At 39.7% G+C, this 491,120-nt stretch overlaps 25 protein-coding genes, 1 long non-coding RNA gene and 2 pseudogenes across 60 annotated transcripts in view; 15 read left to right on the top strand and 13 right to left on the bottom strand.

Annotated features, from left to right (window-relative positions):
- Positions 1-3,895: 3,895 nt before the first annotated feature.
- Positions 3,896-18,797, bottom strand: tesk2 (testis associated actin remodelling kinase 2; the record flags this gene model as incomplete). Of its 2 annotated transcripts, none has more annotated exon segments than XM_034207716.1 (4): positions 3,896-4,017; positions 12,943-13,062; positions 14,870-15,288; positions 18,383-18,797. In XM_034207716.1, coding segments are annotated over 3 exon segments (371 nt in total), but the record flags the coding sequence as incomplete, so codon positions are not given.
- Positions 18,798-21,079: 2,282 nt separating this feature from the next.
- LOC117540882 (zinc finger protein 705F) lies at positions 21,080-24,810 on the top strand. Its single transcript, XM_034207818.1, has 2 exons — positions 21,080-21,549; positions 23,462-24,810. The coding sequence occupies exons 1-2, from the start codon at positions 21,252-21,254 to the stop codon at positions 24,349-24,351; spliced, it is 1,188 nt and encodes a 395-aa protein (XP_034063709.1). The 5' UTR covers positions 21,080-21,251; the 3' UTR covers positions 24,352-24,810.
- Positions 24,811-24,969: 159 nt separating this feature from the next.
- On the bottom strand, positions 24,970-48,119 carry nectin4b (nectin cell adhesion molecule 4b). 3 transcript variants are annotated; one of them, XM_034207815.1, is made up of 11 exons: positions 47,654-48,119; positions 42,022-42,222; positions 39,784-39,951; positions 35,064-35,342; positions 31,811-31,928; positions 29,859-30,010; positions 29,075-29,237; positions 28,862-28,937; positions 28,320-28,379; positions 27,290-27,487; positions 24,970-26,698 (listed from the first exon to the last, which is right to left on the bottom strand). In XM_034207815.1, exons 1-11 carry the CDS (start codon positions 47,703-47,705, stop codon positions 26,411-26,413), a joined length of 1,755 nt encoding a protein of 584 aa, XP_034063706.1. In that variant the 5' UTR covers positions 47,706-48,119; the 3' UTR covers positions 24,970-26,410. The 3 variants fall into 3 exon arrangements, with proteins under 3 accessions (XP_034063706.1, XP_034063708.1, XP_034063707.1); XM_034207817.1 differs by having other exon boundaries at positions 24,970-26,662; XM_034207816.1 differs by having other exon boundaries at positions 27,290-27,481.
- Positions 48,120-50,701: 2,582 nt separating this feature from the next.
- On the bottom strand, positions 50,702-54,046 carry fcer1gl (Fc receptor, IgE, high affinity I, gamma polypeptide like). The gene is made up of 5 exons (XM_034207735.1): positions 54,028-54,046; positions 53,584-53,675; positions 52,911-52,934; positions 52,495-52,527; positions 50,702-52,264 (listed from the first exon to the last, which is right to left on the bottom strand). The coding sequence occupies exons 1-5, from the start codon at positions 54,044-54,046 to the stop codon at positions 52,199-52,201; spliced, it is 234 nt and encodes a 77-aa protein (XP_034063626.1). The 3' UTR covers positions 50,702-52,198.
- A 518-nt stretch (positions 54,047-54,564) lies between these two features.
- On the bottom strand, positions 54,565-80,329 carry LOC117540862 (vang-like protein 2). 3 transcript variants are annotated; one of them, XM_034207765.1, is made up of 8 exons: positions 80,213-80,329; positions 63,525-63,895; positions 62,729-62,852; positions 61,152-61,759; positions 60,098-60,231; positions 59,267-59,402; positions 58,645-58,888; positions 54,565-57,290 (listed from the first exon to the last, which is right to left on the bottom strand). In XM_034207765.1, exons 2-8 carry the CDS (start codon positions 63,593-63,595, stop codon positions 57,030-57,032), a joined length of 1,578 nt encoding a protein of 525 aa, XP_034063656.1. In that variant the 5' UTR covers positions 63,596-63,895; positions 80,213-80,329; the 3' UTR covers positions 54,565-57,029. The 3 variants fall into 3 exon arrangements, with proteins under 3 accessions (XP_034063656.1, XP_034063657.1, XP_034063658.1); XM_034207766.1 differs by lacking the exon at positions 80,213-80,329 and adding an exon at positions 79,634-79,944; XM_034207767.1 differs by lacking the exon at positions 80,213-80,329 and adding an exon at positions 79,686-79,944.
- A 3,712-nt stretch (positions 80,330-84,041) lies between these two features.
- Positions 84,042-105,516, bottom strand: ncstn (nicastrin). Of its 2 annotated transcripts, XM_034207819.1 has the most exons (17): positions 105,232-105,516; positions 101,950-102,051; positions 101,370-101,493; positions 98,808-98,929; positions 98,032-98,177; positions 94,764-94,908; positions 94,018-94,130; positions 93,174-93,326; positions 92,960-93,064; positions 91,796-91,873; positions 89,473-89,642; positions 89,275-89,377; positions 88,583-88,681; positions 87,472-87,559; positions 87,161-87,324; positions 86,192-86,404; positions 84,042-85,216 (listed from the first exon to the last, which is right to left on the bottom strand). In XM_034207819.1, exons 1-17 carry the CDS (start codon positions 105,287-105,289, stop codon positions 85,094-85,096), a joined length of 2,106 nt encoding a protein of 701 aa, XP_034063710.1. In that variant the 5' UTR covers positions 105,290-105,516; the 3' UTR covers positions 84,042-85,093. The 2 variants fall into 2 exon arrangements, with proteins under 2 accessions (XP_034063710.1, XP_034063712.1); XM_034207821.1 differs by lacking the exons at positions 101,370-101,493; positions 105,232-105,516 and having other exon boundaries at positions 101,950-102,031.
- A 173-nt stretch (positions 105,517-105,689) lies between these two features.
- Positions 105,690-122,402, bottom strand: copa (COPI coat complex subunit alpha). The gene is made up of 30 exons (XM_034207805.1): positions 122,165-122,402; positions 121,651-121,764; positions 121,490-121,563; positions 121,076-121,156; positions 120,882-120,958; positions 120,646-120,755; positions 118,942-119,051; positions 117,815-117,914; positions 117,161-117,379; positions 116,558-116,708; positions 116,375-116,441; positions 115,999-116,074; positions 115,734-115,816; positions 115,379-115,604; positions 114,802-114,940; positions 113,663-113,825; positions 113,281-113,427; positions 112,483-112,672; positions 112,294-112,389; positions 111,493-111,581; positions 111,225-111,348; positions 110,238-110,327; positions 110,038-110,138; positions 109,631-109,774; positions 109,354-109,494; positions 108,787-108,969; positions 108,513-108,623; positions 107,860-108,021; positions 107,546-107,740; positions 105,690-106,064 (listed from the first exon to the last, which is right to left on the bottom strand). The coding sequence occupies exons 1-30, from the start codon at positions 122,202-122,204 to the stop codon at positions 106,005-106,007; spliced, it is 3,663 nt and encodes a 1,220-aa protein (XP_034063696.1). The 5' UTR covers positions 122,205-122,402; the 3' UTR covers positions 105,690-106,004.
- A 614-nt stretch (positions 122,403-123,016) lies between these two features.
- Positions 123,017-129,021, bottom strand: pex19 (peroxisomal biogenesis factor 19). The gene is made up of 8 exons (XM_034207696.1): positions 128,868-129,021; positions 127,709-127,806; positions 126,049-126,211; positions 125,873-125,958; positions 125,617-125,790; positions 125,363-125,533; positions 125,128-125,172; positions 123,017-124,541 (listed from the first exon to the last, which is right to left on the bottom strand). Exons 1-8 carry the CDS (start codon positions 129,016-129,018, stop codon positions 124,455-124,457), a joined length of 975 nt encoding a protein of 324 aa, XP_034063587.1. The 5' UTR covers positions 129,019-129,021; the 3' UTR covers positions 123,017-124,454.
- Positions 129,022-131,696: 2,675 nt separating this feature from the next.
- si:dkeyp-66d1.7 (myeloid-associated differentiation marker homolog) lies at positions 131,697-141,082 on the top strand. 2 transcript variants are annotated; one of them, XM_034207823.1, is made up of 2 exons: positions 131,697-131,818; positions 138,690-141,082. In XM_034207823.1, exon 2 carries the CDS (start codon positions 138,795-138,797, stop codon positions 139,674-139,676), a length of 882 nt encoding a protein of 293 aa, XP_034063714.1. In that variant the 5' UTR covers positions 131,697-131,818; positions 138,690-138,794; the 3' UTR covers positions 139,677-141,082. The 2 variants fall into 2 exon arrangements, with proteins under 2 accessions (XP_034063714.1, XP_034063715.1); XM_034207824.1 differs by lacking the exon at positions 131,697-131,818 and adding an exon at positions 134,756-134,814.
- A 5,488-nt stretch (positions 141,083-146,570) lies between these two features.
- Positions 146,571-168,321, bottom strand: nfatc4 (nuclear factor of activated T cells 4). Of its 2 annotated transcripts, XM_034207704.1 has the most exons (14): positions 168,270-168,321; positions 166,677-167,257; positions 161,241-161,386; positions 159,973-160,488; positions 159,331-159,506; positions 158,352-158,514; positions 156,829-156,929; positions 155,083-155,184; positions 153,936-154,120; positions 152,288-152,428; positions 151,568-151,623; positions 151,274-151,400; positions 148,859-149,545; positions 146,571-146,839 (listed from the first exon to the last, which is right to left on the bottom strand). In XM_034207704.1, exons 2-14 carry the CDS (start codon positions 166,852-166,854, stop codon positions 146,766-146,768), a joined length of 2,652 nt encoding a protein of 883 aa, XP_034063595.1. In that variant the 5' UTR covers positions 166,855-167,257; positions 168,270-168,321; the 3' UTR covers positions 146,571-146,765. The 2 variants fall into 2 exon arrangements, with proteins under 2 accessions (XP_034063595.1, XP_034063596.1); XM_034207705.1 differs by lacking the exon at positions 168,270-168,321 and having other exon boundaries at positions 161,241-161,380; positions 166,677-167,328.
- An 11,796-nt stretch (positions 168,322-180,117) lies between these two features.
- ltb4r2b (leukotriene B4 receptor 2b) lies at positions 180,118-187,311 on the top strand. 2 transcript variants are annotated; one of them, XR_004568227.1, is made up of 6 exons: positions 180,118-180,491; positions 183,113-183,716; positions 185,079-185,279; positions 185,355-185,398; positions 185,897-186,050; positions 186,523-186,613. XR_004568227.1 is itself a non-coding variant. In XM_034207806.1 (5 exons), the coding sequence occupies exons 2-5, from the start codon at positions 183,132-183,134 to the stop codon at positions 186,773-186,775; spliced, it is 1,083 nt and encodes a 360-aa protein (XP_034063697.1). In that variant the 5' UTR covers positions 180,128-180,491; positions 183,113-183,131; the 3' UTR covers positions 186,776-187,311. The 2 variants fall into 2 exon arrangements, 1 of the variants encoding a protein (XP_034063697.1); XM_034207806.1 differs by lacking the exon at positions 185,897-186,050 and having other exon boundaries at positions 180,128-180,491; positions 186,523-187,311.
- A 259-nt stretch (positions 187,312-187,570) lies between these two features.
- On the bottom strand, positions 187,571-189,340 carry LOC117540837. The gene is made up of 3 exons (XR_004568219.1): positions 189,244-189,340; positions 188,308-188,342; positions 187,571-187,864 (listed from the first exon to the last, which is right to left on the bottom strand). It is a non-coding gene; the product is annotated as an uncharacterized LOC117540837 (long non-coding RNA).
- Positions 189,341-189,859: 519 nt separating this feature from the next.
- Positions 189,860-193,686, top strand: sdr39u1 (short chain dehydrogenase/reductase family 39U, member 1). 2 transcript variants are annotated; one of them, XM_034207851.1, is made up of 6 exons: positions 189,860-190,015; positions 190,817-190,923; positions 191,149-191,231; positions 191,694-191,815; positions 191,910-192,062; positions 192,799-193,686. In XM_034207851.1, exons 1-6 carry the CDS (start codon positions 190,000-190,002, stop codon positions 193,224-193,226), a joined length of 909 nt encoding a protein of 302 aa, XP_034063742.1. In that variant the 5' UTR covers positions 189,860-189,999; the 3' UTR covers positions 193,227-193,686. The 2 variants fall into 2 exon arrangements, with proteins under 2 accessions (XP_034063742.1, XP_034063743.1); XM_034207852.1 differs by having other exon boundaries at positions 189,966-190,015; positions 190,817-190,943.
- On the bottom strand, positions 193,662-203,922 carry mettl17 (methyltransferase like 17). Of its 2 annotated transcripts, none has more exons than XM_034207849.1 (14): positions 203,749-203,922; positions 202,605-202,746; positions 201,091-201,240; positions 200,927-201,014; positions 199,999-200,080; positions 199,752-199,825; positions 197,890-197,984; positions 197,003-197,073; positions 196,521-196,628; positions 196,268-196,336; positions 196,089-196,139; positions 195,909-196,001; positions 195,134-195,330; positions 193,662-193,959 (listed from the first exon to the last, which is right to left on the bottom strand). In XM_034207849.1, the coding sequence occupies exons 1-14, from the start codon at positions 203,815-203,817 to the stop codon at positions 193,863-193,865; spliced, it is 1,386 nt and encodes a 461-aa protein (XP_034063740.1). In that variant the 5' UTR covers positions 203,818-203,922; the 3' UTR covers positions 193,662-193,862. The 2 variants fall into 2 exon arrangements, with proteins under 2 accessions (XP_034063740.1, XP_034063741.1); XM_034207850.1 differs by having other exon boundaries at positions 200,927-201,008.
- A 723-nt stretch (positions 203,923-204,645) lies between these two features.
- parp2 (poly (ADP-ribose) polymerase 2) lies at positions 204,646-225,803 on the top strand. Of its 2 annotated transcripts, none has more exons than XM_034207737.1 (17): positions 204,646-204,828; positions 206,140-206,349; positions 206,733-206,891; positions 207,770-207,840; positions 208,199-208,249; positions 208,500-208,596; positions 208,724-208,799; positions 208,881-208,983; positions 209,059-209,212; positions 215,266-215,404; positions 215,922-215,985; positions 216,960-217,094; positions 219,116-219,243; positions 220,789-220,888; positions 221,149-221,247; positions 222,784-222,908; positions 224,586-225,803. In XM_034207737.1, the coding sequence occupies exons 1-17, from the start codon at positions 204,753-204,755 to the stop codon at positions 224,743-224,745; spliced, it is 1,947 nt and encodes a 648-aa protein (XP_034063628.1). In that variant the 5' UTR covers positions 204,646-204,752; the 3' UTR covers positions 224,746-225,803. The 2 variants fall into 2 exon arrangements, with proteins under 2 accessions (XP_034063628.1, XP_034063629.1); XM_034207738.1 differs by having other exon boundaries at positions 204,714-204,911.
- LOC117540855 (protein lifeguard 1-like) lies at positions 224,995-245,025 on the bottom strand. Of its 3 annotated transcripts, none has more exons than XM_034207741.1 (6): positions 244,879-245,025; positions 234,368-234,632; positions 231,329-231,529; positions 227,159-227,287; positions 226,507-226,650; positions 224,995-225,986 (listed from the first exon to the last, which is right to left on the bottom strand). In XM_034207741.1, exons 2-6 carry the CDS (start codon positions 234,629-234,631, stop codon positions 225,852-225,854), a joined length of 873 nt encoding a protein of 290 aa, XP_034063632.1. In that variant the 5' UTR covers position 234,632; positions 244,879-245,025; the 3' UTR covers positions 224,995-225,851. The 3 variants fall into 3 exon arrangements, with proteins under 3 accessions (XP_034063632.1, XP_034063631.1, XP_034063630.1); XM_034207740.1 differs by having other exon boundaries at positions 244,896-245,015; XM_034207739.1 differs by lacking the exon at positions 244,879-245,025 and adding an exon at positions 236,022-236,164.
- LOC117540853 (DNA excision repair protein ERCC-6-like) lies at positions 231,291-244,218 on the top strand. Its single transcript, XM_034207736.1, is given in 4 exon segments — positions 231,291-231,470; positions 239,394-239,438; positions 240,473-241,062; positions 241,065-244,218. Coding segments are annotated over 3 exon segments (3,300 nt in total). The 5' UTR covers positions 231,291-231,470; positions 239,394-239,403; the 3' UTR covers positions 243,740-244,218.
- A 1,271-nt stretch (positions 245,026-246,296) lies between the features above and the next one.
- Positions 246,297-252,888, bottom strand: LOC117540851 (annotated as a pseudogene).
- A 3,309-nt stretch (positions 252,889-256,197) lies between these two features.
- zgc:66427 (uncharacterized protein LOC406256 homolog) lies at positions 256,198-267,590 on the bottom strand. The gene is made up of 5 exons (XM_034207720.1): positions 266,779-267,590; positions 264,165-264,260; positions 263,969-264,074; positions 256,532-256,632; positions 256,198-256,217 (listed from the first exon to the last, which is right to left on the bottom strand). The coding sequence occupies exons 1-4, from the start codon at positions 267,299-267,301 to the stop codon at positions 256,575-256,577; spliced, it is 783 nt and encodes a 260-aa protein (XP_034063611.1). The 5' UTR covers positions 267,302-267,590; the 3' UTR covers positions 256,198-256,217; positions 256,532-256,574.
- Positions 267,591-268,217: 627 nt separating this feature from the next.
- tep1 (telomerase-associated protein 1) lies at positions 268,218-309,240 on the top strand. Of its 3 annotated transcripts, XM_034207719.1 has the most exons (56): positions 268,218-268,373; positions 268,924-269,402; positions 269,550-269,741; positions 269,863-270,012; positions 271,120-271,284; positions 271,371-271,508; positions 271,975-272,046; positions 272,906-273,030; positions 273,304-273,461; positions 273,919-274,028; positions 274,203-274,281; positions 274,471-274,657; positions 275,110-275,413; positions 277,525-277,677; positions 277,866-277,937; positions 278,245-278,366; positions 278,562-278,627; positions 279,180-279,323; positions 280,501-280,792; positions 281,779-281,900; positions 282,355-282,468; positions 282,664-282,781; positions 282,933-283,121; positions 283,883-284,070; positions 284,165-284,306; positions 285,668-285,847; positions 285,939-286,031; positions 287,411-287,546; positions 287,644-287,803; positions 288,221-288,354; positions 289,236-289,324; positions 289,624-289,738; positions 290,309-290,335; positions 290,928-291,138; positions 291,661-291,781; positions 292,248-292,372; positions 293,108-293,207; positions 293,670-293,825; positions 294,231-294,443; positions 295,343-295,399; positions 295,543-295,678; positions 297,117-297,365; positions 297,825-297,979; positions 298,464-298,571; positions 298,934-299,038; positions 299,158-299,287; positions 299,983-300,068; positions 300,313-300,439; positions 302,649-302,779; positions 302,875-302,996; positions 303,544-303,687; positions 304,022-304,121; positions 306,752-306,863; positions 307,006-307,088; positions 308,026-308,130; positions 308,696-309,240. In XM_034207719.1, exons 2-56 carry the CDS (start codon positions 268,926-268,928, stop codon positions 308,813-308,815), a joined length of 7,809 nt encoding a protein of 2,602 aa, XP_034063610.1. In that variant the 5' UTR covers positions 268,218-268,373; positions 268,924-268,925; the 3' UTR covers positions 308,816-309,240. The 3 variants fall into 3 exon arrangements, 1 of the variants encoding a protein (XP_034063610.1); XR_004568220.1 differs by lacking the exons at positions 268,218-268,373; positions 308,026-308,130; positions 308,696-309,240 and adding an exon at positions 304,530-304,659 and having other exon boundaries at positions 268,926-269,402; positions 307,006-307,089; XR_004568221.1 differs by lacking the exons at positions 268,218-268,373; positions 304,022-304,121; positions 306,752-306,863; ... (1 more) ...; positions 308,026-308,130; positions 308,696-309,240 and having other exon boundaries at positions 268,926-269,402; positions 300,209-300,439; positions 303,544-303,580.
- A 1,249-nt stretch (positions 309,241-310,489) lies between these two features.
- LOC117540858 (nuclear pore complex protein DDB_G0274915-like) lies at positions 310,490-338,035 on the top strand. 11 transcript variants are annotated; one of them, XM_034207746.1, is made up of 41 exons: positions 310,490-310,760; positions 310,903-310,953; positions 314,705-314,776; positions 314,954-315,019; positions 315,140-315,208; positions 315,534-315,605; positions 315,709-315,780; positions 315,893-315,955; positions 316,504-316,560; positions 316,674-316,736; positions 317,276-317,341; positions 317,433-317,501; positions 317,589-317,660; positions 318,140-318,208; positions 318,312-318,383; positions 318,469-318,537; positions 318,689-318,760; positions 318,842-318,910; positions 318,993-319,064; positions 319,176-319,226; positions 319,316-319,375; positions 319,553-319,618; positions 319,970-320,044; positions 320,212-320,259; positions 321,809-321,877; positions 321,995-322,048; positions 322,163-322,234; positions 323,404-323,448; positions 323,998-324,057; positions 324,346-324,423; positions 324,505-324,552; positions 326,837-326,884; positions 327,425-327,496; positions 329,236-329,292; positions 330,578-330,667; positions 331,630-331,680; positions 332,886-332,936; positions 333,610-333,681; positions 333,770-333,809; positions 334,899-334,950; positions 335,427-338,035. In XM_034207746.1, the coding sequence occupies exons 1-41, from the start codon at positions 310,758-310,760 to the stop codon at positions 336,376-336,378; spliced, it is 3,429 nt and encodes a 1,142-aa protein (XP_034063637.1). In that variant the 5' UTR covers positions 310,490-310,757; the 3' UTR covers positions 336,379-338,035. The 11 variants fall into 11 exon arrangements, with proteins under 11 accessions (XP_034063637.1, XP_034063641.1, XP_034063640.1 ...); XM_034207745.1 differs by having other exon boundaries at positions 310,491-310,760; positions 319,164-319,226; XM_034207750.1 differs by lacking the exon at positions 319,970-320,044 and having other exon boundaries at positions 319,164-319,226.
- A 9,901-nt stretch (positions 338,036-347,936) lies between these two features.
- LOC117540850 lies at positions 347,937-373,097 on the top strand. Its single transcript, XM_034207734.1, has 39 exons — positions 347,937-347,952; positions 348,046-348,096; positions 349,107-349,175; positions 349,288-349,353; positions 349,982-350,038; positions 350,152-350,214; positions 350,315-350,386; positions 351,336-351,395; positions 352,106-352,162; positions 352,556-352,733; positions 359,772-359,840; positions 359,993-360,046; positions 360,128-360,199; positions 360,630-360,689; positions 360,786-360,860; positions 360,945-361,010; positions 361,092-361,160; positions 361,287-361,346; positions 361,511-361,585; positions 361,668-361,733; positions 361,822-361,890; positions 361,978-362,049; positions 362,152-362,217; positions 362,498-362,569; positions 364,210-364,275; positions 364,545-364,613; positions 364,706-364,771; positions 364,865-364,936; positions 365,402-365,464; positions 365,750-365,812; positions 365,905-365,964; positions 366,105-366,179; positions 366,415-366,471; positions 367,244-367,306; positions 367,438-367,512; positions 367,740-367,779; positions 367,990-368,041; positions 370,373-370,787; positions 371,574-373,097. Exons 6-39 carry the CDS (start codon positions 350,168-350,170, stop codon positions 373,095-373,097), a joined length of 4,119 nt encoding a protein of 1,372 aa, XP_034063625.1. The 5' UTR covers positions 347,937-347,952; positions 348,046-348,096; positions 349,107-349,175; positions 349,288-349,353; positions 349,982-350,038; positions 350,152-350,167.
- A 6,269-nt stretch (positions 373,098-379,366) lies between these two features.
- Positions 379,367-399,438, top strand: LOC117540832 (putative ferric-chelate reductase 1). Its single transcript, XM_034207702.1, has 8 exons — positions 379,367-379,443; positions 392,786-392,886; positions 393,541-393,641; positions 395,173-395,379; positions 396,845-396,955; positions 397,437-397,578; positions 397,854-398,000; positions 398,821-399,438. The coding sequence occupies exons 3-8, from the start codon at positions 393,543-393,545 to the stop codon at positions 398,871-398,873; spliced, it is 759 nt and encodes a 252-aa protein (XP_034063593.1). The 5' UTR covers positions 379,367-379,443; positions 392,786-392,886; positions 393,541-393,542; the 3' UTR covers positions 398,874-399,438.
- An 18,897-nt stretch (positions 399,439-418,335) lies between these two features.
- LOC117540890 (putative ferric-chelate reductase 1) lies at positions 418,336-433,765 on the top strand. 2 transcript variants are annotated; one of them, XM_034207834.1, is made up of 7 exons: positions 418,336-418,500; positions 419,548-419,648; positions 423,204-423,410; positions 425,190-425,300; positions 425,772-425,913; positions 426,187-426,450; positions 427,310-428,108. In XM_034207834.1, the coding sequence occupies exons 2-7, from the start codon at positions 419,550-419,552 to the stop codon at positions 427,360-427,362; spliced, it is 876 nt and encodes a 291-aa protein (XP_034063725.1). In that variant the 5' UTR covers positions 418,336-418,500; positions 419,548-419,549; the 3' UTR covers positions 427,363-428,108. The 2 variants fall into 2 exon arrangements, with proteins under 2 accessions (XP_034063725.1, XP_034063726.1); XM_034207835.1 differs by lacking the exons at positions 418,336-418,500; positions 419,548-419,648 and adding an exon at positions 421,584-421,634 and having other exon boundaries at positions 427,310-433,765.
- Positions 433,766-434,720: 955 nt separating this feature from the next.
- LOC117540889 (heterogeneous nuclear ribonucleoprotein C) lies at positions 434,721-443,902 on the top strand. Of its 3 annotated transcripts, none has more exons than XM_034207833.1 (9): positions 434,721-434,855; positions 436,456-436,546; positions 437,853-438,118; positions 439,390-439,423; positions 439,631-439,681; positions 441,489-441,658; positions 442,416-442,529; positions 442,661-442,815; positions 443,344-443,902. In XM_034207833.1, exons 2-9 carry the CDS (start codon positions 436,542-436,544, stop codon positions 443,440-443,442), a joined length of 894 nt encoding a protein of 297 aa, XP_034063724.1. In that variant the 5' UTR covers positions 434,721-434,855; positions 436,456-436,541; the 3' UTR covers positions 443,443-443,902. The 3 variants fall into 3 exon arrangements, with proteins under 3 accessions (XP_034063724.1, XP_034063722.1, XP_034063723.1); XM_034207831.1 differs by having other exon boundaries at positions 442,416-442,547; XM_034207832.1 differs by having other exon boundaries at positions 434,754-434,849; positions 442,416-442,547.
- A 1,915-nt stretch (positions 443,903-445,817) lies between these two features.
- Positions 445,818-487,774, top strand: LOC117540896 (zinc finger protein GLIS1). 5 transcript variants are annotated; one of them, XM_034207845.1, is made up of 9 exons: positions 445,818-445,900; positions 462,241-463,350; positions 468,264-468,425; positions 473,429-473,542; positions 477,592-477,700; positions 479,214-479,361; positions 484,909-485,042; positions 485,446-485,544; positions 486,557-487,774. In XM_034207845.1, the coding sequence occupies exons 2-9, from the start codon at positions 462,481-462,483 to the stop codon at positions 486,676-486,678; spliced, it is 1,758 nt and encodes a 585-aa protein (XP_034063736.1). In that variant the 5' UTR covers positions 445,818-445,900; positions 462,241-462,480; the 3' UTR covers positions 486,679-487,774. The 5 variants fall into 5 exon arrangements, with proteins under 5 accessions (XP_034063736.1, XP_034063733.1, XP_034063734.1 ...); XM_034207842.1 differs by having other exon boundaries at positions 462,236-463,350; XM_034207843.1 differs by lacking the exon at positions 445,818-445,900 and adding an exon at positions 450,674-451,077.
- Positions 471,856-472,165, top strand: LOC117540830 (annotated as a pseudogene).
- A 2,214-nt stretch (positions 487,775-489,988) lies between the features above and the next one.
- The window catches only part of si:ch211-106k21.5 (leucine-rich repeat-containing protein 38), a 7,731-nt gene continuing 6,599 nt past the window's right edge, over positions 489,989-491,120 (top strand). For both annotated transcript variants that reach the window (XM_034207839.1, XM_034207840.1), the window contains exon 1: positions 489,989-490,194. The gene's annotated coding sequence lies outside the window, so the exon portion shown is untranslated. The remainder of the gene's footprint in view (positions 490,195-491,120) is intronic.

Below are 491,120 nucleotides of genomic sequence, written 5' to 3'. Positions count from 1 at the left end.
ATAACATATACAACCTTTTAGTTTCGCTATAGTATTTCATTTGTACATTTGGTTTTAATCTTTTTATCCTACTTAGATGTTCATATTGCTCTTATATCTGCAACCTATTTGACAAAATGATCCGTCTTACACTTGTATGTTAAGTAGAGCTTGAGAGTTAAGATGTGCATTGCCAAAACTACGCTCTAGCTATTGTGCAAATGAAAAAAAACGTCTTTAATTCTTTGAGCTTAGTTCAAGCACTTACACGTCCAAAGGGTTATATAGAGTATAATAATGTTGAAACATCAAAACAAAAAACGTGCTTGACCTTCTCTGTGTGAGTAAACAGGGAAAGCAGGAGAATAGCTAACAAACGATTAAGATTCCTGCAGCAAGACCAGACAAGTGCTAAGTGTCTGTTAGCAGGAGTATAATAACAGCTCAGTTACTTCACCTGCATTCCTTCCATTCTGCCTCTACCTGGCCTATCAATGTCGACAATAAAAAACAAGCAGGAGCTTTGACTTGCCTTAGCTTCATAAATGCATTTCCTGTTAACTAATTACATTTTTAAAGGTCGGACAATATCCAGAATAGACCATGAACAGCCTCGGCCCAAACAAAACAAAGTGTGCAGAGCAACGTATAAACCAACTTTGTTCAAGAGCGGCGTTAAGGGCCTCGTAATTCTGAAGGTCAACTTTGTGGGTCCTTGTTGGGTTTGAGCTAACAATGAGCCCCTCAGTGTCTGCTTGTTAACGAACACACACACAATCCTCTGGGTTGAACAAAGATGGCATTGTGAAAGATGCTGCGTGTGTGTAATGCACGAGTACACACACACATTTTGATGCATGTATGTGCATGTTCGTAAACACACACTCTCCCACCCTGGAGCGCATGGCTGAATGTGAACTTGACAGAAAAAACAACAACACTCTTCGGAGGATCGTTTGTGTTCTCATTTCTATACCGTTTTATTTAGTGCAGGCTTTTCCTTATCCTGTCATAAAACTCAAGGTATGTTTGTTACCTTTAAATACAGAGGCTGTGTAAAGGGCTTTGACGTAACGAGGGAGTGCTTCAGAGCAGCGTTTAAGAACAACCTTCTGGATCCGCACCAGTCTGGTTTCAAGGCAGGTCACACCACAGAAACTGCCCTCCTTGCCGTCACTGAGGAACTGCACACTGCTAAAGCAGCATCCCTCTCCTCTGTCATCATCCTTTGGACCTGTCTGCTGCATTCGACACGGTGAATCATCAGATCCTCCTTCGCACTCTCCAAGAACTTGGAGTTTCAGGCTCAGCACTTTCCCTCCTCACCTCATACCGCAAAGACCGCACCTACAGGGTAACTTGGAGAGGGTCCGAGTCCGACCCTTGTCAATTAACTACAGGGGTCCCTCAGGGCTCTGTTCTTGGTCCCCTCCTCTTCTCCTTGTACACAAACTCGCTCGGATCAGTCATTAGCCCGCATGGTTTTTTCATACCACTGCTACGCTGACGACACCCAATTAATTCTGTCCCTTTCCCGTCAGAGACCCAGGTCGTCGCACGCATCTCTGCTTTGTCTAGCTGACATCTCTCAGTGGATGTCCTGCTCATCACCTCAAGCTCAACAAGACTGAACTGCTTTTCCTTCCGGGAAAAGATTGTCCCACTCTTGACCTGACAATCAACATTGGCACCTCAGTTGTTTCCCCGACTCAGACTGCAAGGAATCTGGGTGTGATCCTAGATAACAAACTGTCCTTCCTGCAAAACATCGCTGCTACAACCCGCTGCTGCAGATACACGCTTTACAACCATCAGGAGGATACGTCCCCAGCTGACACAGAAAGCGACGCAGGTTCTGGTCCAGGCTCTCGTCATCTCACGCCTAGACTACTGCAACTCCCTCCTGGCTGGTCTACCTGCATGTGCCATCCGACCTCTGCAGCTCATCCAGAATGCAGCGGCTCGTCTGGTCTTCACACCTTCCTAAATGTTCCCACACCACTCCGCTCCTCCGCTCCCTTCACTGGCTTCCGGTAACTGCTAGAGTCCCCTTCAAGACACTGGTACTTGCTTACCATGCTGCGAATGGATCTGGCCCTTCGTACATCCAGGACATGGTTAAACCGTACACCCCAGCACGTGCGCTTCGCTCTGCATCAACCAAACGGCTCGCTGCCCCCGCACTGCGAGGGGGACCCAAGTTCCCATCAGCAAAAACACTTGGGTTTGCTGTCCTGGCTCCAGGATGGTTGAATGAGCTCCCCATTGACATCAGGACAGCAGAAAGCTTACACACCTTCCGGCGCAGACTGAAAACTCATCTCTTTCGACTCCACTTCGAGCAATAGAACTATTAACAAAGCTATATACTAATAACGGCTGGCTTACCTAAAGCCAGTTGAGTAGCACTTGAATGTTTTTGCTCTATGAAACCTGATGTACTTTATGATTCTGTTTTCTTCAAGTTTGTATTTTGTTGGTCGAACGCACTTATTGTAAGTCGCTTTGGATAAAAGCATCAGCTAAATGCAATGTAATGTAATGTAAAACAAATAAAAATGAAAATACATTCAAATACAATCATTTATAAAAAGGCCATAAAATAAAAGTGGTGCTTTTAAGGTTATTAGAAGGTTGTGTGCAGCATCAAAGCTAAAAGCAGCTTCACTGGGTTTGGTTCTGCTTGATCAAACTACGAGCTGAGTGCTTCCTAAAGAGACCTTCTGAGTTTATATTTATTAAAAGTACCAGAATATGTTTTGGTACAAGGCTCTTAACTGATTAAACTATTCTATGAACTTGAAAAACAGGCATATAGCTTCAGTTAAAAGCAATAACATAACAGCCAAACAATTACACAAAGAACAATTTTGTCCCCTGTTGTGAATGATATGTTTGCCTTATGCAATAAACACTGTTTCTCACTGCATTTAAAGCTCAGTTTCAGTATCTTAATTACCTAACAAGTTGTGTTCGCAATAAATCCACAATGTTGCCAACTTCCACCTAAATGTCATCATATTTTGACTGCCTGTGCTTTTGGTATTGAGGTTTAAAAGCTCATCCAAATATCAGTTAAATGATGCAGCGCCTCCTAAAATCGTTGCTGTTGAGGGCTCCGTCTTAAGTCAGACATTTACGAAGGGAGACAAAACAGACACAAAAAAGTGTCACTTCAGCACCACAGAGCCGGGAGTAAGGGGCTTACAATGAATCGTGCTTTTGACCAATGATTGACTGCAAATCTCTAAAATATGAACCTGATTGTTCATAGCCTTGAAAGGGTCCTCGTCACTCTTTGCCTTCAGGCAGCTGCCTGCCAGCAGCTCTAACAGGAGCTGGCAGCTTAAACCTCATTGTTAATAGGCTGAGGGTTTGACACAGTTTCAACCCCAAAGGAAACAGGTCACAACCACAGACTCAGCGAGTGAGAGAGGCAGGCTTTAATATAATACACATTTAATAACTGAAAGTGTCAGGTGTTATAGGATATATGACTAATATGACATGTCGGGAACAAACTCTTAATTTACTATGAGTAGTCATTGAGTGGCCTAAACTCTAAAGCCTTAAATAAGCCTGTTGTGAATTTATCAAAACAGTCTTTACAAAATATTATTGAAAACTTCTGGTAAATTGAAAACAGGCGATTAGGACCACGTGCAAAGACAGTTACTGCCAATAACCAGTTTCTCACACGAGGGCCAATCGTGTAGCTGAGGTAGTGATGCAATAATCAAGTAGAACAAAAGGAATAACATCAGTTATTTTGTTTTATAAGATATATTTAAAAGGTCCCAGATGAGTTTTGGTGGTTCTTTACTGTAGAATGATGTTGAAATTAACATTGTATATTTTCTGAATCAATTTGATTTTGTTCTGTAAACCCCTTTGATAAAGTACACGTGTTACCCACCTGAGTATGTTGGGATGGCAGAGCCGGTTCATGAGTTGGACTTCTCTCAACATGTTGGCTCTGTTGCTGCTGATTTTGTTCATCTTCATGGCCATAACCTGGTCTGTGGCTCGATGGCGAACCTGCGAAACAGTCACGTCATTTTAACATGTTGCGGATACAGTCGACTAAAGAAAGGCTAAATCCTTATAACTAATTAACTGTATTATGGTGGCTGCAAGTAAACACATTTAACTTGGGTCAATATGAAAAGTGCTTGAACAAGTTCTGTAATGGAAACTAGTAAATAATAATATGAATAATATGGCTCATGCAGCAAGAAACAGAGGAAGTAGAAAAGGAAGGCAGCTAATAAAAGAGAAGTGAAATGAGGTCATTGACCAGACAGAATAGACGTGTCGATCCGGAGCTGAACAATCAATCTTTATTATGGTGCATTGGGATTTCAGTTTCCACCCAGTCGTTACGTGGTGGTATAACCATGGATGCATGTATCCATGGTTGGCTGGAGTTATCCCAGCATGCTTTGTGTGGGAGGCACAAATACTGTAGACAGGTCACGACATGAACACTGAAGCTCTTCCTGCTGATGTTTAAAACAGCTCACATGTGGCTACAACAAGAGAAGCGAGGCGGTTCTGTTTCTCAACTGTTTGCAGGGTCATAATATTGCTCAATTACTGTATAATGGAGATTACAAAATATTACGAATAAGCCAAATCATAGACGTAAACATTGACTGATTAGAGTTGAAGGTGGGGTAGGTAAGTTTGAGAAACCGGCTCGAGATACACTTTTTGTTATATTCCATGGAATGCTCTTAACATACCGATAGCAATGAATATCTGAAAAAAAAATCAATTAAAAAAGTCATCTCTGGAAGCCGTAGCGCTGTAAAAAGCACGACCAATCATTTTAGCCGGCCCGGCTAAAGTAACTGCATGGCCTACCTGCCTGTCAGCCTTCCATCTGGGCACAAACTTATCTCGTGCCCTCATTGGTCATGTGCGCGTTCGTGTGTTGGAGGAGGGGCTCTGTAAGGAAGTCTGAAGGAAGTGGCAGATTTTTTTCCGGTTGTGTATTTTCAAATTCTAGCGCACTCGAGCTGGTTTCTCCAAAATTACCTACCCCACCTTTAATGTCACGTGGAGTGTCGTATCGTGAAGTGGTGGTATGGCAAAACTAAACTCCTAACATGCTTTTTATATCCATTTTGACTGATAGAAAAAGCTGCGTAATGTTTTAAAAAGTTACATTACATTTAAAGATTCAATTGAAGTATTTACTCATAAACAATACGTTCCCAAATTAACTGCAATTCATTTAATAAAGCCTTTGTAAAAGCCCTTAACAGAGTTCTTCTCTCTAATGCAGCATATAAAGAGTTGACTACATGTTGGTTGTAAATACAGAAATGGTGTTTGCCTCTTCACCTCACAGTCTCAGTGACCTGAGGCCTTCCCACCGCAGCTCTTAGCGACTGCGTGACTCGTCAAATACCAAGAATGTGGGTTTCTTCTTGATACATTGATATGCATGCAAATAGGATACATCAACCAGCAAACCACGGAAGGCAGCACGTGAGAAGACGGAGCAAACACTTGCTCGCTCACTTCCTGACAGCAGACGCAGACCGTGATGCAGCTTCAACGCAGCCGTGTGAGAAGGCTAAAGTGATCCCACTGTGCCTTCAGCAACAAAGAGCATATTCAAACGTTATCAGAAGTTCACGAGATCTTTCGGAAGCATCATACCGTACATGCGTGATGCAAAACAGAGCATGAAGGCTATATCTATCTCGCACTTTGAACATTAACACCTTGTTTTCTTTGAACCTCACCAGACATGATGTAAATAATGAAAGGGGACCGTGCTGCTAATGTGGCCTTGTGACGCAGTATGTGTTGTTGTGGAAAATAGAAATAATAACATATGATTAGATTAATGATGTATCGCTTAACAATAAGTGGTGTTACATAATTTGGATACCCCTTATTTTCCTAAGGTAAACAGCTCTCTCAGAAGACAACAGTGCAGGCTAAAGAAAGCCTGAAAACCATTTTGGAAATGTTCAGATCCTTCACTTTCTTAAAAGAACTAATACCATACTGTAAAAATACAAGTTAACATGTTATTATAGATTAAAAGGCTGGTGACCTTAATTAAATAGTTTCATCAGCACGGTGTACTCAAAATGTCAAAAAGTATAATTAAGAGTTACCTGTCAGTGTTTTACGATTATACATGATGTGTTTGGGTTTACTGCTGCATTATTGTGCATGTTGCATTTAACCCCTGTGGTTATTAAGGCTATGCTAATTTAAAATGTTACACTTTCAGGGTATATGCAGGAATCCCGAAGTCACATGTAATACCTTTTAAGACCCTTTCCATACATTTTAAGACCTCATCGCCACTTGGAGTTTTAACCGGTTACCTTGGCGACACACTTTACCTCACATTGACTATATACAGTATTGATTGTCCTTCCTCCTTATCTTCCAACCATTTGGACGCAGACTTGCATTTCCCCAAAACGATGTTGTTTAACAACCGGCGTAAACGGACCTTCGCGCTATCAAGCAGTGAGCGCGCGATGTCCTGTTCAGATGACGTCAAATCCAACGGGATGCCATCAATAAACTACACAGAATCACACTACACACCTACGCAATGATCACATTCAGGCAGACTGTAGAACACAACCTCTTTGGACCATTTATATACTTATTGAAAACAAGCTACAAAATGTAATACCTTGGAAAATGCAGTTTAATACTTTTTAATAGCCTTCATTTTCGCTAAATTGATTGATCAACTTTTAATACTTTTTAAGACCCCGCGGACCCCCTGACTTTAGTTTATCAGGTATTTTACTTAAAATCGCCGCATTTGGAGATACAGGTGGCAGGAAGGGTTTGACTTATTGTAATATGAAAAGTAACAAGTCACTAAAGCCATCAGATTAATGTACTGGAGTAAAAAGTGTGTTATTTCCCTCTGAAGTGTAGTGGAGTAAAGTTGTATGTAATGGAAATAATGTATTAATGGACGAGTATTCCAAGTAGTTCCTGCACGAATATACTTTGTTGAGTTCCACTGAAGGCTGTGAGTCATTTTCAGTGCAACAGTGGGCAGCTTTACATCATCTTCTAACAATGGCTCTCTTCCATCATCAGAGCCACAGTACACTGAGTACGGCACAATGGACGGGCCGTATCACTTTCAGCAGGAAGGGGACGGGAGAAGGTCAACGAGGGTTATATATGAGGCGTTAACAGTGACAGGTAATGGGCAAAACTGTTGCTATACAGCAATATCAGTATTTGGAGAGCTTTCTGAGGTTGAAAGGTTAGCGAATTGTAAATATTAAAATCATTTTAATTCAGATTAAGGCTGATATCAGATTTTCTTATTACATGATTATCACAGCAAAATAAATTCCCCATAGCAATGTTATGGCGATATATCTTTGTAAAACGAAAAAAAGATTAAAAAATACCAAAATAAATATCAATATTAAATAGAAAAATCATTAAAACATCTTAGATTAGGGCTGTTATGATATCAGATGTTCTTATTACATGATTATAATATCAAAATAAATTCCCCAGAGCAATGTTATGGCGAAATATATTTGTAAAACCTAAAAAATATGTAAATACAAAAATAAAATAATAATAATAATGTCAGATTCATCTTAAACTTTGTCCCTTTTTTGGCACAATTATTACACTGAAAATTAAAATACAGGTTTAAGGATGTAGAGCAATGACAAATAGTGAGATTAAAAGGGCGCTGGATTATTTTCCCTATACATCTGTATTATTAACATGAGCTCAACAGTTCATTTTTCACAGTTTCTGTCAATACCTCTAAATCCCTATTTCAGATTTGAAGAGTTCTTCTGTGTTTCTTCTCTCTCAGTGTTTCTGTCTCGTATACAGACACAGACATCACTCTGTTCAAGTTCAAAGGAAGGGGCTGGCTATAGGAGCTGACAGTCTCCACCACAGGACAGCCGAAACAACAGATGGCCACTCCTCTGAAGGCCTCCTCCCCCACATCCGTCTATCCTCCTCCGACCCCCCATTCCTCACTCCTCACATCCCCCCCATCTGCATGTAGTCCTGATCCCCCTCTTTCCCCTCCACCCTGCGGCCTCCAACAATCCCTCGTTCTTAATCCTCATCTCCCCCAGTAGTAAACCCCAAATTCGTCTTTTTACCTCATTGACCTCTGCCTTCTTGCACCCTCACTTCTTTAAGTAAGGTACGTTTATTTATACAGCACATTTTCAGACACAGAGGCAATTCAAAGTGCTTTACATCATCATTAACACTTAATAAGAAGATACAAGAAAGGAACACAATAAATAAACATAATGGAATAACATTAAACATCTCCTCTTTACCAAACTGCTCATTTCTGGAAAATATGTCTTTGTCTTCCAAACCCTTTCTCCCTTTTCTCCTCCTCCCCTGAACCCAAGCTCTAGAAAACCTCTTAATGGCGCATTTCCACTGCAGGGCCTCGCACAGCATAGCACGGTATGGTTAGGCCTTGGTAGGCCAGGCTCACCTTAAGCTGCGTTTCCATTACAGTTTAGGAACTAGGGCAGTAACTATAGTAACGCAGTGTAGGCTGAGCCGTGACGTCATCTTCAATGAGAACCACAAAACCAACATCAGCCATTAGCTGTTAGCACTCAGAGCTCACAGCTCTTCATATTTGTTCAGAAACTAGACAAAAGTGAAACAAGTACAAACCACAGACTGCCTGTGTCATGGCGAATACAGTCGCTGCTTTATTTATGTCTGTATAGGCCGTTGTTGTGAGTGTGGACGGTCGGAGCATATATAACGTTAGCTTAGCCAAGCTCCATTTAGAAAACACACATTTTAAAAGGGTTTTTCGCCTGCCGTCTGTCTGCAGACTTGTCAAAGCATTAATTCATGGTTTTTACTAACCGGTATCAGTACGTTGTTACTTCAGTATCATTATGAAACTTGTATTACAATTAAATCACGGAAACATATGTTCATTTTGTTGTAGTTGACAGCGATTCTCTCACTAGTTTAGCATACCCGGTTGTTGGCCCGGAAAGAACCTCGACTTTGGAGAGACAGAAAACTGAAAAAGTACCCGCTAGCCGGAACTACGCCTAGTGGAAACGCAACCAAAAACGGCACACTTAAACCGCGCTGTAGTGGAAATGCGCCATAAATCAATCTTCTCCAGAACTTTATTCCAAAATACTAATCCCTATTTGTTATCCTTTTCATCAGGCGTACCACCACATCTCCTCAACATCAGAAGCTTTTCCCGCTCCGATTCCTCCTCCTCTTACCCTCAACCTCTGTCACCATTAATTTCACCACCTTTTTGTTCCCGTCTCCGTCTGTCATCCTCCTTGACTTTAAGCTTTTCCTCATTCTGCTCCATTTCCTCTTCTCTCTCTGTTTACCTATGCATTCCTCTCTCTCTCGCAGAATAAAAAAGGTATTAACAGATATTTCCATAACCCAACTACAGGCAGAGGTTATTATTACAAACGGCACACGGGAAGCACGGACCACAAAAGCTTGATTATGTGTGTTGGAAATGTAAACCTTTCTCCAAACATTTACAAGAGCCTCATTTGGATTAGCTGGTCAAAATATGGACTTAAATGGTCCATCCTAGATGTAGATAAGGTGGAGACGAGCTGCTTCTATTACAGAGTTTTCACACCGATCTGAATCAAATCAACTCAAAACTATCCGCTGCAGTCATTATCCAAATATAATATATACTAGAATTTCTTAAATGATAAAGCTACATGGCGCTTATAGTTTAAAACACGCCTAGCCATATGCTAGACAATTTATAACAACAACTTTACTCTCCTTGTAAAAACGGTTGTAATGTTTTTCTACAGTTTAATAACGTGTCTTGAATAGTTTGTGACCGACAGTGTTTATAATGGCATAGAGTCATGGTTTAGTCTCACAGTGTTGTTGTTTTTGTAATAACATCTATGGAGAAGTCAGTTTTTATCTGATATGGCAGAAAGTTCTGCACAGTATTTCGACAGCTTCTCTTCACCTGAGCACAAACAAAATACTACATTTGTTTTTATAACAGCAGCAAAAACGGTTTAATCTAAAATGGCCATACTTGTTTTACTCACTGATACATGCGGTAAATGCGTCATTAAACAAAGACTACAATATCAATGTTGTGCGAAAACACTTATGTGCAATATGTACCTAGAGGATTGTTATTACTAGCTGCATTCTTAGTTAGACAATTTAATGATTGTGCTGTTATGTCACTCACTTGCAGTAATGTACGTTCTGATAAGCTCCAGTGTTTACATCCTGTTGCCTCCTAGAGCACAATAGCTTTAAATAAACAGTTATTTTGAATATGTTTTATAAAATCTTTAGAAGACACCCCGTTTTTCTTAAATACAGATCTTTCAGATTAGCCTGGGCAATCCCAACAGCTGTCAGAAACAATCATTATCATCCATCAGCCCAACCCTTAGATGTAGCGTAAGAGAGGAACACAATGGATTCTCAATGTCAAAGAACTTCTCCATACATTAAACATTCACGGTAACAGTAGAAGGCTTATTATTCTGCGCTCAGACCATAGAACAATTCCAGTACACAAAGAGTGACAGGAAACATAGAAACCGTTGTTGATTAAACTGCAATTTGATATAAAAAAAGTAATATGAAGTGAGACTGAGCCTGGCTTAATGTCGTCCATCTAGGCCATTATTTCAATTAATCTGATTATTTCCCTTCGTATATAGAGGAGCCGCAACCCTTCCCCCATACTTGTGAAGTTTATTCTGTGCGTTAAACCTTTACATAACACAGGGTCAGTCTTGCATAGTGGTGCGCGTCCAGAAGTCACAACAAACCAACTTAAAATCAGAGCCTATCAGTCCATCAACGCCATTATGGATTCGTTGAGCTATTTCCTAGATGAGTGGTCTTTTCACACATACACTAAACCAGGGGTGCCCAACCAGTCGATCGCGGGGAGATTCCCAATCGATCGCGAGATGTGTCTAAAAATAGAACAACAATATTCTGTTTTATCGTTAATGTCCTATAACATAATCTTCCCGTGCCAGAATAATGCACTTGAACGCACCAAAGCTTTGTGATTGGCCGGTGTGACCCCATGTGTGGGGGCGTGGCTGGTGGGCAGTGGGCATTATTTCGCTGACTTTGTGTCAAAACTAAAAGGAGTGACAGTCCGCACACACACAAGACCGTAATTATGGCAGAAGCAAGAAAGCCCAAAATATATAATTTTCACTCCGAGTGGGAGGATGATTATTTTTGTATCTATTCCAATTCAAAGTCCATCTGTCTCATCTGCAATGCGAGCGTGGCTTTATCGAAGAAGGGTAATTTAGGAGCGACATTTCAAAACAGTGCACAAACGCTACGAGACGGAATTCCCTCCTAATTCTGCCCTACGCTCCCAAAAGGGGAGGGGCCTGAAAGGACAGCTAAATGCACAGCAGTCCATTTTCACCAGGCCCAACAACAAGAGCAAGGCTGCTACCATAGCACCTTATCGTGTCAGTCACGTTCTTGCCAAACACATGAAGTCTTTCAAAGACAGCGAAGTTGTGAAAGAAGCATTCCTGGAGGCTGCCGACGCGCTTTTTGGGGACAGTAAAAATAACAGTAGCATTTCAACAGGTTTTTGATATAATAAAAACTCAAGTTGGATACCGTTATTAATCAGCTGTACGTTTTAGTTTGTTTGAACTTAGTCATTATAATTATTGTACACAATGGTATAAGAATGCAAACTTAAATTGATTATAGTCTATTATCAATTCAGGTTAAGAAACTAGTGTTGCTTGCATCCTATTTTAAAGGCATTTCCTTTTATACTCTACTAAAATTCAACAAAAAAAGGGTTTGATTCTATTAATTGTGTCTTTTTTATTGCACGTTGGCAGCAGATTCCTGTGTAGCTTCAGATCTGAGTTTATTAGTAAGCCTCATTTATACTTTTGTAGCAACACTATTTTTATATAATGGCAAAGAAAGGGTTCAGAGTCTTTTCTTTTTTTCCTGTGTCATATGTGGCAGCACTGTTCAATGTTTCTTGAATACATTACCCACTGTAGTGACCTGTGAATAAACTCCAACTCTGTATCAACAACACTGTTGTGTAACTTCAGTTAGATACTTGTATGTGTGTAGACTAGAAAGAGGTAAGATAAAGGATCTGTATTAATCGTACAAAGGTCAGTTTTATACAAGTAGAAGTGTGTATCTGGTAGTAGGCTGTCAGTAATGGCTACGCCTCTCTATTTGGACTGGTAGATCTCTGCAGACTGGCAACTTTAAAAGTAGCTCTCGGTTCAAAAAAGGTTGGGCACCCCTGCACTAAACTAAAGTCATAGTGCTCTTGTTAAAAAGACTAAATAAGGGAAATAAAATGTATCTGCTGATTCTTGTTCGAAGAGGGGCTTCACCTTACCTAACCAACCAGACTAATAACACCAAACATGCATGTGTGACTTCCTCCATGCCTGGAGGGAGAAGACAACAGGGTTAACAACTCCATGTGCAAGTGATGTCTTTGAAGTGATCGCAGTCTAACTTGACCTAAAAATGTCCAGAAAAAACTGGTGAGTGAAGACCAAGATAGCCCAGAAACAATCAGCCGTTGACCCGCCAAGCATATCAACTTGACACGGTCAAATGAAATGGAAAAATGACTTTAGTAGTAGTTCAAACCAATAGAAATTCTTCCTGTGGAGGAACATGCACAACAAGTTCCCCTTTTTATTTCTATGACTATTAATCTTGACCATTGCATAAAAGGCACATGGCTTTTGTCACGTAGCAGGGGAAAAACCAAATCGATCATGAGGTCAAATGTCTGTCTAGTCTATTATAAAACACCATGGATGGAAAGTGACGCATGAATAAAAACAATGGATCTAAAACGAAGGGATAGAAAAAGGTCAGAAAGTCAAGGACAGCCTGGAAAGAAAAGATAGTGTGATCTCCACCCACTTTGAAGACATCAGAGAAGAATCCAGAGCCGATCCACTCACAGGTGAAGTCATCAAGGCGTGTGAGACAGGAGAAGGCACTGATGAGGGCTCTGTAGGACGAGGGCCACACCCGGCCCACCTGAAGAACACAGGAACAGACTCGTTTCAACACGTTAACATCGTATCTCAAGGAAACCGCACAAACCTTGTGGAAAAAAAACATGGACTACTTATACTAAAACATTCAATGGTTTTATTCAAGGTCATTTGCACAATGGCTTCAGCGTTGGCAATGAAAATGTTTCCAGGATCCAACATTGCAACACATAGTACACTTAAAGGGGCCCTATCATGCTCATTTTCAGGAGGATATTTGTATTGGGACATGTCTCCATGCTTTAATGTTCAAAAAGCTGCTGCAGCACCTCTTTTCACCCTCTGTCTGAAACCAGAGCCCAGTCTGCTCCGATTGGTTAGCTGGCCGGCTTTGCTGTGATTGGTCAACAGCTTAGAGATGTCCAGCCCCTTAGCCTATCACGTACAATGTGTTGGAGCCATAGACTGTATATATAAAGTTGGAGCGCTAGCCAATAGAAGTGTGAGTGTTACTTAGTACAGGGACGGGAAAACTCAAATAAGCATAATAGGTCCCTTAAAGACATAAAAAGAAAAGGACATGAAATAGTGATAAACTGAATATTTGAGCTTCAATCAACAGTGCTCTTTGTTGCTCAACTACGAAACCATGTGTACAAAATAGCTTGGGAAACATTGAAAAATGTGTGAAATGTTTTTGGTCATATCGCATTATATTTATCTCATGAGCACACATTGTTCCATTGATGGAACGTTGTTTAATAGTGATAGACAAACAACAACAATCTTTATCAGAACGTTTGGCAACAACAATATTAATCCTCAAACCTCTCATAATGTATGACTGACTTTCCCTCCTGACTGTGGACAACAACCGACTCGGACCAACTTGGCTTTGGACCAAATGCATCAACACTTCATTTAATTTCAAACCTTTATTTATACAGATAAATCCCATTGAGATCATTGATCTCTTTTTCAAGGGAGACCTGCTCAAGTAGTTCCACATGAAACAACACTTACGTATCGTCCACACGGTAGTGTGCGTTGAAGCTTGCCGGTCACACAAGCACGCGGTTTGATTGGCTAGCGCTTGTGATTTGATTGGCTGACGCTTCCGTCGAAGCTTGAAAAGTTGAACTTTTCTCAACTTTAGAAGCGAGCAATGGAGGCAAAGCGACGGAACCACAATGCGGTTCGGCAAAGCCTGACGTCACCCCATTCAAAGTGAATGCCGTGTGGACGGGCCGTAACGGGCCCAGAGACATGATTGTTTTGATTGTGTCAGAGCTCTACATTGTTTTGTTTCTTTATCCAGAGCTTTCAGGAAAGTGGAAATTACATCATTAATTATTTAAAGACTTTTTGAACCTTCAATATGTCTGCACAGGAGCCCTGTATACTGTTACAGTATGTAAGCTCTGCACTAGGGCTAGAATATATATATGTAGATATTATATTGACATTGTGATATGAGACTACATTTCGTCTTACAATTTTAATACCGTAATATTGCCAAGTGTCTTTCCCTTGTTTTAAAGGCTGCGTTACAGTAAAGTGGTGTTTTTACTGAACTTACCGGACTGTTCAGGTTGTTAATATTTATTTTTTTACTATTTTAGCAATAATTAACACATAATGATGGCTATTTATCGAAAATGTAATTGTGTTAATATTTTGTAGAAAGCACCATTTGTCCGCACAACAATATTGACGCAATATATCGACATCAGGGTATTTGATCCGAAATATTGTGATATTGGATCTTCTCCATATCGCCGAGCCTCGCTCTGCACCTGTGAAATGTATCTACATGTTAATATAAATATGAAGAATAAACAGCGACTGACCTGTGGAGGCGGGCCCATCTCAAAGCCCATCTCAAAGCCCCCTACGCCTCCGACACCATCTCTGTCCTCGTCGATGCGTTCGGGTCGCGTCGGGATCCCAGCGATGGAATTGCGTTTATTCCGGTCCATGGTGTAAAAGATGATGCGGGTAATATGGGGTTTTTTCTGTGATGTACCCACATGACATGAGGACAGGATTGTTTGAGTGGCGCAGGGACTTTACTACGTTTGTTTCCTGGGAGAAAATGTGTCACGCACGTAGACTTCAGTTGAAACTGGTGTGTTTAGGGAGCGCCTGGTGACACAGTGGCTGGATCCAAGATGTCTCCTACTTGTTCCTCGCTGCTTGTAACTGGGGAGTCCACCAGGAGGAGAGGGTTTTCACATGTTTGAAAGATGTATAGAAAACCCTTGGATACCTAAAGAAATAAAAACAATAATTAATAATCCTAAATGATAATTAGCAGCTGCAGACTGGCCTAGGATGGAGGAGACAAGCCACTATTGCTCAACAGGCCCAAATGTAATGGCTTGTAATAGGGGCCGATTGTCCAATTATGGGAGATTAGCCAAGGAATAGCTCAGGTCCCGGACCTTTCTGCCATCCAAAACAAAATCAGCAGGGTACAAAGGGTAACAGGAAAGGAGGTCCATGACTAAAGGGCTTTACCCTCAAACAATGCGGCATTCATATCTAACTTTATTCCAGGGAAAGATCTATTTGGTTGATAAGACACGTTGAGTCACGTCGTGAATATATTTTCTACAATGGAAGAAAAGTTGAGTAAAACTCGACTTTGGTGAGTTTGGAGTTGTAAACAAAACTCCAGCTTAATCAGAGAAGCAAACTCCAAACAGCCCCTCTAATGGATAAGCAGACTAATAGGTCAATAATAATAAATGGGTGTCAGCTTTCTTCAGAACTTCAGTTGTGTTTAAGAAAGCTGTCGTAGAGTTACACTTGTGTCAAAATGTAACTTTAACTGCTTTTGAATAATGGAAGTCAAACAATGACTAACTTTTCCTTTGATGTTGAACTATCCCCTAGTACTAGTGCCTCGCAGTGAGCAAATGTGCATCATAAAACAGTCATGGTCAATTCACACTATTGGTTTTCAATACTACAAAGCCTGCCATCCCGCACCCTGAGATGGATGTACTTACATGCAACACAATGCTGTTCTATGACGGAGGTTATCAGAAATGTTAAGTGTACAAAAGACAACTATTGTAGTAAACATTTCCCAGCAAATGGGGAGTAGTTGCAGCCAAATGAAAGGAAATGCACTGAAGCGGCCTATAATAAACTAACGCAGAAACACAACAGTGAATCCTAGGCCAAGGAGAGGTCTCATGAGATCAGATACTAAAAACAGCTTTGATATGAGACAGCCGGATTCTGCTGTGTTAGCATTACATCACAGACACTAGAGTAGAGAGTAGATCTACTGGACGACTCCTGACATCATTCTCTGTCCCAGCAACATCCTTAAAAGGCTTTTCATCCTCCACTATCCTTGTTCTCTGCAATAACACTTCATTTTCTTCCTTGTTGAAGTGGTACGACAGAAATAAAAAGCACCAGCGCCAATAAAAATGCAAGCCACAAGTACCAGGGCCGAGGCTTTGCTTTTTCATTTCGGCAGCTTTCCCATCCAGACCCACAGCGGGATCAGAGACACACTGTAGCTCTCTCGTTGTATCTCAGACCAGAATAGGTCAGCAAGGAAAGATAGAAAATCCCCTTGGTTCAAAACAGCCAGCAGAGAAGAGCTTCTGTACCCACACACCCACATCAGTGGTCAGGCGATTCCAGCTAACACAACCTTCCTACGCTTACTAGAATTTCAGTGATGCAAATGACGCAAACAAATAAGAACGCACAATTCTGTGTTACTCTACAAGTCACAGCGGGTGGGCTGGAATCATCCCTCATTCAGGACGATGTTTCCAGCCTAAACTGACAACCAAAACATTTCTTTACACCCACTTCTGCAGTAAACACACACATCAGCCGGTAAACAAACATCCCAAACTACAGGGAAGACGAGCTAAGACACAACATAGTTTACAAATAGAAATAGGATCATATCACACCTGTGCTGTTGAGCAATATGAGCTAAATGAGTTATGCTGAGGAATATCATGGTGATGCTAAAAAAGGCAGAATAGGCAAGCCACCAGTGTACATAACTATATTTGTTTCTAAACCAAACCCTGTTGCCTACATATCCAAAAGACATGCATTTAAGACACCACAGCAAAGGCCCTCTTCATGGAAAAGGGTGGAATCTTTAAAGCCGGTCTATAAAATGTGGCTTGTTGCTACTCCAAAACAGATGGGACATCTCCGAAGCCGCCTCAGGCCATATGTTTTAACAGTAGTGCTGGGGACTGAACACTATCCAGCTGCGTCCCGCTGGATTACAGACTAATAGAAACCGTCAGCGATAAATCTAAAAGTTAAGTGATGTTATAATGATAGGGTGCAGCCAGGGTTGGAGTGTCTACACGGGCGTGTGTGAGGGACAGTTACTTGTTATAGAGAAATACTGTGTACGTGCATCACGAATGAAGATGAAACAAATCACACTCATTTAAACGTGAGAATATCTACTTATCCTTTCAGGGGTCTATTAATAAAATAATCTTTGTTTTAGTCATCTGCTGACCTTTTCTCATGTGAGTGGAATAGTTGAGGGACCTACATTCACTAAAAGAGCAATTATACCAAGTATTTGAGCAAGGTCACATTCAACAAAAGTGCATAGAAGCCTCTTATCTGACCACAATCTATTGTGTTGAATTGCAAAGATATGTGAGCTGCTGCATACCGGTCATTCCTCAAGGGTTTAAAGTAATGAACAAGTCCATGGGGCAGAGAAAAAACCTGCTCGTTATCTGGATACCAGAGACAGTTAATGAGTTAATGCTCGGACAGCTCGGTAAGTCGTATTAACCCATTCCTGACCTGAAACTGACTATTCTGGTTTGTGGGGTGGCACAAATCGTAATAATGTTTAAGATTGGTCAAACATTTTCGTTGAGTTATCCTAATATTTTGACTAAATGTCATTATATTTTAGTAGAAGTCTATAGCATTAAATGGCTGTTTCTTAAAAACGACAAGTAGAAAAATCAATGATTTGTCATCTATGTGCCTGATAACAGGTTGAATACCAAAGACATGCACACATAGGTCTACGCAGTGCAACAAATACTTCATACGCAGGATTTTTAAATAAAGTTTTTTTTCAAGAATCCCGATGTATACTATTGCTAAAAATGAGATTATACATGTGATCTAAAATGTCACGGTTCTTCTGTTAGATGCTTGCCCGAAGTGTGTGCAACCAGTTTTTGCTTGAATAGCATTTTTAATACAGGACTTTCACGAGTATTCCTACGGTATTTCTACTTTTACTACTTACTTACTTTGGTACTTCTTCCACCTCTGTGTAAACAAACCAAAGCAGTCAGTATCATCGTTGTAAAAATGTAAAACGGACTTACCTGTTATCAAGTCATGGAGATGTTTGCATGAATAACTCAAGCGGGGTCCCCACATGCCATTCCCAACTTTACAGCACTTGTCAAAACAACGAGCACGACCCCCTGAAGCTGGAAACGCAGCTGCTCAGAAACTAGCAAGGAATGCTAGTTTGTCAACAAAACTCGAGCTAAGCGAAAAGCTAACAAACATTAGCCTGAGAACCACCAACAAACACCAAACAGGAAGTTTTTCGTCGCTAACCGTTTAAAAGTCAAGATGTCCTTAGGGTTAATGCTAAAGGCGAACTCGAAGACTGCTCCTGTCGTCCTTGTTTCCACAAAAGAGCAAAGTACGATGTTTGTTGTACCGCCCGGGATAATATTTCAGGCGATTGTTGCTGTTTGACAGCTCCGTCGTCTCTTCGCTCTCACCCGAGTAAACTCCCACTGGCCCCGCCCACGTTTGATTGGCAGGTGGATTAACCAATCAATGGCCAGGCGTGTTAAACCCCTTTAACGATTAATAATAATAATGATGATAATTCATTATAATATTAATTACAACAACAACAACAATAATAATAAAATGATAATAATAATGATGATTATGATAATAATAATAATAATAATAATAATAATATACCTGAAGTATTTAAAAATATAAATAACATTTGATAAATAATAGGAGGTTTTTCTAAGTTTACTTAAAAAGAAGATTCAAAGGAAAGAATTATCAACAACATTTTTGTTTTTACAATTTGCACATTTCAGTTGTCCATCACTTCTATTACATGCTGTTAACAGTGCTTTAAAATGGTAAAAAAATAAAAAAATAGGCATGTACATAACATGAATTTGACTTTTGACTTGAATTTTGTAAATGTTGTCACTAAAAAGTACCTTTTGACCCATGACTTTAGCTTAAACCACTTCAAACACTTGGTGCAAACATTTTCTGGCAAAGTTAGTTTGAGCTCCCGAATGCAACCTCATTGGCTACTGCTTTTGTTAGTTTCCATCTTCATTGTGTCTCACCAAAGGTCTTTGATCGGCAACAAATTGGAGAACTTAAAGGGAAATGTTTTTATTTTTATTGTAAGGATTATGTTAACAGATGGCCACTGGTTGAATGTGTTGCACAGTTTGAGACTGACCGAAATACAATAAAGTATCTGGGTTTTTTATTGGCCAATAAATACATTAATGGCATGAGAATTGACCAATGCTTTAATAGTGTGTTTCTTTTTGAGAGAAGGTGACTTGACCTCAGCTGTTGTGTTCTCATGGAAATAGAGCCTCATCTAGTGGACAAAATTAGGAAGCACGGCTGCACATATCTAACTCAAACTACAGCAAGCTGGTCCCACAAACAGTGTTTTGCCACAAGCTTAATTAATTTGTTCTCCCCTACATACATACATACATACATACATACATACATACATACATACATACATACATACATACATACATACATACATACAGACATACATACATACATACATACATACATACATACATACATACATACATACATACATACATACATACATACATACATACATACATACATACATACATACATACATACACAACAACATTATAGGTTGTTATAAAGCTATTTACTGTTGTACTGAGCAGTGGCTCAGACAGTAGGGGCTTGGACGTGAGCCGTAGGGTCGCCGGTTCAAGTCCCTGACCAGACCTTAATATGGAGTGTGGACTGCTACTTGGAGAAGTCCCAGTTCACCTCCTGCCCTGCCGTGGTGCCCTTGAGCAAGGCACCGGACATCCCTCTTCCCCCCCACTCCCATTGCTCCCCGGGCGCTGTACAATAGCTGGCGCTGCCCACTGCTCCGAGTACTAGACTCCTGGTACTGGGATGGGTTAAATGCAGAGGCCAGATGTCATGTGTGTGCTGTGTGCTCTGCATGTGTGACCATTAAAGAGGGTTTCATCCCTCCCAATTATATTATATATTATGGATGCCCATTTCCTCTAAATAGTGGAAAACATAAAACTTTAAATATTTTGACTTAGTATCTCCTTTGTTTAATTTAGTATCTAATTACTTCTGACTTAGTATGTTAAGATTTTTACTTAAGAGCCATTCACCATGATATGACATAGTTTCTCAATATTTTGACATAGGCCTTTCACATTATTTTAAACAATGGATCTTTTGGATTTAATGTTTTTGACATAACATCTTTAACATTAAAGTTTGTTGTGAACCGTTTATTTGTTGTGTAAAGGAAGTGCATTTACTCAAGCATTAAGATAATAGAAAGGTTGTACTTGTTGTGAGTATGTTCACATTATGCTATACTTAATACTTTTACTCCACTACATTTTGTTGGCAAATGTTGTATTTTTTTACTCCACTGAATTTATTTTATAGATTTATTTACTTGCAACATTGCAGATAATTAATACAAAATATAAATCAATGTATACATTATTATATATTATTATATGTTAAGCTACCCAATGGTATAAATTAATTCAAACAAACCGCACATTTACCAAGTGCAACATTAAAGTGATGAACACGCTCATACATCGATAACTATAATACAATTATAACAAATATATTGTACATAAATGTTGCTTAAATGGGTCTATTCTGCAAAACGAGTGCGGAGGAGCCTGAATGTGCGGTTTGTTTTTAGCGTTCGATTTCCTGCTGAGGCCTTTTTGTCCCTCCGCCCACGCCGTAGATCCTCAATCACATGACCAGTTTCCATTTCCTATTACTATTGTATCACACTTCCATGTTTTTCGTCTCAAACATCAACCGTTATGTAAACCACAGACGTTGTCACTGTCGTGTGATTTGTCGCACATATAAAGTTAGTGAACACGTCCCGTCACCGCAGAGGGAAACAACATGGCGACCAACTGTGTGGTTTTCCAGAGCAAGTTAACCTCCATCATGGAGATCTTCGCTAAAGCTGCTGTGGTGGAGATCAGTAAACTGTGGGAGGACGGGTTCAACCTCGTTCAGGTGGAGCTGCGCCGCAGAGAGAGCGAGATTGAAGCCCTGAACAGAAAGCTGCTTTTGATGGAAAAAGAGCGCTGTCACACTACAAGTATGTCTTCTTCATCATCATCTTCCTCATCATCTTCCTCATCATCTTCCTCCAAAAGAGAGCAACAGAACGTGCTGCTGCCGCCCAACGGTGATGGTAAGGATGACGATCAGAGGTGGACAAAGTAATCAGATCTTGTACAAAAGTAAAAGTATTAGAGAGTAGGAATACTCTGTTACAAGTAAAAGTCCTGCAGTCAAAATGTAACTACAGTGGGTGAATATAGTTGTAAAAGAGGAGAAGAACCTTTTCCAATCAAGTGACTCAGAATCCATCACAAGCAGAATACTTTATTTATCTCAGGGGAGAATTAGGTTTTGTGCACCATTTTTAGAAAATGAATACATATTTCTATACACATCAGAAGTTAATTTAAAAATGTGCAACAGGGACATGGGGTCTGTGCAGTGGTGGGAGAAGTACTCCGATTCTTCACTGAATCATTTTCATTTAATTAAAAGTCCTGCTTTCAAAATATTAAGTAAAATTACAAAAGTATCAACATATACTTAAAGTACCAAAAGTAAAAGTAGTCATTGTGCAGATTCAGAATAATATATATATATATTCTCAAAGCTGGTAAAGGTGCAGCTAGTTTGAATGACTTTGTATACTGCAGGGTAGTTTGTGAATTTACTCCAGGTGGAACTAAAGTCTGATTCAACACTTGATTATATTTCACATCATTCATCCAGATCTGTAAAGTAACTGAAGGTATTAAATAAATGTAGTGGAGAAAAAGTACACCATTTACCTCTGACTTGTAGTAGAAGTACAACATTGAAATACTAAGTTAAGTCCCTCAGAATTGTACTCGAGTAAATCTACTTAGTTACTTTACACCACTGCTAATGATAAATAATGTACTGGAGTAAAAGTAGAAATACCAGAGTGTAGGAATACTCTGGTACAAATAAAAGTCCTGCATTCAAAATGTAACAAGTGCAAACGTGTTTTCACATGAAACAATATACATGAGGTGTACAACTTAACAGATATATTCTAGAGTTGAAACAAAACGTCATTGTGTCCATCATCAAACGTTATTTATCAGGCAAAAATGTCAAACATTGAGGTCTTGGTGATTTCTCATGGATTTTCTGTGATATTATGAAACCGTACCGAGACTACCCGTGTTACACTTTTACAACTGTTTATAGTTACAGTGCTACCACTATGTGTAGTACATGTTTACTGTGCAGGGTTCTTACGGTCATTGAAAACCTGGAAAAGTCATGGAAATTCAAAATGCTAATTCCAGGCCCTGGAAAAGTTATGGACAACAATATTTTTCCCAAAGTTTTGGAAAAGTCATGGAAATGTAACAAAATTTGCATCAAATATAATTTATATTTGATCTAATCGCGGAAATAGTAATAATATAATGATAATAAATACTGTATCTTATAGTAATGAAACGTAGAATGGCATTTAACTGACGAGGTGTTTTGCTGGTGAGAGATTTGAGTTGCTTTATTAGCGTGTAGAAGCTATAAGCCTATTTGATTTGTTTCAGATAGGCACAACATGTTTCAGATGCAGACCTTATTTTCCTGTTCCATGTTAAAATAAACCATTTTCAGTGGCACCGCTGAGAAAGAGTAATTTTTTTGTTCATGGAAAATTAGGTAAAGGTCATGGAAAAGTCATGGAAAATCATTGGTGAAAAAGTGTATGAACCCTGACTGTGTTCGTTATGTCTCAGCCACAGACACCACAAGTCTGGCAGAAACACCTGTTGGCCCTTTTGTACCTAAACTGGTTGATCTGAAAGCTTTGAAACCTCACTTGAAATGTAAATAGTTTCACCTTTGTTAAAGCACATATTACCAGAATCACCCTAATTTAACAACTCACTTGTGTACCAGTCTTTGTAAACTAACTACAGTTGATTTGACCAAAATTGGCACATCTGTCACATAGAAAAAAATATCTTTACAACAATATTTTGCAATGGAGCTGTCTGATTAAATGCCTGTTATAAAATGCACCTGCTTTGTCATTTCAGGGCCGATTATAGATTCAGTGCAGACATTGTGTTCCGATCAGAGCGTCAGAGAGAAGGCGGACACTTCAGCGAATCACCAAACGTCACCATCACAGACAGAAGAGATACAATGTGAGCAGCTCAAGTTGGACCTCTATTTGAGTGACGATGATGACGATGAAGACCTAATAGTGAAGCTTGAGGACGAGGACGACGTTCAGATCGTGGAGCAGACTGTGGAAACGGATCACAGCGTTAACGATGGTCACCTTGAGCTGGAGGTGGACCTCCAACCTGTCGAGGCGATGGAGGAACAAGAGAGCCAGCAGTGGTCGTCTGTTTCCGTGGGAGACAGCGACACTGTGGACGACTCGGACTGCTTCTTTGAGCCGAAGCAGCTGGCACAACATCTGGACTCAGAAATCCTGCTCATTCACAACGCTTTGGACATTTTTGAAAGTTCCTCCGAGGCAGCGTACTCGGACAGGTTTATGAGGGATGATGGACAAGGTGCATCGAGTAAATCAACTATGACTTTAAGCCAGGCTCAGCCAAGTCAAACTACAGAAGCGATACACCCAGAGAGAGGAGTGTCCATCAGGTTCTACCCAGATAAACAATCTCCAACTAAAGACTTTTCAGCTTTTAACCCGGACAGCCGATTCTTTCTTTTTAACGACCCCGAGTTGCATAAAACCATAGCGAGTGGCTGCATTAATGAGAAGTGGTACATCTGCCCGTTCTGCGGTAAAAGCTTCGATCGCGTCAGCCACCTGGAGATTCATCAGAGGATTCACACGGGAGAGAAGCCGTACACATGCGAGATGTGTGGAAGGTGCTTCTCTCAGAGGAGCAACCTGCGCACTCACCAGCGGACTCACAGAGAGGCTCTTTCCCAAAACGCAGTTTGAAGATTGTTGTGAGAAAATATGTGTGTCGAGATGAACTAACCAATTCCCTTTTTATAATACTAAAGAGTAATGTAGCCGACTGATTTTACTGTGCATTTGTTCTTTATGTTAAAATATATTTGAACTTTGACATAGGTTGGAGTGTAAAGACTCATTGTTGGACTTGTGTACTGTTCGTTAACCCAGCCGTTAAGAGATTCATCAAGGAAAACCATGTGGGGCATCCCGCACCTCTCCAAGATGGTAAACCTTGCAAATCTACACATGAGCATTATTTCAGTTATCAGAAATAATGAGGATGTAAACCTGTAAACCAGGAAATCTAATATAAGTTTAAAAAATGTTGCGATCTATGATCCCTCTATCTTCATGTTGAGGTAACACAAAGTAAATTGTTTGAAGTTTTAAAAAGAACAACGACTCATACGCTGTACTTTTACAAATAAACCTTTTAACATTTATGTCTCCTTTTCAATTTCATAGAAAAACACTGAGTAAATAAACAAAATGTACATTTCGACACAACCGGGACGCTGATACAGATCTTTGCTCTGCTGGTCTGGATACCAGTTAGCTGCTTGTATCCATAAAGTAACCGTCTCTGTTCAGGTCTGCACCCTTCTTGACATTCTTGTTGAACTTTAATGACTTACATTTATACAGTATCTCGTTATAGCTCTTCCTTATTTACATACACAAATTCACACACCTCAGCTGCTGCATCCAGGCTGAAAATACCAAAGCTTTGAGGACAGTTGACTCTTGACATGACCAGGCATTAGAGCTCAGAAACGGTGTCCCTGTCTTTATGTTCCTCCCTGAAGGATTGTAAACTAGGCACCTTGTGTTGGCAGTCAGGATAAATTGGGACTCTCCCTTTAGTGGATTTACATATGTACAAGTCACCAGAGCAGAGGTTGGGTGATTTCGGCCCCCTGCAGTTAAAACAGTAAACATTCTTGTAACAGGAACCGTCTTCCTTACACGTTCAAGGAGATTGACATGCTATTGTGGTTAACAAAGCCAAATTAATTAGGATAGAAACATTTCTGAATATTGGGCACCCTGGTGGTCATCCATAACATCTCTAGTTCTTGTCTGGTAAGGAACCGTACCCTTATTTCCTATGATCTCTCCACTGTCTAATAAAGCCATCAAATGCCCCCAAATATTGTTTATTTAAAGGTCCCCTATTATACTGTTTTTCATCAATATATTACAGGTCTCAGATATATACAGAACATGTCTCTGAAGTTTTCTCCAAACAGATCATTGCAGCATTACCCATAATCCCCTCTGTTTCCAACACTTCAGATGAAAATAAGGAGCCGCTCCCCACGCCCCTCTGAGAGAGATTTGGTTACAAAGAACACAATGGTGCTCTAGGAGGAGATTCAGGTGATAAGGGGGTGGGGGGTTACCTTGGTTACTGATTGGCTAATGGTTACTCAAGCCAAAACATCGTTATGACATCATAGAGTGGCCAAAATCTGATCAGCTCATTTTCAGACAGGTTTCTATAGAAATGGATCAGGACAAAAAGAGAGAATCTTTTTTCCTGAAACTTTCAGAGTCTCTTTACACAGAGGGGACACATGTTGATGTAGAAGAGACATGAAGAAGTGGATTTTGCATAATAGGTGACCTTTAAGCGCTCAAATTGGACGACCCATCGCCGGCTGGTTGGGATAAATAACTCTGGCTAAAACTTCCTGATCAGAGATTTCCCAGATCAGTTTGATTCCCAGCTGGCCAACAGTTTGCTGCATATCATTCCCCTTCTCTTTTCCCCCCCCCCAGTCGTTTTCACTACCAAAGAAAAAGGTATAAAATGCCCCCCCCCCCTCCCCCCAAAAAAAAGTCCCAATTAATGTCATGAGGATAAAGGATAAACAACTTACAAGCCAGAGGCAAAATATTCAAGTTTGGATCTATCCTGGGGGAAATGACCCCCTGCAGTCAATGTATACAAAACAAACATCCCGTTTGAACAAGAAAAAGGTCCTTTTAGATGCCGGAATGCCGGCTCCTTTCATGTTCTGTGTTTAGATGATCTGTGCTAGATGATCTGTCCTCGGGGGTGCAGCAGGATGGCGTTGGAGTGCGGCTTCGGCCTGAGGATCCCGTTGCTGTAGTAGAAGTGGTTGTTGAGGGCCTCTGAGATGTGGAAGGAGCTGCTGCCCACCTCCTCCTCGTGCCCCTCCACCACCGGGGGAGGTGGCCAGTCCTCTCCCACCCCCTGTGGAGAGTCTCCCTCTCTGGGGGGGGCCGGGTCCGGCTGTGTGGGCCCATCGCCTTCGTCCTGCTGGGCCTTCAGGGGAACCAGGGAAGAGGGCAGACCTGAGTCCTGGTTTAGACAGCATAAAAACACATTACTGTTTCTCTGATGATAAAAGGTCTGGGTGTAAATACAATTTACGCCTATGCCTTTTCATAAATTAAAATGGTACAAGATCCAAAAGCCCTTAGTTAAATGTAACTGACAATATACAATGACCTGAAAACACTGGGGGTGAATTGTATTCAGATACTTAACTTAAAAAACCACAAACACACAAAGAAAAAACCGCATGAAACCCTTACTGTGTTCAAGGTAGCAATAAAGACTAAATACGGTTATGATGCATTCACTGGAATCAGTCCAAACGTTTAGACCACATGTATACTTTACTACGAGTACATTTGATCCTATTTGTACATAAATCAAAGAAAGGGTGATGATTTGAAAACAGACGTAGCTAACCAGACAGAACTTGTACTAAAAAAAATCCCAGCTGCTGAATATGGAGTTTGTCTGCAATGCGTCATCTCCTGTTTCTATGAATATGTCTGACAGTGACGATGCCAATTTGCCAGTAAGTAAAACACGATACTGTATGACACATCAGCAGCGAAACTGGCTGCTTCGTGGAGTAACCCCTCAGGTGCTGACACATACCAGCGACATGTTGCTGCTCTTCAGGTACGACTCCACCCTCCTCCTGCGTTCCTCCTTCTCCTCCAGCTCTGCTCCTCTCAGGCTCTCCCTGCCGTTTTGCCAGACAACGGGACGTCCCAGTTCGTCCACCTCCACCACCCCCGAGGGCCCCCACTTCCCCCCCAGAGTGGACTGGCTGCCTCGGTAGATGGGCTGTTCCTAAGAGGGAGCGGACCCAAACAGTCACAACACTGAGAACAGCTGTTTGAACCTCAACCTGAACTTTTGAAAGAACACACATAACATGCATCTGTTTGCAACTCATATCAATATTCCAATTATCATAGACTATTCTGCACAGTTTCTATTATATTCTGTTTCTATTATATTCTATTTTATTGTATTTACTTGTACTATCTGTTTTATTGTGTTGCACTGTTTTTCATTGTCATAACTACACTAGCTATGCACACATGACAATAAAAGCCTTGAAACTTTGACTCATCGCCAATTGAGCAACTGTAAATATGTATCATTGGTTGCTTTTTAAATTAATAATTTCAATTAAAAAAAAACGAAAGCAAGCGAAACCACATTTCTGGTACAAATGTGACAGTTTTCATTCAAAATGTGGAAAATCGATCCTCAAGACCAGATGTTTCTTACTTTCGCAGTGAAAAACGCTTTAAAGAAAATGCTGTCTTTGAATGGGACGTGATGTTGCCATTGAATCCAGAATACTGAATGAAGAATATTGAGTAACAGGACTTCTGGTAAATCAGTATGGACAGTATGTTTGACAGCAGATGGATAATCTTTCATTTATGCAAAGTTAGGCAAGAACAGTATGTTGTTTGGATCAAATCAAAATGAATAGCTGGATGGTCAGGGTTTCCGGCAAATGATTGCTTGCTCTTCCAGATTGGAGCAATTTGAGGAGAGGTCCGCCTTCAACAGTGTTTTCAATAGGTAAGAGGGAGGCCTTTTGCAAGATGGGGTGTAATGTCATGAAATGTTCAGAGACTACTAAATGTCATAGAGTTGGACTCACCAGAGAGATTTCGCTGTTTTTCATTCGGCTGTCTACTCTGAGCAGGCCGTAATCTTCAGACTGGGGAAAAAAGAGAGTTAATCAAAGTTAGTGATAAATAAAATCCACACAGAACGAGATATTAATAATGCACGTCTATGAACACTGTGTGTGTGTGTGTGTGTGTGTGTGTGTGTGGTGTGTGTGGTGTGTGTGTGTGTGTGTGTGTGGCCTAGCATTACTATACTTGTGGGGACCTAAATCTGTTTACACAGTCACGTGTGGGGACTGGCCTCCCTTATGGGGACAAATTGGAGGTCCCCATAAGGGGAATCATTAATTTTAGGGTGAAGACTTGGTTAGGTTTAGGGTTAGGGTTAGGGTTAGGCATGTGTTGGTTATGGTTAAGGTTAGGATAAGTCGCCAGGAAATGCATGTAAGTCAATGTAATGTCCCCTGAAGTGATGTATACATGGTATGTGTGTGTGTGTGTGTGTGTGTGTGTGTGTGTGTGTGTGTGTGTGTGTGTGTGTGTGTGTGTGTGTGTGTGTGTGTGTGTGTACCTGCACTCTGGGGTCTGTGCTGACTGAGTTGAGTCTCCTAAAGGAGGCTTGTCTGGAGAAGCTTTGAATTTCCTCCCTGGGGGAAAAAAGACAGTGAATTTGATCTTTGAACATCAGTTTCCCCACAACAACATTCACGGCACATCTGTCGTAGGAAATAAATACAAGTATATTTCAGTTCCTGGAAAAAACATAGTTGGTGAGTCGGCTTACGTTTTCTCGCTGAGCTCCATCTCGAGCTTCTTGTTTTTGTGTCGATGGTAGCGGTTGACCAGCAGGACGACCAGGACCAGCGCCACGACCAACGCCCCGGCCGACGCACCGATGATGATCAGAAGCAGGTTTTCGACGGGGGTCTCACCCTGACGTCTGGTCTCTGAAAGAAGGATGAGGACAGGAAGACATGAGGACATTTTCTTACATAAAACACAGCAACAAAAACTAAAGTGCTGTCGTGTTATACAGAATCTTTGATCCTGATTGATCTGTTCATGCCTTCTATCCACCACTAGAGGGCAGCAATTGTGCATAATTACTACAAATCCAAAGGAGAACCTTCTTTGTATATTTTGTTTTACTTTTGCCATCTGATATGACAACGACTTTCACAGTTTACATTATGTGAAGTTATGTTATCTTCTGTTATCTACCTTAACTATCTTATAGTTAAATATTCTTTTTTTAAATGCCCTTAAAAGATATGCAACATAAAAATCTTAACATTTGATTGTGAATTGTATTCAAACACCTTATTGTGTATTTGGAAGAATAAAATGTGTCTGGAAGAAGGGATGTTATCGAAGCAAAATAGCCCAAACTCCCAAAACTGAAAAAGTGCCTCTAGTGTCTTATCTTAAAACTAAACTGTACTTATAGATCCATGTATTGGTCCTCTCATGTCCCTATTCTACAATACCAGCAAAGCATACAGTAGCCGGTGAGTTTCCCTTTAAAACCTTTGTAGTTTTAACTAGTAGCAAAGCTGAAGTGCACTTACCTGTGACTGTTACTGTGAACTCTGCTGCTCCTGCTCCCACCTCGTTCCTGACCACACACTCGTATACCCCGCTGTCATTCATGCGCAGGGCCCGCCCAAAAACTAGTTTTTCTCCAACCATGGACACCCAATCCGGCAAAGCCCCTCCTTTCCTGTGAATAATCAGAGCAAAATGTCACGATTACTTGGCAATGATGATGCACATGACATGGACTCATCAATCAAAAACATAGAGAAACCTGTGACTCAATGACCGAAACAAAAGCTGTGCAATCTTGCATTCCAATTTAAAATATTTGTGTTGAGAAGAACACACACATATCTATGAAAGAGGATTAGGGCCATAAGAGAAAAAATGTGTGGGATGTGACAAGAAGAGTGGCCCTCGTCCTCTTCCGTAGAAACCAAAACAGCAGCATTATGTGTGCAAAAAACTGGCATGCATGACGGAAGTGTTTCTGCAGAAATAAATGCTACACAGGATCAGGTTCACCAAATAGTGTAACCACCAATTCACCTGCAGCTGAACCAAAACCGGCTGGGCTTACCAACTGGCGCCCATTGATGTGAATACACCCAATAAATACTAGGTTTGAGGGATTTAAGCAGGTCCGGCAAGCCCCTCTGAAGACATCACAGGCCACATAAAGGAGAGCCAGTTTCTGATCAGGTCCACTGAGGGGGTCATGTTGCATCGGTTTCACCGTGCCGCAGCAGCACCCCCCCCCCCCAAACTGGAGCCAGCTCAGATTTCTTTTCTCAAAACCCCACCTAGCTTCTCTAACCAGCGCTTTGTAAAACAGGTGGAGATTGCATCCGACACAGAGGAGATGGTGGAAAATGATACAGATAAAGTGAGAAATCCACTTTTAGCAGCCAAAAATATTCTTATCTGTTTTGTGCTGCCTCACAATCTTTGTAAGGGAGTTATCAAAGCATCAAACAGTGAGATGCCGGTTGGTGTTTTATGTTACATGTATGCAGAGCAAGGCTATCACTTCCCCCTTGTTTCCAGTCTTCATGCTAAGCTAAGATAAATATATACAAGTTAAAAGCTTCATATTTACTGTAGAGACACAAGAGTCGGACTGCTCTTCCTATCTGAAGCTCCAAAATAAAGTTAACAAGTACATTCCCCAATATATCGACGTATTACGAGTTGAAAACTAACGTCTCTGGAGTTAAACACAGAATGGTTCGTACTGATGATCGCGCCAATGGGTCTGCGAGGTTGAAAAGCTTTAATCCAGAATAATCTTAATATTTCAAGATTGCTTCATGGCTGAAATATTTCTCACTCAGCACACACAACATTTGATCATTGTGTATTCAGTCGGAGCTGTAATGGCTGGTACAGTGTCTCTAATTTAAGTACAGACCCTGTGTTTTACCAGGCATTAAAGTGATATTTAAAGCATGGCACTATGATTAAGTGCTTAGCATTAGTCTCCTGCTCTTCCTTGTGTCGCGCTCTTCCCTCCCTCGTGTGAAAATATCTCCCTGGCTCTTTTTCTGACTTCAAATTGCGCAACACGACACCGCTGCTTTTATTCTGAGATGAATTGAGGCAGGATAGAAAGGCGCCCTCCTTCAGATTGAAGCACACTTCATTGTTGTTAAAGGGGGTTGTAGACCGTGTGTATGTGTGTTAGCAGTGGCTTATATATGCTTGGAGACACATTCCAGTGCCATGTAAAGAGCAGTTTAGCAGCATCGCTGATAGCATCGCAGGGGGGTGAATTAACATGTAATTGGCAGACAGCCTTATGTGTTTGTGTGTGTTTTTGTTTGTGCATTTGTGTGTGTGTGTGTGTGTGTGTGTGTGTGTGTGTGTGTGTGTGTGTGTGTGTGTGTGTGTGTGTGTGTGTGTGTGTGTGTGTGTGTGTGTGTGTGTGTGTGTGTGTTGTGTGTGTGTGTGTGTACGTTTTCAGCAGACATGTAGATGACAGTACCTCGTCCAGGTGATGTTCTGAGGCTTGGGGTATCCTCCGCCGCTGCAGATCATCTCAGCGTTCTCCATACCCACATACCAGTCCTCTGTAGTGGAGGAGATGATGGCATCTGGGGGGTCTGATAAAGAAACACAGACATGATAGCATAAGCATGCAGTTACACAACATGTGTACACACTTGCTGCATGGTAGAGCAAAGAGGAACTTGTATCAGGTCATTTAACGGGGCCCTATTCTGCTTATTTTCAGGTCCATATGTAGTGTCTCCACTGGGACATGTCTCCATGCTTTAATGTTATGTGTCTCTGTCTGAAACCAGAGCCCAGTCTGCTCTGATTGGTTAGCTGGCCGGCTCTGTTGTGATTGGTCAACCGTTTAGAGATGTCCCACCCCTTAGCCTATCACAGGCTACGTATTGGAGCGCTAGCCAATAGAAGCGCACATTTGATGTAGTGATGTCACTATGTTACGTAAAGTCAGACAATTGATGTGCACACAAACCAAAAAAAAAATCAAAAAAGCAAAATAGGGAAGAAAGTTTTCAATCTATAAAACCCACTCAAATGTTTATCTTTATTTATCCAAAGATCAAGTTGCCTCAGATTTAAAGCTGTTATTTCAGCATTACTTCATGTCCTCATGCTAACGACGTTTGCAGAAGTGGGACAAAGTCAATGTTTTGCAAGTCTCAAAAAAGTCCCACGGCTTGGAATTAATTCTAGAGTTGAGTTAAATTTGTGTTTAGAGTCGTTATGCATCACATTTCTAACAGTTTGAACAGTACAAGAATGTGTGTTCTTAAAGTATGTCCTTTCAGTGACAATTTAATTTCTGAGGTAAATGTTTAGCATTTTTCTGACGACCTTAGAGTCTTTACGTGTAGATGTGACAATCTTAGGTATTATGGGATGTCTGTCTGCTTGTTTGCATGTCCAGACGGATCTTTTCCTCATGCTCAGGCAATGTGATTAGCTGTCAGATGTATTCAAATAATGTACTTCCATTGTTAGGAAAAAAAAAAAAATTGGAATTAAGTCATTCCGAGACAAAAATGTGATGTCAAAGTGGAGTCAGTTGGATAAAAGACAAGTTGCAAGTCTGATTGCAAAGTCAGATTTCTGTCGAGTCAAGTCTAAAGTCATCAGATACATGACTCCACTCTTCTGTACACCATTGAGCTGGACAAAGAGCGATTGTGCCCTGAAGGAACCAAAGTTGTAGTGCTTCTCTCCGACTGCACTGACAGTAATCGTGGAGGACGAAGCATTACTCCCAGCAACCTGCCAATATTGTCTCACGTTTAGTCTCCAGCCAACTATTTATTTTCTCCACAGAAAGGATAAGCTATACAAATATCTCTGGCGGGGAAACTAAAGGGACAAATGTCATTGGTCAAACTAGCCATTAGCAGGGGGAGCTAAAATAATTGGCTGATAGCCCAGCAGAGAAGGTTGAGCTAAGTCCTGAATTCATACTATATACTTATTTAGAGCAGATTCACACCATGCAGTGTTCCCAATTGAGACGTTAGGAATACCCAAACAGTGCAGAGATGTGCTCCATTTTCCAAAATGTCATGTAGAAAAGAAGTGAAGCTGCATCTGCAAAAAGTTAGATAAAGTGTGGTGGTTGGAAAAAACGACACCGGAAAAAAATGATATTTAAATATTTGGAAAACTTCTTGAAAAAGGTAAACCATGAGGATTTCTTAGTTTGTAGTGTGGATTTAGAGCAGAGCCATGCTGACTTAGTCATTAGAAAGTCTCCTAGTTGTCTATTCAAGTTCAAACAAGATCGAGGTTGGCTCATCTTGGAAATCCTCCAAACTACTAACCTTATTAAGTCATGACGAACAACATCACCGTCTTTTTTCTTCTTCTGTTAGACTGTAATAGAAACTCCACACTGCAGACATGTTGACATGTTATTGCAGGTAAAGCACAGCTGGAGCTGAAAATAAGGAATGAATAACTGCTGCATTTCATCGAAGTGTTCCCACGGCTCTGCTGTGATTTTCTTATGGACACACCTTCATTTAATAATAGTTTTATCGGATTGATTGATCCTTTAGCCAAGAAGGATATGTCTACCTCCAGGGAGAACTGGTCAAGTGGGCGGCTTTCACATCAAATACTTCAAGATGTTGAAACACATTGAATACATAAAAGCAAATAGTAAAAGAGGTGAGAGGGACATATTGACCGGAGAACACATTCAATCCTAGTCAACAAAATGATCTTATTAGTTATTAGTTACACTTGTTGTTACACAGAGTTTATTTCCTTAGAAGAGTCCAAAGCAAAGCCCATGCTATGACCTACCCCATGCTATGACCTACCACAGAAATCTTCTGCACATTTGGACTATTTACAGAGCTTTCACTGAACTTTAGATCAAATTCAGTTTACTCAGGTCATGATGTGATGAACGCTTGTTCTTTTTGACTGTGCTGTTTTGTTCCAGGAAATAAAGGAGCTTGTCACGGCTGCAGCAAGAATCTAAACAAACTGTGGTTGGTGGCGAGAAAGCTCACATTCTCTTTTGTCACATTGTTGTGATTTTAATCCATCCGTGGTTGTACAGCATTTTTTAAGTATATTCATTTTCTGCATACCAACTTCAGAACAGTACACTATGACATGATTACAACACATACAGAAGATAAAGTGTCTTTTGTTCCTTCCACTGATGTTAAACTCCACCAGTAAGACTATTTCTGCACTAAGAGAAGCTCTACCTTGATGATAGTGTAAAGTTAAAACTCTCGTAATGCTTAATTGTTCAGAATCAGAACGCTTTATTTTTCCCAGGAGGAAAATGGGTTTTGTTTGAGGGTTGCATCATTTTAGAAAAACATAAATAAATCAAATCAACTCTCCACATCTTTCAAACCACTTCAGGGTCCATCTGATCAAAGTGTATTGAATTGTTCTGACCTGCATCTTAAAAACACACACACACGACCCCCCCCCCTCCTTTTCTGTTTTATTATTATTATTTGTATGTATTTATCTTTTCACATGTCTATTTTATTATTATGTATTCTTTTAATGATCTCGTTTTTTTCTTCTTATTTTGGCTAAGTAGATACAGCTAAGTGAAAATGGAAAAACTGTTGACCAAAATGTGAACATGTATGTATAATGAAACTGAATCTGAAATAAAAACTAAGTAAAACACACATATATATATACTGAAAACCAGATAGTCTATCCATGGGTTTAAAACACTGATCCCTCCCAGCAGTACTCACACTGCACCACCAGGCGGTTGGAGATGCGGCGCGGCTGCTCCAGGCCGGGGTGCCACACCAGGCAGTCCAGCTTCTTCCCCGTCATGCTGCGCAGCGGGTGCAGGGAGTAGTAGCTGGACACGGACCCGCCCTCCTGGGTCCGGTTCAGGGACTGTCCCGGCAGCTCGGTGTCCCAGGTGAGATGGGGGGACGGGCGGCCCACCGCTCGACAGGAGGCGGCCACACGGTAAGACTGACCCTCCACCAGGATCACCGGGTCCAGAGAGGAGATGGGTAGAACTGAGAGGAGAGGAGGAGGAACATGGTCAGAAGAGGAATCAAATCCTCAAAATCCACCCGTGCTGCTCCCTGTAGGCTACATTTAAATGAATATGTATTTAACCTTGTCCCATATCTGTATGTATCAGAATCGGAATCAGAATACCTTTATTAGTCCCACGGAGGGGACATTTACATTGTTACAGCAGAAAAGAGCTAAAGACAGCTTAAAGGTGGCGGGGTAGGTAATTTTGGAGAAACCAGCTCGAGTGCGCTAGAATTTGAAAGTACACAACCGGAACAAATCTGCCTCTTCCTTCAGACTTCCTTACTCTGTATGTAAAAAAACACCTGTATGTAAATTGTAAATAAGCCATCTGTATGTCAAATATGTCTTAAATGATATGATGAATTAGAAATGGGGGACCCTGATGTAAACAAGACGAAAGTCTTTCTCTGGTCTGCATCTCCTTAACAATTGTATGTTTTGAGCTGTACTGTAGGCTACTGTACCCAATATACAAGCTGTTAATACACTTTTCAATCAATCAATCAAAACAGAGCCCCTCCTCCAACACACCACGAACGCGCACATGACCAATGAGGGCACGAGATAAGTTTGTGCACAGATGGAAGGCTGACAGGCAGGTAGGCCATCCAGTTATTTTAGCCCGGCCGGCTCAGATGATTGGTCGTGCTTTTTACAGCGCCACGGCTTCCACATTTATTGTCAAATCATTTAATATATTCATTGCTATCGGGATGTTAAGAGCATTCCATGGAATATAACAAAAAGTATTTCTGAAATAAATTACATACCCCACCTTTAATGTAAAAGTATTAAAGATAAAAACAATTCTAATAATAAAAAAAGTTACACAATTTACAAAATACACACCCTGTAACAGTTCTGAGGATTTAGCAGCCAGGTATATATTGCACAGTTATTAACAGTTATTATATATATATATATATTGAACAGGGTCACTAAAGAGGAAAGAAAGACTCCAAATCCAGACGCAGTGCTTCATGCAAATGTATATATATATATATATATATTTAACCTTGTCCCATATCTGTATGTACATTCACCCATGGCCAATCAGATATTAACTCATGTCATTTTTGTTATTTCTATTCATACTGTTGCTACTAGTTTATTTTTTATTATTTTACTTATTATCCCAGTGTATATTGTCATGTATCTGTGTTTCTGTCTTATTCTGTTGCTGCTATAACACCTGAAGTTCCCTACGGGGATCCATAAAGCTCCATCTTATCTGATTTGAAATGTGTTTTTCTTATTCTTACTTCACTTGGATGTTTAACATTCTCTGAGAGGATTAGTGTTTGAGGTTTGAGTTAGCTGCTTTCGGCATTTGAAGATGGAAGATTGTGTGATTGACAATGATGAGCTGATCTCACAGCGTATTGTAAATGGCTACTGCCTGAGATCTAAAGCTGTGGTTGTATTACATGTGCCAACTGCTAGGACTGTATTAGGAAATACAGCTTTTAGATGCGCAGCACCGCTAGCATGGAACAGTCTACAAAAGGAATGGAAGCTAAGCAGTTTGATTCCATTTCATGTTTTTAAAGCTAGGATAGATGCTATACAATCAGAAAATATTGGTGTCTGTAAATGCTACTAGTATACAAACTGTAGTATCATATAATGTCCTTTGTTTTCTGTCATGTTTGTATTCATGTTTGGAACTAATTAAAGCAGGTCACCATTGTAAAAGAGGTCTATGATCTGGGTTTTATCTGTATAAATAAAGGTTTTGAATTGAATTGAATTGAATTGAGCTTAACCACTTCTGTGATCCACATTGCTTACAATTACTGCATTAAGATTGAATCAATACTTCCTAAATCCTGCTCATAGTTTATCTGTCTTTACCTAAAATTACCTACAGTGACAGTAATTGGCTTCCTTAAATCTAGGACGTCACTAGATATTTGTGTAGTGATCGTCTTTGTACGTCAGAGACAAGTTTGAGGCTCATTAAGGTCTTGTTGCTGACAGATTCAGATAAGAATAGTGTTGTAAAAAAAAGACATAATTCATCCTGGAACATAATAGAGAAAAATAAGCACAACTTGGAGTTAACTGAAGAACCAACCACGTGAGGTACTGTCACGTATGAACATCATTCATTCAGAAAGTCTCCACTACAAGTCTATCATTGTTGTGCAAGAAGAAGTATTTTTAAAAACATGTGGGAAAAGGCTTCACATAAATACATTTCTGTTTGGTTACTCTCGGTCACCAACTGGTTAAACGCGATTGTGGTTCACGCCCCGGTCATGACAGCCTTTGCTGTAGTAAACACCTGGGAAGACTTTCCATTGGTGCTCGGATTATTAACGTAGAAGTCAAAACACGTAGAGCATTAGCAGAAATATCCATTAGGGATTATCAGACAAAGAAAAGGTCTCCACCCTAATAGACTCTAACCTTATAAACAGAAACTACAGGGAACATGACATCACAAACACGCCGTCATCCGTGTTTGATTGACAGATAATATGTGGGAAGAGATTACCTGCAGGGATATATCCTGCACAGAAAAACGAAATGACGAAACTACTTAATCTTTTAATAAGAGATAATTCATGGCTAAATACAACCAGCTAAATATACACAAATCCCATTGAAAACAATTCACTGAATAAAAGAGAATGTAATCCAGATGTATTTACAAATGAAATCAAAGCAGAGCATCTATATGTAGCTTATGGGTTCATGTGTGTGTGTGTGTGTGTGTGTGTGTGTGTGTGTGTGTGTGTGTGTGTGTGTGTGTGTGTGTGTGTGTGTGTGTGTGTGTGTGTGTGTGTGTGTGTGTGTGTGTGTGTGTGTGTGTGTGTGTGTGTGTGTGTGTTGCGGTAGTTTTGTCTGATCTTTGGCGTGTCAGGACAAGTTTACGACGGAGCTGTCACCGTTGATGGCGGAGCAACATGAGAAAAATAATTGAAGGAACAGAGAGCAGCGCTGCAGGTTTTACTTGAAGGAGTGAAGCAGCATTTCCCACACTCTATTATGTCTCCACTGAAATCCTTATGCAAGGCAATTGTCTCAGTAAGTGGAAGAAGGAGGAGATCCAAAATGAAAGACATCAATCAGACAATGACAGCACTGCAGAAATAGAAAATGTCTAGATATTTAATACGTGAACATTTCGTTTTTTTGTGAGTTCAAAAGTTTGCAGAACTCGATATTTCTTTCATATGAAAGACTTGTTTTGAGACTTTGAATGTGTTAAAGACCAGATTTTTTTTATACTATTAGTTTAGTAATTAACCTTTTTATGTTTCAGAGTTAGTTAAAGGTGGGGTAGGTAAGTTTGAGAAACCGGCTCGAGATACACTTTTTGTTATATTCCATGGAATGCTCTTAACATCCCGATAGCAATGAATATCTGAAGTGCTTTGACAAAAAATACATTAAAAAATGTCATCTGTGGAAGCCGTAGTGCTGTAAAAAGCACGACCAATCATCTGAGCCGGCCCGGCTAACTGGATGGCCTACCTGCCTGTCAGCCTTCCATCTGGGCACAAACTTATCTCGTGCCCTCATTGGTCATGTGCGCGTTCGTGTGTGTTGGAGGAGGGGCTCTGTAAGGAAGTGGCAGATTTTTTCCGGTAGTGTATTTTCAAATTCTAGCTCACTCGAGCTGGTTTCTCCAAAATTACCTACCCCACCTTTAAGTGATGGAAACTGCTATGATATTAAGAGTGAAGGCCAACTCTTACAAGTGCTTGATGGAGATTAACGGATGTCTTGTCTGTTCCATATTTTTTATGTATGTTAGTACTTTAATTTGATATTGTCGTTGCTTTTTCCATACTGTTGTCTCTCCGGTTAATAGGACAACCTGTTGTGTTTCTTTACACACATCTAAAGGAGTCTGAGGAAAGCAGGTGTAAAGCCCTGTGTGGTTTTGGGCTATAAAATGTACTAGTCTCAACTTGGAAACTTAACACAAAGTCAAACCCTGTGGTTCGAAACTGTTTCTCTTTTATTGTAAAACACCCTTCACATCTTGCTTGGGGCTTATGAATACATGAATATCATCCATTATTAAGACAAGCAGCACTGAGTATACTCTACCAATACATGGTGCACTTTGTGTCTCTCACTTGGCATTACTGTTCCTTGGTATTAAAAAAAAACCACATTCACTTTTTTTGCTTTTCACACGCTAAAGATTTAGATAAGTTGTCAGTGTTTTTGGCCACGTTGGCAAACGTGCTTAATTTCCCCAGGTTGGATTTCCCTTCTGTCAACATGGTTATGGTTTAAACATCATTACAGCAGCTCTGACAGGATTAGAAATGTGTGGGAGAAGAGAGGAAAGGAAGAGAGGAGAGAGGATAGAGAGAGAGAGAGAGAGAGAGAGAGAGAGAGAGAGAGAGAGAGAGAGAGAGAGAGAGAGAGAGAGAGAGAGATGACTCTTACTCCAGACGGTGAGGGTGATGTGCCTCTCAAAGTTTCCGTTGGGGAAGGTGGAGATGTGGCAGGTGTAGCTGCCCTTGTCCGACTCCTCCGTGTTCGGGATGAGAAGAGCCGAGTTCACCGTGGGACTCCCGCTCTCGAACCTCACCCGGCCGGAGTAACGCCCAAACTCTGATGTACCACATGAAAAGAGTTCAGATAAAGCAAAGGAACATGACAGTCATTCTTTAAACAAAGCTCAAACAGACTTTTTTTTTATAGATAGATAGATAGATAGATAGATAGATAGATAGATAGATAGATAGATAGATAGATAGATAGATAGATAGATAGATAGATAGATAGATAGATAGATAGATAGATAGATAGATAGATAGATAGATAGATAGATACATGTGGAAGATACACATTTCCCAAATAATAATAATAATAATAATAATAATAATATGGAAACAAAACATTCATAGGCAAAATAAACCAGTATTTTTTAAATGACCCCAAAACCCTCACTTAAAAACAAATAGTCCTATAATTGTGTACATAACCATTTCACCAGGAGACTATGCTCCAATTCAAACACTGAGTAAGTGCATTGAACAAATCAATGACTGGATGTGTCAGAACTTTCTCCAATTAAACATATAACGTATAACATATAACGTATAAAAGTTAGCGCTGAGCTTCAGTCTGCAATGTTCAAAACAACAGATAAAGCCAGAAATCTAGGTGTAGTCATGGACTCTGACCTGAGTTTCAACAGTCACATTAAAACAGTTACTAAATCAGCCTACTATCACCTAAAGAATATATCTAGGATTAAAAGACTAATGTCACAGCAGGATTTGGAAAATCTTGTCCATGCTTTTATCTTCAGTAGACTCGACTACTGTAATGGTGACTTCACAGGTCTCACTAAATATATTAGAAAGCTGCAGCTGATTCAGAACGCCGCTGCTCGAGTCCTCACTAACACTAAGAAAGTGGATCACATCACTCCAGTTCTGAAGTCTTTACACTGGCTTCCTGTGTGTCAAAGAATAGATTTCAAAATACTGCTGCTGGTTTATAAAGCTTTGAATGGTTTAGGCCAAAAATACATTTCTGATCTTCTGCTAAATTATGAACCATCCAGATCTCTCAGGTCTTCAGGGACTGGTCAGCTTTCTGTCCCCAGAGTCAGAACTAAACATGGTAAAGCAGCGTTCAGTTATTATGCTCCAAATATCTGGAACAAACTCCCAGAAACCTGCAGGTCCGCTGCAACTCTGACTACTTTTAAATCCAGGCTGAAGACTTTTCTTTTTGTCGCTGCTTTTAATTGAACTATTCATATTTCGGGACCCCCTTGAAAACGAGATGGTGCATCTCAAGGGGTTTATCCCAATAAATAAAATGTCTATATATATATCTCTTAAACTACACTGTAACTTTTTATTCATGTACTTTTTATTCATGTATTTTTCTTTTAATGTTTCTTTTATTATCTTTTCTTTTTAATGACTGTTTTTAAATGCCTTTGTCTGAATGTCTTTCATTTGTGTAAAGCACCTTGAATTGCCTTGTGTTGAAAGGTGCTATATAAATAAACTTGCCTGCCTTGCCTAGTATAATAATAATAATACATGTATATATATAGCACTTCAAGCAGTCTCATGGTATGCTCTCATTTCCAATCAGTGTTATACAGGTGTGCTGTATTTGTAAAATCATTCAAAGAGCCATGATTAATTAGGACAGACAGTTGAACTTAATTGTTATGAACTGGAATGAAATGTGGTTTTGACGGTTATCATTTATAATTGATTTCATGCCAAGCTCAGCCTCCTGAACACAGCGCCTGTCAACATCAATCATACTACTCAAATGAGACACCTGAAACGCGTCAATGTAACATAATAACATCACTATGTAACACTCGCGCTGCTATTGGCTAGTCCTCCATCACATTGTACGTGATAGGCTAAGGGGCGGGACATCTCTAAGCGGTTGAACAATCTCTAGTGACTGATCTATATTAGAAATTGGACAGTATGGGTAATCTTTATTGTATCTTCAAGAACCAAGGTTTGGAATTTGAGTTAATGTATGTTCTATATGGGATGCAAATGGAAATGATTGAAAAAATTAGCACAAATCTGGCATAATTCCTCTCTTCTCTTTTCTGAGATTAATGTATTTGTATGCAGGTTCCTTGTTGAAATAAATACATAATAATCAGTACATTTATTCGCTGCATCTCACCTGTGTGTCCGTCCACAAAGTGAGCAGTGATGATCTGATCCTTGCTGCCGTCTGGGAGGTCCTTGTACCATGTGACCTGCACCACCTTCTGCCCTCCCTCCACCTGGTAGTGGCAGGGCAGTCTGGTCTCACTCTCTGCAAAGGAGCGCAGCGAGGTTTCGGGCTGAGGGGGCTCCACGAAGTCTCCCTGCACACAGATCACTGAGGAGAGGGAGAGAGAGAGGATTTTATCATATTGAGATTGTAATAGGAACATGGAGAGTGCCAGGAAGGTCTTAAAGGTCACCTATTATGCAAAATCCACTTTTTCATATCTTCTACATCAACATGTGTCCCCTCTGTGTAAACATTCTCACTTTTTGTCCTCATACATTTATATGAAAACCTGTCTGAAAATGAGCTGATCAGATTTTGGCCACTTTATGATGTCATAACGATTTGTTGGCTTGTGTAACCATTAGCCAATCACCAACCAAGGTAACCCCCCCCCCCCCACCTGAATCTCCTCCTAGAGCACCATTGTGTTCTTTTTAACCAAATCTCTCTCAGAGGGGCGTGGGGAGGGGCTCCTTACTTTCATCTAAATTATCAGACAGAGAATCAGCACTTTGGAAACAGGGCTGAAACAGAGGGGATTATGGGATCCTGCAATGATCTGTTTGGTGTTTGGAGCCAAACACTTCAGAGACATGTTTTGTATATATCTGAGACCTATAATATATTGATGAAAAACAGTATACTAGGGGACCTTTAATGTGTCATAATGAGAAGATATGGAGCTGGGGAACATAGGACCCTGGGAATGTAGACTCACTTCCTGTACAACATTGATTGGAGCAAAACACTAGCACTAGCATATATCGTGTTTAAAACAACCATATTAGCATGACAACGTTTAGGGGTAAAACAATGAATGCTAACATTTGCTAATTGGCACTAAGCGCAAAGTCCTGATTAAGCTGCACAAAATGTCATGTTCATTTATTCAATTGTCGTCCTGATTTCACTACATGCCAAAAATGTCAATATCCGTTTGAGGACATTGAATATCTTTTTTCAAGGGGTTTCTCTCCAAAAGTTGTGAAGATAACTCAGTCACCATATTGGTGATTCTAATGCTCCCAAACATTTTCTTGTTAAATATATTTGGGTTTATTTTGTAAGTCAGATAAAACAAGCAATTTGACGGCATTCCCGTAGGCTCTGGGAGCTTGTGAAGAACATTTCCCAACGCTTTCTGAAACTTCATAGACTATAAATGATTCATTGATAATGCTATATTTAAAAATAATTGCTAGTTGAAGCTCTAATGTATTTCCACCTTAAGCAAGCACGATGTAGTTTCCTTCTAGACAACAATGCCACATGTGTACATCTTAAAACAACTAGACGTATTCATTTCCTATACAAAGCCCCTGACATTTTCCCATAATGCATTGGGCTGGAGTTGAAGTTGACCCCAGACAGGTTTGCATGTAGACAGGTAAACACATTCACACCTTATGGACGTCACCAGTTCACCCAATCTGCTCGTCTGATGGCACGCAGACAAAGAGCAACAAACTCCACAAAGAAGGTGGAGGATGAGTTTCCAGTTGTGAGGCGACGGAGCAAACAACAGGAACAATAGTGCTTTTATGAGTCTTTAAAAATAGAAATGTCGCTCTGTTTGTGAACAGACTCTCAAAAAACAATTATGTTACATGATGATTTAGTTGCTATTTTTCCACACTGACTGATTTTTTACTTAAAAATTCCTTGATATTGAATTATTTTGTCGTAATCTATGTTTTTTTATTTTCAAGATTATGATATTTTTTTTAGAATTAGATTTTGTCTGACTGGATCAGCATCCTCTTGATTAAAAACAATGTTCATCGATTGCCCTTCTAATATATTATAAGATATAAAATGTTCTATTTTAATGTGTATTCCATTGATCTTGACATTACATTACGATGTTTGCCTTATATTATTAATGGTTCTGTTTTTAATTACACTTTTATGTGGTTATTTCCCCAAGTATTGGATTCCTTTTTGATAGGTTGTTGCCGTGTGTGGCTTGAGTATAAGTAGTACAAGTAATTACAACATATATTTAGTACAAGTAAGTCAGGGTTCATACACTTTTTCACCAATGACTTCTCCATGACCTTTACCTAATTTTCCATGACCAAAACAATGACTCTTTCTCAGCGGTGCCACTGAAAATGGTTTATTTTAACATGGAACAGGAAAATAAGGTCTGCATCTGAAACATGTTGTGCCTATCTGAAACTAATCAAATAGGCTTACTAGCTCCTACACGCTAAAGCAACTCAAATCTCTCACCAGCAAAATACCTCGTCAGTTAAATGCCATTTTACGTTTCATTACTATACGACACAGTATTTATTATCATTATAGTATTACTATTTTGGCGATTAGATAAAATATAAATTATATTTAATGCAACTTTGGTTACATTTCCATGACTTTTCCAAAACTTTGGGAAAAATATAGTTTTCCAAAACTTTTCCAGAGCCTGGAATTAGCATTTTGAATTTCCATGACTTTTCCAGGTTTTTAATGACCGTAAGAACCCTGGTAAGTACAAAGACGTTGTTTAATAATGTGAATTTCATCCCAAAAATGTCCATGACACAAACGCTGTAACATAAATAAACAGTGTGCAAGAATTCGACTTATTATTTAGCATGAACAGGTGCAATGTTTTAAATGTTACTAGAGTTTTTGCATGAAAATCTACATTTTCTAAAGAAATTGGCAACGAGTATTCAATATTAACCGGACAAAGTGAGAGTTTTTAGAAGCTACAGCACTTCAGTGACTTTGTAGTCTCCTATCAGTGAGGCTATCAAAGCTGTCATCGGTGGGTGCGATTAATGACTTAGACTTTTATCACTAAAAGTCTAAGCGTGGGAGTGACACACAATCCAGAGTGAGCAGGGTGTGAGAGAGCCATGCTTCTACAACTCTAACAGGGAAACCCAAACATTTGCCCTTTGATTTCTCGGGGGAAACACTGCTTTCTGTGGTTACTCATTCATGAGCTCGAGTAATGATTACAATACAGTCGATATGGGACACGAACTCCCACAGATAAAATCCCACACAGTCGAGAACACCAACTGAGCGGTGGGTTTAAATTAGGACAACAAAGGACTACAGTGTGGGTGACCTAATTAGGGAGAGAAGGAGAGGAGAGTTGTAAAAGAGGAAGAGGAGAAGAACACTTTCCCATCAATAAAGGAGAAGAAAGAGAATCAGTATCCTTCACAAGAAGAATACACTATTTATCCTGGGCAGATATTAGGTTTCGTGCACCATTTTTAGAAAAACAACATATATTGCAACGGGGACATGGCGTCTTATCAGTGGTGGAAGAAGCACTTGTTTATTTAAGTAAAAAAAAGGAAAAGTAATGCATTCAGAATCTTCCTTACGTAAAATTGCAAAAATTATTGGGATCAAAATATACGTAAAGTGCCAAAAGTGAACGTTTTTGTAATGGCGCATTTCAGAATCATATACTGTATTATTATATTATTTATATATTGAGTTGTGAAGTTACTATGATTATTTATGTATTTTTATCACAGCTGGTAAATGAGGAGCTCATTTGAATAACGTTATACTGTTGCTGGGTATCTTAACCTATACATATATGTCATTGTTTATTTAATAATTGATTCCATTTTTGTATAAGCTAATAATCTAAATCTAAGTAACAAGTAACTAAGCGCTGTCAAGTAACGTAGTGGAGTAAAAGGTACAATATTGGCTTCTAAAATGTAATGTAGTAGAAGTAACTCTAAGTACAGTACTTGAGTAAAAGTACTTATTTCATCAACCACTGTGTCTTAGACAGTAAGATTGAAACTAAAAGGAGGCAAAGAGAAATTAAGACAGAGGTGAGAGTCAACAGCGATACAAAACAAAGTAAAATAAAGAGTTAAACACACACTGCACACACACACACACACACACACACTGCGCACACACACACTTTAGACAAACACTTCAGTCACAAGGCTGCTCTACAGGCTTTTCCTGTTCACTCTGCATCGCAGTAACTTTATCACACATGTTCTTGCAGAATTAAAGAAAAACAACGGTGTCAAATGTGCTTTAAAGCAGCAGGACAGCAGGGTTTAATCTCCACTGAAGAACGCAACGAAAAGCATCCGTGCATCAACAGTGATGAAGAGGAGGACGCAGGTTGGGCAATCAGTTTCATGTTTGAACTAAAAGTAAGAATGTGACGGAGCCACATTCTGTCATGCTGCCTCTTCCTCCACACCTGCAGGGACAAAAACATACAGGGACAAAAAAGAAGGTGGACATCCTGACATTACACCCATGAGCTATTGTTGAACACTTAGTTTAAAGAAAACGGGTGTTGATCTGCGGCTATGATGAGGTTCTGTGAAGACTGTCCACTGGCTGAAGGGATCAGCTGCCATTTAGCCACAGGAGCAATGGACAATACGTTCAGATTCAGAGGTTCCTAGGCTTTATTTTCATAAGCACGATAGATAAGGATTCGTTTTTTGGCAATAATTATATTAAGTGCGTCTGTCAATGCAACCATTAAGACATAAAGCAATACAAATGGGGCAAAAAGAAACAGAACCAGAAGAAGAATGATCCAAGCTTTTTGGATTGTGTTGGTGTTAGGGCTGAGTTTAGGCCAGTTGTTCCACACCAAACGGGGGAAAACATTAAAAACTTTCTGCACAGGAGTTAATATATGTCTTTGAAACAAGAAAACCCTTCCCCAAACCGTTGCACTAGGTTGTAAGCACACTACTGCCTAACACATATCATTACATGCTGTAGAATTGAGATTGACCTCCACTGGAACTACGTGGTCTAGACATGGTTATCATTTTGGCATTAAAAGACATCCTTAAAATCAATTTGATTAAGATTGAATTCTAGATTAGATTAGAAGAAAATGCATTGTGTCACAAAGATTAGAGATGTCCGAAAAGGCGTTTTGTGTCTTTAGAGACAACTATATTCAGTGTATAATATAAGCAAACAGATTTAGACAGTATGCGCAGACGTACTTATCAAAACATGTTATAATAAAAGGTTTGTTATGGATCTTTATGGGCCTACATTTCTGTATGGTGAAAGAAAAGAAAATATAGATATATATATATATATATATATAGATAGACACGTATAGATGTTTACTTTAAAGTAACTACATTTTACTGGCTCACTCAAGGTGTTTGTAGGAAGTAGAATGATGTTATTATAGCACACAAAATATATTATAAAAGTAACCATTAGGCACCATATGATTATTTTATCTTGTCATTCCTTCCCTTTCTTCTTATAGGAGACAGTATAGGAATATTATATGAACTGGAAAATACAATAAGGTTACTGTAAAGACTATATTTAGTTACAGGCATATTGCAACTGAATTTCAGGAATATTAAAGTCACTTTCTGTAACAGAGCAAGAAACTAAAACATGTATTCTTGACAATATGCACAGAAAAGTAATTTCTGGACCACATAAGCTTTAAAAACATCAACGACAGCAGGAGTCCCGAAATGACAGGGGGTTACATAAAACTGTGATATTGTCATGTGAATTGTAACGTAAAACTCACCAGAGAGTAACAGCAGCGCCAGGTACTTTAACCTTTGCCCGGTCAGACCCATCTCTGATCCAAAAATAAAAGCTCAGATTCCTTTCTCGGCTGTAAAACTGTTATAGAGACTTCATGATGATTTCTGCTTTAAATTCAGACGGGAAGCGTCAGTGATCGCAGCACCTTAAAGTCCTCAGCAGGTGTTTCCTCTTCAAATCACACACATGATGCTTGTAAATAAAAATCCAACACTTGTCCACTGGTGTAGTAATATGGATTAAGTGCAACTCGTAAAGTGCATTCACTTAATTACAAAGTATTCTGCCCAGAGGAACAACTCGGCAGATAAATAACAAAATTGTAAGCAGATAAACGGAGAAACTTCTAATTACATGTAAGCTAATACAGAAAGAAAAATAAGTCTATGAGTCTATTGACCCAACAGAGAGCTCTTCGTTTGTCACGCACACGCAGAAGCCCCTTCAACAGGTTTGAGCCTCTACCTGTCTGTGCCGACTCCGCCCACTTTTTTGATGTAGACGCGCCCACTTAATGCTGCGTTCATGTAAGATTGAGAAAGTTGGATTTGTCATTAATTGACATCCTGTTACCTGTTAATAAGTCACCTTTCAATATTTCTACAAAATGTAGTGGACACTATGTGCTTTCTTTGATACATCAAACTTCAGGCCTCAGCAGAATGGTTGTTTAGTTTAGGGTTAAAAGCCAGTGATTAATAGTAGGTTTTTATGACTTGCAGTTTGTTATGCATTGACCTCTTATAGTGCTTGAACATGACACACATCTACAATTCCCAGCCATATTATTAATATTATGGTTTGTTTTATATTTAATTGTGTAGTTATGAAGCTTTCATAAACCCATGCTTCCTGTAAATATCATAATAACAACATAAGAGCACAGAAATCCCTCAAAAGACTTCAGTACACATTTTTCAAAACGCGGAGTCTTCTATTATCTACTCCACAGCATTTTTATTGTCCTGTACTTTTAGCTATAATTCATTATTATTATTATTATTTGTTTCCCTATACTGTTAGCTTTTTTGTTAGCAAGCATCGTTATACATCTCAACACCTCTGTTAATGAGGATGAATCCTAATGGTCTTCTAAGGTTACATGAGCAAACACATACTACAGTATTTAAAGTTTAGAAATATAGACATTGATATTGTTTATTAAATGGTTAAATAAATAACACATCCAGAAAATGATGCGTGATAACACAAGTCTCATTTGTAGAAACTTTAATATCCCAGGAAAACTTGAATGCAGCATTATTTTGTGTGAAATTCCAAATGATCCAGTTTTTCCAAAACAACCTGACTAATCTGTGAGTGACGGGAAGATGATCCTCTCGTTTCAGATGACTTGAACTAATGATAACCTGCAGCTACAATGACAGAAAGCTTAATTCATACTGATGTAAACTACAGATACATGGTAAATGGTAATTGGACTGCATTTATTAGGCACTTTATCCAGTCTAAATTACTCTATTAAGTGCTATACAAGTCAACATTCACCCATTCATACAGAAGCAGGGGCTGCCGTAATGTGACCATGCTCAACAAAGCTCACGTTTACACATCCTTGCAAGGGATTGAGTATCTTGCCAAAGGATACATCGACAGGTGTATCAAACCCACAACCTTCCGATTGAAAGCAGTGGCGTTTTCTCCTGGAGGCCAAGGGAAGCCAGGCTTCCCCTGTTTTTTCGGATTGTAGTTATCATTTTAATAAATAAATAAAAAAACTTCGTCTAGTTTCGGAAATTCTTTGTTTTGTGTTGCTGCCGGCCCGTCTCTCCCCTTTGGTCTCTCCCCCATTCTCATTGAGTATTTTACAAAGAGTGAAACAGCGCCCCTCTAGATGTTATGGTGAAACAGTAGATTGCACTCTCTGCTGCGAGAGGAGGCCAGCCGAAATTGGCTTCCCTTCGTGAAAAAAAATGGAGGGATTGACCAATCAGACAAGGCTCACGTGATGCCCCTGCCAGTCTGTGATTAGTCAGGGCCATGCCAAGGGAAGCCAGAGGCGGCTGGCTTCCCTTGCCTCACAATCCAATCAAATCGCATCAATTTAGTGTTGCAGTGACGCGTCGTAAAACCCGGAAGTAAGCTGCGCTCGGTTTCCCTCAGGTTTCCCTCGACAAAAAAGCAATGGGATTTCTCCATAGGATTTTGAAAAATAGCTCGAAATAAGGTCAGTGGAAAACGAACCTGTTTGATAAATGTACGTTTTGTTCAGCCGGATAATATCCACATGTCTACCCTACTTTTATAATTTTCGAATCATAAATCTAATCGATAGAAGATAGATAGCGTCACTGCACCACTCTCACCGCCGTTAGAAAGTAGCAAGCAACTGAAGCAAGTGCAATTATGGAGGGTGGAGATTTGGAGTATTTAATCAAACATAATTGTACTAAACTTCCGCTACAGCAGCAACTAAAAATCTGATGACAGGCCAATGCCCAAACTGGAGCTGTGTACAGCGAGGAACAAAGGAGCGAATCGGACGTAAAACGTTAAAGGTCTCCTGATTTAGTTTGTGAATGAATGCTTATTAGAGTTTGGGCTGGAGAGTGCGTGCGGACCTGTCGGTTAGATAACAGGCGTGTGTAAGTCCTGCATCTGATACAAATGTGTGTAAAATGATACCGGGTGCTGTAATCACTGATCTGGTTACGTTATGATATTGACCACCACACCCCCGACCCAAAAGAAAGGACGTATTATTGGCTTCCCCTAATTTTTTTCCCACGCCACGCTACTGATTGAAAGACACCTCACAGCCACAGAAGTTCATTTCATCACATACTCTGCCCCCAAAAAACAATATGTATATCATGTTGAAGTGTCATCCACTTACTCATCCTTATTCATCATCAGTCTAATATTCAAAAAGGATAATGCATTGAATTCTGAAAAGTATAAATCTGATTGAACAGCAGCAGTAAAAACGCAGACACACACACACACACACACACACACACACACACACACACACACACACACACACACACACACACACACACACAGAGAAGGCATAAAGGGTCATTTATTGTGTTGTTACAGAAAGAAAACACTTGTCTCATTGCAACATGTTTACTTGGAATCAACAAAAGTGAGATTAGCCAATTAAACATGATTTTATAGGCTAATTTCACCATCATTGAAATGCAGCTGTGACCCCAGCTCTGGGTGTATTTTGTTTCACACGTTCAGTGTGTTATGTTGTTGTGAAGAGCCTGAGGGAAAACAGTGCTCACAGCCGCAGAGCGAACTGTCATCAATCTGTTTTCAAAACCTTTCCAGTTTTGTTGTAAATACGTGGGAGAATGTCACTCAGGCACATGGATACAGGCTTTCAGTGAACGTGTGTGATGGCCATCTTCTGTTGTACATTTTAAGAAATGTAAATGTTAGACTTACTTTCTGGATTCTCCGGTAATTGTGGTTCATTTCTAGATTATGTTCAAAAAGTTGATCTTGTTTTTGTTCAAAAATGTTTATTAACTTAAAAGTACATCATAAATGGCGATACTGTATGTAATTATGGTCATGCCAATAAAGCTATTTGAATTGAATTGAAGATTAAACTAATTTTAAGTGTTTTTAATTTCACCCAAATCTAGTTGATTTGACAAGGATTTGCAAAACTGACATGTAAGGATACAGTGTTATTGTTTTTGAGTATAGACATAAAGCGGATCACATGAATCTATTACATAAGACAAAACATTTTGAGATTTGTTTGTATTTAAAAGTCAGAAGACAAAATTGGAATTGAAATTAAAACTTGTTAAAACATGAAAGTTGTGTTTCAAATACGGGGATTTGATTAAAAGCTTCAAAAACGCATGCAAAGTTAAATCAGATAAATGAAATGAATGAGTATTTTTCCAAGTCCAAGTTAAATCCTATTAAACCAATTCATGATTTGGACTTTCTAGCTTATTATTAGAGTTAAGTCGATTAATCAATTAGATGATTGATAGAAAATGTAACAAAAAAAACAAGCACCTTCATAGTTTTAAGAATCTGCTGGTTTTACACATCGTATATCTGAATATCCTTTGGACCTTTGGACTGTTGTTCAGACAAAGACAGACATTTGAAATCTTCACTTTGGGCTTTTTAGAAATATGAATTTGATAAACCAAAGACAAATGTTCCACTGAGAATCTAATCTAACATGTATCACAGAATAATAAACAGATTATGTGTTAATGATTGCGTTATAGAACAAGTTTCACTCCTTTTTCTGAGTTAAAATACGTTGTGGGTTTTACAAGTTCTCCGTCATTCCTTGAAAAAAAGGGAAGATGATTAGAAATAACCTTAACTTCTGTTTTCTGAGTAACTCGGGTGACACAGCTGTGAAACGCAGTGAAAACACATAAAGCCTTTATTAGTGCATTGTTAAATTAAGTTAGTTTTACCATTACACACAGGCGCAGCTTGGAAATAAGAGTAGTATTTTTTACAAAAAGAAAAGGCAGGAGAATATACAGTTTAAAGCTTCAAGAGAGTCCCGTCAGACCATCGGCTTCTTATCCATTCTGATGGTCTCGTAGGTGTCGGTGCTCTGAGAGGTCAAACCCTGCAGGACACACACGGAAATAGTTAAAAGGTACCTTGTGTTATAAGTAACATGTCTACAAAACAAGGATGTGAGCATTTCCTGCACAAAGTGAGATTGTTCTTTTCTGACAGCAAGGTATGGTGAATAAAAATAGGTTTTCTTTACCATGCACTTGTGCCTTAAGCGTTCACGTTTCCATCATGTGCAGTTTTTAATGTCTTTTTAAGCATTAGAATTAGAGGTCTCACCTCATAAATGCCTCCCTCCACGGGCTTCTTCTTCTGTGGGATGAAAACAGTTCAAAGGAGTTATCAAATGTGCTTCAGCGACACTCGTTTCTTAATGAACACATACATACTCCTTTTAGACATGTTGGGGAATATTGCTTAATGATTTTAAGCCTCGAGGGTCAAGATCTTCATGTGTTTTTGCATGCCAATTAACAGGAAGTAGGATGTGACACATGTGTTTTTGTGCGAAGAAACGCTGCTGGGAACTGTGAGTGTGTATAAATCATGTAGGTTGGTGGTCAGCTCGAGCTAACAGGAAATGGTAGTCTAATGTTCGCTTTAAAGCAGAACTTCAGCTTTTGAGGGTTGAATACCAAGGCATTTAAAAAACAAACGTTTTGTTTAGTTCAAAATAAAAAATATACAACACTTACCGCAGGGGGATCAGCAGGAGTCCACTGTGAAAAAGTACATCAGAAAACACAGGATTTAGTGATTCATATAATAGTTTAAAACTCTTTAGACTCTGTGTTTGAGATTTAATTCATGAAAGTGATTTGAGTGAGTTATGTAAAAGCTGATAGAGATATTTTATAGAGATACAAAATGAGATCAAATAAATACAATGAAGGTAACAAAAATAATACATACTAATTAATAATAATAGTAAATAGTAATTTATTTTAAATAGGGCTTTTGAGGTTATTAAAATTCACTTTAAAAACACAATTTCACACAACAAATATGCAATGAAGTAGATCAAATACATACAAACGTATAAAACAGAGAGCATAATGAACCGGCGGTGTAATTACGGAAGTTAGTTTCATTAAAGACAGAATCATCGATACCTTTATAAGTTTGTAGACCATTTTCATGACTTTTTCTACGATCAAAACTCTTAAAATATTGTTAATAATCGTACTTTTTATAAGAGTTCAGGAGAACGTCTAGACAAAAATAAGGAACATACAGCACTTTCATCATGCTGGTGTGTGTGTGTGTGTGTGTGTGTGTGTGTGTGTGTGTGTGTGTGTGTGTGTGTGTGTGTGTGTGTGTGTGTGTGTGTGTGTGTGTGTGTGTGTGTGTTGTTCCTGTTTGTCTTACCCTCATTCTGCAGTACAGGACGGTGAGGATGATGCCATAAAGGATGAGAATCCCGTCCAGAATGTAACACACGTTCATGTCTCCGAGAGCCACTGCACAGAAAACACACCGTCTACATCAAACACAATCATCTCCTCCATCATGCTGTGTCATAAACTCACTGTTTAACTAAGACGTTTTAAAGCTAACGGTATATTTAAAATCTCTCCATGGTGTTTACTCATCCTCACAAGTCCAGGTAGGGTTGATCAACAAAGAGACAGCGATGGATAGCACTTACGGTTTCAGATAAAAAGAGAGATCTGTTTTCTTGTTTTCTTGTCGGCTGTCAGTGAGATCTCTTCACAAACTTGTCTGAAGTGAGCTCTGTGAGCAGCAGCCAGCAGGAAGTCCGGGGATAGCTGTCCGTTTTTTCTTTTTAAAGCTGTGAAACCACACGCCTACCACACTGCAATCCTCTCATCACGAAGTTCCTCTAAAACTCCTGTGAACACGCTGCTTATATCTACAGTTTAATATGGCTCAATGCAGTAACATAGTGCTTTCAATACGATCAGAGAATAGATATAAGATTAAAAGATATGAGACACATTCGAACAGATGCAACTGGTTGCATCTGTTCGAATGTGTCTCATATCTTTTAATCTTATATCTATTCTCTGTGAAGTATTCTATTCTAAGTGAAGGTCATTTAGTTGCAAGATGGCCGTGCCTATGTTGGCTTAGTGGAGTTAGTAGCTGTCTTTTATTGGTGTTTTATCGTATGGTTTATCCTATGTATTACCTGCTGTTGTTTTATGCCTTTCATTCTACATTTTATAGTTGTACTGTGAATTGTGTACTGTACTGTAAAGCACTTTGTACATCCGTGTTGAGAAGGGTGCTATATAAATAAAGTTTGACTTACTTAAATCTTCTATAAAGTATTTTGTAAAAGAGAACTTCTCTAACCTCCTACGCTTCAAAATAAGTGACAAGACATAAGGAATAAAATGGTTTAATAGTGGAAAAAGGCCTATGACACTATACAAGCTACAGTTACCAAAAGAGAAAGAAAATACAAGACAAAATCTACAAAATTTGTACAAGCCACTTGTTTTTCAAAAGTAAAAACATCGGGGAAATTGCATCGTCATAACTTAGGCACCATCAAAATGATAGAAAAGTATTACAAAAAAGTATTGGGAGCCTGAAACAACTCAAGCATGCAGGGTTGTTTTATAGAATGTGATCACTCGGGTGAAATGTCAGCGGTGTGTTTGCTGTTAGGAATTTAAAGGGCTTTTTAAACCACATTTCTCTTGAAAACAAACCGTCGGTCATGTTTTGTCTCAACAAACTTTAGGTAGGTGCCACGGATCGCCCCACGTCTCAGCATCAGGAGTGTTTTGGTGTTACAGAGTGTTTTAGGTCCTAGAGGAGGAAGAGTAAGGCCGTGGGATGCAGCTGTGTGTGTGTGTGTGTGTGTGTGTGTGTGTGTGTGTGTGTGTGTGTGTGTGTGTGTGTGTGTGTGTGTGTGTGTGCAGGGGCACCGCCAGGGATTTTGGGCCCTATGAAAAAATATCATAATTGGTTACTTAACATTTTTTTCTTAATGTTCTAAAATTGTTTGGGCCCCTGTCAGTCACGGGCCCTTAGAATCGTCCTAACTTTTCACCCCCGTACAGCGCCCCTGTGTGTGTGTGTGTGTGTGTGTGTGTGTGTGTGTGTGTGTGTGTGTGTGTGTGTGTGTGTGTGTGTGAGCAGAGGAGCTGCACAGAAGAGTTACAATCACACGTCTGATTTGGGATTTTTGTGAAAATGCATGATAAAAAAAACAGCTGAGGAAGCAGCTGAGTTGAACTACAGCTGTGTGCTCAAGAATGAGTTCACACGTGTGGATTGTGACAAAGACTGGAATAAACCTAGACCTCATTTAAACCTGTTGACACGTCACCTGAATCTGCAGAAAGACAGACTCACAAGCCTTTGCATTTACGTATACTTATCATTAGTTTTAGCTCTCGTCGTCTCAATGTTGCGTTGTGATTGGATATAAATATTTAATTGGACAGGCAGAGCTCAGGGACTTATGACAAACATTGTGTTTTCGAAAGTCAAAAGGATAAATGAGTTTTGAAAGCTTTTAAAAACTGCTCATGACTTAAAGACGGCGGCCAGATGTATTTGATCAAGTCACAATCTTTAGAGAAACCCTTCTATTAAATAGACTCAATGTTTTCTGTTATGATTTGGTTTTCTGGTGACTTTCCAAATGTCTCTGACAAGCTGTTCAGTTTCTAAGTCTTTCAGCAGGTTTACTGAAAAACTTAAGGCCCCATTTTTATGAAACGTGTTGGAAAGGTCAATCATGGGCCTAGGAAGAACACGGTAAAGTTTAGATTGGATCTGAATTACTTGGCTAGTAAATGACTCCTCTGAGAAAATGTTATCTGTTCACGACAACCATACAAAGTCAGTCACGGACATGGGCACTGAAAGTTAACATACAATTCCTTATGCTGTAAATACGCATGAGGACATGTTAGTCAGCGACTTGAAATAGTACCTGGGAAATGCTTAATTTTCTCCTTATTTAGTCATGCTTGTTCCCTGTTCTTTAAGGCAAGGAATTAGCCTTTTATGTTGAAGTATAGGGTTTTTAAAATGAGGAACTTGTTACTTCCAGACAGGGTAGGAAAGACTGAAAGTGTTGAAACACACTCTTGGTTTTCTGGTCTTTTTGACATTAAGGAAAACTCTGAATAACACCAGGTTTTAATATCCTCACGAAGATATACATACAAAGACTGCTTGTTAATAACAGGCGTGAATGGGGTCTTGGTTTAGTCTTCTGTGTAAAAGGGAAGTTGGATTGCCAGTGTAGTGTTTTAAAGAGAACCTGCATATTAAGACAGTCATGTAAATACAGTTTGGAGTAGCTGAGGAATGTACTTCCATTTTTCACATAAAAAAGAAGACATGTTGGCCTTCAGGCCGCGGAAAAGCCACGTGTTAATTCAAAGCACATAATGCTACATTCTGTGAGTAAAGAAAAAAGAAGTCACACCCTTTAATATAAAAACTGTCCTTGTATTCTTGAAACAATACATGGAGAGGGAACCAGAAGGCAGAGGTACACCAGCATTCAGAGCGCTCTGTTTTTGAGAAAGAGGAAGTGACAAATGTGATGTAATCCCCCTCGTCTGGTGTTGAGTCAGCACAGTGAAGTCGTAGTCCAGTGGTTACAGCAACAGCAGAAGCCAAGAGAGGAGAAAAACCCCCTGTATACAAAAAGTCTCTTACAGAAGGCATTCGTTTTATTCCAGGTTTGAACAATCATTGAGCAGTTTCATATCGGGAGGAGTGGTTCACTCTCTCCTTCAAGGGTTTCTGTGTCACAGACAGGAAGTGATTGGATGTGAGTGGACCCCATGTCCCGTCCCGTGGGAAAAAATAAGCATCCATCACACCGAGGTTTCCGACTGAAGCCTCATCACGAACTTGTGGCTCTTCGGGTCGATGAATTCCTCCCCGAGCCGCAGGAAGGGGAGCGGCATCACCGTGACAACCAGGGAGAAGTCGAGGCGCCGCAGGGAGAAGATGAGACCCTGCCGAAGGGCCGAGGTCACCGGCTCCTCGCTCACCAGGGTCCACTGGCGCCCCCTGCCGTTCTGCTGCTGGTACTGCACCGTGGGGCCGGGGCTCAGGTACCGCTCCAGGAAGGCCTGGAGTAAAAAGGGAGGAAGAGGGGGTGTAAATATCATGGAAACAAGGGAGATAGTGTTTTAATGGGAAATATATTAAGTTAAGTAACTTATAGTAATGATTGTCAAATATTTCCTGGATCCTCTATTATATATTTTGTATTTAACACATTCATTTTTCACATTAACATGTGGTAATTCAGATTGTCTATGTTGTAATTGTATAAGGTTTGTTGATCTGTATAAACTGTAAAGCCCCCTGAGATAAATTGTGTCATATATAAATATGGAACTAAAACATAAAATAAGATAGGAAAAATATTTATATACATTAATTTAAAAAATACCGAAATAATATTGCCTGGATAATAAAAAAAAGGACCTAAATTCATTTAAGTAAATAAATACTGGACTAAAGGAGACAGCTTACCAAAATATGTAGAAATATTCGTAAAACATGTTATAGATTTTTTCAATAATTTAACTGGGATAGTTGTTTTAAACCCTTTTAACACTAGAACCGCCAACGGGTCAATTGTACCCGCAGCTGTTTTTTGATTGTATGTCATTTCTTTCAATGAAATATTCAAGTCAGTATGAAGTCAGATTGAAAAATCGCCCAACATTTTTTAATTGATCCTACAGCGGGTAATATTTACCTCATAGAAAATGCAGCGTAAACATGACGTGTTTCTATAGTAACGCCTTTTTTCTAGTGCGGTTCCTTATAGATAGAGAGATATAGTTAGAGAGAGAGAGAGAGATATATATAGTTAGAGAGAGAGAGAGAGAGAGAGAGATATAGTTAGAGAGAGAGAGAGAGATAGAGAGAGAGAGAGAGAGAGAGAGAGAGAGAGAGAGAGATAGTTAGAGAGAGAGAGAGAGAGAGAGAGAGAGAGAGAGAGAGAGAGAGAGAGAGAGAGAGAGATTTGTACCTAAACAAAACACAAGTCTAACACCAAGCGTTTAAATCAGCACTGGTAGCGATATTCTATACTTCATGCTATCTGCACAAACTATATCATATGAAAAGCTGAGAGTCCACAGATAAGTTTCATCCCTGTGCGATCAAAACTCACTGTTCTGTTTGATAGATACAAGAACATTGTACCTTGAAAATCAATAGCGGGTAAATTTGACCCGTTGGCGGTTTTGGGTATACAGCGACCTCTGGCGGTTCTAGTGTTAATAAAGTTTCTGTTGTCCAAAAAACTGAATTTATAATACTCCCAATTACAGATGTTGAATCAGAAGGAATATCACAATAAGACTTAAACCTGGAATTTATCTGTATCACAAAACATGTGAAACTGCAGAATGTTAATGTTAGAGGAGGTAAGTTGAGTTTTTTCCACCACAGTGAGCCGGTGTGTACCTTGGGCGTCATGTTGTGTGTGATGCAGAACTGCAGGTGTGTGAGGATGCTCTCCATGCTGTGGAAGGCCTGCTGCCTCGTGGTCCTCAGGTACTTCTGCATCGCCCGGGCCATCGGGGCGAAGATGGCCTGCGCCGCCTCCCGAGGGTCCATCACCTCTCGGGGGTGTTTGGGGGACGAGGCCACTTCGTCTTCATGGAGACGCTTGATGTGTGTGAAGGCCTCTTCCACCGCCACCACCAACCTAGAGGGTGGAGAAAGGGGCACAAATATGAACTCTTTAAAGTTCCCCTATTATACTGTTTTTACTGGGTTACCTTGGTTACTGATTGGCTAATGGTTACACAAGCCAACAAATCGTTATGACATCATAAAGTGGCCAAAATCTGATCAGCTCATTTTCAGACAGGTTTTTATAGAAATGGATGAGGACAAAAAGAGAGAGAATCTTTCTTCCTGAAACTTTCAGAGTCTCTTTCCACAGAGGGGACACGTGTTGATGTATAAAAGGATTGGATTTTGAATAATAGGTGACCTTTAAAGGCATCTCTTTCTTCGTTCTATTTGATTCTCTACTCTCAGACCACAGCAGTTATTTGTGAATGAGGAGTATTTCTCTCACCTGGCCTTGCGTTTGCGAACCCTGCGGTCCATCTCGGCCTCCTCGTAGTAGAACTCGTTGTGGGAGTTGTCTCTCCTCCGGGCAGCGGCTGCTATCATGGCCCGGGACTGACCTGAAGAGTTATTGGTGGAGCTTTCTGCAAGACAACACATGAGAGGGGGGTTAGATGAATGCATCTCAGGTATTTAGCTGGAGTGCAAATGGAGAAAACAAAGTCAGGTACAAGAAAATAGTTACACAATTACCTTTAGCTGCTTTTAGGTTTAACCTCAGTATATTTCATTTAAGTGTCATCTGCTTCAACTCAAGTACTGCACTACAGTAAACTTTTGAAGTACTTTTTGATATTTTCTACTTCTACATCCCTATATCTCGAATGGAAGTGCTGTACTTTTACCTTAGTACTTTTTGATTTATATATTATATTTGATTTATTTGTAGATGAAGTTATCAAAAAGCTATAATGAGTATATGAAATACAATCAATTGTTTTACAGTAAAATAAACCACCCAACCGTAAAAACAAATAAAATACAAATGAGCTTGATTCCAGGAAGCTCCCATATAAAAAATGCATGATACATGTGACTGCATCAATAATAACATTATAATATAATATTATAATGATGTAGCAACCAAGAGCCCATTTGGATGAATCGTGATGACTTTTATACTCTAAGGATATTATCAAAGCTTATACTTTCAGTGGTTTTTATTGTTGTCCAAATACTTCTTCCTTATCATGCTGCTAACTAACGGATGACAATGACATGGCGTCTAAAGTCAGAGTTGTGTATGAGTAAACAGAGTCAGAGGAGAGGCTGTATTTACCGTCCAGAGAGTAAACCTTGAAGCCGGTCATCTTCTTGGACAGGATGGATCTGGGCAGGTTGAGCAGCGCGGGGTTAAAGACGGAGAAGTCGCTGTAATAACGGTCCAACACCCAGACTGCAGCCCGCTGGATACTTAACACATAAAACACACACACGTCAAACGTCAGTGTCAAAGTCAGTACGGGATATTAACTGGACACATACTAAACAAGCCAAAAGCACAACACTTTTCAAATTAGGTTTTTTTTCTAAGCAGAGATCCAATGTAGCTCCAGCAGCTAATTTAAGCTATTTGCACAAAGAGGCCATAAGGTGTGCTGTAGGTGAATACTGAAAAAAGCTAATAAGTAGACCTCAGAGCAGAACATATTGTGTTACACACGAATGCCTCCTGTCAAAAACAAAAACTCATGGCATAACAATTTGAAAGATTCTGTAATGAAATGAAGAAGTGTAAACTCAAGAGCTGTAACCAACATGAGGCTATTTTGAATTCAAATTCTAAGGTTTTATTGTCATATGCACAAAAGCTACAGTGTAGAAATGGCAATGCAAATCTTATGACCCGAGCTCCTCCAACATGCATAATAGAATAAGAAAATAAAAATACAAAATAGCGCAAGAAGTCTATAATAGACTATGATATAACAGAATGTAAAATAAAATATTGTACAGTGAGATGAAATTAAATGTTTGTAGATAATTATGCATTATTGGTAGTCAGTGGTTACATGTTTGGTTCTGTCTAAGCTACTATTTCACCTATGCACCTTATATATATATATATCAATATTTAAATTACTTGTATATAGACTATTCTGCAGTATTTCTATTATACTCTATTTAATTTACTTGCACTATTTTATCTGTTTTATTGTGTTGCCCTGTTGGAAGAGCCTGTGACCTGAGATTGTCATTGATACGTCTACACTGTAGCTAGCTATGTACACATGACAATACAAGCCTTGAATCTTTTCATTCTCATCTTTGTTGATAAACAAAAGGTTTACCAACTCTTGCAGACATTATGATAACTTAATTGTCTCACAGACCTGAGGTGTCCCACGTTGTAGAACTTGCTCGCTCCATCAGTACTTCGCACCACTTTGAGGCAGAAGGCGGGCTGCAGGTGTCGGACCTCCAGCAGCACCAGAGCCAGGTACTGAATGAAGAGCAGAGCGTCCACCAGCGAGGCAGCGTACTCCACGATCCCCCGGTAGTCCCTCTCCCTCGGCTCCAGCACCCGCACGCCGTAGAACAACCAATAGGACGCCACGAACAGGAACACCAGCACCATGAGCAGGCAGCGGAAGACGAAGAAGCGCGGGAGCGTGGCGCGAGGCGGGCGGAGGAACAGCGCCCAGGAGGAGATGAGCAGCACCAGCAGCTTGAAGGCCAGGGAGACGTAGAGGCCCTCGCAGGGCGTCCCGCAGGGCTCCAGGGCCTCGCGCCACAACACCTGCGGCAGGATGAGGAAGGCGAGTGGGGTGAGGAGCGCGAAGAAGCTCAGGACGCCCCCCAGAACCGGGCCCACGAAGCGCTTACACTCCAGCGGGGTCGACTCCTCCAGATCTTTGGTGATGCGCGTCAGGTCCTCGTTGGAGATGCTGTGCTCCGAGGTGCCCGTGACGACCGTGGTGGTCTCGCCCCAGTTATCGTCCTGTCAGACACAGAGAAAGATGTCAAAATACAAGGTTTATCCATCTAAGGTTTTTATCATTTTTGTCATTGCCCAACTTCTTTGTTTGTTTTTCACACCATGTAAAGCGGCCTTGGGTCCCTTGAAAGGACATAATAAATGTAATCTATTATTATTATTATTATTAATAGAAGAGAGTTTTCTGTTGCTCTCCCTGAAGTTTCTTCCATTTGTTCCCTTGTTGATTTTTTTTTTAGCGCTGTGAGGGTTTAAGAAGAGGGTATGCTTCACATTCTGTAAAACCCCAAATGTGAAATGTGTTATATTATGCAATTAAAATGACTTTTAATTGATTAAAATGGCAAATGTTTCTCTATAAAACCTGACAAATCCCTTCAAATACTATATGAAGAAAACACAGCTCATCTGAGCTTTTCTGCTGTTTTTTTAACAAAATATGATTAGTCTTTTTGACCAGATAATAGAAATTAAAAAAACGATTTGTTTAAGTAATTAATCAAACATTTAATGAGAATCGATTCACATAACGGTAGACACCAAATATCCTTATATGATAGGTGTTTTTAGGAAACAAGGAAAACAAAAGCAGATATAAAAGCTTCATTTAGGACATTTTAATCCTTATTTTTTTTAAATAAAACAAGGGAAAATATAAGACAAGTACCTAAACTGTCATAAATCCTAAAAAATGATTTAAATAAAAAGTGTATGTAGTCTTTTAAGGACCATCCCTTGAGCCAGGGAGCTTAAATACAAATACCTCTTTACTATTTACCTCACTTCATATAGAAACAAACAAACATCCCCAGTCCCTTTAATGAACACGTGCTTTTTTAACTTAACATAATACGTCTTGAATATGTTAAGATTAACACCAGACAACACCTGCTCTTCCCTTAATGACTGACAAAGACAGGCAAGGATTAAGGGTTGCTATCAAATGGATAATCATGTTTAAAAGTGACTGACCCTCTCATCTCCGCGGGTGGATTCTGCGTCCAGCAGCGGCTCTCCAGGAGTCTGGATGGTGACCGACTTGTCTCCACGACTGCTGCCGTCTCGACTCTTTGAGCGGTGACGATCCCTCCGATCCCTGGAGGACAAACACACAACACTCAGTTACTCAAGGCTTACTGCTTTCTCTTTGATGTTCCATGTCCACATCCAGCACAAGGCTCGAAGTTGTATTTCTTACGATTCCCAAAAGTAATTGGGTCCTATTCCTTAAAATTGTAGCCGGATTTTTGTTTCAGATTATACATTTTCCAATGAGTTAAGAAAAACAGCCTTCTTTCTGTTTTGAGGCATTTTTTAACATTCCCAATATATTTTTAAGTTGTTGATTTCGCTTAAGAAATAGCTGAAATATCGCAAACTATGAACTAACCCCCTTAACCTTAACAAGGTTTATCTGAAAAGATAAAAAATTACATAATAAGACAAAAGATTTGTTGAAGTGCTCCAATAAAAAAAATATTCATAAAATAATAGGTTAAAAAAAGATTATAGTTTCATAACGGCTTCAGAAAGTTGTATTATTTGTGGCTTCAGGATGTTATGGTGCTCCCCTGGATGTTTACTTTACTATCCCAACACTTGGAACACTTGAAGCCTATGCACACTGAAACCCTTGCAAATGTTATATATTAAAGTCCCCTAAATGGCAGCAAACTACTCAAGAACTTAAAGTGGCTGTTAATAAAAAAACAAGGAGAGAAAGATGTCGTGATGTCGTGACTCTCCTGTGTGACCTGTGTTAACCCACCTGTGCTTGCGGGAGGTCCTGGAGTGCGAGGACTTGTACGAGTATCCCGAGTACTGCGACTCGTTGTCCATGTCTCTGGTCGGCGCTGAGCAGACTTTGCGAGCCCCGACTCCTCCTCCTCCTCCTCCCCCCGGGACGCGGTACTCTCCGACTCCTCCCAGCTGGGCCTTACGCTCAGAGATGGACTTGGTGGAGAGAGCCAAGGGAAGCTTGAGCAGGTCAACCTTACTCCTGAGGGAATCTATCTTGGAGGTCGACAAGGGGGGAGCAGGAGAAGGGAGGCGGGGCGGAGGGGGAGGCTAGAAAGAGGAGAGGGGGAGAGTGGACGGTGGGCGGGAGAGACGCTGCAGGAGAGCTGAGGTGGATGGGACCTGAAAGAGACAGGGAAAGAAAATGGGATGGTTAAACCTTAATCTCAGGTCTTCTAGGGTTAGGGTTTGGACTGGTCTGCTTTCTGTCCTATACCGGATCTCCTCTCTGGTAAACAAAAACACCCTGAAAACTCTGGCAGGAGCACTCATTCAAGGGTACTATGACTATGCTTGCACGTCATGGTACCATAGCACCTCCAAGGCGCTCAAAATAAAACTTCAAACATCGCAAAATAAACTGGTCAGACTACTGCTTGACCTTTCATCTAGAACCCACCTCACCTCTGCCCACTTTGACAACCTAGGATGGCTTAGAGTAGACGACAGAGTACAGCTACTTGCAATGGGCCTGGTCTACAAGATCCACTACACCTCTATGGTACCCATGTACATGTCAAAATTCTTCCCAAAGGTCAAGGAATACCATGATCATAACACCAGAGGGAGCTCCACAAATCATGTGAAACCCAGAGTTGGCACAAAAAAGGGGGAATACACGTTTCGCAATTATGCCACATCAAGGTGGAACGCTCTTTCCACAACTGTAAAGAAAAGTAAAACTATACTTACCTTCAAAACCTCTCTTAAAGAGCACCTTCGGGGGAGAGCATTGCAAAACTGGCCCCGGTAATGGTACAAATCTCAACCTGTCGTTCAATGGACAGCTTCCCCCCCCCCCCCCCCATCTATGTACTCGCATTTTAGACTCTGTTACTAACTGTATATCTGTAGACTTGGTATGTCTTAAATGTCCGGTTAGGATGTATTAGAAAGAAATCTAAAATGAAAATTGTAAATAAGCAATCTGTATGTAAAAAACCACCTGTATGTAAATTGTAAATAAGCCATCTGTATGTCAAATATGTCTTGTATGTCTTAAATGACATGATGAATTGGAAATGGGGGACCCTGATGTAAACAAGACGAAAGTCTTTCTCTGGTCTGCATCCCCTTAACAATTGTATGTTTTGAGCTGTACTGTACTGTACCCAATATACAAGCTGTTAATACACTTTTCAATCAATCAATCAATCAAGAGTCAGAACTAAACATGGCGAAGCAGCGTTCAGTTATTATGCTCCAAATATCTGGAACTACCAGAAACATGCAGGTAAGGTACGTTTATTTATATAGCACATTTTCAGACGCAGGGGCAAGTGCTTACATCATAATTAACACTTAAAGGTGGGGTAGGTAATTTTGGAGAAACCAGCTCGAGTGCGCTAGAATTTGAAAGTACACAACCGGAACAAATCTGCCTCTTCCTTCAGACTTCCTTACAGAGCCCCTCCTCCAACACACACGAACACACACATGACCAATGAGGGCACGAGATAAGTTTGTGCACAGATGGAAGGCTGACAGGCAGGTAGGCCATCCAGTTACTTTAGCCGGGCCGGCTCAGATGATTGGTCGAGCTTTTTACAGCGCCACGGCTTCCACTGATGACGTTTTTTTATGTATTTATTGCATAGACGATTTCGGGATGTTTAGAGCATTCCATGGAATATAACAAACAGTGTTTCTGAAGTGAATTACATACCCCACCTTTAACACTAAGACAACAGAAAGGAACACAATAAATAAACATCATGGAATTACAGATTCATAAATAACATGCATAAAAGAGATACAGAATAGTTTAAAAACGACATTGTAAATACGGTAGGTGCTAAAACAAGTTAAAAGGCTTCTGGGTAAGCAGCTGTAAAAAGTCGTGTTTTTAACCTCGACTTAAAAGAACTCAGCGTTGGTGAACTCGTTAAGTTACTAAGGTCCGCTGCAACTACTTATAAATCCAGGCTGAAGACTTTTCTTTTTGCCGCTACTTTTAAATGTAACTATTCATATCTTACACTGTAACTTTTATTCATGTTTATTTTATTATCTTTGCTTTTTAATGAAATGCCATTTTCTTAATGTCTTTCATTTTTGTAAAGTACTTTGAACTGCCTTGTGTTGAAAGGTGCTATATAAATTAACTTGCCTTGCCTTGCATAATATCTTTATATATTATACTTTTTCAGACTGCATCTTCAATACAGTTCATTTTCTTCATAAACAGGTAAAAACACAATCATTGGATATATTGGAGATATGTGAAACACCCCGATAAGCTATCCGAAGCTTGAGAATATAGACCCAGACACTAAACAGAGAGTATTAGGCAAGGCAAGGCAAGTTTATTTATATAGCACTTTTCAACACAAGGCCATTCAAAGTACTTTACAAAAATGAAAGACATTAAGAAAATGACATCTAAAATCAGTCATTAAAAAGAAAAGCTAATAAAATAAACATTAAAAGAAAAAATACATGGATAAAAGTTACAGTGCAGTTTAAGATATGAATAGTTCAATTAAAAGCAGTGACAAAACACAATATATATATATTAGTAACATGTCTAGAGTTTGAGAGAGTTCATGTGTTATGCAGGCTCATTTATGAAATAGAATAATAATAAACGGCTCTTTCACACACAGCTGCTCTGGATTATAAACGGACTCATCTTGAATGGATCTGAACACACTCCACGGACATCAATTGTACATTTTACACAAAGCAGGGTTAACTTTTCCAAGGCCTTCTCGACTAACTTCCCGCTTTGTTTTCCAAGAGTTATCACAGCAGAGCATAGACGGATACGCTTTAAACTCCCGTGGGACTTTGTAATGCTTTACCAGCTTGGTGTAATCAACAAGATAAACATCGTTGGGGAACGCTGCTTTTATATCTGGCATTCGAACAGCACAGTTAAAAATAAGTTGTATAATTAGTGTAATGGTTTGAAAATTAGAGACTTTTAAGATGTTTTTTAAGAACTGGTTTAAAGGACCGATCGAGGCAGGGAGAAAGAAAAGGCATGCTAGTGAACTCTGTTTGATTTGAAATACTTGAAAGGAAATGCGTTCAACTTCAACATTTGGAAAGTAAATCTGAATGTAAACATACATGTTGATAATCTACAAGAAGACTCTTCAGGGCATCTTTAAGTGACTGATTTATGTTTAACCAAGTTTTAAACACAGTTTAAAGAGAAAAACTATCATTAGTTTGACAATAGACTGGGCTGATGCCTGCCTTTTACTAGATATCTTCCAGTCATGTCATCCACCATTGATCTGATGGACGTTATTTAAAGGTCACATATCATGCTATTTTCAGGGAATAGCATAGGTTTCAGATATATAAAAATATATAAAAAACATGTCTATGAAGTGTTTTGCTCAAAATACCCGTGACGGAGGTAACTTCGTCACTGTTGACTGACGGCTTCGGGCCTTGTAATATTGCACATGTGGTTTAGTTTGAAAGTGTCCCCCCTCCCGTTTTGTCTGTGGCTGGTGATTGTGGTCACCTGGTGCCCTGTGTTGTCTCCTCCCCCACCTGTGTCTGATTGGCCTGATTAGTGTGTGTGTATTTAGGCTCTGTTTTCCCTGTCAGTGGATAGGTGTGTGGGAGATCCTTGTTGCTGGTGACTGTCTTCACATGAGACAGTAAGATTGAGGCTGTGTCATGTACCACAAGGAGTAATACATGCTCACACCGGGTTATATTTGAACCCTCTGCCTCTGCCTCCTTGCTTGGTCGGTCAGTCTCACAATACCAAACAGATCACCCATTCTAGCCATGCCTCATATCCCTCTATTTCACTTCCTGTTTCAAAAGTGCTGATCTCATGCGGGAGATTCTACCGGCAGATTCTGCGCTGATGAAACACCATATCATGGATTATCAAGGATTATTTATTAAACAGTTTGGAGCTCAAAGGCTTTCTCTCTTGCCGGTTATACCACAAGGTGAGTTCCTTTTTATTTCCTGCTTCTTCACACACATGCTCTCCAGTACAGGTTAGCTCTGAGTGTTAGCGATGCTAATGTAAACACCGACCATATTACGTCCAAAACAGTCGGGCATTGCTGATTGCTGATAGGGCCGTGGGTCCACATTTCCGATATTACGTCATATCATACCGTTTTTAGAGATTTGGGCAGGGAGGAAAAGAGAGAGGGTTTTATTTTCTGACGCTGCGTGAGTTCCCTGACGCACCGGCGACACATTTATGTATGAAAGACATCAAAAAGTGCATTTTGCATGGTGGGTCCCATTTAACACTTTAAATCTTGATTTGATTGTTTTATTTAAAATCTTAAATGTATGCCCCATGTTTCCAAACGCAGCTAAATTGTCTAGGCTCCAAACTGTGAAGGAATCACCTCAGTACAGGTATGAAAATGGTCCAACTTAGGAAATCTACAAAGGAAAAAGTCCCTAAAAGATTATCAGGATAAGTGCCAGGTTTCAGGAGGGCATGTCAGTCAAACATGCATATCATTTAGCTTAAAGTGGGGTCAAATGAACCTTAAACTCAAGAGACCAGGTATGTGTTTGATGGGTTAACAACTACGCCTCTCACCCTGGCACACGGTGCAGGAATCACATAAACATGAGGAAGTTCAGGTATGAAAATTGCCCAATTTAGAAAAATGGCGTAGAAAAAAATTCCCACAAAGATGATCAGGATAAGTGTCAGGTTTCAGAAGGGTGTGTCAGTCAAACATGCATATCATTGAGCTTCAAGTGAGGTAGAATTACCCTTAAAAATCAGTCCAGGTATGTGGTTGTTGGCTCAACAATCACACCTGTCACTCTGGTACAGAGTAAAAACATAAATCAGTATACAGTGAGTGTCATCTCTGGTTTAAAGAGGCCATATTAACCTTTTTGGGGTTGGTTAAAAAGGTTGTTGTGCATGTAAATTATTTTAAAAGGCTAAAACCCCCAACTCTCCTCCAGAGGGAGTTCCCAACAAAATAAAACTGAGAAGAATTGACAAAAATATGAGGAAGTTCAGGTATGAAAATTGTCCAATTTAGAAAAATGGTTTAGGAAAATAATCCCTCAAAGATTATCAGGATAAGTGTCAAAGTGAGGTAGAATGACCCTTAAAATACAGAGTCCAAGCATGTGGTTGATGGCTCAACGACCACACCTCTCACCCTGTACAGAGAGTAAAAACATAAAGAGGCCACAGTGCTTTTTGGGGTTGGATATATAGGTTTTTGTGCATGTAAATGGTCTTTAATAGGCTAAAATCCCACAGTTCCCTCCAGAAGGAGTTCCCAACAAAAAAAAACTGAGAGGAATTAACATGAGGAAGTTCAGGTATGAAAATTGTCCAATTTAGAAAAATAATCCCTCAAAGATTATGAGGATTAGTGTCAAATTTCAGGAGGGCGTGTCAGTGAAACATGCATATCATTTAGCTTAAAGTGAGGTAAAATTACCCTTAAAATCCAGAGTCCAAGCATGTGGTTGATGGCTTAACAATTATACCTCTCACCCTGGTACAGAGAGTAAAAACGTAAATCAGTAATGAGTGTCATCTCTGCTTTAAAGAGGCCATATGTTTGCCTTATTTGGGGTTGGTTATATAGGTTTTTGTTTGCTAAAATCCCAAAGCTCCGAACTGTGAGGAATTCAAAAAAATATGAGGAAGTTCAGGTATGAAAATTGTCCAATTTAGAAAAATGGCTTCAGGTTTCAGGAGGGCGTGTCAGTCAAACATTCATATCATTTAGGATTCAAATGACCCTTAAAAACCACGAGTCCAGGTATGTCATTGATGTCTCAACAAACCTCTCGTCCCACGCCTTCCACAAATTAACCCCAGCTTTAGTTGACTCCTGATATCACTCAGGCTTCCGGGTCCGAGGTTAATCATCACACTGTATCTCCTCTCCTCGAGAAGTGAGCTTTAGCCACAGTTAGCTCGGACACAATGGCGGCCATATTGGATTACTGTGTTTTCACATAACTTGTTTGGCCTCTCTCTCCCTCTCGACCGTCTCACATTCCCTCCCTCACTGCCCCCGTCCCCTGGGAAACGGGGGGCCTCTCCGCTGCCATGGCAATGAAAGAGGGTGTTCAGCTGGAGGGGGATTGGAGGTTGACAGTTGCCGTGGAAACCTGACCTTACGCCGCCCTCTGCCACTCTGTCCTCCACGCTGCCGAAAAATCGCCCAAATAAAAAGGTGTTGGCATGACGGATGTTAGACTGTCATATGCTGGTTAGTTGATAAAGGCCGCGGGGCGTTCGCTGACTGTGGGAAAATAGAGAGGGACGTCACTGTCTCACAGGGTCCTGACTTAACTTAATGTGGTTTTTATGGTCCATCAACGCCATTGTGTTTAAAATCCACTTCCCTTCAAGCCAAATACTGTGCGACTGGGGATCTGTCTGTGGGATTTTGGTGAGTTCATCCTGCTCAGGCCCCTTATTTAGAAAAATAATCTTATATTTTGTTTTAGTACGAATACAAATCTATATGCCCACCGGTGGTAGACCCCTGTTGGACGTAGTGATGGGCAATATATCAATAATATATAATTATCCTGATATAAGACCACATATAGATTTTGTAATATATCGTTATATCATAATTTCAAGAATGACATTTTCTTAATTTATCCCACAGCAGGGAAATGTACAGCGTTAAAACAGCAAAGGCACAGTTAGGGTTGGGAACCGAAACTCGGTTCCAGATGAGAACCGATAAGAAAATGCCGGGTACCGGGTACCCATACAAAATACACAATTTCGGTTCTGCTTAACGGTTCCTAAACGCGGTAGACCCTGTATTCCAGCGGGTCCGTCTGCACCGCGGTGCTGCGGTGACCCGGTGGAATACAGGGCGGACCTGGAGAATCACAGAACGGCCGGTCGTCAGCGGGCCGTTGACGGCCGGCTCGGTACGCTGACGGCCGGCACCGCCCTTCATTTTTTTTAAACGGCATCATATCAATTGCGCTGACAGGCGACAGAGGTCCACAGTTGCCCCGCAGCGATGCTCCCCCGCCCTCCCGTAGACATTTCACGAGCTCAGTCACTTCATAACACCAAAGATAGGTCGCGGTAAACACTCTGAAGTGAGGCTCCACTACACTGAAAAAGAAAAGGCAAAGTGTAATGCCTGTTAACAGCTTGCCACAGGCATAGCTCAGTTAAAATAAAGCACAGCTATTGTGCAATACATTTGTATTGCATGTATATTTTTTAGTAACAATTTCAGTTAAAGCTTTTAAGAATAAATATATTTTTGTTATCTAAACGTTTGACCTCTTTATTTTACAATTTTGGAATCGAAACGGGGAATCGATAAGAACCGGAATCGATAAGCAGAATCGGAATCGAAAAATTTCAAACGATACCCATCCCTAGGCACAGTGCAGTTAAAAGGCACAAAATAAAGGAGCATACTAACATATTTAATACGATAGCAAGCGCATGTTAAGAATATGAAAAGTACACATCCATGCTAAGAAATAAGTAGCAGTTACAATATTGATATCTAGCGATTTGGAAAAAAATGTTGTGGTATTTGATAAACTTCAAGGCGTCCAGCACCAATTGGGCTCAGTCTATAACTAAAGGTGGCGATAACAGGAGAAGTCATTCAAATCAAACAGATTTAATCACATCATGAATGAAGGCATTACTGATGTTGGACTGTCATATGCTGCTTAATTGATCAAAGGCATGGGGTGTTCGCTGGCTGTGGGAAATAGAGGGATGTTTTTCTGCCATCACTCTTGTATCAACTTGTTTGTGTTCAAAGTCCACTTCCCTTCACTTTAAATAAGGTACAACGAGTGAGATATCAGTGAGTTTGTTCTCCTCATACTCCGTTTTTATTTAAATTATCTTTCATTCAGACTTTGTCTTAGAAGGAATAGATGAATTAAAACCTGCTAGAGATGCAAAATATCAATTTCAATATTGTGATATGAGACTAGATATAATGCAAGTCTTGTCTTGTTCTGGTTTCAAAGGCTGCCTTGCAGAAAAGGGAAGTCATTTTGTTTGTAAGTAATCACAATACTGAGGATTATGTAACTGTTGAAATTGAAGAGGGACTTTTGCTGCCATGAGTCTCACAGGGTTGTGATTTCACTTAATGTGGTTTTCTGCTCCATCAACGCCATTGTGTTCAAAATCCACTTCCCTTTAAGCCAAATTGTGTAAAACAACAAATCTGTCTGTGGGATTTCTCAGCTTGTCCTCATAAAAGTGTCTTTTCTTTCTTTCTTTACAATCTTTCATTCATATTTTGTCTAAGTAGGAAGCACCCGTCATCCAGTGCCAATAAACCCACTAAGTCTTACCAGACTGGAGAAGACTTTGGATCCCTGCAGCCATGAGAAAAAACCTCAACATGCCTTTTCCAAGAACCACAAAACTCAAATGAGTAGCAGCATCATGGTAAGCTTTTATCTTAGTAATGGCAAATCTTATATACAGTCGCGCTGTGCTTTTATGAGACGTAAAGTGCAGCAAACTGCTTCAGGCTGAACACATGATGTATCTCTGCAACAGGGAGGAATCTGCCTTCTGAATGTCACGCACAGTTGTACAGTTGCGTGACATTACACAGAAAAAAGCACTCTAAAGAACGCCGAGAGCCAAGATCTGTGCTGCAGATTCACATGAAGAAGCAGATTTAAGTGGAGAAAAGTAGACAATATTGCAGAGGGAGATTACGAGCAGATTCCCAGACAATGAAACCACATATCTTTAGACCAAATCCAAACAGTGTTTTTATGTAATGGCTGTGGACGTTTAGCTGGAACTCGCTCTCCCAGACGGAGAAACGCTGGCCTAAATAACAATCTGAATTCATCACTTGCACCCAATGTTTACCCCACCACCTTGTACAAATAACAATTAAGCAATTACAGTAACACTGTCCATATGTCAAAGGAACAACACTGCAAGGTGAGTCATTCAAACCCGGATCACAGCAGCTGATTATAAGTGATGACGTTCTTAATTTTGTTTACATGTCAGACTTTCCTGAATCCTCTGTGCCAATATGTTGGAAGTTTCACAGACACACACGTCACCATCTATTTCATTTGGTATCACAAACATAGACAAAGCCATCCAGAGCCTGTATGTATCCAGAAGGCCTTAGAGAGCATGTTGGGCACACCAAATATTGATTGCCGAACTAAAAAGGAAGCGTCTTCAAATCAAAAGTGTTTCTTCATTTATGTTGTGATATCTGTTGTGTAACAAGTTTACATTTTGCTCTGTGTGTGGAGGTTTTAAGAGTATCAGCAATTTAAATGGATTATCCTCTGGAGGGCGTGAAGAACCTTCTAGGGAAATGTGTTCATAACATTTTCTATAAGCAACTGGAACATTTTGAAAAACGCTGGATCAAAAAAGTATACGTCAAGAGGGCCACCAAACCCAAAAAGATGAATCCTCCACGAGCGATAAATACAGTCAATTTCAGGCTCATTTTGCAACAAAAAAATGTATACAGAAGGATGGTCAATAAGGTCAAGGAAGATGTTTGCCTTGATGGTAAAGTGAGATGAAAGGTCAGGGGGTCACCAAAAATAGAGTAATCCTCAGAGGAACAAATGCAGTGTCCATGTTGCCAGTCTTTGTCAAAGTATCTTGCTCTGCGATCCGTCTCATGAAGCAGAATTACTAAATTGTAAAAATCAAAATACATATTTGGTAGCTTATCGTGAAAATAATGGTACATGATCGCACCGGTAATAATCACCCTGACATAAATCAATATTTTTTACTAGTGTCGGGCGGCTGTGGCTCAGTGGGTAGAGTGCTGGACTTCGAATCAGGGGGTAGCAAGTTCGAGTCCCACTGCAGTCAGCATGTCGTTGTGTCCCTGGGCAAGACACCTCACCCAAATTGCTCCTGTGGGGATTGTCCACAGGACTGAATAAAGTAAGTCGATAAAAACGTCTAACAAATGACATCTAATGTAATGTCTACATGCTGTGAAGAAACCTGGGAGTGATCGTACCTTGCTTAATACAAGTATATGCCGAGTAATTCATTATATTTCAGCTGAGCATATAGTCAATAAAGCTGTATGACTTGTTGACTGATGATGAGGCAAATATTTAGTCCAAAGACACTTTACTTGCTGCACTGTATTCAGGACATTTAAGTGGTCAATACATCTGGATCTCTTCAGGTTTAAAGACAGATGTCTCTCTCTGCATGACTGCTACATTTCTGTGTAAAAAATAGGCTTAGCAAAAAGGCTCCTTCGTTAGGAGGACTGAGATCAGATTTCAGCGCTGACCCTTCTGCTGTCATCATGACGTCACAGCACCTTCGCCTAACCTGCCACATAACGAGACACATATGGTATGAAAAGCATGAGAAGTGGTGGTTAGGGTGGCCTTTTTGAGTGGAGCCTACATAAAACCACGAGTCTTTCAAAAGAGACAAAAGCTTGAAAAAAGACGGGTTTGTAACTCTAGCCTCTCACCAGCTAAAAGAGCAGGATGAAATATGACCTGAAATCTATTTTACAAACTGTCACACTTACTTTTCTTTGTACATCAGTTAATGATAGGAATTAATTATAAGTCTATGATATATTTCAGTCCTTAATCTGGGCTTTCAGACTGTGGTGTATGCTGCCTTGTTACTAACAAGATAAATCATTAGTTGTTTTTGTGATGAAACCATTTTTTCCTTATTTAAACATGAAGATCTGTTTATTAATCATGTTAGTACTATAACATGTACATAGTGGATTTATTCAGTAACTCTGCAGGAGTTTTGTGAAGTCGGAGAAAACAAAACACTTTATGGACACACATTTCTAACAAAAATAGTTTGTTACAAATTGGAGGCCTGGCGTTTTAAAGACAGAGGTGTTTCCAGGAAGGGAGGTTCCTCATGGAAGATGCTATGGGAAATGTATGATCCAGTGTTTTTGGAGCTTGAGTCCTCTACATCCATCCCTGTAAGTCTTAAAATAAATATTATCACTGGACAAGTTTTTTTTTTTAAGGGGTAGTTTAATGCATGTATTCCTCCTGTCGCCATGTTTCTACAGTAACTATGTTGCTGGAACTAGCAGTAGATTAGCTTAGCTTAGCATAAAGCCTGGACACAAGGGGAAACCACTGTTTAAAAATAGCTAAATCCATCTATTAGCACCTGTAAAGCTACAATTCTTATTCGACAAAAAATATGTTGTTTCATCTGTATTCTTTCACACACACATACGGGTATTGGGCCGAGCGCGACACCGTACTTCCGGTCTGCGCCGTTTTACGCGAGGTGCAAGCAGCCGTACACCGTCTAGGTGTTGCTAAGCTTCCTGTACTGAATATCATAGTCTATTGCCTTAATCAATATCTAGTCAACTCTAAAATACCACATATATGCAATGGCATGATAATATTATTGTGACAAGTGGGGTATTCACCTGGTGTTTCCAGAAATTAGACGTAGATGCAGCCAAAATCGCCGAAGGCCACTGTCGTTTTTCCATATATCTGCAGGCAGTCTGTAACAACCCACACAGCTCTAGTTTACGCTGGTAACGACCTAAAGCACACCCCTCAAGTCCAGAGATGTAATCCGAAGACATGCAGTGATTTCTTCGGTCGTTAATTCAGAAAAAAAACCTACTGCGCTCTGCCTGGCTACGTTAGCTAGCTGTTTATATTAGCACCTCCAGGATATTAGCACCTCCAGGAAAATGGCACATTTATATATATTTATATGGCGCGTGTTGCATTGTGGGTAGCTCGTGACGTCACTGTGTGAAAGAATAATAGCTGGAGCTAAAGCTTCAATTTGCTGCTTTAAATGGAGATAGTAGAAACAGTCCAGCACATTACCACACATTAAACAGCTACATGTTTGATATAGCTCAAACTATTGTGATATAACATGTACATTAGTGAGTTGTTAAGGTGCTGCTGATATGATGTTGTTACCTTCCGAAAGATAGCCGCTTCCATCTGTTTCCAGTCTTTATGCTAAGCTAACTGGCTGTAGCTTCATATTTATCGATACTGAGTGTCTAATTCTAGCAATGTAATACATTTAGCCAGCCCTGTAGCCTAACATGTCATTTACATGATAAAACATAACCACTGAATGCCTTTAGCTTGTATATTATGGCACTTTCGTCAGTAGTATCCGAAACACTGACACTTGAGCTGCGCTAGGGTAATCTACTCTTCAACGACTTCAACTTGAACTGCAGTTTGAGACGAGCCTGTCTCTCTGACAGACTGTTAGTGAGAATATGATGGAGCACTTGATCTTCAGGGGTGTGGTCCAGTGTTTGGGTGGATAAGGTTTCCTATTCATCCCAGTGTCCTATGTCCTACTTAATGAGCTTCCCCGGAACTCTTCTAATCCACTGAAGTCAGCTGCATTAACGTTAAATAAACAAGCAACAGACTTTTCTGAGAAAACATAACCTGACATTGTTAATAATTAGCTAGGTCCTTTTTTACCGATATTGCCTCTGCTCCTGGAAAGCCATTGTTAAACAAACAGCAGTGTCCTTCTTTAGGTTATTTCAGGGTTTCTTTTGACACACAACTCATTCATTTCTCACAACCCTGCCTCAAAGTCTGATTTCTAAAAAAAGAAAACGACCCTTGTTCACTCTGGGCTTGTTTAAGAGGTGCCAACAACAGGCGGTTCAGTAATCTGTGTAGGTGTGTGGTCTGAGGTTAAACAGAAATGATGCTGGGCTTCATGCCTACATGTGCCAAGGTTAGATATTTCTCTTTGCTCGGGCCAAAGGGATTATAAAGCCATTTAATATCCACCGTTAACTGATAGCTGTTTCCTGTGAGCCCACTACTTTTCTTCTAGGAAAGACGGTAGACAGTCTTTGCATGAGGTTGTGAGTCCAGTCTAAGACATGTTTTACTAGCCACCCATCAAAACTCTGTGAAAAGTATTCTAGGGAAAAAATCATGTAAAAAGGTAATCATCTTTTCAATCATATCTCTTTGATATTAGTTATTTTATTTCACCTTTTGTTTAAAAAACGTCCAATTTAATCTAAAGAATAGAAGCTAACGCACGTAGCCTGTTTATAAATGGAGAATGAGAACTTTTTCCTTACATCTTATTACTTTATCCAGAATATTTAGTCTATTTTATTCAAACAACGTTATTTGTCTGCTTTTACTGCATTTTTTAAAAAACGAGACATTAAGTGAAGGTTGTTTTGGTGCCTGTACAAAAACTTGCACAGACACCAGTATTAAAATATGTCAAAAAAGACCTTGTCCTTATATCTTTTGCATTTAAAATGAATATTCACAAATATAAAAGCTATATCTAACTTTTTTCCGATAAAGATGTGGCTCCTGTGCATTATGTATATCCCCTTAGTGTTTTAGTCAAACATTTTATATATAAACTTGCCTTGCAAAGGTGAACATTTTGATTTAAATGTGCAGTCATTAAGTCCATGCTCCCATATAAATTCCTCAAACCCACTTATAAAAAGCTACGAAAATTACCCAGGAATGTAGCTGCTAATGTGAAGGTAGCGTCAAACATTTAAAAACGAGCAGATGTAGGATTTTTTACAGCCTCTCTTTTCCCAAAGGCAAAAAGAAATCAAGCTGTCATCGAACATTTGGAGCTGCTGGAACAGAGACAGCAGCTGTCAGGGCGGAGCAGCAATCTGGGCCTTCGTCTGCGAACTGACCGGCTCCATTCAACGGCCATTTGAGGCCTGATGTGCCAACTGTGAAAATAAGCGTGCACACACACCCAGGGACGCGCAGGGGAAGAGGCTCATCACTGTACCACACACACACACACACACACACACACACACACCACACACACACACACACACACACACACACACACACACACACACACACACACACACACACACACACACAGGGCTGACCACCACCCACTGCTGCCTGCAACAACGTCAGTAAAACCATGAAAAAAAACAAGACAACTGCTACTGTCAGCCTCGAGCACACATGGCCAGCAAACCGGAACAGGTGTGTGTGTGTGTGTAGATCTATCCAGATATGGTTAGATCAACAGGCCTGTCCTCTGCTCTGCGCTGTGATTCAAAGAGACCCCTCCACACGATCTGTCTTCATATCCAAACAAAGTATTGAGTAGACAGGAAGTGGCTGAATGAGCGCAGATCAGATGGATGTGGTTCAGATACGGGACTCCGCTCCATTAGCCTGTGTGGGGCCACATATATTTCCTCATAAATCCAGTTAGACAAACATGTTTAAGGGTCAGATTAACCAAAACCATAAACAACATTACCCCCATAACCATGTCGTTTCAGTTGTATCTCCTCTGGGTTTGAGATATCTACAGCGGCGGCTGAGGGAAATCTAATTTGCTGTTCTTAAAGTATTTTAAAATGACATTTGAAAACCTCAACAACATGCCTTTCAAATGAGCAACAATGCACACTAAAGGACCTATAGATGTAACAGACAACAGATTTAATAGGGACTGCCTTCTAAAGCTGCAAGTCATAAGTAATAAATTGTTTCATCGTCAAAGTCATTTTTTATGCAAACAGTGCAATTGTTTTCGGCGTCCTCATTATGAAGATTTCCAGCTTTTCTCCATATATTATCATATTCAACTGGACATCTTTGGGTTTGGGACTGGACATTCGCCTTGGACATATTATCTGACATTTTATAGACCAATTGGTGAATCAACTCATCAAGAAAATAATAAGCAGAATATTTGATAACCAACATAATCATTAGTTGCAGCCCTACTGTGTTCCAGCCATTGAAAACAACCCACAAACTGTCACGTGATTACATTTGATAATTGATTTCCATATGTGTTAGTTTCTAGATTCTCGGGATGATTTGGTTTTCTCATATCTGTGTAAATTGAGTAAACATGACATTGGACGATTTCCCCTCCAGCGTTTAGACGTTTACTCGTTTAACAATGTAATACAACAAGATGTGATTACAGATGACAAGAATGCCTTATTTCTCCCTGAAGAGAAAATTCATTTCACAGCTTTAAATATTATATTCTGCTCCTAAATCAGACATTGAGTAACAGCTGTCATATTCATAATATTGGTTGTTTTCAGGATTTTATCTCAATTTCTTGTCAATAAACTCAAGTAAACCAATGGTTCTGTAATACAGCAACAAATAGTCTTTCAATTGATGATAATTGCCAACATATTTTCACAATCATTAGATTGTTTAGGATATTTAAGTTAAAATGTCATACATAGACTTTATCCAGCTTCATGAATGTGAGGATTTTAATTGGAAGTCACCTTCTACTCTGTAAGGAGTCACTAGTTTTGACTTAATGATAAAACAGAAAATAAAAAAGGTGGGTCATGACCTACTGGACCATATTAAGATATGTATTACCTCACCATGTTTAGTGATACGTCTACATGTGTGTCAACAGAATCTCTATACTGAACTAGCTTTACTGACTGTACTGTGATATGACTGTAAAATCCCTGTTACAGTATATTTACAGTGACCATGCAATACTTCATTTATGTCCTGCTTTATCACGTATTCCATCTGTCAGCGCTGTATACCATACGTTAGTGCTTTGTATCACTGATCAATTATAAAAGTAGTCTATTCCTCGCCCATTACGCTCATGTTTACCACAAAATAAAGCACTTACAAAGCCAGCATGTACATGAAGCCCCCACCACAGCTGGGTAAATCAGGGCCTGTTGCTACAGCAGAAACATGACTCTGTTTCACTTTGAATTCCAACATTTGATCGGCGCAAAAACGCATTAAGCCATTTGGACACTTCTTAGCTTCCCACCGGTGGATGTGGTAACACGGATCAAGAGGCAATTTGAGGCAAGCGGCATCAATAATTCAACAACACTCCACATGCACAAAAGGCTGACTTACTGTGAGGAACCAGCAGCATTTAGGGCGAATATAAAAGAGTTATGCGACCTACAAAATGAAAAGGGAGGGTGCTGTAGTACAGGCAGGACAATGGGAGACTCCCAGGCCCCACCGGTGGCGTCCTGATGCCAAATGATCCAGAAATGCTCCTTTTCTTCCGCCTTTGCGTCTCCAAACGGGACGCCCTCACAGTAAATGAATGAAGCACTCAGAAATTCAAAATCCCTCGGCCTACAGTAATCAAACTGGACGCGATTATCCCCCCCATGCTCATCCCCTCTCCGTGAACCCTTTCTATCCTCTGGTCATAAACATTACCCCCTTCCTCCCACGTTTGAAATCGCCCCTCAGAGCTACGTGGCCTCGGTGAGAACAACAATAGGGACGCCGAGGGTCCTTAACTTCCCTGTGGTTATAAAAAAAAAAAGGCGACCATCGCGTCCTGTCGACTATTGTTTGGGGAAACCGGAGATCTCCGAGCCCTGCCCTCCGCCAGCGTAAAAGCAGCGCACATGCACCCGTACTCCAACAACCAAGCAGCATTTTAAAAGACATTTTCAACAAATAAATACGACTTACTTAGTGTAGATTGTCCATTCAGGTATTTTCTCACTTTCCACTTTCTTTCCACTCAGCCGTAGCACCGTGCGCCCCGCCTCCGCTCACTTTGGCCCCTCCTCTGCCCCCGGGGGACAGGGCCTGTGAGACGGTGTGTTCACTAAACACTAATAATCTGTGTGTGTGTGTGTGTGTGTGTGTGTGTGTGTGTGTGTGTGTGTGTGTGTGTGTGTGTGTGTGTGTGTGTGTGTGTGTGTGTGTGTGTGTGTGTGTGTGTGTCCACTAAGTGAGCAGTGGTCAGTATTATGTCACAAAAATAAGTGGCCCATTAAAAAGAGCAACATGTAATGGAGCTGCTGATGGGAAGATCCTACCAGAACAACAATCAACATCATCATTACAAAGCTGTTAAAAAACACTATTGGTCCAGATGCATTCAAACGCTATTACATACAGGAAAATATGATGTAAAAAAAGTAGTCCTTTAACATGTTAAACTCATATGGGTAAATTAAGAGCATGGTTAATCATGTTGTGCCCTCACTTATTAAAGACACTATTAAAGACACAGTTATTTTGAATAACTCCCATTTCTTTGATATTTGATTGTTCTCAATGAGTCAATGGTCAAATTAATAAAACCTGATTATTTATTTGTAGAATCACGCTGTTTCTCGCTGTAAGAACAAACCAAAGAAACCAACACATACAAACCTCTTTAAAAACCCTTAAAGATAACAAATAAATAAAGAAGAAATTAATGGTAATAAATGTGTTTTTAGCTTAAAATCTACGGGTTCAGGACCCCTCCAACTGACCGGTCACAGTATGATAAACGGGATAAAAAAACCTACTGCAGTTCTTCTAAACAAATGATATGTTTTTCAGAATTGTTTTCAATCTGTGAACTTTCGTAAAATACTGGATTTATTTGTTGTAAGCCTCAGGGTAGTAAATGTATCTGAGCCTGCTTACAGCTCATTGACTCCATGTTCAAGGGGTCAAAAGGTCAAAAGGCTGAAAACCAGTGGTGTCGTGTATCCAAAGAGACAATTAGGCTTTCTCCGTGTGGTTCAGGTGAAGTGACCTCAACATATGGACTGCGGCTGTAAAAAAAACACATCCCAATACTTCGTCTTCAGCGTACCAATTATATTTCCTGCTGACACATTTTTGGCAAACAAAAAGTGAAGCAAGGAAGAAATAATGATTGAGATGTGATTTGTGATAAAGGGTGTGTGTATAGTTTAGATTCTAAACTATACACACACCACGACCCAACATTTTGAAGCACTCAAATCTATTCAACAAAAAACGTGCTGTAATATATACGCTTTTCAGCATACAATATTAATAGAAGTGAAGTACAGTGCATATATCCCTTATATCCCTTCACAGAACTAAAGTATGCTTTTAAAAAAGGTTTAATGAGAATCAAAGCTGAACTAGCCTATAAAAAGGCACGCATGCTGAAAACCGAACCCCAGCAGGCGGGTCTTGGGGGATTCTGCCCCAGGAGATTTTTAGAAATACTAACATAAACTACGCATTCTGGTACAAGAAAATAAATAAATCTATTACTACCCGACATGTTAATAATATTTTATTTTTCACTTTGTTCTGACATCTTGCTGCGAGAAGAGTAACTTACTTTAAATTGTGGGTAAGGGTAGATAGCTCCCATTGTTCTGTGACCTGTCAGTCATCAGACCGGGGGTCATATTTCATTATGTGTTCATTTCTATCTGAAGTTGTACCCATGGATGTATAAAGAAGAGTTCTACCGCAGAGTTATTCTCTGTGGGGACTTCCGGCAACAATCTTGATTCTGATTGGCCAGAAGACTCGAAAAAACATCAGCAAAGATATTTTATTGAGAAGATGATCACTACGTGACAGAAGTTTTCAAAACCGTTTATGGTCTCCGGTACTTCCAGTCCAACGCCGACTGCATGCACAGCGTTAGAAAATCGGGCCTTCAAAATAAAAGTTTGACTTTTTCAAATGTTTCCCCCCTTCACTCACACATCTGCGACCCACTCCAAACGGGTCCGCGACCCACCAGTTGAGAACCACTGGTTTAGATGATGTTATTCCAAAAGTAGGATATCACTCTTGAAATGCTTTGATAAAGGCTCGTTTGTTTAAATCAGGGGTGGGGAACCTTTTTCCTCTCAAGGGCCATTTCAATGTTTTCAACATCCTCCGAGGGCCGTACAAATGATTGACCTCTGCTTAAAAATACTAAAATCACAGCCCACTCATTTCACCTTTCTTTCATGCTGTGCAAAGAAAAAGCAACCTCTTAATCCAGATATTTTGCCATGACTCACGCATGCATGCACGTGCAGAGTTGTGGCATGACTACCCAAACAGAAAGATATGGACACAAGATGTGTGCAAATGTATTTAGACTCCTATCCATGTGAACATGATTTAAGTGGGGGGGACCTAACCTCCTCTAGGGGGGTCCGGGGGCATGCTCCCCCGGGAAGATTTGTTTTTTTTTAAATGTTGAAGTTAAAAGCATCAATCTGGTGCACTTTGAGAGCAACATTAGGAGCTCTATGGATACATCTCTCAACACCCATATGAAACAGAACTGTAAGCAGATTTTATTTTTCTTTATGGATATTTTACAAATCACTCCCCTTTCAAACTGTATTCTTGTTTATTAATAACAACTTTTTTTTACAGTCATATAGTATTTTATACCTGTTTACTTTATTCTCTTATTTTTTTATAACTATAGGCCTAATGATCATATAAAGATGTGCCTTTACCTCACTGGTTGTAGAAAAAGCTTCTTATATTCGTTAGCATAGCTAGCTAACTAGATGCTAATAACAACAAAGTTATTGACTGTATGATCAGTATGACAGATCGCCACTGGGTTTACAACTAAAACACAGCCACGCAAAAACTGCAGCATGGCTCCTTATGGGTACTGCCATTTTTGCAAGTGCCGGAGCGGAGCGGCGTTCTGGTGCTCCCCATCAGACGAGACATATACCACGTGATGACACGTTAGGCTTGTGTTGTGTTCAAGGACCCTGACCTTGGCCAGGAAAAACAGGCACTCACTTGTTTAATTATTTTGCCGTCTAGATTTCTTTAATTTTTTTCTTTTTTGCGTGTTTATAAATTACCTCGAGGGCCACACCAAATGGTCTCGCGGGCCGTATACGGCCCGGGCGCCGGAGGTTCCCCACCCCTGGTTTAAATGTTTACATAAAATGGTAAACGGAGGAACCAATATTTGGCTGATTATATTTCATGAGACTTTTGGGTGCAACGCTTCCAGTCAATGGTTGACAATAACTTATTTACTAAAGTACTTTATTATTTGAATTTTTAAGGTACTTTGCTTGAGTATTTCCATTTCCTGCTACTTAAAATATTAGGTCATTCGGACTAATAATACAGTCTAAAATCAACAAATTATTAATCTAATATTATTATTAAAGGTTACTTTTTGGACCTGATATTGAAATTAAGAAGCTATCTGGGAATATATAGTACAAAACAGAAAAAGCTCCTACTTTACTAACCCTGAAGTATATAATATAATATAGTATGATATGTTGTGTATTGATGTGCAGAATAAGCGGTTTTACTTTTTGTAATTTAAGTATATTTTAATGCTAATACTTATGTACTTGTACTTAACTTTTTATGCAAGGATTTCACTTGTAGCATTTTGACAGTGATGTTACTTTTCTTTTACCATAGTTAAAGATCTAATTTCATTGTCCACCTCAAACTCCAGCGTTATTCATAACAGGAAGCTCTTCAGGCCGAAACATCAGTCACATTTCAGCAGTTTGTTGGCAATTAAAGGAAAGAAAAAAATGGAAAAAAAAGCAATGTTTATTTCTTCATCAAGGCATCACAATTGGTCGTTGATTCCAGCCGTTACATTACAACAACATTAATTAAAACCCTTCTGCGTGTTGACACTTTTCTTTACAAAGTCATCATTAAAAGAAACCTTGTTAAAAAGGTTCAAAGCAAAAGGAGTGCACAACCAGAGCACCAGCGCATTTGACGTGTCGAAACACAAGATTCTCTGACTGGATTTGACGTTTTAATCGATATAAAGTAAAGTGTGTCTGCCATGCCGTGCTCAGGGGGAATTCTTCTTCTCCACACAAATATCACAATATGTGAAATTGCAGTGGGTCTACCACTACATACATGTGTAGTATTTATATGTGTACTGGGACTCCGCAAATATAAATATTTAGGATTGTTGTCCAAGAACCTAAAACTTATCAAAAACGCCACCACACATTTCCAGAATTAGCAAAAAAACTTAAATTTAACTACTTGTTCACTGACTCAAAAAAGTGGTTTCTTCTTATTAGAACTGATTGATAAGTTAACTATAATGACAGAGAAGACAGCTACAGTATTGCACATACCATCGCAATCCTCATTCAAAGTTCAGACACACACACACGCACTGATAATCATCCCCTACACACTCACACACTCGGTCACATTTACATATTCACAATCAGACACATATGTTCAAAGTAATGCTCAATGTTTAGTGCCTATCCCAGGACAGAGTAAACATTCTTTGACAATAAAAAGAGAAAACAAAAACCTTTAAAACAAAAGAAATATAAACATCTTGTCCACTGACAGGGCCTGTTTGACCCTGATGAGTCCAGGCCGGTCCAGTCTTCATGTCCCGCCTCACCTGAGTGAGTCCTTAAACATGGAGTAGTCGGAAGAAGAAAAAAGAAGAAAAACCTCTGTTCCGGGTCTAACCTGTCCGTGTACCTACTTGTGACGTGTTTTAAAGAAAAGACCGTGTTCATGTCAGGGTGGGGCAGAAGTAGTACTTGTAGAAATAGTAGTAGTAGTATTAGAAGTAGTAGTGGTCAGTCTGGATCAGTAGGTGGCGTTGGCGGGTTCCCGTCCCGAGCTGAAAAGGATGTCGGCCTTCGAGCTCATGATGTACGTCAGCAGGAGGGAGGCGATCAGCACGCCGACGCCCACACCCAGCGTCATCATCTGGGGAGGACAACAGACAGATGGCATCATTACAGAACACTCGCTGCTATAAAACATGTGCAATATTATTATTAATAATATGCAATTACGTATCTGCCACTACGTTTTTTTGCACTACTGAATACTGTTAGTATTTGCATTAATTATGTGACCGTCTATGTTTCCTGTAGATATTTAACTGCTGTGTTGATTGTATTATATTTTTGTAACTGGCACAACAATTTCCTTCGGGATAAATAAAGTCTTATCTTATTTTAGCTTTTACACGGAAGAGTTAAAAATCCAATAACAGAGTAAAAGCTGGATTCCCCCTTTGGGATGAACAGAAGGCCATCTTCCTCTTAAAGAGATCTGCATGTTACTGTTGTTTTCCTAACGTACACATAGCAGACACAAAGCCACATTGAAATGGCTTGTAGTTGTGTTTATTTGATCCATTTGATGAATTAAAGTCAAATATTTACACCCATTTTAGCTACATGTTGGTCTCCACTGACACTGAAAACTATGTTCACCAGCTAGTCACTAACTAGTCTGCTGCTGAACAACAAAAAGTCTTCACACTAAACAGGCCTTCATCAATCATTGAATGCAACCAAGTAATATCCTGTGTGTAAGCTGCGTTTATAATGGTATTGCTTTTCAATGTTGTAACTACTTCTACATGTTCCCTGTTACGGTCCTTTTGTAGTACTGTCTTAAACCTTTCCTTAGAATATTTTATGAATAATAATAATAATAATTCCTTACATTTAATATAGCGCTTTTCCAGATGCTCAAAGCGCTTTACAAATACACATTACACACATATCATACATGTAACGGCCATGTACTGAATGTGTCCTTGGGTGCTTTGAAAGGCGCCTCTCAATAGAATGAATGATTGCTTTTCTGTTATGTCCACTACCGTCTTCTAAGAAAGCACAACGTGCGCCAGCATCACTTGGTGTGTTAAATCTGAGGAAGGACGTTTACCTCCAGGTCGGGACTCGCCACCAGGAAAATGCGTCCTTTGATGACCTTCCAGCGGGACTCTGTCCACGTGGAGTAATCTTTGGAGGTGTACTCCTTCAGGTCGAAGGCCGGGGACAGAGCTTTGGAGAGACGCACGGTGGAGCGAACGCAGAACCCCTGCCTCTCAGTGCTGTTAGGGGGCGCTGCGCCCTGGACCCACGTGTAGGAATACATCTGAGGAAGAGAGGGGGAATACACAGGTTATTACTTCTTATTTGTACATATATCAAAAGGCGTGCAGAGTTACAGTTCCAATAGATAACTTTCTTCTACAATTGAGGGAGAAGGGGAATAAATGTTGTCCAAATGTCGCTTTATTTTATATTTGCATAGTATATTTGTATTTCAATGTAAAGTCTAGGTTATACATGTTGGTTTTACATTGTCCTGTGTATATGTAGGGCTGTCAATGCACATTCTTCTACTACTACTACTACTACTACTACTACTACTACTACCACTACTACTACTACTACTACTACTACTACTACTACTACTACTACCACTACTACTACTACCACTACTACTACTACCACTACTACTACCACTACCACTACTACTACTACTACCACTACTACTACTACTACTACCACTACTACTACTACTACTACCACTACTACTACTACTACTACTACATATTAATTGAATATTTTTGGATTTGAGACTGTTGTTCAACAAAACAATTTAGCAAACTTGTGAAAGACATTTTAAACTATTTTCTAATAAAAATGTGTTTAATACAATTATTGTTAGTTCCCGCCTTAATTCATTTTCCCTGTCTTTTCTTTTTATTTATTTTCTTCAAGCTTGCCGGTTAAAAAAGGGATGAATTTACAGATCTTTGAGATGCATTCTTGACCTTTTTGCTATAATAGATGAAATGACCAAACAAATGTAAATGGTTAAGAGTAAGAGCTGTATGGGTCTTACATGTTTGCTCTCCTCGTCCTTCTCGTCCTCTCTCTGGTTCTTGCAGTTCCCCTGTGAGATGTTGAACTGGCTGCCCGTCATGTTGGCCAGCAGATACTGAACCAGGAGGGTCGGCTCGCTGGACTGCTGCGCCACGCCCACGTAGAAGTTTGTGGGTCTGTCCGCTGATACACAGGAAATACATTTAGTTAATCTTCCAAATAAAGCATAGTTACACAAGTTATGATTAACAGCGTACACAAAGATATTCCTCCCACTTTTGTAGGAGCGTTATAACATTTCTTTAAAAAGGAATATCTTGTTTTTTGTACCCAGGTGGCTCATGAGGTCGGAGGGGACTAGTTGCTGGAACCAGGTGTTATTTGTTCTAACAAGGAAACCGTACAGCATCCGGGTCACCTGACGGAGAGAAAACAGATATCAGTCTCCGCTGCTAAATATAGATATGGACCAATAAGAATGAGCCAACAAGAAAGACCACAGAAAAACTATTACATGTGTTTTAAATCATTGATAATACAAATGGTCAAACTGCACATTTCAAGTGACTGAACGAGACAGAATACTGCAATTGAGTAACGCAACGTGTAAAAGGAAGAAAACAAAAATAATTTAACAATTTTAAAAAGGAACATCTGGCAGGATGAGGGTTAAACAGTAAAAACGAGGTGTTTTCTAGAACAATATCATTGCAAAACCTTTGATACTGTAAACACTTTACCATCCGATATTCTACAAGTCAATATGAAACAAACATCCTCTAGAAATCTGCAGCTTATGATAAAAACACTACATGTAAGCACTATTAGACTTTGACTTTAGAACACAACACAGCTTGAGAAAGGCTGCAGCGTGGAGAAAGGACAGATAAATAGATGATTAAAGACAGGGTTCATACACTTTTTCACCAATGATTTTCAATGACTTTTCCATGACTTCATGACCGTTACCTAATTTTCCATGACCAAATAAATTACTCTTTCTCAGCGGTGCCACTGAGAATGGTTTATTTTAACATGGAACAGGAAAATAAGGTCTGCATCTGAAACATGTCGTGCCTATCTAAAACAAATCAAATAGGCTTACTAGCTCCTACACGCTAAAGCAACTCAAATCTCTCACCAGCAAAACACCTCGTCAGTTAAATGCCATTTTACGTTTCATTACTATACAGTATTTATTATCATTATAGTATTACTATTTCGGCGATTAGATCAAATATAAATTACATTTGATGCAACTTTAGTTACATTTCCATGACTTTTCCAAAACTTTGGGAAAAATATTGTTTTCCAAAACTTTTCCAGGGCCTGGAATTAGCATTTTGAATTTCCATGACTTTTCCAGGTTTTCAATGACCGTAAGAACCCTGGTAAGATATGATTGCTGGACGAGGGATGTATTTCCTGAAGTAAATCTTACTATCTCAGGGTCAGCGTTAATGTTTCTCAGCTGGGCTTCAGCTCCTCCAGCCTGAATGTACAGAGCCCGAGCAACCAGCGTGGCCACCTCCGTCAGAGCCTGAAACACAAACATTATTATTATTATTAGTTCCTCCCAACATGTGAGAACATTTCCAGCAGTAACTTTAATAGCAGCGTTGTGAGGACACGCTCCGACACGTCAGGAAACAATGAGAAAGGGTGATTGATGAGGACACAGAAAATGTGAAAGGTACATATATGTGACGGTTTGGCAAATCTTAAGAAACCACCAGACCTGTGGTATTTATTTGGCGAGTTGTGTACTTATATGACAAATGTTGATAAAATAAAGTCAACATAAAGATATCTTTCATTTTCAATGAAGGCAATGCTCTGTTTCATTTATTTGCATGTAATGGCAAATATTTCCCAGGCACACGAGTCATTGTCGTGGTTTTCTGTCCAGTATTAAGCCACATTTTACCATACAATTTCCGATGTCGCTCTTTTTAAACAGTATATATTTAAATGGATAATCATTTCTGTCTTTGGACGTCTGTAAAGAAAACTTTGATTCATGTCTCTACTTTAAATGAAATCTAAACAGTGCAACAGACGATGAGGACTGGCTTCGTAAAGCTAATGTAAGAGCACGTAAACATGATGAATATTGGTGATAACTAGATATACCTTAGCGGCCTCGGTGACAAACTCCAGCTGCTCCTCTTGCGTCAGGTTTGCTGGGTACGACATGTTCAGGTGGTCTGCGGTATCGTACATGCTCTCGTAGAACCTGCACACAGAACAGGAAAATGAATAAACACGTGCCAATTCCTTGAGGGGAGACAGATCCCATTAAAAAGGTAATTGCGTGTAATGATGAATAACCTGTTGGTGAAGGAAGACTCGTGATCCTCGAGAACGAGCCCAGGGATTGGTCGAGCTCGCAGGAAACGCTGGAAGGACGAGGGCGGGAGCGGCTGAGAGACGTTCGGCTCGTCCACGGAGACGCTTAGATTGACGGCAGCAGAACGCAGGTTGGTGATGAGCTTCTTCACCTGGAACACAACACAGTGTCACACACACAACACAATGTTACACAACACAACACAGTGTTACACAACACAACACAATGTCTCACACACAACACAATGTTACACAACACAACACAATGTTACACACACAATACAATGTCTCACACACAACACAGTGTCACACACACAATACAATGTCTCACACACAACACAATGTCTCACACACAACACAATGTTACACAACACAACACAATGTCTCACACACAACACAATGTCTCACACACAACACAATGTTACACAACACAGTGTCACACACACAACACAATGTCTCACACACAACACAATGTCTCACACACAACACAATGTCTCACACACAACACAATGTCTCACACACAACACAATGTCTCACACACAACACAATGTCTCATACACAACACAATGTCTCACACACAACACAGTGTCACACACACAACACAATGTCACACACACAATACAATGTTACACAACACAATGTCTCACACACAATACAATGTTACACAACACAATGTCACACACACAACACAATGTCTCACACACAACACAATGTTACACAACACAATGTCTCACACACAACACAATGTTACACAACACAATGTCACACAACACAATGTCTCACACACAACACAATGTTACACAACACAGTGTCTCACACACAACACAATGTTACACAACACAGTGTCACACACACAACACAATGTCACACACACAACACAATGTTACACAACACAATGTCTCACACACAACACAATGTTACACAACACAGTGTCACACACACAACACAATGTCTCACACACAACACAATGTTACACAACACAATGTCTCACACACAACACAATGTTACACAACACAATGTCTCACACACAACACAATGTTACACAACACAGTGTCTCACACACAACACAATGTTACACAACACAGTGTCACACACACAACACAATGTCACACACACAACACAATGTTACACAACACAGTGTCACACACACAACACAATGTCTCACACACAACACAATGTCACACAACACAATGTCTCACACACAACACAATGTTACACAACACAGTGTCTCACACACAACACAATGTTACACAACACAGTGTCACACACACAACACAATGTCTCACACACAACACAATGTTACACAACACAATGTCACACACACAACACAATGTCACACACACAACACAATGTCTCACACACAACACAATGTTACACAACACAATGTCTCACACACAACACAATGTTACACAACACAATGTCTCACACACAACACAATGTTACACAACACAATGTCTCACACACAACACAATGTTACACAACACAACACAATGTTACACAATGTCTCACACACAACACAATGTTACACAACACAGTGTCTCACACACAACACAATGTCTCACACACAATACAATGTCACACAATGTCTCACACACAACACAATGTTACACAACACAATGTTACACAACGTCTCACACACACAACACAATGTCTCACACACACACACCATGTATACATCACTTCAGGGGACATTACATTGACTTACATGCATTTCCTGGAGACTTATCCTAACCATAACCATAACCAACACACGCCTAACCCTAACCCTTATCCTAACCTTAACCAACACACGCCTAACCCTAACCCTAACCAACACATGCCTAACCCTAACCCTTACCCTTACCAAGTCTTCACCCTAAAAGTAATGATTCCCCTCAAGGGGACCTCCAATGTGTCCCCATAAGGGAGGCGAGTCCCCACACGTGACTGTGTAAACAGATTTAGGTCCCCACAAGTATAGTAATCACACACACACACACACACGAGTAATTACATCTGTTGTGCTTTTTTAGTTTGTTCTTCAAGTCGGCTCTTAAGCGGTCATCTACTGTTTGAATTCGAGCAGGTTTTAAAATGTATTAACTTAGACATCTTAGAACTCGGCCCCTGAGACCCAGACTAACCCTTTTCATTACCATAGTATTTTTATAGCAATATTGCTTAAGAAAAGCCTCCACTTAATGGTACATTACTTCCTGTTTTAGTGTTCATATTTGTCCAAGACGATGTATGTTCATAAGATCATTTCATATTTGTATTTCATCATAATTCTTATTTCAACGATCCGCTCTTAAAGCAGACTAACCTGGTCATTGACGCTGTCGTTCTTCCGAGACACAGGATCCGAGTGGAGCCACAGCTTGGAGTCAGCGCGAAGTCCCACCTGTGGAGAATCAATATATGAATAAACTACACACATGTCAACATGAACATAACAAACATATGATGAGATTAAAGTCATATAAAAAAGATTGGTTTGTAAATATCAAGTCAAGAAACGGGTATAATGTACAGCTAACAATGTTTTGGCATCTATATTTTTGACGTAACTTTCACAAATTGTTGGCCCCAATATACAGATTATTTTAATTGAGTAATACTACAATTATGCAATATATTTAGTTAATTATGTTTCCATAAGTCTTGTTTTTAAAGGGATCCATTTGATCCTTGAAACTGTTTAAAGTAGGGTTGGATATTAGGCCTTTACACTTCAAGTATCAAAAACTATCAAGTAGTGATAGTTTGCTGGTTAGGTTTTTTGCATTTTATGAAATGTTAAGTTACAGGCTATAAATAACAGAATGAGATATAGTTCAAACTGACTCTTGGGGGGGGGGGGGGGGTCGCTCGTGAACGGTCAACGGGGGGGGGTCGGGGTGAGGCGGGGGGTGAAGAGCTCGACGCTCGTGAACTGTCAACAGAAGGGCGGGGGGAGCCTCGCTGTGGACCTCTTTCACCTCGTCAGCGCTACTTACATGATGTGGTTTAAAATCATTTAAATAATTGGTTTGAACGGCATAATAATAATTCTGTGATTCTCCAGGACACACAGACGGCCAGTCCGCCCCTGTGTAGCATATTATTTTCGATGAGAGATGAGCAGATCGCCACTGGGCTTTCAACTAAACTGCGGCATGTGTACAGCTTCTTATGGGTACTGCAATGTGTGAAGTGCGGGCGCGCTCCGGCAGCACTTCACCCCTGATCGCTTCACCACGGAGGAAAGCAGCAGCAAGTCGCCTGGAGTTAAAGAGAACGGGGCTGCGTTGCGTGCATGGCTTCCTTCTGCAGGTAACGGGAGACGCGCTCTGGCGGCGGTCTCGTTCAGGACCCGAAAAAATGTATTTAAATATTTTGCACACTTATTCCTAGTGTGCTATTGGTTACGTTGCCGCGTGCCACTATTGGGTTGCCGACCTCTGGTATACAGTAAATACAAAGTAACTGAAGGTCTATAAACACACACCTGTCCAATCTCCAGTACTGAGTGAACATTGTCTAGGTCCACGGCAAACTGCTTGTTCTCCATATCATAAACCATCCTGGAGCTGCCAATGTAGTCGAACGTTTCCTGCAGTCAAAACAATCAGACAAAGTGTTCAAAAGACATTTAACAGGATTGGGACTCGGACATTAAGCACAATGGCGATTTTGGCTGTTGTGGTGTGGAAATGACTGACCCCTTGGAAGAAGGTGTAGAAGATGGTGCGGCTGGGCGGGGCTTCCTGAATGACGGTTTTTAGAGCAGAAGCGGCCGCCAGCAGACTGATGAACCCGGAGACTCCACTCTCTGCACCCGGAGCTACGTCGAAGAAAAAAGAGCGGCTGTCCAACTGCAGAGAAGACGAGAGAGAAGTTTCATCAAGAAGACATTGTGACAAGGTAAGAAGTCCCACATTTAATTACAGCATATATCAAAATGTGAAATACAGCCTGTGTTGTGTTTTTGTTTACCTACATTATAAACTTCTGTTGAAGGAGATATGTGTAGAGTAGGGCTGCAACTATGATTTCTTATACATTGTATTTAGATTTGTTTTCTTTGTAAAGCATGTTTGAGCACTTGTAAAAGCCCTTGATAAATAAAATGCATTATTATTTGAATATTATCTGCTTCTTATTTTCATCATTTAGTTGATATATAAATATATATATATAAAGTCATTTCCTGCCTGGTTTACTTTAACCAGCAGTCTTAACACTAACTACCTCAATGATTTTGCTTAAAAATAGGCTCCTCGGCTGCCTTATCTCACTTTTATTTTTGCGTTTTGTTCTCATACCTCTTGTTCTCTAAAAATAATATTTACACAAGAAGCAACACACAGGAAGTCTGTTGTTCAGACTGTAACTGTATCATTACGTCCATCATGTTAGCTTGGACTTTCGAGTGAGATCACTACAGATATTGGCTGAAGAAATGTAAAAGGTGTTTATGACCTCACATGTTAATAACTACCACATGTTCTGTAGTGAGATATCTAAAAAAGGACCTGAACTCAGAACCATTTCCCTGTAACTCACCCTGGCTGCTGCTACGACCACGCTCTCCCCGGTCTTGTGGCCCTTGGCTGTCGTGTTGAGAGGTTTGGTGGAGGCCCAAACATTATAATCACCCAAAGGATCACAAATCATCTCTAAAGGGAGACAAGGGACAAGAAACAACAGGGACTTTGAGTTATTCTAAAAACAGAATCATTTTAGTGTAATTAAAAAGATTTCTCTCTAAAGTTGTGTGGGCTTTAAAAAATGCCCTGTGACAATAATTATGTCAACGACTTATTTTATGAATTGGACATTAACTCGATAATGTTTACGTTTTAAACCAATCGTATGATATATGAACATGACCTCGATCAGTGTTACCCTATTGTATGATACAGCATTTTGTGTTGACTTAGATATAGCAGAATATACATCAGGGTTTCCCTACAATTATAAAACTTGGAAATTATGCAAACTAAGCCATTTTATTGTTAATAGCAACCTTTTTATTTATTGTTGTGGTTGTCTGTTTTTTTTATATATACTTTATTTATTTAGGATATTTAATTTACATTATTTTCACATTCCAATGTCGGAATATACTTAAACATTACAAGGTGCATTGCTCTTTAAGAAACGGTGAACCATTATCATATAACCATTATATCAGTGGCCTAAAATGGTCTTAAAACAACAACTATTTCTGGGTCAAACTGCCATCCTACAAAAGCCGTTATCGTGACAGGATTACGTGTTGTGTATATTCCTCCATGTTGTGTAAATACCTGGGCTGAGGCTTAAGTTGAGGTCGTTCCTCCTCATGCAGGTGGCCGTGTCGGTGACGGCGGACATGTGAGAGTAGAGCTGCATGGCACACAGCGGGTACTGAGGAACGCTGCCATTCACACCGCGGTTATGATCCATGTAACACTGCGAGAGGAGAACATAATATGAAACCTCTTGTGTGTGTGTGTGTGTGTGTGTGTGTGTGTGTGTGTGTGTGTGTGTGTGTGTGTGTGTGTGTGTGTGTGTGTGTGTGTGTGTGTGTGTGTGTGTGTGTGTGTGTGTGTGTGTGTGTTTTTGTACAGAAGCCACAGGGACATTATTGTATTTAAGACGATCTCAAATACTTTTCAGTCCTTAAAACAAGTTGCAACATATGCCGTTGGGTCTGGAGCTGTTGCTAAGGGGCACAGTGGCAGGTCTGGGCCTAATTACACTTTAACTATCATGATAGGGATTACATTTTCATCACAGGATCAAATCTCAAACTGTCTGTTCAAGTACAAAGCCAAAGTCATTGAAGGGGGCCTATTATGCTTATCTTCAGGTTCATATTTAGTGTCTCTACTGTGACATCTCTCCATGCTTTAATGTTCAAAAAGCTCTGTATTTTTCTCATACTGCCTGAGCTGCAGCACCTCTTTTCACCCTGTGTCTGAAACCAGAGCCCAGTCTGCTCTGATTGGTCAACCGCTTAGAGATGTCCCGCCCCTTACTCTATCACGTACAATATTTTGGAGCGCTAGCCAATAGAAGCCCGGGATTTTAGCCTTTGCAGACAATTTAAATGCAAAAAAACCTATAGAACACACAACAGGAAATGGAAAATCCCCATATAAGAGCCACTTTAAAGAGTTTCAGAAAAAAAACAGCCCTTCAAAGAAAAATATTAAAGGGGACCTACCATGCAAAATGCACTTTTTGATGTCTTTTATACATAAATATGTGTCCCCGGTGTTTCAGGGAACTCACGCGGCGTCAGAAAATAAAACCCTCTCTCTTTTCCTCCGTACCCAAATCTCTAAAAACGGGGCTACAACGGAGCTGATCCAGATTTGCGTCCGATATGACGTAATATCGGAAATGTAGGCTGGCTTTACACCCACGGGCCAATCAGCAACGTTGCTATCAGAAACAATGCCCGACTGCTTTGGACGTAATATGGTCGGTGCATGTTTACATTAGCATCGCTAACACTCAGAGCTAACCTGTACTGGAGAGCATGGCCCTTTCTCATTTCTCTAACTCCCCTCCTTGACTCCTATCCTCGAGACTTGGAGCCGCCCACAGGAGATGCGAGCGGGGGAGCCGAGGAGAGAGGAGGGGAACCGAGGAGAGAGGAGGGGAAGCAGCAGGCGGTTAGAGAAATGAGAACTCCTCTCCTCTGAGCGGTCATTTTAAAGGGACGTCCATTAATGATGACAGGAGGCACAGCAGCCCTCTGTCTGATGGACAGATGTGTTCATGACGACTTGTATATTTACTTTGATTCATTCACAGTGCGGTATAATGAGACAATAACAGGCTACAGATGCGGACACACACACACATATATATATATATATATATATAAATGTCAGAATCAAACAGATCACTCTCATAATAACGTAACACAATCAGAGACTGGATATATCCCCCCCTCTCTCCGGTCGCTACAATGAGGGAAATAAATTACGGGCCAAAAGTTGTATTTACAAGTATTAAAAGTAAGCAGAGGACACCAAACCAACTGAGACCCGTCTGTCCGCTGCATCTACGCACACGCGCACAACACACACACACACACACACACACACACACACACACCACACACACACACACACACACACACACACACACACACACACACACACACACACACACACACACACACACACACACACACACACACACACACACACACACACACACAACACACACACACACACACACACACACACACACACAGCTCCTAAAGCATATAATCAGGCTAAAGCCGTTGTGTATTTTATTATGTGAAGCACTAAATGGTCTTAGAAAAATATGGACTCTTTGTTTGTAGTTATCTACTAAACTAAAGCAAATAAAGAGAGTAGGCCTGTCATACTGAGTGATATATATTTTACACACTGCTCTGCTTTCTGCACGGACCTTACAGCTGTTCTCTCTGGAAACATCGCGTCGCGATGAGAGCAGTTCATAAAATAATATCCAGGGGATGCATGCAGAGCTGTCATTGGCTGAGATAAGTCCGGCCGTGCGTCACGACTCTTTGAAACATCTCTGTTCCCGGAAATGCATCCGCGGAGGAGCCATGGAGGACCGTGGAGGACCCATCAGAGCCTCCTTGACCCTCGATCCTCGAGGTGCATTTAGAGAAATGAGATGTCCTTCAACATGGCGCGCTGAAATTCATTTCCGGGTCACTAACGGAGGACCGAGGAGTCGAGGAGGGGGAATTGATGAAATGAGAAAGGGCCCATGTGTGTGAAGAAGCAGGAAGTAAAAAGGAACTCACCTTGTGGTATAACCGGCAAGAGAGAAAGCCTTTGAGCTCCAGACTGTTTCAGAAATATTCCTTGATAATCCATGATATGGCGTTTCATCACGGCAGTATTTAGTTTAGACCGTAGCTGCCGGGTCCCGCATGAGCTCAGACCCCTCCTTTTTTTAATAATTCTTTTTTTTTAAAGCTTCATACCCAAAATCAGCACTTTTGAAACAGGAAGTGAAATAGAGGATATGAGGCATGGCTAGAATGAGTGATCTGTTTGGTATTTTGAGCAAAACACTTCATAGACATGCCATATATATATCTGAGACCTATGCTATTGCCTACAAATAGCACGATAGGTGACCTTTAAGTTTTAAAAGTCAAGATTTAATCTGAAGTGCGCCTTTATCTGTGAGCTGAAACTGAAATCTGAGATAATAACTCAGCAGCTCAGCACTGCATCAGAAGCAGATATTCCATATGTAATATGATCCGTCTGCTTATGTCACATAGAACATTGAAAACAGCGGGTAGGGTTTGTGGGTTCTGATCAATCTCAGCATAATGTGCCACGACATGTTGGAGTTAGAAATAAATGATCCTTACTTCTGCTGAAACAGCTTTATCAGCACCTTATCTAAACCACTAAGGGTACAAGTTCAGGTCAGCTATTTATTTTAGTGTTCGGAAAACATTTCTGGGAAGACAGCCATTTTGTGACAGTAATGACAACAACAAAGAGCAAAGTAGTAATATCAGATGGGATTAACAAAGAAAAATGATTCATGTCATTTTACCTGCCGAATGACCCGAGTGTCATTGTCGTCTTTCATGGAGAAGATGGGGAAATCGAACTCCTCATAGGACAAGCCGTTTCCAAAAGGGTTCCACACGGTGACGTTACAATGAGCCAAGGATGGATCGTAGGTCTCTGAATACACACCTGGGGGAAATACAAGTGTGTACTGTATGAGCAGACTTTTATAAATGAATTAAAGCTAAAACTAGTATCAGTTTGTAGCTGAATCATTTCTACAAGCGAGCTTCATGTGAAAAGGTAAAGGCAGCAGAAGATCATGGGTATTGTAGTTTTTACGCCATTTCTGCCAATTTGACTGAAACGTTAAAAAGTTAAAATTGATGGCCATTTGATCTAAACCTATTGCATTTTTTATTTAACCATTAATAGAAGATAATTAATAGATTAAAAGAAACATCGAGAACTATCCACTCTTCTGACTTCACACTTGCTTTTAAAAATATATATCTTTATGACTGTGGCCTTTTGCCTTATGTGTGTTGTCAGATATCATTTTCCATTTAAGACAGTAACTCTGCTTACATGCAGACTTAACTGTATGGTATTTGTCTCACAGAACATACAAATTATAGAGGAATGATAAATTAATTCAGTGCTTTAAGGTCACACATTTCTATAGTGACATCACCATGTGGCAGAAAGCGTTCACAGAACATAGAAACTGAACTACAGCATGTCATCTTGAGCCTTGGGAAGATCATAAAACTACAATTCATTTGTGGAACAAGTCTGAGCAGGTGAACCCTCCCTCACCTGTGTTCTCGTTGGGACAGGAGGTGTGTGGGGAGAAGCCCTCCAGCGGGTTTGTGTTCGGCATAATAACAGCGACGCCTGCCACCCTGCCGGAGCCGTTCTTCAGCTTCATCATGATGGATCTGACGGCAGACAGACGGCACGGTGTAAACGATACGGGTACAAACACAGGTCAGACATGTGTTTTTCTTCCTCAGGGTTTAACAGGTGGAGGTTACTCAATCACCTGTACTGTATATCTGTTTGACAGCGTGTTACCTATTGAGTTTTACTAACTGACATGTCATGAAGTAATTACATCTTCTTCAGCTGCTACTCTAACTTCAGAAATGTGTATGATTTACTGAACTACTTATTTTCACTATTATTTAACCCACTAATTTCTCAAATTGCGTTTAACGGTAGCTACAGGTGTAGTTTGCAGTACTTTAGGGGATGCTTTAGTGTTTTTTGGTGTTGTTTAAAAATACGAGTTATGCATAGTTTCTATATAGTTACACTTTGATCAAACACATTATATTCAATGTGCCGATTTCTCCATGCCATCTTTCACTTCAGTAAACTGTCAACTTTCACAAAAAACACAATCACGTTTGTTCAGTTTGACCATGGCGCCTGTTTCAATGTTGAATGAGACACAAATCAGAAAAAGATGATGAGTAGAATCCATACATACACCAAAAAAGAAGCGAAAAAAGTCCCATATTTCTCACTAAAAAAGTGCAACTTATTAAAAACATAAGAAGCATTTACAGTTGAAAGAAACTACAATGCCTTCTTAGTGTTATTGCATGATGATACATTAGTTTGCCGTGAATTTAGTGATGGGTTATAAACATTTGAAGTGAAGTGTTCTTCAGAGACAAGGTTGTTGTTCAGAGAATCAGATTCTGAAGGCTCAGGTAGACCCTCCAGAAAAACGCGATTCTGCGATCGCAGAATTTACCGCATAATCAGCAAAATGGGTTTTTAAAAGGGCGCATATTTATCAAAAGGCCGCATAATCCCCGCGTTTTCCACACGAAGTTGAGGGGAAAAAAAGTTGTGTGTGATGCTGATGACGCGACGCCATCAGTTCGCATCACAGAAGGTAAACAACACCGTAGAGTGAACGTGTGGAGCTCACACGAGAGAGAAAACACATCTCATTTACCGACGAACATTTCTGCTAAAGACCGGGCAAAGCAGTTCCCCGATGTCTTGCACGAAAGTGGGGGGAAACTATTCTGCACCCCGTGAAACTGTGTGTTGGAGCATAAGAGAACATCGACGGTGACGACCCACTTTGATTCATTCAAACATTCGAAAAAGCTTTCTGCTGCTGCGGACAAGAAAGCCAAACAACTCACGTTCACCGAGGCATCAACCTCCAAAACCCTTTCGAGGGCAACAAGAAACGAGGTGAGAAGCCTACAAGATTGAAGCTGGTCAGATAACGAACAAGTAAATGAGAACAGAATGAGGCGGAGAAGTGTGTGTGTGTGTGTGTGTGTGTGTGTGTGTTAGTCTTGTCACGATACCAAGTCAAGAATTGCGATTATTTTTCGATACTTTTCTTAAAAAAAGGGAAACAGTCTTAAATGTAATTATTGTGCTTTATTTCACACCAGAACCAGAACCATAACACACACTTTTAAACAATGAGAACAATAAATAAAATAAATGACTAGAATTTGTATTAAATACAATTAAGACTCATCTATAAACAACTTTTTTGTTTTTCGCTTCTGGCGTCTTTTTTGTCTGCACTCCCACGTGCAGCCATGCTTCTCGCTTTCTCACATGCTCTGGCAGCTAGCGCGTGCACGAGAGAGGGGAGGCACTTGAGCGTGCTTCAGAGGGGAGGGACTTAGAGCGTGCTTCAGAGGGGAGGGACTTAGAGCGTGCTTCAGAGGGGAGGGACTTAGAGCGTGCTTCAGAGGGGAGGGACTTAGAGCGTGCTTCAGAGGGGAGGGACTTAGAGCGTGCTTGAGAGGGGAGGGACTGCAGGCACGGCTGCAGAGCAGGGAGAGTGGAAGCAGAGCGCTGAACACACACGGCTCTTATTAAAACAGCGCTTTCTCACCGGAGTACTTTCCCCCGTCATTCTTAAAGTACCGATACTAATGAAACGGAGGAATCGTAACGTTTTTAACGGCAGGGTATCGCGGTACCTTTCAAGTATCGGTACACCGTGCAACACTAGTGTGTGTGTGTGTGTGTGAGAGAGAGAGTGTGATTAAAATAGCCCAATTGCTTTTACAATAAATGAACATTGAATGTGTTTAATTGAATAGTAAAGGGGTTTAACGTTAGTGGCGGGTTGTGTGTGAGAGAGAATAAATAAGACAGCCCAATATTTATTTTTTCCGCATATTTCGCAACTTCCTGCAATATCACCGCATAACATCACATAAACCCCCGCATGTTTGATCGCATAATCAAGGATTTTTGCCCGCGTTTTTCTGGAGGGTCTAAACAGTACTGCACACGTGGTTTCTGACAATGCCAGAATGCAGATGTAAACTGGCCCTTACTAAGTAACTCCTGCTTCCTCTGCAGGGTGAGGCGTGTTTACTGTACCTGGTAAAGAGTGCGGACTCCAGGATGACCAGATAAGGAGGATTGGCCCCAGTCCCCAGAACCCAGTCAACGTTCTCCTCTGACTCGAGCACATGAAGGACGCCCACGTTACCTGACAGCGAGGCTGAAAAGCGAAAACAGGAAACTCAAAATCTGCATCTGTGATAAGAGATCGATGCGGCCTCTTCTCAACTACAGGAAATGCTTTCTAGGGTGAATCTGTTTGAATACAGCAAAGAGAAAATTGCTACTGCGGGGGCTTTTTGTGGTATACAAAAGGTACACTATATCTTACAGCTTCTTATTATCAGAAAGTGTCTTGCAACTTGTCTGCTCTAATCTTCTTTCTCAGTTAATGTCTGTCTCTCAAAGTCACAACATTGACTTGTTTCAAGATCTAAACTGCCTGGAGTTTGAAAAGATGTGTGGTGAGCATTTGACTACAACATGTTCAGAGACCACAACCCATTTGCGAAGTGTTAACAGTAACAAGGATAGGTTGCTGTCATGAATGTCGTTGATGTTTGCTGTATTAACATCACAAGTACTTTGGAACACTTTTATCTTTTGCTTTACTCACACTGGCATCCTATTTGATGTGTTGCATTGAGAAGTCGCACACAGGGAACAGTGTAATTGAGATGCACATAAATCTTCTTTTCCACTGAATTACAGCCGACACCTGCAAGAGAAAGAAAGCATTTAACAACCGCACAAAGAAGCAATATAACATGAGGGCACAGGATGTTACCAAGACTGCACAATAAAGAAAGAAAACTGAATTTCTGTCAAAGATAAATGGGTTTCAACAAGTGTTCAGAGAACTTAAAACTAAAGTCACATCTTTAACCAGCAAAATACACTGAACACAAATATAAACGCAACACTTTTGTTTTTGCTCCCATTCTTCATGAGATGAACTCAAAGATCTAAAACATTTTCTATAAACACAAAATAACCATTTCTCTCAAATATTGTTCACAAATCTGAAACAATCTGTGATAGTGAGCACTTCTCCTTTGCCGAGATAATCCATCCCACCTCACAGGTGTGGCATATCAAGATGCTGATTAGACAGCATGATTATTGCACAGGTGTGCCTTAGGCTGGCCACAATAAAAGGCCACTCTGAAACGTGCAGTTTTGCTTTATTGGGGGGGTCTGGGGGGGTCCGAAAACCAGTCAGTATCTGGTGTGACCGCCATTTCCCTCACGCAGTGCAACACATCTCCTTCGCATAGAGTTGATCAGGTTGTTGATTGTGGCCTGTGGAATGTTGGTCCACTCCTCTTCAATGGCTGTGCCAAGTTGCTGGATATTGGCAGGAACTGGAACACGCTGTCGTATACGCCGATCCAGAGCATCCCAAACATGCTCAATGGGTGACATGTCCGGTGAGTATGCTGGCCATGCAAGAACTGGGATGTTTTCAGCCTCCAGGAATTGTGTACAGATCCTTGCAACATGGGGCCGTGCATTATCATGCTGCAACATGAGGTGATGGTCGTGGATGAATGGCACAACAATGGGCCTCAGGATCTCATCACGGTATCTCTGTGCATTCACAATGCCATCAATAAAATGCACCTGTGTTCGTCGTTCATAACATACGCCTGCCCATACCATACGCCTGCCCATACCATAACCCCACCACCACCATGGGCCACTCGATTCACAACATTGACATCAGAAAACCGCTCACCCACACGACGCCACACACGCTGTCTGCCATCTGCCCTGAACAGTGAAAACCGGGATTCATCCGTGAAGAGAACACCTCTCCAACGTGCCAGACGCCATCGAATGTGAGCATTTGCCCACTCAAGTCGGTTACGACGACGAACCGGAGTCAGGTCGAGACCCCGATGAGGACGACGAGCATGCAGATGAGCTTCCCTGAGACGGTTTCTGACAGCAGAAATTCTTTGGTTATGCAAACCGATTGTTGCAGCAGTTGTCCGAGTGGCTGGTCTCAGATGATCTTGGAGGTGAACATGCTGGATGTGGAGGTCCTGGGCTGGTGTGGTTACACGTGGTCTGCGGTTGGGAGGCCGGTTGGATGTACTGCCAAATTCTCTGAAACGCCTTTGGAGACGGCTTATGGTAGAGAAATGAACATTCAATTCACGGGCAACAGCTCTGGTGGACATTCCTGCTGTCAGCATGCCAATTGCACGCTCCCTCAACACTTGCGACATCTGTGGCATTGTGCTGTGTGATAAAACTGAACATTTCAGAGTGGCCTTTTATTGTGGCCAGCCTAAGGCACACCTGTGCAATAATCATGATGTCTAATCAGCATCTTGATATGCCACACCTGTGAGGTGGGATGGATTATCTCGGCAAAGGAGAAGTGCTCACTATCACAGACTTTTTCAGATTTGTGAACAATATTTGAGAGAAATGGTTATTTTGTGTTTATAGAAAATGTTTTAGATCTTTGAGTTCATCTCATGAAGAATGGGAGCAAAAACAAAAGTGTTGCATTTATATTTTTGTTCAGTGTAACATTTGTATTAAGACTCTTTTTAATTAGGACAAATATTCTTACTATAAAAACTTAAGTTCAGAGGTGGAAGAAGTACCCAGATCTTGTACTTATGTAAGAGTAGAAGTACCAGAGTGAATGAATACTCTGTTAGAAGTTAAAGTCCTGCATTCAAAATGTTACTCAAGTAAAAGTACAAACGTATTAGCATCAAAATATACTTTAAGTACCAAAAGTGAAAGTACTAATTGTGCAGATTGGCCCATTTCAGAAAAATATATGATATGTTTGGATTATAATTATTGATCATTAAAGAGTTATCAAAGCATAAAGGTGCAGCTAGTTTTAATGACTTTGTATACTGCAGGGTAGCTTGTGAATTTTACTCCAGATGTAACTAAAGTCTTATTTATATATTGACATCATTAAAATAATGGACTAAAAGTACACAATTTGCCTCTGAATTGAAGGGAAGTAGAAGTACAAAGTAGCAAGACATTTAAACACTCAAGTATTGTACTTGAGTAAATGTACTTAGTTACTTCCCATCCCACCCCTGGTGCTATGTTTGAGGATCAACTGAATGCCGAATTAACGAGAGAACCCTTAACATCTAGGAAATATCTTCCTTTGAGAGACAGCTGGTTTCTTTGTTTCCAGACAACTAAATCATATTAAAACAATGCTATTTGGTATGTAATTTGGCCTGACTGTTGCAGCATTAATCCCTCTAGGCGGCCGGTGGATCACGAGCAGTCACGCTGATGCTTGGTCACGAGGGCTGGCCCAATATGAGGGAAAAGTCGCGAAAAAACATTTAATAATAACAGTCCTGTAGTTATTTCTAGTTAGTTGTTCCAAAGTGTAGAACAAAGCGGTATAAAAACAGCTTTATTCCAGCAGCCATGGCACAAATGAACAAGTTGTAGCTGTTTAACAGTCACACATGGAAACAATGCCTATTTATGTATTAACTTTCTGGATTGTTTGTCCAAGTGGTTTTTAAATGTTTCTAGGTGTGACGGAGTAGGTTTTTTTATTTGTCTGTTGTCTGTGTGGTTTGAGTGTGTCATAATGGATCCCTTGTCTTTTTTATCTGCAAAGCTATCTACGGGTACAGAGTAATAAGCTGCACCTGATTTAAGAGCTTCCAGATAATTTACATAACCCAATATTTGCTCCAACGTCAAACCTCATTGTAAAACTTAACATTAACATCCGGCAATGGAGATTTAAACCAAACAGCTTCTGCTAACGGTGGTTAGCTTAGCATCCGGCTACACAAAGAAGTACAGGAAGCTAACTGACACAGAAACACACACTACTAAAGTAAATACTTAGGCACAGATCATTTCAGTCAGAATAAAAACTTACCGATGAAAAACCAAGAAACTAGCAAATTAACTATCCATTTGTTCGAGAGCAAATCCATCTTCCTGGTTTAAAAAAGCAGAAACAACAGTGGGTGTTGACGTGAAAGACGTCCGGGTTCAATTGTTTTTTAGTTCCGCTCCCTTGAAAGGAGACGGACTCATTCAAAATGGCAGCTTTAAAATATCTGCAACGAAATAGTATTTTAAAATATATATTTATAAAACATTTTAGCGTGAGGTAAAACAGACATATACGTAATATATTAACGTATCTCTTTCTTACTCTGCTACCTACCATATAGCCAACTGAGGAGAGTCAACGCCTTTCACTTCCCTTATGACTCAGCCCTGTGGTGCACTTTGGATATTATTCCCCTCTATATACACACACAATAAAACTAGCATCCTTTTATTGAAAGGTGTGCTTACAAACCAAATAAAACGCAGCACACAAATACATTTCCTTTTGTAGACATTTTTATTTAGTTTTCCCCCCTAGATACACGGAGCAGTGCTCTTAGAATTATTCTATATCACATAGCAGTCAGAAAAGAGACAACAGCTCTAATGAAGCCACAACACAGAATTGCTTACAACAAGCTTTTAGCAAGATAGATGATGCAGGGAATAAGATAGTTAAAAGCATTTAAGAGGTTCAACATCACTGTGCGCAAACATTTATATCTCTGCTTTAATATTTCTTGTCAATGTATTATTTAAGTAAGTGTGGATGCGTTCATCTTTTTATTTTCCTCGTCTGGTCTTCATCTCCTCTCAACGAAACTGAAGAGGACTCACACGCAGACCGATCACATCCTTACCGATCTCAGTCACCTAGAAAAATAAGGTGAAATAAAAAAGGTAAAAGGTAAGTACTTTATAAGATAACATGCTAATGTTTGTCTTTTTCTAGTGAAAGAGGAGACACATATCTAGACAATCACACAGAAAGACTCAATAATCTTTCTGATGAATCAACATCTGGAGTATTTTATTGTATTTCAGGCTGTGATTTTGTAATTTCCCCCCTAATTTTCTTTGTTATTGAGTTCACTTACTCCCATATGGATACAAATAGTCCTAGTAATTGAACAAAATTCATTTTATGACCAGGAGATAAAACAAGATTTATAAATGTGTATAATGATGTTGTTCACAAATATGTCTTCCTCCTCCAAACATAGCACCAAACTTGAATAAATGCCAACATTAAGTTAATTAAATCTGTAGAAATGGCCTTGAAATTGTATATTTGTCACTACAATTGGAACTATTTTCCCTCCATACTATTGTAACTGATAGTCTTAAACGTTTGTTTTCATAAAAGGAGTCATATAAATGTAATCTTTTATTTCAAAGGTCCCCTATTATACTGTTTTTCATCAATATATTACAGGTCTCAGATATATACAAAACATGTCTCTGAAGTGTTTGGCTCCAAACACCAAACAGATCATTGCAGCATTACCCATAATCCCCTCTGTTTCAGCCCTGTTTCAAAAGTGCTGATTCTCTGGGTGTTTCTCAATCGCGAGTACGCTTGCTTGGTAGCACATGTCTTCCGAGTCACTTCCTTCAGAAGCTCGGCAAGAATCCTTCCTGGCATTCGGAAAACGAAGAGTGGAACAGGCTAGCAAGTGTGCAGGTGTGCGTCATATCATACGAGAGGCCCCGCCTTACATTTTCCGCCACAGATTTGGGGAAATTGGTCCGTGCGCAAAGCATTGTGGGGATTTTAAGACCGCGGAGTCTACACATGTGCAGCCTCGAAATGTCTCCAAACGAAGTACGCCGGCCTCGGTAGAATTCCAAGTACGCTGGAGATTGGAACAGTACTTCGGCGGCACTCGATGACGTAGTATGCTTGAAATAGTGGCTCTGGAGCAGCTTTACTCGCGATTGAGAAACACCCTCTGTCTGTTACTTTAGATGAAAATAAGGAGCCCCTCCCCACGCCCCTCTGCGAGAGATTTGGTTACAACGAACACAATGGTGCTCTAGGAGGAGATTCAGGTGATAAGGTGGGGGGGGTTACCTTGGTTGCTGATTGGCTAATGGTTACACAAGCCAAAAAATCGTTATGACATCATAAAGTGTTCAAAATCTGATCAGCTCATTTTCAGACAGGTTTTTATAGAAATGGATCAAAAAGAGAGAGAATCTTTGTTCCTGAAACTTTCAGAGTCTCTTTCCACAGAGGGGACACATGTTGATGTAGAAGAGACGTGGAGAAGAGGATTTTGCACAATAGGTGACCTGTAAGAGCTTTTCAGGATGACTGGAGTTGTACATTGCTGTCTCGAGTCTTGACCTACCTGAGTGACCCTGCAGATCTGGCCTTTGTACGGGGGGCAGTAGCAGGCTCCAGACAGAGGGCACTTCTCAACAGGACGTCCACGGTACAGCGGGACGAACGACGCAGCGCACAGGTCGAATGGATTGTGGGGGTCGTAGTTCAACTGGTGCGCATCTGTGAGGGTCTTCTCACAGGCTGCCAAAATCTTGCGGGTCTGAATGGTGGGAAGAGATGAGAAAAAAAAGTATATTACTGTCCAATTAAAGACTGTAAACTTGATAGCTAATGTTAATTACAATCCCATTAATTGATAGTGTCTGTCTAACAACCAACCTGCTGTGCAACATCTGGCTTCGGCCCCAGCTCGAGCAGGCGTCGAGCGAAGCTGGCAGCCGTCTTGAAGTTACGCAGCTTGAAGAAGAGATTCAGAGCTGTGCGCAACACCAGCACCATGTGCACTGGCTGGAGATTACAGTGGGTGAAATAAGCAGCCATCTGTAGGGAAAACACACACAAACAAACATTAGAAAATTAGACTAAGGAATGACATAAGTATAAAGAAAGATCCATTTGTGGACACATTTTGGCAATCTACAACTACTGTTTTGACACTCAATCAAGGTGACTTCAGATTTAGATCAATTTGTAATATAACATGTGGAAAAAAGTAAGGGACTAGATATGAGAACATCACAAAGTGTAAGTTAATCACAATAGAATAACATGTACACATAATTAAACACATTTGATACAGAATAAACAATGAAGTCAAAATAATGAAAACAGTCAATCCACTTTAAAATTAAATTGAATATAAAAGGTTTAATAGGGCAACCGAGTAGCTAAGAGACCTGTTGATCCAGCTGCGTGTTATATAGATTGAGGACTTGACGAATAAAAGAGTACTGTATCAACTTGTTTTGGTCTAATTTTGTAGATGTCCTGTAAAAAAAGTCCTGTTTTTTTCTAAGGACGCGGATATTTACCTCACACAGCCTCTTCTGCTGATCCAAGGTGTCTTTGGGCAACTTCTTCCTCTCGGTCTCCATGGTCAGACCCACGATGTACTCTCTGCAGATTGTGATCAGTTGCTGAGCCTGAAACACACACAGATACCAATCACACAGGTGACCTTTACACATTTTAAAACAGTCAAATTTCAAGATATCTTTAAATATAGCAGCAGCCCCACGTAGGTTTGCTTAACGCATTGAAATGATTCATGCTGCATTTGGAGGTTCAAGTTGGTTTGGTTCTCACCTCTGCGATCTCCTGCTTGTTATCAACCACCAGCAGAGGAACGGACAGCAGGATGGCTCTGAAGCGCTCCACAGCCTCCTCAAAGCGCCCCGAGGTGGTCAGCTGGTAGCACTGCTGCAGGCGGGCGATGAGGTCGGAGAGGCGCAGGCCCACAGCAGGGAGGCCTTGCTTTGCCCCACAGTCCTAAAGTAAAAGAACATTACAATATTTGTACATTTGCAAGATTACATTCTGTAAATAAAATGGGTTTCAAAACAGGAAAGCCGTTTTATTTTATTATTTGCATTTATCTTTTCATATGTCTATTTTATTATTATTTATCTCTTTTTGTACTTTTTTCTTTTCTTATGTTGGCTATGTAGATACAGCCAAATGAAAATGGAAAACCTGTTGACCAAAATGTGAACATGTATGTATAATGAAAGTGAATCTGAAACAAAAACCAAGTTTAAAAAAACAGGAAAGCAGGAAGGGATTTATTCAAAGACTTTACTATTCATTTAAATTAATCCCCATGACTGACAGGGAATATACTGAGACTGAGTAAGGGGTGACTGTCAGCTTTACCTTCCAGTTCCTCTGGGGGTTTCCACGCAGGCAGGGCAGTGAAGGCAGCCCCAGGTGACAGGTGCGGCCTCGGGACAGCGTCTGCATGAACAGCGGCTTGTAGGCCTCGAAGCTCACAACTCCTACCTGGTCGTGGAGCAACTGTGGCACGAAAGGAGAACAATTAATGCGTTAATTAGCTGTATTACAATTGATGCTTTGCCCAAGTCAATACGTTGTTAATTTAAAAAAGCAAATAAAAGAACTATTGGAAATAAATGGGACATTTTATACATACTCTCATAGCAGTTTCGAACGAGCCGGCCAAGATGTGGTCCACTGGCAGCTGGGAGTTGTTGCACCAGATCTGTGTGGGACTCATGCCCTTGGTCGGTGGGACGAAGAATCCGTCTTCTGCTCCTCCACCTGCAGCCGGCAGGTCCTGATGGCACGGGGACAGACATTGTGATGAGAGATGTAACATCATTAAAGTGTAGGAGAGCGCAAAGATTAACGAGTCAGTGCAACATTTAGCTTCAGCGGTGCAAAGATTTGGAAAATGAGAGGCCTGTTGCTTAGTAAAAGATAATGCTGGCAGTATATTGGGTTTTATCTTCAAAGAACTTATGTTGATTCTATAAACACTGTTTTAGTGCCTGGTGTTAACCATGATTTATTGATGGTGGGATTTGCAGCGGCTCTCACCAGCTCTGGAGGAAGGTCCAGGTCTTCCTCCACCTCCCAGCCTCCTCCCTCCTCTTTCACGCCTTCCTCTCCTAAGCCATCCTGGGCATCCATGAAGCCATCTGAGAGACAGAGAAAGGTAGGGAAAGATAAATATGAGTTTATACTGAATAATTCAGAAATTATGATGTGACATTTTTTTAATTCACACTGAAATGTACCTTCATCCAGCTGAAGCTCAGCATCGTCTCCCCAGCCTTCGCCCCCGGGGGCCTCCATGTCCGCATCAGCCGCCATCTGACCTGCCTTCCCTACAACAGAAAATAAATGTGTTCAAACTCTGGCAATTTATACGAGGGACTATTTTTGTTATGACCTAAAACACTTCTCATAGAGAGGCGAAGTCCCTCCCTTTCCGGTGACCTCCATCGGACCTTATTTCGGGAAAAGTATGTATTGAAGTCAAAGGAGAGAGAAAACGTATCTTTCGATCCCGTTTGAATTGTGCCATGAATTACACATATGATGTTTGTCAATCTTAAAAAATAATTTCCATGTCAAAAAAGTCAGTTTGTCGTAAAACGTTTGAAATATAAGACTATGAAAAATACGCAACTAGAAAGACTACAAATCCCAGAGTCCCGGTCCCTCTTGCTGGCTCTTACGGAACCGACTAACTCCCCTTGTGTGTATGTACAGTTCTCAACATGCCCAGACTTGTAGTGATTTTCACCTCTTTTAATACTTTCCGCCTCATTCTGACAGAAAGAAGTGAAATGTTCCAAAGTGACGGCCGTCTTGGTGTGTGGTGCGAGACGGGAGTTGTAGTTCATTGAGCGGTCATTTCTCTCTACATTGACTTCAATGCATAATTTTTCCGAAATAAGGTCCCATGGAGCTCCCCCGGAAAGGGAGGGACTTCGCCTCTCTATTGGCACATTCTGGATACATGTTTACAGTATTTTCTAATATAATGTGCAATATTACCTTTAAATACTTGTTCATTGCCAATACTACTTTCAATATCATAGCAACATACATTTTGTGTTTCATTTGACTCAAAACTTTAAAATACTGTTGTACTTTTAGGCACTGGTGTTAGTATTATTTATTACTCTAATGTTGTTTATTCTTATGCAAAAACTTCAGGATTAATAAAGTTATCTAATATGATATATTATGCGCTTGTGTCCAGACATACGACTCACCCTTAGCTGCAATGGCTCCCTCAAAGAAGCCCTTAGAAACAGTGAGCAGAGGCCAGTTGGTGTCCAGAGGGTTGATGGGTGGAGACGGCTGCAGCAGCTGAGCATTAGGATCAACCTCTGGCACCTGCAAGACACAATATTCACCATTGTTTAATCAAAATGATGTTTGAATGTAGTGACACACTGAGGAAGAATGCTCCTGTTTCAGACAGTTATGGTTGCACGTGTTTGTGTGTATGAAGGCACAGAGAATGTTTCATCAACACACCGTCTCCTTTTCTGGGTCAAAGGACTCCTTCAGCGCCTCCGCCTCTTCATCCAGGCCGTGAGTGGCAGCGGTCAGGTAAGCCAGAGACTCTGGAAACACAAACAGATACATGTTGGCTTCTTGTCCCATTGTTACCATTTAAACAGAAACCCTATTTCAGCAGGCCCATTCATAATATGGAGGAAATTAAGTAGGTAGGTGTTTGATATAGCAACAAAGAAGTTGCATAGCACCACAACCTACATGCTAAACTATAAAGGTAGGGCTGGGTGATTTGTCTAAAACCATTGAATTGGTTTATACAATATTGTAGAGTTGACTGTTGGAGCTTTCACAAAACATCAACAAAATGAGATTGTTGACAAATAATCATCAGTGGTTTAAATATGATGACTAAATGGGTAAATATAATAGTACAAAAACAGCATTGATAGTTGGGGAAATGCGATGACTTAAGGCGAGACACTACGAGAGAATAGGGTAATTGTTTTCACTTAAAGATACCAGCTAGAAATGTATCCAGTTAATTACTGTTATGGAATCAAAATAGCACAACATCTCTAAATTGACCAGTGCGTGAAAAACGATGTTTCTGTCTGCCGTGTCTCGCCTTAATTGTAAAGGAGCCTTAAAAATATCACTACTTATGCCACGAAATGATCGCCCAGCAATACAATGAGGTGGAGAACATCAAGGTTTGTGCATGCAGGTAATAGTTTCGTTAATCATTATAAAACCGTTGAGATTGCAAAACAGAGATAAAAGGAGTGAATATGCGATAAAGGGAACACTTGAACTCACTCTGTCCACAGTTCTTCAGGATGCGGACCCTCTCACTCACATCACCCAGGTAGAGCGCCGCCTGGTAGTGACCGCTCATGTCCTTCCTGATCTCAGCTACAAACAAGAGATTGTTGGATATTAATTAATTGACTTCAAGACACACAAACTCCCAATGAAAATCCACACATCTCGTGCTCCGCCTCTCACCGATCTTCATCATCTTGCGCAGCTTGGCCAGGTTTCCGGTGATGAGATAGAGGAAGGTGAGCTTGTCGAAGTTCTTGGTCCTCTGGTAGCACATCTCCACGACCTGGTGGTGACCCTGCAGCAGCGCCGCTTCCCCCAGACGCTCCCAGCAGCTGCGCTCATCCAGGACCTTCGCTGCCTCCAGAGCCACCTGCGAGCATGGAGGAACAGAAATGTCTTAAGAAAGTGTAATTGATCACCCGATAGCTCAACTTTAAAAACGCATGGATGGATATTACAATGGACATTTACAAAATGGAGAGGATAACATCATCTGTCGATCACAAACTGGAACTATTTGTGTCACGATGGAGAAAGTGGACTGATTTCGTAAAACCTCATAGGCCAGATTTTATTTTTTACAAACGTATGATTTTACTGTGAAGTCATGATCGCGCCCTAATGTTCGTACTTTATTTTGTTTTTATCTTTGTGTAAAAAAAGCCATTTGGGACAGACAAACTTAAGATGTACAATTACTATGTCTTGAAAAAACACTGTAATTGTTTGCTGCCAAATGTCAATAAAAGATATATTAGAAAGAAGTGTAATTGGACCATGGTGTCGTGCAAAACTGAAACAAAAGCAGGAGGAGAATCAAAACTAGAGCTTAAATTGTTGTAGAGCCAATGTTCCCTTATTAGAGAATAGCAGCATCTTACACATGAATTTATGTCAATGTCCATAAAAGAACAGAAATGTTGGAAAAATAGTGAACGTCATATATTAGAAACAGTGTCCTTATATACAGTTCCTCACCTCGATGTTTCCACACTCCAGAGCCAGGCTGAAGCGCGTCTTCTCATCTTTGACAAAGTGCAGCGCCACCTCAGGGTAGCCCTTCTTCTGCAGGTAGGCGATGATGGACTGACCCACCAGCTTGGCGTTACGCACCATGTGGAGCACCTGGAGGGACGACGACAAGAAGATGTCAAAGAAAGCACTCGGGATTATTAAAATCCACAGTACAATGTTTAAGAGGTCAACATTGTTTAGAAAACTGAGATCAGAGATGAAAAACTGTTACCATACGAAGCCTTACATGTTAATTCATCTATATAGCACATTTAAAAACAACCTCAGTGGTCCAAAGTGCTGTACGGGGAAACGTGCTCATTGACTTATTTCACTACAGACCCACCTCATCATATTTGCGGTTGACCAAGGCCAGTTTGAAGCGGTACTCTGTGGGGTCGATGGTAAGGACGCGCGGCCTGCACTCCCTGTCCAGGCAGTAAACACTGTTTCCTCTCACACGGGTCACATAGATGGGCAGATCCAGGGTCCGGATGATGCCATGATCACTACGGGGGAACACAATGACCGTAACATGTCAGAAAATACCCCATCACCAGTGCATGTGTGCTTTAAACTGTAAAATGGTTAAGGTTAGCAGGAATCTCATCTCACAGAAAACCTGTTTCCATATATAATCATATATTAAGTGAAAAATATATTGTTGTTTAAAGTTCTGGAACATACCTTCCTAAGAATACACATTGCATTATATGTGTGTGATTTAACCTATTGCTAACAGATTCAGTGATTCTGATCCCAGCGTGGGCGTCTTGCCGTCATTTGACGCCCTGAATTCGAGCCGAGGGCGTCCAAAAAAATAAATATTTCAAGAGAAGATCGAGTTTTTATCGCTTGAAATGACGAAAAGGAAAAAGGACAAAGACATCCCTCTGTTGGAGGGGCGAAGGAGTCTAGTGGGCTTCTTGTGTAAAAGAAGCCCACTGCCCAAGTGTACTGCCGGCGAGCCTTGACGGGGGTGCTAGTGGAGAATGCGTGAACTGCGAGCGCCGGAGTCTCGCAGCGGCGAAACTGAGGCTCCGTGGTAAACTGTGGTAAACTGAAGAGCCGTTTAGGAGCCGAAAGAGTCTTCTTAGTGAGCCGAGCCAAATGATCCGGCTCAATAAAAAGATCCGGAATTCCCATCACTAATACGTAAAGAGATAGTATCTATAAGGGACGGCTCAATTCAAAATTCAAGTCACGTGACACGACGTGATGTCACACACACCCCCCCCCCCCCCTCTCGGGGTGGACGCCCTCTCAGCCCTGGTCTGGCGGAAGCACTGCTTTGCACTATAAAGAACACTTTCCTTAATTTCAATACTGCGATGCAATCTCAGTCAGTGCGTTCCACATATCTAAATCTTCTGATAAAAGTTAAACTCACAGGTTGAGCGAAAGCTGATCTGCCCGAAGCACAGTGAGTCAACTCATTTGTTAAAACGAACAATGCTTTCGTTTATTTTTTCAAGCAGCACATACCCAGAGGTGAGTGCGTATTTGATGTGGTTGGAGGTGGTGTAGATGAAGACTCCGCTCTCGTCCCAGGCTCCACTCTTCACTCGGATGTTCTCGTGAATGTTGCACAGACTCTCCAGCTTACGGTTGCAGATCATGATGGCTGAGGGGGGGGGGGGGGGGGGGGAAGAGAGCGAGAAAGATTTAGACTGATTTTGGTTTTTAAGAATCACCAGAACAGTTGTTAGGTTTACATGTTAGTGTTTGAAAAGACAGTGTTCCCGTCAAATTGAAGAAGCTGTACCAAAGAATTTGATAAAGTACTTGACGGTGCTTTGACCAACTCTAAACAGCAACACAGAATCCTCTCCTTTGGGTTAATTACTTACCACAATGTGAAGCAGAGACATTCAGTTTGCTGTTGAGTGGTCAAGTGGAAATCAAATGAGTGGCTGTGTCTCACTGATAACGTCCATACAGGGCTCATGTCTCAGTGATTTAGAGTCTGAGCACAGGCAGCACGAACAACTTTAGAGAACATAACAAGGTATTTTGTGATAGGTTTCCGTGTATGTACGACGTGCAGATCTTATCTACCCACCGTGTTTAGCCAGCAGAGCCACGTGGCTGGTGTCAGCGCTCCACACCACGTACTTGACCTTGGCGATCTTAACGGTGGCCAGAGAGCGTTTCTGCTGCACGTCGAACAGCGTGACGCCGTCGGCATCGCGCAGCAGCAGAGAGCCGGTGCCGGCGTAGAAGATCTCCTCGCAGCTCGGCACCTGAACTTTCTTTACGATCTCATTCTTCAGGTTCTTGATCAGCAGCTGGGAAGGAGAAGGTAATGTTATTAGAAGAGCTGATTTCACTACAGTTGTTACCGTGAACTCCTTAGGTGTTCAACATGAAATTATTTCTAAAGAAGTCCTACTTTACAGTTTTGCAAATGGACTTACCGAGTGCATACGGTCCAGGACGGCAAATCTGTTCCTGGCCACCCAGACTGCAGTCAGACCAGAGGACCTCTTCCCCTCCGGTGCTGAGAAGAAGACGCATTCTGTGTTACTTTTCTCACTTTGTATTTAAACGCCTTACAGAGAGGGAAATCCAAGATGATAAAGCAAGGAAGACATGACATTTAACTATACATAAACACTCTAAGAAGTTACAAGAAGAACGTCTGCTTATTCACAGTTTAACTTTAGCGAGTCGTTTCCTTACCATCGGGGTTCTGAGAGTCGCTCTCTTTGGGAATGGAGTAGAGGTCGTAGGTGCTGTTCTCCAGGTTGGTCGCCCTCTGCAGGAGGAAAAGAGAATTACATCATATACATGGAGCATTACATCACAAATATGGAAAACTAGAAAAGGGCAATAAGCAGAGAGCAGATCTCTGCCAGGTGTCTCCCCTCACTAACAAGAAAGAGTTGAATCTCACTGAATTGACGATAGGGCAGCGAAGATAATAACAAGGGAATTTATTCATCTCAAAACTTATGTGGATCATAACATATCAGGTATAGAATTCATCTGCAGATACTTTAGTTGGAAATGTGTTTTGCTCCTGAAGCAGTGGTCATTTTGATAGTGAGATACTTACAGTGCAGAGCAGGACAGCGTTCTCAGCGGGGTTGTAGGACATGCTGAACACCGGGAACTTAGAGCCACTAGGATTAAACAAAACACAGCATGTTACACTCACCGGCATCAAAGTACGTCACAAAAGCCTGAAATGAGTTGGCATGAGGTTGAGGTGGATGCTGAAGCACTACAGATGGCATACCTGCGGAGCTGCATGACAGCAGTGTCCTTGCTGCTGTTGAAGTCCAGCTGGCGGAGGAAGCGGTCCTTCACGTAGTACAGCATGTTGCCGTGCACAGCGTACGCCGGACGCTCGCGCTCCAGCTTGAACACGATCATACCGCTGTCATGACCTGAAGGGCACAAAGACAGTGTTTTAGAGAAATATAAACATAAATGAACACTTAATGTTTAAGTGAAGTCCCTGTGCTGCAGAGATCTTACAATGGGCACCTTTTCACTTTTACAATTATTTGTATTCTATTTTAATTGATAGGATATTGAATTTTAACTTGTGTTTATGTATATTTATTTTATATTTTCCTTGCCCATTCCTACTTTAACTTCTTAAGTTTATATACATCTTTTTTTATTTACTTTTCATTTAATTTCATCCTAAAATAAAGCAACTGTCACGAAAATCAGCTGTGAATGTCATCTTCACTCTCGTGGCATAGAGTATTTGGAGGGGATGAACCCTTTACCGTCAGCCATTTAAAACCCAAACCATAAGCTTCATATTTCACACCAGTAACTCAGACTCTTAGTTGGATGTGTACGGATGCTGAGCGTTGTCTCCACCCACCAGCAGCGAACAGGTTGAGGTTGGGGTGAGCCCCCAGCACCCAGAAGCGGTCGTGGTCCCGACGGAAGGTCTGCACCCCGGTCCTCTTGGACATGTCCCACACCCGGATGCTCTTGTCCTCGGAGTTGGACAGGATGAGCTCCTGGCGCGGGTGGAAGACGGCGCAGGACACGTTGTTGTAGTGACCGCGGCACGTATCCAGCTCCCAGGCCTTGGATTCTGATGGTGGCAGAAACAAGAGAAAAGATTTGTAAACACTGGGTTTGAATGTAAATGATCGCCACAGAACAAAGACTTATTAAACAAAAATATAAGACTACACTGAGGAGGCTAATTAATGTTCTCCTGTGGGTATGACATGTCTAATATGTGTGATATGTAATTATAAAGTGTTTTGAGTGCCTTGAAAAGCGCTCTAAATAAAAATGTAATGAATTATTATTAAGTAATGCAAAAACAAAAAGTTGAAAGGTATGGTGCAAGTACACTGGGTTAAAGGGTAACATTCATGGCCCCAACTAATAACAGGCTCTTGCTTTTATGCTTTAATTTGAGTGATAAGACATAAGATTGAATAAATCAAATCAGTTATAGCGTACACTGACTGGGCAGCAGGTTGTTGATGAATGTTTAAGAGACGTCTGAGACTCCTACCATTCATCCTCCAGATCTTGACCTGCCTGTCGTCAGCTCCAGACACGATGAGGGGCATGGTGGGGTGGAAGGCAGCCCAGTTGACCCCACGGTCGTGACCCTGGAAGCAGATACCCAACGTCAAGACACACAACACCAAACAGCTGAGACTCAACACTAACACACCAACTGCCCTCTCTGAAATAAATCTGTCAATTACATCAACAACAAATACATATTCAGGGGATATGTGTCTCTATAATTAATGCAAATAGGTTTATCTTTATTGAAAGACATAGAAAGTGTTCGTTTGAGAATCAGAAAATGATTTTGGACCTTTTTAGTTTCACCACACCTTCACTTCATCTCTAACCAAGATGAGTGTGAGACTGTTCCTGTCCCAACTTTCCTTTCCTTTCGGTGGACTTAACAACACTGTTATTCATGTTAAGACCCAACACAGGGGATGTTTTTTTATTTCCAAAGGCTGGACAGACCTCACTAATAACGCAGGACTCCAAACTTGTTTTTATAGCACTGCCAACATTTGCTACATTAAGACGAAATCAACTTAATCTCTTGGTATTTTCCATGAGAAGGACTTGAAGTTTAAAGTCAGTGATGATTTGTCTCTACAACGCTAAGCTTGTTTCTCTTTGGCTTTACAGTGGGCAAGAAACATTTAAAGTGATGTGTACTGTAACCTAGCTCAATTAATCGTATTTTAATCGCAATTACGATTTTGGCTTGCAACGATTATGAAAACAACGTAATCGAAATAAAACGATAATCTTTTTTTAAATTATTATTATATATCTTTTTTTTTTGGTTTTTCAGTTGAATTCTACTTAAAGTTCAGGGTAATCAACTGTTAAAAACATACTGTTCACATTTCTTTTCTCCAATAAATGGATGTTTTCAAAGTCAATGAATAATCACATTTAATAATCGCAATTACAATTATTGACCCAAATAATCGAGATTATGATTTTTGCCATAATCGAGCAGCCCTAGTCCAACCTACCATCACTTTACAGGTGTAACTGGAGTATCTATGTATTACTGTAGATTTAGGCAAAAGAGCACGGGCACAAAGAGGCGTAAATAAAATAAGGTCACGGTTTGATTCACTAACACAACAGACTCACCTCTAGAACATGCTTGACAACAGCATCCGAGGCACCGAACAAGTCGACACCAGAGATGCCGCGCACGTCCGTCTCCACAGCGCCGGGAGACAGGTTCTTCTTCCTCAGACCTGGAACCAACAATCAGGGCATCGCGTGCAAGGAAGGAGCCATATTCATGTTACACAAGGCACAACCACAATACAGGGGGAGGAAGAAAAACATGAAAAACAAGGAACAGCTGGTTAACATTGTGAAATATAAAAGCAACATCATATGAGAGGAGAAGGAATTCTTAAGGGGGAGATCTGATGGACTACTGGACACACACACAGGGTGGAAACACGTCAAACACAAACTCTGCTCCCTCACTACCCGCCAACTTGAGTCTGGAAACAATCATGGCTGTAAGAGTACAGCTGATTGGGTTAGTGAATCACAGGAGACAAATCACACCCAGGATTTGATTGGATAGCAGAGAAAGATACTTTCCAGACTCAAATGAGATCAGGAGTAAAATGATTGAGAAAGCACAGGATGCATTCATGATTCCTGCCCATTAACACAAATGTGGTGAACAGGTAGCTCAACAGCACTAAGAGACGGCAATAGGAACCACAGGTGTGGATGTTTCCAGGGGGAGCATGGGATAAGGTGGACACAGGGAGTGTGTGGCTGATGAGGGTGGGATGGGGGGGCTTGGCGTTGTAAGGACGTACTCTGATGGGGCGTCGGACGTCAGGAATATGAGGATTCATTCTGAGAGGCTCATGCGTGTTTCTGCACAGACGCTTAGGTCACATGCAGCGTAGAATCGGACACGTCATTAATGGGTTAGAAAGGTGGTAACAATGTGGCGACTTCTTCTGCAAGAAATATTAACATTATTGTATATTTACAGTTATATTTTAAGATGTAGAGCCGGCCGTGCAAATGTCAAGCCAGGAAGAGTAAAAAAATATTTCGAAATAAGTACTGGGTGAGTTTTGGTTTAAAAAAAAAAAAAAGAGTCTTTTCAAACCAGTTCGTTGGTTTTTGATGCATTTTATACCAATGCAAAAAAGGTCTAACAGTATGGGAAGAGGCATTAACTTCCTACACTGGAAGTATGGGTGCAAAGTGAGTCTTTTGTGTTTAATGGATGCCGTGCATTCGGGTCAAGCGTGACATGTCTGCATTATGGTTCAACAAGGTATGATGTTAAAAGCCGTGTGTATAAATACAATCATGCTCTATGCTAGTAATGTGAAAGCACGTAAATCCCCAGGACAGAAGACAGATCGACATGTTATGCATCGTCACATGTAAGAAAGTGATAGTAGATGCAAGTGAATTAATGGTTTGGTTAGAGAGGAGACAAGAAACATGGAGCAAGAGATACCATCAACAAAACACAGATTCAAAGAGCATGCAGAGACACAGAAACACCTCCCACTTGTACTTAAACCTCTCTGATTCAGAACACATTTATACAGTGCAGTATTTTGTTAGAAAATACCATACTTAAATATGTTGACTATCGACTATTTCCCTTTGTGTCGTTCCCAAAAGGAGGTGTTTCTGCAGACAGCCCAGAGAGATGTGTCCTACAATAAGGAGAGGAAGAATGTAGGAATTTGATTGATCCGGTTCCTGCTTCTTCCTCGTCCTTTATACCACTCTGCCCTCCCACCCCTTCCTCCACCCAGCCCGCTGTCCTCTGGCCAGCCGTCCCCGGGCCCTCACCGGAAATATCCCACACTCGCACGGTCTGATCCAGACTGGCAGACACCACCAGGTCCTCAGAGGGGTGGAACTGGGCGCACATCACATAGTGGTTATGGCCGGTCAGCACACTGTGGATGAGGAGAAAGAGGAATGTAGATATAAAAACATATAAAAACGAAGGTCTTCTTAAAATGTTCAGGGCAACAATCGTGATAATATTCATTTGTTCCCATAAAAGAGAGAATGAGTCTTACCAGACGCAGGTCCTGGACTGCCAGTTCCAGATGCGAATGGTCTGGTCGTCTGAGGCGCTCAGAATCCAGGGGTAGTCCTACAGAAAGGGAAATGGTTGAATTAATTAATACATTTCAGATCGACATGTTTTTGCATGGATGACGATTACAAAAAGTAGGAAGAAGATGTTTTTTAAAGTGGCAAAACAACTCACATGGTGGAAGAAAGTGGTTCTGATGTAGTCCAGGTGCCCAAGGAGAGTGAAGAGGCAGCGTCTCAGCTTGTAGTTCCACACCTGGTTGAAAATATCAATATTTACCCACTATATACATGTATAACTACTAATGCAACCTAATATCTATATGGAATAATACTACACTTCATTTGTTAATTGACCCATATGGACAAAGTCTCGTTCAACGGCAACACTGCCAGTGGACTTGAACAACGGACGTTTTGTTGTCGTTTTATGTTGCTTTCTTCCCGTGTATTTATTGTTTCCTTTATGTTGTGTGCTATATGTTTGTTAGATATTATTTTTATGAAATATGTGTATTTGATCTGCTAACTTGTCCATTTCATGAAATATATTTGTGACAACAGTCCAGTGTAGTTAAGGCAGTCTCACCTTAATTTTGTAGTCATCTCCTCCAGACACAAACAGAGGCTGCTGTTTGTGGAAGTCAATTCCTCTGACGGGGCCTGTGGGAAGAGAAGTATCCATTACATCATGTAACAATCTATATTAGCATAACCCTGGATCATCAGCTAGAGCTCTGGCTTCCTTACCATCATGCTCGTCAAACTTGTCAATCAGTGTGCACATCCGATAATCCCACAGCTGGATGACTCCGTTGTGCAAACTTGCAAGAACCCATGGCCTCTTAGGATGGAAACTCAGGCCTGAATTATAAAAACAGCTGATCAACTATCTCATAAAGGCAGGTGAAATCAGACATATACACCTAAAGCAGTGACAGGTCGGCTTATAACTGTTTAATGACAGTAATTAAGCTGTATCAAGTGGTCAAGTTGAGCTAAATACTGTAACTGAGTTAAAGTTAGTTGTCGTTACTGTAGTACTACAAAGCTAAAGAGCGTACAGTTAAGTGTCCGTTCAACAACAATCAAATTGAGCACATTGCGTGACATGATTGCTTTAGTTTGGATTTTGTAACATATAAATATACTCAAACGAGCATTGAATTAATTCACAGGCGTTACTTTAACATAATAAACAAGTGAGCCGGATAACGTCAATTGCTAACGTTAGCTTCTAAGCTAACAGATGGAAAACTCTTACCTTTGACACGGGCCGACTTCGTCTCGAATTTGGTTAACATCTCGACCTGATGTTAATACAAGTCTCAGTGTTAATGATATCGTTTAATATAACTCCACACGAATGATTAAAACAAGTGAATTAATCCAACAGACAGGTGAACTCAGGCGGTCAGATCGCCTTCGCCCCTTTAGCCGATTCTCCTTCTTCCTGACACGTAGCCCGTTTTGTCTTCCGGTAACGTGAACAATAAAGTTTTGCAGGGAGACTTTGACGCAGAAAGCTCCACGGCGGCGGAAGGTAGAAATACAACACGTAGAACTGAGCTGACAGGAGAACACATGGGAGTTCTAGTGACTTTATTATGGTATCTAATCTAGAAAAGTGTATTTCTACAGTCTGGTTAGACTTTAGACCGGTGTCTTTGAGGGAACTGTACACATAAGACTGTGAAGGATTAAAGCTGCTATTTAAATAAATAAATATCTAAAGGCCTCCATTTTCAAAAACATGTGCAAGTAATTAGAACATAAACAAATATTGATAGTAAATATAGAAAATATATATGTTTTTAATTTGACAAATAACCTGTTTGTAATATTCATTCATTTTCACAAATTATGAATTTACAATTTATTTTCTGTTTACAATTATTTCAGTTCTTATTTGTATTAAAGGTGTTCTAAGTGCAGTATTTACATACTCTACTTAGTAAAGAGTACCACCATGCATACATCACTACTTTTATAAACTGATCATAGCTTTGTATGCAAAATTGATCATATTTAATAAATACATAAAGTACCATTACATGGAAATAATCAAATGGAAGAATTTATAAATTGCAATGATAATCCACAACAACAACAAATATTGCATGATACCATTATTTTATTTCATATATGTACAAAACAAAACAAAATAGCATCAAATAACAGGATGCATTTTTTAACGGTGCTCTCGGCGTGTTTGCATCGGCCCTGAGAGTTAAATAGATTGCACCCCCCAGTATGGACGTCCACAGAAGCCTCCCCGCCGCTCTGACGTATTTCAGATCTCTTTTCAGTGCATGGCTGACTGCATCCTTTCACAGCACCCCTTTATTATACAGGTGTTGATGAGCTGATGGTCGTGTGATTTCTAGATGTCTCTCTGTGGTCACAGCGGTACATTCAGTCCACTGGCAACAGAAGCTGGTGAGAAGAACCTGCGAGGGTAAACAAACCCACCAAGCACAGCCGACTTGATGTTTCACCCACAGTGCATTTGAATGAATTACAGCCATGTTTGTATCCTTGCGTCACATCATTTAACGCTAAGCACTCTGCCTGTCTCCTTTTCCGGAAAGAACATGATGCACTTTTACCGGAAGGTGCCGGATAAGTGTACGCGTTCAGGTGGTAAACACTCCAAATACCCCTCAATGTTGTATCTTTCCTAGCAGGGATCCCATACTAGAGAATCACTCTGCAAGTTATAAACACCGGGAATCACAGAAACTCTACACTATAACGATCACTGTAATCACAGCAAAAGGCATACAGGAGTCATCATCTCATCACTTCAAATACATTACTGGGAATGGGGGTTAAAACTCTTGGGGAATGTCTCTCGTTAAATGTAGCTGGCTGAATTACAGTAAGCGCTTTATTCCTCCTTAATCTTTTAATTTTTTTAATAATTAACAAATGTACACTCCTTTTTTCACAATGTCCTTACATGTTAATAAGTATTTATCTGGTTAGTCACATCCTCCACAGCCTGCACAGGATCAGAGGTGTGTGTTTAATGAAGTGGTAGTTGGTGTAAACATTGGGTGATATTGCAAAAATTCCCATCATTTTAAAACTATTACGTGATGGGGTGAATGAGAAACTTAAAACAATAATTTAAAGTAATTTTGCAAAAGGCACCATTTTTACCTGTTAAGTGTTTTGATAGATCTGACCGTGACGATAGACAGTATTGTAAAAACTGCATGAAGAACGGCAGTGCTATTTTCTTTTGAAAGGAATGCTGTTAAAACCGTTAATGAAATGCGGCAACCGCTGACAAACTGATGTTAAAATGTTCCGAGTTGTGCGTTCAGTGGTTTAAGACAGAAGAGTGTGTGTGGTTCCTGTTGGTTTTGGTGCCTCTTCCTGTTGTTGTTTCTGCATTCATACACTTTCTGTTTCAGAGGGAACCGTTTGACAGTCGGGTCACACTCCTGCCTGACCGCTGCTTCACACTCCTTCGATCCCGGCCTGTCGCTGACGCACAGAGTGACTCTCTGGTTTAAGTCCTTCAGGTAGACGGCAGCTCCACCCGATCACATGATGGAGCACTGCTCTGCCGCCCCGGCTCCTGAGACTCCTGGGAGATTGAGGGACTCCATGTCAAAGTTAAAGCCTGGAGGCTAAAGGAGAAAAGAAAAAGGACTATCAAGAAACGATTCAGATTTAAGTAGTGGTAGCTATTCCTGTAATATCTAATCTATTGCAATTTGGGATATTTATGCGAGTTTTGCACCAGTATAATTATGTACCTTTGCTTGTAGAGTATTTAAATGGTTTGGTTAGTTTATAATAGAAATTCTGAAAGTGAAGTAAAAAATAGACCCAGTGCGATTTATGTGGAGTGAGCACGGCACCAGACTTCGTTGAAAAGATAGCCTTTTCTTGCTACATTGCTTGACCGTACCGTGATAGATCAAATGTATTCTGATTGGAAGTATAGCTCATGTGGATTTGGAAACTGCCTGGTAAACATTTGGAAAAGTAACAGATAAAGAAGAAACTTGAAAAAAAACGTTATTTGTTAGATTTGAGATTGGGATTTGGTGTGATTTAATTGTATGTCTTTTAACTCTTCAACGTTCACATGTGAATAACATTTGTTGTATTATGTTGTATTTTGTACATTTTATATTATTAACTAAGGTCATAGACATATACAGAAAACATTTTTCATTGTTGATAGTCTCAAAGCAGTGGAAAACTTACCGCATCACCTGCCAGCTCTTTGGGTGGTTGGCCCAGGTCTTGCAGCTGAAGGTAAAAGTGTTCAATTCTGTGATGAGTTTCGTTACGAACAAACCAACTTCCATTGACATTAAAGTAAACAAGAGAACAGTTTGTAAGCTATGCAGACTGGCAATTGAATGGCAAGTAACATGATTATCTTTAATGTATAGTATCTTATTCACCACTGCCTCAGTCAAAAGCAGTGTGTGTGTACCTTTTGCATGAGGTCCATGATGCCCTCAAACGTGCCGTCTTTATCTGCTGCCCCACTTTCCTCCTTCTCAAACTGATTACAGATCTCTCCCATGATTTTGGCCTGCTGCTCATAGCGCTGGTAGTCCTCCTGGCTGAGGCTTGGCTTGTTGGCCTCCAACCATTCTGGGTACTGTGAGGGGGAGAGGCATTTATCAGTGATGCTTGGTAGAGGAACAACAGACGATAGTGGATGCTCGGGAAACAGATGCACACCTTAGCAGTGATCTCTTTGAGAGACGGATAAAGCACTTCCTTAGAGAGCAGATTCTGCATGATGGTCTGCATGATGGGTAGGATGTTCCCGTCGTCACCGCCTCCTTCTCCACCCTCCTCCAATCCCAGGCCTTCAAGAGCCTTAACAAGGTCGTCTCCTGCTAGTCCGGATGTCTGTAAACAACACAGATAGTTGGGGAGCTCCTCTATGTCTGAATCACTCTAAATAACATTCCATAGATCCTGACTCACTCACCTGCAGGTTGTCCGCATTTTTGGCCAGGCCACGAAGGGTATCTTTAAGACAGGAAGTGAATTCTTGTTGGGAGGCGGTGTCAGTGCCTATCCAGAGAACACACATTTAGGGTACAGAAACAGAACCGTAAGCAGAGGAACATGTCAAAACTACACATGACCCACTGTAGAGCTTACCAACTTTGCCAGCTGCTTCTGACAGTTTATTGAAGTGCTGCAGTAACTCTGGCTCCTCACTGGCCAGCTCGGTCATGGCCTTCTCCCACTCCTCCTTTGCTTGGGAAGCCATGTCTCCCTCAAAGAGAGTCTCGAAGAGTTTGCAGTCTTCAAGCATGGGGGGCTGCACAGATGAAAAGAAAACATGTAAACGTATAGACACCTCAGGAAACACTGCGGGTGCTCACACCCACCTTTTGAAAAGAAAAGAATAATACTTTCTGTGCTCAATAACCTATTTGCCATCACACTCAACTCGATAATGGATCGACTGCAGGCCCGCCCCTTCCTACACGCAGATCACGCAGACTGCGTGGGGCCTCACCTCGCGGAGGGGGCCTCACCTCGCGGAGGGGGCCTCACCTCGCGGAGGGGGCCTCACCTCGCGGAGGGGGCCTCACCTCGCGGAGGGGGCCTCACCTCGCGGAGGGGGCCTCACCTCGCGGAGGGGGCCTCAGCTCTCGGAGGGGGCCTCAGCTCTCGGAGGGGGCCTCACCTCGCGGAGGGGGCCTCACCTCGCGGAGGGGGCCTCACCTCGCGGAGGGGGCCTCAGCTCTCGGAGGGGGCCTCAGCTCTCGGAGGGGGCCTCACCTCGCGGAGGGGGCCTCACTTCGCGGAGGGGGCCTCAGCTCGCGGAGGGGGCCTCACCTCGCGGAGGGGGCCTCACCTCGCGGAGGGGGCCTCACCTCGCGGAGGGGGCCTCAGCTCGCGGAGGGGGCCTCAGCTCGCGGAGGGGGCCTCACCTCGCGGAGGGGGCCTCAGCTCGCGGAGGGGGCCTCACCTCGCGGAGGGGGCCTCACCTCGCGGAGGGGGCCTCAGCTCGCGGAGGGGGCCTCACCTCGCGGAGGGGGCCTCAGCTCGCGGAGGGGGCCTCAGCTCGCGGAGGGGGCCTCAGCTCGCGGAGGGGGCCTCATTTTGGGAAGGGAGACTCAACCGAAGCGCAAATGTGGTGCACTTTTATGCCCTTATGCGGCGCAATTACTGTAAGCGCGCCACAGTTTTGCCGCTGCGAGGCTCCGGCGTGTCTTTCTTTAATGGACAATTGATATAAGTTGTTGATTTTGTTCCCTTGACACAGTTGCAACCTTTTTTGCATCTAAAAAGTCCTTCTTAGTAAGCAGTGAACTTTTCTGGGGGGGTTAACTTTGTAAACTTGTCCGGTTACACAACAAACAACCAGCTGATTGACTGTGGCAGCAGCAAAAGTAAATGAGTTACAAAACTAAGACAACAAGGGATCAGGAAACTGCCAAACGAAGAAGGACTAACAACAAACAGACAAACACTTCAGTTGGAGACAGCGGCTTCGGTTTTAAGAAAAAGTAAGTAGTTAGACTTGTTTATTATTAATGCCTTTCTTTTAAAACCTACAAAAAAAGGGACATCCAAATAACCATATGTTTCCCTTTACAGTTTTTAACAGGTAAACAAGGGAAATAAAGCTTTTGCTGCTCCTTTGAATGCTAGCTTCTCAAATTCCTTCCTGCATAATGCATACACACTTGATTGACAAGCAGCAGCCAGATGAGAAGAACAATCCAGTTAGGAGAGAAAATACAGTTAGAAGAACAGTTGTAGCTTTGATTGTCTGCATTATACAGGCATCACATAGCAAACAGACCTTCTCTGGACCGCTGGCTGAGGAGGACGCAGCAGCAGCAGCATCAGGTTCAGGGGCTGCTGGAGGGACTGCTGTCTTGTCAAAGTCATCCAAAGCACCTGAAAGAAAGGGATAACATTATAACCATGTCAATGGGCTTTTAAGGAGTCATTTTACAACACAAATGTATTCATTTAGCCATTATTTCTCTATTAGTTTAAGCCCAAGCAGCAGAAGAGGGACAACGTGTATATAAAATGTCTCCAAACAACTTGTGTAGAAAACTAGAAACCACTTTGTGTGCCCTATCTTCATATCTTGTATTTCTACTCTGGTAATGCGGTGTGTTTTGTGTAATGTGTCTTATTTGAAGCAATCAATTACATATTTTAAATGGTCTTATATTTGTAATTGTATGAATATAGATGAAACTAAATCTATGGGCTGATTCATTTCTAATGACATTTGAGCTTTTCGTGAAGCAAATATAATGACATGGTCATTTTAAAGGCTTGTTGATCCTTTTTGGTATAAATGCTTTGGTTCAGCACCACAATGGTCTATTAAATAAAGATAATTCAATCAACATCAGTAGGGTTTATTGCAGGACTATTGCATTACTTTCAGTGGACTTGCAATTGGAAGTTTGTCAAATACAGATATAAAAACCTGTTTACAGTCAGTAGACACCATGATCTGAGCCCAACTGGGATTCAACACATGTACACAAAGGCGAGTAAAGACAAACAAAATGCTATAACTATCAGTTCAGCCGCCATTTTTAGATAATCAGGAGGATTTTAATATGTCTAACAGCAACTGTGGATTAAGTAAAAAACATTCAAGGGCAAAGATAGTGTGTGGGAACCGCTCTGTGGATCTGGGTGACAGCTAGCTAAGAAAGCTAACAGTGTGCCATATCACACAAACACATGCAATAGAAACAAATGCTTTATTTATTTATCACATGAAATCAGAGGCTGGGCAGCGACAACTTTAAAATAATGTTATTTTGTCGATATGTGGCACCCAGACGAGACATGGGAGGTCCCAGAGCGCATAAACTAACCCCTCTGACACCGGGGAGAGAGCCAAATCACAGCCGATTATTAGGACCCAAAACCCGGTGCTCCTGAGAGTAAAGACACGGTCGCGGTGCAGACTTAATGTCAACACTTACTGTCCAATAATTCGTCCAATTCTGCATCGTGTCCAGTGGACTGCTCTCCTGTTCCTGACGCCATGATGTTACCCTTTCCTACAAACACCCACCGGGCTCTGGAAACTGACGTTTCTGTCGTGACGTCTATGGTCGTGACTAAACGTCGCATACACGATTACGTCATCACGTCATCAGGGCTGGATTTGAAATCTGGCGTAATCTGGTGGCAATAAAGCCACAATAATAATAATAATACAAAATATAAAATAAAAATATGAATACAAAAACAAATATGAATAATAATTCAATTAATAATAACAATCATCATTATAAAATAATCAGAATAATACCATTTATATAACTTTTCGTAACAAATAACTAGGTGTTTTGCATGAAAATATATTGACAATCATTATAAATACAAAAAAACAAAATAAGTTAAACATGCTTTTACCAACATTTTCAATGTGCCACTTCATTTATTTATATAGCAGCTGTGCTTTATGTGATAGAGAAAAAGACAACTGAAACAAACAACAAAACTGTACAAATGTTAAAATATCTTTAAATAAACAGTAATATAATTAATAAAATAATACTACTATGTAAAAACCGATGTTTAAAGATGAAAACTTAAGAAAATGACATATGAGAGCATGACTTCCACTGACTTCCACCGTTTCCTGTCTTTCTGAGAGTTTTTTTTAACAGGGGCAGGAAACGCATCAATTTACAGTAAATAAAAAACGGTTGTCATGGGTAGCAACTGCTGTAGCTAAGCAACGCAAACAAATAATCCCAGAATGCGATGATTCAGATTACAGCATCGACAAATATTTAGTATTATCTGGACCGTGTGGTTAGTAACGCTGATTAAACCATCTTAAAATAAACCTGACGTGATGTTCATGAGTAATTCCTGTAAGGGGGGTTTTCACAACTAATCACCACTTTCTGTTACATCATACTGTAGCTGATTTAATCCCAAACAACTAAAACTGCTATGAGACCACTTGAGGTTCTTTATAAACAAGCCTTAAAAGTTATGGATAGAAAGTAATTAAAACACCATCATCCAACATTAATTACACTGTAATCTGAGTTTTTTTATTTGAACTGTATTGTCATGCTATATCTTAGATATTTTTTATTTAAGTGTATTTGAAGTGTACTAAGTAGCTATTGTGTTCGTAAAGCCTTACATATAAATATATAAGGTGGCAGACATAATTTAATGAATTTTAACTGAACAATAACTGAATGAGTTTGTTTCACTCTTAGACCAGCAGGGGCACCACAGCTATGAAGACTGCTGCAATAAGTACATTAATTAACTGTCTCATTGATGAATTAATATGATAATATTAACAATCATATTATTCTTATCAGCTGTCAATCACTGTTATGATTCACATATTCATTTATTATTGAATAAACTATATTTTTTGGAGGAGTTAATGATGAATGTTCCTCAATGTATTTATGTTATGTTTTGTGAGCTGAGCTGTGTGATTTTATATGTTATGTATCGCTCTGTACAGCACTTTGGTCTGGAGGTTTTAAAGTGCTATATAAATAAAGTTGGATTGGATTGGAAGATGCTTGCTCTCCCTCCTTCAAATTTGAAGTAATTATAGGCTACTATCATATATCAAAATTCAAAAGATTCAAAGGAACAGTTCAGCGCCCCACGACTTTACTGCAAACAGTTACAACCTTGACTTTACATCAGAAAGAACAAACATTAAAGAAGTGACTAACTGCATCAGTTAGGGTTAAAAAACGTGTATTCAGCTAAAACATAAACATCGCTGCAGTTATTATCCAGTGGAAAGTCCTTACCTACTGGCCTAATTAAATCAAAGTGGTTACTTTGATTTAACTGGGCAGTGTAGTTTTACACACCGTCTTATTTTACTTTCTCAGGACTTAAAACTGTTTTTTGGGGGCAGACCCCCTCAAAGAAAAAAATATATACACACATACAAGGTCATCATCTTAACAGTTTGTTATGCTCATCTGTAAGCAGAGCATCAAGTTGGCATGCCTATAACAGGCTGAATGCGGCGATTACCATTTTGTTCAGCAAAACGCCTCACAAACTGATTAGATCCAAAGCTTTAGTGCGACTCTTCTCTGTCATTGTAGACTGCAAATACCTCATTCCTTCCGTCTACTTGTGTCCGAATCCGAATGCTTCTCGTTTTGCGCCGTTCAAATGAAATCGCCGCCAATCATATTTCCACGCTCGCGCCGTGGCCGGGAGAGGGGTTACAAGGCTATCTTGTGCTGCATTCACTTGCACTCGGACATTAGAAATGTTCTCTCATAAATGTCCGATGAGCCACAACTTTTCTTTCAAAACAAAGCGTGGGAGTTGATTCTAAACTGTTGAGTAAAACGTTTTACACGAACTATGGAGAAATGTCACCAACATTTAAAACAATATTATTAATAAATCAATTGCCTACATTTAGGGTGGCAACTAGTGGCAAGGCAGCTGCCACCCCGTGCCACCCCGTAGAACCGCCACTGCATGTAATTAAACAAATCAATAAAGTTAACCTTTACTTTCAATGACAGGGGTCAACATTGAGAATATTTACTGGTTAAAAACACCCTCTTCTTACAACCAAAAGTGATTTGTTTAATGAATAAAACATGAATTTAACTTTGGATGTGTTGCTTTTTACGATGCTGCCAGCCTCTGAAAAGTCAACTAGTGTAATTGTATAGGAGGTTAAACTTCTGCTGCACTGCATTGGGTGTGTTGAACAGCCAGTGATGAAGAGGACGAGGAGGAGGAAGAGTTCAGACAGATGTGAATAACGGTGCAGACATGTGATGCCTAATTTGGTTTTGTGGGCGGGCCGCTGCAGCTCAGAGTGCTGCTCAACACTGAGGAGTCTCACTCTGCCTCTCTCTGCTCTGGATGTGAAGGAGACCATACGCAGCACACTATCTGAAAGGTAACCAACTCTCAAATCAAACTTTTATTATAACTCCTAGAACTTAATGTGGTGATTTGTGCAGCAAGAAAATGTGTTTATATGAGGCTGATACTGAGAGCATGTGCAGGAAAATACTTCAGCTGCTACTTGTTGCATCTTGCTTACCTGCAATGGGAAAAATCTGATACAATCTAGGGTGTGTATATTTACATGCATGTTTTTCACAGTGATATAAGAACAACCTTTTATTTCTTGTTATTGAATTATTTTTTTGAAATGTGCCTCACTACTATAGGTCTACTCATGTTGTGCCGAGAGACAAAGAAATAATGTTTTCGAAAATGTTCCAAAAAGTATTTTCAGCACTTTCCTGAAGATAAAAATCGAATTGATCAACATGTATTTCTGTGTTTATTGTAAGTTTGTATTACTGTGTTTAATGTAGTGCGGTATGTGTGTGTGTGTGTGTGTGTGTGTGTGTGTGTGTGTGTGTGTGTGTGTGTGTGTGTGTGTGTGTGTGTGTGTGTGTGTGTGTGTGTGTGTGTGTGTGTGTGTGTGTGTGTGTGTGTGTGTGTGTGGTGAGAGACTTATAGACTTTTGGCAAAGAATACACTTTTTTTTTTATTGTTCCAAAAAGTATTTTCAGCCCAGTTTCCTGAAGATAAGATTCAAATTTCTCCACACACTGTGTTTACTACTTTACTACTTGAGTGCAGCGTGTGGTGTGTGTGTGTGTGTGTGACTGTGTGTGTGTGTGTGACTGTGTGTGTGTGTGTGTGTGTGTGTGTGTGTGTGTGTGTGTGTGTGTGTGTGTGTGTGTGTGTGTGTGTGTGTGTGTGTGTGTGTGTGTGTGTGTGTGTGGTGGTGGGAGAAGGGTGCGGCAGGAGGCACACCCACCTTCACCGTCGATGAATGAACCTCTGGAGGCGCCAAAAACACAGCTATCACACTCACTTTTACTCTTTCTCTGTCTGAATTGTATTGAAGACGCTGATTTAGATTCTCACCAATAACTTACGTGTTATTCTTCATTTCAATGCAGAACTTTATCCAAGTTTTTATTTTTCGTTGAATAGGTTGGTTGGTCAAATAGAAGGTGGTGACCTTAAATAATCAGTGTGTGGTTAGAGAGATTAAGTATCTTTTTAAGCTTTGTCTTGTGATTCTTTCATCTCATCTGAAGGGAAATCTGGGGGAAAAGCTCAATACTTTGGTTATTTTTAGTTTAAGAAAGGTCAAATGTAAAGGTATATTTGGGAAGAACCTCTCGAAAACACACAACAGACACTAATACGAATCTATTACACACACAATGGCGTAGTTTGCTAACAGAACTAATCTTGTGCTTCGATCCTCGGGTCTCCTGTAAGTGGATTACGGGGGAAATGAAGTTAGTGATGTTGTGTCATGACAACCAAACAAGCTGCGCACATGACCTCACTACCCGAGAAAAGCTTGTTTCCTGAACATCTACCTTTGTGTGTGTGTGTGTGTGTGTGTGTGTGTGTGTGTGTGTGTGTGTGTGTGTGTGTGTGTGTGTGTGTGTGTATGTGAGTGTGTGTATGTGTGAGTGTGTGTATGTGAGTGTGTGTATGTGTGTGCGTGAGTGTGTGTGTGTATGTGTGTGTGTGTGTGTGTGCATGTGTGTGTATGTGTCCCTCCCCTGCTGTCAGTTTGAAAAGTGACTGTGCAGAGGAGCCTGATGCTCTCACATCCTGTTTGCTGTCCTGATGTGTGAGCCTATTTGCAGCCCCTCCTCCACTTTGAGAAGTGCTTGTGGGATGCTGTCGTGTTTTCCATGCTGTGCCACAAAAATACATTTTTCGACACTATGCTTTTGTATCTTTTCTCTCTTTTTTTGTTTGCCATTTTCCTCCCTTATTTCTTTCCTAACTTGATTCCATGAGCAGCAATGGCGGCAGGATTGATTTTTCCATTACGACCCCTCAGCATACGTTTATTTTGAGTGGTTTACATGAAGCGTAATTTGTACCCTGACTTTAAAGCTGGAGTGGGAGTATTGAGCTGGGAGAGAGGGAGAGGACAACTGATGGAAAAGAGAGGGAGTAGCCGCTCAAATGAGACTATGAGGAGGGAAGGGAAAGAGAGGGAAGGAAAGAAAGAACTTGGCAAATGCGACAAAGTTAGCCGTTGTTCAACAGCAGCCAGACTGCAGCACATCTGGAAAGCATCAGTAAGTTGGAAAACAAGAATAAAGGGAGGAGGGGAAGAAGTAGTGAAAGAGAGGGGCCGGGTGGTGACTCACTTTCCTGCTATTCCACTCCATCACTGTGTTTGAACTGTGTGTCCTTCTGTGGCCTGAGACACAGGGCTTCCCCCGTGTTTCTCCCTCTTTTTACTCCCCTCCTTCCCCTCCCTCTTGGCTCCAAGTGAGTCATCCTGCAGGAGTTTCAGGGGTCTCTTTTTCCATTTCTTACACTTTCTGTTCTAGCCTTTCTATTCATACCTCACCACCAGTTCAGGTTTTTGCCTCCCCAGCCTCGACCATTTTATAGCTGTCTAATGGGACTAATGTAAACAGGCCCTTTCCCCGTGTTTATAACCATCTCTCTGTGTAAACTGGGAACAGGGAATGCAGCACTCGAGGAGCCAAGTGGGTGATGGGTGTTGGGAGAGATGGGAGGAAAGACAGTCAATGGAGGAGGGTTTCTGCACGGGGAAAATGTCCATCTTCTCTCTTTTTGTGTGTGGAAATAGTGTTTTTCTGAAAGCCTCAAAAGCTTGCCTTAAGACTTTCTGTGAAGCAAGTAGAAAAAAAACTTTTACTAGTATTGAGTTCATCCTGAAATATAAAGAAAAGCAAAACATGTTAAGCAACAATCAAGCTTTAGATCGGGTAGTGACTGTCCTCGCTCCTCGGTCCTCCGGCAGAAATAAGAGCCATGGGACGGTACTCAAGATGGCGCAGGCAAATCAACTTCCGGTGAGACCGAGGAGCGAGGAAATTAAAATAGTCGACCTGAGAAGCAGCCAGTGACAAACAGTGACAACAGGTACAACGAGCGGATACAGATTTGCTGCCGATATGACGTACTTTCGGATGGTGGACCCACAGAGAGTTGCTATCAGAAACAATGCCTGATGTGTTTTGGACGTCTTTGTTTACATTAGCAAGCCTCGCTAACACTCAGAGCTAACCTGTCCTAGAGAGCACATGTGTTTAAAAAGCAGGAAATAAAAAAAGGAACTCACCTTGTGGTAAACCCGCAAGAGAAAAAGCATTTGAGCTCCATACTGTTTCAGAAAAACAGGATGGCGTTTTATCACAGCAGAATTTAACTTTATCTCCGGTAGAATTCGCATTAGGCATTAGCTCCGCCTCCTCTTTTTTTCCCGTTTCTCTAACAGGTCTGAAACAGAGGGGTTTGAGGGATGTCTAAAATCTATGTCTAAAATGCATGATCTGTTTGTATTTTGAGCAAAACACATCATAGACATGTTTTAATATATTTTTACATATCTGAGACCCATAATATATGCCTTAATAGCATGATCGGTGCACTTTAACTCATTTAAGACATGCTCGTTGGTTAAAAATAATTCAGGAAGTGTAATAAATCACTAACTAAAGAAGAACTTGACAAGACAGTTGAAGGAAGGAAGGAAGGAAGGAACTTACTGTAAAGAAAAAACTCTATTAGTTACAGTTAGCGGTGAAGTATTGAGATATCTTTAAGCCCCTGAAAACATGGTGTCTTTATCTCATTGAAACTAAAAATGTTGAAATAAAACTTTACAAATGAGCTACGCCCACTTCAAATAGTGCAGAAAAACAGCCAAAAGTCTTTGGAAATAACTAAAAATGTTTCAGGTTTAGCAGAATTTGTTTAATTTCCTTTAAAACCCATGCAGGCTCTCGTATAGGGATATCTTTCCAAGGCTTTAAAAATGTAGAACATGTATTTAAATAAAAAACAGAATTAAAGGTTTAGGAATGAAAATCTGAGGTCCCAGTCTCATCCAACAATGCAACAATAACATACATAAAACATAAAACAATAACAATTAGAGTCAAAATATAAAGGGAAATAGTATGGTGCAAGACAAGGTTGACGAATGTGCAAGTACATGCAGAAATAACTCAATTATATTGATGTAAATTAGAATAAGATCAACTAAATAGTCAAATGAAATACTGCACAGTGGAATAAAATACTGCATATTGAAACAATTGATAAATACATTTGTGAGCTGTAAAAATATGCTTTAAGCCTTATTTTAACACCCCAGCTGCACCAGATTGTAAGCCTTGTTAGGATTTTCAGATGTGTGTGCAGAGTAGATCCTGGGAGTGGAATAAGTGATGAGGGCCATGTTTAGAGCTCGATGACAGACTCACACTGCGGGGTCGGTGAAGGCTGCAACGCCACGCCCGTCAGAGGACATGAGCATGGAGGAATGTCCGAGAGAGAAACAGTGTGCACTCAGCGCAGGAATGCTGTGAGAAAGCAGTCTGATAGGAGGCAGAAAGCACCACAGAAGAAGAGAGGGAGTGTTCAGCAGATGGTAAATACGACTGTGACAACAGTGCAGTCATTATCTGTGGCTTTAAATTGCGTTTTCATGCTTTCACTTGTTGTTTTAACCATTCATGAAAATACAATAACAGCACTGTGTGTTGTAGAAAAAATGACCGTCATGTGGTTGTATGTATCTAGAGATCTGCAAAACAGACTTTCGTGGTCTCTGGTTAAAGGTGGGGTAGGTCATTCTGGAGAAACCAGCTCGAGTGCGCTAGAATTTGAAAATACACAGCCGGAACAAATCTGCCACTTCCTTACAGAGCCCCTCCTCCAACACACACGAACGCGCACATGACCAATGAGGGCACGAGATAAGTTTGTGCACAGATGGAAGGCTGACAGGCAGGTAGGCCATCCAGTTATTTTAGCCGGGCCGGCTCAGATGATTGGTCGTGCTTTTTACAGTACTACGGCTTCCAGAGATGACGTTTGTTATGGATTTTTTGTCAAAGCACAATATATTCATTGCTTTCGGGATGTTAAGAGCATTCCATGGAATATAACAAAAAGTGTATCTCGAGCCGGTTTCTCAAACTTACCTACCCCACCTTTAATGTTTAAATATGGTAATTGTTAGTGAATTGTATTGTGATCTGCATATGTGCGTGTTTAATATTAACATCCCTTTGTTTTGACTTTCTGGTATTGTATTACTATTTCAGCACCTTGAGACTCTGAGATAGGACATATTATGCTAATTTTCAAGTTCATATTTGTATTTTGTGCCTCTTCTGTTACTTTAATGTTCAAAACGGGCTCTTTTTTCACCCACGTCTGAAACATAGACTGTATATATAAATGGACGTAGTGTCCGTGACGTCACCCATAGAATTCTGCAGAGTTGCCGTGAAGCCCTTAGTAGGCGGAGTCGGCCACTAACGGCTCGACTGTGACGTCAGAGTCTAATCCCGCCTGCTCCAAATAAGGGCAAAGAGGCGGAGCCGAGGCGGGACCTGCTGCCTCCGAACTGGAAGTAAACAGAGCTAGCTCAGGCTAAGAAGCTAAGCTAACATGAAATGCATGCATACCAAGTTACTGCTAACAGTGTAGTTCCCCTATATAAACGTTACATTCATAATCAAATGAGACAATCTGCAAGAGAATTAGCTATATTTTGTGATTCTTAATGCTTGTCATTCACACGTTGAGAAAAGACGGACTCCACTGCCCGGACCTAACGGAGCCGCAGTGGGCTAGCTCCGGGACGCCGGCTGGAGCTAGCCCCCTGCGGCTCCGTTAGCTCCGGCGGCCACCACTGGGATAATTGGGTCCCCTATTAACATTTGCTCCCGTTTAGCATTATGGGCGTCATAGCCATAGACTATAAAAGTCTTACCCAAGGCTGAATCATAAACTAAAATGTATATGTATGCATAAAGGGTTACGTCCTTAGCTGGCTAATAAGTAACAAGCTAAGCTACCAAGCACACAAACACCTGCGAACGGGGTTAACATGTATAATATTATAATTTTAGACTTCTTGGAAGTTCTGTTAGTACATTCAAGCGCACAGCACGACATTTTAATTGTCTGGTATTTGTAACAATATTCCCTAAAAGGCACAATCACCACGAACACGGCTAAAGCTAAAGGGTCAAGTACAGTACTAACGTTGTAGCCTCTATGGTTGTAGCCTAGCAGAGTGGACAAGTTGCTGTTAGCTGACAGTGAGGCATGTACGTGTCCATCAAAGTGACCACGCCCTAATTTATGCAAACACTTTAAGACCTAATATAAATAAAAGGGTCGTGTTAGAAAACAATCCACTCACAGATTCATAATCATGAAGGTGGAATCTAACTATATCGATAATAATATTTATTGCATCCATGGGTAGAAACATGTTTTTTTCTGCTGTAAAGTTGGGCATTTTAACATGGGGGTCTATGGAAATTGCTCCTTTCTGCAGCCAGTCCCTAGCGGCCCATGTATGAACTGCAGTGTGTGGCACTTCCGTATTGGCGTCCCGGCTGTTCCCCAGAGTTTGCGGCTTGGTCTGAAACCAGAGCTCAGTCTGCTCTGATTGGTTAGCTGGCCAGCTCTGTTGGGATTGGTCAACCGCCAAAAGATGTCCCGCCCCTTATCCTATCACGTACAATATGTTGGAGCGCTGGCCAATAGAAGCGCAAGTGTTACATAATGATGTCACTATGTTATGGAAGTACACATAGGAATCCAATGGAGGCGTTTCAGGCAGTGTGTGGGAGAGAAACTCCTTTTGGGATTTTAGCCTTTGCAACCCATTTACATGCACTACCCAAACATGATAAAAGGGGACTTAAAATGTAATGGCAACTCTAAAGTCTTGCTTACTAATTATTTTTCAATTTCTTTTCGTCTTACAGTTTCTCTGCCTTCTCTGGGTGGCTGAAATCCGAGGAAGTGATTCCCTATAGGACGAGACTCCTCTCTCAGGAACAATTTCATCTTCTCGCATCACCTACCACATCATGGCTGTAGTTCTCCACTCCAGCCCCATCTTTTGGACACGGCTGGCCGCCGTGATCTTTTCCTGCGTGGCCTTCTCTGTGGCCGTGCATGGCGGCCAGCTCTCCCACGGTACCGGGGACTGGTGCATCTTCTGCTGGGCCTTCGGTTTCGCCGGGTCCCTCCTCGTCATCCTGGTGGAGCTCTTCGGCCTGCAGACCAGAGCCCCTGTGTCCTGGAAGAACTTCCCCATCACCTTCGCCTGCTACGCCGCCCTGTTCTGCCTGTCCGCCTCCATCCTCTTCCCTCTCTATTATCTCAAGGGCTCCGTTGGCCAAAGCCAAACCCGCGACTACCGCATCGTGTCGACCGTCTTCTCCTGCCTGGCCACCATCGCCTACATCAGCGAGGTGAGCATGAGCAAGGCGCGTCCGGGAGAAGTTGCCGGCTACATGGCGACCGCTCCAGGCCTCCTGAAAGTCTGCGAGACCTTTGTGGCCTGCATCATCTTCGTCTTCGTCAGCGACCCCGTGACTTACGACCGTCACGACGCACTCAAGTACTGCATGTCGGTCTACTGCATCTGCTTCATCCTGTCGGCGATCATCATCCTGCTCTGCATAGGCGAGTGCACCGGCTGCCTTCCCTTCCCCTTCGCACGCTTCCTGTCCTCCTACGCCCTGCTGGCTGTGGTCCTCTATCTGTCGGCGACTATCATCTGGCCCATCTTCAACTTCGACCCCAAGAATGGAGGGACGAAAAATAGGCCCAGCAACTGCAGCAACGCGCAGGGTTTGTGTGTGTGGGATAAGAACATGGCCGTGTCTGTGCTCACGGCGGTCAACTTCGTCCTTTACCTGGTCGACCTGATCTACTCTTCCCGCCTGGTGTTTGTGAATGCTTGAAGGGAAGTGAAAGGGTTTTAAGCTGGCAGTATGCACCAAATAAAATTGAATATGGCAGGTTTTCAAAGGCCAAATGTCAAATACAGTGCTGCAAGCATGTGCAAGTGTAATCACTGCAACTCTGATCTGTTTGTATAATGGCATCCGATTCTCACACTAGATGCAGAAGAGTGTAGAGTTATACCATAACTGGTGTAGTTTTTTACAGAATTGCAGTCTGGTTTGACATTATTTGGTGATGGAATTTAAAATAAAAGGATTTTATTTCACTATATTTCTGGAGAAGTTGAAGTTGCCCAAAGCACCTGTGTAATGTTAGACCCAGGATGTAGAGATAATGTGAAAGTGACATTTATTTTTTAGAGATATCAAAAATATACCTAGGCAATCAAACCAGATCTTGTGTTATTTTTACCAAGACTTTGCCTGTGCAAACCTGCCACATTTAATTTTGAGTGAAGTATACTGCTTAGGACCATAGAGAGAAAGAGAAAAGAGGAATTCAATGGCTATGTTTACAAATACAACAATATTCCCTTATCATAACATACCAAGGCTTTCTGTTCATAAATGTCAAACCTTGCTTGACTCTCTTTTTTGAGAGACCTGAATGTAATTGCATTTGAATTGCAAGTAATTGCCCAATACAGTATTTCATGTGGATGTTCTGGAGTAAGCTATAAAAATGATCTCACAGACAAGAATGTTAAAAATAATACATGCTACTGTAACGGCCAAATACTGTGCATGTAAACATAGTCTGTGATGACAAATGAATAAATACCAAAGAAATTGGCGGCTTATTATTGTGTTTTTGTTAGATTTCTTTGCATGATGTATACAGTAAGTTGGTGCTCTGCCTAAGCTTGTAATCAATTTGATCAAAAGTTACTACCAATCTTTATTGAAAGCCATACAATTTAAAATCCAAGACTTTAAAGAAAGTTTCATTTCTGTTTTTCAATTGGTGTTGTTTTCCAAAAAGGAGGAAGACCAGCTGATCAGATTGTATAGTTCTTGTAATTTTTACACCAATTCTGTCTCGGTGTATCTGCAGGCTACAATCAATGGTTCGAATATATGTGGAAAGAAAACATGGAAGACGTGGTGTTTAAAGTAATTAAAGTATGTTTTTTTAATGCCTTTTAAACGTCTGTTGGATCAAAAATATCTACTCATCTATAAACACCCAACTCATGTATGTCAATTGGGTCTATTGGTTTTGTACTGCTGTAATAAATACTCAGAGAAAGTTACTAAAATGGATGCTTCTCTCTCTCTAGAAGTGGTTAGTGTTATATTCGTAGCTTTTTTATATTCCACTGTTCGTGTTTCAATTGTGCATACCACATCAGTGTTGTAGGAGAACATCATCTATTGTTTCAATAAACCACATGTTAAACAGATGAAAGTGTGGTTTGTGTTTTTGCCGAACATGTTATAAAGTTGTGTGATTGACCTACAATTTGGTGCGAATATTCACAGTGCTCGGAGGATTAACCCCATTGTTGTTGGCAACCCCTTGCTTGTGATTAGTAAGCACCACAGGCAGGTCAATTATTTCATATTTTCAGTGAAATACCTCAGCATTTACTTGGGAATTGGCCGCAAATGTTGTCAAACAACGTTTCCGAATGTTGTTTTAGTTCCACTAAACTTTAGGTTCTCTGCATTGCTCTCAATGGCCAAAAATGACAAAGATGCACAAAGAACGGTAAGAACAGACAGAACTCACAAGTGATATACATGAATTAACTTTGGTTGTTTGAACTGAAAGTAAACAGAGTATAAATCAGCATCTGCTCAATGCACACTATTTATATGTCCCTGTTTACTTTATCTCTCACCACACTCTTTCCTCACCTCCTCCCTTCGCTGCCAGATGCCCTCCCGCTCTCTGCAGACCCCAGAGCTGCCTTCAGGGGCCGTAATGTGTCTCCGGCACCAGAGACTGTGAGGAGGATTGAGTAATGGGCGGAGTCAGCGCTGGGCGGAGTGAAACCACAGTACACACATTCAAGTTGTCCATAAATCTATGGCCTGGAGAAGAGACAGCAACAACGCCCAGCTCTGACACAATAACATAACATGGAGTTTCTTTTGTTCAAGGAATGGTTGTATCCTCTGCCATAGAAACATGGATACTGTAATGTATCTTTTTGTTTCACCATATACTATAGCCTACTATATATATGTTGGATATTTTAAATAGTCTTTGTGGTTTCTTTTTTTACATTCTGGGTTACGGATCATATAGCATATCAGGACTGGCATCGAAAAAACATTTTAAATAACACTATCTGTATCTTATTGTGAGTATAAACATTATTCCAATGCTGCTGAAGTGGAAATGTTATTGCCACAAGACTACCAGGTTATCTCTTGACTGTCCGAGGGAACAATGTTGTTTCTATATAATAACGGCAAGAGTCTGCTTCCGTCTGTTTTACACCATCTCCCAGTAAGCTTTGCTTCTGTTGTGTACAGCGAGAAGTCGTGTGATGCGAGGCCTTCCTAATCTCTTTAGATGACTAAATGAATTCTTGGCCTTCCCACTTTGACCCAGAGAAAGAACAAAGAGCATAATTCATCAGCAGGCAGATCACGCAGACTGTCCCCCCCCCCGGGTCAACGCTCGCGACACAGAGGGCCTCATCATATAGTTAGCCAGGGGCGGCCCTGTTCATCAGCAATAGCTTGATACAGTTTCCAAATGAGAGAGGCCATAGAAAGAAACACAGCATCTTCTTTCCATTCCTAAAGCGGATGTGTCGCTATCAACATATCTGAGACTCAAGTGTGTAACAACAAGCACACTTGAATAGCAACAAAGTGTTAAGCTAAAAACATACATTAAAATAGACACACAGATGTGGAAAGGCCCGCCATTCCTCCAGTACCGAGGTTTATGTATATTCCCACATATCTTTCCAAGCCAAGAGTCTCAATCGCAAACAGATGTGCGTCACAGTAACAAGAGAAGTGACTTTGTGGGATTGGCTCTTTTATTTCAACACATTTTTATCCTCTGACCTGCTTTGACTCTTTCCTGTGTTGTAAGTGTTACTAATCTCCTGTTATCCACGGGGTTGAAAGGGGAACTTTACCCATTTTGCTCATAAAGTTCAGTTAATTCGTCATGGGGAGCACTACTCTGTTTCTATGAATCAATAACAAGTGGTTTTGATGTGGAGCAGCAAAGAGGAAGTCACTGCAGTGTCCAGCATATGATGCTTCCTTAAAGGAATTTTTGTTTTATTGTGCGGTTTCATTACAGAATTAACAAATTCAATGTTAAATTGTGAGCTTTTAGAGGTGCTGATAGGGGTGGAATATGATACCTGTGGGCAGTCAGGCTATTTTCCTGTTTCCAGTCTTTATGTTATGCTAAGCTAAATAGCTACTAACCATTAGGTGATATTCTTATGTAACTATATTTACCAAAATGTCAAACTATTCTTCCAAATCTGTTTCCTTTGCGTCAACACTTTTAAAATCCTCTCTATTACCCACATTCAAGATTTTAGTTTACAGTTTTCAATGCTAAATTACCAGTAGCTAATTTGCATATCTTAGCATGCTAACACACTAAAGCTAAGCAAACATGAAAAACATAATACCTGCTGTGTTATATACATTTTTATTTGTAACGTATTACATGCAAAATTATATTGTATATATTTAAGTTTATTTTAGAACATGTGTTGCCTGCTGTGGTTTGCTGAAATTGTTTTTTTATGTGTGTTAAATCACACTGTACCATTGATATCACTGCCACTCTGCCAGTGTTAAAAAAGATAAAAAATGATTAGCTTTATTAGCATTAGCATGACTTGGTATCTTAGTGTTAGAATCAGAGAGTTTACCAGTAGATCAGCGTAAGAAGTATAACACTATAGTTTGTATTATGGTAAACCATCTTTACATTAGTGTATAAAGCAGACAGCTGCAGCTCTGTAAGATTCCCACATTCCTCAGTGATCCTATAGTTAGGGATCCTATAGTTAGCTCGTCTTTTGGGACTGTAGCTTTTCAGCGACGGAGGCCAGGTTTAGATTATAATGGACCATTACGTTTTCCCATGGGCTCGCTCTTTATAGTCTTACACAGGCATTCCCATTGGTGCTCCATTTGGCTGCTGTTTTATGAACCCGTATGTGTGGTGTCAGTCAGGCACTCAGAGAACTGTGAGATAATTTAGATTATACCTCCCCCTGGTGACACTCTGAGGGACTTTGTTGTGCATAGTAGAGTCAGTAATGTGGTGGGGTAGGTAATTTTGGAGAAACCAGTTTGAGTGCGCTCGAATTTGAAAATACACAGCCGGAAAAAATCTGCCACTTCCTTACAGAGCCCCTCCTCCAACACACACGAACGCGCACATGACCAATGAGGGCACGAGGCACGTTTGTTCACAGATGGAAGGCTGACAGGCAGGTAGGCCATGCAGTTATTTAAAAAAAAAGTATTAAAATGATTGGTCGTGCTTTTTACAGTAGGCTACTACGGCTTCCACAGATGACATTTTTTTTATTGATTTTTTTGTCAAAGCACTTCATTCATTGCTATCGGGATGTTAAGAGCATTCCATGGAATATAACAAAAAGTGTATCTCGAGCCAGTTTCTCAAACTTACCTACCCCACCTTTAAATCAAGGTTTTTAGAAATATTTTTGATGGAAGATTTTCTGGTGTAGGACTGTACAAAATACAAAATAATATTCAACCTGAAAAATGATTTAAAATACTTATTTTTATTTTGAATACATCATTGTATTTTTCAAGGATAAAAATTTCAACTTTCAAATAAATTGTATTTTTTTGAATGATCAAAACTTATGACCCTGAAATAGCTCCATAGGACTACTGCTAAATGACTCACTGGAATACATACAAAAAACATTCCACTGGGTCAATGAGCAACTTGAAGTCAGGTTGACCTTACTTAGTTTAGTTAGTTAGTTTTGTATCATAAAGATAAAGCAACACTTTCTCAGAATAAAGCGAAACTATGAGTTTAAAAGAAAACATTTCAAAAATAAAACTATAAGTTGCAAACAAATCATTTGTGTAATCATGTAATCCTTTTTTTGTTTGCAGTTCTTGTTTCTTCTTTCTCAATGATCAGACTTTTGCTCTCGCTGCAGCTTTCTCTTTTGCGCTCCCTCATTTTTTGTTTGAGATTCTGACACAAACCTCCCAGGTGGGCGGGACTTTCAGGGGTGCGTCCCCATTGGCTACTCAGTTTTTGAGTGACAGCCCAGTTCTCCAGCGATTGTACAGTGCAGGCAGCTGCGGTGCGGTAGCTGAGCGTGGATAGAACACCCCCAGAAGAACCAGCATTTCAATTATTATAATACAAGTGAAAATATATGTAAGTATTGATCATTTGTGTTGTTTGTGCTGTACTATATGGTCTGTTTCTTTATTGTGTTAAGTGAGAAGTAAAGAAAAGCTGTGTTATGAAAGTTAGCTTTTGCTAACTTTAGATCCATAACAATGCAAGCTACACTGAACAAAAATATAAATGCAACACTTTTGTTTTTGCTCCCATTTTTCATGAGATGAACTCAAAGATCTAAAACATTTTCTATATACACAAAATAACCATTTCTCTCAAATATTGTTCACAAATCTGAAAGAATCTGTGATAGTGAGCACTTCCCCTTTGCCGAGATAATCCATCCCACCTCACAGGTGTGGCATATCAAGATGCTGATTTTCCCAATAAAGCAAAAGTGCACGTTTCAGAGTGGCCTTTTATTGTGGCCAGCCTAAGGCACACCTGTGCAATAATCATGCTGTCTAATCAGCATCTTGATATGCTTGATGTGAACGAGCATTTTGGTTAAAGTTTCATAGCATGCGCTATGAGTGCACATACGGGTACTTCTCAGGCATGCCGGGTAATCTGTGACGTTTCACCATACGTTTCACTCTTTCAGAAGTTGGGCCATTTTATCATCATGCGCTAATGAGCAACTCTCATAGGAATGAACGAGGCCCCGCCTCCCACGCTGTATAGGTCGGCGTCTGGGTCCGGACCGCGGTCCGCCTGTTGCTGACCCCTGCTTTAGACCTATAAAACTCACGAAAACAGATAATGCTACTTTAGCGTCCTTTTGTCATGTAGGCCTAGATGTATTTTATTGCCTTTGCTGTTTGGCAATAATGAAATACGATGAGCCCATGCACTTTATAGCCACACTGCTCTTAGTGTAGAAAGTACACATAGAAGGAAATAAGAGTTTTCAAGGTGAATAAATGAAATCTCAGTTGTTGTTTAAGGAGTGTTAATGCAGTCACCCCAGGTGGCACTGTTCCTCAAGACACATCTGCTCTACTTGCAGAGGATCTAACAAACTATTTCTCATGCAAACCTTTCAAACAGTTGAAACAGACCCAGCCTGGTCACATCATCCTTTTTCAGGTCAAACTAACACACTTTTCAGCAGCTCATCGTCTACTCAGATAGCAGATGGTTTGTCAGTAAATTATATGAGTCATTTTCTCTTGCTATCAAATTATTTCATTTAGCTAATACTCCTTAATCTGGCAATACTGGAAACAAAATCTGAAAAATAATTGCTGCTATTTGGCAACACAGGATCCTGGCACCATTAGGAAAATGTGTTCCTACTGATGGATGGATTACGTTTCTGCTGGTGCAATTTTATATATTTTTTTATATTTTATAATTGCATCTCTTAAAAAATATGAAAGATATCATATTACCAATACGGCATCTTGAAGCAATAAGACCAATCATCTTAAACCAATCAGATTTCCATAAAGTCTAAGCCTTTTTCCATAAACCTGTTCTAGATTCTGCTTTTTTGAGAGTTAATTTTTTTTGCAATAAAAACACAGGACACACACAAAACTCAAGCACGTTCTTGTATAATTTATATTGAAAACATGTTAAAAACAATAGTTTCCCTTTATAAAACCACATAAAAACAGTTACCTGTGGTCATAATTACAACAGTGTCCTGGTAATAAAATCCCCCTGCCAATATCATCTTAATACCAAGTGCATAATGGATTTAAAATCACGCTGGATATCAAACGGGATGATGAGCTCTGTGTTCAGTTTGGCTGGTTGTCCATCTGTGAGCCTGAAGACTGGTAAGACTGGATGTCCTCCCCGATGAACTCTGACACTGCGGAGGGAGAACAGAAACATTACAATCCTTTTCATCTAGTTTTGAGCTTTTGCATTGCTAGAATCTAAAGTAATCTACCTGTATTAGCCTGTAAATAATTGTACACTTATGTATTTTAAAAGCAGCAGGAATTTCAGGATCTAAATAATGTGTCTCCTACAACACAAATCTTTGGCTATGACATATTTTTCAGTATCTCAATAGTGCAGATATATAAGGAAAAAGTCGGGTCATTTATTACTCAAGCTTTTTCCCTCTTTGTGGATGAAATAAATTGCTTTTTTTGGTTGTCTGATATTACAGTATTTCATCACTGGCCAGTTCAAAATGCTAGTCCAAACTGAATTAAATGTCATTAGGTGTGAATTTGATTACGATATATCAGCCTGTACGTTGCCTTGCATTGGAAGTAATGTTGTTTTTGGGATACTTAGCAAAATAATCCAAATGTTCCTTAATAGGCCCCTTGTCATGTCTGCCGATATCTGGTTTTCTTATGTCTGTTTGTTTTTATCTGTGTCTATGTTGTTGTCAGTGATGTATTGTCTTAACTTTTTTAAATGCCTCTGTGATGTGCTGCAACCCATTTTCCCCTTGGGGACTAATAAACGAATACTACTAATATTATGTAGACCTACCGCTCAAAACATATCTTGGTTATCTAACAACACATTTAAGGAATTCTTGTTTCAATAGATGTGTTTCATGTATGTAATTACTTCATTTCTTTCACATGTTAAATCCCTATTATCTGTATTATCTGTGCAGAGAATTCACCATCATTTTTATTTGCAGTTAACATTTCTCCTGATTCAAATGCAATAATGTTTTATTCATGATTTTTCTTGTGTAACACTTATAGACCAGGCTACAACTGCATTTCATTGCACAATGACAGTGTATTATGAATGCCTCAAGTAGAGTACCTCAACAATGCACTTGGTTACATTCCTTGTCTAGATCCAACACAATTATCCTGCCTCTCTTCCATATTTACTTAAGGTGACAAATAACAATTTATCATCTTTATTTGTCCTGTACACGTCTGTAATGTAGCAACTTCCGGACAAGAACCACCAGACTCAGGGACAGTTTCAGCCCACAGGCCATAAGACTGTTAAACACCTGAACTTTTGAAAGAACATCCATAACATTCATCTGTTTGCAACTTACATATATCAATATTCCAATTACTTGTATATAGACTATTCTGCACTATTTCTATTATATTCTATTTTATTTTATTTACTTGCACTATTATCTGTTTTATTGTGTTGCACTGTTGGAGGAGCCTGTGACCTAAGATTTTCATTGTCATAACCAGAAGTGGGAAGTATTGGAGTACAAATACTTCGTTACTGTTCTTAAGTACATGTTTCTGGTATCAGTACTTTACTCCACTACTTATTTTTCGGACGACTTTTTACTTTTACTTCTTACATTTCTAACACAAATACCTGTACTTTCTACTTCTCTCATTTTCCAAACAGCTGGTTCCTTTAGTCTGAATGTGTGTTTGGTGGCGTGATCATTATTCTTTAGAGTCATTGCGTGCCTATTGATTTGAACACGATCCGTGTATCCATCATTTCCTGGTCTTCTCTAAAGAAGAGGGACCAATGGAAACGTTGTCATGTTGCCGTTGTTCAGCATGGAAACATTCATTAGCTAACAATGACATTATTGTTCTATTAATATAAAGGGAGGTCAGGTACTCTTTAAAGCAGCTGCTAGTTATGGGTACTTTTTACTGAAGTACATTTCAAAGCCCATATTTCTTTACTTTTACTCGAGTAAAAAAGTTTAGTCAGTACTTCTACTTTCACCAGAGTATTTTTAAACACGAGTATCTGTACTTCTACTTGAGTAAAGGATGTGTGTACTTTTACCATCTCTGGCCATATCTACACTGTAGCTATATACAAATGACAATAAAAACCTTGAATCTTGAATATGGAAATACAATCAGAATTGTACACACATGCACTCACATAGCGACAAATAGGCTCAACTCACCTTCTTCAAAAGTGATGTGGTGCATAGAAGAGCTGGTAAACTCCAGAGGGCAGTCCTGGATCTTGGTGTCCCTCTCTCCCCCGTGCCCCATCCCCAGCACCCTCCCCTGGGGGTCCCAGCCCTCGTAGTGGGAGTAGGGTGCCGGGCACATGTCCTGATACAGGCTGGGGTGTGAGGGGGGTGAGGGACACACCTCCTGAGGGTACGCAGAGTACTGTGGGTACGGGGAGGTGGGGATGGGAGGCAGAGGGGAGGTGGAGATGGGACTCCCGGCAGGAAACGGGCTGAGAGAGGAGGAGTGGGAGGGAGAAGGTGAAGATGAGAGGTAGGGTGAGTCCAGCCAGGGGGAAGGGGAGGGGGATGGAGGCTGTGGGCCGCGGGGGTATAAGGGGGGAAGGAGCTCGGTGAAACCCAGCTCCAGGTTCTCGAAGCTGGGCTGCCGCTCGCTCAGCGCCACCCGCGATTCCTCCACGGAGTCGGGTTTGGAGCAGTACTCCTCGTGGTAGCTCATGGCGGGGCAGGGGGGGGAGTAGGTGGAGGGGTAAGGAGGCAGGTGGAGGAAGCCCAAGCCTCGATCATCCTCCATGGGGTCGCCTCGCATGTGGAAGTCCATCCTGGGCTGCACCCCCACGTCCAGAGGCAGCACGGAGGGCCGGGACAGCAGGGGGTCGTCCTCTTTGAACAACACTGTGAGGAGGAACAGTTTGAGTTATGTGTGGATATTTTATTATCTTTTTATAAATAGTTTGCAATATGTTCTATCAAGGAAGACTAAGAAAGTTGCATAATATATATTTATTTTTTTCAGGTTTTGTTTTGTTTGTTGCAGTGCCACATTCCTTTTTCAATTTCCTTTATTGTTTTCTATATTTATATATAACCAGATAATTGAACCAAACCCGAAAGTTGAAGAAATCGGATCCCTAGACTTGACATTTTTTCACCTCTATCCCAGTTACAATTATTAGAGTTAATCATGTAGTACAAAATATGACTTATATATTATAACAGTTTGAATAATATGAGGATATTTTATTATCTTTTTATATATACTTTTAAATATGTTCTATCAAGTAAGACTAAGATAGCTTCATAGTATTTATATCTTGTATTTCTTTCAGGAGTTTAATTTTGTTTATTTCCCTCAGAAAGATAAAAGCAGTGCCACATTCCTTTTTATTTAATTTAATAGTTTTTTATATTTATTTGTTATTTTATACTAATGTAAATGTTTGATGAATCTTTGGTAATTAAAGTATTTAATATAATTGAAAATGTTAACAAAAGACCAGATTACTGAAACAAAAAATCTGAACCCTAGACTTTCAAAAACAATTTCAACCTCTATCACAGTTACAATTATTGGGGAAGTTAACTTTTGTATTGCATGTTACAAAACGTTACGTATATATTTATCAAAACAGTTAGTAGTCCGTAGTGATGTAGAAGTTGAGTAAAATCATGCACAAAGTGTATAACTTTCTTTTCTTGCAGCTAGCACAATGTTTGTACTAAAATATTCCATAATGTATATATGTTTTTAAATTAATATCAGGAATACCATAAGAGCATTTCCAAGTACAAACACACCATGTATACATCACTTCAGGGGACATTACATTGACTTACATGCATTTCCTGGAGACTTATCCTAACCTTAACCATAACCAACACATGCCTAACCCTAATCCTAAACCTAACCAAGCCTTCACCCTAAAATTAATGATTCCCCTTATGGGGACCTCCAATTTGTCCCCATAAGGGAGGCGAGTCTCTACACGTGACTGTGTAAACAGATTTAGGTCCCCACAAGTATAGTAATCACACACACACACACACACACACACACACACACACACACACACACACACACACACACACACACACACACACACACACACACACACACACACACACACACACACCACACACACACACACACACACACACACACACACACACCACTTCATGGGACATTACATTGACTTACATGCATTTCCTGGTGACTTATCCTAACCTTAACCATAACCAACACATGTCTAACCCTAATCCTAAACCTAACCAAGTCTTCACCCTAAAATTAATGATTCCCCTAAACCCTAGGTCCCCACAAGTATAGTAATGCTAGGCCACACACACACACACACACACACACACACACACACACACACACACACACACACACACACACACACACACACACACACACACACACACACACACACACACACACACACACACACACACACACACACACACACACACACACACACACACACACACACCACACCCACACACACACACACACACACCACACACACACACACACACACACACACACACACACACACACACACACACACACACACACACACACACACACAGAACAAGCCCTAGCAGAGTTTGGACACTCACCGGGGATATATTTGAAGCAGTGTGTGCTGCTCCTCTTCCTCTTCCCGTTGGACACGTAAAGACTGACGGACACAGGAAGACCGACGGACATGTCGCTGTAGGCCGGGACCCTCACACACATCAAACACTTCGACAAAGAGGTGTAGACACAGAATATTACTGAGAAACTAGACCCTTTAGTTGTATCTGCTGAATTAAATTACAACTTGATAAAGCATTTCTGTAGTTGCAGAGATTTTGCACAAACAGTACGTTTTTGTTGGACATTCTTAGGACTGATATTACTGAAATTACCTCATTGCTGTTGTCACGATCCACATGAGCCTCCTCCTCCCACTGTAGTTTACCATCTAACAAAACATAAGGTAACATTAAGCGTAACCTAGATACAAAACACACACACACCCATAATAAGCTTAATAAATATAGTTCAGTCAGGTAATGCCTAACATTAAAGCTTTTGTTAAACCAATTGGTTATGCTCGTAAATCTGTCTCCTCTGATTTCTTTGGGAAGAGTTCCTGGAAGGTAGGCATCTGGTTTTTAAAGGAGCCGCTTGTTTTCTACCATAAAGATAGAATGTAAAAGGGAAACTGAATTATCCCTCAAACATAAAAAAGTGTGTGAACCCTTCTTCTCCTCCTGTCCATGCACTCTTAAAACTGTAATTGTATATAGAAACTACTTAATCTAAAATCGTTCTTTTGTGTTTTCAACATCCTGAAAACCGTCTTACTGGCCCTCTAAAACAGTTTAATCTAGTTTTAAAACACATTTTGAGCAGTTTCTTTATCAAATCGCTAACAACTCGCGCATTTGCAGGTAAGAACTGATATCCTGTTCTTGTGCAGACTGACTCTGCTGCACATCTGTACAATATCTAAATGATCGACTGCTGTTAAAAAGCCTTACTGAAAAGCAGACTTAGATTTTCACTGTTGGTCAGGAACTCATAAAGATATTTTATACAAAAGACCAGAGAGACACCATTAAAAAGGATTAATTCTCCTTTACCTGTCCCTCTCTCCATGAAAAGCACTCTGGAGATGGGCAGGAAGTTGGACCCACTCAGCAGGAGCTCCTCTCCCCCCTCCACGCAGCAGGAGGTCAGGCTGATGGACTCGATGACGGGAAGCTCCTGAGCCGAGCGCTGGGCTGAGACAGGGACAGTAAGCACATTAAACCAATGAATGTGCTCCGAACTAAAGTTATATGTCTACTCTATATGCTATTTTTAGTTTATGTCTTTTACTGGTAACTGTATTCTGTGTGATATCAATTTTCTGTGAAATGTCTATGTGAAGCACTTTGGACTGCACTTGTTGTATGAAAGGTGCTATACAAATAAAGATTATTATTATATTAAAGTGGCAATGCATGTTGCAAACAAATCTTACACATAGAGGCTTTAACCACATGTTTTAGTATTGAGACTGCGCGATATACTGGTACATTATGATGACAGTGATATTAAAAACTGAATATTGATTTCATGATCATTCTCTCACCTCCTCCTCCTTATACTTTGAATGTAATTCGTAAGCCAAAAAAGAGACAAAACACACAACAAATACGTTAAAGAACAATTTCCCTGACAGCCTTTCTTCTTCCACATTTTCGTTTGACCATGATAATTGTGTATTGAAAATCTGATATTGTCGACTTCTTCATAAGTATGTATGTAAAGATGTTTTCGCTCTGCATCGGCCATCAGCTCAATAGAGTGGCGAAGTCACGCCCATCTACTTCCGGTCCATGGGACCTTATTTCTGAAAAAGTATGTATTGAAGTCAATGGAGAGAGAAAACGTATCTTTCGATCCCGTTTGAATTGAGCCATGAATTACACATATGATGTTTGTCAATCTAAAAGATCATTTCCATGTCAAAAAAGTCACAGTTTGTCGTAAAACTGTTGAAATATAAGACTATGAAAAATACGCAACTAGAAAGACTACACATCCCAGAGTTGCGTAAGTGATGTCATTAACGTTACTTCACATTACACTCGTGTTACTCACCGAAACTTTGTAAAGCCGGTCCCGCATGCTGGCTCTTACGGAACCGACTAACTCCCCTTGTGTGTATGTACAGCTCTCAACGTGCCCAGACTTGTAGTGATTTTCACCTCTTTTAATACTTTTCACTTCATTCTGAAAGAAAGAGGTGAAATGTGCCAACGTGACGGCCGTCTTGGTGACGTATGCAAGACCAGAGTTGTAGTTCATTGAGCGGTTCACACGAAAAATGTGTCACTTCACAGTTTTACGACAATCATATGTGTAATTCGTTGCACAATTCAAACGGGATCAAAAGATAATCTTTCTCTCTCCATTGACTTCAATACATGATTTTTCCGAAATAAGGTCCCATGGAGGTCCACCGGAAGGGGAGGGACTTCGCCACTCTATACTCCTTCACTGCAAATGGGACCCAGGTATTGAACGAGAAAAAGTAAAGACCGAAAGTATACATATCCTTCGTCGCACACTAAACACCCACCCAAATTAATTAATAAATAAACAGTTAGTTTACTTACAGGATTCCTGCTAGTCCTGAATGTATATCCTCATGGTTTATTGCACTCACTGTAAGTCTCTTTGGATAAAAGTGTAATGTAATTTACCCTCTTTGCAGTTTAGGGCATCTGACCAGATACTCACAGCATTCGATGGCGAGGGAGGCCACCTGCAGAGCCAGGACTCGGCCGGGCTGAGCTACAGGAGTCAGAGGGAGGTGAACCCGAAACACCATCCGGACTCGAGTGTTCTTCCTCCCAACGTCCGTTTCTCCTTTCCTCAGCTCGATGTCCGAGTTCCTCAGCTTCAGAATCCCAGCACAGTCGATGCTAGGACACACAGATTGGTAGTTTTCTATATCAGTCCAGTAAAAGGAATCTGAATGACAAGAGTGTTTCATAGTGTTGAAGTCAAGAACACCTTAACCAAGACCAAGACAAGACCAAGACTTTAAGAGGTCAAGACCAAGACCTTTAAAAAGTGGTTTTGAGACAAAGACTGATCTTGAGTACAACACTACTGATTCGTATACATAGGCTTGAAACTGGATTACAAAGCGAAAAAAGGAACAAACAATAATGTGTCCAAGATCAAGACAAGACCAAGACTTTAAGACAGGGGTGTCCAAACTACAGCCCGTGGCCAAATGCGGCCCGCGGCCCATTTTGAAACGGCCCTCAGCTAATTCCAAAAGTCTAATGAAATATGGCCCACAAATGAAACTTGTGCTTCTAATATATTGTACTTCTTAAATATATATGTACAAATATATTACACAGTATTGATGTGTTAAAAGGCCCACTTAAATAAATAAATTCAGTCAATTAAAGTTGGAAACATTTTCAAACAAATGTTAGTTGATACAAAAAAAAGCCGAAATAACTTAATTACATAAGAAGCTTGAAATCTATATTTGCTCTTTTTATAAGCAATCTGAAGCTTCTCTTTTAAGGAAGGAGCTGCTTACAGAATAAAGCAAACCCTCTGTGTAAAGCATGTTCAAGTATCAAGCATAATTTACCTACATTTGATTGATTTAGCTAAATTATAACTTAACTTATGAGGCAATAAACCTCACCCCTAGTGAGTGGCACGGCCCTTTGTATATTTTTCTGTATGTGGCCCTCAGTGAAAAAAGTGTGGACCCCCCTGCTTTACGAAGTCCAGACCAAGGCCTTTAAAAAGCGGTCTTGAGACAAAGACTGGTCTCAAGTGCTACAACACTACTGATTCGTCAACATAGGCTTGAAACTGGATTACAAAGCCAAAAAAAAGGCTATTTTCCACTCACAGTGCAGTCATGTTGTTCTCCGGGTTTAGGGGGATGTCCAAGATTTTGGTCCCCGTCTGAACGCTCTCATGACTGGCCGTACCCACCATCTTCCCTGTCACCCTGAGAGGGAGGAAACACAGATCTATCAGCCAAATGTTACAGTTTATTTGCCCACTCCTGTGATAGACTCGTGCTCTGCCCAAGCTGGAACAAAATAATGGCGATTATCTTAAGAAAGACAATCTATTAAATCGTAGGGATGTAACGATATATCGAATATCGCGATAAATAAATGTCTCAATATCGCCGTGAGACTGACAAAATATACCGCGATTTTCTTTTATATATAATTATTATTATTTATTTTTTTTAAACCTTTATTCAACCAGATGGTCCCATTGAGATCATCAATCTCTTTTTCAAGGGATACCTGTCCAACATGGCAGCAAGTAGGTTACAACATGAACATAAAACAACAGATAACACAAAAGGACATCGTATGTACAGGGCTACATGTACACACCTAGAGACATTGACAAGTACCAACAGTATATTTATATCTCGCCCTGTCAATAAGCCTCACCTTCTTGGCAAAACTGTATTGTTTTTGAAGTGGTGGAGAGACAATGCACAGTTTGACCCACTGCTGTTACCCATGGCCAAAGCATATCTCTGTCCCAGCAACATCAGTACCAAGCAAGAGAGTTTTCTCCACAGCAGGGGATTTTGTAAACGCCCAAACATCCCAGCTTCTACCTGGAAATGTGGACATGCTCATATTCCTAAAAGATAACCTTGCTGACGCTGAGTGAGTGAGTTAGAGTTGAGTTACTAGAACTAAAGTGAAACTTGATTTATTCTATTGCAGGGTCTGATTATTATATTGTTGACACTTTAAAATACTACTATCCTACTAAAATGCTGTACAAATCAGATGTACTATTTAATAAAGAAAAAAAATTCAAGTAAAAAAATTACAAAAAAAATTCACATTTGTTTTCTTTATTTTTCAATATCGCGATAAATATCGTACCGTGGACTTTTTATCGCGATATTATCGTACCGTGAGTTTTTGGTATCGTTACATCCCTAATTAATCGTGTATGTTATTATTCATTAAATGTTCTGGTTACAGTAAAAACAATTCTTTAATGTCTTCTTAGATGTTCTGTATTTTTTTTTAATAGCTTTTATTTTAGACTTTTGGTCAGACAAAACTTCAATAATAAAGGGAATTTCTCTCAATTTCTTCTCACATATTCAATCACACATTAAAGATTAAAATAGTTGTATATTCTACAAAAATATCTTAGCTTGAATTAAACCAGATGCATTAGTGAAATCAGTTAAATCTACTTAAGTGAATGTAAATTAGGTTGAGGTTATGTGGCATGGGCTACATCCATTTGGCTACAAACAAGCGGCTTTATATTGTGAAACATGTGCTTTCTGTGATTACAAATTCATGAAAAGAACAAACAACACTGTGGTTTTCAAAAATGTCAGCATAAACTTGGACAAACAATAGCTTCATGGTTCTTTTATATATTCCACATCCTCTATATTAAGCTGAAGCTGGTTTAATTGAGAACAACTGCTGCAAGATATGTCCTGGACCAACACTGGAAGCAGCTGGTGGTAAATTACGCAACGGTTAAAGCCACAGTGGTCAGATGACGAGTGTACGGTCTGTCGTGTCCCCTGAATATCCATGTATAAAAGATTAATGTGTGGTAAGTCATGAAATAAGATAGAGTTCAGTACCTGTGTATTTGATAGAAAGGATGTGGCCTGATCGATCGGTCGTCAGCTGTTCCAACGAAGACCTGAAGGGAGAGCGGCTTCCTCTCAGCGTATCCACACAGCTGTGGGAGACATGGGGAGGAGATCACACTGAGAGGAGGCCCACATGTGTCTTATCAAAACACAACATTCAAACTAAATTACTCTACTTTAATTTGACATAAAACAGTATAATTCTAAAAGCAACTGGATTATAAAGACACAAGTCTGTGCAACATTTATGAGCAGTATGTTAATTGGGAAGTAATACTGTCACATATTCCCGCAGCTGCCTGAAGGCCCTGACACACCAAGCAGATTTGGCAGTCGGTTCATTTAATTTAATTTAATTTAACCGACTGCCGAATGCATTTAATGTTTTTGGGATGGCTGGATACAAGCGGCCGAGATGGGTTTTCTCCGCAGGGTGGCTGGCGTCTCCCTTAGGGATAAGGTGAGAAGTTCAGTCATCCAGGAGGGACTCGGAGTTTAACTGCTCCTCCTTCGCGTCGAAAGGAGCCAGTTGAGGTTCGGGCACCTGGTTAGGATGCCACCTGGGCGCCTCCCTAGGGAGGTGTTCCAGGCACGTCCAGTTGGGAAGAGACCAAGGGGTAGACCTAGGACCAGGTGGAGGGATTATATCTCTTCGCTGGCCTGGGAGCGCCTTGGGATCCCCCAGTCAGAGCTGGTTGATGTGGCCAGGGAAAGGAACGTTTGGGGCTCTCTGCTGGAACTGCTACCCCCGCGACCCGACCACGGATAAGCGGGAGAAGATGGATGGATGGGATGGCTGCCATTTCGACTTGGAATCGGCACAGCAATATAAATCACTTTGAATGACTAAGAGTGCAAGAGAAACGGTTGTGAGAAAAACCAACAAAATACTAAAGAGGGCACACTTGTAGTGTCTTTTCATTGACTTCTTCATCTCTTCTTATCATTCTCAGCCATTTGGAACAAAGCTCAGTGGTGAGAGAGATTTGTGTAGAAATTGTCAGCAAATCCTGCTTTTTTTCAAAGTTCGTATCATCAACGGCTTGTATTTGTACAGTTGTACGTTTCCGGGTTTCCCTTTTTGAGTGAGGAATACAGACTACAGCTGCCTGCTGTTTCGGAGTCATTTCCTAGATGAAAGTTGGTGGTTTGCTGAAGTGTATGCGGTGAATTCAATTGCAACTTTTTGGCCAAGAATCAATCAACGAGGCAGCACAAAGATATTGAAGTGACTGTTATTTTATATTGATTGTTGTGTTTTTTATCTTAATGTGTGCATATGTATAAATGTGTCTGTTGATTGTGTATATTTAGGATATACATATTTTTATACATATTTTTATTTTTGTATTCGGGATTGTGGGAAACGGTATTTTGATCTTTCTGACTGTACACACAAACTGAAAGATTGACAATAAAGCTGACTTTGACAACATTCGGCTCCGTCACCACTTGTTGTTTTCTGTTTATTTGGTGTGTCAGAGCCTTAAATCTGCAGGTTTGGGTTTCACCTTGACGACAGGATGTCCTGATGGCGTTGCCTTCACGGCTCCTCGGCTCCCCTCCGTCTCATAGTGCGCTCTGTGGTGAGGGCGCGGCTGCACCTCGATCCGCAGCTCGTACTGGTCGAACTGGGACGGCAGCGGCCAGTCCAGTGGCGGCAAGGCGTTAGTCCTACACATGGTTTAAAAAAGTCAAATATTAGACAGTTTTAAAGGAAGCAGAGAACATTTAAAACGACACTTAAATGACAGTAAATAACTATTTTGAAAACCAAATGAATTATTTCAATTTGAAAACATCACAAACTGACTTGTAGTCAGTGGAAATTAGAAGTGTACATGTTAATTAATACTGTCTTATTTCTTCCTTGAATAAAATAACAAGTAGACTCATGAAATACTCTTATTTTATTGCAAGAACAAGTACATGGTGCAAGAATATTGTTTTATTGAAAGCACAGTACTTATTTTCGCCAAACTTTGACTTATGCAGTACAGATTTGCATGTCAAAGTTCACTAAGCACATGCAAGCACAACATCACTTGAGTTCCAATAAAATAATTATTTTGGGCGTAGCATTTATCGTTAAGATGCTAGTGTGAAAAAGCTCTTGGTTTCATGCCAGCTGCTTTTTTTTAGGAGGGAATTACCATTTGAACTGAACTGTTACAGGATGTGTATTTTGTAAATTGTGTAACTTTTTAATTTTTTTTATATGTTGTAACTTTTTTGTTACTTCAATACTTTTTTATGCATGCTTCTACGTAACATTAAGCTGTCTTTGGCTCTTTTTCTGCTGTAACAATATACATTTCCCCTCAGTGGGACTAATAAAGGTATTCTGATCCGATTCTGATTTGGAAATTCACTATGTATAATTCCTTTTTAAACACACAATTGTGTTGACAATTTAACACATCAATATTAAGCTTCAAACTGTAATTTTTGATGCATATGATCATATAAATAAGTGGTGTGTATCCTTGCCTGAACAGAGGGCTTTGGGCGCTGGCTCGGGTCCGGCCCCAGGCGAGAGCGGGGGGCACCGGGAGGTAGTCCATGCCCAGAGGGGGGGGCGCTCTCCTGGCCTGCTGGCTGTCTGGCAGCGGGCAGGGGGAGCTGAGGCCTGGAGCCGGCTCCGGATCCAACTCCCTGGGAGACAACTGGAGAACAGAAGCACTGTTAGAGCCAGTTTGTTGGTTTTGTGTAAAAGGTCACACCTAGTGGTGACCTCTGTAGTAAATGGACGAGAAACGACTGCGATTCCCACAATGCCCAGCCTTAAAGAAAGCAAGACAAAACACAGGTCTCAACCTTTAATATTTAAGTAATTACAAGTATGGTTCACCTCCCTGGGAGACAACTGGAAAACAAAAGTATTGTTAGTTAAAAGGTCACAGCTAGTGGCGACCTCTGTAGTCAATGGACAATATAAGACGGCAATTCCCACAATGCCCAGCTTAAAGCAGTCACAGAAATGGGAAAACTGTTTTTTTAAGTGGCTTATAGAGACTAAGGGAACTAAGCCACGACAAGTATGGTTCACCACTTTAGTGTGATGCACATTTTTGAAGACTTCAATATTCGAATCATCTCTCGTACACCATGGAAACATGCTAACGTCTTCACCTGCTCCAACGACGTCTTCCTGGTTTTCTGTGGGATGCTGCGCTCGCAGCTGTTGGGTGGAGCTTGAGACTGAGGTGTGGAGTCCCCTCCTTCAAGGTTGCACCCCTGAAGTTCCTCTGAGTAGCTGCCCCTCCGTGAAGTACATGGAGAGACCAGGGGGGAGTTTCTTCGCTTTTTACCCCCCGGAGAGGTAGGCCTGGAGGACGGCGAAAGCCCGAAATTGTTTGTGGCCTCGGTCAGCTCCTCCTCCTCCACCAGCAGGGAGTCGCAACTGGAGGCGGGGCTTAGCCAGCCTCGGGACGAGGGGCTGGAGCCCGGGCTGGGGCTGAGGGAGCCGGGGCAGCGGTCTCTGTAGGTGAAGGGGTCCAGCAGGGGGAGGTAGAGGCGCTCTCTGTCCCACCCCCCACCACCTCCACCTGTGTCCCAGTAACTGGAGATTGAGGGTGCGAGGTCGTCTTCAGGGGATATGGTGGTTATCTGGATGCTGGGACACTCCACCACGCGAGACTCTGAAACCTGGAGGGCGGAGGAGAGAGAGCGTGAGATATCTTTAATTGTTTCTGAGTTAATAGACAGCAAATGGTCAAACTCTCCAAATGTTGGTATTTGCTGCTACTCTCCGGTTTTTGTTTTATTGGAAATCAAAAAACGTTTTAGATTTGGGACAGTTGCTCAGACGAAAAAAAGCAATGTGAAGATATGACCTTGGCATCCGGGATACTGTGATGGACACCTTTCACCATATCTAACATATGCAATTAAAAAGTATTAAATATGAATTGATTTAAATGTAATTAGTGTCATACAAATTTGTAGTGGTCTAAACAAAAAGTTCAAGTCATTAGTTTGACTACATCCAAGGCATACATTTATACAGTATCTCTCAGAACATTCTTCATTTAATTTGTAATGTCTTTACAAAAGCATTGTTTTTAGCACCTGAATGGTTAATATACTTAATCTTTCAGGTTTATGGGATGAATATTACGTCACATATTGAAACTGTGATAAAATGCTTCAAAACTTTCAGTGTTTGAAAACTCATGAAAGATCTACAAAATGTATATTTCCAACATATTTGCGCCAGTTATGAATGAACAAAATGTACAAGGTTTCAAACTTTGTGCTGCTTTTGTGAAAAATTAACGTTTTAACATTTGTTATACTTTATTCTTTAGCTCAGAACAACATGTAAGAATTAAAAACGTCTCAGTCTGTAAACACCCTTTGGTTTTTAGAAAAAGCAGGACTTGTAAAGACTGTCTCACCTGCACAGAGCGCGCCGGCAGGCTCTCATAGGTCCCGCTGAACTCTCTGCTCTGGGCCCTGCGTGGAGGCGGGGAATGCATCCCAGCCCGCTGATTGGCCGAGGACGGCGGGCTGGGGATGCTGATCGAATGGTGGTTATCTGTAACTGATAGAAAGAATAATCAGGCTTAATGTGTGGAAACATGACAAGCACTGGCACCAAAAGATGACTTAGTCACAAGGTAAGAATGCAGATTGTAAACACTCACCCTGTGACCTTTAATGTATAATCTATAATGTATCAACACTTTACACAGAAGTTGGTCTAACTTGCTAAAAAATGCAGATTATGAAATTCTTCGAATGAGGAGTCTGCAGTGAGTCAATTTGACTTAATATGCACTTTCACTTCCACATGGCATCAATTTATCCTCTGGCTGCTTTCTCGTAAACGTGATTTATTTTTATATCATATGTTGTGGGGTTTTGAGGGTCATGTGAACTCCCATTAATCATTTTTCACAAACCGCAAAATGACAGTTAGCCCTAAAAGCGTGCTGTTCTCCTACATCTGGAACAGAAGAGACTCATTAGATGTCAATCAAAAATACTGTAAACACTATTTGTGCTACAGATCCATTTTTTATCATCAACGTGCCTTCATCATTGATTACACATCAACTTTCTTGATTAACTGATCTGTAATTGAAGCCATATGGAAAATGCATGCAACTCAAACGTGTCTTTATTTATTCAAGCCAATATCATTCAAACAAGTGCAGCATTTGTTTTCACTTTATGATAGAGGAGTAGGTTTTTTCACTTTCTTGATAAGCGCTAGAAGATGAGATTGATACCACTCTTATATCTATGTTCAATATGAAGCTAGCACAAAGACTGTTAGCGTAGCTTAGCATAAAGACTGGAAACAGATGGAAACAGCTAACCTTGCTCTGTGGAAATGTGAAAAGAAACGGCCCCAGTAAAGCTCACTTTTAAAACATTATATTTGTACTTACATCGCACAGTCAAAATGGTACATTATGGTATTTGGTTAAGTGTCAAACTAGGTGTTTTCCTGTAGTCTTCAAGCTAAGCTTCGCTAGCTGTCTGCCTGCTGGTGATAGCTTCACATTAAGTCATAATGGGAGTGTATCAATCTTAGGCTTCTTGTGTACGACCAGGTGAAGCTGCCATAGTTTGGCAATAATGTGGCAAGGCAGCACAGAATGGTTGATTGAATAGAAGTGACAATTTACTGTATATCGGAATATTATAAACATAGGAATAACAGAAAATGCATGTTATATTCCACAATCTCACAGTCAGACACGAAGAATTTACTCAACAGCTTCATAAATTCTACTTTGAGTGTGAAGAATATTTAAATACATGCTTTCCATGTATTATAATCTCAAATAGTGTAAAAGGGTAAAGAGGAAATTGTAACCAACATTTTTACTGCTAACAACAAACTTAACTCTGATGCTAATCTTGAAAGGCACGAAGATGATTTTTCTCCATTTCCTTTTTTCAAATGTCTGCAGTGCTTCTCAAAGTGTGGTCCCCGGACCACTGGTGGTCCGTGAGCGCACCCTAGTGGTCCGTGAGTATATTGGTAACATTTCTTATTTGAAATAAATAAATACATTTAAGTTTTCCGCACTCTCGTGGGAATATCTCCGCAAAGGAGCGAGGTTAAGTTTCACTTTCGATTGCATGATATAGCCCAGCGCAACACCTTCATCAAACATTTTTCCACTTGTTTGTACCATTTTCAGGCGATTTGTAATCTGTTCTAGAAAAACGATGTGTTTTTTTATATTTGTGGAGTTAGGTGGTCCGCGAGTGTTTTTTTTATTGGTTAAGTGGTCCTTGGTATGAAAAAGTTTGAGAAACACTGGTCTAGAGGAACAGAATGTTTTGCACTCTTTGCCAAAAAATCCCCCAAATGAGGACACAACCCCTGAAGACCACGGCCCTCGCCACAGCCGTTCCCCGGCACGGTGCGGTGGCTCTGCATGGAGCCAAACAGAAGTTACTGGGTAATGAGCGAGGCTCCAACCGATCATCGGGCCTTACAGGCATGTTTTGGGCAACGCAGACACACAACAGCAACTGCCAACTGAATTAAGACTGAAAAATCTCTTCAAATGTTTCCTGGCAACAGAAATATTTCCAAGCGGTTAAAGCTGCAGTGCTGAGGCAACCTCTCCTTTCACATGAAACAATGATTTATATGTTTGTGCGCAAACCAGCAGAGAAGTTTATGAGCCACGAAAATGTATCTAACACTTTTTAAACACAATAAACTTTTATCTCAATTTGAACTGTAATATTTTATTGTGTGTGTCCTGAGTTGAACCCCTCACAAAATGTGATTAGGAACCACACAAAGGATGATTGGCTGGATAGCAAAGGAGAAACTAATACTATACATGTTTGCTGCATTGAACACGAATGTTTACTTTATTTTCTCAAACTGTTCCAGATGTTGCTTTTGTCGGGTAGAAAAACGATAATTTTTGCCTCCTCAGGGCTCTTTTAACTATTTAGAAAACAATAATTTATTTGTATTTAGACCTACATTTAGAAGAGTTTATTACTACCAAGATGAACTTGATGTACTTGAACACAGTGATGCCCTGGAATCAGTACAAAGAAGAGGTGCAAGATTCATTTTTGGAGATTATGAATGGGACAGCAGTGTCACAGAAATGCTCAAGCGGTTGAACTGGGTGGAATTAAGTGAAAGGCGGCGATTGGCTCGTTTGGCTCTCTTCTTCAAGATTGTCCATAACATCTCAGCCATTGATGCATCAATGTACCTAGAGCTAGAGCCAGTTAGAAGAAGTGCAACCCGCAAAGCCAACTCTTTGAACTTCGAGCGAATTTTCGCAACTAGTGACACTCTTAAATACTCCTTCTTTCCGAGAACAATCAGAGAGTGGAACTTACTACCAGAAGAAGCTGTCATCGCAGAAACCGTGGAGTGCTTCCGGCAAATGTTAAGAGACATTTAGCGGGGATCATCCATCCCCCACTGAGCGTGATACCTCTGGGTTCTGCTCAGTATTAATCCAGATCCAGAACACAACTTGGGAGTACTTTGTTGTCGCTTTTTTGGGGGAAGCCTCCTCTTAGTTCTATCATGTTTAAAATAAAGCTATACTTCGTACCTTTCATAAGGAGTTATTCTTCCCTAACAGAGGGACCAGGGGCTGGGCAATAAAAAAATGTTTATTGGGCGGCTGCGGCTGAGGAGGTAAAATGGTTCTCCATTAATCGGAGAGTTGGTGATTCGATCCAACATTTCCATGGGCAAGATGCTGAACCCTACATTTCAGGATTATTAGGATATTCCACTATATTATCGCACATTGCATATTTTCATCATATATATTTGTATATCCTAGTCAATATGCCCAACAACGGGTCATAAAAGTAATCAGAAGGTCCAGATATGAGCAGGGTCGAAAAACTTTCTGCTAAAAAACTGTTAATTTAGACTTTTCTACTCTTACTGTGAATCACTGGATCATTTTAGACAGTCCTCATTAAGTGGACCTGACATGTGCTACATTAGATACAGATTTGTTTTAATCATAGTGGTTATGACATGTTGTGATTACATTTACCTAAATCCAGACACTGACCATTAACAACTGAGTGTTTACCTCCATAATAATAGTTTAATGTCACCTTTATAAAAAGTTGTTCATATAAAATTAAGTTCTATCCAGATATACATAATATACATTTGGGCTAAATTTGATATCTGTGGACAGTGTACCAAACAAATACCTGTGCTTTGATTTGAAGTATCAGAAGAAAAAAAAAGGGGGATCAGCAAAGCCGTAACCTTGACTTCTATAGAAATACATCTTAAAGACTTCTCTCTATTTTTATTTATTTTTGTGAATGACTAAATACAGATGCTTCATCATAGTCATACAATTCAGTGTTTCTGCTTTACATGTACCTAACGAAGTCACTTTGCATTACCGACTTTTAGCTCCATAACAAACTTCAGACCTATTTTATCTCTTATAAAAGTTTGGATTTAAAGTGACAGAAAAAGGCTTTAAGCTCTCCCTAATAGGGTTTGGTTAAACTTCTCACAACTGATAGACAATTGAAACAGCGACCAGGCGTGGTAAATTGTTTTAAGAGGTCAAAGGTTAAAACCGTTGTCTTCCACATGTTGGATAAAAAGATATGGAGAGTTTTAAACATGAATGTGAAGGCACAAAAAGCCAGAAGAGCGATTCCGTGCTGCTCTGATAAATTAAAATCAAGAGTGGAGAATTTTTCTCATGTTTGTCCTGTAGTTCACTTTCATGCCTTGGGTGTGGTAATACAACTGTATGCCAGTGTGGGTGGGAAAAAAATGAGAGAGTGGATGTGAGGATACGAGGTGTGTGTGTGTGTGTGTGTGTGTGTGTGTGTGTGTGTGTGTGTGTGTGTGTGTGTGTGTGTGTGTGTGTGTGTGTGTGTGTGTGTGTGTGGTGAAAAATGGGGGAGATGGAGGTTGAGTGAGGGAGGGAGGTGTATATGTGCTGCCTGTTCAGTACACAGAGGTTGAGGTTCCTTCCCAGATGGCAGCTGTTAACTCTCCTCACACGCACAGCCGATTAGAAACACATTGAGTCTGGGGCTGCACGCACACATGCACAAACACACACATGCACACAGACAGGAATACAATCAGATATACACACACACACACACAACACACAAAAACAAACACACAATAACAATATACTCAGGGTCACATGCTTACAGATAGAGGCACGCATACAACACACACATACGGAATTCACATAAGCACATGTAGAAGAAGGCGCACACACATCATACAGCAAGCAAGACACACACACACATACAAACAAACACACACACACCCTTGCACACTCACACAAGCAAAAACATAGAAGAAGGCCTTCTTTACAACACATGCGGCCATACATGCAGCCACACATGCACGCTGACAAACATACAGACACACACACACACACACTGGCACACAGCACACACACATGAGCAAAAACATATAGAAGGCCTTCGTTACAACACATGCAACATGCAGACACACACATGATGACACAAACACACACACAGCAACACATTGAGACAATAACACACAGACAACAAACATACACACACACATAATCACTTCACATAGGCACAGACATAAAGATAAAGGCCCTTACTTACAGCACATGCAACACACACATAAACACAAACACACACACAACAAAAACACACACATAATCAATTCACATAAGCACAAACATATAGAAGAAGGCCCTCATTTCCTCCCAGTCACACACGCACACGCACACGCACACACACACACACAGTTCCCATGCATTATAAGCCACACTGTCAGACTTCCTCTATTTACTCTGTCTCTTCACTTAAACACATGTAATCTTCCAATAAATGGAACTCACCCAGACTGCTGCTGCTGGAGGGCTCCAGGTGCAGCAGGGCGCACTCTGCACTCTCCTCCCCGGGAACAGAGCTCTCCGGCTCGGCTGTGAGAACCGGTGATGGCCCCTGGTCCTCCTCAAACACCAACTTAAACTCGAACTCACCCTCTTCCCAGCCGGAGCCCGGCGCGGCCCCCATCGGACCGGATACAGATCGAGTGATACGACCTTATCTCCCTGCGTCGGTACAGCGACTTTTACGCATAGACTGAATAGCTTTTACGTCGTTGATGCGCCAAACAAAAAACGTTTCCGGAGATATTCCCAAAAAATGTCTTTCTCCTATGTTCGTATCATTGTGCAAGTTGTCTATCCATCCTCCTGGAAGGTTTTGGTGTAACTTCAGCAACTTTTCCAAGTCTTTTCCACACGATGATGACTGCCTCTTTCTCGCGTATTTGCAACTTTTTCAACTTGGATGCCTTGCGGTCCAAATCAAATCTTTGCTCTGGATATTTCACAATCTTTTCCGAATCACATCCCCAAGTTACAGCCGGTTCTTTCATTCTAGCTCCATCGCAATCCCCGTGTAGCTTCTTCTTCTTCAAGACAGAGAGAGAGAGGGGAGGAAAAAAGTTTATAAAATATTTTTGTCGTCCTTTACCCTTAATTGCCTTTGGGTGGGTTTCCCAGCTCCAGTTGGTCCGTTACTCATTCCCCATAGGACCTCCTGCCTGTCAGTCAAGTATCCCCCTGCCCAACCTCCTGCCTCCCGCTTCTCCCCCCTCCTCACTCACTGTGGAGGTTTATCTTTTTCTCAAACTCACATCACATTAACTAAACCAGTGGTGCAATGTAACTAAGTACATTTACTCAAGTGCTGTCCTTAAGTTAACAATTGAGGTACTTGTACTTCACTGGAGTATTTTTATTTTATGCTACTTTATACTTTTACTCCACTACATTTTGTGAGGAAATGTAGTACTTTTTACTGCACACATTTTATTTCACATACTGTATATATTTATATAATTGCTATTTAATATGCAGATTTAGGTTTGTATAAATCAACAATACATTATCATATATTTGTATACATTAAACTACCTAGTTGTAGATGAAGTAATTCAAATAAACAACCTCTTACAGTGCAACATTAAAGTGATGAACACATTAATGCACCAATGATTTTAATACAGTATTTTAAAATATGTATAAAATAGGCCATTCTGTTTAACGAGTACTTTTACCTTTGGTACTTAAAGTATTTTTTAAGCCGATTATTTTGTACTTTTACTTCAGTAAGATTTGTGCAGGACTTTTACTTGTAACTGAGTATTTTTTACACTGTAGTATTGCTACTTTTACTTTAGTAAATCATTTCAGTACTTCTTCCACCTCTGAACTCAACACGCCAAGACACATTTTTAAAACCCTAATAATGGCTTGTCTTTATCTTAGTTTGCATCATCCACACACCTCTTCCCTGCTGTTTTCCCACTATCATGCTCAGTATAAACCTCTCTTCTACACATTTAAGCCTAAAACACTTTGATTATTATTCTGGTCATGAGCAGGAGTCATGGCAAGCAGCTCACTGTCTTTAAAACCTACCATTGTGTGCCGGCTGCATGGCCACCAGCGCTGTGATGTTAACTGTCAGTAGTGAACATAAGAGGGCCTATTTCCTGTGGCGATGAACACGACAGCCCCCCCCCCCCCCTTTCCCTTGCTGTCACTCTTCCCTCTCCTCCCCCTTCTTTCCTCTTCTTCTTTCTTTTTTTTTACCCCACTTCTCCTTGTCCCTCCTTCTCTTGAGTCTCCCCTCCTCCCCTTCCTCTCTACCAAAGATCTGTTTCTCATTATCCTCTGTAGTCTGCTCTCTGTCTGAGTCAGGAGACGACGAACTTAAATAAACACACTCTCTCTCTGGCTCTCTCCAGCTCCTTATTCCTCCCTCCTCTTCCTCCCCCTCCTCCTCTCTGTCCTCCTTTCCTTGTCCTCCTCTGATTCTCACAATCATTATGTTATACTTGCATGTGGCTAGGGGCTTGCTTCACTCTCCCTGTCATCCTCTTGGGGTTGTGTGGGCAGGCCTTGGATCTCAAGATGTTGCTGTCTGGTAAGAGAGGAAAGGGAAAAAGTGCCACCAGCAGGGCCAAAGGCAGAATCGGATGTACCCACACTCCCACCAAATCCCGTTAGGGTTAGGGGTTAAATCCGATGCAATTTAGTTAATACTGTAGACAGAGGATTAGGATTATTGGGTCAAGTATGTTGCCCGATGACACTATGACATGTCAATTGATAGGGATTTAAAGGTGGGGTAGGTAATTTTGGAGAACCCAGCTCGAGTGCGCTACAATTTGAAAATACACAACCGGGAAAAATCTGCCTCTTCCTCACAGAGCCCCTCCTTCAACACACACGAACGCGCACATGACCAATGAGGGCACGAGATAAGTTTGTGCACAGATGGGAGGCTGACAGGCAGGCAGGCCATCCAGTTATCTGCCGCGGGCCGGCTCAAATGATAGGTCGTACTTTTTACAGTAGCCTACTGCGGCTTCCACAGATGACATTTTTTAATGGATTTTTTGTCAAAGCATTTAATATATTCATTGCTATCGGGATGTTAAGAGCATTCCATGGAATATAACAAAACGTGTATCTCGAGCATAGACTGTATATATAAATGGACGTAGGGTCCGTGACGTCACCCATATGATTCTGCAGAGTTGCCGTGAAGCCCTTAGTAGGCGGAGTCGGCCACTAACGGCTCGACAGTGACATCAGAGTTCAACTCCAGCCTGCTTCAAATAAGGGCAAAGAGGCGGAGCCGAGACCTCCTGCCACCGAGCTGGAAGTTCCAGAGCTAGCTGAAGCTACCAAGCTAAGCTAACATGCTCCCCATCTGCACGCGGCCGTCGCATTTTACGTTTCTAAGTTAAGCGGACATGAAACTATTCAGCAAAACTATAAATAATAATCTAAGTTATTGAGTTTTTAGCATAATACTTCAGAATCTTAAAATCCCTTAACGTTTGTATGCAATTGTGCTAAATTCAACACTGGAATCAAGCAAATATGAATATGTTTGCATGACATTAGTTATTTATATTTTGATATCACTTAACTATACGTTTAATACATTTAAGTCAAGCTAAGGTACATGTGATGGTAGCTAATTAGTGCTCTTACCTGTGAGGCCTCCTCCAAACAGCATAATAACCAGACTGTATCATTAAAACTAAGTACCAGTTATAGATCCTTGACTTTAGACAAACAATTCAAAAGATAACATTTATTTAAAGACCAATCTTTATTTGAATGTGCCTCTTAACCTGAGATATTAGTTATACAGTAATAGTATTGACAATTTAAAAAACTGAGCAACTCAACAGTCAACTTTATGTTTCTTATTGTCTAAAGCATTTATTATTTTCATTTTCCCCCTCTCATATTCAGTGTGGACGGATTGAGACAGCATGGTGTCCAGAGAGCTGCAGAGACTTCAGGGAGAAACCTCCGTGTGATGGACGTCCAGTGTGATGGACGTCCTGTCTGTTGGTGTGGAGAGGACTGAGGGTCTTCCCTCTGCGAGGAGGACTGAGGGTCTTTCCTCTGCGAGGAGGACCAGGCCTGATGGAGGAGCCCATGATGGGCAAAGCTGATACCAACTGCACAGGCCTAGTCTGTCACTTTATTTGACTAAATGTGTTTACTTATACATTTAATAGGTTTACACCTTCTGTCCATATGTGCTTTTTATTTAAAACATTTGATTAACTTTTGGTTCACATTTCAATAAATTGTATTTGTACTCCTTGTGTCCATTATTCTTACTGAAAATGTTAGATTACACATTCACATCTGACTGAAGATTGGCCCCATTTATTTGTGACTTTGCAAACTCTGCGGTACAAGGCACAAGTGATGTGAAGCTCATAAAGTGAGGCAAATAGAAATAATCAGCGGATGGAGTGTAGATATGGAAATAGCTGCATTTGATCAGCTGACTGTTTTTACAATAAAAGTAGTTTCTTAGTGAATGTCCTGTACTGGTCTTAAAATCTCATAACATCAGCTTTTAATGTTCCTCTTGGATGTTCTTCTTGACCCTCAGAGAAGGAGAAAATGTCATGTCTTTCAGGCATGTCCTTTCCTAACAAAAATGACAGGAAACATAAAACATATTATTGCAGAACAAGTGTGTTATTTATGAAAGCAGTGTGCTTGTGTGTTTAGGGGCTGGAGATATAATTATTTTGTAATTGTAATGTTTTTTTTTGTATTTTAACAGTGAGCTACAAAGACAATCAGATTATGAATGAACAGTATGAAGTTCATCAACATTGAAATATATGTTATTATCAAAATAATATTTAACTGTTATCAAAACGTAGTGCAGCTGTAGAAGCTTGCTCTGTTGTCTCACTGAAAGAATAACTTTTACCACGTTTTTTACAGACAATATTGAGAGATAAATAGTAGCAGTTCTCACTATGTGTTAAATATCTTTGCCTTCAATACATTAAATTAGAAAGCTGACAGTCATATTGCTAAATATCTAAATGTAACTTTTTGCATGGAAAAAACCCTCAACTTAACTGATGTGTAGGTGATCTAGTATTTAGTATTGTTTAATGGAATGTATATCAGTGTATTCAAGTCAATACTTCATTCATTTAAACCAATATCTTTCTTGATTATTTGTACAGTATGAAAAAAGAGTCTTTGTACCTGAGCTGAAGTTCACTGCTGTGAGGAGTCCAGTTCTGTCTCTCACTCTCTGGTCCAGCCTGTCTGCATCACCTGGACAACTTAAACACACAGATATATATAAATATATATATATATATATATATGTAAAGTACCATGTGTACAAACAATATAACTGATTCTCTTCTGTTGAACATGTTGGATTGTGTATTGTCCGAGTCAGGGTCCTTTTTATTTTACTGTAACTTTGGAAATTGTGTTACCAATGCTTACTGTTTATTTGATACCCATTTGGTAATGCAATTAATAAAAACAACAAGGTTTGGGTTCGTTCTTCAGATGACTGTGACGTTAACGTGTAAGCTCGATAATGAACTCCAGCTCAACCAACCATATTGTAATATCTAAGTAATCATCTTGAAATATGACATTAATAATTGTAATATACACACATCTTATTGTGAGGTTGATTTAAAATACACTACTTCGACATTAGCTTGTCTACATACTTGAGCATAGCCAATTTCAATTAACCTTAGATGCATACAGTTCCTACCTAATAAAATATCTCTAAGTTACAAGGATGACCTTATTTTATCAACCTCAAACAGAAGCCGTTTGTTCAACAGTATTATCCCACTTAACGCTTAACACTTGTCTATTTCATTTTAACCTTTATATATACAGTCTATGATTTTAACTCGGAGGCTACGATTAGCATCGTTAGCACCGATGTAGCTACCACTAGCCACTAACTAACCCAAGCCTTACCATTCATTACGTAGCTGATTAAAATCATTAACACGTAAATAAAGCACTCAAATTTCACTTACCGCATTCATGCACCGTCTGTTTTAATCGCAGAGCGAGTCACAATAGTCCGATATATAAGCATGAAGAACAAACAACCACGGCCGGCTACAAGTTGTGTTCCCTGGATGAGCTGAGCAGGCAGAGTCCCTGTAGCTTCACGGAGCAGCTAGCAGAGAGACAAGAAGCTAACAGTGGCAGGCACTTCACAGAGCCGTCACTCAATGTGACCACGCCCTAATTTATGCACAAACTTTAAGACCTAATATAAATAAAAGGGTCGCGTTAGAAAACAATTCACTCACAGATCCATAATCATGAAGGTGGAATCTAACTATATCGCTAATAAAATGTATGGAGCCAGGGGTAGAAACATGTTTTTTTCTGCTGTAAAATTGGGCATTTTAACATGGGGGTCTATGGAAATTGCTCCTTTCTGCAGCCATCGCCTATCGGCCAATATATGAACTGCAGTGTGTGGCACTTCCGTATTGGCTTCCCGGCTCTACCCCACAGTTTGCCGCTTGATCTCGAGCCGGTTTCTCAAATGTACCCCACCTTTAACTTCTAATACTCCTATTATCTTCCCCAGGAGCCTCAGAACAGCCGCTCATCGGACACTATGACAACATATAGAAACACATTCTCTCAACATCCGTGGTAAAAATGAATCCAAAGAGAGTTCATTTAGTTGTTTGTCTCTCCTGTTTGTTTGGGGCCCCATGGTGGCTATTAGTAAGGTTGCTACTTGTTATAGTGCCAGTCTAGACTATCTCACAGCCTGCAACGGAAGTATATCCCCATGTATGCTTTGTTAGCTAATTGCATGGTTTTCCTTATGCCTCGTCTTGATTTGACTCACTTTAAGCACCAGGTTCTTTACATTATCTTGTTTAGTAACCTCTTAGTGCAAGAAGGGTTCTCGACTAATCATCATAGCGATGCGTTCTAACCGGTCCTAACCCAGCGCATCAGCTGCATGGCTCGCAGGGAACGAAAAGTACACAGTATTATCAGGGTATTATCCAGAACTTTTGCACCATACCATGCAGCAGCAATGCAGCATTAGACTTCAGACCAAAAACAAAATGATGAAATACAATCCAGAAAGTAGGACAGTACATGATTACTTTTAATTAACTTTGTAATACTTTTACATTTGTATTGTTTAAATGTTATCTTTGATATTGCTTTACTTCCACTGAAAAGGTCATGTTGTCAGTATGGTATGATTGTCATTTCTGTTTTCTTTGCAGGAAAACAAAGGTCCATATTTTCTGGAAAGTTTGACGAACGGTTTTGCAGGGCAGAGTAAGAACAATAACATTTAGAAGTGGATCCAAATCACAGGGCGGATACACGCATTGCTTTTCACTTTTAGAAACAAATGTAGCAGAGGTCTGTACGGAAGAGGATTAGGGCCACATAAAACATTTTTTTGTGAGGATTTGAAAAAAAATATAATTTTTTTTGTTCTGAGAAAAAAGTCAGAATTCTGAGATTAAAGTCAGAATTCTGAGATTAAAGTCAGAATTCTGAGATTAAAGTCAGAATTCTGAGATTAAAGTCAGAATTCTGACTTTTCTCAGAACAAAAAAAAAAAATGTTTTTTCAAATCCTCACAAAAAAAATGTGTATGTGGCCCTAATCCTCTTCCGTAGGTCTGCCCTCTCTGAAGGTTGTAATGGTGTTATTGCAAATTAGCCTTTTAGCACAGCCTCAGGGGTCTATGTTTCCGTGTATGAAAATACGAGTGACTCAATCTTTGAATCTTGACACTATAACACATTGGGAAAGTTATAGCAACAATAATTTCTCCATCTTAATCATCGCAAAGTAAACAGAACGGCAGCTTTCATATTTCATAAGTCATTTCCCAGTCATTTGTGCTTGGTTGGGTGACCCGGGATTACATCGCTTTGTGTTGTGGCTAAAGTTGAGCCAGGTTCAACGTATTGGGGTTATTTTCCCGCTGGAGGGAAGCTGCTGGTTTCCTAACTTTACTGTTAAACAGATCCTCAGTTGAGTCTAAGAAGGCACACGTCATTGTTTTGGAAAGGCTGGTGTTGACAGATTCTTAACTCTAGTTTTTAAACCTTTTTTTTGTGAACAATGTTTTTTAGTGTGGATGGAAGGCGAAAATGGGGACATGCATTGACCGCGATAGACTAAGGGGCGGGACATCTCTCAGGGGTTGTCCAATCATAACAGAGCTGGTCAGCTAACCAATCAGAGCAGACTCGGCTCTGATTTTAGACAGAGGAGGAAAAGAGGTGCCACAAAACACAGATGTGAAAATTAAAATGAGTATTATAGGGCCCCTTTAATTCTCAACTAACTATAAAAATAGGTTTCACATCTGGAGCAACAGAACTTTGCCAAAATGGTAAAAGCAACAGTTTTAGTTTAATGAGATTTTAAGACCAAATGAACACTGTGGTAACTCGTTAATAAAGTAAATTACATGCAGGTACTTTATGAATGCAGACATTCATTTGTGCAGACACAAAGCCTCTCTAGAAATGGAAAGTTTTTGGAGGGTTGTGAAACTGTAAAGCTGAATGGCTAATAAATTGTTTAAAGGAGAGCAGCAATGAGATGGATGAGTGCAACACAGAGGAGGAACTGCTGAGTGTCAAGTTTATGGGAGGGAAAGAGAAAAGGGAAGGAGTGGTTTCTGGTGGTGTGTTGCCATCAGGCGGAGAACGGCAGAACAGTTTTACAGAAACCTTAAAGTAAAACCGTGAGCTCGGAATCCACACCCTGAGGACACAAATTATTGTTATCAAAGCAAAGTGTTGCAACCCGGGCGCTGACACACTTATGGTTTGAGCAAGAGAGAGACATGATTTATCGAATCTGTAGCTTTTACTAGAGAACACTTTGTGCTTTTAAAAACAAGTAAAATATATTCCGACAGCCTAAAACAGGACGCGTTTACTCCACTTTCGTGTTACCCACAATTAGAAACCCATATTATGTCACTGTACATAGTAATGTAACTTATGGCATTGTTTGCTAAAGAAAAAACAAGTCATTAGATGAATATGTAAATTGTTACTTTTTAGATGTATCCATATCTATTTAAGCTTGGCCAAAATAATGAATTTGAGTAGATGATGGTTAAACAATAGAACGCCTAGATTTTACACATATATTTTCATGACACATTTGTCAAAAAAAAGGTTGTTAATTAATCAATATTATAGGAGACAGGGTTTTTCAACATCTACTGTTACACATCAACCAACACGAGATTACTTTTACAACTTTATTTCATTGGCTCTGTTCCCATCTTTTGATTATATCTTGGTGTACATTTCACCAGTATTTACAAATGAAAGACAATAATGTGCTTATAAGAATAAAGGTAAGTTTCATGGTTAAATGATAGTCTTTACAAAGAACTTCTTATCAGAGTAATCAAACAAAATCTTATATATTCTATATAACCATAAAGACAAATGGGTGACAGCTGTCATAAAAGTGTTTTTTGATAAAAGGCTATGACTTCACCTGATTTGGTTGGATCTCTCCTGCAAAAGTCATAGGGTCATGATATCAAGTTTGTATGGTTCTGTATACTCTATAAGTATAGTTATAAACTGACTAGGTTGGACTATCACATTCTGTCACGGTGTGTGAAGCAGGTAGGACCCAAATGCAGAATAAAGTGACAATTCCTTTATTTCAAGGCTTGGTGATAACAACGACAACACAGACCACTCACCGACGACCTAGTCATGACAAAAGACGACCCGACAAAGACAGACAGAAAAACCAGAACTTAAATACACACAAGACTAATCACAGAAACAAGACACAGGTGAGGAGGGAGGAGAAAACACAGGGACACCAGGTGAACACAATCGGGTAAATTAGACGGGAAACTAACGACCGGGAACCACAGACAGATTTAAACAAGACACAACGCAGACAGAAACAGGCAAGACAGGAGGTGAAGACCTTTCAAAATAAAACATGAAACAAGACAAGACAAAATACCACAAAGACAGATCGTGACACATTAAGCTCTAGGAAAGTAAACCACACCCTTCTTTCCGCCTAAGAGACTTACAGTAACTTCCAGTTCCATGTGGAAATCCATTTGTATTTAGTGAGTCATTAAAAAGCAGAATTTTCCATATCCGCTTTTTTCTTCCATGAACAAGTAAATGAAGGAACTCATAATTTAAGTACTTCAGTATATAACCCATGTAAAAAAAACAACCTTGTACATAAGAGTTGCACTTACACTCGCACATACACATATATATAATTACGTTTTACAATAATTTCCCTCACATCTGTATAAAAGTAAATCAGGTGTTTGAGCTAACGCCATCGTTGTTACTCAAATTCATTCTCTTGCTTACATGTTTACCCTTTTTTGAACTCCTATACTGTCCTCCCAGACCCGGCGCCAGAACAAATCTAAAGGGAGGGCATATGATTTTCATGGGAGGGCACACAAAACCGTCACGTGCTGCGGGCCTGCGGCACAATATATATCAAACAGCAAGGCCAACAGCATTGCGTAAAGACGCACACTTATCGCAAACATACACAAATAAAGGGCAACATAGCAAACCACTTTGAAACATTGTGTGCGTGGCAGCACAGACACTGGTAAATCACGAGCAAGGTTGACAGCTAAAAAAGCTATAATATAAACGACAGCTGACACGTAATAAAGGCTCCGTGCCAGCTGATCTGCACCAAAGTACTAATTTCTTTATTTGTTTCCTCTCGTATCTCTCTCTCTCTCTCTCTCCACAAACTCTCACATGAAATGTGTTCTTTTGATGCGGCATGCCTTCGCAGTCCTTTATCAGTCTGTAATGCGTGTTTCCAGTCGCAAAAACCTTTGACAGTAAAAGCCGCATCAGATGAAGACGTATTCACTTTAAACTGTCTACAGGGAAACAAAAGGCTGCGTCTGCTTTTAACGAATATTCAAGCCATGGTGTGTTGTGTACCATGCAGCGGCAAAAGTGCGCTTCTTTCCTGAAAACAATCTCCCTGGATAACGATCCAGCTTCACTTGCTTGGGTTTATTAACCCCAAGATCATCGCTAACTCAACCCCGGGGTTTGCCGAGGTCAAGCTTGTGACATTAAGGCGTGCAGCTGCAACGGCAGGTGCAGGGTCGCCAGCAGCACCATCGGCTGCAGTTCTTTCATCGCTATTTCGTTTTAATAAATCCTTAGACCTTTTGAGCCAATTTCTGATGTCCATTTTGTAATGCAAACAGAAATGGGAGTCTACAGAATGCACAATAAACAAATCCAGAATAGGCGGCAGAGTGTGACGCTGTGATTGGTCTAAATGGGGACGAATCACAAATCACAGACACATGCATTTATTTGACGTAGCCTGCGATTTTTTTGTTTTGTTCTGACATCAGATACATCGTAGCATAAAAGTTCACAGTTTATTTATAATTAAAAAAATAAAATATATATATTTTTTAATTGTTATAAATAATAAAAAACGTGTTTATTGGGGGAGGGCAGGAATGTCAAATGGGAGGGCCTGGCCCTCCCTGGCCCTCCCACGGCGCCGGGCATGTGTCCTCCTGTGTTTCCCTCTTACTCTGTTGACGTCTGAATTTCCCTGCAGGGTTCAATAAAGGTACTGTATCTCATTACATTACATTACATTTAGCTGACGCTTTTATCCAAAGCGACTTACAATAAGTACATTCGACCAGGAAGACACAACCTTGAAGAAAACAGAATCATATAAGTACATCAGGTTTCATAGAGCCAAACATTTCAAGTGCTACTCAACTGGCTTTAGGTAAGCCAGTCCTTTATTAGTATATAAGTGCTTTGTTAATAATTCTAACGCTCGAAGTGGAGTCGAAAGAGATGAGTTTTCAGTTTGCGCCGGAAGATGTGCAAGCTATCTGCCGTCCTGATGTCAATGGGGAGCTCATTCCACCATCTTGGAGCCAGGACAGCAAACCCACGTGTTTTCGCCGATGGGAACTTGGGTCCCCCTCGCAGCGAGGGCGCAACGAGTCGTTTGGCTGATGCAGAGCGTAGTGCACGCGCTGGGGTGTACGGTTTAACCATGTCCTGGATGTAGGAAGGGCCAGATCCATTCGCAGCATGGTAAGCAAGTACCAGTGTCTTGAAGTGGATTCTAGCAGTTACCGGAAGCCAGTGGAGGGAGCGGAGGAGCGGAGTGGTGTGGGAACATTTAGGAAGGTTGAAGACCAGACGAGCCGCTGCATTCTGGATGAGCTGCAGAGGTCGGATGGCACATGCAGGTAGACCAGCCAGGAGGGAGTTGCAGTAGTCTAGGCGTGAGATGACGAGAGCCTGGACCAGAACCTGAGTCGCTTTCTGAGTCAGCTGGGGACGTATCTTCCTGATGTTGTAAAGCGTGTATCTGCAGCAACGGGTTGTAGCAGCGATGTTTGCAGTGAAGGACAGTTTGTTATCTAGGGTCACACCCAGATTCCTTGCAGTCTGAGTCGGGGAAACAACTGAGGTGCCGATGTTGATTGTTAGGTCAAGAGTGGGACAATCTTTTCCCGGGAGGAAGAGCAGCTCAGTCTTGTCAAGGTTGAGCTTGAGGTGGTGAGCAGACATCCACTGAGAGATGTCGGCTAGACAAGCAGAGATGCGTGCGACGACCTGGGTCTCTGAGCGGGGAAAGGACAGAATTAATTGGGTGTCATCAGCGTAGCAGTGGTAAGAAAAACCATGCGGGCTAATGACTAATCCGAGCGAGTTTGTGTACAGGGAGAAGAGGAGGGGACCAAGAACAGAGCCCTGAGGGACCCCCGTAGTTAATTGACAAGGGTCGGACTCAGACCCTCTCCAAGTCACCCTGTAGGTACGGTCTTTCAGGTATGAGGTGAGGAGGGAAAGAGCAGAGCCTGAAACTCCAAGTTTTTGGAGAGTGCGAAGGAGGATCTGATGATTCACCGTGTCGAATGCAGCAGACAGGTCCAATAGGATGATGACAGAGGAGAGGGATGCAGTTTTGGCAGTGTGCAGTTCCTCAGTGACAGCAATGAGAGCAGTTTCTGTGGAGTGACCTGCCTTGAAACCAGACTGGTGCGGATCCAGAAGGTTGTTCTGATTGAGATAACAGGAGAGTTGTTTAAAGACAGCGCGTTCAAGTGATTTGGACAGGAACGGGAGGAGAGAGACAGGCCTGTAGTTTATAACATCAGACGGGTTGAGAGTAGGTTTCTTTAGGAGAGGGTTTACTCTTGCCTCCTTGAGACTGTTTGGAAAGTGACCAGAAGTTATCTCATCTTAGTACCAATAAATGTAGGGGTGTCAATACATATAACTTTGCATTGTGTCATGTAAATACAGTTATGTGTGGAGTTTCCCGTACAAGCTTTTATTTAAATCGATCTAAGTCAAATGTAGAAGTGACAAACCCATTGGTGTTTGTTCAGTCTTAAGGACACATAGATAATTATGGCTTCAGCTCGTCTAATTTAAGTGAAGGTGAACCAGCGCGTGCATATTAATCAATCTTTCCCTGAGAGTAGAAAGGTTTCATATTGGAGCTTCTTTTTATTACTGAACATTTCACCACTCCCGAAAACCAGCATTCCTTTCAGAGTCAGAAACTTGTATGAACGAGTGAGAGTGTGTGTGTTGTGCGTGTCTGCCTGTATGTGCTTGTGTTACCATTAGCATCCATGACACAGGGAACTTGTGCAAGAGTTTGAATCACCTATAACTTCTCTTTTTCTCCGAAATCGGTGTCACAGAATCAGGTTAATGCAAAGTAGGTTTACACAAACAAAGAAATGTCTTTGGTGTATAACGGTGCATACATAAACACAACAAGAAAACTCAATCTGTGAGAAAAGGAGCACATTTATTTTAATAACTAGATGTTTACTCCAAATGCCACGGATGAAAACCCAGAGGAACTACTCTAGTTAAAATGATGTGAAGTATATCAGAATGTAAAGCGGCCACTTGACTCACAAGCAGATAAACGCAAATATGCTTTTTGATATATGGAACTTGGACATGCTTTCCGGAAGAATGCATGATTGTTTAAAAAAAAACCACCAGATCGTAATCATATACGGAGATGAATTTAAGGGCCTGACGTGTTTGAAGGAAGGACACACCTCCCTCTGGCTTTCTCTCTCTAACCTCAGCATGTTGCAGCCTGTGGGGCAGGATGTGATCCACGTTATTATGGACAGAGCTAACACACAGCGTCACACAAGGGAAACGCTGCCGGACAGAGCGGAGCAGCGCTGGGATAATTGAATCTGACGCTCATCACAGAGAGACATCCAGTCCTGGGAAGGTCAGTCACTCTCGTGTGTTCACTGGAAAAGTTAATTTAGGACTTTTTATTGACATTTTACTTGAGATTGTACTAACATGTGACTCTTTCCTATTCTTGTTTTTTCCATCTTTGAGTAATTATTTACTTTTCTTGACTTGATTATTTACAAGGAACAGATGTATTACAAACGTATGACTCGTTTTTTTGTTTTACTTTGGACTGCATAATAACTATATGATATTTCTTCATTTGCAATCACAGTTCCTGGCTGTGCAAGTCATTTTGGGAATGGTCATTTCTCCGATCTTTTCAAAAAAAAAATACGGCTTATTAGCCTACGTTTTTTTGAAAAAAGTATCTTTGAGCATTATGTTGCATACAGTATTCGTTTACAATCCTTTTCCTAGTTTGTCATTGAGAAAGAAATGACATAACTGTTTACTCCTTAGCGTACTATTTCCATTACAACAGCACATTTATGTCAAAAATCCATCGCAAAATTAAGAGATAATCTGCAGATGTTTGTGTGTTTTTACATTACATTAATTTGTTAGACGCTTTTATCCAAAGCGACTTACATACATTCAGTCCTGTGGACAATCCCCACAGGAGCAATTCGGGGTGTCTTTCCCAGGGACACAACGACATGCGGGACAAGTAGGACTCGAACTTGCTATCCCCTGATTTGAAGTCCATCATACTATCCACTGAGCCACAGCCTCCTCCTTTTTACCTGAACTGACAGACAGCTGTGGGTTTGAACACTTGTGTCACATAGTATAAAAATAAATAAAAAAAGCTGTCATTTTGGGCATCCACTTGTTGTTCAGACTCAGCTTTACATGGATGTGTTTGTGACGTAAGCTTTTGTTTACTCTTCACTTGGGTTTACAGCCATCAGGGGACAATAAACAACTTCCTAGTTGGACCAGAGCTAGGAAATTAAGACTTAATCAGGAAGTAAGGGTTTGATGTCTTGTTCTCAGAAAAGGAAGTGAGATCCTATCGTTCCTCTATGTACATCACTCATGTTCAATACAACAATTATATTAAGCATATTAATCTACAATCGTAGTAAGCAATGCATCATCTTTAACTGTGTTTTCTATAGTAAGGTCAACCATCTGCAGTGGATGTTACTGTGTCCACGTGATAGGACAGTGAGGAAGAAAGAGAGAGAATCAAAGTCTGTTTCGAAATACTGCTCTTCTTTGACGTAGTGCTGCTAGTGTTTGGCATGTTTTAGCACGCTGCGCTACCCTGTTGGCTGAAGGTCTGATGTGAATATTTTAGAGGCTGCGTCAGGGTAGCAACCGTCCTGTAGTTCTGGAAACAGCTAATGTACCATCGGTAAACAATCATTTCTGATGTTTATGGGCTCTTTTTGGCACTGGCACAGTATTTTCTCCGGACCTGATGGCCATCTTCATCTTTGGTGTGATAATAAATTCAACAATCAGGCTTTCGACTCACTCTATCTGAATAAAATGACATGTGAGAGAAATGAATTACCAGTACGGTAGTTTGTTAATGGAAGTGCTATTAACAATTTTTTCAGTTTTTACTGTATACTTCAAGTTATTTTAGTGAACAATTTCCTTCACCAAGACGGTGTTTTTACCACATGTTCCTGGAACTCAAGGGATCAAGGCAATGGCAGTCCACATCACACAGACGTAGAGATTATATTGATATACTTTATTAATCCCCGTGGGGAAATTGTTTCTCTGCATTTGACCCATCCTAGTGTTAGGAGCAGTGTGCTGCCATTTTGAACGGCGCCCGGGGAGCAGTTAGGGAACGGTGCCTTGCTCAGGGACACCTCGGTAGTACTTGGTCTTGCCAGGACTTGAACTGGTGACCTTCCAGTTGCCAAGCCAAGTCCCTATCGACTTCGCCACCACTGCACCATGTCTACCAGATATAGACAATTAAAGCTTTTCAAACGTTTTGGAAATGGTTATTATTACAGGTCGCTAAAAATGTAGATTTCATGATAGCTTTTATAAATACATCTAATATCAGGATTTTGTCTCTGTCACTTTTTTGAAGCCGCAGGAGAGAGAATATCATAAGAGAATCTGCTGATAGAGTTTTAACTTTATTCAAATTAGATGTGATTGAAGTGTTGAGAGGCACCAACAAACAACAACCTTTGTCTTTGTGCCTAATAGCACATAAGACAAATCAGTGATGAAAGACTGTTATCAGAATTAAGTCCAAACATCAAAAAGGATATTCTTTATACTTTAAATGTAATTAAGACTTATTCTGTCCAAAAAGTGTTTTTTTCATCAAAAAATCATCTTTATGAGAGACTTAATCATCATTTTTGAGATACATATACTGGCAATTAAATTAGAAAGGTAACCACACATTTATTGGACTTTGATAGAAATGTAGATTAAGTTCACAGTTAAGTGTAAAGGAACCAGGTTCAAAATGAATCTCATACAAAGAGAAGAGATGTAAAGAGACAGGTTTAGCACGACCCATAGAAGCTGCAGGAATTACAACCGACATTCAATTCAATCATTAACCTAAACATATATACGGACACATAAATGTCAATCTTTACACCGAACCCTTTACTCTAATGCCAGACATGTTGACGCGTTACCTTTCTATCCTATCCTCAGGTCCCAAACTTCTTCCATCATGTCCAACGCCACTAGATCCCGCTTGACGATCCCTCAAAATGGCACAGTCGGAAACCATGAGGATAGAAGCGTGGTGAGCAATGACTTCTCCACGACGCTGGGAGCCGTCATCCTCGGCCTGGTCTTCCTCCTGGGCGTCCCCGGAAACCTCTTCATCGTCTGGAGCATCCTGGCTCGCATCAAACGGCGCTCGGTCACCACCCTCCTCATCCTCAACCTGGCGTGTGCAGACGGCCTCCTCATGGTCCTCACCATCTTCTTCATCGTCTACCTGACCATGCAGACGTGGGTGTTTGGAGACGCCATGTGCAAATGCCTGTTCTATCTGTGCAACGCCAACATGTACGCCTCCATCTTCCTCATCACGTTGATGAGCGTGCACAGGATGGTTGCCGTGGTGATGCCGAGGAGCCTCTCCACCCTGGTGAGCAAGAAGGTGGTGAGGAGGGTGATCTGGTGCACGTGGGTGTTGGTGATGCTCATCGCTATCCCCTCGCTGGTGTTTCGAGACGTCAGAGAGGACCATGATGAGAAGAACAGAACAAGGCATGTGTGTGCGCCCAATCACACAAAGCCAACACATGTGAGTATAAGCAGAAGTACTCAGATCATTAACTTAAAATAACCCTAAAATACTCAACAGCAAGTAACAGTCATGAATTTGAATTCTTAGTATTAAAGTATATAGTATGAGCTTAAAGGAGCCCTTTTAGTTGTATTGGTCAACCACTTGTCCCGCCCCTTAGCCTATCACGTACAATGTGTTGGAGCGCTAGCCAATAGAAGCACGAATGTAACATAATGATGTCACTATTGTAAGGGAACCTTCTGCAGCAATGGAGAGTCAGGACTCAGAGAGACACGAGGAGGGTTGGAGCTTTGATGTCAAACACTGATGTTTATTTACAAGTATCGGCCGGAGAAATTCACATCACAAGTCACACAGCCAGAGATTCTGACTGCCCTGGTGGGTTGCCATGTCAAATCTGACCAGCCTCTCTCTCGAATAGACCTTTTAACTAGTTTACAGAGAGTTAATCCACATATTGGGGGATGGTGCGTAGACACTGGGAACACTGGAGATATCCCCGACATCTGGAAATACTCAATGACCTGCCTGACTGTTAGGCTCTGTGACCGAGAGTTGACCGGTCATAAAACTGAGAATAACACCATTTGACTGCATTAGCACATTCCTTACGGGAAGAATTATTCTTTGACAACTATGTTACAAATCTATATAACACACTACAGAAAAGGATAAACCCAAAAAAGCTAGGCCTCTTTAATGTAGGCTACCAAAAGTATTCAATGAATTTGAATATTGAGCAGAATGACGCTTTTCACAGTATTATGTTTTATTACTCTGACAGTATTATATTTTCATAGTTGACATTTAATTTATAATTAGTAATAAAGTTCTGAAACATTTAATATATTATGCATAAAATGTGGTTTCATATGTAAAAGAATAGACTAACAATTAACTTGAATTGTAGCAGTAGATGAAGAACTATTAATGAAATTACTCGAGTAAAAAGTACAATTCTGTCAAAAAAGAAAAGCAACAAATCCTTAAATCTGAAATTATTGAATGTTCTGTTAAATCATTAACTTATTAACTGACTTATTAGTTCTGCTGATTTTTTAAAAACTGTTGGGTAGTTTGATTCAAAACACTTCAAATGGTATAAGATGTTTGTATGTAAACATCTATTGTGTACTAGTACTGCATATTTAAGTAGAAAATGTAACTCCAACCCAGAAACTACAAGTGATTGACTTATTTCTTCATGAACCAAAACTTCAAAAATATACAAGTATGTTCTATACAGATTCAATAAATAAACAGTATACTTCTCTTGTTTGGACAGATCCAGTCCTGTCTGTAGAAACACATTCTGTTATTGCAATTAGACCATCTGTTTTGTTTCCTCCTGTGCAGGAAAGGTTTCAGTATGCCTTTGAGACGGTGTCGGGGTTTATCTTGCCGTACACGGTCATCATCACGTGCTACGTCCTCATCCTGAGACGCCTCCGACAGACCAAGTTTCGCAGAACGGTCCGCAGCGAGAAACTCATCCTGGCCATCGTGGTGATGTTTGGCCTCTTCTGGCTGCCGTACCACGTCATCAACATGATACAGGTGTGTGACAAGCATTTCTGATTTCAGATCAATGATTTTTTCAATGAAAACTGACTGTGTTTTGTTCTTTTCAAGGTGGCAGCTCAGTGGTACGATCCTAAATCACCCATAAGAGAAAAGTGAGTTACAAGAGATTTGTACTTCTTTCAAAGACAATGATGTTGGTACTTTGGAGTTTTTCATTCTGATCTTCAACAGATTAAGTCAAAGAAACTGGTCTAAGATGCTCAATAAAATAGTTTGATGTGAGACATTTAAGAGTTGAATTATCTCATATAGCTGCGAAAACATATTTCCTACGGTATAAATGCAGTTTTTATATACAATGTCATAAAAACGTTGATCACTTGACAGCTGTTTAAAATAGCATAGCAGCATAGTTGCTAGAGGCAATCATTAGACACATTTTTATCTTGACCTTATAACAGTTTTTCAAGGCTATTTATATCATTTCTGGTAGTTGTTTTGTCTTTTAAGTTGACTTGTGCATCATTGCAGTTTTGCAGCCAATTGTATTTCATACGATTTTCATTCATAGCTGTGTTTCTTCACAGGTTGTTTTGCATGTCTTTGTATTCACACAGCGTCTGTCAGTGGTTGCTTTGTGTCTCTTTCAGTGACATTTTGCAGATGAAGCCCAGGGGACATACTGACCCCTCAGTGGGCCTGTTCAGCATCCATTCATGTACATATAGTTCTTCATGAGTTAGAGCAGGGGTGTCAAATGCGGTCCGCGGGACATTTTGAAATGTCCCTCAGCAAATTCAAAAGGTATAATGGAATACGGCCCACAAATGAAACTTGAGCTTTTCTTGTACTTATGAAATATATCTGTAAATATTTACACAGTAGTGTTCATGTGTTAATAAGCCCCATTAACAATACATTTAGTCAATTACATTTGAAAATATGTTCTAACAAATCTAAGTCGAAAAGAAAAGAGCCCAATAATTTATAAACTTGAAATATGACTTTCCAATTCCTTAATTTTGATTATCTGGAGCTGGGATTTAGCAGATTCAAGCATAAGGTTCCTACTTTTGATTGATGTTGCTAACTTATGAGGCAATAAACCTCACCTCTAGTGAGCGGCCGGGCCCTTCGAATATTTGTCTGTATGTGGCCCTCGGTGAAAAAAGTTTGGACACCCCTGAGTTGGAGATGTTTTTGTAAAGCTCTCAAGGATGCTACCAAGCTCCGAAATTGGACATAAGTAGTTTTCTAAAATGCTGTTTATCCGCAGATTGGACAACATCACTCGGCCCAGCCGTGCAGTGACTTCGGCTCTGGCCTTCATCAGCAGCTGTGCCAACCCCATCCTCTACACCTTCGCAGGGAAGTCGTACATCAAGAAGAACGGCTTCGCCTTCATGGCTCGCCTCTTTGAGGGCACGTCGTTGGACCAAACGGGAACGAAAAAGACCAAAGAGACTGTGGGACTGAGTACTTTGGACTCTGCGAACGACTCGGGACCTTTACAAAACGGGAGAGCTTGAATGATCGCTTCCCTTTAAGAGAAACTATGTAAATAATACAAGTGTAGATATTGGTTTAAGCAGCTTTAGTCAAACTAAAAACACTGGCTGAGAGCTGTCAACTATTTTTGTTGTAGATAAACTGTGTTCAAATTTTGACTGGAAGTCATTGGTGTCAAGACAGGACTTTAAATTGTTTTTCAGAAATGCAAATACTATTTTGACATTGTGTTGCAGAGAATTGTACTGCTTTTCACTTTCCATACCCTGATGTATCCTGCTGGACTACAAGCAAGCTTCTTTACATGTTAGGCCATCACTTCCCTATAGTTCTTAAGAGAAATGGGCAGTCATGGCTGAAAGTAGACTCTGCCGCTTCCCGATTTACACTGCCATGTAAAAAGTTTGTCAAATGATCCTGCATGTTAGTGAATTGTTTCGTTCACTTGTGTAAAGCGCCATTTTTATCATGATAATGTTTTGTAGTATTTAAGTAACGTACTGTTTTATTGCACTGCAGGTTTAACATACCAATTTTTTTTATCAAATAAAGCTTTAAACACCCACATCTCTATCCATACTCCGATCCACTTTGAGTAAACCTGAAAGTCTTCAAATACCCCGGTGTACAAATTAAAACAATGTTATCGGCTTAGAGTCTTTTCCAAAGATTCCTCAACCGTTCTCATTGATGGGTCGGTCGACAGTTTACCATTCATTCAACAACGTCTCATTGTTCAATTCCTTTGACTAATACCTCAAACCAAGCTACAGATAATCTCCATTAAAAAGGCAAATAAAGATGACAATACAGAGTTTAAATAAGAGATTTAACTTTATTTACCAGTTCATACATACACAACATTTTAAGTATGGATGTGGTCTAAACAGTTTGAGATTAAAAATACTTTACATGCTCCAATTTCAATTCGCCCTTAAACTAATAGTATGACATATCCAAATGAATATTAATGAGGGCACATACACATCACAAATGAGCCTACAAAATGAAAGTACATGCAGTAAAAGTTTAATTATTGCAGGGCTGTAGACAATCAGATTCTTCTATACCAAGCTTATCAAGATGCATCCATTCCAGGCTCTTCAGTCCTAAGAAAAAAGAACACAAGAGATAAGTCTCAGTTTGCAATTCAATGAAACATCCTCTAGTTCCTGCATCTCAAACCCATCAGCGCAGTGAAATAATAATCATGAGTATCAGGTGAAACACGGACTCACATGCAAATCATCATTAAGGTTTGAGTATGATGCAGAACCAAAGCTTTTATACAGAAATGTGTCATCTTAATCCACACAGATGTACTTCGGGTAAAAAGCACATACATTGCTTTCTTATCCACAATTTAATTAAACCATTTGTGAACCCCTTAAACATTGCGTTCAACAAAGTCAGGGAAAGTCAGAAAATGCCTGATTGGGGCTTCCTTATCTAAAGCATTACTTAGGCCTCTATGGATTAAGTAAACTGACAGCAGTGTGTGCAACCACACGTGGTAAAGTGCAGATATATCTATTATCCAACAGATACTGACCTTAGCAAGATTCCTTTAGTCCTGGTTCGTAAATCCTTTAAAAAATAAAAAATAAATGACAGATTGGTTTCAGTTTGCAATACAATAACACATCCTCACTAGGTTCCGTTTTGTCAAACCCATCAGCGCAGTGAAATAATAATCATGAGTTTCAGGTGAAACACGGACTCACATGCAAATCATCATTAAGGTTTGACTGGGATGCATAGCAACGGTTTTAGTTTGCATGGTTAATAAGTTAACTGCAACGTATTCGCCATGTTGCACCGGCAGTTCAACCCGACAGTAACGTTGCGTTTTTACTTTAAGATCATCTGGAGGATCTGTTTTGTGGGTGGTGCCGCTAAGAAGCATTGCCTTATACAGAAAGCCTAGTTATAGTTTAGTCTATTATAAACATATCTCAACACAACTTCAAAGTTAAGCATGACATCTTTAAAAAGCTAGAACAAAATATAAGATCCTTGAAAAGCTACATTGAAGGACTGTTACAGCAAGGTGTAAACCGTCCAATGAGTGCACAATATCTCGAAAAAGTGACATTTGAAGGTCTGCCAATTGCACTAGTAAAATAATTAATGTAATTCTAGTAAACTTTAAATACAGTGCAGATTTCTCACAACTGCCAGAGCTCTTCATGGTCCCCACAAGTGGCTAATAACAAAAAATATCATTACAAAAATGAAATAATATCATGTTATAGGTAGTAAGGCAACTAGTTAAGATGTTTTAATCCAAAGACCATTTCAGATTTCAGCTACTCTGGAATAAGAGGCCTCCTCAGGTCGTTGCCACAGACCATGCGGTCCTCTGAAGCCTCAGTGCTAACACACCATCTATGCGGAAATAACCGCAGCAAACAGCGACAAGCAGGTACATAAAACACCTCAACTGCGACATAAACAAACTAATATCAGACCAAATATGAATAAATACCTTTGTTGAAGCTTCACGCATGTTGTTCTTGTCTCCCAGCCTCAACACGTCCTGCCTGCTTCACAGCAACAAGGAAGAGAAGTTGTTAAGGAAGCCGAGGCTCTATTTATCTGCTTATCAAAACCACGTGTTTGGAAACAGGCAACTTCCGGTCCTGGTGCAGTAGTCCATACAAAAGCCTTATAAAAACAAATGTTAACATAAATCAAAAACCACAGATTCAGGTCAATGCATATTTAGTGATTATTATTACTTTATGAATACAAAATCCTTGTTATTTTTAAAGAGAAAACTAGCACTGTACTGCAAAGTGTGTGAAAAAGAAATCACCTAAATACATTTATACCATTTCTAATGCCTTAGAATTATTGGAAGATACCATTAGCTGTTTAATCTATTTCTGAGGTATTTTATATTTATAACTCTGTCTACAATGTGTTCTTCGTTATTAAAAAGAGTATATTACTGATCATCACATGCCTGCCATCTATTGTTGTAGCCTGTAACCTTTCATATCTATTGTGTGTTCCTTTTTCGACTTTGGAAATTAACATGTTGGTCTTTTCTTGAAACTAATAAACAGATGGGACAAAACAAATTTATAAAACTACAAAATGACGCATCTCCATATATACGGAAGCCCTGTTGGTCCAAAAAGCGAGAAACAACTCACCGACTGCTACACAGTGAAGGAAACTGTAACCTGCTGTGTCGTTTAGCTTTTTCATTCATAATTTGGAGCGGAAAACAACAAGGATGAGAGTTTTAATTGGTATGTACGTTATTTAATAAATATATCGTTTTATAAAGTCGCTTCGGAAAGGTCAAAGTGATATAACGTTACCGGCTATCTGTTAGGTAATGTTAGCTTTGCAGGTATCATTTGAGTATAAGTAGTACGTGTGCAGAAAACTACAGCTATTCAAGCGTGTCAACTATTTGATTACACCTAGAAAACTGTCACTGTGTTTGTAATTGTTGCTAACTGTGCTAAAGTCCTGTTTTGTAAGCATGTCTAGTACGCATGCGCACTGGCACAATTACATGACTTCAATACATGTATTGTTTCCAATACTTTGTGTATAAATAGAGCAAATATATACCGAATTTCTCTTAGAGTGAAAATGTATCTTTGCGTACCTTTTTCAAATCAAACAAGCAGTGAATAAAACACACACATAGACAAGGTCATATTATTACACATGAAAACAGTTCATTTGAAATTCATCATTAAAGATATTCTGCTGGATTTCTTCATCTTTTCTGTATATAGCTGAGTCAAGTTTTTTTTGGGATGCAAACTATTTAGCTTGCAATTGACACAATCCTAGAAAGTCTATTCTAAGATCTACAGTTTTAAGAAACATTACCAGGCAGGGACGTGAACAGTTAAGAAACCCTCTAAATATTAGTTTGTATGCTAGTTCCAAAAAACATAATAAAGCAGCCCAATCAATGTGATTAAAACTTGTGTACATGTAAACATTATTTTCTCTAATTGATGGTAACTGATAATATGTGCATCTTTAGTTCCTCTGTTGTTATGATCATTTATTTATATTTCCTTCCCTAGGAGGGGGATCTGGCTTCGTTGGACGAGAACTTACTCGCCTGCTGAAAAACAAAGGTCATGAGGTCACAGTGATATCTCGCCAGCCTGGCCCTGGGAAAATAACATGGGTATGATCTGTAGTCAAACAGTAGGGACCAATTTCATCTCTTATCGTGAGAAAAATCGTCTGTTGAATTTTTGTATTGATTTAATTGGCTTTATTGAAGATAGTTATAATGCATTATATTTTTTAAGCGCCTTTCAAGGCACACAATGTCGCCTAATTGCAGATCAATGTGCTGTATCTACATCCGGAGTCATTCATACATTTATTTTCTTCTGTACATCTGCAGGGGGAGTTGGAGTCTCATGGCCTCCCCCCATGTGAGGGTGCCGTCAACCTTGCTGGAGAGAATCTAATGAACCCTCTACGATGGTGAGCATTACAAAAAGAAGAAGCGACAACCACTACTAATACAACTACACTATTTCAGTAGCTAATACACTAAATGGTCAAATGTTTGCAAACGTTATTGTTCGGGATTGGCCTGTACAAAGCAGTGACTTTAGCCATATCCAATACATTTAGGAAGCACTACGAGTGAGGGCTTATCACAAAGATTCAGAGCAGACTTCTTAGGATATTTGTTGTAAATCTCTGCAACCGGGTTCTAAAATCTGTTAGAAAGATTTCCCAGAAGAGTGGAGGCTGTTGTCGGCAAACATAAAGAGGATAGCTTTAAAAAAAAAAAAGTGGTTCAGAAATCCCATATAACTTTGATATCTGCATACTTTTGATCACAAAGGGTATAAATGGAAATTGTGATTGGGAAAATTCCATACAGAATAAGTTTGACTGTTGATACTGGATCTCAACCTGATCATTTTTATTTATCAGGTGGAATGAAAGCTATAAAAAGGATTTATTCTCCAGTCGTATTGACTCTACGAAATCTCTGGCTCAAGCCATTGCTGCTTCCCCCAATCCTCCTCACTCCTGGGTCGTGGTATCGGGAGTAGGTGAGTTTCTGCCTCATAACAAAACTGTATATTTAAGTATACCGTCATTAACATGTGTTGTTGTATATTTATAATGTCTCCTTTTGATCCATAGCTTGTTACAAGCCCAGTCTGACAGCTGAGTACACAGAAGAGAGTGAATGGACACCATTTGACATCCTCTCCAAACTGGTGAAGGAGTGGGAGGGCTCGGCTCTTCTTCCTGATAATGTGACAAACACCACCAAACAAGTCGTCATCAGGGCTGGTACGTAAAACAACCCCTGCATATTTCACTGAAGATCCAGTAGAAAACCGTCTAAGTTTGATTCACATTAACAATATATTGAAGTGTCAGCAAACAGGCACATTTTTCAGGTTAACAAGACAACAACTTATAACCCAGGGAAACTAGTGAGTTCATATATCTGTGGATGTCGCTGTTGCAGTGGATGCTTTGTTTCTAAATCTGAAGTTTGATGTTGTTCTTCAAAACCAGATATTATATCATATGGATATCTGTGTACCTGCAGTCTTTTTTTTTTGGTTCGTGAGGGTCATCAGCTCTGTTTCCAGATTGAGGCTGGTGCAAAGACTTTAAGTTTTATTTTTGGGCGCCACCTGGAATACTGTTATCTACCTGGATCCATCTTTTTGTATATGCGTTCACACTATCATTTGTATCATCTGGATTCAAGGCTTTTATTGTCATGTGTGCATCGCTACAGTGTTGTTGTGACAATGAAAATCTTAGGTCACAGGCTCCTCCAACAGTGCAACAACAATAAAACGGATAAAGTAAATAAATATAATAGAAATAGCGCAGAATAGCCTATATACAAGTAATTGATATATATATATATAAGTTGGAAACCGTTATTGATGTTCTTTCAAAAGTTTAGGTTTAACAGTCTTATGGCCTGTGGGAATGTGTATGTTGTACATTTATGTATGAGATGCCTATACTTTCATCTGAAACATCCATTCCTCCCCCCCTCCTCCAGGGGCAGTTTTAGGCCGTGACGGTGGTGCCATGAAGCAGATGCTGCCCCCCTTTTGGCTCGGCCTGGGGGGCACCCTGGGGTCCGGACGGCAGCCGTTCCCCTGGATCCACGTCTCGGACCTGGCAGGACTCATCGCCCACGCTCTGGAGCCCCCTGCCGATCCCCCCTCGCCCTCACAACAAGTGCTCAACGGTGTGGCGCCCGCACTGAATACCAACCTGGAGTTCACTAAAGAGCTGGGCCGAGTGCTGAGGAGGCCCACCATTTTCCCTGTGCCTGCCTTCGTCATGAATACCTTAATGGGCTCTGAGAGGGCCGTGGTCCTCATGGAGGGACAGAAAGTCATACCAAAGAGGACTCAAGAGGCCGGCTTTCAGTACAAGTTCCCAGATCTGACCTCAGCCCTGAAAGAGATCGTTGGGAGTTAACAGATGTTGAAGGAAAGGGCTGACTAAGAACTTTCTGTAAATGTGTGCTCATATTTACTGGATTACAAGATTTAAACAAATCGTGTCAGCTCAAATCAAGGATTCCTAGAAAATAAGACCAGTTAATAAATCTGATTTTTCCAGTTTGTACATACTAAGCATTAAAAAAAGATATCACTTACTCAGCACACAAATACAGGTGTGCATACATCACTACATTGCATGACAAAAATGTAAGGTAACATTTTGAAATGCGGTCTTTACAATATACCACTTGTCTTTGTATTGTTTCCCATTCAGTGGTGTTTTTGAACTTCAGAATGATTTCAGTATAGTGATAATTATCTGTGAGTTTTATTCTAAAATACTGAAGCGCGCAGAAGGGAAACCGTCAACATTTCAGAATACTTGTTACAAGACATGGACTCAGATTTGTTTAAAGTGTTGCACAATAAAGCAGGTTGTGATTTCTTTATTAAAGTAGTCAGAGATTTTCAAATGAGTCAGTCATTTACAATCCAGTGAGGAAACGCACATGTTCTGTACAACTAAAAGCTGATTTCTGAGTCTTTCGTCAACAAAAAGAGTGTTTCCATTGTTTCAAAAGTATAAAGTTCGAGTCTCTTTGTAGCTGAATCATCGCTCTGAACCACTCTCTGCGTCCTCATCGTCTCCCTGAAGCATCGGCAGTCGATCTCCCCAGTCGCTGCTCCGGGCGCAGCGGTACACGTCTCTGATGGAAGGAAATAAAACAATTTTCAGTTCATTTGAGACGTACCATCAGAACTGTGTCGTCAACATTCAATATTTAGTTGATTTGTGGTCTTGTTCCCTAAAACTATGATCAGACAAAGTTCCTGACAAATTAGCAATTTTAGATAATTATTTTATTTGAAAAGCGGTTTGTGTTTCTTTCTTTCTTTCAGTCTTTATTTCGAACAAATGTGAAAAACAGAATACCGTATTGTTATAACACAGTATTTATCCACATTCATGGTAATATTTGTATATTCAACAAAAAACAAAAAATGTCTTCATATTAATAATAAATCATGTGTCTGAAAGGGAGTAGGAGGAAGCAAATGCTATTAATTCCCACCCCGTACTTGATCAATGATTGTCCTTTAAATCATTATGCAAGTTATTCCTACATACATTTACACATACATATACAATCATTTCTCTTCTTCATTCTCATAGTTTTCCCAAAAAGTGTTTCTGTACATCCTTTTAAACTGAATTATGCGTGTGCTTTGTTTGAACTCCTGCTCCAAACCATTCCATAAAATCACCCCACAGATTGTTAAACTCATACTTCTCAGAGTTGTTCTGAGCGGGGCTAATAGGTTTATCTGCTAAATAATCACCAGGATAATGATTGAGTGCCAGAGTCTACTTTTACTCACAGACAAATGTATAACTTGCTAGATCTCTCAGGCAAAGTACTACTCAAGCAGCGTTATGCCATCATCTACGACTAATGTGCATTCAGGAAAGCAAGTTCCCGTAAAGGCGAGTGGATTTATGGCAGGCAGTGAACCAACGATAAAAAGAACGGCTCTCACCAAGTACGACTCGGTTCCCTTTGTTCGTACCAAAGAGGCGTTCAAAAGAATCGGATCGTAACATCACTAATTTGTATCACTAACTTAAGGTATTGGCCCGACTAAATGAAATTCAATCAATACCCGGCACTAGGCGACTTTTTGTTTCTTTTGACGTTTTTCTATATATGTACCTTACATTTGATAATACCCCCAATAATAAACACTGCACAAGTGTTTCATAGGCAGGGAAACCCCCGCTATTTGCTGCTGCCATTAAAACTTCTGACTAATTGATCCCAAGCTTTGGCTCCCTTCTTATGCTGCTCCTGTCGATAGTTTTGATGTATGTGTGACTTTTACCTGCTCTGTTTCCGTGCGGTCACCACCAGGTGTTGCAGTTTTCCGTCAGGGCAGCACATCCGACAGTGCACGTGTCTCGTTCTGCGCTTCACCGGAGAGATCAGCCTGCCCCAATCCACGCCTTCAGACTCTGTGCCCCCCAGTTCTGTCCGAGCCAGAATCAGGTAGCTGAACTTCTCCGTCTGCCGCTCATTGCGCTGAAAAATGGAATTAATTAAAGGTCACCTATTATGCAAAATCCACTTGTTCATGTCTCTTCTACATCAACACGTGTCCCCTCTGTGTAAAGAGATTCTCTCTCTTTTTGTCCTGATCCATTTCTATAAAAACCTGTCTGAAAATGAGCTGATCAGATTTTGGCCACTTTATGATGTCATAACGATGTTTGGCTTGTGTAACTATTAGCCAATCAGCAACCAAGGTAACCCCCCCCCCCCCCCCCCCCTTATCACCTGAATCTCCTCCTAGAGCACCATTGTGTTCTTTTTAACCAAATCTCTCTCAGAGGGGCGTGGGGAGGGGCTCCTTATTTTCATCTAAAGTGACAGACAGAGAATCAGCACTTTGGAAACAGGGCTGAAACAGAGGGGATTATGGGTAATGCTGCAATGATCTGTTTGGTGTTTGGAGCCAAACACTTCAGAGACATGTTCTGTATATATCTGAGACCTATAATATATTGATGAAAATCAGTATACTAGGGGACCTTTCGTTAAAAAGTGGAATCCATATATGCGTTTCCTATCTCCTACTGAGGTCAAGAGTTTGATGTTACCCCGGGCAGAGGCAGAGGTTGGTACATCTGATTGAAGTTGCAGGGTGTGGTGATTGCAGAGGCCAGTTTAGGACAGATCCGCTCATGAGGACACTAGAGAGACAAAACAAAAAGAGAGAAAATACTGTAAAATGGTTGAGAGATGCCGTGATGTTTTAATCATCTGAGATTTGAGCGTACCGGAGCAAACACTGCTGCTGGTCTGATGTCATGGACAATCTTGTCTTGTTTCTGGAGATAAAGAACTGCAGGTCATCATATTGCTTTCATTAATTGCATCAAATCATTTACAGAGAAGTGGCAAACTAAATTCCTCTTGGAGATGTTGAAGTGCCATGTTGTAAACTGTATTTGACTACCTTCAATAACGTGTCTCTGGCCTCCATAAGTATCTGATGGCCCTCTTTAGTCCCATTTTCCACCAGCACCTGCAAAATAAATGACGAAAAAAGCATAATCACATGTTATTATGTAAGATAATGTTTCTAGTTACCAGAATAGTTTTGAAGACAAGTTGCGATTTACACAGAAATACTGAGATTATATTCACTAAATGTGGAAGGACAACAATAGTTCACTTCATCTAAAGGTGAAGTCTTTATTTTAACGAACCAGGTAGGAGCTGGTCTTCCTCCACAGAGTTAACACCGTGTCCTCTCGCTCCTTCACATTCTGGAGCTCCGACAGAGTGAAGGCTGCCACCACCAAGTCAAACTGCACCTGGAGGAGAAACAACAACTGTCAGGGCTCCTTGTCCTTAAAGGATGGACAGTAATATAATTGACGCCGAAAAATAAACACAAAACTAACTGTAAAGAAGGAATTCTAACGATGCAACGTCTTTGCACGGTTCCAACAATTCTTAAACATCAAATGTAAAGACTTTTAAATTGGAACGGTTACTATCCAGGCCCGATGGCCTCAAAGTCCAAAATAATGAACACATGTCTGTCTTCTCATTTGGCTTTAATCTCAATGTTTGCTTACAGTATAGCAAGAATCTGATTTGTTTGGATCTTGACATTTTGATAGTTCAAAAAGAAACCTTTAAACTGAACTTAACACAGACTGTTTTTTCTGTTAAAGTGTTTTACCTTAGGAGAGACAGGGAGGAACTGTCTGAAATAAACTTGTTTGATGTGAGGTTCCACTCTTTCTTCATCACCTGCGAAAAACACATGCTTAGGTTTTCTCATCAAGACAGAGAGTAGCAAGGAAAAACAATTCAACATAATATAGAACAACATTTACGAGGCTCTGTAGAGGAGATGAGCCACAGGACCACCCAAAATCCAGATACATTGGGGAACACTTAAACATCTCAAGTGTGTTTGTTTTGTGTGTGTGTGTGTGTGTGTGTGTGTGTGTGTGTGTGTGTGTGTGTGTGTGTGTGTGTGTGTGTGTGTGTGTGTGTGTGTGTGGAGGCATGTGTAGAGGTGTGTGGCACAGTGGGTTGTGCATTGGTGTTGGGATCAGGGGGGTCAGGCTCAAACCCCACTGCAGCCAGCATGTCGTTGTGTCCCTGGGACACTTCACCCCAAATTGCTCCTGTGGTGATTGTCCACAGTATTGAGTATGTAAGTCGCTTTGGATAAAAGCGTCTAACAAGTGACGTGTGTGTGTGTGTGTGTGTGTGTGTGTGTGTGTGTGTGTGTGTGTGTGTGTGTGTGTGTGTGTGTGTGTGTGTGTGTGTGTGTGTTTGGGAAGGGAGGCAGAGGAGGTTTGGTCAGTGTTTCTTTGTTTTGAAAACATTAGTGGGGATGAAGTATTAATTAGTACTATCTAATTTATTAGTCATATGTTGTTCCCAATTAATGTCTTGGTATCATGAGATCTTGAATGTAATGTAATTGTAATTTTACCCTCACTCATCCTGTTAAAAAAAAAAAATTCTACAAAAAAAAAAAAAAAAAATAGATTGTCTCAACGTTTTGACCAAAGCCCTAAATAAATCAGAGCTGATATAAGTTTGTGTTTGTACCTTTGAGAAGTCGCTCTGCCAGGACGTTCATCGGCCCGGAGCTGTCCACACACACCATCTCCTTCAAGGAGTCGCCCCAGTACGAGTGTGACGCCCTGAGGGAGGGAAAGAGAGTTTATATGACTTACAATCTTCTGATTTACATGAAAACTCTTTTTAAGGTGCGCCAGTGTTTCATACTGTAGAAGTGGAGTTCTTTGCCGAATGATTTAAAGGGCTGTGAGAATATGTTTATGTTGAAGAAAATGTATAAAGAAAGCTTATTTACAAAGTATGAAGTTGACTTTTGATTGTGTTCTGGTTTTATGTTTCAGTATTTGTAAACAACTGTGACTGAAAGAATGTTGCTTTTATTTTAACTTTTTTATGGTTATTTAATTTAAGTGTACATGTTTTGTAAAGTGTACATGTTTTGTTAAGTGTACATGTTTTGTAAAGAGTACATGTTTTGTTAAGTGTACATGTTTTGTAAAATGTACATGTTTTGTTAAGTGTACATGTTTTGTAAAGTGTACATGTTTTGTTAAGTGTACATGTTTTGTAAAGTGTACATGTTTTGTTAAGTGTACATGTTTTGTAAAGTGTACATGTTTTGTAAAGAGTACATGTTTTGTAAAGTGTACATGTTTTGTAAAGAGTACATGTTTTGTAAAGAGTACATGTTTTGTAAAGAGTACATGTTTTGTAAAGTGTACATGTTTTGTAAAGTGTACATGTTTTGTAAAGAGTACATGTTTTGTAAAGTGTACATGTTTTGTAAAGAGTACATGTTTTGTAAAGTGTACATGTTTTGTAAAGAGTACATGTTTTGTAAAGTGTACATGTTTTGTAAAGAGTACATGTTTTGTAAAGAGTACATGTTTTGTAAAGAGTACATGTTTTGTAAAGTGTACATGTTTTGTAAAGTGTACATGTTTTGTAAAGTGTACATGTTTTGTAAAGAGTACATGTTTTGTAAAGTGTACATGTTTTGTAAAGAGTACATGTTTTGTAAAGAGTACATGTTTTGTAAAGTGTACATGTTTTGTAAAGAGTACATGTTTTGTAAAGTGTACATGTTTTGTAAAGAGTACATGTTTTGTAAAGAGTACATGTTTTGTAAAGAGTACATGTTTTGTAAAGAGTACATGTTTTGTAAAGAGTACATGTTTTGTAAAGAGTACATGTTTTGTAAAGAGTACATGTTTTGTTAAGTGTACATGTTTTGTAAAGAGTACATGTTTTGTAAAGTGTACATGTTTTGTTAAGTGTACATGTTTTGTAAAGAGTACATGTTTTGTTAAGTGTACATGTTTTGTAAAGTGTACATGTTTTGTTAAGTGTACATGTTTTGTAAAGAGTACATGTTTTGTAAAGTGTACATGTTTTGTAAAGAGTACATGTTTTGTAAAGAGTACATGTTTTGTAAAGTGTACATGTTTTGTAAAGAGTACATGTTTTGTAAAGTGTACATGTTTTGTAAAGTGTACATGTTTTGTAAAGTGTACATGTTTTGTAAAGTGTACATGTTTTGTAAAGTGTACATGTTTTGTAAAGTGTACATGTTTTGTAAAGTGTACATGTTTTGTAAAGAGTACATGTTTTGTAAAGAGTACATGTTTTGTAAAGTGTACATGTTTTGTAAAGAGTACATGTTTTGTAAAGTGTACATGTTTTGTAAAGTGTACATGTTTTGTAAAGTGTACATGTTTTGTAAAGAGTACATGTTTTGTAAAGAGTACATGTTTTGTAAAGTGTACATGTTTTGTAAAGTGTACATGTTTTGTTAAGTGTACATGTTTTGTTAAGTGTACATGTTTTTTAAGTGTACATGTTTTGTTTTAAAATAACTGCCAATTGTGGAATAAATAATGAATACTAACCAAACAACTGTTCCTAACCCTGAACCAAAATCTAGGAGCGACTGAGGGGCAAAAGAGGAATCCTTCTTTTTTATCTGAAATGATTAAAGCAAATTGACTTTAAGGACACAACAAGTAAAGCTCTGACTCTGAACACATCCAGAAAAACACAACTCACAAATAACAAGATTTATTTTGTATTTTTCCGTGCGACAGCCCTGGTATGAACACGTCAGTAAGCCTTTGATCTTCTCCAATTGTTCCTTACCTCGTTCAAAGCTCTCTTCACTGCTGCATAGCCGCCAGCCAGCCGAGACGCCATGTAAACCACGCCCAGCTCTTCATCATACCTGCAACACAGAGAGGGAGCTGTGCAGGAACTTGTCTCAAAATCAAACAGGAGAAATCACCTCCTCCGACATTTAACAGCAGAGAGGGAAAACTGTCGCACACCTTATGTCCGTATTAGATACCCAAATAAGATTTTGAAATAAAAAATAAATATACAAACTTTATATAAGGCTAGTGTCAATATGATAAATTGAAATAAGTTGGCAATGTGCATTAGGTATATAAATAGTTTAAAATGTTTAATATTCGTCAGCATTGGAACAATTTATACTCATACTGTACAGTGAGTGTTTCTCAATATCGAGGACGCTTGCTTGGTAGCACATGTCTTCCGAGTCACTTGCTTCAGAGGCGAGGCAAGAATCCTTCCTAGCCTCGGAAAATGAAGAATGAAAATGAAGAATGGTGGAGCAGGCTAACAGGTGTGCGTCGTATGCGAGGCCCCGCCTTAAATGGAGCACTATTTCCGCCAAAGATTTGGAAATTGGTCCGTGCGCAAAGCATTGTGGGGATTTTAAGACCGCGGAGTCTACACATGTGCAGCCTCGAAATGTCTCGCTGCGAAGTACGCCGGCCTTGGTAGAATTCCAAGTATGCTGGACATTGGAACAGTCCTTCGGCGGCACTCGATGACGTAGTATGCTTGAAATAGTGGCTCTGGAGCAGCTTTACTCGACATTGAGAAACACCCACAGTCTTCTCTTGGGTAAAAAATGCTTATAAATGCTCCATTATAAGTAATTTAATCAATTAATGTTTTTTCTGATCACATTTCTCATTTTAATATATCTGGTATACATTATATATTTCTATAAAATTATTTGTAGATAAAAGCAAATAGTTACCTTGTGGTCTTCCAGTGATATGTGGTTTTTTTTAGCTCTGATAACACTTTTCTCCTGATGCGGTCTTCCAGTAGCTGTTCATCTATATCTGTAAAGTAGAAGCACATTTACTTCTCCAGCTGCTTCATTATATCTTTAAAATCCATTACTGGTATGACAACTACCTGCTTTCTTATCCATCTCTTTCTCCCAGAGTTCTTTCTCCAGTTTCACAGCTCTCTTCCTCAGAGATGACTCTTCCACGGGACTTTTCCTGCTCCACAGGAAGTTTGTGAGGCTGTGAGCTCTGTCAGCCAGCCGAGGCACCTCAGCTCCTACATGTGGAGAGATCAAAGAGTCACACAGTGCATCTATGGAAACAGTTGATATGCAAACTGATATAGCTATAGTTATAACCAGAGGTGGGAAGTAGTGGAGTACAAATACTTCGTTACTGTACTTAAGTATATTGTTCTGGTATCCGTACTTTACTCCACTACTTTTTACTTTTACTTCTTACATTTTTATCACAAATACCTGTACTTTCTACTTCTAACATTGTACCGCTTCAGGCGAGAGATACAGACTCGGTCTAGGGGAGTAAAGTGGGGGGAAATAACGTTTGTCCTTGGGCTGAGGCACAGAATTAATATAATGTATTGTTCTTCAAAGGGGTAGTATCTTAAAATCAAACAAATTAAACTATTTTTGATAGACAAATGCATTGTCTATAATATCAATCATAATTGAGAATTAGACGCATACTAGCTAACGTTCTTTGAATAAATCTTATCGAACTCGATTTGTTTTACTATTTTCTTAATATGATTACTCTGTATTTATATGCATGCACGGAACAGTCAGTGTTTATCTGGAAATATAGATTTATCGCTTCCTCAATAGATTCACTATACCAGAGGTGGGAAGTATTGAAGTACAAATACTTTGTTACTGTACTTAAGTACATTTTTCTGGTATCAGTACTTTACTCCACTACTTTTGACTTTTACTTCTTACATGTTGAACACAAATACCTGTACTTTCTACTTCTCACATGTTGAACACAAATACCTGTACTTTCCACTTCTTACATGTTGAACAGAAATACCTGTACTTTCTACTTCTTACATGTTGAACACAAATACCTGTACTTTCTACTTCTCACATGTTGAACTCAAATACCTGTACTTTCTACTTCTTACATGTTGAACACAAATACCTGTACTTTCTACTTCTTACATGTTGAACTCAAATACCTGTACTTTCTACTTCTCTCATTTTCCAAACAGCTGGTTCCTTTAGTCTGAATGTGTGTTTGATGCGTGATCATTATTCTTTAGAGTCATTGCGTGCCTATTGATTTGAACACGATCCGTGTATCCATCATTTCCTGGTCTTCTCTAAAGAAGAGGGACCAATGGAAACGTTGCCGTTGTTCAGCATGGAAACATTCATTAGCTAACAATGACTTTATTGTTCTATTAATATAAAGGGAGGTCAGGTACTCTTTAAAACAGCTGCTAGTTATGGGTACTTTTTACTGAAGTACATTTCAAAGCCCATACTTCTTTACTTTTACTTGAGTAAAGAAGTTTAGTCAGTACTTCTACTTTTACCAGAGTATTTTCAAACACGAGTATCTGTACTTCTACTTGAGTTAAGGATGTGTGTACTTTTGCCCTCTCTGATCATAACCTACTTTGAATGATGCACCGTGCAGCCATCTGGAGTTCTTCAGGGAGGCGCAGAGTCTTCAGGTTGGTCACACCTGGGTGATTCCTGTGGGGTTCTCCTTTGAGGAAATCCACCTGGGAATGCAGGTCTGCGGCTGCACTCATACCCTGAGGATTTTGATTTGATTTATTTTGAATGTGTAAAACAATAATGCAAAAAATAAATAATAATAATGAAATGAATTATTATACTATACAAACTTAAGCCGTGTCAAATTGATAAACAAAAATATTACTGACTCTAAATTATATATAAACAAATGATCTAAATAATTACACATTTGAAAAAAGGGTGGGAAGTAGTTTACACTTATTTAATCCCACCACTTCTCCCAAAAATTATTAACATATATATTTATTTTTTTCGTAAAGAAATACATTTGTTATTGAAACACAACAAAAACAACAAATAAATAAACAGATGAATAAACAAACAAATAAACAAACAAATACATACTATTTGGATGATAAGTAGAAATATTTTTTTCTTTACCACCTATTTGAGCTCTTGTTTGTTGCCTTGTGGGCAACAAACCTACTTATTGTCATAGATTAAAACAAAAATAATAGACAGACAAAACATGTAATTAGATGGTTTCAAAGCCAATGTTGTGTTTTTTATATAAAAACTGCAGTCCATCAAAGCAATTAAAAAATGTATTTTTGTAAACATACTCTTGAGATAACTTGTAATAATAAATTCATAGCCATCTTATCGAAAATGAACTTTTAACAGATATACAGAAATTCTGTATATGTATATTCCTGTTGCCATATATAAAAGATAAACTGCTTTCCATGTTTGCATTGTTTGATAATCACTTAATTCAGACTGAGATTCAGACATGTTCTGCAGGTAAACATTTACCAATACGTTTTTTATATATATTCAAGTACACTTCCGATTCAAAATCTAGAGTAGCAAAACAGTAAATCTATTGGAGATTGAAGGAATATGATATATACATTTATATTCATGTACACTTTACTCGTGTTTAAATAAAGCTGTGAACAAAGCTAAATTATAGGTGTGTGTTAAACCCAGTACTGATTGTAAAATCTTCTCTGCCTGACCTCCATGGTGAAGATGGTGCGTTCAATGACACTCACCCTGCACATCATCCTCAGGACAGCGGCCCTCTGATAAAGGACACACGCGCCATATCTCCTTGAAGCCATGTCTTTTGAGCCTGAAAGTTCAATTGTTGTGTTCAAATTGTTTTTATTGTATGTTCCATTCTTACTCGGATGAGCATGGAGGCACGTTAGGAGCTTTTCCGCCAACAAAATAATTCCGACTAAAGCTTTAAACGGAACCTTTGGTGCCGAATTTCTGTTCCGCGTGCTATAGGAACAAACAGGAGGGCCACTCCGCCCTCATTTATTATGGCTTAGTTTACTCCCCAAAGTTTCCAAAATACAAACTAAATATTGCCAAATCTTACTTTTTTGTTGAAGTGACAACATATAACATGATCTGTCCCTTTTCAGCTGGCTGGATCCGACCAATAGGATAACAAAAAGTCTATTAAATGGAGATGGACTTCATTGACGATATGAAGATGTAATGGATGTTGTCATTGTGTCATTTTTATTTGGAATACATTTATGATATGTGTGTTCTGTTTTATTCTCAACTTATATTTTATAATTTATACTTTATATTTTATACTTTTATTTATACATTTATTCATTTGTTCCAGTGTTTATTTATTCCTGTATTTCATTTCCACATGTATTCCTGTATTCATTTTTATTTTCTTGTGTTTATTTATTCCTGTATTTATTTCCACATTTATTTTATTCTACTTAAGGCACTTAATTGTTGCTGTAATAATGTACATTTCTTAGTCTTTGGGACGAATAAAATAACCGTATTCTGATGCTGATTGTCTCTATACCATGACCATGTTAACTGTAAACACTTTTGATAAAGGTGTACAGCGCATGCGCCAAGGTCCAAATAGTTTTCTGTTTTAACCGCGGAGTGATTCATCTTCGCACGATCTTTGGCACCGGCCAGGAAACATTGGTGGAGAAAGTTTACCGCCATCTCTGTTGTGTCCCTTTCTTACTGTACCTACTTCACTACCAGTTATTTTTCATAATCCACCATGAGGCGTACAAGAAGTTCCAGGAGTAAAACAAGTCAGGATGCAAAAGAAACAGAGGAAGTTCAGTCAAAAACAGGTTGGTGCTCTTTAGCCGTTTAAAGCTAACGTTAGCTGCTCCACCGACATCAGTTGGGGACAAGTCTGGGCAAAGGAGAGCAGGGGAATACATAATGTAATATATATATGGTTTATTCAGGATTTACTGTTGTTGCAAAGTATTTAGAAAACAACCAACTTTCTTCTCAGGGTGGCTACCATACATGTTACAAGTTGAGCTTGTTGGTAAAACCTGTTAATGTCCACCACTGTCAACAATCACACCACACGCATATGGTAGTTTTTAAAGGAGGGACAAAGTTACAACCTCCTGCCATACATATTTAGTTTATTGTCTTTTGTTCTATTATAAAGTGTTTTTTTTTTTAGTTAGGTGTAACATAAACCCTGTGACATTTCATGGGGCTTTGCAAAATATAGTATAGCTCTACACTAAATACATAATTGTTTAAGTATGTTTGTATTCATTGCTTTATCCATTGCTGAGTTTTCACTGGATTGGGTTGTGCTGAATATGTTTCAATGAAAATAAATGTCATTAAATGTTTGTTAATGTAATCAGTCCCAACTTTTTAAATGTAGATAGTAAGTCTACTAATCTTAAATATACGAATGTTGATCCACAATCCTTGGTAGGTATCACGTAGTTCCGAAGTATTTATTATTTAATCAAAACTGATTAATTTCATGTTTTTTATTTATTTAAATGATTGAACCATCTGTGCCTCTTTTCACTCTTTGGAAGTCCCATGTTACCAGAACTCAAAGTGTTGTTTAAAGGTTACCTATTATGCAAAATCCACTTGTTCATGTCTCTTCTACATCAACATGTGTCCCCTCTGTGGAAAGAGACTCTGAAAGTATCAGGAAAAAAGATTCTCTCTCTTTTTGATCCATTTCTATAAAAACCTGCCTGAAAATGAGCTGATCAGATTTTGGCTACTTTATGATAAGATCACGATTTCTTGGCTTGTGTAACCATTAGCCAATCACCAACCAAGGTACCCCCCCCCCCCCCCCCCCTTATCACCTGATACTCCTCCGAGCACCATTGTGTTCTTTGTAACCAAATCTCTCTCAGAGGGGCGTGGGGAGGGGCTCCTTATTCTCATCTAAAGTAACAGACAGAGAATCAGCACTTTGGAAACAGGGCTGAAACAGAGGGGATTATGGGTAATGCTGCAATGATCTGTTTGGTGTTTGGAGCCAAACACTTCAGAGACATGTTTTGTATATATCTGAGACCTGTAATATATTGATGAAAAACAGTACAATGGGTCCCCTTTAAGTTAGATGTTCACCACCCTACTCTGTGTTTGTTTGTGGTCAGTGTGGCAGTGGGAAGGAGACGAAGGACAGTGGGAACCATACTCTTCTTCAGCCTGTGCCTTGTTGGACTCAGCCGTCTCTTCAGGAGAAACCTCCGTCACTCTGGCTCTGGCCTCGGAGACGCCGTACGAAGTCGACCTGAAGAAAATGGTCCAGATAAATCCTGTCACCAAGTACAAGAGGAAGATTCGCTCTCACCCAGTGCAACCAGGTGTGTGTTGTGTTTCATCCGTCTGTAATATCCGTTTAACTGCACATTTTATTTGAAATTGTCGTCATTTCTTTCTGTCTCTGTCTTTGCTTGGACATATGCCATCAATGTGTGAGACTTTGCATTTAGTTAATAACTTTGTCATGTGGGTCTTAAGTCTCTTATCGTTTTTTAACGGTGTTCTACATCCAACAAATCCAACAAATTACCGTTATCTGATTTCACATTTCCTTAACCACTGTTTTATTTGATTTCCCCTAATGCTACTAATACAAAGATCCATGCAGTAGAAAGTGATAAAACATATTGTGTTTGTTATTGTAAATACATTTATAAAAATATACGTTTTACCAACGGTTTTTAAAATGTTTGTCTTATTGTAGAAGGTGTGAATGACGCTGGGGACTCGACGGGCCAAAATGGGACTTTAGTTGACGTTAAAGAGGAAGAGGCGGAGCAGCAACCTGTGGCTAAAAAGAAGAGAGGAGGAAAGAGTCAGGCAAAAAGTCAAAAGATGCCCAAAGAAGAAGTCAAAAGTGAAGGTAACGAGACATTTTGGCTTTTACATTGTTCCGGAAAGAGTGTGAATTATTCTTCCTAATTTTGCAAGGTCAAATTCAGCTTCTTTTATAAAATGTATCTGAAATCATTTGTATTGCCAAAATACTGACACTCTAAATCTAAAATCTAACTAAAAGCACAATATAGAAATATAAAAAAATCCTTAACAACCTTGATTATTTTATTTAATCGTTTATTTGGCTGGGACAATGCAGAGTAACACTTAAAACATTCAAATGTGTCAAGCGTAACAGTGCCAGATTTAGCTTTGAGCTCATTTCCATCCGCAGTCCCTCACATAAAAACATTTAAGAAAATTACATTTTACAAACATATCAAAAACAAAATACATGATATGTAAAAGGTGCAAGAGAGTACAATATAGCAGCAACGACATGTAAAGTGCGAGAGAGGATACAAGAGCTACCTAAAGTGCAAGAGGAGATACCCCTGTATTAAAGTGCATTTAGCGGTCTGTTTGGTTCTCATCCATTCTTTGAGTTGACCTTTGAAGCTATTGAGAGAGGGACAATCCCGTGTCTCAGTTGGGAGGCTGTTCCACAACGAGCTGCAGACTTCGCAGTCTCCTCTGGTTTGATTGATGTAAACAAACTGCCACTGGTTACATTATCCTTTAATCCATTACTATGTGATAGTGATGAGGTTGGTTACAAGATATATATATCAGTGAAAGTGTACAAATATTCTTATTAAATAATTATGGCGATTGTTTTGAAGTAGAAATGTGTGTCCTGTGAAGACACCAGAGCAACATATTTAAAGTAAGACCTTAGGGTTCAAATGGTTTACCTGTACTTCATCATTAATGGTTTCTCTCTGATCCTTGGATGCTGAACAGAGGTGGTGAGGACGGTGGTCATGAAGGGGAAAGCTCCAGTGGACATCGAATGTAAAGCCAAACTGGGAAAGGTAGTCGTCTCTGTCCCAGATATGAAACTCTTGATCCACATGTGGTCCTGCTGGTGGTTCAACACCTGCAGAAACTTCCGGTTACAGTTCCTACTGTGGACATGAAACCATTTGTGGTTTTACTATACATGACTGTGTCTTACTTTGCTTTTGAATGACTGGGCGGTTTACAGCTAAAGCACATGCTACAAAAAGTATCACTGCCGTTATTGATATTTACTTTCAGGAAAAATGCGTTTTGTACAAAAAATACAGTGTATTTTTCAGGAATAATATGTTTCTATTTCCCCGTTTACAAAATGCAGATAGGTGCAGTTGCCTTTTATTAAAATAAGTAACTGTTTAATTTCTTCTTCAGGCTTATGTGTACAGTGAAGGAAAGGATGTTTACGACGTGATGCTGAATCAGGTAAAATATTTAAATACTCTTTGATTTTCTCAAGTTTTTTGAGTATTAATAACTGACTAAAAATAGTAAGTTTTATAGATATTCCAATCACAAGTGTTTGCCCAGGTTTCAGGTTGGATTTGAGAGCTAAATATATTTGACTATGCCTCTTCCGTTTTATTCATTTCTGACTATTTTCTCCTGCAAAGTAAGGAATGTCCGTAAATAGATTTTCAGGCTTGCAGCAAATACCTTCTGTTTTATTTTGCAGACAAATCTCCAGTTCAACAACAACAAATACTACCTGATCCAGCTGTTGCAGGACGACAGCTCCAAGGCTTACAGTGTGTGGGCGAGATGGGGCAGAGGTACGTTTATAAGCCCTTTATTTTAAATATATTTAAGTATTTGCATTTACGCAGGGAATCAACACAAGCCTATAGATTGGAACTAACTGATTAATAACACTAAGATGGTTTCTCCATTGTTTTTCAGTGGGAAAAGTTGGTCAAAACAGTCTGACAGCGTGCGGTTCAGACCTGCTGAAAGCCAAAGATATCTTCAGGAAAAAGTGAGATAAAAAAATGTTTCCGATACATCTCATTAAATTAAGTTGAATACATTCTGACACTGTGTCGGATTCGCCCCACAGGTTTACAGACAAGACCAAGAATGAGTGGGAACACCGAGCAACCTTTGACAAAGTTGCGGGGAAATACGACATGGTCTACATGGACTACAGCACCAATGAAAAGGCAAACAACCAACAAGTTATATTTGTCTTAAATATCATCCATTATTACGTATACTAATGTAATTCACTGTTCCAGGAGGAGAACACGACTGTGGTGGATGCTGCACCCAGGAAGAGGATCTCCAAGCTGAATGAGAAGCTCCAGTCGCTCATGGAGCTGATCTGTGACATCAAAGCCATGGAGGAGTTTGTGCTGGAGATGAAGTTTGACACCAGGAAAGCTCCTCTGGGTCAGTCTGACAGAACCAACATCATAACAGAACTTTATCAGAATTTCCCCTGTCATTTCTACCAGTAACGTACCCACAATTCAATGTGATTACATTTTAAATAGAGCAAATACCAGAGGTGGGAAGCAGTGGAGTACAAATACTTTGTTACTGTGTTCTTAAGTACATGTTTCTGGTATCGGTACTTTACTCCACGACTTATTTTTCTGACGACTTTTTACTTTCTACTTCTCACATGTTGAACACAAATACCTGTACTTTCTACTTCTTACATGTTGAACTCAAATACCTGTACTTTCTACTTCTTACATGTTGAACACAAATACCTGTACTTTCTACTTCTTACATGTTGAACACAAATACCTGTACTTTCTACTTCTTACATGTTGAACACAAATACCTGTACTTTCTACTTCTTACATGTTGAACACAAATACCTGTACTTTCTACTTCTTACATGTTGAACACAAATAGCTGTACTTTCTACTTCTTACATGTTGAACACAAATACCTGTACTTTCTACTTCTTACATGTTGAACTCAAATACCTGTACTTTCTACTTCTTACATGTTGAACACAAATACCTGTACTTTCTACTTCTTACATGTTGAACACAAATACCTGAACTTTCTACTTCTTACATGTTGAACTCAAATACCTGTACTTTCTACTTCTTACATGTTGAACACAAATACCTGTACTTTCTACTTCTAACATGTTGAACTCAAATACCTGTACTTTCTACTTCTTACATGTTGAACACAAATACCTGTACTTTCTACTTCTAACATGTTGAACTCAAATACCTGTACTTTCTACTTCTTACATGTTGAATACAAATACCTGTACTTTCTACTTCTCAGATGTTGAACTCAAATACCTGTACTTTCTACTTCTTACATGTTGAACTCAAATACCTGTACTTTCTACTTCTTACATGTTGAACTCAAATACCTGTACTTTCTACTTCTTACATGTTGAACACAAATACCTGTACTTTCTACTTCTTACATGTTGAACCCAAATACCTGTACTTTCTACTTCTTACATGTTGAACTCAAATACCTGTACTTTCTACTTCTTACATGTTGAACTCAAATACCTGTACTTTCTACTTCTTACATGTTGAACACAAATACCTGTACTTTCTACTTCTTACATGTTGAACACAAATACCTGTACTTTCTACTTCTTACATGTTGAACTCAAATACCTGTACTTTCTACTTCTCACATGTTGAACCCAAATACCTGTACTTTCTACTTCTTACATGTTGAACACAAATACCTGTACTTTCTACTTCTTACATGTTGAACCCAAATACCTGTACTTTTCTACTTCTTACATGTTGAACTCAAATACCTGTACTTTCTACTTCTTACATGTTGAACTCAAATACCTGTACTTTCTACTTCTTACATGTTGAACTCAAATACCTGTACTTTCTACTTCTTACATGTTGAACTCAAATACCTGTACTTTCTACTTCTTACATGTTGAACTCAAATACCTGTACTTTCTACTTCTTACATGTTGAACACAAATACCTGTACTTTCTACTTCTCACATGTTGAACTCAAATACCTGTACTTTCTACTTCTTACATGTTGAACTCAAATACCTGTACTTTCTACTTCTTCCATGTTGAACTCAAATACCTGTACTTTCTACTTCTTACATGTTGAACTCAAATACCTGTACTTTCTACTTCTTACATGTTGAACACAAATACCTGTACTTTCTACTTCTCACATGTTGAACTCAAATACCTGTACTTTCTACTTCTTACATGTTGAACTCAAATACCTGTACTTTCTACTTCTTACATGTTGAACTCAAATACCTGTACTTTCTACTTCTTACATGTTGAACACAAATACCTGTACTTTCTACTTCTTACATGTTGAACTCAAATACCTGTACTTTCTACTTCTTACATGTTGAACTCAAATACCTGTACTTTCTACTTCTTACATGTTGAACTCAAATACCTGTACTTTCTACTTCTTACATGTTGAACCCAAATACCTGTACTTTCTACTTCTTACATGTTGAACTCAAATACCTGTACTTTCTACTTCTTACATGTTGAACTCAAATACCTGTACTTTCTACTTCTTACATGTTGAACTCAAATACCTGTACTTTCTACTTCTTACATGTTGAACTCAAATACCTGTACTTTCTACTTCTTACATGTTGAACTCAAATACCTGTACTTTCTACTTCTTACATGTTGAACTCAAATACCTGTACTTTCTACTTCTTACATGTTGAACTCAAATACCTGTACTTTCTACTTCTTACATGTTGAACACAAATACCTGTACTTTCTACTTCTTACATGTTGAACTCAAATACCTGTACTTTCTACTTCTTACATGTTGAACTCAAATACCTGTACTTTCTACTTCTTACATGTTGAACACAAATACCTGAACTTTCTACTTCTTACATGTTGAACTCAAATACCTGTACTTTCTACTTCTTACATGTTGAACCCAAATACCTGTACTTTCTACTTCTTACATGTTGAACTCAAATACCTGTACTTTCTACTTCTTACATGTTGAACCCAAATACCTGTACTTTCTACTTCTCACATGTTGAACACAAATACCTGTACTTTCTACTTCTCACATGTTGAACCCAAATACCTGTACTTTCTACTTCTTACATGTTGAACTCAAATACCTGTACTTTCTACTTCTTACATGTTGAACCCAAATACCTGTACTTTCTACTTCTTACATGTTGAACACAAATACCTGTACTTTCTACTTCTTACATGTTGAACTCAAATACCTGTACTTTCTACTTCTCACATGTTGAACACAAATACCTGTACTTTCTACTTCTCACATGTTGAACCCAAATACCTGTACTTTCTACTTCTTACATGTTGAACTCAAATACCTGTACTTTCTACTTCTTACATGTTGAACTCAAATACCTGTACTTTCTACTTCTTACATGTTGAACTCAAATACCTGTACTTTCTACTTCTTACATGTTGAACTCAAATACCTGTACTTTCTACTTCTCACATGTTGAACACAAATACCTGTACTTTCTACTTCTTACATGTTGAACTCAAATACCTGAACTTTCTACTTCTTACATGTTGAACTCAAATACCTGTACTTTCTACTTCTCACATGTTGAACACAAATACCTGTACTTTCTACTTCTTACATGTTGAACTCAAATACCTGTACTTTCTACTTCTTACATGTTGAACTCAAATACCTGTACTTTCTACTTCTTACATGTTGAACACAAATACCTGAACTTTCTACTTCTTACATGTTGAACTCAAATACCTGTACTTTCTACTTCTTACATGTTGAACACAAATACCTGTACTTTCTACTTCTTACATGTTGAACTCAAATACCTGTACTTTCTACTTCTTACATGTTGAACACAAATACCTGTACTTTCTACTTCTCACATGTTGAACACAAATACCTGAACTTTCTACTTCTTACATGTTGAACCCAAATACCTGTACTTTCTACTTCTTACATGTTGAACTCAAATACCTGTACTTTCTACTTCTTACATGTTGAACCCAAATACCTGTACTTTCTACTTCTTACATGTTGAACACAAATACCTGTACTTCTACTTCTTACATGTTGAACTCAAATACCTGTACTTTCTACTTCTTACATGTTGAACTCAAATACCTGTACTTTCTACTTCTTACATGTTGAACACAAATACCTGTACTTTCTACTTCTTACATGTTGAACTCAAATACCTGTACTTTCTACTTCTTACATGTTGAACTCAAATACCTGTACTTTCTACTTCTTACATGTTGAACTCAAATACCTGTACTTTCTACTTCTTACATGTTGAACCCAAATACCTGTACTTTCTACTTCTTACATGTTGAACACAAATACCTGTACTTTCTACTTCTTACATGTTGAACTCAAATACCTGTACTTTCTACTTCTTACATGTTGAACACAAATACCTGTACTTTCTACTTCTTACATGGTGAACTCAAATACCTGTACTTTCTACTTCTTACATGTTGAACTCAAATACCTGTACTTTCTACTTCTTACATGTTGAACTCAAATACCTGTACTTTCTACTTCTTACATGTTGAACTCAAATACCTGTACTTTCTACTTCTTACATGTTGAACCCAAATACCTGTACTTTCTACTTCTTACATGTTGAACTCAAATACCTGTACTTTCTACTTCTTACATGTTGAACTCAAATACCTGTACTTTCTACTTCTTACATGTTGAACACAAATACCTGTACTTTCTACTTCTTACATGTTGAACTCAAATATCTGTACTTTCTACTTCTCACATGTTGAACTCAAATACCTGTACTTTCTACTTCTTACATGTTGAACACAAATACCTGTACTTTCTACTTCTTACATGTTGAACTCAAATACCTGTACTTTCTACTTCTTACATGTTGAACTCAAATACCTGTACTTTCTACTTCTTACATGTTGAACTCAAATACCTGTACTTTCTACTTCTTACATGTTGAACACAAATACCTGTACTTTCTACTTCTTACATGTTGAACTCAAATACCTGTACTTTCTACTTCTTACATGTTGAACACAAATACCTGTACTTTCTACTTCTTACATGTTGAACTCAAATACCTGTACTTTCTACTTCTTACATGTTGAACACAAATACCTGTACTTTCTACTTCTTACATGTTGAACTCAAATACCTGTACTTTCTACTTCTCTCATTTTCCAAACAGCTGGTTCCTTTAGTCTGAATGTGTGTTTGATGCGTGATCATTATTCTTTAGAGTCATTGCGTGCCTATTGATTTGAACACGATCCGTGTATCCATCATTTCCTGGTCTTCTCTAAAGAAGAGGGACCAATGGAAACGTTGTCATGTTGCCGTTGTTCAGCATGGAAACATTCATTAGCTAACAATGACATTATTGTTCTATTAATATAAAGGGAGGTCAGGTACTCTTTAAAGCAGCTGCTAGTTATGGGTACTTTTTACTGAAGTACATTTCAAAGCCCTCTTTACTTTCACTTGAGTAAAGAAGTTTAGTCAGTACTTCTACTTTCACCAGAGTATTTTTAAACACGATTATCTGTACTTCTACTTGAGTAAAGGATGTGTGTACTTTTACCATCTCTGGGAAAATCACATTTAGAATAATATAAGCTGCTACTGTTTGATGCACTAAAACAGGTTTTGAGGAGATTCAGTTGTTGAAAGAGATCGCACTATCCAAATTATTAATGTCATTGACCGTTTTCTTTTATAATAATGACCAAATAATCTTAAAGCCGTCAAATAACGAGATGCAAACACTGACTGAAAGTGATCTACCTTAACTCCTCTTCTCTTCTTTCTGTGAGGAGCAAAACAAAAGTCTTAACGCAACCACTGAACAAGTGACCAGTATTTTCAAACCTTTCGTTGTTGTGCTTCATGTTTCCAATTATTATTATGTATGTATTTAACAAGTATCATGCATACAAATACATCAATCTCAGAAAAGAGAAGAGATGGATTATGCCACATTTGAGCTAAAAGTCAAAGGCAATCTCAAAATGTGTTTGTACACACAGAAAGATCGAAATACTGTTTCCCACAGTCCCGAGGTATAAAATAAAATGAAATAAAGGATATACGATATATATATAAATACCTATACCCCAACTTATTTACATAACTATATATACATACACATTATTGATGTGTGTCTTGTCTTTTTGTACGTGATTTTTGAGTCTGAAATAAAGATTGAATAAATTAAAATTAGCTATTAGCTCATTTCCATCTGCAGTCCTCAACAATTATAAAACGTGATTTAAGTACAGGTCAATAAAATAATACATAGTACAGTTCAAATCTAATATTTACAATACAGTTAAAATTGAAAAACTCAGATTACAGTGTAATTAATGTTGGTTAATATCAATATGTTTGCACCATCAGAGAACGAGTGACAGTCAGTACAGGTTTTAAGTTCAACTGGAAGAAAAGTCCAGTGTTTGAATTCTGTATCTTTCTTTCTGCAGGCAAGCTGACCTCAGAGCAGATCCGAGCAGGCTACATGGCGCTGAAGAAGATCGAGGAGTGTCTGAAGAAGAAAGGCAGCAGTCGTGATCTGCTGGAGGCGTGCAACCAGTTCTACACCCGCATCCCTCATGACTTTGGGTAGGGAACATGTGTTCAGCTTAAAGCCGCATTTCGACTACAGGTTTTAGCACGGCTCGCCATGGCTCGGTTCACCTCACTTTAAGCTGCGTTTCCATTACAGTTAGTAACAAGAGTAGTAACTATAGTAACCACTCAGTGTAGGCATGTTTTTCTACTGGAACCACTCCGGCCGTTGTGGTCCTTGACGGCTCTATAATCACTGCCATTTCGTTATGGATTTGTTGAAATTAGATATACTTGCTGACGGTAGCTCATCTGTTTTAAAAATGGTGCTTATGCGACGCTTGGGGACTGTTTGGCGCATAAATTGTGGCGATTCTCTCTGACCAATCAGCAGTCGGCAGTGTTTTGCGTCACTAGCTAAGCATATTTTCAGCTCGCTTGGAACCGAGCCGTTCTAAAACCCTGTAGTGGAAATGCACCTTTAGAGCGATGCACTCACGCTGTGGAGAAATGTGTGATTGACGGCAGGCAAACACTGATCTTTGAAACTAAATGAGATGTCATTCTCCAGGTTGAAAACTCCTCCAGTCATTCGTACAGAGGAGGAGCTGAAAGAAAAGATTTCCCTGTTGGAGGTAAAATGCTTCTCCATTCATTTATTTTATTTATGTCTTCCCTCAAATGTTTTGTCTATACCAGGGGGGTCCAAACTAAGGCCCGGGGTCCAGCTGCAGCCCCATGGTACATTTTTAATCGGCCCGCAGCAAATTCTAAAAGTATAATGGAATATAGCACACCTGAAACGTATTCTTCAATATATATATGTACACAGTATTCATGTGTTTATAAGCCCACTTTTCAAATAAATTCAGTAAATTCAAACATTTTCCAAAATGTGCATAACAAGCTTGAAACATACCCTTAACATTTCCCCTTATTGTAAGCAATCTGAGACTTCTGTTTTAAGGGTCGAGCTGCCAACACTTTTTGTAACAAAATAAATGAAGCCCTATGGAGTGCTGTTGTGACAACTTTTTACTTTTACTTCTTACATTTTGAACACCTCTACTTTCTACTTCTCTCATTTCCCAAACAGCTGGTTCCTTTAGTCTGAATGTGTGTTTGATGCGTGATCATTATTCTTTAGAGTCATTGCGTGCCTATTGATTTGAACACGATCCGTGTATCCATCATTTCCTGGTCTTCTCTAAAGAAGAGGGACCAATGGAAACGTTGTCATGTTGCCGTTGTTCAGCATGGAAACATTCATTAGCTAACAATGACATTATTGTTCTATTAATATAAAGGGAGGTCAGGTACTCTTTAAAACAGCTGCTAGTTATGGGTACTTTTTACTGAAGTACATTTCAAAGCCTCTTTACTTTGACTTGAGTAAAGAAGTTTCTTCTACTTCTACTTTTACCAGAGTATGTTTAAACACGAGTATCTGTACTCCTACTTGAGTAAAGGCTGTGTGTACTTTTGCCCTCTCTGTTTATGAGGCATTATACCTCACCTCTAGTGAGTGGCCCAGCTATTCGTGTATTTGTCTGTATCTGACCCTCAGTGAAAAATACAGTAATATCTGATGGTCTCTTTATTATTCCAGGCTCTGAGTGAAATTCAGATAGCGGTGAAGATGGTCCAGTCGAGTGGAGACAGTGATGAACATCCTGTGGACCGGCAGTACTCCTCGCTCCAGTGCCAGCTGCAGCCTCTGGACTCCGGCACCAACGAGTTCCAGGTCAGCGGTTAACACTTTTAACTTATAATGCAAAATGATAGAAAGATTCATGAGTCTGGACTTAACTGAATAAAACCCTTAAAGGAGATTCACGCCAAAACTTATTTTTACGTGAGCTTGTGAGGTCACTAGCATTCAGAATCAGACACACATCACATTACATTGCATTTAGCTGACGGTTTTATCCAAAGCGACTTACAATAAGTGCATTCGACCAAGAAGATACAAAGTTGAAGAAAACAGAATCATATAAGTGTAAGGGAAACTTCTGCAGCAACGGAGAGTCAGGACTCAGAGAGACACGAGGAGAGTTGGAGCTTTGATGTCAAACACTGGTAGTTTATTACAAGTCAACGGTCGGAGAATTCATATCACAAGTCACAGCAGCAAAATGTTCTGACTGCACGGGTGGGTTGTCATGTCAATTCTGATCAGCCTCGCATCTTGGTAGACCTTTTAACTAGTTTACAGAGAGTCAACCCACATATTGGGGGAAGGTATACGTGAACACCTGGAGACACTGAATCACTGATCTGACTCTTTGGATCTGTGACCGAGAGTTGACCGGTCATAAAACTGAGGCTAAGTGCTGGAGCACATTCCTTAAAGCTGGCGTCACAGGTCAGGGTTAGTGATACATGTCAACAGGCAATATGGTTAAATATCTTAGGAGTAAGGAAGAATTATTCTTTGACACTTAGGAGTAAGACAGAAATATTCCCTTACAATAAGTACATCAGGTTTCATAGAGCCAAGACATTTCAAGTGCTACTCAACTGGCTTTAGGTAAGCCAGTCCTTTGTTAGTATAAAAGTGCTTTGTTAGTAATTCTCTCGCTCGAAGTGGAGTCGAAAGAGATGAGTTTTCAGTTTGCGCCGGAAGGTGTGCAAGCTATCTGCTGTCCTGATGTCAATGGGGAGCTCATTCCACCATCTTGGAGCCAGGATAGCAAACCCACGTGTTGTTGCTGATGGGAACTTGGGTCCCCCTCGCAGCGAGGGCGCAACGAGTCGTTTGGCTGATGCAGAGCGGAGTGCACGCGCTGGGGTGTACGGTTTAACCATGTCCTGGATGTACGAAGGGCCAGATCCATTCGCAGCATGGTAAGCAAGTACCAGTGTCTTGAAGTGGATTCTAGCAGTTACCGGAAGCCAGTGGAGGGAGCGGAGGAGCGGAGTGGTGTGGGAAAATGTTGGAAGGTTGAAGACCAGACGAGCCGCTGCATTCTGGATGAGCTGCAGAGGTCGGATGGCACATGCAGGTAGACCAGCCAGGAGGGAGTTGCAGTAGTCTAGGCGTGAGATGACGAGAGCCTGGACCAGAACCTGCGTGGCTTTCTGGGTCAGCTGGGGACGTATCTTCCTGATGTTGTAAAGCGTGTATCTGCAGCAGCGGGTTGTAGCAGCGATGTTTGCACACACATCACACATACGAGGAATTTGCTTCAGTATATAAAGGGTGCAAACATTAACACAGTGTAATAGAAAGATCAAGAATAGAACAATTATAATAAGAAAATATTTAAAAATAAAGAGTAATACTTACACGGAATATAAAAATACATAAAAAATAATGCAGTGAATATATGACAAAATACATTATATTAATTTTTAAAGTGGAGGCTCTCCGTATTCTAAAAGAGAGATGGGTATCTACTATCTTGATGCCTAATTTTGAGCAGAAGGTACATTTTTATTGTCACTTTAACTCAAAAGGAAGCAGTCTTTTGAAAGAGGGCAGTGACAAAATAGCCAAATCATATTGTAGTGATTTGTTATGTGATATGAATGTAAGTGATTTTCTTAAATGGGCAGTTGATATCTTTTCATAGACCTTATGAGTTTAATCAAAATCCTATTGTGGAAGACTCTCTTTCCAAAGTATGGAACTAAAATGGTTGTGATGAAACCTGTGATTTACAACCATACAAAACAGTAAACTGGTAAGTAAGCTTCAATAACCTGAAGATTGTCCAGTGTCGTGAATGTCTCCTTGTGACCTTTCCTCTCCTCTGTGTGAAGGTGGTAGAAAAGTATCTTCAGTCCACTCACGCCACCACCCATAACGACTACACCATGACGGTCCTCGACATCTTCTCAGTGGACCGAGCCGGGGAGACCAGCAACTTCCTCTCTCAGATGCACAACAGGTGAGCGGTTCAATCAACTCTCAATGCACCTTCAGGCTTCGATCAAATATCATTACTGATTCATGTTGACTTGGATACAATCAGAATCCCTTTATTAGTCCCACGGAGGCGAAATGTGCGTAGTTACTGCAGGAAAAAGAGCCACAGACAGCTTAATGTTATGTTAAATATGTGACATGCATTTAAAAAAAAGTACTAAGTTATGATATAATAAAAAATATATAATAAAAAGTTACATAATTAAAAAAAATACACATCCTGTAACAGTTCTACGGATTTAGCAGCCAGGTATATATTACACAGTTATTAACGGCATTTATATATAGCACATAGTTTGTTGGTATTTAGCAGCAAGGGGTGTTATAGTCTGTGTTGTGGTGTGTGTGTGTGGGGGGGGGGTCTACTAGGGGCTGTGCTGGTTGTATAGTCTGACCGCTGCAGGAAGGAAAGACCTGCGGTATCTCTCCGTGAGACAGCGGGGGATGCAGCAGCCTATCGCTCTGTGTGCCATGCTGATTTTCAGCTAATTCAGCAAATTAAAAAAGTATAATGGAGTACGGCCCGCAGATGAAACGTGTGCTTGTCTTGTGTTGTACTTCTTAAATATAGATGAAAACAGATATTACACAGTAGTACTCATGTGTTAAGAAGCCCACTTTTCAAACAAATTCAGTCAGTTCAAGTTGAAAATGTTTTCTATCAAATCTAAGTTGATTAGAAAAAAGCCCAATAACTTATTTTCACAACAAGCTTGAAATCAACCCTTCATATTTCCTCTTATGATAATTGTGGAGGAAACTTCTGTGTAGCAATGCAGTGGGAGTCAACGACTCATGAAGGAGACACGGGACGAGCAGGAGTTCTGATGTCAAACACTGATATTTAATACAAGCATCGGCCGGAGAAATTCACATCACAAGTCACACAGTCAAAGGTTCTGACTGCACGGGTGGTTTGCCATGTCAAATCTGATCAGCCTCGCATCTTGGTAGACCTTTTAACTAGTTTACAGAGAGTCAAATCCACATATTGGGGATGGACATATTGGGGATGGGCGTAAACACATCTGCAGACACAGGAGATGTCTCTCACGTCTCTGGAGCTTAGAAAACCCTCCTTGTGCCCACTGGTGTCAGGCCATAAACGACTGCATTAACACATTCCTTACGGGAGATTAGAAGCAGGGATGGTCGTAAATGTCAACACACAAAATAAGGTTAAATGTCTAGGAGTAAAGACACAATTAATCCCTAACAATAATCAATCTGAGGCTTCTGTTTTAAGGAATGAGTTGCTAACAAAATAAATGAAACTATGGAGAGCTGTGATGTAGGTTGTCTTCTTAAAGCATATTCAAGTATTAAGCATCATTTACCTACATTTGATTTATTTTGCTGACTTATAACTGAACTTTTGAGGCGATACACCTCACTTCACCTCAGTGGCCCAGCCCTTCGTATATCTTTCTGTATGCGGCCCTCTGTGAAAAAAGGTTTGGACACGCCTGCTCTAGATGATATAACTTTATTCGCTCTGTCTCACCAGGACTCTGTTGTGGCACGGGTCCCGTCTCTCTAACTGGTGCGGCATCCTCAGTCAGGGGCTCCGAGTGGCCCCCCCCGAAGCCCCCGTCACTGGATACATGGTAGGAGGGATTCATACATATTCTGTATTTCAGTTTATTCTCAAGTCCTCTGCCTTTCTCAAAGATATTGAAGTGACTGTTATTTTGTATGATTGTTGTGCTTTTATTTAGGTCTTAATGTGTGCATATGTATAAATGTGTCTTTGATTATGTATATATAGATACATATTTGCAGGTGTCTGTATATCACTTTAAACTATGAATACAGCACCATGTTTGTATTCCAGTGCTCATAATGTTCCTGAATGTCTTGCCTCTAGTTTGGAAAAGGTATCTACTTTGCTGACATGTCATCAAAGAGTGCCAACTACTGCTTTGCCAATCAGAACAACCACACAGGGCTGCTGCTGCTGAGTGAGGTGAGTTGGTTTCATATTCAGCCAGAACAACAGATTCAATGGAGGGAAAAGGCAATGTGTCAGTAGTCTGAATTTGCTTTTAAATTTAAAAAAACTCCAAGAAGAAATTGTGCCAGTAGTTGGTGCCTACAGGTTTGTATCAGACTCTTTAAAGCTGCCAATACTCATATTAACAGTAAAACCAACATGATTTGAACGTCACATTCAGGCCAGAACAACAGATTCAATGGAGGGAACGTGTCACTGTCTGCTTTTTAAATCGCTTCTTAAAACCCACCTCTTCTCCTGAGCGTTTTGACATCTTGTAGATTGTTGCTTTTATTGCTTTTAAATTGACTATTGTTTTCACTTGTAGGCCTACTTGTTTTATGGTGTGTGAGCTGTGAGATTTGTGTATTTGTTCATTTGACTGTACAGCACTTTGGTCTGGAGGTTTTTAAGTGCCTTATAAATATAGCTGTATTGTATAGTCTGAATTTAAGCTCCTCGAAAATGTATTTGATTATAAAAAAAGCTCCAGGAACCAATAGTGCCAGTAGTTGATGCTTACAGGTTTATATCAGACTCTTTAAAGCTGCCAATACTCATGTAGTTCCGTCTAATCCAAAAATCTATATATCCAGAAGTAGCAATAAGCTTGACTCCAACAAAAATACATCTCAGGAAAGTTTGGTTGACTATTTACTTAAACAAAAGGTATCAATTACAAACACATATTATCAAAGGTCAAAAAACGATGTTGCTCCGTGATTATTTTCTCCTTCTCGCTTCTAATTACCAGCAGCTGCAGTCGGCTGTGACGGACGGCTGGTTTAAATAACTGATATAATAATATTTATAACAAATTATTACAATGTTCAACTATATCTATATACACATAATATATCAAATCACACATTTTAACATGTGAAGTGTGTGTGTGTGTGTGTGTGTGTGTGTGTGTGTGTGTGTGTGTGTGTGTGTGTGTGTGTGTGTGTGTGTGGGTGTGTGTGTGGTGTGTGTGTGTGTGTGTGTGTGTGTGTGTGTGTGTGTGTGTGTGTGTGTGTGTGTGTGTGTGTGTGTGGTGTGTGTGTGTGTGTGTGTGTGTGTGTGTGTGTGTGTGTGTGTGTGCTGTGTGTGGTGATGTGTGTGTGTGTGTGTGTGTGTGTGTGTGTGTGTGTGTGTGTGTGATGTGTGTGTGTGTGTGTGTGTGTGTGTGTGTGTGTGTGTGTGTGTGTGTGTGTGTGTGTGTGTGTGTGTGTGTGTGTGTGTGTGTGTGTGTGTGTGTGTGTGTGTGTTTGTGTGTGTGTGTGGTGTGTGTGTGTGTGTGTGTGTGTGTGTGTGTGTGTGTGTGTGTGTGTGTGTGGTGTGTGTGTGTGTGTGTGTGTGTGTGTGTGTGGTGTGTGTGGTGTGTGTGTGTGGTGTGTGTGTGTGTGTGTGTGTGTGTGTGTGTGTGTGTGTGTGTGTGTGTGTGTGTGTGTGTGTGTGTGTGTGTGTGTGTGTGTGTGTGTGTGTGTGTGTGTGTGTGTGTGTGTGTGTGTGTGTGTGTGTGTGCAGGTCGCCCTGGGAGACTGTAACGAGCTGGTGATGGCCGACTACGAAGCCCAAAATCTTCCAGCTGGGAAACACAGCGTCAAGGGCCTCGGACAGACCGGACCCGACCCCAACAACGCCGTCACCCTGTACGTCTCATTACACTCGTACATCTCATACAGGCCAATCACCGTTACACAACAACATACTTCAAACATCTGAGAGAGGACGTTTGTTGATTATAGTAACCAAGAATGTATGCGGAACAATTCAATAAAAGACACGAAGGAACACATGTAATATTAGAACAAACAATACAGTAATTAATATATAAAAAAGCATTATATTCTGTAAAATAATTGTATTCTTAGTTAATTACAATCTAATTTCCTATGTGAACAAATAGGAAGTAACAACTATGTTTGTAAATGGCAAAAGGGATGCACAGACTTTTATGTTTTACAACAAGGCATAATTCAGAGCAGTATGTGAAGCTCAGGGACTTGAATATCCTCAGAGTGATGACAAACTACTGAAGCTTTTTACTGTATTCTTCTAGATCTATTTGTTCAGAGTTATTTCAAGCGCTCCATAGAAAGGTCACATGGCTTTGCTCCAGAAAGAGGCACTTTGGAGTAAAACCATTCAGCTGCAAGTCCACACACTGAACAGTGAACTCCGTCTGCGACTCAGACTAATGGACTCACCTGGTTTGACCCCCTGTGCTCAGCTCTGGTGCGTCTTCTCTCTGTACATTTCACAGTCTGAACATATACTGTTTCTACATAGAGAGCCGTTCCCTAAGCATGAAGCATAACATTTCACGAAGTGTCCTCCTTCAAATCCTCAACAGAGAATGCTGCATTTTATGTTTTAGTAATTAAGAATTCGATTAGAAAGAATATATAGTGAATTGTATCTGTGTACATTATGGTAGACCTTACATTCAGAGTTTTAACATTTAGAAACATAATAATGGACTTCTGCCACTTTTTTAAAGCCAAAAATGACAAATATTTAATTGTTCTGCATTCTCAAATGTGAGAATGTTCTGAACCTGATGGTTAACTGAATATTTTTGGACATTTAAAGACATCGCCTTTTGCTGTACAGGCATTATTTCACAGTTTTCTCATGTGTTAAAAATCAAACTATTAATAACTGGCAGATTATTAAAAAAAAAGTATTAGTTGCAGCCCCTGTTTAAGCCCATTACCTACAAAAGATCTTAATCGGGAAATGAATTGGCTATTATCAGTCATTCCCAGGCAGAATCTTGTGGTACCAGAATCTCCAATGTTTATATTAGAAAGCGACAAAAGGGGATTCCTTTTCCACAAGTTTTCTCGACCTGACGATTAATCAATTGACTGAGAAAAACAGAAGCATTGCACTCATTGATATTAATAAGTGTCACAAAGGGAAGGCAACTTGCAATTATTATTTAAAACCCACCAGAGAGGTCCTTAAATATATATCTAGCCTTTTACTAGATCTTTAAAACCCCCACTTGTTGCCATGCCAACCTAAATGTCACTGTTTTTATTCTGTGGTTTACTTTATTATATATATATATTATTTTTGTTGTTGTTGTTTTGTTTCAACCATTTTACACTGAGTTTTGTTTACTCAAATGCGCTTATAAATCAAATTGATGATTGTTATTATTATATGCATATTTAGTGCGAATGCTGAGCAAATCGTTTCACTTTTCTGCATTTCTCCGCTAAGTTCAGCAACACATACACGGCTTACAGCATTCACACGCATTTTCAGCAGGAAATGCATTTGTTCTAGTTTTGATTGTGTCCCTCTCTATTTCTCAGGGACGGCATGACGGTGCCTATGGGTCCGGGGGGGAAGACGCGGGCGAGCAGCGACGGCCGTTACCACCTCCTGTACAACGAGTTCATCGTTTACAACCCCGCCCAGACCCGCATGAAGTACCTGCTGCGGATCAAGTTCAACTACTCCTCCCTTTGGTGAAGCAACACAGAAAGGAGATGAAGACATCTGGAGGTTTTCTCTCCACAAATCTCCAGTCATTGTTCATTTACAGTTATATTCTGGTTCTTTGGTTTAGGATGTGACACCGTGAAGCTTTGCAGTTACTGGGGGAATGTTTATTTTGTGAAGGAGAGCTGCAGTTATTTGTCAGTCGGCAACTATCTCAAAAGATTATTGTTTGTTCCGTCAATGCTGAAAGTGATTGAAGCTTTTCTTTCTCGTATGTTATATCTGTGGGTTGTACGACTTTGAATGTTTAGACTTTGCATTTTTTCCCAGTTTGACATTTTATGGGCCATTTTTTGGATTTAAAGCTCACACGATTGTCAGATAAATTATTTGCATTCCTACATTAACATCCTGAATGAAGTGTAATACAAGCAATGCTTAAACAACAGACACAAAAAGTACATGTGAATGTTAATTTAGAATTTAATGCTACTTTTCTACATTGTGTTTTCTCTCTGAATACAACATTACATCTTCGATCTTTTTAAAGGAAGTGATGAGACCCTGTCAAATATATGCTGACTGTGTTAGTCCGGTAACTTTGATAAGTCAAAAAGAAGAGGATAAGTTCACGTTATAAGAACAAATGTGCTCGACTTTTTGCTCTACTCTTTTGTCTACGTTTCTTTATATCACGTACGTCCTCACATCTATACAAATGTGTTTTTCTGCAATGTCATGAAACACAAATGGCCTTATCTATTGGAGTATCATCGTCTGACTTTTATAACATAATGATCTGGAAGTTTCTTTTCTTTCCAAGTTGGACGTGAGCATTTCTACTGAATAATTACCTAAATTCTAGTGAATGTCTCAAATTGGAAGTAAACGTTTTCATCTGTTTTGATAATTGTTGAGTCAAATTTCTGTATGTGTGAACACGAACTCCCAAAAAATAACAAATACTGTTACAATTGTACAAAAAAAACATGTTTATGTAAACAATAATAATCATTCTTTCATTGTCAGTTAAAACAGGATTTACAGTATATACAAAGTAATCACAATAATAAAGTACATTCTACATGTGGGTACAGTTTGGTGTGTTTGTGTAAATGTATTTCGTGTATACAGTTTCACCTCCTCCCTAGCAGGTAGAGGAAGATGAGCATTACGTCCAGGTAGATGTTGAGAGCAGCGTTGATGTATTCCTCTGGATTCAGACGGTAGCTCATCGCCCCCATCATCAGCTGACAGTCGATCATCAGGAACTGAAGGGAGAGAGAGGAAGAAGAGGAGGATGAGGAAGAGTTAGGACAGGGTGAGAGTATGCACCACCAGATAACTAATAGTAAATCATGAAATGTGTTATAATGCAGTGTTGACATGGAAGACATTTGACATGTCACAGAAGAAAAAGCACAGGTAAATAATCAAAACAATGATGGCTGAATTGCAGTCAACCAATCAGAACAAGACGGCCAGCTAACCAATCAGCAGACTGGGCTCTTAATGGTTTTAGACAGAAGGTGACGAGGTATTTCCAGTAAATAATAATAATAATCTTTATTTGTATCGCACCTTTCATACAATAAGTGCGGTTCAATGTGCTTCACATAGACATTTCACAGAAAATGTATATCACACAGCATACAGTTACCAGTAAAATACATAAAAAATACATTTAGATTAAACGATGAAATTGTGCAATAAAAGGGGGATATTGCAAATTCAACACACAATCAATTTAAATGACTATATACATATATAAATGGTTCTTTTCTCCCATACCAGTGAATACAGCAGAGCACCAAAACATCCATAGGCGATGTCACCGAGATAGGAGGAGTAGAAGGTCGAGAAGATCCCGAACATGATCAGGTCCACGGACAGAATCAGCAGAACACCGTAGCAAACAGTGAAATCATAACGAGTCTGGAGTAAAAACAGGAACACAGGTACATTACATCCTGAAGAGCTTTTGGTCAGTATATTGAAAGCTCTTTAGGACATCTTTTGTTTTTTCAATTGAGTTTTTTCAATTGAGTTCTTTAGTAAAGTACTTTCACAAATGTTGCTCTTCATCCATGACGTGTTGATAAATAAAGGCCTTCATAAAATGCTGCATTTCATATTTTCTTTATTATACTAAATTGCCTAATCGGCCAATACACTGAAGCATTTTATTTACAACACATCTTTGGATGGGCATGGTTCATTGTTTTACCTATTCTTATCTACTACTTACATTTGATCTTCTTTCTATCAATTTATCGACACATTTTTTCATGCTTACATTCACATTTTGCCAAGTCAAGTCAAATTCTCAATTTCTTTACAAATAAAAGGTGAGAGCTATAACTTCAAAACTGATATGTAAAGCAGCTTAAAAGTGTGCATTCTTTGGTAAACACAGAACGTGATGCACCGGCTGGTTTCTGACCTGTGCAGAGAAAACGATGATTGCCACAGTGACGGCCAGCGTTACTCCCATAGTGATGACCACAGAGGTGGTGTCGTGGAAGGAGGCAATGGTTCCCACCATGTAGGACAAACTCAGGGTGACAACAACCTGCAGGCACAAAACGAAATGTATTAAGCATCTCAAGTATCTTTTAAGAATTTTTTTTCCATATTTTGCAGACACATTTAATGCATTGCATAAAATATTTAACAATCAATATTCAAATGCTTGATTGTCAATAACTACGGAGCACCAGCAACTTATTTTACGCTGCTATGGACAGTCTTGCACTAATGTACATCCTCAAAGATATTGAAGTGACTGTTAGTTTGTATATTGATTGTTGTGCTTTTATTTAGGTCTTAATGTGTGCATATGTATAAATGTGTCTTTTGATTGTGTATATGGGGCATTCTACCGAATTAGTACAAAGTGCGGTCCCACAACAAGAACAACTATTTAACAAAACAATTAAGTATTCAGACATAGATATTTACTAAGAATATGTTATGGTCTATTTAAACTTAAGACATTCAATTATATAGTGATAAGCTTAATATATACAAAACCATCATGTATAGGGTACTTTCTATTGGGAAGTAGCTGTCTCCAACCCTGACATCTCAATTTCTGTAAATAACACTTACATTTTTTTATTAAATGTTGTTCAATGGTGTATTTAGAAGATCTTTATGATTACATTCAAACAGAAGTTGGAATATTTAGATTTATTGTGGGTATCATTTTTTTAATAAAAAAACTATACTCAAAAGATCATGTCCCCAGTTTTCATGTCACTACCGAAACACAAGGGGTTTTAGTCATGATTTTAGTCCAATGGCTGAGCCTGGTTTTTAGGCACACCCCTGCATTTTTGAGAAGGCAGCCATTGACTCTGACCCTCGTGACTGAATGGCAAGTAGCAATATCCCATACTTTTGAAAATCTGTTCCAAAATCTGAAAATCGGCTTGTAACCTTAACAATTGTCACTACCGAACACATATTATCTTCAATTAAGTCAACTTTTTCGGGGTTTTATGCAAAGTATTAGGTTTCTATGTGTGTAAACCTCTTCAAAAACGCGTATGCTAGCCATGTAGGCTACTTGCTAGCATTCTTTAGTTAGCAATATCCCATTCTTTTGATATAAATCTGTTCCCAAATCTGAAAATTGGCTTGTAACCTTAAGAATTGTCACTACCGAACACATATTATCTTCAATTAAGTAAACTTTTTCGGGTTTTTATGTGTGTAGTATATGTGTGTATGTATGTGTTCAAAACATAGGTTCAAAAACGTGTATGCTAGCCATGTACTTGCTAGCATTCTTTACTTATGCTCAATTTGAGCTAGAATCGTCACTATCGTAACAGTCATTACCGAAACATATGGTTACGTTTTGGTAATTGACATGATCGTTTCGGTAATGACAAAAGTAAGCAGGTAAATCCCATAGTTTTTAAATAAATGTGTTTGCATTCACACCTAACAGTCCGCTTCTCTGGTGCGCACCAGACCACAGTTTGTTACATTGTTTCATTTTTCAGAAGGTTCGGTTTGCGTTCACACGGGCAAAACTCAAACGGACTATAAACTTTAAACACAAGTCATGTGCACGGAAATGCTGTTCAACAATTGGTCAGACATTAAGGGTAAAAACGCAAATCCAGACAATTTCTACCGGAGCCTTCGCCATGGAGCATCGGCACTTTCGGCAGGTTATTCTCATGCTGCTGTTAGTCTGGAGATCAACAGACTCTAGCGGCACGCGCATATACTCGCATATAATCAGACAACGTCCGTTAAAAAACATTATAACACATATAATGAGAGACGTTCTGCAGTAAGGAGGGGCGTTCAGGTGTTCTTATTTGTATGTAGCTGACAGAGAGTTTTTACTTTACACGACACTGTTCAACACTTCATTCTGCTTCACTCTTTAACTAAGCAACCGCGGATGTCTTGAAAGACTCTTTCGCTAAAGATTTTGAAGATATCCGCGTTCTTGTGACACGTAAATACTGCGCTTCCTATGTTTTGGTGCGGACTGCGTTCACACCAGCAATGCACCGCTCCAGAGTTCGCAAGCAAGCGCTCCGAGACCACCTATTTTAGCGGACCAGAGTCCGGTTGTTTAGTTCACTTAAAGGTGGGGTAGGTACGTTTCAGAAACCGGCTCGAGTGCACTAACATTTGAAAGTACACAGCCGAAAAGAATCCGCCCCTTCCTTACAGAGCACCTCCTCCAACACACGCGCACATGACGTCAGCAGACTGGTGAAAGTGGCCGCCTGTTGCTGGCGGCGAGTCATTGAAGTACTGCTGCAATGCACGCCCAATGACGGCATGCCCAATGAGGGCACGAGATACATTTGTGCGTGCTAGAGATGGAAGGCTGACAGACAGGGCGGCAATCCAATTGGTTGTACTTTTTACAGTATTACGGCTTCCACAGAGGACATTTTTTTAATGGATTTTTTGTCAAAGCACTTCAGATATTCATTGCTATGGGGATGTTAAGAGCATTCTATGGAATATAACAAAAAGTGTATCTTGAGCCGGTTTCTGAAACTTGCCTACCCCACCTTTAAGAGGTCTCGGATTGTGTTCACACCGACCCAAATGAACCGCACCAAGCGGCTAAATGCACCAGGGTTCGATTCAACCGGACTATACAAGGCAGGTGTGAACGCGCCCCTTGGCTGGTGTGAATGCGCCCTTATTATACTATTTGTAGGCATATATTATAGGTCTCATATATATATAAAAACATGTCTATGAAGTGTTTTGCTCAAAATACCAAACAGATCCCCCATTCTAGCCTCATTCCCCTCTATTTCAGCCTGTTACTAAAGTGCTGATTCTGGGTCAGTAGCTTCAAACATTCACACTTCAACATAAGGCATGTTATGAGTTAAGATTAAGCAATAAGGTTCAGGGAATATGATACAACCTTGAGAACAAAATACTGCAGTCACTACCGAAACAGTGCAGTCACTAAAAGTAAGTATATTGAGTTATCAACTAAAATTATATGATACTGATTGGTTTAATGTATGTTACATTTCAACAATCATCAACTCTGGAATCAATATGATCAGTATTATGCATTTTACAAAGAAAGTTTGCATTGTGATTTTTATGAATTGTATAAATGTAACTTTGACATTTTATTAAAAATTCACTTTTATTAATTTCATTGTCAAGAAATATTTGTTAAAATACTATTTTGAGAAGGGAAGGTAAAGAAATCTTAACAGGTTAATATAACACTTTTTTACTACAGTATATTTACTATGTTTCGGTAGTGACCATTTTTGATAGAGGAAGAACATTCCAATACAGTCTGAAAATACGATATAAAAATGTACGGTTCGTTTACTAGATATGTGTAATTTAGATATGGCACAAAATATATATGGACAACGTTTTTGGAAAAAAACATACAAAATGTCAAAACATTTCCAACCTGACTTTGGTCCAATTCGGTAGAATGGCAAAACCTCAACAGTCACAATCAAATGGCACATGAACACAAATCCAAAGGCAACTTACATTTTAGACTAAATCAAAAATGTACTAGATTCTAAGTTCTTAGTTAAATGTAATACTAGGTCTAAATGGTGCAGAAAACCAAGCAGGAACTACAAATGTTTGCAAAATATTTTATCTATACTAATTCTTTAATGTATTTACTGTACTGGGATATATTTTACATGTACCTTTTAGACATATACCCTTAACCTTTTAACTTGTTTTAGCACCTACCGTATTTAAAATGTTGTTTTTAAACTATTCTGTATCTCTTTAATGCATGGTTTTTATGAATCTGTAATTCCATTATGTTTATTTATTGTATTCCTTTCTGTTGTCTTATTAAGTGTTAATGATGATGTAAAGCACTTTGAATTGCCTCTGTGTCTAAACATGTGCTATATAAATAAAATTACCTTAGCTTCAAAATATTTCACTTTTTAGGATGCTACTCTGTGACCTCAGTTGCATGGCAAACTATTCCTTCTTTTATACTGCAAAGCCGTTAGTTATTGTATCATTTCAGATCTGTGACACTCTCTTTATTGTGTGAACTTTATTTCCCCACAACAGTAGATATTTGGGGGTTTATGCTCCTGTACTTGTGACCCACCAGTCCCAAGATGTTCCAGGGGTGACGCCGGCTGAAGTCTCTGCTGTAGCTGAGGGCGAGGGAGACCACGAGAAAGATGATGATGGAGCTGAGGTAGGCCCCCAGGCTGGTCTGCACCGCATCTTTCACCACGCTGGAGAAGGTGAACACACACACCACACTGAAGGTGAACAACAGCTGGAGGGTCAGGATGCTGAACACCTGCAGGGGAAGACAAAGAACAAGCATGTTGCTATCGGTTACTAGCAGAGATGGCAAAAGTACACACATGCTTTACTCAAGTAGAAGTACAGATACTTGTTTTTAAAAATACTCTGGTAAAAGTAGAAGTACTGACTAAACTTCTTTACCCAAGTAAAACTAAAGAAGTATGGGCTTTGAAATGAAAAAGTACCCATAACTACCATCTGTTTTAAAGAGTACCTGACCTCCCTGTATATTAATAGAACAATAATGTCATTGTTAGCTAATGAATGTTTCGATGCTGAACAATGGCAAAATGACAACGTTTTCATTGGCAGGGCTCGACAGTAACGGTTGCCAGGTTGCCATTGGCAACCATTCAGAAAAAATATCAACCACTTCTTGGCCTTTGGTTGTCATCAGTGGCAACCAGTTTTTAACATAAATAAACATTTGTGACAGCAAATGTGCACCCCAAAAATAGATACATGTTAATTATTTGTTGTATTAAGAGTGATATTTAATTATTGTTGTGACCAGTCGGAACATGATACTTAAGTTGCACGTGCATTGGTGTGATTACGGAGCCAGAAAGCGATGCACGTTTACTCGCGCGGTGCGCCGTGTGTTTGTTTTACAAAAAATGGTGAAGCAAATTAAGTTGTTTGACCGTGCGGTAAAAAGTTCCCGTCAATATCTCAAACGAATGTTCAAAGTGATTCAACTGATAAAGCGAAAGGTGAACCCGAACGAAAGCAAAGAGGAAATGTGTAAAGTCTTGGGAGGTGAAATACTTCCGGTAAAAGTTCCTTCAAAATAAGAGTCCCGATCTTATTACTACCAAAATAAAAGTGCTAAACGAAGCTTTACCATAGGAAAATATTGGCATACAATTATAATCACTTCTATAAAAAGGTAACACATTTTAAATATAGTTAGATATATTAAAGGTAATGTACAACATTAATAATTAATATCTAATTCTTAACTGTGAATGGCTTTCATTTATTTAACATTAGAAATGTAATAGTCTGGCCAATCCAAGACTTCAATGCTGAAGGGCCAGTGGATCTCTGGTGGGGGTCAGCACAAAGGTCAAGAAAACCCACATTTGAAAGGGAGACAACGGATAACCAAGAAACTAGTGACTTGCTCAATTCATTTGTGAGGGATCTGTGAAGAACATGACAACAGCTGCACTGCTGGTATTTTGTATACCAGCAATTGAGGGTGCACAAGTTTACTACCACTTTAGTTTCAATTAATTGTGTTAATTACTTATTGTAAAGTATTCGAACATTCCTTTCTGTCACATTTTCATTATTAAGTTGATGTATAATTGTATAGTATCTTAATTATTTAAAATACAAGGTGACTAAAAATGGCAACCGTATTTTCCGTTTTGGCAACCAAAAGCTGATGCCTGGTTGCCAGCCTGGCAACCACTTTTAAAAATTAGCGTTGAGCCCTGATTGGTCCCTCTTCTTTAGAGAAGACCAGGAAATGATGGATGCACGGATCGTGTTCAAATCAATAGGCACGCAATGACTCTAAATAATAATGATCACGCCACCAAACACACATTCAAACTAAAGGAACAAACCTGTTAGAAGTAGAGAGTACAGGTATTTGTGTTAAAAATGTAAGAAGTAAAAGTAAAAAGTCGTCAGGAAAATAAGTAGTGGAGTAAAGTACTGATACCAGAAATATGTACTTAAGTACAGTAACAAAGTATTTGTACTCCAATACTTCCCACCTCTGGTTACTAGTGAATTTATTGAGGAAGCGATGAATCTATATTTCCAGATAAACACTGACTGTTAAAATACAGAGTAATCATATTAAGAAAATAGTTACATTTTTCGAGTTCGATAAGATTTATTTTAAAAATGTTAGCTAGTATGTGTCTAATTTATTATTATTATTGATTTAGACAATGTATTTGTGTATCAAAATAGTTTAATTTGTTTGATTATAAGATACTATCCCTTTGAAGAACAATTGTGTGCCTCAGCCCAAGGACAAAAGTTATTTGCCCCGGGACATTTATCTTTAAATGTACCCAAAAAAAAGCTTTTGTCTTCCTGTTAATACATTTTCTAACCCTGAAATGTATCTTGCGACCCATATAGAGGGTTGGGAAACATCTGGTGAAGGATAAGTAACACCCCAAATACTGTCAAAACATCAAAACAAACACTTGTCTCAAAGAGTCATTTGCCATCAGTCACTGCAACGCTGTGAGACTTCAAATCAAACTGTACATTTCACATTTACATTCAATTTAACATTTCATATTCCATTCCGTACACTCTTAATGTATATATAATATCATTTTTCTACTTTTCTAATGCTATTTCATTTCTATTTGAGATGTTTACATTTTGGATTGTTTATTTCTTGGGTTTTAATTTCTCTAATGTAGAATGCCTTGTCTTTTCATGCTGCTACAACGCAAAAACGTCCCAAATTGGTGTCAATAAAGTACTTCTTATCTTATCTTAGTCCGTGCTGAACTGGGGAAGAGGGCGTTCAGTTACGCTGCTCCTGAAGCTTGGACCCAGCTTCAAATTGAGCTGAAACTCAGAGAGCTGGTCTCATTAAACAGACGAAAAGCGACTCTAGCTGACCTTGAAGCCGCTGTAAATGCTTTGGCTAAACTCAGTGTATGGCTGTGTTGTGATTGTGTGTTTTAAAATTGTCTGTAACTGTGCTGTTACCATTATTTGGCCGGGACTCTCTTGAAAAATTGAAATGTGTAATCTCAATGAGACTATCCTGGTTAAATAAAGGTAAAATAAACACTTTTTTTTTTTTAAATAGTAGCGACAAGTTTAAACTCTGAATCGGACAAACCTTTCTAACAAACGCTCTCCTCACTATCTGGTCATCAAAAGAAGACGAGGCGATCAGTGGAGTTGTGTCCGACAGATGTTCTGGGATGATGTCCCGGAAAGACTCGTACCCAGTGCTAGACTGTTTTGTCCAAGTTGTGTCTGTTTTGGCTGCAGAGTAGGGTGGAGGTTGCTCTCCTTGGTAGGGCGGAGGTAGAGAGGATGCATCATCACCAGGAGCCTGCTGTGTGTCTCTGGATGTGAGGAGGTCTGTTGTATCAGACATGCTGGAGGACAATGTGGGTCAAACACAGAAGTTCAGTCAAAGAAAAAGGGAAGTGATGCAAACATTAGTTTCATGGGATGAATTAGGTCAAGCAGATAAACTAGGAAGTCAAAGTCAACTTTATTGTCAATCTTTCAGTTTGTGTGTACAGACAGTTACTGTTTTACTTAACTTCTGTATTGTTTTTCAGTCAAATTGCAACTATTGTTAAACTTAGTTTGGTCTAGTAGTACATTTGGGAATTGTTGTTCAGTTTGTGTGGAGTCCTGCGCATGTGGGTATTAGAGGTAATGAGGTCGTGGATCAACTGGCAAAAAATGGATTGAAAGCAAATCAGATTGAATTAACAGTAGCCTACCTATCAGTAGGCCAGAAGTAAAATCATTTACAAAAGTTATTATCAAGCTACAATGGCAAAAGTTATGGGACAGTAACACCAAAGGAAGACATTCATACCAGATACAAAGGGAAGTAGGAATGGAAAGCACTTGAGGCAGTAATAGAAGAGAACAGAACATTATCAGAAGGATACATTTGGTCACTCCTGATTAAACCCATCACTACATCTGATTGGAAGGTAGTGGTGGTCTAATGGATAGTGAGGTGATCGGAAGTTTGTGAGTTCAAATCCCGCCTGGAGTAACTAAGGCACTTAGCCCTTAGTTACTCCAGGGAGAATGTCCCTGGAGTAACTAAGGGCTAAGTGCCTTAGTTACTCCAGGGAGAATGTCCCTGGAGTAACTAAGGAACTTAGCCCTTAGTTACTCCAGGGAGAATGTCCCTGGAGTAACTAAGGCACTTAGCCCTTAGTTACTCCATGGAGAATGTCCCTGGAGTAACTAAGGCACTTAGCCCTTAGTTACTCCATGGAGAATGTCCCTGGAGTAACTAAGGCACTTAGCCCTTAGTTACTCCAGGGAGAATGTCCCTGTAATTGGTAATTGTAAGTCGCTTTGGATAAATGCGTCAGCTAAATTAAATGTAATGTAATGAAAACATCCAACTGGCAATTGTGATGGTTGTCAATAAATCATGTATTTTTTAGCTGCCCGGAATATACAAGCAAAGACTCATTCTGAAAACTGCAATGGAACAACATAACATTAAGGACATGAATTTCAAGTCAATATTTGCAAGAAATGAAATTCACAAACTGATCTTCAAGTTTCTCAAAAACACTGGTCTGAGGAAGGATTTAACTTGAAGATTCAATAATGTATTACAAAAAATAATTGTAATACACGTTTGAAAATGATGCCGAAGTAACTAAATACTGATAACGGTTAGTGAAAACCATGCTTTGTGTGCAGACAAGACGGCAGGCGAAAAACTTTTAAAATGCGTGTTCTCTGAATGGAGCGATCTCCATTCGATCAGATCAGAAACTAACCTGTATCTGCTCCGTCCAAACTCACAACAACGTCCTAAGGACATAATTAAATCAGTGACTGTATTCACCATGACACAGACATTCTGTGGTTTGTACTTGTTTAACTTTTGTCTAGTTTCTGAACAGATATGAGGAGTTGATGCACTGCTGCTGAATGAAGTATGTGCAGAGTTTGACCCTTGAAGGCTGTTTCTTCTGCTCTGAAATGGAATATATTTGTTACATATTAATAGAATTTTAGATTTTTTGATTTGATTTTGGATTTGTGAATGGGAGAAGTAGTAGATGGAAAACATAGCGAACACTAATTATTCAAAGTAAAGTATTTCATTTTATATATACGGTAATACTAAGGAGGCATAGGCCTATATGATGATATCATGTTTGACATTATTGATATTAAAAAAGTGATTTGTTTTCCATGTCATTCGTGTGTTTTTCTTTATAGAAAGTGAAGTTATTTATTTGTAAGCTCCAAATCCAAATGTTTCCCTCAATGGCCTTTGCGCCCTGAAAAAATGTGTGACACCAAAGGCCAAATGGCCTTGCCCCTAAAATGACGAAAATCCAAGCCTGGTGTGCGCTTCCTCACATACTTCCTGAATGAAAAGTGAACTATAATATTAGACAAATATTAAGACGTTAAACTTTAAACATCCATGACTTAAACACTTTATCCAGGATAAAAGTACGTAATGTTACTTTGATCCAGTTACTTAAGTTACCTTGTGGCAGATATTTAAGTAAGCTTTCTTAACGCTAATGTTATATGTCAGATTGCTCTGAAGATGGGAGGTGATATTCTATTAATTTTCACGTTCACACAGATAGTTGATTTTTGCCGGCCGTCTTTCCTGCAACGGCAGTTTTTCTGTATTTCCTTTCTCCTGTAAAATGACTTGATCGCTTTAAACTCTGTACACTGAGCTCTGATTGGTCAGCAAACAGTGCTTTCACTGAGTTGATCTCTTACCCTGGAACCTAACCTGCTCCGGACCAGGCTAGCCGTTCAGCATAAGTTACCATGGAGATCTAGCCCGCTAAAAAGAGAACCAGCGTCGTAGGACCGGAAACCCAGAGTTTTCCCTGAAGTTAGCTCGCTAAGCGAAAATCTGGCTTCGTAGTATAGGCCTCTGAGCTGTAGTTATCCCGAGCTTGAATGACACACAGACCAATCAAGAGTCGCTTTCACACCAAGTACTTTGCCGTACTTAGTTCCCAGCACTTAGTACCCCCATGGAACTAAGAGCAGATCGCGTTCACACCGGAATAAGTTCCCTGAGGGAAGATTACGCAAATGAAGCCGCTGACGTCACTTCTTCTTCTTCTGCTTTAAGTTTACTGGCAGGCCGCAAACAACTTCACGGTGTATACTGCCACCCGAAGTCCCCGGCCGGAAGTCCCCGGAGTTGAGGACTGGCTTCAGTGTAAATCGCCAGAGCGCCGACACCTCCTCATCACTCCACCGCTCTCATGTTTTTTTTTGTGTTGCCATAAGTTATTCTCACTCCGTTGGTGCGCGCGGCTAATGCTAATAATGCTAATGCCAGCAAATACAATGGCGGCTTCACAAAACTTTTCCGAGTTTCACGGGGACGTGGTTTGCAATTCGCCCAGCTAATCAGAAATTGGAACTTTTTTCTCCCGAGAAAAGTACCACCTCTCTAGCAGGCACTAAAAAGGGGGTAAAAGTTCTCATGAACCAAGTTCTCTTTTTGGTGTGAACGCAAAATCCCAGGAACTAAACGGGAAAAGTACTCTAAGTGCCTAAGGGCTTTGATTTATGATCTGTATGACAGTGGCCATGTCGACAGTAGTGCTGGGGGGAAACGATTATTTTGAAAACGATTAATCGGGCGATTATTTGATCGATTAGTCGACTAATCGAACGATTATTTTTCTGTTGTTCAATTCATAAAAAACGTAATGTAAAAAATTTTTTTTCACGATACTGTGTCTCAGGGGATCTTAATATTTAAGAACCTATTAATGTGTTATACCAGATTAACGGAAATAATCTCAGCTAACTGACGATACAAACCATGTTTACCAAAACAAAACACAAGTCTCATAAGAAGCATCTAAATGACCCCTGAGCGAAAAATGCTAACGGAATTGGCACAGAACTCAAGATAAAAGTACCCTTATTACTTATCGTAGCTGCACATACAAGATATCCGATTAAAGCTGAGACTCCACAGATTATGTAGGTATATAGTATCATCACTGAGTGATCCGGACTCGCGACAGGGGAAGCAAATACAGTCATCACAACACGTACCTTCACAGAGCTTCTAGGGAGATCGTCTCACCGCCGTAGCTGTCAATCTGATCAAAATACGTGTTCAATGGCATTAAAATGAGAAAAAACGCGGCTGAATCGGTTAATCCATAGGTTTTTAACGTCTATGTATAAAAAATGATTGAATTTATAATCCATAATTCCATTTTTATGTAAAAATCGGAGAGCAAATGCTAGCTGCTAATGGTTGCCACCACAGCTAGCTGCTGCTTCCGGTCAAGCAGCAGTCTCAGTGAGATATAAATATATAAATATCTTTGCGTTTTGGACTAACTTTAAAATATTCCCATGCTTTTGAAGACCTAGGGCGAGATGTTTTCGTTTGAGGGCTTCGTGCGCAATCCTGTGAGGAGGAGGTGGTAGCCGTTTCAGTCTCCATTGTGTTAGAAGTGCGATTGCGAACTGCTTGTTGCTTTGGGTGACCCACGTGTGTGTGGCGACCATATATACAGTCTATGGTGGCGACGCGTCGACGCGGAAATATGTCGTCGACGATATTTTGAAGTCGATGTCGACGCGTCGCTACAGCACTAGTCGACAGGCCACATCATGTTGACAGCCTATCACCCTGTATTAGGCAGACCCACATTTGCGCAGCGTTGCGTTCACAATACATTGTTAAAAAAAAGTAACTAAATGGGTCGCGAAATATACTTTGGCGGCCGTTAATGTACCTGGGCGGCCCGCCCAAGTAATGTCTGTGTGGGAAACCCTGTATATACATATGATAATTATATATAAATTACAGGTGTGTCTACAGTATTCTTTCAAATATAATACACTAAGTGTTTTTGTTTTTTAGCTTTAAGGTTATTTGTATAGTTAAATTTACATTTAGTGTAAATACTTGTCTTTAGCATCCCTTTGTAATGCTAAATTGTTTCTTTAAAATACTTATTTTTATTATCCTTATATATTTCTTTTTTTCTACCTACTTTGCAACTTATTTTTTTAGATTGTTTATGTTCGCACCAAAGCAAATTCCTAGTATGTGAAAACGTACCTGGCAATAAACTTGATTCTGATTCTGATATGTGACGGTGTTTCTAACCTTGTTCTTGTCTCAAAAGGTCATTGTCCATGGATACAGAAGACAAGATGGAACCCTACCAAAGGTAACACTAAGTAAAATAATAATGCAGATCTTTATACATGCCACATTGTTAAAATATTTACCGTCCTAAGTTTATTTAAATTGTACATTTAATAGACAATGGTTCAGGAGTGGCTTGACACAAGGAATGCGACAGTTGTAGCCCATGTTCTGGATACGTCTGTGCGTGGTGGCTCTTGATGCACTGACTCAAGCCTCAGTCCACTCCTTGTGAAGCTCCCCCACATTTCTGAATGACCTTTGCTTGACAATCCTCTCAGGTCTGCGGTTATCCCTGTTGCTTGCTCACCTTTTCCTACCACACTTTTTCTTTCCACTCAACTTTCTATGAATATGCTTGGATACAATACAGCACTCTGTGAACAGCCAGCTTCTTTAGCAATTACCTTTTGAGGCTTACCCGCCTTGTGGAGGGTGTCAAATGACTGTCTTCTGGACAACTGTCAAGTCAGCAGTCTTCCCCATGATTGTGAAGCCGACTGAACCAGATTGAGAGACCATTTAAAGGCTCAGGAAACCTTCGCAGGTGTTTTTAGTTCATTAGCTGACTAGAATGTGACACCGGGAGTCTACAATATTGAACTTTTTCACAATATTCAAATGTTCTGAGATACAGATTTTTGGGTTTGCATTAGCTGTAAGCCGTAATCATCAAGATTAAAACAAATAAAGCCTTGAAATATTTCACTTTGTGTGTAATGAATCCATATGAGTTTCACTTTTTGAATTGAATTAATGAAATAAATTAACTTTTCCACGATATTCTAATTTATTGAGATTCACCTGTATATATATATAAATAATCAATTTATGTTAAATAATGTTTTGATCTGTTCTATGGTTATGTAAATGTGTTTTATGGTTATATAAATCTTGTAGCCATTGATTGATTGATTGATTGAAGTTAAATGCATACATTTTATGAATTGTCAAATTACTATGTATTGAAATTAACAGTTCTCTCTCTTCTTCAGACTACATTTATTTTTTAATTAAATATTCTCTGATGTTCTTGTCTTTTTTTTGTTCTTCCAGATTCATTCAAGAGGGAAAAGATGTTGCCAGACAAGGCGACATGAACCAAGCGCTGAAGTGTTTCAAACTGGCGTACAACATTCACCAGAGTGAAGAACTTGAAAGCCGGATAAAGACAATTGAAGAACTTCTTGCTCAGAATGACTCAGAGGAAGAAGATGAAGAGTTTGTGAATGTTAACGGCAGCGGCTTAATGCTTTTCAAAGAGATGTATGACAAGCTTTATGACTACCAAATAAATGGAGTCACCTTCTTGTACAGTCTCTGCAGAGATGGACGTAAAGGTGGAATCTTGGCAGATGACATGGGCCTTGGTAAAACCATCCAGGTGATATCATTCCTCTCAGGCATGTATGACAACGAGCTGGCTAAGCACACACTGCTGGTCATGCCAACTTCTCTCATCACAAACTGGACCAAGGAGTTTGCCAAATGGACTCCTGGCATGAGGGTGAAAGAGTTTCACGGATCGAGCAAGGAGAGGACCATGAATTTGGAGAAAATTCAAAGGACAAGTGGTGTTATCATCACCACGTACACTCTGCTTATGAATAACTGGCAGCAATTGTCATCTTACAATGGCAAAGAGTTCACATGATCCTAGATGAGGCACACAAGATAAAATCCTCAACTACCAAAACAGCCAAAAGTGCCTACGCCATTCCTTCAAAAAACAGAGTTCTCCTAACTGGCACTCCAGTCCAAAACAACCTGAAGGAATTGTGGGCTCTCTTTAACTTTGCTTGCCAAGGGACTCTCTTAGGCACAGCTAAAACCTTCAAAACGGAGTATGAGCACCCAATCACCCGGGCCAGAGAGAAGGACACCACTCCAGGGGAAAAGGCCCTCGGGTCTCGAATGTCTGAGAACCTCATGGCCATAATCAAACCCTACTTCCTCCGCAGGACAAAAGCAGAAGTGCAGAAAAACAATAAGAAAGGCCAACTTCCTTGTAAAGAGGAATATTCAGAGACCAAGGACGGCAAAGTCCAAAATATTCCAAAAGACTCTGGCGCAGTCATGCCAACACTGACTAGAAAGAACGACTTAATTGTCTGGATTTACCTTAGTCCTGTTCAGGAAGATATTTACAGGCAGTTCCTTTCACTTGACCAAATCAAGGAGCTGCTCATGACAACCAGATCACCTCTAGCTGAACTGAACATAATGAAAAAGTTGTGCGACCATCCAAGACTGCTCTCTCCTGCAGCCATAGCCAAGTTAGGCTTAGAAGAAAGCACAGCTCAAGGTCAGCAGAACGATAACATGGAGACAGGCACATGCACCATCGCCAACATTCCAGACGAGACCTTAATATCTGAGTCAGGGAAGCTCGTCTTTCTGTTTGCACTTCTCCAAAGGCTCAGAGAAGAAGGTCACCGCACGCTTGTCTTTGCTCATTTCAGGAAAGTGCTCGACATCATCGAGCGCATCCTGGGCAACAGAGGCTTCAAAGTATTGCGATTGGATAGCACAATAATTCAGCTTGCAGAGAGAGAAAGGCTAATCACTAAGTTCCAGACAGACAAAAGCTACTCTGTCTTCCTCCTGACCACCCAGGTTGGAGGGGTTGGTATCACTTTGACGGCAGCAAACCGAGTCGTGATCTACGATCCTAGCTGGAACCCAGCAACAGACGCCCAGGCTGTTGACAGGGCTTATCGCATTGGGCAGAGCGAAAATGTCGTCGTTTACAGACTGATCACCTGTGGCACAGTAGAGGAGAAGATCTACAGAAGGCAGGTCTTCAAAGACTGTCTCATTAGACAAAATACCGGGGACAATAAAAACCCTTTTAGGTACTTCAGCAAGCAGGAGTTGAAAGAGCTCTTCCTCCTCGAGGACACAAGGTCCTCATCCACTCAGCTGCAACTTCAATCCCTGCACTCCAGACACCGAAGGACAGATGCTGAACTGGACGAACACATTGCCCAACTCCACACCATGGAGATTTTTGGGATCTCTGACCATGACCTCATGTTTTCCCTCGATGTCAACCACGATGATGACCCTGAAGACCAAGAGGCCCATCACTACATTGAAGGGAGAGTGCAGAAGGCCCAGGAGCTGATGAAGGCTGAGTCAGAGTTACAGATGCAGATGGCAGAAAGTTTGACATTAAACACAGAACCAGCCTGGCTCAGACAACCAGCGGACAACCACATCAGAGAGCGGACTCGTGAGAAAAAACCAAGAAATCCAAAACCAAGTCCTTCCCATCCACAGCATGATAGTAACTCTAACGGGTCACCAGTCATGATGGAGTTGGACCAGTCTGGTTCTGATGAGGAGGACGGCCAACATAATCTGAGAAGCCATGTTATTGATCTTACTGCAGATAAGGGTGTGTCAGAAGAACATCCTTTCGTAGAAGTAAGCCAGAACAAGCTTGTTGAGCAGAACCTTTATTCCCCAAAACACGTGTCTGTTAATCAGGAGAGGAGTTACTCGGTAGCCGATGAATCCCCCTCTCCGGAGGTGATTGAAGAGTTTCTGGTGGTCTCGGATACCAGTGATGCTGAATTAGGTGAAATGGCAGACGAACAACTTTCAAATGAAACTTCACACGCAAGAAACGTTTCCAAGACAGACTTGGGCCTCTCACATTTAACAGCCCTGCAGAATAAAATACTTTCTGTCTTGCAAGCTTCCACTTCAAGCTTCAAAGCAGACACATCATCCAACATCAGCACAGGGCTTGATTCCTTTGGAAGCAACTTCAATGTACAGCTTGAAGATAGTGACATGCTCTCAGACCACGATCAACTGGATAATCTGGAAACTGAAGAAGAGGAGAGGGAGCTGCTGTCACAGCTGCAGATGGAGGGGAGTTTTATCATGAATACATTTCTTCCTGAGAAACAACATAAGAAAGCAGTCAGCCAAAGCTTCAACGGCAACAGCTCTGTAATGGACAATTCAATGGATAATTCCATTGTGACTAAGAAGAATAAAAGAGCAGCAGTAATTGAGTCCAAACAGGAAATGACCAGCAACATGGAGGAGTCGACCAGCGAGCCCGAGCTAGCCTCCGACGAACAAATGGATCAGTGCACGTCTGATGGAGTCAAATTAAGCAGTAACGGCATCCTGTCCGAGGAGGAGAGCTTCGAAGCCCTGGTCAGGAGAGGGAAGGAGTACCAGAGCGAAGGCAAGCCTGTCGACGCATTGAGCTGCTTCCTCAGAGCTATCGACATCCAACCTGGAGATTCTGAAGTTCAGCTCATGACCATCCAACTGTACCGGCAGCAGAGCCAGAGAAGTTAACAAAGCAATCCTGATACGTAAAAAATAAACCTGAACCTTAAATGATACTGTTAGAATAGACAGAGGACAATCTGGACAACAAAACCAAAAGTGTGTCTGTTTTTAAAGACTTCACACAAGGCAACTACAAAGAGAAATACAGAAGTACAAATATTTTAAGTTTGAGTTATTGATTTGTTTTGCTAGCTGGGTTCAGGATAGCATTTATTGAAAAGCACCTGGTTACTATTCCGAGTTTAGGGTTAACTGTTGATTCATATCATATTTAGTGTCCTGCACTTGTTTCTTCCTAAAAGGGTTCAAATCAAAATGTTGCTAGTAAAGTTGTTATATTTCCTATCTAGAAGAAAAATACAGAATATCACTAAACTGATTCTTTAACAGACTGTATATCCATTGATTTAATATAACCGTTGATTTACAAAAAACTATGTTGTAACCTTGTATAAAGTGTCTCTTCCTGAAAGAGCTGAAATTAATATTTCCTAGTAAAGTTGTTTCTAACGGCATGTTCTTTTCTTTGGGGTGGGACTCTGTTGCGGTCCTTATTTCATTGGTTCGAATTCAGTTATTTATCAAACAACTCGATCTTAAAGGATTTTCTGGTTGCAGTAAACCAAAGCAAAATTGGGAATTTGGATAATACAACACATTTCAATATTTTCCTTATTCTATGGCATGCTTGCTGAGTGTCTAGTGTTTATAAAGCATTTATGATAAAACACCACCCAATTCTTTCTCACAGCTTTTTAAGGCAACTTCATTCTTACTCAATATTTCAAGTTACAATTCCTTTTCTGGTCAATAGACCTAATTTACAAAAAATGTATCGTATTTTCGTTTAAAAAAAGGCAAACATTTTGAATATTTCATTCTGACCATAGTTAGAACCGAGGAAAAAAAGGAAAATATGATGCTTCATCTTCATGAGTACAAAATAGCAGGGGCAAATGTCAACATATATTTGTTTGTAATCTGAATGACTAATAGAATATTTAAAGGATTCAATTATATTTGTTATCTTGTTGAAAGTACCACTACATTCTACAATGAAGCAGAGTTAACACCAGGATATTTGCTTTTATGTCTCACACAGAAAAAGTAAAGAATAAATAATAGAGGCTAATAAAAAGATATACCTTTTGTGGAAGATTACCGTTGTTTTTGACACCACACCTTGCTGTGAGAGGAGCACATCCAAAAAGAAACGTGTTGACTCGTGATCGCTTGGACTTGTTTTACCCAGCTGGGAGAGTTTCACTTTCTGACAGCGGGAAGTGAAGAAAAAAACAAAACTCCTGTCTGTGAGTAAATAGGAAACTCCCCCGTTGCTTCACTTTTGGCCCGAGGTCGTCAATAGTGGGACTTCCAGGTCACAGCTCAGCACAATATCAAAGATGAGACAATTTAGGACATATCCTATCAAATTTGGGAATATTTGACCAACGTTTTTTTATTGTCAGCTGTTGCCAGGCAGTGAAAAGTGTGTAGCTAGTTTTCAGACCTCCCATTGTTGCCGTACATCTCAGATTTTCTCAAAGAATTCCAAATGAAAGTGAAACTAAATGGCAATTCAGGCACACACCATGACATCAAGTCAAATTCCTCGTACGTGTGAACCTACCTGGCAATAAACCCGATTCTGAAATCAGGTATTGTTTTTCCAAATGTACACAGCATTAAGAGCAAGGCTTTTTGTTTTTGAGATATGACGTTTTTAAAATAACAGATTACAAAACAACATTTTACCATCAGGTCCACTCAGTAGATACACTGCAGCTTTAAATGGTAAGAGCCGTTTAATATCCCATTTTGTCTTGTCCATTTTAAATTTGTGCTAAAATGTTAAGTCCAAAAGTGAAATAGAATTGCTAATTACCTTTTTTTTTAAGAGATCTTAAATGTAAATAATGTTATTATTCTTTGTATCTTTTTAACCCTTGTGTTGTGTTCGAAAACTGTTACCGTTTATGGTGTTTGCGGTTCAATTTTGAGACCAGGTGCATGCATTTTGCAAACAATTATTGTTACAGTTGATAAAGGGGGTGGGGGAGGGGTGTCTAAAGTCAAAGATGAATCTTGATTGGGCCAAATTTGACCTCGAGTCACCCAAAACAATGCTGCTGGGTCATGAAGCCTTGTTCCGATAAAAAAACATATATCATATATTTTATAAAAAGTCCAAAGAATAGACGCTGAAATAAAGATTATAAAAAATGTAACTCTAAATTGTTCAAGCTCAAAATTCTATATTGTCACTTAACCCTTAAGTTGTGTTCGGGTCTCCCGCGTGACCCGTTTCAAGTCAAAATTATATTATATGATATATTCGGCAGATGAATTAGGCACAGCCGTATATCGAGCTCTATAGTGTTATTTGATATATAGTTTGAACTTGAGTTGAGGGTAAAAGATTGGAAACAATCCAAGAGAAGGGTGAACATCCACAGCAAAACAGAAAACACAGTACAACTTTTTTTTGTATTTGTTTTTTTTGTTTATATAACAAATAATATGAATATGTGTCTGTACATGTATGTTGTGTATACAGTTTCAGTCACTCCCCAGCAGGTGGAGGAATATACGACATGTTATTAATGTGGGAGCAGTAGAACGTGCAAGAACCCAAACATGATCGCGTCCATGGTCAGAATCAGCCTCACGCCGTACCAGATGGTGAAATCATAAGTCTGCAAACAACAAAGGCATAAATGAGTATGTTGAATTAATTAATTATTTTAAGAAGTAAAACGTTTTTTAATCAGAATAAGAAAATTACATTAAAGAAAACAATAATCACAGACATGACCTTATCCGTCTATGTACATTTTACATTTATGTTCAATTTAACATTTAATATTCCATTCCGTACACACTTAATGTATATATAATATCCTGCTTTAAATGTGTTATGTATATTTTCTACTTTTTTAATGCTATTTTATTTCAATTTGAGATGTTTACATTTTGGATTGTTTATTTATTGGGTTTTAATTTCTCTATATCAGCGGTTCCCAACCTTTTTCAACTCGGCCCACTTAAGAATCAAAACATTTTTCGTGGCCCACATTCAACCGTAAACAATACGGAAGCTAATTAAAGTTCTGATTCAAGTCAATTCAGAACATGTGACAAGTTGTAAATCCAGTAGTAGAGCCGCTGTGAAGGATTGTAATGACCGTTACTAAGGAGGATCGAGAAAGAGAAAGGAAAAGAGGTTAAAAAAAGAAAAATGTTTCCACACAAATCATAATGTTTCGCAAAGTATTTTTGGCGGCAAATATTGAATTTACATTTACACCCTTTAATATTTTATTTGGGCTTTTAGATGAAGACCGCACACAGTTGATAAATACAACTATTCTTCTGACTAAAATACATATTTGTAAAAGTCAATCAAGGAGTAATCTTAATCGAAGGTGTTTGAAGAGTAGATTCAAAATATAAATTATTTTATAAAAAATGATTGCCACAAAAATGAAATGGGAAATAATTAGCTCTGACGAAGAGTGGGATTAAAGGAACAATAAAAATGCTTAGCATGTTGTGTTTGGTGGTATTTGGTTGTCAACCTATTTTTGTTTGTGAAATGTTGAAGTGATCCTACTGACTGTATATTTCTTCTGTTTTTGTTGCCTTGTCTTTTTATGCTGCTGCAATGCAAAAATGTCCCAAATTGGGATCAATAAAGTCAATTATCAATAAATAATTTAATTATTTTAAGGAGAAGTAAAACAAATTATAATCAGAACAAGAAAATTACATTAAAGAAAACAATAATCACAGACATGACCTGTTTATCCGTCAATGAAAATGCATCACTAAAATGCAAACAAAATACATTTTATAATCCTGACAAATTGCACAGCGAATATATCCTTATGCATACGAGTTTTTTTACTTCACATCTATAAAATCTTTGGTTGTTTATCGTTACATCATTCAGTTTTACAGCTTCAAGCAAATGCCAGCATGAACCTTACAGCACACAATTTAAAACTCCTCCTAATTAATATGGTTCACCTTACAAGAAACTGTTAAAAGCTTTAAAATGATACGTAAGGCTGCACATCCCTTTGTTTTTAATAAACACAGAACATGATGTCTGTATACAGCAGGGGTGTCCAAACTACGGCCTGCGGGCCATTTTGAATCGGCTCTCAACAAATTCTGAAAGTACAATGGAATATGGCCCACAAATGAAACTTGTGCTTGTCTTGTATTTTACTTCTTAAAAGTATATGTAAACATATATTACACAGTATTCATGTGTTAATAAGCCCACTTTTAAAATAAATTCAGTCAATTACATTTGAAAACATTTCCTAACAAATCTAACTTGATAAGAAAAAAGCCCAATAACTTATTTGTATAACAAGCGTGAAATAGACCCTTCATATTTCCCCTAATAATAAGCAATCTGAGGCTTCTGTTTTAAGGGATGGGCTGCCAACATAATAAATGAAACCCTATGGAGAGCTGTGTGCTGTTTTGTTTCTTAAAGCATTTTCAAGTAACAAGCTTGACCTACATTTGATTGAGTTTGCTGACTTAAACCTTAGCCTATGAGGCAAAATACCTCTAGTGAGTGGCCCAGCCCTTCGTATATTTTTCTGTATGCGGCCCTCGTGAATAAAGTTTGGACATCCCGGGTTTACAGGAAGCATTTTGAAAAGGCGCTCTTTGGTTGTCCCACCTGTGCAGAGAAGGCAATGATGGCAGCAGTGATTGTCAGCATGGCTCCGATAGTGACGATGACATCGGATGTGCTGTGGAAGCAGGCGATGGTTCCCAACACGTACGCCAAGCTAAAGGTGACAAAAACCTGCAGGCACAACATTCACTTTATTATCTCAAATATCTTCTGAAAAATCTTTTTGGTTGCATAATTTAAAGATCTCCTATCATGCTATTTTTAGGCATATATTATGGGTCTCAGATATATACAAATATATATAAAAACATGTCTATGATGTGTTTAGCTCTAAATACCAAACATATAACATAGACATCCCTCACATCCCTGTTAGTTAAAGAATGGCTGACTCTCAGCTGGCCCCGCCCCCTTTTGAGCACCAGGCACACGTTCTGTGACGAGCTGTCTGCTCTGCTCAGATACAGCTAAATGCTGCCGTGATGAAACGCCATATCATGTTCAAAACCACATCAAGGATTATTTCATTTGGGTTCACAAGGTGAGTTCCTTTTTTTTATTTCCTGCTTTTTTACACAAACTCTCTCCAGTACAGGTTAGCTCTGCCTCTGAGTGTTAGCATGCTTGCTAATGTAAACAAAGACCATATTACGTCGAAAACACGTCAGGCATTGTTTCTGATAGTGACGTTTCTCACTCCCAACTCGTCACATATTGACGATCGGTCAGGGCCCCTTCACGTCACCCTATTACGCACTGGGTAACCCTTGAGCGTCAGTTTTCAACGGGCAGGGCGTCCCATAGCAACCTGGTCTCACCAAAATACGTGAAATGAACACGACTCCTTAACACAGCATTACATGGTGGGGAGTGGACACACATTTCTGCAACGTCCCACAGTGAGCTTAATGTTGTTTTCTACTCTATAAAATCTACTTTATTATGGAGGTATTCCCTATCTTTATTCAAGAGCGTGTTCTTTCAATTTGAGAGCATAATTTATTGATTTCACATTCAGATTTTGTATTTCTTTCAGTCAAACCCTGTCCTTGCGCTTAGATTTATCAGAGCCAAATTACGTGTAAAGAGAGGTTAAATCATTACTACATTTAAGTCTTTCCATAAAAGCGATATTTACTGAGCAGTAAATATACGCTTAGGCGCAGATAGCCTAGTTGACAAGAATATTTAATATTTCAGGAACTTTGACCTCAGGTGTTTCACAATATTTCCTTTTACCTGCAAACTCATGATTAACTGTCCTTGCAGCCTATTATTAAATGTTAAATTTAATCTGTGACAGTATATCTATATTGTGCGAAATGTGTTTCTACGCTCTTTTATTTGTAACACACCAGTCCCAGCATGTTCCACGGGTGACGCTGCCTGATGTCTCGGCTGAAGCTGAGGGTGCTGGTGGCCGCGATGAAGATGATGAGGGAGATGAAGAAGGCAAACAGGTCGTTCTGCTCCACATCACCTCCTCTTGTGATGAACACACACACCACACTGAAGGTGAACAGCGCCTGGACAGTGAGGATGCTGAACACCTGCAGGGAAAGATGAATAAACAAACTTCATTACTACATTTTTGGGTAAAACAGCTATAATTTTGACATTATAGGTTAAAGAAATAGACTGTCCAAGCATTCACAAAAATGACCAGAGGATAACACACTTTCCAGTATGCACTTCGTTTTTTTAATTAGCTCTCTAGAAACTTTAGTGCTTTAATGTGCTTTACAGGGTCTAATAGTCAGGGTGGTCTAATGCATTGATCCCCTTTAACCTTAGAAACCTCTTACATGAGAATAAACTAGTAAATGAACATAGTAAATATTGGTCAAACCAGTTTGATTCACAATCGCTGAAAACAGGAACAAAACAAATTAAAACAAATATATATTCTTTTTGTGAATGAACCCATCATATGGTCATATACTTAATAGCATTACAAAGATTTAGTTCAAGATCAATCCGAACTGTCATGATGATGTCAGACAAACTTTTGGCACCAGCCATGATGCATTTTGTTATAATAACCTTAAAAACAAGAACCTGTAGCTCGACCTGCTTACCTAGTCAATTATTTGTATCAGGGTGATGTTATGCTTCATAGGATTTACTGTTTTAGCTCGGATTTCAGTAAAACAGGTTCCTAACCTCTGAAAACAAATCAATGTCTGTGAACGCCTTTTTTTAACTTACATATGTCCTAAAGTATTATTTCCTTTTCAGATGACTTATTGTAAACGTTATTAGAGTCTGAACAAGGTAATTCAGTTTGATTTACAGCGTAAAGGACAAACTCTGAAAGAAATACACAATGTTGTGTTGTAAATATATGCTTTCATATCCTGTAAGTAATCTCCCCTTAGAATGGGAAGTCGGACAAACCTTTCTAACAAACGTTCCCCTCGCTATCTTGTCATCGAAAGAAGACGAGGCGATCAGCGGAGTTGTGTCCGACAGACCTTCAGGGATGATGTCCCGGAAAGAGTTGTACCCAGTGCTAAACTGTTTGGTGCAGGTTGTGTCTGTTTTGGCTGCAGAGTGCATTTTTGGGTCTGCAGAGTAGGGTGGAGGTTGCTCTCCTTGGTAGGGCGGAGGTAGAGAGGATGCATCAGCACCAGGAGCCTGCTGTGTGTCTCTGGATGTGAGGAGGTCTGTTGTATCAGACATGCTGGAGGACAATGTGGGTCAAACACAGAAGTTCAGTCAAAGAAAAGAGAACTGATGCAAACATTAGTTAAAAAGGATCAATTCTGTATCTATTGTATATCATTTACTCATTAAGTTGTGGAGCTGTTCGATCCGCAGTTCATGTTTTGACCACCTGCAGTAAAGCTAAAAGTATCCTTGTTTGGTGTTAGCGGGAGCCAACGCAAGAAAGTAGTAGTTCAGAAACAAGAAGCAGCATGGCCAGCATCAGAAAGAAACAGAAGAGCTTGACTTGCTTTATTTATCATTCAAAAAGACAGTTGAGAAATTAGGTTGGATTTTATTCCTGTCGAGACAATAAATATCCATGAAGATCTGTTTGAAGTTAATGTGCTTTAAATAAATATAAAGAGGCAGGCAGCAGCTTGAGCAGGACAACAAGGTGGATCAGAGAGAGCAGGTCGTTCAACATCAGCAAGACCAAAAAGAGAGGATAAAACAGGAACAACTCAAATAAATAACAAATTATGATCTCCCAGAATACAAAGTATAAAAATGAGCTTTATCCAAAACTTGTTTGTCGTGTTCAACCTTCAGCTGGTGAATGCTGCTGAACAAGAAATGGGGGGGGGAAACCCAGCATGTATATCAGCAGGAAATAAAAATAGATGAATGGAAAACATGACTGCTGAGATGATCACTCTCTGAGCACTGATAGCGTGTTATAAACTGTTAAAGAGGATTTTACAGAATACAATTGAGAGGAAAGGCTTATTTGTTTTGCATGTGATGTTGTCTCAGTCGTAATAAATCAGGTTTGGGAACAGGAGTGATCAACCGTTTCCCTGGATTCTCATCTGCCGTTTATGGACACAGTAAAATCCGGAGTGTTAAATTAACAGATTTGACTGTGTATGTCGTACTGTTGTACTATTTCTGAGTATTTTGATGAACTGTACTGCCTTTAACAATCATTTGCAAAAAACAAAACGTTGAATGCAATATGCAATGTCCAAAGATAGGGCGAATTGTGGGTGAAATATGTGCAAAAAATGGGCAAAAATCTTCCAGCTACAGAACAGTAAAAGCTGTCTGGCAACACAAAGCTAGCATCCAATTAACTTAGATTGTATCAATGTTGGAGGAGACTAATAAAAGCCTTGAACCTTGGTAATAAACATACCATACAAGATCTTCCACACAAATGAGCACACCAAATGTTACAGAAAACGTAATTTACTGCTGAACAAGTTTTAATGATCCATTGTTGTAGTTTTACTTAATATACCTGTTTCTTTTTTACATATATCATACAGCATAAAACCCAATGTACCAGCAGTGGTCTAGCAATAAAGTCATTTATTTTTCTGGCAGGTGTTATGAGTTGTCTATAACGGAAACTACTGCTATGAGATATTTAAAACATGTTAAAGCAATTAAAGTCAAATAAGCAGTATCTGCATGAGTAGATAATAGTAGGAATAGTGGCTGGGATCACTTAAAGGATTATCTTTAACCAAATAATGTTTGTTTAAAATCTTTTCACACAGAATGATATTAAATAATACACAACAGATAGTGCTTACCTGTTGGGTTATAGATGTGTCTGACACCTGACTGTGCTGTGAGAGGCGGAGCTGACACAGAAAGAAAACCTCATATTGTGATGGGTATCTTTATTTTTATCAGCATGTGTTACACTTCCTGGAGTGATGTTTAAAAAAAAAAAACTTTTATCGGAAATTGCAACGTCCGTCTTTGATTGAAAGTAGGTCAGTAGGAAAGTAGGTCAGACGTTGTAAAAGAGGCGGTCACTTTGTGGCAGCTCAGTAAAAAAATGGATGTATAGTTTATTTTTCGTCTTGTCTTTGTTAAATGTGTGCTCAAATGTTAAGACCAAAAGTATTATTAAACCTTGGAAATGGAATTGCTAATTCAAGTTTTTTTCAAAAAGCTCTTAAATGTAAATAATATTATAATTGTTGATCCTGTTAAGTGACAATATAGAATTTTGAGCTTTTGAACAATTTAGAATTTAGTGAAAAATATTATAAGCAGTGGCGAGCCGTCAGGGCCCTCCGTCAAAAATAATATTTGAAAACATTAAAAAAAAAAATAAAAATTAAATATTATTTTTTATATTTACATTTTTCATTAGTTTTACCAAAAATAACTTGATTTATTTGTTGGGGTCAGAGGGCCTAGGTAAAAAAAGTCACGGCTCACCACTGATAAGGAAACAAAATCACAAATAAATAAACAGGCTACATACATCTTTAAACATAATGCAAACATTTAGAGATACTATTTGTTTAAATATTCAGAGTTAAAATGAATGATTATTTGTTATATTCTATCGTTTCAGTTACATTCCAGATTCATTAAATGTGAGTTTTTCTTTGGTCATATATCACCGTGAATATCTTTGGACTGCTGGACAAAAAGAGCAAGTGTGTGATTTCTTTTTTGTTTGATATTTTATCTAATAAAAATGTAGAAAAATAATTTGCATATTTATCTATAATGAAAAGTAAAAATTGCTGCTCTTATAGGATTTGCAAAAAAATAAAACCGTTTAGATCTAAATGTCAGTGTTAAGTGCCAAAGGTTTATCGGAATAAATACAAATAATCATATTATAATGTGTAAAATTTCATGTCTCAAGGAAAGTGACAAACAACCAAACGCATCATTGAAAACACTTAAAAAACACAAAACCGACGTTCACAAAACATCTCACACATATTTATTGTAAAAAATACATATAAAAACAATTTCTGAGACATACAAAAGATAGGAGCTTAGAAACAGTATATTGAACAGACAAAGACCAAGCCATATTCTTGAATTGCATTACATATTTACAATTTAATAAATAGATTTTCAATTTGTTTCGTTATACCAGAGTAAAGGCAGATTGTCCATATCTTCGGGGTGCAGTTGCCGCTGTGGTGACTCTTCGAAAACATTGGGGCAATAGTGCCCTGATTTAAAACCAAAAGATTCAGGGACATTTATACAAAAGACCGTCCTTTGTTGGAGCTATTTAAAACACACAACGTTTAGTTAGCATTGGTAAAGATTGAGGTATTGCACCACACAGCTTAGAGGGGGTAAGAAAGTAAATGAGTTTTATCTTTGTCAACAACCCAAACACCACCACCAAACTCCTGCAAGCAAACACACACACACAAACACGCATCCCTCCCAGCCAAAGTATACAACGTCATAACTTATCACCACAACAAATGTAACGTCTAATGATCAATGCATCTCGTCTTCAACACTCTCTCACACAATGCCCCCAAATACACAGACAGACTTTTGGCATTATTTTTCTTTCTATTCTCCAATACAAAAAGTTAGAATGGCTGCCCTCTAGTGGCCGGACAACTTGTAGCACCTCAGACTGCAGAACACTGGGGAAAAACAAGAGGCTGGGGTGAACAAACTAACCAGTAGGAAACCTGTGCACCGGGCTGACCTCCAAACGGATCCATACCACTTTTGAGCAGCGATTTAAAAACACGTGGTTCAGGCAGGCAAAGCAATCGATTCATGTTGTGTGTTCTCATCTCAATGTTAGACAGCATCTGTTGAGCAGCCTTTACTGCAGGGCTTCAGTTCAGCCCTCAAAAACACCACAAATACCGGCTTGCACAAAGAAACCCTTCACCAGGCAAAGGCAATCAACACACGCACACAATGCAAAGGAAAGCCATTTAACACAGAGCAATAATTATGTGATGATATAATATATAAAATCCCAAAAAAGATAGGGGGTCAGGATGGGGGGGGGGAGTTATGTAATAATTTACCATCAGCTGTCCAATAGCCTCCAGTGTTGGGAGAGGCAGATGCCACATGGTGTAAATATGCCTCAAAAATACATCCCTCAATCCGTCCGTCCTCTTTATCCCTGGCATGAGTTTAACCAGATGGCAAAACGTCGCTGATCCAAAAATCCGGACAGAGTGGTTGCGAATGAGGAGGAAGAAGAGGGGCTTGTGGGAGGAAAAAACACTAAACCGCATTCAAATTACAACGGGACCACATGAGACACGTTGCGTACCAATGCCACGTGTAACGGCTGTTGGCCAGCTTCATTGGAATACAAAATTATCATAAAAAATAAAAGAAAGGGTAACCCGCTTGACCAAGCATACTTTAGGCAATTTACAGTAAACACACACAGACAAAATCACACTCTCTTGAATACACACTCATGCTCAGAACATTTCCTGTCCCTGGTCATCATTTGAACACACAAACATACACACTCACACAACCTTATCCCAGGCTTTGTGTGATTTTTTTTTTAAATGAATCAGCCTTGAAGGACAAAAGTGCTCAAATTGGTGCCAACACCAGCGCTTCTACGACCCCATGGAATACCTACAACCTTTTCCTCAACACTCAGCAAGTAGCAGCACGTTAACCTCGGCGCTGACCAACTACCTACAAAAAAACTGACCTACTTAGAAAAACGATTTGCCCCGAAACTTCCCCTGAAATGTTTACAGGTAATAGAAAAGAGAATACACCTATTAACGGCAGCACCCATTCACCAAAATCAAGCCCTCGACCTCCAGCTGGTTCAAAATAAAGCAACGTTTACGTGGTAACGGTTCACGCTTTTGGTGTGAGGTTGGTTCATTTGGGGTTAGCCCGAGGAAAGAAAAAACATTCATCCAATGTATGACATGGAACAATACTCTTTTTGCAAAATACTTAATAAAAAGGACCAATCGCGTTTGGAGGGAGAGAAAAATACATGGGAGAAAATCCACGGTCAAATCTTACGTGTTCCTCCCCAAAGTTCACGATCACTCCGGGCAATTTCCATCGTACTGGGATAGGTTTGTTTTATATATATACTGTATATATTTATATATAAGCTCCGTTGATTCAAACCAAGTCTGTAAAATAGAAAGCGAAACTCCTCCACTTGTATTCCAACAAGGATCTCGAGCGGAGATTAGACGGAGCGACATCGAAATGGCCTCGACCAAGTTCAAATGGACCGATCCCAACGGAGAAGCTTCTTCTTGGGATCGTCTGTTCTCCAATCAAATTTGTGTTTGCGTGGGAGAAGAACAGTGGGTTTTTATTCGTCTGATTACACATTTTTATTGGGATTTTATTGGGATTCAGTGTAGTCTCCTGTAAGGGCGGGAAAAGAAAGGGTGAAGATTAGACAAAATAACGCCTGTAACAGCATGTACATTTCTGTATGAAAATCGTGTCGAATAGATCCTTAGCGGGATAGACATATTTGTTATATGATCAGATAGTTCATGATTTCAAACCAATTTAAGACCATTTTTTTTAGGGTCAGGGTTACAATTTGTGCCAGATTTCCTTGAAGCAAGCCATCAAAAAAAAAGGAGCGTTTGGTATAAAAAAATTAAAAAAAACTATTGAAAAGTTTGCTAATTGCATATCCTGGTTTTTAGGTAAATCTCACACGTACATACCTGAGTCGGTTGGTCACTGTGCAGAAAACATGTGACCCCGGAGTCAATCGAAGGGGTGTTCAGGGCAGCAGGGCTTCACCTTGGACCAGGAGTCAATGCAGCTACAGGGAAGAGGAGAAAAAAAAGAGTCATTATATTTTTTGATTAGCTGATGTAATTGTTGCTAAACCTCTCTGCCTCTGGCGCATCCCAAAAGGCTTCAGTAAGGTAATCCACTTACTGACAGTTTGGGAACTAGGGCTGTCCCGAATACCATTTTTCGGGCTCCGGATATTCGGTAGTAATCAGCAGCGAAAATTCCGCTTCAACACGTGTATTTCGGTTTATTCACGGCATTCATTTTGTTATTCTACAGCAGGGGTGGCCAACCAGTCAGAGGTTAAGAGCCACATGTTTTCTATGTTACTGCAAGGAGCCACATCAAACACACAGTCACTGATACCGCTTGTTTCAGTTTTTTGTTTTCTGGAGACAAGATTTCAACCACGTCACTGATTCATTTTTTGTGGCATTGGGATATATTTTTAAAATCCTCTGGAGCAGAGAGGAGAGCTGTGGATTATTGTTATTGATTAATGCATCAGTGTTTCTTAGGGTCAAAAACACTAAACCCACAAATTAAAATGAAAGCGTTTAGTTTATTTAATAAAAGAGCACATGTTCAATGTGAAAAGTGACAGTAGTTATAGATTATTTGCAATTTGATGCTATATATATTTTTTTTAAAGTATATATATAACACCTTGAATTTCAGGGGGGGCGCGGGGCTCCGTTGGCGGCTCGCAGCGCCCCTCCAAGACAATGGTAGGGGAAACACTGAATAGTGTTTAATCAACAATAGGTTTCCCCCCCTCAAAGGTGATTGGTTCACTGCATCGCAGGTATTATTGTGATTGGCTGTTGGGCCACATCAAAATTAGACGCGCTGTCATCCTCTCATACTGACACCTGACACCACACATACACACGTAGGGAGAGCCGGGACGAAAGTAACACGGGACGAAAGTAACGGAGCGATTTTATCCGAGCCCAAACAACTTTGACCGGCCAAATTACGTCAGAATGATCAGCATTCAATACTTAACAGACCTACTAAATATCAGGTTTAACTGTCAGTGTTGTCACGATACCAACATTTTGGTTTCGATACCAAGTCAAGAATTGCGATTCCGATTATTTTTCTTAAAAAACGGGAAACAGTCTTAAATGTAATTATTGTGCTTTATGTCACACCAGAATCATAACCATAACACAAACTTTTAAACAATGAGAACAATAAATGACAAGAATTCGTATTAAATAAAATTAATACATTTCTCACAGACGGGCCTCGTGGTGTCCGTGGCTTGCCCTCACTGTCAGAGATATAGCTAAAATACTTCCAAATTTAGCTTCTGGCATATTTTTTGTCAACAAGCCGAGGCGCAGCGGCAGTTGCACTCCCACTTGCAGCCATGCTTCTCGTTTTCTCACATGCTCTGGCAGCTAGCGCGTGCACGAGAGAGGGGAGGGACTTAGAGCGTGCTTGAGAGGGGAGGGACTGCAGGCACTGCTGCAGTGCAGGGAGTGGAAGCAGAGCGCTGAACACACACGGCTCTTATTAAAACAGCGCTTTCTTACCGGAGTACTTTCCCCCGTCATTCTTAAAGTACCGATACTAATGAAACGGAGGAATCGTAACGTTTTTAACGACAGGGTATCGCGGTATACCTTTCAAGTATCGGTACACCGTGCAACACTAGTCAGGAGTCAGTGTCTCTCCCCCAAACTCACACATATACAATTCGATATGAACTGAAGAGCCGCATGAAACTAGGCAAAGAGCCGCATGCGGCTCGAGAGCCGCGGGTTGGCCACCCCTGTTCTACAGTATTGTTGTTTTATAGTTATTTGTTAATGTAACGCAATTTGTTTTCTTTGAAATTGAAAAGTATATCGCATTGTGTTTGTTACTTTCGTTGCAGTTGTATATGCAGGGTTCTTACACCTTTTCCAAAGTCAAATTCAAGCACTTTTCAAGCATTTTCAAGGTGCATTTTCCAGCAGCTTACAGCTGTTGTAAATTACATATTTATATACACATACTCAAATGATTATTTCCCTACCTCACATTAAATCAGATGTTCTTTATGCTATAAACAACCACATGTGTGTTTCGTGATAGCCTTCTACACGAGGATGAAAAATTAAAGAAAAGAAAACTAAGTTTAATATTTCAAAAGGAGTGACCTGTACGTAGACTGGGCCTCCCATATAACCTGTCTGAGCCGATATACAACAATCAGCCAAATAACTTTTCAATACATTATTGATTACTATTTTTGAGGTACTTTTAGGTTGGCAGTGAACATAAGTCAGAGGTAAATGGTGTACTTTTCCTCCACTACATGTATCTAATACCTTTAGTTACTTCACAGATGTGGATGAATGATGTGAAATATAATCAAGTGTTAAATCAGACTTTAGTTCCACCTGGAGTAAATCCACAAGGTAATTTTGACTACTCAAGACACCTGACTTATACTTCTTCAAAGGAAGACTGCGTTCATTCTACAATTACATGGGATTAAAGCAAAATGTAGTTTTACTTGTATAATACTTCAATTTTATATAAAAGACAGTTTGTTTTCATCTGTTTTCAAATAAACAAAGTATTGGCTTTCAGAATATTAAACTTGTTTCGGCAAATTCAGATGATAAATACAACTTTGAAGCTTCGGCTATAATTACAAGCAGAGAACGGACTAATGTAACATCACAGCAAGCATAACAACAGCCGGTGTTTCTTATGAGTGTTTCCCCCGGTACACAAACGCAAAAAATACACACACACACACACACACACACACACACACACACACACACACACACACACTACACACACACACACACACACACACACACACACACACACACACACACACACACACACACCACACCACACACAACACACACACACACACACACACACCACACACACACACACACACACACACACGACACACACACACACACACACACACACACACACACACACACACACACACACACACACACACACACACACACACAACACAAACACACACACACACACCACACACACACACACACACACCACACACACACACACACACACACCACACACACACACACACACACACACGCGAGCTTCCCCCAGACCAGTAATACAAACGAACATGTGTCTTCGGGTCAATGTGACCGATTTCGATAGAGCAAGTTACATTTGGTTTAGGTACGAAACATACTACCAGTAGAAATACATTGCTTTCAAAATCGCTCTGTGTCGAATCAATAGATTATATTTCGTGACTATAACACGAAATGCCGTGAGTGCTTCATCCTCTGAACACTAGTGATGGGAATTCCGGCTCTTCTTGGTGAGCCGGATCATTTGGCTCGGCTCACCAAGAAGAGCCGGCTCTTTCGGCTCCCAAACGGCTCTTCAGTTTACTACATATTATACCTTTTAATTAAATCAAATGTAGCCCTGTTTTGACTAATGATTTATATGTGTACACATATATCACTTAAATTATTCAATACATCCTTTGTACTGAAGTATTCAAAAGTAAAAATTACATGTTTAATATAAATGATTTGCTGTGGCCAATTGTTTTCATTGCATTTACAGACCCTTGTAACTCTCTGATACCACCCAATGAATGCATTGACTTGCTTGTAGAACCACGCTACACAAAACAAATAGCAACACCTATAAAAACTATTTAAAAGAAAAGGGGCTACTGTATCGACCTATATAAACTATATAAATATAGTTTTTTTATATAAAAAAATATAGAAGACTATATAGACCAAAAAGATCCTGCATTTTAGCCATGCCTCATTTCGCTATATTTCCTCTTTCCAGCGCTGTTTTTGCAGGGGGCTGATTCTGTGAGCTGCAGCTGACCACGCCCCCCTGCAGGAGAGGGGAGCGTGCTTTGAGATCAGCTGCTGGGCTGTCAGAAGAGGGGGAGCAAAAGAGATCTCCGTCCTCCGTGTTTTATTCTTATAGAAGTAAGAAGAGAAGTAATGGGGCAGAAACCCTCCTTTTTACGCAGCGGCCCAGACATAGACATCAAACGGCGACACATATTCAGTTGCCAGTTACTTTGGCATTAGGGCAGGGATATCTAGATACTTTCCAAGGTTTGACATAATGAATTGTGCTACTTTTAAAGCAAGCAACGATGTTTTCAAATCTGTAATCAAAAAGCTCCTCAAAAACGCTATCGAAGCAGTTCCTGCCGTTGCTACGTTAGTTCAAACAGTAACAACGGACTCTTTTTCTTAGCGGATGCATGTCAATTTAAATCAATACATAAAACTATTTTTTAAATCAATAAAATCATTTTCTAAATCCATAAAAGCATTTCAATTAATATTGGGAGTCATGTCGTTACTTTGTTGAGAATGTGGCCATGTAATAAGCGGGATAATGTGCACATTGCACAATGTGCCTTCAAGCCGATCTAGATCCCTCCGCAAAAAAAACCGGCTCGTTTATCCCCTGCAATTATTATTATCCCTCAATCGAGTTCGCTATTCAGCTAGCAAACGTTAGCTTAAACAAACGTAACATGCAACGTTAGCCTAATCTAAAATGCTCTACTACGGCGTACCTTTCATGTGGCTCGTCAGCACAGACTCTTGCATCGTTATGTTTGCAAACTTTGCAGGAGGCTACTCGTGGGCTTGACCCTCGTCTTAGCCATGGCTTGTATTTGTCTTCTGCTAGCCAACGCTCGTTGTAACTGCAACCTCCTGGCACACTGTCATCTATCACTCTCATCAGAATGCCCAGGTCACACGTAACACAAACACTTGCAGGTCTCGGGCATAGCGCGGGAAGGTGCAGCGGAGCTGTTTTATGTAGAAGCGAAGCAATTATTTTCTTTTAATCTAAAAAGCGAACTATTCAGTCAGACAGCAATTTATTGTAAAAGTAAAGCATTTACATTTTCAAGCACTTTATCTCAATTTCAAGCACCATTCCCAAAATTCAAGCACTTTCCCAACCTTGAAAACACCACGTCAAATTTCAAGCATTTTCAAGGATTTCAAGCACCCGTATGAACCCTGTATATGTCTTAAGTGTAATTTGGCTTGGCTTTCTATTTGTGGACATGCTTTTATTTTGAAGGAGAGTTAGTGCAGTTGACAGGAAGTTGTTGTTGCTTTGGAAACAACGTGACGGAGTTTAACGGAGAAAAGTAATATCTACATATAAAGACGGAGAAAGTAAACGATAACGTTTATGGTTAAGTGTTAGCACCCCCCGAAGAGGCACAAGCTCTTACGTTGATATTGGAGATTTCAATAAATTTGAAAACAAACTAAATGAATATCCGAATAACGAAATAAATTAAAACCCGAATAGTACTCCAACGAACGAATATTCGGGTACAGCCCTAGTGGGAACCAGACTAAAAGTAATCAGAGCAGAGGGCTGTGAATATGTTCGATGGCTCTCTGACTCGTTAAATGCATCAGGACCAAAGAACAGTAGTATTCCCAATCACAAATATAAAGATTAAACAACTATTCTATATTTGAGTATTTTATAAAAAAAAATAAGGACGACTAAATAATAAGCAACTTTTTGGATATTACATTGACATACATTTATTTAATTAAACTTTCAAATAAAATGCAAGACTGCACAAGTTGCAGCTCAGCAATGTATTTATCTTGCGTCACATTTAAAGAAGTATGTTCGGGTTTTAGACTGAGTCAAATTATCTTGAGCTTTAGGAAATTGTGACGCCCTTTATGCACTTTTTCCAGATTCTTTTAAGACCAGATGATTCACCGACTATGTGAGAGAAAAGTCACAGATGTTCTCCTTGCAGCCCTATACTAATATATGGGTTGTTAAAAATAATGTTCCTTCTGTACACTTTGTGAACATGAACTGTATGCTCATTTAGAACACTGTCATCTTTTAGTTTTCAAAAGTTCCAGGCTCTTTCCAAATCCCTACTCTCTACTGGGTGGACCAGCGCGTCACAGCCACACCTAGCGGCACACAGCTAAAAGCTCAAAGGCTTTATCTGAGAAGAACGTCTTTTTAAAAAGGTGCCCTATTACGCTCATTTCAGGTTCATATTTATATTTGTCTCTACTGGGACATGTCTCCATGCTTTAATGTTCAAAAAGCCCTTTATTTTTCTCATACTGCCTGTGCAGCAGCACCTCTTTTCACCCTCTGTCTGAAACCAGAGCCCAGTCTGCTCTGATTGGTTAGCTGGCCGGCTCTGTTGTGATTAGTCAACCTCTGTGTTTATTGTGTTTATTGTATTTTGTTACTCTGGCACAACAATTTCCTTCGGGATGAATAAAGTCTTATCTTATCTTAGATATGTCCCACCCCTTAGACTATCATGTTCAATGTGTTGGAGCGCTAGCTAATAGAAGCAAAAGTGTTACATGGTGATGTCACTATGGAGCGGAAGTAAACGCAGGAGTCAAATGGAGGCGTTTCAGGCAGGGGGGGGGGCTTTCAAGACCGTTAACATGCACAAAAACCTAAACACACTACAGGAAAAGGAAAACCAGAATACGGCCTCTTTAAAGTATACTGTCCCTCTGCTGGTTATCCGTCAGTTAAACACTATGTGCTTTTAATGTTGTCAATGTCGTTATCAGAATGTTCATTTCAAATAAAAAAAAGCATTTCAAACGGTTGAACCCACAAAGATAGAAAAAGAAAAAGAGCAGACAGGATCTTCACTCTGATGAATGAACTAATCTTGGAAAATTACAAGTCTCAGCAAGTCCCGTCTCACACCGAGCTAAATTAAGGGAAACCGTTTCCCCTTTCAGAGTTGGGAAAAACCGTATCTGGAACACAACCGTGTGCTTTCAAATGATTAGGATATGGGCTGCAACATGCACACACTGGTGGGTCTTTAGCAACCTCATGGTTATTTCCTGATAGGAGTTTCAAAGGGCTGACAAAGTGCTAATTAGGTCCAATTAAAATGTAATGAGGATGCCGTTATTGAAAGCACATTGGCTAATGTATTTTACTTGTAAAATAAGAAGAAAGAAACACACTGCTGATCTTTTCCTGAGACAAAGTAAAAAAGATTTTGTGTAGTACTCATCCATTTTATCCCATGTTAAAATATTACGTTTTTTTATGACAATAACTCAGAAGTGAAACCATGAGATCCTGGAAAAGGACAATAGACCTCGCTCAGAAATGTGAAGTGATACATGCACTAGTACAGACAAAACGTTTGCTTCCTTATTTAAGAGAATCATTACCTTCAGTTACCACATTTTTCCAGATCTGGAAATAACCATAGATAGGCACAACGTTGTTTTTAATCTCACTCGCGGAATTTGCATTTTTCAACCCGTCTCTCTGCATTTTATTATAATGCAAATGTATCAACTGAACTTTGTTACCTCTTATGGTAGACGCAGAGGCAGGCCAGCCTGGCGATGGTCTCTCCCTGCATCAGATCCTCCAAACAGATGGAGCACTCTCCGCTGTCTTTACTGAGCACATCCGCTGTACACACACACACACAGCAACTGTAAGTGTTTCCAGAGCTTTAAAAATCACAGGCTTTGTGCCATTTTGGGGATATATGATACTTACTATTGTATGGTAGGGGAGGAGACGTGAGGCAGCTCAGCAGGTGATCCTCGATCCGACCCCCAGGGAAAGGTTTGGAGCAGAAAGGACAGCGGATATCTGTGCAGAGCGGAGACACGGCACAGCTGAGATCAACACGCTGTGTCACAGCAGCGAGACCTAAATGATGGAGGATGTGCACATCATGTTGCACACTGAAGCTATGTTTGGACATCTAGATTACACTCTGGGCAAACCAAGGAACCACAAGCAGTCATCCTTAGAGATCCGGAGACAGTGTGGATGATGTGACTTTGAGTATAACTGGAAACTTTATTTGACTGCATGCACCGAACTAAACAGTGACTCAGGCTGAGTGAACGGGACAGACAGTGTGCCTCGCTGCTCTGAATTCCCCTCCTCCATCTATGAGCTGCTGCCAGCATGTGAAGTTGTGACCCATTTCCCTACTCTTGCTAGAGGGCTGTCCTGGGAAACCCACCATACTTTTGTGTTTTGGCACCGCAACAGCCCCATCTCTGTGTCATCGACTTCCAAATGCAGGCCAGAGCTGGCAAACGTTTGGCAATATGATATATACAGGGGTTATGATTCAGCAGTACTGCAAGAACACCGATATGTTGTCATTGCTAAAAATATATTTTAGGAAAACTGCGTATTATTAAACAACATGTATTATATGGTTTAAAAATATACTTTTGGTATGCAATCACAACAGTGCATTTATCACAGTCCCTGTAACATCAGTGCTTTGAGAGGCCACATCTTAACAAATTAAATAATGGATGAACTATTTATTAGAAATCAACACTTTGTTTTAGAGAATCAATACAGCATCACAAAACATTATTTAATGTTGCAATAATTAATATTTGGTTAAACCCTAAACCCCTACGCAAACAAAGGGTGCTTTTTCACTTCCCCTACACAGCTTCCTATTTTGAATGCGCTTAAACCACACGTTGGTCAGTTACTCAATGTTTTTAACTTGCAGGATTTGAAAGAGCATGTTTTCACCAGTTCCAGTTTTACACCACAGCTCCGTTTCTTACAATGAGGTCTCTGAGGATTGTAGTCAGTAAGCACAGGAAAAGAGATCATCTGTTCAGGAATGTCAATTCCCCAAATAATCCATTTTAATTTCAGACGGGGGCGAGTGAAAGCTGCACTGGGAACAATTTGATTCATAACTCATTGTGTAAATGTCTCTGAGTTGGTGTAATATTGTTTTAGAGATATTTTCTTAGAAGGCATTTCTGACTTTATATTGCTGTTGTGGCTGCATAAAGTTAACAATGAATACTCCCACCTCCTCCTCAGCCATCATATCCATATTACTATCATTTTCTCATCTTCACCCACTCATGTCTTCAGTGAAATAGCAGCTGATTTAAGGAAGCAGTTATACCCCGCATTTTACATGTTGAGGTATTGCGTAATTTAACGCATTTTAAGTTCCATGTAATCCACGTATGACAGCTGTCTTAAAATGTAAAAACATGGTGCATCACTTCTGATGGAGACCAGCCAAGTATGAAGGCAGGTGTTATTTATGCGACACAAATAATAACAGGACATGAATAGAAAATACTAGTGACCTGACATAATGTGTGGAGGATTATAACCCTTTACTGTCATATTGTGTGCTGTGTGTCTAGGAAGGAAATCCACTGGCCCGTTTTTGTGGAAGATAATAAAACAATCAATACAACAAAAATGTCACATGTTGATAATATCGTGTTTCAAATGAAAATGTTGAATATAAACAAATATCATCCTCTGACTTGATTTTTCATTAGAATCTGGGTTTTGGCCATTAGGTGTACACATTCAAATACTTGTTGTGGTGTGAATGTTGCCACCAATGTCCACACTACCTATTTTTTAAATCTGCACAGCTCTCCACTTTGAATATAGTATATTATTTGACTGTACTCAGTTTCTCACATAATTATATTGTGTTCAAATATTGTCTTTAATTTGTCACAATAGTCTACAAATAGTATTTTTTTTAAAATAGCTTTCATAATATGACTTTAATTTATTTTTTGCTACGTATTTTTCTTTCTGTGTCTTTGTAAGCACCATTTAGACCAAAGCAAATTCCTCGTTTGTGTAAACCTAATTGGTAGTAAAACCTATTCTGATTCTGATACATAACACAATGAGAGAAATTAAGTTGTACTAAGAAAAGGAACCACACAGACTATAACACCTCTTGTTAAATACCAACTATTTGAAATATCAGATTGCACATAGCACATAGCAGCCAGGTTTTTAAGGGCGTTATATATATTGTACATATTGCCAATGTGCAATATATATAATGCCGTTAAAAACTGTGCAATATACCTGGCTGTCAAATCCCCAGAACTGTTACAGGGTGTGTATTTTTGTAAAATGTGTAACTTTTCTATTCTAATTTATTTTTGTATCTTTAGTACTTTTTTATGCCTGCTTTAGGTAACATTAAGTTGTCTTTTGTGCTCTTTTTCTGCTGTAACAATGTACATGTCCCCTCTGTGGGACTAATAAAGGTATTCTGATACATAAACACAATGAGAGAAATTAAGTTGTACTAAGAAAAGGAACAAAAAGTAAGAGTGAATGAACTCACTGCCATGGCGGTTGTTCACCCGGTACAGGCCGATCCACGCCTCGGACACCGGCCGCTGGTGGGAGCCTCGGACCCGGGCGGACCTCGCTCCCACACTGCGGGCGGAAGAGTGCCTATTCCCGGGCAGCCGCTCGGAAAAAGTGCGGTGGGGCGTGCGGCCTGTCTCCTCTCCTGACGGATGCTCAGCCACCACGGCGGGCTCCGGGCTTATATCCCCGTCTTCCTCGGGTTTCCCCTCGCTGTGGTGGTCCTCCGCCGGGCTCACACTGGAGGACGGGGTGCTGCTGTGGAGGAGGTCTGCAGGGCTTCCGTCCGCGCTGGCACCCCCATGCTGGTCCGAGTCGCTGCCCTCCTCAGACCGGCTCCGGTTGGCCTCCGTTTCCTCGAAGCTCCCAGAGAAGTCGACCATGAGACTGGTGGGCCTGGTGCAGCGGGGTCGTCGGTAGGAATCCCGCTTCGTGCCATCTTTCCCAAACGCAGGGGAAACCGGGTCTTCCTGGAGGCGACTTGCCTCTCGTCCCATCTCTCCTCAGCGAGCTAATTCAGCTGCGGCTAGCCGAGCTGCTTCCTCAAAGCGAACCACCACCGAACAAGATGGGGGGGGCGAGTTAACCTCGAAACGACCCTTAAACTGACAGGTATTCGTCTTGGGATTTTAAATAATAATAACAACTGCCTGGCAACGGAATCAACAAAGATGATAGATGTAGTTCTGTGTTCCTTCTCTCGCCTGAGTTTGTCCTCCCCACATTTTCCTTTCTTTTTTGACGTGCCCCGTTCTCTCGCTGCTGCAGCGGAAATAGAGTTCTCGCTTCCTCCTTTGCGCACTACACACACAGTTACGGTAGCGTCATCACGTCACCCAAATATTATCTTATCTAACAATAAAACACGTTTTAAATGTTTATGTTTTCAATGTGGTTTAGATTTATAGTAAGTGTGTTTTTTCCCAGAGCAATCCCGTCTTTATATTCAATAATTTGAGGGTAGGCAGTGGGCACCCATACATGCGCTATTACGGTAAAAATAAAAAGGTCACAATAATTTCGTCCAATCAGCGCTCTCAATTGTATTATATATTTGGCATAGGCTATGTGTTCCTTTCCTTTGTACAAATTAATTATTCTCATTGTTTTTATGTACGCACCATTTAAACCAAAGCAAATTATTAGTTGTTTGTTCTTCGCACTTTCGCTTCTTCCTGTGCGCATTATACAAGACATTACGGTAGTGTCATCATGTCACTTAAGCATTATCTTACCTAATAATTAAAAATGTTTAGTTATTAATATTCTGATATTTGATTTGATTTATAGTAAATGGTATTTTTTCCAGAGCAATCCCGTCTTCATGCGTCTTTTTATTCCATTATTTGAGGGTAGGCATCGATACAGGCGTTATTACGGTAAAGAAATTCGACCAATCAGCGCTCTCAATGTTCTACGTCTCAGAGGCAGCTGCTCGGATGTGATCATTTCCAGTAAACCAGTCATTTAAGCTTTCTATGCTTCAGAAATTCACTGTCAGCTCGCAGTAATATTAAACGGTGACAAGAAGATACGTGTGTCTGGGGAGTTGACATTCAGTTTTTCCCGGTGAGTTTCTGCTTTAAGTCTGGGTGTGTTTACGCTTACTACCACGCCTATTAAAAACTATTCCTGTATACAAAACAGTAGGCCTGTAGGAACAATGTTGACTAAAAATGTTATGTATTGCACTTAAAAGTATTGGCTGTCTGGATATTGCAGTGGCGATATGGTTTTTCTTTTGATAGTTACATGCCTGGTTTCTACGCAGTTTGTGTCTTTATACTTTTTATGAATATATTTACAACAGTACTTTACTAACTTAGCTCTTGAACAACCTGAAACTTCTTGGTATTTTTGTTTTATTTATACATGCATTATGGTGGCCATGGAGTCTTATGAAACTCTTGGGCTTTCTGCTGATTGTTTCCAGACTTTGTTCCTTTGTTTTATCAATGCATTCAGTGGCACAACACACCCTAAACTGCAGTAGTACAAACCTTGTTCAAACAGTGGAAGGAATGCTGCTGAGTTGCTTCTTTCAGGACTTAATGCCATGTAGGATTGGGAGGGTTTGTGTTTGTAACAGCCTTTGACCCTCTGATTGATTTATTTGCAGGTATGGAGGTGCTAACTTTGCATCAGACAAATGTCGCCCAAGGAGAGCAGCAGCAGGCCACATGTGGGCGGAGTTTGTCCTCCAACTACGCTCCTCCAAATCTGAAGAATAAGCTACTGGCCTCCACACTGATGCCCAAACCTTCCTCTCTCCAGCCCTCCTTCCTGTGTTCCACTTCCTCCTCCCTTCTCTCCCCCTCTTCCTTCTCGCCTTCCTTCACCTCTCCTCTCCTCAGCACCGAGAACCAGCTCCTTACTAGCCATTCCTTCGGCCTCTCTTTCCCCCTCACCTCCTCTACATCTCTCCGTAATGACTCTCTGCTCTCAAAATCCCTGGCAAGCAGCGCTCTGCCTAAATGCTTTGCTTCTTCATTCCTCCCTCCTCCTCTGGGTGGAGAACAGAGCAGGGACGATGGAGCTGATGAAGCCACGGAGGAAACATCGGAAGTGACGCAGTCCTCTTCGGAAGACTCAAGTTTGGTACATGAGATATTCTTCATTTATTTTACTTCTGTGTTTCATTAGTCTAAGCATAAAATGAAAGTACCTTGTATGCTCTTTGACAACATTGTTGATGCATCCCATTGAGCGGTATTCTTGTTTTGACATTTGTCTCCACATCTGCAGTATTCTGAGGAAGACAATGTTTTGTCTGAAGAACAAGAGGTAGAGGATGAGGGGACAGCCATGGAAATACCTGTTCTTGGAATAGAGTTGGACAGCCAGGAACTTGAACAAACTATGGTCATCAAACAGGAGGAATTTGCTGAGATTGATAGAGCAAAGGAAATTATTGAAGAGGAGCTGAACGATAACAAGGTAGGAGGAAATCATAGAAATGTTGCACATAGCATATACCTGCGTGCTTATTTTATATGTTTATCTATGTGACTTTAACTCTGCAGAGAGATATTTCATTGTCTTTCTCTCTGTTCCTCAGTATCTCCTGCTGAACCTGGTGTGTTGCTCGCTGGTGAATAAGAGCGAGGCTCCGGGTCAGAAGGACTGGGACTCAGAGGAGAGCGTCTGGACCAAGATCAAAAACCTGGCCAAGGACATTTCTGACTCTGACCCCCAGTTTCTTCTCAAGGTGTGAATGCATGTCTGTCTGTGTGGGTGTGTGCAGGGTTATGTACTGTATCCCAAGGCATCTTTATTTATTTATTTGGTTATCATGGTAACAAATCAAGGAAATCAACCCAGAATAACACGCAAGAAATGTTTGGAAATGCAACACTTTATAGAAATAGAAGAAGATTTTGTTATGATTTTTATGAGTGATCAATATGACAGTACGAACAAAATATCACGGGCTACTCTGAAATATGCATGTACTTTTTGATTTAAAGTTATTTCATATTTAAACCGTTGAGTTACTGGTTCAGTATCTTGTTCTTTCAAGTGATTTCCCAAAACCTGTCAAAAAAGTTAGATAAACGTTTGAGACAATATGCCATCAACAATTTCAAATCCTGCTGGAAAACACAAACACAAGTTTTAAACACAGTTCTTTGGTTGGTGAGGCTTGTTTACTGTCTGCCAGCCTTATATTTTCAATCAGTATCTCCTTGTAAAACGTCCTCGATGTGTTCAAAGTACACCACAGCACAGCCGCTTGAATGGAACATCCCATAATGTATTTTATGGTTAATCAACATCATTTCCAATATGTGTTATTTTTAGGTTAGTGCAACTCCAGAAAACATTAACCTCTATTACCACAGAGCCTTTAACATAGTTATTTATAGTTCAGTTTTTAACTCTTGCTTTTGATCCTGAGTTAATTAAATGTACGTTAATGTTCTCGTTGTTCTTATTTTTTAGTTTATATATTTTTTTACATGTTATACTATTTTTTAATAGCATTAAAAATAGTAGAATATTTGTTCCTTTTCTTTGTACAACTTTATTTCTCTCATTGTGTTTATGTACGCACCATTTACAACAAAGCAAATTATTTGTAAACCTACTTGGCAAACCATCTGATTCTGATCAGATTAAAAAAAAATCTATTTAACATTTTAATTTGTAACACGATATTATCACTATGTGCCATATTTGTTGTTGATTGTTGTATCATCTTCCATAAAACAGGCCAGTGAAATTAATTCCAAGACAGACAGCACACAATATGACGGGGGCTATAATTCTTCCCAATAGTTAAGTACAATGTGGTGTTCTTGCTTTTATCATTCAGGTGGCAGTCTATACCCGTCAGGAGTTGAACATCCGCATTACAGCGAACTTCTTATTGGCTCTGGCCGCCAATCAGCCCTCTACCAAGCCTCATGTCCGCAGATACTTCTGTGCTGCCGTACAGCTGCCCTCTGATTGGCTGGAAGTAGTCAGGATCTACAGTACAGTAAGTCTTAGTGACTGTTTACTGTTTGGTGGGATCTGGATGTGTCAGTTCTGTGAAATCTCACCACCATGTGTGTCCGTCTCCAGTGCTTCAGCCGCTCCCTGCCGATGTGCCTGAAGAAGGCGATGGCTGACAAGTTCAAGCAGTTCAACGAGTATCAGCTGGCCAAATACAACACACGCAAACACCGCTGTAAACACAACCGCAAGAAGAAAAACGTTAAGGTACAGAAGTATTCATTCTGGTCTGTTTTCATTCAGTTCAATATGAAAACTAAGGTTTAACCAAACTAAACTCAACTTATGGACAGAAATTGGTTCGTCAGTATAATTGTTTCTCTGCTTTCTCTGTGGTAAAAAACAAAGCAGGACACCCACACACTTTTTACCACCTCACACCTTATGCATATTTATTGTTGTTATATAAAACAGTTTTATTTTAACTTCTCTATGTTTATATAAGTTATTTAAATGTATTTTGTTCTAAAAGGGAGCAGTTGATACATAATCCAATTTCCCCCAAGGAATAAATAAAATATTACTCGTTCAGAATCTCCTTCTAAAAACATATTGAAACTTCATGTGGTTTTCTATTATAGTGCAATGGACTAATTTCTCTTGATTAACACTCAGTGCCTTAAATATCCTCTTCATCACTCCATGGTTTGTTCTACGTATCTTTGATTTCCAGAAACCGACTGCTCAGCAGATGAAAAAGTGGGCGAACTTGCTCAGAGCAGATACTGCCCAGCTGGAGAAGATTGTAAGTCAATGTTCAGTACTTTTCTATTGTGCCACTAGTGTGTTGGATGTTTTACACTTGTGAGTTACTTAAGTGTCTTCTTCGAGGAATACTTCACCCACAAACTGACCATTTGTAAACCAATTACACATATTCCTTGAAGGAAAACAAGATTACAAAACAAGAGTATAAAATCAGACTACAAAAATTGAGAAAAGTCGTGATGAATTGAACTAAAGGAAGGTTGCGTTTAACAACAGCAAAATGTATATTAAAAAAACACATTTGTCGTATTATCATTACTTCTTAAACACATGCATTTTCTCTTAAACCTTACTATTTTAAACCATTTTGCATAACGCACTTGAACAGACACGCTACTCATCTGTGGGAATACATATTCAAAAGTACGGTTTTTTCTAAAATGGAGGAATAGTGAGCTTATCTTTCAGTAAATGAGACTTGGATCACACAGTACACGTTGCGTTAAGTTTGTAAACTGATGTTTTTATATAGTTTTCTTTTGTTTAACGTGCCCCCCATTTACTTAAATTGATCAAGACTTTTTCATTGTTAATTGATCGTGTATTCACTGTGTAGTCATGGTTTTAAAAACGTTTTTTCTTTAAGCATTCAATAATCTTTTCCTATGAGAAGCATTTCTTTAAGTCATTTTAGAAGAGGGGGTTATCTTGATGTAGGTATTTTCAGTTCACATACTTTGCTGCTGTGTTTGCAGATATCGGTTGAGTAGAGATTGTTCAATTAAAACTTTTTATAAAATGATTTATTCCAAACATCACGACCCATCTTCTTAGTGTTTTAGGGCAAACCTTACCACATGGGTAACTCTATTTTATCCTTGTTTGTGTGTGCGCAGTTGAATGTCAAGGAAGGCAAAGCGGTGGTGGATAAAAAGCAGAGCGAGTTCAGCATAAAGACGATGATCAAGAAGCTTCACATTAAGGAACCGGCTGAATATGTTATGGCCATTCTGGGGAAAAAGTAAGACACACTCATACACACTGATGACTCACATAGTTACTCCTACATTAGTATCATTAATTACATTTGTTAAAATACTTATTAGCAGACACTTAAAATGTGCAGTATTATGAAAAATGTGTATATAAAGGTATATTTGAAATCCTACAGTATCATATAAATGCGCAATAGAGGGGTTAAACGAGGAGGGGAGAGAGATTTTGTCTTAGGCCTTTTCTTGTAAAACTTGTCCTGCTTCCACTTTAAAGTGTGATCTGGTTGTGTTGGTTTCAGGTATCCTGCAGATGCCAATATATTCAACCGCAGTGGAATAAAGGGCTCGTGGGACAGGGAGAAAGCCGGGAAGCGAATGAAGCTCAAAGAGCCGGAGACGTGGGAACGGCTGCTCAGCCGGGAGGGGAACAAGGCCGCCACCTGGGAGAAACTCATAGGTACACACACACACACATACACACACACACACACACACACACACACACACACACACACACACACACACACACACACACACACACACACACACACACACACACACCACACACACACACACACACACACACACACAGTTAAATTCCTCATTTTTCTTGCACTGTTGTGTCCCTTGCACAATTTAATTTTATAAATGTGTATTTCTCAATTATATGATAGGTTGCATTGTAGTAGTAGTAGTGTGTGACTTAATATTTTCTTTTCCAAAACTACACTGTAGCTATCTTGCATGTGTCTATAAAGCCCTTGAATGTAACTGGGTTTGAATACCATTTTTGAATGAGAATTTAAAGCTGTATCTATGCATTTGAAACACACACATATATGCATACAGCACATATATATATATTATCCAACATGTCTATCATCACACTGATGAATAATGTCTCTACTGTGCAGACAATAAGTCTGTTCCCTTCATGGCCATGCTGAGGAACCTGAGGAACATGATCATAGCAGGCATCAGTGAGGCTCATCACAAGAAGATCCTCAGCAGACTGACCAATAAGGTGAGATCCAACAACATGATCAAAATCACTTGGTAAAAGGTCAAAGAAAATGGTGTTATTCAACCTGATGACTAGTTTTAGTTAATTTTTGTGTTTTTCAGTTGCTTGTTAGGTTTCTTTTGTAATTATATTTGAGTTGTTTCAGCAACCGTTATGTTTCCAATGTGTTTACAGAAAGCAGTCATTCAGAGCCGTCAGTTTCCCATCAGATTCCTCGCTGCGTACAAAGTCATCATGGAGATGAATTCTTTGGGTGAGATACAAGTCTTTACTGAAAGTCATTTTTGTACTACTGCTTTTTTATGGCAACATTTTGAAGACATGGCACCACATTCCACCTTCCACACCACAGGACAACTTTAATGAAGTTTAGCTCTGACATGCTGCAACACATACAGAACTTTCACTTATTCCTCTTTGCCTCTCTTTCCTCTACCCAAAGCATCAGAGAAAGCAATCCCACCCGTTAAAGAGATCCTGAAGGGCATCCTGAAAAAGATTCCCAAGAGCAAACGCTTCGAGAGTCAGGACTGGGACACGACTCCGAAGAGCCGGCTGAGGGTGACGCTTGGAGTGCCGTTTATCTATCGACTATACAAAATGAAGAAGGAGCAGCTCCTGAAGGCCAAGTAAGGAAATGTCTTTACGTTTTTCTACGATGATTTCCTAATGTATTAAATGTTATATTTAAACGTATAATTGTTTCTGTGGCTGATACCAACACTAGGAAAGATATTTCAGTACTAGTCAGCAGCATTTAAACATTTTAAAGGAAATTAAAAGTGCACATTTGTTAAACATTTTTAAGGGAGTACTAAGTACTAATTCCTGTGTGAAACGCAAAATCAAACCTTTATAGTAGTCAATAATTCAATGATATTTGGTCAGAGTTTAAGTTATTGATTTGTATCGCTCCTCTCTGATAATCGATCAAGTCAAAAAACAACCTTTTTAAAAGAAAGTGTGCACAGTTTTTTGCTGAGATTGAACATGTGTTTCTTACATCAGTTAACAAAGACATCAAACACAATTTGAGGTATATCCAGTTTTATATTAACGCTCTCTGTGTCTGTGCATCCAGTCAGAATCAGGTAACTCTGGCTCTGTTGGACCGGTACCGTAAAGCTCTGGAAACAGCGGTCCAGATCTCCTGTCGTTTCAACGTGCCTCCGCTGCCCGGGCGGACCCTCATCCTCCTGTCCTGTGACATACAGGAAAATCGTGAATGGCATGAGAAACTGGACTTCTGCCTCCCTGAGGAAGAAGAAGAGGAAAAAGAGGAAGAAGAAGAGGGGAAGGAGGAAGAAGAAGAAGAAGAAGAGAAAGAACAAAGGAGCAGAAGGAGAAAGAGGGAGAAACCTCCGGTTGACAAACTGACTGCTTCTGTGAGTTTTCTTCTGATTAGCAGTAACACGTACACTGACATGCATGACATTAATGCGTATTATGCAAACAATATCTTGTTTTTCATTTATTTAATTTAAGTTTTGCCAGTTAGAATCGGAGGAGGAAACCCACAACCCTCAGCAGTGGCGGTTCTAGACCAATTTGACTGGGGGGGCCACTGGGGGGCCAGTTATTTTCTGAGGGGGGCACAATAAATGCAGGACGAAAAAGAGAACTAGACAGTATGAAGTAATTGCGCATAAGAAAACAATGCAATACAGTTATTGGTATTTGTTTCAGTACACTTATTTATTTCAGATAGATCTTATAGTTATTACTGTTAGCTTCAGCTTAAGTTATAGTCAGGGCTGCACATAACTGGTGCGCATGCGCACCTCGGCCAAAAAAAGAGCACCGGGTAATTTGAAAAAAGGCGCATTTGCTTACCAACATTGAGAGAGAGGGAGATAAAAGGGAGAAGAGAAAAGAGAAGAGAGAAATATATTTGCGAGTTGCATATGAACTCAGGGCCGGCCCGTAGCCCTGGCGTTGATTTTCGCCTAGGGCGCCAGATCTGTGGAGGTGCTGCGCTGGTAGTTCTGGGAGGGAAAAAAACATTTTTGACCGTTGGTGCTCATCCTAATTTTCGGCCTTGATGTAACAACATTATAATTAAGTAAATGTAACACCCTTTTCACCCCGGTTACACTTTTCATTTGCCCTGGCCTGTACGATGGGCGCTGTAAGTGATGAAAATGGGGGATGTTGGCTTATCTGGCGCCCGCAGCTCACAGCCAAAATGCGAGTGAGCGAGGGAGAAAGGGAGGGCGCTGTTGTTATTAGCATCTGGTGCTAGCTGCTCTAACGGAAGAAGAAGATGTTTCTACAATGATGTGGAGGGAGAGTCCTCTCCAGTCAGACTGAGAGGCTGATACTACAGCTCAGTGAGGTAAAGGACTCTGAGTGTTTAGATAGTTCACTTTAGTCTAAGTTCAAACGGTTTGGTCACAATTTATGTAAACACATATTTTCAAGGCACTCCTTTATAATTATTGGGATAAACAGGTTTGAAATCATTCCAATGTATACTATAGGACAGTAACCAAACATATCCTTTTAAAACGGGACTTTCGACCCAAACCCAGCTGTTGACTTGTGGATGCAAGCAGCTAATCGCAGACTCAACCAGAGAGAAAGAAGTAGGCCTACATAATCAGCTACCATGTCTGACAGAGAGGAAGACAGTGAGGAGAACAGTCAGGAGGGTAGTGATGACAGCTTGTAGGATTACTGGTCGTGCTAATGTTGTCTTGTGTTCACCTCTGCATGTGTGTTCTGTGTTCACCTCTGTGTGTTCTGTGCCGTGTGTCTGACAAATAAAGACCGGTTTATTTATTTCAATTTAAGGATGAGCACCAAGCAACATCTCCAGGTGCTCCTTTGAGAACCAGGGCAAACAAGTTATGTGCACCCCTGGTTATAGTGCAATGTTTGCACTAACACCATATTTATATAAAAATAAAGGCAATGAACAGTTACATCTCTACTTTACATAAGGGTGTCTGCACAATCTCACATTACAGCAACAAAATCCTGCGGTTTTTGGCAAACCGAGTACCAGAAAATATACATTTAAAAAAATAAAAATAAATAAAAAATCATTGTTAGGGGGGCCACAGGGGGGTCAGAGGTCAGTGTTAGGGGGGCACTGGCCCCCCCCTAGAACCGCCCCTGACCCTCAGAATATTTTGCACCTTTGTACAGAAGCTACGTCTCTTAATATATTCACAGCTTTCCACTTTTCATAAAAATACTGTACATATTTTTATTGTATTTTTTCATAGTATACTGTACATAGTTATTTGGTATATCTATATTTAATGTAAATAATGTTCTAGATTTTAATGTTATAATAGTTTTCTTTTAATATTATATATCATTTTTTACAATTTCTTACAATATATCTTCTTAAACTGTGTTTATGTATGCACCATACACCAAGGAAAATTCCATGTATTTGTAAACCTGTACCTGTTTCTGAAATGTATATTTAAAAACCCTCCCGTAGTGAATTCACTTGTTTTTATTATCTTCCCTTTTTTGCTCTCAGGTTATGGAGACGGCAGCTTTGCTCTCTCTGATGATCGGCAGCAGTGCTGAGGACAGTCATATCACTCTGGTTAGTCATTCTTGCTTCAAGGAAGTCGAGCTGAAGTCTGATGTTCTCCTGGATAATGTCAGGAGTGTGATGAAGCAAAGACAGGTGAGGACTTTTTCTCTATTGCATCATTCTTAGGTGTGATGTGAATAAGTTAAACAAAGGTAATAACTATAGTGTCAACAAGGTTGGATACAACTGAAATATATCCTTCTAAAATAAAGATGGGCAGTGTTGTGGAGGAAGTTTTTATTCATTGTAATGTGCCTTTAATGATTACTTCTCTTTAACAGACATTATCAGATATGCCATATGAAGAAAGGGAGACATATACCATCAGCAAAATGATTCCCAAAAACAATAAGGTTAGTGGATATGTAAATATGTATTAACATGTTTTATGTACATAAAACCAAACTTTTAGAAGTTGTTGTGGTGTTGCAAATACACAGTACTGTCTTCATAGTAGATGCATACATGTGCTTTTAAAAATGTTCATAGCTGCATGTCCTAAAGTCTGAAAATGCTTGCACTGGGGCTCTGCAGCTTAATGATACTTGCTGAGCCATTACCTGCATTAAGGCAGTTTGGATCAAAAGTGAAAGAACCCTGGTTTAGCCCAAAACACGTTGCTTTTTTGTGATCCTGGATCTCCTGCTTTTTATATCTCAGGTGGACAACATCATAGTGCTGTGTGACTGTTGGATGAGTGCGGAATTAAAGTGGGCCATCAAAAGCTACAGGAACGAAATAAACGACAAAGCTCTCATTGTGGAAATCTTATTGACAGATCGGTAATACTCCACTTTCCTGCTGTAGCTGCTAGTACTCATATCTCACATACAGTATTGTGAAGCTAACTTTGCATTCACAACAATCACAGGTGGACCTTTAACATGTACCAATTCCATTTTATAACAACATTCTTCAGCATAAGATCATCTTGAATGTTTCTTTCTCTTTTTATATCTTGTATTTTCCACTTGCAGAGAGTCAGAGTTCAGCCCTGAAAGAAACTATGTGAAGCTGTCAGGCTTCAGTGAGCAAATACTGAGGTAAAATCTCTTGTAGCCCTTTTCTATTCTCAAAAACAATTCAATAACTCTTGACTGTATCAATGTAAGAAGGCAAACTCTTGGCTTTCTGGTTATGATAACGGTAAAAACTATGTTGCCAAAGTTGAGAGAAGATCAGCAATCTACGTAATTTAGGGCAACTAAAAACCACTTACCAGTAGGCCTACCTCAAAGCAAAAACTGAAATGTTAAAAATTGTCTGGCACGTAATCGTAATCCCGAGTAAAACGGCAAAGTATAATTTTTCTCTTCATTTTGTAAGATTTGTCAAAGAAGAAACAGTTATTAATGAGCTTTAAAAGTTCTGAAAGGTAGATGTTGACTTATTTGAAACGGAGCAACGCTAGCTGGTTCCCTCCATCTTCAGTCTTTATGCTAAGCTAACTAGCTGCTGGCTGTAGCTTTATCCTACCAATCTGAACGTGTTATTGCAGTTCTAATACATCTCCCCCCAAAAAGACAATAAGACTTTATGTTTAACTTCTTTTAACCTATTATTGATCGTTATGTTTAACTTTTTTTAACAACCAGGTTTGTGGCAGAACGAGGATCATCCAGGCTGCTGGAACATGTGGAGCATTTAGACAAAATTTACAACGTCCCACCACCAGAGGGAGCTAAAGGCCCTCAGACCGCAGAAAACGTCGTCCAAATACCAGCCAGCCCCAAGTCAAGGTCAATTTCTTTTATTTGGGGCAAAAAGAAAATATCACCAGTTTTATGTTTAACATTGATTGCCCTTTCCTGCCTTTTTCTCACTAGTTTTACACCAACTCCTTCCTCTGTCATCTTTAAACTTGGAGCAGCAACACTATCTATATACTTATGTAACCTACATGCATGTCCCATTTTATGTTTGCCGCACCAGATATCTAAAAGGGTTTTCTCATTCCCTATTAAGTGTCTTTAAATGCGTAGAAGCCTCTCAGGTAAAATATAATGTAATGAACCTTTTTTGATTTGTGGTAAAGAACTAAATCTGAGCTGTATCCAACGATGATGGTCAGTAGAGACTTCATTTTCCCCGCCTTTAAAAAAAAAAAAAAAAAAAATCTTATTGAACATAAAAAAATGTGTAGCAAAGAACCAAATCTGAGCAATAACGTTAATGGCCAATACACATTTGTTTTTCCCGCCTTTTTTTTTTAACTTGGAGCAGCAGGAGTGCCTCTAAGAATCAAATTAAATTACACTACATTGACATTTCCCAGTTCTCATTCATATCTCACTTCATGTTACTCTGAGAACTGGGGTTACGTAAGTAACCTATAGTTTTTCCTGCTGGACTGAAGATTTAAAGGTCTTATTATTATACTGTTTTTCATCAATATATCATAGGTCTCAGATATTTACAAAACATGTCTCTGAAATGTTTGGCTCCAAACACCAAACAGATCATTGCAGCATTACCCATAATCCCCTCTGTTTCAGCCCTGTTTCCAAAGTGCTGATTCTCTGTCTGTTACTTCAGATGAAAATAAGGAGCCCCTCTCCACGCCCCTCTGAGAGAGATTTGGTTACAAAGAACACAATGGTGCTCTAGGAGGAGATTCAGGTGATAAGGTGGGGGGGGGGGGGTTACCTTGGTTGCTGATTGGCTAATGGTTACACAAGCCAACAAATCGTTATGACATCATAAAGTGGCCAAAATCTGATCAGCTCATTTTCAGACAGGTTTTTATAGAAATGGATCAGGACAAAAAGTGAGAGAATCTTTGTTCCTGAAACTTTCAGAGTCTCTTTACACAGAGGGGACACATGTTTATGGATAAAAGACATGAAAAAGTGGATTTTGCATAATAGGTGACCTTCAAAGTTATTTTCTAGTTTCCTATGACTCTTCTTTTCGCAGGTGGCGAGGTGTGCGTGTGTTTATCTCCTCCACCTTCAGAGACATGCACACCGAGCGCGACATCTTGGTGCGCGGCGTGTTCCCGGAGCTGCGGCGGCGCGCGGCGTCACACTGCCTCTACCTGCAGGAGGTGGAGCTGCGCTGGGGGGTGACGGAGGAGGAGTCGGACCGCGCCGCCCATCTGTGCCTGTCGGAGGTCTGTCGCAGCCAGATGATGGTAGTTATCCTGGGGGAGAGGTACGGCCTGGTGCCCCCAAAACCCGTCCTCCCCGACCTGCCGCAGCACCGCTGGGTAAGACTTGTGATATGACATGGAGATAAATAATTAGTATGTGGAGATAGTAGTACAGACTGAGCTCGATATGTTTATTTAAATGAATTACTGATGCTTCATTCAGGAAGGTGCATTTTTTGCCGAGAAAATTCCTCATACTGTTTTATTTACCAGCGAGCCTTGAGTTTATTTATGTATTGGTTAAAACAGCTTTAAATTCAATTCTTCACATCTTTTAAATAAAATAGAATAAGTTAAGATCATTATAAGTCATTAAAGTTAAACATAGGGAATAAGATAAACAATTGAGACTGGATGATTAACTACTGTAATCCCAATCTTGATGGCGTATAAAATAAAGTGTTTTGTGGAACCTGCAGCATCAATTTGTCCAATAAATATAAATATATTTCTTCAGAATATCGATTATTTAAAAGTGAAATGTCCGCTACTACCATTATTTTATTGTATATTTCTAATTTTGTGATATAGGGTATGACAAATCTGTCTTCTTTTATACATTTAAGGAAAACAAAATGTTTTTTGTTTTTTTAGATGATAAATTAAATTTAAAGGTGGGGTAGGTAATCTTGGAGAAACCAGCTGGAGTGCGCTAGAATTTGAAAATAAACAGCCGGAAAAAATCTGCCACTTCCTTACAGAGCCCCTCCTCCAACACACACGAACGCGCACATGACCAATGAGGGCACGAGATAAGTTTGTGCCCAGATGGAAGGCTGACAGGCAGGTAGGCCATTTTAGCCGGGCCGGCTCAGATGATTGGTCGTGCTTTTTACAGCGCCACGGCTTCCACAGATGATATTTTTTTATGGATTTGTTGTCAAAGCACTTAAGATATTCATTGCTATCGGGATGTTAAGAGCATTCCATGGAATATAACAAAAAGTGTATCTCGAGCCGGTTTCTCAAACTTATCTACCCCACCTTTAAGGTATCTTTTTTTTTTTAATAACAAAAAGCCTAATTTGTTTCTCTGTGTGCAGCTGGCGTCGGCTCCGGCAGATCTGTCCATCACGGAGATGGAGATCCGTCAGTTCGAGGCTCTTTACTCCGACACAGCCCAGCAGAGGATGATGTGCTACTTCAGAGATCCAAACATCAACAAGTAAACCATCACAATCTGTCTAAACACTTGATGACCTCAGAGATGAATCTGCAGTGACGCAACAACAGTACAATTACTATTTCATGTTTGATCTTAGCATTTTTTTGACTATTTTTCATGGCTTTATACCATAAATCGGTCCTTTTTTTAGCGAGTGGTTGTCTTTGGAGGCAGACAGAATTGCCTTGTGAAAAATGGCTTGTTTTAAACTATTATTATGTCATTATATTTGATAGCATTGTACAATACACTTTCACTTCAGAATGATAGATTAAGCGAGAAATGTGTTTATTGCCACCTAGATGCGGCAATTTAAATTACTTTGTGACCCCTTCTAATTCCAAAAAAACTGAATGAATAGTATGCTTTTGTAAAATATTTGTGAACATATTCAATGCTGTTATACTACACATTCAAGTATTTATGTTTGAATTTACTCTTGGTTGCTTCTCAGATCAGTTCCAGTGGCTTGGAGGTCTGACTTTGTCGCTGAATCGAAGGAGGCTGAGTCTAAAATGGCCTATCTGAAGAAAAGGATCCGGCAGAGTGAAGTCAAGGTCACTGAAAAGTGAGTCATCTCTCTTATACAATAATAATTCAATATACTTTTAGAATACCACTCATCAAGGGCTTTTGTTTTTATAACTGTTTTTATAACGACTGTGACTTTTCAGTAGAAAGTTGGCATTTTGAAATTCTGAAATGAAACCACTAAAACATAATTTTAAATGTTTTACAATATTCTATTGTTTTTCTGTCGTAGTTACTCATGTGAGTGGGGAGGCGTTGTGGATGGGAAACCGTATCTGAAAAACCTGGAGGACTTTGGAAAGGCCTTGCTGGAAGATCTGTGGATGGCTGTTGTCAAGCAGTTTGTGGAAGTTAGTCACTATGACCAGTAAAGAAGTTTAGTCAGTACTTCTACTTTTACCAGAGTATTTTAAACATGAGTATCTGTACTTCTACTTGAGTAAAGGATGTGTGTACTTTTGCCATCTCTGGTTAAACACCACATTATCCTCCATGTGTCAGGAGGATGAGGAGGCGGAGGCTTCGTTGGATGTGATGGAGCAGGAGTTGCACCAGGGGGCGCTGCAGAGGCAGTTCTTTGGCCGGGCGAAGCTGCTGACGGCGGCCAGGGAGATGGTTGAGCAGAGCCAGACCAAAGGAGGGCTGTTGGTGGTGGAGGGGGGACCTGGAGAGGGGAAAACTGTCTTCATGGTAAACTTCCTAAAACAATTGTCAATCATATAAATCATGTATCATATGATAAAATAGTTTGTACTGCATTTTGTTTCAAATATTTGTATTGAGAAGAAGCATACAAGTGTAGGCAATAGTAAAGACTTCTTTGGGGTGGAAATCATGCTTCCCTTTTTCAACATAGAAGACAAAAATAACAGCCAACAAGAAATAATAAAGAAAAAACATAGCATGACAGGAATACCATACATACATAGTGTTTGTACTGAATTTTTAAAATACATATGATGGCTTGCTTGTTGTCCAAAATATCTTAACGTAGGAGAAACACTAAAATGCTTGATTATTATCACTCAGATAATTATTCTTTTGATATTTCTGCAACTAGCAATTATTTTCCAGCTCTTTTCTAGAATTTTCATAATTATAGTTTTCTTAAAAAAGTGAAAAAGATGACAAATCCGGAACTGTCGAAAAAAGTTTTTAAAAAAAGACAGTCGGAAAAAGATGTCAAGTCGAAAAAAGTGAAAAATAATGTATAAATTATTTATCAGAATCTCAGATTACATCTAAAAATACTCCAAACAATCCTTCCGAAAGCCTAAAGTTAAATTTCCATTAATTAAACCAGATTTTTTAATTTTATTCCTTACTTTGTAATAGCCAGAACCAGAGAAATTTCCACATTTCTGCCTGAAAAACTCAACATTATAAACATGTTACTGTGTGTAAATTATCTGCATGGTATAAAGTGTCCATATGAATTTTTCCCTACACAGGCCGCTCTTGCAGACAGCCTCAGGACTGGAGTCAACTCGAGGAAAAACTTCACCTGTGATGTCATCTCCTACTCTACAGCTGCCAGCCAATCAGCACGCTCCGTGGAAAACCTGCTGCGCTGCCTGGTTCAGGGGTTGAAGAAGATGAAAAACACTGAGGAGGAATCGCCTCTTCCCCATTCTTACAGGTAGAAACATCTTCAATTGTCCCTCAAAAAGTTTACAGGTACGTCTGAACTTTTGGCACTTACAGCTACTGCCTTTCCTTTGTTTTCATCACAGAGATTTGCTGTCTGAATTTGCCTCGAATTTGAGTGACTTGAAGAAGAAAAAGCCTCTGGTGCTGCTGGTTGACGGGGCCGATCTGGTCCAAGATGACAGAGGTCAGCTCAGCTCTGAGTGGATCCCACAGCAGCTGCCACAGGTCAGTCACATGGAGGGAAAACTGAAGTGAACCTACACTAACACTTCCTGCACTAGTTAGGCTTTCCATTCATCTGTTTTTGTAATTTAAAGGTCCCCTATTATACTGTTTTCCATCAATATATTATAGGTCTCAGATATATACAAACATGTCTCTGAAGTGTTTGGCTCCAAACACCAAACAGGTCATTGCAGCATTACCCATAATCCCCTCTGTTTCAGCCCTGTTTCCAAAGTGCTGATTCTCTGTCTGTTACTTCAGATGAAAATAAGGAGCCCCTCCCCACGCCCCTCTGAGAGAGATTTGGTTACAAAGAACACAATGGTGCTCTCGGAGGAGATTCAGGTGATAAGGAGGGGGGGGGTTACCTTGGTTGGTGATTGGCTAATTGTTACACAAGCCAAAACATCGTTATGACATCATCAAGTGGCCAAAATCTGATCAGCTCATTTTCAGACAGGTTTCTATAGAAATGGATCAGGACAAAAAGAGAGAGAATCTCTTTACACAGAGGGGACACATGTTGATGTAGAAGAGACATGAAGAAGTGGATTTTGCATATGAGCTTGTTTCACTTCCTGCAAAAATACCTCCACTTTAACCGAGAGGTTTTTTTAATATATTCGGAGTCAGGTGCTCAACCCTCTTTCGGCTTTTGTTTGGGCATTCTTGATTTAAATCTTTTGAACCTTTCTATATGTGCAGACAGCTTGGCAGTCTCATGCCCCCTTATATACAGTACATTGTCATTTACATGCTAATTTAAAAAACAATGGGATTCATTATTATACAAATATATTTAGGTACATTTCTGCAGGACATTATCAAGAAAGAATGTAAGAGAAAAATATGTATCAGTCAATATTATCAATTCATCAATCTTTAAACCAAATTCACATGGATAGGCCTTAGTTTTGTCACAGTCCATCTTCAAGAAATCCATAGACAACATGAAGCATCTAGTATGTTTGAATGCAAAATAAAACCATTATCTAGATTCTACAATACACTTGTTGCTTTGTTTATGGTAGATTTTGTTTGGTGTTTTTCTGTTTTAGTAAAACTCAGATTCTCTATTATCTTGTCAGGGTGTTTGTTTGGTGGTGAGCCAAAACGGAAAACATACTATTCTAGTGAATCTACACTCACACTTCCTCCACTGAACTTGTTACGTTCCAATCCTTCTCTTTCTTGTTGTATTTTAATATCCACATCTGACAATACTAAACTTGAAGCTCGAAAAATACCTCCACCGTATTTTTAAATGCTCAACAAAACCATTATCTATACTTGCTTTGTTTATAGTAGTCTTTGTAGGTGTTTGTCTGCTTCATTGAAACTCAGATTCTCTATCTTGTCAGGGTGTTTGTTTGGTGGTGAGCATCACAACCAAAGCAGCACTGTTACAAACCCTGGCCAAGAAACGAGGCACAGTGCTGTTTTCCCTCGGCCAGCTCACCATGCCGGACCGCAAGGAGATAGTCCGGAAGGGACTGGACTCCTTCGGGAAGAAACTCAGCGACTCTGCTTTCAACAACCAGGTTCTTCTCATGTTGCTGCTATTGATACTCAGAAATGTGCCCCCTGTAATTCAAATCTAATGTAACATCTGTTCTTCGTCTGCTCGTCCAGCTCCAGACGCTGATCTCGAAGAAGGGAGCAGCGAGTCCTCTCTACCTGCACCTGGCCTGTGAAGACTTGAGGAACTTTTCCTCCTTTGATAAGGTTTCATATAACATCCTGTATTATATTTGTTACTGGAAATGTGTATTTCCACATGTATATTTTCCACATATCCGTATATATATTTCTATCTGTCTATCTATCTATCTATCTATCTATCTATCTATCTATCTATCTATCTATCTATCTATCTATCTATCTATCTATCTATCTATCTATCTATCTATCTATCTATCTATCTATCTATCTATCTATCTATCTATCTATCTATCTATCTATCTATCTATCTATCTATCTATCTATCTATCTATCTATCTATCATCATCATCATCTTTTATTTAAAGAGACTCTTGGTCCATTATTACAAAAACATACAACACTCAAATATAAATTAAAAAAGGCAGTTATACCAATGTTTCCACAGAGGTGACTGGTATCGTACAGCACTGAAACACGGATTTGACAGCAGCATAATGACAGAGTTATGAGAAACATTCAATCGACAGATGAATTTGTACATTCGATTTCTCAAAAGAGCATGGAACGTGTTGACTCGTGCGTTACAGAACATTTCACTTGCACTGCACCACCTTGGTTTTCTAAGCAGTATACGCAAACAGTCATTATATGCAACCTGGAGCTTCTTGAGGCTCGCCTTCTTATACTTGACCCACAAGGGGGCAGTATAGAGAGGAGTGCAATAAGCTCTAAAGAGGTTCACCTTAACCTTATCTGAACACCAAGAGAATTTTCTAGCCAACATGTTGGCTTGCATATATAAGACACGCCGCTGTCTATACATGTCCTCATCATCAGCCATTTCATCTGTGATGACGTGTCCCAGATACTTAGTGTTACAGCAAACAGACAGCACCTGTCCTGACAGGTAGAATCTATCTATCTATCTATCTATCTATCTATCTATCTGTCTGTCTGTCTGTCTATCTATCTATCTATCTATCTGTCTGTCTGTCTATCCATCTATCTCTCTATCTGTCCATCTATCCATCTCTCTATCTATCTATCTATCTATCTATCTGTCTGTCTGTCTGTCTGTCTGTCTGTCTGTCTGTCTGTCTGTCTGTCTGTCTGTCTGTCTGTCTGTCTGTCTGTCTATCTGTCCATCTCTCTCTCTATCTCTCTCTATCTGTCCATATATCTATCTCTCTATCTATCTATATCACACATCAAGTCAGAGTTTATGTTTTGCGATCCTTGAACATCTGTAGTAAACTGTACAGTTATCTTTCTATTAGTTGCTGACATATTTCAGTGTGGACTGAGCAGGACAATGTTTATATTTAATCCACTGTTACTGTTATGCATTCCTACAAGCAGATGTTTGCTAATGTTTTGACCCTTGACATGTTACCCTGATACCACTTGCTTTATCATACTGTATTTCGTCTCTGTGTGCTCAGTTGACGGAGGGCCTGCAGTACTTGCCTCAGTCTCTGGGCGCGTTGGTGCTGTACAGCCTGGACCGACTCTGCTCGCAGCACAGATGCATGTTGGGACTCCACTGGGCCCTGTCTGCTCTGACTGTCAGCCCCACAGGTGAGATAAATCCAGTCGTTACATAATTTACATTATTGTTGATCTTTATTGGTAAATTAATTTGTTGTCCTTTGTTGCCTTTCCTCTTCACCAACAGGCCTGAGGGAGAGAGACTTCTACTCTGTACTGAACACATGCAACGACTTATCCTCACAAGACGGAAAGGTCACATGGCAGGAAGTACTGCATCTCTCCAGGAAGCCCAAAGGACGCGTTCCCATGGCGAATTTCACCCTTATAGTGCAGAGTTTACAAAGGTATGAATCCTACATGAGCGCAAATAAAAGAAAAATAATTATCTGTAATAAAAGTTTCCCCTAGTTGACTCTGATTGCCTTTGAAATTAGTCTCGTAAAGGCAGACACAATGATTACCTTTCCATTTGTCATTGCACAAAGCAATAACACTAAGTGAAGCAGGCTCATTATTTGACTTTAATATCTGGTTACTACAATTTGACGTAATGTAACAGTCTGTAGATTTATGGGTATGAAGGTTTCAAATTAAATCATCTTTTGGACGTATCACGTGTTCACAGCACTGCACATACAGAGAAATGAAAGCACTGCATTTAAACTATCCTCGTATAAGAAGCACTGAGGTGTGGGTAGAACTTTAGAAATCAATCCTAAAGGAGGAAGAGATGTTAAACCTGTTTGAATCTGTATCTGCAGTCTGATTGGTCCGTCTCACTGCTACGACACTGACGACCTGCTGGCTCTGACCAATCCGGAGGTGAGGAAGGCCTTCGAGGACTTTTTCCTCCCAAAAGACAAATACAAAACCAGAGCTCACCTCGTCCTGGCAGGTAAAGTACACACAGTCGGTTTTAATATTGCCAATATGTTTGGGTAACAGTAAAACAGGGGGAAATGTGTTGTCTGGGGATGTAACATTATTGAAAGAGAAGGATGAAAGGAGTATAAAAAGGTTAGAAAATGGTCAAAGGAACTATAATTTCACGGGAAGACTAGGGGTAGAGGAATGTGAGAATTTGGTTAGGGATATTGCCAAATATCTGGAACAAACCAGAAACATGTCTGACTACTTTTAAATCCAGGCTGAAGACTTTCTTTTTGCCGTTGCTTTTAATTGAACTATTCACATCTTACACTGCACTGTAACTTTTATTCATGTATCTTTCTAATGTGTTTTATGCTCTTAAAGGTGAGGTAGGTAAGTTTGAGAAACCGGCTCGAGATACACGTTTTGTTATATTCCATGGAATGCTCTTAACATCGATAGCAATGAATATCTTAAGTGCTTTGACAAAAAATCCATAACAAATGTCATCTATGGAAGCCGTGGCGCTGTAAAAAGCACGACCAATCATCTGAGCCGGCCCGGCTAAAATAACTGGATGGCCTACCTGCCTGTCAGCCTTCCATCTGGGCACAAACTTATCTCGTGCCCTCATTGGTCATGTGCGCGTTCGTGTGTGTTGGAGGAGGGGCTCTGTAAGGAAATGGCAGATTTTTCCTGGCTGTGTATTTTCAAATTCTAGCGCACTCGAGCTGGTTTCTCCAAAATTACCTTCCCCACCTTTAATGTCTTTTCATTTTTGTAAAGCACTTTGAATTGCCTGGTGTTCAAAAGTGCTATATAAATAAACTTGCCTTGCCTTAATACAGTATACTTATTAAAGGCTGTGTCTTGTATTCACTCTTGTATCTCTGTGTCTGTATGCAGCTCATCTGTGGGCCCTAGCCGACTCTCAGGGCTCAGACTCCTTCCTGCACTGTGAGGCCGACTCTCTCCTGCACCTGCCTGCCAGCCTGGTAAACCACTCATAACATAAGTTAAATAAAGCATGAGAAATAAATAGGCCTTCTGAAAAACAAAATACAAGCACTCTATATGTCTTCACTATGAACTCTCATCAAAGTGTTTCAATTGAGATTTTATCAGAAATCCTGCACACTGATACTCTTTTTTTGTTCTTTTTTGAGTGAGAGGGTTTCAATACCCTAAGTTCAACATTTTAACATCATTTGTAATTCTTCCAAAACAAATTAAATAAAAACATATGAACATAAATTATTTTGTATTTAACTGGTTTATATTTGGCTTTGGTCAGATTCAAAGTGACCAGCTGGAGGCTCTTCATTCCCTGCTCTCCAACTACTACTTCCTGTATGCTAACGTGCGCCACGGCCTCATGCACCACCTCCTGGAGACCTACAGCTTGTATGGTGAGCATGCTTCACTGTACTGTATGATGAATGTGATAACACCTAACTAAGTTCCTTTTTAGATGCGTCACCCTTCAATCCTTTTTTTTTCACGATTCAAAGGTTTTATTGTCTTATGCACAAAGCTACAGTGTAGAAATGGCAATGAAATTCTTCTGACCTGAGCTCCTCCAACAATGTAATATATATAATAAAATACAAAATAAAAAGTAGTGCAAAAAGTCTACATGTAAATAGAATATGGGATATGTACAATAACAGAATATGAAATTAAATAATGTAAACTAAGACTGAATTAAATATGGTTTATTGCGGTGATAACTATTTATATAAATTAGTATATTGCAAGATAACAACAGGAATGTTTATTGGGGCACTTAACAGAGCTCAGGTGTTTAGCAGTCTTATGGCCTGTGGGATAAAACTGTCCCTGAGTCTGGTGGTTGTCCTTCAATTGTGTGAAATGTATCTGAAATAGTTGCATGGGCAGGTTTTCTCAGCAAACCTCGCCTTTATAAAAGATAGCTTTACAAAAAATCCTAATCCTGTGAAATATTTCCTTTCCTGCAGATGACAAGCACAAGTCTGCACCCTCATGTAAGTGCTGGCAAATACATGAATCTTAAAGGTCACCTATTATGCAAAATCCACTTGTTCATGTCTCTTCTACATCAACATGTGTCCCCTCTGTGGAAAGAGACTCTGAAAGTTTCAGGAACAAAGATTCTCTCTCTTTTTGTCCTGATCCATTTCTATAAAAACCTGTCTGAAAATGAGCTGATCAGATTTTGGCTACTTTGTGATGTCATAACGATTTTTTGGCTTGTGTAACCATTAGCCAATCACCAACCAAGGTAACCCCCCCCACCACCTTATCACCTGAATCTCCTCCTAGAGCACCATTGTGTTCTTTGTAACCAAATCTCTCTCAGAGGGGCGTGGGGAGGGGCTCCTTATTTTCATCTAAAGTGACAGACAGAGAATCAGCACTTTGGAAACAGGGCTGAAACAGAGGGGATTATGGGTAATGTTGCAATGATCTGTTTGGTGTTTGGAGCCAAACACTTCAGAGACATGTTCTGTATATATCTGAGACCTGTAATATATTGATGAAAAACAGTATAATAGGGCACCTTTAAATTCCTGCCAGGTGTTATTTATGATTTCTTGTTTCTCTTTGTGCTCTCAGTACACTATGAAGGTCGTCTGCAGGACTGCCGGAGTTTCCTGCAGAGTCACGGCTGCCTCCTCTCCTCCTGGCCGGCTCTGTTCGTTCAGCAGGCCCTCAACGAGCCTTCATACAGCTCCGCTCACACCTGGGCACAAGGCCTGATGGGAAAAGGAGGAGCACGAGTAGTTGAGTGGCAAAACAACGACCGTAAGATTCATCACGAGACCAGGTAAGCAGGTTGTATTTTATTTTTTCAAAGTCAACTTTATTGTCAATCTTTCAGTTTGTGTTTACAGACAGAGAGATCGAAATACCGTAATCCTGAATACAAAAATACAATATATATACAAATATGTATATCCTATATACTGTATACACAATCAACAGATACATTTATACATATGCACACATTAAGATAAAAGCACAACAATCAATATACAAAATAACAGTCACTTCAATATCTTTGGGAATGTACATTAGTGCAAGATTGTCCATAGCAGCGTAAAAAGTGTCTGGTGCTGGATCTGAGTGTGTGTGGGGTGTTAAAGTCCAGTGGGCAAAGTGGTTAGAAAAAAGGATAGTTCCCTTAATTCAATATATGCCGGTGCGTTTTTTTGTAAATCTGTTTAATTCGATCGGTTTTATTTGTATTCATCTTCAGCTATCTTCTATTTTTTGTCTTTTTGACCTTGTATTTGATTAAATATGTATGTGTAGTAATGTGTTGATGGTCTGCTGTGTTTCTTCGCAGTGAGCTGGTGTCGACCTTCTCCTCTGAACCCACCTGTGTGGTGATGAGCCCGGACGCAGAGCTGATGGTGGTTGGCACTGGAAAGGGAACGCTGCATTTCATCAACACTCAGACCGGACAGGTACAGACCCTTTTTCCAGTAGAAAGGTTGTTTTTTTGCCTCCCTTTAATGTGTCAATGTATTATCACGATGCCCATTTTAGACTGGATGATTCATATTTATTGTTTCGTATTGGCAAATGAGTAGAAAACATAAAATAAATTATTCATTTTCAGCTAACATTCAGTATATTTAAATGCACACAGGAAATCAGAAAATCTGACACTATAGGTACCATGTGTAAAGGCAGAAGGTTAGTATCAGGTCTCCTAAACATGACCTGTTCTTCCCTTTTATCCTGACATACTGTAGTCAGTGACACTCTCCTTGTTTCTTGTTATTTTATGCACATGCTAATATGTAAAAAGAAAAGAAAATAGACACTCCAGGAGAAATTTTGTTTGAATGTCTGACAAAAAATACTGTTCAGTTTTCATGCGTCTTACTTTAACATCTAATGTGAACTCTCTGTTCTGGCTTTAAACAGGAAGTGAAATCGCTGGTGAGCAGCTGTGACGGCATCTCCAGCTGTGTCTTTTTATTGGACGGACGTCTTGCCACAACCTCCTTTGATGGGCGAATAGAGATTTGGGACATCGGGAATGGCTGCAGGTAAGAAGAGATTTAATAACATTTTTTACAAATGACAACTGTCCCGTTTCTTTGTTTGAAGACCAAGAGTTGGTCAAAAGTAGACCAGGAAGCTTCTCGTAAAGTTTAACAGTGTTTATTAATGCAATAGTATAGTAGGTTTACAAGGGAACACAGCTGTGGTTCCTTTATTCAATTCACTGATCCACATTCCACATAAGCGGTTAGCTGTTTACAGTGCATGAATAAAAAGAGACCGTTTCTCTCTCTAACATCGTATTTATATGTTCCCCCTCGTATTTAGTCTTCTTCCATTGGCTGACGTCGACGGGGGCGGGTTTTCTTCTGTAGTGCTCTGATGACGTAACCATGGAGCATCTCTTATGATATTTTATTATAAAATTCTTCTGATGTTTGTTGGTCATTAAACATGTAATAATAGTAGTAATGCAGCGTCGATGAGTGAGAGTCGTGTTTAGTATGTAACCCCACGCGTCATTCTCCTTATATTCACATACACGATATACTATTAGCTACAATGCTACTGGCTAAAAACAAATAACAATCTGAAACCGGAACTCCAAGGTGTTGCCCTCATCCGGTCCGGGGGAAAACACTGCTGCAGTAAATGATGTACCTTAAAGTTCCGCCACAATATTTTGATTATTTCTCACACAACAAATCCAGGGTTTTTCTTCGGACAGTTTTTTGGAACAGGCTAGTGATTCTTGAATAAACTGTTTCTTCTTCCTGCAGGACTGCTCTCATTGAGGGCCACACTAATGTGATAACAGCTAGTGACCTCACTGCAGACAGGAAGCACCTGGCCACTGTGTCTCTGGACTTCATGCTGAAAGTGAGTCTCAAGAACATCACGTCATTAATTCTGCATTCCTAGAAAACCCATTTCCTGCAGCTAATAGGGATTTGAATATCTATAATGGAATTTAACGCAATCACATTAAACTATCAACTTTTATTAAATTGTACCTTTCACAAAAAAAAACGATCAATGTTATCTATCCTTAAATATGTGATCAGAATCAGAAACAGGTTTATTACCAGGTAGGTTTACACGTACGAGGAATTTGACTTGGTGCCGTGGTGCATACATAAAAGTAAAAACAAGAATTAAAAATACAGGTAGAGAACTAGAATATTAAATATAAATATTTAAAACAATATAAAATATAACAGTATTTACATTGCAATGGAATAAAAAGGAATAAAATGTGGAAAACAAATTGCAGTAATAAAAAAAAAGAAAACAGATATTGTTGTACATTGTGTCCATTCATGTGTTTTTCTGATTTTGCAGGTGTGGTCCTCTACTAAAGGTAAAGAAGTGGCGGCCCTGCCCAGCCCCAGCCCTCTGAACTGTGTGACCTTTGACCCTAACGGTCACCTGCTGGCAGCTGGGTGCTGGGATGGGAACGTGATAATGTGGAACTGGCTCCAGAATGAAACTCTCACAGTGAGTTATCAAGATATTTTTATTAGTCAATGTATTGAACAAGAAACAAAACGAACAATAATAATAATTATAATTACAAAGTGAAGCAAAATAAAAAAACTTTCAAGGTATACAAAAATAAATTCTCAAATAGTTTTGTTCAAAAGGGGCAAGAAGAATGTTAAAACCGTTTCTGGTCCTACCCCCTCTAGCATTCATTCTTCATGCAAATCATGGTTTAGGTCATTGTCAAGATATTCCTACAGGGAGTTTAAGTCAGTTTCATGCTCACTACTCCAGGTAGTCTGTTGGGGCTGAAGACAAGTACATTTCATTTATAATGGAGCAACTGTTACAAAATCTAATTTCCCCTGAAAAAATTAAATATTGTGATTGGGATCATTTCTCTTCTTTGTATTCCCTCAGTCCCTGTGCGGTCACCAGAGCTCAGTGCGCAGCCTCTCCTTCTCCCCCTCCTCCTCCATGCTCTGCTCCGGCTCCATCTCTGGAGAGGTGCGGGTGTGGTCCGTGCCCACCTCCACCTGTGTGGGGTGTTTCCAGGCTCACAGTGGGGCCGCGGAGGCCCTCACCTTCCTGGATGAAGGGAGCATGCTGCTGAGCGCCGGCTCCGATCACATGGTGAGGCTGCCCTCCGAAAGACTGGAATAATAAACTCCTTCTATTTAAAGGTCACCTATTGTGCAAAATCCACTTCTTCATGTCTCTTCTACATCAACATGTGTCCCCTCTGTGGAAAGAGACTCTGAAAGTTTCAGGAACAAAGATTCTCTCTCTTTTTGTCCTGATCCATTTCTATAAAAACCTGTCTGAAAATGAGCTGATCAGATTTTGGACACTTTATGATGTCATAACGATTTGTTGGCTTGTGTAACCATTAGCCAATCACCAACCAAGGTAACCCCCCCCCCCCCCCACACACACACACACCTTATCACCTGAATCTCCTCCTAGAGCACCATTGAGCTCTTTGTAACCAAATGTCTCTCAGAGGGGCGTGGGGAGGGGCTCCTTACTTTCATCTAAAGTGACAGACAGAGAATCAGCACTTTGGAAACAGGGCTGAAACAGAGGGGATTATGGGTAATGCTGCAATGATCTGTTTGGTGTTTGGAGCCAAATACTTCAGAGACATGTTTTGTATATATCTGAGACCTGTAATATATTGATGAAAAACAGTATAATAGGGCACCTTCAAACAAAAACAAGCTACGATACAATGAGGATTTTTTGCTTACAAGAAACAGCCATTGCATTGGAAGACTGAAACATGTGTTTTTTCCTAAAACTCAGATCAAGACACTTCGTTGTCAATGCATTAGTCCTAAATAAGAATCCACAAAAATGCCTAGGACATCATGGGGGGTAAAAGTTTTGTTTAATGTTGGAATGCTATTTTTCTGAATATGAAAACACACATATAATAATAATGCATTCCCTTTTTTTAGGATATGGAGCACACTGTCACTATATTTAAAATAATAATAGCCTGTGTGTCTTCTTGTCCTTCTGTGAAACAGCTGCAGCTCTGGTCAGGAGGACTCGGGCGTTCGGTCGCTTCATTAAAAAGTGATAAAGTAAGCTCCCCTATTTGTCTTGTGTGCCGCTTCATGTGATTGGCCATGATTTAAAGAATGATTGCTGCCAATACAAAATAAAAAGAGAAAAGTTTTTTTTTTACATACGTACATGCTTTATTTCCCCCCCAATCGTGTTTCAGTGTGAGCAGGAGCCTCCTCTGAAGAAGATGAAGTCTGCGTCCTCTCAGCCGGCTGCTCTCTGTGTGGCTGTTAATGGAGACTTTGCTGCTGTGGGTTACCACGGAGACGGCATCAAACTCTTCAGTCTTGAGTCAGGTGTGTAAATGTGCAAGGAAGGAAAATAAATACTGAATTATAGTATTTTCTAGATTGAATCACTGTATACATCAATCTGACCTATTAAACCAGTTTGTCTATATATATATATATGACTTACTTATTTATTTAATTACTTACTGTCACGGCTGGAGGGCAGAGTACATAGGACCCAAATACAGAATACCATTTATTCTCTCTAATTACTTACTTACATACTCACTTACTTGATTACTTACTTACTAACTAACTAACTTACTTACTTATTAACTTACTCACTGACTTACTCACTTATTTTCTTACTAACTTACTAACATACTTACTTACTCACTAATTTACTTACTCACTTACTTAATTACTAACTTGGTGACTTACTAACGTACTTACTAACTTACTTACTAACTAACTTAATTACTTACTCACTTACTTAATTACTTACTTGATGACTTACTGACGTACTTACTAACTTACTTACTTACTAACTTAATTACTTACTCACTTACTTACTTACATACATACTCACTTACTTGATTACTTACTTACTAACTTACTTACTAACTTACTAACTTACTTACTAACTAACTTAATTACTTACTCACTTACTTAATTACTTACTTGATGACTTACTAACGTACTTACTGACTTACTTACTTACATACATACTCACTTACTTGATTACTTACTTACTCACTTACTTACTAACTTACTAACTTACTTACTTATTAACTTACTTACTTATTTTCTTACTTACTTAATTACTAACTTGGTGACTTACTAACGTACTTACTAACTTACTTACTAACTAACTAACTTAATTACTTACTCACTTACTTAATTACTTACTTGATTACTTACTAACATACTTACTAACGTACTTACTAACTTATGTAGTTACCAACCTACTTACTTACTTATTTACTTACTTACTTACTTACTTATTTACTTACTTACTTACTTACTTACTTACTTACTTACTTATTTACTTACTTACTTACTTACTTACTTATTTACTTACTTACTTACTTACTTACTTATTTACTTACTTACTTACTTACTTACTTATTTACTTACTTACTTACTTACTTACTTATTTACTTACTTACTTACTTACTTATTTACTTACTTACTTACTTACTTACTTATTTACTTACTTATTTACTTACTTACTTACTTACTTACTTATTTACTTACCAACTTACTTACTTACTTACTTACTAACTTCCTAACTTACTTACTAACTTACTTACTTGATTTCTTACTTACTTACTTACTAACTTACTTACTAACTTAATTACTAACTTACTTACTTACTAACTTACTTACTTGATTACTTACTTACTTACTTGCTTACTTACTTGATTACTTACTTACTTACTTACTTGCTTACCTGCTGAACTGGTCGACAAACAAACCATTCCTGTTTCTAACTGAATGTTAGGAGAGAGGATCTGGGACTCGGGGTCCCTGGATGTGTCGGTGCTGTGCCTGCTGTGGGTCGTTCTGGACACTGAGCAGACCCAACCTGAGCTGCTGCTGTCGGGAGGAAGTGACAAACGTGTGAGGGTCTGGAAGAGAAAGCTGACGGAGGAGGGGCTGCTGGAAGGCCTGGAAATGGTGTCAATGTTTAGTGTAATGGGCGGCATCCTGGCATTCACACAGAACTCCACTAACCTGGCTACATCTTCAGGTATTTCAACACATGACATAGTGTTATACAGAATTGTCCCTTAAATGTTATTAAAAAAAAGTTAAAGTTTTCTACATCTTCAGGTATATTAAAGTGACTGTTATTCTGTTATTCTGTATATATTGATTGTTGTGCTTTTATCTTAATGTATGCATATTTATAAATGTGTCTTTGATTGTGTATATAGGATATACATATTTTAATATATATTTGTTATTGTATTCGGGATTGTGGGAAACGTTATTTCGATTTCTGTCTGTACACACAAACTGAAAAAGATTGACAATAAAGTTGACTTTGACTAATAATTTATGTTATAATATTTTCTATAGATGGATACTCTATTTATATATATATATTTTCTACTGTAGATATGTATTTATTAGCATTTATTTTATTTTGTATAATATGTTTAACTGATGTGTATCATTTACCGCTCTGCTTTCCTTCTAAAATTAGAAAGCTTTCCCATTGCTCTGTGGAAGTTGAGCAATCGGACCTTCGACTGGTCTGACTTTGAGCCTTATGAGGTCCTGAGGGGCCACATTGGGGGGGTCACCTGTCTGGCGTTCAGCCCTGATGGTGGACAGCTACTCTCCGGTGGAAAAGATCAGGTAAAATACTATGTTTGTGTTTAAGTGTTGTAACTAGGCCGGTGCCAATAGATCAACATTTTGTTTACTGAGCAGCGTCTTTTTATTTCTTCCATATCTTCCCATCTGATATTAATATAGTATTTCTACACATTCACAGTTTCTAACATTATTATTTTTATTATTTATTGTATTTTGTCTTAATTGTATTTGTTGAAAAAAGATAAACATTTCTAAAAATGTACTTATATACAAAATATTTCCTTCAATCTGTATTTGTTGACGTTTTACTGCAGTCAAGTTAGCTCTACCGAAAAGAGACGGATCCCATATTATTGAATTATCTTAAGACGTTCATTAAAGAAAGTTGATTAGATTTACAAATAAATGTCAGGACATATTTGGTCAAATGCAGGATTTTGTCCTAAAATATAGAAATGTATTTGACAGAGTAATAGAGACACGTGTCGGGGTAACTGGTATAACTCAGTACTGTTTGTTTCAGGCTCTGATGGTGTGGGACGTGAGCTCGTCTCCTGCTGTCCTCTCTAAGTCGCTCCCTCACTCTCACAAAGACTGGATCACCGGCTGCGTTTGGACTCCAGACTGCGTGGTGAGTCTCCATTTAACCAACCTGAGTTACACGTCTACCCCCAGATATACAGCTGGTACCTGAGAGTCATGTTTCTACAGTATACACAAAAAAGTACACAAAATTAGGTATATTGATGCAATATATGAAAAACAATAGGATATTTTTAGAAGAGCATTTAAATGATAGGAAACTGCAGTTCAAACAGAAATAAGTGATTAACTTGATCATGTGAATTTAAAACAGATTTAAATCCTCAACATAATGAATAAAGTACCTTCAATATATTCTCAGTTACACTTCCTTGTAGAAGACTTGATGTCATCTGTCGTATCTATTAAGTAGTGCGTGGTCTGTCCATAAAGTGCAGTATATTCTTTCAGATAAGCACTTCAAACGACGGGAGGCTTTGTTTATGGGATCTGCAGGCGGGCCAATGTCTCAGAGAAATCTCCTGGAAGAATCCTCTCACATCTGTCTGCTGTCTGGTGAGTCGTTATACATTTTAGTGAAAATACAGGATGTGTTGTGTCCTTCTCCCCCTTTAAAAACCTTTAAGAATTTAAAAGTATGGATGGTTGTGTTGACATGTTGTTCCTGTGTGCAGGGCCGATATGTGATGGCTGGCTGTTCAGAGGGAGCACTACATGTGTGGAACTGGGAAACAAGCACAGAGATCTGCCACATTGCTGCACACAAGCAACAAATTCACCACTGCTCCCTCCTACCAAATACAGGTGAGGCTGCTGGGAAATGAGTGCATGTAACCGGTGTCGATAAGCGGTGTCTGCATTGTGTTGATGTTGTTGATGTATGAGACCCGAGCCAGCATACAGTCGAGGCGATCTCCGTTTAATCACTGACTATCTGACAATATACAACAAATCAGTCGTTATATCACAGTCAGGGGGGGGGGGTGCCGCCAGGGATTTTGGACCCCATGAAAAGATAATCTCATTGGTTACTTAAACATTTTTTTCTTAATGTTCTACAATTGTTTGGGCCCCTGTCAGTCACGGGCCCTTAGAATCGTCCTAACTTTTCACCCCTTACGGCGCCCCTCTCCTCTCATGTGGAACATTGACAAAAAAGGGAAGAGGAAACGTGAGGGACACAATATGAAGGGGGGGGAAGTCCCCACAAAAATAATCTCCTGAGTACCGTGACTAAATTCTGGAGGTTTCGCCCACTGATTCTAGACCTCGTCAGGTATTGAACGTTTAAGAAACACAGAATTATTCAATACAAAACACAGAATTTGTGTGATTATACTAAAAATGATTTACAAAGAAATATGTAACACTAAACATCACTGCATATTCACAACTGTTACATACATAGATTAATTTACCTCTCCCTCTTTATATGATAATCTACAACAAAATTAGACGTATTTTGAGATATATCTTTTAATACCGGCTTTGTTTTTAAGACAAGAACAAAGAAATCAACCCAGAAGAAATGACTGTTTTGACTGCGTCTGATGATGGCACAGTGCAGCTATGGAAACCACTACAGGTCAGTCAAAATGAATGGGGAAGTGGGTTTTAAAGGGGTTTTCAAAATTAAATCAAACATTTCTCTCATATTATTAAATGTAATGTTTGTCCTGTTCATGCTAATAGTTTTTTTCAAACATTTTCTTGGGTTTATTTTAGATTTCGAGCAAAAGTGACGTTTCTTCCTGTTGTGAGCATAATGAAAGAGTGAATACTGTGTGTTGTTTGTGTGTCCTCTCTCACTTGTTGTGTCTTTGTTACAGGTGGAGCACATCAGCACCTTCCAGGGTCACAGCGGTGCGATATGTGGAGTTGTTCCCAAAGAAGGTCACCCAGAATTCCTCACTGTTTCCGAAGACTGCTCATTGAGATGCTGGAAGTGGACAATAGGTAATACTTAATCAGATCAGCGTGACCTTTTATTGTGTCTTTTTAAAAAATCTTCCAAAGTTTTTCAAGTTAAAGATCACATATCAAGCTCCTTTTCATGGTTATATTTATATTTTATAAATACTGTGACATGTTCCATAGGCGGAGTTTGACATTTGCGCTTGGGGGGGGCAAACCTTTTTTTACTGACGTCAGTACACAGTTCCAACTATTGCGTTGGGTGCTACGGATACAGTAGCAATAAAGCCAGCGTTCACCGCACTGAGTATGACTTTTCCACATACGAACACAACTCGTCCCGTCATGCACGCCGTACACACACACTCATATGGAAGGGGCGGTCTCTCCCCCCAACAACACCATTACATAACTGTAAAACTTATCATCTTATACTTATTTGATAACTACTATATCCCTTGGTTACTTGAACACGCTACAATATTATTAACCAGTGTCCTACTTAGTGCAGAAGTAGACGCATTAAACATCCCAGAAATTGGACGTTTTAAAAATCGCTGCATATCCATTACTGCTAATTATTGTAATACAATAGCTGAATCACTTGTATGCAAAGAAAAGCGAGGGAACTTGTGCCCTTAACCTCATATGTCACCAGTGGCGTTTTTATATGTACAAAAGTGGTGGGGCACAAAAAACTTAGATGTCTATATATAAGCTTCTGCAGTGAGGTTCATGGCTGGTGAGGCACCGGCACTGACTCTTCAGGTTATATTTTGACCTAAATCAAAATAACATTATTTTCAAAAGCTTTTTTTGTCTGATGCTTCAAATAATTTTAAACAGACAGTTCAACAGAAGGATACCCAAAAAATGTAATTTTATCATTTAAATATTGGATTGTTCTCTCTTAGTAAGATCCCATTTTCAATAAAATGGTGGTCTTACCTTGACTTGAAGATGAAGTCCATTTGCCTATCCTTCTGGACAAAAATCTCTTACTTTTTTGTAAAAGTCCTCCTTATCTTCTTGTAGTTTCAAAAGTCTATCATAAATCTAATCTAATCAATAGATGTATGATTAGAAAATTATAAAAGTAGGGTAGACATGTGGATATTATCCGGCTGAACAAAACGTGCATTTATCTAACAGGTACGTTTCCCACAGATCTTATTTGGAGCTATTTTCTAAAATCCTATGGAGAAATCTCATTGCTTTTTTGTCGAGGGAAGCCATGCGCAGCTTACTTCCGGGTTTTAGGATGCGTCACTGCAGCTCTCTCGTCTCCTCTTCACACACCACACTTTTCGCGGCACACGTACTTACAGCCAATCAGCTCTGAATTATGTGAGATGACGTATGGTGGGGATGGCAGCACTATGCCCCTATGGTCATTCTTTTTTTGCCACACACATTAAATAGGAAAATATTCTGAGCATGCGCAGTGTAGTTTTTACAGTCACCATTGACTTAGACAGTGAGAGGGAGGGGCAGGATCGGGTTTTGTCCCACATGGCTCTAAACAGCTCAATAGGCACACACTGTAGACACTAATTAGAAGAACACAGACTAAAACAGCAATGTACCGACGAATCAGATGATTAAACATGATCTTAAAATATATTTTATATATATTTAAATTAATTTTTTGCATTTTTTTGTAATCATTATTTGTAATACTTTCTGCTGACACTAGGTGGGGCTGCCCCTAATGACCAGTTGCCACTGTACGTCACACACACACACGTCACAACATGCGACTGCTCAAAAATGATATTATTTCAAACAAAACATGATATTATTCAGATTTGTATTGTAACAATCATTTTATTACATCTATTAAAATATTGATATACGAAATATTTGTATTGGAACAGTTTTAGACGTAGTAATGCTGTAACATATTTCAGCCACTAGGGGGGGAAATGCCCCCCCGCAAAATCCGCCTATGCATGTTTCCATGCTTTAATGTTTAAAAAACAACTTCTTTTCACCCTCTGTCTGAAACCAGAGCCCAGTCTGCTCTGATTGGTTAGCTTCCCGGCTCTGTTGTGATTGGTCGTCTTAAGCTAAGGCGCGAGACATTTCTATCACGTCCAATATGTTGGAGCGCTAAACCTATAAACACACTACAGGAAAACCTCCAAAAGCGTAATGTGGCCAAAAAGAGCGAATAGATCTCTGTAGGAATGAATATATTGAGTGTGTGTGTTTGACCTTCATTTTGAAATCTCCCAAACTGTGTCTCCAGAGAGTCCTCCCTGTCAGCGAGGTCCAGTCTCCGCTGTGTGCTTCTCTCAGAGAGGGGATTTGATTTTTGCTGGTTATGAGTCCGGTTTTCTGGAAGTATGGCAGCACAACACCGTGGTCGGCCACAAGCAGGTGAACACATACACAAGAACAAAGGATGTAAGCTGACCGCCTGTTTGTTTGTGTGCCTGTGTTAATCACACTGTGTGTCTGTTTGCGTGCATCAGGCTTCAGACAGCCCCATCAAAGCGATCTGCTTCATGCCTGACGGACAGTTTGCTGTCAGCTACTTAAAGCCAGTTGTAGACGTGTGGAAGCTGGTGTGGAACCAACAGCACAGCACTGCAAGGTAACGAACATAAGAACAGTCCTACTATACATGGAATATGTTTAACTTATTTTAATCCGAATTTATTAACAAATTCCCCAAAGAAGTGTACAAAAATATAGGTGTTAAACGTATTTTGAAAATTAAATATGCCAATATTTTTGACCAAATATCTTGATATTGCAAAGATATTCTATGCTTGCATAAAAAAGTAGTATTTGTACTTGCTAGGCTTTGTATAGCTATGTAGTTTTGAGAGCATTTCATTAAACCTAAATCCTGTATGCTGATTTGATCTGAATTTCTTTTTTAAATCACTGACCGAACCTAATTTAGTTTGGCTTCATGCCATTTTGAAAGATGTATTCCATATATGTTTTGTGTTGTCTGTGTAGATACAGCAGAATAGAAGTGGAAAAAAACAGTAGATGAAAGTGTGAATAAGTTAGTAAAATTAACCTGAAACCTAAATAAATGAATTAATTCCATAGAGACTTACAAATAACTCAGGTAAGGTGTTTGGAGTTTGGTTCTTTGCACTAACCAGTCCTGCTGTGTTTCTCTGCAGCCTGCTGAAGGTCACCACACACAGAGTGAAATGCCTGGTGGTCCGTCTCCACTACTGCACCATCCTGATCGGTGTGTCGGAGACTGGATCAATATTTGATGTCACAAAGTCCGGGAGTGATTCGTGGAAACACACAATCTCTCGGTAACACTACAGACTGGACAATATTTACCATTTTAATTTGTCCAGGTTGTTTAGGGTTTTTTAAGAGAAACCTCTTACTGAAAATCTTCATCATTATTTCCATTTAGATTTTTTGTGTGTTATATAGGTTTGTGTGCATGTAAATGGTCTGCAAAGGCTAAAATCCCAAGTGTAAATCAGGAGGGAGTTTCTCTCCCCCACAGTTCAGCTCAGTTAGTCAGATACGGTGCTGTTGTTTTTTGTTTATTTGACACTGAGGTTTTTTCATTTTCTCAATCCCCAAATAATAAAAACAGACCTAAAGCTCTTCATGTGTTTTTTTCCCCTTTTACAGTTTAGAAAACTCAGTCCGGTTTTTGGGGATGATCCGTAACGATGAGAAAAGCATGTGGCTGGTGGGCGAGGAAGACAGAGGAATCCAAGTCGGGTTCTTTGTGAGTTTCGCACTACTGATATTTAAATTACACTTCACACCATATCATAATGAGGCTAAGGAAATGGTTTGTGTGGCCCTAAGATGTATTTGTTAAGTATAAAGTATTGTCAATTTAAAAACATTACCTGGCAATGATTTTTTTTTAAAAGCTAGTAGTTCAATAACAAATATTTAGATTAAATTAAATCGGATTAGTTTATATACAATTTATTGATACCAAATTAGGAAATTGTTTGAATTCAGATAAAACCGAAATGTATTAATTACTTATAGGTTGAATAGTTATTTAAATTTGCTGTGCAATTTGTTACAAAATACTTTGATGGATTGAGTGTATTTTAAATACTTAAATACAAGATATAATATTTGATTTTATTCTCAAATAACACTCATGTTTCACCCCCAGGTTTTAACTGCAGAAAAATACAATAACACACTGATCACACTTTGTGGCTAAACGCAGCTGCATCACATGACAGCTCCAGTAACGTGCTCACTGTGAACCAGCAAATCTCTTTGTGTCCCTGGACTGCAGAGTCAGGGTTTACTCAAAGCTTTTTTTAAGTTATTGTTAGCATTGAGGGGAAGGGAATGGGGGTTGCTTTTCCATTGCTTCTATGTTTTCTATCACACTCAGATCTTAGAAATGTAATTACACCAACTTATTGCTTTATCAACGTGGCCTCACTGTTCTTTGTTCAATTTAATGTGTGAATATGTAAACACACTCCGACCCATATTGAGTCAACTAAATGCCCCAAAGTTTATTTTAACTTTTATTTTATCTTGGTTTCTTCATAGGGTATAGTTACAGACAGTCAAACATTTCCACATTTCTCTATTTTTAATTACTTGTGTTTTTTAAATACATTTTCTTGTGGCTGTATTGTGTATTTTATTTGATACATTTAATGACCAAGTTTCTGATTCAGTAAAAAAAAAATATATATATATAAAAGTATTTAGTCAGCCACCAATTGTGCAAGTTCTCCCACTTCAAAAGATGATAGGCCTGTAATTTTCATCCTAGGTAGGCCTACACTTCAACTATGAGAGACAGAATGAGAAGGAAAAAAAAAAAATCCAGAAAATCACATTGTCTGATTTTTAAAGAATTTATTTGCAAATGATGGTGGAAAATAAGTATTTGGTCAATAACAAAAGTTAATCTCAATACTTTGTTATATACCCTTTGTTGGCAATGACAGAGGTCAAACGTTTTCTGTAAGTCTTCACAAGGTTTACACACACTGTTGCTGGTATTTTGGCCCATTCCTCCATGCAGATCTCCTCTAGAGCAGTGATGTTTTGGGGCTGTCGCTGGGCAACACAGACTTTCAACTCCCTCCAAAGATTTTCTATGGGGTTGAGATCTGGAGACTGGCTAGGCCACTCCAGGACCTTGAAATGCTTCTTACGAAGCCACTCCTTCGTAGCCCGGGCGGTGTGTTTGGGATCATTGTCATGCTGAAAGACCCAGCCACGTTTCATCTTCAATGCCCTTGCTGATGGAAGGAGGTTGTCACTCAAAATCTCACGATACATGGCCCCATTCATTCTTTCCTTTACACGGATCAGTCGTCCTGGTCCCTTTGCAGAAAAACAGCCCCAAAGCATGATGTTTCCACCCCCATGTTTCACAGTAGGTATGGTGTTCTTTGGATGCAACTCAGCATTCTTTCTCCTCCAAACACGTCTAGTTGAGTTTTTACCAAAAAGTTCTATTTTGGTTTCATCTGACCATATGACATTCTCCCAATCCTCTTCTGGATCATCTAAATGCTCTCTAGCAAACTTCAGACGGGCCTGGACATGTACTGGCTTAAGCAGGGGGACACGTCTGGCACTGCAGGATTTGAGTCCCTGGCGGCGTAGTGTGTTACTGATGGTAGCCTTTGTTACTTTGGTCCCAGCTCTCTGCAGGTCATTGACGGTCCTCCCGTGTGGTTCTGGGATTTTTGCTCACCGTTCTTGTGATCATTTTGACCCCACGGGGTGAGATCTTGCGTGGAGCCCCAGATCGAGGGAGATTATCAGTGGTCTTGTATGTCTTCCATTTTCTAATAATTGCTCCCACAGTTGATTTCTTCACACCAAGCTGCTTACCTATTGCGGATTCAGTCTTCCCAGCCTGGTGCAGGTCTACAATTTTGTTTCTGGTGTCCTTTGACAGCTCTTTGGTCTTGCCCATAGTGGAGTTTGGAGTGTGACTGTTTGAGGTTGTGGACAGGTGTCTTTTATACTGATAACGAGTTCAAACAGGTGCCATTAATACAGTTAACGAGTGGAGGACAGAGGAGGCTCTTAAAGAAGAAGTTACAGGTCTGTGAGAGCCAGAAATCTTGTTTGTTTGTAGGTGACCAAATACTTATTTTACCGAGGAATTTACCAATTAATTCATTAAAAATCCTACAATGTGATTTCCTGGATTCTTTCCCCCCATTCTGTCTCTCATAGTTGAAGTGTACCTAGGATGAAAATTACAGGCCTCTCATCTTTTTAAGTGGGAGAACTTGCACAATTGGTGGCTGACTAAATACTGTTTTGCCCCACTGTATGTGTGCCAATCTCTGAGTACCACATGTTTCATTCATAGAAAATATTGATTGATGTCCTCTCTTTCCTCAGTTCGCCATGGGCCCCCAGTATTCTTTTTGCCCATCTTTAGGCACCATGGATCTATTCACAGATGAAGAGGAGAAGAAGGGGTGCCAGATCACGGCTGGAACTTTGGACAAAGGTTCTAACATCTACTTTAAATACTGTTTCCGCTGCCGCTGATACACTCACTCCTACTTTTACATCAAGCATCTTTCTATTTTATATTTGTACTGGCAAGATTTTAAATATGTCAGTTTATATGATGCTCTATATGTTTTCAGATTTGGTCGTGTGTGGGGACATAAAAGGCAACATGTGGTTCAACCAGACTTCAGAGGGTTCCTCATGGAGCAGCAGAAAACCTGTAAGAGCTCAACTCTGTAGCACACAAAGAAACACACCATTCGCTTTATTAAAGAAATTATAGTTACAGTATGTCAATTTGTACATCTAGTTTTCAGTGAGCTATTTCAACTACTTTCAACAATGACTGCAACATTGTTTGATTAGTGATCATCATTGACTCGTCACAAAATAGTGAAAAAGATTTATCACAAATTCCTTGAGCCCGAAATGGCAACTACAGAGTCTTGTTTAATCGAACATTAATTCAAAACCCCAAACGTATTTAATGTACCATTAAAAACTCTCATCTCTTTCGACTCCACTTCGAGCGATAGAACTATTAACAAAGCACTTATATACTAATAAAGGACTGGCTTATCTAAAGCCAGTTGAGTAGCACTTGAAATGTTTGGCTCTATGAAACCTGATGTACTTATATGATTCTGTTTTCTTCAAGGTTGTGTCTTCCTGGTCGAATGTACTTATTGTAAGTCGCTTTGGATAAAAGCGTCAGCTAAATGTAATGTAATGTAAAAAAACAACATAGAAAGGCCACAAATCCCTACAATTGCAAAACTACAAACATCAATTCTCTTGGCATTTTTAATCAATAGATTGTTAAAATCTTATCAGAATTGTTGATTAAGATTTGTATTCAAAGATTCCTCACTACTTCAACTATAAACTGCCCTTATTTTTTTATCTTTTAAGATGTTTTTTGGGCCAGAGAGTGCCTTTATTGTATGGTACAGCATTGAAAGGGGAAGACGCAAGGGTGACATTACCCCTAATTTAAATCTTAGTTAACTACAAGAATAAAAAAGCATGATTGCCAATAACCAGACGATGTGTTGTTTGGAAAAAGCACAATCAGGCCAGGAAATAAAGCAAACATCAGACATTATTGGCGGTGACATCACTTTGTATTGTTGTTAATGTGGATGTTTTATCTCCAGGCCCACAGTGACAGGATCAGTGTGTTGAAACTCACTGACTGCAGCATCATCTCAGCCTCCTACGACCGGACGGTGAAGCTGTGGGACAGAAACACCAAGAAACAGGTACGTCAGAGGGTTAAAGAACAGTTTGACAATTATGGAAACAAGATAGTTCACACTGAGGAGAATATTTGGACGAGAGGATTGATACCACTCTCATATTCGTGTGTTAATTGTGTGTCTTAATCTCTTTCATTTTTTGTAAAGCACTTTGAATTGCCTTGTGTTGAAAAGTGCTATATAAATAAACTTGCCTTGCCTTGCCTTGCCTTGCCTTGCCTTGTTAAATATGAAGCTACAGCACGAAGACTGAATCAGAATCTGATTGTTTGCTCAGGAGGTTTTCAATTACAATACATCTGGTGTTTAAATATTAAAGGTGTGGCTGCATACAAATAAGCATAGTAAAAGTAAACAAACATACATTTGAAAGAATTACTATATAAATATCTAAAGAGAATAAAGTAATATAAAAAGGGCGGCCTTTGTCTACAGTTATAATAAAACATCCAAATACCAATAAAAAGTCTTAAATCTGCATAAAATGGTAACATTTTTTACTTAGATTATTTTAAACTGTCTTCAAATAAATATTAACTTTCTGCTGCCGTTCTCTCTCTCCCTCTAGGTGGGTATGTTTGTGTGTGGAGGTCCGGTCCTGCACTTGGAGTTGAACCCTGAGAAACCCACTGAAATGGTTTGTGGTGACGGACAGGGAAAACTCTACTTCCTCTCGTGGAAGGAATAATAATCAAGATGTCATATGCTGCATTTAAGAAAACTACTGCCATGCTAGAGCACTAACCAATGATTGTTTGGGAATGTTTTGCCTACTCTTTGCTTTAATGAAGTTGATTGTGCAATATATAAAGGTTAAATCATTATTGGAATACTTTATTTATCCTTTATAGGGTCATTTATATCACATACAGGGATCTGCATCTATGTAATAGTTGCAAAGATATGTTAACATGTGCCTTTAAATTAGATGGGGGGAAAAAGCTTGCAAATGTAGCAAAAAGAAAAAAGCCTTAAAGGTATTTGTCAGGTATCATTTTGTGAAAGTTCCATTAATTATTGTTTGTTTAATTGTTAAAAATAGGAATGTGGGATATGAAACACAGAAAAATGAAAAATATATTTTCTTTGATGATAAATTGAATGTACAAATTGTTTTATCGGTTAAAAACGATTTACAGAGTTGTTCTATTAAACAAAAAAGTTGTGGTGACACACATGTTATTGTCAGACTGTGTGTAAATCGTGGAATGTAAAAGGAGATTAAACCAAAACTCTGCACTCTCCAAGGGACCGAGTTCAGCTGAGACATCGATGGCAGACATGTAAACACGGCTTATCAGATAATGCTTTTACAGCTCTGTTATCTGCATTGCTACTGTTTTATTGACGATGTGTCACATTTAGTGCAATAAAAATGTTAAGTAAATAAAGCTTTTCCCACTGCTGCACACTGAATATGTATGTTTTTGCCATTTAATTAATACAAATGTGAAGCTTAATGGGATACTATTTATCGCATACACATTTGGCAGTATATTTTATTTAAGTTTTTTTTTTATGTTGGTGCAATACTTTTGTACTTAAACATTTCAAGTACTTTACTTCTTTGTAAAATGTTGAGGTACTTGTACTTTACTTGAGTATTTCCATGTTATACTACTTTGTACTTCTACTCCACTACATTTATTTAATACCTTTAGTTACTTACACCGATTTAGATTAATAATGTGAAATATAATCAACACTTAAATCAGACTGCAGTATACAAAGTCATTAAAACTAGCTGCACCTTTATCAGCTTTGATAACACTTTAATGCATCAATAATTGTATACAACATATCATATATATTATTCTGAAATAGACCAATCTTCAGAATGACTATTTTTACTAATACTATTGTACTTTTACTCGAGTAACATTTTGAACCCAGGACTTTGATTTGTAACAGAGTATTCCTACACTCTGGTGCTTCTATTTTTGCTCAAGTACAAGATCTGAGTACTTCTCCCAGCTCTGTCTAAAATACTGTGTTTTGTAGTGCAGCCATGCGTCATATCTTGTTGGCATATCACGTATTTTATACAAAGTAACTAAGAAAGTGGGTGTTTATTTATTGTAGTTTAGTTAGTACAAAATACTAGCCTCTATTATATTAGCCTCTGAAACATTGAAAGCTAGAAGTAATGTATATAGCATAACATGGAAATGCTTATTGAAACACTGCTTAAATGTAGGTTATTTTTAAATAAATATGTATTCCAACACAGCAAGTCAGCAGGGCGGGACATTTTCATTAGCCTTGGGGAAGTTGGAAATATAATTTTCCGAGCAGCACCTGAAAGCAGCATCAGGCTGATGACACCTTCCCAGGTGAGACAGACACGCCCTCACCTGAAAGGCAAGACAGGTAAAACTGGATCTGCCAGTTTCAGCAATGTCTGCTTTATGAAAACACAAGTCACAAGGATCAGAGGGAAGTCTGTGATCTCCAGCCTCTTTATTTTGTATTGTTATTTTCCCTGCGGAGGGAGGAAAGCGGCTGAGTGAAAACAGCCGAACGCCGGGACGGGCAGCACCAGCTAACTGTGACCGAGGACTGAATCATTTAAATCAATACCAACATCGATAAATCACCGGGAAAACAAAGGCAGAGTTGGAGCCGCTTCAATGGTGAGTTAACGTTTAAACTCTTCTTTTAAAAGCGGTTAAAGTCCGTCTTTCTGTCAAGTTTCTCCCGGCAAACTGTTGAAAATGTCCGTTAATGTGACGTTAGGTTTGAATAACCGTTGGACATGTCTCTGCTGTTTGACAGGATCGATACGATGACCTGGATCTGGAGTGTGAAAGGGGAGGAGGCGTAGTTGTGAGTCACGTTTGATGTTTTGTTTTTAATGTAGTGCTTTAGCTTGATAACGTTTGTCTTTTACGTTTAGCTGAGTTGTTATATTAGTTGTGAGAGTCAACAGCCATGTTTTAGTTGATTTTATCGACCTGACCTCTATCTGTGTGACTGAAACTGTCCACGCAGTGCAGTCCATGAGTAGGCTATGTAAACAGCCGTGTGGGAATGTAGGCTAATGCTACATTTATACTCTTAGTTTGGTGTGACATCTAGCCTACTTTAGTCTCTACTTTTTCCATGTGATGCCACTTTATATCTCTACTCCACTACAAATTGGAAGCCTATATTGTACTTTTACTAGTTGCAGATTCAGATCAATCATACAATATTTGACAGCATATTCTGACATGTTGTTGTGGAACAAGCAAGTAGCTAATATTAGACCAACCTTTTCCAGCTGAAACATAGCCTGTGTTTACACATCACTTACTGAGTAATCCAATAATATAATTGACATTATTCTGGTATGATCCAGTTTACATAATGACTACTGGTGCTATGCAATATTTTAAATGCAGTACTTTTACTTGTAGCCAAGTTAACTTAAGAGAAAGAGTCCTGAGCACTCAATAATACTGTCATGTATGTATATAAAGGGGTATGTGTCTATGGTCCAAAACTGTTCAGTTAATATAAATGTAAAGACTTTAAAGCTTGAATCCAGATCTCTAACTTTTTAAGTCCTTTGTTTGAATGTGTTAATGTTGTCATGTTTGCTTTTTTTATGTGATTGTTAAACAGGAAAATCAAATCCAAATCAAGTTTTATTTATATAGAACATTTATAAATGATTTTTGGTCGAGCCAAAGTGCTGTACATAAAATAAAAACAATCTGATATGAGAAGTTTTCCCAGAGCAGGAAACATAACAATCACCCTTTATTTACTGTCATCAAGCTTTTCAAGTGCAGACATGAAACCAGCTTCACCAGATTATAGACAGTCCTACTCGCCCAAATATTAAGTCCCCAAATAAATCCTCCTTAATTGATCTAATTTTAACTAATGTTCCACATAAATACTCATCTGTGGGAGTATTTGCTAATGATGTGAGTGACCACTGTGTTGTAGCCACAATTAGGGACACTAAGGTCCAAAAAGTGAAACCACATATCATCACAAAGAGAGACAAAAAACACTTTGTGGAGCAGGGTTTTTTACACGATCTGTTTGATTTTGATTGGGGTTAAATCAATCTGTGTGCGGATGTAGAAACTGCATGGTCTTATTTTTTATCTTGGTTTTATGAAAATTATAGATAGACATGCACCTCTGTGTAAATTTAGAGTGAAGGGACGAAACAATCCCTGGTTTTCTGCTGAGCTGTCCAGTCTACTTCATGAGAGAAATAATGCTTGGGCTAAGGCTAGGAAATCAGGCTCAGAGGTAGAATGGCTACGCTTTAGGCAGCTAAGAAATAGCTTCACATCTCAAATAAAAAGTGCTAAATCAAAGTACTATCTGTCAGTTACCACAGAAAACCTGATTAATCCTAGGAAATTTTGGAAAGCCATAAAATCGATTTCCACTGGTGATATTCCAAATGAGCTACCTCCATGCCTTACCACAGAATCTGGCACTATATCAGACAGGGCTACTATGTTAAATTGCTTTAATAAGCATTTTGTGTCCTGTGGTTCTCTGTTTGATTCTGTCACTGACTGTACTTCTGCTTCTGTGAACGCTCCAATCCTTGAACAATGTGGTCTGGAAAACCCTTTCAGTTTTACTCCTTTAACTATTGGTAATGTTCATGAAGCATTATCCGAGTTAGATCCTCGGAAACCGGCTGGCCCGGATAACTTAGAACCTTTCTTTTTAAAGTTAGCTGCAGATTTTATTGCTCCACCTCTCACTACTCTTTTTAACCTCTCCCTCAGCACAAATACAATTCCAAAAGTATGGAAGTCAGCTTATATCTTGCCTTTACTAAAAGGAGGGGAGGCAACTATTTTAAATAACTATAGGCCAATCCCAAAATTGTCAGTTCTGGAGAAGGTGCTCGAACGCCGAGTGAGTGAACAGGTAAAGGAGTTTTTATGTATAAATGACATCCTGTCTAGACATCAGTCAGGCTTCAGAAAGCAACACAGCACCATCACTGCCACAATGAAAGTGGTAAATGACATTACGAGTATTTTAGATAATAAGCAGAGTTGTGCAGCTCTGTTTATTGACCTTTCCAAAGCGTTTGACACCGTTGATCATCGCATTTTAAAGCAGAGGCTAGCCAGTATAGGCATGTCCAGCCATGCAGTGGGTTGGTTTGTGAACTACCTCTCTGAAAGGTCCCAATGTGTTCACTTTGATGGGCTGTCTTCTGAGTGGTTAAACATTTATAATGGTGTTCCCCAAGGTTCTGTTTTAGGACCACTTTTATTCTCCATATATATTAACAGCGTAGGTGATAATGTGGATGATGCTACTTTACATTTTTATGCTGATGATACCGTGATGTACTGTGCAGGTTCCTCCATTAAGGAGGCTGGTGTTAAATTACAGGCTGTTTTTAACATTATTCAGACTCAGCTTGCTGAACTTAAGCTTCTTTTAAATGTGGATAAAACCAAGGTAATGCTATTTTCAAAAGCTAAAAAGACACCAGAGCCTGTTTTAAATATTGTAACTACGCAAGGAACAAAACTTGAAGTGGTTGCCTGTTACAAATACCTTGGTATCTGGCTTGATGATTGTCTCTCTTTTAAACTTCATGTTAATAACCTGCTGAAAAAACTAAGGGTTAGGCTAGGTTTCTTTTTCAGAAACAAGCCCTGTTTCTCGCTTGAGGCCAGGAAAAGGCTAGTCACTGTCACCTTTTGACCTGTGCTGGACTATGGTGATTTGTTGTACATGAATGCACCTGCCAATTACCTGAGCAAATTGGATGCTGCGTATCACAGTGCTCTGAGATTTGTCACAAATTGTAAAGCGCTTACACATCACTGTACCCTGTATACCAAGGCAGGTTTACCATCACTCTCTGTACGGAGGCTCAGTCACTGGTACACTTTTATTTATAAAGCTATGTTGGGCAAACTCCCGTATTACATCTGTTCTCTGGTAAAGCAGAAAGTTGCAAGCAGCTATTGTCTGAGATCGCAGGATGTAGTCTTGTTAGATGTACCAAGAGTAAGGACTGTTTTAGGTAAGACAGCTTTTATGTGCGCAGCTCCACTTGCTTGGAACAGCCTACAGTCCAAATTGAATTTGAGCAATCTTATTTCTCTGAATGTTTTTAAGGCACGTCTGCACAAGATGCTTTCTGACACTATGGGTGTTTGTAAGTGTTGGTGAATATGTAAATATGATGTCCTCTATTGTTTGTTTTTATGTTGTTTTTATGTTTCATGTGGAACTAAATTGATGCAGGTCTCCCTTGTAAAAGAGATCCATGATCTCAAGGGACCTATCTGTCTAAATAAAGGTTTGAAATAAAATGAATGTCCAGACTTGAAAACTGGACGTGAAGCTGGACTGTGAGATGTAAACGGGTTAATACAGCCTTTTTATCTGAACATTGGCAGCATTTTTTCCAGTTAAAGAGAGACAGATTCATCCTACTGACTCTCAAATATCAGTTAATGATTCTGTTACTTACTCATACTTTCCAAAACCATAGCAGAGATACGCTTTTTTAACCGTTCAGAATGTTTTACATGCATAAATATGTTTTTGAAGTCACCTTTTCTACCTTTCTTCCCTCCTCATGAAGGAAAAAGTGGCGGTATTCGGTGGGATGTTTAAGAAATCCCTCAAGTCATCAGAACCATCTCTCAAAGCACAGGTGATGAAGTAGTATTAACTCACTTTATTTAAAGCAAGAACTGACATCACATGTACCTAATCTAACTATAAAAGCAATATAATTAGGTCGTGAAATTCAGAAATAAACAAACTGTTATTATGGATTCACACTATTTGATTCTGCATCATCTCACATAGTTTCCATGCTGCTTTACAGGACAGTTTATCAGTCAGCAGTGAGCTTTCCAAGAGCGACGAGAGTCTGACTGACAGCAGCACCAAGGTCCGTTCCTTCCTGTTATGTATTGTTTTTATTTTCAAACCTTATTTCAGTTTTGAGTAAATATAATTGTGTTTTTACAAATAAGTGATTTATTTTTAAGCACAATCCTACATATTTCAGGAGAAAGGAGGCGTATTTAAAGGGATGTTTAAGAAGACCAACAAGGCTGCCAAAGAGGAACAGCCACAGGTTGGTTGACTCCTCATTGAACGCACTGTGCTGTTTATATTATTACTTATTTAAAAAGTATAACTAACACTGGGTTGATATAACAATTTGACAAAGATTACAAAAATATGGTTTAATTAGTTATTGTGAAAGCAATTTAAAAAATAAATAATATTCAGTTTTTCTCTGTTAATATCACTTTATATTAAATATAAAGTTTAGACTGTTGTTCAAAAGCAACACAAATATATCGCCACTAGGCTTTTTTTTTTGTGATAAATGTTGACAAAATTATTAATTTATTCGTTGTAAAATTAGTTGTGAAATTATTTTCCATTTTCCACAGGTCTCCCTGTCAGTACAAAACCCTGAACTGTCCGTCAGCAGTGACAGCTTAACAGACAACAAGCCATCAAAGGTGAGTTTCCTCTCCGCTCCGTCATGTTTCTGGTATCCACACCCAGAATGTTCTCCTTTTTTAGTTTGTAAAACCAAACCTTTTGCTGCACGTTTCTCTTCAGGAGAAATCAGGTGTGTTTGGTGGGAAACTGAAAAGATCTCCTAAACCAGGACATGTCCGCAGGCCCTCACAGGTGAAACACAATCTTCTGTTACACACCCTGCGCACAGTGGAAAAATACACCCATCAGCTAAAGGCTCAACATATAAAATGGTGTTGTTTCATTGTAGTCTTGTGTGTTTCAGGATCTTTTGGAAGACAAGTTTGCAGCCATTGACGACAGTCTGTCAGAAAACACCACAGCTAAGGTCAGTCTCAACAGCCAATTTATTTTAATACAAAAGCTAGGGCTGTGCGATTAGGACAAAAATCATAATCACGATTATTTTGGTCAATAATTGATATCACGATTATTAAAAACGATTATCCATTTACTTTGAAAACATTGATTTATTAAAAATGTTGAACAATATGATTTTAACAGTTGATTACCCTGAACTTTAAGTATAATTCAACTGAAAAACCAATAAAAAAATATAATTAGAAAAATAATAATTACATTCTTCTTTCTTTTTTTATATAAAAATAATAATCGTTTTATTTAGATTACGTTGTTTTCGTAATCGTTGCAAGTCAAAATCGTAATCGAGATTAAAATACGATTAATTGCACAGCCCTAGCAAAAGCACAAGAAGACAAATCAAATATAAAGAATTTCATTAAAATAACCAGTGTACATTATTTCAGAGATGACAGCTGCACAATTATATAGCAGAACAATTATATAGCAGAATAAAAAAAACTAATAATTAAAATAAAATGTAAGTCTGGGAAACTTCTGACTTTTTCTCTTCAGGAAAAATCCGGTGTGTTCGGTGGGATCCTGAAACGCCATGCCCGGAGGCCATCCCAGGTGAAACCAGATCTTCTATTATGCGTCCTGCGCACAGCGATATTTCATCTGGAAAATACGACTATCAACTATCATGTCCGTCATATACTGACTGTTCATTTTGTGTCTTTCAGGATCTTCTGGACAATGAGTTCACAGCCAGTACCGACAGTCTGTCTGAAAACACCACAACTAGGGTGAGTTTCATTTCCTGATTTGAATGCAAACATTTTGAAAAACTCAAAATGGCTGAAATAAATGCAAACTAAATATTGAAAAAAAAGTCAGATCATAGCTCGAACAATTACTATGAGCTTATTACCTAGCAGAAAATATTCACCATAAATACAAATGTACAGTAAATCCAAAATAATACACTTATAAATGTTAAAAGTAAAACAAAGAATTTCCCCAAAAATACATGATTTGAAATCTAGAGCTTCCTTATTGTTAGCTATCGACAAATGCATGGGTATTCTCAGTTAAGCTACATCAGATGTGTAGAGCTCACCTCATATGATGGAGAGTTTTAGCAGGGTGTGTTGTTGTTGTTGTTGTTGTGGTTGTGGCTGTTTGGAAGCGGGAGATTGAACTTGCATGCATCAGCTATTTGGCAGAACTGCTGCCCAGTGTTAGAAAAACTAAATCCCTGCCTGCCCATCTGACAGATCCATAGGTTAAAACAAAAATATATATATACGAGTGTGGTAATTAGCATGTGGTTTATTTTCTCCAGGAGACAGGAGGGGTGTTCAGTGGGATGTTTAAAAAATCACCAAAGCCTTCTGCAGCACAATCACAGGTGAGAGCGTGGCATTTCATAACTCCCATTTTTACCTGTGCTAAATTAAAAGCAAATTATGAATATATCTGTATTGTTTTATTGCCTTCAGGAGGATTTGTCTGCATCCAGCGAGCTGTCAGGCAACAAAGACAGTCTGTCTGTGAACAGCAACACTAAGGTGAGCTTTGAGAAACCAGAAAAATACTTAATTTCTTCATTAAAGGGGAATTTTAAACCATTATCATGTGACTTTTTCTTTCTCCAGGAGAGCGGAGGGATGTTCAGTGGGATGTTTAAAAAACCACCAAAGCCTTCTGGAGCGAAGACACAATCTCAGGTGAGAGCAGTGCGTCTAAATCAGGGGTTCTCAAAGTTTTTATGGGTGAGGGTCAATGTAGGTACCCAATATTGGATTGAGGGCCGCCCAAGAAAAAACGGAACACAAAATAATTCCAAAACAAATCCTTTCTTTATTGTACTAACCAATTACCGCAACTCGCGAGATGCCTAGTTGCCATGCAACCAGTAGTCTAGCAAACTTTCCACAAGCTGTCATTCATAATTTAGGAATGACAACCCAGGGGGCGCAGTTTTACCATTCTTAAATTCCATTCTAATTCTTACTAGATACAACCATGGAGGATTAAAATATAACGCATGCATTTCAGCGTGTCACATTAACTATCGCGGGCCGCCAGAAACATTTCCGAGGGCCGCCATTGGCCCGCGGGCCGCACTTTGAGAACCCCTGGTCTAAATGTTCCCACTGTGTTACATTTTAAGAGATGATAACAACTTTTGTAACCTTTGTTTCAGGAGGATTTGTCTGCACCCAGCGAGCTGTCAGGCAGCAAAGAAAACCTGTCTGTAGACAGCAACACTAAGGTAAGGACTGCGTCAGCATTTGGCAGAACATAAAGCCTGTTTGCTAAATCACTGCATCAAGCGAAACATGTACAAACCATTAATATGTGATTTTGTTCTCCAGGAGACAGGAGGGGTGTTCAATGGGATGTTTAAAAAAACACCAAAGCCTCCTGCAGCAAGGACAGAATCCCAGGTGATACTTTTACATTTTTGTATTTTACCTGTGTTAAAGGCAAAGCAAGTTATGAATATATCTGTATTGTTTTTATTGCCTTCAGGAGGATTTGTCTGCCCCCAGCGAGCTGTCAGGAAGCAAAGACAGTCTGTCTGTGAACAGCAACACTAAGGTGAGCTTTGAGGAACATGTAGAACTCTATAGTCAAAGAAGTAAGAAAGTGTGTGTATTGTGACAGGTGAGATAAACCTGCATACATCAGAGTCTAAATTACTGCATTATGGGCAACATTTAAACCATTTCCATGTGACTTTGTTCTTCAGGAGGCAGGAGGGATGTTCAGTGGGATGTTTAGAAAATCGCCAAAGCCTTTTGGGTCGAGGACACAATCTGAGGTGAGCACCTCACTTGTCTTATTTACAGCTAAGGTACATTCTTTGGAGATAATAATAATTAGTAATGATATTTCTTCTCAGGAGGATTTGTCTGCACCCAGCGAGCTGTCAGGCAGCAAAGACAGTCTATCTGTGAACAGCAACACTAAGGTGAGCTTTGAGAAACCAGATGAATACTTTTTTTCATGATGGCCAACGTTTGAACCATTTCCATGTGACCTTTCTACTCCAGGAGACAGGAGGGAAGTTTGGTGGGTTGTTTAAAAAACCACCAAAGCCCTTAGGAAAGAGGACACCATCTCAGGTGAGAGTAGTACTGAAGCTTATTCGCTGCAACACCTTGTTACTATAAATCATAAGAACAGGTTTAATATAGATGTATTAATGTGTTTCTTGCCTTCAGGATGATTTGTCTGATGCCAGCGAGCTCTCGGGAAGCAACAGCAATCTCTCAGAGAACACTAAAGTGAGCATTGTTAAAACTGCAGTCACTGCAAGAAAGAAAAATAACAACAAATGTCGTCATATTGAATGTTGGCTTTATTCTTTCTTCAGGAGAAAGGAGGAATCTTCAGTGGAGTGTTCAGAAAGAAAGTTGCCAGATCTCAGTCTAAGGTAAGAAAAGTCAAGTTTGTCAATAAAAAGGTTTTTCAATCCAAAAAATATTCAAGGTAGGGAATATTTTGCAGTCATTTTGTTACACGTGGATATTTCACTTTGAAATCAAACACTTGAGTAAATGTGTCCTCCTGGTTGTTACATTCTGACTGAATGCTTCATCCCTCTGTTCAGGAGGATTTGACCGTGGATAGTGAACTCTCTGCCAGCAGTGACAGTCTCATAGAGAAGCCTTCAAAGGTAAGAGATCAACTTGCACTTAACAGAATACACAGTTAGTGATATGAGTAGGGCTGTGCAATTCATCGTATTTTAATCTCGATTTTGGCTTGCAACGATTATAAAAACAACGTAATCGAAATAAAACAAGTATTATTTTATTGAAAAATAAATAAAATGTAATTATTATTTTTTTGAACTATTTTTTTATTGGTTTTTCAGTTGAATTATAATTAAAGTTCAGGGTAATCAACTGTTAAAAACATACTGTTCAAATGGTTTTTTTTTAATAAATGGATGTTTTCAAAGTAAATGGATAATCGTTTTTAATAATGTTTTGAGCTTATTGACGTGGTCATTGTGGTGTGACAGGATAAGGAAAAGACTGAGCACTCAGGAGACTCAAATGAGAATACATCTACTGCAGAGAAGCCTAAAGCCAAGCAGGTGGGTTGTTACGGCGGAATAACGTCATCTCGTTGAGTTATTATTTTTGGTAGAATCAGCTTTGGAATATTGCAATTGGCTCAGTTTTTTTATATTTTTTATCTATGACATTAAGATGAAGATTAAGGCTTTGGTCTGTTTTTTAAGGTATCTATCTGTTTTTTCAGAGCGGTTTCAGTGCGATGATGAAGAGCACGTTCTCCACTGACAAACAGGTAAGGAGTGGTTACTTTACTCTGCACATCATCAGTTCATATTCCCTATCACACTTCCCCAAACTAAAAGCATCGCATTCATTAAAGCTTAAAGCGAGACAGCGAAACCCACACCCGCAGCCTGGCTGGGAGTTTGTGTCAGAGTTCCCGTTAGCCGGTAATTACCGGACTACGACCGGTAAAATATGCTGAAGACCGGCAAATCTAAATCTCTCCGGTCAAAGTGTCCGTTCAAAATAATTTCCGCTAAGCGCAATACCACACCAGTTGCGCAATTTGCACCACTTATGTGACAGACATGAATAGTCAATTCTAATGTCTAACACGTAATGTGGAGAAAGAGATGTCCTGGATGGGTTGATTGTGCGTTGATCTGTTGGTAATGCCTCGGGGTTCCGGTGGGCATGTAAACAAATGCATAATGCTGCGCTATACTTTGTGGCCTCACCCAGTTGCATAGCGACGCTTATTGTTTAGGTGTCTTTTAATAAGCAGGTAGTTATCATCATTAGCTAGAACTAGCTGGATCTGATCGATATGGACATAAACGCGAGTGAAGTCTAATCTGACGGGAGAGAGAGATCAGCTGCTGCTGACGAGTCGACACGCAGCTCTGCATGATCAGCGGTGAGCGGACAAAACACACTTCAGGTTAGAATATCACACGTAGCTATTTTAATGACCTCTCAAACTACTACCGTAACTAGTTATAGATATGTTTAGTTTTACTGTCGGGTCACTCACTGATCCGCGAGCTGCATGATACTGACGGGCTGTCAGGAGAGGGAGAGCGCTTCGTTTATTATTCCCGTGTTATTGTAAGTTACTGTTCACTTTTGAATAATGTAGTTAATCTACTATAATTAGTTTAATATTGAATCATATCAATTTGTTTTAAAGCTCAATAAATAACAAAGACCTTTGACCGGCACTTTTCTCATTTTGTCCGGAAGATTTAAACTTTAACGGACATGTTGACCGGCGAAGAAATATTCTAACGGGAACTCTGGTTTGTGTGTGTGCTCACATACCGACTCACAGCCTCGCTGCGTCCTGCCCTCTCAGGGAGGAGAAATCGGCGGAGCTGCTGCTGAGAAAGGATTGAGTGTGTGTGTGTGTGTGTGTGTGAGGAAGACTTAACGTAAAAGCTCCGCGGACTTAACGTAACGGCTCCACGGATTGGTCTATTTGGACCAATGGGTCCATTTGGGTATGGGCACGTCACTGTACCCAGGAAGAAAACAATGGAAAAAGAGAAATCTCCAATGAGGCGTTCTGGGGCAGCATAGACAGGTGTTAGAGTTTTACTCCCTAGGGTGTACTTTGAGGGTTTTTGACTTTGCAGACGTTTACATGCAGAACCTTCATAACACACAAGGGGACGGGTAATAACTGGAAAAGCATGACATGGGACCTTTAAAAATAATATACGTCTGTTTTTAATTTCAATTAATCCCCATACGATGTGATGCTGGTTACAATCGCACTAATACTATCATTGTTTATATTGAGTTATATATTATATCGACTAAACTTGCTCAATCTGCAGGAGAAGGAATCCGGCTCTGACAGTGAGGAGATGTTGGACATTGAAGAGAGCCAGCCCAGTCACAAACAGGTTTGTAAGAATTTTCAATGTTTAATTTGTAAGTTTTTATCAGCAATTCACTGGATGTGGTTCTTATTTTATTTTGTGTTTATTTTTCTCTATCTTTGTGTTTTGTTTCATAATCAGAGTACATTTGCTGGGGCCATGGAGAAGCTGAATCCTTTTAGATCTGCAAACAAAGTAGGGACATTTTGGATTGGAATCTTTTAGTAGTGCTTTCTTTTATCTTTGAGAGTACCGTCTTCATCATTCATGTGTTTTCTTAAAATAACTACTTCTGTCTTGTTTCCACAGAATGAAAAGCAGTCGAGCTCAGATGAGGAGGATCCACCTGCGAGCAGCGAGAAGTCTTCAGGCCACAAACAGGTGCTCTGACATTCACTTGTTCCTGTTAGTTAGCAAACTGAAACTGACACTTTTTCTAACTTGTTATTTTTGTTCAGCGGACACTTGCCTCATTGGGGGGAGAAAAGCAACAACTTTTTATTTAGCTGTTATTTATCAAGACGAAGATTCACATTTGTGCAGATACAGACCACAGTCCTCTGATGCGTTCAGGGGTCTAGTGTTTTGCTCTTCCACCACTTGTGTGTCAATGGGTGTATGAAAGGCTTTGGTCGAGTAGCATTCTACCCACGGTTGAACTTAGCTTGACTTGCCTGGGCTTGTTGAGAATGTCTTACCTTTAGTAAAGGTCACAGGGAGGGAACAGCTTCACATATCTGTAATCAGCTTGTTGTGCTCACTTGCTTGCAGTGTTCATGTATGGTCAATATCCTCAAAATAGATTTTCAGTAGTCATAAAATGTACAATTTAAAATAGGGCTGTGCGATTATGGCAAACATCATGATTATTTTGGTCAATAATTGACAACACGATTATTAAAAACGATTATCCATTTACTTTGAAAACATCCATTTATTGAAAGAAAAATGTGAACAGTATGTTTTTAACAGTTGATTACCCTGAACTTTAAGTAGAATTCAACTGAAAACCATAAAAAAAATAGTTAAAAAAAATCATTATTACATTTTATTTATTTTTTAATAAAAATAATAATCGTGTTATTTTGATTACGTTGTTTTCGTAATCGTTGCAAGCCAAAATTGTAATCGAGATTAAAATACGATTAATTGCACAGCCCTAATTTAAAACTAGAAGCTCAGTTAGCTGTTAGCCTCTGAGCATACCGTGGTTTTAACAGAAAAGGCTAGTAATGCTAATGCTGCTATACTATATTTAATAAATGCAGAAATTAGCTACAAAATTACATTTGGTAGCATATGATGAATATTTAAAGAATTCCTACAATGTTTTATACTTTATAGTAAGAAACATTGAATAGAAAATTACAACGATAACAAAGATCTTTAAAATTAACTCACACAAAGCAGGACATTTCAAAGTTAAGAAATCGATTGATCGACATATACACAGTTACTAATATATATCTTGAATGCTGTAATCTGATTTTGGCCAATTTATCGGCCTAAAGCAGATCCAAATGTTAAATGTTGATGTCCTTCACTCTCAGGCTGGAGTCATGTCCAAACTGAATATATTCCGCTCTACACATAAAGTAACTATGCAGCTGCTGGTGGTGTTTGGTCATGGTGCGGTGTGTGGAGGGAGATAGACCTGATCCTGATGGTTTTAGGTGACAGGGAGTCACTGACGGGAAAATGATGGTGGATTTAATGGACCTTACCACTGATTTTGTATGTTGAACCGTATTTACTACAGGATACATATACTTTACATCCCAATTCTTTAATTTATTAAATGTTTTGAATAGATTTTAGGGTGTATTATTTCTCCGGCAATCACCGTTTTCCATTGACTTTTCTTCAATACAAAAAAACAACAGTTCTTTGGAGTTTTGGCAAAAACAAATACAGATTTGATGTCCCAAGTTTACGAATTCCGCAGTTTGCTTTCCATTCAATACAGAAATAAATAGAAAACCAATGGCTGCCTGAAACAGTGGAAAAAATACATCTGAAAATCAGTACCTTGTATGTAGTTAAAGGGTTAAACATACAAAAAATATCTGGTATGGTCCTTGAGTTATCTGATTTAGGCTGATCCAGTTTAATATGTAATATTTAATGTGTTTTTTTATTATTAGAAAAACACTGAAGAAGACGCACAGGAGCATGAGCAACCAGGGGAAGAGAAGCCAAAACCGGTCAGTCAAATGTTTGCATGAGTCATCAGTGACCACACACACACACACACACACACACACACACACACACACACTTATATATATTTATATATATATATATATATATACAGACACAAACACACACACAGCTGATCACATTTAGTCAAAAAAAACGTCCCTCCTCACGCTCCTCCTCCGGACCTCCACCACATCCTCGTCATCGTCTTACCTCCCTTTAAATCCTGCCTGCCTGTGCTCCTGCTCCCCACACTGTGTGTGACACTGTGTGTGTGTGTGTGTCCTTGTCAGGTCAAAAGCAACATGATCCAGCGAGAGAGAAAGGAAAGAAGTGAAACTCCAACGGTCCCACCCAGACCTTCTAAAGAGGTTTGTAAACTCAGTGGCTTTTGGTCCAAGGGCAAACATTCATTATGATATCCTGTTTGCTACATTGTGCTCTCTCCACAGGAAATGAAGAGGACGTCCATATACGACGAAGGAAATGAGGACGATCAGGTACAGTACTTTCTTTCTGCTTCCACAGTTTGAATTTCATATATCTCTTAGAACGCAAGTTAAATCACTTTCTTTCATTATTTTATAACCAATAAGACCATCCAGTAAAGCAGGCAGCAAGCTTGAAGGTTACATATTGTGCTTTGAGTTCCTTCCTTGCTCTACAAAGAAAGAACAGTGTGTCACTCTCAGTTTTAAAAATATGTTGTCCTCTACAGGACAACAAGGACATGATCTCCAGATCTGCCAGATTGTCAGAGGAGGTATTTAAGGCTTCAGTGTTCAGGGAATAAATAATAACTCAGCGAGATGAAGTTATTCCGCCGTAACAACCCACCTGCTTGGCTTTAGGCTTCTCTGCAGTAGGTGTATTCGCATTTGAGTCTCCTGAGTGCTCAGTCTTTTCCTTATCCTGTCACAACACAATGACCACGTCATTAAACTCAAACCATGGCCGAGTGTATCGACTATCAACAGACTGACAGAGTTATATATCTGATGAAGGATTAAGTGTGAGATGAAATGACCTGAGGAGGAGGTGAAAGGATCCTTCAGGAGCTTTGCTGCAGCTCCACCCTGACAGACAATTCTGTGTGTGTGTGTGTGTGTGTGTGTGTGTGTGTGTGTGTGTGTGTGTGTGTGTGTGTGTGTGTGTGTGTGTGTGTGTGTGTGTGTGTGTGTGTGTGTGTGTGTGTGTGTGTGTGTGTGTGTGTGTGTGTGTGTGTGTGTGTGTGTGTGTGTGTGTTGTGTGGTGTGTGTGTGTGTGTGTGTGTGTGTGTGTGTGTGTGTGTGTGTGTGTGTGTGTGTGTGTGTGTGTGTGTGTGTGTGTGTGTGTGTGTGTGTGTGTGTGTGTGTGTGTGTGTGTGTGTGTGTGTGTGTGTGTGTGTGTGTGTGTGTGTGTGTGTGTGTGTGTGTGTGTGTGTGTGTGTGTGTGTGTGTGTGCTGTGTGTGTGTGTGTGTGTGTGTGTGTGTGTGTGTGTGTGTGTGTGTGTGTGTGTGTGTGTGTGTGTGTGTGTGTGTGTGTGTGTGTGTGTGTGTGTGTGTGTGTGTGTGTGTGTGTGTGTGTGTGTGTGTGTGTGTGTGTGTGTGGTCTCCTTCCTGTGGTTTAGACCCCGGCCACACGAGGACGAAAACGGCTAAACGCATAGGATTAGCACAAACGCAATCGCAAAAAAGCTTCCGTCCACACGCAATAGTTATCCGGATAGTGTCTGTCCACACGAGACCGCTCCATTTAGCTCCAACCGCTGGAGAAGCTGCAGTACATATGCATGAGCCTGTACGTCACGCTGTAACTTCCTCCACAAAAGCAGAGAAGAAGCATGGTTGTCATGGTTGCCCTTCTGTTTATTCTCCGCGGTGGGGGCCGAGGGAACCGGGCAGAGTTGTTCGCCAGTCAACGTGTATTAAAGTTTAAACCTTCCGACAAAATTATAAAAGTGCCGGTCAAAGGTCTTCTTTGTTATTTATTGAGCTTTAAAACAAATGAATAACGAATCTATATAATATAATAATAAAATACACGGAGCCTCTCTTTTTCCTCCCTCTCTTTGGACAGGTCAGTGTCTGTCTCATGCAGCAGCTGATCCAGTAATGAGTGACCCGGCCGACAGTAAAAATAAACATATTTATAACTAGTTTAGGTAGTTTGAGAGGTGTCTCCGTCCTGTCAGATTAGACTTCACTCGCGTTTATGTCCATATCGAGAGAAAGATAAATAATCTGAATTCAGTGTGCAGTTTACTTTGACCCGGGGGTGAGCAGCAGAGGTGGGGAGAGGCGGGGCTATTGCGCAATCATTATCAGAAAATGATCGCTGAAGCTGCAGTACATATCCACAAAAGCAGCGAGTAAGATCCCCCCCGGATGTGTAAGTCTGCTGTAGATGTTGCACAAAGAACTGTAGCATGGTCAGTAGCGTCCGGAGCACGATAGCAACTCTGCGATCCGCCATTGTTGTTGTTGTTGGTGGCGAAACACATCAGCAATGGCGAGGGGTACGCGGAGGTGAGCAGCAGAGGTGGGGAGAGGCGGGGCTATTGCGCAATCATTATCAGAAAATGACCGTATAGGGCGCACACACGGAGCCGTTTGACCCCCCAGAGCGTTGCGTATGCCGTTCTATCCACCTTGGGACCCGTTATCGTTTCCTCAGTCGTTTAGTGCCGTATGCGGTCGTCCTCGTGTGGCCGAATGGTCTATATGACACTAAACAGTAACGCAAACGGCCGTTTTTGTCCTCGTGTGGCTGCAGCCTAAGTAAACTATTCTGGTTTCATTTCAGGAACTGAATAAAACAGCTGCGAGACAAAAGCAGAAGAGCAACCATCAGGTACCGACATGTACACAGAACAAGATATTGATATTGTTTGGGAGCAGAAAGACACAACTTTGATGTTCCCAGTGTTCTCAGTGTGCGGTTTGGAGCAAATCATAATCCAGTATGCAACTTGAATAAGTTTGAAGACTCATCTACAGTGGTTGACAGATGTTATGTCTTGTATGAAACTTGAAGAGATCAGATTCTCACTTCTACTTCTTCTTATTGATTGTCGAAACTAAATAAAAAGATTTTTGATTTGAATAAGTTTGAAGAGAAAACTTGAAACCTTCAGTGTACATACCCTTAAATCAACGGCAGTTCTAACTGTTTTTGTGTGTCCTAAAACATGACTGGAAACAAATAATGATTCTAAAACTGTTTCAAGTGACTCCTCCCTAACCCCGAACAATGTCATTTCTAGTCTTAAACTTTGGCTGTCAGCGGCCAACAATAGTATTTGTTTTCACAAGCCTCTTTCAAACTAAACTAAACTTTTTACTGAAACCTCCTGTAAGTTAAATCAAATGTAATGAGTTTAATTTCCGGCAGAGCCAATCAGACGATGAAGGCCTCATGGATGGATCTGCAGGAGCCAGAGAGGGAGAGGAAGAAAGCAAAGCAGTGAGTTTATCTCTTCATCATCACACTGTTCCTAATCCTTAGTCCTGAAGCTCAGAAACCTATATTATGACCTGTACTATGTACCGTATGTAATTGTGAGAATGTGTAATGAACTCCAGATTGCTGCTACATTCAGGGGGAAACAACAGAAAGTGTTTGCTGCAGGTGCCTTTTTTAAGTTTCAGTTCCTGCTTCCTTTTTATCTTTTCTTTTGTGCAATGCAAATAACATCTGGCACCAGCTATTGTTAGCTTGTGGTTATCGTCAGTCACGAGGCAATGTAATCCCAACCCTACCGTTTTAATTTCTCCTAAACCCAGCCTGATACAGTTGGCAAGAAACTTTGGGATATTGACTAGACGATCATGTTTACATCAGAGTACTTGACTGCATGCTATGTTTGATTTACTGTAAACTAAATATATACTTACATGTGTGTGTGAGGAAGAAACAGACACATGACTTAGACCCCGGCCACACGAGGACGAAAACGACTAAACGCATAGGATTAACGCAAACGCAATCGCAAACAAGCTTCCGTCCACACGCAATAGTTATCCGGATAGTGTCTGCCCACACGAGACCGCTCCGTTTAGCTCCAACCGCTGGAGAAGCTGCAGTACATATGCAGGAGCCTGTACGTGGCGCTGTAACTTCCTCCACAAAAGCAGCGAAGAAGCATGGTTGTCATGGTTGCCCTTCTGTTTATTCTCCGCGGTGGGGGCCGAGGGAACCGGGCAGAGTTGTTCGCCAGTCAACGTGTATTAAAGTTTAAACCTTCCGACAAAATTATAAAAGTGCCGGTCAAAGGTCTTCTTTGTTATTTATTGAACTTTAAAACAAATGAATAATGACTCTATATAATATAATAATAAAATACACGGAGCCTCTCTTTTTCCACCCTCTCTTCGGACAGCGTCAGTGTCTGTCTCATGCAGCAGCTGATCCAGTAATGAGTGACCCGGCCGACAGTAAAAATAAACATATTTATAACTAGTTTAGGTAGTTTGAGAGGTGTCTCCGTCCTGTCAGATTAGACTTCACTCGCGTTTATGTCCATATCGAGAGAAAGATAAATAATCTGAATTCAGTGTGCCGTTTACTTTGACCCGGGGGTGAGCAGCAGAGGTGGGGAGAGGCGGGGCTATTGCGCAATCATTATCAGAAAATGATCGCTGAAGCTGCAGTACATATCCACAAAAGCAGCGAGTAAGATCCCCCCCGGATGTGTAAGTCTGCTGTAGATGTTGCACAAAGAACTGTAGCATGGTCAGTAGCGTCCGGAGCACGCTAGCAACTCTGCGATCCGCCATTGTTGTTGTTGTTGTTGGTGGCGAAACACATCAGCAATGGCGCGGGGTACGCGGAGGTGAGCAGCAGAGGTGGGGAGAGGCGGGGCTATTGCGCAATCATTATCAGAAAATGACCGTATAGGGCGCACACACGGAGCTGTTTGACCCCCCAGAGCGTTGCGTATGCCGTTCTATCCACCTTGGGACCCGTTATCGTTTCCTCAGTCGTTTAGTGCCGTATGCGGTCATCCTCGTGTGGCCGAATGGTCTATATGACACTAAACAGTAACGCAAACAGCCGTTTTTGTCCTCGTGTGGCCGGGGCATTAGTTACAGAGGTCTTTTTGAACCGTAGCACACATTAGGTCTGCGGGCTGTGGTGAAATGTGGTTCTTCCAGTTGGTGCTTCTCATGTTACTTCACATCACTGTGGCTTTTTCTTTACAGGCCAAGGTGAAAAAACCTAGGCGCCATAATCCATTTATGCAGCGTGCTGGAGCAAAGGTCTTTATTTTTGATTTGCTTTTCATATAAAGTCTATACTGCCATAAGGACTTGTATATGTGTTGCACTAACTTAAATCTATACAATAAACGGTACCACTTTACAATAAGACTACCCTTATAAAGGGTTTATGAATAGTTTGTAATTCATTTATTAATTAGGTTGTGAACACTTCATAAATCATTAATAAGCTTTTATAAGACATGAGATAAACAGGGCAACTGTGACCGGTTGCTTGCCAAATAGTGAGCCCACATGTATCTGTGCTGCTAAGCCTTATTAGAAATGGTAGTAACTCATTAATGTGTTTTACACTCTACAATAAGGCTCCCTTTTGGCAGCTATACATGTTAGTAACTCGTAAATTAATGGTCATAAAGAGATGCCAAGAAACATCAAGATGGATGGGGGGGGGGAATCAACTCGATGAACAACAGATACCAAGGATGCTGGCTGATGAATAAGTAAGCTCGGTAGCCAATATAAGGCTTTCAATCAGGAGAGACGGTTTTGATTTGAGAATACATATTTATATTGCCTGGAATGCACAAATGAATGTAATGGAGTTTTGGCGATTAGGCCCCGTTGTGCGGGAGTATCATTCGGGAGGGGAGAACCGATCCGATGAAACCCCCCGGGGTCTAGACACTGGTGGTGGTGAATGGATAGTTAGGTCCGGTCTGAAGGGGAGGAGCTTGACCCTGGATTCAGAGGGACAGGAGGTGAAAAGGGGTTGAGGAGGGTTGCGTCGAGTCACCTGAAATGACAGCTGTCAGAGGGGAGAGCAGATTTAAAAGGTTTAGCGGAGCGCTATGATAGGCTTGTGAGAATAGAGCGAATTGATTGGTTAAGCTGGGGAGTGACGCCCCCGATCACTTATTGAGAGGAGAGAAAGTAGTAACATAGAAATAGTAAATGGGTTAGTAAAGACGGTCTTCCAGGTTGAACTTGCGCTGAGCTTCATTTGTCATCTTGCCAAATAGTGAGCCTGTGTTGATGTATATGTTAGAACTGGTTTATAAATGGTTATTCTTAATGATTAATAAAGTGTTATAAACCTAATTCATAACCTAATTATAAACCCTTTATGAATCCTTGAGTAGTCTTATTGTAAAGTGGTACCCAATAAACTATACTGAGTCCCTTACCTCAAATGTATTTTCACAAAGCTGATGTACTTGAAAAATGTTTTTTTAATTAGTACGTTTATACGCCACCCTGTTGCTTTTCCCCTTGCTACTCATTTATTTCATTTTTAAGTTCACACTTTTTTTTTCTTCTTCAGGCTCAGTCTGATGATGAAGGGCTCGATGGAGAAGATGATTCTTCACCCAAAGAGGAAACGAAAGATGAAGAGGGCAAGGAAAAAACAGAGGTATTTTAATTAATGTCTTTAATGAAATATTCTTTAACCCTTCGATGCCCTTAGAGTGACTGGACCCTACACTCTTCCATAAGTGGGTCAAAAGGGACCCGTATTAGAATAATGTGTTTTTATGCCATTTTTGTCATTTTGGTTAAGAAAAATCACTTGTATTATATTTATATTTTGGTTCACACTAGAAATATTTTATATTTAATTTTTCACTATTTATAATTTTAGACATTTTTTTTTACATTAAATAAACAACGTTTTGAACATATTGATGCAGAGATCTCCACTATTCTGAGACCCTCACAGTATTCCAGTCCCTTTTCAAAACTCGTCTCTTCTCCTCTTGTCTACTCATCATAGCCCACCCCCCATCAATCCATGCTGGTTGATCATGTTTGATAATCCTATACCCCCCACCCTAACCTTCCCTTATATTGTAAAGTGATTTTGAGTCCTTGAAAAGCCCTATACAAATACAATGTATTATTATTATTAGAGGTGTCACTTGTGATGTAGTCTGTGTGTTCTACAGTGAATGTATTCCTGACAGCAGCAGGTGATACGAATCAAAGGTTCCCAGAGGATCCCATAGGAAATGAATGCGGGTCATTTTTGACCCACTAATGGAAGCTTGGGGTAGAAATACAAAAACTACAATTTCTTAAAATGTATAGAACGTAAATTAAAAATTTGAATGGCATGAAATCCAAAACATGTTTTGTGAGGAATAGCTGGAATGATGACATTATTTAATTACAAAGATACTTCAAGAAAACCACCTCACCGGGTCAAAAAAGACCCACTTATGCATCTAAGGGTAAACAAAAGAACAGTTCCTGGTTTGATTATTTTAACCATAGTTATCAGGAACAAATGTTACATTTTTGTGCAAGGAATATTCCAGAATGTGATGATGTGCATCTTCCTCATGGTAACACTGAAACTATTCTTTTTCTTTTTAGACCAAAGTCAAGAAACCGAAGAAACACAATCCTTTCATGCCAAGTGGCAAGGTAACAATCAGTCACATGTTTCCTTACCCGTGGATAATAAATGTTTGTGTGAACAAAATGACTGAAATGTAATTAACTAAATCCTTCATTACAAATACTAACAAACAAAGCATAATGCTGCTGTATGAGCAGTTTCAATTATTAAGGACAACATTTTAGTCACAGCATCTGCATCCCTGTGTGTCTTCTTTAAGTCAGTGAATCTGTATACATCTGAACTGTGGAGACAATGTGTTTCTGTATGACAGCGATTGTTATTCTATGATAATTTAGTTAATCATTGTTTGTTAAATGTCAAATTCATCAGAAGAAAAAAAGGTCGATGTTAAAGGTGGGGTAGGTAGTTCACTTCAGAAACACTTTGTTATATTCCATGGAATGCTCTTAACATCCCGATAGCAATGAATATATTAAATGATTTGACAATAAATACATAAAGAAAATTAATCTGTGGAAGCCGTAGTGCTGTAAAAAGCACGGCCAATCATCTGAGCCGGCTCGGCTAAAATAACTGGACGGCCTACCTGCCTGTCAGCCTTCCATCTGGGCACAAACTTATCTCGTGCCCTCATTGGTCTTGTGCGCGTTCGTGTGTGTTGGAGGAGGGGCTCTGTAAGGAAGTCTGAAGGGAAGGGGCAGATTTTTCCCGGTTGTGTATTTTCAAATTCTAGCGCACTCGAGCTGCTTTCTCCATTCTTACCTACCCCACCTTTAACTAACAAATTCAATTGAAGCCGTTAAGAACATTTAAATAACTTGAAATGACTGCCATGGATGAAAATAGCATGAACACCATTCTCTTAATATATATTCTCTAAAAGGTTATTTTGATGCTGGTGGAGGAGAGCGTTGTCGGACACAAATCTCCACTCAATTATTTAATGTTTTGTTGGTGTATCTCTATGGCTGCTAACTGAAAATGTGCAGTCTTGCCATGTTATGTTGTGAAGAATAGTAAGTAAGCATAGTTAATAAGAAATCGCAAAAATATGACCTTATTGGGTTTGTTAGTGTAGCTAGTTAATTATTTCAGCTCTGTAACTATTTGTAATTCCTCCAATAAGTTCTGTTTGCGCTGCTTCTGAGAAATAGTTTTGCAGCGGTTTGGACTGCATGGGAATTAATATCTGCCCAAAAGCAAAACTGTATATTGATATAACAAATGCTGTAACTGTGTGTCTTGGGTGTGTTTTCATTTGTTTCAGGGCAAAGGCATTAGGAGGAACGCTCAGGACGGCGCTGTAGGCGCAGGAGAGGTAGTGGAAATGAACTGGATGACACATAAACCTGTTCGACGTTTCCTAGTTTCTTTCTCTCCTTCAGTCTGCTCTCACATCACTTTTTAACCTCTTCCCTCCCTCTGTGTCAGTATATTTGTCTACCCAACTGACCATTTCCAGTCTTACTCATCGTGGTTCAGGATTACTAAAGATCTGCTCCAGTAACCAGACCCCTCCCTGAAAACAACCTCTGTCTTATGTTCGTCTCCAGGGTGTCCACTTAGCTCCCAACAGAGACTATTATAGTCAACGTGTGTTTGTTTTTCTACCCTCCACTCTCGATGTGACACCCACCTCCACGCAGTGTTTGTGCCGTTCCCTGGTATAGAAGGAGACGAGATTAGGTTGCCATGTGCCCAAACTTGTTTCTCTGCTATGCTTCCTTTTTCAAGGTTTCCATGGGCGATTCTTTACTTCTGCAAAAGCAAGCTGTGCATTTAGAATTCCTTTTACTCTCACTTCCTCCTCTTTATCTGAGCATATACAGCATGATAAGTGAAACCAAGGAAATGAGACACCTCATAAGTCGATATTAATTTCTGTCTCACTCACACACTTCAGCCACACACTAAACCCTGACATTTTGTCTTTATGCAAAATCTTGGTGTTAATATATACATTTTAAAAAGTAATATTTCTGTTGTTTCAGAATGGAAAAAGAACTTTGTTCGACCAGTTGGAAGATTTACGTATTGACCCGTCACAGCCTGAAGACAGACAGGTTGGTTTCTGAAGCAAAATCTGATCTCAACAGTTTGAATAGCAACCGTAGACATGCAAACTCATATAAATCTAATGGTGTGTTTCAGGATTTCCAGGGCCTTATGGATTGGTGGAACACCGTGGAGTGTAAGTAGCAAATAAAGGAAGTGAATGCCGCCGCATCAAACCATTATATCTAGGACAAAAGTGTTCTTCCAATTTTTTGGCAACAGTTTTAGAAATAACATTATCTATTTTAACATTATGCCCATGGGACACAGAGCAAGGTCGGTTAAAAAGCGTTTTCTGTGTTTAATCATTTATATTGTGGCCGAATAGAAACTAACCCTGCAAGCAGGTCCCAAAATCTGAACCCACAAGCATGGGCATTAACCTGCTGCTATAACAGCAACGCTACGGATGCTGTTATAGCAGCAGGTTAATGCCCATGCTTGTGGAACTATAGAGAGGCGAAGTCCCTCCCTTTCCGGTGACCTCCATGGGACCTTATTTAGGAAAAATAATGTATTGAAGTCAATGGAGAGAGAAAGATTATCTTTCGATCCCGTTTGAATTGTGCCACGAATTACACATATGATGTTTGTCAATCTTAAAAAATAATTTCCATGTCAAAAAAGTCACAGTTTGTCGTAAAACTGTTAAAATATAAGACTATGAAAAATACGCAACTAGAAAGACTACAAATCCCAGAGTCCCGGTCCCGCATGCTGGCTCTTACGGAACCGACTAACTCCCCTTGTGTGTATGTACAGTTCTCAACATGCCCAGACTCGTAGTGATTTTCACCTCTTTTAATACTTTTCGCCTCATTCTGAAAGAAAGAAGTGAAATGTTCCAAAGTGACGGCCGTCTTGGTGTGTGGTGCGAGACAGGAGATGTAGTTCATTGAGCGGTTTCACACAAAATAAAGTGTTACTTCACAGTTTTACGACACATTTTTATTTTTTTAACTTGCAAAATTATCTTTTGAATTGACAAACATCACATGTGTAATTCGTGGCACAATTCAAACGGGATCGAAAGATAACTTTTCTCTCGCCATTGACTTCAATACATACTTTTCCGAAATAAGGTCCCATGGAGCTCAACCGGAAAGGGAGGGACTTCGCCTCTCTATATGCTCTGGATCTTTTGCTGTTCACATACTTTTGTCCGTTATTGAATATTGCACGATAAGTTAACTTCATTTTTTCTTTCTTACTTTGACCTCCTCAGCCTGGGAGGACACGCCTCAAGAGGATGACATGACAGAAAAACAAGAGGCCAAGTAAGTGATGGCACAAATACATGTTTATATAATATTTCACTTCTTTGTCTTTGATCTTTAAAGGATCTGATGTTTTTATTTCTGTGGTATTAAGCCATGCAGATAGATTTAGAGATATCCACATCTTAAATGTCTTCCCTGACCCCAACATATGGAGAACATCATTTTGTTTTCACTGCTCGAAACACGGTCAAAAACATAACAAAATACACAATTTCCCAAAAACAGTACCACCTTCACCCCACATCTCAAAACTCTGAAGCTTTCTATGTTTGTCTGACATCAACAATGTAGGAATAAAATGTATTAGACACACCAGAAAAACCTTTAATACAAATTCTGTGTATTATTGAGAGCTGGATATCTCAAAACTTGGGGAACTAAAACCACTAGTATGTGAATGGAAGATCCACTAGGGGTTAGTTTTTAAATAAACTGTGACCTTGCTCTTTGTAATTCTAAATTGCTCGTCTCAGGGCGTTTGCTGTGACGGCGGACAAGGTGCAGAAGGGAATCCGCGTCTTCAACAAACTGTTCTCGGAGCGGGCTGAGAGCCTCTGGCAGCACGTCATCGACCTCAACAGCATCGCAGACGGCCTGGACAAGTTCAACAAGAACACAAAGATCGCCCAAATCACCGGCGGCTCCACCAGCGCCATCGGGGGCGTGGCCACCATCACCGGCCTCGCTCTGGCCCCGGTCACCTTCGGGGTCTCTCTGATTATTACGGCTGTAGGATTGGGTGTCGCTACGGCAGGCGGTCTGACATCAGCAGGCGCCGGCATCTCCAACCAGGTCAACAACTCCCAGGACCGCAAGAAAGTGGAGAAGATCGTGAATGATTATATGGAGAAGATGGTCGACCTCAACAAGTGCCTGAAGTTCATCAAGCAGGGAATCGAGAACATGAAGCGGTTTGACCTGATCAAGATGAAGGAACACGCCTACAACCGAGACTTCCCTGTGCTCAGCAAGAGTATTTATGAAGACGGCGCCATGGCAGGGAAGGCCATCCTCATCAGCGCTAACGAGATCATGCGTGTGGTGCAGATCGCCAACGTGGCAGGAAGCACCGCAGCGAGAGCGGTCCAGATCGCTAGTATGGCCACTGGTGTGCTCACTGGACTCTTTGTAGGCATGGACATCTACTTCGTGGCCAAGGACTCCAAAGAACTGAAGAAAGGGGCCAAGTCCGAGTTTGCCGCCAAAATCAGGGAGGTGGCGACGCAGCTGCACGACGGCCTGGTGGAGCTGAACACGATACGAGAGGAGCTGCAGTGCAGCGGGCCAGCAAACGACGAAGGCACCGACACAGCCCCATTGGACAGTGACAAGAAAGACGACAAACATGACAGTTCAAGTGAAGATGAAATCGACCGCATCAAAAAAGCCATTAAAAAGGACTATGAGAACCGAGAATATGTTTGAAGGCCTGAAACTTTGCTCTATCATTAGGGGTTCAGATGCAAGCTTCAAACATTCTCAGTTTCCAAGTTCCCCTACAGAACAAGTACTTTGAAGGTACCGGCTTAACGTCTATTCTATGAGGTGGTTGGTGCACATTGCTTAAAACTGAAGAGTACAATCAGGCCTTTTTCCAATGAGGAAATACGTGCGTGTGTGTCCGTGTCCCTGTGTGTCCGTGTGTGTGTGTGTGTCTGTGTGTGTGTGTCCATGTGTGTGTGTCCGTGTGTGTCCTGGGAGGAACTGAGGCTCTGCTTCTCTGGCTGTTGTGCCAATGTGTCAAGAAAATGGGATTCAAAGACCAAACTAAATCATGAATTTGGATAGTACACTTTTAGATTTTTAAAGGAATAGGTACAAAGTATTTTTTAGAGACTTTATAAGTCTGCCTTTAAAGTGATTGTTAGAGTTCCATTAAAGTGTGTTGATTCTGTTAGAAACGCTCACTGATCAGGTGTAGACTTTGCTTATACTCTTACGGGTGCCTTAATTATGTTTAAATAATAGTCTATCTTTTCTATGTCTATGTTTGTTTTGGTGTCAGGGCTGCAACGAAACCCCTCGTCCTCTGCTTTAAGTTCTGGATTTAATGTGGGGTGTTTTAACGTATTGATGACTTTTGTCTCATTTTAAAGAATGGCGCAATAAGCTTTGCATCAGATGACAAGAGCTAATAAAACAACAAAATTAACCTCATTAACCTAGCTGTAGCAAACCTTAAACAAATGTGTTTTTAGGAAGTCACATGTCAATCAAACTTTGCTGCCAATACTTTTCTTAAATGCAATTAATGTTTTATATTCAAGCAGGGCATAAATGGAGAATTATGTGTTTTAGAATTATTCATATTTATCCAGTCTAGGATGAATGGGAAATATCTGATTATGCTATAGCTAAGCTAACGCCTCGTGGTCCTTTAGTACTTCGGCTCTTTTTTGTAATGAATAGTTTTTACTCACTAAACGGCATTATTAAACTTAATTTTGAGAGTTAGATTTTATGTATGTCACCCATTTTTTATATTATTGCCAAATCTCCTGAGTCTAGTCACAATGAAAGCAAGCTAACGTTAGCTTTTGGTCTGTTAGCTATGCCTCCTGGGTGTAAATATTTTAACAGTGACTAATCTGTTCATGTGAATCCGTTGTTGTGGAGCAACCGGTTTTATTTGATTGAAGTGTAAATCTTAACTTAGTACACACTTGACCACTGGTGCAAAATAATGGGAATATACAGACGTAAAATCTGAGGAGAACTTCTATCATGGTGTTCTTTGTTTTTTAACAGTCCTGCAGGTTTAACCGTTGTCTTCAGCCATACAGTAGTTAATGTTTTAATGGTTTGGAAAATGATCTCTTACAACTGGAATGACGACGGTGTCAACCTCTTCTGAAAATAACTGTTTGCCTTTTCCTTTTATTACATTAATCTTTTTAAATTATTTCAAAGTCATGCTCCATTATGTGGTTCATACTGGAAGCTCTGCTGATGTCAGTCCTGTGGTCTGTTTAATGAACTTAATATTTATTTTCTGGGTGCCGTTCATTCGACCTGTACATGTGCAATATATTGTAGAATCTGTAATACTTTTAAATTGACAAATAAAGGTCAGATAAATATGTTTTTGGTCAATCTGTTTCTTTGTTAGTCTGTGTGTCAGCAAGCAAACACTTCGTTGTTCCTCTTCTGGTGCACTTACTGCATTTCTTATTTGCTCAGTTAAAACCAAGATAAATGTGTTTGTCTAAGTGTCCTTGAGCAATGTTTACTTTTTCATTTCCATACATTATGTTGAAGGAGGTCTGCTAGCTGAACATATCTGAGTTTCTGTCACCCTTTACATTTGTGGCAATGTTAAGAATTGTTTAGCGACCTTGAACAAACACAGTTATTAGACTGGGGTTGGATTTATTTACTTAGCCACATAGATCAGTCGATTCAAGGCGACAGAAGCAACACATGCCGTTTTGTTAATCGACATATAGCAGAAACCTCGCCCTGCTTACACTCATTACTACACCCAACAGTGACATCACAGCGTGCTGACCCCACCCTGAAGGACACGCTACATCACTGCAGCAGGACGAGGTGATAAACCAGTTTAGGTCTGAAAAAATCTTAATTTGTGTTTAAAGTTGCTCTTTGAATTGAACAGTTTTAAGTTGGCTATTACTACAACGTTCTTGTACACCCTAATGTGATTGTCATTGATAAGCAATCAGAAAATAATAATTGCAACGCTGTAGTCGTAGTACTAAAATAAAATGAGACTGACAGTTTATTGCTTTTTTTGCATTTCCTGAAACAAGAATATACTGCTTCACATTGATTTATTTCACAACCCGTATGCTGACATATTTCCCTCCTATCATCTTTTTCTTATCGAATTTAATAATTTGTTGTATTTTTATTTATTATAAATATTTGTATATAATATAAGCTTGTCTACAACTGGACAAGGGAGTTCTAGATTTTTAAAAACCAAATAGGTCACAAAACAAAACATATCTCAAATTGCACCAGATGAATCTTGACTATGCCCCAAATGTACCAATAAGAGATACAACAAGATTATAATTGTTTTGCAATTTTAATTAATACAAAAGAAAATCTTAAAAATCACATTGACATCAAGTGCCTTCCTCTTTCTCCTGATCATTTTTGGAAGTTTCTACATCTTAATTGGATTTCACCTGGTGGTCAATACAGTTAAATTGCACGACCTAGAGAAGACAAACACGTTAATGAAGTTTCACATCTGATCATTAAACCAAGCCATGAATCCAAATATAAAGACAGATGGATATGTTCCAAAAATATCCGTTTAACAATTAAATTAACAAAATAATATTGACATGTAAAATATTGTCAAACTCATTGTTATTTTGTGTCAGTGTTCGTTGTCAAGACGATGACTGCATTTCTATTTTTGGAGGAGCAGGTCGCATCACGCTTGGGTTTTCGTTTCACGTGTTGTTGACACCTGTGAAACCGATGAGTCACAGCAACGCGTTTCTTCCGTTTCCACTGACACAGGTAGACTCAAACAGGCCACGCCCACTCCCACGGGTAGACTCAAACAGGCCACGCCCACTCCCAGGTGAGTCGACAGCCCTCACAAAGCCAGAAGCAAGCAACACAAAGGTTTCTTACCTCGCATCTTCTCCCACTGCAATAACAGGTGAGATGTAGGTCATTAAATGCTGCCTTTTATGTTTTAAACAAGTATCAGATGGACATTTTGTGAATGAGATGATATATGATATGTGTGGCAGGAAGCCGGTTTATTATCCAACAGTGAGGTTTTGTGGAACAAGAAGCTCTCAGGGCGTGTTTGGGTTTGTTTAAGATGCTTTGTTAGAATTGTTGTCTTTGGGTGGCGTCAGAAATATTTGCTTTACTTCATGTGGCGATGACTACCGTTGAGAAACATGACAACACAAGATGGTATTGTGCAGTGGACATGATGAGTTAAAAGTGGAGAGGATTGAAACTGCATCAACCAGTGACCATGACAATGATGTGCATATTATCTTTTTCATAAATAAATAATAATGCACATGACACAGAAATGCATTTATTTATTTTTTGCCCACGTTTTCTTCAAGTCAAATTACAAATGCTTTTCCCTAGTGCTATGCTTCTGTAATTTAACTTTTATGAACATCAGGATGTTGACACTAGGGCTGGTTATTCAAACTGAATTAATAGAGCAAATGTGATTGACAAAATGTGACCTTTTTTTTGCTAAGTTAGTTTGATGAGTACATTGACCAGTATTAAACGCAATGCAACCTACTTTATTCGTCCCATAGGAGCTATTTTCAGAGGCACATGGAACATTAACAATACAAGAAACGCTATACAATTAGAGAGAATATATAAAATATATGAAATGATAGTTCAATGCAACCCACACAATGAAATGCACTTCATGCATTTCATCAATACAATTCCTTAAAACCACCTTCTGGGCAATTTCAGGATGACTTTTCAACGCTTAAGAAGACAAACAAAACAGAACTAATGTGAGGAAAAAGTAAATTAGGTTAAATCGGATGTGACTTCAGATACGGAGGATAAGATTTCTGAGCTTTTTAAGGAGCTCTCGAACGCCTCCTGTGTGCAGATGTGTTTTGTGGGTGTGGTAACGTTTTAGAAACTCCTGGGAATGTTGTGACAGTGAAGGAGCCATCACTTCTCTGCTTTGATGTAACCAGTAAAAAACTGAACGTAAATTAATTTATAACTGTCTCCAAATCTCCGGTAAGTGAAACCACTCAGTCCGACCTCAACCTGATCCAGTTATTTACAGTTTAAGACGCTTTTAATTAACAATGTACCGTCCGTTTCACTGTTAGCCAACGTTAGCTAAACATTTCCAGCCGGTGACAACAAACTGCAGTTTAAGGAAATGTGTATTAAAGTACTTCTCTAAATGTTTCATACAGAGAGTGAACACTGTCAATATACCCTGCAATTCTTCCTGTATTCAGCATATATATATGTTATATTTTAGGTGCACAGTAACTAAGTACTCAAGTATTGTTACTTATGTACACATTTGAGGTACTTGTACTTTAGTTTTGAATGAGTATTTTCATTTTTCTACTAGTTTATTTTTCTTTGGAAGCAAATATTTATTTGACAGATTTATTTACTAGTTTATTTTTACAAAATCTGATTTTGACACACAATACTTAGGAAATACTATTGTATTTGGTAAAGATTAAACCATCAAACGTTATATTCAAATGACTAAAACCATGAGTTGGGTAACAGAACAATAATTTATTTAAGATTTCTTTGTTCAAAAATATTTCACAGTTCCAGCTTCTTTTGAAATTGCAATTAGGTGTTTTACTCCTAATACTTTTGAGTATATTTTCCTAATCGTACTTATAAACCTTTACTTAAGTACCATTCTCCATGCAGTTATTTTACTTGAAATACTTACTACATTAAAAACCACAATACCGCAGTGTAGAAATACTCATTTACAAGTGAAATACCAGTACCTAAAGTACTCATTATGAAGAATGGCCCATTTGAGAAACATTTATATATATATTTAAATAAGTGTTTGTCTCTCTGTTTTTTCCAGGTGGAAGTGACACACCTGCACACACCTGTGATACTCCTGTTGCAGTGTACTCTTCATCTCTGTCTGTGTCTCTTCAGGCAGGATGGAGGCATGTATGATGAAACCAGAAGTCAAAAAGAAGCCAAACCCAGTAAGATTATTTACATATAACACAAAAGCAAGAACCTAATGCAAAACACAGTGTGAATACTGTCAGATAATGATTCTGGAGAGTATAAATAATCCTAAACTCACATACAACAGATGTAAATCTAACGAATCTTAACATATATATTTCCTGTTTTCTTCTCTGTCTACAGCCGAAGCCTCCTCTCAAGCCTTCAGAGGTACTGTTATATAAACTCAAGCTTTAATATGTTCTATCACAAAGTTAATCACGTGTTTGCTTTCTTTGTTACATGCATGTGACGGGGGTTTATATGTTGACTTCTGGATGGCTTCACATTTCAACAAACTGTCTTCACAGATTAAAAGAATGGAGCAAGAGAAACTACAGAAAGGAACTCCTCTGGTGCCTCAACGACCTGCAGACGCTGTAAGTCCAGACATCTTAGACCAGTAGTGTTTCTCTACAGGTAAAACACATGTGATGCGATGTAGGGTCCACATTCTTTTAATGTATCTTCTGCTCCGCATATTTAGTTTGGCAACATTTCTTAAACATCTGGTAACATTTAAGTAAAGGAATGAGTCTGCGTTCCAGTGAAAATGATTTATTTCCCCTTTTTTAATCCCCTTTTTCTTTGCCTAAAATATGACAAAACAACAGAAGATATGGATGTGCAAAGATGAAGGATAGAAAGAGAGAGTAAATGATTGTATTTAAAACAAATCAGACAAAAAAATCAAGTTAAACAGACAAAGAACACACTAAACTGTGTCCACTCTGTGAGGAAGAAGACAAGGTTCAATCAATCAAATCCATATGTTGTTTGAACAGAAAACAGTCACTTTCACAGATATGAAATAATGATACAAGCTGGATTTTGTTATTACCCACTGGCAGCTTTCAGCACAACAATAGAACTGGACTTTAAATCAGCCTTGAATAAATATTTAAATGAAAACCATAACCATCCATCCATCTTCTCCCGCTTATCCGTGGTCGGGTCGCGGGGGTAGCAGTTCCAGCAGAGAGCCCCAAACTTTCTTTTCCCTGGCGACATCAACCAGCTCTGACTGGGGGATCCCAAGGCGCTCCCAGGCCAGCGAAGAGATATAATCCCTCCACCTGGTCCTAGGTCTACCCCTTGGTCTCTTCCCAGCTGGACGTGCCTGGAACACCTCCCTAGGGAGGCGCCCAGGTGGCATCCTAACTAGGTGCCCGAACCACCTCAACTGGCTCCTTTCGACGCGAACCAACCGAAAACCATAACTTTTCAAGCATTTGCGAGCAGTGATTTGCATGCAACGCTCTCATGTCTTTTACTAGAATCACTAAATACAGAGGAGGAGTTAGTTTGATTTGCAACGAGACTCAACAGTTGAAAAAACAGATGTGTGTTTTGTGTGCAGGAACTCGGTCAGACACAATACCGAAAGAGAGGAGCAGCAACAACAAACACTGAGGTATTTAGTGTACTTTTACATGTTGAAGTTTTTGTAGGGCAGAGAAAAATGAACATCACATTGTCAGGGAATAATTCTGTATACATGTTTACCTTTCGCCCTCTGACGCAGATGCCCAGCCTCGAGCAGCCGCTATCTCCCTTAAGGAGGGGCTGCCCTAGCATTTTGTTGTTGTTACCAGTTTGTGACCGGGCAACTCTCGGTCAGAGATAGTTATTGTTGTGGGACACCTGGAACACATCCTTCTCGGGGTGGAGATGACCCCTGGTATGGAAATCTAAAAACCCCAATACTGTAGAGTACAAGTCAGAGTGATCAAAAACAAATAAATGGTGAATCAGACAGAGTTGTCTTTCTGGTGATTTTATTTGAAGCTTCAAATAAACATTAGATACAATAAAATATAGACACAGGTCTCACAGAGTATAGAATAGTCTGCGCGAGTGTGCGCAGTTCAATATGGTAGCAAGGCATATCTACAGGAAAGAGTGGGAAGTGCAGAAATCTGTCTTCACACGGTCATATTGTTATTAGACACCTGGCCTTGAGCTGTAGAAGTTCTCGTGTGACTTTGTGTGAGTCTCAACCCAGTAGCCAAAACAGTTCTGTGGCCTTGAAGTAGAGTAGATAGAGGAAAACAGCACATCTCAGGACATGAGAAGCATTTAGTTTAAACATATCAGGATATAATACAAATGTTCACTACACCCCGAGCCATAAGCGACAACAACTGTGATTCAGTTTCACCAGCTGTTTAGTCTAACTAATGAAGAATGTTGATTACCATTAGCGAAACTAGTTTAAACCTCATACGAGAGGAAGGGTTCTTCAGAATTGATTGTGGCATCTCTACCGTGTGGTCAGACCGTGACCCGTGACATGTCTTGTGAATTCTCCGGCCGAAGCTCCGAATAAACCGTCAGTGTTTGCCATCAAAGCTCCAGCTCTCCTCGTGTCTCTCTGAGTCCTGACTCCCATTGCTTCAGAAGTTTCCCCCACACACATGAATATGTTTTATATTAAAACTAAAACCATTGTGATGATAGAGTGGTTATCGCTGATTTGACTCCAGTCTGGGACATTTTCAAGTCCTAACCTTTTGTATTTCCCTTTGTTTGTGTTCCCTCTCTCATCTCTACTGTAACTTCCTAATAACGGCACAAAATAATCTGTACAATAAAATGGAATATGAAAGATTAGGTCAGTAAATTAATCATCAGTATAATTATGTCGATTCACATGGGAAACAAACCATTTATGATTTCTATGATGTTGATTTTAACCAATATTCTGCTTTATTTTGCATACAGTACATTATGCTTTTTTCTTTTTTCGTACCTTGAACGTTTTATTTTTTGTCTTTGTTATAATTATTATTATTATTATAGGAAAAAAAAACATATGCTATTTGCATTATTGTCCAGTAATGGTAACTGATCAGTCTGATTGTGTATCTTCATCTTTTTTCTTCCTCATCAGGCGAATGGGAACTCTATACAAACTCCTGTGGTTCCACCCAGACCCACAGAAAAGGTACACAAACACTCCCAATATCTAAAAATACAATGCAGTGTTTCTCATATTTAAAACCAAACACAGAAGTGTAACCTGATACTGTGAGAACGTGTGTTTGTTTCATGTCAATAAAGATTATTAGAGTTCATCAGCGACCGTTGGAGCCTGTTCTTTAGTGTGAGAACAGCTAGCAGTGGAGAAATGACAAAAGGTTTCATGTTACTTCACTGTTCAAAATATCTTTTGTTATTTCTCCTGTGTGTGTGTGTGTGTGTGTGTGTGTGTGTGTGTGTGTGTGTGTGTGTGTGTGTGTGTGTGTGTGTGTGTGTGTGTGTGTGTGTGTGTGTGTGTGTGTGTGTGTGTGTGTGTGTGTGTGTGTGTGTGTGTGTGTGTGTGTGTGTGGTGTGTGTGTGTGTGTGTGTGTGTGTGTGTGTGTGTGTGTGTGTGTGTGTGTGTGTGTGTGTGTGTGTGTGTGTGTGTGTGTGTGTGTGTGTGTGTGTGTGTGTGTGTGTGTGTGTGTGTGTGTGTGTGTGTGTGTGTGTGTGTGTGTGTGTGTGTTACTATACTTGGGGGGACCTACATCTGTTTACATAGTCACGTGTGGGGACTGGCTTCCCTTATGGGGACACATTGGAGGTCCCCATAAGGGGAATCATTAATTTTAGGGTGAAGACTTGGTTAGGGTTAGGCATGTGTTGGTTATGGTTAAGGTTAGGATAAGTCTCCAGGAAATGCATGTAAGTCAATGTAATGTCCCCTGAAGTGGTGTGTGTGTGTGTCAACATTAGACATATGGCAGATTACAAAAATAATGCTAAAAAATGAATAAAATAAAAAGTGTGCAGTTACTAGAAAGTAAAGTACAGACTAAGAAATTATAATAACATTTGCAAATTAACAAATTCAACAAAAATACAATAAAAGCACATCCACAAACCGCTTGTTCACAAACAGAACCTCAAATAGATTAACTATATTCAACTTTTCCTCACAGTAGTTCAGTCTTTTCACTTTAACCTTCCATAGCTTCTGCAATGTCCCCATTTTATGTAAATACCCCAAACTTGTTTTTATACTTTTCTGAGTCTGTCCCTCCTGTTCCTCATCAGAGCCAACCAGAAGATACCAAAGAGGAAACCGCCATTAAGCAGGTAATAGAGTAATTATTCTGCAGCTTTGACCTAATTGAAATACAGTTTATATCATATATTCCTCTTTGTTTACATGTTCTTTGTTGGAGACTGATCAGTCGGTCCTGACTGGAATGTTTCGCCGGAGCCAAAAAGAGAAACCGCCTTCGTTCACTGTAAGAAACACACCTGCAGCTCTGCACAAGTATTGTATGTGTATTTGTTTGCTTATGATATGGCAAAGGTTTTTGGCTTCACATAATCGTACACCTTGTTAGAAAAACATGATTTGAAGCAGTTATCTTGAAGCTCGTTGAGTCCATACTTTCTAATACCGGATCACCTTAAAGGCATCATGAGTTTTTTAGTGCGGTTTCTAAACTTAAAATTCAAAGCCGGCTCCTCGTCCACGGCACAGTGAGGTAACGGTGCTCTATCTACACTTGATTTGCTTTCAATTCTGAATTAGTATGGTTAATCTGACAAAGAACAGTCCTCAAATTAAAATATGTTTGTGTGTGGTCAGTTTATCTTTGTTTCTATAGTAGAAGTTGTTTAAGAAAAAATATTTTGATATATTTATTTTTGTACATAGTGACAGGGGGTCACAGGTTCAAACCCCACTGCAGCCAGCATGTCGTTGTGTCCCTGAAGACACTTCACCCCACATTGCTCCTGTGGGGATTGTCCACAGTGTTGAGTATGTGAGTCGCTTTGGATAAAAGCGTCTAACATGTCATGTAATGATTTAACAGACATTTTATGAAATTGATATCTTGGAGAATATTTCTTTAAATATGTACTTATCTTTCCTCATCATACACTGACTGGAGGACCTATAACTGGGTCATTTAATCAATAAGGTATATGTAAAAAAGAGCAATACAAAGGTATACCACAGTCAAACAGGTTCCTGGTGTGTGTGGGTGGGTGTGTACGTGCATGAGACACAAGTGTGTATTCAGACATACAATAGGTGTGTATCAGCATGTATAAGCTGCGGTTGGGATTCTGTACAGTAAGTCATCTCATATTTATCAATCACAGAAGAAAAAAGACACAGTAACAGATTAACATAATAAACCTGAACATATACATTGTATTAGATCTGCACAGAAGATATCAGAAGGTGTTTGCCTTTCTTCCTCAGAGTTACGTGGCCCCAGACAAAGAGGAAATCACTGAAGATCTCCCGGCCAAAAAGACCCTTGGTAGCAAATCGGTATGTGTGTTTTGATATGTGTGTGTTTATGTGTTCTTTGTGTTGTCGTGCGCTGGTGTGTGACATGTGACTGTGCTTCACAGGCCGGTCTGAAGGGAGTTATGAAAGGGTTACAGATCAAGTCGTCACCGAAGGTATGAAGCACCGTGTGTTTCCTGCTGGTGGGGGCTGCAGCTTTTTATCCATCACAATATCTGTTAATGACCTTTTACATGGAAGTACCGTGGCTTGTGTCGCAGTGGTGATAATGGTGGTGGTTGAACAGTAACTGCTTGGTGATATTTACCTGGATTGTTTTAAATTAATGGATATTTGAAAGTGTTGTCTTTGGTTTAAAGGGTTAGGGTTAGAAGCATTTTGATAACACATGCTCAAACTAACCCTGTGAATGATTTGATGAGATTTTTCGATACACCCCTACTGCCTTTTGTTTACATGTTGGTGATTTCTCTTGTCTGTTGGTATGGAATAAAACATTTGAGATGATTATTGTACTGAAGATTGTTGACTGTTATTAAAGGTCAGCAGTGAGCCGAGTCCAGAACCCAGAAGCGAGGAAGCCGGCTCAGAAAAGGAAGAAAAAAACAAGCCCGAAAGAAATGCCGAAGCTAAACAGGTGAGAGACAAACTGCCTCTTGATTTGTTTCTGGACAGATAACACAATAGTGGTTAAAAAAATAAAGTTTCAGAGAATAACAGAGTGAAAACATATCTTTAAAAGTGCTCAAATAAACAACTAACACATAAAATACATGTGCTAACACAAATTAAACCAAACGGTAACATTATTTCCACGTTTCTCTCTTTTTAAATGTCTCCAAGCAAACAGGGAGAACAGATTTCAAACAAATGTGTTTAAAGAAGGACATTAATGTAGCTTTTTGTTAGACAAGTAAACATCTAATTGTTTTCCACCTTTTGTTTAGGATATCGGAGATAAGATTGCAGGAATGTTCCGGAAAACTCCCAAAGAGAAATCGTCGTCTCCTGCTGTGACGGTAACTTAAACTCTTCTGCTCCTTTTCACATCATAAATGTCACTTTCAGTCTCTCAGTTCCTCTTACTCATTGTTCTGCCTTTTCACCCCCAGGTCCACAAAGCAGACAGTGATCCTGAAGATGAAGAAGAAGAGGAAGATAAGGTAGCTTTTTGTTATGGTATAATCTACAGAGTGTCCCGTGGCATAAAGGCCACTTCACACAGAAACAGACCGTTTACATCAGGGGGGTCAAACTCAAATACACAGTGGGCCAAAATAAAAAAATGGGTACAAGTCGAGGGCCGGACTGGTTCAATGTTTATTGCAAAACGTATTGAAATGAACTTATTGCACATATTAAACCTGGAACTAACAAAGCTTCAATTATTGCCTATAAAAACAACATGAAACATTAAATAATCAGTTGCATTCATTTCTTATGGATCTATCTGCAGCTTTTCCGGAGTCATTTCTTATGATTACATTTCTCCACAGGCCAACAACAGCTTCAACAAAACTATTTCCCTCAAAGAACAAAACAAACATCCTGTTGTCGTGAGAAACAAAGTGCAGAAGGAAACATCCATTTAAACTCAGTGTGCTGCTCTGTGGTGCTAGTTCAAGCAGATACTTGGCATCTCATCTCGGGTTCAAGTTCATCAATGTTTGGGGTCAGGCTCTGAGCGGAGGAGACCCTCAGGATGGAGTGAAGGTGCAATATACCGGAGGGCCAAAATTAAATCCACCAAGGGCCTGATTTGTCCCCCGGGCCTTGAGTTTGACACATGTGGTTTACATCATACTCAGGATCTTAAATTATTGATCAACCGCTGTTATGAAACGAGCTCTCATTTGAAAGATGTGCCTCAAATAGCCAAAGAAATTAGTTTAAAAAAATCTGCATAAACGTATGTGCGTTTATGTTAAAGTCAGGGCTAGAGATGGCTGCCCGTGTTCCTTGGTAGAAGTATGATTTAATAGAAATGTAATCCATGTTTAAGAGGACTGCTACATTAAATGTTATTTAGCTGACACTTTTATCATACTTTGAAACTAACTCTTTCATTTCTGAGATGTTTTTGTGCAGTGTCATCATGATGCTGTAGGTGTGTGTGTTTGCTTTGTGTATCTGTATTAATATTATCACGATCAAATGGTTACATGTTTTACAGGAAAAGGGAGGCTTCTTCTCTGGCATCCATAGAAAATCCCACAAAACAACAGACGAGACACCGGCGCAGGTTAGAGACAAAAAATAGCTTCATTCTTAAAAAAAACCACTCAAAAAAGTCAATGTTCATATTTTTCATTTTGACTTTGTATGTTCCTGTGATATGACGTTTGGTGTTTCAGGACAGTCTGAGCGTTCACAGCGATCTGTCGGCCAGCAGCGACAGTCTGTCTGAAAACAGCAACAAGGTGAGCAGCTTTGTGAAGGACCAGTTTACACACAGACGGTAGATTGTCCTGCTTAAAGGCCTCACATTGACCTGACCTCGACAAGAATACATCTTAACTGTGTGTGTGTGTGTGTGTGTGTGTGTGTGTGTGTGTGTGTGTGTGTGTGTGTGTGTGTGTGTGTGTGGTGTGTGTGTGTGTGTGTGTGTGTGTGTGTGTGTGGTGTGTGTGTGTGGTGTGTGTGTGTGGTGTGTGTGTGTGTGGTGTGTGTGTGTGTGTGTGTGTGTGTGTGTGTGTGTGTGTGTGTGTGTGTGTGTGTGTGTGTGTGTGTGTGTGTGTGTGTGTGTGTGTGTGGTGTGTGTGTGTGTGTGTGTGTGTGTGGGTGTGTGTGTGGTGTGTGTGTGTGTGTGTGTGTGTGTGTGTGTGTGTGTGTGTGTGTGTGTGTGTGTGTGTGTGTGTGTGTGTGTGTGTGATGTGTGTGTGTGTGTGTGTGTGTGTGTGTGTGTGTGTGTGTGTGTGTGTGTGTGTGTGTGTGTGTGTGTGTGTGTGTGTGTGTGTGTGTGTGTGTGTGTGTGTGTGTGTGTGTGTGTGTGTGTGTGTGTGTGTGTGTTTGTTGTTGTTGTTGTTGTTGTTGTTTTTTGTGTTTCAGGAAAAAGGAGGAATATTCAGCGGGATGTTCAAGAAGTCTCCCAAACAAACTGACGAGGTGATGTGGCTCAGAAACTTTTATAGTATGCTAATTAATTTCAACAAAACCATATCATTAGTTAAATCCCGTGGTCTGATAAACGTATTGAACCAGTTTATTTTGTCTTCTAGGACCGACAGTCTTTACATGACGATCTGTCGGGCAGTAGTGACAATCTGTCTGAAAAATCAAAGGTGAGTTTAGAAGTTTTGTGAAGTGACCGTATTTTATTGTATTCATTATTAAAATGATGTAGACATTTGACTCATGGTGTGAGTTAATTTGTCTGAATAGGAAAAAGGAGGGTTTTTCAGCGGGATGCTGCGAAAGTCTCCCAAGGTTTCTAGAGAGGGAACACCTGGACAGGTAACTGAAATGTATTTACACATACATGTAATATTTACTGAAATATGTAGCAGCCTGTTGCTGTAACATATTTCAGAATGGTATATACAAATAATAAATGTCCATGGCTGAAATCTAAATTACAGACAAGTTGCTAGGGCTGCTCGATTATGGCAAAAATCATAATCTCGATTATTTGGGTCAATAATTGTAATTGTGATTATTAAATGCGATTATTCATTGACTTTGAAAACATCCATTTAGTGGAGAGAAAAAATGTGAACAGTATGTTTTTAACAGTTGATTACCCTGAAAAAAAATAATCGTTTTATTTCGATTACGTTGTTTTCGTAATCGTTGCAAGCCATAATCGTAATCGCGATTAAAATACGATTAATTGAGCAGCCCTACAAGTTGATTTTATTTTTTACTTGTTTTAAACGTATTCTTTATTAGTTATTTTCTCGCATTTACCTTTCTATCCAATAGTACTCCAATGTAGATGAACAGTTTCTTTAACAAGGGGTCACAACATGTAGAAGGTCTCAAATCCCAAAAATTCAACATGAGAATATGAAAAACTAAATGTATCAAATCAATAATAACACTCAGAACGTAAATAACACATACATGTACAAGATGGGTTATATATAAGGTCATCCTACATATTACAATAATACAGTCCAATATACTTAGGAAAAAATCCATATACCAGAACATTTAAAAAAAATAAAAATTCCTTTTTTTAAAGAAGCCATATTATATAGTTTTGGGGTGTCACACAGTCCAGTTCCTTTTCAATGCAGCCTGTACAATCCTTCCATTATTAATAGACAAGCTGCTTTTAAACGATTCTGTACATAATAAACACATGTGAACTCTGTTCTCTTGCATCAACCAGTTTTTCTTTAACTAACCGGTTACATTGTCCCTGTCGGCACAGGTTGAGTAACATTTTTGTTGTGTTCAGGGTTCAGAGACGTTACACAGTGAGCTCTCCGCCAGCTCTGACAGCCTGTCGGAGAACAAGGTGAGTCTTCATCATCAGATCCTCCCCTCAAACACACACTGAAACCAAATGAGTCACCAGGTAGTCACCACCAACATGAGAAGGAAAAAAGTTGAGGCTAAAAGATCTGCTGCTCTATAAAAAGTAGATAAGGAGCTTTGTTATTCTGAATGTAAAGGTCACCTATTATGCAAAATCCACTTCTTCACGTCTCTTCTACATCAACATGTGTCCCCTCTGTGGAAAGAGACTCTGAAAGTTTCAGGAACAAAGATTCTCTCTCTTTTTGTCCTGATCCATTTCTATAGAAATCTGTCTGAAAAAGAGCTGATCAGATTTTGGCCACTTTATGATGTCATAACAATGTTTGGCATTAGCCAATCAGCAACCAAGGTAACCCCCCCCCCCCCCCCACACACCTTATCACCTGAATCTCCTCCTAGAGCACCATTGAGTTCTTTGTAACCAAATGTCTCTCAGAGGGGCGTGGGGAGGGGCTCCTTATTTTCATCTGAAGTAACAGACAGAGAATCAGCACTTTTGAAACAGGGCTGAAACAGAGGGGATTATGGGTAATGCTACAATGATCCGTTCGGTGTTTGGAGCCAAACACTTCAGAGACATGTTTGTATATATCTGAGACCTGTAGTATATTGATGAGAAACAGTAAAATAGGGGACCTTTTATGGAACATAAGTGAGTTTGCTTTAACGTTTTCTGCTTCCTTGTAGGAGAAAGGTGGTTTGTTCAGTGGACTCCTCAGAAAGACCCCCAAAACACCCGGAGAGGTACAGCTTCTCAAAGTCAACGCAGCTTTCATGTAGACACAGACAGTAAACGTCTTATTCTTATACAAATCTGGTTTATTGTACTTACTACATGGTTTCACTTCAACACTTGCTGTTGGTTTGTGTATTGTTTTTTATATTTTGCAAACCAGCCCATGTCCAGAGACCCAAAGGGATGTCTGTGTGATTATAGATAAAGGCTTAGCTTTGAAAGTGTATGAAAAAATACCTCTCCTCTTTATTGTCATTACAGGCTCAATGATATAAAGTCCTGTCTTTATTTAGAAATAGAGAACTCCTCATCTGACTCGATGACAGACGTTAGAATATTTGTATCCAACACTTTCTCACACGCTGAGCTGCTCTCTGTTTCTGACAGTTTTCTTGTTTCAGGAGAATCTATCGGCACAGAAAGATCTATCGGCACAGAAAAGATCTATCGGCACAGAAAGATCTATCGGCACAGAAAGATCTATCGGCACAGAAAGATCTATCGGCACAGAAAGATCTATCGGCACAGAAAGATCTATCGGCGAGCAACGACAGTCTGTCTGAAGCGACCAACACTAAGGTCAGTTCACTTGTACAAACGGTCTCAGGCATCAGGGGAAATCTGTCTGTTGGGCTCCAGGAAATTAGTTCAATGAATACAAAATGTTAGGGATCTTTATTTGCAGCCCTTCGTATGGCTCAAATCTAATGTGGCAATGAAATGTTCCCTACGGTGTACCTGTTAATACTGATACATGGTGAATGGAGGAGGACTTATTAGGCGCTTTCACACTGCGGTACTTTTCCCACAAAGGTTCATGTGAACTTAGTTCATGTGAACTCTTTTATCGCGTTCACACCAAAAAGAGCCGGTACTAAAATGAGTTCATGTGAACCTTTTTACCCGCTCGAAATGCCCTGCTAGAGAGCAGAGAGCTGCTAGAGAGCAGGGACTTTCGAACGGCTCTTTTGTGAGAAAAGAGCTACATTTCTGATTGGCTGGAAGGATTGCAAACCACGCCCCGTAAAACTCCCAAAAAGTTTTGTGAAGCCGCCATTTTATTATCCTCGCATTAGCATTATTAGCATTAGCATTAACCCAGCGCAGAAACGCAGAGAGACTAACTTATGGCAACACAAAATAAAACATGGGAGTGGTGGAGATGAGGAGGTGTCGGCGTTCTGGAAATTTACTCGGAAGGCTTCAGTAGAAGCTGCTGGGAGTCCCAGCAGCTTCTACTGAAGCCAGTCCCCAACTCCGGGGACTTCCGGCCGGGGACTTTGGGCGGCAGTATACGCCGTGAAGTGGTTTGCGGCCTGCCAGTAAACCCAAAGCAGAAGAAGAACAAGTGACGTCAGCGGCTTCATTTGCCTAATCCTCCCTCAGGGACTTTTTCCAGTGTGAACGCGATCTGTACTTAGTTCATGAGAACTAAAGAGTTCACATGAACCTTTGTGGGAAAAGTACCGCAGTGTGAAAGCGCCTATTGTGGCGAACCGTCAGGGCCTTCAAGGTATTCACATCTGGAACACTCAGATAAAACAAACAAAAAATCGATTTAATTATATAAATACAATTTAATAAAATGTATATTAAATAAGAATCGTATCTGTGTTGTTGATCTGTAATATTACAGTGTTACGTTGATTTGTTTGTCCTTCTCGGACCATGCACTACGCATTTCAGTGGTTTTGTGTTAGAAAAGAAAGCAACCAATCAGATCTTGTTCTGGGTCTCTGGGTAGAATATCCTTCAACCAGGTATTCTACATCCTTGATAGGATGCCCTGGCCGTTGCACTGAATGAGAGCGTACGTTTGAACTGACAGTTTGATCAACCAATCATATATTGATTTGTAGCCAATGGGCGTGTTCTTCCAGAGTTTCCCTCGGTTCCAGGGTATTCTAGAAGGCCCGCTAGTTAACTGGCTCGAGGCAGAGGATCTAGATCAGGGGTAGCCAACACGGTGCCCGCGGGCACTTAGTCGCCCGCAGGGGCAACGTGAGTCGCCCGCGGGGCATGTTCTAAAAATAACTCGCCAAGCAAATCCAAAATGTAAAAAATACACAAAACAAAAAAGGAAATGTAATTAAAAGAATCTACCCTATGCATAAACGAAACCTAAATCATAGCGAACTCTATCTACTTACTACAACTCTATATCTATCTAACACCCCTCCTCCCCCACCCCCACAATGAATATCGACCAATCACGTTCTTGCTTGATTTGCGGAACCAGCGTTGCAGTCAGGAAGAAAAGCAATGTGGCACCTCCCTGCTGATTTCCCTTCTGGCAGAATCAACACATCAGCCCCATTGAACAGCCTAGTCGTGCAGCCTATACAACACATGAGGGGCAGAGCTTTACTCTGTGTGTGTTGCAACTTGCATATATGTTTATTGCACTTGACGCACACACACGCATGGCGTAATTTCCACTGGGGACAGGGGGGACATGTCCCCCGCACTTTTCGATACCCCGTTTGTGTCCTCCCACTTTACAAATACGTTTATTTATTTTTTTAACGCAAGCCGTCATCGCCACGGAGGAGCACACAGCCTCTGTGAGCGAGCGAGACAGAGGGAGAGAGAGAGAGAGCGCGAGAGCTAGGGAGGGAGGGAGAGAACGAGAGAGAGAGAGCGAGCGCGAGAGCTAGGGAGAGCACACCTTTATCTATTTAATATAGATAAAGTAAGAAATCATTCCAATGTGTACTATAGTACAGTAAAAAAAACTGTTTGAAAGGGGAGTGATTAGTAAAATATGCATAAATAAAAAGAAAGAATGCTAACTAGGTAACATAAGATAAGAATAAACAAGTTGAAATGATTTGTTATTGGTTGTGATCATATTCTAAAGATGTTTGGATTATTGAAAAGTATACATCTCCCTTTCATCTGAGTGTTGAGAGCTGTATCCATACATTCATGTTGTGCTCAAAGTGCACCAGATTGATGCACTTCACTTCAACATTTTAAAAATACATCTTCCCGGGGGAGCATGCCCCCGGACCCCCCTAGAGGAGGTGAGGACCCCCCTAGAGGAGGTGAGGACCCCACTAGAGGAGGTGAGGACCCCCCTAGAGGAGGTGAGGACCCCATTAGAGGAGGTGAGGACCCCCCTAGAGGAGGTGAGGACCCCACTAGAGGAGGTGAGGACCCCCCTAGAGGAGGTGAGGACCCCACTAGAGGAGGTGAGGACCCCCCTAGAGGAGGTGAGGACCCCACTAGAGGAGGTGAGGACCCCACTAGAGGAGGTGAGGTCCCCCCCCAAATAAAGCAGGTTAAAATAATTAAATTGCAACATGTTCTTTTAGTAAACACTGCAAACGGGTCCCACAGACCCAAACAGCACACAAAGGTTAAAGGTCAGCATATAATAATGTTAAAATGTGCTAAATATATACACTGCAAAAAACAACAAAAGAGGAGTAAAAGTAGCCCCCGACTTGTTTTATTTTTTGAAAGTAGCCCTCACCCTAAAACATTACATTACATTACATTGCATTTAGCTGACGCTTTTATCCAAAGCGACTTACAATAAGTACATTCGACCAGGAAGATACAACCTTGAAGAAAACAGAATCATATAAGTATATCAGGTTTCATAGAGCCAAACATTTCAAGTGCTACTCAACTGGCTTTAGATAAGCCAGTCCTTTATTAGTATAAAAGTGCTTCGTTAATCGTTCTAACGCTCGAAGTGGAGTCGAAAGAGATGAGTTTTCAGTTTGCGCCGGAAGATGTGCAAGCTATCTGCCGTCCTGATGTCAATGGGGAGCTCATTCCACCATCTTGGAGCCAGGATAGCAAACCCACGTGTTTTCGCCGATGGGAACTTGGGTCCCCCCTCGCAGCGAGGGCGCAACGAGTCGTTTGGCTGATGCAGAGCGTAGTGCACGCGCTGGGGTGTACGGTTTAACCATGTCCTGGATGTAGGAAGGGCCAGATCCATTCGCAGCATGGTAAGCAAGTACCAGTGTCTTGAAGTGGATTCTAGCAGTTACCGGAAGCCAGTGAAGGGAGCGGAGGAGCGGCGTGGTGTGGGAACATTTAGGAAGGTTGAAAACCAGACGAGCCGCTGCATTCTGGATGAGCTGCAGAGGTCGGATGGCACATGCAGGTAGACCAGCCAGGAGGGAGTTGCAGTAGTCTAGGCGTGAGATGACGAGAGCCTGGACCAGAACCTGAGTCGCTTTCTGAGTCAGCTGGGGACGTATCTTCCTGATGTTGTAAAGCGTGTATCTGCAGCAGCGGGTTGTAGCAGCGATGTTTGCAGTGAAGGACAGGTTGTTATCTAGGGTCACACCCAGATTCCTTGCAGTCTGAGTCGGGGAAACAACTGAGGTGCCGATGTTGATTGTCAGGTCAAGAGTTGGACAATCTTTTCCCGGGAGGAAGAGCAGCTCAGTCTTGTCAAGGTTGAGCTTGAGGTGGTGAGCAGACATCCACTGAGAGATGTCAGCTAGACAAGCAGAGATGCGTGCGACGACCTGGGTCTCTGAGCGGGGAAAGGACAGAATTAATTGGGTGTCGTCAGCGTAGCAGTGGTAAGAAAAACCATGCGGGCTAATGACTGATCCGAGCGAGTTTGTGTACAAGGAGAAGAGGAGGGGACCAAGAACAGAGCCCTGAGGGACCCCCGTAGTTAATTGACAAGGGTCGGACTCGGACCCTCTCCAAGTAACCCTGTAGGTACGGTCTTTGAGGTATGAGGTGAGTAGGGAAAGAGCAGAGCCTGAAACTCCAAGTTTTTGGAGAGTGCGAAGGAGGATCTAATGATTCACCGTGTCGAATGCAGCAGACAGGTCCAACAGGATGATGACAGAGGAGAGGGATGCAGTTTTGGCAGTGTGCAGTTCCTCCGTGACAGCAATGAGAGCAGTTTCTGTGGAGTGACCTGCCTTGAAACCAGACTGGTGCGGATCCAGAAGGTTGTTCTGATTGAGATAACAGGAGAGTTGTTTAAAGACAGCGCGTTCAAGTGATTTAGACAGGAACGGGAGGAGAGAGACAGGCCTGTAGTTTATAACATCTGACGGGTTGAGAGTGGGTTTCTTTAGGAGAGGGTTTACTCTTGCCTCCTTGAGACTGTTTGGAAAGTGACCAGAAGTTAGAGAAGTGTTGATGAAATGGGTGAGAAACGGTAGAATATCAGGAGCGATAGTCTGAAGGAGGTTTGAAGGGATAGGGTCCAGAGGACAGGTGGTAGGGCGGGCAGAGGTAATGAGGGTAAGAACCTCACTTGGAGAGAGAGGGGAAAAGGAGGTTAGTGTGTTGGTGGAAGGAGGGTCTGGTGACCCAGCGGTGAGTAAAGGTGAGTCAGAAAAAGAAGAGCGAATATCATTAACCTTTTTTTCAAAGTGGGTAACAAAGTCGCTTGACAGTAAACCTAAAAAAGGTTGGTGACCCCCTGATCTAGATTAATGCGACGAAGCAATTCATGCCGTTTTATTGTTTTTAACGTTGAAATGACAAGTGCAACAGGTGAAGAGGAAGTTTTTTGCGGAATTGTTGTGAGTAAATCAGCCTACTATCACCTAAAGAATATATCTAGGATTAAAAGACTAATGTCACAGCAGGATTTGGAAAAACTTGTCCATGCTTTTATCTTCAGTAGACTCGACTACTGTAATGGTGTCTTCACAGGTCTCACTAAAAAATATATTAGGAAGCTGCAGCTGATTCAGAACGCCGCTGCTCGAGTCCTCACTAACACTAAGAAAGTGGATCACATCACTCCTGATCTGAAGTCTTTACACTGGCTTCCTGTGTGTCAAAGAATAGATTTCAAAATACTGCTGCTGGTTTATAAAGCACTGAATGGTTTAGGCCCAAAATACATTTCTGACCTCCTGCTAAATTATGAACCATCCAGATCTCTCAGGTCTTCAGGGACTGGTCAGCTTTCTGTCCCCAGAGTCAGAACTAAACATGGAGAAGCAGCGTTCAGTTATTATGCTCCAAATATCTGGAACAAACTCCCAGAAACCTGCGACCTGCAGGTTTCTGGGAGTTTGTTCCAGATATTTGGATATTTAAAAGTAGTCAGAGTTGCACTGTCACTGCTTTTAATTGAACTATTCATATCTTAGACTGCACTGTAACTTTTATCCATGTATTTTTTCTTTTAATGTTTATTTTATTAGCTTTTCTTTTTAATGACTGATTTTAAATGCCTTTTTCTTAATGTCTTTCATTTTTTGTAAAGCACTTTGAATTGCCTTGTGTTGAAAAGTGCTATATAAATAAACTTGCCTTGCCCTTTTCAAGCCGACAATTCAGTGAAAAGATGGACATTATAATGCCGCGGAGGGGGGGGGGGGGGCAGCGGCGGGTGTGTGTGTGTCTACAGAAGGTCCAGTTGTGATAGACACGGTTCGCCACTGGGACTTAAGACATTGTTACAACATAAATACAACAAAAACATGCTAAAGGGGAAATCACACAAGAACACAGACAGTCCAGTTAAGATGTATTTACAGTACGAGTTTACAAAAATATCAAAAGTATCTACAAATATTAAGAAAATACATTGACCAAGAGTGCATCTTATCGTATTACTGAATATTACTGGACAACAATGTATTTAATTTGTTGTTTTTATTTCTTGTTTATTTTTATGTTGTTTACTGTATAAATAAATAAAAGACCCACACTGAGAAGACCAAGTGCAAAGTGAGTGCGAGGAATAACATAATCCGCAAGCTCACCGGCACGACCTGGGGTGCAAACCCACAGACTCTCAAGTCAACCGCACTAGCCCTCTGCTACTCAGCTGCCGAGTATGCCTGCCCAGTATGGGAACGAGCTGCCCATGCCAAGAAGCTGGATCCCGCCCTCAATGCTAGCTGCCGCATTATCACAGGCTGCCTGAAATCAACACCTACAGACCGTCTGTACATCCTGGCAGGCATAGCCCCACCAGAGATACGACGAAATGCAGCAAGCAAGAAAGAGCGCCAACAACAGTCTACTGACCAAAGACATCCTCTCCTTGGCCTTGTGCCAGCCAAAAGCCGCCTTAAATCCAGGAAAAGTTTCCTGAAGAGCGTCCCACCCCTCGGAACACCGAGCATAAGCAGTGAAAGAGTCACTCGGTGGGAAGAAAGACTTGACAACCTCCCATCAGCAACAACAATGGAGCTAAAGGCGAGCGAGGCACTGCCCCCTGGAGCAGACACCAACTACGCAGTGTGGAAATGCCTAAACAGAATAAGATCTGGTGTTGGACGTGCAAAAGCCACTCTCGCCAAATGGGGATACCTAAATGACGGGGACGTTGTGTGTGACTGCGGCATTGAACCACAAACCATGCAACATCTCCTGATATGCCCCCTGCTGGAGCAACCCTGCACAACATCAGATTTAGCAGAGTTGAATGAGAAGGGACAGCAATGTGTTCAGCTGTGGCTGAACCACATCTAACCAAGCCCTGTAACTGACTGCCTTGTGGACACGATAAGAAGAAGAACTGTATAAATGTACAATTTAATTTTTTTCTAAAACATGTCCTTATTGGAGTTATATGTAAGGATTTTTGTAAGCGATTCATATGTTCTATGTGTGGAACGGGTAATGCATAAAGTTTATATACAAATGTCTTGTGTGTTTCAGGTGAAAGGAGGTTTCAGTGGATTGTTCAAGAGGTCGTCCACACTTGAAGACAGTGCTGCTGCAGAGGAGGTAAGACGTCTCTGATTTATGAACCCATTCAGGCGTCCCTTTTTAATATAGTGCTGTTCCTGTTAGCTGTAAAAGATCACTGTTAGAAGTATAATGTAAAAATGTCAGAAAGTGTAACAGCTTTTAATGTTGTGTTTGATTTTGTTTCTCAGGTAACAGAGTCAGACGATGAACTCACAGGCAGCAGTGAAGCTCTCAACACTAAGGTAACAATATGTATGCATCATTTAAAAACAGTCCTGAATAACTTAAGGAGAGAGCACTCACTTTTTAACTGTATGTTTCAGGAAAAAGGAGGAATATTTAGTGGAATATTCAAGAAAACTCCTAAATCTGCAGAAGCTGCTCAACCTGAGGAGGTAAAATGTGTTAAATGTTTTAATGAAATAAACACTTTAACTTCATATTTTGTATTTAGAATTATGGAGGCATGCTTGGAAGTCTTTTATGATCACTTTAATATTGTTTGGTGACCTAAATGACACACTAAGAATGAACTCATGATACATTTCTGTTAAAAATGCAGTAATTATTTTTCTGTCTTAGAATGATACATTTTGTTTCTCTTTTTACATTAAAATCTGGCAAATGTTTCCCATTATTCTCCAAAAGTATGTGTGTATTTGTTCAGAAGTATTCTATTTTTTTAATTAATTTAAGTAATACAAACAGAAATATTTTGTAAAATGGGAAATTATTCATTATCTGTAAAAAACAATAATTAAGGCAACTTTTATTTAGTATTCCCATATTTTATTAATTTGCAGACTTTTTGAAAACCCTTTACAGGACGAGTCTCCTGACAGCGATCTCTCCGCCAGCACTGAGAATTTATCTGGGAACAAACAGGTCAGAGAGTTACAAATCAACATCAATATTGACATGTTTAACTAAATGAAAGTTTACTTAATTAACTTCAACACATTTTTCTTTACGTTTCATCAGGAGAAAGGTGGAAAGTTGTTCGGCGTTCTCCTTAAAAAGACTCCCAAAGCGTCCGGAGTGAAGGCAGAGACTCTGGTGAGTGTTTACTGAATGTGAAATACATTTTTGAACCTCGAAAAGATTCACCGTTTTCATAAAACATCAATGTCTGTGTTTCAGGGAGGAGAGGCTGAGAAAGAGCTGTCAGCGAGCAATGATGACCTGTCTGAGAATAACACACCTAAGGTGAGCAGTGTAATGCGACGTAAACATGTAAATCAAATGTCTTCATGTGAGCGTTTAATGACGACCAATCTTATGTTTTAGGAGAAAAATATTTTCAGCAACATGTTTAAGAAGCCACAGAAACCTGCAGAGGGCGCTGCAGCAGACAAGGTATAGTGGTTTGATTATTCAGTTATGAAATGTCCTTTCAAGCAGGATGGACAAATTAAAATGTATTTTTATTTAGTATTCCTCTATTTTTTTTGTGTGTGCTGACTTTTTGAAAACCCTTTACAGGACGAGTTGCTCGACAGCGATCTCTCCGCCAGCACTGAGAATTTATCTGGGAACAAACAGGTCAGAGTTACAAATCTACATCAATATTGATATTCAAGATTCAAGGCTTTATTATCATGTGCACAGTAGCTACAGTGACATATGGCAATGATTTTAACCCATTTCCACGTGTTATTGGAAATACTTTATTGACTTCAACACATTTTTCTTGTACGTTTCATCAGGAGAAAGGTGGAAAGTTGTTCGGCGTTCTCCTTAAAAAGACTCCCAAAGCGTCCGGAGTGAAGGCAGAGACTCTGGTGAGTGTTTACTGAATGTGAAATACATTTTTGAACCTCCAAAATATTCAGTTTTCATAAAACATCAATGTCTGTGTTTCAGGAAGGAGAGGCTGAGAAAGAGCTGTCAGCGAGCAATGATGACCTGTCTGAGAATAACACACCTAAGGTGAGCAGTGTAATGCGACAGAAGCTTAAAATAATGTCTACATACATTAAATAAAACGCGTTTATTGAAAAGCTATTGTGTGTTTTAGGACAAAAATATTTTTAGCAACATGTTTAAAAAGCCGCAGAAACCTGCAGAGGGCGCTGCAGCAGACAAGGTACTGTGATTGGATTCATTCAGTCATTACATTTACTGTGAAGGACAAGATAGATATTTAATTCACAGTTTTCTGGTTTGAATTCAGGAGCTGGAGGTGAACACAGAAAAACTGTTATCTGGTAACTGTGAGAATCTGGAGGACACCCCCGCCCCAAAGGTACTTCATCCTGAAAAAACAAACAATTCAACATTAAATGAAACCAGAGCAAATGTGTTGACTGCATGAGACTTTTATTTTGTATGTGTATCTATGTTTTAGGAGAAAAAAGGAGGCCTGGCTGGCATCTTCAAAAGATCAGGGAGCATCGACAACCTGTTTGACGAGGTCAGCGCTTTACTTTTAATAAGATTTTGAATGCAGTAACATTCCCTGTAACTAAATACTTGTATACTTAACCTGTTTTACTGCATTGAGAGTTGCCAAAGAAATGTCGTTGTACTTTGTATGATGACAATAAAGATATATTCTATTCTTTTACTACTTTTACTTTAGTACAATTCCTCCATACTTCTTCCACTGTCGAAAAAAGAAGAAAAAAAAGTAAACTGTATGCTTCGAAACATGGTTGGCAATCACATTAATCAATCCTGTTTTCACTCGTCAGGAGAAAGGCGGGCTGTTCGGTGGTCTTCTTAAGAAAACCCCCAAAGCGTCTGGAGACGGGGCGACAGCAGAGGTGAGAGTTACTCTGTTAGCATCACCTTCTGTACACACTGTTATTATACCTATTGTAGGTAGGTAGGTAGGTAGGTAGGTAGGTAGGTAGGTAGTAAGATAGATAGGTAAGTAGATAGATAGATAGGTGGGTAGATAGATAGGTGGGTAGATAGATAGGTGGGTAGGTAGGTAGATAGATAGATAGGTAAGTAGATAGATAGATAGGTGGGTAGATAGATAGGTGGGTAGATAGATAGGTGGGTAGATAGATAGATAGGTAAGTAGATAGATAGATAGATAGGTGGGTAGATAGATAGATAAATAGATAGGTGGGTAGATAGATAGGTGGGTGGGTAGATAGATAGGTGGGTAGGTAGGTAGATAGGTAAGTAGTAAGATAGATAGGTAAGTAGATAGATAGATAGGTGGGTAGATAGATAGGTGGGTAGATAGATAGGTGGGTAGGTAGGTAGATAGATAGATAGGTAAGTAGATAGATAGATAGGTGGGTAGATAGATAGGGGTAGATAGATAGGTGGGTAGATAGATAGATAGGTAAGTAGATAGATAGATAGATAGGTGGGTAGATAGATAGATAAATAGATAGGTGGGTAGATAGATAGGTGGGTAGGTAGGTAGATAGGTAGGTAGTAAGATAGATAGGTAAGTAGATAGATAGATAGGTGGGTAGATAGATAGGTGGGTAGATAGATAGGTGGGTAGGTAGGTAGATAGATAGATAGGTAAGTAGATAGATAGATAGATAGGTGGGTAGATAGATAGGTGGGTAGATAGATAGATAGATAGATAGATGGGTAAGTAGATAGATAGGTAAGTAGTAAGATAGATAGGTAAGTAGATAGATAGGTGGGTAGATAGATAGATAGGTGGGTAGATAGATGGGTAGGTAGGTAGATAGATAGATAGATAGATAGATAGATAGATAGATAGATAGGTAAGTAGATAGATAGGTGGGTAGATAGATAGGTAGATAGATAGATAGATAGGTGGGTAGGTAGGTAGATAGGTAAGTAGTAAGATAGATAGGTAAGTAGATAGATAGATAGGTGGGTAGATAGATAGGTGGGTAGATAGATAGGTGGGTAGGTAGGTAGATAGATAGATAGGTAAGTAGATAGATAGATAGGTGGGTAGATAGATAGATAGATAGATAGATGGGTAAGTAGATAGATAGGTAAGTAGTAAGATAGATAGGTAAGTAGATAGATAGATAGATAGATAGGTGGGTAGATAGATAGGTGGGTAGATAGATAGGTGGGTAGGTAGGTAGATAGATAGATAGGTGGGTAGATAGATAGGTAGATAGATAGGTGGGTAGATAGATAGATAGATAGGTGGGTAGATAGATAGATAGATAGATAGATAGGTAGATAGATAGGTGGGTAGATAGGTAGATAGATAGGTGGGTAGATAGATAGATAGATAGATAGTTAGATAGATAGGTAGATAGGTGGGTAGATAGATAGGTGGGTAGATAGATAGGTGGGCAGGTAGGTAGATAGATAGATGGGTACTTTAATTATCCACATTTGGGAAATGTTTGCGTTAAAGCAGCATAAAAAACGCAAGGCAATGTACATAAAAGAAATGAAGACACAAGAAATAAACATTATAAACTGTCCATTCCTCTCTACCTAGGACAAGGACGACCAGAAGGAGCTGTCCGCGAGTAATGACAGTCTGTTTGAAAACAACAACACAAAGGTACTGTGAACAAAAAAAGAAATGTCCCCACTATAAAATATTTAAATCGATTATTGAATTGCACTACAACATGCAGTTTCCCATGTCAATTAGAAAATACTAGAATATTTATTAGCTAGTTTGGATGAATACGTTTATTTTGTAATCAGGTTGAGCTTAAGAAATGCTAGTTTTACTCTGCTATTACTGTCTATTCTTGTTCATCTTAACTTTGACAAAGTACTGATGAAATTGAAATGTTCACTTACTCAGTGTTTTTCTGTTTTCAGGAGAAAACTATTTTCAGTGGCATGTTTAAAAAGACTCCTAAACCATCAGAGGGGACGACAACAGACGAGGTACAGCAGTGGCTCTACCTGCACATACATATCAATATTTATCACAACATTTGACTTTTTGTTTTATTCACTTTCCGGTTGTGTGCGTTCAGGAATTAAACGAGGATACGAAGTTATCGGACAGTTGTGAAAATCTCTTAGAAGCAAACAAAGCAAAGGTACACAAGTTGTCTCACATCTTCTGTTTTCTTTGTTCTTCTGTTAATTATTATTTAAATATTAATAACATGAGAGTATTTCATATGTTTCAGGAGAAGACAGGAGGACTGGCAGGGATCTTCAAGAAGCCTCCAAAACTGTCTCCACGCGTAGTCGCTGAGAAGGTAACCTAACAAACATGTTTTATTTAATATGTGGTGATGTGCATCATTTGTGGTTGTTTAGCGGTCTGTGAAAAAACAGGTCTTGTTTTGCCGGTATTCACAATTACTGTGATATTTTAAAACAATGAAATAGCATTTATTTCAATAATATAAATATGGTCATATCATGTGAACTCCAGCGTTACAGACTCTCTCTTCTCTTCCCTATGTTCATATTTTGAGCGTAATATATTTGACAAAAAGAGATAATAAATACACAAAATAACTAGTTAAGAAGTATAGTATTAATTATATATATATTTTAAATTATGTTTATCGCTATAATATTTTAATGGTGATTATTTGCCCCAACAATCATGCAGAGAAATGTGTGAAAGCCTTACTGTAAAATATGTTATTAAACATTTTGGGGATAAATGATTGAGGTAAATAACTTCCAGAAAGCTAAAACTTTTTGTTTTTCAGGACCCTCTCAAAGACACAAGCGATCTTTACGGCAGCTGCGACAGCCTGCCAGGATACGGAGAGGTGAGAGTCCCAATGTCTGTGGACGAGAGCAAGATTAAAACAACACAGACGAGATCATTCAAAACAAATTATAACATTTTGCAGGATTAAAAGTTTCAGCAATGTAATTATAAGAAAAATACATTCAAATGTCTAAAATAATAACCACAAGAGATAGAACCAATGAGTAAGAATTAAAACGCAGACAACAAATGATGAGCCACTTTGGTTTCTTCTCAGAAATGGTTTCCACACAAAAGTTTGAGTGATATTGACTTTTTGTTGTTGTTTATTTTTACTTTAAAGGACGATCTTTCAGCACTCGGTGAATTGTCCAACAGTAACGATAATCTTATTGAAACCACAAAGGTGAGTCTTGATGTATTGTTGTTATACAGGTTGATTGTATTTCAATATTTAAGACTTTTTTAAATGAAATTCATGTTTTATTTTTGTAACAGGAGAAAAAAGGAGGGTTCGCTGGAATATTCAGGAGGACGCCCAAAACAATTGAACAACAGGTACGACATTATCGGCACTGATCGGCATCAAATACATTTATTTATTATATTCTGTTTAATTATAAAGGATCTCAAATGTGTACTTAAATACAATACTTGGTTAAATGTACATGTCTGGATATCTCTGTGTTCATTTGCAGGACAGTGAGGACTTGGAGGCACCGACAGGAGGCATCGGGCTGAGGCGCAGGAAAACCATCAAGAAGAAAAAAAGAGTGAGTTGTTGTTCAATTGTTCAGCAAAACAGAAATCTATTATTATTATTACATCCATTCTGTAGCTGTGACAGAAAGCCTCAGGGGTGTTAGCAGCTATTCTTCTCAGTGGTTTAGATTTTATATCATGAAGAGATTACTTTTATCTTGCTCTTCCAGTTTGCTCTTAATTTTGATGTTGAAATGCATTTTCTCATTAACAAAACTTCTTTTCTTTTCTTGTTTTGTTTCTCAGGTTGTCTCATTCAGAGTCAAGACAACTCGTCCCAAAATGTCAAAGTTGAATTTACAGGTATGTGTTCTAGTTATTCCTCAGTTATGACAATAGACTGTATGAAATAGGGCTGCACGATATATCGTGTCGTGACGATAATCGCGATATGCGCATGCGAGATATTCACATCGCAGGTTGTGTGATTTTATTTATTTACTTTTTTCTTTAGGACGTGCGATATTAAGTAGGCAAATTAACTCAAACACGTCATGTTACAATTATTTTTCTGCTTGCTACAAAAGGAAAACTCGCGCGGCTCTCATGTCAGGGGTACTTGAGTGAGTGACTTAAAGGTAAAAGTAGTTTCATGCGTTTCTCCAGGGCAGTTCAGCGCTGCTAACCGAGCTAGCTCAGCTTGTTGCTCTGATAACTCAAGATTCAGACGTCCGTGACTAAAATCCTTCATCCGGTTAAATATAGTTAAAAAAAATACCAATTGTATAGCATTAAAGTTCAAGAAAGGATGGTTTGCGGAAAATAAAAAAACTGTCTTTTCTTCAATTCCTGTATTTTTTCATATCGCAATATATATCGCAGGGGGGGGAAATATTGCAATGTCAGTTTTTTCCAATATCGTGCAGCCCTAGTATGAAATATGGAATATTCACCAAAGACAGATCTGAAACTTTGTGCAATAAAGAAACATGTTGGAAATGTTTTCCATTTACGAATCTTTTTCTGACCATTTCAATTCTTGTTAAAGCTGTTTTTGATAACTTACACATTTTCCGTGGATCAGTCCATGAGGTGTGTTCAAGTTGTTCAATTTGACAGAGTTTTTCCTCCACAGGGTTCAGACAAGATGGCTGATATTCAGGAAGTTGTTGAGATGCAGGATCTGAACCCAGCACAGGTTAGCATGATGATATTATTAAAAAGAGTCTGTAGGATGCTAACAGACAAAAGGAGGGGATGTTGGAGAGAGTATTAACAGACAAACCCTTTCAACTGAGTTTTGTGAAAGTGTGTGTTTGTTTTGTATAGGACAGCACTGTGGACGTGCAGAATGTGGAGATGGCAGCTTATCCCACTGGAGAAAACCCTCTGGGAACTGAGCTGGTGTGTTTCAGAATCTTTCTCTCCTTTTGGTTTGGTTTATTCGGTCTGGCCTTTTATTTAGCATAATCTTTACTTTACTTTAATGTGTATATTTATGTATGGTGCCACAAATAGAGATACCAAATTCTGTGCAATAAAAAACTATCATCGGCACATGTGTACATTTTGACCGGCAAAAAAAAGTGCATCTGTGATTTGTTTTCGTTGACAATTGTCTCTTTTTTCAGGAAAGTGATGAATTGACGCAATGGTGGAACACAGTAAAAGGTCAGTGTAATGTTCAGTACTTTGGTTTCTGTTTGTTTTGCGAGTCAACGAGAGAAAACCACTGATTCCTGTTTACACAAAAAGAATGTTGCATTATTATTAAGTCATTAAAAATAAGATTAGAGAATCAGCACTGAAAATCAGTAACAAAAACCGGTGTCATGTATTTTCTCCATGTACTAACTGATATGTCTCTGCTGTGGCTCACAGGTTGGGCAGAGTGGAACGAGAACTCTAACTTACAGGAGGAAGATGAGGAAATGTAAGCACATTTTTGGGACATTTTCATTCACATTTACCCAGAAGATATTATTTCTAATGATATCTATCACATCTATAGAAAGCACTGTCACTATTGCCAGGAAGCTCAATGACTCATAAAAGTCAAGGGACAGCTTGAACTAACTAAGAACAGATGAATGAACCCGAACTAACCAACATGAACGCATCATCAATTGTCTGCTGCTCTCCAGGTGCAGGTTGAGTTGATCAAAACATGTTTTGAATGAGGAATTATTGTTATGCTCTGCTGGGTTAAAAGAAAGGGAATGATAATGAATAATTCTATGTCACATTGTCCAGCTGGTTTACAGAATCAGAATCAGGTTTATTGCCAGGTAGGTTGATACGTACGAGGAATTTGACTTGGTGCTCTGGTGCATACTTTAATTATTTTAGCTGGTATGATTATGAAATTGTTAATAAAGGGCTTTCTTTAGAAGTAGGGTTGAATGAATCATTATTGTCCAATATTTGTCAAAGTTTGGTGTAGTACATATTTATCTTTGACCACCTGCACATTTCCCTTTGGACACCTTCACATAGGAAAATGCCATTTCTTAGACATAAAAGCTTCTAAATGTAACTAGTGCACCATACTTTTAGTTCATGGGTGTCCAAACTGCGGTCCGGGGGCCAAATGCGACCCGCGGACCATTTTTAATCGGCCCTCAGCAAATTCAAAAAGTATAATGTAAGTAGGGCTGCACGATTTGGGGAAATAATTTTCTGACAGATATTGCGATTCAATTTGCGATATTTGTTTTTAAGCGACCCAACGGAAGTTTATTGTAAAATGCGGCCATATCTCCGGCTAGGAAGGTCGCATCAACATGCTCCCGTCTCTAGCACCCCCGCAGCCCGAGCTACGAGTGAACGAACTAAACTTACATGAAACCTCCGTTGGGTTGCTTTAAAGTCAAGCTTCAGTTTAAGTTTCACCCTGTAGTAATAATAATAATAATAATAATAGATTTATTTTGTTAGTGCTTTTACAGGTGCTCAAAGACGCTTTACAGATATAGTGAAAAGAACAACAAATACATATATATAGTTAAAGTTAAAGTCAAATAATACAAAAACAATCACACATTAAAAGCCAGATTGAAGAGGTGAGTGTTTTGAAGGTGGTGAGGTCAGTGCGGTCTCTGATGGGTTGGGGGAGTGAGTTCCAGAGGGAGGGGGCAGCGACGGAGAAGGCTCTGTCCCCCCAGGTCCGGTGATTGATGCGGGTGGGGATGGATAGGAGGTTGGCTTCTGATGAGCGGAGGCAGCGGGAAGGGGTGTGGTAGTGCAGCAGGTCTGTGAGGTAGGGGGGGGGCCTGATTGTTGAGGGCTTTGTGAGTAATGAGGAGGACTTTGAAGTTGATTCTTTGACGGACGGGGAGCCAGTGGAGGTTCTGGAGGACGGGAGTGATGTAGATGTAAAACATGTGATGGAGCATTACTAACCTGACTCAGATGGTTTGTTTCACCAAAGCATCGAGGAAAGCTCCATTGGAAGCCATTTGGAAAAGGGCAGGCACTTTCAAAAATACTTGGCAGGTGATTGGATCAATCTGTCTATCACCTTCTATCATGGGCCAATTCTGATTGGTTAACAATGACTGGTACATGTGGAGCACTGCACTTCTGATTGGTGTGGACGACTGATACACAAGAAGAAAAAACTAAATTAAAAAAACTAAAAGAAATCGCAGGCTTTGCGATTTTATAATTGCATCATTTCAAATTTTGATTTAAAATTGATTCATCGTTCAGCCCTAAATGGAATATGGCCCACAAATTAAACTTGTGCTTTTCTTATATTGTACATCTTAAATATAAAGTAAAAATATATTACACAGTAGTATTCATGTGTTAATAAGACCACTTTTTAAAAAGATTCAGTCAATTCAAGTTGGAAACATTTTCTAACAAATCTTAGTTGATAAGAAAAAGCCCATTCACTTTTTTACATAACCAGTTTGAAATAGACCCTTCATATTTCCCCTTATTATAATCACTCTGAGGCTCCTGTTTTAAGGGATGAGTTGCCAACAAGATAAATGAAACCCTCTGGAGAGCTGTGAGGCTGTTGTTTTCTTAAAGCTTCATGTATCGAGCCTAATTTACCTACATTGTGCTAATTTATAACTTAACTTACGAGGCAATATACCCCACCTCTAGTGAGTGGCCCAGCCCTTCGTATATCTTTCTCTATGTGGCCCTCGGTGAAACCCCCCCCCTGTCTTAGACATACAAGCTTCTAAATGTACCTTCACCTGGTGCAGCATACCTTTTAGTTTCAAGCCTCCCTCATGTCTCTGTGCAGGATGATGGAGCAGGCGGCAGATCGAGTCTACATGGCCGCCCGTCTGTTCGTGCGTCTTTTCAACAAGCGAGGGGCGTCCTTACAGCATCGAATCCTGGAGCTGATGGCTCTGGCCGACGCTGCGGATGAATTCCACAAGAAGACGGTGCAGGCTGCGGTGGGGGGGGGCGTGGCCAGTGTGGCGGGCAGCATCGCAACAATCACTGGCCTCATCCTGGCTCCTTTCACTATGGGCGCCTCTATTATCGTGACGGCGGTGGGGATCGCCGTGGCGACGGCCGGCAGCATCACCTCGGCAACAGCCAACATCACGGACACAGTTCACTCCAACATGGACCGGAAGAATCTGGAGAAAATGATCCAGGGATACCAGGAGGAGATAAAGGACATCAGGGAGTGCATGGAGTTCGTGCAGGTGAGGACATTTAGTGGTTTGTAAGTCCTTCAAGTCTTCTTCTCTGGTTGTCAGAGAATAAATCTGGTGCAGCAAGGGTCATAGCACTGTCATCTCTTTAATGTGTATGTCTTTATGTAAAAAGACTCCCAAGTATCAACATCTATAAAAGCCTAAAAAATGTTTTATATACAAGACTTTAAGTACTTGTGAGTTTAACATGAGAAGAGTTTAAGGAACGTTATACCAACAGGTGTGTTAGCTTTGTTAATGAACTACACATGAAGATAGTTTAGTTAGACGGTAGATTCATTTCACATTACAATAGTTATGGAAATAAGTTAAAGATTAAAATGTGAGTGATGGTGGCTTTGTGTAACATACTGAAAAGGTTATTAACCAAATAAAGTGTTGTAGGCATAAGATTATTAGCCGTTGCCAACACTACATATGAGAGAAGAGACACACACTCTACGTTGTTTTGTCTAAGGATGTTTTCTCCGGATCACATGCACTATTTCCCCCAGAAATTCATGCCAAAATCTGGTTCTTTCATTCGGGATAATTACTTTTGTCATCCTGTAGTTTTAACACCAGATACTTGAAATGAGAGTAACTTTAACCCAAGTTTTTGTATGTATTCATGGTGAATTCTAAGAAAAAAGTGGTGTGAAGCCAGTGAGCAATAGCTCTTAAAAATCACAGAAAGAACTTCAACCTTCGTAGTGTCTCTTAAAATTTATTTTTTGAATAATATACTTTCTGACACGGTTCTCACTTTCCTTTCTTGTCTGTGTCGCTTCGTAGGCCGGTATGGCCACCCTGCAGGAGTGGGACTTTGAGAAATACTCCCAGAGCGCTGCGAAGAAGGCGATGAACCACAACCTGAAGCACGTGATGAAGGAGGGCGGCCGCGCAGGGAAGGCCCTGATGATCAACACGGATAAACTCATCAGCACCGTGCAGGTTCTGGGAGTGGCAGGCGGAGCCGCTAAAGCTGCGCAGGCCATCAGCGTCACCACGGGCGTCATGTCGGGTCTCTTCCTCGCTCTGGACGTCTTCTTCCTCGCCAAAGACTCTCACGAGCTCCGCAAGGGCGCCAAAACTAAATTTGCCACCAAAATCAGGGACGTGTGCAAAGAACTACAAGATGGCCTCCTGGATCTGAACAAGGTGAAGACGCAGCTGCAGAAAACCATGGACGGCATCGAGGTGGAGGAGTTCGAGGAGATCGTGGAGGTGGAGGAAGAGGTGGACGACGATTTAGAGTCTGATCCCAAGAAGCTGGCGGAGCTGGAGCAGGAGCTGGACCTCATGGAGGAGAAAATGGACAAGAAGGTGGAGGAGCAGAAGAAGATTAAAGAGGTGGAGAAGGCAAGTGTGAACAAGGAGAAAAAGGAGGAGAAGAGTGTGAACGCAAAAGGAGAGGGACTTAAGAACAAAGAGGAAATAGAGGAGGAAATGAGAAAAAGGGATGCCATGACGGAGAAGGAGAGTACGAAGGGAAAAGGTGACGGAGAAAGCAAGATGGAGAAGATGTCTGCGGAGGCAAAAGAGCAGAAACTGGAGAGCGTCAAAGCGACTAAAGAGGAGGTTTTGAAAGAACAATCACAGAAAGGAAAGAAGAAAGACAAAGAAGTGGAGAACCGAATCACAGCCGGTAAAGAAAAGCACGAGAGCAAGCGAGATCAGACCAAAGAGGACAAAAGTGCGAATAAAAAGACGGAGGAGAAAAATAAAGCTGGGAAAGAACAAGAGGAGATGAAGGGCAGATCAGGTGATTCAAAATACTCTGAGAGGGTAAACCCAGAGAGAGAGAGTAAAAGGAGCAGCAGAGAGACGGGGGAGAGTGGGAGGAGCGACAAAGATCGATCCCACAAGAGCGAGAGAGGAAGCAAACACGAAACTTTAGACATCGATAAGGAGAGGAAACAGAGCGAGAGGTCGGAGAGCTGGAGGAGGAGGGGGGAGGAGGAGAGAGGAGGGAAGGACTGGAGGGCTGAGGCGGCAAAAGGGAGAGAAGGAGGGGAGTCTGAGAGAGGGACGAGAAGGGAGGAACATGGAAACGTGAGGAAGGAGTCGCATAGAAGTCAGGAAGGGGCGTCGAGGACGGAGGGAGGGGGCAGCAGGGAGGAGAGGAGAGGAGGGAAGGAGACTCCTCACGATGAGGAACGAGTGAAGAGGTTTGAGAGAGCAGGAGGTGAGGAGGGGGGGGAGGGAACGAGGAGAGGAAGTGAGAAAGGAAGTGAGAGAGCGAGTGAGAGAGCGAGAGGGCACAGAGGGTCCAGACCTCAATCCAAAGCGATGCTGGAGGACGGGCTCAATATCTAAATAGTTTACCTGTGGCATTTATTTTATATTAATACGCACATTATCATATAAAACCACTTGTGCCAAAATATTAGTTTAGAATGATAATGGGAAAATGCTAAATGTGTTCCTGTTCCTAAAATATCATGACATCTAAAGAAAAAAGTGATGTTCCAGAAGACTAGATATAGTATAACAAAGGTTTCAGTCATGGGATCAAGTGGTTTAAAGGTTCAGTTTGGGTTCAATCGCCAAAGACAAGTTTTCCTGCCAAAAAGTGAAACATCAATGAATCATGGAGTCATGCTGGCTCAGCTATCAAGCTTCAGGTTTGTAAGATTTAGGAGTTTTTAAAGTAAAGAAAGGGAAAACCTGACCTAAGTATGTCTTTAAATCTAGGATTTCTCTCTCTCCAGTTCCCCGTTAATATTGCAGGAGAACATGGTGTCATTTCTTTGTAAAACCTCGACCGGTTATTTCAAATGTAAGACCAAATTCTTCTCAGAAAACGTAGGAATAAAGCTGATAGAATTAATAACAATTACGTTGAAATGTTGTAAACGTCCTAAAGGAAAGCCAACATTAGCTTCAGCTGAACGTGCAGCTTGTCTCAAAGTACATTTGGGCATGTCAACATTAATGTGATTTACGCATGTAGTGTTAAGGTCGACTGGGACAAAAGTCTGATCCCATCATTTAATCACTGGAAATGTAGTGAACTGTTCTGGGTTCGCTTAAACACCGATTCATCAAACGTTTGGGTTTAGCTTAAAGAAAGTGAAGACCCTGTGTGTAGAAATGTTACGTGATTATGACCGCTTTACTTTTGAATGTTCTGATATTGTGTTGAGAGAAAACTTCAGGGCCAAAAAGCTGTCTTTATGGATGTTACCACTACATTTTCAAATCTACAGTAGGAGTTATAACTTCCTCTTTTTTTACTACCTAAAGCTGAGGCTCGTTTTATAAAAACACTTTTTGCCAAGGCATCCGGAAAAGAAATGCAACATCTGACCTCGCTGCCAATTATGTCAGATACAGTACAGTGGAGATGCTGCTATACCATTATGATAATGACTTCTTTATCTATGTTGTGAAGCACATTTATATTTAAGTCTTCAACGTGTGTTTCTGAAACACGGTGTCTGTTCATTTCTTTAGTTCTGGTGTTTCAGGGATAACTTTTTTAGGACTCTTTAAGTCTATAATGTGCCTTTTTGTGGGTTTTTTTAACAGGAGAAACACAGGAATTATGTCAAACTGTTGTTAAATGTTCCTGGGTGTCTTTTTTAAATCCAGTTAAGACAATGTTGACCGATGCACTTTAACCTGACTCCTTCAGGTTTGCTGTATTTCATGTCACTTCTTGATGTATTACTGTGTTTCTGTATTCATCAGCGGTGTCTTCTGTCGTCTCGTATTTGTATATGTTCACTGTATGTATTTTATATGGGTAAATATTTTCTATGGTGCTGGTTTCTTACAGAACAAATACATTATTAGACTTATTGGATTGTGGAACTGAACAATACTTTTATTTCCTCATTCCTTCACACAACTGACAAGATGTTTTTTTATCTGATGACACATTTACACAAACCGTTTAATAAGTCAACAATTTCACAAACAAAGGACCGATGCTAATTTATCTTGGAAGAAAAAATAAACAAATAAAAAAGACTGGATTTTGGATATTTAAACATCGAAGAGATTCATTAAAGGTGTCCTGTGGTGCTGTGGGTAACAGTCACCACTGGGCGGGACAGAGAGCCGAAGCACGAGTTAAACAAATACGTTGTGTGTGTATTTTTTTTTCTAAACTCTACCTGTTGGATTTGAGTGTTGCAAGAAATATTACAGTATAACGAGTACTTTTTTTTACATTTTCCGATAAAACTACAGTATTGAAAGCACTGGTAAACAAATGTATTTTTTACATCAAGGAATTTCTGCTTATTACAGAAAAGTACTTTGCAAACATTTTGAAAAGCCCTTTTTAAATTAGGATGGGTATAAATAATAATTAAGGAGAAAATACATTAAAATGTATGAGGCCCATTTTGACTTACAGTAAACAAAATAAAAATCTACAAATAGCTCAATAAAAACCAGTGAGTTCATTTATCTTAAGATAAGATAAGAAGTACTTTATTGATCCCAAGTTGGGAAATGTTGCAGCAGCATAAAAATACATGGCATTGTACAATACAATTTAAAATACACATTTAAAAATGTCAACATCTCAATAGCAATAAAATACAAATACAAAAAAGTAGAATACATATACATGTTGAAAAACGTTTTTAGTTTTTCTTTTGAAATCGTTTTTAGTGCTGATTAATAATAATTGGCTCTCAGTAAAATAATCTTAAAGCCTTGATGAGTTTACTCTGGGTGTGCATGTTGTATTTAATGTCCTATTCTGCTCTTACTGTAACGGAAACCATTAAGAGGCATGTTTAATAAATCTCATTACAATACGTTTCTTCAAAGAAAGATTCCTGACTCCTTAACAGCAAAATAGGTTAAAAGTCAATGAACAGAAAAGTAGCAAAGGAACAGGATCAACGTGTACTGTGTTTGTTTGAGTGATGGCTGTGTTTAACTAAGGAGGTGCTGATACAACCAACATTTACAGCAATCTGACACCCTCATCAGCACCCCCTGGCTCCCCCCTTCACCTCACAGCCCCTGTGGAATTAACTCCACCTGCACACTTGACCCAATGCCCTCCACATTTGTTAAAGAGAGCCTCCCTGCCATCTCCCAACTCATCGCCACCATCATTAACTCCTCCCTCAGCAACACACTCTCACTCCCTAAGCGTCCAGGAGCTACGTTTGGTCAGTGTCCGTGGCGTCCAGTTGTGACGCTCCTAGGCTCCTTCAGCGTCATAAAGGGACGCAAATAGCTTTCAACTGATTGCAATGTATTCCCATCTGCGGCGGGATTTGACGCTCATGGAAGCACGGCATTCGTTTGTGTCGGCTGCCCTTAAAGGGATAGTGGAAATGGAACCTCAAATAGTTTCGTTTTAACTTATATACAAGCATAATTACGTACCAAAACAATCACACCTGATTAAAAAAATATAATAATTGCCTTACGCATGTTAGAAGCACTTTATTGCAGCTTCCCCGAAGTTTTTTAGAAACGAAATGTTCGACTCAGCCAAACCGGAAGTGACGAAAACTCAGGAAGACGATACGATAACAAACCATGGCGTCTATGCAGAATGAACGTGGAAGGGCAAATATACCAGACAAAGAAGAAGGATTGTACGAGGTATCCAGTGATGATAGCGAGTCAGAAACATCCTCTCGGCTTTCCTACGAAAATGTCGTTTTAGGAACTGAATCTGAATCCGGTTCAGTAAGCGACGATGGTGACAATATTGAGCCAGACGATGGACCATTACGTCCTTATTTGTTCGAGCCCGAGCCCGAGGTGATGGTTCACGGCATGGGCAATGGCGAGGATGACCAGGACCAGGCGCCAGATGATGCACCCCTACGCACAAATAATCTTGACTGGTAGGTCCCTAAGCATAGCTCACGCATCTTAAGATCACCTGTAGCCTTTACAAATATTAATCATTGTTAACCAGTTAAGGCCGAAGGTCCCCCCAGTGGACCCCTCCCACAGTTTTTTTTTTTCTCACATGTCTCAGGGCTTCTTAACATTTATGAAACTATTAATGTTTCATACCCTTTTAAAGGTAAGAAACTCCGCTAACTGACAATAAGAACAATTGTTAGCTAGAAAAAACACAAGAGTAATACCAAGCCTTTGAATTAGCATTGAGCGAAACAATGCTAACTAATGCTAACGCTTTTTTACACACAACACACGGTAGAAATGCCCTTATTACTATCTTAACTGCACAAACAAGATATACGATTTAAAGCTGAGATTCCACACATGTAATGTCATCACTGTAAGACCTCGAATTCCTATAGCTATCAGCCAGAAAAGAGAAAGTAAACAACATCCGGTTCCAAAAATATTACAATAATTACGTCTTACCTTTTTTGATTTGTGATCAAAATTTGTGTTCAACGGAATAAAAACGCATCTCAAGGTTAATCCAATGTCGTTGTGTCACGTAGAATTTTTTTACTGATAATCAATCATCATATTTATGGCAATATACTCGGCTATTCACATGCAAATGCTATTGAATGTCCGCCATTGTTTGTGCCCGTCTTCCTATGCTCTCGTCATCACCCGAAGATTCCCGAAGTATTTCGTTTCATTGAGAGGGCGCAGTAAAATTGAAAATAAAATGAAACTAGGCGCATGAAATTAAAAAAAATTGTTTATTATGCTTATTTTTAATAAAAATACATAAGTTAAACCCAAAATTCGCGGATTTCCACTATCCCTTTAAAGGCAATGTGAGCGTCCATTCCCATTGGATAACGGAGAATTGTACACCCGGAAGTAAGTATTCCTCTTACTGTCGATTGATTTTACAGTGATATCTGCACTACTCATCGACTAAAAAACACCAGATTATCCTTGTTAATTACACAACATTGATTGGTTTAAATTGTGTGCAATGCTTTTGTATTTTTCCCCTTCGATTCGGAGAAACAAATATTTTTTCGGAGTAAAGGATGGCAGAAGACACTACACTACCCAGAATCCCCAGCTATCGTTTGGACTACACCATGTGCTCTGTTTGACAACCCCGTTTTTTTTCACCATTCATTCCAATGGCTGGCGTCTATGTCACGTGATGTTCAAATTTCTCCCTGCAGAAAAAGAAAACATGGCCGAACTTCGTTTTATTCTCGGTGGAAAATGCCTATTTTAAAGTTAGTTTGGCCATTAAAATGCGTTTTGATGTCATTTGATGCGAGAAATATGAGTTGTTATTTCAGATTATGTGTGCAGTGGATGTACATGATCTTTAGTTTGCTAATTATTACGAAGATTACTTCAGGAAATAGCGACGTTTTCATTGTTACCAAGGTGGTTGCTAGGGACGCTGCTATCGATATTATTTCTGTTATGTTGTGTAACTGTTTAATGGTGTTATCTTTATTGCTACCCCCTTCCCCGTCAATGTATAGTGTTGGTCCACAGCGCAAACAAATTAGTTTAACAAAATCCACATCTAAAGATACGTTATTTTCCCCTGTGCAATTCCAGTCTCACATCTCACAGCACATCGTCATTAACAAATACCGGAAACAGACCGAAAACATTTAAAAATAAATAAATAATACTTTATTCCGAGTGTGCTTGATTTTCAATTTGAAAGTCATCACATAACGGCATTGTAATACACGGTTCGGCTGCATTGAATATTACATATCTGCCGTAGTTCTCTATTTATAGAGCCCTGATGAGAAGACTTCTAGACAAACATGAGGAACTGAAAACGTGACGTGGGTCATAAATATATCAGCCATTAAACAACATCTTACATTTCTTTTCACACAATACGTCTCCTTGCAGTATCAACACTAATTCGGCTGACTTTTATATTTGATCCAATTGGTAGATAGGCTGTATTTACACCATAAAGGTGCACAGCTGATGTAAAGGTACACCTAGTGGTTAAAGCATGTTATTGAATTTCATTATTTTTATTATTAGATATTAATAGGATCCCTATAAAGTATATTCATTACTCGTTATTCTCTACTAATAGTTCACTAAAGACTGTATATAATTACTATTTTGCACATCCCTTTCAAGATTTCAAGATTTTCTAAGGTTTATTGACATATCATATAGGCCCACACAACTATGGTGTAGTTCTGCATTGAATGAAAAACTTGGGTCGCAGGTTCCTCAATAGCTTATTACAAGACATCTATCAATATTTGTGCATTCCTCCAGCAATGTTAACTATGTTGAAGCACTTATTTTAACTGATATTATACATCATGTATTATACTCTTATAAGATGTATGTAGATATTTCATCTCCGGCCTTGTCAGGTATTGAACAATCAATACATAAAGAACACAGAATTGTTAAATATAAAACACAGAATTTGTGTGATTATACTAAATGATTTACAAATAAACACCACTGCATATGTACAACTGTAACACATGCTGATGTAACGCAAATGTTTCCAACCTGGGATCAATAAAGTATATCTTATCTTAAGCTGATCGATGGCTACTGCCATATTTGCAAAATTTGCCTCTGAACCTTGACAAGTGCATGTTTCAGGCTTATCAATTAATGTAATGTAATGTAATGTAATTGTCACAATCTTAAGGAGAACCCAAATGCAGCACTCGAGAAACCAAGGAGAATTGGTAATACACTTTATTGGAGATTCCACTGGATCTGAGGAATTCCAACCGAGCAGTTTAACGCACCGGAGGACAGCGGGCAGAAGGTGAGTCAGGGACAGGCAGAGAGTCAGGGAGTAAGCGAGGCGGTCAGCGGGGATACAGGCAGGGTCGGATAACAGGCCAGACAGGATAGTCGAGGGACAGGCAGGATCAGGGAACAGGCAGAGCAGGCAGATCGAGGACAGGCAGGGTCGGAACCGGGTAGGCAATCTAGTTTCAAACGCGGGAAAGACAAGCATGAGGCAAAGTACAATCTGGCAAAGAGTGTGTGTAAGGTGCGGGTTTAAATACTGGCAGAAGCTAATGGGTGCAGAAGAGAAAGAGAGTGAGCTAATGAGTGGGTGTGGAAAACAGGTGAGACAGGTGAATGGAAAACTACTGGTGAATGATGGAGCAGACTATGACAGTAATGTTATCAATTAACAACAGGAGGGGTCAAAAACATAAAACCAGCTGTTAAATAAAGCTCTTCTGACCTTAGCTGGCATGTGTATATATATATATATATGAATGCTGCCCATTATGGGCACAAGCAATTTTCACCCATTTATTAATTATATGTTTTACATTTGAGTGTTTCCTATCCCCTAAACCTCCAGGGATGTACACAGTTTAATACTGGCAACTTCTTATTATGGGAAATACGAAAACGTCTTTTAAAACTACAACTCCCAGTAGAGACGTGCCATAGATAGAGAGCATGTTGCGAAACAGAATAGCCAGCATGTGTAGTTCTGGGGACGGGGACGGGGTGGGGGGGGGGGGGAGGGGGAGACGCGGTGAACCCGTTCAAATCCAGTTTTGGACAGTCTGACGTGGTTCCATCCCATTTCAAGTGCTGTTCGAGAATCGGCGTAACCCTCGGAGCACACTCTCCAATCACAGAGCTTGAGGACTATCACGGGGTTTGTCAAACAGAGCACATGGTGTAGTCCAAACGATAGCTGGGGATTCTGGGTAGTGTAGTGTTTTCTGCCATCCTTTACTCAGAAAAAATATTTGTTTCTCCGAATCGAAGGAGAAAAATACAAAAGCATTGCACACAATTTAAACCAATCAATGTTGTGTAATTAACAAGGATAATCTGGTGTTTTTTAGTCGATGAGTAGTGCAGATATCACTGTAAAATCAATCGACAGTAAGAGGAATACTTACTTCCGGGTGTACAATTCTCCGTTATCCAATGGGAATGGACGCTCACATTGCCTTTAAGGGCAGCCGACACAAACGAATGCCGTGCTTCCATGAGCGTCAAATCCCGCCGCAGATGGGAATACATTGCAATCAGTTGAAAGCTATTTGCGTCCCTTTATGACGCTGAAGGAGCCTAGGAGCGTCACAACTGCACGCCACGGACACTGACCAAACGTCGCTCCTGGACGCTTAGGGAGTGAGAGTGTGTTGCCCTCAGATCTGGATCAGTTCCCCCCTCTCTCAAACTGGCTGCTGTCACACCCATTCTCAAAAGACCTGGCCTCACACCCGACATCATGTCTAACTTCCGGCCCATCTCAAATCTCCCCTTTCTGTCAAAAATACTTGAACGTGTCATTGCCTCACAACTAAAATCCCATCTCAGCTCCAAGGACCTCTTTGAGCCATTTCAATCCGGTTTCCGATCAAAACACAGCACGGAAACAGCTCTTCTCAAAATCACAAACAACCTCCTCCTCTTCTCTGACTCCGGCAACCTGAACATCCTCATCGTCCTTGACCTCACCGCAGCATTCGACACCATCAACCACACCATCATGCTGTCCCTCCTTGAATCATCACTCAACATCACCGACACCTCACTCTCCTGGCTGAAATCCTACCTCACCTCATCAGTTTATCAACATCAACAACTGCACCTCCTCCACTGCTCCTCTGTCCCAAGGTGTCCCCCAGGGTTCGGTGCTTGGCCCCCTCCTCTTCATCCTTTACATGCTCCCCCTTGGCAAAATAATTTGTCGCCACAACCTTCAATTTCACTGCTACGCCGATGACATCCAACTTTATATCTCATCAAAAACCATCATCCCCACAACACACTCCACTCTCACCAACTGTCTCTCAGAAGTAAAAGCATGGATGCAAACAAACTATCTCCAACTGAACAGTGCCAAATCAGACATCATCATCGTCCCCCCATCCCGTACCAAAACCATCCAGAATTTCAACTTCACCCTTGACGGCAACACTCTATCCCCCCCCCTGACATCCGCAACCTCGGAGTCATCTTCGACAGTCAGCTCAAATTCAATCACCACATAAACCAGGACCGCCTTTTTCCACCTCAAAAACATTGCCCGTCTCCGCCCATCACTCTCCTCCTCTGCTGCTGAAACCCTGATACGTGCATTTATCACATCACGACTCGACTACTGCAATAGCATCCTCTACGGCAGGGGTACCCAATATGACCGGTCGATCTCGAAGGTAGTGTGGGTAGATCGCATGGCATTTATTTAATTTTTTTAAGTTAGCCTATCCTCCATCCTTACTATGGCATTTGCCACTTGATTGGCGTACAGGTAAGCCAGTCTGAGATCTCATATTCTCTAACACGCAGTTCACCACGCATGGGCTGCAAATGACAGACGAGCTGATTACCTAGTTAGTCAATTTATACAATTCTACTAAAGAAAGGGTATAACATGTACTGAGTTTTATTGTGCCATACGGGTTGATGCAGTTATGAGGGGGCCTCACCTCCTCATCTGAAGCGCAAATGCCACAGTTTATCCGCCGTTTAGTCGTTTAGCTCAAACCCCCCCCCCCCCCCCGCTCGCTGGGCAGGGGGGGGGGGGCAGAGGCGGCCCTGTAGGTAGATCATTTGGGCGTGGTCATTTTAAAAGTAGCTCCCAAGCTGAAAAAGTGTGCACACCCCTGCTCTACGGCATACCATCCAACCTCCTCAATAAACTCCAACATATCCTCTGCTGCCCGCCTCCTCACCCGCTCCCGAGACCACATCACTCCCTTCCTCCAGAACCTCCACTGGCTCCCCGTCCGTCAAAGAATCGACTTCAAAGACCTGCTCACTCCCACAACCAATCAGAGACTGCACTGACCTCACCACCTTCAAAAAACTCACCTCTTCAATCTGGCTTTTAATGTGTGATTGTTTTTGTATTGCTTGATTTTAACTTGACTTTAACTATATTTATTTGTTATTTTCTTTTCGCTATCTCTGTAAAGCGACTTTGAGCACCTGTAAAAGCGCTAACAAAATAAATGTATTATTATTATATCTTTACATCTCTTATCGTATGAGTCTTATCCAAAGAAAGTTTCTCATTACAAAGCAAGGTTATTTTTGAGTATAGTACACACAAAACGACAGACTTTGGGTTTAATGAAACACAAATTAATACAAATATGCATGTATACTTTGTGTTAATAACAGTGTGTCGTTTTATAGAGCTCTTTTTAATGGTGAATTGGTTCACAGGACAAAAGTGTTTCAATCTAACGGCTTTTTAATATTTATCTAATTTAAATGGAATAAAAACATTTCAAACTTTATTTAAAGACTAAAATCAAAAACTTTTTCGCTAAACAAACATTTAAAAATCAGATTTTCAGATGATGTTGTCACTCTCGACCAGATTGTGTAACATTTTAAACTAGAGAATGCAATTCCTGAAGAAATTGCTAGTGGGAGTGCTTTATGCTGAAAAGCTGACGCTGAATTGCTATGCTGAAATGTAATGTGTAAGAAGAAAGTGAAGAATTTAGATTGAAATGATACATGAATACTGGGGGCTTGAATGTGTGATGAGAGAAGAAAAGAAAGTAAAAAGGCTTGGAAAAGCAGCAGAATATTTGAACTGCAAACGTTTGAACTAACTTGATGGTGAATGATCTGTCACCATGCCAACGGCATGTGATGACATCCCATAATACGCTTAGATGCGTTGATGGCTGCATCGTTACTAAACGAAGTTTTGGGCCGTTTGGAGCATTTTCACTGAAGTTATGAGAAAACCGTGTTTCATGGTGAGCATTGTGTTGCCATGGCAACGGCATTTGAAGAAATCTCAAAACTGTCCCGTAGATGTCTTCACGGCTGGACACATATGAAGTTTGAGCACTTTTTGAACATTATCATAGGAGTTATAGCGACATCGTCTTTTATGGCGAGGGATGCGTTTCCATGGAAACGGCATATGATGACACCCCATAATTGACGTAGAGCTGTTGAGGGCAGGACCATTAACCATTATCTGAAGGCTGCTGCTCTGAGCATGTCAGCTGGAGTTATGACATCATCGTGTTCCATGACACAGGTGTTTATATTTGAGCTAACGAGGTGTGCAGAGATCAAATGTTTCCATTGTTCTGAATGAGAGATAAACCTCTTACATGTGAACGTTTTGTGGAAGAACCATAACAGATATCAGTGACATTTCAAAGCGTGAAGCATCTCAAGGACCTTGAGTATCTGAAGTGTGCTTTTTGTGTACTTTCGGGTCAATAATGTGGCCTTTTTGGCAGATTAACTAAAGGTGTGCGGCTGCTGTGAGGAAATATCAGCCTGAAATTACAATGGGCTTTAATGGAGACATGTTGAAAGTTTTTGTCACTTCATGCCCTCAAGACTAGAGGCATTTTGTTTAATTTTTTTGCTTAATTTGTTTTCATTTTTCAAGCTAAGAGATGTTTTCCTACATTTGACATGAAAAATTATGTCTCAGGAATGTAGGGTTTGGGAATTATGGCGGGTTTAAACAAATATATGAAGGCGAATTTCAAACTGTCCTCCACTCTAACTCTGACATCACGCACTCTGCCTTAACGAGCTGTGCAATGTTAAAGTTAAAATGTTAAACATTTGATGAATTATGGGCTATATCTCGGGAATTATGAATGTTATGAACCGTAACATGAGAAAAGTAATAGCAATCGATTCCCGACCGAGCTGAACGTTTGATGTTTGAACGGAGTTTCTGCAATGTGGATGTCGAATGTGGGAGAAGAAGAGAGCAGGCGGAATAATAAAAAATGTTGTGTGTAGAAGAACAGATAGTTAACAGCATTCCCACTACATGAAAAGAAGGGATAGGCAGTCTCTGGAATATTTTCCATTAGCTCAGTTCATATCTTTCTTAATAGTCATCTCACAGAATGAGGAACACTTTTAGTTTACAGTAATAAGACACAGGAAGCATTTTTGGAATAACAAAGCAGTGTGATCAGTGTCCTCTGCTCTGAAACTGTGCTACTACTTGAAGAGGCCCTACTGTGCTTTTGGTGGGTTTTCCCTTCTATGTGTTCGATAGGTTTTTGTGCATGGTCTACAACGACTACATTGGACTCCTTTGTTTACTTCAGTGACATCCCTATGTAACACTCGCTCCAATTTATTATACGTGATAGGCTAAGGGGGGGCGGGACATCTCTAAGCGGTTGACCAATCACAACAGAGCCTGCCAGCTAACCAATCAGAGCAGACTGGGCTCTGGTTTCAGACAGAGGGTGAAAAGAGGTGCTGCAGCACAGGCAGTATGAGAAAAATAAAGAGATTTTTGAACATTAAAGCATGGAGACATGTCCCAGGAGAGACACTACATACTGATATGAACCTGAAGTGGAAGATCTCTGCATTTTTCAAAGATGTAGGTGGGATTTTACAGTAATCAATTTTTTTTGTAACACCTTAACTGCCAGCTAAAAGCAGCTGTACCACACATCTTAAAGGAAACACTCTGTAATATTATGTTAATGATGCAACTTATAAGAATGTCATCCACTTGGCTGCATTACAACTCTAATGTGCGTGACAACGGCTTAGTTTAAACCCTCATCAAACAGACTGCAGACTGTTAAGGGTTTTCTTTCCTCATCGATCTTCCCTCAGTGTGTCTGTTTATCAGTAGCTTTACTTTGAGTAACAACACACCTTAGGTATACACCCTGCAGGTTGATCAGACCAAAATGAGGCAAGGCAAGGCGAGGCGAGGCGAGGCGAGGCGAAAAGAAAAGAAAAGAAAAGAAAAGAAAAGAAAAGAAAAGTCTTCAGCCTGGATTTAAAAGTAGTCAGAGTTGCAGCGGACCTGCAGGTTTCTGGGAGTTTGTTCCAGATATTTGGAGCATAATAACTGAACGCTGCTTCTCCATGTTTAGTTCTGACTCTGGGGACAGAAAGCTGACCAGTCCCTGAAGACCTGAGAGATCTGGATGGTTCATAATTTAGCAGGAGGTCAGAAATGTATTTTGGGCCTAAACCATTCAAAGCTTTATAAACCAGCAGCAGTATTTTTGAAATCTATTCTTTGACACACAGGAAGCCAGTGTAAAGACTTCAGAACAGGAGTGATGTGATCCACTTTCTTAGTGTTAGTGAGGACTCGAGCAGCGGCATTCTGAATCAGCTGCAGCTTTCTAATATATTTAGTGAGACCTGTGAAGACACCATTGCAGTAGTCGAGTCTACTGAAGATAAAAGCATCTACAAGTTTTTCCAAATCCTGCTGTGACATTAGTCTTTTAATCCTAGATATGTTCTTTAGGTGATAGTAGGCTGATTTAGTAACTGTTTTAATGTGACTGTTGAAACTCAGGTCAGAGTCCATGACTACACCTAGATTTCTGGCTTTATCTGTTGTTTTGAACATTGCACACTGAAGCTCAGCGCTAACTTTTATACGTTCTGCCTTGGCTCCAAAAACCATTACCTCAGTTTTATCTTTGTTTAATTGGAGAAAGTTCTGACACATCCAGTCATTGATTTGTTCAATGCACTTACTCAGTGTTTGAATTGGAGCATAGTCTCCTGGTGAAATGGTTATGTAAATGTGTGTGTCATCCGCATAGCTATGGTAACTTATTTTATTGTTTTTCATTATCTGAGCCAGTGGTAGCATGTAGATGTTAAAGAGAAGAGGCCCCAAGATGGAGCCTTGAGGAACCCCACATGTCATATTTGTCAACTCAGATGTGTATTTACCTATAGAAACAAAGTTGTTTCTGTCCTTTAAGTAGGATTCAAACCAATTTAAAACTGTTTTCGAAAGTCCCACCCAGTTTTCCAGTCGGTCGAGTAATATGCTGTGGTCAACAGTGTCAAACGCAGCACTGAGATCTAATAATACTAACACTGAAGTTCTGCCACTGTCTGTGTTTAAGTGGATGTCATTAAAGACCTTTACAAGAGCAGTCTCAGTGCTGTGGTTTGGACGAAAGCCTGACTGGAACACATCTAAACAGTTATTTAAATGCAAGAAATTACTCAACTGTTGAAAAACAACTTTTTCAATGATTTTACCTAGAAATGGCAGGTTTGATATGGGCCTGTAATTGTTCATTACTGAAGCATCTAGATTATTCTTTTTTAAGAGCGGTTTAATGACTGCAATTTTCAGGGCCTGTGGAAAAATACCTGAATGAAGAGATTTGTTTACTATATGAAGTAGATCTGAGGCCATGCAAGGCAAAACATCTTTGAAAAATCCTGTTGGAATAATATCAAGGCAGCAGGAGGAGGATTTCAGAAGTTGAATAATGTCCTCTAGGTTTTTATCATTAATCTGATGGAATTGTGTCATGGTGTTTGAATTGATGTTAAGTGGAGATAGGGACAACACATTTGCTGTACCTGATGCAGAGGCACTGACTGCTTGTCTGATTTTCTGAATTGTGTCAGTGAAGAAGGAGACAAAATCATTGCATGCCCTGGTGGATAGAAATTCAGAGGCTACTGACACTGGGGGGTTAGTTAGTCTGTCGACGGTAGCAAACAAGGCACTTGCATTGTTTTTGTTTTTGGTAATGATGTCAGAGAAGAAAGACTGTCATACGTTTTTCAATTCCAAATTATAAAGGCCAAGTCTCTCTTTATAGATTTCAAAGTGAACCTGGAGATTTGTTTTTCGCCACCTACGTTCAGCTTTTCGACATTCTCTTTTTTCTGTTTTCACGGTCATGGCCTTTCTCCATGGAGATATTTTCTTCCCAGACACTTCCTTTACCTTAGTTGGAGCAATGGCATCTATAACATTTTTAATTTTTTAATTCAAATGATCTACTAGCTCATTTACTGAGATGTTGGCAGGGGCAAGTGTGGAAGAAAAATTCTGAGTAAACATTTCCCTAGTATTTTCAGTTAAATATCGCTTTGTGGTTACCTCTTTTTGAACATTTTTGTGAACAGAAATAGAGCTCTCAAAGAAAACACAGGAATGATCAGAGAGTGCAACATCAGTCCAAGAAAGAAAGAGAGAGTCCAAGAAAGAAAGAGAGAGTGCAAAGTACCAACTTTTCAACCAGGGAGGCATTTTCCCTTCGGAACACATTGAGAGATCAATAAGAGCTCATTCATAGTCGATCAGTGATACATACTGAGGGTTTTCAAATTCAAATGGAGTTTCTACTGTAACCATCCACAATAACAGGGATTAATGGGCCCACACTTGAATGGAGCTTAAAACTCATAATATTGAAACCAATGACAAACCTTTCCCCTCCACCTGTTCGTGTTTAGTTCTTCAAATGTTATCGTACAAACTGAGAAGGAGAGGATCAGATCAGGTGTATTTAGTTCGAGGATTTAAGGACTTGAAGGGGCTGATTCACAAATGTATTCACACACAGACTTATAAAGAGTAAAGTAAGCAAAAATATATCACTATTTACATCAAACTAAAGGGTTCAGTATTTCTGTCAAATATTACTCACAAGTTATTATTCTCACAAAACTGTTCCTGTCAGTGCTGTGAAACTGAATTAAGAAAGAAAATATATTTTTAGTATATTCAAGCATTTATTAAACTAACATAAACATGTGCTTACTGTCTATTATTGTAAGGGCGTTACTTATATAATAAAGCCAAGAGAATCAGGTACAAATATGAACTTCTAGTAAAAGAGACATTAGTTTCTTTCCATAAAATGTTTTTATTTTACATTAGCAGGTGTTACTCAGTCCGTTTGTACACTTTATCGTTCGTTTTTTCGGAGGAACAACGCTAGATGCTTTCGTTACAATACTGGAGAAGCTGTGTTTGTTGTGTTTCACTTTGACATTTAGTTTGAACCCATAAGGACCCACTTTGACACGGGTGTCACATTAACTTTAAATGTTCTGCCTTATACAGCTTTAGCCTTTATTTTCAGCCTGTCCTCCCACAAAAAACGACCATATAGGTTGATTGTTCAGCAGCATACTACGACCCAGAGTCACGTTTTAAAGTGTAGCACCTCTAGTGGTCGTGTAAGAAACAACATGCTCCCGTTGATTGCAACCGCTCCGGAGATTCTTTTATTCACAAATCCTAAATTGTGGAATAGTTTGGCCATTAAAATGCTTTTTTATTAGATTTCTAGCGAGAAGTGTATATTGTACTTTTAAAATCTACGTCCAGTGGGTGTGTGGGATCTATAGTTTGATAGATATTACGAAGATGATTTGAGGTCCCGCCAGGAGAACGTGTATATACTACGTCTTTACGCAGCGTCCATGTAAAGTTGCCGTCAACCCTCACGGGGTGAAAACAAATAGTTTTTTCGGAGTTTAGACACTACAGAGTTTCCGAAGACACTACACTACCCAGAATCCTCAGCTATCGTTTGGGACTACAACATCCGCTTTGCTTTACAAACCCCATGATTAGTCCTCAAGCTCTGTGATTGGATGTTGGAGTGGCAGTGCGACAAGATTACGCCGAGTGTCAAACAGCTCTTTGAAATGGAATGGAACCACGGCAGACTTTCCAAAACTGGACTCGGACGGATCCAAAATAAACTATGCAATATATTAGACGTTAAGTACTTTGTCAGACTTAATATTTATCTGTTGATATCCCCAACTTTTTTTTCTTATTCAAAAGAAGACCTTAACTTAAAGTATTCTTTAATGTTTAAATAAAGCCTTATTAGTTTGTCTGTTTTGCACATCCTCCTCTTAATATCTTTGGACGTCCTGCACTAAACTGTTTTATTGTAGAGATCACTACAGTATCTTCTTGATATTTTATATTCTATATTTCTATCCTGCCTTCTACTTTCCCCCTATTTTGTATGTAGGCTACTCTTAATATTTAAATGTTTTCATCAAATATAACATTCAACAACAAAATTCAATAATGTTTTAGCCACTAGGCGGTGCGGGTTAAAAAAACAGTGGTCTAGTGTCTCCCATCACCCAAAACCCATGACTATTCTCTCAACTCAGTATATTATATTCTTTAATTCAAAGAAAATCAGTAACATCTTTAAAAAACAAGTCCCTTTCTATCAGCTGTGCGCCGTTATGGTGTAAATACAGCCTATCTACCAATTGGATCAAATATAAAAGTCAGCCTAATTAGTGTTGATACTGCAAGGAGACGTATTGTGTGAAGAGAAATGGAAGATGTTGTTTAATTGCTGATATATTTATGATCCACGTCACGTATTCAGTTTCGGCGGCATTTCTTCCAGTTTGTCCAAAGATCTTCTGATCAGGGCTCTATAAATAAATAACTACGGCAGATGTGTAATATTTAATGCAGCCGAACCGTGTATTACAATGCCGTTATGTGATGACTTCCAAAGAGAAAAGCAAGAACACTCTTTGGAAAAAAGTATTTTAAATGTTATATTTTTTTAAATGTTTTCCGATTTCATATCGCATAAACACCATATCCGGATGTGCATTGCGGCTAAAACATCAAGGATTATCAAAACCTCTGAAAAAAGAAATGTGTCTCTCAGAATCGAAAGAGAAAAACCTATGGGAAAAACACAAAAGCATTATACACAATTTAAATCAATTAATGTCGTATAATTAACAAGGATAAACTGATGTTTTTTAGTGGATGAGTAATGCAGATATCACTGTTAAATCATTTGATCATTGGTTTTATTATGAAAACTTCGAGACCGGATATACTGTTTTCACCCCGTGAGGGTTGACACTAACTTTACATGGAAGCTGCCGCATACACGTTCTCCTGGCGAGACCTCAAATCATCTTCGTAATATCTATCAAACTATAGATCCTACATATCGACTGGACGTGGATTCTAAAAGTACAATATACACTTCTCGCTAGAAATCTAATCAAAAAGCATTTTAACGGCCAAACCATCCTACAATTTAGGATTTTCCAGAGAGGGTTATTTGTGAATAAACGACCCTCTGTAACGTTTGCAATCAACGGGAGCACTAGAGGTCGAAAACTTTAAAACGTGATTATAGGTCGTATTAAGCGCTTGAACAATCGACCTATTTGGTCGTATGAGTTGGAGGACTTGTTGTTTATTTTATCTCATGAAGTCCCTAAGTGACACACACTGAACAGTCTGGTGGGTTATGGTCCAGGACATTTGATTTTGTGTTCCCATGACAACATGCCCATGATGTCCATGAGCTACATTTGAAAAGCTTACAAATAATTAAAATGCTTACATAACATGTCCTTTATTACATTTAACCTGTTGTGGAAACATTTATTGATCAAATTGATATGAAACAAATGAGACAAACATTGCTGTGTCACATCGGGACGTTAACCCTAAACTTTCACAGTAAACCCAAAGTGACATATATGCACAATTAGAAATATGATTATGATCTGCTCAGTTAATTTAGCTGATTCAATTATATTGAGTTAATATGTTCTTATTCTTCAATTCAAAGAATGTTCAAACTAATTTAAACCAAAAAATCATCCTCATTAATTAAGTTAAAAATAAGAGTTATTTCACCATTAAATCCCAATGTGACCATTATGTCACATTTCAGATATTTGACACGAGGGGGGGGGGGTTCTTGTCAGAAATGTGTTCTAAGTGGTCTATTTAGTCTAAATGATGTTCCCCTTAAGTTTCCCAAAAGTAGAAATGGGTCTGGGTTCTTATGAGTTAAGAGAAACTTGTTCACCAATTAATTTTCTTGAGGTTTCTTACCCAGAGCTTTCAGTGCTCTTTTCCCACCATCTACCTTTTGAGAAATATCCACAATTAAGACAATGGGGACTTTACCAGTAAAACAGTGCCCCTCTACTTTGTAAAGGAATGAGACATAAACACCTCCTTTTGCTCAGTTTCTTTTGTTAAGCAAGGGTGAGGTCTGCTTTAAAGAAAGGGTAACAACAAAAGAAAGAAATGTGTTCAATCCGAGAGCAAAGTGTCCTATAATGGGTTAAATATAGTTTCTAAGACCTCTCAACTTTGACAGGAGTATAATAAAGAGAAACACAAGGTCTGTGACAGTTGTGTTGTATTTTAATTAAATTAAATTAAATGTGAATGTTTGCATAGTTTAACTTAAAATGAATCTTATTGATCTTAAAGCATCTGCTTGAAAACAAGTGACATTACTTTAAGTTTTTTTTTTCTTTCACATTCAATTGAAGTGTGGAAGGGTGTTTATTTATAGAAAAATGTGTAAAGGAAATCAAAGTTTCCTTGACTGGAAACATATCAGGAAGCCATCACAGTATTCTGACGGGAATTAGATCACACCTTCGGCCTGATCTGTATTTCACTTTACAGGCAGTGTTCTCACTGACGGTGACGTCTGTGAAGCAACAACGGATCACATGTCACGATGAGTTACAATAATGACAGGAATGTGTCATTGTCCATGGATAAAAGTTATTTCAACTTCTTTGATTTGCCCTCACTGCTAAATGATCAGTTCATTTTATTGAATTGTTGGCATTGTGTTACTGAAAATTATAGTTATATTTTCTTACACTTAATATTTATTTAAATGTTACCGTTATATCAATAAAAGAAAATCAGCTTAAATCACTGACTTTATTTACAGATACTCAACTCAAGTAATAGGTTCTAGAAAGATGTTCAAAAGAGCCCTTTTGTAACTTTGGCATACTTGTATGCTCAACGTGTGTTTTTATGAATGTAGGTCAAGAATTTAGACACCAAACGATGTAACATTACATTTTAAATAAATCATTATCTGCTAAGGTAAAAAAGAACGATGTAATTAAGCTCAACATGTAAACTACATTAAACTTGAGATTCAGTTTCTAATTTATTTTGTATATATATATTGATTGTTGTGCTTTTATTTAGGTCTTAATGCGTGCAATTTGTCTGTTGATTGTGTATATATAGGTATATACATATTTTTATATATATTTGTATTTTTGTATTCAGGATTGTGGGAAACGGTATTTCGATCTCTCTCTCTGTCACACTAACTGGAAGATTGACAATAAAGTTGACTTTGACTAACAGATGGGTTACGTCTCTTTCTCAGAGAACCAGAGTTTCCTCTTGTGTTTGTTTCCCGGATTCAACACATCATGCGGGTTGTCAGTCAGGTGCAGACAAACCTGTTCCAGGATGTTGCAGAAACCCCCTAATCCTCCTTCCTCCTCCCTCCTCCTTCCTCCCTCCTCCCTCCTCCCTCCTCCCTCCTCCCTCATCCCTCATCCCTTATCACCCACAGCAGCATCAGTGCTGATCATTCTCACAGGAGCTCTCACACAGAGGAGCAAAAAAAGCTGAAGAAACTTTCTTTAAACTCCACGTCTGACTCTCACACCTCAGGTAAGTCTCTTAAGAGACCTGATTACTGAGTGGTTACTTTTAATGTTTTGTTATTGTTCATTTTAATAATATATAGCCACTTCTTTCTCTTATTGTTGTTTGCTGTGTGATTTCAAAGACCATTGTCCTTTATGACGTTTTTACTTTTCCTGGAATAGATGAACGATACTGAGAAGTGTTCTGGTTTACAGATAATTAAAGAACTCAATATTACTTTAAGTTTGTAGATGTTTAAGTTTGCTACATTTCTCTCAAAAGCCTGACAAAGAACGTAAGATGGACTATTAGTAGATACAAAGTAAGAGTATAGAAGTAATCTTTTTTTAGTGATTTCATCATTTTGCTGAGGAAAACGAAGGTCTGAAGACCTGATTGTGATTGTTTTATTTTCGTATATCATTTTAAAGCAGGATTTCACAAATGTATTAACTCTAACAATTATAATCCATTACTACAAATGCTGTATTTGTAAAATTCATTATGTGTTTTCAAAAAATGTACAATCTTGCTTAAATTAAAGAGTGAAAGAATATTTTTGGGATTAATTCAGATTTTTGAATAAAACTGAGGGTCAATCGGTGATGGAAAGGCTCTCAAATCAGACATGTTCAACATTAACTCTCCATTGTTTGTCGATCACTGTCATCCTGATAGAAATGGAAGGAGGATTGATCGTATTGGCCGCTGCGTTGCTGCTCTTTCTGTCACCAGAAGTCCAGGGAACGGCTCATTTGTCTTTTTCCAATAATACACAGGTGGGAGTTCTTTCACTGCAATCCTCTGAATGTAAATGACCTGCTTGACCTTTGTACTTCAAACAGGTAACCAACACATATTTTTCCAAGGACCAATTTCCTTTGTATTTTGAAGGGTTGATAATAATTTACAAATACATTTTTAAATGTAGCAGCTCATTAATAAAAGGTCAGGTTGATCTGTATAGTGTAGTATTTAAAATCTGCCATATTTCCTCGGTCTGGACTTCTCTTTCCTCTTTCATTGAGAAGTTGTTGCCTGACTTCAAGACTCAAATTCATAACTTTGCCAAACAAAACACGGCTCTGATTCTAAGAGGTCCATAATAATAAAAGTATCAATATTTAAAACAAATCAAGAACAATTCTAAATAGCCTAAACATTGACAGGTACTGGTCAAGATCCAAAACACAGTGGACGCTACACTTCCCATAATGCAACTCAATAGTTTCTAGACATCTCACAAACTTAAAAAAGCTTTTTGAAATAAAAATAGGACATTATGTAACATGCCGAGTAAACTGACAAATTGTCAAATTGGTGAAGTGTAACTCAGCAAAGCAAAACAAGTGTTAGCTACTTTGGCCATTAAACAAAAAAAGAAGACCATTTAATAAAAACAGTTGACAGAAATGTTTGAAGCTAATGCACCAGCACAACAAGTTGTTGGTCTAATTTAAAGGTAGTGTAGTTGCAGTATTCGTCTTGCTTTCCCGAGTTTGTATCCTCATGGTTGATTGCTGAAATAGTAAATCACTTTCTACACAAAACGTCAGCTAAATAAAATGTAATCTAACTACAAAATAGATGAAGGAAAGAATGAGGCCAGCTGAGAGTAGCCGCAGATCTTTAAAGGTCACCTATTATGCAAAATCCACTTTTTCATGAATACTTTTTTTTTTAAATGCTTAAAACATACTATTGATTTCAAAACTACACACAAACAGCTATGTTTTGCCCTTAAATACCCCCCTAGGAATAGATCCCTAACACACAATGAAGTCCATCATCTGATCATCCTCATGTCCCCTCGGTGTAAAGAGATTCTGAACGTTTCAGGAAAAAATATTCTCTCACTTTTTGTCCTGATCCATTTATATAAAAAGTTAAACCTGTCTGAAAATGAGCTGATCAGATTTTGGCCACTTTATGATGTCATAACGATTTTTTGTCTTGTGTAACCATTAGCCAATCACCAACCGAGGGTAACCCCCCCCCCCCCCACCCACCTTATCACCTGAATCTCCTCCTAGAGCACCATTGTGTTCTTTGTAACCAAATCTCTCTCAGAGGGGCGTGGGGAGGGGCTCCTTATTTTCATCTAAAGTAACAGACAGAGAATCAGCACTTTTGAATCAGGGCTGAAACAGAGGGGATTATGGGTAATGCTGCAATGATCTGTTTGGTGTTTGGAGCCAAACACTTCAGAGACATGTTTGTATATATCTGAGACCTATAATATATTGATGAAAAACGGTATAATAGGGGACCCTTAAAGCCTGTGTTGATGTTTCGATGTGTGTCTGACAGGTGAACATCACTCGAGATGGCTGTGGAGTCTCCAAACTGTGTGTGGAGACTCCAAATAACTGTGACCCCTCTGGAAACTCTCCCTGTCTGTTTGCCTCCGCGGTCTCCTCCGTCCCAGTGCCTCCCAACGGGGTTGAACTCTCCGTCGAGCTGAGCGGAGAGTCTGCAGGATACATCGCTCTGGGACTCACTGCCAACGCCTCAGAGGTAACACACACACACACACACACACACAATCATGCAGTGTGGCCATGTTTTATATATACATACAGTTATTCTATCAGTGCATGTATCAAAAGTAGGTAAAAAAATCTTCACTTATAGGAAAAATAGGTAGAGTAACAATGTAAATACTGCGTAACATCAGGGCAAACAAAATCCCACACAGACAGAAGACAAACAAAACAAAAAGTAACAAGTAAATAAATAGAAAACCATCCAGCTAAAACAAAAATGTCTATAATAAACCAGTGTGGCCAATTTCAAGCACCTTTTTGCTAAATTGGACTCCTAAATTGTGTCTTATGTCCATTTTAAGCAGCAAGAACCTCAACAGGGCTGGGAGGATTACTTTATTACGTTCTGAGGTGTTTAGTGATTTAGAGGATCCAGCCCCTGAAATAGGACACATACATAATAACATAATAGTTGCCTACATTTGTTTGAGGAACACCATACGGCTGCTTTGTTTCCATAGAGAATTAATAAACCGGTGTTTTATTACCTGATATTACAATGATGTGTTATGTACTCACGCATCAACGTTTCATCTTGTGTGTCACGCAACATTACCCAGATGCCAAATATAACATTTCATACATTTAAGCTAAGATTTAAACTGAAGGAAAATGTCAGACTGTCATCAATTGTGCAACTTCTTTAAACGCTGAAGATATATAGCATAAGACCACTTAAAAATAAGTTGAATATTATACTTTCATGCTTCAGAATGACCTTCTTGTGTTTGTGTATTGTGCTGCTGCCTTTCTGTCTTTTCCAAATATAATTTATACACTCTTGATGCATCATACACTTGTTTTTTAAAACAACAACAACAATTTGTTCTCGTTATTTTATTAACACGTTTTCTCCAACGACTATGACAAAATAATTTCACAAATATTTTTCTTGTATTTTTTAAACGTTTTATTGTAAATCGAGCACTCAAACCTCAGAGAACATCACGTTTTATTTGTAATAACTTTAATTCTGTGACTTTTCCTGAATTTTCCTCCCGTCTCCAAACACTCTGTCAAAGTTGTTGTTATAATTTAGCAAAAGGGGCATTTTTCCCCAATTTTCTATTCTATTCTCCACATCAACAAATCAGAGTTTTTTACACGAATATCTTGAGGCATAATGTGCAATGACTTTCCAGAACTATGTGAGACCTGCAGGAACAAAAAAAGACATGATGCAAACAAGGAAGCACACACACACACACACACACACACACACACACACACACACACACACACACACACACACACACACACAGAACGTACAATGGCCACGCAAACACCAGCCATCTCAGGTGAACACAGAGCCAAAACAAAATGAGCTGGAAACTAAACTCCAGACGCATTAACAAAGACACTGTACTGTAGCTATGTGTCATTGTCTTCACTTCAAGGAAGCCATCTCATCTTTTCACCAATATTTCTTTCCGCAGGGGACCAGCATGCTTGTCATCTGCGCTCAGAACAGCTCGGACAACGGGACGTTCTTCTTCCGGACAATGCAGAGGAACAACACTGACAATATGCTCACTCCAACTGAGACGGTGAGATTTCAAATGTACACTCATACAGAGAGATGTTGGCATATTCATGTATTCACACTTAGGGAAATGTACTTATTTATGTGATATGAAACAATGGAGAACCAGAAATTGAAATACCTTCATATCTTTTTTTCTACTGCTTACAATGTAATCTTAATATGAGAAAATGATAGTGATTTAATGAATGCACATATTGCTCAGATACTCAGATTATTGTCCATTCATTCAACTGTCGCACATTTAATTTAGAATACTGATAGTTTCTTAATCTAGAGAGATCGTTCATTTCGATTTGTTTGCACCTGTTTGCAATCAAATGCCAACATTAGATTGTACATTAGATTTGTACATGTGAAAACTGAAAAGTCTGGTTTTGAGAGGCAGCTGCTGTTAGATTCGAGTTGCTCAGTGAAGCAGATGTTATCCTTGGCTTCAGCACACAGCCTTGGAAACAGTTATTACATTATCTATCTTTTTCTAGAGAGTGAAAGAAATCCGTGGCATGGTGAACGGAAATATGATCAAGTGTGAGTTCACTGTCCCCAACGTGAACGCCTCCAACATCAGGAGCAGTGAAGCCACTACCTTCTCCGTCCTGCTCGGGAACGGAAGCTTTAACGGAAGTAAGTACACTCACAGATACACACACTGTATAACTATTTTATTTATAAGTGCTTGATTATTTACTGTCTTCTCCCTTTTGGCATACATTTAAAAAATATATCATTACAGATTTGCACGCTTATATCCAGAGATAAGAACAGATTAACTACTTCCACTTTGAAATGTTTATGAATAGATATATGATTCTGTATTCAATGCATTCAACTATATCTTCAAGGTTTGTCAATACATGTCTAACCTCCCACTGATCTGTCCTCCTCTTGTGATTGTTCAGGTGTTCTCGGTGCCTTCAATCTCTTGTTCGGCAGCAAACCACTGGACCTCACCAAACCCGACAGCAACGTCCCCCCCACAGCAGCACCCACCACCATGCCCAGCAACACCACCATGCCCAACAACAGTGGAGCTCTCCAGCCTCATGGTAAGAAAAAACACATATATAATTTCTCTCCAGCTTGAGGTTTTCAGAAGCTTCGGTCCAGAAGTATATGGTGTCCTGATTCAACACATTTGAGAGCAATCCACGACTAGTAACTAGATACTGAGAGATAAGATCAGTAAATGGTGGGAAGAGGAAAAACTTTGTATTGTTCCTACAGTGTCCTGGAAATATGGAATTTAGTATTAATTATGTAAACAATTTTTTTAAAGCTTCATTGTCCTTATTTGTTTTAGACTTTTTTGAGAATGTTTTATTACATAATTTTCTATGTTTTTTTAATGGCATGCTATAATATAACATTTGTTTATACTCATGACATCTATAAGTACTTATTATACCATGATTGTTATGATATTTTGTTTTAACCTACTATATTTTTCTATGACATACTTTGATTTTTTGCAATTGCTTTTTAAAGCATATTGTTTTCCTTTGTAACATAGCATTAAATGTGGCATATTATGACTTTTTAATGCTCTACTATATTATAACTTTTTATGACGTAGAATTATGAGTTTCTTAAAGCAGGTTGAAATATGACCATCACTATACAAATGACATGTTTAGAGGATCATCTAGAGTAGAAGGGAGATTCTTAGACAAAAAAACCTCCATTAATTCACATGGTTTTTGGGTGAAGGTATTTAACTGGATCCATCTTTTTTTAAACCTCTGCATATAAAACTGGATATCTGTAAAACAAAGAGAAAAAAGGAGGCGCCATGGTAACAATCAAACAGCAGAGGAGCTTAATGATTCAATATTTTGTGATAAACATCTTTCTCCTCCTTCCCTCCAGCTGTGCTGCTCCTGCTGAGCGTCCTCACGCTCTCCGTCCTGCTGAGAGTCTGAGAGGAGAGAGAGCTGTCCAGTTTGATGCCATGAAGAAAGAAAGAAACCGAGTGTCAAGCTATTTATTAAAAATATTTTCACTGAACTCATTAAGACATGTTTGAAGGTCATTTTGCACTTTGTTTGTTCTTGAGATGTACTTTGTGATCAAACTCCAGATTAAACACTTGTTATGGTTCAAATGTAAAGCGTATTTGAGCATTAGGAAGAGCGCTATACAAATCCCATGTATTATTATTATTATTATTATTATTATTAATGATGTTATTAATTTCCTGCATAGGGCTATAGAAAAAAAGTGTTTTAATTACAGTTTTGCATTTATGTAATATGTTTCCATCTGATCCAGCCTATCTAGCACCTCAGGTAGTTTTTATAAACACACATTTGCAGGCTTTGAATTGTTTACTGAAACTAAAGTAAACTTCAACACACATTCAGGGAAACCCAAGCCAAACCAGCTGTGTCATTATTGTGTTTGAATATTTACATGTAAAATGTACTGTGACTGTAAAATACTTTTTAAAGGGAAATAATAAATGATTAAATTACATTTTAATTGTAATTGTTTGTGGAGTCATGTCATTAACAGAGTTGTTATACACATGTTGAAAATGCATCATGGTACACATAACAAACCATGACTTTAGGACCGCAACGCACAATTCAGGTAGCTACTGAATAAAATGTGAACGAGTTGTGAAAAATGCCAGTAATAGGGCGAAGCCTGCGAGCTAGTTCAGGCAGTCAACTCGAGCACCAATGATACATTAACACGTGACGCACCTCGTCCCTCTTACAACCAACCAAACACATTCTCCTAAACATGCCGCTCTATTTAAGCTGCCAGGTCTTCCTGCCTCTGCCTCGCTAGCTGCTGCTGCCACTGCTGTGTTCACTTGCTATTGCTGCTGTGTTTCATCTTGCTGCTGCTCGCCTGCCCCACCACCACCCCAGCTTCCACCTGTAGGCTCGGGGGATAGTTATCTAATCATCACTCAATGTTCTTTTTTAATCTGTGGAGTGATGAGGCTCGAGCCTAGACGCCAAACTCAAACTATATGCTGATTCTAATAAACATATTAAGAAACACGTGAGTTGTCTGACTGAAAGTATTTAAAGCTGACAGTGATTGCAATTTAGTACGGTCTTATTACCAGTTTAAAACTATAAAACACTCAGATATCTCTTGAATAAGACAGAAGTAGAGGGCACATTTTCACCATAAAGCACATCAAACAGGGAATCTATGCTTGAAACGTGACTTTTTCACAATAACTAGGTTTTTTGTCCGAGTCAATCAACTAATTGATTCAGCCATATTCTTCTTATCGTGTCCACAAGGCAGTCAGTTACAGGGCTTGGTTAGATGTGGTTCAGCCACAGCTGAACACATTGCTGTCCCTTCTCATTAAACTCTGCTAAATCTGATGTTGTGCAGGGTTGCTCCAGCAGGGGGCATATCAGGAGATGTTGCATGGTTTGTGGTTCAATGCCGCAGTCACACACAACGTCCCCGTCATTTAGGTATCCCCATTTGGCGAGAGTGGCTTTTGCACGTCCAACACCAGATCTTATTCTGTTTAGGCATTTCCACACTGCGTAGTTGGTGTCTGCTCCAGGGGGCAGTGCCTCGCTCGCCTTTAGCTCCATTGTTGTTGCTGATGGGAGGTTGTCAAGTCTTTCTTCCCACCGAGTGACTCTGCTTATGCTCGGTGTTCCGAGGGGTGGGACGCTCTTCAGGAAACTTTTCCTGGATTTAAGGCGGCTTTTGGCTGGCACAAGGCCAAGGAGAGGATGTCTTTGGTCAGTAGACTCAGCCATAGAATGACATCACCTCAGCATCATTCACAACAACTGAAAAAAAAGGGTTTGTGATTTGCCATTAATCTCAAAAATAACATTTTAAACATAATTCACAATTATGACTTAAATACCCGTTTCCTTATGTAAAACAGACAAAGTTAAAACCTTATTCAAAGACGAAATCAAGGAAGAAATATTTGTAGGAAGGAAAGACTGACTTTCAAAGACAACAGGTGAGTATGTTTTAAACACCAGGCCACACCGGAGTGGGTGGTGCTGTTTGAATGTTCGCTCAATCACAGACCCCGGCTTTCCGGGGTGTTCTATGACCCAAAACAAGCATCCTTTCCCAGTACTGCGCCACCGCCATCACAGCTCGGTGGTAAGAGAAAGCTGCTGATTGATTGATTGAAAAGTTTATTAACAGCTTGTATATTGGGTACAGTACAGTACAGCTCAAAACATACAATTGTTAAGGGGATGCAGACCAGAGAAAGACTTTCGTCTTGTTTACATCAGGGTCCCCCATTTCCAATTCATCATACCATTTAAGACATATAAGACATATTTGACATACAGATGGCTTATTTACAATTTACATACAGGTGGTTTTTTACATACAGATTGCTTATTTACAATTTTCATTTTAGATTTCGTTCTAATACATCCTAACCGGACATTTAAGACATACCAAGTCTACAGATATACAGTTAGTAACAGAGTCTAAAATGCGAGTATATACATAGATGGGGGGGGGGGGGGGGGGGGGAAGCTGTCCATTGTACGGCAGGTTGAGATTTGTATCATTACCGGGGCCAGTTTTGCTCAGAGCTTCATAAAACGATGGCCTGTAGTCAGGGCCGTCCCTGGCCAACTTGGGGCCCCAAGCGACATTGTGAGATGAGCCCCCCCCCCAATACAATATAATTCCTGTTTATTATTATTATCAACACAGTTACTTTTTTATACAGTGAGGTAAATGGTAAATGTGCATGTATGTCGTTCAGTATGCGTTTACAGGTGAATACGTCTGCATTTCCTGCCAAATACTAGCCTCAAAAAGATTAAAATATAATTAATGCAAATAAACTACTTCTACTAATAATAATAATCATAATCATAATCAATTCAATAATATAAATACTATATTGTTTTATTATCATATAGTTGTAATATAGTCAAGACAAAACATGCTTATGACATGCTCAAAAACTGATATCTCTTAAATCTGTATTCAAATGTAGTTCCCTCTGTCAGCAATGTATCAACAACTACACACACATTTATATCAGTATTTCTCTGTGTTGTGGTTGACATGATAATGACTGTTAGGAGTTAAGGGGAGAGGCTGAGCATCACCAACCCAGTCTCACAAAAAAACGTGTAATCACTACGTTGGTCCACAACGTAGGACGTAGTATTTCTACAAAAACGCCTCTGAAATTGTAAGATCCCTACGTTTTTTTTCACCATTCATTCCAATGGCTGGCGTCTACAGTATGTCACGTGATCTTCAAATTTCTCATGCAGAAAGCCGAACTTTGTTTTATTCTCGGTGTAAAAGGCCTATTTTAAAGTTAATTTGGCCATTAAAATGCGTTTTGATGTAATTTGATGAGAGAAATATGAGTTTTTATTTCAGATTATGTGTGCAGTGGATGCACATGATCTTTAGTTTGCTAGTTATTATGAAGATTACTTCAGGAAATTGTGTCTATACAACGTTTTCATTGTCACCAAGGTGGTTGCTAGGGATGCTGCTATCAATATTATTTCTGTTATACGTTATTTTCCCCTGTGCAATTCTCCATTTACTCAACAATAACACATAATTATCCTTGTGTTTATTTATTTAACTGTCCTGAGAGTGGAGGTCTGCAGGCACAGGCAGGCTCCCATGGTCAGGACCGAGGGTCGGAGCAGCTAATTTGCTTTACACAATATTACACCCGGAAGTAAGTATTCTCTCCGCTTCGCTTGACAAACCCCGTGATAGTCCTCAAGCTCTGTGATTGGAGAGTGTGCCGAGCGTCGAACAGCACTTGAAATGGGATGGAACCACGGCAGACTGTCCAAAACTGGATTTGAACGGGTCCACCCCGTCCCCCCCTCCCCCACCCCGTCCCCAGAACTACACATGCTGGCTATTGTGTTTCGCAACCTTCGCAACATGCTCTATGGCACTCCTCTACTGGGAGTTGTAGTTTTAAAAGACGTTTTCGTATTTACCATAATAAGAAGTGGCCAGTATTAAACTGTGTCCATCCCTGGAGGTTTAGGGGATAGGAAACACTCAAATGTAAAACATATAATTAATAAATGGGTGACAGTTGCTTGTGTCCATAATGGGCAGCATTACCCACATGCCAGCTAAGGTCAGAAGAGCTTTATTTAACAGCTGGTCTTATGTCTGTGACCCCTCCTGTTGTTTATTGATGAGCCTGAAACATGCACTTGTCAAGGTTCAGAGGCACATTTTGCAAATATAGCAGTAGCCATCGATCATCTTAAGATAAGATCTACTTTATTGATCCCAAGTTGGAACATTTGCGTTTCATCAGCATGTGTGACAGTTGTAAATATGCAGTGGTGTTTATTTGTAAATTATTTAGTATAATCACACAAATTCTGTGTTTTATATTGAATAATTCTGTGTTCTATATTTATTGATTGTTCAATACCTGACAAGGCCGGAGATGAAAAACTTTGGTCGCAGATTCCTCAACAGTGCATTACAAGACATCTGATCAATATGTGTGTACCTCCACCATTAAACTGTCGTATTCTGCACATTTCTTATACTATCTACATACATCTTATAAGAGTATAATACATATGTATAATATCAGTTAAAATAAGTGCTTCAACATAGTTAACATTGCTGGAGGTATACACAAAGTGTTTCATTCATTGCATAACTACACCGTTTGTGTATATGATAATGTCAATAAACCTTAGAAAATCTTGAAATCTTGAAAGGGATGTGCAAAATAGTCATTATATGCAGTGTTTAATTAACTATTAGTAGAGAATAACGAGTAATGAATATACTTTATAGGGATCCTATTAATATCTAATAATACAAATAATGAAATTCAATAACATGCTTTAACCACTAGGTGTCCCTTTATATCAGCTGTGCACCTTTATGGTGTAAATACAGCCTATCTACCAATTGGATCAAATATAAAAGTCAGCCGAATTAGTGTTGATACTGCAAGGAGACGTATTGTGTGAAAAGAAATGTAAGATGTTGTTTAATGGCTGATATATTTATGATCCACGTCACGTTTTCAGTGTGGGCGGCAGTTCCTCATGTTTGTCTAGAAGTGTTCTCATCAGGGCTCTATAAATAGAGAACTACGGCAGATATGTAATATGTAATGCAGCCGAACCGTGTATTACAATGCCGTTATGTGATGACCTCCAAAGAGAAAAGCTCGGAATAAAGTGTTTTCGGTCGGTTTCCGGTATTTGTTTATGACGATGTGTTGTGAGATGTGAGACTGGAATTGCACAGGGGAAAATAACGTCTATGCCACAATTTTAGATGCGGATTTTGTTAAACTAATACGTTTGCGCTGTGGACCAACACTATACATTGACGGGGAAGGGGTAGCAATAAAGATTACACCATTAAACTGTTACACAACATAACATAAATAATATCGATAGCAGCATCCCTAGCAACCACCTTGGTGACAATGAAAACGTTGTATAGACACAATTTCAAGTAATCTTCGTAATAACTAGCAAACTAAAGATCATGTACATCCACTGCACACATAATCTGAAATAAAAACTCATATTTCTCGCATAAAATGACATCAAAACGCATTTTAATGGCCAAACTAACTTTAAAATAGGCATTTTACACCGAGAATAAAACGAAGTTCAGCCATGTTTTTTTTTTCTGCAGGGAGAAATGTGAAGATCACGTGACATAGACGCCAGCCATTGGAATGAATGGTGAAAAAAAACGTAGGGATCTTACAATTTCAGAGGCGTTTTTGTAGAAATACTACGTCCTACGTTGTGGACCAACGTAGGTATTACACGTTTTTTTATGAGACTGGGTTGGCATCACCATGAAATGTGCAAATTGACATAAAAATGAATAAAAGGGGAAAACATGCTCCATGTTTTTTAGGCTGTAAACTTTAACTGTTATGTAAGCCAACTAGGCCGACAGTTTGTCAATCTTCCTCCTGTACATTAGCAGATAAAAGGCATAAAATACTTATAAAGAATGCTGGAAATAACTGCATCTCGGACTGAAACGGTCTGCGCGGAGAACTGCGCTGAGAACTGCACACAAGCCGAGCTCATAAGCCGAGGCCCCCTGCGCAATGTGAGGCCCCATGCAGCCTGCATGATCGGCCTGTAGGCAGGGACGGCCCTGCCTGTATTCACACATTTTACTGAAAGCAAGACATTTTACCCTAAAAGTCGTGGTGAGTATTTTGTTCCCAGACATTTCTGTTTTATTTTTCCATCCTTTTTCTTTTTGGATTTTTTGCAACGATGCTTTTTCTATTTTACCAGCGTTATGTGATGGCTAGCTAGCGAGGTAGCTAGCTATGCTAACTCGCTCTTTTCCCCCTGAAAGAAAACACACACACGCTGATTGTGGTTTTTAAGAAACGCCACTCTTGGATGCATCTTAGCTGCTGTTTCTTACATTTTTCGCAAGATTGTGTAGCTTTGGTTTTCCTGCGTTTATTGTGAAGATTTTTCCTTGACGGGACTGCTTTGTCTAAGCTAAGCTAGCTCATAGCTAAGAGGCTCTTGTTGGTTTTTATAGTCGCAGCTTTTGCCTGAACCATGATTTATTGCAGATTTTGTCTCACTTTTGCAGGTTCTGATGTCTATCTTTTGTTATGCTTTTCGAGTTGTGGTTGGCTACCCAGCTAGAAATTGTTGCTTCTAAAAACATTCTGAGAATGTTACATTCATTGTTCTAGGAATGTTTTCAGCGGGAAGTTTTCTTTTGGTTCCCAGAACGTTCTTCTGAAAGGTAGGATAACGGTCTCTAAAAACATTCTAACATTTTTTTTGATAACATTGTTAGAACATTATTTTCAGCTGCAAGTTAGATTTTTTTATGTTGCCAGAATGTTATTATTTTAGAGAAGGATAACATGCTTTACGTTTAAAACATTATGCAAATGTTCTGTGGTAACAATTTACTAAAATATGTTTACATTATTAGAACATAAAGAACATTTGTTTATTAGAAAAGGGGGAGCTAGGAGTGGAGGTTGGTTATGGCAGCAGTGGGTAGTGATGTTACGTATTGCGCCGAGGCTTCGGAGCATGTGTCGAGTAATCCCCGAAGCTTTTTGTGAAGCTTGTATCGAGGCTTGTATCGTTTTGGGCCAGTGACGTCATCGATGACAAACGAAGCCTCGCTGCCTGTCGATACCACGTGACTGCTTCAGGAAGCGATTCAGATCGGTTGAACCGTTGAACCACAGCGCTGATATTACCCATGCCATGGATGTATAATAAGAACCATATTACCCCTCCTGTACCCGGGCCCGCTGGTGACACGATGGAATTAAAAGAGCTCAAAACCTCACCTATATAGAGGTCGGAACATGTCATAAGTATAAATAGATACAAGCATAAATAAATGTAGGAAAAAAAACATGAATGAAAAAATACAGGAATAAATATGTTAGTGTTTTCAGGGAGATTCAGCGTGTGTGCTGTGGCTCAGCTGGAAAGCAGTTGATTCACGATCGCAGGGTTCCTGGTTCAATGACTCGTCAATACGTCTTTTTTGTTGTTTATAAAAGCTACAGCTAAATGAGATAATGTAGTTAATAAATGTATTCTTTGATATGGTTTAGCCTTTCTCAGGCTACAACATGGTTACGTTTATGAATATTAGTAAGGAATACAAATCCCTCTTTGCAATGTTTACCAGCCTCCTTAGGCTTTTCAATCACAATCATTCAACTGGAATAAAAACAATATTGTTAACATGAATATATGATTTTATGTTCGTTGTTTAGAGTTATTCTAAGGCTTTACTCATTGGGAACTCGGTATGAGATGGAGCACACTGTTGAGATGTCCAATCTGCCTGTTTTACACACTTTGACCAACAGGGGGGTTTGTGTTCAAATGAAGCCCATGATGAAGCCTCATGAGATGAACCCTTTTGCGAACCAATTGGCTGGAAAGCTTCAAAGCTTCATAAGGCTTCATCTCGCCATCACTAGCAGTGGGAAACAGTTGTTCCAGGGTGGAGAGGCCTGGCTGGTCTTGGGAGTGTGGAAGGTCTTGGATTCCTCCTGGGAGAGACACAAAAATGAGTGTGAGGCAAAAGCAGGCAAAGTTGTCAAATAATATGCTGGTAAAAAGGTAGAACGGCACGCAACAAACCGTTCCCGGCAACAAACCGTTCACAGCAATAATCCGGCAGGGAATGAGTGCAGGCTGCAGGCTTTCATAGTGTGGCTGATGAGCCGGTTGCAGGTGTGGTTGATTGGAGATTGCTCCCAGCCGTGTAAAGCAGACCGGCAGGTGGGGGGGGGGAACTAACTCACTAACAGGGGTTTAAGGGACGGGCAGTGATAGTCGGTCCGTTCTTCTATATGTCTGTCTTTGGTTTTCTAAGTGTTATTCGATCCATATGGCCATAGAGATATGTGCATAAACAACAAAAATGTTCGAACAATGTTATCACCAAACATTTTAAGAATGTTTTTAGCGAACGTTATCCTACCTTTCAGAAGAACATACTAGGAACCAAAATAAAACGTCTCGATGAAACCATTCCTAGAACAATGAATGGTAACATTCTCAGAATGTTTTTATAACCAACAATGTCTAGCTGGGAACTCAGACATGCCTACGCAAATGTGCAATATCATGAATTACGTGCTTGTTTTTTTAAAAATATCCTTTTCAAACAAATGCAGCACGTTTGTTTTTTTAAAGCGCACTACAAATAAATCTGACGTTGACCATGACCGTGTTAATATTTCGCATCACAGGAACGTTTTATAAAAAAAGAATAACCTCCTGAAAACATTATCCAAATGTTGCTTTCAAAATGTTCTTCTTTGGTTTTCATGTAACATTGAGGGAGCGTTTTATAAAGAACATCTTTAATGTGTTACCTAGCAACGTCCAAAACACATCCTTAGAATGTTGCAGGCAAAACGTTCCACCTTTGTTAACATATCACATTAAAGGAACATTTTAGAAAACACTTTGTCATCTGAGGCCTCAATAACATCCTCAAAACATCCTCTGAATGTTGCAGTTACAACGTTATGTCTTAGTTAACCTTAAACCTTATAGGAACATTATTTGAAAAATTAAACATTCTAAAAACGTTCTTTGAATATCAGATTAAAACGTTTCTTTAAAATCTTATTAGAACCTGTAGGTAATGTTAGCCAAAGTTGTGAGAACGTTCCCCGCTAGCTGGGTAGCCGGCCTTGTGTTTTTTTCACTGAGGCCTTTTGGTGGCGCTGTTTGGTGGATGGAGGGTTTTTGATTTTCTGGATCAAGAGTAGATTTTTCCAGTGTTTTTTCTTTTTCTCCCCTTTTGATGCAAGAGAGATTTTTCTGCTTTTGGAAGTGGACTGTTACAGATATGGGCATCTGTTTAATGCTTGTTATATAGTTGACGCTCGTGATGCCTTTCTCCAGTGCAAGCTTGATGAGGAAAGCAGCCGCTTGACGACATTCTGGACCCCATGGGGTCGGATGAGACTCCCGGTTGGAGTCTCGGTGGCGCCAGAGATTTATCAGCGCAAGCAACATGAGCTGCTATCAGGCCTGGCTGGCATCGAGCCTATTGCGGATGACATCCTGGTGGTCGGGTGTGGCGATACGGATGCAGAGGCTGAAGAGGACCACTACACCAACTTAAGAGCTCTCATGCAACGGTGCAGGACTGTGAAGCTCAGATTGAGTGAACGCAAGCTGCAGTTCAAGCTCAAAGCTGTAGATTTCCACGGCCATGTACTGTCTTCAGAAGGACTGAAAATTGACCCACAGAAAACTCAAGCAGTGTTGGACATGCCGACGCCCACGTATGCTAAGGCAGTGCAACCATAGACTGTGCAACGCATGATCGGGTTTGTGACATATCTGGCTAAGTTCCTACCAAGGCTATCGGAGATCTGTGAGCCTCTTCGCAGACTCCTGGATAAGGACACAGCATGGCACTGGCTGCCAAAACACGATGATGCAATACGCGAGATAAAGCGGATGGTCACCAACACGCCGGTTCTCAAATATTATGATGTCACAAAGCCTGTAACGATCCAGAGTGATGCCAACATGAACGGACTGGGGTGCTGCTTGCTGCAAAAGGGGCAGCCCATAGCCTTTGCCTCACGCGCACTGACACAGACTGAGCAAAACTACGCTCAAATAGAGAAAGAGTGCTTAAGCATAGTTTTTGCATGCCAGATATTTCACCAGTACCTATACGGCAGGGACACAATCACTGCAGAAACAGACCACAAACCACTGATGAAGATACTCAAAGACAAGTTTTCCTGCCAAAAAGTGAAACAAGTCAATGAATCATGGAGTCATGCTGGCTCAGCTATCAACTTTCAGGTTTGTAAGATTTAGAGGAGTTTTTAAAGTAAAGAAAGGGAAAACCTGATCTAAGTATGTTTTTATATCTTGGATTTCTCTCTCTTCAGTTCCCAGTTAATATTGCAGGAGAACATGATGTCATGTTGTTTGTAAAACCTCGACCAGTTATTTCCAATGTAAGACCATGTTCTTCTCAGAAAACGTAGGAATAAAGCTGATTGAAATAATAACAATCACGTTGACATTTTTTAAACTTCCTAAAGGAACGATTAGCTTCACTTGAAAATGCAGCAACCAGTAACTCTCTCAAGCTCTCAATGTACATTTGGGCATGTCAACATGAATGTGATAAACACATGTACAGTATTATGGTAAAAGTCTGATCCCATCATTTAATCATGAGAGATTATTGGAACTGTTCTGGGTTCGGATTTTGCAACAACAATTCATCAAACTTTTTGGTTCAGCTTTTATAAAGAAAGTAAAGACCCTGTGTGTATAAATGTTACGTGATAATGCTGTTATTTAGAATGTTCTGATATTGCGTTGAGAGAAAACTTCAGGGTCAATAAGCTGCATTTATGGACTTCTGTCTTTATGGATGTTACCACTACATTTTCAAATCTACAATAGGAGTTTAACTTCCTCTTTTTTTACTACCGAAAGCTGAGGCTCCTTTTTATATAAATATTTTTTGGCATGGCATCCGAATAGAAATGCAACATCTGACCTCGCTGCCAATTATACAAGATACAGTACAGTGGAGATGCTACTGCTATATGATAATGACTTATTTATCTATGTTGTGAATCACATTTATATTTAAGTCTTCAACGTGTGTTTCTGAAACACGGTGTCTGTTCATTTCTTTAGTTCTGGTGTTTCAGGGATAACTTTTTTAGGACTCTTTAAGTCTATAATGTGCCTTTTTGTGGGTTTTTTAACAGGAGAAACACAGGAATTATGTCAAACTGTTGTTAAATGTTCCTGGGTGTCAAATAATTGTTTGTCTTTTTTTAAATCCAGTTAAGACAATGTTGACCGATGCACTTTAACCTGACTCCTTCAGGTTTGCTGTATTTCATGTCACTTCTTGATGTATTACTGTGTTTCTGTATTCATCAGCGGTGTCTTCTGTCGTCTCGTATTTGTATATGTTCACTGTATGTATTTTATATGGGTAAATATTTTCTATGGTGCTGGTTTCTTACAGAACAAATACATTATTAGACTTATTGGATTGTGGAACTGAACAATACTTTTATTTCCTCATTCCTTCACACAACTGACGAGACGTTTTTTTATCTGATGACACATTTACACAAACCGTTTAATAAGTCAACAATTTCACAAACAAAGGACCGATGCTAATTTATCTTGGAAGAAAAAATAAACAAATAAAAAAGACTGGATTTTGGATATTTAAACATCGAAGAGATTCATTAAAGGTGTCCTGTGGTGCTGTGGGTAACAGTCACCACTGGGCGGGACAGAGAGCCGAAGCACGAGTTAAACAAATACGTTGTGTGTGTATTTTTTTTCTAAACTCTACCTGTTGGATTTGAGAGTTGCAAGAAATATTACAGTATAACGAGTACTTTTTTTTACATTTTCCGATAAAACTACAGTATTGAAAGCACTGGTAAACAAATGTATTTTTTACATCAAGGAATTTCTGCTTATTACAGTAAAGTACTTTTTGCCATGGCATCTGAAATAGAAATGCAACATCTGACCTCACTGCCAATTGTGTCAGATACAGTACAGTGGAGATGCTGCTGTACCATTATTACGGTGGCCCTGAAGTGCAAGACACCACAGCATTTCACAAAACGCCACAGCATTTCACAAAACACCACAAGAAATGCTGTGGCGTTTTGTGAAATGCTAGTGTCTTGCACTTCAGGGCCACCGTACCTTATGATAATGACTTCTTTATCGATGTTGTGAATCACATATATATTTAAGTCTTCAACGTGTGTTTCTGAAACACGGTGTCTGTTCATTTCTTTAGTTCTGGTGTTTCAGGGATAACTTTTCTAGGACTCTTTAAGTCTATAATGTGCCTTTTTGTGGGTTTTTTAAACCGGAGAAACACAGGAATTATGTCAGACTGTTGTTAAATGTTCCTGGGTGTCAAATACTTTTTTGTCTTTTTTTTAATCCAGTTAAGACAATGTTGACCGATGCACTCTTGGGTTGCTTGGCTCTACTACCTTGGTTTGTTTGTTCTTTCTTTATATACTGATGCATGTTCACACACCCACACACTACACACATTACTGATTAACTGACTTCATAGTTAATTTAGTTTCTTTAAATAAATGCACTTCAATTGGATGAATCATGTGTGGTCTCCTTCCTTTGTCCGTCCTTGAGCTAGGGCGTGGCACTCCTTCATGTCAGGTTTGCTGTATTTTATGTCACTTCTTGATGTATTACTGTGTAATGTATTTATCAGCGGTTTCTTCTGTCATCTCATATTTGTATATGTTCACTGTATGTATTTTATATGGTGCTGGTTTCTTACAGAACAAAGACATTATTAGACGTATTGGATTGTGAAACTGAACGACACTTTTATTTCCTCATCCCTTCACACATTTTTTTATCTCTGACATTGATGACACATTTACACAAATAATAAGTCAACAATTTCACAAAAGGTGACAAATGCTAATTTATTCTGGAAGAAAAAATTGGGATAAAGTAAAAACAAACAAAAAAAGACTAGATTTTGGACATTTAAACATCGAAAAGATTCATTAAAGGTGTCCTGTGGTGCTGTGGGTAACAGTCACCACTGGGCGGGACAGAGAGCTGAAGCACGAGTTAAACAAATTATGATATTTTTCTTTATTTTCTAAACTCTACCTGTTGGATTTGAGTATTGCAAGAAATATTACACTATAACGAGCACTTTGTTTTTAACCTTTTCTAATGAAAATACTGTATTGAAAGCACTTGTGCTGGTAACAAATGTTTACATCAAGGAATTGCTGCTTATTACAGTAAAGTACTTTGTAAACAATTTGAAAAGCCATTTGTTTACTTTTGGATGGGTAGAAAAACCAATTAAGGTGATAATAAATTAAAATATTAGAGGCCAATTCTGCAAACCACAAGGATTTAAAAATTGAATTCGATATATACAAATAGCTCAATACAAATGTGTGTTCATTTCTCTTATTGACAGATTTTCACTCCTGGTAGTTTTTAGTGCTGATTAATAATAATTGGCTCTCAGTAAAATAATCTTAAAGCCTTGATGAGTTTACTCTGGGTGTGCATGTTGTATTTAATGTCCTATTCTGCTCTTACTGTAACGGAAATCATTAAGAGGCATGTTTAATAAATCTCATTACAATACGTTTCTTCAAAGAAAGATTCCTGACTCCTTAACAGCAAAATAGGTTAAAAGTCAATGAACAGAAAAGTAGCAAAGGAACAGGATCAACGTGTACTGTGTTTGTTTGAGTGGTGGCTGTGTTTAACTAAGGAGGTGCTGATACAACCATATATTTACTTCTCTTATCGTATGAGTCTTATCTAAAGAACGTTTCTAATTTCAAGGCAAGGTTGTTTTTTAGTAGTACAGACAAAACGAGAGACTTCCCAGCTAGCGGGGAACGTTCTCACAACTTTGGCTAACATTACCTACAAGAAACGTTTTAATTTGATGTTCAAAGAACCTTTTTAGGATGTTTATTATTTCAAATAATGTTAAGTCTGAGGACTTCCTGGGCGTGGTGCGTGGAGGCTTTACACACAAAATATCCTTATATGCCGATGACATTCTCTTATATGTTACGGACCCACTAACATCTGTCCCCCCTATTCTCAAAATCCTAGATCAATTTGGTAAATGTTCAGGCTATAAAATCAACTATGAAAAAAGTGAGATGTTTCCCCTTAATCCACCTGCCGCTTTAATCCAGCAGCACACTTTCCATTCAGAATTGTCCAAAAGGGCTTTACATATCTTGGGATTGAAATCACACCCTCTTTTTCATCCCTTTTCACTAAGAATTTTGGCGCACTGTTTGAAAAATGTAAGAAAGATATGACTAGATGGACGAACCTACCTTTGTCCATAATCGGCCGTGTTAATCTGATCAAAATGATTGTATTACCAACATTTCTCTACCTTTTTCAGAATATTCCTATCTTGATAAAAAAGTATTTATTTAATTCATTGGAGAGAAGCATTTCATCATTCATTTGGAATGGCAAGCCCCCGAGAATAAGTGCCCTTCAAAGACCTAAAAAACTTGCCGGCCCTACCCAATTTCCTCCACTACTACTGGGCGTGCCATATAAAAGCAATGCTACAATGGATGAAGGAAGTTGAACCTGGCAATGGTGAGGCTTGGGTACAATTGGAACAGGCCTGTAGCCCACTTAATCTACGTTCCATACTATGCGCTTAGTCCCCTCCTTCTTTACCTCAATTCAGCTCTAATCCAGTGGTGTATCACTCCGTCAGAATTTGGTCGCAATTTAGAAGGTATTTCAATTTACAGACAACGTCGGTACATTCTCCACTCAATAATAATTACAACTTCCCTCCCTCCCTCTCTGACTCTACTTTTGGGATATGGGACACAAATGGCATTAAATCCGTTCGTACTCTGTATGTAGATGGAAATTCGGATCATTTACACAACTTTCTCAATTATTTAATTTACCGCAATCTCACTTCTTCAGATATCTCCAGATTAGACATTTTGTTAAGACAAATATCTCTTCTTTCCCTGACATCCCAATGAACAACGCAATTGATCATATTCTCTCACTATCGCCGTGTAGCAAAGGGCTAGACTCTCTTCTCTATAATAGTATAAACAATATCGTTGCGTTATCTCTGCAACATGTCAGGAGTCGTTGGGAGAATGACATTGGTGAGGAAATGGCAGAAAGTGCTTGACTTAATAAATACCTCTTCCCCATGTGCTAGGCATAGATTGATACAACTCAAATTCTGAGAGTGCACTTTACCAAAGCAAGGCTGGCGAAGCTATTCCCTGAGACCCTTCATGCCCTCGCTGTAACAGTCAACCAGCAGATCACATTCACATGTTCTGGTCCTGTCTCAACCTCAGCTCATTTTGGGGCAACATATTCATTGCATACTCCAAGATTTTTCAAAAAGACATCACACCCAATCCTGTATGTGCTTTATTCGGCCTCACCCCTGAAACCGGCTACCTTAAAGGTAAAACTCAGGCAGTCATAGCATTTAGCTCCTTGATTGCCAGGCGCCTAATTCTCCTGTCCTGGAAGGATCAAGCACCTCCCAATTTTACTAGATGGATAAGAGATATTATATGCACTTCCTTAAACTTGAGAAAATCCGGTACACTCTAAAAGGCTCAGTGCAGAAGTTTACAAATATTTGGACCCCCTTCCTAAATTATTACGATAGTTTACAGATCCCCCTTAACCAGGATGACTAGAGCAATAGTTTGTGGCAGCAGCAGCAGGACCCCATACATGTACATGTACATCCTTGTACATTGTATTATATTGTATGTACTGGCATTTTTTCATATATCCTTGGTTGGACAAAAACCTCAATGAACAATCATCCTTGGGAAGATCTGGAATTAAGGGGACGGGTGGGGAGGGTTGGGTGGGATGCAATGCTATTGAATGTATATTTCTTCTGATTTTGAAATCTCAATAAAAACTATTAAACAAATAAAAAGCAGCTGTACCACACATCTTTAGGAAACACAATATTATTTTAATGATGCAATTTGAATGACATCCACGTAATACTTGTGGCTGCATTACAACTCTATGCGTGACAATGGATTTGTTTTGAACACATTGACCTATGACTGAGCCCTCATGAAACTAGGGTTGCCAACCGTCCCGTATTAGCCGGGACTTCCCGTATTTGAGCCAAAAGGGGCGTGTCCCGTACGGGACTTTGTTTGTCCCGGACTCCCGTGTAAAGGGAAATATAAAAAAATATGTTTCTGTTTGCGCGCAATGCAGTGTGTCTGGCTGCGTGCCTGTGTGTTTGTGTGCTGCATGGGAAGGGCGCTAGGACCGCTCAGTTGACAGGGCAGGCACAATGCTCGTGTGTGTGTGTGTGTGTGTGTGTGTGTGTGTGTGTGCGTGTGTGTGTGTGTGTGTGTGTGTGTGTGTGGTGTGTGTGTGTGTGTGTGTGTGTGTGTGTGTGTGTGAGAGAGAGTCAGTCAGCTGATTGATGGGAAAATGCTGGGAAAATGGTTGGTTGAAGGATAACATTAAGTCTCATAATGATGTACTGTGCATGTTCACATCATGTATACTTTGCATTACTTAATACCATTTTTCAAATATTTTATTTTTTAACATTTTGGACAAAATCGGTAGGTATGCATAGTTTTCTATGCATTTTGAGGGTTTTGACCCCCAAAAACATGTTCGAACCCTAGGGGATGGCTCCCCCAAAATAATTAAATAACATAACCCTAACCTAACCCTAAAATCGAAATAAAGTAATAAAAAAAGTAACTAAATCCGCCAGAAATCAGAAAATCTTCGCGCGCACGTGCGCGGGGGACACATAGGTGTGTCCCGTTTCTCCATTTCTGGAAGTTGGCAACCCTACATGAAACAGACTGCAGACTGTAAAGGGTTTTCTTTTATCTCCTCATCGATCTTCACTCAGCATTTCTGTTTATCCTGCAGCTCTGAACTGTTTGAGTAACAACACACCTTAGGTACGCCTCACAGGTTGCTCAGAGTAAATAGAGGCAAAACAAATACCAAAAAATAAAGAGAGAGTGCAAAGTACCAACTGTACAAACAGGGAGGCTTTTCCCCTTAAGAAATAACACATTGAGAAATCATTACAAGATCATTCACAATCATTTCAAATTCAAATGGAGTTTCTCCTGTAAACGTACTGTGCCATCAACTATAACAGGGATTAATGGGCCCACTTATGGCGCATTTCCACTGCAGGGCCTCGCACGGCTTAGTACGGTATAGTTAGGCCTTGGTAGGCCAGGCTCACTTTATGCTGCGTTTCCATTACAGTTTAGGAAATGGGGCAGTAACTATAGTAACGCAGTGTAGGCGGAGCCGTGACGCCATCTTCAATGCGAACCACAAAACCAACCGTTAGCTGTTAGCTGTTAGCGCTTAGAGCTCACAGCTCCTCATATCTGTTCAGAAACATAGACAAAAGTTAAACAAGTACAAACCACAGACTGCCTGTGTCATGGAGAATACAGTCGCTGGTTTATTTATGTCTGTATAGGCCGTTGTGAGTGTGGACGGTCGGAGCATATACAACGTTAGCTTAGGCGATCTCCATTCAGAAAACACGTATTTTAAAAGGTTTTTCGCCTGCGGTCTGTCTGCAGACTTGTCAAAGCATTAATTCATGGTTTTTACTAACCGGTATCAGTATGTTGTTACTTCGGCATCATTTTGAAACACGTATTACAATTAAATCACGGTAAAATGTGTTCATTTTGTTGTAGTTGTAGCCCCCTTGCCAGCGATTCTCTCTGACCATTCAGCAGTCGAGAGTGTTTACGTCACTAGTTTAGCATATTCAGCCCGGTTTGTTGGCCCGGTAAGAACCTTGATTTTGGAGGGCCAGAAAAAAGGTGAAAAAGTAGCCCTGAGCCGGAAAAGCCCTGAGTGGAAAAGCAAAAAAAAACGGGTCGGGTTTTGCACGACACGCTTAAACCTTGCTACGCGCTGCAGTGGAAATGCGCCAATAGACTTGAATGCAGCTTAAAACTCACAATATTGAAACCAATGACAAACCTTTCCCCTCCACCTGTTTGTGTTTAGTTCTTCAAATGTTATCATACCAACTGAGAAGGAGAGGATCAGATCAGTTGTATTGTGTTCGAGGATTTAAGGACTTGAAGGGGCTGATTCACAAATGTATTCACACACAGACTTGTAAAGAGTAAAGTAAGTAAAATATATCACTATTTACCTCAACCACAAACTAAAGGGTTCAGTAATTCTGTCAAATATTACTCAAGTTACTATTCTCACAAAACTGTTCCTGTCAGTGCTGTGAAACTGCATTAAGACCTTCATATAAGCAGATGTATTTTAGTATAATTAAGCATTTATTAAACATAAACATGTGCTTACTGTCTGTCTATTATTGTACGTAAGGACGTTACTTATAATAAAGCTAAGAGAATCAGGTACAAATATGAACTTCTAGCAAAATGGACACTTTGTTCCTTTCCATAATTTATTTTTATTTTACATTAGCAGGTGTCAGTGCGTTTGTACACTTTATTATTATTTTTTTAGAGGAACAACGCTAGATGCTTTTGTTACATTACTGGGGAAGCTGTGTTTGCTGTGTTTCACTTTGACATTTAACTTTATTCTTGAGGTTTCTTACACAGAGCTTTCACTGCTGTTTTCCAAACATTACCTTTTTAGAAATAGTCACAATTAAGATAATGGGGATCTTACTAGTAAAACAGTGCCCCTCTAGTTTGTAAAGGAATGAGAAATAAATACTTTTGGCACAGTTTCTTTTGTTAAGCAAGGGTGAGGTCTGCTTTAAAGAAAGGGTAACAACAAAATAAATGTGATCCGTCCGAGTCTCAGGAGAACAAAGTGTCCTATAATGGGTTAAATATAGTTTCTAAGATTTTCAACTTTAGCAGGAGTATAATAAGGAGAAACACAAGGTCTATGAAATGTTTGGTTGAATTTTAAGTCTAATTAAATGCAAATGTTTAACTTAAAATGAATCTTATTGATCTTAAAGCATCTGGCTTAAAAAAAAGTGACATTACTTGTTATTTTTTCCCTTTCACACTCAATTGGAGTGCATCAAAGTGTGTTAATGTATGCTGTGGATACGGTGTTTATTTAGCCAGCACAGTAATCTGACAGGAGTGTTAGATCACACTTTCGGCCTAATCTGTATTTCACTTTACAACAGGTCAAGTTTCTGTTCTCACTGACGGTGTCGTGACGTCTCTTTATTCTGTTAGGCACCAACGGATCACATGTCACGATGAATTATAATAATGACAGGAGTGTGTCATTTTCCATGGATAAAAGTTATTTCAACTTATTTGATTTGCTACAGTCAGGTGCTGGACACACCTGTTCCAGGATATTGCAGAAACTCCCTCTCCTCCCTCATCACGCAGCAGCATCAGTGCTGATCATTCTCACAGGAGCTCTCACACAGAGGAGCAGATACAGCTGAAGAAACTTTCTTAAAACTCAACATTTGACTCTCACACCTCAGGTAAGTCTCTACGAGAAACCTAATTACTTTCAAGGATTTGTTATTATTAATTTTAATGTATACCCACTTCTTTCTCTTAATGTTGTTTGCTGTGTGATTTTAAAGACTATTGTCCTACTTCATGTTTTTACTTTTCCTGGAGTAGATTAACGATATTGAGAAGTTTTCTGGTTTACAGATAATTAAAGAACTCAATATTACTTTACATTTGTAGATGATTAAGTTTGCTAACTTTCTCTCAAATGCCTGAAAAGTAGAGTAGTGTATAAAAAGTAAGAGTATAAAAGTAATCTTTTTTTAGTGATTTTATAATTTTGCTGAGGAAAACGAAGGTCTAATGATCTGATTGTGATCAAAAGAATTGTAAAAATAGGATTTTATAAAAGTATTAAAGGTGGGGTAGGTACATTTGAGAAACCGGCTCGAGATACACTTTTTGTTATATTCCATGGAATGCTCTTAACATCCTGATAGCAATGAATATATAAAGTGCTTTGACAAAACATCCATAAAAAGATTTCATCTGTGGAAGCCGTAGTACTGTAAAAAGCACGACCAATCATCTGAGCCGGCCCGGCTAAAATAACTGGATGGCCTACCTGCCTGTCAGCCTTCCATCTGTGCACTAACTTATCTCGTGCCCTCATTGGTCATGCGCGCGTTCGTGTGTGTTGGAGGAGGGGCTCTGTAAGGAAGGCTCAGATATTTTCCGGCTGTGTATTTTCAAATTCTAACGCACTCGAGCTGGTTTCTCCAAGATTACCTACCCCACCTTTAACTCTAAAAATTATAATCCATTGCTACAAATTCTGTATTTGTTTTCAAAAAATGTACAATCACAAAATAAGAAATAATTGTGCTTAAATGAAAAAGTCTGAATGTGAAATTCAATCAGGTATGAATATGCTATGAGAAAGTTTAAATATCTTTGGGATTAATTCAGATTTTTGAATAAAACTGAGGGTCAATCGGTGATGGAAAGGCTCTCAAATCAGACATGTTCAACATTAACTCTCCATTGTTTGTCGATCACTGTCATCCTGATAGAAATGGAAGGAGGATTGATCGTATTGGCCGCTGCGTTGCTGCTCTTTCTGTCACCAGAAGTCCAGGGAACGGCTCATTTGTCTTTTTCCAATAATACACAGGTGGGAGTTCTTTCACTGCAATCCTCTGAATGTAAATGACCTGCTTGACCTTTGTACTTCAAACAGGTAACCAACACATATTTTTCCAAGGACCAATTTCCTTTGTATTTTGAAGGGTTGATAATAATTTACAAATACATTTTTAAATGTAGCAGCTCATTAATAAAAGGTCAGGTTGATCTGTATAGTGTAGTATTTAAAATCTGCCATATTTCCTCGGTCTGGACTTCTCTTTCCTCTTTCATTGAGAAGTTGTTGCCTGACTTCAAGACTCAAATTCATAACTTTGCCAAACAAAACACGGCTCTGATTCTAAGAGGTCCATAATAATAAAAGTATCAATATGAAAAAAAAAATTAAGAACAATTCTAAATAGCCTAAACATTGACAGGTACTGGTCAAGATCCAAAACACAGTGGACGCTACACTTCCCATAATGCAACTCAATAGTTTCTAGACATCTCACAAACTTAAAAAAGCTTTTTGAAATAAAAATAGGACATTATGTAACATGCCGAGTAAACTGACAAATTGTCAAATTGGTGAAGTGTAACTCAGCAAAGCAAAACAAGTGTTAGCTACTTTGGCCATTTGTTACGTTCCCTATTAGGCTAGGGGAACTAAAGGGAAGAAACACAACCAGATTGGTATTGGTATAATTATAAATGGTTTTATTATAAAGCAAGGTGTAACAAAATGGAAGGCACGCAGCCTGAACAAACAAAAGGGCCAAAAGGGCACCGGTTGACGAATAACCGAACAAACAGAGGACTCAAAAGGAGTCTAAAGGCATACAAAGAAATAACACTCACACTAAATAAAGAACTAAACAAAACCTCACTTTAAAAGTGGTACAGACTAACACAGGAAATATATACCAAACACACAGCTAAACTAAAGGCAACAGTCACAAAACCCTAAGCTACTCTAAACACTATATAAACTACTCTAACCTCTAACTAAGCTACTCTAGGCACTACTAACACACAATATCACACTACCTGACACAGACCACACAAGTTAACCACAGACCAAGAGTAAGTAGCGAGAGGCCTCCGCTCACACAGCAGAGCCTCTAGAGTGGTGATAGTCCGCAGCCTTTGTACTCCTCCCCAGCAGGTGTGCGCCGGCTGTGCGCTGCGATTGGACGATGTCGATCCAATCACCACCTTCAGAGGCGGACCAGGAGATGGGCAGCCAATTATGTTGAAGCAACCACACAGCTCATTTACCTAATCACACACACAGCTGAAAACACTCACAGGCAGATTAATGAGCAGACAAACAGCAACCGTAAAACCATTAAACAAAAAAAGAAGACCATTTAATGAAAAATGTTGACAGAAATGTTTGAAGCTAATGCACCATGTAGAGTTATATTTGTATTTATTCATGTTAGCAAACTATGGATAAGCTTAAAATGAGAATAATTTGGGTAAAACTGTGAGCTGCATTTGGGGCCTGTTGACATGTGTTTTTGAGGACAAAGGAAGATGGGGGAAGGTGAGAGCATGTCCTGATTTGCATTCAACTTAGATCTAGCTACAGTGGTTTGTGATATTAAGAGAGGTCCCTTGGGTTTCTCTGGTGCTTATCAATAGTAGCAGTTAAGTGAATACTGTTCAAACAATACCTGTGTTTGTGTTTTATATTGATTTCTCTGTTTTATCCTTTCATAAATGTAAGGACTACAAATGGCTATAAACATTCTGGGCTGGTTGGAGTAAACAGGGTTTTATTGCTCTGTGGGGGAGGTGTAGGTATGCAGGCCTTGAGACCTTTTGTTGTAAAGTGAGCCTGTTTGGTTTCCTGCTGGCCAGCGTTGCGTCTCCCAATGAGATGAGCTGAAAAGATGACCAGCTGACCTAACACCAAACCCCTCCTTCTTACTCTGGTATATATCCGGTGGATCCCTGGCGTTCGGCCTCTTCTTCACATGCTGCCCTCGGGTGAAAGTAGCTCTGCAGTATGCGAACCAGGGCAGGAGTAAGCCGGCATTACTCCTTAAGCATTACAATATAACTGTAATATATCATGTTGTATTGTAATGATTGTATTGCATTGTCATATTGCCATTAAAGTAGATTATTGTTAACGGTTACTTTGTAGATATGGATTCCTTCCTGTATTATAACCAGCTTCATAGGAACGCGCGGAGATTTGAAAAGCGGACCAGATATCCCTCGAAATCTCCAACAACCAACACAACAAGTTGTTGGTCTAATTTAAATGTAGTGTAGTTGCAGTATTCGTCTTGCTTTCCCGAGTTTGTATCCTCATGGTTGATTGCTGAAATAGTAAATCACTTTCTACACAAAACGTCAGCTAAATAAAATGTAATCTAACTACAAAATAGATGAAGGAAAGAATGAGGCCAGCTGAGAGTAGCCGCAGATCTTTAAAGGTCATGCAAAATCCACTTTTTAATGTATTTTATACATAAACACGTGTCCCCTCGGTGTAAAGAGATTCTGAAAGTTTCAGGAAAAAAGATTCTCTCACTTTTGTCCTCATCCATTTCTATAAAAACCTGTCTGAAAATGAGCTGATGAGATTTTGGCCACTTTATGATGTCATAACGATTTTTTGGCTTGCGTAACCATTAGCCCCCCCCCCCCCCCACCCACCTTATCACCTGAATCTCCTCCTAGAGCACCATTGTGTTCTTTTTAACCAAATATCTCTCAGAGGTGCGTGGGGAGTGGCTCCTTATTTTCTTCTAAAGCTCCTTACACACCAAACTGACACCAAAGAACACCAAAGAACACGTCCCGACGGCTCACGTCGCCTCACGTCGCCTCACGTCTCCTGCGTCTTCTTGGCCATGTTTCGCACTAGAACACACCGCAAAGACTTCAGCCGACGGCCAAGTAGCACGTACGAACTGCGCATGCGTGAGTGGCAATAACTCTCCTTGCCAGCAGGCGGCGGTAGTGTGTATTCGTCATTCAAAAGAGGCAACAACCGGAAGACAGACTGCGTGATACACCGAGAGAAGAATAACAGACTGCGTGATATAAATAAACTACAAATAGCGTGTGCGTTCCATTTTCACTCTACAATGAGAAGCTCATGGGGCTCCTGTGACGAGAGCTGGAGTTAAATGAAATCTCAGATTTGCCTTCTTAATAGTTTGTTTTGGTTCCTCACTTCCGTTTCGCTTCTCATGCACTGATTCGCTAAGCTGAACAGCCAATCAGAGTGACTTCTTTGGCCGACGGCCTCCCGATTCAACATGTCGAATCAGTGGCAGAAGGTGTCGGCACGGCCAAAAAGACACCACACACCAATCTGAGTAGGGCGACACGACGCTCATCGACGGCCCGACATCTATCAACATAGACGGCTCGGTGTGTAAGGACCTTAAAGTAACAGACAGAGAATCAGCACTTTTGAAACAGAGGGAATTATGGGATGCGACAATGATCTGTTTGATATTTGGAGCCAAACACTTCAGAGACATGTTTTGTAAATAACTGAGAACTATATTGATGAAAAACGGTATAATAGGGGACCCTTAAAGCCTGTGTTGATGTTTCGATGTGTGTCTGACAGGTGAACATCACTCGAGATGGCTGTGGAGTCTCCAAACTGTGTGTGGAGACTCCAAATAACTGTGACCCCTCTGGAAACTCTTCCTGTCTGTTTGCCTCCGCGGTCTCCTCCGTCCCAGTGCCTCCCTACGGGGTTGACCTCTCCGTCGAGCTGAGCGGAGAGTCTGCAGGATACATCGCTGTGGGACTCACTGCCAACGCCTCAGAGGTAACACACACACACACACACACACACACACACACACACACACACACACACACACACACACACACACACACACACACACAATCATGCAGTGTGGCCATGTTTTATATATACATACAGTTATTCTATCAGTGCATGTATCAAAAGTAGGTAAAAAAATCTTCACTTATAGGAAAAATAGGTAGAGTAACAATGTAAATACTGCGTAACATCAGGGCAAACAAATCCCACACAGACAGAAGACAAACAAAACAAAAAGTAACAAGTAAATAAATAGAAAACCATCCAGCTAAAACAAAAATGTCTATAATAAACCAGTGTGGCCAATTTCAAGCACCTTTTTGCTAAATTGGACTCCTAAATTGTGTCTTATGCCCATTTTAAGCAGCAAGAACCTCAACAGGGCTGGGAGGATTACTTTATTACGTTCTGAGGTGTTTAGTGATGACGTGTTTGAAGGCCGTTTCTTTTGGATTACGTCAAATCAAATGCTATGCAAATAAGTAAAATATATAAATGGCTTTTACGTAAGTGTATTACGTAAGATAACAGAACAATGAGACAAAATGAAACCAAGATATTTAAATAATGTGTCATCTGCTCAGAGATTTATTTAAAAAAATATAACCTGCCGTTCATTTAGCATATTCAGACTAGAGAGCAACAGATAGAGCAACAGTGACCACATACTGCAGTTTAAAGCTAAAATCATTACAGTTAAATAGAAACAGTGAGGTTCACACACTCGTTTAAGACATCATGGATTCACCTACTGAATAAAAAAGTTAAAATCATAAATCAGCATTGTAATCCCACTGTTTTTAGAAATGAATCAGCAGTGGGAGACAGGTTTTACGAGTTATTCTGACGACAGGATATATCTTTATGTTACGCCCTATTGTGATGCCTAAGCTCCCAGCAAAGAAAACTGACTATCTTTACACAAGTCACCAGGATCTCATGACTACATACAAACTCATGTGAAGTAGCATCATGTGAAATGTATTGACATGATCAAATATTTATTCAGTTGATAAGGACATTGTTTCCATTGTAAAATACTGAAGAGCGTAGAGAAAACATCATTGTGTGTCCGGCAGGCTTTGAGCCAAAGAAGATTCAGTGTCTCTCTCTGTCTGTTTCATGTTTGTTGTGTTTAAAGACGTGGGATTTAGGATCCAGCACCTGAAATAGGACACATACATAATAACATAATAGTTGCCTACATTTGTTTGAGGAACACCATACGGCTGCTTTGTTTCCATAGAGAATTAATAAACCGGTGTTTTATTACCTGATATTACAATGATGTGTTATGTACTCACGCATCAACGTTTCATCTTGTGTGTCACGCAACATTACCCAGATGCCAAATATACAATTTCATACATTTAAGCTAAGATTTAAACTGAAGGAAAATGTCAGACTGTCATCAATTGTGCAACTTCTTTAAACGCTGAAGATATATAGCATAAGCCCACTTAAAAATAAGTTGAATATTATACTTTCATGCTTCAGAATGACCTTCTTGTGTTTGTGTATTGTGCTGCTGCCTTTCTGTCTTTTCTAAGTATAATTGGTACACTTGACTCTTGATGCCTCATACACTTGTTTTTAAAATAACACCCATTTTTTCTCATTATTTTGTTATCACGTTTTCTCCAACGACTATGACAAAATAATTTCACAATTTAGTTACGTTTTTTTCTTGTATTTAAACGTTTTATTTTTTTACACACACACACAGCCATCTCATATTTTCACCAATATTTCTTTCCGCAGGGGACCAGCATGCTTGTCATCTGCGCTCAGAACAGCTCGGACAACGGGACGTTCTTCTTCCGGACAATGCAGAGGAACAACACTGACAATATGCTCACTCCAACTGAGACGGTGAGATTTCAAATGTACACTCATACAGAGAGATGTTGGCATATTCATGTATTCACACTTAGGGAAATGTACTTATTTATGTGATATGAAACAATGGAGAACCAGAAATTGAAATACCTTCATATCTTTTTTTCTACTGCTTACAATGTAATCTTAATATGAGAAAATGATAGTGATTTAATGAATGCACATATTGCTCAGATACTCAGATTATTGTCCATTCATTCAACTGTCGCACATTTAATTTAGAATACTGATAGTTTCTTAATCTAGAGAGATCGTTCGATTTTTTTTTATCACCCACAAATGCCAACATTAGATTGTACATTAGATTTGTACATGTGAAAACTGAAAAGTCTGGTTTTGAGAGGCAGCTGCTGTTAGATTCGAGTTGCTCAGTGAAGCAGATGTTATCCTTGGCTTCAGCACACAGCCTTGGAAACAGTTATTACATTATCTATCTTTTTCTAGAGAGTGAAAGAAATCCGTGGCATGGTGAACGGAAATATGATCAAGTGTGAGTTCACTGTCCCCAACCTGAACGCCTCCAACATCAGGAGCAGTGAAGCCACTACCTTCTCCGTCCTGCTCGGGAACGGAAGCTTTGACGGAAGTAAGTACACACACAGATACACACACTGTATAACTATTTTATTTATAAGTGCTTGATTATTTACTGTTTTCTCCCTTTTGGCATAAATAAAAAATATATATCATTACAGATTTGCACGCTTATATCCAGAGATAAGAACAGATTAACTGCTTCCACTTTGAAATGTTTATGAATTGATACGATTCTGTATTCAATGCATTCAACTATATCTTAAAGGTTTGTCAATACATGTCTAACCTCCCACTGATCTGTCCTCCTCTTGTGATTGTTCAGGTGTTCTCGGTGCCTTCAATCTCTTGTTCGGCAGCAAACCACTGGACCTCATCAAACCCGACAGCAACGTCCCCCCCACAGCAGCACCCACCACCACAGCACCCATCAGCAACACCACCATCATGCCCAGCAACACCACCATGCCCAGCAACACCACCATGCCCAGCAACACCACCATGCCCAGCAACACCACCATGCCCAGCAACACCACCATGCCCAGCAACACCACCATGCCCAACAACAGTGGAGCTCTCCAGCCTCATGGTAAGAAAAAACACATATATCATTTCTCTCCAGCTTGAGGTTTTCAGAAGCTTCGGTCCAGAAGTATATGGTGTCCTGATTCAACACATTTGAGAGCAATCCACGACGAACTAGATACTGAGAGATAAGATCAGTAAATGGTGGGAGGAGGAAAAACGTTTGTATTGTTCCTACAGTGTCCTGGAAATATGGAATTTAGTATTAATTATTTAAACAATGGGTTGGAATTGCATCTGTGATGCTCACAGTATTAAACCATTTTTTTTAAAGCTTCATTGTCCTTATTTGTTTTTGACTTTTTTGAGAATGTTTTATTACATCATTTTCTATGTTTTTTTAATGGCATGCTATAATATAACATTTGTTTATACTCATGACATCTATAAGTACTTATTATACCATGATTGTTATGATATTTTGTTTTAACCTACTATATTTTTCTATGACATACTTTGATTTTTTGCAATTGCTTTTTAAAGCATATTGTTTTCCTTTGTAACATAGCATTAAATGTGGCATATTATGACTTTTAATGCTCTACTATATTATAACTTTTTATGACGTAGAATTATGAGTTTCTTAAAGCAGGTTGAAATATGACCATCACTATACAAATGACATGTTTAGAGGATCATCTAGAGTAGAAGGGAGATTCTTAGACAAAAAAACCTCCATTAATTCACATGGTTTTTGGGTGAAGGTATTTAACTGGATCCATCTTTTTTTAAACCTCTGCATATAAAACTGGATATCTGTAAAACAAAGAGAAAAAAGGAGGCGCCATGGTAACAATCAAACAGCAGAGGAGCTTAATGATTCAATATTTTGTGATAAACATCTTTCTCCTCCTTCCCTCCAGCTGTGCTGCTCCTGCTGAGCGTCCTCACGCTCTCCGTCCTGCTGAGAGTCTGAGAGGAGAGAGAGCTGTCCAGTTTGATGCCATGAAGAAAGAAAGAAACCGAGTGTCAAGTTATTTATTAAAATATTTTCACTGAACTCATTAAGACATGTTTGAAGGTCATTTTGCACTTTGTTTGTTCATGAGATGTACTTTGTGATCAAACTCCAGATTAAACACTTGTTATGGTTTAAATGCCTTAATTGGTTATATGTAAAGCGTATTTGAGCATTAGGAAAAGCGCTATACAAATCCCATGTATTATTATTATAATAAATTATGTTATTAATTTCCTGCATAGGGCTATTGAAAAAGTGTTGTAATTACAGGTTTGCATTTATGTAATATGTTTCCATCTGATCCAGCCTATCTAGCACCTGTAGTGGCAATTTCTTATGTTACCTTATATGCTTCTAAAAGCATTGTCTAAAACAACTATACCATTTCCTGATATGTGCTGTTTTCTCTTTATACTCTAATGAGGGGTTTTATTCCCAAGCGCTTCAAGGCCACAGAGCTGATTTGGCAGACTTTGAAACTACTCCCGGCTCAAGGACACGGGTGTCTCACACAAAGTTTGAACTCCCATAACAATATGAGACCGTGTGAAAGCAGTTTTCTGAGGAAACTCTGTCTGCCCGCCCTTTCTTGTATATAAGCTTTGCTATTTTGTGACTATTGCGCACACTCCTGCAGACTATCCTATACTCTGTGAGACCTGTGTCTTTGAATATATTCAAATAAATAACCAGAAAGACAACTCTGTTTGTTGCACCATTTATTGTTTGATCATTCTGACTCGTGTATCTCCACAGTATTGACTGGGTCTAAGATTTCCGTAACAATTTAGCGTTGTCGGCAGGATCTCTGCAAGTTCGATTGGGGACACCTACGGACGCTGGTGGTCGCGCTCCAGGATCCTCGGATTCTCCTCTACCTCGACAGAAACCGTACGGGACGAGAGGACCAGCGCCGGGGTAGAACCGATTGACTTCACGAGATCCAACGAACTCAAAAGGCTTTCAATACTCGGTGAGATGTACAGTGTCTAAATTGTTTAAAGTTAAACGTAATTAAACTCCATGACATTTATGAGAGGGACTGCTCGAAAGTAGGATATTTGGGATATCCGTCGTAACCAGGGTTTACGATCAGTTTTTGGGTGATTTGTACTGAGGAACAAGTATCACATCACCAGTGGGTGAAAAATAGTGTTTTGGTAACACGGGGTGTTCAGATAACACTTAAAGACTTTGTTATGGAACGCAAAGCAGAGTAGGGGGCTAGTACACCCTCCTGAGGGTCCGATTGTGGATGTCATGCGAGCAAAACATGGTGAAAACAGTCTGTCTAAATTAAATATCTGGATGGAAATGTTCGGATTTCCAAAGGGAGGTTCTTTGAGTAAATTAAAAATCAAAAACCTAAGGGATAAATTACAAGAGTGTCAAGATGGAATGAAAAAGAAGAGTAGAGTTAAAGTAAAATACTTTTAGAAAAGCTGGAAACTCACAGAAAGTGTTTATAATACTGGGAGGATGAAGCAGAATGCCGTGAAAGGAGGCAGTTGGCCTCGGCAATAAAGAAAATATTAAGGTTGAAGATGAATGTGAAGAAAAGAAGGAAAATAAATTATTTCCAAAACCATGTAAACCCCAGACATCTCTGTATCCTTCCATTGCAGGCCTGAATGACCCTCTCCTCGACTCTGGGTATCCTTTCCCTCCCCCGGCATACAACCCTGGCAATCCGGCTGGCCCACCTCAACCACCTCCCCCGCCACTACAAGCCCCAACCATGCAGTCAGCAGACTCCCCGTCAACTCCAAGCTCGTCCACCCCCATCAGGCCCAAGTATTCCGGGACAACAGCGGGATAAACAAACCCGATGTCCTCGGGGACCAAGTAGGTGTTTGGGGGACACACCTCAGTAATGCCTTCCTCAACGGACTCACAGCCACAGCGCAAGCCACGCAGAATGCTGGCCGCTCACAATACCGAGGGAGAGGCAGAGGAGGTTTTCCGAGGCAGAGGACGAGAAGCAAGACCTTCAAACGGCGAAAGATGTTTCAAGTGTGGCAGTGTTGAACATTGGATCCGGGACTGCCCACAGAACACTGGCAGCGGAGGCAGAGGGGGACAGCAAGGACGGGGCCATTCACAATCAGACTGAAATACACCAGATGGGGAGGAAGGGGCCCAATCGAGCGAGACGGAAATTCAGCCAGCAGCATCTGAACAGGGAAGTGACACACACACACACACACATCATGCTATTGAGTAATTGGAAAATGTAGAAGACATGTCTGGTTAAAGGGTACATATTTGAAATATGACAGTGAAACAGCATTTAAGAAATGTCCCACACTAACTTTAGCTATCATGGGTGTTTGATGTTACATTTTTGGTTGATTCTGGGGCTACACATTCTGTGGTAAAAAGGGCAGATTTGCCTGATTGCAAATTTAGTGGTAGATTTATTCACTCAATAGGAGCGGCTGGGGTAACTGTGAAGGAGAAGTTTTCTGTACCACTTCAGTGTAAAGATAACGGTGATGACAGTCATCCATTTCCCACATCAGTCAAAAACAGTTTTCTTTTATCATCTGTCTGCCCAATAAATTTACTAGGCAGAGATCTGATTCTCCGGTTCGGCTTGGACCTCATTTTTCCACAAATGAGGGTCTTAAAGTCCGACAGCCATCTCCTACGATGGTTCAAAAACTCTCATTTGATGATGGAGATCTGTTGAATGTGTATCAATGGCTGCTGACATATCCTGATTCTCAGGCGTTGTTGCGTTTGACTGATCAACGTGTTTTTCCACCTGCTGTGTTCATGGAAGCTCCTCATTTGCATTGTACTGCTAACGTTGTTGACGATCCATGTCAATACTATGATGAGAGGTTTCTGTTAGAATGTGTAAATGATGAACTCATGCTTAAAACTATGTATTGGAGTTAGCTGCGCAGCGCTATTTCTGTTACACTCGCACCCACACAACACAAGCTGTATCAAATCCCAGGGGCGGTCCCACACATTTCACTAGCCAGGGGCCCCACTGATAGATGGAGGGATTTGGGTCCAATCGTTAAAGATTGGGAGTCAGTCACTGATTGGGCACCTACACACACAGAATATGTCATGTACTCTATGTCACGTGACGTGTATAAAATGAAAATTTGCACGAACGTAGCCGTTCTGCGCACATTGCTGTTGGTTGAGGAGGATGACGTTGGTGATGCCATTTTTCCCGCCTTTACGGGTAATTCTCATATTTCTGAGATTCCTGCCGCGCTTTCAGATGTGCCATACTCACTCTGGGCAGCTCACAAATATGACGTAGGTTTAATCCGCTCTGCTGAGCCTGTAGTTATCACTCCTAAGTCCACGTTCCGTCCAAATCAACCCCAGTACCCATTGAAACGTGAAGCTGTTGATGGCATTCGGCCAGTGTTTACCTCTCTGCTTAAACAAGGGGTCATTATTCCGTGTAACGATTCCCCGGTACGCACTCCAGTGTTTCCTGTCAAAAAGATCAGAGACAAACCTCCTGACGAATGGAGATTTGTCCAGGATTTACGAGCTGTAAATGCAGCTGTAAATGCAGCTGTGCATGCACGCGCACCGCTCGTCCCAAATCCTTATCTGATTATTTCCCAAGTTCCAGCCTCTGCAGCATTTTTTACTGTCATAGATCTCTCAAATGCATTTTTCAGTGTCCCTGTACACAAAGACAGCCAATTCTGGTTTGCATTTGAATATGATGGTAAACCTTACACATTCACATGTTTGTGTCAAGGCCTTTGCCTGAAGACGGTGATGAACACGACTGTGTTGCCGAACTTCTCATTGTGTGCACACCTAGACCGGACTTAAAAGACGTTCCTCTGACCAACGCTGACCTCATTTTGTATGTTGATGGGTCTGCCTCTCGCGACCAAGGGGGCACTAATCGGGTGGGTTTTTCTGTTGTTTCAGATTCTGCTGTACTCCATTCCGGCCCACTCCCATGCCACCTCTCAGCACAAGCAGCAGAGTTCATCGCACGTTTGCAGGCAAAACTGTGACTATCTACACTGACTCACGTTATGCTTTCGGAGTAGTACACGATTTTGGGGCTATTTGAAAGTGTAGACAATTTCTGAAATCTGATGGCAAACCAGTACTTAACCATGTACTGGTTGCAGGCTTACTAGACGCCATTCTGCTCCCATTTGAAGTTGCAGTCTGTAAATGTGCCGCACACGCAAGCAGTACAGGCCCAATTTCCCTAGGAAATGCGCCTACTGACTCAGCCGCAAAGGCAGCTGCTCTGATTCCTCTCGCACCTCACGCACACTCATTTGTTAAAATCCCTGTCTCCTCCTTCACTGACAAAATGTCATCACTGACTTCCATGCAGCAGCTAGCTACACCAGTTGAGAAGGCTCAGTGGAAGGCTGCTGGGACTGTTTTTGACCCAACCTCCAGCATCTGGGTTGGTCCAAATTCCAATCCATGTCTCCCAAGACATTTCTTCCCTCATTTTGCTAAGTTGACACATGGGTTGGATCATGTGTCAAAAGGAGGGATGTTAGAGGCTATCAATCAGGAGTAGTTCACAAGGGGGTTCACAGTAACAGCTCAAAAGCACTGTGAAGAATGCCTAATTTGCATTACGCGGTGGAAAGAGAGAACGGCACAATAAAAAACAAGCTAGCAAAATGCTGTGCAGACACAGGTCTGTCATGGACACAGGCTCTGCCCATTGTGCTGATGTACATGCGGATGCGGAAACTAACACGGAGCCAACTCAGCCCATTTGAAATCCTTTTTGGGGCTCCTCCACAGATTGGACTCAAGGCTCCAGGATGTCCTCTTCCCTCCACAACTTTGTGTGAGGATGCTATGTTGTCATATTGTGTTAACCTGTCATCCACTTTAGCAGACATCCGACGTCAGGTAGCCGCAGCCTTACCTACCCCTGCCACTGGTCCACTTCACCATCTCCAACCCGGCGACTTCGTGCTGGTCAAGGATTTCCGGAGAAAGAGCTGGAAATCCAATCGGTGTCAAGGTCCCTACCAGGTGCTTCTCGTCACCCAGACAGCGGTCAAGGTTGCCGAGAGAGCCACGTGGGTCCACGCCAGCCACTGCAAGGTCGTAGTCACAGGGAAGGAGAAACGGTAGAAGCAGACGACAACAAGTGACGTGCCAAGTCACCAACGGAAGAAGCAGACGACAACAAGTGACGTGCCAAGTCACCAACGGAAGAAGCAGACGACAACAAGTGACGTCCCAAGTCACCACCAGCACCACACTTGCACTACATACACCAAAACTCACACTACACACAAGGTGTCACGAGCGAGTGCCAGCTGAGCGGTTTCATATGCCTCTGGTTCCTCATTTGTGTTATCGGTGTGCGGGGTCTGACTGTCCGTGTCACAAAATCAACCGAGGGAATACACACACACACCAGATGGAGCATCCCCGCCTCGTGATGAGGGCTCGCCTGGAAAGACGACAACGCAACCGTGAGCAATGTGGAAAGTGCGGATACTACTGCAGAGCCTGGACAATCATAGAATAATTACACCCCTGGTGATCATTTTCGGCCTATTAATCAGTTGTACCTGTTTCATTATCCCAATACTGAAGAAGTGCGTTTCCAGCATGGTATCCTCAGCTTTCGTTCAGTATGCTGCTATTCCACTACAGGACAATCCTACTTTGCGCCACAGCTACGAGAATCGTATACCTTGTACATTCCACCGTACCCCTGTTCGTGAGCTAGAATCAGAAGAGTCTGATTTCGACACTACAATATAATCCATGTGAATCGAGTGTACCCTCCTCTTATGCTTACATTATATTGGAGTCTGTCCTCCACAAAAACAGCCAGTTTTCTATGATATATTTGTGATGTGTTTACTTAAACCAGCGATGGAGTGTATTCATTGATGTGTTATATCAGTCTATCCTGTCATTTGTTATTTTTTTATGATTGATCAAGTATGATCAAAAGGGGAGAATGTAGTGGCAATTTCTTATGTTACCTTATATGCTTCTAAAAGCATTGTCTAAAACAACTATACCATTTCCTGATATGTGCTGTTTTCTCTTTATACTCTAATGAGGGGTTTTATTCCCAAGCGCTTCAAGGCCACAGAGCTGATTTGGCAGTTTATGTTGAAACTACTCCTTTTTACACAAAGTTCGCTACGGCTCAAGGACACGGGTGTCTCACACAAAGTTTGAACTCCCATAACAATATGAGACCGTGTGAAAGCAGATTTCTGAGGAAACTCTGTCTGCCCGCCCTTTCTTGTAAGCTTTGCTATTTTGTGACTATTGCGCACACTCCTGCAGACTATCCTATACTCTGTGAGACCTGTGTCTTTGAATATATTCAAATAAATAACCAGAAAGACAACTCTGTTTGTTGCACCATTTATTGTTTGATCATTCTGACTCGTGTATCTCCATAGTATTGACTGGGTCTAAGATTTCCGTAACACACTTCAGGTAGTTTTTATAAACACACATTTGCAGACTTTGAATTGTTTACTGAAACTAAAGTAAACTTGAACACACATTCAGGGAAACCCAAGCCAAACCAGCTGTGTCATCCTTATTGTGTTTTAATATTTACTTGTATAATGTACTGTGACTGTAAAATACTTTTTAAAGGGAAATACTAAATGATTAAATTACATTTGAATTGTAATTGTTTGTGGAGTCATGTCATTACAGAGTTTTTCTACAGATCATGGTGGTACACATAACACACCATGACTTTAGGACCGCAACAAACAATTTAGATACTGAATAAAATCAAACGATTTGTGAACAATGCCAGTAAAGTATTTAAAGCTGATTGCAATTTAATATGGTCTTATCACCAGTCTAAAACCTAGAAAACACTCAGATATCTCTTGAATAAGACAGAAGTAGAGGGCACATTTTCACAATAAAGCACATAAAACAGGGAATCTATGCTTGAAAAGTGACGTGATCATAACAACTATTATTTTTTTCTTCCTGTCAATCAACTATTTTATTCAGCCATAGAATGACATCACCTCAGCATCATTCACAACAACTGAAAAAAAAGTGTTTGTGATTTGCCATTAATCTAAAAAAATAACATTTTAAACATAATTCACAATTATGACTTAAATACCCGTTTCCTTATGTAAAACAGACAAAGTTAAACCCTTATTCAAAGACGAAATCAAGGCAGAAATATTTGTAGGAAAGAAAGACTGACTTTCAAAGACAACAGGTGAGTATGTTTTAAACACCAGGCCACACCGGAGTGGGTGGTGCTGTTTTAATGTTCCCTCAATCACAGACCCCGCCTTCCCGGGGTGTTTTATGATCCAAAACAAGCATCCTTTCCCAGTACTGCGCCACCGCCATCACAGCTCGGTGGTAAGAGAAAGCTGCTCAGAGCTTCATAAAAGGACGGCCTGTAGTCACGCATTTTACTGAAAGCAAGACATTTTACCCTAAAGGTCGTGGTGAGTATTTTGTTCCCAGACATTTTTGTTTATTTTTCCTTCCTTTTTCTTTTCTTTTTGGATTTTTTGCAACGATGCTTTTTCTATTTTACCAGCGTTATGTGATGGCTAGCTAGCGAGGTAGCTAGCTATGCTAACTCGCTCTTTTCCCCCTGAAAGAAAACACACACACGCTGATTGTGTTTTTTAAGAAATGCCACTCTTTTGGATGCATCTTAGCTGCGGTTTCTTCCATTTTTCGCAAGATTGTGTAGCTTTGGTTTTCCTGCGTTTATTGTGAAGATTTTTCCTTGACGGGACTGTTTTGTCTAAGCTAAGCTAGCTCATAGCTAAGAGGCTCTTGTTGGTTTTTATAGTCGCAGCTTCTCCCTGATCCATTGCAGATTTCGTCACTCTTTTGCAGGTTTTGTTTTTTGCAAGCAGAGGAACTGGCCTGATCTCTTTTTTAAATGCTTTTCGAGTTGTGGTTGGCTAGCCGGCCTTGTGTTTTTCACCGAGGCCTGTTGGTGGATGGATGGTTTTCGATTTTCTGGATCAAGAGTAGATTTTTCCAGTGTTTTTTCTTTTTCTCCTCTTTTGATGCAAGAGAGATTTTTCTGCTTTTGGAAGTGGTCTTCCGGTGGCCTCAGTTTTGTTGCATGTCGTTACAAAAGAAATACACATTTACTTAATTAAACGTTTGTTGATCTGAATGAGTATTATGGCTGTTTGTGTATCAAAATGAAATCACGCCTTCACATTCACCCCCAGGCCACAGAAACACCCACAAGCTCCCATAGACTGTTCATAAGAGACAAGAGAAATGTTCACATTCAGGGGGAATACTACTAAATTAAAACCAAAGGCATGGTCCTATAATATAAAGCTTTAAGTTATGTATTACATCTCTTATTTCCCCTCAATCTCTCTACTCGAATTCTTTACTATTATTATTTTATGTGTAGGCTACTTTTTATTGTGATTTATTTTCGATTTTAAAGAGGTCTGTAATTCTTAACTGGTCTAATATTTACAATGATATTACTTCATGCTAAAAGAGTATTAGATAAGGACTCGTATATATATTTTTACTATCAATTATAGGAGTAGATGGTATTTGACTAGGCCTAGATAATTAGTACATTTGACACCTGATTTATATGTTTTAAACATGAAAATGCCTTTGATAACATTCTAAAATATGCCTTTATCATTGTATACACCAGCTCTTAAAGGGCTTCACCTACTGTGTTTATAATATACAAACTCCTCTACATATGGGATATGTTGGGCCTGCCTTACGACTTTTCAAGTCAAGTTGGTGATTGTAATGGTTTTGTTCGGTTTAGCAGGTTTAGATTTCCCTTACTCTTGGATAAATATAATATTCTCCCAGAGTTCATGCTTAATAGCAATAGATATATCACGTTAACATGCATTATGGTTAGGGTTCAGTCCCGGAGTAGCTTGTTGTAATGGGATTTTCTTGGAAACGCATACCTATTTTTTTCTTTTATTTTTTGAGGTGATTTTCTGTTTGCCTCATCTCACTCCAACCAGGTAAGACTTGGTACATCATAACCCTGCTCAGCTTGACTGAGTGTGTTTTCTGTCACCTCAGTATTTATCGTGAGGGGCGAAGGTCGTGACAGCCCAAACTGATCCCAGCCCTCAGTGTGAAACCTCAGACGACTGCACACAGACGCTATGGAGTGAGTGATGAATGTTCGACCCCCTGTCAGCCCGGGGGGTCACACTAATGTTTTCATGTTTGCTGTATCGGGGATCACTTTCCATCTCCACTTGACACGGTTCTGGGCTTTATATGGTTCTCTCATCCTTCCTTGCGTCTAATAGAATAATAACACAGCCTCTTTATTAGATCATGAGTGAGCTGGACTACAGAGACAATCCAGTAAATAAAAAATAGTTTATTATCGGGGATTTACAAATCTGAGAGCTTTTAGTTCTGCGGTAAGAGCAGCACATAGCATTTTTTTTCTCCCCTTTTTTATGGAGCATGACATCAGATTACATTTCTTTATTTTAAATGCTGTCCTCTACTGGTCTTAATGGTGAATTGCAGTTTAGTCATTTAAATGTTCTCCTGCTGAGTGAAATGGATAGTTTTACGCTGCCTTCACCAGCATTTTCAACTGACTAATACCCAGAAATAAACACATTTGCCACCCCTTTTTCAATACTGTATTAAAGCGCCAACAATTAGCACTGACTAAACCCCAAACTGATCAAACTCAAAACATTACTATTGGTACAAATGATACCATACAAGTACAGCATCTCACTTTAAAATACCTTAAATATTAAGTCCAGTAGCATTCCTTAACTCTTAAATCAGCCGAATGTTCAACCTTCTCTACAGCCTGAAAGGGATTTCTTTTTGTAATACTTTATCTTGTATTTTGCAGCATAATGTTGTTTTGTATACAAATACTTAAATGAAGTTCATTGATAAAAGCAGCTACACGCTTCAAACAGTGGAAATATGCTGCTAATTTTTGTTATGGACTAAAATTCAGTCTGTCATTCTGGAGATAATATGATTACTAAAAACTTGAGTCGGTGTATGCTTTACTTCGCTCAGGCCTCCAATTGTATGCTTAATTTTGTTGGTTTGTCCCAGAATGTGGTGCATAATAAGAAAATTATCTATATTTAGACTGAGAAACTTAGAAATGTGTTTATTAGATAGGGGAAAATATGCAGCAAGACTTTATACAAGGAACATTTCAGACCAAATTTAGGACAGGTTTTGGATTCTCCTGTTGAAACAAAAAGGGTAAATAGCCTCATATCCCCCCCCTTAACTTCCTGTGGGTTTATCCTTCGTTATCTGCACTAGATTTGATTATATTCTACACTATTGTCTTGATTCACAGCTGAGGGAGGGACTCACCAGTATTTAACACGGGGACAGCAGGAGAATATCAGAGGAATTAATTAAATATCCTGCCACTAAACATGTGACCTGTCTCTTTGTGTTTCTTCCCGTTTTAGTCGCTCCCCCACCACCGCCAGCCTCATGGCCAGCAACGTCACCAACAAGACGGACCAGCGCTCCCTGAACTCCCGGGTGTTCATCGGGAACCTCAACACCCTGCTGGTCACCAAGGCCGACGTGGAGTCCATCTTCGCCAAATACGGCAAGATCGTTGGCTGCTCAGTGCACAAGGGATACGCCTTCGTCCAGTTTCTCAACGAGAGGACGGCGCGCTCTGCTGTCGATGGAGAGGACGGGAGGATGATCGTAGGACAAGTTCTCGGTGAGGATCCAATTGTGTTAGGATTGTTTTGAGCTGTTTTTTTTGCTTTAATGAAAGTAGAGTAGGAAAGGTGGGCGAGAAAAGTGATGACAGGCAGCAAAGTGCCACATAGTTTTTAAACGTATTGCATAGGTCATTCAATAGACATATTCTAAGGCAGGGGTCGGCAACATTTTTGATATAAAGTGCCATTTTCTAAAAAAGAAAAAAAAATGTGGTCAGTGTGCCGACGATCGTGAACTGTCAACGGGGGGGGGCGGGGGGGAGCCTCGCTGCGGGGAAGCAGTGTGTGAACCGTTTCACCTCGTCAGCGCTACTTACATGATGTGGTTTGAACAAATTTAAAGAATTGGTTTAAACGGCATAATAACAATAATGACGACCGTCCGTTCTGTGATTCTCCAGAACACACAGACGGCCAGTCCGCCCCTGTGTAGCATATTATTTTCGATGAGAGATGAGCAGATCGCCACTGGGCTTTCAACTAAAGACACAGCCACGCAGAAACTGCGGCATTTGTACAGCTCCTTATGGGTACTGCAATGTGTGAAGTGCGGGCGTGCTCCGGCAGCACTTCACCTCTGATCGTTTCACCACGGAGGAAAGCAGCAGCAAGTCGACTGGAGCTAAAGAGAGCGGGGCTGCGTTGCGTGCATGGCTTCCTTCTATAACGGGGAGACACACTCTGGCGGGTGGTCTCGTTCAGGATCCTAAAATAAAATATTTTGCCCTCTTATTCCTAGTGTGCCACTGGTTACGCTGCCTCGTGCCAATGGTGGCACGAGTGCCAGGGGTTGCTGACCCCTGTTCTAAGATAAAGCTGTTTTATTTAAAGCAGTTTTCAGGACGTTGCTTGTCACCACGTAAAGCAAAGCCCTTCATTTAAAGTTTTAGAGCGTGAGGAAGTAAATGTACCTCACAAAACAAAGAGATGAATACAAATGTAAACAAACGACATACTTGACAGTTGTGTGTGTATATATATATTTTTGATCTCCTGCAATGTGAAAGACTCAGTTATTAGACAAAAGAAAGTCTGCTTTAAATCATGAAAAACAGCAATTGCGTAATACATTTGTGAATCTACTTCATCTGTCAGTGAATAATCCACAATCTTGACAATCAAAATATTTGTACAAGCTTGATTTCTAATTACAAGCCATCTCCTACAGTATTGTTATTTTCTTTAAATCTTTTTTTTAAATGGTCTGATATTGTAAACTGTCGGTTGCAGAGAACTAATTTAGCTTTTTTCTGTTTTCTTTCCTCAGACATCAACCTGGCCGGAGAACCCAAACCACACAGGTACAAAGACTACCAAGTGCTCAGCTGGGGACATGTACAGGTGTCACTATGATACTTCAGTTTATCCACGGTTTTTCTAGAAAAATACCGCTAGGGAGGATGGCTAAGACGGGGAAGTATACATATAAAAGTTCAGCTGACTTGACACAACTTCAGCGTCTCTCTGTTTCCCTTAAACGGACTCTTCTTGTTTTCCTGTCTCAACAGTAGTTCCTCCTTCGAACTCGACTATGACTTTCAGAGAGATTATTACGACAGGTGAGTTCAACATATCCCTTTGTCATTTTATGACGAAACGGAATGAAAAATGACCTTTTTTGTCTCTCACTCATAGGCTAGTATTTTCTGTTTCTCCTGATGTTCTTCCTCTCACTCTAATACATGCTGCAAATATGTTAATAAGAAAGTATGTTTATCAATGAAAGTAACGCTTTTAACTTCCAGAATGTTACAGTAGGGGATACATCTATCAATTAGTCAATACCTTGTTGAATATAATTGGTATATTTCCACCACAAAGAACTCTAGTCCAGTTTTGTCTGAAACAATGAGCTGTGTTTGAAACAGCCCTGAAAGTAACACTTAATAGACGAGCAGATGACACATTCACCAACTACTGTTTATACTCCTTGAATGAAACGGTTCATTTCCACCACATTGTAAACATGTGTCTTTGACTGTATATACACAGCGGTGCACATAACTTTTTGAGTGAGTTACTCAGATGAGTACCAGGAGACAGTGTTTGGTACTCACCCCACACGAAGCCTGGTCCTCCTCAGTGTCTCCTTCACTGTCCTCTATTTACACTTCTTGCATGCTAGATGATGAAGATGATGAAGATGATGAAGATGCACCTCCCGGTCTCTTTTTAAGCCTCCGATTTGCTTTCTCCAAAACTTGTTGCCAAAACTGTGAAGTCCTTGCATTTCTTGAGGCCAAGTTGAAGGATCAAATACTAAGAAATTATCACATGACTTGAAGTCATATCTGATTTCAGATGTGGGAAGTTACTAAGTACACTTCTTCAAGTACTCTACTTAAGTACAATTTTGAGATATTTGTACTTTACTTGACTTTGATCTAATTTGTAAAACTAGCTGCACCTTTACCAGCTTTGAGAACACTTTAATGATCAATCATTACAAAACTTATCGTATATATTATTCTGAAATGGACCAATCTGCACAGCGACTACTTTTACTTTTGGTACTTTAACTATATTTTGATGATAATACTTTTCTAATTTTACTTGAGTAACATTTTGAATGCAGGACTTTTACTGTAACAGAGTAACACTCTGTACTTCTACTTTGACTCAAGTGCAAGATCTGAGTACTTCTTCCACCTCTGTCTGATTTCAAACTCTTCCATTAACACCCTGAGGAAGTTTGCAACTGTGTGTTTTACTGCACTTTGGTTTAAATCAAACTGCAGCAGCTTGACCACAGAGCGTGAACGTGCGCGGGGCACAGAGTGTGCTCAGGGGAGTCTCCCACTGCAGCCAGTTGGCGGAGTTTTGGCACAATTCTGCTGTTCATACCGACGTTAACCCCGTCTGTGCACACAGCGACCAACTCTGTTGTCCGGTGATCTAAGCCTCTGCCTCCTGTAAGCTTCACAGGTCCGTCGGTTATGTCCTGCGCGGCGCCGCCAGCACCAGTTCAGTCAGTCATAGAAAGTCCGAAGAGTTTTTGCAGGGAGAGAAACGGCAACGTAGCTGCTTAATGTCTTTGTTTTTTTTTACATGTCTAGTAGTTTACTCCATTGACTGTTGACAAGGAACACGTGTAGACGAAATATGTGTTTTGTTTTGAGGTACGCAAAGGCGCGTAGTGACACAAGTGACGTTACGCAATTCAGATTTTTGCCGCGCATGCATCCCTGCGTCCCAGTTATGTGCACATAACTGGTACATATATATACATATTTGCACACATATTTTTTAAATACAATGTTTTTATATTCGGGATTATGGGAAACGGTATTTCGATTTCTGTCTGTACACACAAACTGGAAGATTGACAACAAAGCTGACTTTGACATTGTGCTGTGTTTGATGCAGAATGTACTCGTACCCGTCCCGTGTTCCCGCTCCTCCCCCCCCCTTGTCGCGGGCCGTGATCCCGTCTAAGCGTCCGCGGGTCAGCCTGAGCGGAGGAAGCAGCCGGCGGACGAAGAGCAGCTTCTCCTCTTCCTCCAAGAGCAGCCAGAGGACATCCTCGTCCAGAACAAGTGAGATCATCTGGAGCCTTATCAGTCTCTGCAGGGTGCTGCACAGACGTTGTTTATGAAGTCCTTTTACTTGGGAGAAATGAAAATCCTACAAACATGTTTTCATCTCCTGAAAAATGCTTTAATGCCTAAAGTTTGAAGTACCAGGATACAGGCTTAAATATTTCAAATGTATTATTACATATTTAAATTAATTACTAGGTGTGGGGATGCCAGGTAAAGGCTGAATTAAGTCAATCATAATTTATTAACAAAATCTCAAATTTTAGCTTATTTCAATCTCTAAAATGTAGCTGCTTTTTCATGTATTTGCTAATCAAACACTTGACACTTGAGAAAATATAAGATTTAGAGCTGAAACTTCGTCGATTGACAGAAAATGTACCAACAACCATTTTGATATTCAAAATAACTGTTTAGTCGTTAGACAAAAGGGCCAAAATGTTCTAATTACAGCACCTCAATGTGAGGATTTTCTGCTGGACCCTACCATCATATTACTGTGTGTAAAATATATTGTCTGATAAAACATGCCATTCTTAAAACTTGGCCTTGGGATCTGTGAAGTTGTCAAGATCAACCAAGAGTGAAAAATAACTTTTAATTGACTTTCTAGTTTGATTTGGGTAACAGTTACAGCCCTACAGTCAAACAAATCATTTTAGCTGGTTTTAAATGTGTCGTTGATGAGAAGGTATATGACTCCGAGTGTCTCACAGAGACATTTTTCTAACCGTCGTACTCGTTCTCTCTGCAGTGAAAGTGGACGAGCTGCAGACCATCAAACGGGAGTTGTCTCAAATCAAAAGCAAAGTGGACGACCTGCTGGTGAGCCTGGACAGCATGGATAAGGACCACGGCAAGAAGTCGGGTATGCAGAGGAAACACAGTATGTTTAAATGTGGAGGAGAGCGTGTCTGACTGTCACAAACTAAAGCATGTTTACCAGATGGTTTTGCACAGTGCCACGATTTTTCTGACTGTTTGAATTTCCGTCTGAAGCTAAGAGTATGAAAACGGAGCCAGGCGAGGTCACTTCACCGCCACACCCGAGCAGCAAGAAGGTGGACGGGCTGAAGAGGAAGGGGGACATCCAGGACATAAACGACTCTGACGAGGATGAAGACGACGAGGGAGACATGCTGGAGGAGGAAGAGGTGCGAGTGCCATTGTTTCTTTTTGCAAAGCTACAGATGCATTTCATACATAAAATGCAGGTTTTCTGTGATTGTGAAGGCAATGAGAAAATGATCCTACCGCTTAATTCATTTGTTACCCCGGTAAACATTTTACTAATGAGTTTTAAATCTCAATCGCTAGTTTCAAGTCTTCTTCAATATAGTATAATGTTCATTTTCTAAGTTATGGTCCTGTTGAGAGTAAAATGGACAAAAAAATGGTATGCCTTGTGATTGCAAGTTGCTGCCACTGTATTGTTGGCTTTTGCAGCTCAAGCTACTTTTCAACAACAATATTAGCAAAGCAGTATAATTCTGTAATCCTAAAGAAATCTCTCCACGAACACTTTATAAAACCTTTACCCTTTTTGATATAAAGATTTGCATATGATTGCCGTGTTATGGCCCTGAATTTGTCCCTGACAGTTGCATATTTAAAATACATGCCCCAATAATTCTGTTAAAAGTGTATCAAATCTCATCCCTAAATGTTCTTTCGACCTGCAGGTGAAGAGTCAAGAGAGGGATGACGATGATGAGGAAGAGGAAGGCGAGCACATTGAAGATGATGATGGCGACAGTGTGAACGGTGAAGATGACTCGTAGGCGCGGACCTCACTTTCCACTGAAGCATAGGAACTCGGACTCCTGTTTTAACACTCATGTTGTAGATATGAAATGCAAACGGTGCACACACACACAAGCATGGTGCACACACACTCTGTTGTCCCAAAGTCGATTTTGTTTATTTTGTCCAGTGTTGCTGTAACAGGAAATAACTAGCTGTAGATCCAGTCTGTTTTTACTGCGTCGGTATTGTCTCCGGGAGAAGAAGGAAACACGGACTGTAAATGTTCTCAGAGACGACAGCTCGACGGACATGTCTTAACGCAAGAGGACAACAATTCAGCTACGAAAGACCGTTTTTATTAAGTTCAATGTGTTTTGGTTGTCATCATCAGTGAGTTTGTTTGACCTTGTGTGTCTGTATGTTAATGTCAGTTTTTTTTATACTATTCAGTTTAACTGTAAAGGAATAAATTGCAATAAAATATTAAAATTTAAATCGTTTTCTGTATTTTATTTTTTCCAAATAAACTAAGGTGAAAATTGCTGAGGGGGAAACTGTATATTTCGTAGACTGTGGATTAGTAAACTCACTTAACTGATTTTTTTAATAGATGAAGGGTCGAATATAATATCAAATCTAGTGGTGTTTACCATGACAATAATTGGAGGGTAACAGTGGTTGATTTGGTCCATTTTTTATTTATTTTTTAATCCCATTCATGTTCAAAAACCTGCAAGCTTTATGAAAAAATCAAATTATGCTGCATTTATATTATTGTACATTTGGAAAGGAACAAATCACAGATGTGTTACCACAGACAGCCAGAAGGTGCCGCTGTTATGACACTGAATAAATGGAGACAGAAGATTTTGTGATACACTTCACATTTACCAAACGAGAGCTGAACAGTGATGTTTCATAAACTCTTGAGTGGCCATGAAATCAATTTGTAAACCTCGCCTGAGCTCTAATTACCAAGAGTAATTGAAAACATCTGTTGGTGTGCAGGACCTTCATATACAATGCCAGTTGTGTGTTTGGCTTGTCAACATTTTTAAAACAAACTAAACAAATTTAGAAAACTTTGCAACTACAATGGTAAATGCTGCCGTAAATATCTCTATCAGTAATAGCTGTGCAGGCTGGAAATGTTAAAGGAAGTCAGGTGAGCAACACAGGCAGGAAACTCGCTGAGGACATCTAGTGTGCAGGTGTGTAACAGCAGGGGTGGGAGAAGTACTCAGATCTTGTACTTGAGTATAAAGTACCAGAGTGTAGGAATACTCTGTTACAAGTAAAAGTCCTGCAATTAAGAGGTTACTCAAGTAAAAGTATTGGCATCAAAATATACTTAAAGTACTAAAAGCAAAAAGGATCATTATGCAGATTGGTCCATTTCAGAATAATATATATGATATGTTTTATAATGATTGATCATTAAAGTGTTATCAAAGCTGGTAAAGGTGCAGCTAGTTGTAATGACTTTGTATTTCACATTTCATAGAAGTTACAAAATAAATGTAATGGAGTACTCAATCTCTGAATTGGAGTAAAAGTCAAACGTATGAAATTGCAAGTGCAAGTCCCTCAAAATTGTACTTAAGTAAAGTACTTGAGTAAATGTACTTAGTTACTTCCCACCTGTGTAACAGATCTTCATAACCTTTTCTTTCTTCCTATCTCTAAACTGTGTTGCTTGTAACTCTTTAGAATCAATCAACATTGGCTCAGCACCCCTCGTCGGAGGTTGCACGTCTCGTTGTGATCAATAGGAAAAGTTTCCTAATCAAATTATTTTATATCAAGGTTATTTTGTTTCTTTATTTTCCTATTTTCCCGTCTGATTATTATTTTTGAAATCCCTTAGATTTACCTGTATAGGCTGGGAACCACTGTGTTATATTAAAGTCAAAATCACAAATGACCATGGACAAAACCTTATTTAATCAAATGCTTTCAATATAAAAAACGGAATAAACCCAAAATAAAGGAAAAAACGCTTTCAAATTGGTCTCAATTGAATCTTTAGCAAGTAATTTCCAGTTTATGTTAATTTCTTTTATGAATTTAGGTTTTCATTTTTATCAGCGTCTGTACCTGAGGCTACTTAAATGAAGTGAGTGATTAGATTACTGAGCTTTGCATACTACCAAATATGTTTTGCTTTGTCTGTTTTTTGTATTCTTTATTTGGGGTCACATAGTATTTTTTCTTACATAGAATCTCACTCAGTTAACAGAAACCCAAAAATAGCAAACAAACCAACGTACAATAAATAAGTAGATACACGATAAAAGAAACATTTTCATTAACTAAATTCACTCAAGACACACAAAAAGTGGTCCTGCGCGAGCGTGCATGTGCGCATAGCAATACCACATGCAGAGGGGCTCGCGCTGCAGAGCGTACAGAGACAGTGGGAAGCACAACCCGCGAGCAGCGAGCGCGAGGCACAGACCGCGAGCTGTGTGAACTATAAGTGGACCCAACACGGTAAGAATTTTAAAGTGATCTAACTATACTTATAATGTGTTTTAAATGTATAATAAGTTATACGTTCATGTATTTAAGTTGTGGAAACCACGTTGTCATGGTGATTTAAAGTGACAACGACACGTTACCACATGATGTATGTTGTGTTTTAGATAAACATGTTTTCAGAGACACGTTTTAATGCAGATTCAGTGTAGCCTACTGCTCAGTTTATCACCTAAAAATCAGCTTTTTCCTCTTTTAACAATGAGCTTGAAGGAACAAATGAATAAGTATTAAGCTACATCACTGTAAATGTTGGCAACTGCCCGTAAAGTCACTCCAGCTGAAACATGAAGCATTGTTTGGTGGATTTTTCAACAACTTTACAACCACTAACATTGAAAAGGTTTAGGATACATGAAGAAAAACTTCCCTAAATAGCGGAAACTAGTTCTACAAATGTTATTACTAAGTCTAATTGTACCAATAATTTCACAATAACTTGTTTTGATTGTGCAATAAGGAGTTAAGGAAGACCATTAATATATATGCTTCTCCATACTGTAGTGAACTCTTACCCAAATGGGATATTTCCCCCCCTTATTACTTCTGGGACTCCTCGTTTCCACTCCTCTTCTGCAGAGCATTGATTTATGTGATGTTGCTGGAATGAAAAGTGCTGCGCAGGGGGTGGAAATCTGGCTTTCTGGAAGCCAAACAGATGAGGAGGCTTGTTTTAATCATTAGTCTCATGGTATCACTGACACGGAGCTGCTTTACTCCCAGGGGCCCTTGAGCAAAGAGGGCCCTCAGTGACAAGATGACAATTTATTTTTTATTTTCACAACCTCACTCATCATACATTGTTTTAAATTACACTCACTCTTCGCCATAAATAACACAGCTTTTCTATAGGGTCAAATTAATATATTTTCTAAACCGTCTCTGTACTGAAGGTCTCACTCAAGCCCCCAGGAAGTGCGCCAGACTCTGATGAGAATATTCGTTGTGGCCAAACGGCAGTACTACACCTCCGTTTGGTTGCTGGGCCCGGAAACACTTTTTCCCATTGATTTACATCGGGAAAGAGTGGTCTGTAAATCGTTGGATAATTTTTTTTAAACTACCCAGTATGAACGTTTGTATAGCCCTTATTAAAAACATTCGGTCCTCAAGTTGTAAAATGTGCTAATAACATTATTCTGAGAGTTATTTCCCTCAGCATTATGAACGCGCCTCTAACCCACGGGACCGCGCTGCCCGGCACGTTCGTAACTAATACAACTCCTTGTGTACTTGTACAGCCAGCCAGTCATATTTTGGCATTAAGTGGGGTGCTGCTCTGAGGTTTTGAGTGATATTACCTAGGTATTCCTGAGCCATACACTGTCTTGGGATCTTATCCATTGTATCTTTGTCTTGTGATTTTTTACTAAAAGGGCAAAAGGCTAGACCTACTTTGGTTGAACTATGTGGCTGAGTCCCTGCTTTTGACAAATGGGTGTGCGATTTGACATGCCAGATTGACTGAAAATTCTAAATATTGGTCATGTTGGTATGATTAGGTAGGCGTGGTGTTACTTGTTGGTACGTGGGTTGGGGGGGGGGGCCATGAGCGCTCAGTGCCGTACTAATCCGGCCTTGCCAGTGCTCCCATTGCACAGAGGTGTAGAGTGCTGAGTCACATTAATTTCATCATATACCTCATTTAATTATATGTGGCAATTAAAGGGTAATAAAAAAGATGTGTGCTGCTCCGTAAAATACACCATTTCGTCAATGCCTTTTGGAGGTTGATCAGGATGTTGATCAATACTGAGTGATTATGTATTACAACAGATTGATTGTTCATGTGCTCAGATGGAGCCATAGGAGCGAAAGACAACAAGGAGCCAAGATTTGTTTCACGTAATAGTTCATATTGATTTCACACCTCAGAAACAACAAAAGCATTTCAATTATACAGGAGGCTGGCTTTTTCAAAATACAAACAACAGTTTTAATATGTTTTCATCATAGTGAAAGAATGAACCCCCAAAACAGAATCCATTGATTCTCCATGATACTTGTGATGTTGTAGATGACTTATAATTCATTCAGTGGCACATTTAATTGAGTTTATTGGCAGCTACATGTATATGCGCCAATATTGAATACATTCAGGGTTAGATGAGGACACACAGAAAGCTCAGTTTGAATAAGCACATACATTTTGATGCAACGCTTTGTTCAAGTTTTGAAATTGGTAATCTGCTGCAGACTGTGTGATAACGTGAAACGCTCCCAAACCTGCAAGAAAGTGGACCTTGAGTCAAAGCTGTTACATGACAAAAAATAATCTTAACTCAAGGTATTTCTGGAGTTATCAACCTCATAACCTTCAGCAGCGATGAATTATGACAACTCAGAAAGAAAGCTGTATTCGACCTTGTGTTGAAATGAAAAGTCTGCCTCTTCTTAGTGTCTGCTTGTGTTGATGCACTTTATGAATCTGCACCTTTACAGAGACATTTAAAAAAGTTGTTTCTTTCTTGTCTGAGTTTGAAAAAGTTGGTTTATAAACACAAACACTATGCTCTAAATATTCCTTAAAGCTCTAGGCTTACAGTTTCCTCCTGTGGGATTGGAGCACAAAAACATGACATTCGTATTTATCTTTTGATCAAATGTTTGGACAGAAATCGAATTATCCCCAAAGCTAATACATTAACAAGCATATCCCTAAACAGAAAAACACAAATGGCGGTAAATTAAAAACACCACATGTAGAAGAAACCAATTCAGCTCTTAGGGAAAATATGGAGTTACTAGAGCTCTTTTTATTATGTAATCTAGTTACACCCTCTTCTTACTACTTGCTGCCAGTCGATGGAAACACCTGTTGAGAAAATCTGCCTTTTGTTTACTTTGAGTAAATATAACAATTTGAGAAATGTTTGGAACTTATTAATGCAATCCCCTCTGGTGGACGACAGAGGTCATTTAAGTCCCAGTACACAATACCCCTTAAAAACTCATGTTTACACAGATGACCTAATGTATTTCATTAGGGGTTCAAAGTGACTTAGAGACTAGTCCCATCATATGGGAGTTATTAGTCTCAGGCAAGAAACAAATTTGCTTTCTCTTACATAAATATTTGGTACCATGAAAAGAAACAGCCTGCAGTATGAATTTGTCACATCCGATCTCCTGCTAGTTTCAACTGCTGCTTTTTGACAGCGCTGCCTGGGTTCATAGTTTTCTGATGAAATAATGTGTCACTTGTTTTTCTCCTCTGCGCTCCCTACATACCTTTCACGGACATTCACAGTGATTGCCCTATAAGCAGAACTCGTTTTGCTTCAGAAATGTTATTCCTGGCTTAGAGGTGCCTGCTCTTTTGCAACACCCAAGGGTGACACAGCGGGGTAATAGGACTCGCTGTGAGTATCAGACGTAACTGTTTCAACATTGTTTCTGGTGTGTATTAACTGCAGGCAAATGTCTTTTTAAATCCTGTTTACTTGAGAAGTTATTTCAATTCCAGGAAAATGTCTTCTCAACAGAGTCCAGTAAATTAGTGGGATTTTAATAATTCCATGATACATATTTTTATCTACATGATCATTATAAACTCCAGATCCTTGCTTGGGGTTTTTCTCAAAATACGTTATATTGAAACAATGCATTAATGACATGTGCATGTGAGTATTCAGCCTCTTTGGTTTAGGTTCCATATTTAGTTGCACGCAAACCCATTTTTCTTTCTGCTTTAATGAGTTGCTGGACAGTAGTGGATTAAGTATCCAGATCCTTTATTAAAGTACATGTTACAATGACTACATTACATGTGAAGTCCAAAACAGCCTTCACAAAAAAATATGATTTAGAAAAAACTACATTTTAATGTGCGTGAGTGTAAAGAGAGGGGCCACGTAAATGGACTGTACTTATATAGCGCTTTATCTTGCCCAAGGATACATCGACATGTTGACTGCATGGGCTGGGATCGAACCCACAACCATCTGGTTGAAAGACGACCGCACTCCCTCGCAGCCACAGTCGCCACGTGCATTTATTAAGGCCATAATACATGACGTAAAAATACTTGGTTTCTACTTTTATTTATAATTATTCAACATTTTGGCCAAAACAATAGACAGGTACATTGATTGATTGGAAAGTGTATTAACAGCTTGTATATTGGGTACAGTACAGTACAGCTCAAAACATACAATTGTTAAGGGGATGCAGACCAGAGAAAGACTTTCGTCTTGTTTACATCAGGGTCCCCCATTTCCAATTCATCATGTCATTTAAGACATATAAGACCTATTTGACATACAGATGGCTTATTTACAATTTACATACAGGTGGTTTTTTACATACAGATTGCTTATTTACAATTTTCATACAGTTACAAATATTCTAGGGGTCAAAGGGTAAGTCAATTAAATCTTGAAAAAAAGGATTTAGCACTTCACACAATATTAACATTTGCATATCAATCATCAGAAGGTTTTGGCTTGGTAGAATGCTCAATAAGTTGTCTATATTGTTGTATTTCATACTGTATACAACGTTTTTTCGAGTTATATTAACTTTTGTGATTGTGAAAGATAATAATAACATGATACTAATATGATAATAATTTGTAATGGTGTTTTAAATGGGCTGTGCTCGATAAGACGCACAACGTCAAGTGGCCTATGCTTAGAGAAAGCATTGCGCATGCTCAGAGCTAATTGTCCGTTGCTGAGCTGCATTCTGATTGGTTGTTTGTCAAGTACTGTTGTTGTCACGTGTAAGTGGTTGGAAAGTAACGTCCACTCCGGTAACCATGGGCGAGGTGTTTTTTTCTTCAACAACACGAATTTAAAAGTCTGCTTTTTTGGGATTAAACTCCTCTGAGCTCACCAGCCTCTGGATATTGTGATAAACCAAACCTCTGGTAACAAAAAAACATATGTCATATGGTGCTGTTCTCCGTGAAAAAATGGCTAACGGCTAGTTTGTAAGAGACGTTTTTCCCCTTCGCGTTTTCTGCGGCGATGGTAACGGAAACGTACCTGGTCAGAAACAGACTTTCCGGATTTCAAGCTTCTTTCTAAAGGGATTATTAAACATTAAAGCAGCATGATAATAAGTTACAACTGTACCAACATAGCTACCCAAACAGACGGCGAAGTTAACCGGGGAGTTAATGAGAACAGGTATGTGTCGATAATCGCCGTTCAATTGAACACTTCCGGTTTTTGTGTGTAGAAAGTAGTATGTTTCAGAGTGGAACTGTGAAAAGTGTACATACAAAGTCAATCAAAAACTTTGTTTGTCTACGACAGTAAAATGCAACAATATTATCTAGAAATGTCACATATACTATATCAATATAATTATATACACACAAGGCCATTTTCTGCACAATTTGTACTTTTAAGGAATGATAATACTTTTACTTAAGTACGATTTTGAATGCATGACTTTTACTTGCAATTAAGTATTTGGACCATAATATTATTTGTAAGTATTGGTACTTTTACTCAAGTAAAGCATAATACTTCTTCCACCACTGTCTATATAGGCCTATAGCTTGAAATGTAGGTATTGAACGCTACTTGATTTAACTGAATGATATTTATTTAATCTAATAGTGGAAAGCCAAATAGCAGTTTCATGCTATGTATTAAAACTATGATAAATTGCATCAAAAATAAATTAAATTAAATGTAGTAGTTGGTAGTTCTCCAGTTCACTTATTGCTTGCTTGGTTTGGCAGGTTATAGTTAAATCAGCCATGCTGAATGTCATATTGTTCTGAGGTCCAGTAGCTACAGCCTTTTGAGATGTGTTGTTCTTCATTTCAAAGCAGTACCCGTAGTTTTTTGGCCACGTGGGCACAATGTCTGACATAGTCAAGTTGATATGGCAGTTTATTTGAACATCCAGCAGATATTGACCAACATTAGCCTGTATTTTGAGTCATGTTTCTGGCCTCTGAATTCATCTAAAACCAAAAGTAATTTTCCTTTTAGTTCTGCTTTAGATTCCACCAACTCTGTTGAAATGTTTGGCTCTTTAGCTGCTAAATTCCTTTATGTTCACCCGCCTGAGTAACTGTGTCTGTCAGCTGTATGATGCTGAGCAGAAAGCGTATAATATACATTGCCATTGCAATTTTAATATGAAAAATACTGATTAGCATTGCTTTAAGGATAGATTTACTTCTGCTGGCTAAATGAGTTTGACAACCTATTGATTCTACTTCATGAAGCTGCGGTGTTTCAAGTTTGTAGATGATTACACAAGGCATATATAAAGGATAACACAATAAAGCTAATTAGTTTATAACCCATGAGGTCTTTGGTGGGAGGTAGGAGTTACAGCAAGTTTTTATTAAATCAGTGCAACAGCAGGAAACTATATTACAGCATGCAAATTGGAAAATATAATGCAGGAAGGCCGAACAGTCTTACACAATGAGAATATTGTGTCTAATTGAAATGACAGTCTAACGGCCCGTCCACACTACAGCTTCAAAAAAAGCTTGGAGCTGGGCGTGTCTGAAGCTCGACCAATAACCAATCACATGAATCTCCCGCCCCTGACACACAAGCAGCGGTTTGATTGGCTAGAGCTTGTACTGGCATGTGATTTGATTGGCTGACGCTTCCACCGAAAGCTTCAGAAGCTTCAAAAGTTGAACATTGCTCAACTTTTGCAGCCTGAAACGCCAGGAAAGCTCCGCTCTGCTTCCCACAATGCAGTTCGGCGAAAAGTGACGTCACCCCATTCAAAGTGAATGGGCAGAGGCGTCGGAAACCGTTTTTGAAGCTGTCGAAGCTGTAGTGTGGACGGGCCGTTACAGAGTATTTAGTCGCCAGTAGCAACATAATGTACTGTTATTGCATGAGTTAGTTTTGGGACATGTACACTTAAGAGAAGACCATGTCGAGGGGGGAATTGCAATAAAGTTTAAATATTATAACTGGAAGCCACATAAAGCTAACATAGAAGTATAACAAATAAAGCAGTTACATTAAAAGGGATCTGTCAAGATTGATGATGCCTCGCAGAAAATGTGAAGTAGATGCAGAGCACACAAACCTTTCGGCGTTTCATCCGCTCCCAGAGGAAAGACCAATTTACATTTCAAAGTTTAAGTACAAAAAATGAGTGTTTTAAAGGATCCAGAGGGCCAGCTAAAATCACAGGGAGAAATGTTAAATATAAACTGAAATATGAGTTAGTGATGAGTTATACAGTGATGCTCAGACAGAAAATATGTTGGTATATTTTGACAGTATTAATTCAAATTGAGTGAGTTTGCCTTTTTTTCTCCTTACCGCACTTTCTCTCAGCTTCATTCCTTCCCCTCCGATCCCAAGTGTAATGCAATACGACTCCAAAACTTTCACTGTCTTATTTTAGAAAGCTATTGTTTTCTAGTAGTAGTGGTCTGGCACACAAATCAGGTTCTCACATCCCAATGCTTCAAATCTGTGGCCATTCAAATGCATTGAAGTAAATGATTATATCTGTATATATTGTACACATTTGCAAATAGCCCATGAAATAATAATTGTAATCCCACAATATACATAGTTTACATGACTTGTGTATGTATTATTTGTTATTCGCAGAGCTGTTCGTTGTGCGTTGAGGTGTGTGTGTACAGTAGGTTTGTTCTCCTATGACATAATTAAGAGCAGTGCTTCATGCAGAGCTGGAAAGTGTTGCTTCACATAGTCCTGCCTGATCTATTGACAGAAACATTGAAGTTTCGCCAAACACACTGCTATAAAAAACCCACTCGAGGCAAAACATCATCTATTTTTACGAGGTTTCAAAGACCATACACCATCCAAAATGTGTTTTCAAAGACACATTGAAGTTGGTCAGTAGTACCACACCAGACTCAGTCCATCATAGGAGAGTTTTAGCAGACGCCTTGAGAAGCCGCTCCTATTTCAAGATGCTGGCAGGCCTTGGAGTCTCAGTCCAGTCCATAAGCGCTGCTTCTGCTGTATCTGGTTCACTCTGCTCACACTGTCTTGTGGTTTGGAACGATCCACTGTCATTTCACTGGAATTTCCTGCCATCTGCGCTCAGTCAGAGTTTCTCACAGATCCACACCTGCTTGTAAATGTTTAGCTGCGCCAAGAGGAGAGCACGGAGGGATAGGTGAGCACTGATGAGGGCGAGATCCACACCGCCCTTTGCTTTGTGAGACTTAAACCCACTTATTTGTTAAGGGAATGGGATTTTTCATTGGAGACAGCACTTTAGCTGCTGAAACAGGATGATTAGATGTCAACGTCAATCTAAGAAAATCACTTAAACATGTTGACATTTCCAGAACTCATTAGTTATTTCCTGCAATTTCACTCTTGTCATATTTTCATATTATTTACTACATACCAGATTTTAGATCCTTGGTTTCACCTAAACAAACAATACAACAATGTACAAATCCTCTGACCTTTTTAAAACCTTGCCTTGGGCTTTGAGAAACTGGGAGGGACATTTTATAGAACAAATGATTACCATGTATTCTAGGAAACAATCGGCAGTTATGGGCAATTAAAATAATTGGTAATTACAGCTGTTTACAAGCACTTCAGTCTCACCATTCTTTTTCTTAATTGGACAATTTGAAGAATAAGTAGTGATGTTAAGATGTATTCCGTGAAGCTACAGCCATTAGCTGCTTAGCTTATCATAAAGACTGGAAATGGAGGGAAGCCTGACTTTGTCATATGATAACAAAAGCCAGCTATCGGTCCTGAGTGTTATGTGCAGAACGCACTGCTGCAGATGCTGACTCTGATGGACTGCAGCTGCGATTATGATTTCAACATCGGGATGAGAAAACTGTAATCGTATATGTGCTTTGGTTCTTATGGTTGGTCCATCGTTACAATAGGTGTGAAGCTAACTACAACAAATCACAAATGTGATAAAAATCCAACAATTCCCTCTTAACTGTAGCGAAGTAGAAGTGTAAAATAGCATGAAATGAAAATACTCAGGTAAAGTATGTACAGTAGTACAGTTCCTACCCTCTCCGTGTATGTGAACATAATGGAAAAACAGACACAAGAAGAATTTTAGAAAGAACATCCAGTAAAAATAAACAATAAGAAAACACTCTTCTGTTATCTCAGAGATACAGTACATTTCACATCTCTAAAAACTCTATTTGAAGTATAAACCATAGAAGAAGAGCCCCGGGAGGATCACTGTGTCTAAAGTTAACAGCAGTTCAAGCCCCTTGCTAAGATGACATGCATGAGTTCTCGTCCAATAACACGTTCTTATTTTGTGCAACACGAGACCGTGTTAGTCACCTGCTCCCACTGAGTTTACTCTGACCCAAACTGCCTCTCAAAATCTCAAAAGGGCCAAAGAATGTATTTTTGGCCTCAATAGAACAAAACAAAGTAGCCTGCAGTATTATCAAATTGGGAGTGTTCGCTTATCAATGAAACAAATGATCCAATTTGTCAAAATAACTGAGGAGATTTGCAGACACTGTGAGAGTTTTAGGATTGACCACACTGATCATGTTCATGACTTGAGGTCAATCGGGGGTTAAATCACTCGTGTGTTCAAGGAGGACATTACTGCATTTAAGAGGGTCATACCAGTACACGGATCATACCAAGTAATGCAAGACCCACCTTTATCAATACAGATACAAATAGCCTACTAATGTTTAATTGTCTGATTACATTCTTAGTATAAGTTCTTAGTATGACACGTCGGGTGTTAACCCACTGTTTATACATAAAGATATATTTACATTCATGTCGATGATACAAGACTACGGGGAACAACAAATGCAGTGTGTTTAAGGCTGACAGAAGCCACCAGAAGACAGCGGCGCCTGAGGGTCCTCGGCATCCTCAAACACACTGCCAGAGCAGTACGTTCCGTGTTGTCCTGTAGCAGGCACCGCCGATGTCGGGGAAACGGTCTTCAATACTGCGAAAAGAATCCCACCAGACTCCTTTGCCCCTTCCTTTGATTTCCTTGTCCTTTTTCATTATTTCAAGCGATAAAAACCCTCGATCTTCTCTCGAATTATTATAATTTTTTGGACAGTATCTCACATGGATACAGTTAATGTAAATGTTGTGGATATGTGCCTGATGAGAAAGGTGTTCATATATCCTTCATATGCCTAAGTATCAGTCCTATTTACACAAGTATCCATCCTCAAGGAGAAGCTGTTGGCAGACCGTATTATAGACTCAGCAACTTTTCAAGTGAGGACTAGTGGATGAGAGTGTTCTTTATTTGTATGCACATATCTGACTGAAAACAACCGCACTGTTATGGATACCGTAGGACAGGGATCTTGTCTTCGATCCTTGGAAACCTTTGGGGAATCTAGGAAAATCCAGAATCATTATTTTTAGAGAGACAAGTACAGTATATCTGTGGAGGAATGTTTTCCTCCATGTAGGTTTAAAGAGTTGGATTGTCCCGTTGTTCTGGTGAATGTTCCGGGTTCTTGCCATGTACCTTCATCAGATCTTGATTTATGGCTTTAAAAGAAACACATAGCATTCTGCTTTTCCGTCCTGCATCATTTCTGCCTCTTCCAGCTGGAGTATCGATATAACCAGGCAGGGATGGAAGAGTAATCACCTCCTCTGTTTGGGTCTTCCATTTTAAATTCCTCACTTCAATTGTAAGCTCTGTTTCCACAGGCATCAGTGGCTTTGTCACCAAGACCGCGAGCAAAGCCTCAACATTTAGACATGACTTAGTGGCATTGGCATCCTCATTGGAGTTTGTCATGGTATTGCCGCAGCTTCTGATCACTGGATTTCTATTTGCTGTGTCTTGACATTTCTGGAAAAATCCTCATCAGCACCTTTTTCTGTAGACTTGGCTGCAGGGTTCAGACTGGCACATTGAGACGTCATGTTCAGAAACGATGTGGCAACTTACAGCCATGTGTCACTCATTAGTGACGTAAATGTCTACTCTACACCTGGACATTAGCGTGACCTTACTGTCCACATGTGTTCGACTATTCGCACTGAAGGTCAACGTGAATGGTCTTTGCAGCCTCCTCGTTCACAGTAGACCTTTTGTTGTGTCAGTCAGCCTCATAGGTCCTCCAGTCTGAATGCTAACATCTATGTTGTTCACTTGTTGTGGTCAGATTTCTACGGTGCAAAGCTGAACAAACAACGTTAATGCCTTCCATTTAATTCAACAGGATGATATGGTTTTCTTGTGCCTGGCAATACTGATACATGTTACTGTTGAAAACAAAATGTTTAACAGTGGGAATTTATATAAGGTTTAGGCACAAAATAGACTCCCGTGTTAAAGTCCAATAATATCCCCCACATTCTCCGACCAATGGACTTTGTTCATTTATCACAATGTCACACTATTTCCTCCTTTGTTCTTTTTGGCCCATTGCTGAAGAACAATACTGAATTTTTCCTGCGGGGTTCAAAGCACCCGGTTTACGGTTTTAATTGTTTTCCATTTGTCTTTTTCTGGGTTGATAGCATGGACATGATGTTAGACTGCGCTTTGAGCTATTAATATCTTCCTATGAGGGGAGAAATCTCTGTATAATCAACGCAGTGTTTCCCCTAGGTTTACTGCGGGGGGGGGTGCTGCCTGGGGGGGGGGGTGGTATTTGGATATATATATATATCTTTCGACTCCACCTCGAGCGATAGAACTATTAACAAAGCACTTATATACTAATAAAGGACTGGCTCAGTTGAGTAGCACTTGAAATGTTTTTGCTCTATGAAACCTGTACTTATATGATTCTGTTTTCTTCAAGTTTGTATTTTGTTAGTCGAACGCACTTATTGTAAGTCGCTTTGGATAAAAGCGTCAGCTAAATGTAATGTAATGTAATATGTTTTAAATCCTCTGGAGCAGAGAGAGGAGCTGTGGATTATTGGTGTTTCTTAGGGTCAAAAACACTAAACTCACAACTTAAAATTAAAGTGTTTCTTTATTTAATAAAAGGGCACATGTGAAAAGTGACAGTAGATATAGATTAGTTGCAATTTGGTGCTCTATATATATATATATATATATATATATATATATATATATAAAAATAATAATAATAATTTTTTTTTTTTTTTTTAACACCTTGAATTTCATTTTGTCCAAGACAATGGTAGGAGAAACACGGCAACGTCTGATTAAAAACATAGCATTTGTGTCGTATAGCCTCCCATAGACCTTAGACAATAAGGGTACAATTATCAAAAGGGATTGTGTGGCTTATCGACAGCTAATACTCAGTTAAAAAACAGTTTCTGAGTGGAAAGATATCGTTCACCTCCAATCAACAGTCTGCGTCTTTGTGCAGCTCTCAGGTTGGGCCTCTTCCCTCAGTATAAATAAATGTTTCAGGGGGCTCCACCTCATGATCCTCTTGTTTAAGTTTCTCAGCTGAAGCGGTTTGACAGCTCGGTTTGCTGTGACATTTTATAAAACTCAAAGAAGACAAAACAAAAACAGAACATTCTCAGCTGTTATGCGAATTACAGCATGTTTTTAGAAGAACAAACTCCTCAGCATATCCTATAACATTCAGACCTAAATTGACCCCCCCTATTTAAGCAGAAAATCCAGCTGCTCCTCCCACAGCGGGAAGGACTGTGCTCCAAACTCAGCATTGTGTTTGATCTGAAATATGTTTGATTTTGCATTACTTTCTTCTTGGCTTTCCTTTTGAGTGATATTGTTTTGGAAGGACTTGTGCATTTGTCCTGTGTCTTCTGATACGGTGAACTAAAGTGGTGAAATGTGGCGTGATTTTCTACCTCTTTCTGTAAAAGAGCAGATACAAATAATGCGGCTGTTGAATAGAACATCTGGATGTCTAAAATGGAGCCGAAGAAACATAATGAAAGGGACATTTAACAGGCGGAAAAATGTACAAACTATGTAAGACTGTTTTTATTTGTATTTTTGGCCTTTCTTGTCACTCATTAGCATTTCACTAAAACCAACACATCAGCAAGGTTGCTCATTCCAATTTGACAGTTTGAATAGGTTTGAATTTTGTTTCTGTATTTTGACGACTGTTTTTAAATGATCGTCTGAGACTCAAGATGGACTAGGTAGTGAAACATTTAGTGAGAATCTGCATTTATAAATGAATGCTAGTAAAGCCCTGTTGCTTAACTTTTAAGGATATTGAGAGCTTTTGAATGGAGTTTGGGTTTTACAGGGGAAGCAGTGGTAGTTGTATCTCCACGGTCTGCTTCCTGAAATGTTGTGCCTGTGGAAAATGAATAAGCAACTCCTTCCTGTCTCAAAAAGAACCCTCTCTTTCAGTCTGCACCTGCAAAGTGTTTGCCAGTAGAAAACTGAAGTCGTTCAGTTTGTTTCCATATTATGGATGTGTGTAAGGGAGAATGTAAAGCAGGCAACTCCCTCAATTTCCTCTGAATAAATAAATGTTGACGACCAAGTAAATTATGATTTACAAGCACATTAATAGCCCACAAAATTGGTTTCACTGGATTAAAAACTTAGACCCTGAGGCACAAATTATTCATTGAAGTGTAAGCCTTCACCGTCCAGCCAACTCTCTCCGTCCCTGGGATACCAGACTCTCCTGTCGTTTATAAAAACAAGAGCGACAGTTACGTAATCCACATGTTTTCTTTAATGGTCAGCCAGGCACATTTATGAGAGTTTGTTCTCTTGCAAACATATTGTCCTAACCTGAAATATACTGCACCTGTGGGCATGTCTAACCACAAAACCTGTCCCTATGTATGTCTTTAAATCCAACAACTAAGATTTACTACACTTATTTTCCCTCAAACGCATCACATATCATATGATTTATATAGGAATGTCATAAAAAGCAATGACAGGATTGCAAATCAGTACACGGCAACACATGATGCTAATTCCATATGTCTGTGATCCGTTTATTGGTAGTGATGTATGACAGTAAGTCCACGCTCGAAGGATATGACCAAACAACAGGTAAATGTACTCGTGCATGCATAATCAAAAGCACATCTGATTGTACGTAAAGTAAAAACAAATACTGAAATGTTTGCAAGAATTTCATGCTGTTTTATTGGTTGTATAATTGCAACGACCTTACCTAGATTTTTAATCCATTTTTCTCAACTCCCTGTAAAATTCTTAATTAAAACATTTGGAAAATAGTATTTTTTTTAATGTATTCGTCCAACTGACAATATTTGTTTAATGTTGTAACCTAGTTTTGTTTTAGTTGTAAGAAGACGGAAACAAACCAAATGTATAAATAGAAATGTCAGATTTTCCCAGATGGCGGCGTTCACATGCACCTGATGAACTCTGGTCTTTCTAAAACTAGTGTCAAATTCCAATGTATAAATGAAGTTGATATAAATATTAGTAATAGACCTATGTGACAATATTGAAAGCGTGTTCAGCAACAGATCTCTGTCTCAGTCTGAAACCGACACCTCGGTAACAACGCACAGATTATTTAGGGAATCTGGATGTTGTTTACTCTGAGAGTTCACGTCAGTCATTTCAATAAGGATCTTTCCCCCATGTTTCACTTGAACCAAAAACGGTTTGTAATTCAAGAACCTAAAGTACTTATTGTTGAGACAAGTACACATTTGCTTGTCCTGAAACGCCACAGCTGTGTTTAGCTAACCTCAGCAAGTGAGTCTTTAAAAGACACCGCATGAGATGAGCCTACTATTTTATAAAGTGTGCTGGCTCGGTTGAGGCTTTGTGGGACACTTTTCTTAGTTTTACTGTCTGACTCTTCTTTCTGGATGAACACCAAAGTGGTTTGAGAACAGACACTGCTCAAATAAAATCCCTGTGTTGCTATATTTGCTGCAGGACTTCACTCTGGTCCTTTGTTAGCATCAAACCAGCCCTCATGTTAACATTACATCTGCCATAATTCAACAGATATAAGTAAATCGATTTTTTAAATCAGATTTACATGTTTGATTTTTGTGAATCTAATGTATTTTTGTACATCCTTAATCCCTCAATTCACCCTTAAAACTCTTAACATGGTATTAGCTCTCAAAGCTAACAAGCACTAGGTTGCATTAAGATATTTCAAACATCTTCTGCTCAAAGGAATTAGTAATCCAGTTCAATTTGTTGACACACAGACACATCGCAACCTCTCTTCAGTTCCCATGACTGCTCTGCAACATGACTCTCGTGGGGGGGGGGGGGGGGGGGGAACTCCCGCGATTTACGGGAAGAATCATAAAACTGTAACCCAGACTATACCAGGAAACTATGGGCATGAACCTACACTTAGTGACTCTTTCGTCAGCTAATATAACTACACACGTGAAGTTACTCATCATCCTCGCTGTGTCCGTTTTTATCTCGTAAAATAACTGAATGCTTCCGATGACTAATTACACACTGCGGGGATCCTGTTGTAAAATACATCATCAATATCTAGCAGTGGAAAACGTTTTCTAATAAACCCTCTTGGACTTTTGCACAGTAGAGCTTCTGTACATGTGGCCGAGGCAGGGGAACTTCTGTTTGCCCCACTACTTTCCAGCCCCAGCCTCCTCCAGGACCAGAGATGTGGTCCATTACTCGTCCTCTGTGAGAAGCATCTGGACCAGGTTCCAGGCAATCTGCTGCCACACAACGACTGGCTGTTTGCTGCAAGGGTGGCCCGAATGCAGTAATGAATCAGCCCCGACTGTAACAGCGGCTCAAAGGAAACCAAATATACACCGAGTCGCTGCAGCGTCGCACTCAATCCGTGTGATTGAAGCCTGCTGACAAGAAGGTCGGGCACGCTGTTTGTTTTAGTTTCACTTCATCTGGGAGCGTCTCTGCCAGGCGACTTGGTCCATTTGTTGTGAATCATTGAAAGCAGGGTTGCTGATGGCTGGAAAACGTTTGCAGTGAATTGTGGGGTTTTAAGCTGCAAGTCACAGCGTCTGAATCATAGATTTGCAACATCCATTCTTGTACATTTACTGCTTTTACTTACTGTAGTACTTTTAACATTTTACATATCGAACAGTATACAGGTGGATATGGGGGAAAAGTGTGTAAAAACCTCTTGTTTATTATTCTTTTAATCATCAATTACTCAATGTATCTTTATCCCTATGTTGGGAACCACACTACTAAGCTATACTCTTTATCCACTTGCTTTTAACACTTGGGAAATAACACTTCATGTAGGATTTGGATTGCATGACTTGGTTCATTTACTGAAGTAAAGGATCCCGTTACTTCTTCCCCCGCTGTTTCTCAAATCTCTTACGTGATATGTTTCAGAAAGTGTTTTGTTTTCATATTGCATTACTTTTTTGAGATGACTCATTTGGGTTTGGTTTCTGTCTCCTGCAGCGCAGCACGAGAGATGACTGACCACGCAGCCGCTTGGAACGAATGACAGAAGATTACACACGCCGGGTTTGAAATGAGAAGATGCCAGCAGCAGAAAATGAATGTCATTTGATTACATTTAGGAATAAGAAGATGCTGTTGACCGTTTTACCTCCAATGGATGCCTGAAGTTTCTCCAGCAGAATCAGCAGCAGCTTTTTAACTGAAAGGGTCTCTTGGTGGAAGTCTGCCAGCGGGGGGCCAGGATGTGGCCCCCTGACCTCGGGCCTCCAGACGTCCAGCTGACTCTTCCTGGCTTTGGCAGTGTGTTTGAGGATGCCGAGGACCCTCAGGCGCCGCTGTCTTCTGGTGGCTTCTGTCAGTCCTCCATGCATTCAGGTGGTCTCGGTGTGTGCTGTCTTCCAAGGACTTCCCTGTCCTCGCTGGGCCGCGACCTCACCTCCCACATAGAAAAGACAATGGAGGACTTTGCCACCCCGGGGCACACAGATCCTAAAAACAACACCCAGAGGTTCAGCTGTTACCCCCAGCCCTCCCTCCCTTTATCCTACATGCCCTCTAGCTGTACCACATCGCCTCCTTTTGGCTCTCCACCCTCCTCTCTGTCCTCTTCCTTCTCCTCATCATCTTTGTTTTTTTCCTCCCCTCTTTCTGATGCACCTGGTGGCAACAAGACTCCTCATCTACAACAAAAGATACAGGAAGAGTATCACTCAATAAAACAAGAGCCTACAGATGATTTCTCGCCGTGTAAGAGGGAACAGTTTCAAAACAACAACCAGCGAGGGGAGCTGTTCCATGTGGGCCAGACCTTTAAAGGTCAGGAAGGCCCCCAACTTCACATCCCGAGGCTTAACGGACCCTTAGGCCAGGACCCTTCAGTGGACCATCAGGACCAGCCACTGACGTGCCACTGGATCGACTGCAGCGCCACCTACTGCAGCCAGGAGGAGCTGGTGAGGCACATCGAGAAGGTCCACATCGACCAGCGCAAAGGAGAAGAGTTTTCCTGTTTCTGGGCCAGCTGCGTGCGACGCAACAAACCCTTCAACGCTCGCTACAAACTGCTCATCCACATGAGGGTCCACTCCGGAGAGAAGCCCAATAAATGCATGGTGAGTCGCTTTTCTTTTGTCTGGTGGATCACAATAACTATGATTTCTACAGAAAAACTAAAACAAATAATTTGTATCACTAAATCAGACTTGGCAGCTTTCCACTGCTTACCATGCGGCGAGATAAAGATACAAGAAACATTCAAATATTTACAAGAGTTTCTACTTTAAACATTGGTGGTTAGCACGATGTCATGTTTTGATGTCAGAAATGAATGATTTTTATTGCTAAAAAACAATTTGGGCTTGACATAGTTTATGTTGGGTTGTTCCATGCTAATAAAGTTGTAGTTGTAGTACAGGTACCTATTGCATTTTGAATGCAAAAATAAACTTGCTCCTGGTCTTACCTAATAAAACAGGTTGAATACATACTAATAGGAGCAGAAGAGAATATAAATGAACATAAATCAAGGCAAATAAACTCAAAGTTCACTCCTAGATGAGAGGTTGAGAAATGACCTGCCTTTCAATTGTACAACTGACCGCTAGAGGTGCTGTAGAGCAATGCTAACCTCTCCAAATCAGCTCCACCAAAACATATACAACCATTTTCAGTCAGTCAAAACAAATCCTTTCCAATGTTTTGTTGCATTGAAAGGGGATTTGAAAGACCTAGCTTACGGTATGTCTCGACTTCACTGGGCAGCCATTGATCGAGAGGCTGTGAGACAGAGAGATGATCCAATGGTTTCCTCTCCTTGCGACAGGTTTCCCTTACTCATGCTCGCCAGATGACGAGACATGTAGGTGTTGTATGAATGGAGGATTTGTCTTGAGGAGCCAGTATCCAAAAACCTGCTCATCGCCCTGAGGTTATTCTGAGAAATCCAATAATTTAACGTTATTAGGTAATGATGCAATCAACTGATAAATCATTCATTCTGGCAGAAAGTCTTTCAACAAGATACTTTGTCTTGCCTTCTAAAAGTCCCTGTCATCTGAAACATCCCTATTGAAATGTAAAAAATGGTTTTGATGTCTGGGTTGATTTGTTTGTGAGATTAAAGACTACAAATCCCAGAATTCTTGGGGAACCAAACACCTGTTGAGCAGCTACTTTGTAGAAAACATATTGTAAAAGCTTGAGGTTATTACCTTGCTGTAACTCTTCATCCAAGCGATCACTGCGGCTGCTTCTTTTTGTTGCATTACTTTCTGCAAAATCTAAAACCGATGAACAAAGCTCCCCCAAAATAACATTTTTAACATCACATTGCACTTCCTGTAAACTATATGTTCCCAAAGAGAAAACCCTGTAACCATTTCCTGTCTGAGCTACTTGACTTGTGAAACATACAGGCTGCTTATAAGGATGATGGCCTATAAACCCATAAAATGTAAAAGTTAGGAGGCACGTCCCGGATAAAGACGAAACCAGACCAGATTAGGTCCGAAAAGAGACACTTTCTGCTTTGACCATCACAGCCTTGGCCTTTGAGCCCCAGCACAGCCTCACATCTGTCATGAGTCACCTTTTGAAACACGACTTTTGCTGCCTGAACACATCTGCCTCATGATGACCTTCAGCTCGGCTCCAAATCCCCGTCCCTGAGGGTGAGTAACTCTCTCCGTTATTCCCCAGCGATTTCTTTGCTGTCGTCAAACTGAGGCTGCGATGAATAGTTCCTTCAGAAATCTTCATTCAGGGACACGCTTCCTTCTTAAGTTAATTAGTTCATTCAAATGATTAAACCTGCTGCAAGCTTGTAAATATATGACTTTGGCGAGTCGCCTGCAAACAGATTCATACTAATTTAAATCAACTCACAAGAAAAGTCAGTCGCGCTTGAAACTATATGAATAACGTCATTTTATTTTTTCATTAACTGCTCAGCTCAAAACATGTAAATTAAGTCATTCCTGGTGCAGTAATGGAAAAAGTGTGTGTGTGTGTGTGTGTGTGTGTGTGTGTGTGTGTGTGTGTGTGTGTGTGTGTGTGTGTGTGTGTGTGTGTGTGTGTGTGTGTGTGTGTGTGTGTGTGTGTGTGTGTGTGTGTGTGTGTGTGTGTGTGTGTGTGTGTGTGTGTGTGTGTGTGTGTGTGTGTGTGTGTGTGTGTGTGTGTGTGTGTGTGTGTGTGTGTGTGTGTGTGTGTGTGTGTGTGTGTGTGTGTGTGTGTGTGTGTGTGTGTGTTGAATTCAATCTAATTTGACGGCTCGTTATGTTAAGTCTCAGATCAGACAGGTGCTACTCAAGCTGTGAACACAAGCTCCTGAAGCGTTTTTAAATACACCACGATGGAGTCATCAGTCATAACTTATGGTCCTGCATTAACATTCTGGTCGGATGCATATAAAGGATATCTTTATGTTTTCCTTTCCGTCAACACACCCCAGGAAAGACCAAAACTATACAAAAATATCTGTGTTGCCAACCCTGATCTTATTTCTCTGTGCCAAAGTGACACTGTTACAAAAAACACGTGGAACCAATGGCACAGGTTTGCACTGGCTGACACGTTTCTTTACTAAAATGAACAAGGCCACTGTAGTTAATTGTGCGTCAATCACACAAACATTGCCAAGACTCTCCGTACAAGAAAAATGACAGCATCATTACTCAGTTCCAGGTAACGACATACACGTACGTTGAAGTTACAAAGCAATCCAGGTCTCATTAGTTCAACAAAGTATTCTCCTTTAACATGAAAGACTGCTGTTTTATTTATTTATTCCAACCTAAAGACCACATTGATTATTTTGGTCCACCATTCAAAACATAATTGAAAACGAATACTGGGCTTATATAAGAATGCTTACCCAATATCTGGCACATTTTACAGAATATCGATAAATGTTTTTGTTTGAATTGAGTACATTTTGATAAATTGTGAAAAAAACAAAACATGGACTCCTATTGGACCTTTTTAAGTATTTTATTTTCACATGTTAACATCCTTGTTTTATCTTACTTCTGGTAACCAAAAGTAAAAATGATGTTGGCCTGTAAGTAACACATAATAAAAATCATATTTTCACATTACATATGAGTGAAGTTGAAGTCTGGTCCAACAGTAATAACTTGAAAGGAGGTCATAAATCACGGTTTAATTTGATACGTTTTAGGTTATTGAATCATAAACCTCAGGTAATGGCCTTTCCCCAAATTGCATGGAACAACACACACACACACACACACACACACACACACGGAACTGACAAGAAGCAAATACCAGTCTGCAGGCTACAAACTGCGGGCCGTAAACTAAAGCGTTGTTACTTTAAAGAAACCGTGTCAAATGTAATCTCAAATCTCACACACTAAAAATGTTTTCATTTATGTCATGCAAGTTAAAGTTTATATGGAAATATTTCTCAAGGTTTGATTTGAACATCCTGGCTCTCTTAAAGGAAGTGGGAGAACATACAGATGATCACAGGAGAGCACTTTTTCCATCATTCAAAACTTTCTAAAATCCCCTTGTGTTGTAAATGCAACACATTCTGAACGTTAGGAATGTGTTTTCAATGCTTTCAGCCATCATTTAGATTCAACTAAGTGCAATCTACAAAAGTACCTAAAATAACAGTTGGTTACATGATGTCATGCCATTAAATAAGGTAAAAGCCCAAGGTTTAGTTTATGAAAAGGATTATATATCCGTAAACAAGACTTCAAACAGGATCCGGGTCTGGTTCTTAAATAATTAAAATACAAACATAAAGAGTTTTCACCCTTTGTAAACTAGTCCAGAGGAAATTATGGAAACAGTTTTTCTACCCAATATTCATTCCAGGGGTTTTATTAGGTCTCGCTAATGAGTCAATAAATGTCATTCACCTCGTTTATTTTAATAACTGTGTGCATTAAGACAGACTACAACATGGAGATTAATTCATCCAAGACTGGAACTCTCCTTAAAAAACAACAAAATAACAAAAACAACCCATAAAGAAAAACAGATCCGTGACTGAAATAAGTTAACGCTCGAATGCTCATGAGTACTTAGCAGTTTATTAGCACACATCGACTATAGATTATGTCTTTTGATGAGAAGGGAAACTGAGGGAATGCAGCTTTATGTGGACTGATCAGTCAAAGTTTAACAATGAGTTGTTGGAAAGGAGGAAACACTCATTACCCTTTAAGTGTTGCTCGTCACTAGTTCAGGGATGAAGTAGTAAAAACATCGTTTAACAAAACATTAAGAAAATGTTAACCCACCCTCGAAATAATACACATATGTCCACTTAAAAGAAACATATTTCTAAAGTATTTTACAGTAGAAATACGAAGTCAAGTTTTATGTTATATATATATATATATTTATTATACTGTGTCTCCAAAATAATAGTGTTTTCTTTATTATTACATACAACTAAGAAGCTCGAGGAAACAGTGCATTGAACTTTATTTTGTCAGACATTTAGTAAAGTGTGTCCTTCAATATGTAGATTATTACTCAGTACTGGTAATTGTACATTTTCTATTGTAATCATTTAATGTATTAATGTGTAGTTAAATGATTAAAGGCTGGCAATATTCAACAAACAAATCTTATAAAAAGAGGTGATGATAATAACAACACTTTCATTTAGGTAATTTTAGTCAGGGGACAATGACTAAATGAATATAAAATACTTAAAAGGTCCAAAAGGAGTCAAATAGCTTTGTCCATGGTTGTTTTTTTTCCACAATTTATCATAATTTACTCAATTCAAACAAAAACATTTATCGATATTCTGTAAAATGTGCCAGATATTGGGTAAGCATTCTTATATAAGCCCAGTATTCGTTTTCAATTATGTTTTGATTTATTACTACGCCCTGTTGGATGAAATCTCTCTTTAGCCCTGACCCTAATGTAACTTTAAGCTGCTATTAACTCTGACTCTTTTAACTATTCCCTTTTACTCTAAATGTTTGATGTGTCAGGTTTCAGTAAGCCTCTTTGTTTATATGTTCCTTGTCAGTTTGAGGGCTGCCTCAAGGCGTTTTCCCGTCTGGAGAACCTGAAGATCCACCTGAGGAGCCACACGGGAGAGAAACCGTACATCTGCCAGCACCCCGGCTGCCTCAAGGCCTTCAGCAACTCCAGCGACCGCGCCAAACACCAGCGCACACATCTGGACACGGTCAGTAACACACAGCCACACTGCACGTGCTTTAAAGACCACACTTTACATTCAAAAATAACCAGCACACAAATCTCATTAAATGAAACCAGTAACCAGAATGTTCCGTCTGTTATGGTATTGAAGAAATACTCTCTTTTAAAAACAACATTAATGAGTTTTTCTTTTTATGAGTACAAATGATGAGGACAAACAATGGGCCTTGTGCAGCAACTTCCTCTTAATAAATGTATCAGCTAATTAACAACTTTAAGAAAGAAAGGAAATCCATTAAACCGTGAAAAACTCGGCCAATTTCTCTTTGTATGTTTGGCCCTTTGTGTTGTGGGGAGGAAATGGTTTGAACAGCTTAGTTAAACAGGAAAAATGTCAAAAACCAAAAACAGTTGAATAGAAAAGGTCGAACTGCATTCTTGCAGAACTTGAAATAAAAAAAAATCTTGGGAAATGCACACAAATCACAAGTGTTTTTTTATCATTCAAATCCATCTCTTTCAGTGACGACTTTGCAGCTTTGATTTATACGAACTGCGTAGTAGACGATAGAATATTAAAATAAAATCTTGTCCTTCACTATCACACTTTATGAAAACACGCTGAAGAAATCATCATCTAATAACTCTAAACGCTTAAACTGACTGGGGGATGTTTCAGGGGATCAGGATCATAAATATAGGCTTCTGTTACAAAAGAAGTTATGAAATCCACTACTGATGACACCTGAGAGGATACAGAAAGAAGCTCTTGTTCCTTGAAACTCTTGCTCCTTGAAATCACATCTTCATAACTCGCCACTGCTCCCTTTCGCTGCCAAAAGATCGCCCTAACAATCTGGCTCTTCCTATCAAGGCTCTAAGTTATTCAAGTACTATTTGTAGGTACAGTACATGCATTTTACATTTTATGCTACTCAAAAATACTACATTCACTAATACTGAAAAGAAAAGTCTACACTTATTCTCACTTCTACTGTGACATGATTTAATGTTCAAAGTGTTTTATTTTCCCTCTGTCTGAAACCAGAGCCCAGTCTGCTCTGATTGGTCAGCTGGCCGGCTCTGTTGTGATTGGTCAACAGCATGGAGATGTCCCGCCCCTTAGCCTATCATGTACAATGTGTTAGTGAGTAGCCCTAACCCTGAACCCTAAACCTATCAAATACACTACAGGAAAGGGAAAACCCCAAAAAGCATAAAATGGCCCCTTCCATGTATTAGGAACATTTACTTTAAAGCCTTCCCTGTCTGAAGAACAAAAAGGCGTCACTTTAATATATAACTTAAGCATTTGTAGGCATAAATCCTCAATCTCCTGTCGGCTCTCAATAGACGGACTTCTTTATGACACGATATGTGTTGGTAATAAGGGGTTATGTTTAATTTGAAGTGCCACTGCTCCCCTACTCCATCCTATTTCTGGGTACAGAACAGAACATTCTTTAGGATCGTGTAACTACATACCTGCTGTGGATTTATTCTGTAAACCACAGTTATTTTTACTCCTGCTGACAAGCGATGAGGATTTAGCAGTAATCCAACAAATCAGATCTCTTATTACACGGGTGAGATGGAGCTGTACGATGCACTCGGTGTTATTACAACGAGAGGAGAGAGTTATTTTCTCCTTTTTGTGGTTTCACGCTGGATAATGGCGGCTTCGCAGTTGCGTCACAAATCCAGAATCAGACACATCTGGGGCTCCGAGATGGCGCCAGATGTGCCTAGATGTAAATAATTGGTGAAAATAGTATTACAAGCAGCCAAGAAAAGACTGGTGTCAATACAAGTTATTTATGTTTGATTTAATATCTTGTATTGTGTTACTAATGTTATAGATAATAGTGTGTTATGAAAGATTTGTTTCCAAGATGTGGTCAGTGTCATGCAGATGTGTCTCAACTAAGATTTGCAGCTCACATGTTGCTTGTTTTTGGGTTTTTCAATCAGTTCAAACCGATATCACACCTAGTGCTTATTCAAGTCTTTATTGATCCATCAAGTACATGTATTAGCAAATGTTGAACACAACAAGACCAATCAAAACTACGAAACTCTGAATGTTGTTGTTTCCTGTTTGAATTCACATGCTTCGTAAACTAAAGCATTTTAATCCTAACATCTTGAATTTCAACATCACACAGAAAAGCTTTGTTTAAGCTCTGCTGTTTATGTTTTCCATATTTGTATAATTTTGACACACACAGTTGCATTTTGAGATGTCAATTCATCAATTCATGCTGACATGCAAACACCAAGGATACACAGTCAAGTTGAACGCTTCACTATCCGTTTTGCCTCGCATGACATATCGTTTAAATACATATTGCCTAACTTTTGCCGGAATAAAGCGTACGGCACTACGGCACTGTAGAGGAGGGTAATACAACTAAATACAATAACAAGTATGATTTGACAAAACTAAGAGGTGTGAGAAGTTCGGTCATCAGGGAGGGACTCGGAGTTGAGCCGCTCCTCCTTCGCGTCGAAAGGAGCCAGTTGAGGTGGTTCGGGCACCTAGTAAGGATGCCACCTGGGCGCCTCCCTAGGGAGGTGTTCCAGGCACGTCCAGCTGGGAAGAGACCAAGGGGTAGACCTAGGACCAGGTGGAGGGATTATATCTCTTCGCTGGCCTGGGAGCGCCTTGGGATCCCCCAGTCAGAGCTGGTTGATGTGGCCAGGGAAAGGAACGTTTGGGGCTCTCTGCTGGAACTGCTACCCCCCGCGACCCGACCACGGATAAGTGGGAGAAGATGGATGGATGGAAGAGGTGTGCACTATCACTATTTCACTTCAATAACATCCCACTCTAATCATACAAATGTTCAAACTTTGGGTGAGCTAAATATGTTCACTTGCTCTCTACAAAAACAACAGAAATATATTTGTATATTTACGTCCTTACCGTTGTTTCCCTGACGTAATCAAACTCACGTTTTCCTACTTATAACTTTTAAATACTTCATTCATGGTTAAGTGTTTTTGACCTTGTACATGTGTGCTGTTTTAAAAACCCCTCCACCCTTTCTTTGATAAACAGTGGGTTAGTTTGTTCTCTTTGTTACCACCACGTAGGTCATTATTTTTGACTGTTATGTTCAGATCCTACTACATAAACCAACAAGATTCATCGAAAAATGTGTTTTCATGGAAACTTAATTCAGTCCACCTGGTGAAACACTCAGTTATCCAAAGTGGGGGAAAAACCTGTGAGGAATTAGATTCATGGAAATGAGCTCATTTGCCTAACCAAACTATCAATCTTCACGAGATTGTGAAAAACACGACACAAAATCCAAGAGCAGAAATGTGCTTCTCTCTCTAGCTAAACGCTATAAAAAACAGCGATTCAAAGTTTAGAAATCGCTCGGTTTTAACTGTTGTTGTTTCAAGGTTAGAAAATATGCTTCAGTTAAAAAATACTCCTTGAAAATACATTACTTTCGGGGTTGTCTAACCTGACAACATGGACGCCAGGCGCGTGCAGCCGATCAAGCTCACCAGAGTCACCAAGGTGCTCGGAAGAACTGGTTCCCAGGGACAATGTACACAGGTCCGTGTTGAGTTCATGGACGACAGCAACCGCTCCATGATCAGGAACTCTGACGGGGGTCAGAGAGGGAGACACTTCTGGAGTCTGAAAGAGAAGCCAGGAGGCTGCGAGAGTGGCCCCTGAGCTGTGAGATGCGAGACCAATACAGTGAGGAATCACTCCATATCACTTGTTCAGATGCTATGAAATAAATGTGGTCTTATTTGGCACAGATGTCACTTGTTCAAATGCTATGAAATACATTTGGTTGTTAAGATCACAGTAGGTGTTCTGTTTTTACTTTGTTCATACTCATAGTAAATAAAAACTGTTTTCATAAATATTATCATTAAAAAAAGAAAATACATTACTTTCAACATAATCTGTTTTACATCTACTCAATCACTCAAATAAACCAAGAAAGTATTCAACACATACCCTGTGTCGATATACATTGATTGCTTTGGGTATGAAGGAACTGCTTTGTTTGCAATTGCATTTAAAGTAACAATATCAATGTGATGATTAAGTCTGAAAAAACATCAATAATTGTTACGGTAAGAAAGCGATACGAACCCTACAAATGTTTATATTTTCCATATAAAGACGTGGTATTTTATGGTTACTATATTATATATAGATCCTTTGCTTTGAAAGGTTTACTACATCTAGAAATAACCATCTGGAAAACTCCTCTCCAGCTACTGATCGTAGGAAGATCACTATCTAAAGTTTACATTATGAACACATTAACTTATGACTGAACAGGATGGAGTGTTTACGATCTGTTCCTCTGAACTCTTCTCTCTCTTCCTCTCCTTAAGCCTGCAGACTAAAGGTAAATATACTGCATTTTGAGTCTTTCCTATAAAATCTTGACTTAATCTTCACTTCTTTCCTTCCTGTTAGTACACATGTCATGCTGAGTGAGCACATGTATCCTAAATGTTTGCGTGTAATACACAGTACTACTGTACACAGCCTCACACCTGTAAACAATCTGCACTATGACTCAGCTAAACTTGTACTGTTATTTCTAAACACGATTTTATTCTGTGTTTATCATCATATCCATAAACCAGATGTGGTGAATTGTATGACCTGATTTACAAAGTTCTGAGTTTGTGTAAGTCATGAAACTAAAAGTATAGAGTTGAATATTCTGTAAAGGGTACAATAAGGTTAATTGGTGGAGTAACTAAGTACTTTTATTCAAGTATTGTACTAAATTACAATTAGTCCCACAGAGAATTTACATTGTTACAGCAGAAAAGAGCCTACGAAAGAACTTAAGTGTATTTGTACTTTACTTCAATTTGATGCCACTATAGTTACTTGGTACAATAACATTTTTGCAACATGAAAACACACTTAAAATGACTCAATACTACAGTACTTTAGTTTCTCTTCCCTCACAGCTTTGTTTATCTTTTTCTTGTCGTTCCTCACCCCTTCTTGTTGTGGTTCATTCACAGAAGCCGTACGCCTGTCAGCTCCCAGGATGCACCAAGCGCTACACCGACCCCAGCTCGCTACGGAAACACGTCAAAGCTCATTCAGCCAAAGGCCTTCAGGAGAGAGAGGTCAAGGTAACAACAGCAGTTATATCCTTACATGTTGCACATTAAGAAAAACACTGATTACTTCTCTTATCACCAACATCTTTAATAAAACCTCCGTGTGTTTCTAAAGATATGTGAGATTAGAAGTGGAGGAAAGGCAAGGCAAATAAATAAATACAAATCAAGTAAAAGAGGTCAATATAAACAGTTTTCTTTGTTCAAAAGTAAAAATTATTACTTTTTGTGGCAGTAAAACGACACCCCTGGACTCGGACCAGTGGCATGGCGGATTAATGGTCGGGGTTTTAAACCGCTAGGCCACCACAAAGCCATAAATCACCATAAATCACCATAAACCATAAACCACCATAAATCATGTATTTATTACTCTACGGTCATAAAATCCTGATGCTTGACCTCTGGTGAACAGAGATTCAGTAAAGTTTCTTTGACATTGCATTTTCTTGGAAAATAAGGTCCATTTCAATATAGTGGTTAACCCTAATCTTTTTTCATCTTGGTTTCTGGGCAGTTTTACGATCGTGCAAATACTGTTTCAGAAGCTCCTCTGTCGTATCAGGGATAACATTCAACATCAAAAACACACTTCATGACTTTTCATGAAAATTGTAAAATTCAAAGATATATACTGTATGTATATAAAGTGGGGCAAAACAGTATTTAGTCAGCCACCAATTGTGCAAGTTCTCCCACTTAAAAAGATGAGAGGCCTGTAATTGTCATCCTAGGTACACTTCAACTATGAGAGACAGAATGGGGGGAAAGAATCCAGGAAATCACATTGTAGGATTTTTAATGAATTAATTGGTAAATTCCTCGGTAAAATAAGTATTTGGTCACCTACAAACAAACAAGATTTCTGGCTCTCACAGACCTGTAACTTCTTCTTTAAGAGCCTCCTCTGTCCTCCACTCGTTAACTGTATTAATGGCACCTCTTTGAACTCGTTATCAGTATAAAAGACACCTGTCCACAACCTCAAACAGTCACACTCCAAACTGCACTATGGCCAAGACCAAAGAGCTGTCAAAGGACACCAGAAACAAAATTGTTGACCTGCACCAGGCTGGGAAGACTGCATCTGCAATAGGTAAGCAGCTTGGTGTGAAGAAATCAACTGTGGGAGCAATTATTAGAAAATGGAAGACATACAAGACCACTGATAATCTCCCTCGATCTGGGGCTCCACGCAAGATCTCACCCCGTGGGGTCAAAATGATCACAAGAACGGTGAGCAAAAATCCCAGAACCACACGGGGGGACCGTCAATGACCTGCAGAGAGCTGGGACCAAAGTAACAAAGGCTACCATCAGTAACACACTATGCCGCCAGGGACTCAAATCCTGCAGTGCCAGACGTGTCCCCCTGCTTAAGCCAGTACATGTCCAGGCCCGTCTGAAGTTTGCTAGAGAGCATTTAGATGATCCAGAAGAGGATTGGGAGAATGTCATATGGTCAGATGAAACCACAATAGAACTTTTTGGTAAAGACTCAACTAGACGTGTTTGGAGGAGAAAGAATGCTGAGTTGCATCCAGATGTCTCCAGATCTCAACCCCATAGAAAATCTTTGGAGGGAGTTGAAAGTCTGTGTTGCCCAGCGACAGCCCCAAAACATCACTGCTCTAGAGGAGATCTGCATGGAGGAATGGGCCAAAGTACCAGCAACAGTGTGTGAAAACCTTGTGAAGACTTACAGAAAACGTTTGACCTCTGTCATTGCCAACAAAGGGTATATAACAAAGTATTGAGATGAACTTTTGTTATTGACCAAATACTTATTTTCCACCATCATTTCCAAATAAATTCTTTAAAAATCAGACAATGTGATTTTCTGGATTCTTTTTTTTCTCATTTTGTCTCTCATAATTGAGGTGATGAAAATTACAGGCCTCTCATCTTTTTAAGTGGGAGAACTTGCACAATTGGTGGCTGACTAAATACTTTTTTGCCCCACTGTATAACTATATTATATTAATTATTACATGTCATTTGTTAGACGCTTTTATCCAAAGCGACTTACATACATTCAGTAAGGTGGACAATCCCCACAGGAGCAATTTGGGGTGAAGTGTCTTACCCAGGGACACAACGACATGCTGACTGCAGTGGGACTCGAACTTGCTACCCCCTGATTCGAAGTCCAGCGCACTATACACAGCAGCCGCCTCGCCTTATATAAATACAAAACATTTCTTGTTTGTTTTTCACGAAAAACTATGATCACAAAGAACACGTTTCCTTTCTGGCATGCAGTTAACAATGTTCCCTTTTAACAAAACTAAGGCAACGTTATTCCAGTTTATTTAAGGGCCATTTTAAGCATATTTTGATGATAATCAAGATATTAAATATTGTAAATCCCAATGATTGTGAATAGGATCATTGTGTCATGAAATGTTCACATCGTCTCGTGCTTTCAGAAAGAACATGGCAGCAACAAAATTATACAAAAATGCAGTTCTTTTAGAATAAAGTGCATTAATAAGAAGGACTTCTTTAACATTGGGTTCTCCGAAAGCATCTTTAGGGTCAGTGACGTTAGTGAAGCAGCCTGGCTCTGCTCTTAATAACTCTCTGTGAGAAAGATGTAGAGCCACAGGAGGAGAGAGCAAGCATGTTTATGATTCAGTAGGATGAAACGCAACCAAACAAAGTATTACACACACTTCGCTGGAAGTCAGCATAGGGAGCCTATTGTTCACCCTTATCTGGGCCTTGTTTGTTTTCTATGGCCCGTGAGTGACACAGGGCTTTGTGTGTATTCCCGTGCCTTGTTTGTCTTAAACAGAAACACGTGTGCTTGTAAATTGTGACATGGCCTACACGCCCTGCGCTGCAGTAAATGTGCGCTGCGGGGCTACAGAGAACTTTGAAATATTAAACATGTACTTCAGAAACTCCTCACTCTTCAGGCGGATGCGTCACAGCTTATGAAGTTTGTATCTTCATAAACAGTGGTTTTGGGCGCACATTTTTCGCTGATTATTCATCACTCTTTTGTGGTTCCTTGGTGTCCTTCACAAGCTCCTCTGCTAGTCCTGGAGCTGACCATAAACTGTTTTGGAAAGTCCTGGGGGGATCCTCTGTTAACGCGGGATAATAAAGTAAATTGTCTTGTCTTAACTTTGGTAGAACATCTTGGAATAAGTTGCATAACGATATTTCTGGAGAAGTCGGATTGAAAGGCCAAACGAGAACCAGGCATCTGCTCCAAGTGACATTTCTTTGAAAAATGAACAGTAAAAAAGGGCCCGTGGACAAAGCGCTGTGTTGTCAATTGATCTACTGTTTGTAATCAAAATTAATCGTTTCAATGTTTGGCTTCATGGGAGCCGTGTTGCCCAACAGCAAAACACAATTGGAAGAAAGCTGTAGCTTAAACATAATTACTCTCATCCGTCCGTACATGCAGGCACATGTTCCCCAACATGAAGACTTAACATGTTCCACCATTTACTTCTCAGTGGTTTAATGGAACTCCAACCACCAAAAGTCCATGTACTTGAGAACTAACTGAAGTACTTGTACTGGATTCTAAACTGTTTTCTTATCAATCCACCTTATTAAACTCTTATTGTACTTTTAACTTCACCATTATTTGACAGGTATAGTTACTAGTTGCAAACAAAGAGCTTATTAAATATTGTTGTTATAAATTACACTACCAAACAGTATAGATAAAATAAGTACAGCTGAAACAATAAGTCGTTTAACGCGGTAAATGTTACGGCATTTCTCACTCTTTTCTGAATTTTTTAAACCCAAAGAATCAATCGATAAATCTCGAAATGACTAATTAGTTGCAGTGTGATAAAAAATAGTTCAAAATTAGCTCCACTTCAACAAATACAACAGTTAAATCCTAATTTATATTGATGCGTGAATAATAATAATGCAATGATATAATCATAATAATAATAGAATGAAGGTCACATGAGAAATCCTTCTGCATCATGTACTTTTAATATTTTAACTTTTAAGTAAAGGATAGGAATCTCCATCTCTACCACTTTTCACATCTACTTGAACATGATCTGTGTTCTGTCTGACAGGTTCAGGTGCACACGCTGCTGGAGTCGGACATTTTGAGCGATTGTCTGGCGAGGCAGCATCTCCACCAGGGAAACAACTCGCCTTTACCCGGCGTCGATGACTTCACAGGTACGCACGGGTGAAACGGTAGCAAGAGCAAATGTACAAATCAGTGTTTAGTCTCTCTGGAAATGAGACAACAAAGAAAAGAGTAATTGCCCAAACACCTGGGCCGTTAAGCTGTGTCTCTTTCATTTTCTCCCATGGCCTCATTCACTCCTTTTCCTCTCCCTCCTCTCCACCATTCCTGCGATGATAGCTCATCATGCCCGTGTTTACCTTGTCCAATTACCGGGCACTGACTGCGGGCGAGTTGGCCTCCTCCCCGCCCGTCCCTCAGCTAAAAAACCTTTTCCAGCCAAGCTCTGTTTCTTTCCCCTTTCAATGGCTGAACAGGGATCAAGAAGCTGTCAGGTACGCTGAGGCTCAGCTGGCAGAAGAGAGAGCAGAGTGTCCAGGAGAGCTGTCCATGTCTATTACTTCAGACTACTTGCAGCTTTACCCAGAAGACTTTGAGGGGAAAGCCTCAAACGGCACACTATCCGTTATTTTTATTCATGGCGAAACAAGCTTGTCAGTGTTTAATTTTGAAATTGTCCCAAGAGGACTTTCTGCTTATCAGAAATACTCAAATGTTACTTTCTGAATGTTTTGTATAAACCAGTGTCTGTACTTTACTTTATGTATGCAGGATTTATGGCGACATACGCTAACAATCATCAGCCGCTATTCAAGTCAAACCCAAGTGTTGAAAGGCTTGAAGGTTTTTGTGTTACAGTTGCGACGAAAAAATAATGTTTTCAATATCAAACACCTCCTGTAGTTTTGAAACGTGACTCTGAAAATCTTTATTCTTTGCAGGGAGCAGCCGCCGTTGTCAGGTTTCATTTGAACTTTAACAAAATACTTTTAGTGTGAAGAGAATATATAAAAGTCTGTAGAAACTTGTCAAACTGCGCTTGAAACATGACTCACATCTCCTCGGCCCATGTGTATGCTTAGAGTTGGAAACATTGTATTTTCTTTAAAGTGAAAATACGTTAAAGTTATGTTTCTTACCATCACAGTTAGCTGATTAGCCGTTTTGTGAAAAGCTTCTTTGTTGCTAAATTATAGTAATCGTTTTTTCAAATAACAAACAACAGCTCTTTTAGATTTAAGAAGTTGTTGCTTTTCCTATCTTGTGAAGTATTTTCTATTCTCTTAGTAATTTTTGGACAGTTGGTCAGACAAAACAAGAAATTAACCTATGCGTTTAGGATCTATCTTACTACTGACATTTTATGGAACAACTAATACATTTCCAGGTAAACAACAGTCAAATGGAGAATTAGAGTGATCATTAGTGTCGCCCCAGCTCTTGAGTTCATAGCAGACAGCCAAAGACTGTAGCTATTTATTAACCCATATTTCATATCATATTAGTATGATGTTCTCCTACTTTTTTTGTTGTAACTTGTTTATCTAACTTACTTTATGTGAAAAATACCTTTACCACTGAGCAGCTACCTTTCATGGCTTTTGTTAATACTCAGAAAACTGATTTTCAGTGAAGTTAATCCATGTAATGTCTCTCTTTCAGGTGTGTACTCCAACAGCAGCTCCGTCCACAACAGGGCAAATCCTGAGTTCCTCCCTCCGTCCGCGGACACCTGCTCCAGGTATCGAGGCGTGGAGGGAAACTTTGATGCCAACAGCCCGATATCTTCACTGACGAGCGTGAGAGAAGGGTGAGTGTAAGATCCAGGGCCCAGGAGTTCAACACTTTGAATCCCTATCTGATCAGATCAGATTTGGATTTTGGGTAGTTCAAAACCAAAAATCCGATCAGATCAGGAAATCCAATCCAAGCTTTAATCTGGATCAAATCTTCAAAACGGGTAGTTCAAACCGACAACACAGGATTGGGATCAGTTTGATAGTTTGATCCCAAAAAACTGGATTATCCTGATCCCACCAGAGGGGTGGATTTCCAGAGCAAAATGTGCTGTACCATTCATTTTAAAATATGTTTCAATTTAAATAAGATGGCAAAGTTTGTTAACTGAAAACCATTTTTAGCCTTCATGGGGAATACATTTTATTTTTCCATTTTTGCTCACATTTGTAGTGGCCTATTTTGTTTTCAACCAAATGTTGATAACATAAATGTTTATGCTCATAAAAGTATCACAACAAAGATTGTCAATCACAAATGTAATTTAGATTAAAGTAAAAATATCTTCAACAAAAAAAAAGTCCATCATCTGTCATCACCTTTCAAATTTAAAAATATAATTAGACATTATAGATGTCTCTGCAATCTGGTCTCTTGTCTTCCTTGTATTATTCTTCATATCCACTAGATGGCGATCGGTAGGATTAAAGCACTGATATTCAGGATCTAGTAATCTTGAAAAGTCGTAATCTGGATCAGGGTGATCCTATCCTGAATTGCTTTGAACTACAGGGACAGAATCTGGCCGACTTGTCTGATCCTGGATCACAAAAAATGAGATTTCAAAATCTGATCGGATCTGATTGAGATTAAAAGTGTTGAACTCCTGGCCCTGGAGATCAACGAAGCTAAATGTGTTGCAGCTCGATAGTCAAAAATACTACACGGGCACTTTGGAAAGCAAAGACCTGCCAAAACCAATCAACTCCAACATGTTATGGGTTCTTTCTTGGCCCCCGGTACACCTTTCCACGAAATGTCAAGAAAATCGGGCCAGTTGTCTGTAATCATGCTGACAAACAACCAAACAAACCAAAAACATAACCTCTATGCGGAGGTAATAAACAGTAAACACATGGGCTTCTTCAGCTGCGGTTATAAACATTTAAATAGTGGCTATTAGATGTTGAGGGCCTTCCTCATGGGCAGCTCAGCGGTTTTTAACAGGAGAAAGATTGTGTTTATTTTCCCTGTTTTGAATTTCTGTTTTATTGCTCCAGTGAGTGAAGTCATTAAGAGAAATGACCTGTCACATCAGGAGATGCAGCTGTTAAACGTCAAAAGTACATTTTTATGTTCTCACTGTCGTGCATTTTGTAATATATTGCCTTTATTTCCTTGAAACATGAGTATTTTACTGCTTCTGGGCTAATGATGTACCCAGAGGCTAACTTAAATGTTCAGTTCATCCAATCCCCCCCCCCCCCCCCCCCTGCTCTCTGGCGACGGTTTGATTTATCTGCTGCAGCGACTTCTGCTGCCAACCCGATACAATGCAGCTGAGCGGGATTGTGTTTGAGTTTGGCAGTTTTCATCCGGAGTTATTTTCTAGGGCAGATAAAAATAGCAAAAAAAACTGACCACAGTGTTCTGCGCCTCTTTGCTTTTTTGGATGTTCGCCGTTAAACTCTTTATTCATTTGACGATTCCTCTACTCAAGCAATTTTAAAACTGCTCAACTCTTCCAAGTGTCAAACCTCAAGTATATGGACGCCATCAAATCCCCGATGTGACTTTCCCTCGCCTTAGAGCTCAGGCTCAGAAACAGCTCGTGCATTCTTGAATAAACCCAAGACATTATCACCAGAGATGGAGTTATGGCTTTGTGGTCTCCCTGATTGGGTAGTTGGAGGCCGCAGAACTTATGTGTACTGTAAACTGAGACATATTTTGTCCAGTATAAAAGTAGAAGTGAGACTAAAAATCTGCAGCTGAAGGCCTCAGGCAGCCGTTTCTGGTCAATATGGCCTCAAATTATTGTTCATTGAAGAATTGCCCGTAAACTGACTTTTATTGGCACAACAGCAACAACAAAGGAAGTCTATCTAATAAAAGAGATTTGATAAGGGTCAGAATAACATTTTTCGTGGTTTTATAACTGATATAAAATCTTCAAATATAATCCACATGCTCTCGTATTTCTGCGAAACCTTGTTTTAAAATAGGCTTTGGGTCATGGCAGAGCAATTGAGATGTGTTGTTCTCTCTGAACACACATTCAAACCTATAAATATGCCTGGGCTCAAGGTTTATTATGGACCTTGGGAAAACAGTTTGAGTTTTATAGCTTGATATCTAAATCTTTGAGCCACAATCTATGGAACTTGTGCTGAACATTTCAGTTTAATTGAAAAAGGACGTTTGATGTTGGTACTGAAATGTGCTGAATGTGTGCAGTGCCTTAAAAAGCCTTGAACGTTTGCAAGTGGTGGAGTAATCATCGATTCACTTTTGTTTGGTTTGCGATGTTTTTGCAAACGTGTAAGTTAATAGAAAGGGTTACCAAATCCCATATTTTATATATATGTCTAGTGTTTCCATGTGCAAGTTAAAATGTGCTTTCCATATAGCACAGGTGCAGATCAGTTTTTATCCTTTCCGAACAAAAACAACCCAAACAAGTTGTCGTAGTGTAAGAAATAAAAAGTGGATATATTGTAGTGTAGTTTAAAGTATATGTCTGCCAACCTCGAATAAGCCTTGCACATCCTAATATCTTTCGAAAATGGTGATGGAAGTACTTAATAAATCTGTCACCTGGATTTCTTGACTTGAGGAGATGTTAAGGTGTCAAACCAACCCATTTAAAGCTCTTGGAGTTCAACAAACCAAGCTAAGTTTTAATAAACATTTGAGTCCTTTCCATTTGATGTTCAGGTAAGAGTTTAGTGTCTGTTTGTATGTGTTTTGGGACATATACAGTAATGTACTCGCATTAAAGCAGCATCCCTCAGCCTCCATCTGCTCACAGTTTACAGCGGGAGCTTCACAGTCTGTCCATTGAGTCTCTTTATAGACACTGAGGATGTCATGGAGTCCCTCGCTGCCCGCAGTGCACGACCTGCCAAAGCCAATACCAGACAAGCACTTGTTTTTCCCCCAAATGACTTAGCGAGACGTTAAACACGTGAAAGTAAATTATCTGTGCTCCTCTGACCTCATAGCCAGGCGCGTGTTTACTCTGGCCGAGACGAGCCATTTCGACTTATTTTAATTATTTTATACTGGGGGGATTCAGAGGCTTGTCCATCAGCGAGTGTTTGTGATGTGCAGTGTTTGTGTGTTTTGCGGTCGGGGGAGAGCAGGATTGGCTTTTTCGGAGCAGCGTTTCCATCAAATACTCACTGGGATGGCTCTCACACAGAAACACTATTATACAATTTGAGGGAAAGAGACGTAATGAAGTTTATTTTGCAGAAGCTCCGACTGACATCGGATCCAAAGAGCTGGTTTAGCTGAAATGTTTTGACATGCCCGCACATTTTTGTATTTTCCCCGTATATGCAATAAATGTACTCAAATGTCTCAAAGTACTTGATTGGTAGCCCTTCGATCACATTAAACCTCCAGCTGTGTTACATACATTCAACATGATCTTCTGTTATCCAGTCAACCTATGTCACAGCAGCTCTCCTCTGCCAGAACTGAAAACCGAGCAGAGCACAAGCTGGCACCTTCTCTAGTAAAACCACTCATCCCCGTCTCTGATCTAGTCCAAGTTTGCTGCTATTAAAAAAGCAAATAAACATAGAGCTTAAATTCTACAAGCAGGATTCTTCTCATTCCAGATTTCAGAGAGCTGCTGGCTTTAGTTAGATAGAGAGAAAAGAAAATGATGAAGGGGTTTTTCGCCGGTAAAATATGATCAGAGAAACTTTTTTGTGCTGACAGACTCTCCCTCCGGCTCTGTTAAGCTCGTGCATCAGGTTTTGGGTACAGCGGCCACAAAACGACAGATCCACGCAGCACGGATCAGACATCCCAGCTATGTTGTTGCAACTTCGCAAGAATGTGAGCCGCAGAACAGCCGCGGTTGTTTATAGTTAAGGTCAGCTCTGATGGTGCGGGGCCGCGAGGGGGAATCCAGAGACGTGTTGGATTCTTGGGGCTCGCAGTCATCGCGGCACGTTCATTTCAACAGTCGCACTATATCAAAGCCCAGTTTGTTTACATAATCCTACACAAAGCCTGCTCTTTATTACCTCAGGAAGCCGAGCAGCCATCTGTAAGTTATATCAGTTTGGGTTTCAAAAAGTCCTCCTGATTAATCTTTGCTTTTATAGTCATTCTCCCCGGGGACTGTTAAATTAAATGTAATGGCATTTGACATGGGAAATGGGTAATAACGGGACCTGGGGATGATAAATGAAAGATACGTAAAGAAATCTCAAACATTTCCTTTTTAAAGAAACTGGTCAGATGCGTAAATAGAAGTCGCTTCGGCCGGCAGCCATTAGTCTCTCTGACGAGGTCTGGCTTGTTTATGAAGACCACTAAAAATCCTCAAGCAGAATCCAAGGCCATGTATCTCTCCAGGGACGAATATACTGCAGCGCATCATCCAGGAGAGTTCTCAGGCCGCATGAACTGCTGAGACTTTGAAGAAGCAGGAGGGGGGGTTAAATACCATTTTGGGGGTTTTCAGCTCCATATCTCCTCTGAGAGATATTCGTCTTTCCTTTCTTCTCGTCCACTTGGCTCCACTGACTCATTGGTTTCCATGTTGAGTCAGAGTGTTTGTGCACAGTCAGCACATTCCTGCAGCGTAACGATGGATACAGAGCCCGCCCACTTTACCCCCCCTGGAAACGCTTTCCTGTATAAACTGCACTGTTTGTTCAGTTTTAAGTATTTACACGTTTGTGTCTGATTACACAGCTGCTGCCACACTGCTGGATAACCGTTATCAGCATCAAAGACTGCAGAACACTACAGAGAGTTCAACTTTATCGAAACCTACTTTTAAAAAACTATACATAGATTGAAATGAAGTCAAACCTGTTGCATAGCTTCAAATTAGCCTTATTCTAAGATAAATGATTTACCATTACTTTAAATGAATGGTCAACATTCAAAGAAAATAAAGTGGGTGAAAAATGAATTTGAATAAACAGAAATTTGAGGGGTTTTTTATGATTTAAGAAATTAATAAAGAAATACAGTATTTGAGTTTAAATGGCTTAATATTTCCAGGATGTGCACAAGGCCTCTGGAGGATTCTTTGTTGGGTGATTGCATGAAAGCAAATAGCCCATAATTAGTGGTTTAAGACCAATCTAAATCACTGTCATCCCAACTTGTATCTCTAGATTAAGATCCGTTAACCATAAAAAAGTGACTGAAGTAAAGCCCTCTGCCCCGTCATGTGACATAAGCTTGTTATGAGTCTTCTTAAGATGTAGAAATGATTTAAGGCAAATGCTGAAACAAATGCACTGTGAATGATTATCGCCACATGTGCAACCGTCCCTCGAAATGTGTTTGCAAGTCCCTGCACTCTCATAAATGTTGATATGAAAGAACTGAGTATAATAGTTACCCGTTGTTGTGTTTCCAACAGGAACAGACCGACATCACTGTTCATGCCGGCTGACGTCAGCCCGGTGAGCTCCTCCTCAGACAGAGGAGACGTCCAGCAGCAGGAGTACCACAAGATCTACAGCCACCAGCAGCAGGCGTTCTCACAGCAGCAAGGTACTGAGGAGGGGAGGAGTCAGTATCAGGGTGTCAGCACCAGGGTGTCAGCGCCAGGGTGTCAGCACCAGGGTGTCTGCATCAGGGTGTCAGCGCCAGGGTGTCAGCATCAGGGTGTCAGCACCAGGGTGTCAGCATCAGGGTGTCTGAGCGTTTGAGGTGTTGACGGTTCTTCTTGAAGTGACTGTTATTTTGTAGATATTGATTGTTGTGCTTTTATCTTAATGTGTGCATATGTATAAATGTGTCTGTTGATTGTGTATATATATATATAGGATATACATATTTCTATATATATATTTGTATTTGGGCTTGTGGGAAACGGTATTTCGATCTCTCTGTCTGTACACACAAACTGAAAGATTGACAAGAAAGTTGACTTTGACTTCTATGTTTCCTGAAGGATGTCTGTACGGAGAAGGAAAGGCGCTTCCACCAGGCAGCGACGGAGGCTTCGAACCCACCGGTTACTACTCAAACCCCCCCACCTCTCACTCTACAGGTAAGACCGCAGAGCAATGGTCCATATCCTCCAATCAGAGTGCTTCTTACGGCCCGTCCACACTACAGCTTCAAAAAAAGCTTGGAGCTGGGCGTGTCTGAAGCTCGACCAACAACCAATCACATGAATCTCCCGCCCCTGACACACAAGCAGCGGTTTGATTGGCTAGAGCTTGTACTGGCATATGATTTGATTGGCTGACGCTTCCACCGAAAGCTTCAGAAGCTTCAAAAGTTGAACATTGCTCAACTTTTGCAGCCTGAAACGCCAGGAAAGCTCCGCTCTGCTTCCCACAATGCAGTTCGGCGAAAAGTGATGTCACCCAGACGCGTTGGAAACCGTTTTTGAAGCTGTAGTGTGGACGGGCCGTTAGAGGATCTGAAACCCTCTCTTCCCGCCACACCTCTTGCCGTTATGGGCCAGATGTGTGGAGGTGAGAAAGCTAGTGGGGTTGAGTGAAATAACTATTTATTCCAAAGAAAATAGCCTCAAAATATCCCGAAAATGTTTTCACACTAAGCTGAAAAAAAGCTTGTGATATTGTAAAAGAAAATGCAAAAAGGATTGCAATGAATACATTAAAGAAATATAAATACAATATTTTCATCATGTTCATTCACATAAGCATATTGGATGAAAACATAATAATATATTTATTTTATCCAGCGCTTTTACTGGTGCTCAAAGACACTTTACCGGGATACAAAATAAAAGTTAACATTCATCAAGACAATCTTTTTCTGGAAACTTGACTTCTGACTGTCGTTTTAATGCTTGACTAAAGTATTTCTGTCACTTTAATTTGGGCAACATATGACTGCCTTAAAGTCAAAGTATATAACAATATCGAGCTCCCCTCTATGACGACTGTACATTGTATTGACTTCCTGCTTCGGATGTCATAGAATGAACAATAAACAAATGATTGTCCGTCTCTACAACCACTGCCTGCCCACTCTGCTTCATGTGAAAGAAAAGGAGCTGTGTACAGATTTACATTTCCGTCCCTCAGGGTTCGACCTGTTGCAGGAGCTGCAGGGCGGGGGCGGGTACTCTGACGACAGCTTCCTGTTCCAGGCAGGAGGCGTCGACCGCTGCCTCAACCAGATCTACTCCATCTACCTGGACTCATGATGGCCAGAACCAAAAGAACTGAAGCCCAAATCTCTGTGTCTTTGTGAAGACTAAAGGCAGCACGTAAGGTGTGTGTCAGCAGACAACGTGTATTCTAGGCTGAAGGAGGCAGAAAATGTGTCAGTGGGAGTTTTAATGGCACAAACTAAATGCTAAATATAACTAAAGTCAGAGTGTCTTTAATAGCGGTGACTTTTTTGTTCAGAGATGACCGCAGCGTTTGTGATCTGAATGAGCTATGAGCTTTTATTGGTTAGTTTGATCTGATGGAACAGGTAGCTGATTCTCTGGCTCCAGTAAGGTTCATTCTGTCTCAATGAAATGTTAAATACTGTCATGTTTCAGCACGCACTCTTTTAATGTAGTGGTTTACAACCTAAGGCCAATATATACGTTTCTTGAAATGAAGATACCAAAGAACAAAACAACACTCTTCTGCTCTACAAGTTACGCTTCAGTTGTGTCTGCTCCCTTATTCAAATGAAAGCAATCTGAGAAGTTAAGAAGAGTTATATTTTAATATTAACTGCACACAACTCGGATCATTCGAGGTGTGAAAGTTGCAAGTTGCTTCACCTTAAGGAACCACAAGGAAGAAACCGTTAAAGCAGATCATGAGTTGCATTAACGCAACTTGAGCAGTTTGAGATATGCTTATTTGTTTTCTTGCAGAGTTAGAAGAGAGGGTTGATAACAACATGTCAGTACGATAAAACATGTGGCTACCGTGAGACAAGAAGTACTGTAGGATTATAAAATCGATTCTAAAATAAATTGGTAACCAGTGCAAAGAGGCTAAACTATGGTGACGGAGGAGTTTGTTTTTGCTATAATAGAATACTATTTTGCTGTAATGTCAAAATACTTATTTAAGATTGTAGCATGTGTCCAAAGGGTTGTTGAGAAGCTGCTTCTCTAGTTTCATTTTGCTGCAGAAGAGGATAAACTGTAGCAGTGCTGCCACCAAGTGTCTGTATATGAATATTATATAAATACAGTCTGTGTGTTCGACTCCTGGGACTTAAAACTGACACACGAAGCAACAAAAACTGCACTACAATATTCCATCTGTGATTTTCTGCCATGGACTGAGAGGTGCCAACTCAATAAGTGTCAATATAACCTAACAACGATCAACAGCGTAGCATAATCTCCTTTTATATTGTCTTTTTGTTTCTTCACGTGTATCAGTGTTTTATTCAGTGAGAGGGAGGTGTGCATTGTTTACAATAAGTTCTCTGCACTCTGTCTCGTCACAGAGTCAAAAAAACGACCAACCAGAAAAAATGTTTACACTAATTTTGTAGCAAAAGATTTTCACATTATTGTCATTGACCAGTGTATATAGACTTTATAAAAACTGCTCCTGTCTTTTATATCAAATAAATCTGTTTGTATACGTTTGTGTTCGTTAGTATTAGTGCTTTAACCCAATGGTTTTTTCATTAATGATGATTATTATATAATGTTTAAAAACTGTGACAAATACCTGAGATTACATCTTGAAATGTAAAAGCAGAATATTAAAACATTTTGTATTTACTTTCAAGGAAATTAAGCGAATCCTGACCCTTGAGAAGCTGGAACAGTTTGGGGCATTTTAGGGTGAAATGTAACATCAATAGATTATCAAAATAACTATCTTTCAATTATTTTCTAAATAATTAATGTTATATCAGCCTTTGTTGTTGAAAAGTGTGTAAATGTATGTTAACAGATTTTGTTGAGCTTGTTGAGTGCTGGTACATACTGCCATCTATTGGTCATACATAGCTGAAGGCCTTAGAACATTTCTAGTTTTCCTAAAAGATAAGCTCATTTCCCTTTCTGAAGAAATAAAAAAGTGAATGGTTCACAGTAGGGCTATTTTTAACTTTTGTTCACTTTGAATCAAAAAGCCACTTAAGCAAGGCAAGTTTATTATATAGCACCTTTCAACACAAGGCAATTCAAGGTGCTTTACAAAAGTGAAAGACATTCAGACAAAGGCATTTAAAAACAGTAAAAGATAATAAAAGAAACATTAAAAGAAAAAATACATGAATAAAAAGTTACAGTGCAGTTTAAGATATGAATAGTTCACACAGAAGTTCCACTTTACTGATGAACACAACGGCTCAGTTTCAATTATAAGCAGCGACAAAAAGAAAAGTCTTCAGCCTGGATTTAAAAGTAGTCAGAGTTGCAGCAGACCTGCAGGTTTCTGGGAGTTTGTTCCAGATATTTGGAGCATAATAACTGAACGCTGCTTCTCCATGTTTAGTTCTGACTCTGGGGACAGAAAGCTGACGCTGAAGTAAATAAGGAAGATTTAGAAAAGTGTTATAATGAAGGATGGGAAATGTTTTGTAAGCAAATAAAAGGGAAAAGGGTATTTCTTAGCAATTACAATAGACAACTGATGAAGCAATGTGTGAACAAATAATTTAAGTACACAACAAAGTCATTTTGGAACAAATGCGAAAATAGGATGTCAAATGTCTATTAAAATAGCATCAAATTCCCCAAGTTAAATTCTAAATGAATGAGAAATATAAAAACAAAACAATCTAGAGTAACGTGTGTATGTCAACAAAGCACTTTAATTACCTTTCTGGAAGGAAACCTGAAAATGAACAAAGTAGGCCTACGTTTGAGAAACCGGCTCGAGATACACTTTGTTATATTCCATGGAATGCTCTTCACATCCCGATAGGAATGAATATCTTAAATGCTTTGACAAAAAATCCATTAAAAAATGCATCAGTGGAAGCCGTAGAACTGTAAAAAGCACGACCAATCATCTGAGCCGGCCCGGCTAAAGTAACTGGATGGCCTACCTGCCTGTCAGCCTTCCATCTGTGCACAAACTTATCTCGTGCCCTCATTGGTCATGTGCGCGTTCGTGTGTGTTGGAGGAGGGGCTCTGTAAGGAAGTGGCAGATTTGTTCCGGTTGTGTATTTTCAAATTCTAGCGCACTTTCTCCAAAATTACCTACCCCACCTTTAAGTGATTAGACTTATTAAATAAAAACCAACTGATCAACTCAATTAAACTTGTAGCCAAAGTCATTGAAACTCTTTTTCAAGCACGAAACTATAGTGGAAATACCAGTTTGAAAGGTTTAAATGCTTGTATCATTATGCAATAAGATTAACATGAACTTTTACTTTCAACAGTTTGATGATAAACGTAGTACAACCACCAGGGGGCGCTCTGCGGTCACTGAAACACGTACAGATTAAATCAGCCAGTTTCAGTCGAAGATAAACGCACTTTAACCGAACACTGTGTGTGAATAAACATGATTACCACACACACACACACAAACACTCACACAAGCTATCTGGAAGCTGTATGTCCACATTCCGCTCGGAGGGAGACACACCCTCTGACCCCGACCGAGGAGGGGAGCTGCTGCCGGGATGCAGAGAGGAGGAACTCACCGCTGCTGTGGAGACTGAAACCTGAAGAAGAGTCTCATCTCTCTCCAGCTTCAGACGGAGAAACACCTGCAGCGGACATGACCGTCACAGGTAAGAAGACACGTGTTTATATCTCCAACAGGTGTGTGCATGTGTGTTAACGTGTTGTGTTTGATTCACAGGGTGTTGTTGTTGTTATGGCGGGATATAGTGATATTATGGTGTGTTTTGTGCAGATACGGAGGTCATGAGTCCATGGTCCTCCACAATTCAACCCCACCCCCTTAAAAATGTTTGACTAAACACAAGAAAGTACATTAAATTAACTCATTCATTCTGTTTTTTTGCATTTAATTGATGTAGAACTGTTTGATAATGTTCTGTTCAGTGTTTTGTTGTTTTTCTACCTACACGAATTCTGAAACTTGACTACTTTTGTATTTACGTTACCTTGAATTTGTGCATTTTAATGATATTAAGTATACGAACTAAGACAATTAGGCCTACAAACTTAAGTGTTTGGAAGCTGAAATGTCCGTCTCTGGTTTGTGGTGCTGCAGCCCTGGTTTTTAACATATTTGATGGTGAAAGCTGCATAAAAGGAGACCGTTATATGTCAGAGGAAGCTGTGCCTCAGAGAGGATGTAGCTGCTCACATTGTTAGAGCGTGACACCATGTTCTCCAGATTTAAACCTCACTCCTCTTCACACCCTGAGAGGAGAACTTCATCTCTCTGTTTGGATTACGAGGTGTCAACCCCACAGCTCCAAGGCTCAGTTTAACAAGTGTCTCATTAAGTTTTTGTTTTTCATTTGTAATGCACAAAACAACATGGCTTTGAGATGTGGTCGCAATATTTGACTGGAATAAGGTGCATACAAAAAAAAGACAGATAAAAAACAAAAGTCAAGATTACCAGTGAAAGTCTTACAACTCTTAATGAATCCTTAAACAAGACTTTACAATATCTAATAATAATTCATACTAAAGGCAAAGGAGTCTAGGGATTTCATGTCCAAAACTATTTTGTTGCATT

This window comes from Gymnodraco acuticeps, unplaced genomic scaffold (assembly GCF_902827175.1).
Source record: "Gymnodraco acuticeps unplaced genomic scaffold, fGymAcu1.1, whole genome shotgun sequence".
NCBI classification, from domain to species: domain Eukaryota; kingdom Metazoa; phylum Chordata; class Actinopteri; order Perciformes; family Bathydraconidae; genus Gymnodraco; species Gymnodraco acuticeps.
Note: the sequence above shows the minus strand (reverse complement) of the source record. Positions and strands in the feature narration are given on the sequence as shown.

Excerpts from the sequence above, each read along its gene's own strand:
- LOC117540862 (XM_034207765.1), bottom strand. The coding sequence starts at position 63,595 with ATGGACAACGAGTCGCAGTACTCGGGATACTCGTACAAGTCCTCGCAC. Across the intron at positions 60,232-61,151 it reads TACAACGTGGGACACCTCAG|TATCCAGCGGGCTGCAGTCT; the intron begins GTCTGTGAGACA and ends TTATGTGTTAAG. Across the intron at positions 59,403-60,097 it reads CAAGGTTTACTCTCTGGACG|AAAGCTCCACCAATAACTCT; the intron begins GTAAATACAGCC and ends GTTGTCTTGCAG.
- LOC117540850 (XM_034207734.1), top strand. The coding sequence starts at position 350,168 with ATGACGATCTGTCGGGCAGTAGTGACAATCTGTCTGAAAAATCAAAG. Across the intron at positions 361,347-361,510 it reads ATTTATCTGGGAACAAACAG|GAGAAAGGTGGAAAGTTGTT; the intron begins GTCAGAGTTACA and ends ACGTTTCATCAG. Across the intron at positions 364,614-364,705 it reads AGGGGACGACAACAGACGAG|GAATTAAACGAGGATACGAA; the intron begins GTACAGCAGTGG and ends GTGTGCGTTCAG.
- LOC117540858 (XM_034207745.1), top strand. Across the intron at positions 321,878-321,994 it reads GCCAGCCCAGTCACAAACAG|AGTACATTTGCTGGGGCCAT; the intron begins GTTTGTAAGAAT and ends TTTCATAATCAG. Across the intron at positions 324,424-324,504 it reads CACCCAGACCTTCTAAAGAG|GAAATGAAGAGGACGTCCAT; the intron begins GTTTGTAAACTC and ends CTCTCTCCACAG.
- ltb4r2b (XM_034207806.1), top strand. The coding sequence starts at position 183,132 with ATGTCCAACGCCACTAGATCCCGCTTGACGATCCCTCAAAATGGCACA. Across the intron at positions 185,280-185,354 it reads ACGTCATCAACATGATACAG|GTGGCAGCTCAGTGGTACGA; the intron begins GTGTGTGACAAG and ends GTTCTTTTCAAG. Across the intron at positions 185,399-186,522 it reads AAATCACCCATAAGAGAAAA|ATTGGACAACATCACTCGGC; the intron begins GTGAGTTACAAG and ends GTTTATCCGCAG.
- LOC117540890 (XM_034207834.1), top strand. The coding sequence starts at position 419,550 with ATGGAAGGAGGATTGATCGTATTGGCCGCTGCGTTGCTGCTCTTTCTG. Across the intron at positions 425,301-425,771 it reads TGCTCACTCCAACTGAGACG|AGAGTGAAAGAAATCCGTGG; the intron begins GTGAGATTTCAA and ends ATCTTTTTCTAG. Across the intron at positions 425,914-426,186 it reads GAACGGAAGCTTTGACGGAA|GTGTTCTCGGTGCCTTCAAT; the intron begins GTAAGTACACAC and ends GTGATTGTTCAG.
- sdr39u1 (XM_034207851.1), top strand. Across the intron at positions 190,924-191,148 it reads GCCCTGGGAAAATAACATGG|GGGGAGTTGGAGTCTCATGG; the intron begins GTATGATCTGTA and ends GTACATCTGCAG. Across the intron at positions 191,816-191,909 it reads GGTCGTGGTATCGGGAGTAG|CTTGTTACAAGCCCAGTCTG; the intron begins GTGAGTTTCTGC and ends TTTGATCCATAG.
- pex19 (XM_034207696.1), bottom strand. The coding sequence starts at position 129,018 with ATGCGACGTTTAGTCACGACCATAGACGTCACGACAGAAACGTCAGTT. Across the intron at positions 125,534-125,616 it reads TCAAAGAGATCACTGCTAAG|TACCCAGAATGGTTGGAGGC; the intron begins GTGTGCATCTGT and ends TCCCCCTCACAG. Across the intron at positions 124,542-125,127 it reads AAGAGCTGGCAGGTGATGCG|CCTCCAGGCTTTAACTTTGA; the intron begins GTAAGTTTTCCA and ends TTTCTCCTTTAG.
- parp2 (XM_034207737.1), top strand. The coding sequence starts at position 204,753 with ATGAGGCGTACAAGAAGTTCCAGGAGTAAAACAAGTCAGGATGCAAAA. Across the intron at positions 207,841-208,198 it reads GTAAAGCCAAACTGGGAAAG|GCTTATGTGTACAGTGAAGG; the intron begins GTAGTCGTCTCT and ends TTTCTTCTTCAG. Across the intron at positions 220,889-221,148 it reads CCCCCGTCACTGGATACATG|TTTGGAAAAGGTATCTACTT; the intron begins GTAGGAGGGATT and ends TCTTGCCTCTAG.
- LOC117540889 (XM_034207831.1), top strand. Across the intron at positions 439,424-439,630 it reads GGAGAACCCAAACCACACAG|TAGTTCCTCCTTCGAACTCG; the intron begins GTACAAAGACTA and ends CTGTCTCAACAG. Across the intron at positions 439,682-441,488 it reads CAGAGAGATTATTACGACAG|AATGTACTCGTACCCGTCCC; the intron begins GTGAGTTCAACA and ends TGTTTGATGCAG.
- LOC117540882 (XM_034207818.1), top strand. The coding sequence starts at position 21,252 with ATGGCGACCAACTGTGTGGTTTTCCAGAGCAAGTTAACCTCCATCATG. Across the intron at positions 21,550-23,461 it reads GCTGCCGCCCAACGGTGATG|GGCCGATTATAGATTCAGTG; the intron begins GTAAGGATGACG and ends TTGTCATTTCAG.
- fcer1gl (XM_034207735.1), bottom strand. Across the intron at positions 52,528-52,910 it reads CTCCTGCTGATCCCCCTGCG|AAGAAGAAGCCCGTGGAGGG; the intron begins GTAAGTGTTGTA and ends TTCATCCCACAG. Across the intron at positions 52,265-52,494 it reads TGGAGGGAGGCATTTATGAG|GGTTTGACCTCTCAGAGCAC; the intron begins GTGAGACCTCTA and ends TGTGTCCTGCAG.
- LOC117540855 (XM_034207739.1), bottom strand. The coding sequence starts at position 236,092 with ATGGTGAATACAGTCACTGATTTAATTATGTCCTTAGGACGTTGTTGT. Across the intron at positions 231,530-234,367 it reads GGAGAGCGTTTGTTAGAAAG|GTGTTCAGCATCCTGACCCT; the intron begins GTTTGTCCGATT and ends CTTCCCCTGCAG. Across the intron at positions 227,288-231,328 it reads CCTGGAACATCTTGGGACTG|GTTGTTGTCACCCTGAGTTT; the intron begins GTGGGTCACAAG and ends TTGTGCCTGCAG.
- LOC117540896 (XM_034207845.1), top strand. The coding sequence starts at position 462,481 with ATGTGGCCCCCTGACCTCGGGCCTCCAGACGTCCAGCTGACTCTTCCT. Across the intron at positions 473,543-477,591 it reads TTCAGGAGAGAGAGGTCAAG|GTTCAGGTGCACACGCTGCT; the intron begins GTAACAACAGCA and ends TCTGTCTGACAG. Across the intron at positions 477,701-479,213 it reads CGGCGTCGATGACTTCACAG|GTGTGTACTCCAACAGCAGC; the intron begins GTACGCACGGGT and ends TCTCTCTTTCAG.
- mettl17 (XM_034207849.1), bottom strand. The coding sequence starts at position 203,817 with ATGGCTTCAAGGAGATATGGCGCGTGTGTCCTTTATCAGAGGGCCGCT. Across the intron at positions 201,015-201,090 it reads AGAGATGGATAAGAAAGCAG|ATATAGATGAACAGCTACTG; the intron begins GTAGTTGTCATA and ends TCTACTTTACAG. Across the intron at positions 195,331-195,908 it reads AACCTCTGCCTCTGCCCGGG|CGCAATGAGCGGCAGACGGA; the intron begins GTAACATCAAAC and ends TCCATTTTTCAG.
- nectin4b (XM_034207815.1), bottom strand. The coding sequence starts at position 47,705 with ATGGGTCTGACCGGGCAAAGGTTAAAGTACCTGGCGCTGCTGTTACTC. Across the intron at positions 29,238-29,858 it reads GTTCACAGTAACAGTCACAG|AGACCAGACGTCAGGGTGAG; the intron begins GTAAGTGCACTT and ends TCCTTCTTTCAG. Across the intron at positions 28,938-29,074 it reads ATGGAGCTCAGCGAGAAAAC|GGAGGAAATTCAAAGCTTCT; the intron begins GTAAGCCGACTC and ends TTTTTCCCCCAG.
- nfatc4 (XM_034207704.1), bottom strand. The coding sequence starts at position 166,854 with ATGGGGGCCGCGCCGGGCTCCGGCTGGGAAGAGGGTGAGTTCGAGTTT. Across the intron at positions 160,489-161,240 it reads TGCCGGCGCGCTCTGTGCAG|GTTTCAGAGTCTCGCGTGGT; the intron begins GTGAGACAGTCT and ends TCCGCCCTCCAG. Across the intron at positions 149,546-151,273 it reads CTGCTTCAAATATATCCCCG|TGTTGTTCAAAGAGGACGAC; the intron begins GTGAGTGTCCAA and ends TCCTCCTCACAG.
- copa (XM_034207805.1), bottom strand. The coding sequence starts at position 122,204 with ATGTTAACCAAATTCGAGACGAAGTCGGCCCGTGTCAAAG. Across the intron at positions 121,157-121,489 it reads GAGATGACTACAAAATTAAG|GTGTGGAACTACAAGCTGAG; the intron begins GTGAGACTGCCT and ends ATTTTCAACCAG. Across the intron at positions 108,624-108,786 it reads ACAAGCAGGAGATCGCAGAG|GCTCAGCAACTGATCACAAT; the intron begins GTGAGAACCAAA and ends TGTGTGTTTCAG.
- ncstn (XM_034207819.1), bottom strand. The coding sequence starts at position 105,289 with ATGGATTTGCTCTCGAACAAATGGATAGTTAATTTGCTAGTTTCTTGG. Across the intron at positions 101,494-101,949 it reads ACATCAAATAGGATGCCAGT|CCTCGCTGTCAGGTAACGTG; the intron begins GTGAGTAAAGCA and ends TTCGCTTTTCAG. Across the intron at positions 94,131-94,763 it reads CAACTTAAGCCTCAGCCCAG|AGATGATTTGTGATCCTTTG; the intron begins GTATTTACACAA and ends GTCTCCCTTTAG.
- zgc:66427 (XM_034207720.1), bottom strand. The coding sequence starts at position 267,301 with ATGGGACGAGAGGCAAGTCGCCTCCAGGAAGACCCGGTTTCCCCTGCG. Across the intron at positions 264,261-266,778 it reads GGTGAACAACCGCCATGGCA|ATATCCGCTGTCCTTTCTGC; the intron begins GTGAGTTCATTC and ends CGCTCTGCACAG. Across the intron at positions 264,075-264,164 it reads TCCTCCCCTACCATACAATA|CGGATGTGCTCAGTAAAGAC; the intron begins GTAAGTATCATA and ends GTGTGTGTACAG.
- si:dkeyp-66d1.7 (XM_034207823.1), top strand. The coding sequence starts at position 138,795 with ATGGCTGTAGTTCTCCACTCCAGCCCCATCTTTTGGACACGGCTGGCC.
- tep1 (XM_034207719.1), top strand. The coding sequence starts at position 268,926 with ATGGAGGTGCTAACTTTGCATCAGACAAATGTCGCCCAAGGAGAGCAG. Across the intron at positions 270,013-271,119 it reads ACCCCCAGTTTCTTCTCAAG|GTGGCAGTCTATACCCGTCA; the intron begins GTGTGAATGCAT and ends TTTATCATTCAG. Across the intron at positions 298,572-298,933 it reads TTTGGACTCCAGACTGCGTG|ATAAGCACTTCAAACGACGG; the intron begins GTGAGTCTCCAT and ends ATATTCTTTCAG.
- LOC117540832 (XM_034207702.1), top strand. The coding sequence starts at position 393,543 with ATGGAAGGAGGATTGATCGTATTGGCCGCTGCGTTGCTGCTCTTTCTG. Across the intron at positions 393,642-395,172 it reads CTTTTTCCAATAATACACAG|GTGAACATCACTCGAGATGG; the intron begins GTGGGAGTTCTT and ends TGTGTCTGACAG. Across the intron at positions 397,579-397,853 it reads GAACGGAAGCTTTAACGGAA|GTGTTCTCGGTGCCTTCAAT; the intron begins GTAAGTACACTC and ends GTGATTGTTCAG.